At 37.4% G+C, this 576,716-nt stretch overlaps 17 protein-coding genes and 2 non-coding genes across 36 annotated transcripts in view; 11 read left to right on the top strand and 8 right to left on the bottom strand.

Annotated features, from left to right (window-relative positions):
* Positions 1–9,218, top strand: part of itga6l (integrin, alpha 6, like) — a 15,357-nt gene extending 6,139 nt beyond the window's left edge. For both annotated transcript variants that reach the window (XM_048176728.1, XM_048176727.1), the window contains 17 exons: positions 111–238; positions 457–546; positions 669–733; positions 919–1,070; positions 1,145–1,288; positions 1,374–1,489; positions 1,846–2,002; positions 2,641–2,724; positions 2,808–2,887; positions 3,370–3,444; positions 5,509–5,608; positions 5,916–6,092; positions 6,236–6,346; positions 6,481–6,588; positions 8,543–8,641; positions 8,756–8,881; positions 9,078–9,218. In XM_048176728.1, the coding sequence (XP_048032685.1) occupies positions 111–238; positions 457–546; positions 669–733; positions 919–1,070; positions 1,145–1,288; positions 1,374–1,489; positions 1,846–2,002; positions 2,641–2,724; positions 2,808–2,887; positions 3,370–3,444; positions 5,509–5,608; positions 5,916–6,092; positions 6,236–6,346; positions 6,481–6,588; positions 8,543–8,641; positions 8,756–8,881; positions 9,078–9,128 (1,863 nt within the window). In that variant the 3' untranslated portion in view covers positions 9,129–9,218. The remainder of the gene's footprint in view (positions 1–110; positions 239–456; positions 547–668; positions 734–918; positions 1,071–1,144; positions 1,289–1,373; positions 1,490–1,845; positions 2,003–2,640; positions 2,725–2,807; positions 2,888–3,369; positions 3,445–5,508; positions 5,609–5,915; positions 6,093–6,235; positions 6,347–6,480; positions 6,589–8,542; positions 8,642–8,755; positions 8,882–9,077) is intronic.
* A 346-nt stretch (positions 9,219–9,564) lies between these two features.
* Positions 9,565–21,324, bottom strand: chrnb3b (cholinergic receptor nicotinic beta 3 subunit b). Of its 5 annotated transcripts, none has more exons than XM_048176729.1 (9): positions 21,271–21,324; positions 19,702–19,884; positions 19,354–19,534; positions 16,256–16,531; positions 15,467–15,618; positions 14,154–14,198; positions 12,578–12,687; positions 11,632–12,499; positions 9,565–9,728 (listed from the first exon to the last, which is right to left on the bottom strand). In XM_048176729.1, the coding sequence occupies exons 4-9, from the start codon at positions 16,314–16,316 to the stop codon at positions 9,582–9,584; spliced, it is 1,383 nt and encodes a 460-aa protein (XP_048032686.1). In that variant the 5' UTR covers positions 16,317–16,531; positions 19,354–19,534; positions 19,702–19,884; positions 21,271–21,324; the 3' UTR covers positions 9,565–9,581. The 5 variants fall into 5 exon arrangements, with proteins under 5 accessions (XP_048032686.1, XP_048032691.1, XP_048032687.1 ...); XM_048176734.1 differs by having other exon boundaries at positions 15,467–15,615; XM_048176730.1 differs by having other exon boundaries at positions 19,354–19,508.
* Positions 21,325–21,724: 400 nt separating this feature from the next.
* Positions 21,725–42,925, bottom strand: chrnb5b (cholinergic receptor, nicotinic, beta 5b). The gene is made up of 7 exons (XM_048176975.1): positions 42,273–42,925; positions 42,034–42,181; positions 29,303–29,448; positions 29,175–29,219; positions 28,986–29,095; positions 25,393–26,356; positions 21,725–22,717 (listed from the first exon to the last, which is right to left on the bottom strand). The coding sequence occupies exons 2-7, from the start codon at positions 42,083–42,085 to the stop codon at positions 22,571–22,573; spliced, it is 1,464 nt and encodes a 487-aa protein (XP_048032932.1). The 5' UTR covers positions 42,086–42,181; positions 42,273–42,925; the 3' UTR covers positions 21,725–22,570.
* A 4,076-nt stretch (positions 42,926–47,001) lies between these two features.
* Positions 47,002–54,163, top strand: tspan7 (tetraspanin 7). The gene is made up of 8 exons (XM_048176144.1): positions 47,002–47,233; positions 48,401–48,589; positions 49,455–49,529; positions 49,615–49,704; positions 52,666–52,830; positions 52,919–53,002; positions 53,094–53,178; positions 53,326–54,163. Exons 1-7 carry the CDS (start codon positions 47,147–47,149, stop codon positions 53,160–53,162), a joined length of 759 nt encoding a protein of 252 aa, XP_048032101.1. The 5' UTR covers positions 47,002–47,146; the 3' UTR covers positions 53,163–53,178; positions 53,326–54,163.
* Positions 54,164–54,974: 811 nt separating this feature from the next.
* Positions 54,975–56,949, top strand: mid1ip1l (MID1 interacting protein 1, like). Its single transcript, XM_048176145.1, has 2 exons — positions 54,975–55,128; positions 55,829–56,949. Exon 2 carries the CDS (start codon positions 55,836–55,838, stop codon positions 56,322–56,324), a length of 489 nt encoding a protein of 162 aa, XP_048032102.1. The 5' UTR covers positions 54,975–55,128; positions 55,829–55,835; the 3' UTR covers positions 56,325–56,949.
* A 12,026-nt stretch (positions 56,950–68,975) lies between these two features.
* On the bottom strand, positions 68,976–87,063 carry bcorl1 (BCL6 corepressor-like 1). Its single transcript, XM_048176106.1, is given in 13 exon segments — positions 68,976–70,794; positions 70,867–71,041; positions 72,135–72,212; positions 72,319–72,464; positions 72,923–73,089; positions 73,615–73,841; positions 73,844–73,883; positions 74,157–74,365; positions 75,246–75,698; positions 76,200–76,335; positions 80,687–83,269; positions 83,371–83,455; positions 85,646–87,063. Coding segments are annotated over 12 exon segments (4,533 nt in total). The 5' UTR covers positions 83,377–83,455; positions 85,646–87,063; the 3' UTR covers positions 68,976–70,481.
* Positions 87,064–94,331: 7,268 nt separating this feature from the next.
* trnav-uac lies at positions 94,332–94,404 on the top strand. Its single transcript has one exon. It is a non-coding gene; the product is annotated as a tRNA-Val (tRNA).
* A 3,756-nt stretch (positions 94,405–98,160) lies between these two features.
* On the top strand, positions 98,161–110,442 carry cstf2 (cleavage stimulation factor, 3' pre-RNA, subunit 2). Of its 3 annotated transcripts, XM_048176513.1 has the most exons (15): positions 98,161–98,331; positions 98,728–98,806; positions 98,894–99,063; positions 99,178–99,314; positions 102,280–102,399; positions 102,607–102,729; positions 103,541–103,643; positions 103,723–103,785; positions 105,849–105,908; positions 106,765–106,909; positions 108,135–108,292; positions 108,398–108,522; positions 109,710–109,748; positions 109,949–110,087; positions 110,248–110,442. In XM_048176513.1, exons 1-14 carry the CDS (start codon positions 98,253–98,255, stop codon positions 110,069–110,071), a joined length of 1,524 nt encoding a protein of 507 aa, XP_048032470.1. In that variant the 5' UTR covers positions 98,161–98,252; the 3' UTR covers positions 110,072–110,087; positions 110,248–110,442. The 3 variants fall into 3 exon arrangements, with proteins under 3 accessions (XP_048032470.1, XP_048032471.1, XP_048032472.1); XM_048176514.1 differs by lacking the exon at positions 105,849–105,908 and having other exon boundaries at positions 98,162–98,331; XM_048176515.1 differs by lacking the exons at positions 103,723–103,785; positions 105,849–105,908 and having other exon boundaries at positions 98,162–98,331.
* A 20-nt stretch (positions 110,443–110,462) lies between these two features.
* On the bottom strand, positions 110,463–116,560 carry nox1 (NADPH oxidase 1). Its single transcript, XM_048176512.1, has 13 exons — positions 116,113–116,560; positions 115,893–115,988; positions 115,626–115,736; positions 115,454–115,538; positions 114,562–114,713; positions 113,802–113,983; positions 113,583–113,709; positions 113,405–113,497; positions 113,066–113,307; positions 112,434–112,596; positions 112,126–112,272; positions 111,907–112,031; positions 110,463–111,172 (listed from the first exon to the last, which is right to left on the bottom strand). Exons 1-13 carry the CDS (start codon positions 116,155–116,157, stop codon positions 111,046–111,048), a joined length of 1,695 nt encoding a protein of 564 aa, XP_048032469.1. The 5' UTR covers positions 116,158–116,560; the 3' UTR covers positions 110,463–111,045.
* A 994-nt stretch (positions 116,561–117,554) lies between these two features.
* xkrx (XK related X-linked) lies at positions 117,555–131,908 on the bottom strand. Of its 2 annotated transcripts, none has more exons than XM_048176477.1 (4): positions 131,786–131,908; positions 129,399–129,908; positions 120,501–120,766; positions 117,555–119,107 (listed from the first exon to the last, which is right to left on the bottom strand). In XM_048176477.1, the coding sequence occupies exons 2-4, from the start codon at positions 129,749–129,751 to the stop codon at positions 118,305–118,307; spliced, it is 1,422 nt and encodes a 473-aa protein (XP_048032434.1). In that variant the 5' UTR covers positions 129,752–129,908; positions 131,786–131,908; the 3' UTR covers positions 117,555–118,304. The 2 variants fall into 2 exon arrangements, with proteins under 2 accessions (XP_048032434.1, XP_048032433.1); XM_048176476.1 differs by lacking the exon at positions 131,786–131,908 and adding an exon at positions 129,978–130,164.
* Positions 131,909–135,226: 3,318 nt separating this feature from the next.
* On the top strand, positions 135,227–142,197 carry arl13a (ADP-ribosylation factor-like 13A). Its single transcript, XM_048176538.1, has 10 exons — positions 135,227–135,637; positions 136,740–136,853; positions 138,130–138,200; positions 138,272–138,521; positions 139,336–139,441; positions 139,629–139,834; positions 140,367–140,463; positions 140,550–140,817; positions 141,116–141,232; positions 141,479–142,197. Exons 1-10 carry the CDS (start codon positions 135,618–135,620, stop codon positions 141,541–141,543), a joined length of 1,314 nt encoding a protein of 437 aa, XP_048032495.1. The 5' UTR covers positions 135,227–135,617; the 3' UTR covers positions 141,544–142,197.
* Positions 142,198–143,917: 1,720 nt separating this feature from the next.
* Positions 143,918–147,333, top strand: tmem35 (transmembrane protein 35). The gene is made up of 2 exons (XM_048177017.1): positions 143,918–144,162; positions 146,235–147,333. Exons 1-2 carry the CDS (start codon positions 144,043–144,045, stop codon positions 146,595–146,597), a joined length of 483 nt encoding a protein of 160 aa, XP_048032974.1. The 5' UTR covers positions 143,918–144,042; the 3' UTR covers positions 146,598–147,333.
* A 1,532-nt stretch (positions 147,334–148,865) lies between these two features.
* Positions 148,866–161,522, top strand: cenpi (centromere protein I). Its single transcript, XM_048175718.1, has 20 exons — positions 148,866–149,167; positions 149,410–149,547; positions 149,755–149,873; positions 150,331–150,438; positions 150,577–150,625; positions 150,745–150,791; positions 150,915–151,004; positions 151,091–151,222; positions 151,603–151,728; positions 154,123–154,243; positions 154,370–154,464; positions 155,158–155,275; positions 155,530–155,594; positions 155,880–155,989; positions 156,918–157,053; positions 157,233–157,357; positions 159,614–159,662; positions 160,154–160,372; positions 160,794–160,835; positions 160,988–161,522. The coding sequence occupies exons 1-20, from the start codon at positions 149,005–149,007 to the stop codon at positions 161,087–161,089; spliced, it is 2,154 nt and encodes a 717-aa protein (XP_048031675.1). The 5' UTR covers positions 148,866–149,004; the 3' UTR covers positions 161,090–161,522.
* A 456-nt stretch (positions 161,523–161,978) lies between these two features.
* drp2 (dystrophin related protein 2) lies at positions 161,979–360,991 on the top strand. Of its 4 annotated transcripts, XM_048175714.1 has the most exons (24): positions 172,874–173,070; positions 218,957–219,101; positions 275,346–275,514; positions 293,522–293,678; positions 296,172–296,292; positions 298,222–298,490; positions 307,383–307,529; positions 309,654–309,732; positions 312,915–312,975; positions 317,724–317,785; positions 318,237–318,311; positions 323,496–323,697; positions 327,238–327,323; positions 331,487–331,644; positions 336,407–336,573; positions 336,998–337,109; positions 337,529–337,665; positions 338,495–338,560; positions 346,423–346,488; positions 349,973–350,113; positions 355,342–355,579; positions 358,861–358,978; positions 359,133–359,266; positions 359,925–360,991. In XM_048175714.1, the coding sequence occupies exons 1-23, from the start codon at positions 172,933–172,935 to the stop codon at positions 359,225–359,227; spliced, it is 3,009 nt and encodes a 1,002-aa protein (XP_048031671.1). In that variant the 5' UTR covers positions 172,874–172,932; the 3' UTR covers positions 359,228–359,266; positions 359,925–360,991. The 4 variants fall into 4 exon arrangements, with proteins under 4 accessions (XP_048031672.1, XP_048031674.1, XP_048031671.1 ...); XM_048175715.1 differs by lacking the exons at positions 172,874–173,070; positions 218,957–219,101 and adding an exon at positions 161,979–162,426; XM_048175716.1 differs by lacking the exons at positions 172,874–173,070; positions 218,957–219,101 and adding an exon at positions 267,577–268,004.
* A 6,320-nt stretch (positions 360,992–367,311) lies between these two features.
* Positions 367,312–376,151, bottom strand: LOC125259062 (sperm-associated antigen 1). Its single transcript, XM_048176416.1, has 6 exons — positions 375,608–376,151; positions 375,175–375,351; positions 374,926–375,067; positions 371,667–372,220; positions 370,729–370,870; positions 367,312–368,346 (listed from the first exon to the last, which is right to left on the bottom strand). The coding sequence occupies exons 1-6, from the start codon at positions 375,761–375,763 to the stop codon at positions 367,520–367,522; spliced, it is 1,998 nt and encodes a 665-aa protein (XP_048032373.1). The 5' UTR covers positions 375,764–376,151; the 3' UTR covers positions 367,312–367,519.
* A 3,353-nt stretch (positions 376,152–379,504) lies between these two features.
* On the bottom strand, positions 379,505–390,927 carry taf7 (TAF7 RNA polymerase II, TATA box binding protein (TBP)-associated factor). Its single transcript, XM_048176417.1, has 13 exons — positions 390,623–390,927; positions 390,393–390,426; positions 390,020–390,096; positions 388,821–388,899; positions 388,459–388,592; positions 385,369–385,492; positions 385,188–385,246; positions 384,665–384,737; positions 384,209–384,319; positions 383,932–384,126; positions 381,250–381,362; positions 380,688–380,747; positions 379,505–379,861 (listed from the first exon to the last, which is right to left on the bottom strand). Exons 2-13 carry the CDS (start codon positions 390,409–390,411, stop codon positions 379,817–379,819), a joined length of 1,089 nt encoding a protein of 362 aa, XP_048032374.1. The 5' UTR covers positions 390,412–390,426; positions 390,623–390,927; the 3' UTR covers positions 379,505–379,816.
* Positions 390,928–391,104: 177 nt separating this feature from the next.
* trnae-uuc lies at positions 391,105–391,176 on the top strand. Its single transcript has one exon. It is a non-coding gene; the product is annotated as a tRNA-Glu (tRNA).
* A 1,375-nt stretch (positions 391,177–392,551) lies between these two features.
* On the top strand, positions 392,552–444,726 carry elf1 (E74-like ETS transcription factor 1). 7 transcript variants are annotated; one of them, XM_048176642.1, is made up of 10 exons: positions 392,552–392,910; positions 402,834–403,002; positions 422,342–422,736; positions 430,100–430,268; positions 431,707–431,814; positions 431,973–432,134; positions 432,325–432,408; positions 433,013–433,205; positions 433,301–433,642; positions 434,320–437,038. In XM_048176642.1, the coding sequence occupies exons 3-10, from the start codon at positions 422,665–422,667 to the stop codon at positions 435,116–435,118; spliced, it is 1,929 nt and encodes a 642-aa protein (XP_048032599.1). In that variant the 5' UTR covers positions 392,552–392,910; positions 402,834–403,002; positions 422,342–422,664; the 3' UTR covers positions 435,119–437,038. The 7 variants fall into 7 exon arrangements, 6 of the variants coding, with proteins under 6 accessions (XP_048032599.1, XP_048032601.1, XP_048032605.1 ...); XR_007182747.1 differs by lacking the exons at positions 392,552–392,910; positions 402,834–403,002 and adding exons at positions 404,479–404,811; positions 443,571–444,726 and having other exon boundaries at positions 434,320–441,071; XM_048176644.1 differs by lacking the exon at positions 402,834–403,002.
* Positions 444,630–487,573, bottom strand: tnmd (tenomodulin). The gene is made up of 7 exons (XM_048176649.1): positions 487,427–487,573; positions 483,194–483,334; positions 462,745–462,885; positions 457,951–458,049; positions 452,715–452,874; positions 452,228–452,334; positions 444,630–446,027 (listed from the first exon to the last, which is right to left on the bottom strand). The coding sequence occupies exons 1-7, from the start codon at positions 487,472–487,474 to the stop codon at positions 445,818–445,820; spliced, it is 906 nt and encodes a 301-aa protein (XP_048032606.1). The 5' UTR covers positions 487,475–487,573; the 3' UTR covers positions 444,630–445,817.
* Positions 487,574–576,716: the final 89,143 nt, after the last annotated feature.

Genomic DNA, 576,716 nt, shown 5'->3' with positions numbered 1-576,716 from the left:
ATTATATTATATTATTTCCAGCATGATTCATTATAGAGATCAGTTGAGGCATTTTGCATTTGAAACTTTTTTTCAAAGTGACTCTCTGTTGAAACAGTCTCTGTTTATAGGTTTTAGATGCTAGAGACCATGGTATCAAACTGTTTGGCTATTCCGTGGCTGGAAACATGGATATGGACGGTAACGGCTATCCAGACCTTGCTGTGGGTTCACTTTCAGATACTGTGCTGGTTTACAGGTTGGATGCTTCCCACTCTCCTAAATGTATAGATTCAATGTTGATCAGATCTTTATTCATATAATTCATATAAAGTGATAGAATTACCAGACACATCCCACAGTATAATAACACTTGCATTAAATATAATTTTGAAGGATCTGTACATTTCAGTTAATTGAATTAATAGCATGTTAATATAATTAATTATATTAATACATAATATGTTCTGTTTTAAGGACTAAACCAGTGGTAAATGTAGAAAAGACCTTGATATTAACACCAAATAATATTGACTTCAAGGCACAGGACTGCAAGAGAAATCCATGGTGAGATAACAGCAGTGTGTTTATTTATATAAATAAAATAATATTTATGTAATTTTAAAATATTATATATAATATATTATTACTATTATTCTTTCTTTTAATGCATCTTGAAAATCTTTCAGCATTATTACAGCTAGGTCCTGTTTCAGTTATACTGCCCAGCCACCTACATACAATCCCAAACTGAGTGAGTTCATTTCCTCTTCTCCATACTGCATGCTATTGCATGCTAAATATCAAAACGACAATGAATGTCCACCAGCAATCTGAATGAGTCATTGCAGCTGGGTGTGTTTCATTAGTTAATCTAACTTGGCAAACAGCTTCTTATCAGAGCAATGTGAATTGCATTTGATAGTCACCTTTCTGTAGGGATTGAGTACAAGCTGAAGGCTGATACAGTGCGCAGAGAGAGGGGTCTTCCTTCGCGAGTGGTCTTTGTGAATTCTGATGCTGGGCAGGGAGACCGGGAACTGCCTGGCCAGGGCAAACAAGAGTGTGTCCAGACCAAGCTCAGGCTGCTGGTACTATCAACTCACATGCTGTTTTGCTGGTTTCAAGAGAATTTATGATTAAAACCTATTATACTGTGTTTTAGGGAGATATCCAGGACAAGCTGACCAGCATTTCCATCAGCCTATCTGTTTCTTTGCCATCTGACAATCCAAAACAGACCATCAGGAACCTCCCTGACTTAGAGCCAGTTCTGAACACTCTACAGGAAAACACAACCAAAGCAGAGGTTGCAAATCTACCACATCACTTCCTTTATTGCTGTAATATTTCTCAAACATGGCTTTCTTTACCACAAACCTCTTATCTCCCAGGTCACCTTTATGAATGCTGGCTGTGGAAGTGACAACATCTGCCAGAGTAACCTGCAGCTCCAGTATAGCTTCTGCACCAAAGACCAACAACAAGAAAAATGTGAACCGCTGGCCATGTAATATCATCTATGTGGCTTGTGCAAGATTTAGAGATTAAACAATACACTATGGGGTTTTTTTACAGTTCAAAGAGCATATGACTGATATTTGGCATGCAGTTTGTTTAAAGCTTATGTCTGTTATTGCAAAACGTGCACTGAAAAATCAGGACCAAATCCAGAGTTTAAATATCTCAGGGGTATAGCATGCAAATCCATTAATTGTACCAAGTAATAATGTTATTGTGTGGGAATTATGCAATTCAATTTGCATATTAGTTACATATTTGGCACATGTCTGGCCTTTTTGTAATATAGACTTAAGTAGCCTTGCTTGGAATTGCTGAATTTGGGTGTGTCTTTGTGTGTTAAAGGGAAAATGGTGTTGCTGTCATTTCTCCTGGTGATGAGAACGTTGCCCTGGAGGTCACTGTAACCAACAGAGGTGGAGAAGATGCACACCAGAGTCAACTCTCTGTGACGTTTCCAGAATTTCTGCACCTATCATCAGTCATGCCAAAGAAGAATAGTGTGAGTGTCCTATTTCACTGAAGAAAAAAAAACTTAATTTAGTGTGTGTGTAATTCTTGCTAAATTTGTATCAACAAGTCCTATTGCGTTTTGCTTTTTAACCTAAGACAGACATATTTCTATAATGCTCTGTTGCATCTGTTCAGAAGGACTGTCATATTCAGGCCTAGACTTGTACTCTCACAAAAACAGAATGTTGGATTTTTTTTTAAAAAGTCTCAGGTTGTTCCAAACAACTGTGTAAAGTAGTTCCTACATTTGGCAATTAAGTTGTATGAACTAAAGAAAATTTAAGATAACTACTTGCTAGCAATGGTATATGTTAGCATGCTAAATTAACTATTTTTAAATGATTAAAAAAGTTGAAATTGTTTTGGTTCCTACATTTTAAAATGTTGCTCATTATGATGTACACATTCTGTCTTATATTTATAATTTAACTCACTAAAAACTGACTGAACAAACACTTGACAAGTACAGCCGACAACACACTTTATTTCATTCAAATAAATCTGTTAAATTGTTCACTTGATTACACACATAAATTTTTTGTAATAGTTAATTTTTTAGTATACACTTTCACATTTTGCATATAGGTGTTTCAAATACATTTTTTTTTTTTTTTTATCGCTGTGCAGGAAACCCAGGTGCATTGTAGCGCCAATGAACATAAAACACAGGCTGACTGCCAACTTGGAAATCCTTTTAAAAGAGACTCTGAGGTATGAAGAGTCATTTAAATTTGTTTTCAAGATATAATTAAATCTGTCAGCCTCCTTATTCAGGTTCTTTTCAACATTTTCAGGTTTCATTCTTCCTGATACTAAACACGGAAAGGCTTTCCGTGAGAGTGACAGGTGCTAACGTGACTATGTCCCTTAAAACGTAAGAGGAGTCTAGCTGTGATGGTATCTTACCTCTGGTTTATGTCTAGTTTGTGATGGTGTCTTACCACTGGTGTGTGTATGTGTGTGTGTGTGTGTGGTTAATGTTCCTGTGTCCTCATTAACCAACTGGCTTAAAAAAACTTACTTAACTGTGTTTTTTTTAAACAAAATGTCCTCATAAAGATGGCTATATCTATATCCTTGTGGAACCATTTTTGTGGTCCCAATAAGGAAAACAGCTTATAAATCATAATTATAATTAATCTTAATTGATGTTTTTTGAAAATGTCTAAATGCAGAAAGTTTCTGTGATGGTAGGGTTAGTGGTAAGGGGTAGGGTCAGGGTATAGAGTATACAGTTTGTACAGTATAAAAATCATTATGTCTATGGAAGGTCCTCATAAAACATGGAAACCCAACGTGTGTGTGTCTGTGTTTGAACCCCCCCCCCTCTTTTTTTCTTTTTCTTTTTGTCAATAGGATCAGCATTCAAGATATTCCAATAGTTGTTGCAGAAGCTAAAATTATCTTTGAACTGCATCTGAACATTACTGGGTAAGTCTTATTAATTGTTAAAAAAAAATATATATATATATATATATACAGTGGGTACGGAAAGTATTCAGACCCCCTTAAATTTTTCACTCTTTGTTATATTGCAGCCATTTGCTAAAATCATTTAAGTAAATTTTTTTCCTCATTAATGTACACACAGCACCCCATATTGACAGAAAAAAAAACTGAATTGTTGACATTTTTGCAGATTTATTAAAAAAGAAAAACTGAAATATCACATGGTCCTAAGTATTCAGACCCTTTGCTCAGTATTTAGTAGAAGCACCCTTTTGATCTAATACAGCCATGAGTCTTTTTGGGAAAGATGCAACAAGTTTTTTACACCTGGATTTAGGGATCCTCTGCCATTCCTCCTTGCAGATCCTCTCCATTTCTGTCAGGTTGGATGGTAAACGTTGGTGGACAGCCATTTTTAGGTCTTTCCAGAGATGGTCAATTGGGTTTAAGTCAGGGCTCTGGCTGGGCTATTCAAGAACAGTCAAGGAGTTGTTGTGAAGCCACTCCTTCGTTATTTTAGCTGTGTGCTTAGGGTCATTGTCTTGTTGGAAGGTAAACCTTCGGCCCAGTCTGAGGTCCTGAGCACTCTGGAGAAGGTTTTCGTCCAGGATATCCCTGTACTTGGCTGCATTCATCTTTCCCTCGATTGCAACCAGTCGTCCTGTCCCTGCAGCTGAAAAACATCCGCACAGCATGATGCTGCCACCACCATGCTTCACTGTTGGGACTGTATTGGACAGGTGATGAGCAGTGCCTGGTTTTCTCCACACATACCGCTTAGAATTAAGGCCAGAAAGTTCTATCTTGGTCTTATCAGACCAGAGAATCTTATTTCTCACCATCTTGGCAAACTCCATGTGGGCTTTCATGTGTCTTGCACTGAGGAGAGGCTTCCGTCGGGCCACTCTGCCATAAAGCCCCGACTGGTGGAGGGCTGCAGTGATGGTTGACTTTCTACAACTTTCTCCCGTCTCCCGACTGCATCTCTGGAGCTCAGCCACAGTGATCTTTGGGTTCTTCTTTACCTCTCTCACCAAGGCTCTTCTCCCCCGATAGCTCAGTTTGGCCAGACGGCCAGCTCTAGGAAGGGTTCTAGTCGTCCCAAACGTCTTCCATTTAAGGATTATGGAGGCCACTGTGCTCTTAGGAACCTTAAGTGCAGCAGAAATGTTTTTGTAACCTTGGCCAGATCTGTGCCTTGCCACAATTCTGTCTCTGAGCTCTTCAGGCAGTTCCTTTGACCTCATGATTCTCATTTGCTCTGACATGCACTGTGAGCTGTAAGGTCTTATATAGACAGGTGTGTGGCTTTCCTAATCAAGTCCAATCAGTATAATCAAACACAGCTGGACTCAAATGAAGGTGTAGAACCATCTCAAGGATGATCAGAAGAAATGAACAGCACCTGAGTTAAATATATGAGTGTCACAGCAGAGGGTCTGAATACTTAGGACCATGTGATATTTCAGTTTTTCTTTTTTCTTTCAACAATTCTGTGTTTTTCTGTCAATATGGGGTGCTGTGTGTACATTAATGAGGAAAAAAAATGAACTTAAATGATTTTAGCAAATGGCTGCAATATAACAAAGTGTGAAAAATAACATATATATATAAATATATTATAAACAAATGTTTAGAAATGTGAACTGATATTTCCTACTGACACACTACAGCAAAAGATGTAAATAACTGGCTTAAAACCCTTTTTGGGGCTTGAAAATACTGACGTGCCTAAGACTTTTGCACAGTCCTGTATATATACATTTACATTTATGCATTTGGCAGACGCTTTTACCCAAAGCGACTTTCATTGCATTATACTATACATTTGTATCTGAGTATGTGCAATCCCTGGGATCAAACCCATGACCTTGGCATTGCTAATGCCATGCTCTAACCACTGAGCTACAGGAAAGCATATATATATATATATATATAAAGCATATACAAGTATATATAATTACTTGTATTTTTGATCAAATAAATGCAGCTTTGGTGAGAGATTAAATGCTCAATTGTTTTTTCTGATGTATTTTGTCTTTGTAGTCTTGCTAAACCTTCCCAGTTGTTCTTTGGAGGAGAAGTGAGAAATGAGAAAATGAAATCAGAAGATGACATTGGCTCTTTGGTCCAGTATGAGTTCAGGGTTGGTACCTCGGTCCCCCTAATGTTACAGTGATGAATTTCTCTGTTTTATTAATTATTATTTACCATTTAATCTGACTTAATCCCTTTCAATTGCTAGGTATACAAAATGAATGATTATAATAATAGCCTATATTATAGATATTAGTATCTGTATAAGCATATTTATCAAAATAAATCAGCAGTTTGTCACAGAGAAGCTGTAAATGTACAGTATTTAGCAGTATATTTTATTTTTACTTATTGAGTTTAGTACAATTAAAAGCCTGTTAATTTTGTGCTGCTTGTGCTTGTACTTTCTATGTCAGATTATTAACACTGGTCGACCTCTGAAGTCCTTCGGTTCTGCAGTGCTGAACATTCAGTGGCCAAATGCAACCAATGAGGGAAAAAGGCTCCTGTACCTTGTGCAAATCAGTGATCGAGGAAAGAACATTATTCACTGCACACCATCAGAAGCTATAAACCCACTCAGGTTTATCAAGGTAATTCTTTCATGAGATATAAAGTTAAATAATTATCAATTATTAACATCAGCTCCCAATGTTTTTACTTTGCAACTCTCTGTATTGATGAATGATAAATCCTTTAGACTAATATGACTTCTGGCATATTGCTCACTTCTTAGGCGTCATCCAGAGGAAGGCGTGAACTAGAGCATAAACAAGAGCTGAAGGCTCTTGCCTCCACTACTGAATTTTTTCCATTTTTGGGCAATAAAAGAAAGTATAAAACTCTGGTAATTTCACTTTCACTACTATCACTAGTTATATACGAGTATCTTGGGTCTTTAAAACATTTATCAAAGGTTTTTAAGGTACTTTTGTCGAGTTCTTGCAAATGTATCTCTTATCTTTCATGTTGCCACCCTAGACTTGTGCAGACTTAAAATGTGTGGAGATAAAGTGCCCTCTTGAGGCAGTGGACAGCACTTCAGGCGTTGTTCTTCATGCTCGCTTATGGAACAATACTTTTCTCGAGGTACACTTGCTGTCATTTTTTTTCTGTACTGTAAGAATTAACAGCGAAATTTACAGATGTAATTGAGCTTAAATATTACTGAATTTTTATTACACAGTAGAAAATAGAAGTCAAACTGAAAGAGAATTCAAATGACTTACAGCATTTCATTTGGTTTTGTAATGTGTGTAAAAAAATTGCTGCTTGCTCAATCTATGTTAATTAATGCAGCAAAATAACTCAATATTTGAAGGTTATGGTAACATATGCATGTGTGCTACTGCCACAAGAATTAACAAGAATTTTTTTTAATTAAAGGGTTAGAAAATGAAAATGGAAAAAAAAAAAAGAAAATTCTGTCATTAATTACTCACCCTCATGTCGTTCTACACCCGTAAGACTTTAGTTTATCTTCGGAACTCAAATGAAGATCTTTTTAATTAAATCTGAGAACTTTGTCCCTCCATTGACAGCCTATGCAACTACCACTGTTCGAAAAGCATCGAAAGCATCACGACGAATGCGTGTTGTGCTGACGAGAGATCAGACGTTGCGTGTACGCTCATCAGAGATTAATATTTGTAAATAAAGTGCTAAATTATGTTTTTTTGCGCAAACGAAGCACTGGATAAACCACTGGATTCATATGGATTACTTTAATGACATCTTTACTATCTTTCTGGGGCTTGAAAGTGGTAATTGCGTAGACTGTCAATGGAGGGACAGAAAGCTCTGATTTCATTAAAAAGATCTTCACTTGTGTTCCGAAGATGAACGAATGTTTTACTATTTTGGAACAACATGAGGATAAGTAATTAATGGCACAATTTTTTTTTTTGGGGTGAACTAACCCTTTAACTTTGTCCAAGGTAAATGGGTTTTTATGTGAATTCAATCAATTTTAGCGACAAATATATTTGAGTAAAGGGTAACACTTTAGGTTCATTAGTTAACATTAGTTAAAGGTGATACAGAGGATCTTTTCGTCGACTGAGAAACCAAAGACTGTTAGTGAGTTTTTGAAATGAGCGCATAAGAACAACCCCCCTCCTTCACAGCTCATTTCGAGGGAACGCCTCCCAAAACTCGTGCACGAGTATTGGAACACGAGTGTTTGTTTACCACTGGCATTCGCTGTGTCGTGTTAGTGGATTCATTATGTCGGACTCACCGCAGGTAACTCATAATCTGCAGTTGTTACTCCTGTCTCCTGACAAAAACATTGCATGCGGCGCCTGTGGAGTGTGGAAAGTTACTGGAGCGCGCAGCCGCGTACGTCTCTCACAAGGAACGTCATGGCAGTGATTGACAAGCCAGAGGGCCAATCCGCGCACGTCTCTCACAAGGAACGTCATGGCAGTGATTGACAAGCCAGAGGGCCAATCGTTTACGTGATGATCGCGTAAATGATTGGCTGATGTTTTTAAGGCCCTACCTCGTGCACAGATGATGTATATTAATATTATTCCTTTCAGTGCACCTAATAAATAGTCTTTTATCAGTTAGTAAAGACAGTTTCAAGTAATATTGCAAAAATGTATAAAACAAAACATCCTCTGTAGCACCTTTAACATTAACTAATAATGAACAGCACTTATACAGCATTTATTAATCTTTGTTAATGTTAATTTCAACATTTACTAATACATTATTAAAATCTCATTAACATTAGTTAATGCACTGTGAACTAACATGAACAAACAATGAACAACATTTGCTGTAACAAATGTATTGCTCATGGTTAGTTCATGTTAGTTAATACATTAACTAATGTTTAACTAATGAACCTTATTGTAAAGTGTTACTGAGTAAAGTTTATAGATGTAATATTAAGATATAGTTTTTCGTTAGAGGTCTGAAATATTCACGCTTTCATCAATCACTTTCCTCAAGTGATTTGGGTTAATTTGGTGGGTTTTACTGTGTGAGCATAGCTCAACAAATGTATTATAACTAGTTGATTATTCTTTTACAGGAGTATAACTCATTGAACTACTTGGATATTGTACTGGATGCATCTCTGACACTTAATGGGACTCAGGGGAATATTGGGATTCAGCCATCCAATACCAAGGTTACTTGTTATGCAGATTAGTACTTAAGCATATTAGATAAACCATTTTTATTTGATGTATTAGTAGTAATGATTAAAAAAAGTGAAAACTCAGTATTTTTATGACTGATATAGGTGAAGCTAACTGTTTTTCGTGAAAGAAAGCCTGCTTTGCTCAGTCGAGTCCCATGGTGGGTCATTCTGCTCAGCATACTGACAGCACTGCTGTTACTAGCTTTGCTTTTCTACCTGTTATGGAAGGTAAGGTGACCCTCATTATATAATAACTTAACTGAAACTACTTTTTGATTTACCAGAAGCAATTATTACTGTGTTACACTGTAGATAAAAAAAAGGTAGAAAAATAAGTGTGGTCACATGTTAAAAAGGTAGTGTTAAGTTGCTTCCATATTAGTGTTTTTGACTGAACCGTGTTTTATTGTTTTGTGCTCCTCAGTTTGAATGCTTCAATTGTGGAATGTGTGCCAAAGAGAAGAACGTTTATTAAGAATCAAGAGAGGACCGTGTGACCAAACAGAGGTGTGTCTTCTCAAAGATGGACAAACCAGTCTTCTGATTTTGTGGATTTTTTCTGCACAGGTCAAAAAAAAAAAAAAAAAATGATGTAGCTTTTTTTTCTGCTTTTTTTTAATACACACCTTTTTTATGTTGTCTTTAAATAAAAAGAATGAATAACTAAATTATCTATAAACAACAGGTTTCTCACAAAATAAAGTTGTAAACATGTTGTATCACTAAAGACAGGTGATGCTACTCTGCATATTTATTTACATTTCATTAACATTTTTGGTCATCTTATAATGTTAATCCTAAATTGGAGTATTTAACGCAGTGAAAGAGCAAATTACTTCTACATAGTAATATGTGCTGTCTGTAATATTGGAAGTACAGTAATATTCCCTTTTGAAATGTGATGGATTTGACTGTAATTCTGGACGTCTCATGGAGAAGGAGGTGGGGGTGTGCTCAGGAACATCGTCACTGCAGGTGTAAAGATGAGGATGGTGCCAAGCACAGATACAGTGAGGAATGCCCACAGAAAGATCCTGTCCAGCACCTGAGCCACAAACTTCCAGTCCTGTACTACCTGCAAGAGCCGAAGAATATTCACTTATCTTAGTTAAAGTTCATTTCAGCATTTACTAATACATTATTAAAATCAAAGATTGCATCTGTTAATATTATTTAATGGGCCTGAACTAACATGATCTAACAATGAACAGTTGTTTTATTACTATTAATTAGCATTAACAGAGATTAATAAATACTGTAACAAATGTATTGCTCATTGTTAGTTAGTGTTAGTTAATGCATTAAATAATGTTAACTAATGGGACCTTATTGTAAATTGTTACATTATATTAATTTCATCATAATTGTCCGAACTGGCATATTCATCATCAAATAACAGTCATCATAACACTTAATTAGTGCTGTCTTTATCCTTAGCAACAACTTTATTACTGCAAAACATCATTAACGTTATAGAAAAATAATATATTTTCTGGCCAAAATCTATTTCAAATATATGGTAAATATACAAAATATTAATTGCAGTTTAAGAAATTATTTATCAAACTAAAAATACATATTTATTTAAATATAAAAATATTACAGAATGTTCTTAATGGGGCAAGAAAATAAATTTATAATTTAAAAAAATACATTTTGAGCAAATACAAAATGCATTTTTAAAATATATTTTGGTGATGATAAATATATTTAGATTTATACACCACTGTTCAAAAGCTTGAGGTAATTTTTTTTATGTTTTTGAAAGAAGTTTTGTATTTTAGTGGAAACCATGATACATTTTTTTCAGGATTCTTTGATGAATATAAAGTTGAAAATAAGGTTACACTTTATTTTACAGTGCCGTAGTTACATTGTAATTACTCAAATAAGTACTGAGTACTATTAATTAACCACATGCACTTACTATAGAGTTACTGTTAGGGTTAGGGTTTGGTTTAGGGTTAGTTACTCATAATTATGCATAATTTACTGTTATTACTATAGTGAGTACGTGTAGTAACGTGTAACTACGGCACTAAAATAAAGTGTTACTGAAAATAACAGCTTTTATTTAAAATAGAATTTTTTTTATAATATTATAAATGTCTTTACTGTCACTTTTGATCAATGTAATGCATCCTTGCTGAATAAAAGTATTTATTTGTTTGTTTGTTTGTTACTGACCTTAAACGTTAGGGTATATCTAAAAATAGCTTTATTTCTATTACATTTTTTCTCAATCGCTTTGGCACATTTTTCAAAGCACGTCATAACATTCTCTAAACTGTAAGTGCAATTGTCACAACTGTTCACTGGAACATCAGAACTCTACTGCAAGCAAAATGTAGTTACTCACCCAAAACATTTAGGTCGTGTTTCAAAACCTAGATATTGTGTCAGTAAATTGGCCAATGCCAGTGTTTTTGTCATTGTGCTGGGCAAACTCCATATAGCCTATTGTATGCTTCCAAACTTGATTGGTAAGATTGTTATTTCTATTTCATTACAATGGCAGGCCATTTGCCAATTCAGCAGACATTCCAAATATTCCATATTATAGGTATTTATGGAATATGCTTGCATGTCTGACAGATTTTGATAACTGAATGCATCATTTTGCATGTGAAGAAGGCTCACACAATAAAATAATGTTTAGAAGTTGTGAAGAGTTTGACAGTTTCACTGAGAATCAGAATTTGATCAACAAACCATGTGCATTTAGATGTTGTGCAAATTGTAGACAGTAAGTACTTACTCTTTTGCACATGTGCCAAAACACATGCAAATTGCTTAAATCAATAAGAAATACAAATCTGATGTAAACAAGAAACTAATTGTTCAGAGACCTGAACTTATTGTTTTGAGAGAAAAAAAAAAGGTCTCATTCGAGAACTGAGCCAAAGCGACTGAGAAAAGCTGTAATATTTGCACTCATTCCACTTTACCTTCATCTTAGGGACATCTTAAGTCCTTACCTCTCTAATAAAATGCTCCTTCTTAATGTGACTTGAGATGTAGCGAACCGAGTTGGTGGCTTGCTCCAGCAAATTAATCAGAGCTTGACCTTCTCCTTCAGGGCCTTTCTTGTTCCTGGGCTTCAGGTCAGGGCTGTGGGGCTCCAGCTCTGGGTAGTGGTAGCGGTCGTTGTTCCCCCTCATGCACAGCAAATGTGGCAGTCGCTGGAGGAACAGCGTACGCACCCATGGAGACATGGGGTGGTAAGTAGCAGAGGAGCGGTGGTGTACGTTGATGACAAACACTGTCACGATGATGGACAGAGTGACAAAGATCATGATAAAAAGTAGGTACTCCCCAATCAGTGGGATAACCTTAGAGGAAGAAGGAATGATCTCCTCGATAACGAGGAGGAAAACGGTGAGAGACACCAGGACGGAGGTGGAGAGGGAGACTTTTTCCCCTTCGTCGGAGGGAAGGTAGAAGACCAGCACGGTTAGGAAGGACAAGCCCAAGCATGGAAAAATAAGGAAGAGTGTGTAGAAGAGAGGAAGACGTTTCAGGATGAACGAATATGTGATGTACGGGTAGAAGAAGCGGCCGTCTCGTCGGCTTCCTCTGACCCCAGTTGCACTGAGAATCTCCCATTCGCCGTTATCAAAGAAGTCGCTTCGGTCCACCTGCTGGTTGACGAGCACTAGTTCAACCATGTTTCCGTCGTATGTCCAAGAGCCAAACTTCATAGAGCAGTTCTGGCGATCAAATGGGAAGAACGTCACATCCATGGTGCAGGCTGACTTGTAGCTGGCAGGGGGGGTCCAAGTGATCATGCCGTTGTACCTCACAATGGCTTTGGTCATAATCGAGCCTTCAAAACGTCCATCAGCACTAAAAGCGGATAGGATAACATTGATAATATTCCAAAATGATGAATTATTATTGTATAGGATTGCCATGCAAACTTACTTCTCGTATAAAACAATGTCTGGGAGCCAGATGCTTTCTGATGGGACTCTGATAGAGGTGATGCCACCATAATTCTCAGGATTCCAACGCAGTTTATAATCCAGCCATTCCTATAAACCCAGATTATAATTTTGAGGTCGAGGTTATGACAAACATCCAATTGTTCAATGTTTGTTTCATTACTTTACTATTCTCATGGTCAGGTATCATTCACAGAGAACTGCTATTTTAGTCTTCTTTAGTCATCATATGCATTTTCTGGGGATTTGTTTTTTAGATTTTTAAATATGAGGGGAAACAAAACACTAAAATTGGGTTATCTGCTAAAATTATTTGGCAAAAAAGGGGTAAACTACAGCTACAGGTTTTATTTTATGTGGAAAAAAAATAGAGAAGCAAAAAGCTCACTGGAATAGCATACATTGAGTGCAACATTATTAGTTATTAATATTTAGTTGTTTCTTGTTTTTGCATGTTCATAATTTATTATTATGTCTGCAAATAAAACAATTGACTTCAAGCCTCACTACACAACGTGCATACATAATAAACTTTTTGAATAAAAGTTTGGTCCCACTTTATATTAAGTGGCCTTAATTACTATGTACTTACATCAAAAACTAAGTACAATGTACTTATTGGGTTCATATTGAATTGCAAAACACATTTGCAGCTATTGAGGTGGGATACGGGTAAGGTTAGGGAAAGCTTTGATGGTATGGGTAGATTTAAGGGTAGGATTAAGGTGTAAGGGATGGGTCAACAGTGTAATTAGTAATTTAATTACAGAAATTAATTACAGATGTTATTACATGCAGGTGTTTTTAAAATATAAGTACAATGTAAAAACATGTATGTACACAATAAGTGCATTGTATCAAATTATTAATTTAAATGTAAGTACATAGTAGTTAAGGCCACTTAATATAAAGTGGGTCGAAAAGTTTTATTCACACTTTTTGAATAAATCAGTTTTCCTAGGCCGAACATCACTTTTGGCCACTACTATATATGACAAAGGACAACTATTATCACATCGGTTTGATTGAACGTCTAATGAATGTCTAATACCTAATTATATAATGTAGCTAAGTTAGTTATTAGAAATTCAATCAAACTGATGTAATAATAGTTGTCCTTTATCATAACCACACTGAATGCAATGTTCCACTGTGTAATGTACCTACAACCATGTAAATAATAAAATTCCACCATGCACAACATTATTGTATATATTATTATATTGTGTATAATTGTATATATATAATAATTATTATTATTATTATTATTATTAATTTAAGCATAATTATGAATATGTTTTAATCATTTCTTAATCAAACTAGATAGCAATGCAGCCTGGTCAGAATACTTCCGAGTGCAAATGTATCTGTAAAAAGGTGAGAACATGCGCTACCATTGGCTGTCTACCAGATAATACCCTTAAAAATACTTGACTATGTAGTCGGGAAGATTCTGTCATATTAAATAATACTTTTGACGATTAATTTATCTGCATGTAGCACATTTTTAATTTGCCAGACAAAACATTTTTACAGTGATGCTTGAGGTTACTTACCTCCCATAGCCACACATTAGTGGTCATGAGCTGGTTTTTCTCATCCTAAATTTATAAACAGAGAAGAAAGAAAAATAGTGCAATAAACAACCAAGATATATATGTGAGATTCAATATATGTGATTACATTGCATAACTCAAAGTCTAAATTCTAATGATTGGATTCTAATCATGTCTAAAGTCGGTTGTAAGACAAAATAAACACAGCAGAAAGAACCACACTGATAAAAGATTGTTCATCAAACACAGGTTTATATTATTATCTATTTTTCTTGAGATTATGACACCATTGAGGCAGATTGGTGCTGAGAGAATTGACTGGAGCCCACATAATAATAGCTGTCTTTATTTATTTTCCATAGTCCTCAAAATCATTGGCTATATCTTTTGATTAACGTCCAGCATAACCACTTTCAAAGCCATCTTATACTCTGAATTACGAGGCACTTGGGCACCTGTGCCTTCAGGGCAGTTTTTAAATCAATAATATCAAACAGGCACATCTGAGCTCTTATCAAGTAAATCAAATTGCATGTACAACATTAAGTTAACGTCATTATTTTTTGTTATTGTTATTGAGAGGAACACGTAGCCCTAATGCCATGCTTTATTTGCATGCTTATTACTACTAATTTGTTTTGTCGACACATTAATAAAATGCACTTTAAAGCTGACACACGCAGGACTGCCAGCATCATACATTGAAGCAGGTTTTACCTATACAGCACATTATTTGCTCATTCAGGCTCAAATCATCTTGAATCACTACTGCGTTGGATGTTAGTGTGTGTGTGTGCATCTGTCTAAGTGAGCAATCACATGAGATGAAATTAACACCTGCAGCATTTGCTGAGCAAATATATTTTCTTCAAAATAGGCTGAATTCCTATCAGTTTAGTGTGCATAATTTAATCACAAAGGGAAATGGTACACCAATGGGTTTGCGTGGAGAACACTGTTAAAGACCTGAAAGGATCTCTGCACTGTTAATAATTCAGCCTCCCATCATATGAGTCTTCTGAACAGCAAAAACCTTTCAGAGAAAGAGCAAAATAAAACCAGGAGAATGGGGGGGGGGGGGAACGATGGCAGAGGGGAGCAGCAGAAAGGCAATATTTTCTATATATAGACTCTAAGGAAGCAGATGCCCTTAATATACGCCTAATGTAGAGAGGTGTATTGGCTTCATAAGTCAGTGGTGTTCACAACCATGGAGAGCTCCAACTGCTGTATTTCAGCACCATGGACAGAGATCAACTGAAAACAATCAAAGTAAGGCTTCCAAAATAGCTGGATCTGTATGTTTGTCTTACCACATCCACTAGCTGAGAAATCTTCAAGCCAAAGCGGACCTTCACAGTGTGGTTTGCATGCAGAACAGGCCTGACCCAGCGCTGGTACCCCTGAAACAAATCCCTGAGCAGAGCATCTTCTCGTTCTGCCAGAGATACAAACTCTCTACCTGCTAACACACACACTTATTACATTACATCATTGATAGAATTTCTACAGAATGTACAATCATTGTTTATTATACTACTATCTCAATTGATCAGGTATTAATGTTACCTTCTAGTAGATAAAATAATAGTGTTCTTTCTTTAATGAACTACTAAATAGTCCAGTAATAAAAGTGAGAGACATATGAATAGAGACACTAAGTATAATGACATACACACAAGGACAGACAGAAACCAGACACTTCATAGACATGGCAGTCAGCAGAAGTCCGCTCACTGCGTCCTCCACAAATTGTTTACTGACCTCAACTCAACTGAGGACAAGTGCACTCATCAGCTACACATAGCGAAGACATTTAAGTTAATAAAACAGAATTATAAATCTATCGAAAATCATAAAATCTATCCAAACTTTGCTCAACGACTCATTCAAGATGTGTATGCAAGGCATGAACACAAGTCTTTCTGATAATAAACAATTAAGTTAGCAATTACAAATAGATAACCGACATTTTTATCTCTTTAGTAAAATGTATTATTGTCTACAACTCATAAACAAACAATAAAAAATATCCTAAACACTAACACAACCAAGAAAGTGCTTTACAGAACAGAAAGAGACAATGATTGGTTTGCACTTACCAGGCGTGGTGCCGATGATGCTGGTAAACAGGGTGAAAAGACCAATGACTGCCAACGTCATTTCGGGAGAAAGTATTTTATTTTGGCGTGACACCAACTAAAATAAATTTGAACGCATTAATTGCTCTTTAAAACAACTTTTCATAGCAAATGATAAAAGTTTGTAGTTGTTATTTGCTGGGAATACTACACGTTAGTACAAGCAGAGGATGAGAGCTGATCACTCCCAGAGAGAATCCGTTCAGGCGCGCGCGCGCGTTCCAGTCCCACAGTAAACTAGGAGAGGAGGAGCGCGTGTCAGTTTAAAGGGACAGATGAATTTATCGTTTCACAAAAAGCAAATTGCATGTTGTGAAAAAGATTTGTAAAAATTAGGGAAGAAATTGCTCAGCGGGTCGACAACACTCATATAGAAAATTGCATTCAACAGAGTAACTATTTATAATTAACAATATTTTTAAATAGAATTAACCAGGAAAATTGTGTAACAGGGACATAAATGAGGACGTGGCCTCCTTATTTTAAAACACCACCGCACACACATATATTTATATATATATGAAAATCTGTTTTGGAGTTTAAATGATGTAAAGACAGTTGTTGACAGCTAATGACAGTGGAATGTTTGATTCCCCTTTGTTTTTCCCCTTTGAAAGATGTCAAAATTCTATGAAAGGAAACATATATATATATATGTATATATACAGCTACCATTTGTGGAACATAATATTGAAAGGCCAGTGTGTGAGAAAACACAGCCTCATGTGCTTAATTTACACCAGAACATACATTTATTATTCCAAAATAATAACTAAAGGCAGTAACAATTTAAACAATATATATTATTTATAAAGTAATATTCAGCTTTTATTTTTAATAGTCAATTTATTTTCAGAAGTCATCAAGCTTGTACACACTGGTCACTCACTCAGACACAAAGATGTACCTTTAATTTCATCACACTTATTGCTCACTAAAAACCCCAGAGTCATCATGTTTTCAGGCCATTCTGGACTCTAGAGCAGTGGAGACGTGTTCTCTGGAGTGACAAATGATGCTTCTCTGTCTGGCAATCCGATAGACAAGTCTGGGTTTGGCGGTTAACAGGAGAACGGTACTTGCCTGATTGCATTGTGCCAAGTGTAAAATTTGGTGAAGGGGGGATTATGGTGTGGGGTTGTTTTTCAGGGGTTGGGCTTGAACCCTTAGTTCCAGTGAAAGGAACTCTTAGTGCTTCAGTATACCAAGACATTTTGGACAATTTCATGCTCCCAACTTTGTGGGAACAGTTTGGGGATGGCCCCTTCCTGTTCCAACATGACTGCACACCAGTGCACAAAGCAAGGTCCATAAAGACATGGAGTGAGTTTGGTGTGGAGGAACTTGACTGGCCTGCACAGAGTCCTGACCTCAACCTGATAGAACACCTTTGGGATGAATTAGAGCGGAGACTGTGAGCCAGGCCTTCTCACCAACATCAGTGCCTGACCTCACAAATGTGCTAGAAGAATGTCAAAAATTCCCATAAACACACTCCTTGTGGAAAACCTTCCCAGAAGAGTTGAGGCTGTTATAGCTGCAAAGGGTGGGCCAACTCCATATTAAACCCTACGGATTAAGAATAGGATGTCATTAAAGTTCATGTGCACGTAAAGGCAGGCGTCCCAAAACTTTTGGCAATATAGTGTGGGCTGCCCGAGGCACCTGACCCGCTGTGGCTGCCCGAGGTTCCTGACCCGCCGTGGCCGCCCGAGGCTCCTGACCCTCCGTGGCTGCCCGAGGCACCTGACCCGCCGTGGCTGCCCGAGGCACCCGACCCGCAGTGGCTGCCCGAGGTTCCTGACCCGCCGTTGCCGCCCAAGGTTCCTGACCCGCCGTTGCCGCCCGAGGCTCCTGACCCGCCGTGGCTGCCCAAGGCTCCTGACCCGCCGTTGCCGCCCGAGGCTCCTAACACGCCGTGGCCGCCCAAGGCACCTGACCCACAGTGGCCGCCTGAGGCACCTGACCCGCCATGTTGCCTAGAGTTCCTGGACCTGCCCTGGAGACCTCCATACCCGTCTGCACATCCAGCGTCACCAGTCAGCAGGTACCGAGGCACCTGACCCGCCGTGGCTGCCCAAGGTTCCTGACCCGCCGTGGCTGCCCGAGGCTCCTGAACCCCCGTGGCTGCCCGAGGCACCTGACCCGCCGTGGCTGCCCGAGGTTCCTGACCCGCCGTGGCCGCCCGAGGCTCCTGACTCGCCGTGGCCGCCCGAGGCACCTGACCCGCCGTGGCCGCCCGAACCACCTGACCCGCCATGTTGCCTAGAGTTCCTGGACCTGCCCTGGAGACCTTCATACCCGTCTGCACATCCAGCATCACCAGTCAGCAGGTACCGAGGCACCTGACCCGCCGTGGCTGCCCGAGGTTCCTGACCCTCCATACCCGTCTGCACATCCAGCATCACCAGTCAGCAGGTCTCCAGGGCACCCACCCCCCCTCCCCGGTTGTGCCATCCACGGCACCAGGACGCGCCTTCCGGGAGGGGGACATGTTCCTGTCACTTCCCGGACTCTAATTCCCATAATCCTCCCTGCCAGTCACCTGCACACACTCCACACTAATCACTAATCACCACACCCAGCTGCAGCACATTTACCGGACTATATAAGACTTTCATTCACCACACATCATTGCGAAGTCTTGTTTACCCTTGTGTATAATTCCAAGCGTTTCCCTGTCTGTTCTGCCTGTTACCGTTTGGACTGTTACCCTGGTTATCCCTGTCTGCCGCCTGCCTCGACCTCTTGCCTGTCTTTGTTTGCCCTGTCTGCCGCCTGCCTCGACCCTCTTGTCAACCAATTGTTACAATAATATATATATTATGCTGCAGCAGATTTTTTTCAAGATAGCCTAGAGTTTTTTCAGCTTTGGCCAGTTTTATACCTTTGGGGTTTATTTATATAAAAACATTCAAAATGTTCCTTTTTGTTATATGAAGGTCAAAGAAAATGGTCTTGGAAACAGTATGCGCCAGTCTAGAGTGTGTTTGTTTACAACAGCCTTACAGACAAATTCAAATTAAAAACTCAGTGGTGTCTCTTGTGTAAACACTCACATTGAGTCCAAGCAGCAGCTCAGGCAAACATATCTCCTCAGCATTCATGGCTACTGTCTGAGCTCAGATGATTTTCTGCTCCAGTTGGAACCAGCTGTGGCCTCCGTGAGGGTCTGTGTCACTTTTCTCTCACGCCATTGCATGTGATTTTGTATCTTTCCGAATATGGGAATAAACTTCACTGGATAACAAAAATATGGTCAAATGTTCTGATACAAATCAGAACTCTCAGTTGAAATCAAAAATGCACTGATAAAATCAGAAAACGTCATTGCAATAGTAGGGTAAAGTGAAGTCTACGCTAGTATTATTGCATTTGGCATTATGATTTAATGGTTGCTGACTCACATTCCGTGCTTATTAGCTTCCTTCATCCACACTGCATATGCACATCTGCATGCTTCTGCACATAGACTGCTGTCTTCAGAAGAGAGCAAAACAGACTGGAAAATGACTTAAATATTCATACTGTTCTTTAAATAATGCATCTCTGCCTCCATTTGCACACTCCCCTGACTGCACTGTCACCACCTGTCAAATCAGAAGAGCCACAGTCATGAGTTAACACTGAAAAACATCTCTGAGAGTCCTGAGAAATTAATACAGCAAAAATACAGTCCTAAACCCCAGCAAGGATTGGTGATTAAAGTGATGAGGTGAAAAGGCCCCCTTCTGCATTGCAGATGAATGCTTTGTTTTTATTTACCAGTGTAGTGTTAAAAGCAGTCATGTGGAAGCATAGAAAAAAAAAACATTATTTCAACAGATTCTCTTTTCTAATGTTGTTTTATGGTTTTATGACAGTCTTTTGCAACGATTACGCTAAATACACTGAATATTTCGTTTCAAACTATTAATAAAAAGTTCACAGTGCATTAAAGGGATAGTTCACCCAAAAATGAAAATTATCCCATGATTTACTCATCCTCAAGCCATCCTAGGTGTATATGACTATCTTCTTTCTGACAAACACATTTGGAGTTACATTAAAAAATATCCTTGCTCTTCCAAGCTTTATATTGGTAGTGAATGGCGCTCCTGAAAAAAAAAAGTGCATCCATCTATCATAAAAGTAGTCCATACGACTCCAGAGGGTTAATAAAGGACTTCTGAAGCGAAGCAACTATCCCTTTAACAGACACAACGTTTGATACAAATATATTAGTAAATGCTGAAATTAACTAAGATTAATAAATGCTGTAGAAGTACTGTTCATTGTTAGTTCATGTTAACTAATGTAGTTAACTTATGTTAAAGGTGCCCAAGAATGCTTTTTCACAAGATGTAATATAAGTCTAAGGTGTCTCCTGAATGTGTCTGTGAAGTTTCAGCTCAAAATACCCCATAGATTTTTTTTAATTAATTTTTTTAACTGCCTATTTTGGGGCATCATTAACTATACACTGATTTTTTTAGCGCGCCGCCCCTTTAAATCGCGTGCTCCCTGCCACACGAGCTCTCGACTATATTACAGCGCATTTACAAAGTTCACACAGCTAATATAACCCTCAAATGGATCTTTACAAGATGTTCGTCATGCATGCTGTGTGCATACATCGAATCATGTGAGTAAAGTATTTATTTTGATGTTTACATTTGATTCTCTATGAGTTTGAGGCTGTGATTCGTGGCTAACGGCTAATGCTACACTGTTGGAGAGATTTAGAAAGAATGAAGTTGTGTTCATGAATTATACAGACTGCAAGTGTTTAAAAATGAAAATTGCGACGGCTCTTGTCTCCGTGAATACAGTAAGAAACGATGGTAACTTTAACCTCATTTAACAGTACATTAGCAACATGCTAACGAAACATTTAGATAGACAATTTACAAATATCACTATATCATGCTATCATGGATCATGTCAGTTATTATTGCTCCATCTGCCATTTTTCGCTGTTGTTCTTGCTTGCTTACCTTGTCTGTGCACAGATCCAGACGTTAATACAGCCTTTCCTTGTCTAATGCTCGAACATGGGCTGGCATATATGCAAATATTGGGGTCATACATATTAATGTGTTACGTAACAGTCGGTGTTATGTTGAGATCCGCGTGTTTTCCGGAAGTCTTTTAAACAAATGAGATTTACATAAGAAAGAGGAAGCAATGGGGTTTGAAACTCAATGTATGTCTTTTCCATGTACTGAACTCTTGTTATTCAACTATGCCAAGATAAATTCAATTTTTCATTCGAGGGCATCTTTAAATGAAACCTTATTGTAAAATGTTATAACATTATATGAAGACATTATATGAACATGTTATAACATTATATGAATCCTTGCCCTTATGACTTATGAAATTATTTAAATACACACATACACATTAGCAGTAAAATGTATGTAAATGAAAACGCAGACATGGCACAATTTCATATGGTTTTAATTTACTTTTCTTAATCCATCACATAATCATAAAATAACATTATGATAATAATATGTTAAGCACTCATGAGTCATTCCAACGACAGCATGTCCAAAAATCTGTCTGTAAATATGTCAATCAAAATGCTGTTGCAAGATGCTGTTTATGTAACTTTTAAACCAATCTAACAGTATAATGGGGGGAGGGGGGATGTGAACGTGTGTTAAAGAAAGGTACATGCATGTGTGTAGTACACTATGTTAAGGTGTATAATCTATGTTCCGGTTTCAGGTCTATAATTAGTTCCCCTGATGTGTGTTCTCTACGTAGACTGCATTGTCTAACTGTAATTATTTGTAATCATCCTGCACATGAACATTTTGGGAATTTCAGAAAATTGTAATTTTTTCAGAAAAACACTCAGTTTTGACAAATCAAGTCAAGAGGAGTGTTGGTTTGGAGTCATTTTGGGATTTGGGGAGTTATTTTCTATGAGAGGTTAGAGAATGCTGAGGCCTCCAGGGCTAAATGTTGTGGATGAATGACAGCTCTGAAGGGTTTTTGAGTTCGGGTCAGTGTTAGGGGCATATAAATATTCAGTGTGTGTCCAGTATTGTGCTCTGACTCAACGGCATCTAAGAATTTTGTGTCATTGTGCATTGAATGGTACACAGAGCTTAACGCTTTATGAAAAGTGTCAAGTTTGAAGTTCTTTGTCTGTTTTTTTGCTACAGTATTTATTAATATAAGCAGGTTGTCATGTCAAGTTCATGATAAGACTGGGTTGTGGGGTGTGCACTGAAAATAAACAGATATGTGGGTTGGGTTGAAGCTGGTCTGACTTTATGTGATCTACAAATCATCACTGGTGGGTGTGTTATAGCTCTTGAAGAGCGGCTGCGTGAAGAGGCCGAGGGTTCCTGTAACGCACACTAAAACAAAGATCCACAGAAACAGACGGTCAATCACCATAGCCACGTATTTCCAATCCTCGACAATCTGTGAGAAAGACAGAATATGCACAGATTCATTTGAATTATTTTGTGAAATACATATATCTAAACAACTCTATAACACTTGCACTACTAAACTAAAGATAATTTCTTTAGTCGCAATTTAGATCCGAGTCCAATTCTCACTATTAACTAACTATTTTACTGATTAATTTGTCAGAGCAGCGCTGACCAAATGTTTCTGTGCGAGTGTGTGTCCGTACTATACAGTAGGCTACGTGTCGTGTGTACGTTTTAAAGAGAGCGAGAGAGAGAGAGAGAGCACACGCGAGAGAGTATGCGCTTTAAGGACACAATAAAATGTATTTTGTGGCAAAAACCATGACAATTATTCGTCGTTTTCATCCTATTGTTTACTATATTTGCTTGGTCGGCAGGGCCGGCCCAAGCTTTTATGGGGCCCTAAGCAGAATTTAATTTGGGGGCCCCTCGGTTAAAATAACTTAAGATAAACAGTATCTTCTAATATAAAAAATAAATGTAAATGTACAAAATGGACAATATTAAATTAAATACTTAAATAATGACATCAAATGAACAGTTCAGATAGACCTGTAGGAACATAACAATAATAAATGTATTAACATTAAAGGAATAACCCAAAAATGAAAATTCTCTCATCATTTACTCACTCTCAAGTTTTTTTGTTTTAAACCTGAATTAATTTCTTTCTTCTGCTGAACACAAAATAAGATATTTTGAAGAATGTGGGTTGCTGGTCACCATATCTTATTTTGTCTTCAGCAGAAGAAAGAAATTAACAGCTTCGGAACAATATGAGAGTGAGTAAATAATGACAGAATTTTCATTTTTGGGTGAACTGTCCCTTTAAGAACAAAGGCAGCCTGTTTACTATTAGGCGGCTGTTACTTTAAGACCTGCACACATCTAAAATACAGACACGCATCCGATTTTCTCTCAGTTGATTACTTTAACTTTAGACATAACCAACTGTGTTTATGTAAACCTTGTGTGTACTTGACAATATTAGTGCAATCAGACGCAAAAGATAAAGTCCACTATTCAGGCGCTGTTTGACAGGCGTTTAGTGTGTGCGCACGCTTCGGGTGTACGCGCTCAGAAAAAGCGCATGTCAGAATGAAATGAATGATATGTTTAACCGGCAAGGCTTTGAAGCACATGTAGATAATGAACTTTTGTGATAGCGAGTAAGTTCAAGACCTGCTAGAACTACTTTAGCTGTGCGTTTCCCTGAAAATAATTGCACACCTTAGAACGTTGATCAACCAATCAGATTCGAGCATTCAACAGCCCTGTAGTGTAAGTACTAATAAACAGCCAATATCCTAGTAATATGCATGCTAATGAGCAACTTTGTTAATTGTGAGAATTGGACCCTAAACTAAAGTGTTACCATTTCTTTAGTCTTGTGTGTAAGATAATTATTTAGCATATATATGAGGTATGCACAAGGAATTCAATTTGCAGACATTTTCAGTGACAGAAGTTTGTGTAACCCTCTCACATTCTTTTGCTGCATATTCAGTCTAGTTAATTACAAGGAGCAACACAATTCTTTATTATTATACTTAATTTCATTGGGTGCAATCAATTTAAAAATTGGAAGGATACTTATGGCTCGTTTCCACCGAGCGGTACAGTTCAGTACAGTACAGTACGGTATACATTTTTTGCCATTGTCAGAAGTTGTAAATAGTAACCTAATTCTGAACAGTACCATACCACTATTTTGGGACCCTTCTGTCGAGGTACCTAGCACAATAGTACCTATAGTACCGGTACCAATCGCTACTTTCCGGCATACACCGCACCTATCAAGTAAGGGTACTGTTGGCATTGGAAACGCAAGCTGAATCAGAGTTTACAGTCCCGAATCGTACTGTACTATACTGAACTGAACCAAACTGTACCGCTCAGTGGAAACAAGCAATTAATTAGCAGGTTATAACTGGATGTACTGAAATCCTGACCTACGCAAACTTTTTTATTTAATAAACTAACAACCAGATGTGGTTGTTTTGAAATTGTATATATCTATTGTTGTCAAAAGTACCGACCGCGATCCCAAGTCGGCACTGAACTTTAAAAAATGTGACGCTTTGAGCACTGTTGAGCGGATTCTTAAACACCTCTGATTGGCCACTGTGTTCATGCGTTCATCAGATATGTCTGTGATTGGCTACAATGATCAATGCACAGGAGCGTTTGAAAGCACATGGAAGTGTTTGAATTTGAAAACATTTTGAAAGCGGGGGAACGTTTGAAAGCAGGCATCTCTCAGTGGACGGTCCACTGATAGACGCCTGTTTTCAAACGCTCCCCTGTGTATCTGTGTAAACGCTCAGTGAAGAGCATCATAATGACTATTTACAACATGTTTTTGAAGCGTTGATCATTGTAGCCAATCACAGACAAATCCGATGAGTGCGTGAACACAATGGCCTATCAGAGGTGTTTAAGAATCTGATCAACAGTGCTCAAAGCGTCATATTTTTAAAATTTCAGTACCGACTTGGTATCACGGTCGGTACTTTTGACAACACTAATATATATATATATATATATATATATATATATTAAACAATTATTGGATGAAATCACAGACAAAAGATGTCCTCAGTTTAATTTGGTCCACTTATCATTTTTATTTTTTCATTGTATTTCAGTAAAAGCACTCACCCCTTCATCATCATCCTCACTCTTCAACTTGTCAGCAATGTATCGGACCCCCTTCACAGCCTCCTCCACATCCGCAGAGCATTTTACCGCCATTCGCTTACGAAACTCTGTGTTTTCCTGCAACTCGCCAGGTCTCCAACCGATGTGCTTGGCGGAATCTTCATTGACAAAGAAGGTGGAATCAGTCTCATCTGCCTCACATTTTGCTGGGAGATCAGATGAAGAGCACTGCTGGTGCTTCCTGTGAAATTTCTCGCGTTTGTTGGACTCTCCTGGCCGTCGCATGAAGAGGAAAGCAGGAAAACGGGCCAGGAAGTAGTGTTTAACCCACTTTGGCATAGTGTGTGTGCTTGGGGACCGATGGTGCACATTCAGCACACACACACTTGTAACAATTGAAAAAGTCACCAACACCATGGTAAACATCAAGTACTTTCCGATGAGGGGCACAGCGAGTGAGGTCGGAGGTACGATTTTGGAAATCAGTAAGAGGAAGACAGTTAAGGCCAGAAGAACAGAAATACACAAAGTCATCTTCTCCCCACAGTCTGATGGTAGGTAAAAAACTAAGATGGCCAGTGAAGTGATGAGAACACAGGGGATAATTAGGTTAATGGTGTAGAACAGCGGTTTACGTCTGATGATAAAATCGTACGTTATATCCAAATATGTGACGTCATTAGGGTCTTCGTTTTTGCGACCGGGTAAGGAGACAATATCCCACTCGCCGCTTGGCTTGAAGTCATCTCGACTGGCAAAGTCTGACAGCAAGATAAGGTCGATTTCTGTGTGGTCATAAGTCCATGAACGGAACTTGAGTGTGCAGTTTTGCTGGTCAAAGGGGAAGTCCCGGACCTCAATTTTACAGGCACTCTTATAAATGGCTGGTGGTAGCCAGGCAACCTCGCCGTTATTTGACACGACCGCATTGGAGTAGAAAGACACTTCATATGTCCCATCAGCACTAAAAATGACAAACACAATGTTGTTTTAAATTAAAAAAAACAAAGTTTCCTATTTTGCTTGTGTGAATGATAAAGTGCATAATAAAGGTGAAACTCAAAGCTGATACTCTTATCCCAAGTGCCAGCTCATCATCATGCAAAAACACTGTCATTTTAATCTCAGTCTCACTTCCAGAGATTAACACAGTAACTCTGTCCTTGAAAAGGTGAAACCCTGCCCAAATCCTGCATCGATGCAGCATTGTAAAAAGATTACAAAATAAGTCTCTGGCTGCAACCTGTATTTTTTATAAGGATTCAACCTTTGCATAAATAAAGCCTCTTCTAAATTATTTAAAGGGATAGTTCAGCCAAAAAATATATATATAATTCTGTCATCATTTTGTCTTTCCATACATGTATATTACTTCTTCTGCAGCACACAACAGATTATATTTTGATCCTTTTTTTTTTTTTTTTTTTTTTACCAGGTCAAGAAAATATGATCATATAATACCAATTTTATCATCTCTACACTGGTTACCTATTAAGTTCCGTATTGATTATAAAGTATTGCTACTGACCTATAAGGCCCTAAATGGTTTAGCTCCTGTGTATTTAACTGATCTTCTATCGCCCTACAATCCTTCACGCTCTTTAAGATCACAAAACTCAGGAATTCTGGTTTTACCTAGGATATCTAAGTCCACTAAAGGAGGGAGAGCTCTAAACTCTGGAATAGCCTTCCTGATAATGTTCGGGGCTCAGACTCAATCTCCCAGTTTAAATCTAGATTAAAGACGCCTCTCTTTAGCCAAGCATTCACATAATGCATCTCATTTCAGATCAATTGCACATGACTATCTTTGCTTGATGTTATGAACAGCAGCTTTTATCTCAGGACACCCGTCCCTAGGTGACTACAGAGTACATCAGCTTCAATTTGGGTCCAGCCTCTAATGAAGACTTCAGATGACCAACACCTGTGAAGAATCTGCGACAACTCCTGCGAGGACTTCAGATGACGCAAACTCTGGATCAACATGCACATTTCATATATTGCTATATCCTAATTATTGTTAAATTGTTAACATGTATTCATTAATTCCATGAGCTCATGCTGTTTCACACCTGTAAGACCTTTGTTAATCTTCAGAACACAAATTAAGATATTTTAGTTGAAATCCGATGGCTCTGTGAGGCCTGCATAGCCAGCAATGACATTTCCTCTCTTAAGATCCATAAAGGTACTAAAAACATATTTAAATCGGTTCATGCGAGTACAGTGGTTCAATATTAATATCATAAAGCGACGAGAATATTTTTGGAGCGCCAAAAAAACAAAATAGCGACTTATTTAGTGATGGCCGGTTTCAAAACACTGCTTCAGGAAGCTTTGGATCATAAATGAATCAGTGTGTTGAATCATGATTCAGATAGCGTGTCAAACTGCAAAACGGCTGAAATCACGTGACTTTGGCGCTCCGAACAGCAGATTCGACACACTGAATCATTTATGATCCAATGCTTCCTGAAGCAGCGTTTTGAAATCGGCCATCACTAAATAAGTCGTTATTTTGTTTTTCTGGTGCACCAAAAATATTCTCGTCGCTTTATAATATTAATATTGAACCACTGTACTCACATGAACTGATTTAGATGTGTTTTTAGTACCTTTATGGATGCTGAGAGAGGAAATGTCATTGCTCCCTATGAAGGCTCACGGAGCCATCGGATATTCAACTAAAATACCTTAATTTGTGTTCTGAAGATTAATGAAGGTCTTACGGGTGTGGAACGGCATGAGGGTAAGTAATAAATGACAGAAGTTTCATTTTTGGGTGAACTAACCCTTTAAATTAATTTGCTAACAGTGATTGTACATTAAATTGCCTAAATTATTACATTGTTAGCTAACTGCGTTATTACATATATACATTTCTGAAATTACATACTTTGGACACAGTCAACTCTGATAACAGATTACTCTAAATTGTAATGTTGACTCCCTGTAAAGCTGCTTTGAAACAATATGCATTGTGAAAAGCGCTATACAAATAAACATGAATTGAATTCAACTGAATTCAATTTTTGCCGATACAAAGAAAATTAATGAGGTCCAGTGTGGTTTTGGGCTTTTCACACTTGACATAGTTCTAGTTCGGTCTCTTCTTCACGGTAACTTCTGTAAGATTTGACATTTTTCCCCTCAACTGAAACTAATGTTTACACAACATGCAGTGTTCCCTGACTGTCCAAAGCACGTGAATATGAGGCATCTAGTTGTAATATTCTAATTCAGCATCATTTCAAACTGTACAAGTTAAAGCAGTGCTAACCCTGCTCCGGAGCAGTAAAAAGCGGTGCTAAGCCCACTTCTAAATTACAAGTGTGAAATGCTCCTTTACCTGGGGTTAAAAGCGGTGCTTAGAACGATGTGTGAAAAGTGTGAAAAGCCCTTTTGTGTATCAGCAAAACTGTTTTCAACATATTCTCTTTTGTTTTCTGCAGAAGGAAGAAACCTATGCAGGTTTGGAATGACATGAGTAAGTTCATTTTTGGGTAAACTATCCCTTTAAGTGTTCACAGGTTAAAATAAAGTCAGAACAAAATACCTTGCTGTACTTAAAGTACTAGAAAGTTTCTCACTTGTTGTACAGGACAATGTCAGGCAGCCATATATGCTGGGAAGGAAGGCGAACTTTCCTGATCCCTTCATACTCCTCTGGATCCCACATCAAACGGTAATCATTCCATACCTGCAAAAGACACACGCCTTAGCAAGACTTTTATTTTGAAAAACTTACAACACAAACACAAAAGTTCCACTGCTCATACCTGAGTAAGCCAACAGTTGGTGGTCATGATCTGCTCTCTTTCATTCTGAAATACAAACATCAATATATAACACTGATATAATAAAATAAGCAATGTGTGGCAGCTTTTCACGTTTCAACTATACCCACCACACTGATGAGCTGGGCAAGAGACACTTGGATTGCAATGGTGACCTGCTGGCTCTTGTTGACCGCTGGCCGGATCAGCTTGTTGTATCGGTCAGGGGAGAGTAAATAGTTTATCAACCGCTCCTCCACCTCTGAACAACATACAGCTGAAAAACACAGACATAAACTGTTAACCGTTTTTTTTTTTTTTTTTTTAAAGAGGTTTTGAATTTGAAATGGAAGAAATTGTTTATTTGGGGTTTATCTAAATAACCTACACATATGTATTAATAACCACACATTTTTCAAACACCATTTATACACTCATGATGCAAAATTAATACTTAAGTGCCAAATGGGGCAAAAATGGGTAAATATTGGCCAGTATTTTTAGGAAACAATGGCATAGTTAAAAAAAAAAAAATCTACATAAAAGGGGAAAAGCCCAAAAATACACTCTACCGGCATAAGATTAAAAAAAAAATCTTTTTTTACTATAATTTTAATCAAATAAATGCAGCCTTGGTGAGCATAACACTGTGTCTACACTGGATGTGGTGCAATGCATCAAAATACATCTCCAACAGTAAACTGATGCCCCATTCTATTTCTGAGTCTGGTGTACTTGAAGTGCTCACGCTACTTCTGACATGAAGAAAAAATGGATTTGCAACAGTCGCTTTGTCATATCCTGTGAGGACAACCTCAAGCTGTTGAAGCGCAACAATCTAAAAGATCTAAAATTTCTATTAAAAAAAAAAAACTCAATTACTGTCTCCTAACAGCCTTTACATAGCCTGACGTGGTCATACTCAATTCTAGTCAGAATATGAGTCTGATACTGCTCCATTGGGCTTTGATTATGGGGGCGTATTTCAACCGATCCAGGAAAGACCTCAATTGGATAGACCTACAGAGTAAGTGACGTATGTTGAGCGACGCATAGTTGTCAACAGAACTCTTCTTAGCGACCATCGGGGCCAGCTGATAAATCAAACTTTTGCCGAATCCCGTAGGAAGGACGGCAAAGACATCTTTCCCATCGACAAATGCCTTGATCGCGGTCCTCTGTTCCTCTTTTAAAATTAATGCGCTGTCGATATCTTCTATAACGGACGCGATGGCGGAATCTACACATCTCAGTTCTTCAACAGCCATCATTGTTGTAAACTAATTGACCTTTCGCAAAGTCTCGCCCCCCTTAGTTACTGTTGCTTTGTCCGACAAGCCGTGGCGCTGTCACGCCACACAGAGTGGAAAATACATCGCGGAGCAAAGAAGAAACTGACAACACATCGACAGACGAGACAGAGCAGGTTACTTATGATATTAAACAAAGTCCCAGCTTTCAAACTGTGTAGTTAATAAAAAAAATTCAAACAATAAAAACCGTTTTGTGGCTCTTTAATGTGTTGTGACCATGATCGTGACAGATTGCTGTAGCGCCTCAGCTCAAGAGGCTCGTTAACCGATCATCTCTTCCTACTAGTCCATTTATAGCATCAAATAAACATGAATGAACATGAGAATGAATGTTGTTTCAAACGCGGAAAGACGTCAATATGCACAATTTTTCAAGTTTAACTCCACCGATGTTAATCTTCTAACTCCTGACTGCTTTGTTGGACAAAATGGCGGATGCGGCGTTCTGATTGGTTAGATCGCTTGTCAATCAAACTCCCCAAGCGCTCTTTGATGACGTAGGTGGTTACGTAACCGCAGATAGCCTGTCCATCATCGATTAAAGCCCGCCCTGGCAATTTGATTGGCTCGGCCTTCTGGGAGCCGAGCATAATTAAGGTGCGTTCACGTGGCCTCGTAATTCCTGTAGTTACGAGATTCTAGCTTGTAAAAAGCGTTCACGTCCTCGTAGAGCTCGTAATTACAGCTTGTAAGCTGGGAGTTTTCTGAAAGCTCCCAGATATACCACGTGGCCGCGCTGTACCACCTGACAGCTGTAGATTCATTTAGGCGTTGACAGTGCTGCCATGGAAACGCATAATTCCCAGTTCAAGGACCAAAAGGACGTGAACAGCTCCGAATATAACGTCACGTGTTGTCATTTCAAGATTCCGGTAAATACGAGGTGACGTGAACGCAGCTTTACTCCACAATGGATCGAGTCCAGACCGAACTTCCCGTCCAAAAAATGTTGTGGGCGGGGTTCGGGCTGGCACCCAGGCTAGCCTTTACATAGAGAAAAAATTGGTTACACTTTATTTTGATGGTCCCCTTTAGACATTCCGTTGACTGAAAGTAACATTGGACCTACATGTCAACTAACTCTCATTAGAGTATTAGCAAAATCCCTTTAAGACAAGTCATTTCACTCGGCGGCCATCTTTGAAACGCCTCTCGGGCATCCTGGGCATCATGCAATCTCTTTGAATGGGGAAACATCAAATTCTCCAAAACTGTTCGCCAATCTTACGATTAAATTTCATATTTGAAATCACCAATGAAATCTAACAACAACCGGCTTAGTTTAGTAAACTTAGTTTCTAAACGCTCGAGTCATGACAATAAAAAACTATTTTTCAGGCTGGATCAAGCTAATGCGCATGCGCAGACCTAAATGCGCGTCTCTTCTGAGGCTCGCGTCTGACTGTTTCTATAGAAACCGGTGATTCTAACGGCCGCTGAAGTGACGTGATGACTTTACCAGTCGGCGATTGGCTCTTATTTAGAAGGCGGGACTTATTCCGCCATATTGCGCGTTACACTTTCTCCCATTCAAAACAATACGAGTGACACGTCTTGTGTTATTCTATAGACCTCTTTGGAGCAGACGTCACAATTACGTCACTTGCAGCTGCGCGCGCATAGTGGTTGCAGAAAAATAGCGGTAGCAATTGGAGGAAAATGTGCAAAATCCACAGAATAAGAGAAAAACGTTTTGTTGTGCCTCTGGATATTGGAATCGGAATGCAAAAAAATATAGTCTTCATTTTTAAAGAAAACCATGGTTGAAAACGTCCTTTGAAGCTAAACGGAGACATTTCACAGACTGGACTGATGACACCTGCAAGGATTAGTCTACTATTAAAGCAGGAATTTGATGTAAACAGTAAGTCTACATAATATTCACATATACAGTTCAGAGGACATACATACAGTTACAGCATAAAATAATATTTAAACCTATAACATAGATAACTTTTAAGCATAGTCTATAAAATTTTTATTTCACAATTCTGACTTTTTTTCTTGCATTTGCGAGTTTATTACTCCCAGTTCGGCCATTATAAGAGTTTATTTCACAATTCTGAGGGGGAAAAAGTCAGAATTGCGGGATAAATTGCAGTTCAGAAAAGACAGGATAACGAGTATATCTCACAATTCTGTTTTTCTTTGTAAGAAATGTGAGATATAAACTCAGGTTTGCGAGAAATAAAAGTCAGAATTGTGAGATATACTCGAAATTAACTTTTTTTTTTATTCTTTTATTTCGTGGCTTCCATAGACTGCTACTGCTCAACTGTCATTTTCTGCAACCAGGTAGGCTCCGCCCATAAAAAACGTCATCGCTGTTTGCAAACACCAAATTGGTCTATAGTCTTTGGTATTAGTTGAGTGTTAGTAGACTGTTAGGGGTAGGGCTGGTAGAATAAGGGGTTAGGGTTAGTAGAATAAGTTTACATCTGCTTAAAAAGTTTATTAGAGTCAGCAGAATTTCTGTTGGGGGACCATCACAATAATGTGTTAGCAGAAACAGCAGACTAATACTCTAATGAGATTTAGTTGACATGTAGGTGCAACGTTACTTATAGTCTACAAAATGTCTAAAGGGGATCATCAAAATAAAGTGTTACCAAAAAAAATTACCATCAAATGTTTAACAGTTCTTTTATAGTGTTCTCAAGTTTTATACTGTATACTCCAGAAAAAAAATATTAAATAAAAGAAAACTCCAAATAACAGCTAAACAATTGATCATAACTATATTGTAAGGAAATAATATGAAAAATAGTTTTATGGCCAATAAAAACTTATAACTGTTAGATTTTCTAAATTTACCCATTATTAGCAAGTGTACTTAAAGGTAATTTTAAACACTAGGTTACATTTTATTTAAGGTGTTGTTGTTATAGTGTAATTATACATTAGTATACTTATAATTATATATAATTATACATTATACAAGTACTGAGTAATATTAATTAACATGTACTTACTATTAGGGTTATATTAGGTTTGGATTAGGGCTAGTTGCATGTAATTATGCATAACTGTTATTAAAGTACATGCAACATGTAACAAAGACAAATAAAAATAAAGTGTTACCAAACACTATATGTACATCAAAATAGGGAGGCCAAAAAGTAAGTTTCAGAAAGAAGCAAAAGAGAAATCCCAAAACTCTACTGGTGTTTCTGTACCACTGTCTCTAAGGGACAGCAAGTCAGGACAAATGACATCACTCTGTGGACAAGCAGTGTACTGTGGGGACAACGAGTACAGAGACTACAAGATTAAAGTTGACAGAAGAAGCACTGGGGCAGCAGTCAGCATTCAACACACAATCACCCAGCCTGTGCTCAGTGAGACATACTCCATCTGACTAACAGCTCAACAAGTACGCTGAAACATACGAGATATTAAATGAAAACCACGATAAGCGATTTTGGGATCCATGTGCAAACAAAGCAGTACAAAATCTGAAACTATCCAAGAATATCTTTTTTTTTTTAGTCAACCATCTTTTGAGAACACTTTTTTTTATTTGAAATGGCAAAGGCGCCAGACTGCGTATGTACAGATAAATTAACTTTTTAACTACTAAAGACACTTTTTTTTTTAAAATGTCCATTCAATGCTTTATAATAATGTATTTATCTTATGTATTTCTTCTTAGCAAATAGTGATATATGAAATTATATAATCAATTAATTATTCAACTGACAGCTCTATTAAAAACATATCTACAAAAACAAGGCAATAACAATCTGTTTTTTTAATCTCTCTAAGCGCATGTTAATGCTATACCTGTGGTAAATGTCCAATTCCATTACCAACTCAAAAGAATTAACACATACATTATTATGAATCCGGACAGTTACATAATGAGCCCCATTAATTTGTAAATAAGATGCACCGAAGCAACAGTCCTCATGATTCAGGGACAGCATGCAGAGGGTCATAGAAGCCCTATGCCACATCTCTCATTAAGACCCTATGGGGACGATCATTCTTTAATGCCAAACATGAGTCAGCAGTTCAGCCCATCACTGCCCCATCAGCACACATTCTCTTTATCACAAGCTCTCATATTTCAGCATATGAAAGCAGAGTCTGACAGTAATTATCATAATGAGTGGTTAGTGAGCAAAATGGTAGACCGTAAATGAACACTACAAACAAAGCAGTAACCATGTTAGCTTTGGTTTTCAGTTGCATCATGTTACATATTACGGGCAAGGCAACATAATGGAACAGCTTCTAGTCACAGCTTAGTCAATAGTAAATATCAGATTGCTAGAATATATTGTAATATTCAAGAAAAAAACAAAGTGACATCAAGCTGAAGACTTTGTTTTGTGTTGCTTTGTTTAACACTAACAGATTGTATTCAAATCTAAAATTCCAGTATGAACAACTTTGCACTGTAATATCCCTAAACTCTGTAGGAGGAAAAACAGTAACACTTTATTTTGATACTCCAATTTAGGCCTGGGACACGCTTAACGATTGTAAGTATTTAAAGGTGCCCTAGAACCTAATTTCACAAGATGTAATATAAGTCTAAGGTGTCCCCAGAATGTGTCTGAGAAGTTTCAGCACAAAATATCCCATAGATTTTTTATTATACCATATTTTAACTGCCTATTTTGGGGTGGGATTAAAAATGCTCTGATTTAAATGCTCATGCTCCCCGCCCCCAAGCTCGCGACTCCATAATACAATGCATAAACAATACAATTCAAGTTCACACAGCAAATATAACTCTCAAAATGGATCTTTACAAACTGTTTGTGATGCAGCATATCAGATCACGTAAGTATGGCATGTATTTTGTGGATGATTACACTTGATTCTGAATGAGTTTGCTCAGCTGCATGGGTAACGGGACTAACACACAGTGTTGGAGAGATTTATAAAGAATGAAGATGCGTTTATGAATTATGGCAGATGGAGCAATAATAACTGACATGATCCATAATATCATGATAGTTTTAGTGATATTTGTAAACTGTCTTTCTAAATGTTTTGTTAGCATGTTGCTAATGTACTGTTAAATGTGGTTAAAGTTACCATTGTTTCTTATTGTATTCACGGAGACAAGAGCCGTCGTTATTTTCATTATTAAATACTTGCAGTCTGTATAATTCATAAACACAACTTCATTCCTTATAAATCTCTCCAACAGTGTAGCATTAGCCGTTAGCCACGGAGCACTATCAAACTCATTCAGAATCAAATGTAAACATCCAAATAAATACAATACTCACATAATCCGACACATGCATGCAGTATGCATGACGAACACTTTGTAAAGATCCATTTTGAGGGTTATATTAGCAGTGTAAACTTTGTTTATGCACTGTTTAAGGCAAGCGCGAGCTCCGTGGGCGGGGAGCAAGAGCATTTAAAGGGGCCGCAACATGAATCGGCGCATTTCTAATTATGCCCCAAAATAGGAAGTTAAAAAAATGAATAAAAAAAAAATCTATGGGGTATTTTGAACTGAAACTTCACAGACACATTCAGGGGACACCTTAGACTTATATTACATCTTGTAAAAAAACATTCGATGGCACCTTTAATACTGGCTTGTCTAATGCCTTGAACATGGGCTGGCATATGCAAAAGTTGGAGGCATACATATTAATGATCCCGACTGTTGCGTCACAGTCAGCATTATGTTGAGATTCGCTTGTTTTTCAGTGGTCTTTTGCACGAATGAGATTTACATATGAAGGAGGAAACAATGGTGTTTGAGACTCACTGTATGTCATTTCCATGTACAAAACTCTAATTATTCAACTATGCCAAGGTAAATTCAATTTTCAATTCTAGGGCACCTTTAAATCTGCTTCAGTCAAAGGAAACAGTCTTTGTGTGTTGAGCTCAGCCTTAGAATGTTTTAGCTAATTGTTAAGTGTGTCCCCGACTTTAAACATTCTACTAACTGTAAGTAACTTTACAACATGTCATATATCAGTCATAGCTGACTGCCTGGTTGATATCTGCTAACACTTTATTCTGATGGCCTCCCAACAAACATTCTACTGACTATAGGCAAGGACTATAGAATAACACAAGATGCGTCACTGGTATTGTTATGAATGGGAGAAAGTGTGCAATATAGTAGAATAAATCCTGCCTTCTAAATAAGAGCCAAACACCAATTGGTAAAGTCATCGCATCACTGCAGTGGTCGTGAGAAGCTCCAGCTTTGGAGAATTTGATGTTTCCCCATTCAAAGAGATAGGAGCTGCACTTGCATGCCCGAGAGGCATTTCAAAGATGGCCGCCAAGTGAAATGACTTAAAGGGACTTTGCTATAAGTAACTTTGCAACTACATGCCAAATTATTCTACAAACCCTAACCCAACCTAACAGTCTACAAATTCTCCAATGGGAGTTAGTTGACACATATTTGCAAATTAATGAGTATAACCAAAAACTCACATTGGGGGGTGCTTTTGATTCACAACAACTCAATCACTGTACTTCCAATAGAGGAACTGCATCCAACTATAGTGAAGATTGCACTTATTAATTAACAAATACAGTACTCCAATATAATAAAAAATCAGTAATATAACAGTTAGAGATTATAGTGTGGATAATGCTGTCTACAGAGGTGACTAATATCTGTAGAAAACCCTAAGAAAAAAAGTGTTACTAAAACCCTTGACTTGCTCAGACAAGGACCGTGTCCTGCTTCAGGGCTCTTCAAAGAAACACATACACTCCTAAACAACAAGGCAGGACAGGGCCTTGAAAAGAATCACACACTTGCACCACCTCAAGATTATACAACAACACAAGCACTCACAGTTGCATGCACTAAACTTTTCCACACCGGTGCACTTCAACTCTGTGAATAATTCAACTGCACTAAAATAAAACCTGCCTCATCACACAGACAGCAACAACAGATACACACCAACACAGACAAACACACACAGACCTAGTCTAACTCTCAAAATACTTTAGCATTCACTATTAGCACTAGCACACAGATTACATGCACATATACACTTTCCAATCTAATTTAAATACCGTTAAATACAGTGCTCTATGGTTTCAGAGGGCAGTGCTTAACCAGTGTGTATCAGCAAATGTGTGTTATCGGTATTTGAGAGGCATAAATATCCACCAACTAAATTATTAAAAGCTACTTCATCTGCGCCAAGCTCTACTGCATCAAACAACTTACACAAATATTTATACACATATTCAATTGCTGTGGCCCCACAGTTACCCCAGTGCTGCAGTGTCAGGCAGTAACTTGGGCAGTGTGTGAGTGTCGACTCCACTTCATGCTACTCTTAACTCTAAAAGAGAGCGTTTTGCTTTTTCTCTCACTCTTGATAAGACACTTTCATTCTGCTAAAGGCTTTTCCCCACATTTCAGTTTGCATTACATTAAGACTGTGTGGAGGTTTCAGGATGTCACACATTTTCTGCAATAACAGAAAATATTTTCACAATTCCTACAGAGATTATGATTTGACCCAATTGTACAAAACCTGGTTCAGGTAACCTGAATTCCATTTATTGGGCAAAGCATGCTGTTTCAAGCCTTTCTAAGGTTTCAATAAACTAATTAAAAGGTCGTTGTTGCAATAAAAGCAACTTTAGATGACTAGTAAGAGGAATTTTCCTATGTCACCAACACCAAATGTTTTTATATTGTATATTTTTTATATAATACATTGTTATTATCACTTTAATTTATCTTGTTAAAGGTGCAGTATGGCATAACCTGATATTGCTGAGTTCAACATGTTCCTGGGTCAACATTTTTGTTGATCCTGGAACAACATTCCAATCAACCAATCAGATTTGAGGGACAAGTTTACAGATTATGTCAAGTTTAGGCTTAAAATCATGAATTGGTGCTTCTACATCAGTGTTATTCATCTATCATTTGGATAACTTATGGGTAGGATTAGGTTTAGGGGTATAGGGTTAAGACTACATTTTCAGACTAGAATGTTGTTCCAGGATCAACAAAATATGCTGACCCAGGAACGCATCTAACTCAGCAATATCAGGATGTGCTGCAGTATGCAATCTCCCAGAATTGTTGTTGAACACCGTTGATATTTGAAATTAACCCAAACAAACCCACCCCTCTCTTTATTGCTCCACCTCCAAAATTCACGAACACTTTACAGCCCACTCCACGCTGATATCGAGGTTTACTTACACAGCTCTCACTAGCTGGCCTTCATGCAATGCAAGAGTGGATGTCTATTTAGCAAAATAATGCTTCACGAAAAATAAAGCGAAGATGATGAACGCATGACAAGGAAGCAAAAAATGAAAATAATTCAACAGAAGCTCCAGACAAACAATAACACTCAAAACTGTCCTGTTACTATAGCTAGCATTACAATAACAGCATTTCTTGGTTCTGTGAAATCGCAAAAAACAATGTTACTCACATATGGAGCAGAAACAACGCAATCTCTGCGTCCATTTTCAGGCCTTCTCGCTTAGGTTTTTCCACCGATGCAAAGCTTTTCTAATATTAACGCAGGTCCTAAAGCTCTTGCCTGATCATAACCCTTCTTTTTCCTCTGACATTTTCTCTTTTGTATTGTCTGTTTCTTTCAACAGTCTTTCTTCAAATTTCCCTCTTTCTCACTCTCACTCCTCCACCATAAAACGGCCCTTAATGCTGATTGGCTTCACATTTGTTGTGGTGCTCGGTCTGAGCAACTTTTCAAAAGCGTTTTTGAAAAATTGCTTACTGCACATTTAACTAAATTTTTCCAACCAATGTTTGGTATTGTAACTCTGTAAAACCAAAAAGTGAAATGAATGAAATGAAATGAGTTCATTTCACTCAAATAATAATGAAAGATCATTCTACCTAATAGAAAAAAAGTTGTGTGAACTCAAAATGTCATTGCAGTAAGCTGAACTTAATAAGATTGAGTTGAGTTGAAGCAGATTTCTAATTCCCATCTTGCTTGGCATCAGACTGTATAAATAAACACTGAAATTAAGTGTTATGTTGTGTGTTTTTGCACAAGATTAACAGGGAGACATAAGTTAGTGTTTAATGTTGTGTTCTGTTATGTTAGTTTTGTAGGGTTTCTATTGTGGTGAAGAGTAGAGCCTGTTGTTAGGTTGAGGATGGGCTGCAAACTTTTAAGACAATATATACTGTATGTTGTTTGATTATATACATGCAAGTACTGACAGTCTCTTTAATAGTTATAATAGCATTTGTTATTTGCTATCTAACATTTAACCAAGATCTGAATATGATGTTTATGTAAATGAACTGTATGTAATTAACATTACGATGAGTTGCGCGAGGCTGAGAACTGTGGGAGTGAATTGGATGCCGATAACGTGATTGTTAATGAGAGACATCTGTGCACCACACTGGCCTTGCTCCACTTCCACGGCTCACGGCCCCGCCCCACTTGTCACAAAAATTTTAAGTTCTACTAACTTAAAATTAGTTAGTTTACTTAAATGTTTTGAGGTAATATGTTTCCTCAAATGTTTTGAGTATTCTGAACTTGTTAAGCTTTACTACACTGTAAAACGCAATCATACAAACATTTCATATACACAAGTTTATATACACTAACTTTCAAAGTATGAGGTCAGTAAGTCTTTTTTTTCCTGAAGGAATTAATACTTTTATTTAGAAAGTTACATTTATTTAATGTTACACATGACTTGTATTTCAAATAAATGCTGTTCGTTTGAACTTTTTCTGAAGTATCATTGTTTCCATAAAATATTAAGCAGCGCAACTGTTTTCAATCGATGATAATAATAAGAATTGTGTCTTCAGCAACAAATCAACATATTAGAATGATTTCTGATTTGGAAGGATCCTGTGACTCTAAAGACTGGAGTAATGGCTGCTGAAAATTCATCACAGTGACATCACAGAAATAAATTACATTAATTCATAAAATATTTTAAACTATATACAAAAAAATAAATAATATATATATGCACGTACGTGTGTTTTCTCATATCATGACCTTGATTACCTGTGTGTAATTGACCCACTGCTTAATGAGTGGAAATTCTTCAGCAATAAAAATCATTAATGGGAGCACTGATACAGTGATCGATACTGCTAATGGCAATCACAACATATAGAAATTGAGTCCAGTCCATATCCATAGATTTCACAAGCGCTTAGTTTACTTTCTGTTAGAATGCAAGGCCTAATAAATAATTAATATAGTTGAGTTAAGACACTGCCTCTACACCACACACACCAATAATAAAATAAATATCTCTTTTTAGTTCAGCCAGTCATAATATATTTCTTCAATTAACAATGTGTGCAACTGTGGGGGTTGATCATACATGAAATGTTTAAGCTATAAAGCAAGTTAATTCACTGAACTTAAAAAAAGTTCAAGTGCAAGTGCAAAACGATTCAAAATAAGACTTCAGTAAAAGCTGTCCTTCACAGAAACACGCTCCTCTGAAGTCTAGTTCTGTTCTGTATGTTTGTGTGCGCATTCATGAACGTGTTTAAGATACCCTCTCTGCAACTCTGACTCACTGAGCAAAAGATCTAATCAGAGTTATGACAGAGTTAGCATGCCCCAAGAACCAAAACACACTCACATATACACATGCTATTACCATGCATCCCCTAAAACTGACTTAAAAAGACACTCTAATACTAAACTGTACATTTGCTTAAGTTTCCCTGCTCTACTACTTGTGGATCATGAGAACAACATATGACCGTGTAACCTATTGGTGGTAATCTATTAATTGTAAATAATCTTACAGCTATTTAATGTTCAGTGTGAGTCTGATCAATGATTTTACATTATTAAAAGTCAAGACTTCATCATTTGCACTCAATGAAACATGATGCACTCACAAAAGACTGTCTGCTGTGTGGGCACTGACGTGATACTTCACAGTTGGAAACAGATCTGTGAGTGAACTGAGCTATGGGGCACAACGTGCCATTATGTGGACTGACCCAGTTTAACCCCTTTAATAACACTGGTTACAGGTCTAAAGAGACTTGTTGATATAATTTCCAGTATATAATTTGATTTCATGAGAATCTTTTACATGTCTGGTGTAAATTGTTGCATAACTAGAGCCATTTAATTCTTGTTTTCCCTTCTGAAAAATGATGTCTGTGTAAAACCTTCACAAAAGCAAGCAATACTTGCCATAATACAGATGCATATTTAGTACATATGTAAGGTCTATTATTATTTTAATATCAAAATTGATCTAGCTCATATTTGTCATGCTCATAATACATAAGGATTTCATTTCACATTTGTAACCAATGTACATCAAAGTCTTAATTATTGGGCTGTCATTTAAATATTAAAATATTTAAACAATCATTTATTGTTCTCAATTGTCTTATTTAAAAATTTGTGACTGACAAATTCTGACCAGAAATTTAAAAACACACGCTTTCATTAACTTTATAAAAACTTAAATAAAAAATAAGCTCATTTATGAAACGTAACCATATTAAATAGAGGTTAAGAGCGTAGGTTTTACTGATAACGCAGTTACCAATGGAAAAAAAGAGCCGATTGCTTACTTACTCGCCACGGTGAGTGCGACAAACCAAAGTCCTGAAGCCATCAGAGCTGCCATCTCCTGTACGAGCCCCTCCGTCCACACTTACATCAACTGACAGACAAAGATCGCGCCTTTACAGATCCATTTTCCCCGTACACTCCACGACAGTCCCTGCGATTAAGACAAACACATTTGAATACGCTACAATGAGGTATCCGGGCTTGTAATGCGCTCAGATTGTGGAAATACAAACGTGTCTTACGCCTTAAGAGTTGTTCGGTTCTCTTTCAGTGATAATCGCCCACAAACGCGTGCGTAATGATAAAAGATCTACGGGATTTTCTTTTCTGCACGCGAACTGACTCACGCGCTCTCGGCAGACTGTGCGCTTCTCTTGCGCGCGCGGGAGACTTGACATCCGCGAGCTCAATCAAGTCATGAACTTATGAGAAAACAAGGCTTCTACAACTTAAATACATTCCAGGGCATATTATTAAATAATATTTCAACAGTCAGTTTGTTTTCCCCATATATCCAATGTCAGCGATTTTAATGTCGCTTTAAATATTATAACATTTTAGAGAGAGCAAGTGTTGGTGTGGTAATATAAGTTATGATAATTACAGGCTCAACTGCACATGGTTAAAATGACTGTAAATTGCCACAGTGTCTTGCATGGGCAATTGGCTAGGTGTGCGTCACGAGGGAGGAGAGTTTACTGGTTGTGTGTTCTGCACAATGGAGCATAAGACTACAGTTTATTAAATAGGCTACACATTTACAAGAGTTGGTTGTTCACTTTGCCACATAATGTGAGATACTGGCATTACACTGACATTACAAAAATAAATTCTCTAGCATTGGTTCCCTAGCAAGTTTATCCTCCAAACTTTCCAATAGCATCATATTTTTTGCTATATCCGCTGAGTAAACAGGTGAACACCATAAAACCACAACTAATAAAGATAGATTTTAACCAAAAGGCACTTGCATGTGCAGTTTGTCACATGTTGCAGGTCAAAACATTCATTCAATATTTCAATGTTACCCATGACGCTATAGTCAACATGTCAGATTAACACCATCTTTTTTGTGGCCAATAACAAAGAGGCTATAATATGCCACTACAGAAACTGACTTTCAGAATTAAACCTAAGAAATCACTGTATAAGTGTGACTAGCCCCATTCTTGCCAATCACTTTCTCTTGTGTCTCTGGTTCATTTTTTGTCTTCATCCATAGACGAGAGCTTAGAGTGTCAAGAGCTTATTGCAGTTTACTGCAGTTTCTCATAAAGCAGCTGCTCACTTCAAAGGATAAATATATTGCTAGAAAAGCATTGTTTCCATAATTAACTTTCAATGAACTTAATTAACCATGAAAACCCCAATCATGGACGCAAATTAATCTCTCACACTCTGTCACACATAAAATCTCATGGGGAAAGACAAAATGGTGCAAAGCAGTGGACCCTTGAGGTGAGATATAAAGCAGAGACCCGACGTTATAGTCCTAGCATAGGACAAAATAGGACTCTCGTCTTTCCACAAACCCTGTGCGGTGTGTGAGAAATCAAGAAAGCATGAGAGTAAGAATGAGAGAAAGGACAAGAGAGATTTGCTTGTGTGGAGCCAAAAGGAACCAAAAGGAGGTCAGTGTTTCTACAAAGTGTCTATAGATCTTTAAACTCCCAAAGCCGTTCATGCATACACAAACATGTACATATACTCCAGGCTCTCTCACTCAACCATGCTCAAATGTCATTAGTGTTGGGTAAATGGCTGTTAATTTAATTTAGTCTGAGTGAAAGAGGATCTCACGTAATGTTACCTGATACAAACAGAAATAATTAAATACACAAACAATTCACAATCGATTTCTGCTAAGCCTTTCTTTTGTTTAAGGACATATATGTGAGATATATTTTGAGCCAGATAGTAAAGTAATGCAGTAACATTTTGTTTAAAGTAGGCATGAAACAGAGGATTTTTCCATCCCTATTGTGACATATCTGAGTGAAATGGCTTCTTGAACAAGAAAAAAATGTTGGGCGCAACTTGATTTTGTATATGGGAATTGATCGGATCGTTGTGGTTTTCTGTTGTTGTGATATCATGTGAGTGGCTGGCTGTAAATGCATATGTGTCTGCACACATATTCACTGCTATATACATATTGCCCTTTTCTGACTGTCTGCAGCACTGTCTGGTTAGCCATCCTTCTCATGCTCCAATTCCCCCAATGGGAGGTGTTTGGGGACGAAGAAGACTGCAGTATAGAGATTTAAACGCTAACTGACATTAGCTCACTATTCTGATGCCTTATGTTTACACATCAAAAGCACTCATCCATGGAATTTTAACATGTTCCAACAGCATTTACCTACCACATATCCAGGATAAACCACTTTACTCATCAGCATCTGTTGGCTGATGGTTACTCACTTCAGTCATCTGATCTCCAGGTGAAATTATCTCCATTCATTCTCTACTGGGGCTGAAACACTAGTCAAATGCATCAGTCTGAGAAATATATATATATATATATATATATATATATATATATATATATATATATATATATATATATATATATATGTTCATTCATTACTTTTAGTCTTGTTGTGAAGCTTGTATTTGCCAATAACCAGGCCAATCATTTACCATCAACACAATCATAGCAACTATCATTGTAAATAAAAAAATAAAAACATGTTAGCCTAGCCTTTAACCCTTTGTATAGCAGTTCTATCACGTGTAATATCTGTTAATAATAACCAAACCATGGCAAGTGAAAAATGTGCCTCATTCTGCTAAAGGGAACATGAAAGACACAGGGAAAGGCAAAATCTACCTAAAGCGTGGTAAAACAACATAATGTGCTTTCAAGGTGAAGCAATTTCCTGCCCAATCCATAAGCAATTCATTTAATTCGTACCCATGAGGTGTTTACTTGCTCATTGCGTGGCACATTCACGTCTTTGTCTTATAGAGCCATCTTGTGGTGAAAAGTTGTTACATTGTCACTGACCAAAACTTCCTTCCAAGGAAAAATTATTTGTCATTTCCCAGACAGTGAAGATAAAGTTTTGTATTTTCTAGGAAAACAAGGGTTTAGATTTTGTCCTTAACATCCTGCTGTCCATTTGGGAGAGTTTCTTATAGCCTAAATAAGTGCAGATTGATGCTTTAACACCTTTTCCAACGAGGAAAAAAAATATCCATTTGATATTTGCTTCTCTTTAATGTATAATGAGTCTAAAAAAACTTTTTTTCATGTCCACAACAATGGACACCAGAACTGAAGCATGAAAAAAACTTCATATTTTAACCATACTGTACTTATGAAGTATAATTTATTGAAAATAACACATTCTGTAACAATGAGCAATGGCAATAAGAATGTAGAAAAAATGAAAGATGATAAGATGAAGTCTCAAAAAAAAAAAAAAATTGTTTTTGTTGTTGTTGGTTACATTGGGTGAATGGGAGTATGTGTGTATATGTCTGTTTGTGTTTGTGTGTACAAGCTGGTTTTGATAAATATATTGTGTGCAAATAGCATCAAGGCATCAGTGTGTGTGTGTGTGTGTGTGTGTGTGTGTGTGTGTGTGTGTGTGTGTGTGTGTGTGTGTGTGTGTGTGTGTGTGTGTGTGTGAGACTAAATGTTGACTCAATTTACTATCTTCCTTCCCTACACTATACCTAAACTTACCCGTCACAGGAACCTAACATAATTTTAACATTCTTATATATATATATATATATATATATATATATATATATGTATAAGAATGTTGAAATTACATTAGCTGTGACGGGTAGGTTTAGGTATAGTGTAGGGAAGGGAAGGGCCATACTAGGGCCATACTCAAACATTCTTATATATGACTTTTAAGATGTTGTCTTTGCGTCGTAAATTCCTCATCTTGTCTCAGTGGGGTCATTTGGACCCCACAAAGTAGAATAAACAATGTGTGTGTGTGTGTGTGTGTGTGTGTGTGTGTGTGTGTGTGTGTGTGTGTGTGTGTGTGTGTGTGTGTTGTTGTTGTTGTTGTTGTTGTGTATGCAGTTACTTCACATTCGCTGTTTCTGTTTTTCACTAAAACTAATGAAAAACTGACAGTTTATGGTCACAACACTGAAGAAACAAAATAAGATAAAAAATATTAATAATTAATTTGATTAAACCTAATGTCCATTGCGATGGACATCAAATTTAATAATAATAATAATAATAATCCTGTGTTCTTCAGCTCTGACAGATTTTCAAATTAATTACCAAACAGCAACTCATATTATAAAAAAATAAAATCTTATTGGTTTAAACCAAAAACCATGTGATGTACATTCCCATGGACGCTGGTTCTGAAGGGGTTAAATTAATTTAAACTTAAACCAGTTGGAAAATTAGGTTAACTGGGTAAAATTATTGAAATTTGTTAAAGACAAGAAAGAAGCCCTTAAGTTGATTTCAATTTTGGATAAGTATCACTTTTATTTATGTATTTGTTTGTTTGTCCTTCAATATATATTTTTTTTTATTTGCATTGTTTCTTTGTACATTTGTGAAGCACTTAATTAAAAATAATAATAATAATAATAATTCCAATCAAATATTTAACATTATAAACAATCCAAGTAACTACATGCACTGAAGAAAGAAAAAAACAAAAAAACTCTGCTGTTGTGTGTATTTTATTGCTAGTTCCACAGTGACTTCAGATTTACTTCAGCATGAACTCTCTAGAGAAGTGCTGGACTTTTGTCTAATCAAGTTGTAACCAATGTGTTTTTTAAACTGTGCTTACTAGTATGTTTAGGCTTTTAATTAATACGTATTTGCAAATGTTTCGGTTAATAATTGTTCCAAACAGAGAACAATATTTTTTAGTTATGTATATTTATTTAAATTTCCATTTTAATGTGATATCTATAGCTTTCCCAGACTAAATCCCAGTCCTTTATCTTGGTATCAGGACTTCCTGTCGGGAATAGACTCCACAGCACCATCTTCACCCTTCAGTTCCTAAACAAAACTTTACCAACTCACACTCCAATCAGCAACTTTTCCTCCAGCGCTCTCCATCGAAAAATCCTGTCGCCAGCCAGATCCGCTGGGAAAACAAAAGCAGAAATGTCCCCTCCATCCGAACGGTTGCAAACCAAACCCGTGATAACGTGTCTGAAGACATTTCTCATCTCTTACAGTCTGATTTTCTGGGTGAGTTTGTGTTTTCATCAGGTTTGCGTTAGCTTGAGGCGGCTATCTGCACAGCTAACTCACTGAACAATGGGCTCAGACAACTAACTCTTCTTACTATTAGTTTGGTCCTAATTTAGACTTTAACTAGATACGTTTTCCTTTTTCAAAACAAGACGCCATTCTAGGATTTGTTTAGTTGTTTGTTTATCTTCTGATTAGAAAAAAGACTTTGCATAAATCCTGTCGACGAACTTTTATTGTCACCGGCTTGTTTAAGATGTGTCGATTAATTTCATGTTTTTCTGCATTTTACATAACAAAAGTAAAACATAGTTTTTAGGATACAAGTTATAATTTATTCCAGAGGAAGACTTATGAAACTTTTCAGCCTTTTTGTACTTTGGGAAGTAGTAGCAGCTGTTTTGATCGATGTTTCAATATATTGATCTCTACAGAGATTCAGTAAGGAAACTGATGTAAATAGTTCATCAAACGTGGCCTAATGGGTGCAAACTCCGATGCTGCACTTTTATCTCGACTTTTTATTGCTAATCAGTGATTTTCTGCAGGCAAGGGACAGATGGTCATGTTTATAACCCCTGCTGAGAGAGGAAAGTGGATAAAGAGAAGTAATAGCCCTAGACTTAAACGTATCAGTTGCTTATGGTCAAATTTAACCCTGTCTTTTATATGCATTATATAACTACACTTTATCCAGATACATAAAGTATATTCACGTTAAACAATTATATACTAGCAAATCTCAACTGCTTGAATGTTATTGTTGCAAAATGCATAATAGTCCAGCTCTAATCTGTTAACTGTGACATTAAGGTATTATAAACATCAATATCATGTTTTTTATGTAAAGCCACTTTGAAAATTTTTGTGAAAATCACTACTAAAAAAAAACTAAACTGGCTTGGCTTTTATTTTGACAAGTTTCTAAATAGGCCAAGGCTTTTATTTGCTAACAACAGTTGTCAGGGAGCTTGAGCAGATTCCCTGTTATTATTTAATGCTTTAAACTGTTTGAGTTTTGAAGCTAAAGTGTAATTACAAGGTTGCAAGGGTGTTATCCAGAATCAGGATGGGCAAGACATGGTACCATAATCCCTCAGGCAAATCCATACACGTTTTTTTTTTTTTTTTAATATTTCTAAGTGTTTTTAACTTTCCTTGTAGTTCACAGGAGTGATACTGTTGGCTGTTGGAGTATGGGGAAAGGTTAATTTGGAGTTTGACCTCCTTCTGAGTTCAGACAAGGGCACTAATGCACCATATGTCCTTATTGGGACTGGAGCCATCATCATCATCTTCGGGTTGTTCGGTTGCTTCGCGACCTGCCGTGGAAGTCCATGGATGCTAAAGCTGGTAAGGTCTAGTGATGTCACAAGATCTCAACACTGAAAGTGATACATTTCATAACTGTGAAGAAAAAGCAGTTGCAGCACATTTTATATGACATAAAATTGAGATAACATGAAAAATGCATGCAATGTCCCCTTAAAATGGTAATTTCAACATTCAAACCTGTTAAAAAAAAATTATTATTATTTATGAGAGTAAATTAAGTTCATTACTACAGACCATAGACTTTAAAAAAAAAAAAAAAAAGATGGACGACGTTTTTTCACTCCCTTCCACTGAAGCCAAAAAATATTTGACACGTAATGAGATGGTCCTCACTGCAGAACACAAGATCCAAGGGGTGGGGTCTAGATCCAAATCCTCCCACTTTACATATCCCTAAACCTGCCCATCTCCACCCCCTGGATCTGGATCCAACTCCTCCCACTTTACATATCTCTTAACCTACCTGACTCCACCCCCTGGATCTCGATCTCGCTACTGGACATAATTGTTTTTTGTTTTTTTTTGTTAAGCTAGTGTGGGGTTTATGACCTATACTGCAGCCAACCACCAGGGGGCAATCAAAATGTTTTGGCTTCACTTTTCAGGATGTGTGCGGAGTGCAGACAAACATTTTATCCTGAGCTTGCTAGCCCTCAGCAGGCAGCTATATATACACTGTACATTTTGATGATTTTGTCTGTTTAACTTTGTTAACAGGTGCAAAAATTAAAAAAAAAAAAAAAATTATATGAGTGATCTGAATATTTTTAAATATTCAGGGCATATTTTGTGTCCTAACTGTTGAACGTGCATTGTGTTTTCAATCGATATTTTTGTGTTAATTGTTTTTAAGCATGTTCCCTTTCTCCCTCCTCTCTTGTAGTATGCTATGTTCCTGATTCTTGTGTTCTTAGCTGAACTAGTGGCAGGTATATCCGGCTTTATTTTCAGACATGAGGTAATAAAAAAAAATTGTACCTTTACACACAGTATTCATATGCCATCTGTTGTCTACAGCCAAATAATGTTTGTACTCTTTTTAGATTAAAGCAGTGCTTCAAGAGGGCTATAAAAAAGCTGAATCAGCCTACACTGGTAAAGACACTGAAGATCTGGACAGAATTCAGAGAACAGTAAGCATTTGTTTTACTGGAAGCAGTACAAAATTAGGAATGACGTGATACAACTTTTTCATAGAAAAGAATTAAAATAAACAAGTAGTTCTAGTGAAAGTCTTATATCTAGCAATAATCTTGTAAAATAAAAAAAAATAGGTGAATGTGAGTTTAGACCTCTTAATGCTACATCTGGTAAATGAAAATTTACCAAAACAAAAATACAATCACAAATTACTATTTGTGTTATAAGAGTGAAAAATCTTATGAACAATATATTTGTTATTACTATGTGAATATACGCACTATAAACAGCATTTCTTTGGAATTATTTTTTTATGGCACAGATTTTTTTAATAGGACAACAGATATGATGGATTAGAGAGAACCACTATATAGGCTAAACATGAATTATCTCTGATGGCGAAAAACAGTGCAAAAGTCTTCAGTGCATAGCAACACAGAAGCACTTTTGCACATTCTGGGCTCATGATGCATATCAAGATGCCAATAAAATATATGTCGATATCGATGATAAGCTCTGGACATTTTTAGTCTATGTGGATTAATCTAACAGCCTGTCACACAGCAGAAATAAACACGACAACAACCAGTCAGCGCATGTCGCTAATAGGTGATTTCTGCATGTCTGAATGAACGGTGTGGTTTTGTCTGAGACACAAACTCACACAAATGTGACGCTCGCAGTGTTTTCAGCATTTGCCATGAACTTTCATGAACTTCATCTCCAGAGCTGCTTTGAGTCAATTCACAAGCTTTTTACCGTTTCATTTGAGAAAAACTACCGTAAAATACACACTGAAACTGAAACTAAAACTGAAAGATCTTTACCACAAACTGTCAAAATAAAATTTTGGTTTAACTTCAAGAAATTATGACAGAAATATTAATATTATTTTAAGTATAATAATCCAAACAAGATTACTTGTCAGCCATGTTTAAAATGTATACATTTCTGTTGTGCAGCATCCTTTGTGACAAAAAATAAATAAAAATGCAATATTTTGTTGTAAATTAATTGTTATATTTTCATTTGTTTATATTTTAAAAGCTTTAATAAATTGTTAAAGTTTATATATATTTGTAATAAATCATAAAACACAGAATCCCAAAAAAATAAAATGGAGAAAATTAAGGATTTAAGGAGAAAATTTTTAAGGCTGTCAAACGATTAATCGCATACAAAATAAAAGTTTGAGTTTGCCTAATATATGTGTGAAATAATTATGTATATATAAATACAAACAAATTAACGTATATAGTTAAGAGAAATATTTATGAACAAAATATTTTTATTTATATATAATATAAATTATTTGAAAATATAAATAAATACATATACTTGTAAATAATATTTCTCAAATATATACATAAATGTGTTTGTATTTATATATTCATAATAATTACACATAGTACTCACACATATATTAGGCAAACTCAAACTTTTATTTTGTATGCGATTAATCGCGATTAATCGTTTGACAGCCGTAAAAATTTCGTAAAAATGGGGCCCTAAATTAAAAGATAGCAACTCTGTGGAGTTTCATTGTGAACAATCAAGTTTACATGTTTACGTTCATTCTCAAGGTCTAACAAATATGTGGAAAGCATTTCCTTCCCCATTAATAGTAAATGAATACCGTGATAAATATCGATATTATATGAGATTTAAAAAAATACTGTGATGGTATTTTTGGCAATTGATGATGCGTTTAAAGCAAACATCACTGTTTTGAGTCACAAGCAAACCTCGCTCCATACTGATAAAGTTTAGAGCACATTTATGGTGCTTTTATAATCCTTCTTTTTCCTTCTTTCAGCTTAAAGGTTTAAAATTTCAGATTTAAAATTTCCTGATAATTTACTCACCCTCATGTCATCCAAGATGTTTGTCTGTCTTTCTTCAGTCGAAAAGAAATTAATGTTTTTGAGGAAAACATTCAAGGATTTTTCTCCATATAGTGGACTTCACTGGGGTACAACGGGTTGAAGGTCCAAATTGCAGTTTCCGCGCAGCTTTAAAGGGCTCTTCATGATCCCAGACAAGGAATAAGGGTCTTGTCTAGCGAAACAAATGGTCATTTTCTAAAAAAATTAAAAACTTTATATACATTTTAACCACAAATGCTCATCTTGCACAAGCTCTGCTTTGCACCACGCATAGGAAAGGTCACATGTGACGTAGGCGGAAGTACAGATCCAATGTCTACTAAGTGAACGTGCAAAGACTAAGGCAAACGCCCTTTACAAAACAAAGGTAAAACAATGATGTCAAAGGAGGAAATGAGTTTTTACCGTGGTACTCCCGCCTACATCACGCATGATCTTTTCAACATGATTACGCAATACGTGGCTTAACACAGAGCTAGTGCAAGACTAGCATTTGTGGTTAAAAAGTATATACATTTTTATATATATATATATATATATATATATATATATATATATATATATATATATATATATATATATATATATATATAATTTTTTTTTTTTTTTTTTTTTTTTTTTTTAAGAAATTGACCAATTGTTTCACTAGATAAGACATTTATTCCTCGGCTGGGATCGTATAGAGCCCTTTGAAGCTGCATTGAAACTGCAATTTGGACCTTCAACCCGTTGAACCCCACTATATGGAGAAAAATCCTTGAATGTTTTCCTCAAAAACATTAATTTCTTTTTGACTGAAGAAAGAAAGACATAAACATGACATGGAAGTGAGTAAATTATCAGGAAATTTTAATTCTGAAGTGAACTAATCCTTTAACGGTAACAACCATATTGAATTTAGATTGGTCCCATCTGACCGATTACCTGATCCAAATAAAAAAGTCCGTATCGGACCTATATTGAGTATCGAGTTGGCGCATCCCTATACTAAACATCAGGATTACATAAAACTTCACTAACCTGCCTGAATGTTTTGAGAAATGTAACTCAATATTTTGTTCTTTGTAGCTGCATTGCTGTGGAGAGAAGAACTACACCAGCTGGGAAGACACTCCTTACTTCAAAGCAGGAAACGGCATCCCCAAAAGCTGCTGTAACGTGACTGCTGGTGTAAACTGCACTTCTGCAGAACTTAAGGATCTTAAAACGGCTGCATCAGTGGTATATCAACAGGTAAGAACTGTTTCTGAACACTCATAAATCAACAAAATAATAAGCCTTATTTGTAATGCTGGAATAAAAAAAATCCTCCTCTTGTTAGGGATGCTTCTCTCTGATGACTACAACCATGGAGTCCAATCTTGGAATTATTGCTGGAATTTCTTTTGGAATTGCATTCTTCCAGGTACTTCTCATGCCAGTATTTTTTTTTTTTTAAATGTTTCTGGTCTGTAATGCACCTAATAATGTATTTTATTTGCTATTCAATTCCTCAGCTGATTGGGATATTCTTGGCATGCTGCCTGTCTCGCTATATCACCAACAACCAATATGAGATGGTGTAATGTTTCTCCGCCACAGGTATGTGTTTTTACTCTTCCCTGTAGGCTGTTCTTTTTAAAATGGCACAATTTTGTGTTCTATTACATTAATAAGTATTTTTATTGAACAAAATGCATTACTAGATTATTATCTAGCGTTCTTATTCTCGCTTCTGTCTGTTTACAGGGTATCATCTGAAGATCACAGAGGGCTGAACCTGACACAAAGGGAAACCATTTAGTTTCAGTGTTTTGTATGTGTGCCTTAGCTAAACATTTCATTTTAGAGGATTTCTGACTGCTTTTTAAAGAATATTTCTTGTTGGTAATTACATTGAAGGGAAAGAACACATTCCAAAGGAATAAGATTGTTTTGCATATGTTTTTGCCAGAGTGTAAATATAACAGCGATTAGATATATAGAAGTTTGTAGAAAGTGCATTCGTTTTAGCCAGTAAATGGTGTACTGTACACCTTGACTTTGTTTCATTGGAACTAACACGTGCTAAAACTTTGCATCTAGTAAAAACTTTAGTAAAATTTCTTGCATGCAACCTTAAAGTTCAATATTTTCCAAAAAGAATTTTTCCTGACAGTAATTTTGGGACATTAAGGTGCTATCCTCTCAACATGTTACATATGGAGTTTGCTTATCGCCACCAGTTCATTTTCAAGAGCTAGTTTTAATACATGTCCATTTCTGTTTGGATTGCTTCTTTGAAAATTATGTGGCTATTTTCAATTTCTCTTCAGTCTTTATTAATGTAGCAGTGATAGTGTTAATTATAAGGTTATTGAATGTCATGGCTGTGATGTGCTGAACAGAAAATGTGTATTGTCTCTTTAAATTTATCTATAAAATGTGAAATCTGTTGTCGCCCAGGTTGAGCAGGTAACAATATTTAACATGTACATACAAAGCTACAAATATGAACATTATCCAAGCTAGGGTTGAAAAGTATTTAAGACAGTCTTGCATCTAAGGAAAATAAGGTGATGTATAAACCAGATTACTTTTGAAACTATTATTATTTTCTCTTTTGTCAGCATATGGATTTATTCTTGAACATGTACACGTTTATATCTTTGTAAGACAACATTTTCAACGGCCTGTTCGAGTTTTTTTTTTTTTTTTTTTCTTTTTTTCTGTAAACTAAAATGCATAGGCATAATAAACTGTTTTGTATGAGCATAGGCTTCAGACACAGAACCACCAGATGGCGCTATCGGTATACTTATACACCTATACTCTCAAAGACTTTATAAATAGACCGTTTACTCCTGCATACACGGGTCAGAACAAAGGAAGAGTTTAATATAAAAGAAATGTAAGTAGCAGTACTATAACTAGTCATTAAAAAGCACAACTACTGTAGTAGCATTTTAAAAGCAGATCACATTATTGGTATAGGCTAATGCTGCCATCACGTGATCTATGAATTATCGTAAATACGAGTTTACTAGGTAAAAATAGCACACGAACACTCTCCCATCTCGGAACTTGAATTCAATGAGCTCGTAATGACGACTTCAAAAGTGGGAATTATCAAGTTTCCGACAGCACGACACTGACTGAACGACTATACTGGGAAAATAGTTTGTGGGTTATTTCGCTATTTCTTTAATCAACACGAGCAAGCGCTCATTTTTAAACACTAAAACTGTTCACTGCGTTAAAAAAAATCTGTTATTTACTCACCTCCATGTAAAGGGGTCATATTTTGTAAAAGATAACGACAGACATGGATGCGGATGTAAAGCGGGCGCTTGATTGGTCCGATGGCCTGTCAATCACATGCAGCTGGGTAAATCATTGGACATGACGCTTCCCCGCCTGACGTCAACAGTATAAATTTTGTCGGTCTCCCCCTGAACCAACAGAAGAAGGGAACTTTCTTCTCTATAGGAACGGTATAACGGTTTGGCAACGTAGTCAACCTTTTGCAGTTTCTCTTTGGGTTATACCGGTCAAGTATCCGATTTCATCCAGGTTAGTCATTTGCATCTAAACCACTTTTAGATTTATTGTGTGTAATTGCAAGATCAGGTGAAGCGATTGATGTCTCGTGTAAGCGTGAAATATAAAGGTTGTGTTAAGTTCTGCACGTTTAACATCTGAAAGTCTTGGGCTTTTTTTGATACGCTTCTTTTTCTGACGTCGTTTAATATTGTTTGGCTATTGATGGCGTCGTAAAGAGACAATGCAATATGCTCAACTGCACTTGCAGCGCGAGTAACTAAAACTCATTTTGGCGAAAAAAAAAACGATGATTTGTGAACGAATGCTTCTTTTTAGTTTAGCTTTTCACAATGACTCGACTGAGCCGCTTAAACCCGGAACGAGATGGACGCCCCAGTGGTTCTCTGGTGAACTCCCTGAACCGAAAACTCGCAGTTGGTTTCATTAAATGACGTTTTATTTTTAAACGCCTTTCTGCTAAAACGTAAACGAATGCAAATTATTTCATATTTCGAGGTGTATTATGGCTGCCTGCAACAAACTGAACTGGGGCACGTGAAACTACAATAAACGCACTTAAACGTGCTAACAAATGAACCGTTTTAGAGCATGTAATGCGCAATACCGGGAAACATGCCGTAACTTCCTTGTAACTTAAATGAATCCGTTCATCCCATCCGTCTTTTATAATGGTTTCGTAGTCCTGAATGTCTCCTCCTTTTAATTTCAGCTTAGCCATGATGCAACTCAGCAACGACACACAAAGCAACAAGCACTCGCTGCTCAACGTCATGAACCGGTTCATCGCCGCTGCCAACAACATGGACGAGACCATCATGGTGCCAAGCTTACTGCGGGACGTGCCTCTGGAGGAACAGGACAGCCAAGCCTCTGTTGGCCACAACAACAACGATCCCCCCTTCCCCAGCAAACAGAGGGACATGTATGAGCACTACCTGCTGTTGAAGTCCCTTAAGAACGACATGGAATGGGGTCTGCTGAAGAGGGAGATGAGTGGCGGCGCCAGCTTTCTAGAGATGGCAGTGAAGCAAGAAGAGCTGCCACAGGTGAACGGAGGTGCCACAGAGGAGGGCTCTGACCTGGAGGGCCAGTTCCACTACCACCTCCATGGACTGTTTGCTGTTCTGTCCAAGCTCACGGTCCAGGCTGACCATCTCACGAATCGTTACAAGCGAGAAATTGGCGGGGGTAGCCTTTTGCGATAGGGTTGATTAGTTTAAGTCTAATATGGACAATTCATGAACTGTTGGACTGGGAAGTGAATGGGCAGCAGTGGACCTAAAGGGCTCTAGATTCCCCTCTGCCATCAAAAGGGTTTTTTGCCCAAAATTAGTTGTCATGTGGCTTGTTTTGCCAGTCTCTGGTGCTTTCAGGATGTCCATTAGAAGTTAAAGGGCTATGAGAGTAATGAGGTTTTTAAACTGACCATTTCAGCAGCGTGCATGTATTCCAGCTTGACTTGGGTTTTGTTTTTTAAATCTCTGTATGCCAAGTCAGAAAGCCCTTGACATGTCATTTGAAGCTGTAGAAGAATGTGAATGCTGGTAATTCAGTTCTTCGTATTAGCCAACCAATGCCTTTTTTAAGGAGGGGATTTTTATGTATTAATGCTGCTCTTGTGCACTTGTCCATGTGTAATGGCGTGCCTTCTGTTTTCATTTCCCACTTGTGCTGTTCAAGCACGTGTGCTTGTCATGCATTGTATCCTTTTGAACAGGACCCATATGAGTCTGTAATGCCACTTGTTTTTGTTTTGGATTGTCCTAAAAGATTTCAAGTTTTATATTGTGCTGTAATATAGTGACTTATTAAATAAAGCATTAACTTAAACTGCCTCTCTCTTCCTCCTGAGAACTGCGTTGCTTCAAGTGCAATAAGATGCCAACACTTACCGGCAGGCTGGGTCAAATATCTAATCCTGAATGGAACTAGTGAGTGTCTGCTAATCTGGTTTCGTAAGAGCTGCATCAGTTGCATTGCGTGTGACGACTGTTTTACTAAGGCAGGTTTGAGCTTGATTTCATTACAAAGGTGTTCTCATGTTTGCAGTGTCTTGAGGGTGTAGTTTAGGGTTTTTTTTTTTTTTTTTTTTTTTTTTTTTTTTTTTTTTATTTCCTGCAAAACAAGAATCTGTAGAGAAGCATAAGTTTTTGGTTATTTGACTCTTGTATGGGCAAACCAAAAGATGCTTTAGAAAAGGTTAAGCTCTATAGAATAGTTTTTTTTGTTTTTTTTTGGGGGGGGGGGGGTGTCCCTGTGTCCCTGTGTCCCTTTTAAATTCTCCATCCTCAACCGTTTTAACTGCACTTGTTAATGCAGACGGTTCCATGAGACATGACATAATTCTTATCAGTTCAAAGTGTATTAGACCCATAAAATGTCTGGTTGATATCAGTTCATGACCTTTTCAATCTAATTAGAAAGGTATATCTAGTCCTATAAGACACACTGAGTTTTAATCTTTAATTCTCATGTGTTGTGTGTTTGAAACTTTGATCTGAATTTAATTTTTTTGCATTTCTCTAGCATGCATTTTATATTCCTGACTTTATTCTGTGTGATTGAATATGGATTATCTGATTTTGTAAACCGAAACCCTCTCATCTAAGCCAAAGTTGTTTGTCATCTTATACTAAACGTTCACTGAACCATGAACAATACAATTCTCTTACCGCCCAAGCCGCAGTCATGGTAGCACCCATCCTTTGAAGTAATGTAGGTGGATGGAAAAAAAAAAGAAAAAAAAAAAAAGAGTAGACCAAAGCAAATTTGAGAATGGCCACAACACCAAATATCAAAATGTCTGCTATGGCTACAGAGGGGCATTATTGTATATCAGACCAAATGTGGTCCAACCATCTGTCTATTCAAGTGAAATAGGTCAGCGTGAGATGCACAAACTGGGCCAGGCGGTCAAAGGAACAAATCTCCATGATGCATAAACTAGGAAACTAAATGAGGGATTTGCAGTTGCCTTAAAATGTCATTTTAAGGCTTCAACCAACACGTAGCATGGATAGAACATTTGAAAAAAATGTATTTGTGTTGTTTCATCCACCTAGAAAAGCATCTCTCTCTCTCTCTCTCTCTCTCTCTCTCTTTATCGTGACAGATTGGCATGGGGATAAAAACACATCATAAAGGGACTCATAAAAGCATAAATCAGTTTCAAAATGTTTGGCTGGCTATTGCCCATGTCACGGTGCATTGAGTGGCTACGTGATCAGGCAATCCAAACTTGGCCGGGCACATCCAGTCTGCTGGATGATATCTAACAGCTGCCCTTATGTGCTCCCAAGCATCTTGGAACCAGCAAGGGGACATTGCTAAACAAATGCCAGTGACTGTGCATGCGAGACGTGGCAGAATGTTTCATGTTCTCTGACTATCAGATTAATCGGTCTTTATTTTTTTTAAAGAAGAAAAAGAACATATAACATTTAAACATGTATAATACATGGGAAGTTATTAACAATGTTAGGGACAAATCATAATGCAGAATATATAAACTACAGTCAGTTACTGAAAAAGTGGTTAGCTACAAGATACAAATAAAAAGTAGCTAAAACACTGAAGTTATTTGAGAGGGCTTGAAAAAATGAAACATGATATATGATGTAATTTATCATTTAATGAGATCAGGGGAGGGGGTTCAGTGAGGGTTCTTGAATGAACTGTCGCATATAGTGTGAAAGCAATTGAATAGTTAAATACAACTAAATTAATTAATTAATTAATTAAACACCTTCCTCTCATTTACATTACAGAGTCAAAAACATAATATTACATAGGCCTATTAACAGTGACTCAAGAAAAAAAGAAACCGTCTGAACGATTCAATTCACTAAAATGATTTTGATCTTTAAATGATGATCTCTGGAGCTCAGCCACAGTGATCTTTGGGTTCTTCTTTACCTCTCTCACCAAGGCTCTTCTCCCCCGATAGCTCAGTTTGGCCGGACGGCCGGCTCTAGGAAGGGTTCTGGTCATCCCAAACGTCTTCCATTTAAGGATTATGGAGGCCACTGTGCTCTTAGGAACCTTAAGTGCAGCAGAAATTTTTTTGTAATCTTGACCAGATCTGTGCCTTGCTACAATTCTGTCTCTGAGCTCTTCAGGCAGTTCCTTTGACCTCATGATTCTCATTTGCTCTGACATGCACTGTGAGCTGTAAGGTCTTATATAGACAGGTGTGTGGCTTTCCTAATCAAGTCCAATCAGTATAATCAAACACAGCTGGACTCAAATGAAGGTGTAGAACCATCTCAAGGATGATCAGAAGAAATGGACAGCACCTTAGTTAAATATATGAGTGTCACAGCAAAGGGTCTGAATACTTAGGACCATGTGATATTTCAGTTTTTCTTTTTTAATAAATCTGCAAAAATGTCAACAATTCTGTGTTTTTCTGTCAATATGGGATGCTGTGTGTACATTAATGAGGAAAAAAAATTAACTTAAATGATTTTAGCAAATGGCTGCAATATAACAAAGAGTGAAAAATTTAAGGGGGTCTGAATACTTTCCGTACCCACTGTAAGAGTGGACTGTTTATGATGAACCAATTCACTAGAATGAATCAAACTTTTCAACAACAGAGATATATGGGTGCATCTCAATCAGTTCCCTAGCTCCCGAACTCATGAATCAGTATATCGTGTACACAAATAGAGTACCTCAGAGATGACGTGTTTTTGTAGGCCAACCCGGAAGTTAGCGGCGCACGGGTTCCCTCGATCGAAAGCCTATGCATTTTTCCCATAGACTTTTGAAAAATCGCAAAAAATAAGCTCTGTGTTTAACAAAGGGTTATGACACTTACACGTTTTGTCTATCAAGATAATCTTTACAAGTTACACAATTCTGAAGCCTAAATAAAGTCATCAGACATAAAAAGCTAACAGTAGGCTATAAACGGACTACAGCACACCATGGTCGCGGATCAACCTCACCACCACCAAGCTTCCTCAAACTTTATTTAAAAACATGCTAGCTGATTATGATCTGCGCTGTGTATGAATACTTATCCACTTTTTTATGAGAAATGCTGTCCAAATGCTTTAAACGATACCAGACGAGGAATAAGGGTCTTATCTAGCGAAATGATCAGTCATTTTCGAAAAAAATGTAAATGTATTTGCTTTATATAAACAAATGATCGCCTTCCAAGTGCTTCCGCCAAAACTGCATTTCCGTATTCTTCAAAAAGTTTACGCTGTATGTCCTACGCCTTCCCTATTCTACTTACGGAACGAACGCAGTGCCAGTTTCATTTTTTCCATAAGTCATTTGTTTATATAAAGCATATACATTTAAATTTTTTCGAAAATGACCGATCGTTTCGCTAGATAAGACCCTTATTCCTCGTCTGGTATTGTTTAAAGCCCTTTGAAGCTGCAATGAAACTGTAATTTTGACCATCAACCGTTTGGACGCCATTGAAGTCCATTATAAGGAGAATAATCCTGGAATGTTTTCATCAAAAACCTTAAATTCTTTTCAACTGAAGAAAGAAAGACATGGACATCTTGGATGACATGGGGGTGAGTAAGTTATCAGGAAAATTTTATTTGAAAGTGAACTAATCCTTTAATAGCATCGCTACACTGCTACTCAATGTTGTGGTCCTAGGTAATTTATTAATGGCATAATCTTGGGTGGCTGACAGCTGTTAGTGATGGTATGGTGAGATGATCAGCTGGTTTGGGTAAGGAGATGCTCACCCCATGCTCAGCCTTACAATACTAAGCCTTGTGTTATATAATGAGAGCCTGTGTGCTCCATTACAGCATTACCAATCTCTCTCTGTGTGTGAGCTCTCAGTGCAAGAGGCCGAGCTTTCACACCATCCACGGAGCACAAAAGTCAGCTAGGGATATGCCTTATGGTCCTGTTTTTTCATTGTGATTTTTTAGGAGATGCATGATAGCTGTGTGGTATATCCCTTGTGTATGCAAGTGACATGTCCCTGAAAGAGCAATAGAGACATGGTTGCATAAAAATGCAATAAAGCAATAGTTCCTAAGCAGTAGTTCTGTTTTTATTGTTCCCTATTTCTAAAGAAGTAATCAGCAATGGTAGAGAAACTCTTAGGCGTGATGCACAGCGCTGTAATTTAAGTTGTGTAAAATACACGTCAGCATTGGGTTTCTATGGAAGCCCATTTCTGCCTTGGAACACAAAATAAATATTTATTGTGGCTATATCTCACAATTTGAGTGAAAGCCAGTACCATTAGGTTATATGGAAGCCCATTTCCAGAGTAAACTTGTATTGTTTATATACTAATATAGTATGTATTGATATTTTGAATTAGTTTTCATTTTTATATTCAGTTTCAGTGTCAGTAATTTTGTTATGTGCTTTTGCGACTTACTTTAAATTCAATCTCACTACTGTATTTTTACATTTGTTCATTACTCTGAAGCAGAAACAGGCTTCCACACTGTAAAAAAATATTTTCATGATTTGTTATCAGAATCATTTGTCAAATCAACTTAATTTTTATAATTAATGTGGTTCAGATAACAGAATATTTTGAGTTTCTGTTCATTAAACCTTCATTGTATTAACTCAAATTTTTAATTGCAATGAACTCAAAATTTTAAGGCAACTAAATTAAACCACCAATTCTTACATTAATATGTTTATATACGAGCAGTGCTAAAACAAGGGTGTTTCATGACACTTTAACTAATCCAGATGCTTAGAATGACCTTCAGACTGCTGATTTTATCCCTCTACTGATATCTTTGTGCATGGTGCAAGGCTGAAGTGCAAACCTTTCCTCTATCTTTCACAGGAAACAGAGACTGCAGAAAGTGCAGAGGTGTATGTCAACAAACAGTCAGCAAAGAATAAGTGCTTAGTGACCCTGAAAACTTCTAATGTTGACACTGCATTGAATACAATCTTATCATGAAATGTTTTTTTTTCTCTCTCTTTGTACTGCACTGCAACACTGCAAGTTAAAGACTGTCTATGAAAAAAAAAATACTATACATGCTGTCATTCAACAGTCAGAACTCATCCTGCAGCTGTTTAGCTGTACATGATCGGCTCATGCAGTCGGGGTGCTCCGTGGAAAACGTGTAGCTATAAGAATGTTCACGGCAACTGAGCTTACATAACACAGTAGGTGTGGTGCTCAGCTGGAGCGTTTCCAACCTCACACGCATGTGTTGCATTGGTTCCCTCCACCCATACAGCCTCCAACTCATGCCATTACTTCATAGCATATCTGTTCAGTTCGCTGTATTTCTCTGGTAAAATGATTGTGCTCACCCATTCATACACTTTTCCCCTTTTTTGTGATTATTCCTTGCCTGTTGGGATTAGGGGAAATGCATTTCTTGTATTTTTACTTAAAATATTCAAGAAAAAGATTGTATTTACTCTTCTCGGCCTGTTATCCTCATAGATTGACTGGTCTGTCCTCAGAAAGGGTTGATCTGACTCCACGTGATTTAATCTAATCTGAAGGACAGGAGGAACATTAGGTATTGTCTGTCATGTCCTACACTGCTGCATTATGGACCTTTTACACACACTCTGTATGTTTAATCATAGCTAACTTAAGCTGTGAAATGTTACTGCCATATATGTCCCACTTTTATGTCCCAGGGGTTCGTTGTTTTATTTTATTTTAATTAATTACTTAATTTATTATTTTACTTTTCGTTAAATGAAGGTCACATTAAAACTGTTTTGGGAAAATGTTTTTGTAATTTATTTTTTATTTTATTTCAAATTACTTTTATGTATTACCATTATTGTATTACCATTATAAAAATATGAATTATCATGTGATTAAAAGTAAGGTAACATAAACAAAGAGTGGCATTAACATAAAACATTTTGATATTTATTGTATAAAATATGTGCTTACTTACATATCTCTGTGTATCCTTGACGATCGTGTAAACAATAACACGGAGACTGAACTGCAATCTTTGCTGGCTTTGTAATTTTTTGCAGTTAAACTCTGCATTTTTTAATACTGCAGCTACCTACATGCGAAAGAGGCAACTGTTGTACGCTCATGCCAGTGTGCATGAAAGGTCATGTGACATGCGTTTTCGGCCGTGTAGACGGAGATCGTTTCTGAAACGCTGTGGAAACGCCAGTGTGGATGAGGATCGTTTTTATTTTAAAATGCACTAGTCTAAATGGGGCCTAGGATGCTAGGTTTGAAATCTGCCATTTTTTATGTTAGTCGACCTTGTTTTAAATGTCAATCCTCTTCTGTCATCTCCATCACAGAATCCAAACACAACAACTAATTTGACATGTTGTGGAAATGACATAAAAATAAAAATGTCAGAATTCTGCCATTATGCATGTGTATAAATTGTAAGAGATTGTTTCTAGACAAAGTCCACAGTAGCCTATAATTGAGGAAACACCAATGTATTGCAACAAATCTCATGAATTGTGAGATAGTTTGCACATACAGTCACACTATTCATGCGTGATCTGTACGTGATCACTGATATAGATTTACAAGGGCCACATGTCGTGATGTTTGAATGACATTCTATACTTAACATCCAAAAATATTTGTCCCTGGCAGAGATGGATCCTTCCAGAATAGGAACAGATTATCGAGCCATGCTAGCCAGGCTAAATATAATTATAAAGAATGGAATTAGCTGGACTGATCAGTGACGGTTCTGCTCAGTCATTACTCAGCATGTCTGGAGAGTTACACTAATTCAAGGTCAGTGCAACAAACATCTGTTCACGTAAAAGAACAGAGTGTTCCTAAGTGAATATATCTGTGCAATACTGTAAACCCCAAAAAACTAAATCTGGGTTAACCAGGGCAAGGAGAATAGTATGTTAATTAACATGTAAGCAGTGCCCGCTCAGGTTGTCTGGCCTTTCTAACCGTTGCTGCGTCTCTATAAAAGAGGTGTTCAAAAGCGGAATGCTAAAAGGGAAGTTCCCTGGTGGTGTTTGAGAGAAGCAAAGCTGGCAGGACCGCCTCTTTGTGGAAGAACTCTTACATAATCTGAACAAAGGCGAATACTTGTTGACCCCCTGAAAGCAGATATTTAAGAAGGGAGGGTGGACTATCAGATTTAACCCTGTAAACCACTAATGTAATCAAGTGGCTTTTATACTTTTGTGTTGGTCAGTTGTGTCAAGGTTTATCTAATGGCAACTTTGCAATTAGCTCACTCCAGCAGAGCTTAGCTAATGATATTTAAGTCAAAGACATGTGTATTAGTTTGATATTTTGATAAATAATACTGCTATTAGAAAAAAAAAGGCTGGTTTGAAACCTCTTTCCTTTTGTTATATTATTTTTAACACTGCAATTACTTCCATATGGCCGCATGTGCATTTAACTGTCAGAATGTCTTGTCGAGACGTGCCCTAGATTTAAACCAATCACGTTTTAGCTCCAAAAGGGCCAACCAATGGCAGGTAGTAGATCTTGTGGGTTTGGTGAAGGAGTGGCTCTGAAACCTGAGTCCACATATGATGCAATGGGCTTGACCTAGTCTAAGAGAAAAAGTTATAACTGGTCATTTTGGTATATTCTAACACACGAAATCCATAAATGGATTTAATAACATGTCAATAGACCAAAGTTTGGAACGATATAGAGGTAGTCTGTTTCATAATACATTGTGACATCACACCACTGAACTGAAGTAACCTCCAGTTTGCTTTGCTTTTTAAAGCAATCCCTGAAGGTTTGCATGCATGTTTTTGTTAACTAAAACTAAAATGATAATTTTCTTTAACTGTAATAAAGCTGAAATTGCATAAAATATAAATATTAGATGAGAAACTTAAACTTGAAAAACTTAAAAATTAGAAAGGTGAAATAACTTAAATAAAAGTAAATAAGTTACCATGAAATCGAAATGGACTATTTTTTTAATGTAATAATGCAGAATTTATTATAAATGATTTATTCGTGCACATCATTATTATTATTTTTATTTATTTAAAAAAAAATTACCTTCTTAATCTTTAATCAAAATAACTCTTGCAGCAACATCACTTCTCTGATGATGAGTTTACTGGCGCGAGGGCGGGACATGCGACGAGTCACTCACACGACATCACAGCAATAGCAAACTACAACGATCCAACAATCCAATCAAATTGACGGACAAAATCCAGCCCCGCCCTACATTTTCACAATAGGGAAGAAAAGACTTGCACAACTTCCAACAATAAGTTCCGACTATAAGTTGAAGTAGACAAAATTATTAATTTTAAAATTATTAATAGCTAAAACAAAAATATAAATAAAGATGAATAGAAATATTAAAAAACCCAAAATCTAATAAAAATTACAAAAGCATATGTAACGGACATAGGCCGGTAAGAGCAATGCAAACCTCAATCGGCGCTCTAGCGACTGATGCTATAGAGAGTGTGGTCTTTGTTAGAGCGCCCGACTCACATGACGGTGTACCCGAGTTCGACCCTGTGTTCCATTCGGAAGGGCTCATCCCTATGCTCTAATCCCTTCGGAGGGTTTACCTTCGGAGTGAGCGCTTCGAAGGGATAAAGGGTGTAGGGGTCAAAAAAACGATTCTTTTGGAACGCACTTCAGCGTCATCTTAACGAGACAATCAAAGAGGAGTAGATTGTGCAAGCTGCGCCCTTTGTTTAATGTTAGTTTATTTATTTATTTATTTGGTTTATCGCACCATATTGTATATTGTGTCTATGTATTTGAAACATTTGAATGGACTGATAAAGGGAGCTGCAAAGTATTTTTGCTGAAGTACAATGTCGTTTTGACCATAATAATGTACCAAATCTAACTCATATAAATATTACAGTAGTATAGAAAAATACTATACATACATTTATAGGTAAAATCAAACTCCTAACCTCCTGTACCCATTCTGTGACATCAAAGAACTTCCCTGTGCAAAGGATCATGGGGGCCCGAAGTGTCCATGGCTGCGTCCGAAAACTATAAAATGCTGCCTTCTGAGGACACATTTCAAGGTAGTAAGGCATCAAGGCATGTCCGAATCCAATGTTAGCTTCACTTCCTGTCTCATGAGATGCCTTCATCTGATCGATTTTTTAAGGAAGCATAGATGTATCCTTAGCTGCCTTAGATATCCCACAATCCTGTGCTTTCCATTCTGTGACAGTTGAGCTAGAAAAAATAAAGATGGCGTCCGAAAGTTGCGTTTGCTGCGCAGTTTGTGTATAAATGTACGATTTTGACCAACATATTTCAGTTTTGATATCATTTCTATCGAAAAATTACTACTGTAATAATTAAATATTTGTTTAGTTCTCACCAAAGCTCGCGCTGTATTGCTGTAGATCATTAAACTGTTACGCTGCCTCAGAAGTCTGTCCAAAATCAGTTTCGTGAGGTGCCTTCATGCACAAACACTGCCGTACAAGTCATTATCTTATAAGGCAGCGAGGCAGCAAGAGAGCTACCTAGGTTTTCGGACGCAGCCCATCAGTTGTACCCTTCGAAATCCTTCATTCCGAAGGGCCCTTTGAAGTGGCCAGTTTTGAGTACTTCGGTTTGGAACGACCTTTCAATATGGCGGCCATGATTATTTTCACTCCGAAGTGCCCTTCGGAGGGCGATATATCCCGTTTGGAAGGCACAGATAGTCCCGCTTAAAGCGGGCGGTTCAAACAGGATGGGTTACACATAACAAAATTACTAAAACTTAAATGAAACTGGAAATATAAAAAGGCAATAATAGTAGGCTAGGCTACTAAAATAACCTTGTTTTTTATTGTTATTTATCTATTTGGCAATGTTACAGAACAGTATCCATTAAGTGACTTGTGCTGCCATTAAGGCTTCTGAAGAAATGTTTGACTGACTGTGAATGCACGTTTCTTTTCGTTTTCCACGAGGCGCCGGTAACAGTCGAGATGTTAATTGAAGCATGTCTTCATTTCGTTGCAGTCTGCTTTCAGTCTCAGACTGTCCCCAGCGGGCCGCGGCATCCTTTACTCATCTTCCTCCTGACTCTCTCTCTCTCTCTCTCTCACCTCACCGCTGTACCGTTCTGCGATTTCTATTCGCTCTTTTGCATATAAATGCCCCCCAGCCACTCAGCATTCTCTTCCATCCCACTGCTTCAATTCAGCACCAGGCAACCAAACAAACCGACAGCTAACTTGAGGGTCGAGTTACGTTGATACGCATTTTATCTTCCATTTTCTAGCTAAATTGTGCTTTTTTAAAGGTGTGGGCATGTAAAGAAGCACTGACTAGACATTCCAAACTAACTGACTCATATACGTGGGTGAACAAAGATATCTTATAGAGGATTGACTTCAGGAATTAATCAAGCTAAACTTTGGCATGTGGATTGATTTTTGTGATTCATGTTGGCATACTGCATAATCTGCTAACCGTCGAATATAAAGCGTAGATAAAGCGTAAGAGAGGTAAATTACAGGACTGTTTTATTGTTTAATTACTTTTTATAGCATTTTATAACAGTAAGGCATGTGTCCCTGCTGCAGAAAAAGCCTGAGTCAGGAATTATCTGACTTGTTCCTCAGCATAAGGCGGTCTCCTGAGGCCACAGTCTACGCAGACAACTCTCATTTCTAAATGCTGTCTCGTCTCTTTCCCCATGAGCACTACAGAGCACTAGTTTCTCAACAAACTGATTGTCCCTTCCTCCAAAAACCTCCATCACCTACTTTGACTGACCTTTTACCGCAGCGAACTGCCCTCCTAACCTTTGAACTGGATGAATGTAGTGATACAACCAAGTGTACACTAGCCTACTGTTTAAACGATTGTGGTATAGGTAAAATTGTTCCTTTGTTTTTGAAAGAAATCTCTTTTGCTCACAAAGGCTGCATTTATGTAATCAAAAATACAGTAAAACTACAGTACAAATACAGTAAAATATTGTGAATATTAGCCTTTTACAATTTAAAATAGCTGTTTATAATATAGCCTAGCCTATTTTAAAATGTAATTTATTTCTGTGATGGCAAAGCTGAATTTTCATCAGCCATTACTCCAGTCTTCAGTGTCACATGATCCTTCAGAAATTAAATGCTGCTTTGGTGCTCAAGAAACATTTATTATTATTATTATCAATGCTGAAAACAGTTGTGCTGTTTGACATTTTTGCGGAAACCATGATTCTTTGATGATACAAAGAATTCAAATGTGTTTTTGATTTGAAATATAAATATTTTATAGCATTATAAATGTCTTTACTATCACTTTTAATCTATTTAATGCATCCATGCATAATAAAAAATAATTTCTAAAAAAAATTCACCAAAAATGTAGTGTATATCGCGTTATGTTAATGTTTCATGTTCATTTAATAATTTAAATAATTTAATTAAACGAAATCAATTAAAATTGAATTTTAGCCTACAAGTGCACTTTGATTCCCCTCATTTATCGCAGATGAAGTAATGTTGTTAGTATCTAGTGCCCCCTTGAGGGCAGTGTAGAGGACGACTGAGACTCTACGGGCTCCGCTTTCAAATTTTATTATGTTGTACTTAAATATTTTCTTTGAGTAATGAAGATGACATATTTCAATATCGATATGTTCTTTTACAAAATTATTAAGTGACATTTTAAATGTTGGCGACATAATTTTCTATATAGTGTGGGTAAAACCTTTTTATGACTGCATTAATATAGAAGTTGCCTTGCTTCTAAATGTAAAAAGCTGATTATCACTTGTGATTTTTATTAATAATTTATTAATAAATAACTTTACCATCTTTAATCATATTGCTGTTTCAACCCTTCTATAAAAGCAGTAAGTCACAGGTGTTACAGTGGGTTTACTATATGAGTAAGCGTGGAAATTTCACCCTATCCAGTTACAAACACGCAGCAAATCACAAACAAGACTTGACAATCATGCTTTATTCTGGTTGATTTCTTTAAAAAAAGAATCAAATAAACAGCTCTCCTCTTTGAACAGAGATCACTGAAGCAATATGCCTTCTTCAATCAAAACCAAGTACTTTCTTCATGTCTCGCTGTATTTCCATAAGTAGTGAAACTAAACTCTATCTTTACATCTCTGTCTCTTCATTTAAATATTTATTGGTTTCAGTTCAAACAAAACTTCATTGATTGTCAACACAAAATCTAGCTTAGCACCAGTACAATAAAACTGTACTTTAGCCTGTTAAAATACTGTTCGCAGTGTGGGAAAACAAAACAACCTCAGGATAAAGGGATCATTATTTGTACATTGTCAAATAAAGCACCAACCATACAAAGCAATTTTCATATATCATTTGTCTGATACACAAAAAAGTCAAATATATTAATGACTATTAAATTAAGCACAAACAACAATCAGTGTAAATAAAACACACCACGCGCAACAAAGCACGCTGGAATCTGGTACACCAGGAAAACCTCGGAGAGGACCCCTTCCAGAAGCACTGGAGAAGCAGTTCAAGACGGAATCTAGAAAAACGGCTCTAGAAAAACCTTAAAAAAAAAAAAAATCCACAGGCTCGTTTTTTTTTTTTTTTTTTTAACACTTAACTGTCAAGGTTGATATCAGCTGATTCTGCTGATATCTTAAAATAATTATCAGTGGATAAAACCAACAGCTCATCAACCTGCCGGTTCCCAAAGCAAAAACGAAGCGACGTTGGATGTCACAGGAACACAATCCCATGCCTGCTACGATACAAACGAAATAAAGAGAAGGTGTAATGATCCTGGCAGAGCTGCAGTGGTGCTGAGGTAAGGAGGGCCGGGGTGAGGAACATATGCTGTAGGTTAGGGGGCTTCTGGGAGCCGAGAGAGGCTCGATGGTTTTACACAGGAACCATCTGGCCCAAAGGCATTCCTGCCGCTGTTAGCTTGACGTAAGCCTCTTAGCTACACACATTTAGTTTACCAAGATAAAAAAAGACTTGGATTACCACTCCTTCTAAAGGACAGTCAATAACGAACAAACATAAAAACATGTTAATGATAAGTTACAACCAGTTGCGTTCACCCTGATGTCAAGATATACATATATATTTACTTATACATATAGGTTTATTTAAAAAAAAAAAAAAAAAAAAGATTTATTGAATACTGAAAAACAAACCCCTACAGAAGGAACCTGAAAGTTGCTTCCCAGTGGAGTCCATCCCCAGCCTTTCTCCCTGGGGTGAGGGCATGGAAAAGTCGCTCCCTAGGGCCTCTTTCATTACTCAGGGCATCTGTGAGAAGAGTGTCTGTGAGGAAATAGGACCTTTCTGGCTGATTCTGAACATACAAAGTGCTGGTACTGGTAACAGGCCATCGGTAGCAATGGACCTCGCGACTGCGGACGGCACCTCGCTGCTCCCTGTTCAGATCCTACGGCTGTAGAGCAGGAGATGTAGGGCAGGAGTCGCTATCGACTGCAGGGTCTGGTGTTGACCCCTGAATTGTCATCCTCATCTTCTTGAAGGATTTGTATGGTGGAGCCTAGCAGTCCCTGTAACTCTGGCACGCAGCGCACCAGCTCCACCTTCTCCTCTCCGTCTTCATCGTCGCCCGGCTGGAGCTCTTCCGGAGCGGTGCACGTTTGACTGATGGAGATCTGCTTCCATAGCTCTGCCTGAGTGATGCTGGCCACCTCGAACTGAGGGTATCGAGCCCGGAAAATGCGCGCCGACATCTTTAGCCGCTTCAGCACGTCTGCCAGCAAGAACCAGTTACAAAAACTGCGGAGAGGAAACAAATAGATTAGGTGTTGTCATGATCATGTTTTAAAAAGTGTTTACGCTGCCACTCACCCCTGCGTTAGTGATACTTGGACATGGTAGCAGGGTAGAAGGGGCTCAGAGGAAAACTCGAACAGAAGACAGTCAGTATCGGCGTCTCTCTCCTTCACCTGCTCGCTCAAGTTGTCCCCGCCTTCTTCCTCAGGCTGTGACAACAGGAAGTCCCAGCAAGGTTCCTGTTCTGTCTCTGTACAAGTTTGTAACAAATAGAGACAAAAGTCAAGCTCTAGTCACAAGACCTCACCAGAGTGTTTACAGTGCTTCTGCTACCCTCTAGTGGGCAGCTATGTCACTGAATACTTGGAATACTCATTTCCAGCTTGAATTAGGGTAAACTTGGACAATCCATTGTGCTTATTTGTTACACCACCATCATTGAACAATTTGGAGGAAAGATGATTAAAAAATTAAATACAGTGAGGTCTGAGAAAAAATCTGGGATCCAAAAGTTAATTTAAAAACTAAAATTACAGAATTGTTTTCTTAAAAAATTGGTGTGATATAATATGAATAAGAAATTTTTAAGATTCTGCATTATACATAGGTCTCTAATAAAAAAAGCATATTGTTGGACATTCTGTTGAAGCAAAATCATTCTCAAAACATGGCGCAAAATATGATTGTCAGGCTGAGCCAAATTAATGTTAATTTTTCAAATGCATTTTTACTCACATTTTTTTGCTGATGGTAATATGTAACAAAAAATATATTTTTGCGATTTAAATAAATAAATAAAAAGTTAAATAAAAGCTAGTCACAGGTGGTCTGTAGCTAACTCTACTTCACATTACCATTCAAAAATTCAGTACGATTTTTAAAAACATTTTTGAACGAAGTCTCTTATGTTCACCAACGCTGCATTTATTTGATCAAAAATACAGTAAAAATATTAATATTGTGAAAAATTATCACAATTTAATGGAGTTCAATGTTTTCCATTTTATATTTTATATAATTTTCACATTTTTCATAATTTATTTCTGTGATGGCAAAGCTGAATTTCCAGCATCAGCATTACTCTAGTCTTTAGCGTCACGTGATCCTTCAGAAATCATTTCTTATTATAATCATTGTTGAAAACAGTGCTGCTCAATATTTTTGTGGAAACCATGATACATTTTTTCAGGTTCTTTGATGAACAGACTGTTCAAAAGAAAAGCATTTATTTGCAATAAAAAAAAAATCCCAATAATCTAAATTGCCGAATAAAAGTATTCGTTTCTTCATATATATAAAAAATAAAAGTTTGAACAGTAGTGTATTTAACTTCAATTTCTTACCAAATACAGAGCTACTGTAGAAATCCCACTGTAGACTAGGATCTTGGTCTGTTCGTCCCTCTAAATCAGTGAAGTACTCTGGATAAACAAACACGAAGACTGTTAAATCTAATGTTCCAGATTGATTTTAGTGATCATTTGCTTTTTTTTTTTTTTTTTTTTTTTTTAAATGAAGCCATTTTACCTTTGAGGAAAGTTTTCATCCCGGGACTCTGGGCTAATTTAACTGCGGTCTGACCAGAGTATGTTGCCAGTGTGGGATCTGCCCCATGATTTAACAGCATCCAGACTGCCGCCAGATTATCAGCTGCTACAGCATCATGAATTGGACTACAAAGTTTGAAAGACAAGTCAGTAAATAGTTTACTGAATTCCCCATCTAAAACCGAGTTTATTTTTACTGCAGATGGGCTGGAATGATGAAAAAGCAAACTCAGACATGGCAAATCTCATACAGGAAATGGTAGGAGGGAGAATAGTTTCATACAGTATGGTAATTGGACCAAGTTTGTTGGACACATTGTAGCTGTGGGTGGACAATATAATAGTTTGTAGAATCTGATTCTAAAAATACATCTCCCAAATCCAAAGTGGCCCATTAGCTACCTAGCTCAAAATTGTCATTATACAATTAAAAAAGCAGTAGCCCAAAGCTGTTTATTGGGCTAAACTGGATTTGGTGCCTTTCAGTGGCAGTAATTACTTTTAATGAATATTTTAAGTAATAAATAAACCGCTGATTCTGTTTGTATCATCCTATCATATCCTGACTGTAACCTGCTGCTCACCGTGTTCCATCCTGTGCGCTGCAGTTAACATCTGCGCCGTGCTTCAGCAGCACTTCAACAATGTGCGTCCAGCCACGTGCACAGGCCTCATGCAGTGCCGTGTAACCCGCGTTGTCACGACGGTTCACCTCTCGCACATCCTTTTCCAAGCAATATAAAACCACATCCTAAAAATAAACATTTATATAAATAATGAGCAATTGATCCAACATTCATATTTGTAGGGCTGTTAATCAAATTATTTACATAAAGGTTTCCAAAACTGTGTTTTATGAGGGACCTGCAAGGGGTTTGTGAACTGATGAAAAGCTAATGGTGAATTAAATCATAAAAATGTAAAATCAAAATAAAGGTAAATGTGTTTACCTGCATGTCATGTGACCATTAACCGACATCAGTGAACAGCCAACATGTGATTATGTTGTTACATTACTGGAATATGAACTAATCTAAGAGGTATTTAGGGTAAATAATTTAGGTTAGGGGGTTCGGAATCAGCTGACAAAAATGTTTAGGAATTTATTTCAGAAGTTAATATAAATGTAGTTATTATGAATTTAATATAATGAATTGAAATCACACTGGATTAACTTTTTAAGATCATAGAACTTTTTTGTACATTTATATAAATATTAATATATTTAAATGATAAGCATTACAAAGTCAGCTAACAACTAAAATGGTTGCTTTACCTGGTAACCTAATCTAGCAGCTCTCTGTAACAGCGTCTCTCCTGCATTCTTATTCACAATCAATCGACGGACTTCTGGAGGCACTGGACGGCTTGGAGTAGATTCAGGGATTCCTGATTTCCCAGCTATTCCTTTTTTACCAGACAGTGGTGAGTTTGACTGCTTGGGAGAAGAATAAGAAAGAGTTGGGGTTTTCTTGGCGGCTGGACCATCCTCTTCTGGCATGAGGGCCCTGTGCGTTTACCCAAGCTGCCTTTCTTAGTCTTGAGCTGAAACAAAGACATAAAGACAAAGAGAGTCATGCATGAGGGATGTGACATTGAGGAGAGGACAACTGTTACATGGTCCCAATAAAAACAGCTGCTGTAAGAAAGTGCTTTACAGTGACTCAAAATGCCACTAGGAGGCAGTATAAGACTAATTGAAAATAGGTATATATATACCTTTGCAAGCAAAAAAAAAAATCTCTTGATATCACAATTTTCACTTTAAGTGCTCTAGTTTAAAAATGCTTGAAAGTTTGATAAGATGCTTCATCTAACCTTTTTCGGCTCGTCTGTGTCACATAAGTGTTTACTTTTGAACTTCCTCTTCCCTGAGGGCTTGTCATTAGGATGTGTAGAAGGAGGACTCTCTTGAGGTCGTGTCAAGCCCGAACGTGTGAACAGGGTCCGCCTAGGGCTGATGTCTGGACTGGGCACTTCGCTGGTCAGTGTGGCACTGAGACAAGGGTACACACCCATCTTCTCATCTACAATGGCATAGACTGACATTTCAGCATTAAACTTTTTATTACATCATTCCTAAAACAGCATAGACAAAGACAGATAATTCCATTGAAGTCGACATGAAATGGAAGTTGCGATCATCTTTTCTTCTCATATTGTGATGTATATCCAAGTGAAACGGCTTCTCGAATGAGAAAAAAAAAGTAGGGCGGGACTTGATTTTGTTGGAATTGATTGGATCATTGTCATTTGCTATTGCTGCGATCTCCTGTGAGTGACAGGTTGCTGGGGGGTAGAGGTTATTCTCCCGCCCTCGCGCTGGTGAACACATCATCAGAGCAGAGATGTCATTGCAAGGGGAAGGGTAAGGTATTTTTATTAAATATTACGCAGGCACATAAATTAAAAAAGAAAATAATGACAAAAGGTTAAGTCATTTATAAACATTCCAATATTTCATTAAAAATTTCAATTATAAAAAATTATCAAAAGTAAACTTATGCTAAATAACCAAGACACACCTACCTCAGCTCTATTCAAACAGGACTATTATTTTTCCTGAGGTCGTCAGGTAAATTTGAAATTCACAGACATAATTTGGCCTTCAGACCTTTGGCAACACCCACATTCAGACACTAGACACTCCTACCGGTATTTTATCCCATTTCCAGTACGTGAAATTCACTAACATCTTCGTACTCATAAACAGTTAATTGTAACTAAAAGGTTTTTTTTTTTTGAAAGTTTAAATTGTGCTAGATATTGGTCCCCAACAGGACATTTATTTTAATTATTCTACCCTCATCAGTAGCCCATGAACTAAATATCAATGAAATTACAGAATGACGTTCTCAGCAAAACGTTCATCAAGCCTCAGACATCTTTACTCAATAGTGGCCTTACCATCTTCTACGCCCAGCTTCTCTTCTCCATCTGCCACCTTATCCTTCTCTGTGATGTATTCACCGTTCTGATATTTACGATTCTTGCAGCGTTTCCTTTTCTTTATTGAAGAGGTGTCTCCACCCTCAGTGGGCCTGTCCTTGTCCGCATCCACCTCCTCAGGCAGAGGATTGATTCGAGGCCTGCCGCGCGGCCGGCGGACTGGTACAGGGGGTGGTGGGGTAGGGGGTGGTGTAGAGGGGGGATCGAGAGGGGGAGGAGTAGGTGGAGTAGCGAAGCTCCAGTCTCGGAGCAACGCTTCATCAGTCCGTCTGCGCCCTCGCCTCAGCCGTGGAGAGGCCTCCTCCTGGGAGTCTGATTCTTTACTAGGCCAGCCCGGACTGCTAAGAGAGCCCGAATCTCTATCAACCTGAGGACTTCTGCATGGTCTGCTCTCTGAATCTGTGATAAACACTGGTGACAATTCAGACAACCCATGAGAAAAACCATTCCATTTTCCTTAGTATGAAAAAAAAAAAAAAAGAAAGAAAAAGAAAAAGATCTTGTTGGACTAAACCACCCCAAAATTTTCATTTCTTACTCACTCTTTTGTCAATTCAAAACTGTATGTTGTTATATTGTGGTGGAATCTTTTAAACAGGTCTTTTCCATACAGGTTTATAGTGACCACAGCTGTTAAGCTTTGAAAAATTACAAAAAAATTAATCGTTCTTTTGAGCTGGTTTTTGTAAATGATCTAGCTGATCCAGATGGTGCTTTTTTCATTCTTTTCTAGTCTCTTTTGTCTCTTAACAGCCAGGGTCACTATGACCCATCACTGTAAGAAAAATACCTGCATAAAAATATATTTTTCTTTTAATACAAAAGATAGGTATGGAACAACATAAGGGTGAGTAAAAGATGACAGGGTGTCCTACTGTTAAACTACCCTTTAACTACGAGCTGGGTCAGTACCTATTTTATTTGAGTCAGACTGCTCCATATTAGCTGGACAGATTTTCCCTTTGCGAGTCTTTCCCCCTACTTTGGGGGCTGCGCCTGTTCCATCTTTCAGCACACTTTTTCCCACTCCAGGCAATGCATCTTTCTTCTGATGAAGTACAACACAATGTGTTCAAAAAATCATAACACAGCATTTAGTCTGTTAATAACACATGCATATTTGTAATTTAGATTAATGGCTATTTAAACAAAGCAAAAATTTCACAGGAAAATCTAATTGTCTATAAACGCATCACTGGCTCATAATAGTAATGCCATCATCTCTCACCAAGTGCTTTCACAGGGCTTAGACTCATGCAGCTCATTTGCACAGCAGAACACACGTCACTAGGCTACTCCCTCAATAATCTCATGTTAACTATTTTAATTTCCCTCCAGAATTCCCCCCAAAAATGTTCTGTGATTTAGCCGAATTGTGTGATCTAAATTTTAGGGAAAACAAGATTTGGGTTGAAACTTTAATATTATGTGTGTTAACATTAAACTAGTATGATAAAATTGTTTACTAAACTGTCTACATGGGGAAAAAACACCCATAAGAATAACATTGGTAACTCATAATGAGAATAACACCACCAGTACTAAAATGACCATTTAGACAGCTCAAATGAAAAACAGAACAATTAATATAAACTCTTATAATTAACAAAACTATAAGCTATTTCTGTTTTAAAATCCTTTAAGGATGTCTTGTCAACTCTAAAGGCCCCTTTACACCAAGAACAATAACTACAAAGATAACTATAACAATAACTATATTAGCGTTCACACCAGCAGACAATATTGTTCTGTTTATTATAAGCGCACACTGAAGTTTTGTCATCTGTCACTTTAAATGTTTGCGCTCTTAAAGCAGAATGGATTCTGATTATCTGTCAGTGTTTTAATCAGCTCTGAAAGTGATTCCAATGATATTGTTTTTTCTCTTTGCTGTTGTCATTATAGTTGTGGTGTGAACTCTGCTATTATTTTATATTTAGAATGATTTTTAGAACTATGTCTTTATTGTTATAGTTGTTAACCTTGGTATGAACAGGCCTTAAAATAAAACTGACAAATCAAAAGGAATTTGTCAATACAGACTAACTTATTTTAAACCCAAAACAGTCCTTTAAAGCAGAGGTGACTAAATTTTTTACTACGAAGGGTCAAAAATATAACTTGACTAAGGGCCATGGGCCAAAAGTAAATGTTGCATTATCAAACTAATAAAGGGATAGTTCACCCAAAAATGAAAATTATTCCATGATTTACACACCCTCAAGCCATCCTAGGTGTATATGACTATCTTCTTTCAGACAAACACAATCTGAGATATATTTAAAAATATCCTGGCTCTTCCAAGCTTCCAAGCTTACGCTACTCCTACATCCTGTGTCATACATCGTGTGACGGGTTACTCATTTGGTGCAAGTCAACTTGCGCAGTATGCGTACAGTCATCTGGCGGAAGTCATTTTACTTTATAACATTTTAAATATGGATATTTTTCTTACAAAATCCTTTATTAACCCCCTGGAGCCATATGGATTATATTTATGATGGATGGATTCACTACCAATATAAAGCTTGGAAAGCCATGATATTTTTAAATACATCTCTGATTGAGTTTGTCTGAAAGAAGACAGTCATATACACCTAGGATGGCTTGAGGGTGAGTAAATCATGGGATAATTTTCATTTTGGGGTGAACTATCCATTTAACAATTACATTTTTTAAAATCAAATCTACTCACATTCTCTACATTTCAATGCAAACATTTCAATGCAAACTGAGGGGCATAATGATATCTACAGTAAGTTCAAATATGTGGCTAATCCAATCATAATTTACAATCAAATCAATAAGTTTAATATTAGCTTTCGCATTAAAGTCTTTTCTTTTGAACTCAAATGTTAATGAAAGTTGTTTTTCATTTACACCGTTTGCGAATCAATGGTTCCATTTCCACAAAGTTATTCAGTAAAGTGCATTGAGTGATTTCTTTGTCTTTTGTAGTTTGATTAAAGGTCCCATGGCATGAGAATTTCACTTTAAGAGGTTTTTTAACATAATTATGAGTTACCCTAGCCTGCATATGGTCCCCCAGTGGCTCGAAAAGGCGATGAGTGTAAACCGAGCCCTGGGTATTTTGCTTCGCCTTTGAGAAAATGAAAGCTCAGACGGCCCAATCTGGAATCTTCCCTATATGTTGTCATACGGGGAAAGGTTACCTCCCCTTTCTCTGCTTTGCCCGCCCATGAGAAAATGAGCTACTACCGTGAGATTCGAGCACAATATTTTTTTCCTCGAGAGACATCATGGCTTGCAAACAAGCGAATCATGGCAGTTGCTCGGTGTCTGGATGTACAAATGAACACCAAAGTATTTTTTTAGTTCCTTCATCCGAGCCCATGAAGAAACAGTGGGTTAATTTTATTTTCTCTGGTAATGCGCCGATACAACTTCCCATAGTTTTGTATGTCTGCGCCACACATTTCACTGACCACTGTTTCCTAAACGTGGGCCAATACAGCCCAGTTACTGTCGCTAATGTAAAGGAAGATAGCATCAAGTATGTGTGTGAAATGAATACACACACTGTAATGCCAGTGTTGTACATTTCTTTGTTGTTTGGATAACCGTTCTGCACGCGATATCTATATTTCCTGATTGCAGAGCTTGATGTAATTGTAATAAGAAAGATTGTAAGAACCTTTAAGATATATGAAATATAAAATATGTAAACAAATAAATGATGTTGGCATGGTAGCACATTTTCCACAATGGCACCTATCCGATAAGGTATTTGTAATAATGGCAGAGGTCTGACTAATTTAGTTGCGCTGGTTAGTGTTTATAGCTGATAATTATATATATAAATATATACGATAGCAAATCAGAGCAACATAAACCAACTAAAGTACCGTATCCTGACACAATGTTTTAAACTAACCATTCGGAGACGTCCTGCTGTAGCCGCTGAGTTGCAACTTCTTCATCCGGTGCTTCTCCATCCGGATCAGATTCTGGGTCAAACTGAAAGCTTGAACGACTGCGTGTCTACGAGCCATTGCGATACATCCACTGTCAACATTAACGCATGGTACAGTGGCCGCAAGCTGGTTAAGGCCACACCCACCCTCCACCTTGCCCCGCCTCTCACTTCCTCATTAGCATTTAAAGCTACAGACCCAGAAATGGCACGTCCTGAGGAAATCTCATTGTTGGACTGGCTCATAGTGGCTGAAATTCTGCACCAAGGCTGAATTTCGGGAAAGAGACTTCAGATACAGTCCTAGGGACCACTTAGGCCTATATAAAAGCATCCAAAAAGTAGCATGTCATGGGACCTTTTAACATTAAAAACACAGACAGCAGCAGGAATATTAGGCTGCTGTCACTTTAAGACTAATGCACGGATCCAATATTCTGATACACATGCGTTGTCTTTCACTTAAGCCATAACCGACTATGTTTACTAGGATACTTGCCAATGCAGGAAAGAAAATTTATTTTATTATACTGTCTGAGAAGCGCAGCTTTTTGTTTGCACACACAAAACTTCTCACACAGCACGCAAGTTCTCTTAAATGCTTAAATTGGCAAGGCTTGAAAACGTGTGCAAATTATAAACTGTCCCAATCAAGACAGTGACAGTTCCTTCAACTGTCTGTTTGGAAGGTCTTTCACGTTGAAAGGCATACCTGCATCTGCAATGTTAAGAACTGAATGAATGACAGGGTCTCTGCTGTCATGCAAGGTAAATAAGAGGATGACATCTAGTGGAGAAGACTAGCAACAAGATTAACATCAATCAGATATTATGTTTAATGTTCGATTCGTGGCTTTTGAGAATCGATATCGAATCGACCACAGTTTAAAAACGATTCTTTGAAAAAACAATTTTTTTGCCCAGCCCTAGCTGTGATATCAGATTTTGGTCATACTCCCACCCCTTGACTGAATTAAAGGGATAGTTCACCCAAAAATGAAAATTTTGTCATCATTTACACACCCTCAAGTTGTTCCAAACCTATATGAATTTCTTTCTTCTGCTGAACACAAAATATGATATTTTGAAGAATATGGGTATATAATATGGGTATCAAATATGGATAATAGTATAGAATACATAATATAACAATATGAAATAGTGTTTTCTATAGTATGGAAAAAAAATACTATGGCAGTCAATGGGAATGGGGCCCATCAACTGTTTGGTTACCAGCATTCTTCAAAATATCTTCTTTTGTGTTCAGCAGAAGAAAAAAAATATATACACTTTTAGAACAACCTGAGGGTGAGTAAATGATGACAGAATTTTCTTTTTTTGGTGAACTATCCCTTTAAGGGGAATTTTAATGTAATCAGTCATGGTTTATGGAATAGTTGGTGATATATTACACACACTATAATAAAAATGAACCACTAAATGTTCAGAGTAAAATAAAGCTTACCTTTTTATGGTATGTGCCTTGCTTGACTGATGCTCTGTCTTTATTTTTTTGCTTTTTAGTTACTGTCATAGTCTCTTTTTGCACTTCAGAAGGTGTCTTCTCCTTGGCAGGCTTTTTCAGGTTCTTCTGTTTGGTGGCAGATATTTTGCCTTTGGAAGGTATCTCCTCTTTGGATCCATTCATTTTTGCCTCTCCTTCTGCTTCTACAGTCTGGCTCTGAAGGTGGGAAAAGGCTATTGCTTCTACCTTAACATGGGAAGAAGCCTTCCTCTCTGATGCCTTTTCCTCTTTAGCCGTCTCATCCTCTAACTGTTGAGCCAGTTTCCTTTCCATCCATTCTCCTTTAACACTGGGAGCACTCCTTTTACTAGGGGTACTAGATTTATTTTTTTGTCTACCATCAGACACTAGATTTTCTGTCTGTTTTGCCTGTTTCTCTCGTCCCTTATCCTTGGGCACAGGAACGGTTGTGATCTCCAGTCTGCTTAGAGCTGCTGTAGCATCTGTTTGTGGAGAGGTTCTGTCTGAATTCGTGACCTGTCCTTCTATGGCCTTGAACGGAGGAGAACCAGTTGTAAGAGTCTGCTGCAACGTGGAGTCCTGACACCTGTTCTGCACGCTGGCTACCTCAGGCCTCTTGGATCCCACACAAGACAGATTACAGTAGTTCTCACCAGTAAGCGCATTGGTCTCAAGAGTTTTCTGCTTCACTATTGACTCCAGGTTGGACAGGGGGGATTTGGCCTTCTCCCACTTTTCATCCTCTACTTTAGTTGGGCTTAAATGAGAGTTATGGAACAGGACTCTATCAGAACCCAGGGAGCTCTTAGTCTTGGGGGCCTGAGTCTGACTTGGCCTCTTCTGCAGAGATGATCCTTGGGAAAGAACACAAGGTGGTTGCCACAAGGATTTAACTGGAGGTGTAAACAGGGTCCCTTCTTTTCCACCAACTGACTTCCGGTGGGGCTGTGAATTTGCTGTAGTACATAACTGGGTGGATAAAAAACCTTGTTGAGTACCTGTCGAGAGCTTGCCACCTTTATTATGCTGAGCACTTTTAATAGCAAATGGTGCTTTCCTCTCTCTACAAACCAGCTGTTCTCCTTGGTCAATGATGGAGATGGTTTCCTGTTTGGCAAATGTCTGAAGGTCTTCAACAAAAGCAGCACTTTTTCCATCTTTGCTACGTAAAGTAGATGCTAAAATGGGGCTTGCCACTCCTACATATGTACCAGGGAGATTATTCAAGGAACCAGGAGATGAGCCTTTGACCCAGGATGCGTTGGGTTCCAAAGCATGGTGATTAGTTAGTTTTGAAGATGATTTCTGTGTTGCACCATTTCTCTGGGTGTCATATGTACTGGATGACCCAAAAGCAGAATTAACTTTTTTAGAACCAGCAATGTTTTTCTGATGAGAGTCCGCAGAATGATGTTCCGTGGCCACTGATGGGTTCTGAATATCTTTAATGTTTTTTTGTCGCTTGGACTTTGCAGACAGATCAAGGGGCACATCTCTTGACTCAACGGGGCAGGAAACATTATGATCCTCTGGAGTGGACAGAGTTTTTGGTTTCAGATATGCTAACGAGGTCTTTTCAGCACCTCGGTACGTCGAACCTTTTTCTACAAGGCTAAGCAGCCGACTTTGAGTGGTGATATTTGCCAGAGCTGGGTTGCAGCAGATGGCAGCAGTGGGAGAAATGGTGAAATGGGTTGGCGGAGCCGAGCCCTGTGTGGCTTGCTGTACTGGAAGGGCTAGAGCTGGGGCTGCTACAGAAGACATTGTGGCTTTATGCTCAGATCCACCTTGAAAGCCCTTGGACAAAGAGTCACACCTGACTTTGGATCCTGAAGACTGAGTCTTCTTCTCAGCACCGGGTCCTCTCCCCACGGAAAAGTGATACGGGTATGTTTTGAGCATAGGTGTCGTGCTTGAACAAGAGCTTTGTGCTGGGCAGTCCTTTTGAAACTGGCTAGCAGTGGCTTCTCTCAGTGCTGCAATCTGACCTAACCCTGGTGGCAATGTGATCTTACAGAGAGGAGAAGAAAAATTGGAGGAGGGAAGGAAAGCAACAGGCTGGCCGGGTTTAAAAAGCGTAGAGCACTGGAACCCTAAAGGAACGCTTATCACAGGCTGGGTGGGTGCTGGTGCATTAGTCTTCTTGTTTAGGTTTATACTAGAGTGAACAGAGTTCACAGGGTCCTCTGCGGTGACCTTTTTACCACAAGGCCACTGGTGAGTGGAGTAGATGGCAGCACTGTCAACCTTGCCTTTGGAAACCTCAGTCCGATCAGGCAACGGTGTGCTCACAGGGTCCGTGCTAAACACATTGCTGTGGGGTTGGGAGGGTTGGATTTGGGGACAATGATTTGAATTGCTGGCTTCTGAGCAGACGTCGGGCGTTTTACAGTCTGTAGTCGCCCTCAGCTTGTTCTGCTGACTTTGAGGTACGTCACCTCTAAGTTCAAGAGGCAGTGTCTGCTGTGGATTCCCCACCATGCTCTCAGACATGTGGGTAGGGGCACTGCTCTCTCTGCTCACCGTCCCTCCATCCCCTACATTCATTGGTGAGGGATCCACCTGAGCAGAGAAACAGGGAACTTTTGACTTAGTTTGACTTAGGGGGAAAGTGAAAAAAATCATGAAAGAAACATAGACTATAACAATGAAATATACATTACCTGCATAGGCGTTTTCTCAACACATTACTCAGTGTGTGTGGACAAGTGACTCTTTATGGGATTCTCCTCTGGGTAGTTTGCAGCTCTGTAGTAGAATTAGATAATAAAAAAGCTTTTAAAAAAAATGCACAAATTGAGCATGTAGAATTATTTCAAATGAAAAGTTACAATACAATTTGGAACATTAAAAAATTGATTTTTAAAAACATTCATAGCCTTAAATCTTTTTAAAATAAAGAAAATCATTCATTGATCAGTCAATAATCTGCTATTGGACATCATACTAACCCCTTTCAATGGATGTTAATATTTGTGATAACAAGATTCAGATTTGCTTCATCAAACAAAAAGTATAGCTAAGCCACGCTGTTGATTTTTCACTTCATTATTTTTTTTAATATACCTATAATTGATTGCATAAGATAAATGTGTAGTTCAGCCAAGGTCAACTCAGACCTCATTAACTAAATCAAATGTAAAATATAGATCACTGCACTCTCTACATTTCACATTGCAAAGAGGCATTCGAACTGAGGCAGCTAAAATCTTGTTAGAACATTCATTAAAAAAATGGTTTAGATATTTATACTTTCACCAAACATTCTTACAACTGATCAACCCTATTGGTAGTGCAGAACTATATGTATCATGCACATTACTTTCAAGAACTTTCATATAATTTTGAGTAATATGAAATATTTCTAGTCATCTTTCTCATTTGTCAGAAATAAAAATCAAACCAACTCCACTCAAAATGTCTAGAATTTTAACAAAAGATGGACATGGAGAGGCTTTAATTATGATTGATGAGAACGTTTGCATGTTTTAGGTCTCTTTCCCTGTAATCTGACAAAAATGACACTCTAACCATGAGGCCACAACATCACTTCTCTTGTTACAGTCAGTGATACGAGACAGGCAGGAAACTTCCTGTGAGTAACAGAGGTTTCCTTAGTCAAGATGTCACAATTTCCTTCAGACCATGGCTTGAGTAGGAATAGATATCATACTTAAAGCGTTCAGATTTAAATAACAGATCTGAAAAGAATACAATGATCTCTGTATTTCAGCAATTTACATTTTTTATGTATGCAAATGCATGGTCATCTTTTGCTGTAGGAGAGACAAAACTGTGAGACGAAACACTGAGTTTGACCCATGACTCTCTCTGAGATTGTGAGCAAGTCAATTTCAAGAGAGTACCTAAACACCAAAAACTCAGTTAAAACTGAGAAGAGCAAAAACCTCAGCTCCCAAAGCTGAAGGGACAGTTGTTACTGCAACAACATCCTCTTAACGCACATTGCATGTGGTCAAAGCCTGCATACTCCAATCCCCCCCTTTTTAAAGAAGCAAAGCACCCAACATCAGATCCCAAACCCTCACACAGAGCAATGGAGGTGAATGGTCAAGTGCACGACAGGCCACAAATGCCAGGGGTTGAGGATAAAGGATGCAGGGCCATGCAATAGTTGATGCTGGTTTTACTGCCTCATTACCTCAGTGGGACAAACTGCAGTAGATCAAGACAACATCAACAGTGCAGACAGAACAGAGCAACCATTAATGTGATGCTGTGCCTAACACAGGCGCTTTACTCTTTACAGGCATTAGATAAAGGCGAAGCATCTCATGTCCACAGTCACAGAGTGTGCATTACTAAAATGTTTACTTATAATGAGGTGGTCAAGCTGTGATTTAATCTAATTCCAATAATGCCATGTGTAGGGCCTTGACTCCAACAGATCAAATCAATATACAAGGTTCCCACACTTTTTGACAAATTCATTTCCGTAACCTTTTCAGTTATGCATAATTAGTGAATATGGATTTTTAACTAATTTTAAATTTCAATTTCTATGCCAGATAATGGCTTTTCAAATAAATCGTTTTAAATGATCAGAATTATTTGTAAATTCTGGTTTTACTTAATATATAAGCAATACAATAAAAAGCAGAGCATAAAATGGAAAAACGTAAAACTCACTATACAAATGTCCATGACTTTTACTCATTGTAATGACTATGCTTTGCCTAGAAATATCCATTTTTAATATTTCCTGGTATTTTCTGTAATTTCATCCAGGTGGGAATCAAACCGAATGCTCTGAACTCGAATTGAAGTTACACATTGTTGCATTCGAGACGAAATCTTCCCGATCTATCTCTCGAGGTTATGTTCTTAATTGAAAGAAAACGACATGAATATGACTGAATATTACTTAGTAAAATCACAGCGAACACATAACCATCACAAATAACCAAATCTAAGCACCTGGAGTTCCATATGCAAACATAAACACCGTAAACTCGCATCAGAATGCAGGTGAGCGCAGCAGCACCACGTTGACGAAACAGGTGACAGATGTCTTAAAATGTGAACTGCTCATCTTTCTGACTTAAAATGAGATCCAACTGATGTCGGTACACTTAAAAGTGTCTGTATGGCATAACCAAGCCGTATAGGCCTTTAGCGAAAGTCTGATGATTGGAAAGTTTATGATGTGTTATACACGCGATTATATCTGCTGCTAAAGATAGAACCGATCATTTTCGTTCAGACATTTTTCATCTTGAGGCATCTCAATTATTGAAAACGCAGGATCGGTGGAAGTGGGAGCCCGTGTTTTTCTTCAGCCCTCGTTCTTTTGAATGGGGTTACCAGTGTAATGATAAACGGAGACGAGGAAATAAGCATCGTCTCTCCTCTCTAGACTGGAGCTCAGCACACTCGCGGTCTCCCGGTCAGTCTGTCGGAGCTCCGCAGCCCGGAGCTTATTATGCACAAAGGATGATGCAGAAAAGCAGTCGATGACCAGCCAATGTCACGTATCCACAGCAAGCTTAATATTAGGACAGAGCATCGTCCTAAAACAGACCGAAATGTTTGTTTCTCTGACCAACCCACTCGCTCGTTCTAGCTGGAGCTACTAAAAAACCGTATCACACAATACAAGAGACTCTCAGGTGACACGAAGCGCCTCGCGTGCTGAAATGGGAGTCAGAGATAAATAACGCCGATGTTTAAACACAAAAACAACAAAATGTAGGTCCCGCGAGCGGGGATTAGCCGAAATAGACGTTTTCCTTCGGAGAAAGAAACGAAAGCCGAACATAGTCCGTGTGGCCACAATGTAGCCAAACTAACCGACGCGTCCGTACTGGCCGAATCCTGTCAAACTATAAAAGTGACCGTTGGTTTTTCGCTAAGCGCGAGCCGAGCTATGACGTCTGAATTAGAACTCGACACAAAATACACGGGCACAGAAATGTCACGCGCACATTTAGGTTGGATGATATCTCCTTCACGAGGAACCATCGTACTTTGGCTGTCCCTCTCCACATTGCCCTCGAAGAGTGTTTGAAAACTAATAGGGTCACCGAGTTTTCCATACGCTCCTTATTATTATCGTCACTTGTGCTGCGTGACACGCGGGGAGAGCGTTATTTAGTACGGAGCAAGGTGTACGAAACTGAAGGAGCGATTTTCAGATCCCTGCGCAGCGAAGTCTCCCCTCTAACAACTCGGTCTGCATTACTCTGCCACCGTACGACACGAAATGTTTCCATAGCGAAGCAGCTCCAACAATCAAAGTGTTATGACATGCCACAGCCCCAGAACCGACTCCTTCGTCTATACAACCCCGAATAATTCCAAAAGGCAATTAGCGAGCCAAATAACGATGTCAGATTGTACAAACGTGCACCAACCCGTTTGACCGACATTTGGAAGATGTTTGCGCATCAAGATAATGGCTTTAATCCGGTCTTCCGTTCTTGTCGCTCGCAGTTCACTAATCTCGACGATTTTCGGTTCTGAAAGTCCGGGGGGGTTCGTACCGTATCTCTCTGTCTCTGGTCTGGTGGGAGAGAGAGAGGGGCAGATGGAGCCGAGCTCGTGTGGGAGTTGTAGTGCTCCGACATCCACGCCCTGACCGCGTTCGCCCTGAGAAGGGAGGAGCGAGGACTGCAGGTCCCAGCATGCACCGCGAGAATCCAGCCGCTCAAGGGGAAAGGGGATCGCAACGGTGCGCTAAACTGCAAACCCTACCCGAGCAACAAAGTGAAAATACACCCTCTCTCTCAATTAAACCGTTGCTCTCGGACGCAACACGCGAGGGTCGCCGAGTAGCACGTGCATATTGGTATAATCTCGTGTTCAAATTCGCACACGTGGGCCGGCACACAAAAAAGAGTTGAGACAAACATTGCAGCGGAATTAATAAAAACCCTGCTGGGTCTCGAACTATTTCAGTAGAGCCACGAGACCGATGTCTGCTACAGGACACCCAGGGAACGATCATCAATAGTGGATGCACATGAAGGTGCGCGCTGATGGGGCGAGACGTGTTTATTTATATTTTCTGCCTAAATGAAGAAACATTATCGTCTTTGTTACAACATGCTGCGCAATACATGCACACAAGTTCAATTAAAACACCATCATGAGGCCTAACTAAATCTCTTTTATTTGGTGAACAGGAATCTTAAAAACTGGGATCCTCAGGTGGATTCAGCCTTCTTAACTTCTAAAAAAAAAAAAAAAAAAAAGCCCACCACTGACCTTCACATTTTATTTATTCTTTTTTTGTTTGTTTTTTTGTTTTTTTGCCAGGTGACAATTAGCATCAGCTGTTACAAAATATCACTGGAGCTTCACTTTGTGCTGGACTGTTACTAGGTTACTCTCCGGTTGCTGTTGAGCAAATGTTATTGTTATTTCTGAACAATTTCCCTCATTTGAAGGCTAAATCATGTCACTGTAAGATCAAAGAGTACAACGTTTTTTTTGTTTGAGTATTTAATGCAAACGAGACCTTGACATAACACCATTAGATTTGGTGCAGCTTATTACAATGGCCTTGCTTTCGGTCTGTTTTGACATTCAAACACGAGCAATTCAAGATTTAATTCATTATTAAGCAATTCTTTACAAATTCATGTTTTAGTTTTTGAAAACAAGAAAACTGGTCACATTTTTTCCCTAATGACTAAAAACACAAGCTCTGTAAGGATATGATGACTACAGACTGTATAGATGCACAGGAGAATGATATGTATAGTCAATGACTACTAATAATGCAAACATATCATTCTCCTGTGCATCTATACAGTCTGTTCTCACTAAATTAGCTGAATTTAAGAGATTTTTCTCTGCCTGTCATTCTTATCTTGAAATAATCAGTCACTTTTTCAGCGGCGAGACACAAACAATCTGAGGTTATCTTTCTCCTATCAAGACAAGACAATGGGCATGATGATAGCTGAATCAGGTCCATCAGCTGTTCAGTAGCCATTCACAGACTTCTTTGATCTCGGATTTAACAAGCAACCCTTACTTTTCAGCCTCAGCCACTGTGCATTGTAAACATGTCAGCCAAACAATCTTTATTACATCCTAACAACCTTTTTCCTGCTATATTCAACATTATAATATTCGAAAAACAGCTTATTCACAATATAAATCTTTTGAACCTGCAACACAAGTTATATAGGCTACCACAATTTTGCACAACCAAACAAAACAATAACAGCTTTCCAACAGGTTGAAGTATCATTAACTTAGAGTCTTCATTATTTGTTGTCCACCAACTTCAACTTCAGTTTTAGGCTGATCTTGTCTATAACTCACATGCTCATGCTCAACAACCACAGTATTATAATTAATATCTCAAAACATGGGCGTAGAAACGTAAATTCATCCCCCGCACTTTTTGCATGACCTGTCGTTTTATTCTTAACTAAAATGAGGCGATGTAAACATTATGGAGCGCTCACTCTCCTGTAATATATGTTTCATTCATACTGGAAGCCAGAGGGCGCTCTCTCGAATGTCCAAAACGGTTTCATAGGAGTAATTCAGTTATTCCCTCTAGCAGCCGCTGAATAAAATGCAGAAACGTTTTGACTGATGAAACGCGAAGACAAACACACGATTGCGACAAGATATGGTTTATGTGTTTTTTCAAGCCATCTTATTGACAATAAAGTATATGAATAATGCAATGCTATTTTTTGACAACCTTTTTACTTTTTTTGAAAGAAGTCTCTTATGCCTGCCTAGGCTGCATTTATTTAATAAAAAAATAGGCTACAGTAAAAACAGTAATATTGCGAAATATTATTACAAATTAAAATAGCTGTTTTCTATGTGAATGTACTTTAAAATGTAATTTATTCCTGTGATGCAAAATTGAATTTTCCAGCATCATTACTCACATGATCCTTCAGAAATCATTCTAATATGCTGATTTGCTTGTGGAAACCATGATATATTTTTTTATGAATAGAAAGTTCAATTAACAGCATTTATTTGCATTTATTGTCACTGTCACTTTGATCAATTTAATGCATCCTTAATGAATGAAAGTATTAATATCTCTCTGAATGGTATCATGGTTTCCTCAAAAATATGAAGCAGCACAACTGTTTTCAACATTTATAATAATCAGAAATGTTTCTTGAGCAGCAATTCAGCTTATTAGAATGATTTCTGAAGGATCATGTGACACTGAAGACTGGAGTGATGATGCTGAAAATTCAGCTTTGTAATACTATTTCACATTACTGTTTTTACTGCATTTTTTGATTAAATAAATCCAGCCTTGGTGAGCAGAAGAGACATAGGCCTATTTCAATTGTCCAATTAATGTTTCCAAACTTTTAATAGGTACTGTATTTTCTGCCTTATTCTGTGATATTTTTCTTTTAACATTGCATAAAATCCATGAGGACTTAATGCACAAGTGTTTGTAGTACATAAACCAATCATAAAAGTGTCATAAAAATATAGAGCAAAATATTAGATATTGTTCAGCACTGTATTTGATTTCTTATTAAAAGCAAATTGATTTTAAATTTAAAAAAGCAAGAGATGAGATTAAAAAAAGAAAGAAAATCTATCAATTAGAGAAAAGTCAGATAAAAACTGGTATTGCACCCAACATTTCTGTCCCCCTCACTTCTGAAATGATGGCTACTCCCCTGTCTCAAAACCAAATCAGTGTCACTGTCCCTGCAGTCAGTCACAGCCATTTCTTCAGATGAAGTCTTACTGAGCAGAAAAGCACAAGATTAGACATTGACAGCATACAGTTCTTTGTAGTTCTGTTAAGTTAGGGGACGCTCATGCTTTTGATGATTAGCGTAAGAATAAACAGGCTTTAATTCCGAAAGAAAAATGACACTGCATCATCATCATGATGAGGTCGCACAAATTTCCCGTTTTGTCCCTCCTTAAAAACATCAACATAAACAGATGTGAGTTTTAACATTTTTGGGCCGATGACCTATTTTTGTCATAACTGCTCCAATGCAAACTGACCCCGTAGACTGCGCTGCGAGCATCACGTCTTCTCGAGGCTCTAACACTGATGTTGTCGTAAAAATACAGGGTATTAATTGTGACTGCAACAGAAGACAATCATTTCAGACGGACGCACTCACTGCAACGAGGACTAATTGCATTTTTAAAAGCTAAAATATCGCAAACAAGTCGAACGTGCCACACATGCTCCTCTACACGTGACCGCATCTATCTATCTATCTATCTATCTGCAGGCTGACACATTATCACCTTAACTGTAAGGAGACTGAGAGATTCCTAAAAGTTTGACTTGATTAGTGTCAAATTGCCAGCATTAGCTGCTTTAAACAGGCCTGCAGTGGCTGCAAATGAGCGTCACGTCTTGGGCAACATTTACAACTTAGTTTCAAAATACAATTTAAAAGAACTGGCACGGGAAATGACAACAGAAAGGCCGTGCAACAGTGCAAACTTAGGTGTCTGGCCGGTGCATGCTCCACTGCATGACTGAGGTAATGTCGCAAGGGTGGGAGAGAGCACATGAAGTGGGCAGGTTGAAGGGATGCAAAAGATATCCAAACTTATTTCACCGTGAATTAACGAGCATTTGCGCGATGCATCACTTTCGTAGGCCTTAACGCACATAATGACATTGGCTCTTGTGATCGCGTGCGGTCAGTTCAGGACACAACATTATCCATATATTTTCAAATGTTACCGCATGTTGTCTTTGCACTGTATTGATACATCCAACCGTTTCAGATAGTTAGATCTCGTCATGACAGGATGTTAGGACTTTGATGCACTCATGTACAAGTGCAAAGTTTAGAGAGTTGACTGTCGCCCTCCATTGCGTTGTGCAATGCCCCCTTTAATGCCCCCTCGCTCGCCAGTATAGCGCCTTTGTTATTAATCGCATGGAATCGCGCCGCCTTACCTTAACGGCCCCAAACTGTTTTCCTATGCATCTGAACTTGACGTATTCATCCAAATGCAAGAGGAAGTGTCTGTGCCTGTTGTTTTCGTTGCCGTCCAATAGTATGATTCAGTGGAGGATTTAACACTGTGAATTTTGGGTTTCTCCTCGCGATCTTCCCTCATCGCCGCAGCAGCTGGAGAGGAAAATCGCGCACGCTGGGTCCTAAAGCCGGCTGCGTTTCCACAGGTGACCAGGCTCCGTTGCCGCGTGCACTGGTGATTTCAAGCCACGCTCTCCTTCCTCCGAAGTCCTACCTGATCGGAGCTCGTGCAGACTTAGCCACAATATTTTCGGGTTTTACTGCTTTCTGCGATTTTCATGTGCAACTATTTATAAAAACGATAGAGCCTTTCATACATGGTCCTTTTTGTGCGTTCAGCTGATGCGGTGGATTGTGGACTGGGCCACTGGGGCCCCAGACTGCCTGGGGCCTCCAGTTGAGCTATGTAGGAATAAATCAGCTACATAGACAATGTGAAATAAATTAAGAAATCTGATCCTGATCGTGGCATGTTTTTGTCTCTTTTGCAATGTATTATGTACCTTATGTGTTTATTTTGCAGCATTTGCAGTGTAATTTCATATTATTTGGATATTACATCTTGCAACTGCAACAAGAAGGGGCTTCCAAAGAGATTTTTGTTTAATGGGACTGTATCAGGGGCGTTTCCTCCGAGGAGGCAAGGGAGACAGTGTCGCCTCAAAAAAATTGGATGAGAAAATAATCCGTATAATAAAAAGAAAACAATGCAAATATTACAAAATGCGACTTTATCACTCGTTTCCCCCCCCAAAGTAACACTGTTCAACAGCAGATAAAGTTAGAGGAGTCGTGTCTCTCTTGCCTCCCCTGTGCCCATTGAGTTTTAACACACCATAAAGCATGCGGTGGGTTTGATGGGGGGTAATTGAGAATGAATGGGGGAAGTCACATGACGTTGCGATTGAACGTGATGCGTAACGATTGAATGTGATTGGTTATCAATGGATATGATTGGTTTGTGCAATAAATACCGCCTCTTGTCTTGTCAGCACAAAATGGTGTTAATGGGAAGACTAATTAAAAAGTGAGTAAACAACGCAGCCACTTAGATATCACCGCTTTATGCCACGTCAAAATCAAACTTGAATTGGCCTGAAAACATGATGACTATGGTTTTTTTAGTGACCAGTCAGCTTGGTGAAATTATATAATATAATTATATAAATTATAGGTAGGCTACATCTTCATGTCTGTGACCCGTGTTTACCGAGCTTGATGAATGATGAAAATAAGTTGACTTTTAAAAAGAACAGCTGAAAAATATAGTTATTATTTTGGAATAAATGTAAAAATGCTTAAAAACACAAACTTGATTAGATTTATACTTGATTTTAATAAAAAGAACATTTATTACATAGTATAGTTAATGAATACAAAATAGAATTATATTTAGGTTCTCTTTTTTTTATGTTTATTTAACCAGGAAAATGTGACAACATTAAGTGTAACTTAGACTTTAATGTACATTTTATCTTACAAAAACTCATTTCACAACACACTGCACACATCTACTGTACCTGCTATGTTAAAGAGGTTCTTATACTGATATAAACTCCAGTATCAATTAAAACAATGCAGTTATTTATTTATAATTAACAATATAGAAACTTAAGTTCCAGGGGAAAAAGCAATTGGTGAATAATTGTCAGTTTTTTTCCTTGTGCTTTTAAGACTGCGTTATGACTGTGCCGTAAAATCAGAGCGCATGGTCTTATGGTGACTGCAACAAGGAGAAAACTTTGCACAACATGGGCCTGTGGTTGCAGGGCATTTGCTTATCCTTCAGAATCTGAGAGGTGTTAAAGAATTCAAACACTAGAGGTGTAAATGAAAGAAATTGCCTTGATTGACTGTATTTTGCAGTTCTTCACTGTTTCTTCACTCTGGTCTGTACCAAGCTTTTCAATGCAATAACCCCAATGCGACAATTTTTTTTGTTTTGTTACAACCTCAACAAATGGACATTTACGGCCCTTGTCAACTCTTATTTGACACAGAAGAGCAAAAATAAAAGTCTACAGCTTTCACAAGAATGCTCAGTAAAATGAGGAACTGTGATGTGATTTTAATTAAAAAGTGCATCAAGCTTTATGCACACATTTTGCCTGAAGCAGTGTAATGAAGAGAATATATTGAGCTGTTTGCATATTAACCCCACACTGAAATAAATACATCATATTTGAAAATGTTGATATCAAATGAGAGACAGACAGACAGATAGATAGATAGATAGATAGATAGATAGATAGATAGATAGATAGATAGATAGATAGATAGATAGATAGATAGATAGATAGATAGATAGATAGATAGATAGATAGATAGATAGATAGACACCACATACATTGGTACTTGAGCCTTGCTGAAAAGGGTCTAGTGTTTTTATTTATTATTATTAGGCTATTAAGTAATATAAGAAACATTTAAAATTCAATGCAATTAATACAACAAAGTTGGGTCAGGGTCACGCAAATACACAACGAAAGTGTCACCTGATAACAACAGAGCCAACCTCAACAGCACGATCAAACAAAGACGTTTATGCTCTGTTAAATGCAATGTATGGGCGTAATCCGGCCAATTTGGAGGCCTGTCTGTTTTGTGTTGCTCACACGAGTAGGACGTGAGCAAGCGGTTCCATAATGTAGTGGTTATCACGTCTGCTTTACACGCAGAAGGTCCTGGGTTCGAGCCCCAGTGGAACCATGCGTTTTTCGTGTTAAGGTTTGCAGACATTTGGTTCTCTGAACGACGTCGCGTCTATAAACGATCGTAGTGTTTCCTGGCGATCTGTGGTTTCGAACAACAATGTACAAATTCCGTCTCTATGACACGTGCATCTTATGGGAGGATAGTCTATTTAAAATGCTTTTGGAGCTCTTAGTGCTATAAATAAATAATTTTTGTATAATTTGGTTGAAAATAAATCAAATTACTCCGCTATAAGCTCAACTGTAAATAAAATCATTTGGTTAATGACGGCGACAGGCGACATACTAGCTGCGTGCTTCTCTGCTAGCCTGAAGTCATAAATAGTGTTTGTGCGACCCCTACTGTTAACTTTAATGCTTACCCAGCATCACATATTTCTGCTTGATTGCCTTTCCTACAAATTTAGTCACCAATTAAAGTAGACTTTAATTAATGCAACTTGGCCAAGTGCTACACTTATAGCTCAGCTTGTAGGGCATGGTGCTAGCAATGCCATGATCATAGGTTTTAATCCCAGGGAAAAACACAAACTGATAAAATGTAGCCTTGAATGCACTGTAAAATGATTTTTGGAAGAAAGTGGCAGACAAGCATCTATTTAAATTTTCAACAGAGCCGAGACAAGATGTTAGTTTTTCAGTTTATTGGAAAATGTTGTAATTTCCAGCCTGAAAAGTAAGAGATGTTAATTAATGCTTTTTTGAAATGGTCACATTTTTGTAATGAACATAAATAAATTGTTATGCTCAGCTCTAAAATATGTTATCAGCTAAAAATCTTTAATGACCACTGGGGGGGAAAATGGCTGAAAAGCAGAGATATCAAGAGATTATTTCATTCTGAATGCACAGGCAAATGCACATGCACTAACATTTGATACATTTATCAATATATTTTTCTTTGATTAGTATTAGTAATAACTTAAAATGCACATGAAGCTGATACTGAATATTTTTAGAGCCAAAAATGAGTTTGTATGCTAGAATGTGCATTCATTTACTGTAGACTAAAATGAGACCTTCTAAAGCCGATGTGACAATTTAATGACAATTTCTAGACAAATCAAATGGCAACAAACAAAAAGGTTTTAAGAATTTCTGGCAAATGAGGCCTAATATGTCTTATTCCAGACCTCTTTAATGCAAAAAACAAGCTAAAGTAAACACCATTTAAAATAATCTAATACGTACAGTTATATCACTTCTGGAAAAGAGGTCTAATCCACATTTGACAAGACATGATGTGAAGGCCAAGTATTGTAACCCATTCTCGGAATTTCTGCATTCTATATCACCCATCCTCTGCATTTATAACCAATCAAAGTTATTAGTAGCAGTGAGTAGTGAACACACACACACACACACACACCTATGGGAGGATATGCTGCCTTTTTTTTTTTTGCTGTGGCACCCAGGGAGCGATTGGGGGTTAGGTGCCTTGCTCCTGCTGGTATTGAGAATTGAACCCACAACCTTTGGTTACCATTCTGACTCTCCATCTGTCAGGCCATGACTTTGTAAGCATTACTGCTATGTTATGATGAATTCATGTAGGCTATAATATCAAATTTCCACTCTCCATGAACAAAATAAATGCTGAACAATAGACAATTTTCTGCCTTTCATTTGTAGTTTATAGACGGGAGAGGACATAAGGTTGTCCTCACTGAATAGATTTATTAAAATATAGTTAAATATAGCTTATCATGTCATTGCAATTTCTTGATTTAATGTCAGTGTTGGAGCTGTCCAAGGTTCTGAAGGAACGTATTACATGATTTACATTAAATAATAAACAAAACAATGATCAACATGGTCTTGATTAATTTATATTTTATAAGAAATAATTTAATAAAATGACTAATTCTAGTGATTAACTAGAACTGTGTGAACTCACACAAAACACAAGACTCATAAAGGCTGTTTGATGCTCACACTTGAATGTCAAATTTAGTTTACAGTATTGCAAGAACAAGTCAAAATCTCCTCTGCTCGCAGCACTAAATGCACGTAAAATGATTTTCATTTCACAAATAATACTTAACAGAGAGTTTTGACTAGTTTATCAGAATCAGATTTATTTAATGTTGGTTTCTTTAAAAAACAAAAAAAATAAAAATCTCTTTATTCCAGTGCCTCTCAAACAGGGTACATGGGTTCAGTATAGGGGCCTAAGTAACCTTAGAAAGGGGCCACACGATGTCTTGGAGTGAAAGTTCACCCACAAAATGAAAATTCTTTCATCATACTCATCCTCATGTTGTTTCAAACCCATTTTCCACATTTCTTCTGTGGAACACAAAAGGAGATATTTTGAAAAATACTAATGCTGCTACTTCAATACACTGAAAGTGTATAGGAACCAGAGGCTGTCAAGTTGCAAAAAGGACACAAAAGTACTATAAAAGCATAAAGAGAGTATCATGCGCTATATTCCATGTCTTCTGAAGTCATACCATAACTTTGAAATTAAAGCTATTATTCACTAAAAATCTGGCTTTGAAATTCTTGCTTGACATCCATGGTCACTATTTACTTGTATTGTATGGAAGAGTGCCACTCAGACATTTTATCAATAATTAATTTTGTGAAAAATAGGCCCACAAAATTAAAGATACAGCAGAATATCATTGTACATGGGGTACTTTTATTATCCCTGTGTGCACCAAACCCTTCTTGAGTGTTTGCTCTCTTTTTTTGTTTCATCTGACCATAACATATGAAAAGTAACCAATACTATTGGAACTTCAAACAGGACGGGTTCTATGGTCAGATAAAAAAGAAAGAAAGAAAGAAAGAGCAAACACTCAAAATGGGTTTAGGTGCAAAAAAGTACCCCATGTGTACAATGAAATACACTGCCGCACAGACAAACGCCAACAAACACGTTTGTTGGGTTTTGTCGGATCAGTGTGTTATCCCTGTCGCCGTCTGTTGGCGTCGGTCAGGGTTTGTTTTCATCTGACTGAACATGTTCAATCAGCTGTGTCTGTTAGGGCAGTGTGAACATGACAATTATCAATCCAACAGCCAACTTGTTTGTTGGTGTTTGTTGGTGTGAATTGGCCTTAATGTTGTGGGCTTAAGATCCTGGATATCTTGTTCAAATACATGGCATCATGGATTCTATCAAATACCAACAGATAAAAAAAATCAAAACCTCACTGCTTCTGCTAGAAATCTTATAATGGGCCAAGGTTGGATCTTCCAACAGGACAATGATCCAAAAACAAACATCAAAATTAAAACAAAAATGGCTTCTGCCATGGCCATCCCAGTCCAACGACCTGAACCTTATAGAAAATGAGTAGGGTGAACTGAAGACGAGAAGTGGCAACATGGATCTGGGACTCTGAAGGATCTGGAGAGACTCTGTATGGAGGAATGGTCTCTGATTTCTTGTCAGGTGTTCTCCAAACTCATCAGGCATTATAAAAGACAACACAGAGCTATGATCTTGGCAAAAGGAGGTTGCAAAAAGTATGGAATAAAAGGGTATGATTGTGAGCAATGTGTATTAGAGAAAAATATTTATTGAACATTTCATAAATTACAACATTTATAACTTTAAAATTCTTATTCTCTAATGAAAGTTTACATATATATATATATATATATATAAAATTTACTTTTGTTTTTAAATAAAAGATCAGATTTTTTTTCACAACTGTATGATGATAATCTTGTTGTGCAGAAAAAAAAGCGCTTGTTCGGACTCTTATTTTGAAATATCAATGTACCAGTTGTGTAGCGCCATCTATATTTTTACTACACGGTTTCCAGCTTCTCATCGGTCTTTTCTCATGCTTTGGTCGTGTTTACTGTGACTGTATCATTTCATATATGGCTAATTTAGCACTTGCCGCGGCAGCTGCAGCTGCCAGAGACCCTGCGGTGGACCGCTCGTTACGTTCGGTTTTCGGTATGTGGATTAGTTTGTTTCTCGCATGTACCATTTTGTTTCATTAGCTGCTAGGCTAAACCTCACTAACCTAGAACTAGTCTTAAATTATGTACCACTCTATCTGACTGTCTATATTTGAATTATTATATCTATATTATTAAATTATTATTTGAATTAATATTATTTGCATACAAGTTATTTGTATACACAGTCGTTAGGTGTAGAACTACTGCAGATATATCATGTATGATGAAGTAACTTCACGTTCCCTCTACTAAGTTTTGCACTGGAGGGACTGATTCAGTGGTAAAAAGCAGCAGACCATCAATAAAACAAAGTGACGAACTTCTAAATGGATGCTACAACAGTAAACTAGTGTGCAATTTTATTTATTTATTATTTTTTTTGTAACAGTGGGAAACATCCCATATGAGGCTACAGAGGAGCAACTTAAAGACATCTTCTCAGAGGTTGGACTTGTCGTCAGTTTTAGGTATGAACAATAATGCTTGAAACAACAATATGCTCCAGTGTCTTTGGAAACCTGGTGCTGATCTAGAATACAAAAAACATCTTGCAGGTTGGTGTATGACAGAGAAACCGGTAAGCCAAAGGGATATGGCTTTTGTGAGTATCAGGATCAGGAGACAGCGCTCAGTGCCATGCGCAACCTGAACGGCAGAGAGTTCAGTGGCAGAGCCCTCCGCGTCGACAATGCTGCTAGTGAGAAGAATAAAGAGGAGCTCAAAAGTAAGTTTCAGTTTTTAAGTGTAATATTCCACCCAAACCGTTTGAACTATTGATTTATAAATCTTGAGTAATAAAAATGGCTATTTTGTTTGAGCTGCTTGCTTGTTTCCTCAGGTTTGGGTACTGGTGCCCCGATTATTGAGTCCCCTTATGGAGATGGCTGCACACCAGAAGAAGCCCCAGAGTCCATCAGCAGGGCAGTAGCCAGCCTGCCCCCTGAGCAGATGTTTGAGCTTATGAAACAGATGAAGGTGACTATTGAAAAGTGGCCTGCTGAATTTAAAGGGGTCATATGATGCTATTTTAAAGGTGCCCTAGATTATGTTTTTAAAAGATGTAATATAAGTCTAAGGTGTCCCCTGAATGTGTCTGTGAAGTTTCAGCTCAAAATACCCCATAGATTTTTTTTAATTAATTTTTTTAACTGCCTATTTTGGGGCATCATTATAAACGCGCCGATTTTATGCTGCGGCCCCTTTAAATCCCGTGCTCTCCGCCCACAGAGCTCGCGCTTGCCTTAAACAGTGCCTTAACAAAGTTTACACAGCTAATATAACCCTCAAAATTGATCTTTACAAAGTGTTCGTCATGCATGCGGCATGCATGCCTCGGATTATGTGAGTATTGTATACTATTATATTGTTTACTTCTGATTTTGAATGAGTTTGATAGTGCTCCGTGGCTAACGGCTAATGCTACACTGTTGGAGAAATTTATAAAGAATGAAGTTATGTTTATGCATTATACAGACTGCAAGTGTTTAAAAATGAAAATAGTGATGGCTCTCTTGTCTCCGTGAATACAGTAATAACCGATGGTAACTTTAACCACATTTAACAGTACATTAGCAAAATGTTAACGAAACATTTAGAAAGACAGTTTACAAATATCACTAAAAATATCATGTTATCATGGATCATGTCAGTTATTATTGCTCCATCTGCCATTTTTCGCTATTGTTCTTGCTTACTTACCTAGTCTGATGATTCAGCTCTGCACAGATCCAGACGTTAATACTGGCTGCCCTTGTCTAATGCCTTTTATAATGTTGGAAACGTGGGCTGGCATATGCAAATATTGGGGGTGTACACCCCGACTGTTACGTAACAGTCGGTGTTATGTTGAGATTCGCCTGTTCTTCGGAGGTCTTTTAAACAAATGAGATTTATACAAGAAGGAGGAAACAATGGAGTTTGAGACTCACTGTATGTCATTTCCATGTACTGAACTCTTGTTATTTGACTATGCCAAGATAAATTCAATTTTTCATTCGAGGGCACCTTTAAAAGATCATTAATTTGTTTATTGGGTGTATTAGAATAGGATAATATGACAATAGACATCTTTGACGCTCTTCACCGAGCGTTTGAAAGTGGGCATCTATCAGCAGATCCCTCTATCAGTGGATATTAGGAATCAGCTGATAGACTCCTGCTTTCAAATGCTCCTGTGTGTATCTGTCTAAGCGCTCTGTGAAGAGCATCAAAGTTGTCTATTTATTTACAAAATGATTTTGAAGCGTTGATCATTGTAGGCAATCACAGACATATATGTTGAGCGCATGAACACAATGGCCAATTACAGACATATGTTATAATAATAATAGTTCCTTACATTTATATAGCGCTTTTCTGGGCACTCAAAGCATTTTACATATTGAAGGAGGAATCTCCTCAACCACCACCAATGTGCAGCATCCACCTGGATGATGCGACGGCAGCCATATTGCGCCAGAACACCCACCACACGCCAGCTTATTGGTGGAGAGGAGACAGAGTGATGTTGAGCTTGTGAACACAATGGCCAATCAGAGACATAGATGTTGAGCTTGTGAACACAATGGCCAATCAGAGACATAGATGTTGAGCTTGTGAACACAATGGCCAATCAGAGACATAGATGTTGAGCTTGTGAACACAATGGCCAATCACAGATGTAGATGTTGAGTGCGTGAACACAGTGGCCAATCAGAGGTTCGAAATGCTGGTATAATCACATTTTTAAAACTTCAGTACCAAGTCGGTACTTTTGACAACACTACTTCAATGTTCAAAAAACACATTATTTTTCACACACTGTACATGATTGCAGCTCCTCTATCTCCAGTCTGTCCAAAATACACTGATTTCTACAAAGCCACCTCTTCAGAAAAACTCAAAGTGCTCTGATTAGCCAGCAGACCTGGTGTGTTGTGATTGGCCAAACCTCCACCAGCATGTGATGGAAATGTCATGCCACCATAATCCCGAGCTTCAGCTTCCAAGGCGTTAAGCAATTGTAAAAGCGCAGTTAATAATGTCATCGGTTTTACCGTATCAGTTTGAGCCCAGAAAATGCAGATAATCAAGCCAATTGATCAGAATCAATTTTGCTCTGTAAAATGCTGTGTGCACAAGCAAACTTCTGGGTTGTAATGCACAGGAAGAGCTTTATAAATACATCTTAACCTCTGATTCCTAATTTCATTAGTTTTTGTAAGGCCAAACAAAGCGGTTTTGCTTTCGCATCCAAACAACGTGTCTCTATGACAACACTACAGTTCACTGAAGTGTTGCCTTCTTTGCATATGCCGTTGGGCGGTCATTATGCTAATATTTCACACTGTGACTTGGAGGTTTGAGGAAGTAATATCTGGTCTTTGATCGAGGCGTCTTGGATCAGTGTTCTCTGTTAGATAGAATAAATCCCTTTGTGGGTGACTATGAGCTTTGTAACTTTGAACCTGAGAGATTTCTATTCCTACATTTTTCATCCCAGCAAAACTTTAAAGGTTCAAAAAGTTCATAAAGACATAGCAATGAAATCTTTCTTTTATATGTGTTGGTCAATGTTTATACTGTATGTGAATAAAAGCCTGAAGTAAATCTTTTTATCATAAAGTGATCGTTTCTTGGATTAGACCGGACTGGATTGACGTTACTGTCTTTATGAACTTTCTGAAGTGTATACATTTATGGAGTCTTTTTAATAAAGGGACAGAAATCTCTCAGATTTCATTAAAAATAAAATCTTCATTTGTGTTTTGAAGATGAGCGAAACTCATACAGGTTTGGAACGACATGAGGGGGAGTCAATGATGACAGATTTTTATTTTTATTTTTAGGTGAACTATCCCTTTAATTGCTAGTAATTTTATTGTTCCATGTAATTGAATTTAAAATGATTTGTTGTTTTGAAGTGATTGTTAAATTTCTGATCCTGTTTTTGCTTGTACAGCTTTGTGTGCAAAACAGTCCCCAGGAGGCCAGGAACATGCTCTTGCAGAACCCTCAGCTAGCTTATGCCTTGCTGCAGGCTCAGGTGGTCATGAGGATTGTGGACCCTGAAATCGCTCTGGTAAGATCACATTAAATGCCGCTACATAGAAGAATAGAAAGTGTCTTAGTACATTGATGGAATAGACTTGGGAATATCTTAACTTTCTTAAATAAGCACTCTTATAAATAACAAGGATTTTGAAAGTATTGTTTACCAGTTGTTTAGTATGTGGCATTTTAAGCTACAGGTATATAAGATAATCAAGTGAAAAATCATCTCTTACAGAAAATGCTTCACCGTCCAGCTGTGGTTCAGCCCATAAACCCAAGCCCTCAGCCTGGGCCAGTGCCGGTACCTAACCAGCCCCTCCCTCAGCCCAGTGTCCCTGTCTCTCAACCACAGCCAATGGTCAGTATTACATCTTTCATTGTTTTCTGAACACTTGTATCATGAGATGCATTAAATTGTAGTGCTTATCTGTTATGATACACTACCATTCAAAGTTTTTTTTTTTTTTTTATGCTTTTGAAAAAAGTTTCTTATTCTCACCAAGGCTGCATTTTGATCAAAAATAAAAATAGAGAGATTGTGCACAATGTGCAGTATTTCAATTTAAAATAACTGTTTTAGATTTTAATATCTTTTAAAATTAAATTTATTCCTGTGATAGATTTCATGTCACATGATCCTTGAGAAATCATTCTAATATGCTGATTTGCTGCTCAAGTAACATTTCCAATAATTATCAATATTGAAAATAGTTGTGCAGTCTTTACTGACCCCAACTTTTGAACCTTTTAAACATTTTTGTGCTTTTACATGGACAGTCTGTCACTGATTATTCTTAGTATTCCAACAATTTGTAAGGGTGTGTAAATGTTATAAGTTTAAGTCAAACCCAAACAAATGCACTTAGATATTTTGCTCCTAAAACTCAGTTTTGCTGTGCATGTACTTATTGCATGTGAGAAAGTCTGACTGTTGTTTTGATTTTGAAATGTTTTCAGTATTTAAATCTCAAGTTAGTGTTTTATTACCATTGTGGTTTATATTGTGTTCCACTTCCTCATTGTCTGAGGTGCTCTATAGTCTTTCATTGAACAAAAAAAAGCTAATGTTTGATATTTGAACAAGTTTCAGTCAGGTTCATGGACAGTTAAGCCGTTCTCCTCATTCGTGGCATGAATGAGTAATTTTCTATTGATCCTGTGACTTACAGCCAGGTATGCATGTGAACGGAGCCCCTCAAATGATGCAGCCTCCACAGATGGGGGGTGGAGTACCTGGACCAATGCCAGGACAGGGACCTATGGGACCAGCTGGTAAGCTCAGTTGTCCTTGCATTACTTTGGTGCTTGTGTATCCGTGTGCATATATATAGCAGTTTACCTCCCTCTACAGGTGGAATGCAGCCTCAGATAGGGATCCCTCCAGGAGGCCCTGTGCCCATGGATAGAGGACAAGGTATCATTTTAGGCAGTTCTTTGTGTATGCTTGAAATTGAAATTAAAGAAATAGTATTATTTTATATAATTTAGGATATTACTAGTCATTGTGAGAAAATTATATTGCTACATGATTTCTTTGTACCTCCTGAACAGCATTACCAAACCTGTCCACAAGTGAGCAGTATTGGACAATGCTAGCGCTAGCTTTTATGTAGATATTTAATTTTCATTCGCATCTCTTCAAGGTGAAGTGTGTAATTTCTACATTCTATTGGAATTGCAAAAACAGTTTTCTTAAACATTCTGTCTTCCACTGGTCAGAAAGTCCTGTCCCAAACTCTCAACATTTGGTTGAGTCAGTGTTGTTGTCTGAAATATTTTAATGAAAATTACACACTTCACCTTTTACAGTTACCACTTTATGATGATCGCCATCAGCCGATGACTGTACCTTACAGATCCAAATTTCCCGCTTACGTCAGATCTCATATAGAGAGTGTTCCAGATAAATAGTGCACTTAAAGTGCATATTTTTAATTATTAAAATATATTTTATTTGGTTATTTTAATTCTTGCATAGAATAATTCTATATATAATATATAATATAATATAATATTTATTTATTTGTGTGTGTGTGTGTGTGTGTGTGTGTGTGTATGCTACCTTTAGAAATTTGGGGGTCAGTATTTTTTTTTGAGAAAAGTTACTTTTTTAAAAAATATTTAAATTAATACTTTTATTTGTCAAGGATGCATTAAATGAATAAGAATGAAAAAAATACCACGGTTTCCAGTAAATTATTAAGCAGCACAAATATTTTTAACATAAGAAGAAATGTTTTTTGAGCACCAAATCAGTGACACTGAATACTGGATTAATGGGTGCTGAAAATTAAAGGGTTAGTTCACCCAAAAATGAAAATTCTGTCATTTATTACTCACCCTCATGCAGTTCCACACCTGTAAGACCTTTGTTAATCTTCAGAACACAAATTAAGATATTTTAGTTGAAATCCGTTGACTCAGTGAGGCCTCCATAAGGAGCAATGAGCAATTTCCTCTCTCAAGATCCATAAAGGTACTAAAAACATATTTAAATCAGTTCGTGTCAGTACAGTGGTTCAATATTAATATTATAAAGCGACAAGAATATTTTTGGTGCGCCAAAAATAACAAAATAACGACTTGTGGCCGATTTCAAAACACTGCTTCATGAAGCATCGGAGCATAAATGAATCAGTGTATCGAATCATGATTGGGATCACGTGTCAAACTGCCAACGGCTGAAATCACGTGACTTTGGCGCTCCGAACAGCTGATTCGATACGCTGATTCATCTGTGCTCCGATGCTTCCTGAAGCAGTGTTTTGAAATCGGCCATCACTAAATAAGTCATTATTTTGTTATTTTTGGCGCTCCAAAAATATTCTCGTCGCTTTATAATTTTAATATTGAACCACTGTACTCACATGAACCGATTTAAATATGTTTTTAGTACCTTTATGGATCTTGAGAGAGGAAGTGACATTGCTCCCTATGGAGGCCTCACGGAGCTATCGGATTTCAACTAAAATATCTTACTTTGTGTTCCAAAGATTAACGAAGGTCTTAATGGTGTGAAACGGCATGAGGGTAAGTAATAAATGACAGAATTTTCATTTTTGGGTGAACTAACCCTTTAAGAAGAATACGTTTTTATAATATGTTAAAATCGAAAACAGTCATTTTAAAATTTGTAGTAATATTTCACAATATTACTGTTTTTACTGTATTTTTGATCAAATACAGGTAGATGCAGCCTTGATGAGCAAAAGAGACCTTTCAAAAATCTTACTGACCCCAAACTTATAAAATTTATAAAACACATATTATCTTGATTTCTAGATATTTACATCTTTATCTATACATCTTGATTTCTAGATATTTATATCTACATTAGCCAATTAAAACTCCATATTGACTCCTACTTTAACCCATGTCCATTAACATCAGTACAAGCATCCCTGGGTAATATCAGTAAGTGCTATCGTGCGCTGTCTCAGTTCTCTCTCCTGTTCTCTTCACTTAATGCTGACCCAGGAAACCTTCAGGACTCTTCTGTGGGAGCAGCTGGGCAGGCTGCTATCGAGCGGCCTCAAGGTATTATGGGTATAACTCTGGTCTGCTCAAAACAGGGCTGTCAAGACTATCATCAGCTCATTGTCTTACCCCTATGTGCACCTTTTTGAGTGCACTCCTTATCTCTGAATACCCCTAAACATCACGCCTGAATTTGACAGCAGTACGTGAACTTCGTGGCAGTTTGCAGAGAATAAAGTGCAACGTCCAATCATGTCAAAGAGAGTGCAATGTACCATATAGATGTCTAGAGAAAAAAGTGAAACTGTTAAAAAAACATCAACAAAAAAACCATTGTAAATGTAAAAAAAAAAAAAAAACGCTGGTTAAAACATGTTCATAAATGGTGTTGAAACGTAGGTGTGTCCTGCATTATTGTGTCTCTGAAACAAAAGCGTTTGACGCACTGTTAACAATTTTGAAAAGTCAAAAGTTCTGAACCCAAAACCTGAACAATGAGGTCTTGTTACCTAATGGAATGTGCCAGTGTAGCAGAATAGAGATGAGTATTGATGGGTTTCACTTTGTAAAGATGTTGAAATCCTCTCTTATCAAAGTCACTGTGACAGGTGAAACATTGTCCTTTTGTTTGAGAAGTGGAACCTTTTTTGTTTCCTTCAGTCTAGTTTCCTTGACACTTCAGAAAATTCCCTGGTATATCATAACGGTGTCATACTTTCCAAATATGTGATTGACAATACAACACATTATTCATTCCTTAAAAGGACATTTCTAAGTTTTGAAATGTTTGTGTTATGCTCTTTGACAGTAGTTTCTTTCATTGTTTTGAATCTATAGACTGTTCTATTTTTGAGCCTTGTCAGAGTAATTAAGCATGGACTTTTCTTTAAATCATATAATTGTTCTTTTTTCACAGTGCCAATAGTAGACCCACGTGCCCCGATGCGAGGGGCCCCACAAGGTCCTCCAGGGATCCCACCCAGAGGCCTTCTTGGCGACGGACCAAACGACCCTCGAGGTGGATCATTGGTCAATGTTACTGGAGACGTGGTGGAGCCAGGGTAATGCATGCTAAAAACCATGTTGCAATGACATTTAGATGATCACAGCTGTTCAGTCTCATTAGTTTGTTAGAAAGCTTACATTGACAACATATTTTTTTCCCCTGTTTATGCAATTGCGATTACCCTTGTAAAGTCTGACAGATGAAATAATAATCAGGAATATAAAATACAATGTAAAATAATGGGAAAATGTAATAATTTGAAGTCAAATTATCTATTGAGGAAAAAAAAAAAAAAAAAAAAAAAAAAGGTAATTTTGAAACTAATTAGTTTGGGGTCATTAAAAGTTTTTCAAAGTAGTCTCTTATGGTTACCAAGGCTGCATTTACATACAGTAATGGTATATAGTGAAATATAGGGCTGCATGATATATCGCATGAGATTGTCACGCACATTTCGTCAGTAAAGCCGGTTCCCTGATTACCGCTAAATCGCCATCACCTGCTTTCAAATGGAGCGCCATTTAATAGACAGAACTGTAGATCACTGATAAGCCACGCAATATCGCGTTCATATCGCAGATGAATCGCCTTCGATAATGAACGCGATATTGCTTGGCTTATCATTGAAAACTGCTTCTTAATTTTGTGGAAATTGATACATTTTGTTTCAGAATTCTTTGAATGGAAAAGAATAGCATTTAAAGGTGCAGTGTGTAAAATTTGGGAGGATCTATTGACAGAAATGCAATATAATATACATAACTATGTTTTCAGTCCTTACATAATGAACTGTTATGTTTTTATTACCTTAGAATGAGCCATTTTTATCTACATACACTGCGGGTCATGTCAAGACGTCATTCTGCGCTTGCATGTTTCTACAGTAACCCTAAATGGACAAATTGCTCTACAGATCGCATTTCGTCACTGTTTGTTGGTGTTTTTAGAGGCAGTTTGCATCGTCACTACGTTGAATATGCACAAAGTAGTAGTCATTGTAGTAGTCGTCATCTGGTTTATTAGAAGCAGAGACCGTTCTTTGTTAGACGTAAGAAGAAACCTCATTGCTTCACTGGCTAATGTACTCTCTGCTGTCTCGACGATGACATCTTTGTTGTGTCGGCCAGACGGCCACTGTAGCTTCTCTGAAAGGAAGGGGTGTGCGCTGTTAGTTGCACCTTCAATGGAATTTTTTTGTAACATTAAATACCTTTTACTGTCCACTTAAGAATTTAAGTTCACAACAAAAGCTTATTATTTTGTTTATTGTTCGCATACAGGCGTGGTTACATTGGAGGCCCTCCGCAACATCAGGGGCCACCCATGCATATGGCACCCCCAGACATGCGTGGCCCTCATGACATTAGAGGAGGACCCATGATGGGAGAACCTAGAGGCCCTATGATGGAGCAGCGTGGTCCACCCATGGAGGCAAGAGGTACTGGAAGATGTGGTTACTTTTAATACTGGTTTTACTAACACATCAGTTGAAAGATTTTCAGATGCAGATAAGAATTTTTAAAAATGTTCTCAATTCATCAAGGCCGTGATCCAAGAGCTGTTGATGCTCGGGGTCCAATAGCTGGCCAGAGGGTTCCTGTGGCTGGTGGAATGCAGGGTCCTCCCACCCACGGCATGGGACAAAGTGCACCTCCAGCAGTGAGACCAGTAAGATTTCCACACTCCTATAGTTTGCATTTTCTCTTATAGCAGAATTTAATACTTATGACCCTCAAATTTGATCATACCCTTGTGACCCTTCCTAAAATATAAAGGCAGCTATGTGTTCAAGTCAAAAGAACCTGTGTTGTTTGTACTAAATGTGATATTTAAGGAAAGCAGGTTTGCAAAATTTAATTTATTCATTTTATTTGACATTTTACTAAAGACAGAAACAAATGATTAAAATGATCTGGAAAATATTTACTGTGTATTAAGCTATCAGCTTTTTTGCTGTTCAGTATTAGAATATTAGAGAGCCATTTTGTATTGAGTTCATATTTATATGAATAGTAGTTATCACAATAAATATATATATGTGTGTGTGTATATATATATATTATACACAATATATATATATATTAATTGTATAATATCTCACAATATTACAGTTTTATACTGTATTTCTCATCATATAAATGCAGCCTTGGTGAACATGAGAGACCCCAAACTGTTGAATGGTAGTGTATATTTAATCAAATCTTGTGTTTTATTTGCATCTTTTCAGTGACTTTAGCTTTCTTAATTGTATAGTACTGTTTTCTGTAAAGCTGCATTAAAACTATATTTATTGTGATAACTACTATTCATATAAATATGAACTATAGTATATATATATATATATATATATATATATATATATATATATTATATATATGTATGTGTATATATGTATATGTATGTATGTATATATATGTATGTATGTGTGTATATATATATATATATATATATATATATATATATATATATATATATATATATATATATATAATGTTTTAAAATGTAATTTATTCTTGTACTAGAAAAACTGAATTTTCAACATCATTACTCATTACCGAGGAAACTTGGTGCTCAGGAAACATTTCTAATTATTTTTATTAGTAATGTTGAGAAAAAAAAAAAAAAAAAAAGTTGTGACGCTCAAAGTTTTGAATGGTTTTTATTGCTAAGGAAAGATAGTTTTTTTTTTTTTTTATCCGGAAATATATGCAAATTTGTTCATTTCTTGCTGTAAAATCACTTCATTCAATTTTTTTCTCTGACTTCTTCAATGGATCCCTTTGCCACCCTGTATGAAAAGCCATCTCTCAGAGAACAGTATTCAGTTTGCTTTAATCCTACTTGTCTTTTAACAGGGTCCTACCTCAGATGTGTCGTCACAAGACCATGAGAAGGTGGGTCGTATTTTTCACACTTTTCAGATCTGCATCACTGCATCCTTTTTAAGTTTCACTGACCAGATTTTCCAGAATTACTAGATGACATTGATCTAAATGTTGACAGATTAATCACGCTTCAATTTATAACTCTCATGATGTAACAAGGCCTCTGTCTTGTAGATACTAATCTATGTGCTGTGTTTCCACATTCCCAGGCTGCCTTGATTATGCAGGTACTGCAGCTGACCCCAGAACAGATTGCCATGCTGCCACCAGAACAGAGACAGAGTATCCTGATACTGAAGGAGCAGATTCAGAAGACTGCAGGCGCACCCTGAAGACTCATCGTGCGACGTGAGCGTTTTTGTTTCTTTCTCATCCATCCTAAAACGGCTTATTATGATAATCACAGGCTCTGTGACAGTGGAATGCGGTTTTTGTTACGTAACAGAATGAGACATGGTTAATTTGGTGCAAGTGTGAAAATCTGACTCTACAACTCGTGTGATTTCAGGAACGTACGTATCTGATCACGCAACCCGTCACCTGGCTGCTTTTGTATTGGTCTGCAAGAGGTCTCCATCTGTAACTTTTTGTTGTTGTTTTCTAGTGATATTTTCTTATTTTAAGTGAAATCAGTTGTATATGAATAGTAGTGGTTCACAGTTTATTGCTAATGGAAAAAAAATAAACTGGATTTTGAAATAAACAACTGAATATTATTTTATTTATAAAAACAATTTAGAAAACACATGTATAATGTACAGTATTAACAACTTCTATGATAGTTGTTTTGATTTATTTATTTTTTTTAAAGGTTACACAATCAGTGACTAACCATATGTGACGTGTTAGATAATGTGTGCTTCTAAAAATAAAAATAACATTCTTTTACTTTTTCACTTTCACAAGGAGCTAAAATGCTCAGTGCTTTTCAGTAACTTCTTGCCATGCTAATTTTAGAGTTCACTTATTTACACAAGAAGTAATTTAAAAACACAATACATTCTGATGTAGTTCTTATTTCCCTGATTCTTGGTGATTCATTTCTAACCAGGAACTTGAAAAGCCAAACCTTGAAAGAAAGAAATACAATGCGTGGACTTTTGACTCAGACAAGGAATTAGTCACTTCCAGCAAGTTGCGCACTTTCCCAGGAGGAAGGTTGTCTTTTTTTTCACGTAGTCTCACAGTAATGCAGAATCATTCGGATGGAAATATTTGAGGTATGAAAAATCATGATACTGCTGAAGAACACAATCTCTAGTGCACAAGTCCTTCGAGAGAATTAGGTTTCCTGCAAAGTATTTCCTCAGAAGTTCTCTTTGTTGAAGTAAAACTTGGTTCTCCGTGGATCCACATCTGAGTACTTCACACATTTCTTCTCCAAGTCCTTCGCTAAGGCTTGTGGGCCACACAAGAAAGTTCCAACCACAGATCTGTGGATATTTCAAATAAAATGTTAGTGTTGGGATATTTTTGAATGTCGTATATGGGCCATTCTACAGAACTGGTTCAAAGTCAGTTCAAAACATCTTGAATGTCTTTTTCCACAAATTTTGTATGCAAATTGTATAATATCCAAGGTACACATTTCTAGTAATTGTGCAGTTAATTCTCATATTGTATTTTCAGAAAGTTTTGGAATTTTTTTTCCCTCTCCCCAAATTTGTCACTACCGAAACACAATAAAAAATAATTTCATAGGAAGGGTTACATTGACCCATTAATATTTTGTACCTTGTAAAAGAGGCTATGAGAGGGAGGGACATGGGAATATCTCCTGATCAAAAATGTAGGGGTGTAGTTAAAATCAGTCTCGGTTTCGGTAGTGACAAAAATGCGGGACACTTTACATAAAGTTTCAAGATTTAAAAATAGAAATATAAAATAATTTTTTTTTTTTTTTAACTTCACTCAAAAGTTCACAAGTTTAAATTTAGGGGTTAGGGTTCGGGACAGTCTCTTCCCAATTGAAAGTACCCAATAAATGATGATATTTTTTTAGATATTAAGCTTATTTGATAATAGAAAGATCTTAGTGAACATCTAAAATTTGAATACTTAAATGCTTTTTAAATGTGTTTTTTGGTTGTGGGACAGCAACTTGCAACAATTCTGTAGAATGGCCCTTATAGGAAGCAAAAACATGAAGAGAAGTTTTAAAACGTACGATGGGTTTTCTTGCCGAACTTGCTCGAATTCTCTATCCCAGTTCGGTCGGCCATAATGAGTCTTCTGCTTTAGACCGGTGATGATATCTGTATCTTTATCAAAATGCACCATTGCATGGTCTGCCTGTAAACGCAAGATTAGATGTTCTGTAACATGCACACATTTCTCATACTTCAATTAATGTCAACTTGCTTTTCAGGAGATTTTTTGAACGTACATGACTCTGGTCCCATCCAGTGAGGTAGAGCTTATAAGTGAGGAAGTCCCTCAATCCTCGTTCTTCCATTTCTTTCTCAAGGACCTGTAGGAGATCTGCAAACCACTCAAAGGCATGTGTCTCCCTACACAGCCAGTAGAAGTAAATCTAAACACAAAAGTCAGAAATGGAAAGAAAACTGAGTTTCAAGGAATGTTGGACTTTGTTATCTAGGGCATGAAGGCAACCTTTGTAATCACCGCAACAACAGGAGTGACTGTACACGACCTTTGCATCAACTTCCTTATATTAGGCCCAAATGTTCTTACCCTCTTTGTTCGTAGTTTAGGGTCGGAGTCTTTAAACTTGTACCAAATGGACTTCAGGATAGAGGCAAATGGGGTCACTCCAATCCCACAACCCACCAGCATGCTGACCTCGTAATAAAATACATCCTCGCTCGCAGTTCCAAACGGGCCATCCACACCCATCCTGACAAAAAAAAATTTAATATCCACACATTATTCTTGAGATTTTACTGTTAGCCTACTGTTTACTATTACTTATGTGTTTGCATACTAAGTGACAATCAAAATTGACAATTCCTCATTTTTTATGGAATATTCAGTGTTTATTATAAATTATTTATCCATGCACATCATTAAAAATCTGTGCCCTCATAACTTTTAATCAAAATAACTTCCTCTGCTTACTGGTGTAATGGTGGAACTATCTGTCACTTAAATGAGACCACAGCAATAGCAAACCACAAGCATCCAATCAATTCCTGATAGATAAAAATCAAGTCCCGCCCTATATTTTTTCTTGTTTGTGAAGCTCTTTTACGCAGACATATGCCACAATAGAGGCTATCACAACTTCACAAAGTTGAAATTACAAACTGCATTTTGAAGATTGCATGAATATTTTGTGCCTAGAGAATAAGTAAAATGGTACATACTTAGGTCCTTGCCCACCCTCTGGTAGGTTTTCAACCATACTGATGAGCTTTTCAGTCCAGTCTCCAACTGAGCGGATGTGCACACTAAAGAAGTCTTCCTCCGGGGCTGATGTCATGGTGAACGGGTGCCACTCCAGCTGAGAGATGGCTGGACAATTGAGGAACACATACTGGCCAACTTCCATCTTGAATCCAGGCTTAACCAGCTGTAGTTCCAACACTTTAGATGGGCGGATTACAATCTAGTAAGCAAGCATGAACACAGTTTGTCAGCAGTTGTGATGGGGTTCAGATGAACAGTGTATCTGTAGTTTTGTCAAAACATCCACGACAACACACCTTTCTATAACTGACAGGCTGCATGTAGCGAATGAAACGTAGCAGCCGCTCACAAAGGTAAATTATCATCGGCCCAATCACCCACATCCAGGTCTGCAATGGAGGATTCAGCAAATTGAAATCAGCAACCACCAAAAATAAATCAGGTTTGTGGATTTGTAAATTTGACAACTTTTACCTGAGGAAACCCTCCGGCAAACTGCGGAATTGGACATTCAGGAATTTTCCCCCAGTTCTCTGGCTGCTCATCACAGAAGGAAGTATCGTGAGGTGGGTCGGTCACTTGCTGACTTCGCACAATGCGTCTGGACATAAACCAAACAGCATGTTTTACTTGCTTTTAATAATTCACTACAAAAAGTTTTAAAATTGGGCTCAACCAGGAAATAGTCCTTACCCTGCACCGTGGAAAACCAAGCCAGCAAAGAAAATGATGAAGAGGTGATGCGTGTACCAAAACACCTCAAAGTAGCTTCTGCGAATGACTTCCATAGAGGAAGTGATAATGAGAATGAGGGCAAGAGTTATGACGACACCTGTGAGACCAGCGATAGTGGTGAACACAAAAATTGTTGGAGTCTGGAGAACAAGGAAACAAGATTAGAGAAAGCATATCACATCCCATTATACAGTACAGAGCTCAGTTGTAATCTACTGTTCATGCGTTTGGGGCTGGTAAGATTTTTTTAATGTTTTTGAAAACACCAAGGTGGCATTTATGTGATTGAAAATACAATAAAAATAGTAATATTGTGAAATATTGATTTAAAGTAACTTCATGGTTTAATATATTTTAAAATGTAATTTATTCCTGTTATGGCAAAGCATCATTACTCTAGGCTTCAGTCACATGATTCTTCAGAAATCATTCAATGATTTCTATCATTCGGTGCTTAAGAAACATTTTTTTTTTACTATCACAGTTAAAACCGGTTTTGCTGCTTAATATTTTTGTGGAAACATGATATGTTTTTTTCAGGATTGTTTGATGAATAGAAAGTTCATCAAGCATTTATTTGAAATAGAAATCTTTTGAAACATTATAAATGTCTACTTTCACTTTTGATAAATTTGATACATCTTACTGACCCAAAATGTTTGAATGTTAGTATATATAAAAAATCTTAATAAAAGCCTTGAAAAGTACAGCAACTCACCGTAGTATTGGAGCGAACAGGATTAAGGTAAGTAGTATTTAATTCACTGGAGTCGTCAAGCATGGACAGATTACCGGCGAGAGGCCCATATCGACCTTCTAAGCTGTTGCTGTACCATTCCACATTAAGCAAATGAGCGACAGTGTGAACAGCTGCATTAAAGAAAGATATATGGTCAGAATCAGATACCATGAAAAAAATATAAGACCGTAAAATGGCTGTTACAACAATTCTAATTTTTGTTTATTAAAATTGTTTACTTGCAAATCTAAATTTAAGTTTGCAAATATAAATTTAAGTTCAATATGATTTATATATCCATGCAGAACCCCCTCAAATACCTTCAGGGGTCCACAGACCAGGTTGAAGATGCTTGCTCTAACCCATGAAGTTGTTTAATAGAACTTAAAAATACAGCATATCAGACAAAAACTTCTTTGGATGTTCCTCTAAAGTTAAGTTAGTTTTTTTCTTCTTCTTCTTTTTTTTTTTTTTTTTACATTTGTCTTTTTACAGTGACATGTCCTGATGGATGAAACATATGTATCTTTAGCCAGACACAAATGTGTTAAATACAAGAATCAGCTTCTTGCAAAATCAAAACTTGGTCAATGTTTATCCAGATTTGGCCTTTAAGAATAACAATGCCTGCAATGCTAGGGTTATCGGGGTGAAACATTCAGACTATGGCTCAGACTGTGTTATTAACAATGATAAAATGTTTGATTTTGTATCCTATTGCATCACAGCATGAAAAAAAATGCCAGTGTAAATGTGAATAGCTATTGCACATGTGGGGCTTTCTTGTAAAACATACTGTCATTCAGGTAAAAGTCAAGCCTACTATATGCACAAGAAATTCCTAATAAGTTTTCAAGGAAATGTTGTTTACCTGTCATTAGAGCAATCATGTAAGCAACCAGTTTGTGGAAAGTCAGATTTTTGTCCAGCTGTTTCCTCATTGTTCGTCCACAGCACTAAAACATGAACAGGAGGGAAAATACTTACAGAGGGTCTCATATACTATATCTCAAACACAAAGGTACAAGTGTGCAGCAACTCACCATGAAAGAGCCACGGAGAAGAGACAACAGGTTGCGGCATACTGGCAGAAGAATCAGCATGCAGTTGAAGTTGAGTACAGCAGCTGGAGCTCTGGCCCAGGGCAATGCAGACTGAAAGAAACAGTATTACATTCACTTTCAATACTTTTACTCTGCTTATCTCTCTTTTACTACATGAAACCCTAACTTTAGATGTCATAAAAAAGTATAAACTATTTTTTCTTGGAGAATGCTTTGTAAAATGCTTTTTTTCCTCTCAGAACTTACCCCTAAAAGTTCACGAGTGTATTCAAATTGTGGTCCCTGATCATAGAATAAGTAGAAGTGGACAAACAGAAAGATGTTGATGCCCATCCACACCACCTACAAATACAGATCATCAATAACTTAAGTAAAAAAATACGACTTATTTTAACTTGAAGTTTGTAGTTAACTGCATTAGCAAATTTTCATTCAAGTAAATAGTCAGCAAAACAATGCCTCTTACCACGATGAAGGCACTCAGTCCGTGATTGATTATCCAGTTGCCCATCTTTACTCTCTAACACTGCCTACATGAATGAACACTTCTCGCAGACGAGCGCTTTTTTACTCACCTGTTCATGACTCCACCCTCTACTGTCCTCGCTGACCAGGAAATGGGCTGTAAAAATGATTTTGTTTATTTTGCATGTCTGAAGAAATTCCCGAGGGGAAGCTATTAACGTGACAGTAAGTGAGTCTTGGTATTTGACTGGAAACTGTTACATAAACTAAGGGCTTGGCCGTTACAAAATGTCAACCATTTTTCTCAATTAAATTGAAATGTAAAATGAGCAACTTATTTAGCTGTTTGAATGTTTGACATTATTTTAATGACACACACACACACATACTTGTTTACAAGTGGTTTACGGGGACTCTCCATAGACGTAATGGTTTTTATACTGTACAAACTGTATTTTCTATCCCCCTATACTAACCCTACCCCTAAAACTACCCATCACAGGAAACTGTCTGCATTCTTTGAATTAAAAAAAAACACCGTTTAGTATGTTTTTTAAGCCTTTTGGTTTACGAGGACACAGGAAGTGTCCTCATGAGCCATGTTTACGTTGTAATAGCTACCCATGTCATTATATACATTTGTGTCCTCATAAACCATGTATACAACACACACACACACACACACACGCGTTCGTTTTTGTGAATTGTGGGAACATTCCATTGGCGTAATGGTTTTTATACTGTACAAACTGTATTTTCTATCCCCCTACACTACCCCTACCCCTAAACCTAACCATCACAGGAAACTGCACATTTTACTTTCTCACAAAAACTCATTCTGTATGATTTATAAGCCTTTTGAAAAGTGGGGACATGGGGTAATGTCCTCATAAGTCACCTCTTCTTGTAATACCTATGTCATAATACACATTTGTGTCCTGATATGTCACAAAAACGCACGTGCGAATAAAATTAAGACATTTTTTAGATTTTTTTATTTTTGTTTGGGCACAAATTGGCACATTTTCCTCTCACATTACAAATGAGTTCAGACATTTTACTTTTACGTTTTGCTTTCCATTATGTTCACTCAGTGATTTTTTTCATTACTACATTACGATTAAGAAATTGTCCTAAAATGTTTTATATTAAAAACAACTCAACAAAAATCATTATATGTAAATATTTGACTAGGCCTATTTAAATAATGCTTAACATACAGTAAAGTATAGCTAATGTATTTTTTCTGTTACAGCATTCACATTGCAACATTAGCCTATATACATTTTTGTTTAATTTATTCATTTCTATTGATTTTGAATTGAAATATGACCCAGATATATTCTAAACAGGTTTCAGGTGATTCACCTGAAAATCTTTATTATGAGCTAAACACTTTTGTAAAGGCATACTTTAGATCACAATCATAATTATCAGGCATGATTCAAATATTCAATGCATCTTTATTCATATATTCCAACTTAGTACTAAAGAGGCACACAATTCAGGCAAACAATATTTCCATACAAAATAAACAAACAAACATCTCTTTTGCCAGTCGGAAATTAAGAACATTAGTCTATTCAGGCACAAAATTACAATCACACAATATTAAGGCAAATGCGAGTTCAATTTTTAACATTAAATACGCCTCTCCAAATCTAAAGGTTTAATAAAAAGCACAGAGCTGCTGAAGCAAACCTAAGAAAAGTTCAGAAGGCTCTTTGGCTAGTTGAGTCACAGTTTCCTGTAAAAGGTTAGAGCAGCAGGTACCAAAATTGGCACATTTCCCACACACCTGGCTTACAGACTGGCCATGCAGCTCCCTAATGAAAGCTGCCTTTGTGAATCATCACAGCATAATTCAACCGAAGGCATTCTTTGGTCTTCAATGGCCAACAAGAAGAAATGGGTCAGACTTCTACAATTAATAAATGATGAGCTACCCTCTCCACATAAATGTAATAAGGTTGTTATCATGCTCTACACCTCCTTTTTTGGGGGACAGCTCCAAATGGCATAAAACAAAATTCCTGAAGCTTTTGGGACCCTATATAATCAATTGTTCCTTCACTGAGTACAGTAGACATCGCATAGTTCATCATCTCAAAATAATACTCCTGAGTCAGGATATGTGCAAATACACCTAGCATGGCCCCAAACAGCGCTACAATAACAAACAGCGGACTGAATTCATGCTGCCTCCATGTTATCATCCAAAATATCAGTTTCTCTATCTGTCAGGTGGTTAGTGAGATCAGGAGGTGCATGTTCCTGAGGACCATCTGCATGGTCTGCAGGTAGCTCAGATTGCTTTTTCCTCCAGCAGCACGCACAACGTAAACAGTCCTCGACGTTGTAGTGGAAGAGTCTGCGGCACGGATGGCAGAACTGATGGAAGAGCAACATGAAGAGCACAGCCAGGCTGTAGCACACGATAAGTTGCACCACCAGCAGCGGCGTGCACACGTATACGTAGAAGTCTGTCTTGAAGTAGTACCACAAGATGATGAGGGTCACATTCTCTATAAAGCGAACGGTGTAGTAAATCGCCAAGCGTCTCCAGCGGGGCTGTTTCTCCACAAGGTCGTGGTCGGCTAAGTCCAGCTGCACGGCGGACCAGCAGAAAATATTGATGCAGGCGTAGAGGAACGTGACCATGCAGAGCACCACGGTGGTGCCCAGCTTACTGAAGTTGTTCTCTATGTTATCAGGCAATGATGCCTTCCTTGCCCAGAACTCAACCCATGGTTGGAAGAAGAAGAAGAACAGGTTGGTCAGGCCCACCAGGACCACCCAGGCTCTGAGCGCTGAGCTGAAAAGCACCAAGGTGGTGATCCGTGTGGCGATCTCTAACCCTCTCCAGAGGATCATGCACAGGTAGGCAGCAGGTTTCATTCGCACTTTGTAGTCATCATACTTGATCTGTATGGCCAGAACACTGCAAACTAAAGCCCCGTATACGATTGATATCAAGGAAATGATCATCAGGGCAACTGTAAACACAAATAGGATGAGCATTAGTGTAAACGATATCGTACACTTTATGATGAGGTTATGATTAGTTAACTACATTAGCTAACATGAACTAACAATGAAAAATACTTCTAAAGCATTTATTAATCTTAGTTAAAGGGTTAGTTCACCCAAAAATGAAAATAATGTCATTTATTACTCACCCTCATGCCGTTCCACACCCGTAAGACCTTCGTTAATCTTCAGAACACGCCTCCACAGCCAGCAATGACATTTCCTCTCTCAAGATCTATTAATGTACTAAAAACATATTTAAATCGGTTCATGCGAGTACAGTGGTTCAATATTAATATTATAAAGTGACGAGAATATTTTTGGTGCGCCAAAAAAACAAAATAACGACTTATTTAGTGATGACCGATTTCAAAACACTGCTTCAGGAAGCTTCGGAGCGTTATGAATCTTCTGTGTCAAACCGCCAAACTGCTGAAATCATGTGACTTTGGCGCTCCGAACAGCAGATTCGATACACTGATTCATTATCCTCCGATGCTTCCTGAAGCAGTGTTTTGAAATCGGCCATCACTATATAAATCATTATTTTGTTTTTTTTGGCGCACCAAAAAAAATTCTCATCGCTTTATAATATTAATATTGAGCCACTGTACTCACATGAACTGATTTAAATATGTTTTTAGTACATTAATGGATCTGGAGAGAGGAAATGTCCTATGGAGGCCTCACGGAGACATCGGATTTCAACAAAAATATCTTAATTTGTGTTCCGAAGATGAACGAAGGTCTTACGGGTGTGGAACGGCATGAGGGTGAGTAATAAATGACAGAATTTTCATTTTTGGGTGAACTAACCCTTTAAATGTTCATTTCAACATTTACTAATATATTATTAAAAGAATCTGTTGCAGCTGTTAATATTATTGTAACATTTTACAATAACGTTTCATTAATTAACATTAGTTAACTACTTTAGTTAACGTGAACTAATAATGAACAACACTTCTACAACATTTATTAATCTAAGTTAAAGTTAATTTCAACATTTACTAATACATTATTAAAATCAAAAGTTGTATTTGTTAACTTTAATTAATACACTGTAAACTAGCATGAACAAACGATGAACGACAGTATTTTTATTAACTAACAAAGATTAATAAATACTGTAACAAATGTTAGTTATGTTCGTTAATACATTAATTAAAGAAATTTATACAGGTTTGGAACAACTTGAGGTAAACAACTGTCATTTGTCATTGAGTAAACAATGACAAAACTTTCAATTTGCGGTGAACTATCCCTTTAATTAATTAATTAATTAAATTAAGTTAAATTATCTATTTGTTAAGTGTTACCAACATTACAATTGGAATCTGGTAAATAAATTAAACTCACGCCGTGTGGAAAGGATGTATTTTTCCTGAACTGCAGCGTAGAGCTGTAGAGTGAGCTGAGGTGTGGAGCCTAGGAAGGCCTGAATGACAGCTGTGCGTTTGAAGGCATTGCGGTGGACAGCTAGCTTGCGCTCAGAGTGTCCGATCTCACATTCGAAGGCTGGGCCTAAGCCTTTGCCATGCTTTAGCTTGATCTTTCTTGAAATGGTAACATATGGTTCCTCCTTTTTACCTGCCTGGCAGTAAACAACAAGAGCTTCAATGCACCTGTACAAAGAAGATAAAAGGAATCAGTCAGATACTGGAAAAAAAACTCATTCTGCGGTTTACAATGGATTTTATGGACTAATGATTTACAGTCAAACCAAAAAATAAAATATGACAAGATCTCAGAGTTAAACCGTGTCAGAAAAAAATAATCTTAATTATGTCAGAGAACACTTAAGCAAAACATGGTCAGGTCAAAGTGTCTGAACAATTTTTGGTCCCAAATTTTTATCAGTTTTACTGGTAGTCCACTGTATGAAGAATTATTGGGCATAATATGTCACAGTTTATTTTGCTATCCTCACTTACATAAATGAACTATAGTGTCCAGCACCCACTAGTAAAGAAATATCACAAATGATATCTAGTGTCTGAATAATTTTTGGTTTGACTGTATATACACCATGAAATATAAACTTTTAATTATAACTCTTTACAAATTTGAGCAAACACAGCAGACTTTTACTACTCATACACTTTGTTTCCACAAGGTGGCAGCAATATCTTAGCGATCAAACATGTCAAACCAGTTTATCAGCTTGTACTTTGCTGAAATATGAGAAACGTGTTGCTCATTCTGGGTGACAACTTCACAACAGTCCTGCTTGAGTACATCATTAACCCAAAATTTGAATAAAGTTTTACCTTTAAACTCTAAATCAAATTAACTATTAAAGAAATAATACTTTTATTCAGCAAGGGCACCTTAAATTGTTTAAAAGTGACAGTAAAGACATTTATAATGTTAAAAAAAGATTTTTATTTAAAATAATTTTTTTGAAATTGCTATTCACCAAAGAATCCTGAAAAAATGTATCACCGTTTCAACAAAAATAATCTTAATGATCCTTGTCAATCTTATTGAGTTGCTGTCATAGCAACAGGTCAGTAAAAACAGGTGTCCTTTTTTAATATGCCAATACTTTGCTGTCTTGCCGCCAGCCAATCGCTGGATTGCTAATCATGGTTTTGAGTATTGATATCTTACCAATGAACACAAGGCGGCACAGTAATCTCAGACAATTTAATCCAGATCAAATCCGGAAATTTTTTTGAAGAACCAGAGTAGCCAGATATCAGTTATCACGATTAGAAGACCTGGCATCTGTCAAATCACCTCAGATTTATTAAGCGAGGTACGAAGAATGGATTCCCCGGTGCTGTGTGTATGTATAATCAACTTTATACTACAACTTTATAACAAGAGCCCTTGCTACACTCTACAAAATTATAGATCAATTAAAGTTGCCTCTTCACAAGACATTATTTCTCCATATTAGTGGTGGGCGATATGACCAATATTCTTATTTCCTTATATGAGAAATTTTATTTCACAATATTTATCATGATTTAGTTATTTTTGTGTTATTTTATCTCATTTCGGTTATTAAAAATAAGAAAAGTACAATAGGTTTATTTGTTATGTAGTTAAAAAAATTAATAAACCCATATAATATTGCAGTCTTCACTGTATGAATTAAATATAAATTTATTCATACTAAAACTAAAATAAATTCTGTAAAGAGCAGTAAGTTATTTTCTCTTTTGTTTGATGCACATTAATGACAGCTGTCACTTTACACCCAACTGTTTACTTTGAGACCAGCTGTGTTTACATGAATACTCCACAGGATAGGCATTTTGATATAATATGTGTATTCGACCATTCAAGTGCAACAAGGTGTGAAAGAGAATTAAATTCACAATCTCATGCTGAGAGATGCAGCTTTCTGTGCATGCGCTTACACACACGTCCCGCTCTTTATGTTCTCGTTTATGCATTTCATCACTGTGAAATTGAATTGTCACTAGCGCTATATATACATAACGCAACATATACAATATAGCAAAATCTCTAACGATGTACATTTTATACCGCAGTAACAATATTTATCGTCATAGCGCCCAGCCCAACTCAACATTTTTTCAAACAGATACTTGGATGCAGATGCAAATACTCGGGGATAGTTCACCTAAAAACGAAAACTCTGTCATCATTTACTCACCCTCAAGTTGTTCCAAACCTGTAAAAATGTCTTTGTTCTGTTGAACACAAAGAAATATATTTTGAAGAAAGTTTGTAACCAGGCCGCTTTGGGCCACCATTGACTTCCATAGTAGGAAAAAAAAAAAATACTATGCAAGTCAATGGAGCCCCAAAACTGTTCAGTTTAACACATTCTTTAAAATATCTTCCTTTGTGTTCAACATAAAAAAAAAAAAAAAAATGAATACAGGTTTGGAAGAAAATGGTGAGTAAATGATGACAGAATTTTCATTTTTGGGTGATCCCTTTAACAGCAGCATTTGATACTGTCAATCACTTCATTCTTTTCTCTTGCTTGGAGCATTACACCAATCAGCGGGGAATGTTCTTAAGTGGTTTATATCCTATTTGACTAACCAATTTTTCACAGTCAGCATTGATAATTTTACTTTGTCTAACCCTAAACCCTAAATCACAAAGCATTACAGTAATATTATTCTTAATGGGATAATTTACCCAAAAATTAAATCTATGTCACCATTTACTCATATTCCAGACCGGTATGACTTTTTTTCTTTGGTGGAACATAAAAGATGATATTTTGAGAATTTTTTGTTCCCCTCCATGTAATAGAAGTCAATGGGAACCAAAACTGTTTAGGCACTAAGATTCTTTAAAGGTGCCATAGAACGCTTTTTCAAAAGATGTAATATAAGTCTAAGGTGTCCCCGGAATGTGTCTGTGAAATTTCAGCTCAAAATACCCCATTGATTTTTTATTATTTAGTTTTTTTAACTGCCTATTTTGGGGAATAATTATAAATGCGCCGATTCAGTGCACGTCCCCTTTAAATGCTCGCGCTCCCCGCCCCCCGATCTCGCAACTCTATAATACATTGCATAAACAAAGTTCACACAGCTAATATAACCCTTAAAATGGATCTTTACAAAGTGTTCGTCATGCGGAATATCAGATCATGCAAGTATGGTATTTATTTGGATGTTTACATTTGATTCTGAATGAGTTTGAGGCTGTGCTTCGTGGCTAAAGCTAATGCTACACTGTTGGAGAGATTTATAAAGAATGAAGTTGTGTTTATGAATTATATAGACTGCAAGTGTTTAATAATGAAAATAACGACGGCTCTTGTCTCCGTGAATACAGTAAGAAACGATGGTAACTTTAACCACATTTAACAGTACATTAGCAACATGCTAACGAAACATTTAGAAAGACAGTTTACAAATATCACTAAAAATATCATGATATTATGGATCATGTCAGTTATTATTGCTCCATCTGCCATTTTTCGCTGTTGTCCTTGCTTGCTTCACAATACCTGCATAAAGTCTGTTGGTTCTGCTGTGCAGCTCCAAACGTTAATACTGCCTTTAACATGAGCTGGCATATGCAAAAGTTGGGGGCGTACATATTAATGATCCCGACTGTTACGTCACAGTCGGTGTTATGTTGAAATTCGCCTGTTTTTCAGAGGTCTTTTGCACAAATCAAATTTACATAAGTAGGAAACAATGCTGTTTGAAACTCTCTGTATGTCATTTCCATGTACAGAACTATAATTATTTAACTATACCGAGGAAAATTCAATTTTCAATTCTAGGGCACCTTTAAAATATTTTCTATTTGGTTACACAGAACAAAAAAAATGTTGTATAGGTTTGGAACAACATGAGTAAAAGATGTTAGAATTAAAATTTTTAGGTGAACTATCCCTTTAAGGGCCATTCACTCTGATTGTGTAATTAAATTGTGTAAGGTTGTCATATCTCTGTGTAGTTAGCTGGCAGTTAGGAATACTTGTTCTCGACTGCTATATGCAACGCATTAGGTGACAGATCACATGAGCTTCAGTCTGCTCACACTGTTGCCTCACCAAATGTCTCTGTTACTCATTTCATCTGAAATCTAAACCTAGCCCTATCTCAAAATGAAAATAACTGACTTCCGCTCGTTTTATCACAGCTTAGTCACTGTGAACCTTTTTTTTGCTGTAAAACGAGAAGGATGCTTTGAGCAAGAGCTCAACACTTTGACACAGCATGCGGGTAGAGGCCGTTTCAGTTTACATGAGTGGCCATGTTTATTCGATAACATGTAAATTAGCCCTAAAACTAATATTACATGTTTTATTTTCAGTGTTTGTTTAACACGATACCATTAAGAGCACTTATACGTTTGAGGAGCACAGAAAAAAAAAAATATATATGCCAGTGTTTTAAAAGCCTCAGTCATCTTTTGCAGTAAAATTCATAAAAAGCATCTACATATATTATTAAAAAATAAGCTATTTAAGACATGTAACATAATATGATGCACAACATTATGACATGTACAATGTGTGGGTCAATTGTAATCTAATAAAGCGAGAGCTGTCTGCCCTAGCTGTACGAAGAAACAGAAGCCTGTTAAAAAGTTGTTTTTCAGAGCTTGGTAAAATGATTACTAAAGACAGCCTCTGGTTTCTACAAGGCAACTACAGCGCCTGTTATATAAGGAGATGATGAAGGTGGCTATTTTGATCTTGATATTTAATACTTGCCATGGCGGATGCTTTTTTTCCATCCAAAGGATACAGTTTATCAGGATTCAATATGCAACTTTTGTGTTTGCAGCCCAAATTTGTGACCCTGGACCACAAAACCAGTCATAATTCGTATGGGTATATTTGTAGCAATAGCCAACAATACATTGTATGGGTCAAAATTATCGATTTTTCTTTTATGCCAAAAATCATTAGGATAGTAAAGGTGCACTATGTAATATTTTCTGTCCGCTAGAGGTCGCTAGAGACCTATTCAAAACAAAGGCGTAGCTTGATGACGGCAAGTTTGAGCCGGAATCTTGGGGCATGTGGTCCTCACTTCAAGGGCCAATGGAATAGAACTGGGATAGGATTCAGGAAGAAATCATGTTCACTGATGAGATTATTAACGTTACTGTAGTATGAAGCAGTGCAGGACCGAGTGTTGTGGAAGCTGAATGTGGCCACTGAAGCGACTGCGCAACACACGCCGCGAGCAGCGTAACTTTTACTATGCCACAGGCGCCACTTCCGCTTTTCCGGTCATGAGTATGAGGTACCACAGCACTGTTTATCATATTAGATACATTTGAGAGTGTTGAAAATGTTATAACGTTACTCTGTGCGTTCGCTCGGCGGCTGCTGTGAGACACTTGTTTGAGACACACTGCATTAAGATAGATCGATTTTAGAATATCATATTAAATACTGGATGGCTTGTTTTGATAAATGGCATGGAATTAATTTTAAAATGTATTGTATGATGGAGAAAATTCTGTATTACTGTTACTAAAAATAAAGCTGCATCTGATTATGCTATGTTAGCTACTTCTCTGAAGCATGGTAAATCATGGTACTCGCAAAAAAAAAAAAAAAAAAAAAAAAAAAAAATCAAGAAAATTTGATTTAAACAATAAGACTAAACGTGTTGAGCTACATAACAACAATTAGTTTTTATTTCTATAAATATATAAAAACAGGTGTTCCCTTGTCTATTAAAACATGTAAATATTGAAGCGTCTTTGGCGTTTCCATGGTTTCTACAAAATAAAACCGGAAACCGATGGTAAAGTGGGTATGATGCAATTGACAGGCGACTCCTCACACATCCCAAATAGTTGCAAACATTTTGGATATTGTAAGTACTCAAGTAAACAAAATATGTAACACCGGCCTAGTGGTTTTTGGATATTTTACTGCAAAATTCTTACATATTGCATCTTTAAGTAAAGATCATGTTCCATGAAGATATTTTGTAAATTTCCTACTGTAAATATATCAAAAAATTATTTTTGTAAGTAATATGCATTGCTAAGGACTTCGTTTGGACAACTTCAATGGCGATTTTCTCAATATTTTGATTATATGTGCACCCTCAGATTCCAGATTTTCAAATAGTTGTATCTCTGCCAAATATTATCCTATCCTAACACATTTGGCAAAACACAACAACGCTTCAAGTATGCTTTAACGATGCAGAATTGTATGACCAATACCAACAGGAGAAAACATTCACATAAATACACAGCACTGTTGTCAGGCCAGAGGGGGACCAACCCCCCAAAGCCGCCATGCCTAAATGCTGCACCCCCCCTCCCCCTCTTATTGTATTTCTTGAGCTTTTCATTCAAGAAATACAATAAGATGTTTGCTGTGAAACAGGATGATCTGGGTTTAGTAAGATAAGACACTGTATATTCAAGGGAATGTTTTTTATGACATTGTGTCAGATATTTATAGAGCTGACCCTAGAACTGATCTGCTCTTTACAGTCTACTGACTGCTTACTGACCTCAGCTCAGCATACCAAAGATGGAGTTAGTCCACAAGTTGGGCCTGCATACTGCATTCCTCTAATATTTTTTCAGACTTGACAATAATAGGGGAAACAGATGTTGCCTATAGTGTACACAGTCAATCATAGCATAATACCTTATATAAATAAATAAACCTTAAAATGATAACCAGCCACTGTTCGTCTTTGAATTTCAATTTGATCTGAAGCTTTTGCAGACCTGAAGACTGAATGCAAAACCACATGCTTTTTTTCTGTAAGAAATCATCTGCAAAGCAAATGCATTTTTAATATAAAAAACTTAATTTGGCAGTTGGTAAGACAGTTATAAATATACATTTTAAATACATTAGTCAACATTTGAAGTGGATCAAAAAAAGTTCATCAAAGTTGTCCTAAGAAGAAGGTTTTAGGACAACTTTGATGAAAGGTTTTGATCCACTACTTGTTGATTACTGTACATAAAAAGCAACTGTAGTGCACTGCTGACAGTATAAATCTGTTGCTTACACTAGTCTTAAGACTTGACATGGATTTCTGCTGTATACAGTCAACAGCCTTTGAAGATAGTATCTATAGTATCTGAAGAAAGTGCCTAGATATTATCAGTGTCATGAAAACAAAGTAGAATAACTGAAGGCAGACAGAGAAATGACACACCCTTAGATTTACATTTCAACCAATAAAACTGAATCCAACAGGGAACTTTTGGTTTTACTCTCAGTCACATCCGAAACTCCCCTAACTCCATGTTAATAACTGGGAAAACATGTTAGTACTTGCTCAACAAGACTGAACACATTTTGAAATTCGAAACAAACGGATGCCACATTCAATGGGAGTCCTGTATCTGAAAGGTGACTTCTGATATTTTCAGTAACAGTTGAACATTTGAACAACAAAGGGTTAGTTCACCCAAAAATGGAAATTCTGTCATTAATTACTCACCCTCATGTCGCTCCACACCCGTAAGACCTTTGTTAATCATCGGAAAACAAATTAAGATATTTTTGATAAAATCCATTGCAGGCTTCATGAAGCAGTGTTTTGAAATCGGCCATCACTAGATATTGTTGAATAAACTTGCACAAAAAAAACATTCTAGTTGCCTCATAACATTAAGGTTGAACCACTGTAGTTACATGAACTTTTTTAAATGTCTTTAATAGCTTTCTTGGCATTGAAAGTGTTAATTGTCTTGCTGGCAATGCAGGCCTCACTGAGCCATCAGATTTTATGCAATTTATTTGGAATTTGTGTTACGAAGATGAATGATTATCTTACGGGTGTGGAACGACATGAGTGTGAGTAATAAATTACATTATTTTCATTTTCGGATGATCTAACCCTTTATCACTGACCTATGCAATTTTATATTAAACTGTAAGGATGTGTCTAAATTAAGGATGCATAGATATAAAATTTTGGCACTTATACCGATATCTGATTATTCAGAATGACATTTACAGATGCCAATATTTTGGTGATAATATCTCAAGCTTTCTGCTGTACTGTTTGAATGTTCTTATACTGTCTAATTATTGCGCCTGTATAGACAGTATAACCTTCTTTGAAAATATCAGGGTATTACAAAATTTGACTTCATTTGTAAAATATTTCAGGTAGGCCTACATGTTAATACATGTTAAATCTCTCCCAACTATACAGGGAAACCCTCAATTAGTACATTACTATAATATTTAAGTTGAAAATTAATAACTTTAACATAACCGATTATATTCAACTACCAAGTTGTTATTTTTCATTTGTTTTGTTTTTTTTTGCACACAAAAAGTATTCTTGTCGCTTGCAGTCACGTGGACTATTTTAACAATGTTTTTAGTACCTTTCTGGACCTTGAAAGTGGTGGTTAAATTGCTGTCTATTGAGGAATCAGACAGCTCTCGGATTTCATAAAAAAATAATAATAAAAAAAAAAATTATAATAATTTGTGTTCCAAAGATGAATTGTCTTATGGGTGTGGAACGACACGAGGGTGAGTAGGCCTACTTAATGCCTGAAATTTTACTTTTGGGTGAACTAACCTATAATTTCAGTTTCGATTGTGACAGTTTATAGTGACAACATGAGTCAAAACACATTGCCACAAAAACTCAATAAGCATTCAATGAACTATCTTGTACAATAACAATTCTTGGACAATAATAGTGGAAATAATAACCTTTTGTAGCCAAGCGTTTCAAGTGAAACTTACTTTTAAAAATAAACCTACCATGATGATATACATGTGTTTATCAATATTGTGGTCATGTGATCATTCAGTGCCACCATCTTTCACACTCATACCTTATGATAGGCCCCATCTGAAGCAGATGCATGAAGAGCACAAGGGGTCGGTCTCTCCCCAAGTCCCGGTGAACGAACGTCAGCGTGAGCTGGGTCAGCACCGACGGAACCAGCATGAATGTAATAGTCAGTCCCATCCACACCACGTCTCCATCCTTATGGTATCTGCTGATGAGCACGGAGGCACATATGAACTCCGCGCAGTACAGGACCGTCGACCACAACACGCTGAAGGGTGGATCGACTTTACTGTGGTTGATCACCATCATGACACCGTTCTCACTGGGGTTCGCGGCAGACTGCTGCGCCACCACCTCCGTGATGTCATGCTCGCTCGGCTTGTTGTTTTCCATCTTCCCCACTTCTCGTGCCCTTTATATGTCTCGATCCGCGCAGCGCTCGTGCCATTGTTCATGAAACTTCATCGTCGGTGTTTCGGATCTCAAATGACCGTCTGCGTTGTCCATGTATGTAAACTCGGCTCAAATGCACATTGCCACATATGCAGTGCTGGGAAGGAAAGTAACATTAGTATATATGTATGTAGTGAACTTTCGTGTTTTAAAGCATGCTACGTACCGATCTAGACATTACGATGCCACCAACATCGATTCATTAAGATGTCAGATTATTTCCATTTCGCAGAGAGACTTTCAACGGAATTGTCTGTGATCAGAAAGCCAGGTGTGTCCTGACATGCAGTGACTGAAAGCCTGCACTGTCTCTGGCTGCTGGATTCCCTCAGGTCCTAATGCACACCGGATGCGGTTAACCAAATTATTTGTGCAGTTCATATAGCATGCGTCTATTCTAATGTGTGATATTCTGCAAGTCTTTTTTTTTCTTTTTCACATCACCTTAAAGAGAGGGCAAACTGATGGCAGCAAATTAAGAAATTCGTGAATTTAATTTCTATTCTGATGCCAGGTATATTTGAGGCCTTAATATAACAAGTATTTCTTTTTTTGGCTGAGCAGGGGACAGCAGGGTTGCCAGGTTTACACAACAAAACCCCCCAAAAACTAGCCGGCGTTCGGACGTAAACACGGAAGCTCTGCAACGTAAATAGCGTACCAGAATGACAGGGGAGAGACGAATTTGTTGAATAAAGTAGTTATTTTTTTGTTTTTTCGAGCACAAAAAGTCGCTTCATAACATTAAGGTTGAACCACTGTTGACTATTTTGACAAAGTTTTTACTACTTTTCTGGACCGTGAATGTGGTAATTTCGTTGTTTTCAATGGAGGATAAAAAAAAACCTCTCGGATTTCATCTGAAATATCTTAATTTGCAAATGAGCTGCTGCTCCCAGTCCACTTTCCAGAAGAGGGCGGAGCTTTAACAGCTTGCGCTTCGGTTGCTCAACAACAACAAAGCTGGAGAATCTCACAAGCAACCAAAATGACGATTGTCAGTAACAGTGTTCAGCCTTACATTGTTCAAACCGGAGTCGGACATTGATGGAGAGACTCAGGAAGAAGTTACAACTTTTAGAATGAATCTGAATGGATGTTTCTGAATGGTTAGTGGATGAATTTATGTAGTTGCTGTGGAGTTGATTCAACAGGAATTCAACGTGTTCTGGGGAGCAGGGTTTATGTAAATTTTAGGGTTAGTGATGTCACTAACCCGGGAAGAAGCTTGTTGTAGTAGAATTCTTTAAAAGAAAATATCTCCCTTTGCAATGAACTTTGAGCATTGTAACTTTGCAGACGTTTTTGTGCTCTAACAGAAACATTACACACTAACTAAAGTTAAAAAAGTGAAATCATAATCAACCACCCCTTTAAACTGATATTCAGATGCACACTGCTTGAATTTGTGGCAGTGAATACTGGTACAATATGCAATAAATGAAGAAATTCAAATTTTTATCTGTTCCTAGTCTCTCCTCAGCACTAAAAGAACACCTTACTTTAATTTTATATAAGCCTACAAATCATGTATTACACATGTGGTGTGTTCATTCTCACAGTTGCAAAATTCTTGTACACTCCGAGACATTACAAATCAAGAGTGGTGCCTCCAAAGCATAAGGGGCCTCACCGAGCCATAAACCATCCTTGTAAATACTCACAATGCAAAAAGGGGCCTTTGACCAAGTCAGTCACACAGTAGAAACATTTAAAAACACCTGCATCTTAGAATGTTTATAATGTGTCAGTTGGTTGTCTTTACTACACAAGTCGCGACACATAGTAGTGCTGTTGTTGTTGCTCTGCAGTCCCACCCCCACAGATTCATTGTCCTAAGCTGAACTAGCTATGATCAGTAAACAAATGCATATAGCCTACTCTCAGATCCACACTCGTCATGCTCACAAATGCCCTGTGAATCATAAGATAATGCCAGAGATTAGTGAAATACATGAGCTTGTGGAACTGTACCTTAGATAATATGGTATGTGCAGTTGTCCAGCTTGTGGCATGGTCACTGAGCTGTTTCCATTTGTGTCATGACCAGCTGACGTGGGCTGTGCCTGCGCTCATGGCTCTGCATGAGTTTAGTCTGCAGATGAAGTAAGCGCTTGCCAGTAATTACTTAATCAGATCAGACTACATAGGAGAAAAGAGGATGTTGCTTTTGTTTTGTTTTGGCAATGGCCTCACATCCGTTTTAAATGGAAGAAACTTGATCTTTCAAAGAATCATTTGATGTGGATGCATGTCTAAAGTATTTTGTAGTCAAGTCACCTTTATTTATATAGTGCTTTGTATAATACAGATTGTTTCAAAGCAGCTTTACTGTAATAAACAGGAAAATAATGATGAATGATGCAAACAGAGTTCAATTCTACTGTAAAGCAGCTCTTGTGTAATTGTTCAGCTGAAGTCAGTTCAGTGTTGATTTGGTTCAGTTTAAAACCTGTGTAAAGGTTTTTTTTTTCATTGTCTTTTTTTCACTCTGTATTTATTGATTTTTTTTTTTGTTGAACCTGCATGAACACTTAAGAATATAGAATTATACAGTTACAGAATATGCTTTCCCCACCCCCCCACCCCACCCTCCCCCCAAAAAAACACCAACTGCACATTTACATACACATACATATATATACATACATACATGTACGTACACATAAATAAACAAATTTAACATATGTGGCTAAAAGTTGTAAAAATAAAATAAAAATAAATAAATAAATAACAAAAATAAATAAATAAATAAAAACAACTGATTTCAAAACGACAGTCATCATATTCCACTTTATCTTCCTATTAACAAATTGTACAAAAGGGCACCATATCTTCTTAAAAACATCTGCTTTACCTCTATATGTTAATTTTTCAAAAACAAGATTATAAGTCATCTCTTTTGTCCACTGTGAAAGAACAGGTCTTTGAATGTTTTTCCACCCTAATGCAATTACACGTTTGGCCTGTAATAAGCTAAAATCTATAAGCTTCCGTATTGCATTAACAGAGCTGGTTTCAGGATATATATGCAATAAACATAGCTTAGGGTCCAAAGGGATATTTTCAGAAATCACATCCAAAACCTCCTTCCAGAACACCTGTAACTCTATACACTATCACATACAATGAAACAATGTACCAGTTTATTACATTTTATGCAATTTTCTGGTATGTTAGAATTGATCCTATGCAGTTTAACTGGGGTAATATATGGAAACCTGTGTAAAGTTAATCAATTATGAAATAAGTTCAGTTCAATTCAGTAATGTCTTAAAATTTAAGTTTAAAGACCTGGTCAAAAGTATATCATTATACTTGACTTGAGGAAATTCAATGCTGTAGTTTATCAGACCCTACCACTGACTCTATCAGATGTAAATATTACGCTAACTTCCCAACTGTAATTCTAGAATTCTTATAAAATTAAAAGCAGCTGATAAAACAGCAAAGCAGATAATCGTTTCGAACACGTATAAATTCAAATTAAGGTTGAGATTCAATGCTGTTTGTTCATTGTGCTTAAAACAACCTTTGACTTGAAATCTTGTGACAGACGCAAGTTTTTTTTTTTGTTATCATAATTACAGTCTACCTGATATGAATTAAGGGCAGGAAAGACAGTTTGGTGTGGTTGCTGAAACTTTGACCTGAAATTGACTGTTGTATGCAGTTATGCTGATAGACTTTATTAACTGTGGCAATGGCTTCAAAAAAGTATTTGCCTCGCTTAAAAATGTATGAATGTCATTGCATTAACAAAATATCAAAGATAAGAAAGTTTTCAAAACAATATTGTTTATAATTGAGACAAAGTGTTCAGATGCTAATAGTTAATGTGATGATGACTACATTTGTGGTTACTTACAAGGAAATGACTGGTTGGTTAAATCTAAAAAAGAAAGAAAAGTGAAGTTAGTTGATTTCATTGTTTGCAAATGCAACTTGGTTTCATATTATCTAATGCAAATACATTTAAATACTTTTTGTGGCCTCTGTGTATTTGAAATTTCATATAGGCTAACTAGTACTTTTTATTTTTTTATTTTTTTTTAATAGAGTGAAACAGCTTCTCGTAAAAAAATAAATAAAATAGGACGCTACTTGATTTTGTCCATCGAGAATTGATTGGATTGTTGTATAGTGTGTAAAAAGGGTGCTGCAGGGATGACACATGTAGGCCAAAACCAGGAAACAAGCATCCTGTTCCATCGTTCTGAAGTCAATAAATTCTTTGAATGGGTTTTTGGTTAAATTCCTGAAATAAGGTCTATGGTTAACACAAACTCAAGATATTTTTGCATTCTATTTTTTTGCGTACAACATAAAATACAGAAGTAATACCCCACTTGTGATTTTTTGTAAAGCTTTTACTTGTCTTGAAAAATGCAATTGCTAACAAGCTAATCAGATGATAGAGGTTGTTGGGGACATTAACCATCAGTCAAACAGGTAAACTCTTCTACTCACTATAGTCTGCTTTTACATCCACATTGTGTTTATATTTGCATTCTTGCAAATGATCTAACTCAAACTTTCAGGGATTTTTTTTTAAAATAAAGACTAAAAGAGTTGTCGAACGTTACTGGTGGTGACGTTGATTTCATGCAGCCGTATTCATTTTTAACTTCTGGCCATTGTATTTATGCTTTAAAATTCATAAAAGCTGTGTTCATTTGTGAAGATTATCATGATGAACAAAACGTGTAAGAATCATACTCTTTTCTTGTTCACACTTTATGCAATAACCTTTAATTGAAAAATCCTTATGGGTTTTGTCAAGGGAACCAGGGTGATGATAACTTCCGGGTTGGCAGTGGAAGTTTCTGTTTTTGATTAAAGATTATAAGGGCATAATTAAAGGGTTAGTTCACCTAAAAACCTAGTTCACCTAGTTCACTCTACAACCGTAAGACCTTCGTTCATCTTCGGACCACAAATTCGCCTACATTCTCTTACACTGCCCTTGCAGCGCTTACAGGTTCCACGTCAGAACAGCATCAGACGTATGCGTTGTGCTCCTTACATGAACGGCGTTGGCCAATACTGAGCTGGCATTCTGACGTAAAGTGTAGGAGAATGACACAGAACAGCAGATATTGTTGAATAAATTTGTTATTTTTGTTTTGTTTTTGCACACAAAGTATTCTTGTTGCTTCATAAAATTAAGGTTGAACCACTGCAGTCATGTCGACTATTTTAGCGATGTCTTTAGTACCTTTCTGGACCTTGAAAGTGGTGGTTAAATTGACAGCTCTCGGATTTCATCAAAAATATCTTAATTTGTGTTCCGAAGATGAATGAAGGTCTTACGGGTGTGGAACGACATGTAGGTGAGTAATTAATGACAGAAGTTCATTTTTGTGTGAACTAACCCTTTAAAAAATAATAATGATATGCACAGATTTTAGAAGTAGGTCAGACTGCATCACTTGGATGCTTTATCTGCCAGAGGTGTGTCAACGACAGTATGACGTCATGCTATGATGGTACCTTCAATGATGTTAGACTGAGTAGTAATTAACTAAAAGTAACTTATAAGTATTAATAAGAATGCTTAGGTACAGTTGACTTGTAATTACCTTGTAGGTGTCTATATTTGGCCCAGTTAAAGAGACCTAAACAAGCCATGGCAGCTTGCCAGTATTTTCAACTTGTGAACCATATTATGATTGGTTGTAAGGATGTGATGGCGTTCCTTCCAAGCTCCTCCCACATGAGGTGACAGGATTAGAAGAATAAGTAGAGCCTGATTAGTTTTTAGCAGCCTTGTGCAAAATGTTTCTGGAGAGACAAACAAAAACGCATGGAGTCTGACATACTACTGTGAGTAATGTGATATATATATAAATATTTTATACATTTTTTGTTTAATAACTACATATAAACCATAAGATGTTCTGCATTGTGTATCTGCATATGTCTGTATACTCGTCGATGTTGTTAATGATCATATGTGGTCGTGCAGAGGAAGTAGACTGAATATGATTTGTTTTTTTCTTAACAAATTCAGAAACACTCTAAAATGATTTTTTTGTTTGGTTCTAGATTAAGTTTATACTGTATTTATAATCCACACTAACATGTTGATGTCCTGTCTCTGTAGTCAAATATGCAGTTTAGAACTGACAGTTGTAGCAACAAATAATTATATATAAACTGTCAGTCAAAATTTTAAGTAGGAAAAAATTGTATAAACTTATTTTATGGTTCCAGACATAAAGAGTAACTGATAGGTGGGCTGTTGCAGTGCATTTGCTTGGTTAAAGGGGTCATGTGTTCAGAATGAGAACAGCGTAATTGACTCAGACTATACTTTAAAGGCTTACAGGGCTGAACAGATGTCCAGTGATGGACCAAGCACTAAGATAACAAACCTCCCTACATCTCAGTCAGCTGTAAATGTAATTAGACTACTGTGTGTTTATACTCTGGACAGGGAGCTGCTCTGTGAAAATAACTAGGTTATCTTTGCATTCAAGAGCTTATTCTGCTAGTTGGCTCAAATACAATGCCTAATCAGCTCTTTTGCAGTGTTGTGATCTCTTAACGCTGTGAAAATGAAGTACAGAAGTAATGCTGAAGTAAATAAATACATTTTTAAATAAGTATTTAAAAATTTAAGTATTTTTTTCTTAAATAACAAAGTAAAAACAATATTAAAAATTATAAAATGCAGTTTTATAATTGCAAAAACCAAAATAAGACCAGCTCTTTCTCATAACTGATCCTGCATTTTATCATACTGTTTGATATCTTATTTTTAAGCCACTTTAAACATTACAGGTACAGTGTGGGTGGCAGAAATTCGAAGTCACTAATGAATCCTTAATTCTTGAGGTTAATGCTTGTGCGAGACACAACAGGTGGGGTTTTACATGTATTTACAGGCCATGCAGTGATTGAGTGTCCCGTTATCTGCTCTCAGGTACGAGTTAAGGAGACGATGGTGCTCTCCCTGGTGCTCTCCTCCTCAGGTCAACATGTTCAACCTCATGAGCAATTGCTGCAGCTGGGTCTCCAAACTCCAGCAACCCCTGAGGTACCAGTCAGCCAAGAAAATCCCACACAATTCTATGTTTTGTTCTTTGTTGATCAGAAGGGGACAGAAAAGGTTCTATATAGAACCTTAAAGGGTTCTGTCAGACTCTTAAATCCTTTTAAGGGCTTCCATCATGGGATCAGTTTATGGTTTTGAGTAATTAAAGATGCCATTGAATTGAACCTCGGCATAGATGAATAACAAGAGTTCAGTACATGGAAATGACATACAGTGAGTCTCAAACTCCATTGTTTCCTCCTTCTTATATAAATCTCATTTGTTTAAAAGACCTCAGAAAAACAGGTGAATCTCAACATAACACCGACTGTTACGTAACAGTCGGGATCATTAATATGTACGCCCCCAATATTTGCATATGCCAGCCCATGTTCAAGGCATTACACAAGAGCAAAACGTCTGGATCTGTGCACAGCAGAATCATCAGACTAGGTAAGCAAGCAAGGACAATAGCGAAAAATGGCAGATGGAGCAATAATAACTGACATGATCCATGATATCATGATATTTTTAGTGATATTTTTAAATTGTCTTTCTAAATGTTTCATTAGCATGATGCTAATGTACTGTTAAATGTGGTTAAAGTTACCATCGTTTCTTACTGTATTCACGGAGACAAGAGCCGTCGCTATTTTCATTATTAAACACTTGCAGACTGTATAATTCATAAACACAACTTCATTCTTTATAAATCTCTCCAACAGTGTAGCATTAGCCGTTAGCCACGGAGCATAGCCTCAAACTCATTCAGAATCAAATGTAAACATCCAAATAAATACTATACTCACAGGAATCGATGCATGCATGCAGTATGCATGATATACACTTTGTAAAGATCCATTTTGAGGGTTATATTAGCTGTGTGAACTTTGTTTATGCTGGTTAAGGCAGTCGAGAGCTCGGGGGCGGGGGAGCGTGAGATTTAAAGGGGCCGCGCACTGAATCGGTGCATATATAATTATGGCTCAAAATAGGCATTTAAAACAATTAATAAAAAAAAAATCTATGAGGTATTTTGAGCTGAAACTTCACAGACACGTTCAGACACCTTAGGTTTATATTACATCTTGTTAAAACTGGTTCTAGGGCACCTTTAACTTTTTTGAATGAAACAGCTCATAAACATACTATAACACTAGAAAAAAATTGAAAGTACTATGTATTTATTTAAGATACTTGTCCTATAGAAACTTTTTTTGGTGTAAAGGGTCAAGAACATATACAGAACTGAACTAAGCTTGTTTTAAATGTTTTATAGGAAGATCACAGTGCTAGTGGTTGGCTTGGACAAGGCTGGAAAAACATCTTGTGTCAGAGGGATGTTGAGAGGTAATTTTAATTAATGAAACATTATATTAGTGAGAGATTTGCAGATACTAATTTCACTGTCATTTGTTTAGTGCCCCCTGGAGATGTAGGTCCCACCCATGGATGTGTCCGCACTGAATTAAAGCTGGAGAACTACTTGGTTAACATTCTGGATATGGGTGGGGCTCCAGAGGTTCGGGGGTCCTGGAGAGAGCATTACGGTGAAGCTCACGGCATCATCTTTGTGGTGGATTCCAGTGACAGACAACGAATGAAAGAGGTCAAAGAAGCTCTAGTGGACTTGCTGAAGCATCCAAGAGTAGCAGGAAAACCTCTTCTTGTGTAAGATACCCCTGTTTAATGATTAAACTGTTCCCCTTTTTGAGCATGGATCTGGACTTAAAAATAGTTTAAATTCTTGAATGCTTTGGAATACAGACCAAAGGTTGGTCTCTTTTTACAGACACTCGGTGGATTATTGCAGATATTCCACTTTAGACATTCTACTAACTATAAGTAACTTTACAACTACATGTCAACAACCAGTCAGATTATTTTTTAGACTGTTTTCTTAAAGGGTTTCTGTCATTAATTACTCACCCTCATGTCGTTCCAAACCAGTAATACCTTCGTTCATCCTAGAAACACAAATCCGAGGGTTTCTGAACTACACATAGGCAGCAACGTCATTGCACCTTTTGAGGTGCAGAAAGTTAGTAAAGACATTGTTAAAATAGTCCATGTGACTACAGTGGTACAACCCTAAAGTATTTGGTTCAACCAGAAAGTATTCTTGTCGCTTCATAACATTAAGGTTGAACCCACTGTAGTCACTTTAGTAGACTATTTTCTGGACCTTAAAAGGTGCAATGACGTTGCTGCTAATGTGTGTTTCTGAAACCCTTGGATTTCATAAAAAATATCTTAATTTGTGTTCCAAAGATGAACGAAGGTATTACTGGTTTGGGACGACATGAGAGTGAGTAATAAATGACAGAAATTTCATTATGTTCTTTTTTTTTCTGACAAAAGGCACCACTACAAACAATTCTGTTTTAAAATCAATATAAAATTCTGTATTAACAAGGTACAAACTGCTGCCCCAACCCATCTTCAGTGTCTAATCAGTGACTCATTTCTCTATATCTCATAACAGGCTGGCCAATAAACAGGACAAAATGAATGCTCTGCTGGGAAATGAACTCATTGAAATTCTCTCCCTAGAGAAGCTTGTCAACCAGAGCCGGTCCCTTTGCCATATTGTGAGTACTGTAGACCAATAAAAATAAAAATCTGACATATGCATAACAAATGAAACCTTTAGGAAGTAATTATGTAGTTAGGAAACTGATAATATGTATTGTTGGATTGTAAATGTTAAAGTTTATGGCAACACCTTGACTAGTTAGCAGTAGTTTTATTACCATATATTCTGTTGATCTCAATCAGGAGCCATGTTCTGCCTCAATGGACCTGCGCCGCTGGTCCGACAGGAAGACCCTTCGAGGTCTCAGATGGCTTCTGCGAGCCGTGTGCCTGGACTACCCAGACCTCTGTGCCCGTGTGATGAGAGATGGGAAGCGACCTTTAGGGCCAGAAGAAAAGGAAAGGAGAGGAAAAATAGAGAAGAGCCGGAACAAATCTAAAGAGGAGAGGTGAGGGCTGCTTTTTATATAAGATAATATACACACACCACCTGTCAAAAGTTTGGGGTCAATATGATTTTTAAATGTTTTTGAAAAAAGTCTCTTATGCTTACCAAGGCTGCATTTATTTGATCAAAAATACAGTCAAAACTGTAATATTGTGAAATATCATAACAGTTTAAAAGAATTGTTTTCTATTTTGATATATTTTTAAATGTAATTTATTCCTGTGATGGAAAACCTGAATTTTCAGCATCATTACTCCAGTCTTCATGATCCTTCAAAAATCAGTCTAATATGCTGATTTGATGCTCAAGAAACATTTCTTATTATTATCAATGATTAAAACTGCTTAATGCTGCTTAATATTTTTGTGAAACTTTTGTTACAATATAATGGTTCCTTTCTGAAGTATTAATTGATTTAAAACTCTTACTGACCCAAAACTTTTTAACGGTAGTGTATATATGCTAATTTGTGTACAAATAATTAGATAAGATATACGTGTAATAAGATGTACATAACTAAACTTGTCTTGCAGAACACGGATAAGCAAAACAGATATCCGTCAAGAACATCACAGTGAAACTGTAAGAAACAATGGGACTCTGCAACCAATCAAAAACATTCTAAATAAGGTAAAAATCTTTATCATGGAAATCTTAACAAATCTATACTGTTATATTACTCACTTCACTTATTGATTTACCCTTTGACATTTTAGGAGAACTCTTTAAAAAAGAAATTAAGCAAAAAGAAGAAAGTGAAGGTTAAAATTAAGAAGGAGAGTCCAAGCAGAGGAGTAAATGAAGAAGAGGTGGAGGAGACAGAAGGAAATGAAGCAGAACAGGAACACAGCAGCCAGAAAGAAAAAGCAAGCAGTGCATTGCTGCCACCGAAACGTGGAAAGCTGAAACGCAAAGCCAAAGTAAAAGAAGAGAACTTGGGTATACCAGAATCCCCCAACAGTGAGGTCTCCAAACCCTCTAGAGGTACTTGGTGTCAGCAACTGAATATGGAAGCTTATACACTCTTAAAAATAAAGGTTGTTTATCGGCATTGATGGTTCCATGAAGAACCTTTAACACCCATGAAACCTGTCCATTTGATATAGTGGAAATGGGTTCTTTAGATTATTAAAATGTTCTGGTTCTTTTAAGAACTGTTCTAAATGGTTCTTTGTTGAAACAAAATGGTTCCCCCACCCAGAACCATTATTTTTAAGAGTGAATGTCCTTGTGAAATATAGCATCATATTCCCTCTCATGCTTTTTACCTACTTATTCACAGGAAAAGAGGAAAGAAAGAGAAAAAAGAAGACTGTTACAGTAAAACGAAAGAACAAGATAAACACAGAGGAAGTTCCCACTACTTATGCACAGTCTGTAGATCTTTCAAATACTTTCGGTGAGCATCAGTGACCTCTAAACCACTATTCATTTTGATCAGGGCTGTTCTTGGGATGAATTTTGGCTTTGTGGGAGGAATTTTAAAACATGCATATGTGAACTTTTATACTTATTGTAAATAATTGTTCTATGCTGATTTTAAAACAATAAAACAAACAAAAGGATTTGCTCAATACAGACAGCCCTGATCTGTAGAAATGTAGGAGACTAATTGAAAGCATTTAATTTGCCTGTTTCCTAATAGACCTTTACCGAAAAGCAATTTTGGCTCTCAAAGCCCGACAGGAACAGGACATTGTCTCGAGATAGTGAAGAAAAAGGATCATGGACGTTATCGCACAGATTGAAGAAATGGATGGCTAATGAACATGCTGAACCACGTATTGATGTTGTTTACCCACTGGATGATGAGCTGAGCCCATCTGCAAACTGCAAACTTTTGTAAAGACTTTTTGAGGTAAATTTTCATAAGAATATGTATAATTTGTTTTGTATTAAGAGATTATTGAGAAATCACTGAGAATTAACTATTCAGGAAGTTCTGTTTTGAAGAAAGACTAGCCTTCCTATGAAGATGATAGTGTCCTAAAATACTTTCGTATTATTAAGATTTTTCATTGTGACCTAACCTAAGACAGTATCTGACGGTTTACCATGGTGTACATTGCAATGACTTATCTATAACTTATTTATCTACGAACGCGAGATGTGTTCTTTACAGGTTTGAATAAGAAGTTGCCTACCCTTTTTTTGTGAAATTGTATTTATTTGTACATGTACCTTTTTAAAAAATATGAATCCATTTCATTTTAGCCAATTTGTACTTTTTATAGATGTGCGATGGTTTTATAAGGACAAAAAATGCATGATGGGATACTTATTTCTCAGAATAATCGTCCCTGAAGTTTTTCCACCAAATGAAAATGAAAAATAAAATCCTGAACAAAACATTGTGTTATTTTTATATCTTATTCTAGCCAGTTTTGATTAACCCCCACATTGTGTTATCACATTGGTCTAAAACTTACTGTCTTTGCTCACACAGTGTATAACAACTGACTTTTTTTCTACCTTGTTATACTCATGGTGTTCCTGATCAAAATTGTCAAAAAGTCTACCATAAAGTCAAGTTGTTCCAAACCTGTATGAATTTATTTATGACTTCCAACAGGACCCATCAACTGTTTGGTTACTGACATTCTTCAAAATATCTTCTTTTGTGTTCAGCAAAAGAAAGAAATTCATACAGGTTTGGAACAACTTGAGGGTGAGTAAATGATGACAGAATTTTCATTTTTGGGTGAAGTTACTATCCCTTTAAAAGCTTTTTTTCATCAGTTAGCACGATGTTAAACAAGTAGGCTAGGCTAGCTGTTCGCTTGTTAAAGGTGCCCTAAATTCAAAAATTTAATTTACCTCGGCATAGTTAAATAACAAGAGTTCAGTACATGGAAATGACATACATTGAGTCTCAAACTCAATTGTTTCCTCCTTCTTATATAAATCTCATTTGTTTAAAAGACCTCCGGAGAACAGGCGAATCTCAACATAACACCGACTGTTACGTAACAGTACGCCCCCAATATTTGCATATGCCAGCCCATGTTCCCAACATTATGAAAGGCATTAGACAAGGGCAGCCAATATTAACGTCTGGATGTGCACAGCCGAATCATCAGACTAGGGAAGCAAGCAAGAACAATAGCGAAAAATGGCAGATGGAGTGATAATAACTGACATGATCCATGATAACATGATATTTTTAGTGATATTTGTAAATTGTCTTTCTAAATGTTTCGTTAGCATGTTGCTAATGTACTGTTAAATGTGGTTAAAGTTACCATCGTTTCTTACTGTATTCATGGAGACAAGACTGTCGTTATTTTCATTTTTAAACACTTGCAGTCTGTATAATTCATAAACACAACTTCATTCTTTATAAATCTCTCCAACAGTGTAGCATTAGCCATTAGCCACAGAGCACAGCCTCAAACTCATTCAGAATCAATGTAAACATCCAATTAAATACTCTACTTACGCGATTAGACATGTTGCATGACGAACACTTTGTAAAGATCCATTTTGAGGGTTATATTAGCTGTGTGAACTTTGTTTATAGCTGTTTAAGGCAAGCACGAGCTCCGTGGGCGGAGAGCACGAGATTTAAAGGGGCCGCGCTGCATAAATCGGCGCGTTTATAATGATGCCCCAAAATAGGCAGTTAAAAAAATTAATAAAAAAACAACTATGGGGTATTTTGAGCTGAAACTTCACAGACACGTTCAGGGGACACCTAAGACTTATATTATATATCTTTATTATATTATATCTTTTGTTCTTGGGCACCTTTAAATGAAAAAACAACAACAAAAATGAACTGGAAATATTTTTCGCTTAGGTAAAATAATGTCATATGCATTTAAAAATGCATTAAACCATTATTAAGAAAGTCTAAATACACAGTGACGTGATTTTCTATTTCTAATCAGGCACCATTCACAAAAAAGCTATCTAAACTAACTGAAAGTTTTTGTTGAGGATATTTGGATCTACAAACCGAACATAATTGGTTTCTCCTCGGAAGGTTTGCTGATGTTGAGAAGCACAGCACTGCAGTTGCTATTGGCTTTATGTCAGTGACATTGATCAACAACAGCGCCATCTAATGGTGCTTAATACTGCAGCGGAATGACATGCAGCCATATTTGACTGTATTCAAGCCCTTCCCCCCTTCAGCATCTTCAGCAGGACAGTGAAGAAAGCTGGAGCGGGACAACGGATGCCAATCGAAGGGAGACTTTGCTGAAGATGGCCTCGCCAAGAACAGTAACCATTGTCGCCCTTTCCTTTGCACTGGGTCTCTTTTTCGTGTTCATGGGTACAATTAAACTCACACCAAGATTAAGCAAAGATGCATATAGTGAAATGGTAAGTGACCGTCGTTTAGCAGCATCGATACTAATGAGCAAATGAAGCTTCGGCTGGACGCAAACGGCTTTGTTTTAGGAGGGGGTGCGAATTTAATTGTCTGTTTATGCGTTTTCTATTAAATGTCCGCTAGTGCTGTTGGTGCCTGCTTGTGTAATATAATTCTCATTCTTCGTATTGGCTATCGAGTTGAATAGAAATCAAACTGCAATTAATTCTATCTATAATCTAAAATATACTATAATAATGAGTCGGATTGTGTAAAACAATTGAGCATTATTGAAAAGTGAATCATGTCCACAGCCGCAACATTGTTTCATTACCGCATAAATAGGTCAATTCTGACATCACAATGCGCATCATCTGTATGATAAATGGAGCAAACGCTTTCATGAACGTGTGATGATTGTTTTGTGATATCGTTCTAAAACAATTCTTTTGAAGCGTATAATGATAATGCAATGGCGGCGCTTTCCAGCAAATTCCATCTTCCATCTGCAGGTGCAGCAGCTGCTGTGCTGATGTCATAGACACATTTAAATATATGTAATTTTGTATTAAATAAATTAGTTCATCATAACAGTTCAGTGTAGTACAGTTGGGTCAATATTGAGCATTAAAATAATAAGAAATCTAATCAAACGTTTGCATCCATTCAACACACACACACACACACACACACACACATTTGTTTCACTATATTAAAGACATTGCATTGACTTCCATTGATTTTATATCAAGTTAATGATATTTTCTGTCACCTAACCCAATCCCCACCCCTAAACCTACCCATCACAGAAACATGCAAAACACTAGATTTAAATAAAAACATGTTTTTGCAGATTTATAAGCCAAAATAGTGATGTCAAGTGATTAATCATGATTAATCACATCCAAAATAAAAGTTTGTTTACATAATATATGGGTCAATGATGTGACAGGTCAGCCCTTAATAATAATAATAATAATAATAATAAAAAACAAAGATATGAGTTGTATGTAAGGTAGTACAACTAGTTCTCTTTTATTGAATCCAAAAGTTTTTAATTATATTTTGCTACATATAAAGGTATTTCAAAGATTTTAATGTTTCAAAATGTCATTCGGTTTAACCGTCCAAAGGCCAATATTGTCACTTCATTTGTGATTAAAATATCTTAAAATGTAATAAATGTATATATTTTTTATTCTGGCATGATTTTATTACATCATATATTAACATAGTGGAAAATGGCATTAAAATTATGTGTATATGTAGAAGTCGTTGCTTTGTTATGAGAAAGAATGTCCGGAAAAATGAATTTCATTGATGTCATTCGGAGTAACCAATATAAAGGGACCATTTTGGATCAAGTCATGCAGTCAATATCATGTGACAGGATGTGACATCATTCTGACACCTGCAAAGGACCGCACAGTCATGAAGCAAAGTACCTAACTCTCTCTTTTAACTATTTGAAAAGTAGTTTTCACTTGCTTATATGCATGTCCCGAAACATCAGGTCATTCGATACAACTGCTATAAAACATGGAAAATGTTGTAATATTTTAAAAACTTGTACTAAATATGACATGCTTGATTGTCCTTTTGCTAGCTAGCTAGCAAGCTACCTAGCTACATATTAGCCTGTTAGCATTGTTTGAAAATATTGTCATTCGCTATAACCAAAAGTGTCATTCGGTAAAACTGAAATTTTGGTTAAACTGAATGACTTTTTTGGTGACAAATTTTGTCCATCTTATAAAATGCAGTGTTAATTGATTATAAAAACCACATAATCTCATTGTTGACACTTAATAAAACTTCAAAATTAATTAGTGTTTTTTACACTTTTAAAGAACTTATTCGTCAATGACCCATATACATGCAAATATTTTTTAAATATATACATGTATGTTATGTATGTATATACATAATAATTATTCACAGTACACACACATATATTATGTAAACACAAACTTGTGTGTTGGATGTGATTAATTGTATGTATTTATCTTAGATATTGTTTTACATTCTTGACAGTATTGCATTTTAACTGCTTCTAAATTCCACGTTTATGTTCCTTTTCCAGAAAAGAGCATACAAGAGTTATGCCAAGGCCCTTCCAGCGTTGAAAAAAATGGGCATTTCTTCTGTGCTTCTACGCAAGATTATTGGTACTCTTGAGGTGGGATGTGGGATTGTTCTGACCCTTGTGCCAGGGAGACCAAAAGACGTGGCCAACTTTATTCTGCTACTGGTCATGCTAGCGGTCCTCTTCTTCCACCAGCTGGTTGGAGATCCTCTAAAACGCTATGCTCATGCCTTGGTATTTGGTATTTTGCTGACGTGTCGGCTGCTCATTGCCCGACAGGGTGAGGATCGACCTGAGAGGGAGGAGAGACGAGAAGAGCAGATCAATGCCCAGGAAAAGAACAAAGTCAAAGTTTCTTAGCTCCGCAATTTCACAAGAGTGCCGGGCAGCAGAGAAGATGTTCGGAAAAAAGACAGTAGTCCCAAAAGGTGATTTATGTCCCACAGTTACATATCAGCAACCTGAAAATCAGTTCTTATGTTACCTTTACCTCATGCCTCACCTGTAAAACGTCTTATTTGAATCTAATCTAAATCTTCACCTCGGACAATCACCATTGTGGCAACTGTTTTGGCTGTGGTTTTGCAGCAAAAGATTAAACTGTTGTTCCCTGCTGAGTGTATTTATTAATATTCTTTTTTTTTTTTTTTTGTCCTGCATTGAACAATATCCTAAATGCCACTTTTAAGATTATACTGTGATACAATTAACTTCAAATGTCAGCATTTTTTTTTGTGATGTTTTATTTACTTTTTGAATTACTGTACATACGTACTGTACAAAACCAGTTCTGTTTACATTAAGACTTTTTTTTTAATTAAGAAATGCTGTACATCATTTGTTAGAAGGTTACACTTTGCCCAAGAAGTCAGATGGTAGACCTTTTCTGTAGCTTCAAAATCTTCAAAAATGAAAATATAAAACCAGTTTGTTTAACATGCAAGTTCTGCATATTATTTGTCTTACTGTAGCTGTTTTTGTTTATTTTACTTGTAAAGATTTTTCAGAAGTTTTGTCTCTTTGTTTCTTTTATCAGTTTTGATTTTCTAGTTTGACTCTTACAATACAAAGTCCAATAAAAGTCTTATCCTTGGAATCTTCTGTTTCTTCTGAATCTTCTGAACATTTTTACTATTTTCAGTACTAAAATGGATAAAATTGCTTTTGTGTCTTGCAGATTTTCCACCCATCTTTTGTATTTTCTTTAAATCAATGTGTTTCTCTATTCTGTTACGCACAGCGCTGTACATTTGAGGTGTCTTACTAATTTTACATATTCGAATACATGTTATGCATCACTACTAAGAAAATTAGTTGAATCAGGTGTGTTAAATAAGCGATACATTCAAAATGTACAGTGCTGGAGGGAGAAGAATTGAGAAACTTATATGTCTCATATGTTTGGATGTATACTGCTAATATGCTGTTTGCATTGAGTAAAAATACCTAACAGAGAACAAGGATTCGACCTGTGTCTAAACCTTTTCCAGCTAGTCCAAGAACTGAATTGTGCTTTCTTAGTTTACACAGAATGGGTCATCTTGCACTCTTGACTGTGAGGGAAAAAGTTTGTGCATGCAGATGCTGACAATAAAACCTCTATGCAGTTTACCATTAAGATTGACAGTATTAAAAATGCTTGAGATTTTCATGTCTTGCTCACTTTCACTAAATTATCACATTGTTCTATATAATAGTAACATGAATATGCATATATATTATTGAGTACACTTAAGCTCAGTGCAGTGGAAACCAGTTTTACAAACAAAAATAAATATCCTCACAAAAGTAATATTTAATCCACCCAAATAAATGATTTAAGTATATTTGTATTGTCGTTCATAGCATGAAACGTATATTATTGTACCCTTTTTTTTTTACAGATCTTACCTTTTGATAGCAACATATGTGTTTATCAAATATAGTTAACTCATCTTATCTGAACAATTTTCTGCTGTTTTAGTGAATATTTGTCACATTTCAACCACCTTGACGCTACACACCCCAGTCCAGTAGGTGGCAGAGTTGCACTTTCTACGTTGGTTTACCAACCACCATAAAACTACATATGAAATGGAGTGGATCAGCAGTGCTCTGAGTAGTTCTAGTATTTTGTATTCATTAACATGTTTTTGTGATACCTTGTCAACAACAAGAAAGAACAACAACAATAATATAGTGGTGTCTCAGTCTGGTGTTCAATTGGTTTAGCTTTTTAGCTCCAGTTATTGTATCAAAGTTTGCCTATATATATATATATATATATATATATATATATATATATATATATATATATATATATATATATATATATATATTTGATATTTTAAAATATTTGTATAAAAAGCCTATATGTAAATAAATATAAAAATGAAACATATAATACAGAAATTAATAGCTATATAGACATGCAACGGGAGGTATAGTTTCTAAAATGAAGGTACCTATTTCCAAATACGTATAACGTTAATCTTCTCGGGTATTTATTTGCGAGTGAATCTAGTTTTCATTTAAAACGGCAAAAATGGTTCAACATTATTAAAGTAAATTACAAATGTAATGTGAAAATTAAAAATAAATAAACAATAAACTTATATTCTAGAGCAGCATAGCCGCTCCACTTCAGTTCATCGAGGAAGTGCTCGTGGTTGTACAGGAAGTGATCCAGTGCGCATGTCCAAACGGTCGCGGCAGATTTGGCGTTTGGTTTGAATGGTTACCGCAAACAAACACGAGAGAAATAACAAATAATATTATGTAGCGAAAAATGGCCGACTTATCTAACCTTACGGGGTTAGTCTCCGAACCGTCCGGAGAAATAGACTCCTCCGTCTCCTCTGCGAGCAACAGAAGTTTGCGTTTGGCAGAAAAAGAAAAAAGAAAAGCTGAGGCGGATCCCTTTGGTCTCGCGGTGAAGTATCTGTCTCAGGGTGAGTGCAGCAGAAAACAAAACAGAAACGTATTACAAAAAACAATTTAGAGGGTAACAGTTTAGCAGTAAGAAAATGTTTATTTATTTGTTTATTTCGTTTTTTTTTGTAATTATGCCTAATTATGCCAATGACTCATTCAGACTGTTAGGTCTTTTGTTTATCTGTATTGTCGGTCTCGTCACCAGATGCTGTATCAAAGTGTCATAGTCTCTAATTACATGTATTTTTGTGTGTTACAGTGGAAGCTGGCACAGTAGTCAGAGGGAATGATGAGCTGGAGAGGAATTTGGTGGTGGTGGAGACAGTGGCTCTCAGTAAGGGTCTTCCTCCGGAGGTCATCACAGTGCTTCTGGACATGGCTTTAAGCCTCAATGCAGGTAAGTTAATATAATCAAGACATACACGGATTTCTTTAGTTAACGTTACCTGTGTTTGTTTACTTAAAAACATGAGGAGGAATTCATCATGAGAAAAGTTCTTGCAATGAGATCACAGTCACATTTGTCAGTGGATGCTCATCCTCATTCTGCTGAGTGCCTTTAGTAGTTCATCTCAGAGATGATTAACTTCAGTTTATCTAACAGGAACTGTGAACTGTACCCGGGTGCTGAAGTTTCTAATACCTGCCACAGTGGTGCCACAGGAGGCCATTGTGAAGGGGGTGTCGTGGCTGTGTGTTGGGAAAATGCCAATGAATGCACAGGTAAGGGCTGATAGTTGGACCTGGTCATTGGTGAAATGGCTGTCATATTCATTTTTTCTTTCAAGTCAGCATGAATTGAGAATTCATTAATTGCATTCATTAATTTATATATTTCCTTGTGAATGTTTAGCCATGTGCATGTTTCATTAAAAAAAAAAGTATTGTAATCATAATGTCATAACTTGGTCTTCCGGTGAAACGACAGCCTCTGGTTCTCTCTGGTGACATGCAGGACTTCTCCCATCATTGGAGCTCACACAAACTCGCATTCATCTGCCTCCGTTTTTGAGTGCAGTGGCCGCATCTCAAAATCTAATCAACAACCGATGCATTTTTCTTTAAATTTTTTACACTTTGATGTATGTCGCAATATTGAAGAAAAGATCTGTCACTACTTTAATTATATTGTGACTTGAAACCTTTCGTTCACTCTCTTAGTAACATGTTTTCTTTTAAGGTTCTCTTTGTCCGCTGGGTACTTACTGTTTTTGACCTGATTGACTGCAAAGACAACTTGAGATCCATTTATGGCTTCATTTTCAGCTTTGTGACGGAAGAAAATCTGGTTAGTTGTGCTTTTCAATTGCTTATTTTAATTTAGAATACTTCCATGTTGTCAAGTCCACTGGTATGTTATATAATTTCATAAAAAATAAGTTTTTCATGTTAATTTAATATTTGATTTTTTTTTTTCCCCTTCCAGTGCCCTTTTATTTGCCATTTGTTGTACCTTTTAACTATGCGGGAACATGGTGAGTTGTTGACTAAATGGCTTAAATTGTATATGACTGTGTGAGTGTGAATGCTACAATAGTACGTGATGTTATTTGCTAGTATTTCTGATTTTTTATTTTTTTTTTCACCTTCACAGTTCACCCATACAGAGTCAGGAAACTTTTGGATATTCAAGCCAAAATGGTGAAGACCCTGTCTATTTAAATAAACTCTTCAATATAGATGTAGACTAACTGTAGTGGTAGAGACTTTTTTTTTTTTTTTTTCTTCATCTGACGAGTGCTTTGTTTCTTTCTCCTCTATAAGGGCAGACAACCATTTCTCACACAACTTCTAGCACTCTACAAAGTGTTCCGCCCGGACTTAGTGACGCTTTCTCTTCCATCAAGAGCAAGGGTTAGTATATATATAACTGTTTTCTCCAGGAGAACTTTGTCTTCTGCAAGGTGTTTCAGGCTCTTAGACTGCAATTTTTCCCCCAGACTGGATTCAAGAATCACAACTCCACCTGGAAAGTGGCTCTGAGTGCTGTGCAGAAAAAAAACAAGAGTGCAGTTTCAGTTGACCAGAGCCTGACCCTAGATGTGAAAGAGAAGCCATCCTCCAGGAAGAGGGTATGGTGTCATTAGTGTAATACTGTTAAGAGCTTCACAGAGCACTGACCTATCAACTGAAGGCTGGAATATATACACTTTAAAACTAGGCATCATACACTTTTCTGTTTTTTTTTTTCTCTGGTTACAGGGAAAAACTGGTCAACATACTCTAACTAACTGAGGATCATACACAACCATACTTTCATATATTTCCAAACACATCAAACTTGCACAGAAACATGCACTTTGTTGCTAGGAGATGCCTGACAAATGAAAACAATATGTATTTCAAAAACCAAAGGTTGTCTAGTGTATTCCAGCCTTAACAAGCTATGATCTGAAATCATGAATGGGGAACAATAAGTAAATCAGAATTTCTCACCATCTAATGTTCATAGAAACTACATCATCTAGCAATACCTTCCTTGAGCTCAGCGTTCGACAGCAACTCCAGCAAGAAGGTTTTTCGTCTGCAGGAGCTTCAATCCTTCAAAGAGCTACTGGAAAACATTCACAATATAGAGGTAATGCACACTGCTTTTTCTTTCTTTCACAACATATGTCATCTGTAGAACTGAGGCCATATTCACAAAACATTTTCTTTTACCACTAAGTGTTCTCCTAAATAGCAGTAGAAGTTCTAGGGTTATTTCATCCAAAAATGATATTTCTGTCATTAATTATTCAACCTTGTGTCGTTCCAAACCCGTAAGACCTTCATTCATCTATCAGAACACAAATTAAGATATTTTTGATGAATTTTTTTTAATCCCCTATAGAAAGCAACATAATTACCACATTCAAGGCAGAGAAAGGTAGTAAACACATTGTTAAAATAGTCAACGTGACTACAGTGGTTCAACCTAAAGCCGAGTTCAGACTGCACGATTTTCAAAGTAGTCGGGTCACTGTTCTTTTCACACCGCATGACTATCTTGGCCAGCATTCAGTCGCTGCTGTGTTCACACTACACGATGGATCGGCGACAGAAGGTTTCACACTGCATGACTTTACAAAAGGAAGAATCGCCGACAACTCTGTCTGGCATGCAAACAACGTTTCACAACCAAACACACGCGAGATGTGACAAGGAAACAACGCGATATCACGCGTGCAAGACCGGAGTTCTCACGTGAGACTGGGATTATTATTAAAAACGGTAGCCCGCAAGAAGCTTGCAATACAAATTGCCTGTGTGCTGATTTGCAGCGAAAACAAGAAAAAGAAAAGAAGAATATGGAGGAGGAAATGATCGGCGAGACACGAGGAACAAGGATTGTGTGTTCTGCAACGAGAGTGGTCTATAACTCCTCCCCGAACTCCCCGCTGCTCTGCATCGCCGACATAGTTTTCAGTCAGAACACTTTTCACACAGCAGGATTTTGAATCGCAGACAGGTCCAGATATTTAGCATGCCAAATATCTCACGGGCGTCTGTGACTCGTCGGCGATTCTCTCAGATTGCGTCTTTGCTCATTCACACTGCGTGATTGTCACTTGCGTAAATGAGCATCGATTTGCCTGTGGTTTTGGGTATTTGTTGGCGATTTCTCAACCTGTCGGCGAGCCAAAATCGGGGTTAAAATCGTGCAGTCTGAACTCGGCTTTAATGTTATGAAGTGACGAGAATGCAAAAATAATGACTTTATTCAACAATTTCCTCTCTACCCTGTCAGTTTCCTATGCTGATCACGTAGTAAACGCAGTGCAGCGCTTCCGTGTTTACTTCAGAATGCCAACTCATTCTGAACTAACCCTTTAAGAGGGTTTGTGAATATGGCCCATGATGTGATTTGTAAACAAAGATCTGCACTACTTTGGTTTGGCCACTTGGTGGAGCTAAGCCTTCACAAGACTGATCAATGGGCATGTCATTAAATCTGCCACCTGATTATAGTGGTTTGATATTACTGCACAATCTTTCACAGCAGTCAACTTTGCAAATGAACATTAAACACCTCTGTAAAATTTAATTTGACATAAACACACTGGCATCTCTGTAAGTATTAAAGGACAAATTACACTCTCAATTGACAAGTCATCAAATGTTTACAATTTTTAAAGCCATCTCGCAAACGTTCTACCTGGTGGATCCACTGACCTAATGAGGCTTATTAAATCTCTTTCAAACAGTGGTCTCAAACTCAATTCCTGGAGGGCCACAGCTCTGGACAGTTTAGCTCCAACCAGCTCTAACTCACACCTGTTTGAAAGTTTCTAGTAATCCCGAAGACCTTGATTAGCTGGATCAGGTGTGTTTGATTAGGGTTGGAGCAAAACTGTGCAGAGCTGTGGCCCTCCAGGGATTAAGTTTGAGACCACTGCTTTTAAAGGTCTCCTGACATTTATGCTTAATTCTGAAAACATTTTCAGAGTATTCCTGCACCACTTAAGTGATTTTGCAATCTGCAAACTGGAAGGATCGAGAAAGAAGGCAGTGGAGTGTAGAAGGGGAAAAAAAAAAAAAAAAAACAGTTGTGGCTATGGTGAAGGATCATTGATTCTTTCTCACTGTGGCAGCCCCATCATTAGAACCAGTCGTTTCTCAGATGAATGATACATTTGCTCGTTAATTACAGAAAGAATCAGCCATGTCCGTTGTCAATCTGTCACTTAGTTTTATTTATTTATTTATTTGCTGAAGTCCCATATTGAGAGGCAGCTGTTCGTGGAGTGACACAAATTACAGTTTTTGGAAATGGCGAGAATGCAGAATGGCAGCATGTTTTATCCGAACTATTGTAATAAACTGTTGGTTTCAGTGCAGGTCTCAAAGGAGGCAGAAATATGACTGAATTGGTTTATTTGCCTCCAGCTGTTTTGACAGCTCTTGTATATGATATACTGTCTCTATGTTGTGCAGATGCATGTTGCATAGCATTTTGCTGCTTAATGCTGAAGTCATAACTTGTTTTCAGCTGCCTGCCCAGATGGGTTCGCTGCTGGGATCAGCGCTGGCTCTGCACTACCTGGACTGTGTACAGGATGAATCTGCCTTCCTGCGCCTTAACTTTTGGCTTGGACACTCATTACAAGAGGGTAAATTTTCCATGCTGTAATGCCAAAACTTTTCCAGCATATGTTAAGTTCTCTAGGCTCTCCGACTTCTGTTTTATGAGTTGAATTCAGTACCATAATATGATTTAATTCTTGTTTTTTGGGCAGAGTTTTTACTATGTCCTGTGGATGGGAGTTCTGACAACACTTCTGAAGCCTGTCGCTTTCTGAGCACCGTCCTCTTCTCACAGCAGTTCCTGCAGGTACGACCGAGCAATACAAGACAAATATTACCCAATAGGAAATTAAAGCTGCAGTCCGTAACTTTTTTTTTGGTTAAAAAAATTATCCAAAATCAATTTTTGAGCAAGTACATAACCAGCCAGCATTCAAAACTATCTCATCATCTTGTCTAGATTCACAACGTTAAGCTTGTAACAATGTTTTATAATAAGAGCGACGTGGTGGATTTCCGCGGGAAATTTGAGCATGCAGCAGTTCCTCTGTGCGTCATTACAAAAGTGGCAGACATGTTACTTACTTGTTCAGATGATATTTTCCAGTGAAAATTCTTATATTGGTCATACTTTCAAGACAGAGAATCTGTGATTCTGTGACTGACAGCAAGCATTAGATTCATTCACGCTGACGAGCTGTGCCGATGCACAGCGCACGTACAGATAACTGTTCCGCATATGACTGCAATTGCAGGTTTCAAACAAGAGATGGCGACAAAGAGGAAAAATCACGGACTGCAGCTTTAACCATAGTAGCCTCAAGTTTGGATGTGTAATATGAGAAACATGTGGCAGTTTATTCCACAAACCCCAGGACATATATCAATCATTTCTCTGCCTTGCTTTATTCCTTTTCTGCATTCCTGAATGATCTACCTATTTGTTAAATCCTCAAGTCCCATGTTGACAGGTTTTGTGTTTGTACGTTGTCGTCCTCAGGAGGGATTCTCCAGCACGGAGAGTTTTCTTTATAAGTTCCTGAGAGTGTGGGATGGCTCTCTGCTCCGGCCACAGATCCTGGACCTTCTCAGTGATATTCCATTGATGCCCAGCTTTTGTGAGTGTCCCAAACACAGTTAGAGTACTTCATGAAGCTCTTTGCATTTGATGGTTTAGTGGAAATTATTGAAAACAAAAGTAGGTAGCAATATAATTTGTAATTGCTCTCTAATGCAATTTTTTTTTTTTGCATTTTATTGGTCAGTGTAAATTAATCCTGTATAAAACTAATCCTAATAATCCTAAAATAAAACTATTAATCCTCCTGTATAAAACTATAACTTGAACAATGTTTCTTTTCTTTGTCTGTAGACGTGCATAAACTTCTCTTCGAGCCACTGAAGCAACTTTATTTTACCTCCACTGTATTTTTCAAGGTTTGTTTATTGTTGTTTTTTAAATGTACTCTTATTTGCTTCCTTTCTATTCGTTTGTGTCAAGCATGAGTATTACAGCATCAGCCAGATTGTTGATGAATGCACAAACAGTTCAGACATAAATGAATGACTCTTTCAACACTTAAGCCTTGGCATCTTTACCCTTCTTGTGATGTTGTTTGAGTGGTTTTGTGATTAAGCTTGCAGCAGTTGAAAGCAGTTGATTTTTATTTTTTTTTTCCCACCCTTATCTGAATGTGCCTTTTCACATTGTCCTTCTCACAGTGTAGTGTCATCGAGTGTCTGAATAGCATGCTGGTGAAGTGGCTGACATGGCATTCCGTCAGCGCATCGGATGGTGGTTTGGACATAAGTCTTAACAGCAACAGCACCATGTGAGTATCAAAAAAGCATTTAAAGATATTAAATAAACATTTACAGTATGTAGTTGTTTATTAATAATCATCCCTGGTCTTATTTTGCTTAATTTATCAGTTATCATCAACAGATTTTCAAAAAAGTAAATGGTTATTACTTTCTGCTACATCTGAACAACTTTTCCTTTTGCTGATGTAACAAAGGCCATGTAGGTGCGGAAAATGGTATTAAGCAATAATATTATATGAAAAAAATGTTTCTATTCTTATGGTTCAATCATGTCCCTTGCCTTAACTTCTATAAAGCAACACATTTCCAAGAATATTCAGTTGGATTTAAGTTGCAAATGCTGATGCTTAAATATGACTTGCACTTTACCCAGTGAAGAAATGGGACCACACTCCAGCGATTGTACTCTTAAAAGCCTTGCCTGAGGTTTACCACTACAGCTTTCTTTATATTTTATATTTAAAAGAGATCAATGAACTGCTCCTGTGGTCGGGCTCCGTCTGAACCTCGTTTACCCCGAAAGTGTTCTGTGGAACGGTGTGTAATGAAGTGCAGTGGATTTTTTCCCTCTCCTGTCGTGTATTGCTTTTCCCTCGCTGCTGATTTGGTTATTTTTTTTATTACATTACTGAAGTGCACAGCTGAAGGAGAAATTATGATCAAGGGCAAAACCTTGTTTGACTGCGCCAGTGTGCCATGCATCAATGTGATACACGCATTATTCCCTTTTTCGCTTTGTGTCTCTGTGCTGTGCGAATTGTGTGGGTGCCAAGAATAGCACAAAGACACATCTGTTGTATACTCGTTTTGATTTAAAGCTGATTTATTGTTCTCTTGGAGAAATAGTTTGTTCTGCAAGAAGAACTTGTTTTTCACATGTTATTTTGTGTATGCTTTCAAAAAAATGAGTGAAAAGAATTATAATCCCCTTTCTAGGACTATGACCTTGTCTGGCTTCATGGACTCCGTTATGGAGCTGGTGCACTTCGTGGGACTGCTGGCGTCTGAGGGACTCCGTCTGGAGAACTGCCACATTCTTCTGCTCAACCAGTCCCTTGCCTTCTATGAGACGGTACGCTCAGCTGTGATTAACTTAATTAACATGATGTTCTTGGCAAAGAGACATCCACTGAAGTTCCTGCCTGAGTTTCACTAAGATTTATGTGCTGTTTTCGTTGAGTAGATTTAGTACCACAAACATGTTGATGACTTTGTGCTAATGCAGACATTTCTCTCTCTCGTCATGTCTAGGTGTGTGACATGTTTGTGAAATACAGCTTGCCTCTGATCATCATGCCTCCAGCTGGGGTGTTCTACCCAGCTCTGTTTGCCACAGACTCCATCAGTGTGGATCGGCTCGGCTACATCATGTACAGGTACTATATTGTGAGCTATAAGCTTTATCAGTCATTTTATCACTCTGGCCATTCCTGGAGATGTTCTGCTTGAAATTTTAGCCTGACCATGCTAGATTAAGGGCATCTTCTGGAATAGTTTGCTGTACTTTTGGGTGAGTGAGCCATGTGAAGGGTAAGTTACTCTTCATTGCATGTGCAGTTCCTATGGCAGTGGGACACCTGTGTGCTGCTGGCTAAACTGAGAGCAAAAGCCTGAACCTTCAAATGCATTACATTGCCATGGCATGATGCCTGTAAGCAATAGATGAAATGAAGTATGAAGATCCTTTCATCTGCTTCGGCACACAAACCTTTCAGTGCTGCTGCGAAGTGTGAAGACTTAAAGGGATAGTTCATCCAAAAATCAAAAGTCTGTCATTTACTCACCATGATGCCATATGAATGACTTTGTGCTTAACAAGAAACAGAAATTGAGATGAGTTACCAGATGGGGATTTATACTGCTAAGCTCCAAAAAGGACAAAAAATAACCATAAAAGTTGGCCACATGACTCTATTCCAAGTCATCCGAAGCCATACGGCAGCTGAATTTTCAGCATCATTACTTCAATATTTAGTGTCACATGATCTTTCTGAATTCATTCTAATATGCTGATTTGGTGCTTAAGAAAAATGTCTTATTATCATTGTTGAAAACAGCTGTGATCTCTTTCTTTGATGAATTGAAAGTTCAAAAGAACAGTATTTTGTTTAAATAATGTGTCTTAACTATCAATTTTGATCAATTTGAAGGGTTAGTTCACCCAAAAAAGAACTCACCCTAGTGTCATTCCACACCTGTAAGACCTTCGTTCATCTTTGGAACACAAATTAAAATATTTTTGATTAAATCCAAGAGCTTTTTTATCCTCAATAGAAAGCAACAAAATTACCATCATTCAAGGTCCAGAAAAGTAGTAAAAACATTGTTAAAAATAGTCACCGTGACTACAGTGGTTCAACCTTAATGTTATGAAGAAACGAGGATACTTTTTGTGTGCAAAAACAAAACAAAAATAATGACTTTATTCAACAAATGAGTCTCTTCCCTGTCATTCTCCTACACTATTTTCATTGCAACACTTCCAGGCTCTACGTCAGAACGCCGACTCCGTTCACATGAGCAGCACGATGCATGCGTGTGATGCTGACGCAGGATCCGGCCAATAATGAGCCAGTATTTTGGACGTAAGCACGGAAGCGCTGAACTGCGTTCACTGTGTCAACTGCATATGAGTCTGTCAGGGTAGAGAAGAAATTGTTGAATAAATTTGTTTTTGTTTTGTTTTTGCGCACAAAAAGTATTCTCTTCGTAACATTAAGGTTGAACCACTGCAGTGTAGCAGAATTTCACAGTTAAAGACCCACAAAAAAATTTTTTTTTGGAAAAATTTTACTGAAGAATCGCTTGCAGTTTCAGAGAAAAATGGACAATTAGTAATCTCCCACACATGGACAGATAGTCAGAAGCATATCTCCATCCATCACAAAGCTGACGCTCAGACCCTTTGATTTAGGCACAGGATGTCCTTCTAGATCATGACAAGGTGTCTGCAGGTCTCAAGCAGAGAGTTGTCCACCAGCACAAATACAAGACCTACACACAGAACACTAGCGCTCATACAAAGATACACAGGATTCACAGCTTCTTCAAGGTTGAAGTTGGCCCAGGCTTTAACTATAACAGGAAAGCTTCCCAGAACATACTGATAAGTTGTACTTTTCTCTCAGTGAGAGGTACAGACAGTATTCATCATTATTCTCTAGTTTGAAGGTAAGGAAAATAAATGTTTTAACATACCTTGAAGTCATTAAAATAATTTAACATTTAGAAAGATAAATGTTGATTAATAACTCAAAAGATATGTATTAAAGCGGCAATGGATTCCAGAATCCAGCCCTTCAGTAGTCGCGTTGACTATTTTAATGATGTCTTTAATACCTTTCTGAACCTTAAATGATGATAATTACTTTGCTTTCTATGGGGAATGAAAAAAAGTCTTAATTTGTGTTCCGAAGATGAACAAAAGTCTTACGGGTGTGGAACGACATGAGGGTGAGGGTACTTAATGACAAAATTTAATTTTGGGGTGAACTAACCCTTTAATGCATCTTTGCTAGAGTACTGACACCAAACTGCTGAACCTAAATGGTCTCCTGTTTTTATAGTACAAAATTAATTCAAGTATAATATGATAATTTTGTTACTAAAATTCTGTTTTATCATTTTCTCAGATACAGGAAGAATCTGACCTTGGCTAAGAAACAAGAGCAGCAGAGAGAGGTAATGAGGAGATACTGTGTCATAAAATGAACATAGCAAAGTCATGAAAAGCCAACTGTGTGTATGCAGGAGGTTCTGTGTCTGAATAATTTACTCATAATGGGCAAATTAGAAAGACCTTCAAGCTGTGCTTTTAAGAATTTACAATGAAGCTCCTGGAGGCTATTGCTGTAATCCACCCCTTACCTGCTGGGAATGAAAGGAGAATGGAGTCTTAATGATTGAATCCCAGTGAGACAAAGAAGCCTCAAAATATGAGCATGGCACTGGCATTGCAGTGAATGAAATGGCCAAATAATTTGATCACAGCATTGCAATTTTTTGTCATTTAAAATATATGGGCGAAGGTTTTTATTCACTCACATGTGGTTTTTTTCTCACTGTGCAATTCATGAGATCCCTTTTAGTGGCACCAGATGTTATTTTAGCCACTTGTGTCTGACAGGTCTTGACTTATTTAGTTTCATGTTTAACATTTCCTTACATTACAGAAAACCCCCCACATTAGCAGAAACACATATAACGAGTTTAATCGAAACCTTCAAGCCATGGTGAACTCCATGTGGAACTCCTGGTGGTGCATCCCTGGTTCAGACCTTGAGATCGACAAAGAACTAATTGCTCTGAGCAAAGTAGCAGAACCCTGGTGCCGCTTCGACCTCATCCACCACCCGGCACTTTTCAGCTACGCCATCGAATTTCATCAGAGGGTGAGTGAGACATTCTCACGCTAGTGACATTTAAAAGCACAAGAGCTCATAATAGTACAGTGATGCTTGACTGTCATCTCATTTGGAGTGACGGAATGGGACTCAGCTGCGCAAGCTTGTTTAGATGATTATATTACATCAAGTGTAAAGCCTTGTATCACTACTGGGGACAGTGCAGCCTCCACTTTTCACTAACTTTAGGATTAGACAAAGAGATAAATGTGGTATTAATGTATCTTTTATAGAGGATCCATTAATATAGAATCACATTTTATTATTCATGGAAGCTGTGTGAGACTGAGTTTTCATCATCTTTAATAATACAAGTACCTTTTTTGGTCCGACTGCAACATTCAGCAGTGTACTATTGAGATTTAAAGCAGAGGGAGAATGATGAATATTTATGTGTTCTCTTTATCAGTGTTGGCCGGAGAGGAAAGATGTGGATCTTGGTTCCATAAAGGTACTTATGTTATATCATCTCCTTTTTATTAAAAACTTTTCTGATGTTTGTCAGTCATAGATTTTATTTCTGATCCACACAAGAGCATGATTTAACTCAGTCCTATACTGTTGCAATAGTCCACACAGTAACTGTTCTTTTCATGTTTGCAGACCGGCAAGTACTGGAACTGGTATATGGAGTTTCTCTTTAATCAAGGTTTTGATGGCCTCAAAAACTTTATTCAGACCAACACTGGCACGGCTCCTCATTGAGCTGTCAAGATGACAGGCAGGCCACGAGTCAGACGAGATGTTGGCAGGAAGTCCAGGTGTCAGGGGATTCATAAAACATGTATATATTTTTATATTCCTCCTCAGTAAGAGGGCCACTTGCCTAACTGTAAATACTAAATGTACATTACAAGCCATTTTGTTAGTTTCCATTCTTTTCTAGTGTTGTTTATATTTTTAGTCTTTTTTTTTGCATTTTATGTTTTGTGCACACAAAACAAACTAAAACATTGTGGTAAACCTTTAATATTTGAAGAAAAAACATGATTATGACTGCTTTAACTGCCATCTAAAATACAATTTTCATTATTTATATGTCAAAGACTGATGAATGGTCTTATTATTCCTATAAACCAGATGTGGCTATGTATTTTTGACCGGTCTCACAATTAAATAAATCCTTTGCTCTCAGATATAGCATGAGGTAAAGTTGTGTGTTGCAGGCATTTGCCAGGATCCACTGGAGTTTTGGGACCTGTTAACTTGCAATGATTGCAATTTTGTATGATATTTGACTCAAAGTATAGTTGTATTATTTTCAGAGTAATTCACACATCAAATGTTTTTTTTAAACCTCATTGTACTGATAATTTAAAGATGATTGATTGAATTTAATGGATGTATAATCAATCATAATAGGTTGGTTTGTTCAAAAACATCAAACTGGACTTAATGTGGTTTGAATGCAAAGGTTGTACATTATGCTTCTCACTAAATCAAACCCTATAAAGACTGCTCCTTTAAAATTCAATAAAGACCATTGTTTTCCACAGAAACACTAAGCGTTCCGTAGGTAACTTGTTCCAAGTGCATCCTAGGAAATCTCAGCATGAAGGCAGTGTGAGCAAAGCTCTACGGCTTTACATTTTACTGCCCGTCTCATAAATGTGAGCGCCTTCAACTCTGCGTGACACATCTTCGTGTTTATGACGGGCTCTGGAGATGCCTCGCGACGATGTGTCCCCTCTCTCGACCGCGCTATTTTCAGCGATAGCTCGTCACGATGCCGTCCAGCAAACTTCATTTGGAGTGAATGAAGAATACGCGTACACCTCCGGGATTACATCTGATGCGTTATCATGAATTGAGGCTGCTACAGAACTTAAAACGATGAATTCCACGAGCGCGAAACTACGCGGTCTGCCTTGCTCGGCTGATGTCCTTGTTCATGTATGACATTATTTGCTCATCGCCGACTGCCAGTTCTTCACTTCTCCACACTCTCATCCCGCAGCTTTCCTCTTTTTATCTGAGCGTCCGTGTAAAATGGAAATCTGAAGTGCTTCACTTTCGCTGTTTCGCACCTTTCAAAAGAAAAGGTAAGACTATTTGCTGTACTTGACAAGTGTGTTGGTGGTTAGAACCGCAAAGCGTTTTTAGTTTAAATTTAGAGACGCGCGATAAATTAATCTAGTGATATGCATTATTAATGGCAACTCCTCTGTCGGTGCAAAGGCCTGATGTTAACTGTCAATCTTTAATCTTTATTGTGTTTTACCGATTAACAGGTCAAGCCGGTGTAGCAGATCTTTTGGTTTATATTTTCCGATGCTCTAAAATATCTTGCAAGTGACATGATTTGGCAATCATCTGCCAGTGACTTTATGAGCTGATTGAAGTAAATGCTATGTAACCTGTTAATGTTATACGCTCTGGTTCAGATTCTTATCGATTCCTGTTTCAGTAGTTCTTTTAGTACTTTTGAATAAGAAATATTCGGAGGGGGAGAATAAATGCAATTCCTATTGCATTCACTGCCCTCAGCAGTCAGTTGGCATATGAGATCATTTCAGATTTCAACAGAACACGTATAACTAATTAGGAAAAATACAACTGAAAGCTGTTTTCGTAGACTTTTTTTTAATATGAGGCAGAATGCAATCCAATAATTGGCAGTAAATAAGTAAAAATTTTGTAACATGCTACATTGTTATTTCTCCCCACCCCCAACATAACACAGTATTTCGAGTTAAATATTAGGCTTTGACTTAAGTAATTTGTTTCTGTAAACGAGATAAATTCACTAACCGCTCCGACTGATTCATAAATGTTTTTGATTCACTAAAACGAACATGTCAGACAGCACGCTATTTAGTTTTGATTCACTAAACGAACCGACTCATAAGGATCATTCTTTCGGGCTACACTGTTCGTTGTGTTTCAGCTTCAGATTCCATGTTTGCAGTAGTGCTTGAAACGTGATAATATTTTAGAGCTGTATGTTTTTATTCAGTAGCCTAGAAAAGGTACTGGCTCAGATTCATTTGTTTGGAAATCAGACAACATTGGTCTGACGGTATGTTTCACTAAAAGAACCGGTTCATATGAATCATTGTTTCTCGAATCGTTTCTAAGAACACCGTTCACAGAGACTTTCATACATTATCTGTTGCTCACGGCCCCTGGAAATGTTTCTGGCTGTATTTGCCTTTTCTTTTATTCGAATTCAGTCAAATTTACCTCTTCTTTCCAAGCAGACAAACCACATAGCGTCTAACTTCACATTATGAAAACGAAATGTGTGTGGGTTTTGACATTAGTCTCCGAAGCACGTTCATAAATGTCCAATGTTGTGTCACAGTAGTGTAACACGAGGTTGAAGCTTCTTTAAAAGCACTATTGTGACTCGTGCTTTGATGTTCTTTGAAATGCCTACAGCTTGTGGAGTTGATTCATGCTGAACAGCCATGAAAAGAGGAAAAGTAATAAATGTCTAGCCTGATCTTAATGTTAGATAGGCCTACAGTAGATCCTGCTGAAATGATCAAGAGTCATCAGCCTGAGTTATCAGCTCATCCAGTTTTTTTTCACGAGTCATTCAAAGATTATGCCACTGTCACAAGCCTCCTCCACATTTCTAACCCCTGTTAGATCCTTTCCAGATCAGCATGTTCATCCTCTTTCCCTGCTGTCACAATTTTATTTTAACGTTCAGGGTTCTAACAGTCATGGCAAACCTGGAAATATCATGGTTTTTGTGAATGTTCAAAGTCATAGAAAAGTAACTGAAATTGCTATAGTGAATGTAAATTTCTCTGGCTATGCTCTGCATGGAGATTTAGACTTTTGTACATAAATAAATATGATTTCTTTGAATCTCTGTAAGGAGTGGTACCTGACTTACAATTGAAAATCCTCCTAGGCGATCTCTACAAAAGATTCTGAAAATACTAGTGTGGTAATCATGAACTGTTCAAAATGGAAATTATTTTGTTTCAGTCTGTAGGTAGGCTACCATGAATGTTCAGTCATTTTGTGTTATCTGAAAATGCATTTACAATCATTTAAAATGTATTCCTTTGTCACAACCCTCTCTTTTCCCTCAGATCATCCATGTCCATTCCCTCGCTTGCAGTCGTCATTGCGAATGTGACAAACAGCGAGTGTTGTCTGATGACACTGTTTTTTATGCATTTTGAAATGTGTTTTGACAAGAACATTTATTGGTGCAGTGTGTGTGCCTCTACACCTCTGAATAGTAACTCATTTTCTTAGTGATTTGTTTTCCCTCCGCACATCATCAGCATGTACTTTTGGAGTACATTATTTATTTGCTCAGACTGCGTCTTGTACCAGGGGGAAGTATCAGGGGAAGTTTACCTTTTTTTTTGTTTTGCCTCACTTAGAGGAGTGATCTAAAAATGTCAAGAGGAACAAATTCGGCGAGTTATGCAAAGCTATTCAGAGTTTGGTTTGGAGGTTGTGTAGATACTGCGTATCATAATTCAGTATGTTTTAAATAAACTAGATTAGCATTTCCTGAAAGAAATGCCAGAGCTTCCAAGGCAGAAAATAAGTTATGGGACTAGAACAAACCCCTAACTAAAATGTTTGATGAATATCAATACAGCGCCTTGCCAATACTGTGATATACTCATCTGTCTAGCTGCTTCTAGTCTTGCGAGTTCTACAGGTACAGACCATATTATGTTGGTTATATAAATTGGAAATCTTGTTTTCCTCCTGTCTGGCTTTTGATGTTTTTGCCTGCAATCCCATGGCCTCTGTTTGCCTTAGTTGTGATAGGATATTTGAACCAGTAGTCAAGGGAAATGGCAAATACGGCTCTGAGTCGTGGAGTTGAAAAGCGGAGTCACATCCTCGGTCATCACAATCACTCTTGACTGTCAGCAGCATCACCGGCGGCCTCATCTCCAACTATGCTGGAATAAAGATTTTAGTGCTGTGAGAAACGTCTTGGTTATGGTATGTGTAGGCAGAGTTGCATCTTTGATGAGCACCTTTCTGTGCTTTCCCCTGGCCTTGAGACACGTGCTCTATAGTGAAAAACAGGCCAATCACCCCGTGTTCCTTTCCATCATCCACATGCTGTGTTGAAAGAAAGGATGACCAGACAGAAAGAGGCGCAAAGAATGAGGATAGAAAAGCAATTTGCTAACTCCATAAATCCAGCCACCTAGGGCACCTGACCCCAGCGAAAGAAGCAGGAGGCCATTATTTAAACTCGGGTAACCAATGCTCTCCTATTAACATTGAAAGGGCTGGTGTCTGCTGGTTGTCTGCAGTGGCACATTTATGTGTTTTATTTACTGCCTTGTACCGCATGGCCTCATGCACAGGGCTCCTGAAAACTAGCTTAGACTGAAACTCAGAAGGCGGCCTTAATATGGATTGATAAGGGGACACAAAGTACATCTCCACAAGTTGCAGAATGCTAAATTGCAAAGGTGATCCTGTGAAAGCCTGTTCTCTATTATTTTAGGTGGTGATATATAAAGTGTGTGTATGTGTATGTGTGTTTATAGAGAGAAAGTGATGCAAAACAAAAAATAAACCACCTTTTGTGCGGGTGCTGTGGAGTTGTAGGTAAAGCTCTGGGCTGGTGACTATAAGTATACTGAATCGATCCCCGTATAGTGCAAGTCATGAGTGTTATTCCCATTGACTTCTGCAATTCACTTTGGATAAAAGACTCTGCTAATTAACGATTTATTTTAAATTCCTTTTACTGAATTTGTGCAAGTACTATAAAAATATAGCTTACCGTTTAAAGGTTTGGGTAACCTTTCAAAAAAGGTAAATAATGAACCGTTATGTTTTTATTACCTTAGAATGAGCCATTTCTATCTACATACACCGCAGGTCTCCTTAAATGTTAAGTCGCTTCTACAGTAGCCCTAAACGGAGAAATTGCTCTACAGAGCGCGTTTTGTCACTATGTTGTTGTTGTTCTACTTCATTAGTGTTTTTAGAGGCAGCTTACATCGTCACTACGTTGAATACGCACGAAGAAGAAGTAGTAGTAGTAGTAGTAGTGTTAGGTGTCTAGTTTATTAGAAGCGAGACCATTCTTTGTTAGAAGTAAGAAGAAACCTCATTGCTTGACTGGATACTCTCTGCTGTCTCAGATGACGGCATCTTTGTCCTGTGACGGCCACCGTAGGTTCTCTGTGTGCTTCGAAAGTGAGGGGTGAGCGGTGGACGGAGCAACCTCACCGCTAAATGCCGCTAAAAGGTACACACTGCACTTTTAAGTAAGTTCGGTGTTGATTCATTCTGTTGTAAAAATATTAATTTAGTTAATTTATCTATACAGCAGCTCTGGAGAAAACAGTGATGTCATCGTTCAGCTAAGTTCAGTTTGCATACAGTGGTGTCAGGCAGATCAAAACATTGATGAATATCAAGTGTCCCCGACTAAGCATGCCGGAGGCGACAGTGGCAAGGAACTCAAACTCCATCAGGTGACAAAAAGGGGAAAAAAAAAAACTTGGGAGAAGCCAGGGTCAGTTGGGGCCAGTTCTCCTCTGATCCTCCAGAAATCATTCTGATATGCTGATTTGTAAGAATAGTGTTATCACTGAAAACTGTATTGTAGGTTGTCTGCTCATTAAATGATGTTATGGTGAAAATGAACTGTGTGTGTGTGCGTTCATGTGTTTTGGAGGAGGCGTGGCTTTGGACAGCGATTTGCAGGGAGGGTGGGATCATATGCTTTTAATGCTAGCAGGCTAACGTTAGCATTTTTCATATCACCTACTGCACCTGACTACAAACATGGAGGTTTTTCAGATTTTCCGTCTCTGTGTTCTCTTCATATTTACAATTCTTTGCAGCTTTAGCCACTGCCTAGAACACGCTGGATCACTGGAAACCAAAATAACTCAATCCCACTAAACGTTTATTCTATGAATTCTTGCACCCGGAAACAATACATGTCAACACCATTATGACTAAAACTTTTTATTGAAAATTTTTATTGAAAGCCAGCAGTGAAATACCCCTTTAAATAATATAAATTCTAAAAACAATACAATATTTTGCTAATTATGTTTTATTAGCAACATATTTATATCATTTCTTTAAAAAAAAAAAAAAGAATTGGAGTCACAATATCCAAGCTGCTCATTTCTATAACATGAAAGTGAATGGTGACCACATCTGACAAACAGGATTTTTTGAGGTGAGGTTTTCACACAAAGTTCTTGTATGGTTTTCGAATATTTGAAATCTATTGCACAAGTCATATGGATCACTTTAATTTGTTTTAATTTTAATTTTACTTTTTGAAGCTTCACAACCCCTGCTCCCTATTTACTTTCATTGTATGAAAGAGAGCAGTTTGGACATTCAGCTAAACTTCTTTTTTGGTGCTCCACAAAATAAATGTTTTTGTACTGATTTAAAAAGACTTAATGGTGAGTTAGCAAAGCCAAATGTGCACCTTTTAAGACTTAATGTTCTACTACCAGACAAATCAGATATTCTGATACCCCCTGAGAACAAAGTCTTGTTTTTCCTTAAAATGTAGCAGAGAACTTTAGTGAACTCAGTCCTTTAAGGACAAAGTTGAATAAAGGGTAAGTGTTCGATCCGGTGACTGCACTTGAACCCTGGTCACTTTTTCTCTTTTATCTGCCCACTTGTTTATGGAGTGAGATGCCACTGTCTCAGTATTACAGATGTGTGCTCTGAAAAGATATCAGGCATCCAGCAAAGTCTATCAGCCTGACGCTTCTGTGGCTGAGTGAGAAACGGCAGTATTTCTTCATCCCTGTCATCCACAGGTGCATTGATGAATGTACCTTTGCTCTCCTGTTTTGTCAGACACGCTGGCACGCTGTGGGAGATTAGAGGAGAATGCAGTGTAACCACCTTGAATAAATATTTATAGTTTCTCATTTTTTTTAACATTGACAAAGGACAGATGGAACATGGAACATATTTGTAATAATTGTGTATGCAAATTTTTTTGTCAGCTGTTGTGTTTTGACTGTCAAGAATGCTTAATTGTTCAGTTACATTAGATTTTAAAATGTCATAAGTAGACCTTCTTTGGGCTGCAGGTGTACAATCTGACTATATTGTCTCTCTAGTTTAGTCCTACTAAGTACACTTCCATGTTCCATTGTCGAAATTGTTCTAGTACCCTGAAAACGTCCCAGAATGCACCATAAAAATGTATGTGGTATGTAACTTTTTTTTTTGTTCAAAAACATTTCTTGTTTATTTTTTCTGCTAACTAACTTTGCAACTACATGTCAACTAACTCTCAAAGTTGTTGACATGTACTTGGAAAGTTACTTATTGTCAGTAGAATGTCTGTTGGGAGACCATTAAAAAAAGTGTTAGCAGAAATTAAGCAGTCTACTAATACTTTAATGACTGCTAGTTGACATGTACTTGCAAATTAATGCAAGTTAGTTGAAGAAGTAGATGCAAAGTTACTTATAGGCCCGGTTTCACAGACAAGACTTATATTAAGCCAAGATTAGGCCTTAGTTCAATATGTAGCTTTTATAATTGTGCATCTTGAGTCAAAACAATATCTCTGACATATTTTAAGATATATCAGTGCAAGTTGCTTTCAGTTAAAACAACTCAAACATGCATTTTAGTCTAGGACTAGCTTAAGCCTTGTCTGTGAAACCAGGTGGATAGTTAACTATCGAAATAAAGTGTTACATTTTTTTTCAGCTTTATTTCAATGAACAAAGCTATTTTTAATAGTTTTAGTTAACAATAACAACACTGGTGCCAGTTATGTTTTAATCCTCTACCTCATAATCACATCGCAAAGTACTCAGTGGACCCTTGCTAGTCCCCAAATGAGACACAGTCAAAGTTTCTTTTGTCTTCTGATGAGTTCATCACCTTCTATACTCAGAGCTACTTTTATATCACCACAAACATCCAATTATGCATCAGTGGTTGAGAAAACCGCATTAGACGAACATTTGGAAGGGCTTTTAGAGCTGGTTTTTCAGAGATTGCACTCTCCTCTCTTACTCTACTGTGAGATATTGTTAGACTGTGTCTCAAACTGGAAGCATGACTTGCAATCAATAACATTAGTGCATTAGAGTAGACTACTGCAGTGCATTCCTTTTAATTTGTCTTAATGGCCCAAAGCATTTAGCAAATTTCCATGTTTGACCGTCTCTGCATGTTTTTTCCCTGGAAACACAGTAGCTACCATTTAAACACAGTGGTCTTAACGGCGGTTCCTGTAGACATATAAATAGGTGTGAATGTTTTTAAATGGTCAATCCAAGCATTGTGTAAACTAATGCGTGCCAATTACAGTCATCAGCAGTTGCCATGTATTTGCTTTGTAATCATGTCAAGGAGCTTTGAGCTTTTTTGGTCTTGTGCACAGGTCTGTTAAAACGATGTATTGGAGCTTTTTTTTAGCTCTAGATTCTGGTAGGAAAAGGAAATAAATGTAATTGCTTTTGTCACTCACCAGTGCGTGCATGTAATTGTGTGTTTGTGGTAACAAGAAAATACAGACATTCTAGATGTGTATAACTCATCAGAAGTGTGAAAAAATACCCAGCCTTCTTAAGAGGTCATAAAACCTTATTATTAATATCAAGCAAGCAATAACAAACATCTCTGTGTAGCTGGCATTTAAAGATCAATTTTAACTATCATATCAAAGAATGGTTATGAAAGATTTGAGCTTCATTTTCCTTCTGGATTGGCAAAAGCATTCTTTGGCAACTGTCAAGAGCGCAATGCCTTTCCCACTCCAGTCAATCATGTGTTCTGTGAATAGGTTTGTGATTGAAACGTAGCCTTCCAATCAAAAGGGGAATTCATAATGAAGAGGTATAAAGAACATGCAGCTGCTTTAGAAAAGATTCTTTTTTTCAAGCTGTGGGATGCATTTTCCCACAAAAAAGTTTGTTTGGGATCATGTTGGAATGATGGAATGCAATTTGGAGAAACGGATAGCTTAAATGATGAAATATATGATAGGTGCCAAAAGAAAATACTTTAGAGACCTGGGATAGATAGTCGCTTTCAGTCAGAGCCCAGTTTGGTAAAGATCTGTGCTGTGCCTTTTTTTGGGTCAATACAGGAAAGAGGATATTGTTTATCAAAGCCAGGCATTCTATGTCTACAGGCCTAACGCTGCTTTATGATTTATCAAGCTGAAAAGGTCAGTCCGCCTCACTGTAATTAATTCTGTCTGATTTTATTTGGAGTCTGCATTGGAAAATGTTCTTCATTAGTGGCATATGTCATTACATTGTATAGTTTCTCGGCTGGAATGGGAAGGGAGAGGCGGCATTCATTAAAGGGGAATGGTTTCAGATCATTTCCAATCAAGATGTTGTTCAATGATTGATTTGGAGGACAGATAGACCTCTACAGGCGTGAAGTTATTCTTTCTTTTCTTATTAGCATGTATGAAACTTGTTGTTCAGGGGAAACTTGCCTATCAGCGTCTTAAAGGGTTAGTTCACCCAAAAATGAAATTCTGTCATTAAGTACTCACCCTAATGTCATCCCAAACCTGTTCATATATAAGATATTTTGGATGAAATCCAAGGGTTTCTTTACATTTTGAGGTCCATAAAGGTATTAACCCTTTGAGCGGTACGGTCCCACATATGGGATTTTTATTTCAGTGCCCCTGGGCGTACGTACGGTCCCACATATGGGATTTCGAACGTTCAGCGACGTCACATAACTGCCAGATTCAAACTGCGCTTTCGCGCTTTGGCTGCGAGACGGACGCGCGCTCTCTTGTCATAACAGCTATGCAGTGTTTTCAGCCACATAACGTTTCTTTTAAGGATTCAGACATTTAAATACGCATAAGCACCATTAAAACAATATATTTAGAGTTCATAAAATACACACTGATGTCAGACATCAGTGGAAGGAGCAATAACAGTCCATTAAAATACAATTTGCCGACATTTATTCATATCAGACACACATAATGGGCCCAAGTAACTACAAAGTTTACTCTATTATTCTTCCAGTTCACCAGTCACTTACTTGCATATATTTCGGGAGAAATGATGAATTCACCTGCTGTAAATCCGACTGACAGGACTCTGTGAACTGCAGCGCAAACTAAGATGGCGGCGCCCATCTCGTGTTATAGATCAAGATAAAGATCATTTATAAAGGCTTTTAAACGACAAAACACACTCACTTACACATATTTGAGTATCGGAATATCAGATAGTTGATAACATGGTAAGCAAGTTTGTGAATATTTTAAATAAACAAGGAAAAACAAAATAATAGCGATCCACCTGTCATACAGTGTTATTGTGGCTGCGCTCAGCGCTCGTGACACGCATGACGCGTCGCTATGGAAACATTAAAGGCGAATGTTCTAAAATAACGGTCGCCTTAAAAAAACTCACTCTGGGGCAGGGGTCGGCAACCCAAAATGTTCAAAGAGCCATATTGGACCAAAAAAACAAAAAACAAATCTGTCTGGAGCCGCAAAAAATTAAAAGCCTTATATAAGCCTTATATGAAGGCAACACAGGCTGTAAGTGTATATTAGCTATATTAGCCTACTATCAAAATGACTAAGTAGGCTACAAATACATAATGAGGTATTCCCGAGGTATATATTTAAAAACTGCTGAAAGCTACAGAAAAAAGAAGCAAATGGATCGGTGCAATCCACAGAAACAGCTGGACTCCAGCAGAGAAACATGGATTTGCAGTTATCATTTTGTGTCAAATTGTTGGATTTTGAGGTAAAATCATTCCATATATATTGTATTGTTATATATTATGTTGACAAATCATCTATTAAATATTTCCCATCTTATATTCTGCATAATTGTGCGTTTTAAAATAAACACTGACAAAAACTATACTATAAAACTATATGTTTTAGGGATGGACAATATGACGATATATATAACATTGATATAACGTTAAGTAATTACGCGGATTTAAACCTAAGTTACCTATATTGTAGTTATATAAAATATTCACAGGCAGATTTGCTTTATGTATTTATAAATATAAATACATATAAATGTCAGGAAACACGACTCCTGGCTACATGTCAATATCCATGGATTAGGTTTATTTGACAAGTTGTAAGAAACACTTTCGAGTCCAACCTTTAGTGTAATTCGTTTGTTTTTACTCGCGTTTTCGCAGTTTCCTCTATTTAATCCAGTCACGCAGCAGGTTCTTTTGCCAATCAGTCCAGCTGAGGGAGCGCGCTTTCGGCGGGAAAGTGACGTCGATGGCTATGACGCAAATCTTCGTTGACAGAAATGTTGAAATTTAATATTTATTATACACATTTTTACAGCATTGAAAAACGTTAAGAATGTTTGTGTCATGTTTGTCCTCCTACATAAACCATATGAAAACAAAAAATATATATTTTTTCCATTTTAATACATTTTTGAAAAAGCTCCAGGGAGCCACTAGGGGAGCGCTAAAGAGCCACATGCGGCTCTAGAGCCGCGGGTTGCCGACCTCCGCTCTGGGGGGACAGTTAGAATATTTTAAACTCACGCTCGAAAGGGTTAAAGACATCGTCAAAATAGTCCATGTGACTACAGTGATTCAACCTTAATGTTATGAAGCGACGAGAATACATTTTGTGTGCTTTAACGCAGTGCTGGCTTACGTGTTTACGCCTGAACGCCGGCTCGGTATTGGCTGACGCTGTATACGTGAGCAGCACGGTGGTCTTACAGGTTTGGGAAAACATGAGGGTGAGTACCTAATGACATAAATGTCATTTTTGGGTGAAAAAAAACCTTTAAACCTGGCAGTTTCTTCTGCATCAGTTGGCATTCGAAGGCAAGCATCGCTTTGAGAATGAATGCATGGTTATATTTAGTTGCACTGTTTTAATTAAGCTGTGACTCTTTACAGCATTTGATCTTTATTACAAGAATTACCATGTATTACCATTACAAGAAAGTGAGGGCAGAATATTTTCATTTTGGCCTACAGCATCTTTTTTCGTCTTTTGTTATTGTTGGGTTATTAATGCAGTCCATTTACTTGCCATCTCTCAAGAGAGCTGTGATACTTAAAACACTGTTCAAATTGCTCCTCCATACTTTTTATTAATAAAATTTCATCACTGTACTGCAGTACTAAAGGCACAAAAGGGGAATGAATTATAGCTGCAGATGAAATTTCAGTTGGCCTCATATTGAAGTTTTTGACAGTATATCACTACAAATTAATATCTGGAGAAGAACTGAATTTGTACCATTGTCTTATTTTTTGAATAATAATAAATAACAATAATAATGCATTTATAATTTTATTTCATTATTATTTATTTATTTATTTAATCATTTATACAGAATATTCATTCAATTTATTCTTACATCTGAAATGAATCAGATTAAAGGGTGCTTTGTTTTGTCCGCAAACAACAATCATCAGTTTCTTTCCAGATTTATCTTCTCTTACATAATTTTCTGATCGTTGATCATGTCTGTTGCTTCATTTTGAGAGTCCTGATGGCTTTTAAACATGATGTTCCTATGGAAACAGTGATCTCATAAAGGTCCGAATGTATTCTTGTGGCTAATCTGTATGCGTAATTTTAAAATTGTTATTTTGCTAGTGTTCTTGTTAAACTTTTTGCATCTACCAGGGCATGTTGATTTGACCTTCTCCCTCATCTAACCTAAACTTTTCGATTCTAAACAGCCTGGAAGCTGTTCAACAGACCAGATCCAAATGATTCGGCTGTGTGATTATGTCAAAGCATGACCTTTTTTGTCGGATCGGCTTTGACCTTTTTGCACGTCCACGGACGATCGAGGACGGTTTAAAACCAGGCACCTCAAAGACACGTGACAAAGCCTTCCTCTTCCCCACTAGTTTCGCACCCAATACCTGATCTAACACTCTGCAGGTCACAGTGCTAATGGCATGAAGGGGAGGGCTGCGTTTGCCACAGCCTGCGGCGCTCCAGAGAGGCCGGAGATTTGAAACAATCTGCTGCCTCCTGTCTGCTGAGACACTGGCATAAGTAAGGGGGCAGGAAGTATATGCTAATCATGCCTTATCCTCTTTATTTATAGAGCTGATCTCCTTTGAGTGCTCTCTCTCTCCCTCCTGATCTGTTTCGATGAGAAATGTGATGAGTCACAGGAAGGCGAATGAATGTTAACCTGGCACAAAACTATGCAAGGCATAATCTTGTGTAGCTATATGAGATGTTTTTTCCTCCAAAGGACAAACACTGATTTATAATGTCCTCTATGAAAGGGTAAAACATCAATTTTAGGGCAGCAAGCGAAGTGTCTGTCTCTAATGTGGTGTTAGGATGCCGTTGTTTATGACGTGATTCAGTTAAACAGTATTAAGTTACTTGTGCTAACTAGGTCTTACTGCTTAGTTGCTACAGGCAAAAAGTGTCTATTCACATTTGATCTCCCTTAATGTTCGCTCACATTGCGTATTTCTTTTTATAGCCCATTTAATGTATAGCAGTGACATAAATGCCAGTTTTATGAAGACGATCACCGCTTAGGCTTCACATCTGTGACAGAGGTGTCAGATTTAAGAATGCTGCATAGATGTATAATCCATTCACTGTAATCTTGTTAAAACTGGCTCAGCTGGCAAATTTGTTCACTATGAGAGTTCTTCTTGAAATTATTGCCTTGCGTCGACTTTTCGATAACCAGTAGCCCAGATTGGACGAAACTCAACCAGTAGCCCGGATTGGAAGAAACTCAATGACTTAAACTTAGTCATAGTTTGTTGTGCTGGCTTCAAAATGATTTGCTTTGAACAGCTGTCAAAATCTTGAAAGAATCAGCCGCCTTGTCTTTATTAGGACCGGAATAGTTATCAGTTCTATCTATTAAATCAATCCTTGATGTTACTAATTAGATTCTGAAGCAGTCGGTAAGTGCACTAAATGAATATTTATGAGTAGAGAATTCATTAACTAAGCCTTGGCAAACATCATCTACACAATTCACTATTACGCAATTGAAAGTCCCCGTCATTGTTCTCATTCCAACTGTAGGCATACTAAACCTGGATAGAGGGAGGCTCTCCAAGATAATCAAGCCCCAATCATTCATTCTAGTAAGTTCAATATCCATTACAGTTTCTCATCTGTTATTATAGCCTTGCCACTTCAAGCAGATCTGATAATCATCTGATTTTGTGTGTAACAGTTTTCCCAGTTTATTGAAGCTTCATTTTCTGTTTCATGGCCTTCCAGCCTGACATCCTCAATTCTTGATCTGAATTTAAATGCAAATGACTCCCATAAATGACATGTTTCCTCATTGGAGTTGGTTTTATTGGAGGATTGACACCGGGGCGTCTGATGCTAAAGCTGTAATGGATGGCAAAAACGTTGGTGTAAAAGCACTATCTTCAATAATACGTCAACGTTTGTTCACAGCAGGAATTTTTTTGATGTCGAAAGCCTGGCTTGTTCCTATACCGCATTCCCTCTGCTCCCATCACATCAGTTTTTGATGGAACCTCAACATCAAAAATTATCTCCCAAATACAGGCTGTCGGAGGCATATTAAATGCCTTTTTTTGCATTAATACTCTATATAGAACCTTGACGGAGTTTGTTTCATGTTACACTCAAATGTAGACCAGATGTACATTTAAATAAGCCAACACAACTTTCTTAGTGTACGTATGTGCATGCACTGTTGCCGTTTGACTCTAGAGGACACATATGTGTGATTTGGCGCAAGTCTTTTTTAACTTGCCAGGTGTGCGCCAGAGGGATTGAGCCTTCAGTACTGACAGCATTGAAAGAGGAAGATAGTTTAGAGTCTTGGAACATCCTCCAAAGACCAGCTCACAGGAGGCTCTGAACCATATTAATAATGGAGTGTTCTTAGACTCAGAGGACGGGCTTCAGGCTTTTTGTGGAATCTGCTTTGAGGCGATCTTTGGGTTTAAAACGAAGGAAGTTTTCGTTGACCTATATCATCTAATTTAGCAACATTCATTGAGGAAGGTTCATTTAAACACGTTCAGTTGAATAAATAGAGGCTGCTAACCAAATAATTGTCATTAACCTCAAATGCCTCTTTTACCTTCATTTATTCTGCTTTGATGCATCCGGCGATATTGTCACAGATCAATTCAATTTATCATTTTGCGTTTCAATTAACATGCATGGGCAGCCTTTATTATCATTGAGAGTGCTGATTAACATTAAACTAAATGTGACTAATGAACAGGTGCATTCTAATAATCAAACCAACACAAAGACTTTGAAATAACCAATATGCCCCAAGCTAAGCGTAATGAATTAAACACAAACCATAGCTTCCAGACACGGTTTATCATTTTATCCTACTATTGTCTGACTCAGTCTGAAAATCCATTTCATCCAATCCAAAATGTCACTGAATTGGATGAAATGGATTCCTGCTCTTTTAACAAATGGGTGTTTATAACTGCAATAAGATTCTCCAATTATTGTTTCACAAACACTACTGGTCAAAAGATTGGAATTATTAAGATTTTGTAATGTTTTTGTAAGAAGTCTCTTATGTTCACCAAGGCTGCATTTATTTAATCAAAAATACAGTAAAAACAGTTATATTGTGAACAGGGGTGCAAAAATGGGGTATATGCAGTTCAAGTACAATATGTATCTTTCTTTCTTTTTTTTTTTCTTCAAAATTAACAAAAGTCAATACATCATCAATCCTTCTTCCAAAAACATGTTTTTGTCTTACCCTGATTCACTTTGGTAAGCCTATTATAAGTGTTTATATTTTAGGCCAGGCGGGGTGGTTTTCACGGGAAATTGCATATGTATGTCATATCCTTAAATAGAGAAAAGTTGCTCCAGCCACTTTGACGCGTGTATGGTGTAGGAGTGGCATAGGTTAGTTGAGAAAGGTTGACATGGAGCACGCTCTGTGGATCACCCATTTATAAAAAAAACAAACAAAAAACTTAGAGATGATGAGAACTGAGGGATTTAAAATGTGGTTAAGGTGACGTGGAGATGGCGTGAGTAAGGTATCTCATCTATTGTGAGGATATCTTATCACTATCTCATCTATTGTAAAAAGAGAAAACTTTTTTCTATTTTAATTTTTTTTTATTATATGTAATTTATCCCTGTCATGGTAAAGCTGAATTGTCAGTAGTCATTACTTCATTGTCACATGATCCTTTCGAAATTATTCTAATTTGCTGATTTGGTGCTCAATTATTATTAATGTTTCTTATTATCAATGCTCACTCTAAAAAATGCTGGGTTAAAAACAACCCAAGTTGGGTTAAATATGGACAAACCCAGCAAGTTGGGTTAAAGGGCACCTATTATGCCCTCTTTCATAAGATGTAATATAAGTCTCTGGTCTGGTCAAGTTTCAGCTTAAAATACCCCACAAATTTGCCCCTATTTGGGGGTGAGCAAAAACATGCCTTTTACTATATTACTATATTGCTGGCAAAAAAATAAATCCAAAATTGGCTGAAAAAAATTGGCTGGGTGAAAACAACCCAATCCCTGGGTTTGTCCATATTTAACCCAGCAGTTTTAGAGTGCTGAAAACAGTTTTTGTTGCTTAATTTTTTTTATTTTTTTTATTTTTTTTGTATTCTTTGATAAATATAAATTACAAAATAACAGCATTTATTTAAAATAGAAATTATTGTAAAATTTTAAATGTCCTTACTGTCACTTTTGATCAATTTATCACGTCCTTGCTAAAGAAAAGCATTAAAATCATACGTATCCCAAACCTTTGAATAACATAGTATATCACAGTTTCCACACACACACACACACACACACACACACACACACACACACACACACACACACACACACACACACACACACACACACACACACACACACACACACAAACTAAATAAATAAATAAATAAACACTAAGCAGCAAAAACTTTTCATCATTGATAATTATTAGTAAAATTACTTGATCGGCAAATCAGCATATAAGAATGATTTCATGATTTCAAGTATCATGTGACACTGAAGACTGATAAAAAATCAGCTTTGCCAACAGGAATAAAATACATTAAAATATTTCACAATATTACTATTTGTACTGCATTTTTAATCAAATAAACGCAGCGTAGACTTCTTTCAAAAACATAAAAATAACATTAAAGGGGACCTATTATGCCCTTTTAGTCTCTGATGTCCCCAGAGTGTGTATGTGAAGTTTTAGCTCAAAATACCCCACAGACAATTTTTTATAGCATGTTAAAATTGCCACTTTTTGGGGGTGAGCACAAACGTGCCATTTCAGTGTGTGCCCTTTAAATGCAAATGAGCTGCTGTGCTCAGCCTAAGAGGGCGGAGCTTCAAGAGCTGATTCTCCGGTGTCAGGAGTCTCAGGAGACGCACTATAATGTCAGAAACTGTGAATACATGCCGCATGGAGATAGAACAGGTATAGTTTAGTTTAATTACGGTTATAACTTATATTGTCTTCTTGTTTTTATCCACTATATTACTACAAGCCAGTTTACAGCCAGTTTGTATTGTCCCTTTGTATTGACATTAGTTCACAAAGCAGTCCGGTGTGAAATGATTCGTGCAGACATAAACGAATTTCGGTGGAGTTGAGGGAGCATTTTCTTCGAAAACAAAATTAATCCACCTTGTCTTCAGCGGCTCAGATTTCGGGAGTAAATGGAGAGAGCTATGTGGATTAATCCTTCCAGCTACAGAACACCTAAAACGCTTGGGAGACATTCTCGTCAGTGCAGCAATGGCGGACTGTGTACAACTCGCTGTGAACTCGCTCAGGGCGGTTCTATGTTAAAACAGCAGTGTCTGTCAACATTCGTGGGCGGGGCCTGTGGCTAATGTGATGCCACACTGCCAGGAACCTGCAAATGGCTTGTTCTGAGACACTGCTTGGGATTTATGGGGATTAAAAAAAGGAGTGGTTGTGTACACACTGCCAACACACATTTATGTCCAAACACCATGTAAAAAGTGAATTTTGCATAATATATCCCCTTTAATTATTTAAAAATTTTGGATCGTTAGTGTAAATGCATTCACAGTATGCTTCACATCAGAGGCATTAAAGATTAGACTTTTATGTGTATTTGGGAAATCTTATGCTGCTGATACAGTTTATCCTGTTAATCGATCTAAAACGGACTGTGGTCTCACACCAGCGAAATTCTGAATGATTTATGTCCAAAGAACCACATCTGGATGACTGAAGTGGCTCAGTAATTGCAACGTCAGTGATCACAGATATCAAGGCAAGCAGTATCGATCGAACGCTGTCAAGCAGATGCGTTAGTTCTCAAACCACGGTTAGTTCGATATCTGACTAATATGAGCTCAGGCTTTGGAATATTTGAAAGGTGATAGGATGAAAAGAAGCAAGTGAAACCCATTTTCTCTCTCTCTCTCTCTCTCTCTCTCTCTCTCTCTCTCTCTCTTTTTACCCTATTAGAAGCATGATTCCAAACATCGCTGACCTGTGTTTGACTTGCTCATAACCAACCGTAGACGCACATAATTGTAGTTTTGAAATGCTTGACATATTTCTAAAGGGGGTCGTTGGTGGTTTTGCGTGCCCTTTATCAAGACCCTGTGGTGATGCACAGGAACCAGAGAGGAGGATGTGTGGTAAACAGCTCTCCCTCGGAGTCTCCTATCCTCTGCTCGGTGAGTAATGAGTCCTCAGGCCCTGTTGGCTAATTAAACCTGACATCACACCACAACTTGCTCTCTCTAACTGCTTCCTGCTGGCCTCCATGAACTCACTTGCCTTTTTTTTTAACATAGAATCAGCTAATTGTCTTCTAATGTAAACAAAAATGGTATAGCTTGTCACTAGGTACACTTTTGTCCTTATTTACCTCTAAAGGCTGCATATTAGTACTTTAAAAGGGGATCTACTGTGCAAAATTCACTTTTATATGTTTGAATATAAATGGCAGTGTGTACACAACCACCTTATAATAGTAAAAATCCACCCAATACTTTTTTTTTTTATTCCCCATGAATCATAAACAGTGTCTCAAAATGAGTCGTTTGCATTTCCTACCCAATGTGACGTCACAATGTAACAGTCCCCGCCTATGACTGCTGACGGAATCTGTCCTATTAGCTTAAAGGATTAGTCCACTTTTAAATACACTTTTCCTGATAAATTTACTCACCCCCATGTCATCCAAGATGTTCATGTCTTTCTCTCTTCAGTCGAAAAGAAATGAAGGTTTTTGAGGAAAACATTCCAGGATTATTCTCCTTACAGTGGATTTCAATGACTACCAACAGGTTGAAGGTCAAAATTACAGTTTCAGTGCAGCTTCAAGGGCTTTAAACGATACCAGATGAGTAATAAGGGTCTTATCTAGCGAATCGATCGGTCATTTTCGAAAAAAAAAAATACAACCGTTTATGCTTTATAAACAAAATATCGCCTTGAACGTACTTTCCGCTTCCGCATTCTTCATAACGCTTACGCTGAATGTCCTACGCTTTCCCTATTCAAGTTACGGAAAAAAGCGAAACTGGCGCCGCGTTCATTCCGTAAGTAGAATGGGGAAGGCGTAGAACATTCAGCGTAAGCGTTATGAAGAATGCGGAAGCGGAAAGTACGTTCAAGGCGATATTTTGTTTATAAAGCATAAACGGTTGTATTATTTTCGAAAATTACTGATCGATTCGCTAGATAAGACCCTTATTACTCATCTGGTATCGTTTAAAGCCCTTGAAGCTGCACTGAAACTGTAATTTTGACCTTCAATCTGTTGGTAGCCATTGAAATCCACTGTAAGGAGAAAAATCCTGAAATGTTTTCCTCAAAAACCTTAATTTCTTTTCGACTGACGAAAGAAAGACATGAACATCTTGGATGACATGGGGGTGAGTAAATTTATCAGGAAAAGTGTATTTAAAAGTGGACTAATCCTTTAAATCTTCCCCTGAGTGAGCTGTGCACAATCCGCCATGTTTATCTCCTCGCTAGAGCAGCTAGTGGAAACACAAAAATGTCAGAATATCTAAATATTCTGTTGATGCCTTTATATGTAAATGCACTAGATGGACGTGTTTGACCATTTGCGCTGGTATCTTGCATCTTTTGCAGCGTCTCTTGCAGGAAACGGCATTCTAAAAATGCAGCACTCAATTTAAAAGAAGTTTAGCTTTTAAGAAACATGTCTCGACACCATGTGTTTTCCACTGCCCGGTCTTGCGTGTTTAGACCCAAAGATGCACGTTGAATAGCCCTGAATGGGAGGGAAAAAAGCAAGGTCTGTCTAGCTCATGTTTACATAGAAAATAATGGAAAAGCAGCGCAGTGGAATGCAAAAACGTGTTCTGAGGAAATTGCTCCATATTGTTTCTCTTGTTTTGTTGTTGTCAGAGTCCACAACCCTTTTCTGGAACGGGGGGCAGGAAGCAGCCGCTCATTTGCATTTAAAGGGAGGTTTGGGCCATACAAATTACTAGGGATGCATGATATACCGATATTGGGAAAATACCGGTATATATTTTATTTCAAACGGTACAATATCATGATTTTGCACATTTCGGTATATGCTGCTGTTTCGAAGTTCACCCCTAGGTGGCAGTGTGCTGCCGAAACCGGCAAACTTGACAAACATAGAGGAACAAAATTGATAAAGCATTTGAATCTCATTCAACACGCCCAAAATTAATTAATAACGAGAGCAGTAGAAGTGAAAGTTGGAAATGACTTTCCTTATAAAACTGATGAAGAACCATCAAACCTTGCATCATTCAAACGATCTAATTTAGATATTTATTTTAACACTGATCAACACACGTACATACGATCATATCGTTTAGATAACACAAAAGCTCCAGCCTGCTTTTGAACCAATGATGTTTAGATCTCATAATATTTGCACTTAAAGGGTTATTTCACCCCAAAATGAAAAAATGTAATTTATTACTCACCCTCATGTCGTTCTACACCCCTAAAACCTTCGTTCATCTTTAGAACACAAATTAAAATATTGTTGATGAAATCCGATGGCTCAGTGAGGCCTCTATAGAGAGCAAAGCCATTCAAACTCTCAAGGTCCATAAAGGTACTAAAAACATATTTGAAACAGTTCATGTGAGTTCAGTGGTTCTATCTTAATATTATAAAACTTCAAGAATACTTTTTGTGCGCCGAAAAACAAAATAAAGACTTTTCAACAATATCTATATGCAGGGGTTAAATTGGGATTTGTTATGTGGCTGGGCTCTGTGATTTCAGGCTTTCGAGGGGTGCATGTGTATGCAAAGACTACAAAATCGTATCATTTGACAAACTGTAAAATATAACAAGTTGAGAGAGCCCTCTGCTATGAACAATAAAATGCTGATTAAAATCATTCTATAGATGCTGGTAGTGTGCAAAGCTACATCTGATGACAATAAAATCTTTCTGTAGGCCTGTGCCTTCTCGTTTGTGTCAGTATCAAATATAAGAGTGATGCTACCATTAAAGGAGAGAATATAAATACAAAATAAAGAGTTCGACATTAAGCCTTGTTTTGTGCTTGTCCTTTGGACAACTGAATTGGTCATTTACTTGTCAGAGTAAAAAAGTAGCTTGTCTGGGGAAAAAAATTTGATTTTTTTGTGTGTGTGTGTTGTAAATATAATTTATTCTGAAACAAGCAACATTCTCATCAGTGTTTTATCAGCAGTGACATATTTAAATCTGCATATTTTTGTTATTTACCCTGGGGGCATTTCCTCCCCAATCTAATTAAATTTATGTTTCATCTTTTATTTCAAATTCTTACATTTGATAAATTAAAATAGTAAGACACTATAGGGCTGTTACCAAATTAAATAATTTACACTGAAAAAGTACAACTGCATTCAATAATTTTATGAGATTCTTTAAATATTTTTGAATATGCAAATAAGAAATGTTGATGGGAAATTTATACTTTTAAACATGAAATTAAACCGCCAGTAGATGGCGGCAAGTGATCGTCTTAATGAGTGGGCCACTGAGTCATTTATTCAAACGATTCATTCAAAAGGCTGAATCAAGAATGAAGCAGTTGTTTATTATTGAGCCATTGAATCTTCACTCAACCTATTCGTTCAAAACGCTAAATCATTCTGGTTCTGCTTTGTTTGGAACTATTTTCGCTGCTACAATAGAACAAAAAACAGGCTACTTGTTTACTACTTGTTTATTGAACTGTTGTATGAAATTAGTGTCAATTTCAATCGAGGTGATATTCAGGAATTCAGCACTTTCGGTCATGTGATGCTTAACTTTATCATATGTCGTAAATGGCAAGCTTTAAAAAGCCCACATATTGAATTTTTATTGCAACATGATAACTTAGTTTTTTTGTGTGTGAGCAGAGCTCATTTGTTTTGAATTCTCCTCAAGAGGTTACATGCGCCTCAACAGCGCAATATCTCCACCAGTAGCCTACATATCAGTCGCCACTTAAGCTAAATTAATCATTCTCACGTTTTGGTTGTTATTGACATTTTAATCAAGCTACTTATCTAGTCAGGCAAGTAAAATTCTTTTTCACTTCAAAAGATACACTTGTCCCGCAGTCCCGGACAAGCGTAGCCTATTTTGAGCCCTCGTAAGCCTATGTGGCGGGGCTCAGCCCCGGACGGCTCCGGCCCAATTTAACCCCTGTCTATATGGGCTGATTTCAAAACACTGCTTCAGAGCTTTACGAATCGAATCAGTGAATCGGAGCACCAAAGTCACATGATTTCAGCAGTTTAGCCGTTTGATAGGAGATCCGGATAACTAATTCGAAACAAAAGATTCATAAAGCTCAGAAGCTTCATGAAGCAGTGTTTTGAAATCGCCCCATATATATATATATATGGTTGAAAAGTCGTTATTTTAGTTTTTTGGAGCACAAAAAGTATTCTTGTAGCTTTATAATATTAAGATAGAACCACTGAACTCAAATGAACTGTTTCAAATATGTTTTTAGTACCTTTATGGACCTTGAGAGTTTGAATGGCTTTGCTCTCAATGGAGAAATTGAATAAAGTAATCAAATGTAAAGTAACAATGGATAGTCTTCACTGTTAATACACTGTTTTTCTGTGCTCTGTGCATCCAGACGATCAGTTAACACACTGTAGGTGGTCTGTGGGTGAGCCGGCTGAGATGAAGTCTGACTGTAGAGTCTAAGTCTTGCTCACAGAACAGGAGCAGATTTCTGTGTGTTTGGGTTTTTCTTTCTCCACAGACTCTGCAGACATAGATTTGTGGGTGCGCGTGCTCTGAGTTTAGCTTATGCGATTTCTCCGCAGCAGGAGGCGTGTGCTGTGTGTGGCGCCAGGCAAGGCTGAATCTCCATGACTCCTTTGGGGGAGATGTATTTTGTGAAGAGTTGTGCTAAGCTCTTGTGATACTCTCTTGTTGACGATTCGTGCTTTGTTGTCATCAAAGCATGTTGTCATCGCTTGTTCCTTTATGAAGCTTGAGGGTGTGAATCCTGTTTCATTATTGAGAGAGATCTGTGCGTGCTCACAGGCTGCTTTCCCTCTTTACTTAAGGAGGTCTTCATGTGTCAGATCTACCTGAATCGCTTTACTTGTTTCGGTGATGCGTGACTGGGAGGGTTTGAGTTTTATCTGGGAATGCTTTGACAACCAAGCAGGAAAAAGGAGGACATACTTAAGAAGGATTGCTGTCAGCTACTAGCATGTCACCTGCACAAATGCAGACAGATCCCTTGCATTTGATGTACATTTTACATACACTCGTTGGTAACACTTTACAATAAGGTTCTGTACGTCAATGCAATGACTAACCTGAAATACCAGTAAAAAATACTTTTATTAAGTTTGGCGGTCCTACTTTAGGTGTCTTTTGTAGCCTACTTTAAAAAATCTGTATTGCGAAACACTTTTGCTGCTATAGACCAATTTGTTGTTTGCAAACAGCGATGACGTTTTTTTATGGGCGGAGCCTACCTGGTTGCAGAAAATGACAGTTGAGCAGTGGCAGTCTATGGAAGCCACGAAATAAAAGAATAAAAAAAGTTAATTTCGAGTTTATATCTCACAATTCTGACTTTTATTTCTCACAAATCTGAGTTTATATCTCACATTTCTTACAAAGAAAAACAGAATTGTGAGATATACTCGTTATTCTGTCTTTTCTGAATTGCAATTGATCCCGCAATTCTGACTTTTTTCCCCTCAGAATTGTGAAATAAACTCACAATTGCGAGTTATAACGTCCGAACTGGGAGTAATAAACACACAAATGCAGGAAAAAAGTCAGAATTGTGAAATAAACATTTGATAGACTATGTTTAAAAGTTATCTATGTAAAATGTTATAGGTTTAAATATTATTTCGTGCTGTAACTGCTATGTATGTATGTCCTCTGAACTGCATATGTGAATATTATGTAGACTTACTGTTTACATCAAATTCCTGCTTTAATAGTAGACTAATCCTTGCAGGTGCCATCAGTCCAGTCTGTGAAACATCTCCGTTTAGCTTCAAAGGACGTTTTCAATGATGGTTTTCTTTAAAAATGAAGACTATATTTTTTTGCATTCTGATTCCAACATCCAGAGGCACAACAAAACATTTTTCTCTTATTCTGTGGATTTTGCACATTTTCCTCCAATTGCTACCGCTATTTTTCTGCAACCACTATGCGCGCGCAGCTGCAAGTGACGTCTGCTCCAAAGTGGTCTATTGGTTGGGGTAGACAATAAAAAAAATGCTGGGTTGTTTTAACCCATGTTTGGGTCAAATATGGACAAACCCAACTATTGGCTTAAATGTTTTAATTAAATGTTGAACCCGATGGTTGGGTTTGTCCATATTTGACCCAAACATAGGTTGAAACAACCCAGCATCTTTTTTTAAGTGTATAATTATGGATGCAACTACAGAAATGATTTACATATGTATTTACATGATGATTTAAAAAATATAAGTACAATGTACTAAAAACATGTATGTACACAATAAGTGCATTGTTTCAAGTTATTCATTTAAATGTTAGTATGTGGCCTAGTCGTTAAAGACACTTAATATAAAGTGGGTCCCTTTTGGGAAATGATAATTTCTACTAATAAATTCAAGTTGTATTAATTAACATTAAATGTTTTATGAAGTAACAATTTACATTGTTCGGAATTTAACCTAGATCAATAAATGCTGTAGAAAATATTAATTGTTAGTTCATGGTATTGATGCTCAAAGAAATGTCCCAGTTATGAAATGTCCCAGAAATGTTCAGTACAACGTAACTTCAGTCCAAGGCATTTCATTTTGTCTGTTACTAAAGAAGATCATTTTGTTTTGCCCAAATAGCTTTATTTATTTATTTAAATGAGAAAACTTTACAGATTAACAACAGTATTTTTTTTTACAGAAGAATAAATGTAAGTGCTTTAAAAGTATGAGATTCACATTTCTGCCTCTGTTTTCTTAAAAAAAAAAAAAAGTGCCTTACACTCAAAACAAGATAAGACCCTTATTCCTCATCTGGTATCGTTTAAAGCCCTTTGAAGCTGCACTGAAACTGTAATTTTGACCTTCAACCGTTTGGAGACCACTGAAGTCCACTATAAGGAGAATAATCCTGGAATGTTTTCATCAAAAACCTTAATTTCTTTTCGACTGAAGAAAGAAGGACATGAATATCTTGGATGACATGGGGGTGAGTAAATTATCAGGAAAATTTTATTTGAAAGTGGACTAATCCTTTAACTTAAAATAGTTAAAACAGCTTAATTACACCATGTGCCAAAAGGTAACACTATATTTGTGTCATTGTTACATAAATGTACTATAGTAATAACTATAAATGATTCATAATTATATGCAACTAACCCTAAACCAAACCAAACCCTAATCCTATAGTAAGTACATATAGTTACTTAAATGTGTAATTACAGTGTAACAAGGGCACCTTATAATAAAGTGTAACCAAAAAAAGTTATAGTAATGAGAATAAATAGCTCAATCAACTAACTTAAAGGTCCCGTTTTTCGTGGTTTTTTGAAGCTTTGGTTGTGTTTATAGTGTGCAATATAACATGTGTTCATGTTTCGCATGTAAAAAAACACAGTATTTTTCACATAATTTACTTATCTGTATACCACTGTTTCCACTGTCATAAAAACGGGCTGATGACTTCCATGTTCTATGAAGTCCCTCCTTCAGAAATACGTAACGAGTTCTGATTGTGCCAGCGGTTCCTGTGTTGTGATTCGACAGCTCTGAGCGCACCGTGCCCGGAAAGGTCACGCCTCTTACCATAACGTGGAGATGCATGCGCTCAGTGTTATTGTAAACATGTCTTTAATTTTACCCTATCAATTTGAGCCGGAATCAGACCCGGTGATTGGACTGCGGGATGAAAATAACAGCGTTTCGACGACATGGCGACAAACACACTCTACAAACGCAACTCTTGTGTATTCCTGTGGGCGGAGGTTAGCCAAAAAACTGTTTTAGTGACGTCATTAAAGAAGGAAGTAGAGGGATGTAGTCCAAACTGGCCGTTCGATGTAGGCGACTTCTGTTAAATAAAATATCTCGCTTGGCATTGAACTTTGAGCTTTAAAATTTTACAGATTTTATTTATACTCTAACAACAACATTACACACTAACTAAAGTTTGAAACATGGGATCACGAAGAACGGGACCTTTAATCTTTTCGAGTTGGGGCTACGTGAATAATTTGTGTTAAATCAGCATTGTTGAAACTGGGATTTCCAGTTCCCAGCATGCTTTGCTTTGGGACTGCATAATGAGAGTAAATGGAGAAATAGTGTTATTTTATGCATTTTAATCAAGATGAGAAAAGGGGGAGACATATTAATGTTTAGTATTCTATTCTTTTGGTATTTAGTGTTTCTGATGTTTTGGTGTTTTTAAAAGGTAACAGCTGTGCTGAAGAGTAGAGCATTTGCTTAGGCCGAGGACAGTCTTATTGAACACATTCTTGATCAGAAAGCATTGCATTGGTAATGCTAGTACTGTGATCAGCTGTTTCTACCTGATGACACTGAGCACTGTTTTGAAAGGCAAACCTTATTAAATTTAGTGGGACCAACATAAGAAAATATAGTTTGACAAACATAATAAAGTTAGGTTAAACATATTTCAGTGAATTAATTTGACCTAATCCAACTAAACTGTTGACAAAAATAAACTGATTTAATTAAAATGAAATAAATTAAATTGCATTTTAAACCAATTAAATTAAGTACGGGCAAATAAATACATTGCCTTAATGAATTCATTTTTTGAGTGCACGGATTTCACAAGTCACATATTTTTCCATGGTAATTGTTATTGTGCATTGAATGCTGTCGATTGAACTTCACTTGATTTGAACCTGAAACATTTAACACAGCACTCAGAGACATGGCCATTGGAAAGTATCGATCTAAACAAAGGAGTCTTATTGGTGTCCTCTGACAAATGGGTTTATTAAGATACTCTGTGCTTGCCAGCATTTACCAGTCCATTAAACAGCATATGTTCATAATGGTATCATATTCATCCATTTTACTGTCAAATTAAGACAAAATATGTGCCCTTTGATGCAAGTCCTTGATAAACATTGCACATTTTAATTGGCCTCATATCCTGAAATGTTTTGTTTTACTTGGGGTAATCTAGTGTGGTCACACTCCAGTGAAGGTAGTGGTGTTTTTTTAATAAAGCAATAAGACGAGAGGTTTTACATTACAGTAATTTAATTTAATTTAATTTAATTTAATTTACTGTACTATAGAATTCTATTGATGAACAGTCACACATGAGCATGCGTCATATTTTTTTAATGGCTTTGAATGGGGAACATCTAGACTAGGTTTCAGAGTCAGACTGACCCATTTAATTTTAAAATTATTATTATTTTTTTTACAGTAACATGCTAGAGTTTAATTAAAAATTACAGTATTTAGAGGTATTAAGGTACTTTCTCTTTTGGTGAAAAAAAATCAGCATGACAAGTTTGTATTTTAAGAACAAGAGGTCAAAAAGCTTGAAAAGCAATTCTCATATTATCTTTTAGAAAGTTTATAAAGCTATGAACTCTAGCTATAACTGTAATAGTGGCCATGACCTCCATAATGCAATTCTGATCAATGCTGAGAGCACAGAGCAAAAGGAAAAAAAAAAAAAAATTATGTACAGAAATGTTGTTTTGAGAAGACATCACTCAACCTTAGTGCAATAAATAAATACATAAATAAATAAATAAAATAAAGCCTTTTTATTTTAATGCTGCCTTCGGAAAGGTAGAGCTTATTATGTCAAAAGAAATGGGGGGGAAAACAAGCCCATCTCACTGTCATCCACTTCATCCAGCCTAAAGAAATCAGACAAAGTAAGAAGACTTGCATTCATTGCAGATAAAAGATAGTAAGATAGTAAACGGCAATGAAAGAAAACATTGATCTAAAAATGGGTATCACACCTTTTGAGGTCTACTGTGGACAAGAAGGTTTTACAGCAGGTGTTGCTTTTTGATGGAGGAATGAGGTTGGAGGGTAAGAAAATCCCTCTGCATGTGGGTGATAAGTGCATATTGCTTGAAATGAAGTAGAAAGGGCCATAAATTGGATGTATATGGAGAGAGAAGGGGAATGATGGATGGAAGTTTGCATGTGCATTATTAGTGTGCTTCTTTATGACGTGCTCTTGAGGAATAATCCTGCATGCTGCTGTCACTCCACAGTATTTGTATGTTTATTACTGAAAAAAATTGTTTTCACTTATCCCTCTTTTAAAAAAAGCAAATATCTTAGTTACAGTGAGGCAGTTTTTTTTTTTCAAATGAAGCTGGACCGTAAACATTAAAATAGTTATGATTGCAAAAGTATAGCCACAAGACATTAACAATGTGTGTTAACATGATATTAGTGTGATAAAATTGCTTGCTAATGATAAGCTTCACATTCACAAGTGCATCACTTTAAGTTTTTTCACAATTATTATTATTTTTTGTTGTTTCTGTTGATCGAGTTTAACTTGAATTGAACCCAGCGTCTCTCCCTTTTTGAATTCTTTAAAGCAGCTCCCTTCTCTTGTAGTTTTTCTGGTGGAAATTTTATGCAGCACTTTTTTGGCATTTCGAGGCAAAAAAATAGAACATTTTAAATGGAACTAAATGGTTTTAATTACATCTCATCATTTTAAATACAAGGGAGTATTTTAATTAGTGGAGGCGCCTCGTGCTCTACTCTTTCCAGGGGGTGTTCTCTCTGTAACACCAAAGCAATTTGTTACTGCTCTGCCTTCATTTCTCATCAGTGCAGTGAAATGAATGCAGGGAGGAAATGTTGGTGGGGTTTTAATAAGAAGGGCAGAAGGTTCTGCATAGGCCCTACAACACCACAGTGCGCCTTTAAGATTACTATATCTGTGTGTAGCTTGGAAATGCTGTTAGTACGTTTTCCCCTTTCTCTTTCCTTCGCTTACAGAAATACTGCTGCTGTCTTGCTCTTGCCCGAAGTTAAAACAAGTTTGAGTTATCAAACGTGTCAAAAATGACGGGTTGTCAGATTTGTGAATGAGAGACAGTGTGTCTGGCTGTGACTGGAGGAAGACCCCTTCGTTCGCTTTCTGTGATGTACGGTAGAAGTTTACAGGCTTTATTGGTCTTTGATATGAAATATAGGCTTTCATCAAATATGGATGCTATTACTTAGCAAACTTAAACTGGATTTATGATTGAGAAGGGCAAAGTTATCACCATCTGTCCTCAGAAAGTGACATTAAGACTGAAATCCTTTTACTGCTGATTGGGAAACGATGATTGCTAGGATTAATTAATTACTCTGTAATATGTAAGGGTGGAAGTAAGATGAGATGTTCCAGCTGCCAGAATTGTTCTGTAATTACCTTTGTGGCTCTTATTCTCCAGCTCCAGAAAAGAGAATTTAGAAGAGAAAGAAAAACCCAGCAGTATAACACAGTCAAAATGCATTGCTCCTAATGGCGCATTAAAAATTAAATTGCTTTTTTAAAATTAGCTGACATTCTACATTTCTGTTTGGCACTGACTGGGAGGCCTATATCACAAACTATGTCTATGACCATATACTATGTTCAGGGCAGAATACAGTTGGTGGTTTTGTTTTAGACTCATAAATATGGTTATGTTCACACACAGTTCATTTATGAACAGGAGTGATAACCGAACTGACAGTCTTAAATTTTTCATGCTATCTTGCATGCATTGCATTGTTTTATGTGGAACTCTTGGAGATATGAGCTTTGTCTCATCTGAAGATTTTAGATCCATTCACTACCTTCCACCAAAAGCTGCTCCCATGAGCTTAATGGTCCCTTAGTGACCCAAATACACTCTATGCTCAGTTAAAAATACAAACCCGATTCCAAAAAAGTTGGGACACTGTACAAATTGTGAATAAAAAAGGAATGCAATAATTTACAAATCTCATAAACTTATATTTTATTCACAATAGAATATAGATAACATATCAAATGTTGAAAGTGAGGCTCATTTTGGATTTCATGAGAGCTACACATTCCAAAAATGTTGGGACAGGTAGCAATAAGAGGCTGGAAAAGTTAAATGTACATATAAGGAACAGCTGGAGGACCAATTTGCAACTTATTAGGTCAATTGGCAACATGATTGGGTATAAAAAGAGCCTCTCAGAGTGGCAGTGTCTCTCAGAAGTCAAGATGGGCAGAGGATCACCAATTCCCCCTATGCTGCGGCGAAAAATAGTGGAACAATATCAGAAAGATATCAGAGTTTCTCAGAGAAAAATTGCAAAGAGTTTGAAGTTATCATCATCTACAGTGCATAATATCATCCAAAGATTCAGAGAATCTGGAACAATCTCTGTGCGTAAGGGTCAAGGCCGGAAAACCGTACTGGATGCCTGTGATCTTTGGGCCCTTAGACGGCACTGCATCACATACAGGAATGCTACTGTAATGGAAATCACAACATGGGCTCAAGAATACTTCCAGAAAACATTGTCGGTGAACACAATCCACCGTGCCATTCGCCGTTGCCAGCTAAAACTCTATAGGTCAAAAAAGAAGCCATATCTAAACATGATCCAGAAACGCAGGTGTTTTCTCTGGGCCAAGGCTCATTTAAAATGGACTGTGGCAAAGTGGAAAACTGTTCTGTGGTCAGACGAATCAAAATTTGAAGTTCTTTTTTGGAAAACTAAAGAGGACAAGGACAACCCAAGTTGTTATCAGCGCTCAGTTCAGAAGCCTGCATCTCTGATGGTATGGGGTTGCATGAGTGCGTGTGGCATGGCCAGCTTACGCATCTGGAAAGGCACTATCAATGCTGAAAGGTATATCCAAGTTCTAGAACAACATATGCTCCCATCCAGACGTCGTCTCTTTCAGGGAAGACTTTGCATTTTCCAACATGACAATGCCAGACCACATACTGCATCAATTACAACATCATGGCTGCGTACAAGAAGGATCCGGGTACTGAAATGGCCAGCCTGCAGTCCAGATCTTTCACCCATAGAAAACATTTGGTGCATCATAAAGAGGAAGATGCGACAAAGAAGACCTAAGACAGTTGAACAACTAGAAGCCTGTGTTAGACAAGAATGGGACAACATTCCTATTCCTAAACTTAAGCAACTTGTCTCCTCAGTCCCCAGACGTTTGCAGACTGTTATAAAAAGAAGAGGGGATGCCACACAGTGGTAAACATGGCCTTGTCCCAACTTTTTTGAGATGTGTTGATGCCATGAAATTTAAAATCAACTTATTTTTCCCTTAAAATGATACATTTTCTCAGTTTAAACATTTGATATGTCATCTATGTTGTATTCTGAATAAAATATTGAAATTCGAAACTTCCACATCATTGCGTTCTGTTTTTATTCACAATTTGTACTGTGTCCCAACTTTTTTGGAATCGGGTTTGTAAGAAGAATTCAAAGCTGCTTTTGGTTATTTAAGATTTCATGGAGGAACACAAGCCTTGATTAGACTCATTATAAACAATTGAATAGATAAATATTAAATAGAAATAACTATTTATGCTGTTATGAAGTCACCTTTGAAGTCATCTTTCAGATGAGCCACAATTTGCTGAAATTTACTGTGAACTTTTGCCATCTTGCCATCACCAACCTCTTCGTCGATGAGGCCCTGAAGTCATTGTTCTGGATCAGGGCTAATTATCTCCACACTGTAGACCTCCCAGACACCTCTGGACTAAACCGGAGGGATACCATCATCTGGTGTCTGGAGAGCATCTATCCCCAGTCCAGAACACAGCTGGACACAGAGCCCATTTCTCCACCTTAAACCTCGGAGGAATCGTGTGAACCCCCTGCAGATGGAGAGCTATCGTGACGCATCAGCTAGAGCCCGAGGAGAAGAGGAGAGCACGGACCTTTGACCTGGAAAAGGAGCCCCACAATGAGTCTGACCAGGGGTGTGGGCCCACGACACCTGTGGCTAAGGGTATACTGGTGAAAATAGAGACTGTGGACTGGCTGATGAACTTCAACATGGAGGTATCTACTCCCACCCTATCCCACTTGGTACTTCCTTCATCACTGCTGTTTCAAGACAGCACTGAAACCTATATAGACTGTGAATTGCCTGTCTGTTCTGAATCATTGCTGTTTCAAGACAGCACGAGACTGTTTCATTAACCTATTGGGAATTGGAATTACCATCATTGATCTCGTCAAGCTTACCTCTGTAACCATCACTGCAAAGCTCAGCCAGTTCTCCAGCCCCACCTCTGCTGGATGCCTGCAGCCCCTCTCCTCTTTCTGAGATGCCTTGCTGTGACATTTAGCCTCAGGTCGTGCAACTACCAACAGCAGCTGAGCGAGTGGATCCTGTGGCTCCACCTCAGGCCTCTGATCCCTTCGCTCTGCCTCGGCCCGTCGACCTGTCGGCTCCACCTTGGCTACTCCCACCTTCAGCTCCTCCAGACACTCTCAGCCTTGCGGCTCCACCAGGTTCCCTCGTTCCACTGGCTCCTCCTTGGTCATTCGTCACTCTGCTTCCACCACAGACGCTCAGTCCCTCCAACCCTACGGCTACAGTGGGTTCCTCCTTCCCTTCGGCTCCACCTCTGTACTCCATCACACCAGCTCAGCCTCAGTCCTCAGGCACTCTGGCTCTACCTTAGACGCTCACTGCTGCAACTCCGCCTTGGTTTCCAGTTTCAGCGGTCTGTACTATCGGCTCTCCATCTGTGACCTGGGATCCATTGGCTCTGCCTCTGTCGGTCATCACCAGGATGTTGTCAGCCACAGCTACACCTTGACTCCTCCCTCCCTCGACTTTGCCATGGGCTGTCGTCTCTACCATGCTCTGGGTCTGTGTCAACGTATCTCTACCATCATCGCTGCTGGGGTTTTGTCGTCCTCCCATCACTATCCCTTCACTGCCTCCTCTTCCGCCTCCTAAGCTGCCTCCTCCACCTCGCCACACCTCGAGGTCGCGCCGTCCAGGAGGGGGCGTTCTGTGACACTTATTCAGTTGTTTATTCTTAGTTTCATTTTCATGGACTTGTTTTCGGACTTGGAAACGATGGAGTTTGTTTTCATTATAACATGTTCTCCTTTGTTTTAGTTTCTCGCCACTCATCAGTTGCCATGGTCACAAATCATCATCACAGCTGTTCGTCTTTTTGTTAATCACCATGTGTATTTAAGTTCCTCACTTTCACTCAGTGTTTGTCCGGTCTCGTTTACGCTAGCATCTTCATCTGTATTACCTGTTGGATTTATTACTAAATTCTGCAATTGAACCTTATTCCTTTTCATTATCTGTCTGTCTAAACCTTGCTGACAGCTGTCTCATGTTTTTTTTTTAATGACATAAAGACATAATCTATTGAACTGATGGTCAGTTCGACATATTTCCCCTAAAACTCAGGGCTCTATGCTAACATTTTTCTTTAGGAGCACTTAATAAAAAAATTTAGGAGCACAGTCAAAAATTTAGGAGCACTTTCTGATCAATAACAGACAATATCGCCATTACAGGGCGATATTTGCCCCTTTAAATTAATTTCCACAGGCATTTTTACTATTATAAGAGCAATTTTTTTTCTAATCTTATTAAATTTATGCATCATATTTCATCAATTTCTTAAATTAAAATAGAAAATTTGTTTTTAAATGTTAAACAATAAATTCAGTTAGAACAATAAGACCCAATCAGGATGTTACCAATCAAAATAAATCATCAAAAATCTTTGCACTGCAGAGGTGGCACAGAAGCTCCATCTGAAGTGGTTTTTAGACACATTTACATAGACTGCTTAATGCAGCTCATTGGTAAATAATGTTGTACGAATGTTTTTAAATATAATTTTGAATTTAGAAATATGTAAAAAAAAATTAAACTTTAAAAGTTTGATATTTTAAGTAAAAACAGTAAAGTAAAGTGTAAATATGAAAATAAATGTATTACATTTACTGCCAGAAGGTGGTGGTAAATCTTAATGTACGAGTCATTCATTCAGTCGTTCAAAACGCAGATTCATTCAGGAATCACCGTTGCTTGGAGATGCGCAACAGTTCTGGTGTGTCTTTCTTTGAAGCTATTTTCAAAAACAGAGCAAAAACAGACATTATTGTGTCTAATGTTAAATCACTTAATATCAACTTGTTTACTGGCCTTCAATAAGATCAGTAAGTATCACATTTGCAATCATGCCAATACTCGTAGAAACAGGAGTCTACTCGAGTGATATTACTTAACTTAGGCTACATATTAGGCTTGCTGAGTTCGACGGTGTTACCAGTGTTCAGCCGCAACACCGGTTATATCACTTGCCACCATGACCGCGGCACCGCCCCCACCGTCGTTTTGATTTTTTTTATAGTAATAAAAATAATTTAGTTTAGTTAGAGAACAGATACAGTTAAAAACTGAACGCGTCTGCTCAATTCAGTGAGAGCTGAATGAGAGTCGCAACAGGAGTCAGATTTCACCTCACTTCTGAATGACGATGGATGAAGATTTGGTTGCAAAGTGAAATGTAAAAGCATATTTAAGCGAATTTGTCATTGTACTGTTTTGTTGTTGTGTTTTTTCATTAATAATAATAATAAACCCACCCACCATTCAAGCAATTGCCGCCTCCGAATTGCCGCTACTTTAAAAGCGACAGTAGCTTAAAATGTTTTTATTAATTTTTGGTGGCATTTTTGCCCTCAAGCCCCCCGTTAATTTCAGACCTTGCTTATGATAATTCAAATGTATTTCCAGTTAATTTGGCTGAAACATCAGCAGCATGAGACGATCTCGTTTCACCTTGTAAACAATATTTGGAGTGTAGTCCATCGCGCATGTCTTTTGCACTTGCTCTGCTGACTGAAGCAGTGTCATGAAAAGCAGCCCATTGCCATGCGAAACATAACTCTCGTTCAGTGTAGATGCATTTTAGGAAGTGTACTTTTTGTTCCGATTGTATTATAGTTTTATTCTTGAGAATCGATCGGGTTACTCGCACCAGTGCGCCTAAATATTTTTTTCACACTCGCACACAGTTATTTTCAGGCGCAAATGCGAGCGAAATGCGAGCACTGTAGAGCCCTGAAACTATTGATTTAAATGACCTGTGTCCAACATTTTTGCATGCTGTTGTGCATCCATTATAGTTTTTTTTTAAACCAAGTTTTGTCCTTTTACTTTTAGTGGTTCTGTAATCGTTATTGCTAGACAATTGTAAAGTCATAAACACATAACATTTTAATATGATCTAGATTATGATAACAGTGTTGTAACAATTGCATTTTCCATAAGAAAATTAATATCAAAACTTATACAGTTCAGTTTATATATTTCATCCATTTTTTTTTTTTTTTTGTGGTAAAGAACTAAGCACTCTCTTTCTGTAATTGCCTTCAATTGGCATAAAAGAAGCTTTATTCACATTTTGATGCGCTCAGCATGTCAGAAAATAAGTGTTCAAACCCTGTTCTTTGAATATCTGATGATTGCTCTATAAAGGACAAGCTGTCCTTGTGATTATTCAGGCTTCCCATGTTCCCTTGCTGTGTCCTCACACCATGGTGTCTTTTACTCTGTAGGCAGTGCACTCAATGCCCTCTTGCTGTGAAAACAGGCTATTTGAACGGATGCCTCACTGTATGATGTGCTCTTGCATTCCTCTTTGCTCTGCAGACTAACATTCTGTCTCTATATAAAGCAGAGTGATGCACAGACCGCCTCACATGGGCGGCACTCACACTTGACCTGCACACCCTCGACTCAATCAGAAAATTCATGAGCCTTGTCCACTCCATCAAAAACTATTAGGGCAGCACTCCAGTAGCTAATGGCCTGTCATCATTGTCACTGGCTACACTAAGTCACTCATCTATAGAAAAAAAAAAAAAAATCATATCTAAATTGCTGTCTAGGGTACTCACAATTGACAAAAATAGAAAAGGATTGGCCAGCTGGCCTTATGCTTAATATGATACATCTGCTAATCGACAGCTTTTGTCTAAGCACATCTGAAACCTTTGAATTGTTATTCACTAAAATCCCCAGTGTAGTGAACCGGTAAAACTGCTGCGTAAGTGGAAGAGTTAGCTTGACCTTGAAAGCTATTTTACGTAAAAAGCCAATGGAAATGAGTGTCTGAATGTCAGATTTCTGCACAAGGGTGGCTGTGGGTGTCGGACTGAATGAGACAGAACTACAGCTGAGTCTGTGAGTGGGAGACAGGGCAATGTGCCGGACGGATGGTTTCAGCACGATTGAGCAGATTGTGGTTTCCACATGACTCTGATGACCATGACCACTGCCCTTTTCTTTTTGGAGCGAGCTAAATTTTTGAATTTACCACATTTATATACTATCGTTCAAGAGATTTTTGTAATATTTTAAAAATATTACTCACCAAGGCTGCATTTATTTGATCAAAAATTTTAGAATTGAAAATTGAATTTACCTTGGCATAGTTGAATAATAAGAGTTCTGTACATGGAAATGACATACAGTGAGTCTCAAACACCATTGTTTCCTCCTTCATATGCAAATCTCGTGCTTGAAAAACACCACAGAAAAACAAGCGAATCTCAACATAACACCAACTGTGATGCAACAGTCGGGATCATTAATATGTACGCCCCCAACATTTGCATATACCAGCCCATGTTCAAGGCAAGACAGTATTAACGTCGTGGAGGTATTCTACAGGTATTGTGAAGCATGCAAGCAATGACAATGGCGAAAATGGCAAATGGATCCATAATAACTGTTCATGATCCATGATATCATGATATATTTAGTGATATTTGTAAATTGTCTTTCTAAATGTTTCGTTAGCATGTTGCTAATGTACTGTTAAATGTGGTTAAAGTTGCCATTGTTTCTTACTGTATTCACAGAGACAAGAGCCGTCGCTATTTTCATTTTAACCTGAAAACGCTTGCAGTCTGTATAATTCATAAACGCATCTTCATTCTTATCGAGTCTCTTCAGCCACTATCAAACTAATTCAGAATCAAATGTTAGCAAACATCCACAAAATACATGCCATACTTACTTGATCTGATATGCTGCATCACAAACAGTTTCTAAAGATCCATTTTGAGAGTTATATTGTGAACTTCAGTATTGTTTATGCAGTGTTTAATGGAGTCGCGAGCTTGGGGGCGGGGAGCACGAGCATTTAAAGGTGTACACACCCCAAATCAGAGCATTTTTAATGCCACCCCAAAATTGGCAGTTAAAACATGGTATAATAAAAAATCTATGGGGTATTTTGAGCTGAAACTTCAGAGACACATTCTGAGGACACCTTAGACTTATATTACATCTTGTAAAATGTCAATTCTAGGGCACCTTTAAGTAATGCGATTAAGCTCATAGTCGTAGTAAGCATAATCGCATTAAACTAGGTGGTGTACGCCGATTTTAATCTCAGTATTATTCTCACTCTGACCAAAGTGCGCTTGTACTCGGGACGTACATGGATGCCATGTGTTGTTCATACAGCTTAATGAATGAACTCTGTGACATGATTCTTAAGTTTTCTCTTCACCAAATCGCTAAACTTGTCCACACAACTCACTGCGCAGTCTCTGCTCTGTATTTTCATCCAGACGGCACGAAGAACGCGACGGCAACATAGGCAAACCCGGCACTGCAATGTTCATCACTGCACCAAATAATATCCAGTACGTCCATAAAAACATATTTTGAATTTAATGTGAGTAGATTAAAACAATGGCCAGTAACATGCATACTGTATGCCTGTCTGAGTGTGGTATAACCATACTTATTAGCAAATAATCAGAGTAGGTAATGAAAATTTCATGTAAACTGGAGTGAAGAGTTGTGCTCATGTAATGTAAACATCTTACTGCGATTAAGACCTTACTCTGATTATGAGAAATAAGCATATTATTGGTGCACATGTAAACGTAGTCAATGTTGAAAACCGTTGTGCTGCTTAATATTTTTTTTGGACACTGTGAATTTTTCAAAAAAACTAAAATCTTACTGACCCCAAACTTTTGAACGGTAATATATTATGTATTGTATTGTATTTTTAAATAATTAATGTTTGTTATATTAACATTTTAAAAGCCTATGTACTGTGTTGAACTGTAGCATATATTGTATTCCTAATATATGGCAAATGGCAGATACAAGGCAATATTAGGGAGAAGAAGTGGTAACAGTAAATAAATGCGCAAAACGGCAGTAGCCACAATGGCAGTGGTGTACAAATTTTGCTCATTGTATGTAGGCTCCATGCAGAAATGTAAAGGTCTGTAATTTAATAACAGATTATATAACCCATGACTGTGTTAAATGGATTAGATAAACAAATGGCAAGATGTGCAGAAGAGAATCAGTCTTGTTCTCAAGCCAATCAGTCTCCATGTCTCCAAATGAGCCATCGAGTGGAAAGATGGAGATAAATCAACTTCATAATCGAATGCCCTCTCGCTTTGGACTCCAGGGTTGGAGGTATGCTGCCGTGCGATTGCAGTTTGCGGTTTGCTTCTCTTTTCATGTCGACAGAGTATTGTACCCTTACGAAAGTCTTCATTTGAGGCTGGTCTCCTCCCCTTACAGAGATGAAGAACTTCAATGAGGTGGAAGCGGAGCGTGATTTACACAAACCTTGACGTGGTAATCAATTTAATTTTCCCTCACATTAACTTTTAAATGGAGAAACACTCTGAGCCATGTCACTTTATTTGTCAATAAAGGCTCAGAGCAGGAGAGACAGATGAAGGCCTGAGGCGGTGGAATGCTGGTTTGAAGGAAAGGCTGCAGTTGGAACAATTGTCGTTCTGCACATTACAGTCCCTCTGTTTTTTTGTTTACTGAAGATGATTATGCACCTTACATGTTCAAACAGAGTCAATTACTGTTTTCTCTTGGCATGCTGTCATATTAATTTGAGTCTCTAAATACAGTGCTCATAATGGGGTCATCTGAACCAAGTGATTTGAACTGTTCAGTGGGGAATGAGTCACCCGCTAGACTGAGACAGCCTCAGTTATTTTCTTGTGTTGTTTTACTGGAGTAGAGGAGAGAGAGAGAGAGAGAGAGAGAGAGAGAGAGAGGAACTGGCTCAAAGGCAAGTGGCATTCTTCCCCTTCTCCAGGCATTGTTTGTGGTTTGGGATTTCAAAGTGTTTTATCGGCACAAGGCAAAGCGCTTGTATGAAATTTGTTGCACGGATTGTGAGGTTGGTGGTGGAAATGGTGGATTCTTTTTAGGTATGTGTGGATAACGGGTGTGAATTTCCACCAGCTTTGACTCACAAGCAATGTACTCTGTTATTTCAATGAAAAAGCCTTTTGATTTTAAATCTTAAGGGGCTTCAGTTTTGGAAAAGGGTTTTCTTGTTATTTGTCTATTGGACAAACTCGTTTATAAAAGAAGTCTTTGAAGTGAAAATTTTCAGTGTTACGTAAAGTGCTGCGCCAAGGACTGTACCTATAGAGAGAGATTCATTTTTTTCCATTTCTTTGTTTAATTAGAAGCTGTGAATTAATGAAGAGTGTTGACCCAGGGTTATAAAAAGGTTTGTAACTGTAAAAATTATTATTTGTTTCGCTCCACTTCTAAATATATAAAAAAGTGTATATTTTTTTGCCATCTCTGTTTGAAACCTGCAATTACAGTTATTTCAGTGTGGATACTATACTTTGGAATCATAGATTCTGCGTTTTGGAATTATGACCAAAATAAGATTTTTCACCGGAAAACGTCATCTTAACAAGTAAGTAACATGTCTGCCACTTTTGTTCTGACCAACTGAGAAAACAGCATTACAATAAATTGTGCTGTCAATGGTGATTAAATCTAACGATCGCTTAGCTCGGATCACGTCAAACCGTTCTAATTATTATTATTGTAATAATTTGTTCTCAAATTGTTAATGTTAACAACATCAGCATTGCGTGACTATGTGTATTTAGTGTGTATTAGCGTTATCTGTAGATTTCAATTTCTGTAGCCACTCCGCAGTCGGAGTCTTTTGCTTTTGACTACGGGTTAATCTCCAGTTGTGATCGTCATGATCGTCATTTGGATTTTTCTGGATTACAATCCACCATCAAAATGATAAATTTAATTATTCCAGCTGCTGTGAAAAAAGGTTATAAATCAGTGGTTCCCAAACTGGGGTACGAAAAAAAATGCTGAGTAGTTCATTTAATTCTACCTTAAAATAATATTAAAACCGAGCATGTTTTTCTAACTGCCAAAATGCCGTAAATCCAGTACATTTAATCATATTACCTCATCATTTGCAGTCAAAAATTACTGTATCCACAAATGATAGATTGTGTGCAGTCTGCTGCCTTAAATCGCGCTAAATTACTGCCGTTTTCGAAAATGCACCTTTGTAAAAGTGGGGACTTAGCACTTACTCACATGAAGAACAAATAGACACATATAGTTTATTAATTTCGATTTAAGACTCGAACTTTCTCCGATACAAAAACATACCTTGTTGTGTGAGTTCTTGTATTTAATGCTGATAACGAGCAAGAACAAAATTGTTCCCAAATATCCACGACTGCAAACGTGACATTATTATACAACAGGCCAAAAAAACAAAACATACATTTTAAACACAGTACTGTCAGTATTTGCTCTATTTTGCAATGAAATAATAGCTCTAACGAAAACCACAGCAGAACTACAACACACGTCTGTGTTTCTCGAACAATTCTGCGGCTTTGAACGAATCGTGAGAGTCAATGATTCAATGATTTATTCACAGCCACTTGCTTCGTTACTGAATGAATGACTCGATGACTCATAAAAACAGTGACTTGCTGCCACCTACTGGTGGTTTTAGTTTAATATTTAAAAGTTTTATTTAGTTTTACCATCATTGCATATTTCTTTATTGAACATTTTTATTTAAAACATTATTTATTTTATAGTTATTCATAAAGGTAAAAATATGCACTTTATTGTCCCTTAATGGTAAAGGTGTGACTGCAGTCGAAGTGGAAGAGAGGGGGTACACAGAAGGATGGTAATCCCTTCAGAGGGTACTCCAAGCTAAAAAGTTTGGGAACCACTGCTATAAATGATCCGCTACCAATAGCATCCTCACATGCCATATAGTCTACTAGCTGGGACTCGTTCTTTCTGTTTACAGAAATGAGAAATGACGCAATGACACAAAGACGAACGGCTGCATGCTCAAATTTCCCGCGAAAATCCACCAGTACCGATTTTATTCTAAAACATTATTATAAGCTTACTGTTGTTAACCGGGCTAAGGTAAGGAGATAGTTTTGAACACTGGCTGGTTTTTAAATCATTTTTAACCAAAAAAAAAAAAAAATTACAGACTGCAGCTTTAATAATAAAAAAATCTTACTAACCCCCATTTTTTTTAAAAACATTTAGTGTATGTGTGTCTATATCTATATAATATATAGTGTATTTTCAAAATATATGAATTTTTATGGCTAGTTTATTACATTTTCTCAATTCACTCACCTTCACTAAGTATGACAAAAAACAATAACAACAAAAAACCTTTTTGGAACCTTGCGTTCATCAGTGTTATTGACTGCAGCCATATGGGTTGGAAGAGTTTGCGATTGATATGTAAGGTATTTGTAGGAGTGGGTTCAGAGTTTGTCAAGCTTAAAGGCTTTAAATGTTGAGTGGACATGGAGCCAAGGTTCAGCAGGTGACCGGTAGGAAAAACCCTGCCAACCTTGTGCTCTTTGGGAGACTGATGACTGAGCACTTGAGAAAGTGCAAAAGTGCCTAAGTCTCCAGAACTCTGGGAAAAAGAAAAGTGTGTGGAGTGCACTATTTCTCCTATCTCTGATCACATACTTTAGATCCGTAACCACTACTGAAATCGGAGACATGAATAAGGATGATTCCTTCTCTAGCTTTTGCCTGATGTTTGATCGCATCATCTTCATTCTTTTGTGCAGTTTCATTGAAGATGATATGTAAGGCTTTTTTCTTCCTTTACTCTCTTTTGAGGTGTCATGGCATCTTGTTTATTTTTAACTCACTCTTGCAGGAATCTGAGTAAATGATTTGGTATCTTGGGTCCATGACAACTACAGAGAGACTCTCTTCCTCCCCTATTACTTTGTAAGGATGCGCCTTAAAATCAATACCTAGATTGAATTGGTTTTCTTGTCCTCTGAATTTTATTGTTCAAAGTAAATTTCATTAATCAAGTAATTATTTACGCAGCAAAGTTCTGATATTGTTGTTCCAAACATGTATGCTTATTTTTTCTCCATTGGAAATTCATCATACAACAAGAGTTAACAACAACAAGAGTATAAAATCGCCGACAAATGCCTGAAATCGGAGGCAAATCTGTGATTGTTCATGCAAGTGACAATCATGCAGTATGAATTATCAAAGACACATTATAAGAGAATAGACGATGCGTCGCAGACGCCCGTGAGATATTTGGCATGCTAAATATCTGGACCTGTCTGCGATTCAAAATCCTGCTGTGTGAAATGTGTTCTGTCTGAAAATTACATCGACGATGACCTACAGCCAATGAGAGAGCAAGATACAGGGCAGCGAGAAGTTCGGGGAGGGGTTATAGACCATAATATCAGCAAGAATATCAGCTTTACATATATCAGATGGAAAAAAAGCACAAACATTTGCTTGACCAGCCGCAACAGCAGCACATTGCAAAATTATTTATTTACCTCCTACTCTCTTTGCAGAACACACAATCCTTGCTCCGCGTGTCTCCCCAACCATTTCCTCGACCATAATCTTTTTTTCTTTTTCTCCTTTTCGCTGCAAATCAGCGCACAGATAATTTGGATCGCAAGCTTCTTGCGGGCTAACTTTTTTAATAACAATTCCAGTCTCATGCGAGATCTCTGGTCTCACGTATGCGTGATCTTGCGTTATTTCCTCATCATTTCTCGTGTGTTTAGTTGTGAAACGTAGTTTGCGGACCAGACAGAGTTGTCGGTGATTCTTCCTATATTGTGCAGTCATTCAATGTGAATCTTGCTCTTCTGCACTGTAAAAAATTATTTTCATGATTTATCACAACATTTTTTCTTTTGTCAAATCTACTTAGATAATTAATGTGGTTCAGGTAACATAATATTTTGAGTTTCTGTTGATTAAACCAATCGCCGTCATTGTATTAACTCAAATTTTTAATTTCGATTAACTTAAATTAAAGCAGAACTAAGTAACTTTTTTTTTACCTTCATAAATAGTTTTCTAAGTCCTTACGATGGTTAACTGACTTGTAGTGGTGTGTTTGAGGCAAGCACTAACCCTCTCTGGCACGTCTACGCTAGAATACAGCACTTGCAAGTTGAGCTGCATCGACCCAAAACAATCTCGCCTCATGTTCACGTTCACGCGAGAGTGACAAAATGCTTTACGGTAATTCAAAAACAATGTATATATTATGACTTTATAAGACAATTTCGAAAATTACCCACCTCCATCGAGTGTACTGTATTTGCAAAACTACTGTGCTGGTGAGTGTTGTAGTCGTTGTAGTCCAGAGCTGCGCTTGGAGTATGATTCACTGAAGGAACCTGTAGGGGGAGCTTCGCAAATTTTACTGAGTTCCGCTTTAAACCACCAATTCTTTTTTCTCTTTCTGAAGAACTCTTTCTTCCCCTCTGCCATCAGACTCCTAAACAGCTGATAGGAGTTTGCAATCATGGACATAACTGTTTACATTGATTTATACTTTTGCTTTTGCACATTTATTATTTTCAAAACTGCACTACCTCACTTTTTATTGCCTTTATTCAGAACTGCACTACCTCTACTTTTTATTGCTCTTATTTTTTATTTATTTTACTTCACTATACGGCATTTATTGTGGACGGCAAAGTAAGAATTTCATTGTGCAGGGAAACAAGCTTTCTGTCTATGCACATGACAATAAACACTTTGAACTTGAACTTTTTACAGTGTGTGAATGTAGAAAAAAATATATAAAAGGAATAAATATTTGAAATATATTTCACTTAATTAACAGATTAAAAATGAAAGAAAAAACTGTGCAACTAGTAGTAAATGCTCAGTTTTGGTTCATTTTTGTGACATGCTCCAAAAACAAATTCACAGAAAGGAAACCGAGACTGTGTTTTTTATTTTATTTTACAAAAGCACAATGTTTTGTTTTTATTCTGAGTAACAGAAATAAAAGTAAACCTTTTACAGTTTGAATGATATAAGGAAACAATTCCAGTGATCGTGCAGACGCTTCACTCGCACGCACACAACATATCAGTACTAGCATTGCTAAATTGACATCACTGCCTGTTCATTATCAAAATAAAATACAGTCAACCAAACATATAAAAAGTTACACTGCTCAATTTAAATAGTTCGTAGTAGTCTTGGCCGTTCAGTGTAACCACTGCCCTACGCCAAGCACGTTTTTGCGCATGTGAAGGATGATATTTTACGTCGATATTAGACGGCGAGTGAAATACAAAGCTTAGTTCACATAGGCTAATAAATAATAGTTTAGCATCCAAATACTGCATACATAACGAATATGGAATCATTTGGATTCATGAGAGAGGTAGGCTACATGAGCTCAATGTCGGTTCCTGTTTCAGTTTCACTTTAAATAAATTTGTCTTGGCTTCATGTCTATAATTGCTACTTTTATTTTTCATTCCTGTTCTGTTCTGAATATCGTTAAATGTAAAGGATTTGTTGTGAAATTGGGGGGAACAACTTATGTTTTTCTCTCTCAAAAACTCAATTTTATGTGTAGTGTGTTTTTTTAACCATGCAGCAAATGTTTTCAAAATATCTTGAAAAATTGCTTAAACTGGTCAGAATTCTTACTGTCGGTTAACTTGTTAATTATGAGTATGTAAGTATGAGTATCCCTAAATAAAACGGCTTGTAAACACTAGAAAAAAAATTGCAGTAAACTGATAAACATGAAAGTATTATGAAATCAGTTAACACATTTGTCCTTATAAAATCTTTTAGCGTAGAACTCTTCTGAACCTTCTTTCTAAGAGTGTACTTGTGTGTTATTTGAAGCCAAACAATAGATATATTATACTACAAACTACTGTTGTATGAAAGAGATGTGTGAAGTGTCTTCAAAATGTCTGCTGTTTTGTCTCACAGATGAAATAACAACACGTAAGAACTTTACCGTAAAAAATACAGTAACAACGTAAAAAAAAAAAATCTGTTCAATTTACGGTAAAATAACGTATTTCATTAACTGATATAATGTTAATTTACCAACCTAATGAAGTACTAATATCTGTTTTGTACCTTTATAATACACTGACAGTCACCAAACACAGTGGTGATAAGAGTCACATGATGAATCAAAGTTCATCACAAGCAGCTTTTCCACAAGCTGAGAAGGACAACACTAACATATAGAAGGTGCACACAGTGTCATTCACACACACACTAAACACCATCATGGTAACATGCATGAAATTTTAAAAATGCAATAAACATTAATTTAACAACATTAGATGTAAAATCTACCATGTAAAAATGAGAAAAACAACGAAAATATATCAAATGTGAAGTGTCACGCAGGGAATTGTGGGAATGTCAATTTACGGTTTTTCACTGTAAATTTTACAATGAATTGTTATTTTTCACTTCCAAAAACAGTGAATTTAACGGTATTTTACCGTAAAATTACATTAAATGTACCGTTAGATCTATTACAGTTATTCACCGTATATAGTACGGAAGCTTTCTGTAAACCAATTGACAGTTTTTCACCGCAGCATTTTTACAGTCTTTTACTGTTAAAATCACGGTCATTTTTTACAGTGTAGGTTTGTAGTTGGATGATGGAGAGTAAATTATAACAATGTACATTTTTGGATAAATACTTCCTTAAATGTCACTTGAATATGATCATTTTATAGGCTGTGTTTCAACATGTCAATCAACTTAACTAAGCTCATATTGTCAGTTCTACATAGCTCTGGTCCCACGTGTAATGCTGTCATTTCAGTGACATCAGGATAAATACTTATAGCAGAGAGGATTGAATGCAGGATTTTTGATTTGTGGACAGAAACATCTTTATGACATCTGTGAGTGGAGTGTCATGACATCTGTGACACTGGATATGATGAGGCAGAGCTCACTGCAGGGAACAAGGTTTGTCTATTTCAAGGAGAGGAGGTGTGATATAAGTTGCATGTATTTTGTTTGCAGTTGTGCCCAAGCTGACGTGAGTGGGAATAGACTTACTGGAGAGAGACATTTCTTGTGTATTTGTTCGAAAAACTTTGGAAAGCATGTTTGCACAGTCTTCTTGGTTACAAGGAAAATATTAAATTCAATTCACAGTGCAGGGTAACAGCAAACAGAAGATTTTAATAGTGCAAGAGAAGCATAACCTTGCAATGCATGTTACAATAAAATATACAAATTGAGAAGTAAAATATAACTCAAAATGAGCAGAAAACACTCATTAGTAATGAATGAAGCGGTGGAGTTCTAAGCTTCAAAAGTTTTTAAGGTTCTCCTGAAGTATCCTTACCCTGCTGAATGATGGGATGTAGCCATGACTATTGACATTCTGAAATATGAAATTTTTATTCTACCATAGCTAGTTTTCATTTATGTTTCATTTATGAATTTATCAGGAGCTCACCAGGGAAACTGCTCAAGAACAAATAATCAAATCAAATGTTTTAATAAATATGATGTTTGGTTTGTAAATTTGTAAAAGCTTTTCTTCTAACTCAGCTAACAGCCTGACTCATAGTGGCTTCCAAACTTACAATAATATTCTGCATTGTTCTGATAATGTTTAAATAGTGCAACTGTACTGACAAACAATAATAATTGCACACATTAATAATTCAAACCAATTACAAATTTGAAATATAAACACAGATTCTGTATTTATTCATACTCTAATGGTGCAAACAGTGGCAAAAATACAGCAAAAGTAACAATCCTAACCATATCTCTAGGTAGGTTACAAAATTATAGGAAAATCATGGGAAATCAATTGAAATGTTAAAAGGACAAAGACAAAGCGGACATTTAAACTGATTTTTTGACTATGAATATAAGATTTACCTGAAGAATATCAGATGCAGGTAATACGCTTGTTTAAAGTCGATCTCTTTCTCATAATACTCTAGAACATTATGAACATTATAAAAGGCATTAGACAAGGGCAGCCAGTAACGTCTGGAGCAGTACAGCCGAATCATCAGACTTTATGCAGGTAAGCAAGCAAGAACAATAGCGAAAAATGGCAGATGGAGCGATAATAACTGACATGATCCATGATATCATGATATTTTTAGTGATATTTTTAAATGGTCTTTCTAAATGTTTTGTTAGCATGTTGCTAATGTACTGTTAAATGTGGTTAAAGTTACCATTGTTTCTTACTGTATTCACGGAGACCAGAGCCGTCGCTATTTTCATTTTTAAACACTTGCAGTTTGTATAATTCATAAACACAGCTTCATTCTTTATAAATCTCTCCAACAGTGTAGCATTAGCCGTTAGCCATGGATCACAGCCTCAAATTCATTCAGAATCAAATGTTTAAACATCCAAATAAATTCAATACTCACATAATCCGACGCATGCATGCAGCATGCATAACGAACACTTTGTAAAGATCCATTTGAGGGTTATATTAGCTGTGTAAACTTTGTTTATGCACTGTTTAAGGCAAGCGTGAGCTCCGTGGGTGGAGAGCACAAGAATTAAAGGGGCCGCACAGCATAAATCAGCTCATATTTAATGATGCCCCAAAATAGGCAGTTAAAAACTTTATGGGGTATTTTGAGCTGAAACTTCACAGACACATTCAGGGGACACCTTAGACTTATATTACATCTTGTAAAAAAACGTTCGATGGCACCTTTAAAAGGATTTTGAAACAAATTTAAGGAACTGACATCATAAAATTTGGTACAAACAGGTGTTTCTCTAACAGTATTTATTATTTCAGGTTTACAATTAAATGACCCTAGTCAAGATGAGATTTTTTTAACAGATAAAATATTGTTTTTGGCTCAAAACAAGAATATTGGCTGTAAATAATGTGGTGTAGTGCTGTGATATTTGCTAGTTAAATGCTTTACTAGTACCTTCACCCCTTAAACATTTGTTGGCACAAAATATGTTTTGTAAAAGAAAGGCCATGGATTACAAATATTTTTATTTTTTGTTAAATTAAAATGTGGTTCTTTTCAAGGCACACCAAAATGAAGTAATGCTTCCAGAATTTACTTACTTGTCCATTTCAGTTTAATTATCTATTCCAATTTTAAGCATTTAAATTCCAAATTTACTGTGTTTATTATTGGACTTGAGTGTAAGAATCGATAAGCACATCCCACTATGGTGGTCCCGAATTTATACAGCATTTACAGCTCTGATATTATTTTGCCTGAGGTGGTGAAAATATGATTTCTTGAAAGTTCAGCCAAGAGATTTTCTGGCAAAGATGAAGCTCTTTCTTGAAAATGATATTTCAACAGTATTGAAGAAGAGATAATGCACAGTCATCCAGTCATCATCGCAATATAAACCCCAACGGGTGTTCTGCGAAGCGAAAGCGTCTTGATTTTAACTCGGAATGCAATGATTGGCCAATCAGAATGAAGCAACCATTTGTTCCTCCCCAGTCACTTTATAGCATTATATGTCTTGAAAAATATTTTTGAAATACCGTTCTTTTATCTTTCCTTTGACTTGCTGGTATAGAGTTTTTTGAGTATGAATTCAGTTTTGCCGATTTAAGACATCAGCTCATCACGAGAGAAGTTGGTCCATGTGTGCTGTCATATGGTCCAAAGCCTCCAGATGGATGAGCACAGACCAAATGTACCCCTTAACTTCCTTCCTCGCAAAAAAAAAAAGAAAAAAACTGTCTAAACATTGATGATTTATGGCTTCTTTAAAGTAGTTATATAGCTCTCCAGGCTTTGATTTCCACACAGTTTTTGATCTGAGGAGTACTGAGATCATTTCTTCATTTAGTATAAGATCCTGTTTGCTGTACAAAATAATATATGATGCAATAACAATGCATCAACTCAATTTTTTATCAGGGAGATCTTTCTGATTAATATTGATGTCTTCTGAAAATAACACACTTAAGATGCCCTTTTTATAGTTTATCCATATATTACTGTTTGGATTATGCTTGCGTTTCATTATTTATCAAAGGGTTTGGATGTGGCCTCCCTTATAGAGTCTCCCCTTTTAACAAACATATCAGTTTCCTGCATGTGTTGGTATGGTTTGTTGTTTATCTCCCAAAAGGCATTATTGACTAGTCCTAGATCAATATCACCCAGAATATGAGCATGATGTATTCCCATCGACCTGAAAGAAAGAACAATCTCACAGAGTCGACCAAAACTCCATTAGGGAAAAAATAAGTGTGATTACAGGCCTGATAATGGCGCTGAATGCACATTGAAGTGCATCACTCTCCCCATATCTATTGGGTTTGGATGTGGAAAGTAGCAGCCATCAGCCTCACTGTTCCATCAAGTTCATCACGGCACAAATCCACAGAGGGGCTGAGGCCGATAAAAGCTGTTTTTTTCCTGCTGGAACGCAGTTGATGGGCTCTTTCTGCGGAGACACATGAGGTAATGTACAGCTCTGAGATGTGCCTCTTCTTAATGGGGGAACTTGGAACACTTGCAGTTATTCCATTTTTAACTCGGAATATTCAAATGAGGTTTAATGCATATGAAATTGCAAAAGGATCTGTGGTGCAAACTGTTTTAAGACACTTGAATTTTGTCGTAGAAAGGTGTTAATTAAAAAAAATGTTGTTTGTGTCATTGGTATCTCCAAGACACTGCTGTTAAAATCATATTATCATATTAAACACCCATGTTTGTGAGAAGCCAATTCCACGATGTGACATCTATAGTTTTAATAACATGAAGTGGCATCATAATTATTCTTTAAAGCCCATAAACATTCACGATTGGGTTTCATAGCTTCCGAATGGAGGATATTAACGTGACCGGACTGATTATTGTTCTCTGCCATGCTTCACTTGGTGTCGATGATGGAGATGATGCCTATCATACCATTATCCTCTACAATATAGTTATGGAGACATCAGAGCTTGTAAAGGTTGAGCAAATCTGAGATGGTAAAGCTAGTCCTCTAATCTTTCATATGATCTTTCATTACCCGGCTCTGCTGAGCTTTTCATGTTTTTCTCTTTGTGCGTGCAGTGTAGCGTAGCGGCCTGGATACGCTGGAGCTCAATGTAAATCTGTATCCTGCCAAGATGGTTCCGTATTGCGGGAGAAGTGTGCATAAGTCAAGGGAGGTCACACCTCAGGCTCATCTATTTACTTAAACCCCCTTTGGTGAGGCTCCATTTCTGCATGCAAATCATGAATAATACACTGGCATTGTGTGTATGCAGTGGAGGGCGTTATAAGGAGGATGTATATAGTAATCGTGGAGGTGTTTTTGAGTGTGGCTGAGTCAATAAAACGTCATTCATCCTCTTTAACTTATGACAGAAGTGATTCAATCAAAAAACTTACGTTACGTAACAGTCGGGATCATTAATATGTACACCCCCAATATTTGCATATGCCAGCTCATGTTCAAAGCATTACACAAGGGCAGCCGGTATTAACGTCTGGATCTGTGCACAGCTGAATCATCAGACTAGGTAAGCAAGCAAGGACAATAGCGAAAAATGGCAGATGGAGCAATAATAACTGACATGATCCATGATATCATGATATTTTTAGTGATATTTGTAAATTGTCTTTCTAAATGTATCGTTAGCATGTTGCTAATGTACTGTTAAATGTGGTTAAAGTTACCATTGTTTCTTACTGTATTCACGGAGACAAGAGCCGTCGCTATTTTCATTATTAAACACTTGCAGTCTGTATAATTCATAAACACAACTTCATTCTTTATAAATCTCTCCAAGAGTGTGTAACATTAGCTTTAGCCATGGAGCACTATCAAACTCATTCAGAATCAAATGTAAACATCCAAATAAATACCATACTTACGTGATTAGACATGCTGCATGACGAACACTTTGTAAAGATCAATTTTGAGGGTAATATTAGCTGTGTGAACTTTGTTTATGCAATAATAGAGTCGAGAGCTCGGGAGGGGCCGGAGAGCGCGAGCAATTAAAGCGGCCGCAGCCTGAATCGGCGCATTTCTAATTAGGCCTCAAAATAGGCAGTTAAAAAAATTAATAAAAAAAAAATCTATGGGGTATTTTGAGCTGCAACTTCACAGACACATTCAGGGGACACCTGAGACTTATATTACATCTTGTAAAAAAATGTTCGATGGCACCTTTAATTTTCCTATTATCACTGTGAAGCTGCTTTGAATCAGTCTGTATTGTAAAAGAGCTATATAAATGAAGATGACTTGACTTGAATTGACATGAGATGGGTAATGAGGGTCTTTCCAGCTAGAGTGGAAACGTTTTGCATTAAAACATATGTGAGAATATATATTTAAAGATGTGGGTGTATGTAAATGCTGCTGTACTGTATGTATATGTTTGTTTCGTTCAAATCTGACCACTGGTGTAAACACAAAGTAATGTGGGTTGTATGTTCTTGTGCACCAGTACTGAGGCGGCTAGCTTGACTGTAGAGGTCTCACAGTGGTAAATATGCACATATTTTATTCTCTCTGGAAACTGATAACAAAGAAATAACTTGCCTCCTGAAAATAAACTTGGAATGAGGAAGCAGCAGCCATACCGAGAGGGAATTCTCCACCATTATTTTCTGATAACAAAGAAAATAGACCTTAGGCTTAAGACTGATTCAGGAAAAACACTTTTCGCACCATAAATAGCTCGGACTTTTCGCGAAATGTCATCCCTTCCCAAGTTTATATGCTGCAATATGGCATATTAGTGCTACCCTTACCTCAATATCAAAAATGATATACAGGACCTCTGCCCTATAATATTCTAATCCATTCTTTCTGCCTTGAATGCTCTCATTTCCACCATGTTTCGGTTCATTAGCTGCTTAAGCTTTTGATGTATTGATTCCAGTGTGCCAGTGGCTAGTTGAAACAAAGCTCCTCAGAACAAGCAAGACTGCGGTGTGAATGGGAAGACTCATGTTTGTTGTAATGAGTTAGACAGCCACTGTGCGTATCAGCACTTTGAAAAATCCCCTCTGTTAGGAGCATCCTCCTCTGACAAAGACAGGAAATGAGTGTATAAGAGGTTGCGCGGTGATTAAGTGTGGATCGTGGAGAGCTGCCTCACTCTGCTGAGAGGCAGATGGTAACCTTGGGGACGCTGACGTGGCTTTGTGTAAGTGAGAGTGGCAGGAGGCACTTCTCGAGATGCACTCTGTTCTACCAACCTACCACTCTCTTCCTCTCAAACTGCCTCCGTTTTTTATTTTTCTGTTACTGTATGTCTCTTTCGCTGACATAAATGCACACTCTAGCCTATCTGTGTTTCTCTCTCTGGCTGGCTGATGGGCAAGCACATTATGTGCTCTTAGTGGGTTGTTCTTTAATTACATTACCCTCTGCTAGGTCTGTATACCCTATTATCTGCAAATAGAGTGACATCCATTAGAGCCATTCAGGTCAAACCGGTGCATCACGTGTAAGTGACAGCCTTTTGATTACTTATTCAACTAGGCTGACCTGAGGAAGATTGCTCTTTTATCCTGCACTTCCCAAGGTTTTTACCCTTTTAGCATTCAAAGTGCTGAGTATAAGCCTGACTCCCTTTAAACAACGTTTGTGACAATCTACACTGTAAGTGAACTTTTTTTATTCGATTTGACCCTCCATCTACAAGCATTTCATGCTCTTGAAGCCATGTTGAAGTTTATCTGAATGAACACTCTCAATTCCTAGCAACAAAATGGTTCATTATCAGGGCACAAAGGGAATGACCGAGGAGTTAACATGGTGAATGATGAATTAGTTTGTGTGGTAAATGCACTTCAGCATGGTGCCCTACTTAAAGTGACAAGCGCTCTGTTTGTGTAGTTTATGACTAAACGCTGTTGGTCCTTTGCGGCACAGTTTGGTGCAAGCCGGTACACAGCCTGAGTGTTTTTCACTGTAGTTACTCGCCCTTTGCCGTACTGTCTCCATCTCTTTCACTTTTTCCAAGTTTCACTTCAAGGCCACCCGAGACTTCTTGTTGGTGAGAATGCACAGATAGGTTTTAAAATGCTTTTCGATTCAGCTGGTTGAATGCTTAGGGATGGAGCAGAGGCGAACGGGACATTCTGGAGTTTTAAAGGGCTAATTCACCCAAAAATGAACATTCTATCATCATTTACTCAACCCAAACCCATAGATCACCCCAAAATAATAAAAAAAACAAATTCTGTCATCAATTACTCTAGAGGTCTGCAAACCGCCCCGCGGGTTTCGGGTTGGGTTCGGGTTAAGTTTTCATGAATAGCTTCGGATTCGGGTCTGTAACTGAGAAAATCTATATAGGCTGTTATATAAGCCTTGTGTGCTGTCTTCTGTGTTGTGCTTGAAAGAGCGTGCGAGAATGGGAGCACATTTATAATTCACATTTAGATATGTTAACTGTTTTGCACATGTGCTCTTGCGCACTCTTTCGGTCACAACACAACACTCAAACCTATGAGTGCGATAAGGCAAACAATTACTGAGGGAAAACATATTATAGTGCCAAATGATGCAGGGAAAGCAGCACAACAAATTCTACCAAATAACAGGTGAGGTGAGCCAGGGGATAGCACAAATTTATACACAAGCATCTAAAATGGCTTCACAATATGTGTGTGAAGTGAACGACTACTGAGAGCAGCCACAAATCGAATAGCCGCGCTGCCGTCTGTCTCAGAAATCAGAGCTTTGTCAAGAGTAGGTCTACTGTAAAATACTACAGTATTTGACATGCATATTTAAATGTTTTAAACATTGTATGATATCATTGACGAATAATGTAAACTCTATGAATCAGGGCCGGATTGGGACTCATTTTCAGCCCTGGAGTTTCATGCCTTAGACCGGCCCACTTTAATTCATGACTGACTATATTAAAATAATGTAATTAAAACCTCAGTATATAAGTCTGCAATAGTGCACTGTTCTCTACAACCTTTTAAATAATTGTATTTTTCAAAAATATATTCAAATACCCATGATAGTACAAATGATAGTACAAAAAAAGCTAAAATTTGATATAGAGTTATTTTTATAGTTATAATAATGATTTTATAATGTGAACCATTGATTAATTCTCTAGCCATCTAGTGGCTGTAGTTAAAAATTCATGTTATTTTAATTTTAATTTAATTAAGTGTTTGCTTTCCAGTAGATGGCAGTAATCGTCCACTAAACCCAGGCACATTTTTCATGTCTATCACTATGAATGAAATTTAGAAATGTAGATCTTTATTAAAGTGGATTTAACATAAAATTTTGCTATTTTATATAAATGTATATACTTAAATTATTACAAATTGAGGCAAATAAATAACACAAAATACCATAAATCCTACAAAATTGCACAACTTTACAGTAAAATATTAAAGTAGGCCATTAGCCTACGTTTGTTTAAAACGTACAAAAATGTTACAAAAATCACATTTTACTATCTGGTTAAGCTAGTTGGACAGAAAAATGAATATTGTTGGCCAATGTGTAATAGCATAGCAAGCAACATAACATAAGTGATAGGCCATATTTTATTATTTGCCTACTATTATTACGATATGAGTAAGATGCATACATGCCTTTATCTTTTGCGTGTTTCCCCTCTTCCTTTTTATTTATTTACGTTACTTAAATCGGCCTCCGGGGGCTTAGACCTTTTGCCTTACCATAATTTAGTGTTGATTTAGAACTTGTCCCACTGTCCCTACAGACGTCACCTCATCCCTTCTTCTCGTGTACTTTTGATTAAGTTGTCTCCTCAGAGCGCACACTCCGAGTCCCTCCCGACCAGGTTCATTTACCCACCGAGTGACATGATATCATTGACGTTGCGTGCAAATGAGCTGTAAAAACCCGATCGCGCATTCGTTTGTTTGTTTTTTCTTGCGCGGGTGCCCCGTGCCGCCCTGGGCCGCCCAGGCCTAAATCCGTCACTGAATGGTTTTTAGGAAAAAGTTAGGCTACTCAGCTTAGTACATTTGGCCGCGTCCACAGCTTCTAGAGCATCCATATTTCAACCCAGTGCCATGACAACACCGGCCCTCGCAGCCAAATAAACTGACCGGCCCACCGGGAATTCTCATGGTGCTCCCGATTAGCCAATCCGGGCCTGCAACGAATTAAATGAGCCAAGCGCGTTCGTAAATCAAATAGCCGCGTTTCTCTTGCATCTCTCAGAAATCAGCTTTGTCAAGAGTAGGCTAATATCATCTAAAACACTACATCATACACATTTTATATTATTTTATTTCATATGTGTATTTAAATGTTTAAAACATTGTACGATATGATACATGACTGAGTGCAGAATGAAATGAGGTGCGATAGCATGTCAAATGGCCTCTGTTTGTTGTTTCTACTACTTAGCTTGTTGTTTCGGTCTATTTAAAAGTTGTACAATATGATCTTGTCATTCAACCAATAAACAGCTCAGCGGTTATGTGCAGTGTAGGTCTTACAAAGCTGTCTTGGCTTGTGAAAGCAAGAATGGTACATCTCTATAGCGATGGATTTTGGGTTCGGGTCGGGTCGGGTCAAACAATCTCGGGTACGGGCCGGGTTCGGGCCTCGGTTTAAAGCCTGTGCATGCCTCTAATTTACTTGCAAACCCATATCATTTTTTTTCTTTCTTTATGGCTTTCTGTGAAACCAAAAGAAGATATTTTAAAGAATGGGGACACAATGTTGTTTTTGATGTCAATGGGGTCCTATGATGGTTTCAGGTCAACTGTCTCTTAAATAGTGCTAGATTCTTGAATGGTAGTTACTTTAGGACTCAATAGCCCTTTCACCTCAATTGTCTTTGCTCTCATTCAGTTATAATGAGATGGTTTTGAAACATTTTAAAACTTCTGTTATGAGCACAAGCCATTAGTCAAAATATCTTCTTTTGTGTTACACAGAATAAGGGGGCTACAGTCTCAGATATACCACATTCCAAATCACACTAAAGAGGCCACATATAATTGTACATTGGAGAATGTACAAGAAATCTAACACCATTGTATACCACACAAAAAATAATAGATCCCCCCCCCCACCTTTAGATGTTAAAATTAATGACTTCTTGTTGCTTGTCAGTGAGAAGAGGGAAAGCCCTCAGGAACTCTGGTTCCTGGTCTCATTTGGCCTGTGTTTCTAGAGCCCCTGCACATATCAGTTCACTCACACACAGCTAAGTGACACCACAGCCTTGTATGCATGACAAGAGACAGGGACATTGGGAAACAGAGAGCGACTTTTACTCTCAGCTGAAACTATAATCTAAATTATGAATGAAAGCTACAGCTCTGAAATAGCTGGTCTCATTGCCTTGGCTAGTTACTACCTACCAGCTGCAAATGAAACTTTTATGCCTCTGTTTTGAACTTCACAATTTATGCTCACCTATGTACTTTGTGCAGACTGTTTTGTAGGTGAGTGACGCAGCTTCACGTAGCCCTTTTGTAGCTGGAACTATGTCCCTTATCCACTACCGAAATGGGATTTGTGCACATTGACACCCTTAAAGTTTAGGCGGCAAAGAGACTTTAGGGATTAAAGAGGAACTCGGCACAGGTGGCAGACCTCGGGCACAACCTACAGCTGTTTGTGGCTCGAGAGCACGTCCAGGAAGTAATGAAATCTCAGCTTGGCCGGCAACGCTCATTGGCATTCGCTCACCGTCTGCCTAGCTTTCCTGCCATCGGCCATGTGTGAGCTTGGATGGCGGTTTGGACTGTGTGGACAAAGCGTGTTGTTCCCTGATAAGAGTCTCCACTGCTTAGCCATTAGCCAGATTAGCACAACTAGGAGGCCTGGTCAGCAGCATAATGTCAAGCTCTGAAGTGGGAAAGCTTGGTATCCCTGGCTGAGTTTCATTTGTGGGACATTGCCTTGGCATGCAGCCCAGATCCAAGAGTTTCATGGGGAAGCAATGAGCAGCTGTTTGATTTCCTGTTCGCTTTAGTCTCTTATCGCATCTTCTCTCTGGCAGTAAGGTGACGATATGATCCTCTTCTTCCTGTAGGTCCCTGGATACGCAAATTGCCAGGTCTTCTCCTCCTCTCCGTTCCACTCCACTAGCTGCTCCTGGCTTCTGGAGAACGCCTCCTCTCCACGCTGCCTCGGACACCAGGAACCTGCCGACACGTCAATCACGTCCTCACAGCTGGGTAATTAATTTCAAGTGTAAATTGTAGCCGTCTCTATATTCGAGAGAGGGTGAGAAGAGATCACACTTTTCCCCCCTCTTTAGTTTGTGTACCCACAGTCCTGAGTCTTTCTAGACTGAGCTTGTTTCTACAGACCAGTTTGTCATTGAGGCTCTGCTCAAATCTCCAGGGTGGTGATCAGAGTTTTTTTTTTTGTTTGTTTTTGTTCATTCATCTTTCAAAGCCAAGCAACTGTAAGGGATATCAGTCATTTTAGAGCTGCCTGCTTGGCTACATGTCACCTGTGAATTTTCAAAGGACGCTCTTTAGGAGAAGAGACCTTTGTGACTAAGCCAATAGCATTTGGTGTCTTTCAAAAATACTTTACCAAACCCAATATGGGGAACCGCTTGAGACTGGCTTTGTAAACAAAAGACTTTGTGTCTTTGTGAGTTTACCTGTTTCTTCTCTTTCTTCTTTCACTTTTTGCAAACTTCTTTCTCATCCTGCTCAGAACGGTGAACTTATTAGTTGGGGAATGTTACCTTAAAAAGTATGTGCTTTACTCATAAAAAGTAGCTGATTATATAATTTTTTGTGTTCTTTATTTCTCTGTTAACTGGCTGATGCTCTCAGCAAGTTGAACTGGCGAGTTTTTTTTGGTGTTTGTGGTTGTCTCCTTGACATAGTTTGCATGTAACGACTAGACACCTGTATTTACATGATGCCACTTGCAATGTAATCCAGAGTTGTGTGCCATTGAAAATTGAATAACAAATGCTTTTTAAATTCCATTTCAGAATGTGGATTAAATTGAATCGAGCAAACTGGATGCAGGATACCAAATTTTAATTTGTAATTATGTAATTCAATGAAAAGAAATTAGGGATGCATGATAATCAGGGTATCTTCTGTTCATTTGTTTTTTTTTTATTTAATATTAAAATCAGAAAAAAATAAAAATGACACCTTTTTCATTTTTTTCAAACAAAACGGAAAAAAAAAAGAATTCAGCTTGATTTTTTTGTTTTTTGTTCAGGGGTAGAAAATGATCTAAACAACTTGAATATTTGATTTCTACATGTGGGTGGGAATGAAACACTCCTTTCCATTGATTGGTCAACCAAACATTAAACTGTGCCATCATCAGTTCTTCCGCAGTTCTGCACAGCAGAATAATAGTCCTCCACTGCTATGGATTCTTAACGTGTTTATTGTAACTACATTTAATGTCTTTCTCATCAAACAGCCAGACAAGCAAATCACTGACAAGCTAAAGTGGGACTCGAACCCGGGTCCGCTGGCATGGGAGTCGGGCGCTCTAACAAGGAGGCTAAAGACTGCATACAATCAGTTGTTAGAGCGCTTCTTGAGATCAGAGGAGTGGGATTTACACGGTGGATCATTTACTACCCCTGAACAAAAAAAGGAAAAATCAAGCCGAAATCTTGTTTTTTGTTTTATTTAAAAAAAGAAAAAAAAGAAAAAGGTGCCATTTTTTTTAATTTTTACGATTTCAATTTTAAATCAAAAAATTAACAGAAGATACGGTCCGGGTCCGTGTACTTTTGCGTCCATTCGTTTTTCCTTATTTATACCAGAACTGAAGTATGGAAAATGCGGTTTCTTTATTACTGATGAATAGAATGAGCAGATACAAGCTAATTTTCGGTCCGTGTACGTTTTGATAGTTTGTTTTCCAATTTGAAATGAAATACGCAGAAACGAGAAAACGGTCGTTTCCCGTTTTTTCGTTTGTTAAAAAAAACGGAAAAACAAGATTTTGACTCGATTTTCGTTTTTTCCGGGTCACGGATATAAAACGGAAACACGACTTCAAAACTCGTTTTCCACATGTGGGCAGTCATTACACGCCCCTTTCAGCCGATTGGTCAATCAAATCTGAGCCAGTGACGTCATCTTCAGTTCGTTCAACAAAATAACAGTCCTCTGCCGCTATATGTCATAAATCGGCTTTCTTCTGTGCAACCTAACGCGTAGCCTATTTCACAGAAATATTTATTTCAGAAATGTTAATCAGCACACAGACTGTTGTAATGCTGTTTATAGTTTAATATGCATAGTGAAACTGCACTACCCACACAGAGGACCGGATGAAAAGCACAGATTTAAAAAAAAAAAAAAAAACTACAGTTTTTATTTTATTCTATTTTGAATAAATAGAATAAATCACAATAAATAAGTAGTGTAAGCAATTTTGAAAAACGAACAATAGCTCATCTCTCTTTATTTATTTATTTTATATAGCCTAACATTGCCTGCTGAATATAGGCTAATGTTAATAACCCTTTGGTTAAAAGATTGAGGGAATATGTAAAGATCAAACATTAAAGATCAAAATTACAGCTACATAGCTATTTTAGTTATCACAAAAATAATATATAAATGTTAAGCCAAAACTAATTAATTTAAAGCTGAACTGAAACAGAAACCGGCGTTATAGGCTACCTCTCTAATTTGACACAAATCCAAATGTTTCAATAATCACGATTTGGAGGCTAAACTATATTTATTATTTAAATGCTTTTATTGTACACAGACTACTTAAAATGAGCAGTATAACTTTTTATATATTTGGTTGAATTTTGACAGTTAACAGGCTGTTATGTCAAGTTACTAAAACTGATGTTGTGCGCGTGAGGCGCCGACGCGTTCACTTGAATTTTCTTATAAAAGCGGAAACAACTTAAAATACTCAGACATTTATGGTCAAATATATGTAACACCATTCGAATCTGTGAAGGGTTAAATAGGCCTATTATTTTTGTACACTCACAATAAAAAAAAAACATTGCTCGTAAAATAAACAAAGAAATTTTCTGCTGTCTCGGTTTCCTTTCTGTGAACTTCTCAAAAATGAACCGACACTCATATTGTCGCATTTTTTCCCCTTTCATTTTGGTAATATGTTAATTACTTAAGTGAAATAAATTTCGCGCATAGGCTACTTATTTATTTTATATAATTGAATCCTTTGTTCTCCGTTCACAGAAGCGCTGCAGGTGCGTGATGATGATGGATCCTCATGTTCTGTTGTTTATTCTGCTATTTGTTCATGTAGGCTAAAACTAAACCCCTGGGATTTGTTTAATGATTCACAGACATTTATCAAATTTCGTTTAATTCTAATTTAATATAATCTTGTTGGTTAATGAAACGATGATCGCGTCAGTTTAAAGTCAGAGGGAAAAACAGAAATTATATTGACAAGGCAACAATAATTTTCGTTTAGTTTAAGTTTTTCAAAACATCCACAGAACTGCATACAGTAAATTTTCCCGCTGTTTAAGCCACGAATATTTACAAAATAAAATAATTACAAAGATGATAAAAGATAATAAAATAATTACGAAGATAATAAAAGTTCTATGTTTAATATACGACAGTTTTTGTTTTGCTGGTGTCCACTAAAGCAATTGACGCAGAATCGCCAATAGCCGTTAAATCGAAATTGAAAGTAAAATGTTATAGCTAATTCATTCAAAAGCGAAGGAAAGACAGAAAAAGTGAGGATAGCAAGAAAACTGTGACATAATAATGTTCACTGTGTTCATAAAAGTGTTTAATTTAAGAGATAAAATCTGTATGGCTATTTATAAGCTAAGGAAAACTAAAAAGCCCCCCGATGGTGATAACGTTATTAGGTGTAGCCACCTAGTGGATAGCCTATTTTCTAATATGACTGCATAGTCTACTGCAAGGAATGCGTCTGCTAAATGATTGAACTTAAATGTATAAAATGTAAACAAAACATTAAAATAAGACAAAAAAATGAGTGCACTAGCCACTGATCTATAATAGAGAATAGTCTATCATTATGTATAGCCTATTGATCGGTGGTAGTAGCCCAAAGGATGGCATGCGCTTGGTAACAGATGTAGGCCTAGAGTAGAGGCATTTACATTTTACATTTTAAAAACACAATGACAGCTTAAAAACAGACTTAATTAAATTTACTGTAGGTTTTTTAAACTTTTTATCTGTGCAAACATATTTCTGTGAAATACGCGTTAGGTTGCACAGAAGAAAGCCAATTTATGACATCTACTGATATAGCGGCAGAGGACTATTATTTTGTTGAACGAACTGAAGATGACGTCACTGGCTCAGATTTGATAGACCAATCGGCTGAAAGGGGCGTGTAATGACTGCCCATATGTGGAAAACGAGTTTTGAAGTCGTGTTTCCGTTTTCTATCCGTGACCCGAAAAAAACGAAAATCGAGTCAAAATCTCGTTTTCCCGTTTTTTTTTTAACAAACGAAAAAACGGGAAACGACCGTTTTCTCGTTTCTGCGTATTTCATTTCAAATTGGAAAACAAACTATCAAAACGTACACGGACCATTTTCCTTATGCGAGATTATTATTTTGTTAAAAATTATATAAAAGATATACAACTTGTTTTTTAATATGTAAAAAAGCTAAATTTAATTTACAGTGTTTTGCGTCATACACACAGACGCTAAAGCGCCCTCTAGTGCCTTTTCCTCTGGCGTCAATGACTCACTTCAAGAGCCTGCCTAAATGACATTGATTAATTTTCATTCATTAAATTACTATTATTATTATTTTTACATTTATATTTTAACCTAAACATTACATTTCTAAACCTTATAGCTTCTTGTTTAGCGCTCTAACATGATCGAGTTCCCGCTTGTGGTCTCAATCCAGTCATTTTGCTTTTTACTCTGTTTTATATGAATAAAGGCCAAAACGTCATCTAAATTACTCTTACTTTTTCGTCTGGTTCTGTGTTTTATATTGTTTTATATTGAGAAATTGTTTGGGATTAGGAGTCACTTTATAGCCATGCTATGCTATTCAAATTGAAAATATACCAACATTTGTTATGATGACAAAATTATACCCTAATATGTAATTTTCATGAAGACAAAATTCCCATGCCCTTTGCCTCAGTGGAGGTTTGACATGAAATGTTTCTCAATTCTCATTGAAAGCAATGCGTTACAGCCACGTCGCTGGGACATTAACACTTTACGTGGCTTAATCCTACTAAAACAACAACAAGGGAGAACCTATTTTCTTGCATATTTTTTTTTGTCATCAACAACATCTAAGGCTAAGACAACGGCAACGTTATGTTAAGGGGTTATAACGTTTTCTATAGCCTATGCTCAACGTTGTAAGCGCTTTGCCTTCATATTCGGCCTGACCTGCTTGTCTGCATATCTTTATTGGTCATTTAAGTGTCTTAAAGCATTAAGCGTTTTCTTCATAACTGTGTTTTATTTTCAAGGAAAATGCTTAACATGTTAATTGTGTTCATATGCGTATAAGTAGTGAATTTGCAGTCGCCGGATGAAGCGGGACATACTGGTCTGTATTCTCTTGGACATGCGGCAGTATCGGACCCCTCGTGAGTGAGAATGGGGTCGAATTCAAGTCAAGTATTATCATGTTTCAGAGACATGGCTCTCGAAAGTGTGGGAGAAACAACAATTTTACAAAAGAAAACTTGTAAATTGACATTTCTTAATTTTGGTTTATAAAGATGCAAAACGTAATAAACAAAAATCTGAAAAGAAGTCAATATTTATTTTGTGCACATGAAATTTGTGTATTCGGTTTGAATTTAAAATTTTGGTATTCACCATAGCATTTAAAAATACAACAACCGTTCGTTTTCTGTTTTTCTTGACGTGGTTAAAAAACGAAAAAGGAATGGACGCAAAAGTACATGAACCAGATACCCTGAATCATGATATATTGACCACAATATCGGTATCAGCCAATATGTGTAATTTGTAATGTTATTGTTATCGGCCCAATATATTAAAGCCGAGCTGGTTTTGAATTGCTTGAAATATTGATTGAAATCACTTCAAAAAGGAAAATAAAGTTAAAGGGTTAGTTCACCCAAAAATGAAAATTCTGTCATTTATTACTTACCCTCATGCCGTTCCACACCCGTAAGACCTTCGTTAATCTTCGGAACACAAATTAAGATATTTAGTTCAAATCCGATGGCTCCGTGAGGCCTTCGTAGGGAGCAATGACATTTCCTCTCTCAAGATCCATTAATGTACTAAAAACATATTTAAAATCGGCGTCTTAAAATTTTTAAATATCTTAATTTGTGTTCCGAAGATTAACTAAGGTCTTACAGGTGTGGAACGACATGAGGGTAAGTAATAAAAGACAGAATTTTCAATTTTGGGTGAACTAACCCTTTAAGTTAAACATGTACAGTGTAAGTCTGGCATATAGGCTACATAAAATTATATTGAGAACATTATAATTGTGTGCTTGGGACATGGCTTTTAATGGTGAAACTTTTCTCTTTGTAATCAGGCTCTCAAAAAATATAATTTGGATTAGATAAAATAAAATTTGGATCTAGATTTATCGGCCAATATGTCAGTTATCAGCTTTCAAATATAAAGAATTATTGGTTATCGGTATCGGTCGATAATTTCATATAAGTCATATTTGGTGCATCCTTAAAAGAAATGTAATTTTTAACAGTAAAAAGTTTGTAAATGCAAAATTTTGAAAAATCTAAAAACCCTGCAGGTTTGTATGTCTTACAGATAGACAGACTAAACAGATGTAAACAGTTTTGTTTATTGTAATTGATTAGATGGGATAGTTTGGTCACATTAAGTTGCTCCACATGCTTGCCGCATAAACATACTGTAGTTGTACGGAGTGAAAAGGCCTATGTGGAAGATGCAGAGCTTTCAAAAATTACCCACATATTATGGTGTAACATGTCACATTCAGAACATTATGAGTGGTTACTTTGTGTTCCACTTTTTTAAACTGCATATGCTGATTTCTGTGTTGAGTAATATGTGAAAAGAAAGTTCTTATCTCCAGCGGAGAACATAATAGTTAAAAGTATGCATAATTGCTTATGTAGAGATTGCTGGAACCTCTCACCCACACAATCAACTGGATTTCATAGACACACTCACAGACAGAAACACACACTAACACACGGGCCTTAGAATACCCACATTTCCTCTGTGAGCCCTCATTTTGGTGAGCTGACCTTGCATGAGCTGCGTCAATCACTCTCTATCTGCCAGTAAATCCTCCCTTATCTTGGGCTTAAACTGACGGAGCACACATCTGCACTGCAGGAGACTGTGAGGCTGTACAATAAGCCAGGAACAGAGTGAGATTGACTGAAACTACTGGAATGATGGAATGGTTTGTTTGTGATTGGCGTATGTTGAAAGTGGGTTTCGAGCTCAGGGCGTTTACGCAGGAGGGGGCTGAATGGTGCTCAGATGTATTTTGCATGTTCAGGGCAGCTGGGTGGTTAGTTTGAAGGCCCGATTCAATTTCATGCAAGGTATTTCAGTGCAAAAGTGGGAATTTTGCTGTGCAAATTGTGACCAGCATAGATTTTTATGTGCATTTGCTCTGTTACCTGATTTGCATAATTATTTTTAGAGACGCACTGGTCGACAGGCCATAAAACCATTTGTGTGTTTTGAGCAAAAACCACCTGGTTCTGATTTATGGCTGGTTTTTGGTTTTATTTTGGCCAAACTATACTGGACTTGCACACAAACAACATTTCTCAAAATGTAATTTGTGTGGAAATATTACAAAGTCTGTAAACAGGGAGGCGCTGAAGATGGATGCAAAGAAGAGAACACAGATGTGCCAGCAGAGCAAATACTGTACCAAGCACAGAAAACTCTGGAAAATAGGAAATATAGGGAAAAAAAATAAATATTGAATTGGGGGTATTGTATAAATATTAGGGGTATAAATATTGAATGTATTTCTGAAGGGACATTAAAAATCAAAAGTTTCGATGCCATTTTCTTTTTCTCTTATCTTTGTATAATGTAGTGTTTATATAAGCATAGGCACAGCACTGCTTTATGTGCAGTGGTATCCAAAAATAATACTGCTGTTTCATAAGCAACAAATACATTTTCTTATACAAAGAAAAAAAAAAACGGCAATCGGTATTGGAATCAGCAAATTTGCTTGTCAAAAAAAATCGGGAACTGAATCGACCATGAAAAATCATGATCGGTGCATCACTGATGCATCACTGGTGAAACAAGCACTAAAATAACACTGGTAGAGCATGCAAATAAGTGCTGCAATCAGTGAGCACAATTCACTCTTAATAAGTCTCTAAAGTTTTAGGAGAAGGTGGTGTTTTGTTATAGCTGTTGAGACAGTTCTGTCTCTGGAGATAGAAATGTGTGATTTGAGTCTTGTTGTCCTCCAAGACATTTGATGGAACAGCTCTGCCTTGACTGAGTCTGCAGTGCACTCAGTGGAACTGTACATCTCACCGTTGGCTGAATGTATGCTCTGTTTCTCTTTTCCTCTTGCTCTTTTTCTCTCTGTCACTAGAGATTCTATTTGGAATATCATTGGAAACCCCTGCTGTTATAGAATAAAGTTCTTTTTGCACTTTGTTTTTTAGGTATGCATGATATATTATTGGATTTTTTTTTGTGTTGATATCTGCCTATTTTGGATATTTAATTGTGCATGTGTTACATATGGTCTGTGTCCTATGTTTCATTGTGTTTTTGGTTCAGTCTCTGTGACTTAGGGTGCGTCTCAATCAGCTCCCTAATTCAGTAGTGAGGGCACTGATCAGGGAATCGGCCACATTAATTTACATGATATACTGATTCACGACCTAGGGAGCTGATTGAGACGCAGGGCTAGTTTTCCCCAGTCTGTTTAATTAGTCATGTCATTCACCTGTGCTCTGTTAATTTACTCATTAGGCTTCTTTGTTTGTTCTAGTATACTCTCCCTGTGTCATTAATGTCAATAGTATTTCTCCTGAGTATCTTCTGTGTGTTCTTATTAAAGATTATTCTGTATATTCATCATCTTCGTGAGCTTTGAAATCTCAAAATTAACATCTATTTTCATGTTGCACATTATAATTAGGCTTGTTTGAGATGAGCAAATTCTGCGCAGAACTGATCACCGGTGATCACCGCGAGATGCATGCCGGTTAGAAATGTGTCCGAGGGTGGGCCGCCTTGCTCTGATGTCATGCCGACGTGTGTCAAAAACCTCTCGCGAGTGCGAGGCGGACGTGTCGGATTCTGCAGTTGAGCGCAGTTGCTCTCCACCGACTGCGCTGACCAAAAGCACGATGGGAAACGACTTGCTGACGACACAGCTTAAAGCTTATTGGTTTAAACAACCGTGATGTATTGATCTGATTTAAAATGTTTGATTTTAAAACTCTAATATCATGTTTTTATGTGTAAAAATAATGTGTGAATATTCCCAAACTCTCTGACACAGTGATCTCTCTATGGGTTATGCGAACGTTGTCATTTATAAAAAAATATATATAAAAACATGTCTATAATTAAAGTAAAAATGATTGATACACACATCTTTCGAATGGAAATAAATAACAAGTACTTTGGGTGTATTGTTCATTATGTTTATTTTCATATAAAAGCAACAGAACTTAAATTACATCCAGTTTATCAGCAACACAGCGCACGAGTGTGAATCCCGCGATATCCGCCTTTGATCTCGTAGGTTCTGATCCACTACGAGAACAGAGAACTGTTCGTCTTGCCTGCACTTTTTTCACTCCTCCCCTAACTGCAGCCGCCTACTCTCGGCTGAACTTCAGGCGAGGCTAGGCGCATCTCAAACAAGCCTATTGTCACAGAAACGCCAGGCTCCACCGTCACCCAATCACAGCGCATCCCGTCACCCGAATACTAATCACGCACACCTGCACGTCATCAGCACACTCATCTCTGCCAGTATAAAGGACTCTCAGTCACACACGCTCATTGTCTGATTCTTGTTAGCATCTATGCTCACCTTAAGGACTCTGTTGGAATACTTACCTGTCTCCAGTGTTTCTCCTGTTGTGCTCCAATGTCATCATTGTGTCTGGATACCTGCATTCTGCCATCATCCTTCACCTACAAAACAAAAGACAGTATTACCATTCTAATTATTATGACTCACCTGAAGACTTGCCATTCCCTCATCTGCTTCACTGTTGTTCATCTGGTTGTGAAATAAACACCTTACTTTTATGCTTCCTGTGTCTCCGACCTCCTATGTTTGTAACAATGTTGTGACGCCTAAATTTAGTTGCAGCATTTAAAATGGATTTTTGTTTGTGTATTATTTTTGTAATTCATTTCAAAATGGTATTTAATTCTAAAGGGTTAGTCCTCCCAAAAATGAAATTTCTATCATTAAGTACTCACCCTCATGTTCGTTCCACACCCCTAAGGCCTTATTTCATCTTGGGAACACAAATTAATACCCGGTTCAGACTACACGATTTTAGCCTGATTTTTGCCACAATCTGCCATGACAATGGCCATCGGGACAAGATTTGATCGTTTCAGCTTGTGTGTCATAAGGGGACGACAACCGATGGCATGTCTGCAACGCATCACGACAAAGACTAGCATGTTTAATTTTTTTTTTTTTTCCCTTCCCTCTTCTCTGTCATTCCACAATAAGTTCTGTCAGGTTACACTGGCCAATAGGGGCACAGAAGCACATTCCTACATGCTTTCAAACATGCCAAAACGAAAGAGAGACAATGGTATCGTTCCTGCTCGGTGGAATTTTACAAAGGAAGGAAATGTTTATAGAGCTATGGCAACAATACTCCTGCATTTATAATGTTTCCTCAAGGGACTAAGATATGAGTGAAAAAAGGTAAATAAAACATGTTACCTCAGATATATGAGGTCCACTTTTGGGCTTTTCTGGTGACAAAACGGCAAAACACGCTAGCCATTTTTTGTTTATGCTCACGACACCTTCTGTCAGTCAGTAGTCCTGCTCACTCAATGACAGCACGGTTAAAGACTGCACGCGATAAATGGTCGAGTAGCAACATGTAGACTGACATGTTTACAGTCTATGAGACAAGATTTTAGGAGTCAAAATCGTATAATCTGACACAGTGACTATCGTGACTGACAAAAAATATTGTGTAGTCTGAACCTGGCATAAGAGATTTTTGATGAAATCCAAGAGGTTTTTTATCCCTCAGAAAGCAATGTAATTACCATCATTCAAGGTCCTGAAAAGCAGTAAAGACATTGTTAAAATAGTCAACGTGACTGCAGTGGTTCAACCTTAATGTTATGAAGCGGCGAGAATACTTTTTGTGTGCAAAAACAAAAAATAACGACTTTATTCAACAATCTTCTCTTCCCTGTCACTCTTCTATGCAGTTGACGAAGTGAACGCTGTCTAGCACTTCTGTGTTTACGTCCAAGCTCAGTATTGGCCGGCTCCTGCATCAGCATCGCATGCATTGCGGTGCTCACGTGAACAACATTGGCCAGTACTGAGCTGACAGAAATGAATTAAAGAATTAATGAAAAATTTCATTTTTGGGTGAACTAACCCTTTAACATCAGCCATTTGTAAGTTATCAGCCATAACTCGAAAACAGTTATCGGATTATCGGTAGTAGTTCAACGGATCACAAAACTCACGGATCGGATCATTTTTCGGATCAGCACAAAAAAAAAATAATAATAATTGGGGGGTAACTTTGCATTTATTACTCAAGCCCACTTTAACTACTCCGATACCAAAGCAGAAACTACTAGCCTAACTAATACATTATTTAAGGCAAATGAACAGACTGTAAAAAGAACTAATACTGTACACCAATTACAAGCAAAGATAAATACAACATAAAGTTACAAATAAAGTATAAGGTCTAACTGTACTATTAATTTTCATGTACAGAAATGTAATTAAATATAAAATGACACGGTTCACTGTATACATTTAATATAGATTAATCTTTGTTAAAGCTGTGTTTTGTTTGATTTATATGACAGACAACAGCAGGTATTTATAGGTTGCTGTCACTTTAAAGGGATAGTTCACCCAAAAATGAAAATTTGATGTTTATGTGCTCACCCCCAGTGCATCCAAGATGTCACTTGGCTCTCGCTTAGTGAGGTCTGATCGCGCTCTGACAACGGAAGTGATGTCTAGCACTCATTGAAGTATAAGCGCGAGACATCACTGCCGTTATCAGACCTTACTAAGCGAATGCTGAACACAGTTGGACATAGTGGTGTATTAGAGGTAAAAAATAATATAAATACTGTTCGGTTTCTCGCACAAACCGATCGTTTCGTGTCTTAAGACATCAATGAGTCGTCACGAGCCGCAGGGTTTAATTGGGATTTGTCTATGCACGTTTTTTCAACTCTTATTAATAGAGTTCGCATTATTTGACTGACAGACGGCACCGGTTGCAGTTAAAATCATCATTTGTGTTCTACTGAAGAAACAAAGTCACCTACATCTTGGATGCGCTGGGGGTAAGCAGATACTATCTACTAGGTGAACTATCCCTTTAAGAGTAAGACCCCATACACGCACACATCCGATAGATAAACATCCGAATTCTCACCTCATTCAGTTAAGACAGAACCGAATGTGTTTACGAGAATACTTGCCATGGGTATTTTGACTGACATAATGCGTGTATGTGTCCATCCAAGTGCATTGAGGACGCGAAAGAGAAATCAATTTGGAGTTCACGAGCGATCTGAAACGATCTGTGTGTGCGCGCGAGCCTTGTATGTATGTGCGTCTGTGCACACCAATAACAGGGATATAGCCTTCTGAATTAAATCCTCTTTTGCCTCTTCTAGTACTGGAATGGATTATATATATTTAATGTGTAAACTAGCAAGACAAAACACGTGCAAATGATAACCTTTTACTCTAGTGCAGCGAAACTTGAAATTGATCAGCGAATCACATGCGTGCCGAACCGTGGGGTTTGGTCCGTACAGATCACAGATCAACAACGATCCGTTTAACCGCTAATTATCGGTATACAATAACATCTCCAATGTTTTTGCAGTGTATTTCAGCTTTGTAATCAGTTTATTCCTAGTCTGTTTATTTCAACATTATAGTAATAAAAGAAATCATGCATATGCATGCAGGGATGCTGAGATGTGATAATCATGATGATGATCTTAATGGGATTTTATTCTGAATTTGTTCTCAAACGATATTGTTGCAGTTTGATATCTAGAGTTCAGAATGAAGGTAGTTGATATAATTCTGATATATACATAAAACAGCATAATGACAGCAAATGAGATTCAATGAAATTAAATGGATAATTCACCCCAAAATTAATGTCATCATTCATGGTAATGATGTTGATGACAATGGTAACAATGATGATGAGGCGTTGATTAGCACACTCTATTGTATAAAACTCTATTTTTTTCTTGTCATTTCGTTTCTGATTGTCAAAACAAGTGTGTTAATCAAACACATCATCTTTCTTCACCATTCGCTCATCAACTCTATTGTCATCCCCCACCCCTTTCTCCTCCTCTTGCTTGCTGAGGGTTGTTCCTTATGAATGTTTTACCCTGTCCCTGTAGTGTAACCTGAAGCTGAGCTAATGTGGCGTCACTGCTGCCCAAATGTGGCTGTGTGTGCGTGTCTCTGACGTATAGAGACATAAGGTGGCAGCCTGCAGACTTGGAGATGCTAATTTTTCCCCTACCTGTGTCAGCATGTGGTTCATAATACTTTGCTCAATCTGACACTGATACGCTTTTATCTTGTATTTTTGTAGGGGGAAGATTTGTTTTTGTTTACAGTAAGATTGTAGGAGTTCTGTTGACACAGGAATTTGTTTCTTGTGTTTGTCTATATAAGGTGCATGAGTTGGTTCATCGACATTCTCTTAAGGTGTATTTGTACTGCTATCTGTAGATATCTAAAGCGGAAGCCCACTAAGCAATTTGTCAGAGAATCACGCTGCTTCATGTGTGTCTGTGTATGTCGGGGTGAAATCAAGCAAAAGTCAGACTGGATGCGCTTGTGTGCAATTAAATGCACATCAGTGGGCAGGCATTCAGATTAGATTAACAGGACATGACATTTTCTTGGTTGGAGACAGATGCTTGCTCCATTTCTTGCCCAATATTTTTTATGGCAGATTTACACTAATTCATTTGCATTTTTTCCTTATGACACCCAAATTGTGCATTCACATAGTAAAAAAAAAAATAGGAGTTAATCTTTACTGGTCAAATATGATTTGATAAAATGATGGTATTATTCCTGCTTAGTATGGAGCCTAATTATAACGTAATGACAAGGAGACTCGCGTTCATGTCTGTCAGACGCTTGAGCGTTTGAATATAATTTCATGCATCTATAACTAGGTCTCTTTACTCAATTTTCCACTCTGGCAATCCTGATTATTCTACAGCTGATGCAAACCTAATTTAGCTTTCAAAGAAAGCCTATTGACCATCTAGCAACAAGTCAGAAAAGCTTTGGAAAACAAACTTCACAAATGTACAAATAGAGCTACTTCATTCACTGCTGCTCTGATGCTTTGACAGAGTTAACTTGCAAAAGGAAAACAAGTCCTCTGTGTCACATTAATTAGTTCCAATGTGTCTTTAGACTGCTATAACCCACAGCTGAACCTCCAAGACTGCTGTATAACCAAAGCACTGTGACAACAAATGGAACAAGTTATTCAGAGCTAACCGTGGGTCATAGTAATTAAATTGTTTTACAGTTTTAAACAACACTATAATTTCTAGACAATTGCATTTGTATTGCAAATCTATTTGTAATTTATATTTTTTTACAGAGTACTCTGCAATACTTTGTTCTGACTGGTCATTCGCAGCATTCTGATGTGAAATATTTTTATATAGTGACTGATATTTATTTTGTCTATATTTACTGTATACTTTTCCCATTGTTCTTGCTGGTCATTATTACAAAAGAAACCCTTTCAGGATAATGTAAATATTCTCTGCAGCAGTTTATTTTGTACACATATTTGTGTATATATAATTTTATTAATAGAATTTTTTTTTTTTTTTTTTTTTTTTGAACAGTTAGCATCTGCCTTATTTTTAGCAAAGTCCCTTTAAGACAAGTAATTTCATTCGGCGGCCATCTTTGAAACGCCTCTCAGGCATCCTGCAGCTCTTTGAATGGGGAAACATCAAATTCTCCAAAGCTGTTTGCCAAGCTTTCGATTAAATTTCATATTTGTAATCACAAATCAAATCTAACAACAAATGTCTCATAATTTTTTTTCCAAACGCTCGAATAATGACAAAAAAACTGTATTTTTTTTGCTGGATCAAGCTAATGCGCATGCGCAGACGTAAATGCGCGTCTCCTGTGCCTCATTTCTGAGGCGCGCGTCTGGCTGTTTCTATAGAAACTGGTGATTCTAACGGCCGCTGAAGTGACGCGATGACTTTACCAGTCGGCGATTGGCTCTTATTTAGAAGGCGGGACTTATTCCGCCATATTGCACGTTTCACTTTCTCCCATTCAAAACAATACGAGTGACACGTCTTGTGTAATTCTATAGTCTTTGTTTTTAGTCACTTGAAATCTAGAGATGTAGAATAAATGCTATTAAAGGGATAGTTCACCCAAAAATGAAAATTACCCCATAAAAATTTATAAAGTCAAATAACGTGCTTCCGGCGCGACAGCTATACGCATTCGACTCATGTCAAAAATGCGTTAACTTCCGCTTATGACATACACAATGACGTGACGTTCTACGCTATGTCCTACCTTATAATGCATAGTATGTCATGTCATTGTGTACTACATTGAGGAAGTTAACGCATTTTTGACGTAAGTTGAATGCATATGTCTGTCGTGCAGGAAGCTCGTTATTTTACTTCATAAAGTTTTAAATAAGGATTAAATGATAAATTGATTCACTTCAGAAGGACTTTATTAACCCCCGGAGCCACGTAGAGTGAAAGTCATATTGACCTAGGATGGCTTGAGGGTCAGTAAATTATGGGGTAAATTTTATTTTTGGGTGAACTATCCCTCTAAGGATTGTATTAAAGGTGCCCTCGAATGAAAAATTGAATTTATCTTGGCATAGTTAAATAACAAGTACATGGAAATGACCATAGACAGTAAAAGAAATGGACACAGCGACCCCATTGGAACTCAATTGAGACAAGTGAAGCCCATTTTTAGCGATTTTTAGCACTTCCGTTTCTGACGCGCAGACTCAAACTAAGCTTGATGACGTCTGCAACCTGTCTGACAGATGTAAATCTTCTAGTAGCTGTGCGTGCAAACTGCCATCGTTAATCTTGCAGAGACGGCGAGCTTGAGCGGGGAGTTCTTTGGCGTGAGTAAGCAGGAGTAAGTATTCTGATTAATTATTTTGTATAGTATTTTAAAATGTAACGCCAGTACGCCATCTCTCTTGACATCTCCCCGATTGCCTGCGAGCTTCTCCTCCTGTCTGTACGGTAATTTCTCTACTGTGCGACAGAGAGTCGAGTGGTTATGACGCAATCGTTAGCCTATTTTTACAAAAACTGTATCTACGGGGCCATAATGTAACATAGAAGGTAATGGAGCCCTTTATACATTGTCGTGTATCTTTAGAAATAAATAATGGACAAATGGAGTCTTTAAACGCCATAGATGTAAAGTTATTCACTGTCAAAGTGACGCCAAAATGAATGGGAGTCAATGGGGATGCTAACGCAAGTGAAGTTCTGCTACAAGATGGCGGCACCCGGCCGACTTCAACTTCCGGTCGACTTCCTTGGGCACTGGAAATGACATACAGTGAGTCTCAAACTCCATTGTTTCCTCCTTCTTATATAAATCTCATTTGTTTAAAAGACCTCCGAAGAACAGGTGAATCTCAACATAACACCGACTGTTACGTAACAGTCGGGGTGTACGCCCCCAATATTTGCATATGCCAGCCCACGTTCCCAACATTATCATTATGAAAGGCATTAGAAAAGGGCAGAACGTCTGGATCTTTGCACAGGTGAATCATCAGACTAGGTAAGCAAGCAAGAACAATAGCGAAAAATGGCAGATGAAGCGATAATAACTGACATGATCCATGATATCATGATATTTTTAGTGATATTTGTAAATTGTTTTCCTAAATGTTTCGTTAGCATGTTGCTAATGTACTGTTAAATGTGGTTAAAGTTACCATCGTTTCTTACTGTATTCACGGAGACAAGAGCCATCGCTATTTTCATTTTTAAACACTTGCAGTCTGTATAATTCATAAACACAACTTCATTCTTTATAAATCTCTCCAACAGTGTAGCATTAGCCGTTAGCCACGCAGCATAGCCTCAAACTCATTCACAATCAATGTAAACAATATAACAGTATACAATACTCACATAATCCGACACATGCATGACGAACACTTTGTAAAGATCCATTTTGAGGGTTATATTAGCTGTGTAAACTTTAAGGCACTGTTTAAGGCAAGCGCGAGCTCTGTGGGCGGAGAGCACGGGATTTAAAGGGGCCGCAGCATAAATCGGCGCGTTTATAATGATGCCCCAAAATAGGCAGTTAAAAAATTTAATAAAAAAAAAATCTATGGGGTATTTTGAGCTGAAACTTCACAGACACATTCAGGGGACACCTTAGACTTATATTACGTCTTTTAAAAACATAATCTAGGGCACCTTTAAGAAACCATATGACAATAAGGTCAAAACTTACATATGCTTTTAGAGTCTTTTTAAAGAGATTTTTTTGTACCACACTGGGCTTTTCAATGGCACAGTAGGTCACAGTTAAGGGTTGTAGAGTCTGAGACTAAACATCTGAGCTTCAGGCTAATTCATCCCACTCAGGAAGAGTAAGCGCTGCCACTACTGCTTCAAGAGAGGCCACAACAAAACCTTTAATTACGATAGAATTAATCCTCTCCACAAAATGCTGAGACTGGGTGCAGACCAAGCCATTTTGGCTTAGCTCAGATCCCCGCAAGGGGTTAGGAGCCATTAAACGTGGCCTCTCCATGTGGTGACCATTTTTTTTCTTCCTTTTTGGCTGAGCACCTTGTCTTTTCATTAACTTGTTCCTAAGCATCCTTGTATTTCTTTCATGAGTCTGAAGTGTCAGTGTGCTCTCATATGAATCAATCAATGTAATTATTCGCTTGATTGAACCCCTTAATTATTTTTTGCTGATTTGTTTCTGGAACAGCTGAATATTCAGAGGATACTCTTGAGTGCGGTTGAGTATTTTAAGAGTCATCATATATGCGAGTTGAATAATATAGCCGGGATAGTGTTGATATATTAAATAACCCCACAAAACGTAGTCTTGCTTATTTATCAAATATCCAGGATGTTTGCAGGAACCGGAATTAATTACTGGTCGCATAGTTGCTAGCTGAAATGTAGGAACAGCAATAAATAGTCCATGCTAAAGGAGAGATTAATCATTCACCGAGTGCTACTCTAGTGGATAGGGGCCTCTCCAATGTCACATACCTTATGCGCATTATCAACACAAACACTCGTAAATAAGAGCCTGCCTACCATGTGCGGCTTTTCTTGACATGGGATAATGTGCTATTGAGCAGGAGAGCCACACCGATGAAAAACTGCATTTACAGTAAATTGATCAAGTGTGGTAATATTAGGTAAATATCCTCACCATTTCCCACTTCACTCTGTCAGGCTGCAAAATTTAGTGCAGCCATGAAGAATAATGTCCCACACCTGAATGCTGGCATATAAATTACATAGAGCTCTACCTGCTCACCACCACAAGCGCTTATGGCTGGCTGAAGAACTTATGAGTTCTGTGAAAATTGAACAAACAAGTTAATACAGTCTCATGAAGATTTTCTAACCCAGTGATCTTTTCGCATTGACAGGCTCGATTGAAATGTGGGCCATTTCCTGTTATTTGCGAGAGGTCTGCGCATGGCCTCAGGGGTTTTATCAGGAATACGGCATTCTAATGAATGTATTCATCATGTTATTTTCTCTAGAGGGTGGTAATTCACTCTGTCGTGTATGGCGTGACAGAGTTTCCGAGCTCTGTGGCGCTAACTCCAGCGTTAGAGGCTGCAGTAAGATGGTGATTTAGCAGGCTGTCACACCGCACCCAGAGGGCAAGCTCCAGTTTTGGCCATCGTCCTTCTGGGCCATAAATAATTCCCAACGTGCTGCTGTGTGATGGCTTCCGTAATAGTGCCAGGCAGCATGCTGTGACCGGTCACTGTCAGCCGTGCCCACCTGAGACCCACAAACACTGGGGAACGGAAGTCTAGCATCCAGTGCCACTGCTCAAAGCAAGCCCACTTCTGGCCACTACCACTGAGTACTTATCCCAGATAGAGCTGTTCATGTAAGCGTTGTGTTCTTTTAGACAGGTCTGCCTCAGGCCCAATGATAGAGAAAAGAATGTGTTTACCCTTGAGGAACCAGTTCTTCTGCACTGTTTTTTTAGGAATCCTGACATGCGATCAGTGTATTGAATCATAAAGCTCTAGAAGACACACCAGGGGATTGGAGCTGGGAGATGTGGAATCCCTTGACAAACATGGATGTATTCTGCATTTTGCCTTTTTATCACATGCAGCTCTCCTGCAATCTTCCCAGCACTTCCTGTAGTAATTGTGGTACCCTTGTGGTCTCATAAAAAAAGTAAAGAATAGGTCCTTCCTAATTTGCACACTTTCAAACCTAAATAGTAGGACCTATGCAATAATGGAATTATGTTGTTAAAGGGTTAGTTCACCCAAAAATGAAAATTCTGTCATTAATTACTCACCCTCATGTCATTCAACACTCATAAGATCAGACTGTAAGTTCATCTTCGGAACCCAAATTAAGATATTTTTGATGAAATCCGAGAGATGTCTGAGACAACAATTTAATCACAACTTTCAAATTCTAGAAAAGTACTAAAGACATGGTTAAAATAGTCCACGTGACTGCAGTGGGTCAACCTGAATGTAATGAAGCAACGAAAAGACTTTTTGTGTGCAACAACAGGACCCACTTTATATTAAGTGGCCTTAACTACTATGTACTTACATTTAAATTAATCATTTAATACAATGTACTTATTGTGTACATACATGTTTTTACATTGTACTTATATTTTAAAAACACTTGCATGTAATTACATCTGTAATTCATTTCTGTTATTACATTTATAATTACACTGTTGACCCATCCCTTACACCTTAACCCTACCCTTAAACCTACCCATACCAGCAAAGCTTTCCCTAACCTTACCCGTATCCCACCCCAAAAGCTGCAAAAGTGTTTTGCAATTCAATATGAACCCAATAAGTACATTGTACTTATTTTTTGATGTTAGTACATAGTAGTTAAGGCCACTTAATATAAAGTGGGGCCCAACAAGGACAAAAAAAAAAAAACGACTTTATTCAACAATATCTCTTCTTCTGTGTCATTCTCCTATGCTGTTTATGTTCAGTGCTTCCATTATTGGCCGGCTTCTGCATCAGCATCATACGCATGCGTTGTGCTGCTCACGTGAACAGCGTCAGCCAATACTGAGCCGCCGTTCTGACGTAGAACATGATTTTTTTTTTTTTTTGCGTATAAAAAGTATTCTCGTCGCTTCATAAAATTAAGGTTGAATTGAGGAGTCAGACAGCTCTTGTATTTCATCAAAAATATCTTAATTTGTGTTCCGAAGATGAACGAAGGTCTTACAGTGTGTAATTTTCATTTTTGGGTGAACTAACTCTAAGTTCTTACATTTAAAGGGATAGTTTATCCAAAAATTAAAATCGAAGATATTTTGAGAAATATCTGTATTTTTTGTGCATACAATAGATGTCAGTGGTGAGGGGAAAAAAAAATCTCAAGGTTTGGCTACCAACATTTTTTTTTAAATTTCTTCTTTTGTGTTCTGCATAGGAAAGAAATACATACAGATTTGGAACTATATGAGGGTGTGTAAATGATGACTTTTATTTTATTTTAACATGAAAAAGCCCTTTAGGTGAACAACCAGATCACTGAGTCAGTAAATTAATTAAACTCTTAAACCACATTAGTGTAATTTGTAAATGAATTAACATGATTTGTTACAATAGCTTAAATAGAAATAATTGGCCTCAATGGTCCCTATGATCTGCCTTAGCTTTGGGAAACACAGTCCTGACTGGTTTTGAGAACTGGATTGACCAATTAATTGAAAAGGTTCAACTCAAAAGAACAGTTCGTTCATAAATCGGACAGTGCTACTTCCCATATTAACATGATCGCTCAAAGAAGAATTAGGGCAGATTTTCGGCTGAATTTGGGTCTGTTCCTCACATTAATCTTACAACTTCAGAAGACTTGGAATACAGTGCATGAGTCATATCGATCACTTTTATGGTGTAGTTTTGCCATCTTGGAGCTTGACAGCCTCAGTTCTCATTATTTTAAACCAAATAATTGGTCTGGATATTTTTAAATTCACCTTTTAAAGCGGAACTCAGTAAGATTTGCGAAGCTCCCCCTACAGGTTCCTTCAGTGAAACACAGTGTCGTTAATACTCCAAGCGCAGCTCTGGACTGCAACGACTACAACGCTCACCAGCACAGTAGTTTTGCAAATACAGTACAAGAAATCTCGATGGAGGTGGGTAATTTTCAAAATTGTCTTATAAAGTCATAATATATACATTGTTTTTGAATTACCGTAAAGCATTTTGTCACTCTCGCGTGAACGTAAACATGAGGCGAGATTGTGTCGGGTCGGCGAAGCTCAACTTGCAAGTGCTGTTTTCTGGCGTAGACGTGCTAGAGGGGTTTAGTGCATGCCTCAAACACACCACTACAAGTCAATTAACCATCGTAAGGACTTAGAAAACTATTTATGAAGGTAAAAAAAGTTACTTGGTTCTGCTTTAACAGTAATGTGTGATCGAAACAGCATAAGGGTGATTAAAAAATGGCAGAATGAACAGATTTTCTTTAAGGCACTGAACCAAACCTCTGCTGTCCCAGGGGTTTGCTTTTGTAGAATTGGAGCTGAAGAACTGGGCAGGCCATGTGGTTCTCTGTGTGAGGCAAAAAAAGAAGTTATGCGAGAGAATGTAGCTGCCAGTCCTGCCCTGTCAAGGGCAAGGGACCTGCAAGCAATACAGAGAGTGAGCCTGATGGTAGAGGGACAGAATAAAAGGAGGAGACTGAAGAAGAGAGAGATAGTGCTCTTTTCTTCCATCGTAGCTGGGGAGGCACACACTGACTGTTCTGGCATCGCTGTGATCTTCAAAGTCACTCACACTAACCCTTGCTCAGGAGGGGCAACATGAAATCTGCCCTCAGGGGGGGAAGCTTTGCTACTTCAAAGTTTTTTTTCTACACTTATATCACTCTCTCATTTCCACCCTATCCAAACCACATATTCAAATTAACTTTATCTTTTTCATTTACTCTAACAAGAGAATGCCAAATGAAGCTTTGTTCAAGGCTGGATTAGATATATCTTAGTGACACAAAGGTTACAGCGGGTAATTAAAATTTCCGCCAGCACAGTCACAATATATCACACTGTCACTTTCTTACGGTACAACTGGCAGTTTCTGCCTCTCTTTCTTTCTTCTCGTTTCAATTGAAGAAATGAGGACGAGAATGCAAGAACAGGTATTTTTCAGTTCTTTGTTTACCAACCGTCAGTTCTCACCTTGTATTTCACCTCGGGCCACAAAAATGTTCTTACTCTGTTTTGTTATAATTCTGCATCCTGTTTTCATGTCACATCTCAAACTGCAAAACCTGAGCCTTGAGACCAATTTTCACTTGTTGTTTTTTTAATATCTAAGTTCTGTTTTGCTTCAAAACCAATCCCATATGCAATGTAAACTCAGCACACGCAGGGTAGCATACAAATCTGTCAGTTTGTAATTCACACAACTAAAAAAAAAAAATTCATACAACCAGTGTTAAAAGTGCTGAAGGGAGGATGTCAGCTTACATTTGAAGTATTTTGAAATGCTCCATGCCTTCTCTCTCTTTTTTTTCTTCCAGAAGATGCTTGAATTTGAAATGAGTGTACTCTGCATTTTATATTCACTACTGTGTGTGAATCAAAATATGGTCATTCTCATTAAATGAGACCACTGCAGGAGAGAGACAGAGATGATGAATGGCAAACCCAAAGGATAACAGTGAAGTCAGCACAAGTCGCAATGTTCAGTGCTGAATAAAATACAATGTAATGCTAATTAACTCTGATTCCCTCTGAGTCCATGTAGGCTGTGGGGAATTTCAAGACATATCATAACCAGGGGTTAAATTGAGGTGGTACAATCCAGAATAATTGACTAAACATTTCTTTCAGATATCCATTTATATTGAGTAGTAGCTTTGCTTTGTTTATCAGAAACTATATAGCCAAAAGCAAAAGATTATTCCCAAAAGTAAGACTCATATAGAGTTTTGTGATATTTCTACACTACCGTTCAAAAGTATGCGGTTGGTAAGATTTTTTAATGTATTTGAACACTCTAAAAACTGCTGGGTTAAATATGGACAAAACCAGGGATTGGGTTGTTTTTACCCAGCCATTTTTTTTCAACCAAATTTGGATTTATCTTTTTAGCCAGCAATATAGTTATATAGTAAAAGGCATGTTTTGCTCACCCCCAAATAGGAGCAAATTTGTGGGGTATTTTAAGCTGAAACTTGACCAGACCTGAGACTTATATTACATCTTGTGAAAGACGGCATAAAAGGTGCCTTTTAACCCAACCTGCTGGGTTTGTCCATATTTTACCCAGCTTGGGTTTTTTTAACCCAGCATTTTTTAGAGTGAAAGAAGTCTGGGTAGCACTTTATTTGAGGGTCTTTTAACTAGTTGCTTATTAGCGTGCATATTAATAGAATATTGTCTATTTATTAGTGCTTATTAAGCACATATTAATGCCTTATTTTGCATGACCTTATTCTACATTCTTAATCCTATGGTTAAAAACAACCCAAGTTGGGTTGAAAATGGACAAACCCAGCTATTGGGTTGTTTTAACCCAGCGGTTGGGTTAAATGTTTGCCCAACCTGCTGGGTAGTTTTATTTAAACCAACTATTGTTTAAAAATTGCTATATGGCTAGCTTAAAATGAACCCAAAATAGTTGGGAAATTAAAAACCAGATGCAATTAGAGGCAACAATAATAAACAAAAGGTGAATGTTTATTAATAAGCTTTAATATTTTATTAATATAAATGTAATAGTTTAATAGCGTATTAATATAAATGTATTAATAAGCATATTAAGCAATTTAATTAATGTTTATTGTTTAATAATTATTCATTGAACATTAATAAATGTTCATTTCCAACATACTTTGGGTTAATTTTAATTAAGCAATACAGTAATTTTTAAACAATAGTTGAGTTAAATAAAACTACCCAGCAGGTTGGGCAAACATTTAACCCTACTGCTGGGTTAAAACAACCCAATTGCTGGGTTTGTCCATTTTCAACCCAACTTGGGTTGTTTTTAACCCAGCACTTTTTAGAGTGTACACAATACCTAAACTTAACAACTACCTTACTAACTATTAATAAGCAGTACATTAGGAGTTTATTGAGGGAAAAGTCGTAGCTAATAATTTATATGTGTTCCCTATACTAAAGTGTTACCAAAGTCTTTTATGCTTATGCATCAAGGCTGCATTTATTTGACCAAAAATACAGTAAAAACAGTAATATTGTGAAATAATACAATTTTAAATAACTATTTTAATATATTTTAAAATATAATTTATTCCTGTGATGGTAAAGCTGAGTTTTCAACATCATTACTCCAGTTTTCAGTGTAACATGATCCTCCGAGAAACATTTTCTATTATTATCAATGTAAAAAAAAAAGTTTAAAAGAACAGCATTTATTTGAAATGGAAATATTTTGTAACTTTATAAATGTCTTTGCTGTCACTTTTGATCAATGTAATGCGTCCTTGCTGAATAAGATTAATTTGAATCTCTTTAAAAATATTACTGACCCCAAACTTTTGAATGTATTCACTTTTGATTTATTTGTTTTGTTTTGTACAACCCTGGTTCACATTTAGCTTGGTTGTGTCAATAGATCCGTGAAAGAATATATTTTTTATACTTCAGATGTAAGCTATTTGTTCAATGTGTTATGTTTGTTCATGCGAAGGTGTTGATAAAAGAATGACAGTTTTCATCTATCCAAGCTGAACACGTACCTCGCTAGCAGACAGCGTGTTTATGTATGTTTTATGTTTGTCGATAACAACATCTTTCTTGAATCTAGCCCACAGTTTCACTCAATAACATAATATTTGTTCTCATTCCTTTCCCGCTGCCCCTCTTATAGGCAGCCTTTCTCATTTAATTAACTCATGAAAGAGCTGTCTTACAATGCCATTTTGCGTAGCGAAATATCATTGCCTTATCATGAGTCTCCAATGTCATTGCAATCCACCATGAAAAATAACACAGCTTATACACAATAACTTGCAGTCTCTCTCTGAAATGATACTATTGTTCATTTGACAGGCATGCAAAGTAATAAAAGTTGTATTTTTTTTTATTTATTAGATCCTCACAGTTAGGGATGTGGATTGACTCGCTGTGCTAAAATGTCATGCGAGCCGCACTCTCTCATTTGTTTCTGCCCACGCTGTGTATCCAAAAGGCCACCATTCCTTAGAATAAGTTTACACGGCCCACATCAGCACCCACCTTCTCTGGACTCGTAGCTGTTGCCAAAAAACTGTATATGGACACTTTGTAATATTTTAACTTCTGTATAATCGAGTATATTTTAGTATGTTGTGTTATGAGTTCATTTATTTTCTCTTTACTCAACAGGTAGCCCACATCATTCGAGCCATTATTGCTTTATTTTTGTGGCCCCTATCATGCCTATTTATGAATGTACACTACTGTTCAAAAGTTTGCGATAAGTAGATATTGTTTTTTGAAATTAGGAATTATGAATTTAATATTTATATTCAGCAAGGATGCATTAAATCAATAGTGACAGTCAGAGCATGTGAGTGGAGCGAAGAGCGCCTTTCTGAAGATTCTGCTCCGCTTGCTCAGTCCACTCAGGGCTGCTTGTTTAACCCAGAATGCTCTTTGTGATATGCTGGTTTGAGAATATGCAAAGTAAGCAAAAGGTCTAAGGTTATGGAGTTCAAATATTGTTTTAATGAAGTTGCGACCCTTGTACATAGCCTAAATGCACCCTAAACATCAAAGTTAAGAACAAAAAAAGAGGAGAAATTGAAAGGGAGTGATTATATTACTTTGTCTACAAAAATATTAAGCACAACTGTTTTCAATATTGGAAATAATCACTGTAAACCTGAATAATTTGGGCTAACTTGAGGTAATCAGTTACATTTCCAATTTTAAGTTAGCAGAACTATCAAGTTTAATAACAAACTATAACAATCTAATTCAGAAAATGGCAACTTGCTAATTTGCTAACATGTTAACAATAGCATGGTACGCCTATAGCACTACTGAATGAGTACAGCAACTTGTCACCATGATGGCAACTCTCCAAAGACTCACATTAACAGAAACTCTTCTAGCATAACAAAACATGAATCACTACAAATCTGCCATACCATTTATCTTGCACACAAACACACAAAAAAACAAATTATATATAATTTTAGCATTTACTCTCCCTTTCAAGTGAAATGGGCAAAGCATGCTGGGAAATAGAAATCCCAGCCAGTTTCAGTTAAAAGAAATGAGTTCATACAACTCAAAACAATGAAACAGTTCAGTTTACTTGTCAGTGCTGTACACTAAAAAGAAAAAGAAACTGCTAAATACTTATAACAGTTAATTTAACTGAACAAATTTATTTAATTTAAGTTTGTCCTACTCAAACCAGTTAAAGGTGCTAAAGAGGATCTTTTCGTCGAATGAGAAACCAGACTGTTAGTGAGTTTTTGAAATGGGCGCATGCGTAAGAACAACCCCCCTCCTTCACAGCTCATTTCGAGGGGAACGCCTCCCAAAACTTGTGCACGAGTATTGAAACGCACACAGCAAAATCTCCAGAGTTAAATCAACTCTGCTCAGAGAACATGTGGTCCCTCTCTACATAGAGTTAAAATAACACTGAACAGAGTTAAAGTTAATGAGATAATATGCTGTTTGTGAGATTTAATGCCTTTTATCTTCAGTTGAGTTCATCTTAGGCTGTGGCTGAAGTCAGTTGTAGTTCTTGTGTTTCTCTTCAGTGATTCTTGTTAACAGCAGGTGTTCATCACTAATGCTCAATCATCACTTATTTATCTCATTAACTTTAACTCTGCTTCAGTGTTACTTTAACACTATATAGAGAGGGACCATATGTACTCTGAGCAGAGTTGATTTAACTCTGGGGATTTTGCTGTGCAAGTGTTTGTTTACCACCGGCATTTGCTGTGTCGTGTTAGTAGATTCATTATGTCGGAATCACCGCAGGTAACTCATAATCTGCAGTTGTTACTTCTGTCTCCTGACAAAAACATTGCATGCGGCGCCTGTAGAGTGTGGAAAGTTACTGGAGCGCGCAGCCGCGCACGTCTTTCACAAGGAACATAATGGCAGTGATTGACAAGCCAGAGGGCCAATCGTTTACGCGATGATCGCGTAAACGATTGGCTGAAGTTTTTAAGGCCCTACCTCGTGCATAGATGATGTATATTAATATTATTCCTTTCAGTGCACCTAATAAATAGTCTTTTATCAGTTAGTAAAGACAGTTTCAAGTAATATTGCAAAAATGTATAAAACAAAACACTCTTTAGCACCTTTAAGTATTTTGAGCATTAGGGTTTACAGTGATGATAAATGTTTACTGAGCACCAAATCCATCATTTCTGAGGGATCACGTGACAATGAAGACTGGAGTAATGATGCTGAAAATTCAGCTTTGTTCTCACAGGAATATTAAAACAGTTCATTCAAACAGTTAATTCAACAATTTATTATTTAATATTTCACCATATTACTGTTACTTTTGATAAAATAAACGCAGCCTTTTGAGCATTAAATACTTCTTTCAAAAACCACAAAACTGCAAACTTTTGAACGGTAGTGCACTTTTTTTCCCACAAGCATGATATTTAGAGAGCACGCTTTTAATTGTGCTTTAATGCAATACTATTCTGAATGACAACGTTAATTATTTATCACAAGAGCTAATCCATCAAACATGACTTTTTTTTTGAAGGTTTAAACCAGGCTTTAGCTACAGATATATTCTTGAACCACTTCCTTTTGCTCATATCTCCTTTAATTCAAATATTCATAACCTTGTTTGATGTAACAAGTCTTAAAGTGTTACAAAAGATTAAACTGAACAAGGTTTTTGTTCTGCAGCTTCAACAAATTTTTTTTTTTTTTTTTTTTTTTCCCCCAGCAAATTATTTTTGAAACCATGCTGGTGTTCAAAATATATACATACAGTATATATCATTGATTTTCCTCTTTCCACTTTAACTGACATAATAATTAAGGGAGCATTTCAGCTTGGCTAGAACCTCCATTACTACTGCAGTTTGGATGGGTGGACTATATAAAAAATAAAATAAATATATAATAAATGATCACCAGCTTTTTATTGAACTTCACAAAAAGCCTTGTTTTTTCACTGATTTGCTTTTGAAACCATGTTGGCGTCCACAGAGAATATACAAATATATATATGCCCTTTGCTTCTGTTAAATGTGGCCCCAGTTGACCTCTGAAGCTGAGTATTTAATCTTTCTTTTCCATGGGCATAGAATTCATCGCTCATTTAAAAACTGAAGAAAACATTTTCACAGAGCTGAAGAAACCTCAGGCTCATTAATGCTATCTTAATTATGCTTAGGGAATAGATGCAGACTTTAGTTTTAAAGAGACATTTGCTAAAATGTACGCATGTGTTGCAGAATTTATTTCATATTTTATTTTGTTTCAGTTCTCACTTTGAACATCCAGTAGTAATTCAGAAATGAGTTGTACTTTCAGATCAGACAGCAAGACCAGACCCCCTCTTGTGCGGGTGCGCAGTGTTCTTGGCACAGGCCAATTACGGCTGTGGAATACAAGCTTCAGACCTGCTTTATTCGGTGCCCTCTTACGCAAAATGAGGCTGAGAACCTGAACCCGTTTGCTGTTAAGTGATTGTTCAGTTTGGAGAACGGAAACAAAACTGGTGTGATACATCAACCCCCCACAGAGTCCAGGCGAGGCCTCATCTGCTCCATGGCACTCGATTTCCATGTCATGTGACTCAAGTGATTGGCACTTTCAAATGCTTTCATGACAGAGGTGAGAAAGATGTTGCGGTCTCTCTGACTCTCTCTGGCTCACTTTTTATTGCTCTCTCTATCTTATTCACAAACACACAGTTTTGCCTGCTGGTATGTTGGTCTCAGATTTACACTACTGTTCAAAATTTTTGATCGGTAAGATTTATTAATGTTTTTAAAAGAAGTCTCTTTTGCAGTCTCAAGGCTGCATTTATTTAATTCAAAATACAGCAAAACAGTAAAATTGTGAAATTAGTTTCCTATTTGAATATATTTCAAAATGTAATTTATTTCTGTGATGGCAAAGCTGAATTTTCAGCATCATTACTCAAGTCTTCAGTCACATGATCCTTCATAAATCATTCTAATGATGATTTGCTGCTTAGAAAACATTTCTTATTATCAATAAAAACAGTTTTTTTTTTTTTTTTTTTCTCAGAATGAATAGTATGGTGACCAGGAGGGGACATATGGTTTACTTAGTTTTGTTGTGGCCATGACATATTAACTCGTGGGAATGTGGCAAGTCGTGGACGCAAGATCATTTTGTCAAGGTAACAACATCCTTGTCGTAACCACACAATGTAAACTTGTGGCCTCGAATCCTATGTTGAGGGAACAACATTTTCACAACTTCTTCATGTTGAGGGAACTATTTCTCATGGCCATGAGTTAAATGCGTAAACAACCTGTGCGACCCTAGCAACCTGGAATTGACCCTTCGCAAAGACCCGCCCCCCCTTAGTTACTGTTGCTTTGTCCGACAAGCCATGGTGCTGTCACGCCACACAGAGTGAAAAATACATCGCAGAGCAAAGAGGACACTGACAACACGTCGACAGACAAGACAGACAAAACAGAGTCCCAGCTTTCAAACTGTGTAATTTTTTAAGAAATTCAAACAATAAAAAACGTTTTGTGGCTCTTTAATGTGTCGTGACAGATTGCTGTAGCGCCTCAGTTCAAGTGGCTCATGAACCAATCATCTCTTCTTACTAGTTAATTTATAGCATCAAATAAAGATGAGAGGGAATGTTGTTTCAAATGCGTAAAGACGCCAGTACACACCACACCAAGTTCAAGTCCACCGAGGTTAATCTTCTAACTCCTGACTGCTTTGTCGGACAAAATGACGGATTAGGTGTTGTGATTGGTTAGATCGCTTGTCAATCAAACTCCTGGCGAAGGGTCAATTATCAGAAATGGATAGGTCTATAATAATATTTATTTAAGAAACTAAGAAAAAGCACAGAATTAAGAAATGATTATAACATATTATGTGCGATGTTGCCTATAGACAGCATTCGAATGAAATTTGTTATCAATAAATGTTAAAAGAATTTGTCATAATACATTTTTATCTATCCTATCCAACAGTTTTTTTAAATTCATTCGCTCTGGTTGTTTACGCACTTAACTAAGAAAAATATGTTGTTCCCTCAGTATAGGATCTCAAAGCCACAACTTTACATTGCGTGGCTACGACATAAGTATGTCGTTACCGCAACAAAATGATCTCGTTGCCACAACTTAACATGTTCCCACAAGTTATTATGACATTCCCGCAAATTAATATCTAGTTTATGTAAATATCTTAATCAGTATTTTTGCTTGAATTAGCTTGGCTTGCAAATGAACCAAGGTTATTATATATTGTATTACATATTATTACATATATATTGAACATATATACACTACCGCTCAAAAGTTTGGCATCGGTAAGATTTTTTATGTTTTTAAAAGAAGTTTCGTCTGCTCACCAAGGGTGCATTTACTTAATTAAAAATACAGTAAAACAGTAATATTGTGAAAAATTATTACAATTTAAAATGACTGTTTTCTATTTGAAAATATTTTAAAATTGAATTTTTTCTTGTGTTAGCAAAGCTGAATTTTCAGCATCATTAATCCAGTCTTCAGTGTCACATGATCCTTCAGAAATCATTCTAATATGTCAATTTGCTGCTCAAGAAACAAGAGCTAATCTTGTTTCTTTTGTAACATTATAAATGTCTTTACTGTCACTTTTGATTGATTTAATGCATCCTTGCTGAATAAAAGTATTCATTTCTTTAATTTCTTTTCAAAAAAATAAAAATAAAAAGGACCCACTTTATATTAAGTGGCCTTAACTACTATGTACTTACATTTAAATTAATCATTTGATACAATGTACTTATTGTGGACATACATGTTTTTACATTGTACTTATATTTTAAAAACACCTGCATGTAATTACATCTGTAATTAATTTCTGTATTTACATTTATAATTACACTGTTGACCCATCCCTTAACCCTAACCCCTACCCTTAAACCTACCCATACGACCTAAGCTTTCCCTAACCTTACCCGTATCCCACCTCAGTAGCTGCAAATGTGTTTTGCAATTCAATATGAACCCAATAAGTACATTGTACTTATTTTTTGATGTAAGTACATAGTAGTTAAGGCCACTTAATATAAAGTGGGACCAATAAAAATTCTTACTGACCCCAAACTTTTGAACAGTAGTGTAAAATGTTACAAAAGCTTTGTATTTTAGATAAATGCTGTTCTTTTGAACTTTCTATTCATCAAGGAATTCTGAAAAAAAATTACACAACTGTTTTCAACATTGATAATAATAACAAATATTTCTTGAGGAACTAATCATCATATTAGAATGATTTCTGAAGGATCATGTGACACTGAAGACTGGAGTAATGATGCTGAAAATTCAGCATTGCCAACACGAGAATAAATTACTTTGTAAAATATATTCAAATAGAAAACAGTTATTTTAAATTGTAATAATTTTTCACAATATTACTGTTTTTACTGTATTTTTAATTAAATAAATTAAGCCTTGGTGAGCAGACGAAACTTCTTTTAAAAACATTAAAAATCTTACCGATCCCAAACTTTTGAGCGGTTGTGTGTGTGTATATATATATATATATATATATATATATATATATATATATACATACAGTCGTGCTCAAAATTATTCATACCCTTGGTAAATACGACCAAAGAAGGCTGTGAAAATAAATCTGCATCGTTAATCATTTTGATATTTTATTTTAAAAATCTATAAAAATACAACCTTTCATTGGAGAGTAATAATTTTAAATGGGGGAAAAATCTCATTATGAGAGAAATGTTTTTCTCTAATACACACTGCTCACAATTAATCATACCCTTTTATTCAATACTTTTTGCAACATCCTTTTCCCAAGATAACAGCTCTGAGTTTTCACCTATAATGCCTAATGAGTTTGGAGAACACCTGACAAGAGATCAGAGATCATTCCTTCATACAGAGTCTCTCCAGATCCTTCAGATCCCAGCTCCATGTTGGTGCTTCTTCTCTTCAGTTCACCCCACTCATTTTCTTTAGGGTTCAGGTCAGGGGACTGAAATGGCCATGGCAGAAGCTTCATTTTGTGCTCAGTGACACATTTTTGTGCTGATTTTGATGTTTGTTTTGGATCATTGTCCTGATGGAAGATCCAACCACAGCCCATCATTGGATTTCTAGCAGAAGCGGTCAGGTTTTGCTTTTTTATCTGTTGGTATTTGATAGAATCCATGTATCTGATCAAGATGTCCAGGACCTCCAGCAGAAAAATAGGCCCACAACATTAAAGATCCAGCAGTATATTTCATTGTACACATGGGGTACTTTTTACCCATGTGTGCACCAAACCCATCTTAAGTGTTTGCTGCTAAAAAGCAAATTTTTTGTTTCATCTGACTATATAACCCATCCCGTTTGAAGTTCCAGTAGTGTCAGTTACTTTTCAAATGTCCTATGGTCAGATGAAGCAAAAAAAAAAAAAAATGATTTTTTTCCACTTAAGATGGGTTTGGTGCACACAGCGGTGAAAAGTACCCCATGTGGCCTGATAGTGGCCTTCAGCTCTTCTGGATTGTTGGGTCTGGCATATCGCATCTTCCTCTTCACAATACCCCATTGATTTTCTATGGGGTTAAGGTCAGGCGAGTTTGCTAGCCAATTAAGAATAGGGATACCATGGTCCTTAAACCAGGTACTGGTAGCTTTGGCACTGTATATATATATATATATATATATATATATATATATATATATATATATATATATATAAACTAGAATCGTATCTCAATGATGATACTAAAATAACACTGCGAGAAACCGGGAGTCATTGGAAAATGGCTGATATGATAATATCAATGTTAAACAAAGGCAGATGATGCATTTTATTGATCTCTATTGTATCTATGTGTTCTGAATCTAAAACCCATTGATTTTTCTTTGTAATGCTGTTTGAGTCTGTGAGGACCGTGAATACGAAGTGACATCTGCGTTCACAAATGAATCTTGTCATATCTGATCACCATTGATTTTCTTTACACTCCAACTGAGTCAAAATAATTTAGAAAGCATTTCAGTTTGAGTAGAACATCTATTACTGCAGTTTGGGTGGGTGGACTATACAAAAAAAAAAAAAAATCATTTAATAATTTATGGCCGGCTTTTTATTTAACAACAAGCTGTCAACCTGACTCCCGTCACATAGAATCTCTGTGACTCATTCTGCAAACAGGAAGTGACACGGCTGACAGGGCAGCCCACGTGGACGAGCAGGAGAGGGTGAGATGTCACACAGAAGGCTGTCAAAAGCCTTTTCTCTCACTTTTAATGAGATTCCCAGATTTCAAATGAGCCGTAGACCGATCTGCCTCAGCTCTCCTTATTATTCGCGGTGGTAGCCGTGACTTTGGCGTGTGTGTGTTTAGATGAGCGGACACTGCTGTGTGTGTGTGTGTGTGTGTGTGTGTGTGTGTGTGTGTGTGTGAGAGAACATAAATCGATCAGCAATCTTTGCTGTATACTTCTTGGTCGCAACATTGTTGCTGTGTCACATGCAACCTTCCAGCACTGTAAACAAATCATGTAGCATCAGCACTAACTTCCTACAATAGAGTCTTGATTAGCTGCTGCCATAATTAAGGGTTGCTAAATTAGTGATTTGCTGGACCAAGAGTTGTTGCTTTACAGATCACTGGCTCTTAAGAATAGTGACGGAGTGGAGAATTAATCAGATTTTTCCATGCACGGAGGCAGAGGCGGAGTGCGTTTAGTGTCCATGTATGAATCTCTGTTAATTAGGTTTAAACAACACACGCATATTTGCTTTGATAAAATTAGCAGAGAGAGGAACGTGGGCTGATATGAGAGGATGTTCATACAAACACAATCTGTGTTTGCAGCTTCGTTGTCGCTTAGAAACAAGACGAGCTCCATCAAAAGTGCTCTCTTATGCTCAGAGTATAAAGGTAAACTTTGGTGCTTGCTTGTTAAAAGAGCATACATTTTATCTGTGGTGCTTGATTCGATTTTTAAAAGTGAAATCGACTAAAGCTCTTAATACTGTAAATACATTTCATGACCAGTGGCACCCTGATTCATATTTTTTTTTCCTCCATTGACACACTATTGGGCAAAATAAGCTTTGCTAAGAACTTAAAAAATGTGTTTGTTGTATTTTTAATTCTGTATTGTACTCACACTCATGTTGTTCTAAAACCGTATGAATTATTTCTGCCACAAAAAGGACATTTTTTTGAAGAATGTCATTTTTGACAGCTTGAAAGCCCCAGGAATATTTTTAAAATTCAAAAATTCACCTTTTGTTTTACACAGACCCAAGAAGATCATACGGGTTTGTAAAGACATGAGGGTGAGTAAATTATGAGAATTTTCATTTTTGCTTTCATTGCTGCTTGTTATTCACTCAGATCTCATTGGGCCAATCTCGAAAAACCGTTAAAACATCATGGCAGTAATGAAAACGAAAACCGAAACCTGAAATGAATAAATTAATAATCAATTAATTCAAACTTATTTGATAATCAACACTTGAATATAGCTAAAACTGAGTTGTACAAGGGTCAGTGACAAATATGGTGCGGCAAGATGAGAAATTAAAAAATCTTTTAAAAACCTGTTTTAAAAGCATGCATCAGATACGTTAAAATGTATATATTGTGTCTAAGTTGATTTTATGTTGATAAAAATGACATTTGCACAATTTTTTTACTAAAGTTAAGAATGAATGTACCTAAAAATGTCAAATGGTGTAACCGCCAAAGAATGAGAAATATTAAATATGTTATCCACCTAGATGGCACGTAAGCTCACTTATAGAAATATATACTTCAATTTAAAATATCAAATGAAAAATTATTTTATTAGAGTTATCTCTAAATGTAAATTTTAACGTGTTTTTGCAATATTTGGTGGGACACATGCTGAAAACACATTTGTTTTCTAAATAATCTTTGACAAATTATTTTAAAATTGTTTAAAATCATGTTATTACACTAAACTAGATGATAACATTTTATTCCACATTAATTTTTCTGTAAATAATTATATTTTTTATGAAAAATACTGGTTACGCCAATTGACACAAACCAGTTACACCACCTGACCATGTTACTTCTACAGCCAAAGGCCATTGTTTGTTGAACAAATTGACACTGAAAATCAAGCATGACAGTCAGCAAGTTAAGTTAAGTGGTTTCAGTGATGAAAAACAACATCTGACAAAAAGAAATAATCATAGTAATGAACAGTGAAATCATGTCTCATATATTTTCCAGTTAAAGGGTTAGTTCACCCAAAAATGAAATTTCTGTCATTAATTACTCACCCTCTTGTCATTTCACACCCATAAGACCTTCGTTCATCTTCAGAACACAAATTAAGATAATTTTATCTCCCATAGAAAGCAACGAAATTACCCCTTTCAAGGTCCAGAAAGGTACTAAAGACATCGTTAAAACAGTCGACGTGACTGCAAAGGATCAACCTTAATCTTAATGGTTCAACCTTATTATGAAGAGACAAGAATGCATTTTTTGTGCAAAAACAAAACAAAAATAGCATCTTTATTAAACTATTTTGTCTCTTACCTGTCATTCTCCTATGCTGTTGACATGGTAAACACAGTGTAGAAACTCCAGGTTTTACATCAGAACACCAGCTCATTATTGGCCGGGTCCTGCGTCAGTCTCACACGCATGCGCTGTGCTGATCACGTGATCAGCTTTGGCCAATACTGAGCTGGCATTCAGACATAAAGAAGGAAGGCTTCACTGTGTTACTGTGTCACCTGCGTGAGGATAATGACAGGAAGAGAAGAGATTGTTGAATAAAGTCATAATTTTCATTTTGTTTTTGCGCACAAAAAGTATTCTCATCTCTTCATAACATTAAGGTTGAAACACTGCAGTCACGTTGACTGTTTTAACAATGGCTCTACAACCTTTCTGGACCTTGAATGTGGTAATTTTGTTGCTTTCTATGGGAGATTAAAAAAAAAAAGCTTTCAGATTTCATCAAAAAAAACCTTAATTTGTGTTCTGAAGATGAACAAAGGTCTTACATGTGTGGAATGACATGAGATTGAGTAATAAATGACAGAAATTTCATTTTTGGGTGAACTAACCCTTTAAGGAACAATATCTGATAACAAGAAATCATCAAAGTGATGATTTCTTAAAAAATATATATCTGATAGCAGGATCAGAATTCACTGGTGCTCTGTGATGAGCCACTGTTTCCTTGCTTGAAACTATATCAATTTATCGATTGGGGCAAGAGGGGCTCTGTTATGTCGTTTTAATTATAAAATCTTAGAAATTTAATGAATTGTTTTTTATAGATGTAAATTGTAGTCTTTGGTTAAATGCACAATATGTAAGACTTTTGGATTCAAATATCAAAAAACCACTTGGACAATTTTATATATTTTGTTGACTTGTGTACTTATATTATGCCAGATGTTTCCAAGAATGTTTAAACCTAGAGAAATAATAACCAGGACACGAGCCATGTCCGTGCGTCGCCTATCAATGACATGATACCCGTGTTAATCTCGGTTTCCGGTTTTATTTTGTCGAAACCACAGAAACACCAAAGACGCTTTAATATATTATGTGTTTTATTAGACAGATGAGCAACTGTTTGGATACATTTGTCGACAGAAATCTAATCATATTATATAGCTAAACACGTTTAGTCTTATTGTTTAAATCTTGTTTTCTTGATTTACTGTGAGTACCATGTTTTACCAAGCCTAATATGGATCTAGTTGACTGCAGTGTGCAACAAGTGTCTCATGGCAGCTGCCGAGCAAATGCACAGAGTAGCATTATAACAAATTTGAACACACAAATGTGTGTAATATTTTAAAACAGAGCTGCTTTACATCACATACGCTTGACCTGAAAAAGCAGAAGCAGCGACTGCGGCATAATAAAAGCTGCTCTAGATACGTTTGACGCACTTTTCTTTCATTAGCAATCACTCCATGATTTTATATTGCTTACATTTTTAAGTGAATGGAATAGAAATATTGAAGCTAAACATTTCAATGTTAAACATTAATGTTCTAAACATTAATGTTGTGCAACATAATTATATATTATTTTACTGAATTACAGAGCTTTAATAATAAAGTTGTGGATAAAGCACCACTTTCTCAAAAAAATAAAACATTGAACATTTGAAAATAGTTCCAAATAGTAGTTTAGTTTATATTACATCTTTAATCAGCAATATAAACTAGTGATTTTGACTAAATTTGCCCCTAACAGAAAGGCTTGTAATAGAAGTCAAATGGTGTAACCGGTTACACCATTTGACATTTCAATTTAAAACCAAATTTGACAGGTATTATCATGGACACCTATGTAAGCACATGGCCTTGGTGGAAATATTTCAAATGTAATTTTTAAAGTCAATACACATTTTTATAATAATGATGAATTATCAATGTATTCATGGGGTCATACCATTTGACATGTATACCTAAGAATACCTAACCATACCCTAAAAATGTCAAAATATCTCATATTTTAAAGACAGTAACTAACCTTTGCATGCAGCATTTAGTGTCACCAGGGGTCCCTCTTTGTGATATAATTTCCTGTCACATGGTTTTCTTGCACAATATTAACAAAATGGCTCCTTGAATGGTGGTTACACCACTTTGACACTTCAGGAATTTGACTTGACTCCTATGATTCCCCAAATTATTTATAATATTCAGAACAATGGTGTTAAATTTATTTTTATTTACTATTAAATTGTTCTAATGTAAGATTATGCCAAACTAGATTATATGGTGTTTTATTGAGAATTTCACCTTTTTTAAACAAGATCAATTATTTGGTACCAAGTTTTTACGGTTACACCACAATGACATTTTTGCAATCAATCCCAAAATATTCTCTCAAAATTGATTAAAACCAGAAATTTTAGACTTGGTCCTCCAAAAAGAGAATGTATGTAAGTAATTTGTTAATTTATTTTGCAATTTTTACCCTTTTAAATTTAACTAAAACTATAAGGACACAAAAAAATGAGCGTCACGTCATTGAAACATTTAAATAGTGCACAAGGCAGTTTTTATATCAACTTATTAATAAAAGAATTGTTTCTACTCCAGTTTGTGAAATATAAACTGTAATTTGTTTTCATAACACATTTCAAACATACATTAAATAGTGAAGACCTCACTAACAGGTTAAGTAAAAATATAATGAATATGAAATACAGTGCATAGGCTATATTTAGCAAAATGCTCTTCTCTGGAGTTATTATTTCTTGCTAACTAATGAGTTCATGGACATTGCTGATACAGCTGGTAGGCTATACAATGTTGACTACAAACAAACGTTCCCAAAACGTTATTATTTGGTTCTCAAAAAAAAAAAAAAAAACGGCAACAAATGGGAACCAACTACTAATGTTAGGGGAACATTTGCTGGCAAGTAATTCACTCTCACTAAACATTTGAAACATCACTTTGAATTGTCGCACCCAGGAACAATACAAGTTGATAGCATAGTTGAAATACAGTGCATAGGCTATATTTAGCAAAATGCTCTTCTCTGGAGTTATTGTTTCTTGCTAACATTGTGACATTGTATAGCCTACCAGCTGTGTTATTAACATCTTTCCCCTGTTGAAATGCTGATTGAGTGATTACATGAGACAGAATTTATTTTGGTAAGTTCATTCACTCATGTGATATAGTAAAGAGGAAATGAGATGATCCATCTCACGTGCAGATCCGCGCTGTCGCTTGAACTACTCTGTCATGCCGTATTTAAGAGCGCCAAAACGACATTTATTGTTGGAATTTCGTAATAAAATTGACAGAATTTTAAAGTTGAGACTTCATCTTAAAAGTAACAAAGCACAAAGCTGTTTGCAGTTATTGGATGGCATGCGCGCTACAAATGTTTAGTTAAACAGAAAATAGCACAGACTAAAAGATTTTAGATTTAAGCAACCATATCATTACATTGAATTGCATTTTATGCTGAAATTCTCATTAGCCTACTGCAAATCCAGTTATGTCTGGATATACTGTATGTTATGTTGTAATATGAAAGGAATTATTAACCAAATATTTATTTACATCCTCATCATCCATAACATTTCTAAAGGATTGTTCACGTGCATTTAGAGTATGTTTACACGTATGTTGTTACTTTGCGTTTTTGAAAAGATTTGCATACAGATGACAACATTGTCAATACAATTGCCTTTCACACAAATCTGCAAGAAATACTAAAAATGCTGTATTATGCAAGCCAGGTGAATGGTTGCAATGTCACTTTGTAAAGAAACACTACGTGCCTGCTAGTGTTAATTTTGTCAGCTGTTTTTAAAATTAGTCTTAGTCCTGTGTCAAATGTACTTTTGTAGCAAGGCTGTAGGTGATCGAACCCGGGTCTCCCTTACTCAGAGTCTGAGTTTACTAACTGAGCTAACTCCCCAATGAATGAATCCAAGAGCAGAGGAGGAAAAGAGCAATGAAGTGTAGCATTCCAAAATACAATCTTTACTGAGGTAACAAAACATAGGAAGCCAAGCTTCCAAAAACAGACACAAGGGTTAAAACAAACAAACAAACAAACAAACCAAAAAATATATATATTACAGAACTTAGCTTATAGCAGGCAACTGGAAACATAGACTCAAGACTGAACATTAAACAAACTTATATAGGGCAAAACAGAGGTGTAAGAAATCAGGCTTATAAGTGGCGGTGCTCAGCAGGAGTCTGGAGAGTGGCACCACCTTGTGACCTGGAGGGAACTAGCAGTCCAGTAATGAGTTCTTACAACTTTTTAGTTTTTACCATATTTAGTCAATATTTTTATTTAGACAAGTTTTAGTTGACTAAGGCGTGGTTTTAGAGACAGGGCTTATTAAACCAGGATTGGGCCTTAGTTCAATTAGGACATTTAAGTAAGGAATAATTGATTATGGGCCATTGAATTATTAGAAAATAATGCACACCCAAGGTGTGCGTTGTAAGAGCAGGGTTATCAATGAAAATTTTATCATACTTTGTTTAGTCTTTAAACAGCATTATGGTAAATGTGGAACGCTACAACAGCCTTCTTACCTGTAAGTGATGGCATTTTGCTTGAGGAGGTTGGGCAAAAGTCCTCCTCATTCCTTTTTTCCTAACTAACTGATGGAACAGCAGTTTCTTTCAGTTTTTTTCCCCTCTGTTTGCCATAAAACACTTTGTTCATAGTCATCCAGTTTGAAATGTTGACTACAAACAAAGAGGTTTTTCAGAATTTCCATCACAGCGTAACGTAACCACTACCAACAAATAATAACCAAAAAATAACCATTAGGGAACTTTCTGTATAAGTTATTTTTAGGTTATTTAAAAATAAACCCCCTTGCAATGTTCTGGGAAAGTCATTTTATGGCTGCAAAAAATAAAACCTAAAAAGAACGTTCCCAGAACATCATTATTTGGTTCTCAAAACAACAACAACAACAACAACAAAAAACAGCAACAAATGGGAACCAACTACTAATGTTTGCTGGCAAGTAATTCACTCTTACTAAACATTTAAAACATCACTTTGAATTGTCGCACCCAGGAACAATACAAGTTGATAGCATTGACTAAAAGTTTGCTAAGAATTATTTCCTACTCAAGTTTTTACTGTGGTCAAGCCTATCCAGTAGGAGTAGAGTGGGAGTGGCCTTGGACTGCAACATGCCCAGTGCATTATGGGCGATGAAGTTTTCCTGCCTATTGGCAAAAGGAAAGACAACAAGTATTTGGTTTTTAAAAAAAATCACCTTTCTGCTGCATAGGCAGACAAGTTTTATTGAAAGCCCATTTTGCCAGAAGTGAATTACCCCATTAAAATTGGCAAGTTGTGTTCACTGATATCAAAAGTGGTGTGACACCAGTCATTGGTCTTCATGCTCCAAGTCTGATGTGCAAATGCGATGATATATGAGAGCTGCTGTGAAGGGGAACATTGTCAGTGACTGAGTGATTGTATTTGTAATTATCTGTAATACAAGCTGAATTTTACTTTTCTGAGTTCCTATTCCCTGTATTAAGCTTGAAGACAGAGCCAGCCCTATATAACCTTTTACGTATTCTTTCCACACATGACAGAAGATGTTAGACTGTCACAGGGGAACCAGTCTGCCAACTCGTTTAACAGTACATGTGTAATTAAGCAGATTAATCACACTTACCTCCTTTCGCACTCAATATCTTTACTGCTCGATAAACCGTTCCCAATTTTCAGATGTGAGTTTACAGCAGGAGTGGACAAAGAACTACATGAACTGTCATGATTGAAGACTTGAATGAGTTCTCTCTAATTGCCCCTGTCTGCAGTAGTTAGTTTTGCTCTCAGCTAGTCTTACACAACACAGAGACCTAGTTCTTTTGATATGAGGCACAATGTTTGCGCTGTCATCTGTTTTACACAGCACAGACTAATCTCATCAGAATCCTACATATGTTGCCACCCCTCCTTAACCTTATTAAAGGCCTCTAGAGCTCCGCTCTCTGCAGGGTGACAGACAGCCACTGTTCATTAGGCAGATGTGGAACTGATCTGAAGACAGTATGAGAATCTGAGGAATTTTGTATTCAAGTCAGTTATATTCCATTGTCAAATGACTAATCTCTAGCACTGGCAATTTATTGAGACTGTCTATATAATATCATAGACTCACAGTTTCCTTGTGCACATAGACACAATATGTACATCACACATATATATATATATTTGTATATATATGTATATGTATATGTATATATATATATATATATATATGTATATGTATATATATATATGTACTATACTACAAGTGAACATAAGTATAGTGATTGTTTACTAGTAATATTTGTTGCACGTTTTAGTTTTTGAAAGTAAACTTTGAAGTATACTCTCAGTAAACTACTAGTTTATAGTTTTATTCTGCAAGTATACTTATAAGTTTTCTTTAAGTGAACATAACATAGCATTTTTAAGCATATCTCAATCAAAAGATTGAGTACAAGTATAGGCCAAATACTTTTCTGTCAGTATAAGTCAAGTATGCTAATGTGCAATTTTAAGTACACTATATTACCAAAAGTATTGGGACACCCCTCCAAATCATTAAATTCAAGCGTTCCATAAAAGGTGTTCCAGGTGAATAAAATCAAGCACCTAGGCATGCAGACTGCTTCTACAAACATTTGTGAAAGAATGGGTCGCTCTCAGGAGCTCACTGAATTCAAGCATGGTACCGTGATAGGTTGACACCTGTGCAATAAGTCCATTCGTGAAATTTCCTCACTACTAAATATTCCACGGTCAACTGTTAGTGGTATCATATCAAAGTGGAAGCAATTGGGAACAACAGCAACTCAGTCTCGAAGTGGTAGGGCACATAAAATCACAGAGCGTGGTCAACGTATGCTGAGGCGCACAGTGCGCGGAAGTTGGCAACTTTCTTCAAAGTCAATTGCTACAGACCTCCAAACTTTGTGTGGCCTCTCAGATTAGCTCAAAAACAGTGTGTAGAGAGCTTCATGGAATGGGTTTCCATGGGTGAGCAGCTGCATCCAAGCCTTACATCACCAAGTGCAATGCAAAGCGCTGGATGCAGTGGTGTAAAGCACGCTGCCACTGGACTCTAGAGCAGTGGAGACGTGTTCTCTGGAGTGACAAATCACGCTTCTCTGTCTGGCAATCCGATGGACGAGTCTGGGTTTGGCGGTTGGCATTGCACCAAATGTAATGTTTGGTGGAGGGGGGATTATGGTGTGGGGTTGTTTTTCAGGGGTTGGGCTTGGCGCCTTAGTTCCAGTGAAAGGAACTCTTAATGCTTCAGCATACCAAGACATTTTTGGACAATTTCATTGCTCCCAAATCTGTGGGAACAGTTTGTGGATGGCCCCTTCCTGTTCCAACATGACTGCACACCAGTGCACAAAGCAAGGTCCATAAAGACATGGATGAGCGAGTTTGGTGTGGAGGAACTTGACTGGCCTGAACAGAGTACTGACCTCAACCCGACAGAACACCTTTGGGATGAATTAGAGCGGAGACTGTGAGCCAGGCCTTCTCACCAACATCACTGCCTGACCTCACAAATGCTCTTCTAGAAGAATGGTCAAAAATTCCCATAAACACACTCCTAAACCTTGTGGAAAGCCTTCCCAGAAAAGTTGAAGCTGTTATAGCTGCAAAGGGTGGGCCAACAACTCCATATTAAACCCTATGGATTAAGAATGGAATGTCATTATAGTTCATGTGCACGTAAAGGCAGGCGTCCCAAAACATTTGGCAATATAGTGTATATTTCTGAGAAGTGCATAAAGTATATTTCTAATAAGTACATAAAAAGTAGACTGAAAGTATAAAGAGGTATACTAATAGCACACTTGAATAAACATTTTTAAGGGTAGGTGTGCATTACAGGATTTTAATATGTAATGCTTCATGTCAGGTGGTTCTTTGCCTCCACATTTTGTATTAAAATTGAGTAATGCACACCTAGCCATGGATTAACCCACTTATACCTGCTTGTCAAAACAGACAAGTTAAAGCTGTCATTGATGTTTACAGCACAAAATTTGATTGGAAGGGTTTAAATGAAGCTTATTTTCATTAGCTATGACCTGTTAGATCTAGCATTCTGCCCACTTTAAATCAGACACAGAGATAAAATTTTGTGGTATATACATTTAATTGATTGAACTATAACATGCATTTCAACGAATTAGAGAGAGAGAGAGAGAGAGTGAGAGAGAGAAATGTGTAAATAACCTGCATATGTAAAGCATCTTTCTACTAACAATAAAGCTGTGTTTAATTACTTTGAAAACAGTGACGTTACCACTTTGCTGCTGAGTAACATAATGTAGCAATTCAGTAGCGAAGCCAATTTAGTAATATACGTTGCAGGGCAGCGTCGACAACAAATGTCTGTGCTCCTGAATATTTGTGTGTGTGCAGCACAATCTCCCATCACTGTGTGTGAGTGATGTGTATATATTACATTATCATTTATATGTTACTTTGTTTATTAATAGCTATGCTTACATGGACAGGTTTTTGTGCATAAATCTCTGAATAAATTCAATCTGACTGCAATGTATACAGTATTTGCCATAAACTCTGCGATATTATATGTGGAACACAATTTTTTTGCATACAAAAAGCATTAGCATAGCAACGAGAAGCTGTCAGCACTCCTGTCAGAAACATGGCTCCGCAGTCTGTAATTGGCATGTTTGCCATTTTGACATGTAGAAATGTTAAAACAGCTGTTGATTCTTACTTTTCCATCCATCCAGCTTCTCAACAGTCATTTTATCCACTGATTATTTCTTCACACCCTCCATCCTCCATCATGCTTATAGTGGTGATGCAAATAAATGCATACTGCACCGGACGTGCACAGCCTGTAAAAATCGCCAATTCTTCTTCTTTTTAATACATTATTCTGATGAATTTTCAACTGAAGAGTTTGCTTGATGATTATTTGCTCTAAATCAGTTTACACACACAATTTCAGTGACATGATCACTGACCGGATTGTGTCAATTACTTTTCAGCCAGTCACAAAGTTTCACACCTTCACAACACATTAGCTTCAGTCTGTTGGGTCTGTTTTGTTTCTTTAATATGCTTCTCAAATGTCTGCTCATGTTATTCACCCTCCCTTTTTATGATATATTACAAAGAGCAAAGTTGGATTGTTTTAATAGCTCTCATTGAGAACTGGTTGTCTGCTGTCAAGTGTATTTTGTCATGCCTCTACACTGCTCTACAGCACACTAAAGCTCTATTCGGATGGGACTAGTTTTCTAAATGCCGTTTGAGTTATAGTCATTTGTTATTTTTCATTGGATACCATCCCTATTGAAACAAAATGAAAGCATGCTAAAGATTGGTGTGCAAACGGTAGACAAAGTAGGTCAAAAAACACATGCACAGTCAATCGCATTCAGACGGGATACGATTTCTCTGAGGACCATTGAATTTGCTGAAAAACAGTAGGTAATTTGCTCTGGAATTTTTAGAGGTTTTGTGAGAAAAACACAGACTTGGCAGATTTGGATGAGATTAAAATCGCAAAGTACGTCTGTGAAGCAAGAACTTCTTTAACAACCCCCTGGAAAACTTAGTCCTGTCCGAATAGGGCTTTACCTTATACAGCTGTATTTAAATTATTCTCAGTGATACTCACACAGGCCTAACCTTCCAATTACATTGAAGCACAACTCGACTGGAGAAAACATGCTTGAAACATCACTTAGGTTGCTGCTTTGGTTTTCTGTATTTCTGAGACGTTTTCTCCCCTTGGATAAAAAGTCAGGCATTTGAGTGGTTCTTTACTGGAGAGTCTATCCAGACTGGAGATTTTTAGAGGTGACTCAGAAGATTTTGTTCGGTGAAGAGTGCTCTACTCCCTCCCGACCAGAGTCTGTTCACCTTTTTATTTTCCCAATCCAGCAAACGGTCTCCTGCGTGGGCCACGGCTTGAGGTTCCAATCAGTTTGTGGCATGGATAAGTAGTCTGCTGTGGTTTGTCTGCTAGACCTTCGGCACTTAAGTCTACTTGTACACATATGAATAAAACATGTGCTTATCAGTTGTTCATCTGATGCACAGGGACAAAAGGTGCACTATGCAAGTGCCAAAATAATGGCCTGTCATCTTGCTGAACCAACCATAGCCAAGGATAATGACTGCTAATGCTAATGGAGGTCTAATTTCCAACGCTGTTCTTCAGAGTGGAAAACAAGGGCATTGCCTTCATAAATAAGTGTGCATGTGGCATGTTTTTGTACAGAAAATTACTATTTGTCATTGAGGGGATAATAGCTTTTCTAGAGAGGGCAAACTATTTTTGTGCTCTGTTAAACTGAACCAAAGTTGTACTGAAACCTAAGATTCTGATTTCGTTGGCGGATTTTGGCTAAATTTTCAGCAGCCATTATTGTTTTCAGTTTTCAGTGTCACATGATCCTTCAGAAATCACTCTGATATGCTGATTTCTTATCATACATGAAAACAGTTGTGCTGCTTAAAGGGTTAGTTCACCCAAAGATGAAAATTCTGTCATTAAATACTCACCCTCATGTTGTTCCACACCCGTAAGATTTTCATTCATCTTCAGAACACAAATTAAGATATTTTTGATCAAATCTGAGGCATGCATTGCCAGCAAGATCATTTCATTGTTCAGTGCCCAGAAAGCTACTAAAGACATATTTAAAACAGTTCATGTGAATATAGTGGTTCAACCTTAATATTATAAAGCGAAGAGAATACTTTTTGTGTGCCAAAAAAACAAAATAACTTTTTTCAACAATATCTAGTGATGGGCAATTGCAAAACGCTGCTTAATGAAGCTTCGAAGCTTTACGAATCGTTTGTTTTGAATCAGTGGTTCAGAGCGTGAAAGTCACGTGATTTCAGTAAATGAGGCATTGTTACATCATAAGTGTTTCGAAATTTTAATAGTTCACATGACTTTTGCAGTTTGATACACGCTTCGAACCACTGATTCGAAACAAAAGATTCGTAAAGCTTCGAAGCTTCATGAAGCAGTGTTTTCAAATTGCCCATCAATAGATATTGTTGAATAAAGTCGCTATTTTCTTCTCTTTTTTTTTTTTTTTTTGCGCACAAAAAGTATTCTCGTCACTTTATAATATTAAGGTTGAACCACTGAACTCACATGAACTGTTTTAAATATGTCTTTAGTAGCTTTCTGGCCATTGAAAAAGGAAATGATCTTGCTGGCAATGCAAGCCTCACTGAGCCATCGGATTTCATCTTAATTTGTGTTCTGAAGATGAACAAAGGTCTTACGGGTGTGGAACAACATGAGGGTGAGTAATGAATGAAATAATTTTCATTTTTGGGTGAACTAACCATTTAATATTTGTGTGGCAAGAATTTTATTTTGTAGTCTTTAGTGGATAAAAAGTTCAAAAGAACATCTTTGAAATACAAATATTGTGTAACATTATACACCCGGCACAATGCGATGCCAGGTGCGACGCAAGTGTTTTTTGCTAGTTTCAGCCCTGACGCAGTTATCATTTTCACGTCCAGCACCATGTTATTTAAATAGCAAATGCACTCGCGCCCATCTTGCCGGTCTGAAATCGAGGTGTTTTCAGGTGCATTGTTGGCGTGTTGCTATTTTGAGGCAACTGAATATGACTGCGCCATTGACCACCAAAAACCCGGTCTAAAGTCAATCGTGCAGTATTTATTTATTTTTTATTATTGAAAGGCCGCCTTATAGGCAGGTGCACAACACGTGTACACTCTGCTTGCTACACACACAGGGACGCACAGCAGCACACAAACATTTTTAAATATTAAAAATAAAAGGATTCCTCTCTGGAGAAGCATTCAGTCTTTCCAATTGCAAATTCTGCCATGTAAATAGCAAATCCGCCATGGCGCGATCACAATTGGCTTTTAAAGGGAATGGGAGATGAGACTCTGATTGGTTGATTGCATGTTAGAGCCAAAACACACCCTTGACTCATTAAGAGATTAGGTACAACCCTTTTCGACCATTTTTTTCATCATTAAACTAGCAAAAGAGGATTCGGTGTACCTGCGGCTGTGATTCAGACCATGCGCTAGAAGTGTCTTGACTGTCACTTTTGATGAATGCAATAAAAATATTTATTTCTTTAAAAAAGTAAAACGTCTCGGGTTACTTGTGTAACCCTGGTTCCCTGAATAAGGGAACGAGACGCTACGTCATATGACGTAGCGTCGACAGTTCCCATGAAAGGGAATTTACTTTTTTCCCAAACAGTTAAACAGTAGTGTATATATTTCAATCATTCCATTTATAATATAGTAGATCTGTACAATACAATTCTGGTCACAGCAAGTTGAGAAAAACTAAGGCTGCATTTATTGAGTGAATTTTTTTTTTACACAATAAACTGGTCATATTGATCACAGAAACTGCCACTGGGATGGATGGGATAATGGATGGGTTAATAGATAGCACTCTCAAGGTTTTATAGACCTCTGGTGCATTAGGAGACACAGAGGTCAATTGGAGTTTGTTTGAGAAGTAGGGAATACCCAGCACAACAGGAGGACTCTGGGTAGGCCAGAGAGGCGGACAGTGGCCAGCTGCCATGTGTTGAGTGTCACTTAGACAGGCGGGCAGCCAGTTGCAGCCTGCTGGATTATGTACATGGCATTTTGCTAGCCCGGTGGGTGGACAAGTCAGGTTTGTGTGATGTGGAATGTGAAGGACAATAGTGCATTTGATAGAAGGACTCTTGCAGTATTTGAGCACTCCTTCCAGACCATAAACAGCAGACCATCTCTGTAAGCCCAACTCACCCACTGTGGATGACAAAGGAGAGAATCCATAGGTGTATATAACGAGAGACAGGCTCTTGAATGCACATGCTGTTGTCAGAGGCAGAGCTCCTGAGGTGGTCTCCACTCTGAGGTAAGAACTATCACTGTCTTGTCGACTGTAGGGTTCAAAGAGCAGACGTTTTTCACAGTGCACTGAGGCCTGAATCAGATTATCAAGGTCTTCTTTTTAAATGTTACATATCCTGTCTGTCTCCTTTACAGGCTTTGATCACCTTACATTCATGCTTCTAAGGCATTGAGATGACATTGTGCTACCAACTGAGTGTTTTATTTTAGTGACAACAGTATTGTCAGTCTTTGAAGACAAAGCGAAGTTAAAGCTCTGTGGCTCAGCACTGGTCAATGAATCATTCTGCACATAGTGTGTTGGCTGACCTTCCTTTTTAATACTGTATGTTGTGCATCTCTGAGACAACTGAAGATACACTGAAGAAGTCTGTCTGTAACTTTCTCTTGTATTGCATAAAATGGTCTGAACCAAGAAGAAAGATAGAAATATTATAGAAGAAATTATTAATTAAATTAGATCTTCACTTGTAATGTGTATTAAACCAACAAAGATCCAATGAAATAGACTTTTAACTATAATGAGTATACAGTGTATATACCGTTTAAACGTTTTAGGTTGGTAAGATTTTTTTTTTAAATGTTTTTGAAAGTCTTTTATGCTCATCTGCATTTAATAAAAACACAGGAAAAACAATACAATTGTGAAATAGTATTACAATTTAAGATGACTATTTTAATTATTTATAATGTGTACAGTACTGTGCAAAAGTCTTAGGCCACCATTTGATGTTGTTTTAGCAATGGTATAATGACTATATATGTGACCCTGGACCACAAAACCAGTCATAAGTCACGCGGGTATATTTGTAGCAATAGCCAATAATACATTGTATGGGTCAAAATTATCGATTTTTCTTTTATGCCAAAAATCATTAGGATATTAAGTAAAGATCATGTTCCATGAAGATATTTTGTAAATTTCCTAACGTAAATATATATAAAAAATGTTTTTGTGAGTGGATATGTGTTGCTAAGGACTCTCAATATTTAGTTTTTTTTTTTTTTTTTTTTTTTTTACCCACAGATTCCAGATTTTCAAATAGTTGTATCTCACACAAATATTGCCCTATCCAAACAAACCATACATCAATGGAAAGCTTATTTATTCAGAATGGAAAAGGACTGGAAGGCCAAGAAAACTTGCAAAATATGATGAGAAGTTTCTCAGATTTTCAGATTTTAAAGAAGCCATTTTGTTCTGTTTTATTTTTATATTGTCTACATATTTCCTGTATTTTCTGTTTGTATCATGATAAAGACCAAAAAATAAGTATGGATGGTCATTAAAACTTTGCTAAACAAAGCTGGTGGTGGCCTAAGACTTTTGCACAGTACTGTACTTTAAAATGGAATTATGATGTATGATTTTTCAGCAGCCATTACTCCAGTCATCAGTGTCACATGATCTTTCAGAAATCATCCTAATATGCTGATTTGGTGCAAGGAACATTTCTTATTATTATCGACTTTAAAAGCAGTTGTGTTGCTTAATATTTTTGTGGAAACCGTGATACATTGCTCAGGATTCTTTGATTAATAGAAAGTTCAGAAGAACATCGTTTATTTAAATTAGAAATCTTTTGTAACATTTTAAATGTCTTTAATGATACTTTTGATCAATTCAATGCATACTTGCTGAATAAAAATATTACTTTATTTAAAAAAAAAAAAAAAAAAAAAAAATTACTGACCTCAAACTTTTGAAATGTAGTGTACATTCAGTGTGGGTTAATTTTCTGTATTCCTTAAGTCAATTTGCTAACAAAAAGCTTTTCCAATTTTATTTCCCAAGAAAAAGAAATACAGTTCTTCATTGTGGGGCACGTTCCATTAAATCAGCTGTTATAGGTTATTTAAAGTGGTGGTTCATTGCGATTTCACTTTTTTAACTTTAGTTAGTGTGTAATGTTGCTGCTTAAGCAAAAACATTATCTGCAAAGTTACAGCATTGAAAGTTCAATGCAAAGGGAGATATTTTCTTTTAAAGAATTCTTTGTTTAAGGACTACAACAAACAGCTGGTAGGGACTACAACAAGCTTCTTTCCGGATTAGTGACATCACAAACCTTAAAATGTACATAAACCCTGCCCCCAATAACACGCAACGAAGGGGTGAGGCCATGTTATTGCAATACAGTACGTAACACAAATGCAATAGCATGTCATAAAAGCAAGATGACAAAATGACAAGTTATGACTGTAATTAAACTAAACTATACCTGTTTTATCTTCATGCAGCATGTAGAGAATACGAATCTGACCGCCGCGTTGAGTTCTGGGTAACTTCTTTGTTTACACGCCATATTGACAGGATTGCGCAGCCTTTCCGTCATTGAGTTTAGTACAGTAATTTGTTTTCTGTCATGAATGTGAAAAATGTCACCATTGTATGTCATTAATGCTGCATCGATAATGGCGATAGTAACTCTGATAATCGTTCCGAGAGAAAACTGGACAACGAACAACGTTTTTTTGCCTTTTCTACGTGTAAAAACAGCAAGGGAAGCAGGTCGAGGAGATGACAAGAAGACGCCGGATGGCAAATCTTTTAGTAATGGCACTGATTAAACCCACTATATCACTCAATAAAAGAATCACATTGCTAAGTGTTTTTTTTTGTTGTTGACATTTTTGTTTTAATAATTAACATTACCTTTTGCGAGTCTGACTGTCACGCCGCTCGTGAATTAGTAGAACTTGAACGGGGACATTCAAACGCTTAATGCACCGTGACAAACACAAAATTCTGTACATATCTGTTAAAGCATACTGTGCGGAGAACGCGCTGCGTTCATATTCAGGGCTCGTCTGCACATCTTTTAATATAATGTCATCATAATACACTAAGCCAGCGTTTTTAAAAGGTGCCCTTCAAGGACTCACTACTAAACTGTTGGCAAGCTCCTAGGGTTTTGATTTTGTTTGTCATCTGTTGAAATAAATATAAAAATACAGTGTGTTCGTGTCCGTCTGTCCGCTGACTGACCCATAATCTCTGATTCTCTGGGATCGTGAAAAGGAATATTTACAATGACAACAGTTGTAGGCCTACTCAATATACTCGTTTAAGCATCATAAACGTTTCCAACAAATAAATGAATCGACTTCTCTCAGCGTGTTGAACACATACTTTTATTTGGATATTCATATGGCTGAAGCAGCTGCGAGCGTCCAGCGTGCGACACGGTAAACAGATGAACATTGTAAACGAAGTTCTACGAAACTTCAGTGAAAAACTAAAAATAAATAAAATTATCATGCGATGCTATAAAATAGCTTCTGTTCCCTGCAAACGATACCATTAAAAATGTGAATGTTCCACTTAATGGCAGAAACAAAACAAAAGGTAAGCAAGTATCTGTATTCATTTCAGTGCAAGTAGTAGGGGGCGATCCTGTCAAAATGGCGGCGCCGCCCCGGCATGCAACACGGCATGACGTCTATTCGTATTCTCTATATTCTCTGGCTCTGTAAGCATTTTACAACAGTTCCCACACGAGCGTTTTATAGATTATCATGACAGAGTATGCTAATTAATGACTTTAAGATAGTTAACTCCACATCAGCTACATAAATTCATCAACTAACCATTCAGAAACGTCCTGTTGCATTCTACATGGTGTCACTTCTTTTCGAGTCTCTTCGTCATTGTCCGACTCCGGTTTGAACATAAAAGACTGGACATTTTCAGTGAGTCTGCGTGAGGTAACATTAATCAGAGCTGCTAAGTGCTAACACTAGCCCCTGAAACTCCGCCCCCTTTTGAGAGCAGCAGCTCTTTTGCATTTAAAGGGACACACACAATAACGGAAAAAAGGTGACAAATTTAAAAAGTGACAAATTTAACATGCTATAAAAATGATCTCTATAGGGTATTTTGAGCTAAAACTTCACATATACACTCTGGGGACATCAGAGACTTATTTTACATCTTGTAAAAGTGGCATATGACCCCTTTAATGTCCTTTTTTTTTCTACAAAAACAGTCAACCAAATTATAAGGCACAAAACAGTACCAAAAATATGAAACAATTAACCTTTCAGTTCAAATCTACCTTCATTATATAAGTGACTCTTCTCTAACTGTATGTTAATGTGTTTTCACTTGTTTGGCCAACAGCAAAATATGATATTTCCATTTAGTTTGAAGAATTAAATGCACAATAATTATTCTTTTGTTAAGAGTTGTTTGAACCAAGAAGTGGTTGAAACCAACATACAAAATCACTGCTATAATCGACTCAAAACATTATACTTGCTGAGATATAGCCCTTGTAACAACCAATAAGCTCCAGGCTCTTTTATATAGATTCATGTAGTGCATTTGAAATCCAAAGAACTGTATCCACAGGCAATCGGTGTAAATTTGTGCATGTTTGTGCATGTTTGGCACGGGAGGTGTAGGATTTCTGTAGGCATGCCAGTCCCTGTGCTGCCTGGGCCCAATGAAGTGGTGCAGGGTCCTGGCAGTGGACAGCGGAATGCACTCCATCCAGTCGTCTCTGATTGGAGGAAAAGCTTCTCCGTAAGTCCTCGCCAGAGGCTCATTTCCGCAACTGTTTTTGTTTTGAGCCTATTCAGCACATTTTTTGTCAAATACACAAATCACTGAGCAGCGAGGGCCTGAGCAGGGACTCATAATGGCACATAAATGCAAAACAGGAAGAGATCCTACACTGCAGGTGTTCACCCTTCTACCGCAGGTCCTACCTTAATGTCCCCTGATCATTTTGAGTTTTAACAATATCTGACGCCTCCATCTAGCTATCTGATGAACCATAAACAACCAGGATTAATCACAGAGACAGTGGATTAAACGGAAAGAGAGAAAGAGATTCAAGAAAGACTGAAAAATGACAGTGAATTAAGAGGAACCGCCTGAAGAGGGGATGCATTAGAGCCATGTGGAGGCATTAATTCACTTAATGCTCTGGGGAACATGGCATACAGAATTTCTCATCGAGACACATCTCAGGTTCTGTTTGTTTTGGCTATGTGTCACGGCCGTATGGGCCCGGACAGCCGGATGTGTTTATTTCTGCACAGATGTCGACTGTGATTATGCAGCAGTGACTAGGTGACAGTATGTCGTCATGGTCATTTAGCATGGGTTCCCAGAGGAGGGCTTGGCTACTGTAGATGATTTGTGGGATGATGGGGCTAAACAGGGATGGGATGGGACTACAAAACAACTGGGGATATATACCTATCATAACTCAGTGTGTAATCACTAACTGTATTGCAAATTCATACATGTACACACATTTTATTTATTCCTGTTATGGCAGAGGTTTATTTTCAGCAGTCATTTCTCCAGTTTTCTGATATAAAAATACTGATTCCAAACTTTTGAACAGAAGTGTATGTCTGAAATAGCTATTTTCACATTGCAAAAACAGTGCAGTTTGCTTACAGCAGCCGTCTCTAAATATGATGCAGAGACCTGAGTTCAAATCCTCGCAAATAGACGAACATTTTCAATATAATAATTAGCAAGGTTGTATTATTATTTTTAATTTCATTGTGAATTTGTAATGATTCTATTATTTTCATGCTATGGTCAATCACTGCTAAATGGCAGATATTACATTTATGTACTCTTTTGGCTAAAATCAATCATTTTAATTGCCACATAAATTAGGCATCACAACATTTTAGTGAATAATTTATCAGTGTTTTAAAGATTAAAGTGTTAGATGATGAAAAATGCTTAAAGGGTTCACCCAAAAATGAAAATTCTGTCATTAATTACTTATCTTCATATCATTCCAAACCCGTAAGACTTTCGTTCATCTCCAGAACACAAATGAAGATATTTTTGATGGAATCTGAGAGCTTTCTTATGGGTTTGGAACGACATGAAGATGAGTAATCAATGGTGAAATATCCCTTTAATGCAAAAGTGAATTCATTTATTTTAATTTAAATTCATTTAAATGTACAATATCAGCAATCAGTCAATGCTGACTGATAGATAATCTAATATTAATCAATAACTGATATGGTACTGATATCATATATCCCTAAAATGAAATTGACATTGCCAGCCCACAAATCATCTGTAAATGTCCCAGCGCTTCCTATGGCTAGTCAATCCCTAATGAAAGGCAAAGAGAGGACATATAGGCAGTCTGACAGCGGCATTGAATGAGACACAAGGGTTTCATGACTGAGGAAAAGCGCCTTAATCATGAGGCTTTTTCTGGAATGATTGTGTCTCCGTCCCTTTGCTCTGGACGTGTGCTGAATTCCAGTGGTACTTTAAGTAACAGCAGAGTTGCTGCCACTCTGGCTGAGAGAAACAGAGCTTACGTGACCTGCAGGCATTACTGATATTATATATATCTGCTGTGTGCTTCAGGGTTCAGCTGAGGTGCACCTGTACAAGTAGGTATTTGTTTGTTCCTGTACCTGTTCATTTTTTGAACCTGTTCCTGTTCCTGAACCTGTTCACTGAGGGATCACTGCTGTTTGATTATAATAATGTATAAGATGGAGATGTGGCCTAACCCATGTAGTTCAAGTCTGGCTCAGGCTATTTTCCAAAACACCCTTTATCTCCTTATAGTTTTCTGTCATCTAGTCCCTTTAAGGCAAGTTAGTTCACTCAATGGCCATCTTGGCAACATTTCCTGGCAGATCATTTCTAGTCTATAGGCTTGCAAGTACTGTACAGCTTCTCTCTACTTGAATGGGGAAAGACCAAATTGCCAGAACTGGTTGTCAAAATTATCTTTATGTCAGCAAATATATCACCAACAACGGTATCAAAAAATTGCATCTTCAGCTAAATTGCAGTATTTTCAGGCACATGGACATTAATTCAGGATAAAAAAACAGGCAATGGAAAGTGGGAGTTCTATACAGCCACTAAATAATGTGTTGAATGAGTCATCTCCTCCTCCTCCTCCTCTATGTCTCTCCATATAAAATAATGGAAAAACAGGCTATAATCAAGCAATATTATGCAAGTAAGAGTGTTGAAGTTCAGGATATCATCAGAGCACCATTGAGACTGTGATATTGCTTTTATAAGCCTATGCAGTTCCATAAACAAGCAGTTAATATCAAGTAATTTACATTTTATACGCAAACTTACATTTTATACAGTTGTTGTGTCTATGTTTGCTCAACTAATGAAAAAACCTCCAAAGGAATCCACAGCAGAATTATTTATTGCATGACAGAGCAAATAGACAAGATGTGGGCAGTGGAATAATAAAAAAAAAGCATTTTTAAAAGTTCTTCTTTTAACTTAAACTACTTTTAACTTGAGCGTAGAGTTTATTATAATTTGTATGGTTATGGGAATTCTCTAAATCCTTAACTGTGTATGTTGCAGCTGCAGGGCGGCCCTCGTGGCCGGGATGCCACTGTGTACCCTGCCAGTCGGCGGTGGATCCTGAGGGGCAGGAGCTGCCCACCCAGTGCAGGGGGCAAAGGAACAAGAACCCTGATCACGACATGAATCTCTGCTGGAACGAGATCAAGCGCAAATCCCACAACATCAGGTGTGCCTCATTTTTTGTTCATCTGCTTATATCACACAAATATTAGATTCATTGTCTTCTGGGGATTATTAACCTTTCCTCAGTATAGCACCAGTTAGAGATGCACATATTGCAAATTGTCCCAGTCTCAGAGGCACTAATGAAACCGTTGATTGTGTTTGGGCTGTTTTGCATGTCATTTATATGTATGTCTGTAATGCAAGGTGCTTTGTTTACATACTTAGCCTCATAATTACAGTCTCGACCCCAACTTTTCACTGGGGATAAATTTAACAGGGTGTGATTGGTTTAGACGTCTTCCCTGCGGCACGGGGTAATAAGATCATCCCAGGATAGCCAATAGTAGCGGAGCCCTTGTCAGTATGCTGACATCATCTGGCCCAGAAGGAAAGCTACAGCCATACAACATCACATGTAATGGAAATGGATGGAATACTAAGTGGCCTCTACAAAAGACCCTCTGGGATTATATTGCACCAGCGTTTCGGTGGCTGACTTTTTCAGCTGGCTGTGTTTTGACAGACAGATGTCCCTTCTATCTACTGGCCTGATTTTTCAGCTTTGGCATCTGTAAAATGCAATGGCAGACCTTTTAGTAGGATTAAATTAAGTTTTGATTTAGTTTGGAAGCAAGTAATATATATATATTTTTTTAAATGAATGGATTAGGGTTAATGTTTTTGTTGTCTCTGCACTGGTGTTTTTGTAGAACTGTAGTTTTACGTCTAATGCTGAATAACTGCTTGATTTTGTAGATTGTGTTTCAGAGCACAAAACAACATGAATAATTTACTTGAAATTTTTGCAGTTTTTTTTCTTTCTAAGGCACTGTGACAGAAAGAAATCAAACACACTTGCTAGCGGGGCAGAACAGAGCTCGTCTTTGTCATTTTAATCAGAATGTTTGGCTTCATTGGGGTCCACTCACACGGCAGTGAATGTGCTGTGACCGGGGGGCTATGTGGCTGAGGGGGTATATGGGTGGACAGAAGCATGCTGGGAATGTGTGACTGCAGACGTGCCTGGATGTTTCTCACCTCTCTGATGGCGCAGCTGTGAGTGGGTGCTTATGGTGTGACTCAAAACCCACATCCCTAAATCTGTTCAAAGCATCTCTTTGTTTTTGTAGATTGTGAATAATTAACACATCTGAACTGCTACAACTTTGATTATAATTCAGAACTGTATCGCGCTGCATTTTGAAGTTAAAGCTCTTTGGTGATATCATTCCACATACTGTAGATTTACATTGTGAAGTATAAGTGCAGAGCTTGCAGTGGTAAAAGTAATAAAAAGAAGGGCATTCCGGTCCAGTTCAGTTCTGTTCCATGCTCAGCACTAAATGGCAGGGAAGAGAATGGTGACCTTTCAGCTATCCTCAAAGCTGCATCCCATCTTTTCAACTGCAGGGAGAAAAAGGCTTGATTGAGCACTAAGAGCATGCTAATTGCTGTCCTTTCTCTGAGTTTTTAGGCTTGGAGATTAGAATGTTAAAATCCCTTTTGCTAATGGGTCTACAGTCATGTCAAACTTGACATGTGCTGAATGTATTTTGTGCAGTTCTGCATTCTGCAGTCTGAAATAGAGAGAGAAAATGGAATATTCTGTCAAGGCTGTGTGCTTGTTTTGGAAGTAAAATGTCCTTAAACTTTCTTTAAATTATTAAAGGTAGATGGTTAACTCTGTTGGCAGCATGCATCTTTTGTCAGTTGTAGTCCATTAAAGGGATAGTTCACCCAAAAATGAAAATTCTGTCATAATTTTCTTGTCCTCATGTTGTTCCAAAGAGTAAAGTTAGGTAAGTCTGCTGTATACTGTTTACCTCTTATCGTTAATTGAATTGATTGACTGAAATGCGCTCCTTTCGTGTTAATTAGGTTAATTATCTGAACGTGCTACTCCCAAACTTTGTTAATAAAACACCATTTATGGAACCAAATGCAGAAATTAATGTTTCAAATAACAATTTCAAAATAATGTAAAAATACTCGTTCTATTAAATGTGTTGGAAGAATTATTATTGTCTCAATTGTTCAAGAAACATATTCTCGTTCTGCTTAGCTTCCCAGCATTGCTTGTTATCACAATTTGTTGTGTTTCGGATGCTGGTGACCTGGTTTTTTAACAAGGCTATCCAGCAAGATTTTCTTTGGTCAGCAAGCTTCACCAGAATAACCCTGCTGATACACCTGCCAAAAAAAAAAAAAAGAAAAAAGAGAGAGAGAGAGAGAGATGTAAATAGTTATTTTTTTTAATGCTTCCAGTTCTGATTCCTTTTAACAATTCTGGTTCTATAAAAAATCATTTATAATTCTTTTAGTACTTTTGAGGAAGAAATATTTAGAAAAAGGGAAATGCTGTTCTTATTGCATTTACTTGCCACAGAAGTATGCTGCAAAATGAGGACATCATGAAATATGTACATTTAAAACAATTGTTCCAAAAGTGAATTTAAAGAGATTTTAGCTGCATAAATGCAGTTAACTAACTGGTAGCATTTCATTAATACATTAATTTATTATTTTTTACAAAACAGCACAATTAAAAAGATGTCTCTTTTAACTACACATTATCATACAGTATAAACAACCAGTTTTTAAGTCACTAAAAAGATCTGACTCTCAAGAGTCATTTTGACTAACACGGATCATTGCATGTTTCTGTAGATTCAGTGTAGTGGTGGTCAATAGCAGTGCAGGAAACATTAGTGTTTTGTTTTGGTTTTGAATGATTAAAGGGGTCATGAACTTGATTTTTTGTATTATTTTATAATGTTTCCTGAGGGGCACTTATAATATTAATGATTTTTACATCAAAAATTGTCATAATTTAGAAATGAATGGCTATTTCTACCCTGATTTTAGCCCTCTGATTTGAATGCTCTGTTTGAAGAGCCGTGTCTGCAGTGAGACTTCAGTGTAAACACCCACTGCTGTGATTGGCTGACATCTTTGCAATAGAAATAAGTATACTTTTACTACATTTTTACTATTACAGCTGTCGAAATTAATGAATCGTGAAAAGTGTTGATTATTGCATTATATTTATATCTGTTTCCATCACATGGAAGGTTACAGTGATGAGCATTGAGCAGATGACTGCTCAACAGTCTGTTGATTGCATGAATGCAGTGATCTCATCATTGCAACCCAATTTCTGCAATGCAAACACAATGCAAATACAGTAAGAGATTCATTGTGTAGTGTAAGAGCATCACTATAACGGGAGTTTTGGAAAGTGTCCAGAAAAACTAGAGCTACGTGAATGGCTGCAGCTTCAGCCCTTATAAAGAGAGAGTTCTTTGCAGTAAAAATACTCAGATTATTCATTATGCATTTAACTGCCATAATCGGTTTAAAAGTGAAAAACGTTACTTACAGTTTGCGGGGTTCTTGCTTGTTCCAGAATAGTTGGTAAACTCTGATCTTTGAGCAAAAGTTTTTGGGCGAAGCGAGTATCGTATTGCGACTTGTTCTCAAAACGAATCGTGAAAAGTGTTGATTATTGCATTTTATATATATATATATATATATATATATATACACTATATTGCCAAAAGTTTTGTGACGCCTGCCTTTATGTGCACATGAACTTTAATGACATCCCATTCTTAATCCATAGGGTTTAATATGGAGTTGCCCCCCCCCCCCACCCCATTGCAGCTATAACCGCTTCAACTTTTCTGGGAAGACTTTCCACAAGGTTTAGGAGTGTGTTTATGGGACTTTTTGACCATTCTTCTAGAAGAGCATTTGTGAGGTCAGGCAGTGATGTTGGTGAGAAGGCCTGGCTCACAGTCTCTGCTCGAACTCATCCCAAAGGTGTTCTGTCGGGTTGAGGTCAGGACTCTGTGCAGGCCAGTCAAGTTCCTCCACACCAAACTCGCTCATTCATGTCTTTATGGACCTTGCTTTGTGCACTGTCATGTTGGAAGAGGCCATCCCCAAACTGTTCCCACAAAGTTGGGTGCATGAAATTGTCCAAAATGTCTTATGCTGAAGCATTAAGAGTTCCTTTCACTGAAACTAAGGCACCAAGCCCAACCCCTGAAAAACAACCCCACACCATAATCCCCCCTTCACCAAACTTTACACTTGGCACAATGCATTCAGGCAAGTACCGTTCTCCTGGCAACTGCCAAACCCAGACTCGTCCATTGGATTGCCAGACAGAGAAGCGTGATTCGTCACTCCAGAGAGTCTCCACTACTCTAGAATCCAGTGGCGGCGTGCTTTACACCACTGCATCCGATGCTTTGGGCCATGAAAACTCTTTCTATGAAGCTCTCTACGCACTGTTCTTGAGCTAATATGAAGGCCACACAAAGTTTGGAGGTCTGTAGCTATAAAGATGGTGACTTCTGCGCACTTTGTGCCTCAGCATGCGCTGACCCCGCTCTGTAATTTTACATGGCCTACCACTTCGTGTCTGAGTTGCTGTTGTTCTCAATTGCTTCCACTTTGTTATGATACCACTAACAGTTGACCGTGGAATATTTAGTAGTGAGGAAATTTCACGAATGGACTTATTGCACAGGTGGTAACTTATCACAGTACCACGCTTGAATTCACTGAGCTCCTGAGAGCGACCCATTCTTTCACAAATGTTTGTAGAAGCAGTTTGCATGCCTAGGTGCTTGATTTTATAAACCTGTGGCCATGGAAGTGGCCTTGGAACACCTGAATTCAATGATTTGGAGGGGTGTCCCAATACTTTTGCAAGTATAGTGTATCTATTCCCATCACATGGAAGGTTACAGTGACGAGCAGTATAGTATTGCGACTTGTTCTCAAAACAGTCGCTGGTAAAATGTACGGTACAAACACCCATCGTAAACAACTACTTTAGATTCACTCGCTGCTCATCGACTGAACACAAGTGGGTGGGGACAACAATGCGATGATGTAAAAGTAGCAGTTGTTGTCTTACTCAAGAGGCAGTCGTATGCAAATAACTGTGTCCCTGTGATGTCACATGCCACCTCGGATCCAAACGAAGCTTTTTTACAGCTTGATTATATAAATGCTTTTTTATTGATGAAGGACGTTTTAAGTTATGGAACTTGCAGGATGTATTAATGATACAAAGACCTCTTAGAGCCTTTTCACACCTGTGGATCGTTTGTTTTGTTCCGAAACAGGGACTAAATTTGTTACAATGTTGCATTTTAAATTTGTTACAATGTTGCGAGTACAACTGTCCTCTTATTGGTCAGAGTTTTCTCAGCATCATCCATCAAAATGATTGACAGGTTAGCTCCATGAGCTTATTGTGGATTTTTTGTAACTGTCGAGACACACAAAAACACTATACGAATGCAGCCGTCATTCCCGCTGTTAAATTATATACTACATTCATATTAATACTGCGGCAAATTCAAACACGCTTTCTCTGGATCTCCCAGCGCTATCTAGTAGGCCAACCGTGTTGATACCATATATGAATGTTATAATGCAGCAGAGCAGGAATCAAGGCTTCGTCGGGACAGCATTCTTACACGGAGAAGCGCAATTACACAACATTTTAAGATGAAGAGGCATTCTTTGGTTTTTAACTACGGTAACTAATGTGCTCACTCACATAATCAGACAGTACTGCTTTTTATATAACACTTTTATATAACACATTTCCCGTTATGAATTATGATATTGTTTGGTTTGTTGGGTCGGATTGCTTTCACGTTTCATGCGAACCGCTCCAGAGTTTAGTTTGAAAGCGTACCGAGACTACCTCTTCAAGGAGGTCTTAGTATGCTTGTTTGGTCCACTTTTGGTGCATACCCAAGTGCGATTGCTGCATTCACACCTGCCCAAAGAACCGCACAAAGGGGGACAACGAACTCTAGTGCGATTCAACTGAACTAAATGAGGCAGGTGTGAAAGCACCCCTATATGCCAAAAGATCAAGGAAAATTTGATTCTTTATGTCATGATTGCTTTAATGGAACTAAACATCATGTTTTTGCTCCTGTTCCCATCTATTCTGGGCCACCTCAGAAATTCATGCCGGTCTTTTCAGCAGGGTTATTTTGAGTTCAGCCCATATTCTGACATAGTCTACTCATTATGAGGAACTTTCGAAATGTTGCAGCCAGTGGTAAACACAGCCTTTTCTAACTTTGCTGAAATCCATATATTTGTGTTTGTACCAGACAGTTGTTGTACAGTTGTGAACCGCATCAGCTGCATCATGACATGGGACCAGAGATGAAGGGCAACGGGGGGGAAAAAAGGAAATGTTTGTGAAAGGTATGCTGTGTTGTTTTGAGTTTTTTGCTAGGTCTTGCAAATATACCCACTATTCAGACACCCTAATGAATGAACGAGTCAAAAGGGATTTCGAGGTGCATGAATTATTAAGCATAAGTCTACCCGGCTGTGTTTGTAGGGATTAAATCAAATAAAGCTTGTCCGCCGCGCTCATCTATCAGTGTGGGGCCGAGTGGATTGCTCTCTTTTGCTTGGTAGACACAATGCGCTGCTGAGACAGTTAAATTCTCTCCTCCGACAACTCTTAGAGAAAATAATAATCATGCATGGGCACAAACAACCAACAGCATGGGGTGCTCAGCATGTGAATATCTGTCCCTTAGAGAAATGAGAAATTGTAATGAGGCTGAATCATATTTTAGCTGGGAGAAGCTGCCAGACACTTACAGTATCATCCCTAACTTGGCAGAAGTTTTGCTTTGGGGAAGCTAATGGTACAGTTGGACCACCCAACATAGTCTCAGGTTCCCTCAGTTTAGCACTCTCTCACTCGTACACTGAAGTAGCTCAGACTTGTGGCTTGCCAGGTGTTGATAAAGTCAAATGTCTGCTTATTCCCACCTGAGACCTGCCCACGATCTGCCCTTAATAAAGTTTTGTACACATGTCAGATAATTTATACTTTAAGCTGTGCTTTATAGAATGCGAGTGAATATATGAATACATGAGCATCTGTGCAGGATGCATATCTAAAGCTCTCTTGAAGGAAATGTATTCCTTTTTGCATTTCAGTGCTCATATGAAATATTCCGTTGGCGTGTTCCAACGGAGTGTTTATGCATACACAATTACATATGCGGAACTGGCTGATAATACAGGTGCGGTATTTGTATGCATGCAAGTTCCTTTGCTGCAGCCCATTGTGTTTGCTTAACTGTGCCTTATAAACAGAATGTAGGGTAATGAAATAGGCGAGACGGGCGATTCTGAATTGTAAGGCTCATTTCTCCCATGGCACCATTGCCTTTTTTAGCCAATGCCTTTATTGCGTCTATGGATCTGTGCTCGCAGACAAATCTCCCACCCTTCTTTTTCATTCAGTGTTACATTTCGAGGCTGGTATCATTGAGAGGACAGGCCTCAAAGAGAATGGCGCACAGAGCCGTAGGCTACGCTTCTGAAACAGAAACACAAATGAAAGAGAAAGGATGTCACCAGGCACCTCACTCTTATCTTTAGTATTTAGTTATTCACTGATCCTTGAAGTGGCCATGCAACATGACCAACAAGCCAGACTAAATGAGTTATATGTATTCTGTACAGTTGAGACATCAACTTAAAAAGTACTGTAAGCAACTTGCGATGTAAATTGAATTAATATATTTTTCAGTACATGTTCTCTAGGAATCAAACCCCATCCTAATCTAACTGGTATTTGTACTAGGGCTAAATGATATTGATAATTGCGATATAGACTACTTTGCTATGAGAGCATTACAATCGATGATTGATTCGCATATGTCATCAGTGCGCATGTATGACCAGTCTGTTCTCTGTTCTCTGCATCAACCTAACTTTTCTTAAATGTATTACTTTATTAAAATCATTCAGCTATAACAAGTCATCAGGATATGCATATCACAATGTGTACATTTGCTTTATATTGCAGTCCTAATCTGTGTGTAACGTTTCAACATAAAGTTTTGTACTTTTGGATATATGCTAAAGTGTACATATGGATGTTATGACAGCATCTAAAATGCAAGAATATTTACGTATGGACAATCTTTTATATTATTTGTATTATATATTTGCATAGTTTCAATTTACTATTATATACTGTACATTAAATAAATATAATATACACAGCAAAATCCCCAGAGTTAAATCAACTCTCCTCAGAGTACATATGGTCCCTCTCTATAGAGTCTTAAAGTAACACTAAAGCATTGTAAAGTTAATGAGATAATTAAGTGATTAAGTGATGATTGAGCATTAGTGATGAACACCTGCTGTTAACAAGCAGAATCGCTGAAAAGAAACACAAGAACTACAGCTGACTTCCAGCCACAGCCTAAAATGAACTCAACTGAAGCTTAAATCTCTCAGGATCTGATTAATCAACTCCACAAACATCATATTAGCTCATAAACTTTAACTCTGCTTCAGTGTTATTTTAACTCTATGTAGAGAGGCACCCTATGTTCTTTGAGCAGAACTGAATGTAATTAACTGAATTAACAGAACTGAGTTGAATTAACTCTGGGGATTTTGGTGTGTAAGAGTAAATAAAAATGTATCAATTTATAATAAAATTGAAAGAGATATTTATAAACATTTAAAATGAAGGCTTGGGTAAAGTGATAGAATCCATTGAAACAAGTTGAATATGGCACCAGAAATTGAACAGATCGAAACCATTTTTGATTTCCAGTTACGTAAATACAGGTGACGGGGTGATGGCATATTTAATTTTATTTATTAAATACAAATAATTCAATTTTCTATGAACCTAAAAAGATTTGTAACAATTGTACATCACTGAAGTTGTTCATACATAAAATACATATGTTTTAGAAGCTGTCAATATAGGCTAAAAGTAATTTAAATCTACTGTAAGTTGCTTTGGATAGAGGCATTTGCCTCTGCTTTTAAGTTGATTTGGATAAAAAATAAATAAATGCCATTGTAAAAATCTTTTAGGACAAATGGAAGAATAAAGAAGCTCAAGCTCAAGAAATAGCTTGCTTTGTCTCTGCCATGTGTGAACATTGTGAAAGCAGCTCCTCATTGACCACTGGTATTGATTGCTATACCCTATGCTAGCCCACCTGATGGTTCATATCTAACAATAAACATTACAAGACTGCCAGAGCACTGCGAACAGCTGTTTCCTATTTGCTTCCCAGTCACTTGCAGTCATGGCCAGCTACAAGTCTACACTAACATGCCGTCCAGCTCCCGCAACCGAACCGATCCAGATGCCTCCAGCATGCGCCATCTCAGTACTGCAATCCAATCCATTAAAGCCTCCCATTAATCTCCATTTCTTAACCCGAGTTTGCTACCTGGAGCCAAGTGAGGAGGTCTATAATACTGCTCTACTCTGATTCCATTGGGTTTTTATTTGTTTCTCCTTCTCTGTAAAAAGGACCACAGGATTTGGATGCTTGTCCGGCAGAGGCATTGTTAGATTTTGTGGCTTTTGGACGAATCCCCATAAAGCCTCAGAAAGAGAGATGAAATGATTGATGGTCTAATTCTAAGGATTTAGAAGGGCTGCAGAAACCCAGCAGGCTGTGCAGGATGGGTACTGGATGTAATGTACTATATGTGATGGCGAGCGAGGCAGAGAGATGGTGTGCATTGCTCAAACATGCCACAGGTGTGAGGCGCTACGGTCTTGCTGTGGATCAGTGAATTAGTCGCACAAGTGCTTGACTGTTCAGGACAGATCATACCCCAGGGAGCATAAAGGGCAGATGCGTCCCATGTGCTCAGAGCTCTGGATGATTGAGTCAAATGTTTCGAGCCAAACCAATAAGAGGAGAAAGAAATTTATGAGTGCATCCAGTAAATGGGTGTAGTAACAGTATGAGTATAGGCTCATATTTGTGCCAAGTTGTGTGCTGTTTACTTTGTATAGACGGTGCAGGCCTCCGGTTTCTTTGTCGGTACTGGCCGGCTCCTGCATCAGCATCACACGCATGCGTCATGCTGCTCATGCAGCTCAAGATGTATGCGTGTGATGCTGACGCAGGAGCCGGCCAATACTGAGTCGTCGAACTTGGAAGAACAAAGGAAGATATTTGGAAGAATGTTTGTTACCAAGCAGATCTCACCCCCATTGACTAGTAGGAAAAAATAATATTATGGTAGCCAATGGGGGGCAAAATCTGCTTGGTAACAAACATTCTTCCAAATATCTTCCTTTGTGTACAGCAGAACAAAGAAATTTAAACAGGTTTGGAACAACTTGAGGGTGAGTAAATGATAGGGGTGTAACGATACGCTCAGGTCACGATACGATACGTATCTCGATACGGAGTTCACGATACGATACGTATCACGATATTTTGAACAAAATGAAACTGAAATTCAAACAAGATTTATTAAAAAAACTAATAATTAATTAACAACAAATAATTTTCCTTGTTGTACATACAAGATCACATTTCAATAAAATAAATAAATATAAAATTTTAATAAAAACCTTCTGTATTCAAATTAACAGTTGAATAGGGCTGTCTGTCACTGAAAAAAAATGTTAAATTTAACATGAACTTAGAATTATGAATAGGGGCCGTTCACATATCGCGTCTAAAAGCGCGTGGAAGGCGCGGCTGCACCGCTTCTCCTTCTTTCCAAAGCGCTTGCGCTCCTGTGGCGTCGGTCGTTGCTATGCAACCATGAACTGAGCTCTCCAAGAGGATCAGGATGTTTCTGCAAAGGATAAATGATTTCTAGCCCTTGCATTAGTTTTACTACGAGATATATTGATGGAGATAAGATATAAAAACCACCATGTACAGCTATGATCAGCTGTTCGGCTGAGCTTTTGATGTTTTGTTACGGAAAGGCCATAGCTGATCGGTTGATTCTTGTCACACGACCTGCGGTGCGCTTGCGGCATTCTGAGAAGTTGGGAATTGCATGCGCGTCGCGACCGCGTTGATCCAATTATGAGCGCGCCTGCCGCGCAGCTACATTTGAAAATAATAACTGACTTGCACGCGGAAAAGACGCAATATGTGAACGGGCCCACAGAACTTCTTAAAGCAAAGCATCGCAAGCGTCTTTTGCTTTTCTGTGAGCACAGCTGTTGCTGTGCACTGCGGTGAAAGAAAGCCACGACTTTTCTCACGCGACCATGCAAGAGACTGACATGAGAAACGTTTAAACCTTGCAAGATTCAATGTGTGCCCGAAACACTTACTGAACTAGAGAGCTGATTAAGACACACCATCTACGATAAATCGTTACACCCCTAATACTTATAGTAATTTAAAAATGTGGTAGCATTGGATCTGGTCAGGAAGGATAACTCTGGGAGTTGGAAGGGGTGTGTCGCGATTCTGCCTTCTCACATCGCGATACAGGTTCGTGGACCTGCGTATCGCGATTTCGGTTTCATATCGCATATCGTTACAGCCCTAGTAAATGATGATAAAATTTCACCATTTTTGGGCGAACTATCCCTTTAATTTACAACAGCTTCGAACATGACTCAACCAATCAGGATCAAGAACCGGAACAGTCCTTTTTATTAGACTTTTTATACCAGTGCTTGATACACTTGCAACACATTAATATACTTTAATTTACAAAATTACAACAAGCGCACACATTCCTGTAATAGAGTATCAAAAGCAGTATGTGGCAGTTATAGCTGAAGGCTAGCTGTGTGACAAAAGGCACTTACAAGAACTCCAAGAACAAGAACTTCCAGAACCTTTCTATTTCTAAGTAAGTTCAACCCATCACCACTTACTAGAAATGATATGTGAACTCATTAAACTCACAGTCAGGAGCTTCATTTGATCTTCAACATGAATAGTACAAGAATCTATGGCTTGCGCTGTGACCCCAGCAGCATTTTCCTCGGGTTTAATTCTTTTGTGGTTGCGTGTGTGCGCGCATATGTGTGCTTATTTATTGGCTACACAGTCACACCAATGGGAGAGGAGTGTGTGTTTGTGTTTGCGTCTGGATGATGAAGGAGCCTTCAGGCAACTATAGAACACACAGGCTCTCTAATGAAATGTCGGCAGCCTGGCTGCCTTTATTGAGTCTAATAACACATCATTATAGGGAGCGCTGTGCCCACCCTCCTCCAGTACAACAGAGATACGGACAGGTGAAGGCGGTTTCTTATTTGACTTTTCTCTCTTATCATTGTATCCCTCCTCTTGGTCTGTAATTTGTGCAGTATTTATTATCTAATACTTTCATTTTTACAGAGAATGTGACTTCGCTCTGTGATATTATATTTTCAAAGCACTAAAACTACAAGTAAATTATTTTTTATGTGGCATTGTTTTGTTTGAAAATATTTTTAACAAAACTAAATGAAACATGTGTTGGCTTAAGTTGTGTATATCTGACTGCATTGTCCTAATGAGCATGAGCTTGCCTGACAATTGACCTCTATCTGCGAATGATTTAAAATAACAAGCACATTAGTGTTTGGATGTTCTCGTGGACACTCACTTCAGTTATCACTAAGTGGAGGCTTTTTAACTAGCCTTGTTGAAAAAAGTAATTCCTCAAAACAATCTGTGTGAACCAGAAGAGGATTTTTGGGGGAAGATGCACTAAAGCCAACAATCACTCTCTTTTTACTTGATCATTTAACAGTCACTTTTATCCAACCTGGGGTCTTGCTCAAGGGCACAGTGTTGACAGCTCATGGATTGTGGAGTTTGTACCTGTTTTTTTGTGTATTGGCCCAGATCCTGAAGCTACACCATCTTTGATTTGGTCTTTAGAGCTCAATAGCTGAGAATGGAGCTTACAGTTGCACCAGTCAAAGCAATAAGGAAGTGGTTCTCAACCTTTTTGACTCAAAGGCTCCCCTACTGTCCAACACAATATTCGTTTTAATATATAATATTTGTCAATATAATATATAACACAAAATGTGCTGATATAGTTAAATTACCTAACCACAGTTCATATGCATGTTCCTCGTTTAAAACAATAGCTATATAGTTAAATTTGCTTTAATATAATAAGATACTACTAATGATAAAGTCATCCTGCAGCCCCTTGGAAGTTTGCTCAGACTCCCTAGTGGGGCCCGGCATCATCAGAACAACTACATATGATTAAAATCTCTCTGAAATCAAAATGTACTTTTTTTAGCTTTTAGTATGAATATGTTAGCCTTAAGGTTATGAAAAAGCTGGTGTGTTCCAAAACAATGACAAAATTGACATTTAGGAGATATAAGCATTCAAAACTTAGTCTCTCACTTCCGCTGAAATGGATCACAGATTTTAATGGCATCACCGTGGACTTCAGCTTCTCATCAGATCTTCTGTCCAATCAAATGCTCTCTAGAATCTGAAGTGTCCCACCCCCTACATTATAAATAGACGCTGAAGCTGCAGCTGATATCGGTCACTCCCAGGTGAAAAAAAAGTACACTTCTATAATGTACTTAAAGTGCTCTATTTTCGTGCACTAATTTTGTACTTAATATAATAAAAATTCTTCTTTAGTACTTCTTAAGATAATCTATGTGTACTCAATTGTGCTATTTTGAGACAGCATGAAATATGAACTAAAATGTGCTTTTAATATACTATCTTTGTATTTAAAAAATATATTTAGCTACCACTTGTAGTACACTATGGGTTCAAATGTACTATAAGTGATATCTAAATACATTTTTTTTTTTTTAAAGGGGAGGAGCTGTTCGATATGTCTTCCTGTTTCAGTTGAAATTACGTCAACACATTGAATAATGCTGCGTGTTCCAAGGCACTTCAGTGGGCCTTTAAGTTGGAATTCAATTTATTAAAAAAATAAAAAATAAAAAACGTATGCAAGGAAAGCAGTGTTTCCATCTTATTTTTTCAGAACAAAATCGTCACTGTTGAGCAAGTTTGTTTGAGCAAATTATTATCAAATGACTTGAAGAAAACATGACTGTTTTGATGCACATCTAGGAATTTATTCAAGAAATGTTTCAATCATAGTTTTATGCTCATGTCTTCTTACTGTATTACAAGAGTGAGATTCATGTGGTGTTTCCATACAGCATTTTTTTTGTGTGTTTATTCCAAAATTAGCATAAAAGTATGTAGATGGAAACCCAGTTTCAAAAGGTCGCGTTAACCAAAAATGTTCTGTCATTGACTGAGTGTTTTAGCAGTGACGGAAAAATCTAAAGGCCGTCTGTCATTTTGACAGATTACACAGAGAGTGATCTATTGTAACTGTAATTCCCTCCTCTGACCAATTGTTGGCGAATGTGCTCCAGTGTGCGGAGTGCGGGTTCAGCCTCCAGAACAAAATTAAAGGTCCCGTTCGTCGTGATCCCATGTTTCAAACTTTAGTTAGTGTGTAATGTTGTTGTTAGAGTATAAATAAAATCTGTAAAATTTTAAAGCTCAAAGTTCAATGCCAAGCGAGATATTTTATTTAACAGAAGTCGCCTACATCGAACGGCCAGTTTGGTCTACATCCCTCTACTTCCTTCTTTAATGACGTCACTAAAACAGTTTTTTGACTAACCTCCGCCCACAGGAATACACAAGAGTTGCGTTTGTAGAGTGTGTTTGTCGCCATGTCGTCGAAACGCTGTTATTTTCATCCCGCAGTCCAATCACCGGGTCTGATTCCGGCTCAAATTGATAGGGTAAAATTAAAAACATGTTTACAATAACACTGAGCGCATGCATCTCCACGTTATGGTAAGAGGCGTGACCTTTCCGGGCAAGATGCGCTAAACTGCTGTCGAATCACAACACAGGAACCGCTGGCACAATCAGAACTCGTTACGTATTTCTGAAGGAGGGACTTCATAGAACAAGGAAGTCATCAGCCCGTTTTTATGACAGTGGAAACAGCGGTATACAGATAAGTAAATTATGTGAAAAATACTGTGTTTTTTTTTACACGCGAAACATGAACACATGTTATATTGCACACTATAAACACAATCAAAGCTTCAAAAAACCACGAAAAATGGGACCTTTAAAACTGCCACAAGAAGTCGTCTGTCCAAGGCAAAGATGCAGATACAGAAAGCCAGTTGAGTTTATTCAGTTCGTTTTTTACGTGTTTTGTATTTTGTAATATTTTGTTGTTCATATTTGCCTGTTCAGGCACAAAAGTCTTGTTTTAGTGGCCTCCGTTGTCACCGTGGGGTAGAAAACAAACATTCATCTACTTCATGTGGTGTTGAACATGAACATGAACATGTTCTCTTCTTAAATAAATAAATGCATAATCTAGCCTATATGCTTGTCCTGTAAGTTCGTGATTAAAAATGAAAATGTGAACAAAAACAAAAGCTATTAAATGTTTTATTAAAATATGAAAATTTAAATAACAGGTATTAATAGATTATGACAGAATTTTTCAACCCTGTCTGTCAAAATGTCTAATGTAACCCATCTTTATAACTTGTTTGGGAGAATGGCACAAAAGAAGCCCAATAAGACCCAAGCTAAAGCACCCCTGAAGTCAAAAACATAATAATGACCCAGGAAAATATTGCTGAGATGAGCCAAAAATATAGCTTTTTATTCATATTTCAAAGCTATGTGCTGCAAATCTGACACTGCCCACACCTCAAACAGCACCAGCAAAGTAACATCATGCTGCGAGGCTGCTTTTGTATCAGCAGAGGCTGAACATCTTGTTAAAAGAGAAGGAAGATAGGATGCTGCAAATACTTGAAGAAGGAGATGAATTCATGTTCCCAAACACAATAAAACACTGTAATTACAAAATAGGTGAATGTCCTACAATTGTCTTATTGTGGTGCACAACCATCATGTGACTAACCTAAATGGCCTGGAGAAAAATGCAAATATATATATATATATATATATATATATATATATATATATATATATATATATATATATATATAAATGCACATAACATAAATGAATGCACTATACATTTTCTCTTCTCATTTATCCCTTTGTCTTAGCTCATCTTTTTCCATGCATTCCCTGAGCTCTGACAATGCTCTTGAGTGGCATTTAACGGACTAGAAATAATGCAATTGTGAGGACACTGAGGGTTACTGAAACATGGTCTTTCTCTCTTAATCCTCCTTGGTCGCTGACAGAACCAGCCTGTCTCTAAAACAATTCCAGTCCGTGTGGGCTGGTGGCTAAATGACTCACTTTATATTTTATTTATCATCATGTGAAAATGTGATTCCTGCAAACAGATAAGATTTCATCCCACGATTTCCTTTGTGTAAATCCAGGGCAATGGGTTGAGACGTGCTTTCTTGTTTCATTACATGCTGGGACATCATAGAGATGTGTGATGCTCCTCTGTATGCATTTCTCTACTTTTGACATGTCTTAGTTGGAGATGGAGACAGGTTAAAGCTGTGGCTTACCGGTTAGTACAAGTACAAATAGCCTGTGGTGTTTTTTGATCACATTTCCTGTCATTTCTATATATATATATATATACCATGGATTTGAAACATCTCAGCTGGTTTTTATGTCAATGATGATACAAAGATAAATCATATCAGAATTTTCCCACCTTTCTTTAATGTTAAAATTGCAACCCCGCTGATATATGGTAACACTTTAGTATGAGGAACACATATTCACTATTAACTATGACTTTCCCCTCAATAAACTCCTAATTTACTGCTCATTAATAGGTGGTAAGGTAGTTGTTGTAGTGATTAAAGGTGCCCTAGAATTAAATATTGAATTTACCTTGGCATAGTTGAATAACAAGAGTTCAGTACATGGAAAAGACATACACTGAGTTTCAAACTCCATTGTTTCCTCCTCCTTATATAAATCTCATTTGTTTAAAAGACCTCCGAAGAACAGGCGAATCTCAACATAACACCGACTGTTACATAACAATTGGGCTCATTAATATGTACGCCCCCAATATTTGCATATGCCAGCCCATGTTCAAGCCATTAGACAAGAGCAGGACGTCTGGATGTGCACAGCTGAATCATCAGACTAGGTAAGCAAGCAAGGACAATAGCGAAAAATGGCAGATGGAGCAATAATAACTGACATGATCCATGATATCATGATATTTTTAGTGATATTTGTGAATTGTCTTTCTAAATGTTTTGTTAGCATGTTGCTAATGTACTGTTAAATGTGGTTAAAGTTACCATCGTTTATTACTGTATTCACGGAGACAAGAGCCGTCGCTATTTTCATTTTTAAACACTTGCAGTCTGTATAATTCATAAACACAACTTCATTCTTTATAAATCTCTCTAACAGTGTGTAATGTTAGCTTTAGCCACGGAGCATACTATCAAAGTCATTCAGAATCAAATGTAAACATCCAAATAAATACTATACTCACATGATCCGATGTAGCCTATGCATGCAGCATGCATGATGAACATCTTGTAAAGATCCATTTTGAGGGTTATATTAGCTGTGTGAACTGTGTTTATGCTGTTCAAGGCAAGCGCGAGCTCCAGGGGCGGGGGAGCACGAGAATTAAAGGGGCCGCAACCTATATATCGGTGCATAGTTAATGATGCCCCAAAATAGGCAGTTAAAAAAATTAATTAAAAAAAAAATCTATGGGGTATTTTGAGCTGAAACTTCACAGACACATTCAGGGGACACCTTAGACTTACATTTCATCTTTTAAAAAGAAGTTCTAGGGCACCTTTAAGGTCAGGTATTGGGTAGGATTAAGGGATATAGAATATGGTCATTCAGAATAAAGCATTAATGTGTGCTTTATAAGTACTAAAAAACAGACAATACGCAGGCTAATAAGCAACTAGTTAAAAGTAATAGTATTTCACTATACTGAAGTGTTACTATAGATATAAATATATAGTAGAAACTTAAGAAGCCTGGTGAGACCAGCATCCAAATGTATGCTGTTGTCTAGCTTTGTTGGCCAGTTCAGTTAACCAGGGAATAACATTGCAAAACCCTCAAAAATAATAAAACAGATATGGTGACAAGGTGCTGTAAGAGTGTGTCCTGAGATTCCATATATGTACAATTTTTCAGTGCTGTGATTTCAGTGCTGTCTAAGATTTGACCGTGGGTCCATGCCCTGTGCCGGGCTGTTGTTTGCTCTGTTGGCAGGGTACGACTGGAGGCCTTTTCGGACAACAGCGGGAAGCTCCAGCTGTCCCTGCAGGAGATCATCGAATGGCTGACAGCTAAAGACGAGGAGCTGTCCGAGCAGCTGCCCATAGGTGGTGACGTCGGAGCAGTGCAGCACCAGAGGGAGTTCCACCAGGTTGGCTTAACACACACGCACACTTATTCATGCTGTCATTCCCCACATTAGCATATCTTTTGTCTTGCTGACTTTGCTCTTGAACACTGTTAATCTTGTCATCTATCAACATAACAGAATCAATTCAATATTTAAGACCGCAATATGGCAGCAGGAGTTCAGACAAAATGATATTAAAAATTCGAGCCCACCCACCTGTAAGCTAATAAAAAGCCTCTAAATCTATTATCAAGATGTAAAAGTAGACCTGAATGAAACATGTTAATTGGAAATTTGAACCCCCCTCTGTTTCGTAAGCCACAAAGAGTCTAGATCACTAAAAATAGAACAAAGAGAATAGTGGCACCAACAGATGCATGAACAATAAATGACTTCTTTTATGTTCACACATTTTTCTCTTCAATTAAGGAATAGTTCACCAAAGAAAAGACCTTTACTCATGTCATTCCAAACCCATTTAAAATTCTTTTTGACATTGGAAGACAAAAGGAGAAATTTTGAAGACCGCAACGTACTATGAACGGGTAACGGAAGCTTTCAAGCTTTAAAAATTGACACAAAGCACTAGAAAAGAATCAAAGGACTGGTTCATATGACCTTTTGTTTGAGAACGAGACCAAAAATTACATTATTTACTGACAATCTTCCCCTCCAGTGAGCTGCTAACCATTGTAACCAGATCATTGAGTCACTTGAAAATCAGTCTGATTTGTGAATGAATCATTCAGAATTGGATTACCTGATTCATTGAAGCAATCTGAGTGATTCATTCACAGATCACACATCATGTTTCTCTCATGAATGCATATGAACCAAGAAAAGCTGATTTTGTGTCATACAGGTTTGGAAATGATGACATTTATTTATTTATTTTTAGGTGAACTGTCCCTTTAAATTTTTAACACTCTCCTGTGCATACACATGTTCTGCATTCAATAATGTTCTTTTCCCCAATACACAAAGACACTCTCCCAGATAAACACACACCTTGTAATTGGTCCTGTACTACTGCAGGATACTACTTCCATCTTAGCACCAATTTCCAGTGCTGTCAGCTGAATAACGCAGGAAAAAGAGGGAACTGAGAAGAAAGATAGAGCAAAAGAGTGAGAAAGAGAGAGAGATAGCAAGCTCTTTCTTTCGGTGACTGACACACTGTGAAATCAGCCTCCATATTAACAGGCCTGTATCTCACTGTCCCCTTCTTGGCTCTCACTTATTTCTCCCTTACTGTTCTCTTTTTGCTCTTAATGTAAAATGTACATGCACATATGCACATGCATTATTCCGCCTGCCACATACTGTTCTCTTTTCCTCCAATTTATCCCTGCAGTTTATGATGTTCGTGTTCCCAATACGCCACATCGCCCTAAAACTTTTCTGACAAAGCAGAGAGCAAAATCACATATGCTGCTCTGCAGAGAATTACAGTGTTTTAAGAAATTTAAATTATTGATCATTAGTGGATTTCTTCCATTGTGTTTTAATATCAGACTCTTTTTGTCTTCCTCTGCGCTAATTCTTCTAAGTTTGTTGACAGATTTGAATAGTTTGAATTGGTTTAAAAACTGTATATATTGAAGCTTATCCTAACACTAGTCTAGACGGAAAGTTTCCCCTGAGTCTTTCAGAATTCAGATACCATCATTAGTTTTTAGTGAGTACTTAGTTGAGACATCACTAGATAGAAACAGTCATTTCTTGCGGCTTTTCCTGCAAATGTATAATTAATACATAAGTGATCTTAAGTCTTTATTTTTAGCTACTATTAAATTTTCACTTTAAGTGGAATAAAAACATTTTCAGGCTTCAGTTATTACATGGAATAGCAAGACATGGGCAAGAGGGCATGCTTTCCACAAAAACCCCTCAGGAGATTTCTTGATTCTAGCAGCCCAGCAGTACATTTTTACTTTTGGCTGTTTGATTTCAGATTACAGTTGCTTAGTAGCTAATTCAATTTGTGAAAAGGTGGGTGGAGGTTTTAAGGACATGATACGTGTTACTGGGAGTGACTCCAGATATGATTGCACAGCCATTTTTGTGAATATGCTTAACCAGCATGCTGCGTTACATTGGGTAATTCCTGTGGGCAATACAGGAGATAAAAAATTAATAGTAATCTCTTCTTGCTATAAAAAAATTGAACTGTTGGATTGTCCAAATAAATGACTTTAAGAAGAGGGGGTAACATTCCCCTGAGATTTAAAAAGACATGATGAATAAATGAAGTTGTCGCCTCAGTAACTATTAGGGAATAATGGAAAAACTGGAGGTGGTTAGCTGTGTTTTTGGTACAACCAACCATTTACTATTGGATATTGGACTAATAAGAGGATCTTAGAGTTTGATGGATGTTGTAGGGCTCCCATTCACTGTGCGTCCGTGAGCTAGTTTATGTGTGTTAGTGAGGCTGCTTTCATGTTTATGCCTGTGTGTGATGTTTGATCATGTCAGTGTGACACACTTATAAACATCTGCTCTTGTGTGCAGGGTTTCATTGAAGATGTCAAATCCAGAGGGCCCTACATCTACTCAGTGTTGGAGTCGGCTCAGACCTTCCTGGCACAACACCCTTTCCAGGAGCCTGAGGAGACGTTGCCTGATGGCAAAGGTCTGTTCTCTAGTGATGAAAAGTGGCTAATGAACCATTTCGATACATTTAAATTAAGTGTCATGATGTTGTTTTACTCTGGCTCCTGAAAAATTAATCACATGATATTTAGAGCTTAGGTGATGTGTTTAAAGTCCCCCTATTATGCTATTTGAAAAATTCCTAATTCTGTTCTACAACAGGTTTACATGCATCGAAGTTCAAAAAACACTTTTATTTTCTCATAATATGCATAGCACATCACCACATTTTTCGTTGATTCGCAAACGACTCATTGGATGAGTCAGTCTCTCTAAATCCCTCCTTTCCGCGAGCCTGCTCTGCTCTGATTGGCTAGATGGCCCAGTCTGTTGTGATTGGTTTACTGCTTACAGCTCCGGAGGCTTCCTAAAGCTCAGCGATTGTACATACTGTAAAGACAGTAACGATGGCATCAATTTTATCAGTATTCTATCAATCCGAGTGCGAGTCCGATGAAATATTGGAAGAAATAGTTGACTTGAGCAGGATGTTTCTCAGTGATACGCTGCTTAGTTTGACGTTCATCATGAGATGTTGTAACTGTAATTCCTCACCATCAGCATTAACAAGTGTATGTCCATCAACAAACCGATGTGTATATTTATTGCAGTGAACATGTGGGAACTGTATCAATAACAGTGCATATGTTAGCCCAGCACTAATGTGAATGACTGATGTACGTGTCTATAACCTGAGTTAGCCGGTTAGCCAGAGACATACACAATATATTTAAAACACAAAACTATGTATTTTGAACACTCAGTATAAAATACATCAATAATTAATCACACTTGCATGTTGTGATTCTGAGGAGCAAGTTGGTCCAAATAAAGTAGGTACTGTCCCATCTTTAACCACTGATTCTTCACAGTCTCATTCTTTGGAAGTGAAAATAAACTGAATTTACTCTCACAGCGCAGAGCACAGAATTTTGTCATTTGAGAGGGGTTCCAAATTTTGCAGAACATAGGCAGGCATTATGCAAATGTAATAACTTGTGACGTGTGAACTTCTTCTATAAATTACTCTTTTATGCGGTTCAGAGTCAACTCTTTCTTTCGAGAGACAATAACTTTATTTATGATGCACTTTCAGCTTTACAATTTTGCACACTGCATGAAAGGTAATTTTCAAAAATCCATAATAGGGGCACTTTAAATCAATAGCCAGTCAATCAATAGCAACTATCAGTGTTTTCATTCATGTTGCAAGTACAATTTATGTGAAAAACAGAATATTGCAAAAACTCTTTTCAAATAAGTGCTAGTTATCAGCCACAGATGCCTTATGTCTGGGTAAGAGTGTGGCAAACAGCTCAAGGAGGTAATGGTACACTACCAAACTTTTAATGAGTTTTTAACGTGTGTTTTTTAGACTTGTTTTTCAGGAAAAATATATATAAAAAAAATCCTTAAAACAAGTTAAAATAACTTGAGAAGCAACAAATTAAGACCTGATGTCATAGATTAATCTTGAATGTGTATTTTGTCTTGTTTCTCAAGTAAATTAAATGTTTTTATAGCTATTTTAATTGGAAAATTAGACAAGGTACTCATTAAGAATATTTTTTCCTCCCATTATTTTGATTTATATATTTAATTCTCGTTTTGGAAAGTTTATTTGCATCTTGGTGTTTCCATCCAACACATTTTATATCACAGCAATATCCCAAAATCACATAAAAATAGGGGGATGGACTCTTCAGGTATTACAACCCAACATTAACCCAGCACAGGTGCATAAACATTACAATGCTTGATGAGAAGCTGCCTCCCCTCATGTAGGTCATCAGCCCAAATCTGCATCCACATGTCATCATAAATGTGTCTGTGTCATATGGAGGAATTAATAATGGAGAGATCAGGGCTGTTGTTTTCATCCATTTTTCACCCCTCCTCTCCATCACAGAGGTCTCTCCTCGCCGGCGAATGCTGAATGTAAGTCGCTCTGTGTGGAAGCAGGCCAACGTGGCCAGTGACCTGTGGGAGAAGTTGACGGCACGCTGTGTGGACCGACACAGGCACATGGAGCGAACCCTGGAGAGGCTGCTGCAGATCCAGGCCGCCATGGAGGAGCTGGCTGCAGCTCTGGAGCAGGCGGAGGGGGTGAGGGATGCCTGGGAGCCTGTGGGAGACCTGTTCATTGATTCGCTGCAGGACCATATAGACGCTACCAAGGTAATTCGTCTTCGGTGACCTGATCACAAGTGACTAATGCAGACAAATCACTGTTTACACATTTGTGATTGGATTTTAAAAGGAATGGTCTCTGATTTGCTGACTACATACATCATTTCCTACTTCAGGATGTCATGAGAATTGATACTTCGGTACCAAGTTGATATCAACATTTTAAAATCCTGACGGTACTTGTTTTTCTACAGTACCGTAAGTGCCGATGGTACTGAACGTTTATGCGCTATAGCATGTAGGGTGAACCCAAACAGATTATCAGAGCAAATCAGTCATTTTAAAATTTTCCGTGAGACGTAATTTCACAGTGTGAGTGATTCAGCAGTGTTACTTCTTCTCTCTCCTAAAATGCGCAAATGGCTTCACATCCATAGTATCCACATTGATTTTGCAATACAAGCGAGCTGCACAGTGCAATACAGGAATTTAGCGCACATTGTTTTATATCAAGGCAATTTGTAAATTGAAGTGATTTTAAACAAATTACTTTCCTGGCAATTACTTATAAAGTACAAAGACCATTTCTCTGAGAAATGGTCTTTGGTCAGTGCGCTCTCAATCAAAGCGCACACACATAGCAGCCTTTAAAACCTGCTACACCCATTTTTATTTTTATTTTTTTACCATGGTATCGTGGTATTGAGTATCGTGTACTTTTTGTGGTATCAGTGTGTTACTACATACACAAAGCATAAAAGAGCACAAAACAAGTCAGCAGTGGTACTCCCAAATATCCCCTTCAGTCACTCTGTATATTTGAAGGTTTGAGTGGAATTCTCAAGGTTATTTTAGTCATGCATGTTGTGCTTCTCAAAATCTGTCACTGCATGATGATATCAGGGAAACCTAAGAAGTGCTGTGAAGTCACCTGGATGCATGTGTGCCAGTTATTTTTATTTTTTTTAAAGCTGCATGTATTTGTCAAAGTTTAAATATAGCTGATTGATATGCCTTGTAGGCATTTGTCTAGGATGCATCAGAGTGTATTAGAGTTATTTTATTGTGACGTTCAACCAAAATGCGCTGAATTAGATCTATGTTGGTAGTAGCAAATGAAACTTTTAAAACCATCTTGTACATATTTAATCTTGCATTGGTAGGAATGTTTAAGGAGTGAAAAAGTGACTTGATTTTTGTATGGTTGGCTGCTGTGACCTTGTGATGCATGTGCGCAATTTACCTCTAGATATGCTGCTTTAAATAGATAAAGATAAAAAGGCTCAGTTTGCATTTATATTATTACGTGTGTTTTAATGAATTATGTGAGGCATTTATATTTTTAGTCTTTTTCATTTGTTAGTGGACCTCACATCTCGTTCAATTACTAATTCTAAGATTTTCAGTCAGATTGTAATGAGACTCTCCACAGGGCACGTTTCTTTAATGGCATATAATGTCTTTAACTTTTTCTCTCATTTAATTTCACTGTAGGGTTTAAAGAAGTTATTTTTTCAGACTTTTAATTAATTGTACTGTGAGTGTGTGATGTGATTTGCCTCTGATGTGACTTATTTGTATTATTTATATATTTATTTTCAGAATGAGCTTTATTCACTAAGTGTAAAAAAAATAACAACGGAGTTGAATGTTTTCCAGGAGCTGTGGGTGGGTACAAATGTGAATACATATATAACACGAGAACGAGTTGAATTGAAATAAAAATCTAACAGAATATATGTCTAGATTGTGTAAGCAGTAGATTTACAGTGCGAAATAAATAGTTTCTTTATTGGCATCTATGGTTCTATGAAGAACTTTTAACACCCATGGAATTTTCCATTCCACAAAAGGATCTTTAGAGTGGAAAAAAATGTTCTTTAGATTATTAAAATGTTCTTTACACTAAGAAAACTATGGCTTTTAAGAACTGTAATATAGTGTTTTAAGGGAACCAAAATGGTACTTCAATGGCATCACTTCGAAAACTACCTTTTGAAACATTTATTTTTAAGAATGTATGTACAGATACACATTAAGTGCTATATATGCAGAGTATAAATTGAAATGTTTACATAATAAGTATCTAGTGTCTAATGTGGCCTAAACAATATAATTATACCAAACTACAAAAACATGTATATAGTATTGGGTATGCTATGGGGGTGTGCAGTGGATCCAGTATCTTGTTACGGGTGTACTGGTGTGAAGAGATGAGGCAGATACGGATTTCCACAATACGAACAATACTTTAATAAACAAAGGCAGGAGGCACCAAACATACAACCTAACATAACAATAAGACGGACGAGGCGTGAAAGGAGTGAGTGCAATATAAAGGGAGTGCTGATGAGAGAGTCCAGGTGCAGGTGATCCGTGATGATGGGGAGATGACGAGGGAAGTGAGTGCAGGTGTGGAAACAGGAGGATGATGGGAAATGGAGTCCGGGGAACAAGGGATCTGTGACATTTCTATATCTGTTATAATCTCAAAATTATTTGTGTCTGTATTTGGATAAACCCAGAAGTGGACAGGGCTTTCACTGGATGTTGGTAAATTTACTTGAGAAGACCTTTTTAAATGTAATTTTGTTCCCTTTTTTGTTATAATTTAACAAATAGGCCTTGTATAACTCAAAATAATTATTTTTATTATAATTATAAGTAGTGCTTCAAGATGTAGTACTGCTAAAACAACTTTTACTATATGCATACAAATGATAAAGAATATATTAAATGCTTGCCATCTCTAAGAAAGAGTGAGACAGAAATATCATGTAGCCATCATATCTTTCAAGATTTAAAACATTTAAATAGACATTTCAAGTATTAAGTAGAAAATGTGTATGATTCAGTTTATTAGTTGATATTACTCTTGACAGAGAGCTGGTTTCTGAGAGATGGCAACGTGACTATTTGATTTGCGATCGTGCTGTGCTTATTTAATTCATTCATGTATCATATAGTACAAGGTTTAAAGGGGCTATATGTAAGATTTTCACTTTAATAAAGCGTAAAAATACCCCAATATGTTTGCAGATATTTAGCAAACATGCTAAGTTCACCTACTTGTTTCTCAGAAAAACAATGCTACAGCCAGATATTCTACTTTGAAATGTGTGTTCCGTGTCGGAATATCTGTCTTTGTTTTGGTCTGTGCGAAACCATGTGCTGCCAGATTATCCAATAGTATTTTGACATCGCAGGTTGCCAGTTGGCAGAAAACACCGCATATTGTAGCCATGGAAACCAGCAAACAAACTGAGTCAGAGAATCGCAGATTCTACCTGACCTAAAAAGCCTCTGAATCCATCTAAAAATCTCTATGAATGACAGCATATTTACACTCTGGGGTCGGCGTGACCACCGCGTTTTTTTTTCTAACCAGTGTGAAAGAGACTCAAAATACTCTGTCAATGTTGCACATACAATTAAGAGCTATACACCATTTTAATCTGTGGAATATCTTATTTTATTTGTGTACACTCAGAGTAAAAACAAAATGTTGTGCTTTTTGCAAAATAAAGAAAACTAACATGATGCGTGATCTCTCGTCTCCCTCTGAACGAAGTCCAATCTGATAGTTCTCAGAAAATTAACTGTAACTTAGTGAATACTAATCACAAAAAAAATGAGACTTCTGTCTAAAAAAAACTTTGAAATGTCAGGTTTTAAATCGTGTAAGTCAAATCGAAAACAAAAAATTCTGTGTTTATGTAATCTGTATGAAAAGAGAGCCATGTCAGATGCCGGTGATTCAGCTCATTATCCGCTAATGCGGCCACGCCCACGGAGTCAGCTATTCAGAGGCAAATTCAGAGGCAATGCATGCATTCATCGTCTCAATCGTGTATTTATTGTCTTGAAAAATGTTTATCTGGATGTTAAAGCCATGGTTAGCAAGCTCTAGAAGACATGCAGTTAGTTCCTGGTTCTTCTTCTTTATATGGATTTGTGGACTAAAGGTGCACAGAGCGCCCTCCGGCTGCAAGTATGAATTGAAAACAGTATCCAGCGCTCATAGTGAAGACAATAAATATTGAATAAATATTACTCCTCTGTATAGAAAATTGACAAACATAAGAGAATCCATCAATATTTCTCCAAATGCGCATGCTTTTAAGCTAAAAGCCTATATGAAATGCCATAGAGGTAACATAACTGTTCAGACACTTTACATTACAGAAATGCATTAAATTTTAAAGAATATGATAGAATACCATTATTTTAAATTGTAATAATATTTCACAGTATTGCAGTTTTTTCTGTATGTTTGATTTACACCATGATGAGCTGAGACATGATTTTTTCACAGCCTACCTGACTGAAAGAGCACATTATTTATGCAGGTCATTAGAGCTCTTTATGCGATTCTTTTGTCTTCTCAGGTGTAAATGACCCATTGTTCATGATGATTCACGCCTCCACGCATACTGTGTTTCTTGACCAAAGAAGTTTTAGAAAATTTTAATCTCTCTATTGTTTTATATGAAGAAGCAGGCAGCATATTTTTTTACCTCATTTTGATGCAAAAACTCTAGTCTACAACCTTCAATAATAAGAAGTCTTGTGAACACAAATTTAATATATATTTTTTGGCTTTATTTCAGTGACTTAAGTTTTTAGTTTTTTCAATAACCATGCATAAACGTTATTCCTTCAAAAATACAAACATGTACATACATGTTCCTCACATATTACTATTGTAGCCTAGTTTGTGCTGAATACAGTGTAATGACACTTTTTCCATTAATATGTTTATGAACAATTGAAAAAAGCACAAATGTCAGGGCATGTCAAACCTTCTCCAGGGCCCCAAAAAACCTCAGACCCCTGAGGGTTAAAACACAGATAAACTCAGCTTACAGTGTGTAAGTCTCCTCAGCTTTCATTGTCAATTGCGCTCCCTCTTGTTGCACGTCCTCAAGCTGGCAACCACGTCTTTAAACGGGTTTTTATTAACGGAGGATTAACCAGAACTCAGCATAAGCGTGAACGAGAACTGACAAATGAGAACTGAAACAGGCATATAAATACTAGGAGCAAACATAATTGGATAAACACAGGTGAACTAGAGTAACTATAGTAAAAAACAAGAGGGTAATGAGTAACCTAGGCGCCAAAAGAGAACAGGCAAATGGGAACAATGCAGACAGTCAAAAGTGTGTCCATGTGACACACTCATTATTGCATATTTATTTAAGAGTTTTATGTATTATATGGTGTTATCCCCAGGCTCACCTGTTATCCAGCAAACATGAGAAGTGACTGTGTCACCTAATGTTTTCTATATATTCGGTGGAATTTATTATTTGTTTTGAAGCTGAATAAGGTATTTGGCTTTGGGCACATCCCTATGCTAGCTGTTACAAGTGGAGATGGCCTGTGGAATAAAACTGTTCTTGTGGCTGAATGTTCTAGTGCACAGAAAACTATAGCATGTGCCTGAGGGCAGAAGTGCAAATGTGTCCTACAGTGGGTGAGATATATATGATGATGTTACCTGCCTGTTTCTTCAATCTGGAGATCCTGGAGGTTGGACAGGTGCATACCAATTGTCATCTAAGCTGTCCTAACAGTATATTGTAGTGTGAAGGAGATCGAGAAAGCAAATGACAGTCATAATCCATCCAGTGGCATTTTTACTTTCTAGCCTTTTTCTTACTGGATGGTCTTTCTACACTTTCCAGCCAGTGTGTTTTATGGTTTTCTAATATAGTACAGGTCATTAGGCTGTATGCTGCTATTAGTTTTGTCCTTAAGATACTATACTCTGTCATTTGACTAATTAAACAGAGAGATTAGGCTCATAACAATAACAACACTGAAAGATGATGAGAGATCTGAATGTTATCCTGTAATCTACCATGCTATTTCAAAGACTTGAGTGCAAAGCATATCTACCTAATGTTTCCCCTCATAATCTACCATTGATGATATACAGACCCAAACTCCCACAGCTGTACAATCGAGGTCTTTTTATTGATGATATGATCATGATTGTTTCCGTGCAGATAAACGGAATTATTATAAATATGGAACAGTGTAGGTATCTGTCTGCAGTACTGCCTTGCGCATCAGTGAGTCTGAAATTCTATTCTGCCATTCGGGTCCCAACAGATTACTTAATGTGTGGAAATGGTATTTCTGTTTCTCTATTAATGTAAACATGTTTTTGTGATGTAATGTGCCTTTTTGTGAATAGTACAGTACATGTCATTGCAGCTGTGCAATTAAATAATTAACTAGTTTGTCTGCCTGGAGCTGTACCCTGATGCAATATGTTGAGTTTTTAACTCAGACTGAAGCAGAACTGACATGTTCGTGCTATGCTCTGACAGGAGGCGGAGCATTTATCAATGTTTCCCCTGCTGTCAGAACCAGCAAGCACACTGCAAGTCATGCAGACTTAAGAGTTTTTCCATTCGTTTTCCTGGCTGCATGTCAAGGGTATGAACAGGCCATAAGGTCAAAGCTCCTGCAGTTACGTGCGGTAGGGTTGAAAAGTCTGAGACCACATTGAAAATCTGGAATTTTCCTTTTTATTTATTCCTGGAGAAAAAACAACAGTAACAAAATGTATCATGGTTTCTACAAAAATATTAAGCAGCACAATTGTTTTCAGCATTGATGAGCATCAAATCAGCATGTTAGAATGATTACTGAATGATCATGTGACACTGAAGACTAGAGTAATGGCTGCTTAAAATTCAGCTTTGCTATCACAGGAATAAATTACATTTTAAAATATATTCAAATAGGAAACAGTTCTTCTAAACAGTAATACAATTTCACAATATTACTGTTCATACTGTATTTTTGATCAAATAAATCCAGCCTTGGTGAGCATAAGAGACTTCTTTCAGAAACATTCAAAAATCCTATCAACCCACAATGATGGTGTATTTCAACTCATCTTTTCACTTACAAAAATATTTCTCTCTCTCTCTCTCTCTCTCTCTCTCTCTCTCTCTCTCTCTCTCTCCCCCCCCCAAATTTTCTCTTGACACCAGTTCACACTCTCACACACGTTCTTGTCACACTTTGACATTTGGTGCAGTTTCACTCTGTGCTACTGGCAGACTGGATCTCTCTTGCACCTATGCCCAGTGTAGCACCTCAATGTAAATGTGTAGAAGGAAGCAAGCTCAGGTGGCGGATGTATTGAAAATGGACCACTGTAAGCTGTGAATGGAATAAAAGTTTACTTAAACATATAAAATATCTATCTATCTATCTATCTATCTATCTATCTATCTATCTATCTATCTATCTATCTATCTATCTATCTATCTATCTATCTATCTATAATACAGTACACTACTGTTTAAAAAACTGGGATTAGTATGATTTTTTTTGTAATGTGTTTTTTTTTTTTTTCAGGATACTTTGATGAATAGAAAGATTCAAAAGAACAGCATTTATCCAAAAGAGAATGCTTTTGTAATATTAAAAATGTCTTTACTGTCATTCTTGATCAATTTAATGCATCCTTGCTGAATCAAAGTGTTAATTTCTTTCAAACATTTGAATGGTAGTACATAATGTTACGAAAGCTGTCCATTTCAGATAAATGCTGTTCTTTCAAGCTTTCAATTAATCAAAGAATGATTCCCAGATTCCCATGTTTCCCAGACAACAAAATAGTTACAATTTACCCTGTTCATGCAATTCAAAGAATTTACACACCCTAGCTCTTAATGCATTGTTGTATTAGTAAGTTTTTTTAAAGGTTGTCTGCATTTTTTCCTTCAAGAAATACTGTGGAAAATACTTTTTAAAAGTAATCTTCCCCACACTGTATATATAATATATATTGTATGTTAAACTGCATTTTACTATGTCTTGTTGTCCACATAGTTGAACTTAGCTGATGACTTAGCTTTTTGAAAAAAAAAAAAAAAAAAATAAAAAATATAATATATATATATATATATATATATATATATATATATATATATATATATATATATTGTAGTATTTATTTAAAAAAACACACACACACATGGACTTTTGCTTTTCTGGTTTTGCAAAGATTTTTCAATTTTGTTAATAATAATGCAATGCATTTTATTTAACGGCACCTTTCATAACACCCAAGGTCATTTTCCTTACAAGCAAACAAAACAATAATATAAAAAAGAATATAAATAAATAAATAAATGAATAACAATAAACAAATCCCCTAAGCATTACAGAATACAACCACTTAACAACACACATGCATCATAGATATAGTAGAATACAGTACAGGCTAATAAAAAAAAAGCCTGTGTAAAAAGGTAACTCTTAAGACATGATTTTAAAGAATGTCACTTTTACGAATATCGAGAGGGAGAGAGTTCCATAGGCGAGGGGCCGCATGGCTAAAAGTTCTGGCTCTTATGCTAGTTAAGTGTATAAATCCTGGAGTGCGTGAAGGGGTATAAATATGAAGAAGATCAGTAAGGTATGTAAGTGCGAGGTTGTGAAGTGCCTTGAATGTGAGAAGCAGAATTTTGAAATCAGTGTGATACTTCACTGGAAGCTAGTGTAGGCACTGAAGAATTGGTGGAATGTGCACAATAGAAGGAATTCTAGTAAGAACATGAGACGCAGAGTTTTGAACCAACTGAAGTCTATAGAGAAGTTTAGAAGGAAGACCAGTAAGAAGAGCGTTGCAATAATCAATACATGAAGTAACCAGTGCATGGATGAGGATTGCAGTGTTGTTCATTGTGAGGGAAGGACCAATGAATTGACATAAGTGACATTTTTGAAAATAAGGCATTTCAATAACTGACTAATAATATCTTTTTCATTGCCATTAAAGTCAAATTACTGAACCTAAACATAGGAGCCTGGTACAAAATGCTTATTTAAAAGAAAACATGTCATATGGACTTAGAGGTTTTTGCATCTGAACTCTTCATATATATTAATTTTCTCTTTCCGTTGTAGCTGTTTAAAGAAGAGCTGACCCAGGTGAAGGAAGGAATGAAACACATAAATGACCTGGCCCATCAGCTGGCCATATCTGACGTGCACTTGTCTATGGACAACGCCAGAGCCCTGGAGCACCTCAACAACAGATGGAAACTTCTGCAGGTAGTGAAATCACACCATCCTTATCTCATCCTTACCTGCCCACCATAACTAATGGACCCCTATGGAGATCATACAGTACACAGGTCACCGTCAGCAGCGCTGGCTCCAGCCAACTAAGTTTGCACATATACACTATGAAAAACGGATCTTAGAAGATGGAATATAATAAACTGGTCCTGCCTGGCTGGGAGCGGTGATGGCTCCATTATCATCGGTCACGGGGAGTGCCTTTTGTCTACATGCTCATGGGAAAACAAAGGCCTTTCCAACGAGAAAATAGAGAAGATGTAAAATGAAATTGAGTGTTTCGATTGCATCTGGTTGTTTTATGTGCTATATGAGCTTAAGAGAGCCAGAAAGAGATGCAGAAAGAATGAAAAGTACACTTGAGTGTGTGGGAGTGTGTGAATCCAGTTATTGAAAAATATGAAATGCATATCTGCAGTAGTTTGTGTGTATTTAATGTGAGAGGAAACTTGCAGGACTATTGTCTGTGAGCATTTTTCGTTTTGTTTGTTGTATGAATGCCATAAGAAATGCTGTGTTGAAGAATCCTTGGCTTTTAATGCTCAGATGTTCATATGTTTGTTAGGGCTGTCAATCGATTAAAATGATTGTAAAATATTGATATATTGTCCATTGTTTACGTGAGATTTCGCCTGAATGATCTGCTCTCCACCATTCTTTAAGAAATTATGCAACCTTGGCACTGTTTAAGTTGTAAAACTGTATACAATCATATACATAAGACTCTCACAAACAAATAAGCCCACCTCGAAAGTTTATTTCTCCAAATAGGGTGGTAGTTTTACTTATGATATCCAAGCAGTGCCGTCAGATTTTGTGACATCTTGAGAGGCATATTCTCCAGCCATTGTCATTGTAGTAAATCTTGATGGACAATAAAGGCATGTTTATGATTATATACATTCAGAAATCAGAGCTCGTATGACAGGTGCACCTGTCACTAGTCACGTCACTGTTTTTCTTCTGCATCCCAGACCGCGCTGTTTTTCCATTCATTGTTTTTGGAGAGTACATGATGTCTTTTGCCTGAATGATTGTGGTTTTTGTCCATTTATAGCCTCCAAACAATTGCTTTTGGAGGCCAATTGCTGTCTGAATCGGCCAGCAATATAGCGCCTGTTGACAGAGCCTAGCGATGCAGGTTTAGTATATGTGCTATATGTAAAAGTAACTTTAATAGCTTTCTCTAGCCATCAGATTATTTTGTTACCAATTGGGCTTTGGAGCTCCTAAGTGGCCATTTTTGGAAAAGGCACTAGTCAGAGAAAAAAACTTCTAGGAACCTAATTTTTTGTTATATCATCCTCAAATTTGAAACATAACTTCTTAAGACTTGTGGCTTTGGGCCCATTGTATTTCTAGGTGTCGCCAAGCTACATTTATTTGATCAAAATATAGTAAATACTGACATAATGTGAAATGTTACAGTTTAAAATAAGTATTTTCTTTTTTAATACATTTTAATGTAATTTATACATGTGAAATCTTTACTATAAATTTCTTTGTCGTCACTTTACCATCAGAAATGTCTGCCTTTACACGGGACAGTATTATCTTTGTGTTATTGCAAAGCAGTGTTGGTTGTCCTTGAAATGCCTCCCAGAATACAGGAAGAGAGTGAGGGAAAGAAAATATTTCATGCTTGAGTGGATTTGCTGGCCTTTGTATATGTCAGTGTTTTGACATCCTCTGAATGATTTACATTGTAAATAACTCAGAATTAGGTAGTCCACCTTTCCCCAGAGACGTCTGGTTGGTGGTGACAACGACAGGCGTTGATTACTCTTGGGAAACTTCTTGTGCAACACCCTCACCACTTTCCTTATAACTGCTCACAGACTTTCCAGAGCATTTATCTCAGTCACTGCTCATCTATTCAGTCTGTATTCTTCAAAAACTGATTGGAAGCAGCAGACTGGTACTGGTCCATTTATATAAAAACTTGAAGGGACTCCAAAATGAAAATTTTGTCATTATTTGCTCACTGTCATGCTGTTATAAACCCATCTGACATTCTGAACCATTCTATTACACAATCAGAGAACTCTGATTTAGTATGTAAAGTAATTCACTCATCTTTCTCCCTTTTTACTCAAGGGGTCTATTGAAGAACGTCTAAAACAATTGCAAGATGCCCACAGAGATTTTGGCCCCGGATCACAGCACTTCCTTTCCAGTAAGTGTGGTATAACTCATTTGAAGCTGTAGAGAGTGAGGGATGGTTGATGGAGCTCACTGGAGTGGGGTTTTCAAGTGGACCTGGTGAACTGTATCTTTATTAATTTTCACTGTCACATTAGATCTGTCCTGTGAAACATTGCAGGACAAAGACAGTCCCTGCTACAAATTTATTATGTAATACTCAAGATCAGACTCTGGGGCCAGTCTGGTGTCCGAGACCATATTTACATGGTCTTGGTCTTGTCATGGACTTGAGAGCATTTAGACTCAGAGTCTTTGCTCATATCTTTACTTGGACTCAACCTACACACACAGTTCAGTTATAAATGAGAATGGCTCTCTCAAATTTTCAGGACTCATAATGGAATTTTAAAGGTGCACTCAGTCATGTTTTGCTTATTAAAACAAGTTTCCACATAAATAAATGAAAAGAAATTTAGAGAAATATCATTAATGTGATCTATACACTACGCACTATACACTATGTACTTATGCATTACTCATCCGCGTAGTGTGTGAATTTTGAGGTTATTTTGTCATTTAAAGTCGGCATGAAATCAAAATTGACAACTCTTATTTTTTATGGAATATTGTAGTATTTATTTTTAATAATTTATCCGTGCACTTCATTATTTTTCTTTTTTTAATTCATGTGCCCTCGTAATCTTTAATCAAAAACATTAACCTCCCCTCCCCCCTCAAAACAACTCATCGTCTCTTCCTGTCACATGTCATGGCGCAAAGGCGGAGCTATCTGGAACTGGCAGCAGATCCAATGACATAAGGGGAAAATGCTGGTGTACAGTACCCTCAAACATTGAAAGGAACCTGATTCATTCCTATGGAAGTTGAGTGTCACGCTTAACTTACACGCGAGCGTGAGGCTCAACCTTCATATGAATGAACCAAAAATGCTCGCTCCGCACCGTCAGTCAGTCTCTCTTGCGCACTCTCTCGCTGTTTAGTGCTGTTTAGTGAGTCCTGTGGAGAGAAATCCCCCACTGACTGCAAACGGGTATTCAGATCTGCCTCCATTTTGTTAGCAACGCCCAACTTTCAACGATCCAATCAATTCCTGAAGGACGAAATGAAGTCCCGCCCTCTCATTTCAGATGCCGTTTCACTCGGATAGACGTCACAGTAGAGAAGAAAAGACAATCGCAATTTCCGCTTCATGCCGACTTTAACATCAGAGTCTGATAGCCCCCCCCCCCCGACTACGTAATTAAAACTGTGACAGTTGAGTGCATGAAATGTCCAACATTCCACACTTTTGCTGCGTCCCAATTCGCCTACTTATACTACGTCCTAAAAGTATGTACTGTTTTTGTAAAGAAAAAGTACATACTTTTGAGTGTGTAGCAGAAGAGTATGCAAGCTTTGGGACATACTACCTCGTCATGACTGCGTCTTTAACGGACATTCTGTCGCTTAGTTACGCAACCTGTAACTGTTTAAATTGCCTTGTCAATCATTTTGTCACAATTAAAATCCTCCACATTCAATTAAATTTAATTTCCTACCGTTTCGGAGAGAAATGTAGTCGGACATTTATCTGCCAGTCATGGGTCTTTCATGCAGAGAACTCTCCTCATCTTTGCATAATGATGCATTTAAAAGTTAATGACCAAACGCATCGTTATAAAAGTTCACAATGCTGTTGCAGATGAAATATAATGTAGATAACATTTAATAAATATCTTTTCTTCAGGTTGGATACTGATTATTAATCATTCAAGCCCCTTTATCTTAACTGCTCTGCTTAAACGTCGGACCTCGCATGTCCATCATGTTTGTAGTTTTTTAACACTTTTTATTCGTATTTGTAGTTCTAATCAAATCATCGTCCACATCGCAATGTGTTATAGGCAATATTAGCCGTTAGAAGTGTACACGGATCTGCACTTCGAATTCTAACCGGAAAAAGTAGACCATCCGGTTAGATCCATGTATCTTTGGAATATTCATTTCAACATACTACAATTTGGGACATGCTAATTCTTTTTTCGAATACTATTTAGGACGGATAGTATGCAAATTGGGACGCAGCATATGTTTTTTCTGTTAATTTCGTACATCATCCGGGTATTTAAAGTGTACTTTTTCTTTTTGGAATTTTCAGTGTGAACACACTACTTGCAATGTTTATACTTAAAAACGTCATAGAATAGTGCATAAGTACGCAAATTGGGATGCACCTATAGTCAAAAAAAGAACAATAGGCAATAGGTGGCAGTATAGGTTCCAGAATGACAGGTAGTCTGTTGCTGCGTCTCATTTCGAAGGCCGCATCCTCCGGAGGTCACATTTGAAGGATGCATATGTCATTGAGGCGGTCTAATTTAAGAAAAGTAACCTCTGACTGCAAAGTAAGAACAAAATTACAGTATTTTACACCTCACGAGGAATAACAGTCAATTTTATTACGGTTACTTTTCTTAAATAAGACATCCTTGATGATGTATGCAGGCTTCAAATGCGACCTCCGGAGGACGCAGCTTATTTCTTGGACAAATACGATCCATTCCAGATTAAAGTTAACAAAAACTTGCTAACCAATTTTGGCAATTATTAGTCAATTATTTTTTAATAGTCAAAAAAAAAAATTTAAAATGTCAGTATCTCAGTATATCAGTAATGGTGATGTATTTTGTGGCACTCTATTTTATGATTTCACTGGAACAGAGTAAGGATAGAGAAATAAAGTAGTATAGTGTACTTATGAAAGCCATATGCGGAGGTGGTGTCCTGTCCTCACTCGTTTCACCACTGACTAGAGGGAAGGATAAAACTTGTAACGTTACATAAACTGAGAATTTAAGTGTGCTGACATTTAATTCTTTTTAAAGTGTAAAAGCAGCTGAAAAGAAAGACGGGGTGCTGAAGCTCCCTAAATGACCTCACTGTCTATATAGCTCTCAGTTTTTACAATTGTATATCATAGCACAGCAGCGTTTGACCTTAGAAGTTCCACATAAAGAAGTTTACACAGCTCCACTTACAGAAAAGCTTTTCTGAACACTTTTGAGGTGCAACTGTTGTTTAATAGCCTCTCCGTGTGGAAGCAGTATGCTAGAAGGACCTTGAGCTGTGCCGTTTGAGATTTTCAAAATAGCTTTTCATGCTCGACATGTCTGTCTGATTGATATTGCCCTCTTTCTTCCTTTGTCACTCCAGGCTCTGTGCAGATTCCTTGGGAACGTGCCATATCCCCCAACAAAGTGCCATACTATATCAAGTAAGTCCAGCCGTAAACCATCAGAGTGTCAGAATGAGAAAGACAGTGAAAAACTGTGAGATTGGCATGTCAGATTATCAGGAATAGAAAGAAAACTCAATTACTGATCCCTGGTGCAGAAGATTATTGCACAGAGATTAAAAAAAGAAAACAACATTTCAGCTCTGGCGTTCCTTTTGTCACACAGCGCAGTGCATTTTTAATAATTTGAGTTTATAGATGTCACAACAGAGTCTGTGTTGGATGGGGATTGCAGAGGTTAACATCCTCAGTCGAGAGAAAAGGAGGTCTGTAATAGTTTGAAAGATTTCCTTTAGCATTCCTATTCATCTCAGTGGTAGTTCCCTGAAACGTTACCATTTGAAATCTTTATTCATAGCAATCAGTGTTGTTATCATTAACTAAAACTATAAAAAAAAAAAAGGAAACTGAAAATAGCATTTATTGGAATCACAGCTACAGCTCAGATCATGCGCTTAAAAAGTCACGTGCGGAAATTATGTCATAACTGCTGATGGAATTACAATTGGCTGATAGAATGACAAGAACACATTACTAACCCTGACGTCAAAGGGAGCAGACAAGGAAAAATCAATTTCATGCCAAATGGTGAGAAGGGACAATATGTGTGGTCTGTGTGAACAAGCCACAGGGTAAAAATTATGCAACAGAAGGTTTTCATGTCACTGGCCAATCAATGTAATCATTAGCGCAGGTAATGATGAGTGAATGAACAGCTGGCCAACTTCCCTCTTCAGTCCCTCTCACTCGTTTACTTGTTCCCATTGTTTATTCATCTTATATCTTTATTTCATGGCTGTTGGTGCTATAGAGGCTGCAGAGTGCTGGAAGTCATGAATACAGGTGGTTGATGCAGTAAAGCATGTAGCACACACGGATTTATCTAGCTTTTATTGTACATGCCTTTTCGAGCCAAGTGTAGTATTTGAGATTTTCATTGAATGTCATTAATACAGCCCTTATGTGTGAGGATATGAGCACTTAATGGCACTGAGATCTTTGTTCAAGATCACTATAGTTGTTAGTGCTCACTCTCTCTGTTTCTTACATCATAGATATTTTGGTGACTGTATATAACTGCATATTAAATTAAGTGGTATGTTATAATGTGAATATAGCAATCTACTTCAACTATCAAAATCTGCTTTTTACCTTAAGGTGCCCAAGAATGCTTTAAAAAGTAGGAAGATGTAATATAAGTCTAAGGTGTTCCCTGAATGTGTCTGTGAAGTTTCATCTCAAAATACCCCATAGATTTTTTTAAATTAATTTTTTTAACTGCCTATTTTGGGGCATCATTAACTATGCACTGATTTTTTCAGTGCGCCGCCCCTTTAATTCGCGTGCTCCCTGCCACACGAGCTCTCGATTATATTACAGCACATTTACAAAGTTCACACAGCTAATATAACCCTCAAATGGATCTTTACAAGATGTTCGTCATGCATGCTTCGAATTATGTGAGTAAAGTATTTATTTTGATGTTTATATTTGATTCTCTATGAGTTTGAGGCTGTGATCCGTGGCTAACGGCTAATGCTACACTGTTGGAGAGATTTATAAAGAATGAAGTTGTGTTGATGAATTATACAGACTGCAAGTGTTTAAAAATGAAAATAGCGACGACTCTTGTCTCCGTGAATTCAGTAAGAAACGATGGTAACTTTAACCTCATTTAACAGTACATTAGCAACATGCTAACGAAACATTTAGAAAGACAATTTACAAATATCACTAAAAATATCATACTATCATGGATCATGTCAGTTATTATCGCTCCATCTGCCATTTTCGCTTTTGTTCTTGCTTACCTAGTCTGTTGATTCACCTGTGCAGATCCAGACGGTAATACTGGCTGCCCTTGTCTAATGCCTTTCATAATGATAATGTTGGGAACATGGGCTGGCATATGCAAATATTGGGGTGTACACCCCGACTGTTACGTAACAGTCGGTGTTATGTTGAGATCCGCGTGTTTTCCGGAAGTCTTTTAAACAAATGAGATTTACATAAGAAAGAGAAAGCAATGGAGTTTGAAACTCAATGTATGTCTTTTCCATGTACTGAACTCTTGTCATTCAACTATGCCGAGGTAAATTCAAATTTTGAATCTAGGGCACCTTTAAATGTACTGATAACCACAAGACAAAATGGCATCAGAGTAACACACGACACTAAAGTAATACAATAAATAATAGCCAAATAACAGAAAATTAAACACGAAACACCCCAATGTACATTACTGATAATAAAAATTAGATGAAACTAAATTATTTAAATAAAAATCATATGTGATCTGTCGTGCAGGGACTTCTGTAAAAGTGCTTTTAATTTTTATCACAAATTATACAAAATTTTTTAGATTTTACTTTCAAAAACAAAATTTGACAGTAAAATTTATAGTAAAATTACGTATATTTACAACTACTCACAGTTTTTCAATGCATGCAATTAAAGGATTAGTTCACTTTCAAATGAAAATTAGCCCAAGCTTTACTCACCCTCAAGCCATCCTAGGTGTATATGACTTTCTTCTTTCTGATGAACACAATCAGAGATATATTAATAAATATCCTGATGCATCCGAGCTTTATAATGGCAGTGAACGGGATCGAGTATGAGCTGAAGAAAGTGCCTCCATCCATATCCATCATAAACGTATTCCATGTGGCTCCGGGGGTTAATAAAGGCCTTCTGAAGCGATGTGTTTGTGTAAAAAAAAAAAATCCATATTTAATGAGTTATGAAGTAAAATATCTAGCTTCCGCCAGACTGCCTTTTGTATTCAACTTATGGAAAAAAGGGAACTGTTAAGCTTTTTCTGTAAGATATTTTCTGATATAGATATTTTACTTCATAACTTATTAAATATTGATAATTTTTTTTACACAAACACATCGCTTTGCTTCAGAAGGCCTTTATTAACCCCCCCGGAGCCGTGTGGTTTACTTTTATGATGGATGGATGTGGATGGAGGCACTTCAGCTCATACTCGTTGATTCTGTTTACAGGATATTTATTAATATTTCTCCGATTGTGTTCATCAGAAAGAAGAAATTCATATACACATAGAATAGCTTGAGGGTGAGTAAAGCTTGGGCTAATTTTCATTTGAAAGTGAACTAATCCTTTAAGTAACATACATTTGAACAATTTACAGGTTTTTACTATAGTGATTTTTTTTTTAAAGAAAAAAAAAAGGATTTGAATGTAAAAAAATTTTTGTATAATACAGTGTACTTAAAGATACAGTTGACCCAAGAATTACGATTTACGCACCCTCATGTCATTCCAAACCCAAACTGGTTTTTTTTCTATCACAAAAAGTGAGAAACGGTTCCTGTGTGCATCCTTAACCAATTGCCAAATTTGAATATGCAGATATGAGATAAGAGGACATATATGGACAGATATGAGATAAGAGGAATTAATTAGGTAATATTGTTAACTAAAATCTAATTTTGTAACTAAAATTTTAAATTTTAAGATTTAAAATTTAAGATTGTTTCCATATAGTCTATAGACCGATTTTGTGTTTACAAACAGCGATAATGTTTTTTTGTGGGCGGAGCCTACCTGGTGGCAGAAAATGACTGTTCTGCGGTAGCAGTCTGTGAAAGCCATGGGATAAAAGAATAAAAAAGGTTAATTTCGAGTTTATATCTCACAATTATGACTTTTTTCTCAAAAATCCAAGCTTATATATCACAATTCTTAGAAGGAAAAACAGAATTTTGAGATATACTCGTTATTCTGTCTTTTTTCCTCAGAATTGCGAGTTTATATCCTGCGATTCTGACTTTTTTCCCTCAGAATTGTGATATCAACTCACAAATGCGAGTTATAAAATCCGAACTTGGAGATATAAACACACAAATGCAAGAAAAAAAGTCAGAATTGAGAGATAAAAATGTTTTATGTTTAAAAGTTATCCATGTACAATGTTATAGGTTTATATATTATTTTATTTCGTGTTAATAATAATAATAATAATATTATTTCATGCTGTAACTGCTATGTATGTATGTCCCCTATGAACTACATATTATGTTAACTTACTGTTTACATCAAATTCATGCTTTAGTAGTAGACTAATCATTGCATGTTTCATCAGTCCAGTCGTTGACTTACTACATAAACGTCTGCGTTTAGCTTCAAAGGACGTCTTCAACAACGGTATTCTATAAAAATGAAGACATCCAAAGGCACAACAAAACATTTTTCTTTTATTCTGTGGATTTTGCCCATTTTCCTCCACTTGTTACCGTTGTTTTTCTGCCAACAGTATGCGAAAGCTGCGAGTGACTTAAATGTGACGTCTGCTCCAAATTGGTCTATAGTAACACAGTAAAAATTGCCATCAGCTGTTTGTTGATATGTGAACATATTTAGTTTGTAGAATGAAAACATGAATAAATTGTTCAGGTTACTTAAGTAGGTTGAACCCACTACTGAGCACGGCATGTGCAAATGAGAGACGGAGGGGAAATTTTTCAGTCCATAATGACTAAAATTTGCATTTGTGCATAGAAGAACCAAAGTCATGTGAGTTTGGAGTGGCATGAGGGTAATAAATAATGAAAGAATGAGTGACAGAATTTTCATTTTTGGGTGAACTGCTCCTTTAATGTTTCTCACACACGTGTTCTCCCTCTTCTCTCGATGTTTTTCTATTTTTGGCTTCACTACTCTGCTCTTATTTCTCTCTCTTTCTCTCCTTTTTATAGCCATCAGGCCCAGACAACCTGCTGGGACCATCCAAAGATGACTGAATTATACCAGGCTCTGGGTAAGGCAATTAAACACAATTAAACTCTGCTCCTATATCTTCTATGTGTCTGCTTCCCACTGGGGAACCGTGATGTGGACACACACAAGCTCAAATACAACAACTAGAAGATGGTCTCACACTGAGCTCGATTTCTTTACCTGGACCTCTAATTATAACCTAATATTTCATCCCACCCCAGAAATGTCGACAGCTCTCTCGTTAACCCGAGGGCAGCTGGGCCAACCATACAACCATAGCTTCTAATTAATCATGATTAAAGGGCGTTTTACTGTGTGTGCTAATCTGATGCGATGTGGCGCTAGTAGTCTAAATACACTGGCACGGCATGAGCATAAACATCTCAACCCCACTGAAGTGACACATTGCTTTCTGTCTCTGTTTGCTAATTCCTTTGCAGATTTTTTTCTCTTTCCTTAAGTTATTCTCTCTTTTTGCTGTTCTCTCACAGCGGACCTGAATAACATCAAGTTCTCTGCATACCGGACGGCCATGAAGCTGAGGCACGTGCAGAAGGCATTAAGATGTATGTAAAAAACAGCACCCCCATTGGTTTGCCCTTTTCCTCTCCTGCTCTCTGAGCCCACGTCATTGATTATTCATGTACAGGGTCGGCCCTGCTGTGAGCTTCTGATCTGTCTTTTTCATTAGGACCTACTGATTTTTATGCAGCTTAATTAAGCCTAATAATTGGTGTGATTGTTCTTCTTCGGGGGTGGTAATTAAGAAGTCTGCTTGAAGAATTATCCACTGTTCCCCATGTGAAACGCTTTGCGGGTGGATGTTTATCTGCCACTGTCCAGACAGGAGCTCTCTCTCATCGGCAGTTCCCTTGTTTCCTTCAGCCCCTCCTCTGTGTACATAATATAAATATACACGTGTCCGTATAAGTGCATTTTATGCTTTTAAGAGCCACTGGTAAAACATCTTCTGTAATACAGTTAAATATTTGTGATTTATATGCAGGGTACCCGCGGGGTCTTAAAAGCATTGAAAAAGTCTTAAATTTGATAATCTAAAATTAAGGCCTTAATAGCCTTGAATTTGGTATACAAAGTCTTGGATTTCGTTACAAAGGTCTTATTTTTATTTTTTAACTTTTCCTAGGATTAAGTTCATACCGTAACAAAATGAACTGTTACTAGTGTAGGCTAATTAAAAATTCATGCAGCGTAATGTTGAGTGCACCTCGCGCTCCACGTCATAGCAGTAAGCGCGAAAGCTCGCGCACCCGTTACTATGGTTACTAGGCAAGTGAGGTAAATTACTAGAGATGAGCCGGATACTTGGCTGAAACGAGTATCCGGTACGGATAAAGCACTTCTGCCGAGTACGAGTATTATACGAGTAATACGAGTCAATATCTGTGCTCGGATTGAATGAAAATCATCATTGGGTAGCTGATTGTGTCAGCGTTCTGTGATAGTCTAGTCCAGTGGTCTCAAACTGCCGGCCCGCGGGCCATTTACGGCCCGCAACTGATCTAAAAAATAAAACATAATCCGGCCCGCTAAATTATTATTATTATTATAATTATTATTCTCTAGTACGCGTCACATACGCGGCCGCGCCGGCATTCTCCTTCTTTCCAATGCGCTTTCGCTCCCGTGGCGTCTGTCGTTGCTATGCAACCATGAGCCGCGCTCTCAACCGCGTCGCTTCTATTATGAGCGCGCTTGCCTAAATTACAGTAAAAGCACTCGACTTTAAGTCGAGCGTCGTTTTAAATCACCGAAACGCGTCCGATGCTACCATGTCAAGAAACAGAAGAGTGTACAAATGTATTCAAGGGTTGTATTTGTTCTGTACAGTGTTGTTCAGTGCAAGATTTTAATTTTATTTAAGCTAGCATGAAGTAAAGGAAAACAGCCTACTTCCACTAAATGTTAAAAACTAATAACAATGAGAGATTTTTATTTTTTGGCAAAATAAAGTTGATATATATAGCTTCAGTTTTTTGTTTATTTCTGACCCCTCTGTGGCATCTATGAGTGTTGCTGGTTTTGTTCCTAAATTACTAATTTTTTTTATTCCATGCACCTTGTTGGATGTGAGAAGTTGCACCAGACTATTGCAATTAATAGTATTATATTAGTAGTATTATATTAGTATATTAGTAGTATTACATCAATTACATTAGGAGTATTACATCAATTACATCATAGTATTAGCCTATATAATTATATTACACTCTGTAACAATGAGAGAGACACTGCTGTTTACATTTAGTAGGCCTATGGTAAATAAAATATTTATAGTATAGGTATAAAAATATATGCCGAATTAATTATTTTCTAGGGTTCAAAATTTATACAGATTTGACATTTTCCCCTCATACTTCTGTCAGAATGGGTACGAAGTTGGCATTGAATTTCATTTAAAATGGTATTAAAAAGGTCTTAAAAAGCCTTGAATTTCATTTGGAGGATCCTGGGGGTACCCTGATATGTGTCTTGCAAAAGATTTTATTTCTTCAGAATGCCCTGGTACTTTTTAATGTCTGTGTTCTTCTTTGTGGAGAGTTTTGAACAGGATAAATGGATCCTTTTATAGAGCGTATATTTAAGTGTATATTTCTATAAAAGTATATGTAATCAATTAAAAATTGGCTTCTTTTTTAAGCACAAGTAAAATGCATTGTACCATCATTTTTGAAGACATACTTCAGAAAGTTAACAGGGTCGATGGTTTTACAGTTTAATTTGACATTGCAGACTTTTCACTGCTTTTCTTTTTCTTTTTTCAATTCAAAGTAAGAGGCTTAAGAAGTGTCCTCAAGTCAAAACTTGGTAAAGTGATAAAGAGGAGACCTTGAAATGTCCTTGAAATGTTCACTAAAAAATGAAATGATGATGCCATTCACAAAATATAAAAGAAATTTCAGAATTAATATTAGTATTGTTAACTAAAATCACAGATAGACATAAACCCGCTTTCAGTTTTCATTTTAAAGGTGCCCTAGATTCAAAAATTGAATTTACCTCGGCATAGTTGAATAACAAGAGTTCAGTACATGGAAATGACGTACAGTGAGTCTCAAACTCCATTGTTTCCTCCTTCTTATATAAATCTCATTTGTTTAAAAGACCTCTAAAGAACAGGCGAATCTCAACATAACACCGACTGTTACGTAACAGTCGGGGTGTACGCCCCCAATATTTGCATATGCCAGCCCATGTTCCCAACATTATGAAAGGCATTAGACAAGGGCAGCCAGTATAAACGTCTGGATGAGCACAGCTGAATCATCAGACTAGGTAAGCAAGCAAGGACAACAGCGAAAAATGGCAGATGGAGCAATAATAACTGACATGATCCATGATATCATGATATTTTTAGTGATATTTGTAAATTGTCTTTCTAAATGTTTCGTTAGCATGTTGCTAATGTACTGTTAAATGTGGTTAAAGTTACCATCGTTTCTTACTGTATTCACGGAGACAAGACTGTCGTTATTTTCATTTTTTAAACACTTGCAGTCTGTATAATTCATAAACATAACTTAATTATTTTTAAATCTCTCCAACAGTGTAGCATTAGCCGTTAGCCACGGAGCACAATCAAACTCATTCAGAATCAAATGTAAACATCCAAATAAATACCATACTTACGCGATTAGACATGTTGCATGACGAACACTTTGTAAAGATCCATTTTGAGGGTTATATTAGCTGTGTGAACTTTGTTTATAGCTGTTTAAGGCAAGCACAAGCTCCTCCGTGGGCGGAGAGCACAAGATTTAAAGGGGCCGCGCTGCATAAATCGGCGCGTTTATAATGATGCCCCAAAATAGGCAGTTAAAAAAATTAATAAAACAAAAAAAAAAAAACTATGGGGTATTTTGAGTATTCTTCACAGACACATTCAGGGGACACCTAAGACTTATATTACATCTTTTGAAAACATGTTCTTGGGCACCTTTAATTTTAGTTATAGATGGTTTTCATTTAGTCTACAGTAACACTAAAATATGCCATCAGCTGTTCGTTGATAGTCTTTTTTCCCCCCACATATGTACATATGTGAACATTTTTTCCACATATGTACCTGTTTATAGAATGATCTTCATGAAGAAGACATGAATAAATTGTTCAGGTTACTTAAAGGCACAATGTGTAAGATTTTTGGATTAAAATATCCAAAAACCACTAGAACAGTGTTATATTTTGTTGACTTTTGTACTTACATTATCCAAAATGTTTCAAAGAAGGTTTAAATCCAGAGAAACAAGTAATTTTAACCAGGACACGGACTATGTCCGTGCGTCTCCTATCAATGACATCATTCCTGCGTTATCCTTGATTTCTGGTTTTATTTTGTAAAAACCATGGAAACACCAAAGATGCTTTAATATATTATATGTTTTATTAGACAAGGGAACAACTGTTTGGATACATTTATAGACAGAAAACTAATCATTGTTATATAGCTCAACATGTTTAATCTTATTGTTTGAATCTTGTTTGCTTCATTATATTAATATGATATTCTAATATCGATCTAGCTTACTGCAGTGTGCAACAAGTGTCTCATAGCAGCCGCCGAGTGCCATAACATCATTTTCAACACACTCAAATGTATCTAATATGGTAAAACAGTGCTGCGTTACCCCATGTACGCTTAACCGGAAGAAGCAGAAGTGCTGTCTGTGGCATAATAAAAGTTCTGCTGCTCTCAAGCTGTGTGTCGTGCTCGTCTCTCATTAGCAACCTCTCCAGTGGCCTCATTCTGCTCGTTCCGCTCTGCTCTGCTTCATACTACAGTAACTTCAATAATCTTATCCATGAACATGATTTCTGCCCGAGTGCCCAGTTGGATTCTTTTCCCCTGGCTGTGAGGTGAAGACGACATCTCCCATGATTCCGCACTCAATCTCAGCGTCATCAGGCTACACCTTTGTTTTAAATAGGCAACTTCTAGCAGCGAAAAGTTACATATTGTGCCTTTAAAGGCATAGTTCACCCAAAAATGAAAATTTGATGTTTATCTGCTTACCCACAGGGCATCCAAGATGTAGGTGACTTTGTTTCTTCAGTAGAACACAAATGATGATTTTAACTGCAACCGTTGTGGTCTGTCAGTCGTATAATGCGTGTCAGTGGGATCTTTGTCTATAAGAGTGAAAAAAAACATGCAAAGACAAATCCAAATGAAACCCTTGTGACATGAAACGATCGGTTTGTGCAAGAAACCGAACAGTATTTATATAATTTTTTACCTCTAAAACTTTCATTTTTGGGTGAACTATCCCTTCAAGTAGGTTGAACCCACTGCATTTTAGTGTCGCATCTACTGCTTGCTTGCATCTGTTTTCTCTCTCTCTCTCTCTCTCTCTCTCTCTCTCTCTCTCTTCCATTCTCTCTCTTTACTCTCAGTGCACCTCATGGTTTGCTAGTCCATGTCATTAGCCGAATTGCTATAGAAATGGTGATGATGATTGAGGATGGCTGTATAAAAAGAGCATCAACAAAAAGCCTGTTAGTGTCTCTGTCTACCCATCTAACCCTGAAAGCACCGTGGCCTCTCTGCTTCCATGTTTCAGCTCATTATCCAATTAGGATGACATCAGCATACATCCTTAACCCTATACCCTCACTGCTGCGCTAGAGATGGCCAGAGAAAATGATGTTAGAGCAGTCAAATCCAATTAGTTAACACTCCAGATGGAGTAATAAGCATCTGGCCTATTTGTATGTGTGTTTTTTTCTAGTGGACCTGTTGAAGCTGAGCAGCGTGGTGGACGTGTTTAGACAGCAGGAGTTGCAGCACACCGAACATGTGATGGATGTGGTCGAGGTCATCCACGCTCTCACTTCCCTGTACGAGAGACTAGAGGAGGAGAGGTCCGTCTTAATCAATATCCCCCTCTGCGTCGACATGTGTCTCAACTGGCTGCTGAACGTTTACGACAGGTACTGACGGTAATGTCACCCACAACCCCTTTGACCTGCTCCCACAAATGATGTCAAACCAACTCTTCACCCTCCTGCTGCTGCGAGAATTTTACTGGTCAGTCACAGCCTGTGCATAAAGGGCTGTCCTTTTTATGGGATTTAAGGGTCTATGACTTGATGTTCTTGTTCTATCTGTTAATTAATTCAGAAATGCATTAAAAAGTGAAAAACATTTCTGCATTAAAATGAATTTTGAGATTTTTAGGTGGAAAAGTAAAAAAAAAAAAAAAAAAGTCACATGATACAACTGTTCCGATCAATGTTATTTTTTATATAGCATAGTATTTAATACTCTAAATTAGCTTTTATTGTTATATTTTAGTTTAATTTTAATTTTATTTTTTATTTTTAAATGTTATTTCATTTTAATTTTAAGTGCTATATTCGTTTTTTGTATATTTCTATTTAGCATAAATTTATTTGTCTTCAATTTTAGTAATTTTAATACTTGACCTTGAACTTATTTTATTTATTTTACTTAACAAGGCTATATTTCTAATTTTTGTTTACTTTTTTAAGTTTAAGTTTTCATCTAATATTCATATTTTATTTTACTTCAGCTTTATTTAAATTAACAAAAATCATGCTTTAGTAATTTTAGTTTTAGTTAACAATAACAACATTGGTCCTATTATTATAATGAAGAAATAAATTAAATTCTTGAATCCTCTAATATCAGATAGTCTGACCTTTTTATGACAACACAAGGTTAGTTCATTTTTTAAAATGTGGTGATGTGTGACTCCCCAACAACATAATGATTTTTATGAATGAATCATTTTTAACCTAGAAAAATATATTTTTACGGAAGCCCTGAACCGCATGGTGGGGAAAAAAAAACTTATGGTGGGGAGGAAAAAAAGAAAAAGAAAACTTATCTCGTTATTTTGACACAAGTCATTATTTCGAGATATTAAGTCGTTATTTTGACGTAATAAGTCGGTATTACGACATAATATCTCATTATTTCTGATGTGATATGTGATGAGAAAATAGAGAAGAATGAGCTCGGCAAAAGGCGGATTTGAAACCGCGGTGTTCGCAGGAAAGCTGGGACTGTGAGCCAACACGCTACTGTTGTGCCACATGACTTCTTATGTTGAAATAACAAGATATTATGTCGAAATAACGAGTTATGTCAAAATAAGTTATGTCGAAATAACGAGATATTATGTCGAAATAACGAGATATTATGTCAAAATAATGAGATATGTCGAAATAACGACTTATGTCGAAATAACGAGATATTATGTCAAAATAATGAGATATTATGTCGTATTAACGACTTAAAGGATTAGTCCACTTTTAAATAAACTTTTCCTGATAATTTACTCACCCCCATGTCATCCAAGATGTCCATGTCTTTCTTTCTTCAGTCGAAAAGAAATTAAAGTTTTTGATGAAAACATTCCAGGAATTTTTTTCCATATAGTGGACTTCAATGGGCACCAAACAATTGAAGGTCAAAATTAGTTTCACTGCAGCTTAAAATTGTTCTACACGATCCCAGACAAATAATGGTCTTATCTAGAGAAACAATCACTAATTTTCTAAAAAAAATAAAATAATACATTTTATATATTTTAACCAGAAATGCTCATCTTGAACTAGCTCTCTTCTTCTCTATTAGAATTCCAGCAGAGTAGACACTGCTAAGCGTATTACTGCCCTCCGTAGGTCAAAGTTTGAACTAATTGTTACATACTATTGAACTAGCATATTGCATAAAAAAATTAGTTCAAAACTTTGACCTGTGGAGGGCAGTAATACACTTAGCAGTGTCTACACTGCTGGAATTCAAATAGAGAAGAAGAAGAGAGCTAGTTCAGGATGAGCATTTCTGGTTAAAATGTATATAATTTAATTTTTTTTTTTTTTTAGAAAATTAGTGATTGTTTCTCTAGATAAGACCATTATTTGTCTGGGATCGTGTAGAACAATTTGAAGCTGCAGTGAAACTAATTATGACCTTCAACTGTTTGGTGCCCATTGAAGTCCACTATATGGAGAAAAATCCTGGAATGTTTTCATCAAAAATTTAAATTTCTTTTCAACTGAAGAAAGAAAGACATGAACATCTTGGATGACATGGGGGTGAGTAAATTATCAGGAAAAGTTTATTTAAAAGTGGACTAATCCTTTAATATTTCAAAATAATGACTTATGTCAAATTAACTAAAAAGTTTTTTTTAGTTTTTTTTTTCCTCCCCACCATAAGTTTTCATTTCTTTTTTCCCCACCATGTGGTTCAGGGCTTCTGTAATATTTTTAAACAGTTTTTTTCAAAAGCAGTGATTAAGATGTGTAAGCTCAAATGTATTCAAGGTGTAAGGAAGAATAAGTTATTATGTTTTATGCAACACAAATTCTTCATTTGAAACTTTTCTTGAAAATTATGTAATATAAGAGTACCAAATGTAGACACTCTGATTGACCCCTTAAATCTCTTACCAATAGGCAAAGCTGTATTCTTGTTTTTCCACAGTTAAGTGAATTAAATCATGACTACAGCAATGAGAAATCACAAGCAGGCAACTAATCAAGCTGTAGGAGTTCAAAGCTCCACTGTTTGACTCTAAATATCACATTCTGGCTCCTTAGCCAACATAATCCCCCCTCCCTCCACCCCAAAAAAAGAGGGATTTATTTGTTTGTTTTTCATTAACCATCATGATTTTGTCTCAAATATATACTGTACCAGACTCTTAACTACCTACTGCTAATGACTGAAAATCAGAGCCCTCACCCTGTGAATAATTGGTAGTAATTGCTTTTTTGTTTTGCCACAAACGAATGTGAATAAGAATGAGCAGCATGCATAAGGATGATAATGACAATCTCTCAGTTAAACAAGAAAGCCAAACAAGGTAGGAAATGTTCCCTTTAGTAGCAATACTGAAAGGGGATTTCTTGTTATACGCAGCAAAATGTGATATTTTTTTTTAGTACTTGATCAGTTTTTTTTTTTATATTTTTGGATCTGAACAGCAATCTGTTTGGATTTGCTGGTGAGACCTTGATCTCAGTGGAGCTCACATTCTTCCTGACCTGTTTTAGTCTTTTTTTTTTTTTTGACATACCTATCTGGTGCAGTAAAGGCAAAAAATGTCCCACTATTCAAATATCTGAAAAGTTCACTGCGTATATATACTTGCTGCATCACTATTTTGCTCAGCTAGCAGAACCAATCCCTTGCAGCTTCCTCATTAAAGATTCAGATGGGTTGGAGGATGTTACTCCTCTGGAACTTCATATATTGACCATATATCCATGGTAGCTTGTTAACACTGTAGTAGTGAGCCCAGGCAGTTGATGAGATGATTTTTCAAGCCATGGAGAAACATTGAGCTGACTGTACCACATGATGCAGGGCCTTTCAGTACTTTTTGGTGCTGCATACCTACTACACGATCGTACTAACTGACAGGATCATTTTAATATATATATAGAAGAACCTCAGTGAATTTTTGAATGTTGAATTTGTGTTCCTTTCTCTAGTGGTCGTAATGGTAAGATGCGAGTGCTCTCCTTCAAGACGGGTCTGGTTATTCTATGCAACGCAGACATCCAGGAAAAGTATAAATGTGAGTAGTCACATTTGTCTCATAACCTTGATGTCTTTGTAGCCAATCACAGACATATCTGATGAGCGTGTGAACTCAAAGGCCAATCATACATTTTTAAAATTTCAGTACCGACTTGGTATCGCGATCAGTACTTTTGGCAACACTAGTACAATCTGCTTGCCCTTCTTTCTTTTGTTCCTTAAGGCCATTTGTCCACCAAAGCGTTTTTAGCCAGCTGAAAATGCTAGGCGCTCTGCTTAAAACGTTGTACAGCAAGAATGTTGTTCGGCATTGTATTTGTTCCGCCCCTCCTCCGCTCTGATTAAACGGCTGGCTAAAAAGTGACAGTGATGAGCTCAGCGTTTTACTCTTAGTTGAACATTCTTCAACTTGAGGCGACCGTTAAAAAACGTAGAACGTTCTGCGCTTGTGCGTGAAAAAGAGGCTCAGCGTGTTTAAAAAACATGGTGCTCCCATTGAAAACAATTGGAAAAGTGTGCTAGCCGTTTGAAAAAAAATGCTTTGGTGGACACACGGCCTAACTCTACCTCTAAACCCTTTTTTTTCATTAAAACACAATTTATTATGTTTTTAAGCCACATTTACGCCACCATTGGGTAATCCAACATACACTGCTGTTCAAAGGTTAGGGGTTGGGAATATTGTTTAATGTTTTTCAGTGAAGTCTCTTGCGCTTACCAGGGCTGCAGTTATTTGATTAAAAATACAGTAAAAACAGCCATATTGTAATATATTATTACAATTTTAAATAATTGTTTTCTATTTGAATATATTTTAAAATGTAATTTATTCCTGTGATATAAAGCTGAATTTCTTAGTAGTCAATTACTTTAGCGTCACATTCTTCTTCTTCTTTCTTAATTATTATTATTTCTTGAAATGTGGCAACTATGATTGAAATTTGGTCCCTACATTTCTTACGGACCCTGAATTATTGAAATTTGTTCCTCGCAATGTTGGCAAAACCCGATCTACACACCTCCTCTTACCTTTATTGCAATCTGTGGTCCAGTAACACTAAAGTAAAAACAAAAAGCGTGTTTAACACAGTGCAAAGTCATTTTTTTGGAAGAGAGTGGGTTAGAGGGTAATTTGACAGGGCAGTCACAAGCAGGACCCAGTAAATAAGAGTCAGGTTCAGAATACAATCTGGTGATCATTATAACACTCAAACATTGCCTAAAATCTGAAATACTACTGAGTACTGATTGATTGATCGGTTTTGGTCTCTTTGTCACCAATTACCTTGCCATTTCAGTAGTAAAGAGCACATCTGCCCTTACTAAGCTGTGTTGATGGAAACCTATCGGCCATGGACAAAAAATGGTCCTGCAGGGCCTATGGGCATCAGCCTCTATGTGGCAATTGCGATTCGTTCCTGTTGGAAAATCCTGTTTGAATCTTATTTTGGAACATGGTGGCTTGTTTTTTTATCTGATCTAAGATGGTCATTAACTGGTCCAAAGTGTTCATTAATTGTTTGACCAGCCACCATGTTTCAAATCCAATTTGATCACTATAAGTAGCTGGTTTGTTGATGGTGTACCAGCTTATTCCAGCCAATGACAAGCTTAGACTAAACTAGACTGCATTTTCCGATTAGGAATAGACTTTATCATAAGGTCCCAATTCAGATTTATAAAGTCACAAACACAAGAAGTTGCAATAAAAATGAAATAATGTTGCAATTGCAAAAATAAACACACATTGTGTGCAATATTTTGCAAAAGAGACACCGATGTGCAGTCTAGTATACAACATCAAAGCTGCAATAAGGTTTTTGTTAGTGCTGAAGAGTGGCTAGGACAGATAACATCTCTCATTTCTTTGTCTATTTCATATCATGCCAACAGCCACTGGCACAACGCGCTGTTCATCTGTCTGTATCATTTTTACATTTGCAGTGGATTGTTTCTGGGTGTCGGGCAACGGTGGGTGTCTCAGTCAGAGGCCCCAGGGCTCTGGCCCTGATTGACCCAATCCAAAATCTGTCCTTGGACTAGACCAGGGGTGGCTAACACTGGTCCTGGAGAGCCACAGTCCTGCAGAGTTCAGCTCCAACCCTAATCAAACACACCTGAACAAGCTAATCAAGGTCTGAAGTGTTGCTAGAAAGCTATAGGCAGGTGAGTTTTAATCAGGGTTGGAGCTAAACTCTGCAGGACTGAGGCTCTCCAGGACCAGGGTTAGCCACCCCTGGACTAGACTATGTATGAGGCTGGTTTGCTGTACATGTGGGTATGAATGTGTATGTGTGCCTGCACAGCAGGTCTTTGTGTACCAGTCACTTTAGATGGTGCTATTTTTATTGGCACTGCAGAGAATATTCTCACTCCTGTCAGGATCACTCTGCTCATTGATGGCTTCATGACACACACTGTGTGAGCTGTTCTGTCTCTAGGCTAATGTTAGCCTTTTGTCCACATTTACATCAATGCTTGTATCAAGCATATCTCACCAGACTTAAAGGATTCTTTTAGTTTTTAAAATATTTTTTTTTTCCAGTAAAAAATATCGTAACATCTTTAAAACCAGATAGATTTACTTGACACAAACTGCATATATTTTTATGCAGTTTGTGTGTATATATATATGTATGTGTGTGTGTGTGTGTGTGTGCGTGTGTGTAAGCAGTAAGGCACAAGAGGCTGTGCTGTGTCGTGAATAAGTACCTTCAGCTGCAACCCCTTCAGCCGTGACTCATTCACGATACAGCACTAGCCTCGAGTACCTTATTGCTTTTATAAAACGGTTACCACACAATACAAATATTAAAGCCAAAAATATATATCACTGCAACTTTCATGAAGTAAACCTTCACTAAAAGCCTTCCTTCCGCCAGAAAAAAATAGTCCCTGACTGTGAACAGCAACAGAAGTTACATTATTATGCCATTAGATGGCGGCAAAGACTGTCTTTATAAGTGTGTCAGACAGTAGCGAAGAATTTTATATTGAAAAGACTGAATTTTTGTGAAAACGGAACAAGACGCAACTGACAAGTGCTTTGACTAGCGCTGTCAGTCACGGGAAAACCCCTTAACTGTTAAAAGGACAAGATAATACAGTGGACATTTAAACAGATTTTTTATCATGAACATAGGACTGATCTGAAGGAAAATGCTGAATCTGAATGCAGGTAATAAACTCGCTCACTCGATCTATTTCTCACAGTACTCTTCTACATAATACAGTAAGCTTCAATGAACAATATCAATTGAGAGCAAATAGTTTACATTGCTAAGACTGGTTGCTAAGGGTGTTGTGTAGTGATACACAGAACAGTTGGGTGATTTAATCAGAATCAAGGACAGGAACCAACCATTTTATAAATTTTATATGTACATGTATATCATGACTTGTTATTGGAGAATATATCTTGAATTAAGTTTTTTTCTAAATAGTTTTTTTTTTTTTTCTTAATCGTAAATCTTATCAAATTTAAGGAGATTTATAGTTAAACAAAAAAATACAATTTGTCAGGCAGTTTTATTTTAGTATTATTTATATGATAATATAGTATTTATTACTATTTTTAAATTTGCTTTTATATTTTCAGTTTTCATTATGATTTTAGTTAAGGTTTTGGTAATTTTGTTATGTGCTTTTGTCATTTTATTTGTTTTGTTTATTTAAATAAAATCTATTTTGCTTTATTTTTGTAATTTTAAAACAATTTATTTTAGTTACTTGCCAAGGCAACATTTCTAATTGTAATTTTCATTTTTTATTTATTTCTTGATTTTATTTCAGATTTATTTCAATTATTTGTAATAGTTTTAGTTAACAATAACAACACTAGTCAGAGGAGGAAAACTTAATTTAAAATATATTCTGTAATTAAAAAGTATAATATATGTATATTATAAGTATAATATATATATGCATATATGTCTGTGTGTGTGTGTGTATATATATATATATATATATATATATATATATATAAACCTACTGGTGAAGAATTTTATTTTTGCAATGCCAACATCTTACACATCAAAGTGTTAGACATCTCGCCTCACACCTCTATAACCTAAAGGCATTTAAGTCTCACATTCTCTGTTTTCCCTGCTCCAGATTTATGCACACTGGCACAAAGCTACTTTTCCCTAGTGTCTTCTTTTAGTGCAGTATTCAACCAGGTCTTCTGCTTGTGTATTGCAGACCTTTTCAGACAGGTGTCTGGTCCAGGTGGACTGACAGATCAGAAACATCTCAGTCTGTTACTGCACGAGGCCATTCAGATCCCTCGGCAGCTCGGGGAAGTGGCCGCGTTTGGAGGGAGCAACGTGGAGCCCAGTGTCCGCAGCTGCTTTCGGATGGTAAGACTTCTTCAGCTAACCAGATTCTCTATTAGTATCTCATTACAGTATCTCAAGATTCGGTATCTCTCTTTTTCTCTGATATGCTTTCTGTTCAGATGATGAAAGGGCTTTTCTCTACACAGACCCTTTGCTCTCTGTGATGAGCAAAGCTTCTTAAATATTTGTACCAGAGGCACACTTTCTCACTTTCCTTCTTTATTGCCTGTCACATTTCTCTCTCTCCCTCGCTCTCTCTCTCTCTCTCTCTCTCTCTCTCTCTCTTCTAACTGGGTTCTGCTTCTGGGTTTTTGGGCTGGAACATACAGAGATTAAAAAGCTGTTCTGCGACTTTATTCCTATGGATTTTAGTGAGTCATTGGCCAGAAACATACTCAACACAAATGCTTGGTCAGTGCTTGGCTGTCCTTTTATACCTATTAAACGTGTATTTCTCCTTTTCTGCCAGTATCAAACTTTCATAGTCAAGGGGACAATAGAGTTACCTTCAAACATCTGTCCCATTAAAAGTGAAGTGTGTAATTTTAATGCCATTAACGACACTAAACAGAATATCGAAAACTATGGCTATTTTTAAACCTTTCCTCAAACACTCCTGTCTGCCATTACATATTTTGATAGCACCACAGAGACACATGTTAAACTTTTTGGGGAAATCAACCAAGAATATCATACTTTTGTCTTTCCATGTAACTAGAATAGGGAAAAGTATTTGTTTATTGATTAGCATTTTTTAGTAATTTTATGTAAAAAAAAAAAAAAAAAAAAGAAGCCACAACTCCTCCAAAACACATGAAGGCACACAGCCAGATCAGAGTCTGCAAAGTATTATGAGGTACTGTGTTAAATTACCTCATGTCTCAAATCACATAACATTACAATAATAATGAACATAAACAACTTACAGAGCTCTTATATGTACCACCTGACTGCTGCAGGTTAATTTTGGAATTGATAGTGTTGCCATAGAAATGCATAAATCTGAGTCTGATGACGTGAACCGCTCAGAGTAGAATGTCACGAGTTGCCATCTTTTGATTACGGTAGATATGGCGTGAACACAGCATAAGCTCATTGTTTTGGTTCAGGAGGAACTGTAAAAGGCAGCTGCTGTTTGTTCGTGGTGCTCGGTGACTGTCTGTCTACAACTCTGCATAGCTTTGCACCGATGACGTGTGATGTCTGCGCGAGCAGAGTGTGCGGAGGGAATCATTGCATTCGGACCGAATGCAATGATCGGACAAATATTTTTTTGGGTTCTGAGACTTCCACAGAAGATATGTTTTAATATTTAGAGCACTTCTATTATTGATTGCTATCAGGATGTGAAGAGACTTTCAACCAGTATAGCAAAAAGTGCTTCTGAAAAACATTGCCCACCCTTCCTTGAACTTTCTTTGCAAGATTCTCTTCAGTATGTTGCACCTACACTATTCTTGTTTGGGGATAATGACTTTTTAATGTTTTTTGAAAGAAGTCTGCTCACCAAGGCTGCATTTATTAGGGCCCAAGCGAAAATTCGCGCAGGGCCCTCTTGATCCCCTAAGGATTTTTTTTTTTTTTTTTTCCGTCTTCCGGGGCTTTTTGGGGGCCTTAACATGCTCAAAAACTCCTGAAAATTGGCACACACATTGGAATCTGCGGCCATTAGGATGCCGCAGAGGCTGGTACCCGGGAGTGGCAGGGGGGCTCGACAGCGCCCCCTTGAAAAAAGTCAGAAAACTTCGTCCATATATTGAACACACTTGCATGTATTAGTATGAAACTCGGTACACATATAGACCTCATCGGGCCGAACAACTTTCATGCTCTAAGTTAAACGCCACCCCAACAGGAAGTCAGCTATTAAGGGTTGTTTGAAAAACGCATTCTCTGGAATTTGATATACTCCTCCTAGGCGATTAATCCGATCACCACCAAACTCGGTCAGCATGAAGTCAAGACACTGATGATGAAAAATTGCCAGCGGATTTTTGATATCTCGAACGGTTTGGCCTTGGCGAGGCAACGAATTTATGGCGAGAAAAGAGAAACAGGAAATGTGTTATAATGTCTGCATACACTGATTGATGTTTATGAAACTTCAGCTGTGTGTTCGTTATAGGAGTCGGATCACATGGATGTGACTATTGTGAGTCAAAGTTATAGTGCCACCAACTGGCAGCAAGAAGTTTGTTACTTTCAAAATGCATTGAGTTCACTCTGTTATTTTTACCTGATTTTCTTCAAACTTCATCAGTGTACTGTCAATACACAGCAGATGTAGACCTGTGACATTATTTTTGATATTTTAAATATTGTTGCCATGGCAACGCATCAAACTTTAATAATATTCTTGAGTGTTTTTGAGGCTCTTAACATGCTTCAAATTGCATGAAACTCGACACACACATCAATATTGTCAACCAGTAGACATGGACAAAGCCATAGAAATGGGCGTGGTGGAGGGGCTCAGTAGCGCCACCTTTTGACAAAAGTGGGGGGGTTAGTTTTTCCTACAGTCACCAAACTCAGTACACATATTGTTCTCATCAAGCCGGACAATTTTCTAATTTACACTCATCAGCTGCGACCAACAGGAAGTCAGCTATTTTGGTTTGAATATAATTTTTTGAAAAAACAGGCTATGAATTTTATACTACTACTCCTATAGGGTTTATACAATTTACACCAAACTTTTTTAACTTGGTGCTAACACATTGAAGTTGTTTAATTGCAAACGGATTTTGGATATCTCAAACGGTTTGGCCGTGGCGAGGCAACGAATTTATGGCAAGAAAAGGGAAACAAAGTGTTATAACTTCTGCATACATTAATTGATTTTGATGAATCTTCGGCTGTGTGTTCGTTGTACAAGGCTGATCACATAGATGTGACTATTGTGAGTCAAAGTTATAGCGCCACCAACTGGCAGCAGGAAATGTGTTACTTTAAGCATGCTTTTGAGATCAACATCTTATTTTTACCCTATTTTCTTCAAACTTCTTTTGAATAATGTCAAAACATGGCAGATGTAGACCTTTGAAAAGAATTGTGATATCTCAAACACAATTACCTTGACAATGCATCAAACTTTAATATTCATTTTGGAGGCTTTTGAGACTCTTAGCATGCTTCAGATTGTTTGAAACTCCATACACACATCAGGATTCTTAGCCAGCAGACATGGGCAAAGCCTTAGAAACAGGCAGGGAGGAGGACCACCTTATAGTGCAGTAAATGTAGAGTGAATTTGACATAGTCCTTCGATGTTTAACCGTTTTAACTGCCTATTGCCCGCCGTGCACAGTTGCCCTGAAGCCACCGGGCTTGGGCCCGCCATCGCTGCTCACAGCTATATTTATTATTATTATTCAAAAATACAGTAAAACAGTCTTCAGAGTCACATGATCATATTCTGATATTCTGAATTAGTGCTCAAGAAACATTTCTTATTATTATCAATGTTGAAATCAGTTGTGCTGCTTAATATTTTTGTGGAAACGGTAATGCATTTTTTTTTTTCAGGATTCTTTGATGAATAGAAAGTTAAAAAGAACAGCATTTATTTGAAATAGAAATCTTTTTGTAACAATGTAAAAGCCTTTTCTGTCACTTTTGATCAGTTTATTGCATCCTTGCTGAATGAAAGTATTTCTTAAAAAAAAAAAAATACCATTCATTTGAATGGTAATGTAAATTTACTTAAAAAGTAAAAATTGATAAATTAATAGCATTTTAATGCTAGACATTGTAGCTTTCTGCAGTGCATTCGAAACACAACTATGTGAAATCAGGCTTTTAAAAGAGATGAGTTCAAATACCAACTTAATAGGACTTAATAGTCCACAATAATTAAGAAAAATGTATGCATAATGCCTGCTGACATCTTAACTCTTATGAGGCTGCAATTCAGAAAATGCCAGGGCATTGCGATGGAACATAACCTTCTGGTATTTAATTCTACTGACGGCCTTATTATGAAATTGGTGTAGGCCACAGGTTTCCTGTACAATGGTCTTAAACCTTTCATTTTTAGTGTGCCAGTCCTTAATTAAATCCTGTTCTAAGAACATGTGCACAATTGCAGGAACACGAAATTAAAAGACTGGTTCACTTTGTTTGAGGTTATGGACCATCTCATGAGAAATTCTCGGTTCTCCCCGTGGTGTGGACTGTTTAGAAGATGTTGTTTGTTGTTTCATTGAAACTTCAAGAGTGTTCCACTCATCTTCACACTGCTGACTTTGGTCTCAATCTACAAAGCACTGCTAAAGACACACGCACACACACACACACACACTGCCGTGGCCTCTAAGGAGACAGTACACTCCAGCGACTACTAAGGGCCAGACTAGAGATGCTCAAGTTAATTATAAAGCTCTGCCCGAGCTTCATAATGCGCCCAAGGGAAATCAACCTTTTAATGCATCTTCGATGTGTATTTAATGAGAATTTAGCACGTTCCAGATTTTTATGTCATCCTTTTTTTATTAGGGTTATTGCCTGTCATCCGTTTCCCACGAGGTCACTGTAACAAGGGGCGACCTCTCTAGAGAATATATCCTTCCCTTTCATGGGGCCGTGATTCCCCCGTATCGCATCAAGTTGTTTTAAGGGGATGAGCTCTGATAGGGTGTTGTGCCCATCAGCTACCAGAAGTTGCTTTGGTGCTTAATTAGGCATGCATAATGAACAACATGGCCGCTGGGTATCTTGATTCATGCTACTTGTTACTCTGTGATTTTTCTCTTTCTTGTGTATCTTCTGTATCTACCTCTAGGCTCCAGGTAAGTCCGCAATCGAGGTGTCTCACTTCCTGGAGTGGATGAGTCTAGAGCCTCAGTCGGTGGTCTGGCTTCCTGTTTTGCACCGGGTGACTGTGGCTGAGACCGCCAAGCACCAGGCACGCTGCTACATCTGTAAGCAGTGCCCTATCAAGGGTTTCAGGTGAGCTGAAAAAAAAAAGGAATAGAAAAAAGGGCTTTTAAATTGTAATAATATTTCAAAATATTACTATTTTTACTGTATCTCTTGGTTGAGCATATGAGACAAAACACCAAACTTTTAAATGGTAGCGTACAGTAAGAAATATCGATTTGTGTGCTGATTTTTTCATGTCCTCACCTTGATTAGTTTAATCAGAAGGTTATCTTAGTCAGCCTTCTTCACTAGAAAGGGCCATGTTTTGCTTGTGAACACAATAATGGCTATAATGATCCACAGGCACTACTATAAACCACCCTGCTAGTCTTAAGCTGTTATTTGTCAGCAGGGTAGTCATGACTGATTATTATAATCTATTCACAATCCTAAAATTAACACATCTATATTTAGATGTAAAACGTGCGTCTCTATCTCATCACTGTTTCAGATACCGAAGTCTGAAACAGTTCAATGTGGACATCTGCCAGACGTGTTTTCTGACAGGCCGGACTACCAAGGGCAAGAAACTACACTACCCCATCATGGAGTACTACACCCCGGTACATATGCTTTGTTACTTGCAGAGGTTTTTTCCTTGCCAACTGGCAGCTTTATGCTTGCTCACTGGTTTCAGATTCAATCACTATTGTTCAAGGCACTACGCAAAATAAATATGAATTGAACCGAATTGATCTCCTGCAGTGAAATACAGCACAAGGCCATTTGCTTAATGGTTTTCTCATGCTCCAGTCTGAGTTTTATAGGTGGGCGTCTTTATTATGCACCGGCTTTCTGTAGCTGCTCAAGAGATGATAGATTGAGATGGGAGGAAGACAAATGTTCTGTGTAGGAACTGATGTACTGGCTGTGTGTCTGAGGAATGTTACGAAGGGGATGTTTTGTGTCTCAATCGCTCATGTTCTCTCATTTTTTTCTCCGCTGGCTCTCTTTCTTTCTCTCTCTTTCTGAATCATTCCAGACAACCTCAGGCGAGAAGATGAGGGACTTTGCAAAGACACTAAAGAACAAGTTTCGCTCAAAGCAGTATTTTAGTAAACACCCTCAGAGGGGATACCTGCCCGTTCAATCAGTACTGGAGGTGGAGAGCTCTGAGACGTGAGTCTGACTTCCTGTCTCTGCTGATGAGAATCACACCTAAGTGCCGTTGCGCTCCTTTTGAAGGTTTATAAGTGGAGACTCAATGCAGTGCACTGCAAAAAATCATTCTCTCCTCTGGTGAAAAGAAACATCTTAAACCATCCTAAGCTGGTTTGATGTTCTTAGCTGGTCTGTTGACTGGTCAGACCGAGAGACCTGCTGGCTGCCCCTGTAAATCAGCTAAACAGCAGCTTGTCCAGGGTGGAAGGAACCACAGATCATCTTAGGCCAGCTTATTTTTGTCTTATTTTCCAGTAAAAGTATCTAAACATCCTTAAAACCAGATTTTGTTGATAAAGTAAATGAATAAACCTTTGCTGGTATTGGCTGGATAAAGCTGGTCTTCCAGCTGTTTTCCCATTCTGAATATCTGAAAGCACCCAAAACCTCTCTAAATCAAGTAAATGGATCAGCCTGTCTAGGTTGGGAGACCAGCTAAGACCCACAAACTATCTTAGGTCATCTTATTTTTGTCTTGTTTACTATCTAACCATCCTTAAAACCACATCAGTTTATTTGCAATAAAGATAAAAAACCAAAGGTTTGCTAGTTTTAGCTGGATTAAGGTGGTCTCCCAGCCTTGCCAAGCTGGTCTTCAGCTGGTTTAGCTGGTCGTTCATCTGTTTTCCCATCCTAGCTAGCTAATGAAATCCAACGGATCAGTCTGACCAAGTTTGTAGACCAATTAAGACCAGCAAACCAGCTTGAACACAGGCGTTCATACATAACAAGCCATTTTGCTGACCGACATGTGTATATGTGTGTGTGTGTTTTTGTGCTTTGACAGGCCCTGCTCATCTCCCAGGCTGCCTCATGCAGACACACACAGTCGGATCGAGCATTTTGCCAGCAGGTAAGTGTTCAGTCTCGCACGGACAGTTATCACGCATCAATTTAACTCTGATATTCTTCCAGCAGACATTTCTGCTCACTCTCCTGAGCTCTGATTGGCATATTGATCCTCTTTGTATGGACACAGTGTACCAAACAGCATGGCCTTAACAACAGCCTTAAAGGAAATGAGAGGGATGTGAGAAAGAGAGCGAGGGACATCAAAAGAGAGAGGGTGAGAGATGGCATTCAGAGGGGTGGACAGGGGTCAGCTGCTTTCCACTAGAAGAATGAAAGCTCCACACATAAGGTCTGGAGGGCTCGAGGGAGCTGCTAGCACAGATCAGTCTGATCTGGCCTGGATGGAGTGCACATAACACACTCAGGAAACACATATACAGACACGCACTTGTACTCCAACATGCTCATACATAACCGTGGGGTTTCGAATTAGGTACTGTAGTACTTCAGACTTATGTCATCCTCAGACACACATTTGATGTCACACAAAAACACAATTTCTTGTCATTTTAAACCAGCCTAATTTGAGATTTTTGGTATTCCAGCCTGGTCAAGCTGGTGTTTAGCTGGGTGACCAGCCGGTCTCCCACCCTTAGCAGCTGAAAAGTGCCCAAACCCATCTAAAACCAGCTAAGACCAGCCTCGGAGACCAGCAAACCAGCTTAAGCTGGTTTAATGTTTTTAGCAAGGTTTACTCACCCTTTTGTAGCTACAAACTAGGGCTGCACGATATAGGAAAATACTGACATTGTGATATTTAGTTTTTCTGTGATATATATTGCGATGTGTCCTTTCAAGCTCAAAAAGAAGAGAAAGAGAACTGATTTCGGTGTTCACATGCTGTCTGCGTGCACATCTTGCGCTTGATGTTTATAAACACATGAAAATGATAAACTTTCACTCTATGATGGTTAAATTTAATTAATCCACGGATCACATGCGTTCCTAATCGGGGGATCAACTGCGATCGCTATACTTGATATCACACATCCTGCGATGTGACTATCGTGGATGCGCACATTGCAATATTGATGCTAAAACGATATATTGTGGAGCTCTACTCCTATGACTTAATTTCAGAACAGTTGAACAGAATTTTCACACCGCTCTTGTTGCCATTTTTAAATATATGAAAATGTAAATTTGATTGACATGAGCTGTGGTCCAGGGTTACATGTTGCTACCCCACTGAAGTAATGGTCAACACTCCTTAAAAAAATTGAATATGTTGACACTCAAGTACCGTAAAACACAGTAAGAGCTACAGAAAAACACAAAGAGAAACAAACACTGTATGAGACCTTTATCAAACAATAAAACCAGCATAATAACCTATATGACAATATAAACTAATTCATATAATTACTAGTGATAAATATTAAATAATTTACCTTATAACCCTTTCAGTGAGATGCACGATATACAATAAAAAGGGAAAACCAACAAACAATTGAGGTGAGTGTTTTTCATAAAGCGTCCACACTTACAATAAAGAACTTTATACAGTCACATCGGCATGCGTTAGAACTTGTATTACAAAACAGTTCAATGCAAATATAAAATACATAAGCAATACAGACTGTACAAATTCAAAATCAAATTATCTGGTCGTTTACAAAACATTTTCAGTGGAAAATCACATGGGTTTGGAACAACATGAGTGTGAGTAAATGACAGAATCTTCATGTTTGGCTGAACTAACCCTTTAATTCGGCTGTGGGAGCGCAGTGATGCTAACGGCCCAATATGAATATGGTTTGGTTTGACTGCAGCAAACGATCAGGGATATGCTCCTCTGCCCCGTCTTCATTCCCTGCCAACTACCTAAATACACACAAGCACATGCACACATGAACGCACAGATCAGCCCTTTGCCTGCCCTACCATACTGTGCTGCCAACTGTCTCAGCTCACACCCTGCTGCAGCTCTTATCTGTACTACAAATAGACCACAGCACACACACACTCTCTCACGACTTCTGTGTCCTTTTGTCTTCATCTGTCTGTCTCCTCCTCTGTCATATCAATCACTTAGCATATCCCACTTTTTCCTCTCGTTTCCCAAATTTCTCTTCTCTCTCTCTAATGCTATGTTTGGTTTTCCCCAACACACATCAGTGCGTTAGTTGTCCCTGCTCAGAACAATATTCATTGTTTTAATTCAACTGTCACCCATTAATATATTTCACACGGGTCCATTTGCGTCTGACTGAATGTGTAAAATGTTCTGGGATTGTCAGATTACAGAATGCCAACAGCCTTGACTAAATTAGAGAAGAAAATGCTTGAATGTTTTTTCACGTTTCTTTTCTTTTTTCTTGAATATTTAAAATGTCATGTGTTTTTGTTAATGCATATACCAGTGATATGTCCAGTAGGAAAAAAAAGTGAATTCCAGCAAATGTTCCATGCCAAATTCCAGCTCATATATATGTAAACTGTATGTTTTATGAGCTGGAATTTCCCTTTTTTTCCTACTGGGCATATCACAGGTTGCAAATGACATAGTGAAAGACATGATGAGTGACATCTTAAATTTAAAGCTTAAAATGTGCAATGCAATATATATCAGAAATCAATTAAAGAGGACCGATAATGCCCCTTTTAAAAGATGTAATATAAGTCTCTGGTGTCCCCAGAATGTGTCTGTGAAGTTTTAGCTCTAAATACCCCACAGATAATTTATTATAGTTTGTCAAATTTGCCCCTATTTGGGTGTGAGCAAAAACACGACTTTTTTGTGTGCCCCTTTAAATGCAAATGAGCTGCTGCTCCCGGCCCGCATTCCAGAAGAGGGCGGAGCTTTAGCAGCTTGTGCTTCGGTTGCTCAACAACAACAAAGCTGGAGAATCTCACGCAGTCAGAATGGCGATTGTCAGTAATGGTATTCAGCCTTACATTGTTCAAACCGGAGTCGTAAACTGATGGAGACAATAAAAAACAGTCACAAGTTTTAGAATGCATCTGGACGTTTCTGAACGGTTATTGGATAAATTTATGTAGTTGCTGTGGAATTGATTCAACTCATCGACTAGCATGTGCCGTCATGTTAATCTTTTGTGCAAATCCAGCATCGAATTGACCCTCGTTTGTGAAGCAGTCTGCCGTAAAATTACGGCATTACAACAACACTCTACTCTTCCTCTTCTCTACTCACCCCCTTTGTTGTTTGTGTCCTCGGGGGCAGGGTTTATGTAAATTTTAGGATTAGTGATGTCACTAACCCGGGAAGAAGTTGCTGTAGTCCCTACCAGCCGTTTGTTGTAGTCAGAGAATAAAGACTTAGTCACAAATTGTGATCAAATTGCAAATGGTCACATGTTTGTGGCATTATCTAGTTTGCATTATTTCTTTATTGAATTTTGCTGCCAAAACATGGTTGATAAAAAAAAAAAAACATGGTGATAAACAACATTATCTGACAGGCACCATCCTTTGTAATTAAATTCCTTTCTCTCTGTCTTTGCATGTTCACGTTTGATCTGATCTTGATGTGCTTTCAGAAAACTTTCAGGCTTTCTATTCATGTCCTTGCTTTTGTGCATTCTTAAACTAAACAGCTTGATCTAAGTGTTGGCTAAATAAGAAAAGACATGCGTTTTATAGCTGTAAAGATGCTTCTGTTAAGAATGAAATATGCACATCTCGCTTGCAGCCCATTGGAAAATCCCTTTCATTCACTTTTATCGGTCCTTCACAAAAAATATGAGCGATAGAGAGCATGTGCTAAATGAGGTGGCACATTATTTATTTCCGACATTGTCAAGACTTGCTTTGAACTCAAATAGAAAATTAAATTCTTGTCAGATGTTTCAGATGCGATATCTGCAGTAAGAGCACAGAGGAAGAACGTCAAAGCCAAGAGAACAGAGATTTGTACTTGCGTTTATAGGCTAATCAAGAGTAATGACTGGAGGACCTCGAGATCGAGGGGGTGGGAGAATAAATCCACTGGCATTTGATGTTCTAGACTTGCTGTACAGGGGCGGATTTAGACAGTGTCTGCATATGACAGAGTAAGTGGTCTGTAGTGATTTCCTTTCATTTGAAAAGCAGACAGCATATCAGAAAGAATAAGCCATTATTCTGAATCTTAACACACAATGTCCATTTCAAGACAGTGCTTCTCAAAGGAGGAAATTGTTTGTCATTTACCCGCTGATCTGTGTTTGTGATCTCTCTTTTTCCTTTTAACAAGAGACCACACTAGCCACTCACTGAGGAATACTGATTAATACAACTACTGAGGCATATCTGTACAAAAATAAACTCCATTTGACCTCACACCTTGGAAACTGTGGCATCAGCAGCAGTTCCTAGTAACACTTTTGATTGGATCTGACCTGATGGATACTTCTGCGGATTCAATTAGGAGTCGTCACAGCCAGGCGGAGGGGTTAACCAGGACAGCCAGCACCACTGTCATTGGCTGATAGACACCTGGTGGGAGAATGTATATCGACTTTCTGCTATTCTCTGAGGCAGCTCCATCCTGCATGTGGGTTCTGTAGTCTGCTGTGTTCTGAAGTTGCATTCAGACCGTTCTCTGGCAGCTTTCCTAGCAACATGACATGAATGCACTTAGCACTCCTCATTATGGTCTCTATAGAGGCTCTTATAGTGTTGCTAATTCACAGGCTATCCTGGTAAGGCAGTGAAATCTCCCCAGTCTCTCACCTAAGGGTAAGCCAAGGCAGGGAAAGTATAGTGCATTGCTCAAAGCAATGTTTCACCCTTGCGTTGCTAATGGTAAGCACAGGGACCATTGTCAGCTCCCTGTTGTGTTGAAAACACCTCTGTTGTGCTGGGTTAATCTTGTCTGTTCTGGATGACATACAGAAGTTTGCTGGAGGCACAGAGTGAACCTTCTAACCACGCAAGCTCATTTTCATACATTGGATTGGATTCTGACGTGGGTCGGAGCTCAATTTGTTGCAAACAAAGTTGCCACAAGGGGTGCTATAGGCCTTTATCACAGTCCGCGTGTCATCACATCCTACTCAGATTAGTAGCGTGAAGTAATTTTCGCATTATTGTCAATGGACGGATGCCAGTTTTGAGAAGAAATGTAAACTAATTTAGTTGAACTTAAAGGGATAGTTCACCCAAAAATGAAAATTATCTCATAATTTACTCACTCTCAAGCCATCCTAGGTGTATATGTCTTTCTTCTTTCAGCCAAACACAATTGGAGTTAAAAAATACCCTGCCTTTTCCAAGCTTCATAATGGTCCATCCATCCAATGGTTATTTCTGGGATATTTTGGCTTAATTTTTCTATAGTGGGAGGAAGTGGAGACACGTCGTCCATCTTTTTTTACAGTCTTTTACAGAACAGTCTTTTTACACTTCTAAGGTTAGCATAGACTAGACCTCTATAATGAAGATGTCACATATTTTTCTATTTATCTGACAAATCTCTGTAAAACTGCTTTGAAACAGAATGTATTGTGAAAAGTACTGCACAAATATACAAACCCGATTCCAAAAAAGTTGGGACACTGTACAAATTGTGAATAAAAACAGAATGCAATGATGTGGAAGTTTCAAATTTCAGTATTTTATTCAGAATACAACATAGATGACATATCAAATGTTTAAACTGAGAAAATGTATCATTTTAAGGGAAAAATAAGTTAATTTTAAATTTCATGGCATCAACACATCTCAAAAAAGTTGGGACAAGGCCATGTTTACGCCTGTGTGGCATCCCCTCTTCTTTTTATAACAGTCTGCAAATGTCTGGGGACTGAGGAGACAAGTTGCTCAAGTTTAGGAATAGGAATGTTGTCCCATTCTTGTCTAATACAGGCTTCTAGTTGTTCAACTGTCTTAGGTCTTCTTTGTCGCATCTTCCTCTTTATGATGCACCAAATGTTTTCTATGGGTGAAAGATCTGGACTGCAGGCTGGCCATTTAAGTACCCGGATCCTTCTTCTACGCAGCCATGATGTTGTAATTGATGCAGTATGTGGTCTGGCATTGTCATGTTGGAAAATGCAAGGTCTTCCCTGAAAGAGACGACGTCTGGATGGGAGCATATGTTGTTCTAGCACTTGGATATACCTTTCAGCATTGATGGTGCCTTTCCAGATGTGTAAGCTGCCTATGCCACACGCACTCATGCAACCCCATACCATCAGAGATGCAGGCTTCTGAACTGAGTGCTGATAACAACTTGGGTTGTCCTTGTTAGTCCAGATGACATGGCGTCCCAGTTTTCCAAAAAGAACTTAAAATTTTGATTCGTCTGACCACAGAACAGTTTTCCACTTTGCCACAGTCCATTTTAAATGAGCCTTGGCCCAGAGAAAACTGGATCATGTTTAGATATGGCTTCTTTTTTGACCTATAGAGTTTTAGCTGGCAACGGCGAATGGCACGGTGGATTGTGTTCACTGACAATGTTTTCTGGAAGTATTCCTGAGCCCATGTTGTGATTTCCATTACAGTAGCATTCCTGTATGTGATGCAGTGCCGTCTAAGGGCCCGAAGATCACGGGCATCCAGTATGGTTTTCCGGCCTTGACCCTTACACACAGAGATTGTTCCAGATTCTCTGAATCTTTGGATGATATTATGCACTGTAGATGATGATAACTTCAAACTCTTTGCAATTTTTCTCTGAGAGACTCCTTTCTGATATTGCTTCACTATTTTTCACCGCAGCTTTGGGGGAATTAGTGATCCTCTGCCCATCTTGACTGCCCACTCTGAGAGGCTCTTTTTATACCCAATCATGTTGCCAATTGACCTAGTAAGTTGCAAATTGGTCCTCCAGCTGTTCCTTATATGTACATTTAACTTTTCCGGCCTCTTATTGCTACCTGTCCCAACTTTTTTGGAATGTGTAGCTCTCATGAAATCCAAAATGAGTGAGATTAGCGTTTCAATTCGACAACACACCTCTCGTTTATCTCACTAATCTCAACGCTGTTTAATAATGGTGACCGGGAATAAACACAGCTACTTTAAGCTTTCGTTCCGTTATCCACTGGGCTGTGCTGCGTAGTTCAAAGTAAACTATTGAAACACATGAAAACAGCGCTATTTGTTCTGTATTTGTTGTTACTGACCGAGAAAGAACTACAGATGATTCGGAGACAGAGCGGTCCGAACGAATCCAAATCTTTTCAGAACGTTATGCAAGCGTGTCTGGCCAATTCACGGCCACGTATCTAACCACATTTAGCCACACCGCCAGGAAAAGAGGAGGAGGGAGATTGGAGTGCCACGGGCCGGATGAAGATGATTGGCGGGCCGGATTTGGCCTGTGGGCCACCAGTTGACGAGCCCTCATATACAGTCAGGCATTGCATGTCTGTGGTATGACATGTAAGCTGCAGTGCTTGTTGGAGATCTTTTTCATATTCTGTTTTACTGTGCCACTTGTGGCATGGAATGAAAACTTGCAAGAAGTTTGGATGAAAATACCCAGGAGAGGCGTTTATGTCATAAAAATTCATGTGACAAATGAAGTGAAAGAGGAACAGATTCTACCCTGGCTTTGTCATGGAGGTAAAGAGCAGAGGGTGTAGCCAGGAGGCACAGCTTCGGTGGTTGCATGATAATTTACCACCCAGGTTAGTCATACACAGTATCTGAAAATTCAGGGTAGGATCACAGCATGTGATTTTCAGGTTGGAGAAACTGTTCTAAGGTGTCTCTTCTGCAGTCGCTGGGATGTCTCGATGAGTCACAGCTGTCGCCTTCCATTCCTCTGCCTCTTTGTTTGAAACCACAGTCCTTGCCACAGCAAACAAATTACAGTGCACAGTGACTTTGCCTTTGTACGCCTTTTTATATGTTGTGACCCGTGCTCCATAATATGACATTTTTATTTTGCCTGCTCTTTCTTTTCAGGTTGGCAGAAATGGAGAACCAGAACTGTTCCTTTTTCACCGACAGTCTCTCTCCGGATGAAAGTTTGTGAGTACACCACCTCCCACACACACTCGAATCTGTCACGGCTGCTGAGTCTTCATGCATGGGCGTGTGGATGTGCGCATGGCTATGCATACATGCCTTCATGTTTGGTGTGGCTGGGCAGTCACATTAATTAAAAAAGATAATGAAAACGACCCATGGCAATGTGCGCGTTCACCCTCCATCGTATTAAGTCTGTTTGATTAAGGAGCACAACAGTAGGGATGAATAGAGCAGGCATGGATGCTGACAGGAGCGAGAGGGAGAAAGAGAGCGAGAGCGAGAGAGAGAGGTTGGGCAATTGAAATGCTACCAAACAAGATGTTAAAAGCTGCAGGCCGGCGGACAAACGAAAGCCACTGAATTTTGAGCATATATAGGTGAAATAAGGTGAGCCCTCACGAAATGAAAACTAATAAAAGAGGTCAGATCATCACAGCCCAGAGTCATGACAGCGCATGCTTTGTGCTGGAAATGACTGTGTGTGTGCATGAGTGAGAGAAAAAAAGGAAATTTAAAGGAATAGTTCACCCAAAAATAAACTCGACCTCATACTGTTCTTGTGCTTTATGCTTTTCTTTCTTCCATGGAACACAAAAGAATCACTCTTTTCAATGCAATCACAATAAGTTATCCAGCTTTAAAAAGAATGCAAAAGGACCATTAAACCATCATAAAAAGGATCCACATGACTCATACACTGGATTTCAAGTCTGAAACCATATAATAAACTTGTGTGAGGAATTCAAGTCGTCATTCACTGATAATCTTCATCACAACTGTTAATTGTGACCAGATCATTGGGTCAGTTTGTTGAACAGGTGCAATCTTGAATCATTTGGGCCAATTGTCAGGAACCGATGGCTAGCGAACCACACATGGCTCTTTGTGAAAGAAACTTGTGTGGCTTGCCAGGTTTCTCACTCTCCACCAGCATATGTGACCCATGCTGGCAAAATGAGTCAGAATGCGCATGGGCTAATTTTGAGCTACAAATGAAAAATGTCAGTTTTGATTGAAATTGAGGATTTCACAAATTAGTTCATCAAACACTCGTCTAGCCATCTTAATACTCCAAAAAGCAAATTAAACATCTAAAAGTATCTTTATTTGTATGTTTTCTGAAAGGAGTACCTTTTTATTTGACCATGAAAAATGCTGTTCTCTGCTCGCTTCTCGAATACTGGCACTTCCCTCAGCACAAATTTGGTGTCATTGTAAAGCGCTTTTCAACTTTGTGAATATTCGTAGCAAATTCTCGATAGCATGAGTCTGAACCAATGAAAATCTTACTGACAGATCCGAATCGCGCACACAAAGACGCCTCAGACTGCGCGCGATCCCGATATACACATTTGCATAAAATTACAGTCTGTCTTGGCGAGTATTCACGCAAACATTTTCTGTTATGTCTTAAGTGAACGTTTGGTTAACTGTTGGAGAAAAATATCTGATGTGTAACACTATATTATATACGTGGTACAGTAGCTCTTAATATAGCTATAGACATTAATTGTTCATTAATTTTAATCAAACAATTGTGGAATCATGGAAAAAAAAAAGTTGAATGTATATATTTTTCCTAAAGAGATGGGTTTTGACTTGGTTTGTGCCAAATTTGGTGGTATTACCACAAGGATTTTAAGGTATGGTTGCTAGATGCTAGTTTTGGAACCTTCAGAAAACTTTAACTCAATTTTTCTCAAAATTGACTTTTCTGACTCAGAAAATGCAAAGTTACAATTCCTTTGTTGTACAGCCTACCAAAGTTAATGAAAAGCCAATTTACAATAATATGTTAATAATATAATAATCAAGTTGTTCCAACCAATTTGCGTATGCAGTGCTTTGCACAACACTAATCAAAGGCAAACTACTTTGATTGTTAAATGACAACCGCATTTACTTTCATACTGATTCTGGAAATGTTCTGTTCCCAAAGCATCTTACAGTAGCAGCTTAAATAGGTCTACTTTCTGTATGAACAAACAACTAAGTCATGAGCCTGTATTCTATTTTCATGCTTGCTATGAATATCACCTGTAACCAACCATGACAGTTAAAATAAATTTCAAAGATGTCCATAAAACTGGAAATTATCATCACCATCGACATGGTTTGAGTTCATCATTCAAATCTTAATTATTTGTCCCGAGAATTTACAGGTGTGAGTTCATAATTTGTCTCTCACGAAATTAACTAAACTCTGTGTGAATGCAACCATATTAAGGAGTCAAACCCAACCATGTTCTATTGCTATGTGAAAATTTTAATTTGTTTTTAGTAAAATAATAATAGCAAAATATTATTTCTTGGATTGGTGTTTTAAAAAAGGCATAAACAAAAAATTAAAAAATGGCTCTTTGATTGAAAAAAGGTTCCCGACCCCTTATTTAGACCATTTTGTGAACTGGATCAATTTATTCAGTGAAGAGATCCAACTAAAAAGAACAAATCACAGTCAAACTCACGAGCCAAGAGAATTAATTATTGCTATTGTATTACTTCAAAAAAAGTTATATTGTTTTTATTTTGAATATAAAGTAGCACACAATGATACTGTATAAATGATTAAAACTACACATGTTATAATCACATTGATCATAAAGTCTATAAATAAACAGAATAAGTTCCAAAAAATGAATTGACCAATATTATTCTGGGTTTTGTGTTCTTCTTGAAGATTAAAATCTTTTATCCCACATTTTACAGAAAAGAGCATAATGAACAATAAACAGAATTTCACTGTTTGTGTTTCACTGAAGAAGAAAAAAAGAGAGAAAACATACTGTTTTGGAATGATAAGAGTAAGTAAATATTCAAGTTTGTATTTTAGGAAAACTGTTCCTTTAACGCCAGAGAGAAAGTGCAGCAGTGATTCATGTATGTTATCTATTTGACAGTGCATATGTGCCATTTCAGTGGCTTTTACCAAATCTCTCTCGTCCAGAGCTCTATAAATGGCCTTTGTTTACTGATGGCCCATGTAATGGCACCTGTATAATTACAGCAACGTGCATGAAAACAGCTTTTTTGTATTATTGATGTGACTAATGTGAGAGCCATGATTGTTTCACTGCTTCCTGTGTGTAGTGGTAATTTTTTTTGCTCATCCTGTGTGTCTGTATATTGGCGGTGCCTCTTTAGCTTTTTGTATTTGATGCCATGGAGAGTGCTTGGATTACCAAGAGTGTGCGTGTTTGTGTGATTGCCGCTTGTTCAGCATCTACGCTGCTATTTGTTTTATGGATGATGAAGTGCATTGCTCTGTGTTTGTCTACACTCTAAATCCGCAGTTTATGCAGAATATGCATACATGTGTGCTGTATTGATATGCCACTGCTGCATTGTGTGCATTTGGCTTATGTACCTGCTGCTTTGTGTGCATGCTTGGCACTGCATATGTGTGTGTGTGTCTGTCTGTCTGCTGCTGCGTGGCTCCGCTAATGTGTTCAGTGTGCGCTGTCTCCTGTGTGGGGGGACTCAGGGATGAAGATCAGTACCTCCTACGTCACTCCAGCCCCGCCCTCGAGCAGGACTCCCCCCACAGCCACTTGCTGGCCCACCTGGACTGCCAGGACAGAGAAGAGCTGCAGCGCACCCTCCACCGCCTGGAGAACGAGAACAGGTGAGGGAATTCCAAAAATATCTGCAATTTTCAATTTTTTGAAGAAAATGTGAATGGAATTTAACCATGCAAATCATGCAAACAAATATGCTAGTGATTTTTATTTTTTTTGTGGTTGTTAGTTCAATAAGTCTGAGTTTTTCCTTGTTTTATCATCCACCAGACAACACAACTATATCACAAATAGAAACTATGTTAATTATATAATATGAAATATTTGTATAAAATATTTATAAAATAAAAATAAACATATAAATAATAAAAACATATAAGCAAGTTATAAAAATTATATATATTTTATAAAAATATAATTTTTATTTATATAAAAAATATAATTATGCATTATAATTATATAGTAATAATAACATTCTAAATATTTTAATAGCCCCCCCCCCCCCCAAATAAATAAATAATTAAATAAATAAAAAATTGGTCAGCATTTACTTACCCTCATGTAATTCCAAACCTGTAAGACTTTGATTCATCTTCAGAACAAAATTAGGATATTTTTAATGAAATCTGAGAGATTTCTGACCCTCCATTGACAGTCTATGCAACTACCACTTTGAGGCTTCAAAAAGTTCATAAAGAGACTATAAAACTAATCCATATAAATGAAGCAGTTTAGTCTAATTTTTTTTTGAAGAAACTGGTTTGCTTTATATGATGAACAGATTGAAAATAGGCTTTTATTTACAAATAAACATTGAGCGAACAAAATCAGAAGCTCAACCGAACCTGCTTGACGCGTGATAACAAACCTCATTGGTTCTTGTTGAAGCTCAAATGTGCTGTGTAAACCCGTGTCGGGGAAAAAGTAATGCATTACAATATTGCGTTACTCCCTAAAAAGTAACTAATTGTGTTACTTAGTTACTTTTATGGAAAGTAATGCATTACGTATACATTTTGTGTTACTTTTTCACACCAAAAGTTAAATGGATAAGCCTCAGGCTGAAGGAAATGCAAATTCACACCTGTATAGTAGAGGGCGCAGTTCAAACAAACAATTCTTTCAGCTGTGTTGTAATTCTGGAATACAGAAGAATATGATGCAGGAGAAGTAAATGAGTAAATGTATGCACATTTAGTCTAGAACTAATCTAGAATAACCATCATGTGCTTATTCCCTTTTCTCTAAACATGGGGACAGGAGAGCTGTCAGTCAATAAATGGGAAAACAAAGCAACTTGAGTTACTTATTTGAAAAAATAACTCAGATATTTTGTTGTAAATTTTAAAGCAATGTGTTACTTTACTAGTTACTTGAAAAAATAAGCTGATTTCATAGCTCGCATCACAGTCTGAGCTGCTGTGGGAAAACTGTACAATCCATGCTGCCAAAAGCATGAGAATGCTTTATATTAGACACTTCAAACAAATGCATCAGCATAACGTTTAACGTGGGTTGCCGTCAAAAATGCTCTGACAGTTGTGTGTGCCGTTTAATGCCTTTGAGACATGTTTCCTCAGTTCATAACCTACATTTTATGGTTGTATCCTTGTCTGTATGTGTTATAAATTCACATAATTTCCATGCTTGCACATACACATCCAACAAACAGCGCATTAACTCTAAGTAAACTACACATTTTGATAAATATTTGTTGTTGGAGGTTAAATATAGGTTTAAAGCTCTACATATAACAGAAGTAATTGTATTTCTTATTATATATTATGTATTTCACATTATGAGAGCAGTACCTTTAAAGGGACTTTTGTAATGGAGTATAAATGTAACAAGTTTACTTTGTTCAGACTAGTGAATGTGCATGTGCGATTCTCCTACCTCATACCAGTTCAAATGTTTTATTTGAATGTTTTGTATTAACCAAAAACTTTGTAGAGAAACAAAACTGTTCTATTGTGGTGTATTTATGCATATTGTTATAAAGTTTTCACCTTATCCTCCTGACCTTTATTGTTATAAGTAATGAGGGGTAAAATGATTTGTCTTTGTATTTGTGACTTTTGCTTTCGGTCTGTAATTGGCTGCACTTCCTGTTGACCCTTTAAATTTCAAATCTTTTTATAGGATTAAGATAGAGCTAATAGTTTTTAATTGGTCGAGATAAAATGTGTTGCCAGGAAATGTGGATGTTATTATGATGGTTATTCTAGGTCAGAAATCTTTTGACCTGCATACAAAGAAAGAGGTGTGCTCTTTAGACCTTAAAACAAAGGTTCACAGTTCAAACATCTGCAGAAACACAAAGTCTATTAGGTCTACCATTATTTTTCATCCCAGAGGCTACAGTTACAGCTGTGAGTCATTTATGAGTTTTGTCTGCGGCGTAAATCCTGACCTTTAAGTCATGCTCTCATGTGGTCTTGCTTTGTTATATGTGAGTAATAGGTCAATAAAGCAAGATTAATTGTTAGTGTCTGCAGGGGATCTGCAACCTTAACCTCCTGAATAAATCAGGGCTTTCTGCTGTCATTATCTGGATAGAAAGAGCTGAGTGATGGCGGCTCTGTTAAAAAGCCATTTTGTGTTAATTCTTTTTTTTTTTCCGTCATTCAATTTGACTTCTTTTAAGGGGGTTATAATAAGAACAATTTCTCAAAATAAAAAAATAAAAACATAAAGCCCATATTTTATCCCCTGACCCACCCCAATCCAACCAAACTCACATGGTACAAATAGAGAAGTAACAAAAGAATCAATATTTCCATGTCAAATATACCACAAATCAGACAATGCAATATGATAACATAAAACATATTATGCACAATAATTATTTATTAAAATAATTATTGTGCATCATGCTATGTACAGTAGACATACTACACTATCGTTCAAAAATTTAGGGTTGGTAAGGTTTCTTATGCTCAACAAGGCTGCATTTATTTGATGAAAAATACAGTACAAACATTAATACTGTGAAATATTATTACAGTTTAACAGAAGAGTTTTCTTATTTAATGCATTTTAAAATGGAATTTATTCCTGTGATGGCAAAGCTGAGTTTTCAGCAGCCATTATTATATTCTGATTTACATTTACATTAATTTAGCATATTTTGTACTTAAGAAACATTTCTTATTATTATCAATGTTGAAAACAGTTGTGCTGCTTAATATCTTTGCGGAAACAGTGATACTTTTTTTTCAGAATACTTTGATGAATTATAATGTTCAAAAGAAAAGCATTTATTGGAAATAGAAATTATTAAATTATTACATTATACAGGTGCTGGTCATATAATTAGAATATCATCAAAAAGTTGATTTATTTCACTAATTCCATTAAAAAAAGTGAAACTTGTATATTATATTCATTCATTACACACAGACTGATATATTTCAAATGTTTATTTCTTTTAATTTTGATGATTATAACTGCCAACTAAGGAAAATCCCAAATTCAGTATCTCAGAAAATTAGAATATTGTGAAAAGGTTCAATATTGAAGACACCTGGTGCCACACTCTAATCAGCTAATTAACTCAAAACACCTGCAAAGGCCTTTAAATGGTCTCTCAGTCTAGTTCTGTAGGCTACACAATCATGGGGAAGACTGCTGACTTGACAGTTGTCCAAAAGACGACCATTGACACCTTGCACAAGGAGGGCAAGACATAAAAGGTCATTGCAAAAGAGGCTGGCTGTTCACAGAGCTCTGCGTCCAAGCACATTAATAGAGAGGCGAAGGGAAGAAAAAGATGTGGTAGAAAAAAGTGTACAAGCAGTAGGGATAACCGCACCGTGGAGAGGATTGTGAAACAAAACCCATTCAAAAATGTGGGGGAGATTCACAAAGAGTGGACTGCAGCTGGAGTCAGTGCTTCAAGAACCACTACGCACAGACGTATGCAAGACATGGGTTTCAGCTGTCACATTCCTTGTGTCAAGCCACTCTTGAACAACAGACAGCGTCAGAAGCGTCTAAAGACAAAAAGGACTGGACTGCTGCTGAGTGGTCCAAAGTTATGTTCTCTGATGAAAGTAATTTTTGCATTTCCTTTAGAAATCAGGGTCCCAGAGTCTGGAGGAAGAGAGGAGAGGCACACAATCCACGTTGCTTGATGTCCAGTGTAAAGTTTCCATAGTCAGTGATGGTTTGGGGTGCCATGTCATCTGCTGGTGTTGGTCCACTGTGTTTTCTGAGGTCCAAGGTCAACGCAGCCGTATACCAGGAAGTTTTAGAGCACATCATGCTTCCTGCTGCTGACCAACTTTATGGAGATGCAGATTTCATTTTCCAACAGGACTTGGCACCTGCACACAGTGTCAAAGCTACCATTACCTGGTTTAAGGACCATGGTATCCCTGTTCTTAATTGGCCAGCAAACTCACCTGACCTTAACCCCATAGATTTTCTATCTATTGTGAAGAGGAAGATGCGATATGCCAGACCCAACAATGCAGAAGAGCTGAAGGCCACTATCAGAGCAACCTGGGCTCTCATAACACCTGAGCAGTGCCACAGACTGATCGACTCCATGCCACGCCGCATTGCTGCAGTAATTCAGGCCAAAGGAGCCCCAACTAAGTATTGAGTGCTGTACATGCTCATACTTTTCATGTTCATACTTTTCAGTTGGCCAAGATTTCTAAAAATCCTTTCTTTGTATTGGTCTTAAATAATATTCTAATTTTCTGAGATACTGAATTTGGGATTTTCCTTAGTTGTCAGTTATAATCATCAAAATTAAAAGAAATAAACATTTGAAATATATCAGTCTTTGTGTAATGAATGAATATATAATATACAAGTTTCACTTTTTTAATGGAATTAGTGAAATAAATCAACTTTTTGATGATATTCTAATTATATGACCAGCACCTGTAAATGTCTGTCAGCACTGTAATTTGTGATCAATTTAGTACATCTTTGCTGAAAAAAAATAAAATCGTACTGATCCCAAACTTTATTGCTGAAATAGTGAGATTAATAAAAGAAAAGAAAACAAAATAATCTACATTTCCATATCAAATATACCATAATATAGAAATGTATATATAATAAATTAAAACAAAGCAATAATTACATAAAATGTAGTTATTTAAAAATATTTATATATTTAATATTTAATTATTTAAATATAAATATTTATATAAAATAAAAACATTTAAATATGAAATTAAATTTATGTACTGAAGTAAATGTATTCAATTAAATTTCTTTAGTTTAGTTGTCTAGATGTAGCGGGTATGATAATCTAAATGATGATGTCAGAAAGGCAGTAGTAGTAATGATGAGGATGCTGTTGTCTCTCCCGCAGGGTGCTGCAGGGTGAGTATCGGCGGCTGAAGTGGAAGCATGAGGAGGCAGCAGCATCACCTCAGCTGATGGAGTCAGGTCCAGGTTCACCGGCTGGTCAGCAAGACGAAGAGCTCCTAGCTGAGGCTCGAGTCCTCCGACAGCACAAGACCCGCCTAGAGACGCGCATGCAGATTCTGGAGGACCACAACAAGCAACTGGAGTCCCAGTTGCACAGACTCAGAGAACTACTGCTGCAGGTAAGTTAACAGATGCCGATACATCTTAAAAATGAGGAGTATGCCCACAGTGAGTACTAAAATGTGAGCCAGAATATATTATTGTGATAGAAACAATGAAGGAATGGTGTGTAGGGAGTTGTATGAATATGTTACCGCTTCACAGGGAGGAACATGAACAGATAAATCAGGGCTGTCTGTGCTGGAGACTTTAATGTTAAATGTTTATGGGTTTGAAGAAATGTTTTGAGCTTTAGAAACAGCCACTATGAGAGAAATAAAGATGGGCTGACAAAATATACTGATAAAGGGGGGCAAAGGGGGGGAAGAAGATGTATTCAAAGCTTTCGGCAAAAAGAGTAAGAAGACGATTGAACAGAGGAGGATAGACCACATTACAGACTGCCTTGATGTACTACATGTAGAAGGGTAAATGCGAGGCAAGAGATGCTTACTAATGCAGTTTGGGTAAGGACAAGGAGACAGGGAACTAAAAAAGACTTGTCACAAGTGAAAGGAGAAGAGATGTGGAGACAGAAAAAAAGTACCTATCACTAAGGCCCGAAAAGAGGTGAAGGACGAGAGAGTGCAGGGAAGACACACAAAATTTTTGGTAAATTGCTTCTGGTAAATTGCAATGATGGAAGGGAGAGTTAGAGAGAGATTTTGTATGGGGAGAAAACCATTGATGGAGATGGAATCATAAGGATGGAAAGGAGTGGGTGGAAGGTAAGTCATTTCTCAAGCTGACGAACATTGAGCTTAAGAAACGAGATGGACAGAATAGAGTGGGCAGAAAGAAGATCCTTTTCTTCAGTGAAAAAAAGACAGAAAGCAGGCCGAGGAGAGAAAAGAAAAGCTCAGGCAGTGCTGAGTGAATGGGATAAGAGGTGGTTGTGCTGAAAAAAGAGAGGTAGTGCTGTAGAGATATGATTGGCAGGCTGGATGGTGAGATAGAGCGGTGCAAAACACACTGAGGCTGTAGCTATAGGTGAAAAGGAATTAGACGGAAATAGAGGGAAGGAATGGAGATTGACTTAACCTACAAAAACAAGCGAGGGATGTGTCACGGGAAGCAATAATGTGCCTGGATTATGGAGATCTGAACTATTGTTCAGCACCCCAAGAAATTCGCTGGGAAAGTTAAAGTCTTACCTCTGTGGACATCTCTGTAGAATGATAAAAGAGTTTAACTCAGAATAAATTTGAGGTATTCATGCAAACAGCCTTAGTTTTATTCATCTCCCTGTAAAATGTGAAAAAAAGAGACGAGTCATCTTTGAGTTTCTTATCAGTTTGTTTCATCCCTCAAGAAAATACACCGCCTTTGTAACATATGGAAAACAAACCAAATCCCTGGTCGATAAATGCCGAAGTTTGGAGCTTTGGCAGCATTTGAAAACTTCTGACTGTTTTTACTCAGAAAATAACCCAACAACACTGTCTTCTGTCTAGAGCTTGGCTAGACAAGCAATACTGCATACTGAACAGTTTATACTACTTATCGCCTGCTATTTACGTGTTAAGTATTGTGCAGTAAGCAATGACAAATGTTTCTGATGTAAATATAACTGCATTTGTTACTGCTTCTGGTTGATTTCTGGTCACTTTGAAGATAAAAGGTCAGGTTAGGTACTGCATGCTCTGTTTGTAAACTGCAAATTTTACAATTATGCACATCTCTTTGCACATTTGTTTGTTTTTGTATAGAGTTTGTATATAGAGAGTTTGGTTCCAAAACGCGATATACGCCATTTTCAAAAAAATTGAGTTTCCGCCAAAATTAGTATTGTATCTGGTCGGTATTGAAAAGTCATTTATTAATTTTGCGCAAAATGCGATATCCGTCGTGTTATTCTGTAATGTTTTCTCCCTTTCTTTCCAAAACGCGACAAACACCAGTCTCCTTTTTCTGCAGAACGCAATATATCCGCTCTCAACCAATCACAGCGCACCATTCCACGCACTGTAAACATTTAAAAAAAAAAAAAAACGTTTTTAATACCAGTGTACCTCGGCAAATGTGTTTATTTAACCAGATACTCTTTAATCGGTAATAACAAATAATTTATAACATTAACAAGATGACCCCTTGAATTCATTTTGGGAGCGACGGCTGAATGTATTTTAGTAAAATGTCTGTATATACTGTAAGATAAATATTGGCAAAGTTTAGACTCTGTCATATATGTGAATCAACTTACTTTGTTGTGTATTTTCAATTTGAAAAATAACTTTTTTATTGATGGATTAATTGCATTTTGAAAAAAAAAAAACAGTGTCATGGATTTATTGCATTTTGGGGAAAAAATAATACATTTTTATAATAAACTTTTTAAAATCAAAATATAGATTTGAATTTTTAATGTTTTTATAACCAAAAGATGCTATGTGAAAGTCTGAAACAGAAAATAGTGGTTTTCATCTTGCTACTTTCTTGGTAAAGAAAACACCTTTTTACTCAAATTAATCAAAATGGAGTTATTGCGTTTTGGAACCAAACTCTTCAAATAATCAAAGTCCCTTTCAAATAATATCTGTTCACTCTGCGGCCATATTTGCAACGCCTCTAGGCAGCTATTTCAGGCATCCAAGACTATCTATTTGAACCAAGACTATCTATTTGAATGGGGGAATCATGAAATCTCAAAAACTGCTTGGCAAACTCACAATTAAATAACATATTTCAAATCAGCAACAAAATGTGACATCAACTGTGCCCTAAATGTTGTTTCTTATGCTCAAATAGTGTTAAAAAAGCTTATTTTTCAGGCTATACAGAAAAAGTGCATGCTATGTACAGTATATACTATACTATCGGTTTCTTTTGCTCACCAAGGCTGCATTTATCCAAAATACATTTTAAAACAGTAATATGAAATATTTGTACAATTTAAAAGAAATGCATTTTAAAATGGAATTTATTCCTCTGATGGCAAAGCTGAATTTATTAAATGCTGATTTACATTTACATTCATTCAGAAGATTTTGTGCTCAAAAAAATGTCTTATTATTATCAATGTTGAAAACAGTTGTGCTGATACATTTTGATACATTTTTCAGGTTTCTTTAATGAATATAATAATACAAAGAGCAGCATTTGTTCTAAATAGAATTTTGTTATAATATTATAAATGTCTGTTGTTACTATCATTTCAATTGAGTGTAACAAAATCGCTCTGATCCCAAACATTTGAACGGTAGTGTTTATACTGCTGAGATAGTAATAATAATATTCTTAATGGTTTTCATTATGATTTAATTGTTTTCTTGTTCTCTTATGATTTTGTCATGTCTACCAGCCCAAAGACGACTCGGAGGCAAATGGTTCGGCTCCTTCCTCACTGTCCTCCCCCGTGTCAGGAGGAGGCCACCAGGGGGAGCCTCCCAGCAGAGAGGCGACAGACACAGAAGCTGCAGGTAAGACCTGGAATAACCTCGCAGCTCAGTGTTGTCATCCTGCCAACATCTGCCCATAATGAGATTCAAAGAGTTATTTGAATAAGGCTGATTATGTTAGCTTCTGATGCATTTTGTTGAGTTCATTTTTATTGTAGCATTTATTGTTGTGTAGGTGAGGATTTGGATCATGAGCAAGACACCGTACTGCAGCTGCAGCAGGTAATCGAACAGCTGAGGAACGTCTTCCCATCTGAGCCAGGTCCATGAAGAACCTGAAGCAAAACTCAGAGGTCTAAAATTGTGCAGGTTTGCTTATTTCTGAATTAAATAAGCTTTAAATCACTATTTCGCCCTGTGTCGTTTCAAACCTGTATGATTGTCTTTCTTCCATGAAACGCAAAAGAAGTTTAGTAGAATCTTTAAGTGGAATGGGATTTATACTACAAAAAAAGCACCATAAACATCTTGTAAATGTGGGCTGTATGACTCCAGCACTGTGTTCCGAATCATCTGAAGCCATATGATATGATTTGCGTGGAAACCAGACCAAAAAGTCATTGTTCATTTCTCAGCTCAATTGGTTTCTCTTTCAAACACTTCTCAATTGTCCACAATACACTTAAGAACCAATGATGTTGGACCTAATTCATTTCAAATCTTTTGTGACTCATCTTGAGCCACTGTGTTTACATGCACTCAAAACAATTTTGTGCTCTAAGACAGGAAGATATTCAGCAAAACAACTTCCATTTTGTTTTCGACAGTCCTCAGAAGACATCTGTGCTCACTGAAAAGGAAGAAGTCATACAAGTTTATTTTTGGCTGAGCTATTCTTTTAAAAAGGTGTTATTTTAGTATGCAATGCAGATGCGGTGCACCAGTGTGTTAAAGAGAAATACATTTGATAACATTTTTGATCTTTGCATGTAAAGTTTGAACTTTCTATTAATCTTAAATTTTTCAGGTGCCGTATTGCTCATTTTGTCATGGGCAGGGTTTTGGGAATGCAGGGCTGGCAAATCCAAGGAAAGACAAAGGGACTGCGAGAAGGGATCAGAAGATTTTCAGGACACCCTTCTCAGCCTGCGGCCATTTGCCAATCCCATAGAGCTGTGGGATTATCTGAGTGCTAACTAAACAAACTAATGTTTACATGGTGCCAAAGGCCTGCACTGATCCGGACACTGTGCTAACCCGTGTAGTAATGCAAGGTGTGTCTTCATCAGTACAGCACAAGAACCACAAACAAGACTCACACCATGCTGAAGGAGTCTCTCCTTAGGTATCCCTGTGCCAGCAAATTCTGTGTGTGCGTTTTTTAAATGGTTTTCTGTGACTCACTCATGCACATAAACACAAATATACACACATACCGCTAAGTCATGCTTGGTATTGCGTGGCCCTTGTTCTGTGAAGCAGAAAAGAAGAGATTCCCCAGAACCGTCGGGATACACGGCAAGCTTATTTACACTGTAAGGATGACACGTGTCTTCGTTGATGCCATCGTTTATTTAAGATGCCAAAGTGCCCATGAGCATTGTGCTCCTGTCCTGGTGTCCATTTTCCCCATGCTCTTTCCCCCTTTCATATAGCACTGTTTCATCAAAAGTGCAAATTAGTTTTAAATGCTTATATACAGAGACATGAACTGCAAAAATCATTTTCTTTATTTAATTTTTTGCCTTGTTTTCATTACAAATATCTAAACATCCAAAAATTTGGGTTGCGTTTTTTAAGGAATTAATACTTTTATTCACCAAGGATGTATTAAATTGATCAAAAGTAACAGTAAAACACTTCTAGGCCCGGTTTAGCCAGGTTTAAGCCAGGAATAAGCCTTAGTTCAATTAGGGCATTTAAGTACAACATTAGTGATGGGCATCTTGAGACAAATCAATGGCACTGACCTATTTTAAGATATTTCAGTACAAGTTACTTTCAGTTAAAACAGCTTAAAGGTGCATTTTAGTCTAGGACTAGCTTAAGCCTTGTCTGTGAAACCGGGGGCTAATGTTACAAAATAGTTCTATTTCAAATAAATGCTTTTCTTTTGAACTTTTGATTTGTAATCCTGAAAAAATGCATCACAGTTTCCACAAAAACAAAAAGAGCAACACAGCTGTTTTCAACATTGATAACAATAAGAAATGTTTCTTGAGCATCAAATCAGCATATTAGAATGATTTCTGAAGAATCAATGTGACACTGAAGAGAATATTACTCTGATTAAATAAAAGCCTTGGTGGGCATACGTTTCTTTCAAAAACATTAAATAAAAACGTACCAATTTTAATTTCTTTAAATATTATGAAACAGAGAATACAGTTCAGTTCTAATTTGATTGGCAAAACATTTAAATATATCTCTTATTTAAAAGAAATGGCCTATTTTGTTTTTAAAACCTATGGGGAGAATCTAAATCCAGCATTAGCATAATTTCTGGCAGAGGTCACGTCAGTCAAGCTCGCATCAGCTGACTTACGTCTACCTATAGGAATACGAGGTCTATCACAGAATCTATATATAAGCTCCTCAGTATTATCAGCAGCTATTGCATTTCTCAGGAGCAAATTACCCTCCTCCATCCCCAGCTCCTCCTCTCTTCAGTCAGGATTGGCCTTATTATTCACCTGAATCAGACTAATTCTTGAATTATGCGTACATGTTAAATTATGACATTTAATGATATCCTGTTCTGTTTACCCTAGGGGGGTTATTGCTGCTCTCCCTGCTCTTATCCATGCTAGGCTGCATGGATGCGCAGGGAGTTCTTGCCCAGAACAGAACCATACCGCCAATACAAACTATATGCATTATCAATCATATTTGACGATAGTGGTCCTGACAGAAATGATTTTCTGTGGTAATAGACATTATGCAATGAATGTTGTATATTGAGCTTAAAGGATTAGTTCACTTTTAAATGAAAATTAGCCCAAGCTTTACTCACCCTCAAGCCATCCTAGGTGTATATGACTTTCTTCTTTCTGATAAACACAATCAGAGATACATTAATAAATATCCTGATGCATCCAAGCTTTATAATGGCAGTGAACAAGGGTCACTAGTATGAGCTGAAGAAGGTGCTTTCATCCACATCGATCATAAATGTGTACTCAATATACAATATTCATTGCATTGCAAGTCTGTTACCACAGAAAATCATTTAGATTCTCCCCATAGTTTTTAAAACCAAAATAGGTAATTTCTTTTAAATAAGAGATACATTTAAAGGTTTTGCCGGTCGAAATAGAACTAAACTGTTTTCTCTGTTTTATAATATTTGAAGAAATTAAAACTGGTACGTTTTTGTTTAATGTTTTTGAAAGAAACTTATGCCCACTAAGGCTTTTATTTATCAAAAACAGTAATATTGTAATAAACTTGTATTGAACCTCAAAGATGTTTTCAAATATAAATCCAACTATATTTAATTAATTGTGTGCTTAAATCAATGAGGAAAAAGATTTATTTTCTGAAAAACACATCTTATCTTAAAATTGCTTCTCAGGTAAATGCTACTTGTTTTTAATGTTTATTTATTTCTGATCCAAAGCAAGACAAAACCCTGATTAAGAAATAGATTTTTTTGCAGTGCAGCCACTCATACAGAAAGGATCTATTGCACAGATGAGCGGATTTCTTGGCTGTTGGTTTGCCGGTCACAAGGGAAAGGTCTCTCAGCGATGGAGATTTGTTCTGTTGTTTTGTTGTCAGAGCACTTGCCGTTAAATTACAGCTGTCCAGCGTGGCATGAACAAGAAAGTAGAGACCTGAGGAGGCAATTCAGTGCAGGTTCGCCCTATTCTCTTCGGCTTGGGAGGGTCTTTTACACTCAAGCCACAGCCTGATTCATTTTAAACCGAGCACAGCCCCTATTATGCCTTAAGACTTCAAAGCTCCCACAGACTTTTTTTTTTTTTTTTAAAGAATACAAGCCTTACATCTCTCTGTCTTATTGTTGTCCTCCTGATGTAAGTATTTTGTTTACCAAACGCTGTTCTCCAGATCTCAGCTTTTCCACAATCTGAGGAGGGAAATGAAAGTGAGTGTGTGCAAGGATTATTTTACATTATGCCGAAGGAGGAGGACAGCAAATGGATCATGCTCTTTGTAAACAGAGAAAAAAGGCTTTTTTGTAGAGTTATTTACTGTGGGGTGTCAGATTTATATGAGCAGAGAAGATGCTGGGGGTGTAGTGAATAGAAAAGAGAAATAGATAGCGAGAGAGCGGGAACAGATACAGTGTAAAGAAAGACTGCAAATGGGAAAGAGAAAAGTGTGTAAATATTCACTGTGATGGGTTGTGACACTGCAGCCCCTGCAAACAGGAATGAGATTATTGCAGCTGAGAGAGAGCAAGAGATGTTCTCCATTTGTTTTGGCAAACATTTTGAAAGTACGACGATTCCTCGTTCATTCTCCATCAAAAAAACAAAGTGACCCTAGTTGCACTGTAGGTTTGTCTGTGAATCCCACTGTGCCCTCGCCGGCTTTCTTTCGCATGCATTGCGATCTCATTTTGCATCACAGCAGTGAGCTGTCTGTTTGTTTTGATGCGGTTGCTAAGAAACTGTCCCCAAGGACACGGTGCTGAAGGTTGGTCTTTAGAAAGGTGGGGTGGCATCATAATGGAGGAGATACAAATAAGCATATGGAGAAAGAGAGAGAGGGGAACTCAACTCCCCTCTGCCCCATATGCCTGCCTCTGTTTAACTTGCATGGCTCCTCATTAAGATCAACATCTGGTGTTCTATCCACAGCGACAGCCATTTATAATTCCAGTGCTTCATTGGGACAAAAGCACCTCACACATACAAACGCACACATTGAAGTATGCACACTGCGTTTTGTTAGCTTTCTCCAACTCGTTCTTTATTCCATGCCAAACAGTCAGAACTGATTCAGAGCAATGATGCAACAATTCAACGATGCAAATCTTTTCTTTTTGTCTTTTTTTCCTAAGTAAAATATCTAAACATCCTTAAAACAAGATACATGTACTAAAATTCATACTAAGACTTTTCAGAGAGTATATTTTTTAATTACATTGGCAGTTATTTTATCTTATCTGAAAGAATAGCTTTTACATCTTAAGCTGAAAATTGCTGAAAATTTAATTTACATTAATTTTTTTCATAATTAATGAAAATACAGTCAGCTAAGAAAAAATTAAGATTCAATCAAAGACTTAAGATGTACAAAGACTGCGCTCTCATATTACTTATGAATGGGAGAAAGTGCAATGAATATAGCGGAATAAGGACTTATTCCTTCTAAATAAAAAAAGTCATTGTGTCACTGCAGCTGCCGTTAGAAGCTTAGGTTGCTTTTTTTATCACTATTTGAGCATAAGTAACAACATTTAGGAGACAATTTATGTCTTTTTCTTTTTGATGATTTGAAATATGTTATTTAAAGGTGCCATCGAATTGAAAATTGAATTTACCTCAGCATAGTTGAATAACAAGAGTTCAGTACATGGAAATGACATACAGTGAGTCTCAAACTCCATTGTTTCCTCCTTCTAATATACATCTCATTTGTTTAAAAGACCTCTGAAGAACAGGCGAATCTCAACATAACACCGACTGTTACGTAACAGTCGGGGTGTACGCCCCCAATATTTGCATATGCCAGCCCATGTTCAAGGCATTACACAAGGGCAGCCAATATTAACGTCTGGATCTGTGCACAGCTGAATCATCAGACTAGGTAAGCAAGCAAGGACAACAGCGAAAAATGGCAGATGGAGCAATAATAACTGACATGATCCATGATAACATGATATTTTTAGTGATGTTTGTAAATTGTCTTTCTAAATGTTTCGTTAGCATGTTGCTAATGTACTGTTAAATGTGGTTAAAGTTACCATCATTTCTTACTGTATTCACGGAGACAAGAAAGCCGTCGCTATTTTCATTTTTAAACATCTTTATAAATCTCTCCAACAGTGTAGCATTAGCCATTAGCCACGGAGCATAGCCTCAAACTCATTCAGAATCAAATGTAAACATCCAAATAAAAACAATACTCACATAATCTGATGTATGCATGCAGCATGCATGACGAACACTTTGTAAAGATCCATTTTGAGGGTTATATTAGCTGTGTAAACTTTGTTTATGCAATGATAGAGTCGAGAGCTCTGGAGGGGCAGAGAGCGCGAGCAATTAAAGGGGCCGCAGCCCTGAATCGGTGCATTTCTAATTATGCCTCAAAATAGGCAGTTAAAAAATTTATTTAAAAAAAATCTATGGGGCATTTTGAGCTGAAACTTCACAGACACATTCAGGGGACACCTTAGACTTATATTACATCTTGTAAAAAAACGTTCGATGGCACCTTTAAATGTGAGTACGGCAAGCAGTTTTTAAAATTTCAAGGACTTAAGCTGTGTCTGAAATCGCGTGCTGTTGAATAGGTACGAAAAAGTATGTTCTATAGAGTACAAAAGTGTGTAGTATGAATGAATTTGGACATACTACATCTGCCATGTTGTTACTGTCACATGACTTACTGTTGTCAGTTTTGTCCCTTCAACTCCATTCACAAATCCTCTCCCGTGGCCTTATGGGATAGTGAAGTGTCCTTCATATGAAGTATCCATCGTATCACTAACTGTTATTTTGCTACACACTTTTGCATACTATATAGTAGAGAACTATTTGATTTCGGACGCAGCATTGGTCTTGGATGCCCGAAGTAGCAGCCCGGAGGTGTTGCAAATATGACCACCGAGTGAACAGACTTTACTTGAAAGGGACTTTGATTCATTATATTCTATGAAAACAAGTAAAGAAATCTTACAAATTGTTTTTCAAATAAATTAGTCTTTTTTATGGATATTTAGATATTTTTTACAAGAAAATGAGAGAAAAACCCATTGAGAAAGTGTTTTTAGTTCACCCAAAAATGAAATTTCTATCATTAATTACTCACCTTCATGTCATTCCACACCTGTAAGACCTTCGTTCATCTTCGAAACACAAATTGAGATATTTTGATGAATTCCGCGAGGATTTTTTATCGTCAATTGAAAGCAATGAAATTACCATCATTCAAGGTCCAGAAAAGTAGCGAAAACATTGTTAAAATATTAAATGTGACTACAGTGGTTCAACCTCAATATTATGAAGCTACGAGAATACTTTTTGTGCACAAAAATAAAACAAAAATAACTTTATTCAACAAATTTGTCTCTCCCGTCATTCTCATACGTTATTTACGTTGCAGAGCTTCCATGTTTACGTCCGATTGCCGGCTTTTTGCCGGTAATTTAACACCATTGTATCAGGTTTCTGGGTCAGTTGTGACTGCTTCATGTTAAATTGACTTGAAACTGTTACTCTTTGACTAAACTTGATATTTTCATTTTGAAGTAACATGTTTCAATCAAGTTACCCAATCAAACAGGACTTTCAAATTCCTTTAATAATAAAGCAACCACTATGGTAGTGCTCTAGATGAAATCAGTATCACTTCTGGACTTCCAACACCAAACATCACATGTGTAAATCATGTAACTCGCAAGACTAAACTAAACAAGAAGCATTAATTGTAGGATTATTAGAATTATTCAATTTAAATGAAAAACATTTATTTTAGTTAAACTAAAACCATTCATTCAAGTTAAATTAACACTATTGATTCTAGTTAGTTGCACATGGTAGATTCTATTGGGTTTTACTTCTTTCAGTCACATGGAACCATGATTGAATCATGTTCAGCCAAAGAGCTATTTTTTTGAGTGTAGAAAGGGAGATGATTTATTCAACTTTTATTTTTATTTTTTACAAAGTATGATATATAGAGCTCCAACATGGTAGCAAATCATGTAGCATTGTGTAATACATTGAATAGAAAGTCTCCTATATGCATACCATTTGCAAAATATAAAAATTCTCCATTATGACATGTATAATCAGTATTCCTTAATATGATTTTTTTAACTCTTTCATAGTAGTTCCCTTGTCTATTCCTTTAAAAAAAAACGAGATGTGGTTAGTTTGTGAGCTGTGTGAAATTACAGTATTTTACCGCATTACCAAGGGCTGCCTGAGCTAAATTTAGCCATCTGCCTCATTAACAAATACTCTCATTATTTTTGTTTGTATGTAGCAGACCTTTGTGTCACAACCCCAATATGTCTCTGGCTTTGCAGGCTTGTTTGTAATTTTGAACTACACAACAGGGCATTTACTGATTTAACCTCTGAACCTGTGGCATCATCATTACACACCATGACCATGTTGTCGTTTTCAGCTCAAATGTCCTGAATACAAACATTTTGTTTCCCTGCAATATATGTGGTGTGTTATTTTCATGTTTTTGTTTTGATGTGCAATGCAGGAATTTTTAATTATTAACACTGCAATTCATGTCTTAGTTTTTTGTTTTCATGTTTTTAATCTGTACAAAATGTGAAAAGAATGCATTTTAAAAATGAACGAGTTACTGGCTGCTTTCTACTCATTGTGTATAAAGAAATAAATTTTTATTTGTTATACTTCTGGTCTGGTTTGTATTCATTCAGATGATGTGATTCGATATTAATATCTATTTCTTTTTCTGTTTGCACTTAACATTTTTGGTGGATTTTTCAGGTTTTGCGGGTGATGCTCCTGTTGGTTCCTCAACACCAGTCTTCTCCATCTTAATTTCAGTAGCTGTGTTGCTCTCTTCGGGTTCATCATCTCCAGTCGTATCTGTCAGTCTTTCTTCCCTTGGTGCTCCACTGCTTGCATCTTTGTCTGACTTTTCAGGACACTCTTGTTTTTCATATGTGATCTCATCTTGGGCATCATTTTTCTTTGTGATGTCATTGGTCAGTAGAGTTTCCGAACCTCCACTATCTTTCTCTGATCTCTGTATACTATCTCCCGTCACATTGCTTTGGACTGAATCCCTTTCGTTATCTGCAGCCGTATTATCTGTTTTTGCCTTTGATTCTTTCAGGGTCAGAGAGCTCTCGTCCCTTTGGCTCTCGTCATTTTTCTTCTCATCCTGTTCTTGATCTTTATTACCTGCCTTGACACTGCAGCTCTCCTCTGATTTGCCACTGCAGCCTGATCTTCCCAAATGTCCTTCATCGTTCCCTGCCGACACCTTACTCTCATCTGCCCATGTCACTCCTTTCTTAGTCTTCTTTCCCCTCTTGACCTGTGTCTTCTTTTCCCATTTCTCCTGAGTGTTCATCCAGTAGTTTTTGTTTTCGTTGACGCACTTCACTCTGATGTTCTCCCCCATCTTCTTAATCTCCTGCTTGACGATAGGTTTAAATGTGGGATCAAGTTGCACGACCCTAGCGAAATCCCTGCGAGCCTCGTCTTCGTTGCATAATGCCGAGTGAGCCCGGGCCCGCTGGTACACGGCCTTCAGATTGTCTGCGGTGGAGATAGAAGTGAAGAGTGAAGACCAATCCTGCCACATCACATTGGCTTCATAATAAATAATCCATACTAAAGTAAACAACGGTTTTCGCTCTTTGCATAGGGGGCTGGATGGAGATACCAAGGGATGTCTCAATATGGTGAATGATGCAATTGGCTCAACTTCCTGGATTCACTGACAAAGTGAAGCATCGAGATGTGGTTGCTAAAAGGGAGAGTTGAGTATATGCAAACTGACATGGCTTAAGCCTCTTTTTTTTTTTACTACAGACTATACCAGAGTGATTGGCTAACTTGCACTGGGTGATGAAGGAGCAATCTATATCTGCTGCTGATGCAGCTGCTGCTGCTTAAACCCAACCAAAAGTGTGTCTACGTTTTAGGGTACTTCTCAAATGGAAGACTGTGTCTGAGAAAGGCTGCATATCTCTGCTGCCATGTCATCACTCGCCTTTGTTTTGTGTCCTTCATTCATCTCATTTTGAAGGATGCATCAAGTGTATCCTTTGCGTCCTTAAATCACCCACACATTCTACATCACAAAAAACTGATGGAAAACGAGTTGGCACTGGACTTTTCTGAGTTGATTATGAAATGTGAGAGATTTTGGCATACTTGTTATCTTTTGTTTTGGTGTAAATTAATCATTTAACACTAAACTCTTAATAATGTAAGTCACTGGGAGACCACAAACGGCTGTCATTCACTGTATTGTGTTAACTCTTTCCCCACCAGAGTTTTTGAATAAAGTTGCCAGTGCCAGCATTTTTGATCATTTTCACAAAAGTTTCATGACCCCCAGAATATTTGGTTGTATGAATATATGAATATACAATATATCAAAAGAAAGAACAGACTCTACAACTTTTAGGACCCTTTTACACTAGTGCATTTTCGTTTTAAAACGCATAACTTTTGCTACGGTTACGCCTGTCACTTACATTACTCCAGCGTTTTCGACCCTCGAAACTGAGACTTTTGAAAACAAAGCCCTTTTTAGTTTGAAAACGTTGGAGTTGCTTTTCAATGTAAACGGAGACTTTTGAAAATGATGGCGTGGCTGCCCACGTTCGCTTTGTGTATCCTTGACGACAGTGTAAACAATAACACGGAGAATGAACGGCAATCTTTGCTGCCTTTGTTGGCATTTTTAGGAGTCCTTGTGCAGTTAAACTCTGCATTTTTTTAATACTGCAGCTACTTACATGCAAGAGGCAGCTGTTTACACTTGTACGCACATGCCCAGTGTGCATGAACGGTCATGTGACGTGTTTTCGGTCGTGTAGTGTAGATGGAGATCGTTTCTGAAAAGCTGTGGAAACACCAGTAGATGAGGATCGTTTTCATTTTAAAACGCCGTTTTAAAACGAAAACGCACTTGTGTAAACAGGGCCTTGTTCTAGCTTCATGCATTCTTTTTTTTCAATCAGCATTTGAATGTGGGCAAGTTGAATAAAAACTGCAACATTTTAAGCAAAAAGTTGAGAAAATCATGTTTTTGTCAAAGTCTGGATTGGATTCGCAACAATGATCAAAACATAGATGGAGTAGACTGAGTCCACCAACGCTTCACAGTCCTATTTCTCGTCCTGGGTGGACATTTCATTCGGTAACATTATGCAGTTTTGATTTATATGTTGTTTAATGTTGATGATCACGTTATTTTATACATGTATGTGCTTACATATGCTATTCTTCTTCTTCGCCTATGTTTTGATCAGGACTCAAAACTCTTTCAAAAGATGCATAAGCACCCCCTACCTAAAAACACAGAAAGCCGGAAAATTCCGTCAATGGCGGGGAAAGAGTTAATAGAAAGCTTATTAATATAAAGATTTTTAAAGCAAAGCCTTTTTCCAAAATTAAATTTTAATAGTATTTTTGTGGCATGCCATTGGGGGGGTGGGAACATGATGTAGCCATGTGCACTTACTAAACTGTCTCATTCTAGCATTTAATGCTGAGCAGGACTATAGCCTGCGAGACTCTGAAGGACTGGACTAGGAAGGACACAGCCTCACTAGGATGCTGTCTTCTGTTTAAAAAGCACCCATCATCGTCTATGGATGTCAAACTCATTTCCTGGATGGCCACTGTCCTGTGAGTTTAGCTTCAAGCCTAATTAAACACCTGAACCAGCTAATTAAGGTATTCCAGGTAGGTGTTTTGGAGCTGGTTGGAGCTGCTCTCTGCAGGATAGTTTGACATGTGCTTTATGGTGTCACACATAAGTTATATGTAACTGACATACAAAATGTTATGGCCAGTCTTGAAGAGAAAAATTTGATGACTACCTGGTAAGACTAGTCTAAGCAGTTTATGCAACTGGCCACTGGTCAATGTCCATTTCTGCAGTGAATAAGTATATAAGCTCACCTTTATGATTCTTCAGCAGTTTAGAGTTGAGATCCACCACTTCCTGGTATTCCCCAAGCTCCAGCTTACACTGACTGAGGTTTAGACAGAGTGGCAGACGGACTTTCTCCAGAGATTCCCAGTCTTCTCCTTTATGTTCCACCTCAAAAACACACAGAGAAATAGATATGGCTTAGTGAGCACTGGGTTGCTGATTCCCCATGGGGATTTTTTAGCTTCCCTGGCGTTCCTGCTAAGTAATTTTTGGATCCCCAATGTACATCTCCTCTGGGAAATATAACAGGTATATGTTACTATAAGTTCTGATGTGAGTGTTGCCAGGGTATTGTGCAGTTGCAAAGATGTTTTGAATGGTTTTTGACAACGTTGTTTAGCCCATGTCTCTATGATATTGTCTTTCATAGTGTTCAGGTCACTCCATCATATACGAAAGAAATAAAATAAAAAAGAGTCAAATTTGCACAATAATAAAGCTTGCATTAAAAAGCACCACTTGGGCATAGGAACAATCTAAAATCATGGTAGGACATATTCTAAACTTTATTATCTTGACTCATGAATATTAATAAGGTGGTGTTACATTCACCCAGTAGTTTTTAGATAAGTGGGCGCTAATTTTTTTTTCAGATTACCGCTTCAAGCTTTCAGTCCATTACTGAAGTAAGAGGCTTCTGCATGGTTTTAAATTCCACATTTTATGTGGCCAGCTATAATTTCAGCATGAAGCTGTATTTTTATTTTTTTAAATGGTGGGATTTATCCTCAGTGCCCTCTATAGCTATCAAGTGTATGCCAAACCAGTGCTACATTTCCCAAAAACATCATGAACCAATTGTAACTAACGTAGCCAATGGTCTCTATGATCAACTTAGGCTCACAATGGTTTTGTAAAAATGCAGCCCTGATCTTTTATCGTTATTTTCAGTCAGCAGGCTCACCTTAGTTTGGAGATGGTCTACATACTCCAGAGCCTCTTTGAACTTGACAGTCGCCTCACTGTATTTATGCTCTTTCACATTAAAATTGCCTTCGTCCTGGAGCAGCATAATTAGCCGTAGCATCTGCTGCCAGTCCTTGCCCTCGGTCAGAGCTGTTATCTTAAGATTGGCCTCTCCTGCTGAGTGTTCGCTTGTGGTGTCATACTTATTTTCCTCTGCTACAGATGGATTCATTCCCTTCTCAGCATCTTTAACCTCTTCAGGGGACTGAGAATGTTCCACCTTGCTTTCCTCTTTTGTAGGCATCGCAGATTTTTCCTCCTCCTCTGATTCCATTTCTCTCTCTTCCTTCTCTTCAAAGATGTTCCAGTACCTTTCTTTATCCTCCCAGTATTTTTCCTTCATTCTCTCAGAGAGAAGATTCAGTTCTCTTTGCACCAACCTAGAGAGTGTGATGTCTAGGTTGGCCACCATCTGGAAGTCTTTCCTGGCCTCCCTCTCACTCCACACAGCTGCATAGGCCTTCGCTCGCTTGTAGTAGGCCTTGACACAGTCTGGAAAAGATCAATAGTCGGACTGTAATTTGTAGCTCTTCCTGTTACCTACCTACTGAGGCTACGTAGTCTTTCTGAAGGCTGTGCATGTGTTCATATACAGGACTATTATTTGCTACACACACACCATTTTAACCCAATTCGGACACCAAGTACACACAACTAATCTTGCTCTGAGTGGGCTCGAGAGCCTGGTTAAAATTCTCTGTTGACGGCTCTCCCCCTCTTTCATTTGATCATGCTCTTCACTAAATCTTTAACTCTGCCAACATTTAAACAGACTTCCCCCAGTCAACGTCAGCCTCTGGCAAAAACACAGCAGATTCTGTGAGCACATTTCAAAAGGATGTGCTCCCCAGGTGACACACTAGAGAAATAGTTAAGAGAGCAAAGATGGAAGATTTGAACCGAAACAGACAACAAGGTGTGGGTGACACATGGGGCACGGCAGAATGAAATGAATCCTGGGAATTAGAGAGGACGGGGAAATGGGAGAGTGTCCTCTATAAAGGGAACTGAGGAAGGCCAAAGTCACTGTGCCGGCTGCATATGCATAAGGCTCATTAGGAGAGCTACCCACACTGCCTCTGGAGCCACTGCGAGAGACGATACATCTGTCACTTCACATGCTTCAAGAGGGCTTACACAGAACAACTCCTGTCCCTACTGCTCATGCAGCCAGCCAAGCTTAAACAAATCCAAACCACCGAGGACGAAGATTACTATGCATGCTGCCAAGTACAATTATGAAAGTGAATGCAACTGGATTATTTATGATAACCAAAAAGCAAAGGCTACATTTAAAGATAGTCTGATACTAAGCTGGTCTACATCACCTCAACCTAAATTTCTCTGACTAATTTGTGCTGGTTATAATTTTCCTTCAAATCCAATGATTTTGATGTGTGGTTTTCTGTTAGTAATTTCAGTAAGAATTGTTTGAGATTAATCTTGCAAATCCCAAACTGCTTTTTGGGTTTGCTAGCATAATTAAATAACGAATCTTATATTTTATTCTAAACACCAAAGGTTTTTTGATATCAATAATAATGTATTACATAATGGCAGGACTGTTTCCATGGTTACTTCTTTGGGCACTGGCAAAACATCTACTATAATATGATGAAATAATACAGAATTAAATGTTGCTTGCAAATAACTTTATTAAATGAAAAAGAGTGTTGCAGCAGTCCTAAAACCCAAAAACAAATAAGCATTTCACTTCGAGTTCCATCATTCCAAAGTCATTGGTTTATGGGTAAATGCTTTAAATAAAGATGTATTGTTTAAATGTATTTTAATATTCAGGCGGTTGCTGACAAGTGGCTAAATGGGACTACTGAGGTTGACAGGGAGATTAAACGTCATCATGGCAAACAGATAAACATCTACTCACTAGACCGCTTTTAGAGCCTCATTATGTTTATACTCAGAAGCTTAGTGGTGGTGAAGTTGAAGTCATGCGACCATGGTGTAGTTCGATTATAGCCTAAATTTAGCTTTTTACTTCTGCCAATTGTTTTTTGGCTTCAAAATTGATCAAATTTGTGTTCAGTTGTAAAGAAACATATTGACTTTTTTTTGCCGAGGGAACCGAGGTAATGCTAACTTCTGGGTTGGCCAACAAAAATATTTAAAGGTACATTGTGTACATTTTAGCGGCATCTAGTGGTGAAGTTGCGAATTGCAATATAAAGAAGCTACAGTGGCCAACACAGAACAAAGATGTCATCTGAGACAGCAGAGAGTAGCCAGTCAAGCAAACACACTCTGTAGAGTAGTGATGCAAAGTCTGATTCATTTCCGCGAACCGGTTCCTTTCGGACAGTTCAGCTCAATGAACCGGTTCAAAAAGCCGATTCACAGCTTCATCATGCTACGATGTCATTATGCATTTCTTTTCTAAGTTATTTGTGTGAACGCATAGCTGATTATTGCCTTTCATTTAATGGGTATAGTGGTCACAGTTTCATTGGATTGCGGATCCTTTATGTCGGACACGACTGACTAATATTGATTAGCCTACATCTTGGATAAGATTCGCAACTACAACACACATATTTATGCACAAACGTATTACATGTCTAAAGTATATTGAAATAATAAACTCCATTTCCATTACGTGCCTCATGCTTGCATGGTATCGTCAACTCACTCATCAGACCCCTCGGTAATCCTCTGCAAACTTCGACAGTTGGTTGAACTGGCTCAATCGGTTCTTTTGAAGTCGGACGTGCTACTTGTGCATCTTGCGTCATCAACCCGGAACTAAAGTTCGATTCAGTTCGATTAGTGAACCAGCTCAATTGGTTACTTCCTATGAACAGGTTTCAACCGGTTCAAAAGAACGATTCGTTCAATAACCGAACATCAGTACTGTAGAGCAGTTTGTCCGTTTAGGGCTACTGTAGAAATATGCGCAAAACGGCAACTTAACATGTAAGGGGACCCGTGGTGTATGTAGATAGAAATGGGTTAAAAAAGGTAATAAAAACACAACGTTCATTATGTAAGGTCTTTACATACCACTTAAAACATAGTTATGTATATTATATTGCATTTCTGTCAATAGATCCCTGCAGCACTCTATGCATGGCTACTTCTGAATGGCTGTCATTGGGAAAAGATGGCATAGTTAAATTGGGCCATGCTAACCAGCCAATCCTTCACCATTTGGTTTATACTAACAAGCTGGCCTACTGTACCTTTGTGTTTATCCAGGAGCTCTGTTGTATGTTCTATGACTTCGTAATATTCCTCCAGCTCTAACATGCACTGGCAGTAGTTCAGTACCAGAGGAATGATAAGCCTGCCCAGATTAATGTAGTCCTCATCTCCTGGCATCTCCTAAACAGGAAGGAAAACAAATTCAGGTGCACTCATCAGACGCTTTACTGAATGTTGTTTCTCTACAGTCCCCTTGTAACCCCCATATCATTTTATTTTTCTTTTACCCTGGATTGGACTGTACGCAGCAGAACCACAGCCTCCTGATACTTCACTGCAGCTTCACGAAACCGACCCTGCTTGACCAGAGCGTTTCCCAAGAGATGCAGCGAGGGCACAACTTTTAGTTTCTCATCCTTCTCCATCATCCAAGACTCGCGCTGGTAAGAGAATGGGTCGCCCACCTGAGGAAGACAGAGAATTGGAGCGTGTTCGTCTCGCTTGGTTGAAGATTGAAAGCATGGTCTGAGAATTGGGAACAGCATTTCTTTCCTGGCGTATAGCAATTGATTGTGTAACATTCTGTTATGCTGTTTGGGTTGCAGTGAGAAATCTCTTGAAGGTGGAGGAGTGGAACTAGAATGTGTGTGTTGTTGTGAAAGGAAGCATGTATGTATTTTCTTGTTTTCTTTGCTCTGTGTGAATACCAGGTGTACCCACTGAGATTAGCTCCATGATGAAGATTAGAGGTTGAGGTGTCCTCATTATCTCATCGAGCTCTGGGAAGCCTGTCGAGTGGTAGTGAAACACATTTCCCATGCCACACATGTGTTTCTGGCCATCCAGAGGGTCTTTTCCCTGAGCAGCCAGTCGCATCCCTTTTGACACGATGGGATAAAGGCCTGTGTGCTGAGTATAAAAAGGAAAAATATTATCACATTCCAGTGTTTCCTACAGAACTACCAAGCATTTTTCTACTATTTTTGCAGCAATAGGCTATAGGAATATTCCTTCATTTATTAGTGGATCAGGCTTCACTGTTTGCAATGTATATTTTTTGATTCACTAAAAAGGACCGGCTCAGAAGAGTCATTTGTTACGGAATCAGACTACCCTGGCCTGGTCCTGCTGTATTGTTGTGATTATAGCACGAAGAGTCATTTTGAAGTGAATCGGACTGCACTGTGTTTTTTTTTCTGAAAATATGTTTTTTGCTTGGGCTGGGAAAATATCACTAAAAACATCAATAAAAAGAACAGCACTTTTAGAGTTTCAACCCTCTGTCTAATGTGAGCATAAGTATTAGGACAAATGGCTTACAGATGTTTCTAAGTGATCAGCTGTGTCCTGTTGTATTAATTGTTCAGACATTAAAAGCATGTGTCGTATACATTGTTCATTGTTTCTGCATTCTGAGTCTTGTTTGGTGAAGACATACACAAGCCAGGATGAAGATGATGGAGGCGACTTTGAGAGCAAAAAACCAAGCAATTTGGATGCTAAAAGAAAAGAGGAACTCAATTGGCTCAAACATTAGGCATAACCAAATCAGCAGTTTGGAATGTTCTGAAAAAGAAAGAAACCACCAGCGACTTCAGCAACCAACAACGTCCAGGGGTGCATTTCCCAAAGCGAACTATGGTCGCAAGTTTCGTCGTTACCAATAGAGTTCAATGGGACTTATGACCATAGTTGGCTAACGATGTTTTCAGGAAATGCACCCCTGGTCAGCAGAGAAAAACAACAGCAGTTAATGACAGAAAGCTGTGAAAAAGAACCCTAAAATAATTGAAAAGCTGGGGTGATGGTCTCACAATCTACTGTTTGCAGGAGACAGCAGAATTACAGAGGCTACACAGCAAGATGCAAACCTCTGATCGTTTGCAAAAAAGCACAGAGTTGAGTTAGTAGGATTGTGGAACAGAGTTTTATGGAGAGACGAGACAAAGATGAACCTTTATCAAAGTGATGGGAAAGCAAAAGTGTGGAGAAAAAAGGAACTGCAGATGATTCTAAGCATCTGGAAAGCATAGAATGAATTCGGAAGTGTACAAAAACATATTGGCTACCGATGTTCAAGAAAATGCCACCAGACTCACAGAGAAGTGCTTGATATTGCAACAGGACAATGACCCATAACACACTGCCAACTCAATCAAGGAGTTTATCAGGTAAATGGAAGGTCTTAGATTTGCCAAGTCAGTCTCCAGATTTAAATCCTATTACACATGCATTTCACCCGTTGAAGTGGAGACTAAAAGCAGAAACTCCCCAAAACAAGCAATAACTGAAAATGACTGCATTAAAGGCTTGGAAAAGCATTTCAAAAGATGAAACCAAGAGTCTGGTGATGTTCATGGGTCGCAGACTCACTGCTGTGATTGCATGCAAGGGATTTGCAGCTAATTACTAGCTTTTAAACTTACTACATTTGCTTTAAATTAAATTGTCCCAATACTTATGCTCACATTAGATAGAGGGATGAAACACTAAAAGTGCTCTTGTTCTTAGTTGGTAAAACATTTATATGTTGAAACAGTTAATGATAAAACATACTTTCTGTACTTTGTCTCAAATTCATCTTTTAATCATATTTACAGACTCCACAGCAAAGAGAGCAATTTTGTCTTTACTGTCCCAATACTCATGGAGGGCACCGTATATAGTAATGTAGTACCAATTGTACTCCCTGTATAGTTTACAGCATTAGTTGAGTTTTTCTTTCTTTCCTTAATTGAAAAAAATTGCCATGGACTGTATCTGATATGTATCCTAATTAATCAATATCGAACCGAATTTAATCAGAATCATTATTTTGTTGTACACACCGTTTTAATTGCACCACATTCAATACATGCCACAAAAACACATTCACAACTATTGCCATGGTGCTGAAAGATTCAGCAGCAGAGGAGAATTGCAGTAAACATACCATGACCTTTCGTTCAACATATTTCCACACCAACCATCTAACTGAAATCTTTAGTCTCATTTGACTTGCAGAATAGATCATTTATATACTTTCATGTGTTTGAATAAAAACAGCAAATGAGAATGTTAATAGAAAATGTAGTAAGTCACCAAAGGCGCAAAATACATGAGACACATATTCTCCTCCATCCTTATGTGAAGACTAATTAAGATCCAACTGAAGTAGGTGTGATTATAGAAAGTAACAAACAGTGGATATGCACAAGAGGTTTAGTTTGATTTCAAACACTTACAATGGCATCACACCAAAACTCTGCCACCTCTCCAATCCTCATGGAGGTTAACAGCACCTCCCACACCTCCATCTTGAACATTTTCCCCACGAAAATCTCTGTGGGATGCTTATTTTTGCGACTGTCGTCAATCACAGTTCTTTCAAAGTTGTCCAACAGAGTCTGGAAGTGGAACACCAGCTTTGTGGGTAGGAAGGCATAGAAGAAAAAAAGATAATAAAAACAGGATTAAGAGCGAGATATTTCTTCCTGCTTAGTACACCGTGCACATCATGTAACTTGCTACTTGGTGCATGTTCGTATGTGTTGTTGAGAGAAATACAGAGTTTTCAAGCAGGCCAGGAAATCTTTTTCCTAATGTCATCCCAATAGCTTCATTCTTGGTTCAACTTTGCCTCATTATACGACATTTAAATGTATAGACTTTTTTTGAAGTATATTGATGGAGACACCTTGATGGAATGGGAGCACACAGACTGAATACAGAGCACAGCTGGTAAATGGAGAGATTAATGTTGGCATTGTCGTGGAAAATGTTTGTCATCCTCTCCAGGCTGAGGGCCATATGGCTGGACAAGTGGGGGGAGAAAAGTCACCTGGCACAGATACAGTGTTCCTCAGCCTCTGTCCAAAATGATAGGTTGCCAAACTTCTGTGCAATTCTATGGACCAAATGTTTTGTCACATAATAAAACCATTTTATTACCAATAGAATCAAGATACAACCATTTCTAATCGAAGTAAATGGTTAGAACCGATCCAAACACATATCCGATCAAAAGCGTTATCCAGGACCATATACGCGTCTTACCTTCGTTCCCTTTGGAAAATGTGGCAACGGTCCTTGACCTCCATGCAGAATCTTCTTTTTTACTCCAGGATGGTCAAGCAGATATGTTTCTTCCATTTTAAACTCTTTTGAAAAGTGTTTCTTTATTGAATCAGTCCTTATGTCCTGTAGATTGTGAGAACTGAGCTAGTCCTTGGCAGTGTTAATTAGCAAACTGAGGAAGGAAGACAAATCACACCCTGCAGCCCAATGCTGCCTGGCTGCTTTCTGACAGATGGCTGGATTAACAGGTTGAGGATAGCCACTTTAATCTGCCTTGGCTAATCCTTCAACCCCCCTGAATCTGCAGTATAATCCCCTATAAGAAGTGAAGGGATGGGTGACCAGAGAGCGGAACTCACAGTATGGAGACAGTCAAGATCATTCTAGAAGGCAATAGAGTTCAGTAATCCCAAGAGTTTGCTAGTATAATTCAGTGCTGGGAACTACTGCAGACAATGATCTAGAAGTCTCTAGTACGATTTTCCAGTTTGTTGACATCTGTAGTGGGAGCATCTCACCAATTTGAAGACATATTGAGCAGAAGAAACTTGCCAACAAAACTTTATTTCAAATATGAATTTATTTGAAATACTGCAGTTAACTAAAAAAGGTTTATAGTGTATCCACATGAAAAAAAAAGTCACAACAAGTACAAATCCACAATCTGACACAATAAATCAAAGAAACTTTGTGATGAGGCATCCGTCAAATATACTGATTTTACTTACATGCTTGTATACTTATTTTAGATTCTCACAACTCAAATGGGATGTTCAAATTCAGCTTATACATGCAATAGAGTAAAATCTGTAATGTTCAGCTGTCGCCTCTGGTCAAAGCCTTTGTATTTCAGTATCTTGGTAATCGTGAGCATCACTTCTCGATCAGTGAATCCAGCTGCTCTTGAAGGGAGGCCAGCTGTTGGAACAGAATAGCAGTGATGGATGGCTAGCAGTAGGGGTATAATTGAAGGCTAAGTGCAATATGTTCAACAACACCTCCAACATAGTTACTTTTTTTCATTAGGCCATTTGTCAGTTTAGGCGAAACAGTGACAGAAGAAACTGACATTGGCCAATAGTTAGTAAAATATATATATATATATATATATATATATATATATATATATATATATACATACATATACATATATATAACATTAAACAAACAAACAAAGTAAAGCATGTATGTGTCAAGTTCTTTTACTCACCAATATTAGATATGAAAAATTACACTCACTAAGCTCAAATGGAATATGTAAAAGTCACTCATTTTGCATGCTAAGAGCATTATGGGTATCAATCTATTGCTGAAAATGACATAGGGAGCAGAATACTTTGGTACATTAGGAAAATATTAAAAATGGAGCCCAAACTACGCAATTCAATTCTATTTATGTATTAGATGGGTATCTGTGATACATTAAAATGATTCATTAAAAAGGACAGACTCAAAAGAGTCATTTGTTCATGTATATGACTACACTAGCTGCACTGCGTGTTACTGATTCACCAAAAAGAACCGGTTTATATGAACCATTTGTTTGCAAACGACTACACGGGTTGCGCTGTATGTTTTTGATTCACTAAAAATAACTGGTTCTTTTGAGTCATTCGTTTGTGAATTGCACTAGTCAAAATTGAAAAGAATCCATACTAAAAATGTTCAAATCACAATTAATTCAACAAATATTTTTAACCTATACAAAATGCATGCAGGCTTTTGGGTTCATATGCAAACTCACCTGTTCCATCTCTTGTTCCTCTTGATGAATCATACTATTCAAATGACCCTGGAAGCGATCCTGTAAGGGAGAAGGTAAGACATACTTTATCTAGCTGACGGTACGCTGTTTTGATGCTAGCCATTTGTGAATGTCTTAACTGCTTGTACACAGATCTATTTGATTTGTGGCCCTGTGAACAAAGCTTAGACCTACATGACCTTTCCCTGTCTGCTGTGACTGTAATGACCACGGACAAATGTAACCAGCATAGTGTATACAGTCCAACCAAACTGACACTGTTAAACCACACGTTCGACCCCGTTTCACAGTGTCTAAATCCTCCCAATGGAGCAGTTGCCAGAGCAATGAATTTTATGCTTTTTTGTGAGTTATGTAAAAGCAGCTAAAGGCAGAAATGTAATATTTATGCCTTAAAAAGAAATCAAAAAAACTTGCCTTCTTTGGATTTATTCAAGGCCATTTTAAAGAGCTGTACTGCACAAAAACAGTGTCACCAAGGCTATGTGTTTACATGATGTAGCATGTGAGAGACAGTGGAATGCAGGTAAACCAAACTCACCCTCAGGGCTTGATTTTCCACCTCCATGATCAATTTCTCCTGTTGCTTCTTTCGGGCACGGGTTTCCTGAAGCTTAGCCTTCAAATTGCTGATCTGCACCTGGTACTCCATTACTGTAAATCAAATAGAGATTGTGAGCTCTACACATGAGCCCTAGTTATCATGCAATCAGTTTAGTCACATGCCCTGATGTCATATTGAGCTCTTTTACCTTTGAGAGCTAGTTAATCTGCAAAATGCTCATGTAATCTAAGGTCCCAATTATCTGTGAATCCTTCACACTCTAACCGCACAACCCTCCAGGCTGCATAGATACTAAATGGCACGGCACTTCTTATGTTCTGCACTCTCAGAGAATGAGAGTTCAAAAAGGCCTACATATTGAGAAAACACATTTGTGGTTAATCTATAAGAACTCACTGATTATTTATCAAATCTGAAAGAATCTTGACGAATTTAGACAATGCAGTACTTGACTTACATTATAAAACATGTACCATTTATAATTGATGTGATATTATTTATCAAGAGAATATAGCTATTTCTGAAATCCAATTAAGACATTATTTTTAGGCATCATTGACACATTTTGAAGGCACCTATGATGCAGTGTTAAAGGGTTAATTCACCCAAAAATTTAAATTTCTGTTATTAAGTATTCGCCCTCATGTCATTCCAAACCCATAAGACCTTTATTCCTCTTCAGAACACAAATTAGGGTAACATTAATGTTGAACCACTGCAGTCACGTTGAATATTTTAACTATTTCTCAAGTACCTTTCTGGACCTTGAATGATGGTAATTATGTTGCTTTTATGGGGGATAAAAGAAACTTTGGATTTCATAAAAAAAAAAAAAAAAAATCTTATTTGTGTTTCGAAGATGAACGAAGGTCTTACGGGTTTGGAACGACATGAGAGTAAGTACTTAATGACAGAAATTTCATTTTTGAAATGGTAATTCTGTCATCATTTACTTGCCCTCATGTCCTTCCAAACCCGTAAGACTTTCTTTCATCTTTGGAACACAAATTAAGACATTTTTAATAAAATATGAGTGTTATCTGTCCCTCCATTGACAGTCTATGCGACTACGACTTTGACACGTCAAAAAGTTCATAAAGAGATTGCAAAATTAATCCATATGAACTGAGTGGTTTAGACATGATCACTTTCGATGACGAACAGATTGAATTTAGGATTTTATTCAGATATAAACATAGATCATAAACAGAAGCTCAACCGATCCTGCTTGAACATCCTGCGAGAACAAACCTCATTGGTTCTTACTGAAGCTCAAACATGCTGTGTAACAAACCAAAATTAACCTTATTGGTTTTCACACATCAAGCAAACATGCTTAATCTTCCAATTATCATAATTGATGTGTGCATTGATGAATGTTTATATGTGAATAAAAGCCTAAATTAAATCTGTTCAGCGTATAAAGCAATCAAGTCTCTTCAGAAAATTTGGACTAATCCACTCAATTCAAACTTTTTAAAGCATCAAAGTGGTAGTTGCGTAGCTGTCAATGGAGTAACAAAAAGCTCTCAGATTTCATCAAAAAGATCTTCATTTGTGTTCCGAAGATAAACAAAAGTCTTACAGGTTTGGAACGACATGAGGGTGAGTAATTAATGACAGAATGTTCATTTTTGGGTGAACTAACCCTTTAATACTAACTCATTTTTATTCATATTTTTTATCTTTTGAAGACAATCTCTCTTAAATTTGTTTAGTCAATTTTACTAGGACAAAAATGGCATCTGGATGGAACAGCATTTTAGTTGACCAGAAATTGCAAAATTAGCCATTCTGCTTATACTTCAATGAGTGCTAGACATCACTTCTGCTGTCAGAGCGCGATCAGACCTCACTAAGCGAGTGTTGAACGCAGTTGGACATAGTGGTGTATTAGAGGTAAAAAATTATATAAATACTGTTCGGTTTCTCGATCGTTTCGTGTCTTAGGACATCAATGTGTCGTCATGAGCCGCAGGGTTTAATTTGGATTTGTCTGTGCATGTTTTATTTACTCTTATAAAAGAAGTTCCCATTGACCCACATTATACGGCTGACAGACCGCAACGGTTGGAGTTAAAAATCATCATTTGTGTTCTACTGAAGAAACAAAGTCACCTACATCTTGGATGCGCTGGGGGTAAGCAGATAAACATCAAATTTTCATTTTTGGGTGAACTATCCCTTTAAATTTGTTCAATTTTACTAGGACAAAAATGGCATCTGGATGGAACAGCATTTTAGTTGACCAGAAATTGCAAAATTAGCCATCCATGAGGTGTGTTCAGTGCTAAACCAGTGCTAAACATAGCTAAACCTTTTCCTTTAAAGAGTATGTGAACAAAACACACAGTGGCACAGCTCTGGGCAGCATGGCTCATTGAGAGGAGATTAAGTGCCAATGTGTGTGGGATGATGCCATGGTCAGGCATCTCTGTCACTCACTAGCATGGGTAAAGACACCACCAGACAACCGGTACACCCATCTGACCTAAATACAGCAGGACGCTCATCATTCAAATGCTAATCTAGGTCGGCTTTTGTTTATCTGCCGGTCTGCCTGCCTGTGATACTGAATTGTGGCTTTAAATTGGGCTTGAGCTGCTGTCCTGATGATGCACAGTAATTGATCAGACAACAAGTGTATTGCCATCCTACCGATCTGACTGTTCCGGTCATTCTCATCTCTGCTTCCATCGGCCTCATTCATTTTCTCGTGGAGCTGCCTGACCATGTCATCTTCAGTGTCCATGATGTTAAGGTCTTCGTCCTCGTGCCGTTCACCCTCCTCGTCCTCATCCTCGCTGCTACTACTGATATCATTGAAGATCTCGCGTAGCTCGTCATGTTGGACTACATTAGGATTTTAAAAAAAAATGTTAAGACAGAGAAAGATACAGCTATAAAAGCACAGACTTGTGTTCAGATCATTAACCTGAGGAGCCGTGACCCTTGTGTCCTGAGTTTCCAGGTGAAGACTCCAGGTTGGACAGAGATAAGCTGTTGTCAGGTTCTTTGGTCTCATCCTCAGCAATCACCTCCCATCCTGACCACAGGGTCAAGGTTCATATATCAATAATCCCTGTATCTTTTCATCCTCTGAGTTTTGGCACCAGCCAATTTTGCTTTTATATCACAGTGCTGCTGAGCTCCACAAATTTATGCATGACTAATGCCACTTTTTTCCTGTAATGCTGAGCTTAAACAACTCTAAATCTTGCACAGTCGCTCCATTTAATTTGTGAGCAAGTCTGCCATCTGGTGGCAAAGGCTTAGTATGACAAATACATGATCCTACATTAGTAATGACATTTGCATTTAGATTTGTCGTGACACTGGGTTTGCAGCAACAAAACATGACAGGAAAACAAAAACAAGAAATAAAGGATACGAACACTGACGGCTTCGGCATCTGTGCTCAAGAGCCTCTTCACTTCCTTTTCCACATCAGGAGACTCAATGTACTGCAGGATAAACCAGGTTAGAATTCAGCCCTAAGGAACATGGTCTCAAAATCTGCACGGACGCATTCAGATGCACACATAGTACTAACAGTAGAGGCTGGCTGCATGCCAGAAAACACATTAGCGATTAAAAAAGGAAGTCACGTCAATAGCTAGCTGCAACGTAGCGGAGATTTATTCAAGAGTGAGAGAGAAGAACCTGCCACTAACCCGCCTGCTGTCACTTCAATCAAATGAACAGCTAGACTGCTTTCCTGCAAACCTTAGTGGCAAATGAAGATGGAATGCTTATTTATATGTAAATCTTAGCTTTTACCATTAATTCATTTATTTTTTTCCTGCAAGAATGAACATTTTTCTTAACTAGAACTGGTAAAGGATTGCTGAATCATCAAAAAAAAAATAAAAAATAAAAATTGGAACTGCTTGAGGAAAACCAAATGAGGTTACCTTCTTCTTCGCCGTCTTCCTAAACCGCCTCTTCCTTGTGTTCTTCAGAGGAAGGGTAACTGGAATGAGACAGATGTAATTGGATATTAAATAGGTTCAATCATTCTAGTACTGATAGGCGGTCGGTCTCCTCCACATTCACTCCCAACCAAATTCCAGTACAAGAGTGGGAGGGACTTACTGCCATGGTTCCAAACAAATTTTTTGTCTTTGTCCTTGTCTTTCTTTTTGTTTTTGGAGTCTGTAGTGCCCGTGGGCTCCTCTAGAGGGGGGTACAGGTCACCATCCAGTGTACACACCAACATCTTAAACAGAAAGTCAGAGGAATTAATAGAGATATGGCCTTGTAGATGTGCTGAAGCTCATTATGAGACTGCAAAGGGGAAATGTAATTTAAAGGTGCCCAAGAATGTTCTTTCACAAGATGTAATATAAGTCTAAGGTGTCTCCTGAATGTGTCTGTGAAGTTTCAGCTCAAAATACCCCATAGATTTTTTTAAATACATTTTTTTAACTGCCTATTTTGGGGCATCATTAACAATGCACTGATTACACTCGGCGCCGCCCCCTTAAATCGCGTGCTCCCTGCCACACCAGCTGTCGACTATATTACAGCGCATTTACAAAGTTCACACAGCTAATATAACCCTCAAATGGATCTTTACAAGATGTTCGTCATGCATGCTGCATGCATGCTTCGAATTATGTGAGTAAAGTATTTATTTGGATGTTAAAGTTTTATTCTGAGTGAATTTGACTGTCCTCCGTGGCTAACGGGTAATGCTACACTGTTGGAGAGATTTATAAAGAATAAAGTTGTGTTTATGCATTATACAGACTGCAAGTGTTTAAAAAATGAAAATAGCGACGGCTCTTGTCTCCGTGAATACAGTAAGAAACGATGGTAACTTTAATCTCATTTAACAGTACATTAGCAACATGCTAACGAAATATTTAGAAAGACAATTTACAAATATCAGTAAAAATATCATGCTATCATGGATTATGTCAGTTATTATTGCTCCATCTGCCATTTTTCGCTGTTGTTCTTGCTTACCTAGTCTGATGATTCCAGACGTTAACTGGCTGCCCTTGTCTAATACCTTTTATAATGTTGGGAACATCATGGGCTGGCATTATGCAAATATTGGGGCGTACACCCCGACTGTTACGTAACAGTCGGTGTTATGTTGAGATTCGCCTGTTCTTCGGAGGTCGTTTAAACAAATGAGATTTATATAAGAAGGAGGAAACAATGGGGTTTGAGACTCACTGTATGTCTTTTCCATGCACTGAACTCTTGTTATTTAACTATGCCAAGGTAAATTCAATTTTTGAATCAAAGGCACCTTTAAAAATATGTGACCCTGGACCACAAAACCAGTCATAAGGGTCAATTTTTTGAAATTGAGAATTAAACATCATCTGAAAGCTGAATAAATAAGCTTTCCATTGATGTATTTGTTAGGACAAATGGCCGAGATACAACTATTTGAAAATCTGGAATCTGAGGGTGCAAAAAATCAAAATATTGAGAAAATCGCCTTTAAAGTTGTCCAAGTTCTTAGCAATGCATATCCACTTACAAAAATAATTTTTTTGATATATTTAAGGTAGAAAATTTACAAAATATCTTCATGGAACATGATCTTTACTTAATATCCTAATGATTTTTGACATAAAAAAATTGATAGTTTTGACCCATACAATGTATTGTTGGCTATTGCTACAAATATACCCGTGCAACTTATGACTGGTTTTGTGGTCCAAGGTCACACACACATATACATACACAGTGCATCCGGAAAGTATTCACAGTGCTTCACTTTTTCCACATTTTGTCATGTTACAGCCTCATTCCAAAAGGGATTAAATTTATTTTTTTCCTCAAAATTCTACAAACAATACCCCATAATGACAACGTGAAAGAAGTTTGTTTGAAATCTTTGCAAATTTATTAAAAATAAAAAATGAAACAAATCATGTACATAAGTATTCACAGCCTTTGCTCAATACTTTGCTGAAGCACCTTTGGCACAAATTACAGTCTCAAGTTTTTTTGCGTATTAAGCTACAAGCTTGGCACACCTATTTTTGGGCAGTTTCTCCCATTCTTCTTTGCAGGACCTCTCAAGCTCCATCAGGTTGGATGGGGAGCGTCAGTGCACAGCCATTTTCAGTTCTCTCCAGAGATATTCAATCTGGTTCAAGTCTGGACTCTGGCTGGCCCACTCAAGGACATTCAGAGAGTTGTCCCGTAGCCACTCTTTTGTTATCTTGGCTGTGTGCTTAGGGTCATTGTCCTGTTGGAAGATGAACCTTCGCCCCAGTCTGAGGTCCTGAGCGCTCTGGAGTAGGTTTTCATCAAGGATATATATTGCTGCATTCATCTTTCCCTCGATCCTGACTAGTCTCCCAGTTCCTACTGCTGAAAAACATCCCCACAGCATGATGCTGCCATCATCAGGCTTCACTGTAGGGATGGTATTGGCCAGGTGATGAGCGGTGCCTAGTTTCCTCCAGACATGACGTTTGCTATTCAGGCCAAAGAGTTCAATCTTTGTTGATCTCATGGTCTGAGAGTCCTTCAGGTGACTCGGGCTGTCATGTGCCTTTTACTCAGGAGTGGCTTCCGTCTGGCCACTCTACCATACAGGCCTGATTGGTGGAGTGCTGCAGAGATGGTTATTCTTCTGGAAGGTTCTCATCTCTCCACAGAGAAATGCTGGAGCTCTGTCAGTGCGACCATCAGGTTCTTGGTCATCTCCCTGACTAAGACCCTTCTCCCCGATCCTAACCCCGATCTGTCTTGGAGGTCTACAGACAATTCCTTGGACTTCATGACTTGGTTTGTGCTCCGACATGCACTGTTAACTGTGGGACCTTATATAGACAGGCGTGTGCCTTTCCAAATCATGTCCAATCAACTGACTTTACCATAGGTGGACTCCAATCAAGTTGTAGAAACATCTCAAGGATTATCAGTGGAAACAGGATGCATTTGAGCACAATTTTGAGTGTCATGGCAAAGGCTGTGAATACTTATGTACATGTGATTTTTTTCATTTTTTATTTTTAATAAATTTGCTAAGATTTCAAACAAACTTCTTTCACGTTGTCATTATGTGGTATTGTTTATAGAATTTTGAGGAAAAAATGAATTTAATCCCTTTTGGAATAAGGCTCTAACATAACAAAATGTGGAAAAAGTGAAGCACTGTGAAAACTTTCCGAACGCACTGTACATATCCATACACAACAGAGATCTTACCTGACAGATATCAGCAGTCTTATAGAGGGTCTTCTTGTCAACTGTTTTTAATGACTCCAGAATGCAGGGTAAATCCACTAATTTACATGCTAAAGGGACACGATCCACACGTACAATCCCATGGCGACCATCAGCTAGGAATATATACAAATTCCATGAGCAATATTTTTACAAAAGAAATTGAAGACAGACTGTAATATCAGTACAATAACTGCACATAAATTATTTAATTTATGAAATCAAGATGTGTAAATTGGAGGCATTTAGAAGCTTTCTGAAATGTAATATGCTGAAGTAAGTGGAAAGTATTTTTTGTTACATTTCGACTTCATACTATTTTTTTTCTCTAGTACAGTGCTTACCATGCAACTCTATAGTAAGTCTGTCTTTCATGTTCATGCTGCTAGACTGGGCGATCCGTCTGACTGTAGAGGCATACTCCTAAAAAAACAAAGCATCATGCCATTGAATGAAACATAGTAATATAAAGAAGTCAATTAAATCAAAAAATTAAAATACCTGTTTTTACTGTACTAACTGGGATTATTTTGTTAGATTGAACAGTACTGTTTAAAAGTTTGAGTACATTGTTCATACTATAATGTATAAAGGCCCTGATATGAACTGGATGTCATTTTGAAAAAAATCAGGCCAAAACAAAGTTAATTTTTTGTGCTCGTTTCAGGAGTTCGAAACAGCTTAACAAAGCGAACTTTCCGTAAAGGTTTGCTCTGGCTGGTAAACACCTTTCTGTCCGTGAGTAATGACATGGACACACTTTACATATTAATTTGCTCTCAGTAGTGTGGGTGGCGTCGGATGTTTGCTAACAGAATAATGCTCAGGTATTTCGAACTTCTTTTTACCCCAAAGCGAAGAACAAAAAGAACTTTGTTGTGACTGAGTATATCGAGGTCTTTACAGTGTGTCCCACAATGTCCTGTGAGCACTGTGATAATGTTCCTTTGTTCCTCCATGTATGCACATGGTTTAACAACATTTGACTTGACTGGAATGACCAATATAGCTATGACACAGTATGTCTATATGTGATTATTTATTTAGAAACACTTTACAACAAGGTCCATAAGTTAACATTAACTAACAGTGAGCATTTATTACGGTATATATTAATTTTCATTTACATCAGTACACTGTTCATTCTTAGCTCAGGTCTATTAAATAATATTAACAGCTACAACTTTTAATCATGTATTAGTAAATGTAGAAATCAACATTAAGATTAATAAATGCTTTAGAAGTGTTTTACATGGTTAGTTCATGTTACTTATGTAATTAACTAATCTTAAATAATGGAACCTTATTGTAAAGTGTTATCAATTACTTGCTACTTGTGTAATAACATGATGTTACTGGCCTTATAGTTCTTGAGTTACTTATAAATGCATAATTATGACTCTCATATCAAACAACACTCTAAAGTGATCAATTATTCAAATGCATTTTTTATGGAAGTGTTCTGAGAGTGTGTACATTACTCAATGATTTTAAATATTGTCTTTCACTAATATAGGTGGAAGAAATGAAAAAACAAACTGACCTGAGGAAGCCGCAGAACAAACTGACTCTCCAGCTCATGAGGAGCATCTTCTTTGCTTTTGGAGCCCACCTTTCCCACTGAAACAGAGCAAGTTCCTTAAATAATACATACTGACTCACATTTATTAATATATGGGGACAATTGGGGGGGGGGGGGGGGGACTGTACTGTACAAAATGTTAAAACATGGGCTTTGGAATATACTAAGGTAGGTACTAAACTAAAGGATTACCATAAACATGTACCATGGTATTTGGTATTCTAAGATACTTATTATGACAGCACAGTTTTACTTGTTCAAAACATAGTAATACCTTGGTACTTTTATGTTAGCAGAAGAGATTGTGAATTCACAAATGCATGCATGCTAGTACCTTTAGTTTTTGAAGTCATCTTTGCCTCTTAATTCTGCACAGAAAGGGAAAACAAGACAATGTTTTTATACGGACAAGGGAGTGTGCAAATCAATAGAAGGTGTGCAGACTATGTACTACAAGCCTTTGAAAAAAGGCAAACTCCTTTTTTAAGGAATAACGCTGTTATCCAAGAGTGACAAATGGTAAAAGCAAATCAAAATAAGAGCGTGTTGATAAAAAATACTCACCGAGACCAACGACAAGCTAACAGGCTAACGTTACATATGCCGGCTATCTCATATATAACAGCATCAGATAAGAGAACTGTTAAATAAATATTCGTTTCTTTAAAACATCCAGAGCATAAAATGATCGCAATAGTAAAGTTATCATGAATTATAACACGAATTTTGTAAGAGCGAAACTAAAATGGTACAAATGAATATTGCTGTGCTCGGTGAACTGTCTCGCGGAAGCTTAGAGTATGTTTGCGCTTTAGTGCCCCCTGCTGTCCGTTGTGTAGAAGCAGCTACACATTGAAACATTGAAACCTAACTACTAGAACTAACTAGAACATGGGCGCGTAACTCTATTTACACGATTTCTAGAAAATGACTTTGTATTTTTTCGGTGAACACTTATAGTACCATAAGAAGAAAATTATGACATAAAAACATAGAAAATGTTTTCCACATGCATGAATATACAAAAACCCCAACGTCATATATCGTCCCATATGGTCTAGCGGTTAGGATTCCTGGTTTTCACCCAGGCGGCCCGGGTTCGACTCCCGGTATGGGAAGTAACGTTTTTAGCTTTATACGTGTAAATTACAAAAAATATCAGCTAAATAATTAAACAAATACAAAAATAAAGCAGCTAACTGCTAGGAGGCGTTCAAGTAAAATAATGTTAATGCAATAGTAATTAAATTTTTATTTTAAATATTACCAAGATACATTATTTCATTAAATATCAACGAAAGCAAGCTTTTATAATGTCACTGATGTGTGTTATGTATCATTTAGAGTGGGTCAAGATAACTCACTATATTTTTACAGCACTGATAAATTTGTCTAATTTTTAATTTGACACTAGTCATTAATTGGTTATTTTTTATATTGTTGGTCTAACTATCTAAAAAGAGTAATTCTGTGCAGGTAGGGTATAATTAAAAATAAGGGTCAGTAAATTGTGTTTAAAATAATAGTAAAAAAAAAAAGATTTATGAAAAAGCTAATTAAGTCTAAATCTAGATTTTATAAAAAACTGAAATTCAAGGGAAATTCGCTAAACACCCACTTCCTAATAGATGTGGAATTATTCTGACACATTCTGTAAAATCCCAAAGATATTCAGGGATATTTGGTTGGAAAGAAAGAAAGAAAGAAAGAAAGAAAGAAAGAAAGAAAGAAAGAAAGAAAGAAAGAAAGAAAGAAAGAAAGAAAAAGAAACCTGGTATTCACTTTGATTGTTTTGTCTTTTACTTCAACATTTCTCTATTTATGTCCCAAAATATTAAGTCAGTGCTAGTATTTGGGAAATGTGTAGTTTCTCTCTGGAAAATGTTAAAAATTAAATCAAGAGAGGTGTTTTTTGCTATTGAAAGTCTGAGAACAATACAAATTAAGTATAAATGAGTAAATCCCCTGACCACAAACTACACTATTACCCTTGAATTCCCCAAACAGGCTATTCCGATAATGGGCGGGGCAGACGCTGTCTTTAAGGGGTCATCTGTATTTTTTAACATCACAAATTAACGCTCAGTGTGTTTTAAGGGGTTGTCTCAATTTATTTGATATAACAATGTAACGCTCACTCACCTGCGGGACAAGGACACTATTCAGCCAACACAGTCATAGTAATCGCCTTATAACAAAGACGATATTTTTTACTGCCATTATGACTTTAACCCACATGATATGTATATCCCATATTATATGTGCAATGTTACTCTGGGTTAAATTGTTTAAATGAAAGGCGCTGTTAAAATTGTTGGTACAACTGGAGATGTCTCTCATTTATTGTCTATGCCGTCCCACAGCCCCATGAAAATGAGCAAAACTGTAAACACTGCTCACACAAACAAATCCTTTGATTGGTCGCCTAGGTGCCGACGTCACCCATCCCATCTGCAACTCCGAAAGACGCGTCACTTCACTGAATACACGAGAGCGTTAGTTTGACGCGTCGCTCGTTTGCAGTGTAGATGCCGAACGCTGGACCAATTGCTTTCGAGGGAAAATGTGAGCGCAAGGAATTCCCCACGCCGTGAAAACAGTGTAACCTTATGTTAGGCAATAGAAAACGACGAAGCTCGCCTAGAGCTTCAAAAACAATGAGCTTTTAGAAGATTCTGTCTTTGCCAAGGAGGATAAAGTCACTTCTATTCAACATTACTGCATCAGGGAGGAGGATTCGGATGATGACAGATTTCTTAGGAATTGCTTCACTGAAATGAATGCAGTGTGTCCATCACTTACCCCACTTACTTCTCATTGAAACCTGTAAATTATGGCACGTTAAGATGAAGGTAAGTGTTTGAACCATCTCGCTAACTTGTTCATGTGATAGTTGTTTTGCACTTTTAAAGTTATTTCTCAAAGCTTATAGGAACATTTAAGATGTAGGATGTCTTTTAGAAGTTCTTATTGTTACAGTGATTGTATGTACAATGTATTTCAATGTACAAGCATTGCTTATTTCATTCACTTGGATTTGCTTGAATTCCACTTAACCAACATGTTGTCATCATTCTGATCTTAAATGACCATTCTGATCTGAAAAGCCCCCAGGATAGCTTGACCTACTGCTCCGTTGTGCCCCTCTCCCATAACTGTGGACTGAGTTGTTCCAGCATGATTGCAGGCATGTGACCAGAATGACTGGTTCAGTGTGAGAATCTCTTGTCTCAGGCTGACATTGCTGGTCAGGACACAGTAAGGACTTTACATGAGTGTGAACAATCGGTTTTCCAGTCCTCGGTGCTCGGGCTTGTGGTGCATCAATGTTTTCATCCAGACCAGCACTCATTTGTGGATGTTTATATTTGATGACTGTCATTATCTCTACTTGTGACCAAGATCAGAAATTAGCCAAGGCTTATGGCAAAAATGCCACAGAGAGTGAATAAGAATGCCCTTGATGTGTGGGCAAAAGTGCTGTTTATCCGTTATCTGATATAACATAGTGACCAGCTTGTTATGTAAAACATATTCTTGCATATAGTCTGTTGTGTTGTCACATCTTTTTATGTTAGGTTTATTTATTTATTTAAAAAAATAAGGGTTAAAGTGCCTTGAACCTCAATTCCAATGGACAAATCTTAGCATATTTTCCAACTTACAATATGTAACAATTAGTGTGTAATTTCATACTGTAACAGAGTATCAAATCGATCTGCTGGTGCAGATGAGACTCCCACTCTCATTTGCCGCAAAGTAGTCTTTCCTTAATTTGTTTTCTTTATTTGTGGCTTGATGTCTCACCCATTGTCTGTCTGTCTAAATGTTTGCCAGATGTTTACATTTTTTTGGGATATAAAACTCCCCTGTGAGACATGCATTTTGAAGTATCTCTTTGGCTGTAGCGTTCTCAGCATTCTGGCCAATGGGAGGTACTGGGGTCAGGGAGTGCTTGTGTTCTCCTGCTTTGGGAGTTTGTGATATTAGTCAGCTCGGTTCATCCAGAAATGCTATCAGCTGGTTCTGATACCCCCTCCCATTACAACAGCCCCCCTCCCCAGCCCTCACACACCCCAGAGGCCTTTAGATAGCTGGAAATTCCAGTCTTCTGAAACTAATTATCCTCAATGAGAGGCTCTAAATATACCCCTTAGTTGGTGCTGTCTTGACTCTTTTCTTTCAGAAATACAGTCCTTGGTACTCCCCCTTTCTCCTTATGACTTTGTGTCTCAGAACTCATGCCCAATGACCCTATTGTGCCTTTGAACTGGAGAGCCAGAAGGCACAAAGGGGCTTTCAGATGATCTTACTGCTTCTTTTAGCAGATGAGGCACGTGGCTGAGATATCCCAGAATGACAATGAGAGGTATGTGGGAAGCTTCTGTGTAGGGAACATCCCTAGTGCTGGAATATGTGGCCATGATGGTGACTCCCATCTGCCAACCTTGAAATATGGGGCAGAGTGACCTAACTCATTCCACTCTGCTCTGACTTTGTGTCTTGGCCTGATGGTGTATAGAAAATCACATGAGATATGACTTAATGGGCTGGTTATTGATTTGTCTCCACATTTGAAGACATCAGTCTTTATAAACTCTGCATCCAGGAACTGCATCACCAGGGCATCATCAGCTGAGAGCTTGCTGCAACATGAGCTGCCTCCTTGCAGACAGACTACAAGCATCAGCAAAGATATGAGTGTGCAAGGACAACATGCATAATATGACACCTCATTTTTCTGTTTTTCTCTGGGAAAGACTTCACCATTGTCACACAACTTACAGCTATATTGAGTAATTGTCCATTGAGTAATTTCTCAAAACGTTGACATTAATCGTTTAGTTCTGGAACACTGACAAGAGCAAAACAAATGTTATGTCTCTGTGGCATAGAGTGGGCGGGCAAAACGTAAAGTCCATAGGCTTCCACAAGGTGGTGGTGTTCATATATTGAGCTCAACAATAAGGATGACTCCAGACCAATTGATATAACTGTCACTTGGCCTTTTAGTGTTGCCACTGAAACTGATCAGTTGATTCTGGATATCCGTTTTTTTCTTTCTTGCAAACGTAATGGTTTGGTTTTCTGTGATGTATTCACCATCGTTGTTGCAAATTCTTGCAAAGATAATGTTATGAAGCTTGCTAACATTAACAGTTAGCAAGCAACAACTGTTTTTGTTGAAAATGCAAAAATCATTTTTGATATTGAAATCAATAATCAGTAAAAATGTGTCAAACTGCAGACAAATCAATGAGTTAATGAAATTATAGTGTTACATTTTATCCGTGTAATTTCCTATCCATGTAATTTTGTTTTCCTTTTTGTCAAGAAAACAAAATAGTGATCAAATTTTAGAAAGAAATATTAGTAAACCGTTTTTGAATTATTAACCCCATATAAAGCTGATTTGTTGAAAAATATAAATATTTCTAGCAAGTATGAAAATACATTCCAAATAAATCAATCAATAAATAAATTGCTCAGAACACAAACTCATCGCCCTGAAATGACACAAATCAGGATTTCCTTATTAGTCATAAGTTTCACCGTTTGTAATATTACTAATATAGATACATATATGTATTAGCTTTCCTTAGTAATTAGTCATGTCTTAAAGGGATAGTCCATTTAGTCACCCACAAGTTGTTCCAAATCTGTAAAATTTTCTTTCTTCTGCTGAACACAAAAGAAGATATTCTGAGGAATAACAGTAACCAAACAGTTGATTGACTTCCACATAAAAAAAAAATAAAAAAAAAATACTAGAAGGCATCAACCATTTGGTGACCGACATTCTTCAGAATATCTTCTTTTGTGATCAGCAGAAGTAAGGTTTGGAACAACTTGAGGGTGAGTAAATGATGACAGAATTTTCATTTTTGGGTGAACTATCCCTTTAATAGAATTTTTATTAAAAGAAATTGTCAAGGTTATAGTTATTCGTAGTGTAAGAAGGGGAGATGGGTGATCATACCTACGATGTTGCCAGAATAAGACATCAGATCATCTTAGTTTGAAGCCTAATGGATTTCCTTACCATCATAGCACAACTGTATAATTTAGAAAGAAATTGTGTCCTCTGTTTTCTTTCACATTAAATTAATAGAGTGATATAGTGTAATGTCATGCTCTTGTAACCTTGCTGTACAGCTGGCAGTAGCCAAATATGTGGGAGTTTCACTAAGCAGATACAAGGCCGACTGCCTTTGTTTTGACTAACGAAAGACAAAATGCAAAGCTTGTGTATTTTCTAGCAGGCACATCTTATTGCTGATGGCTGTTTTCAGTAAGAGCTTCAAGATTTGCTCTCCAGTGACAGTTTATTATATTGACTGAATTTTTAAAGGGACAGTTTTGTAAAATGCAGTCATCTTTAAGTTACATCCATGTTTTCAGGTCCCAAAATGTATTGTTTCAGTAGACCTCAAATTACATTATAACATTTGTTTTTTATTACAAGTCAATGTGTGAAAGAAGTGTGTGGGTCAGATGTTGAGTAAATGTTCTTGAGTGTGTTTGAGATTTAGATGGTCCATTAAAGTGGCATATGTGACTAATTCATCCATCTGATTTACAATTTGAAAGTGAAAACAGTCTAATGTGTAAAGTATCATGGCACATGGAGTCTGTTAGTACTGTTCATCATCTGCAGCGTGACTCAGTCCAGTAAAAGGTTCATTCAGTCTCGCTAGATGGGGAAAGAATAAAGCAATCAGAGTAAAAACATCTTTAAAAATACTTTACCTATTCAATTATTTATTTTGATTATATTTGAAAAGGGAATTTTAGAACAATTGATTTTTCATCCCTCAGGCTTGGATGTAAATTATTTAAATAGACTGAGACATTAGGTATTCATCTAGCATAATGCTTTCCAGTGTCTGGCCCTCAGAGAGAAAACAAACCATTTGACCATTTAAGCTCTAAAACAGACACCACAACCATCATTAGCGGCTCAGCTTCTGTTGTTTTTCACTATAATGTGCGTAAAAGGGATTGGCACTTTCACAGTCTGAGATAAGTGACAAGGTAGACTGATAAAGAATTAGATTATTTTAAAGAGTGTCAAGTGTCTCTGTGTTTTTAGATTGTTTTCCCCCCCTCTTTGCTCTGGTCAATACTTTCCATCCACAGATGTGTGATTTGAACTGTGTGGAATGTTGGCCTTGCTCTTTGTGTAATGTTTAATTGGTTGAGGTTTTGTGAGGATCGTATACTGTCTGGCAAGAGGTAGTAACTTTCTTGTGTAGACCAAATAGTATTTCCCTCATATTATAAAGAGATAATGCAGAAGACATTGATGTCTTGATGGCACTGTTACACCATTCATGGTGTAAACTCATTATATTTTCCTTTCACATACCTGATTGTAGTCATCTTGTTAATTCTATCCAGCACAAACAACCTATCCAAGTCTCAAAAAAAAAATGTAAAGGGAAAGTTCAAACCTTTTATTTAATTAATCATTCTAGGATGATTGGGGTGATTTTGTAGGTGAGTTATTATGCATAGAAAATAATTAACAACTTACAAGCATTGATAAATATAATAGAACAAAGATACAAATTGAATAAATAGTGCTTTATATTTTTCAGGGTTAGGGTTAAGTCTAACAGTAGAGGTAAATTGAATAATCAAATGTAAAATAACACTGCATAGTATTCACTGTATATATGAATGTAATTAATCTGTGTTAAAACTACAAAAGTGATTTTTCTCTTTGTCTATTGTTGTTTGATTAAAGGTGCCCTAGAATTAAATATTGACTTTATATTGGCATAGTTAAATAACAAGAGTTTAGTACATGGAAAAGACATACACTGAGTTTCAAACTCCGTTGTTTCCTCCTTCTTATATAAATCTCATGTGTTTAAAAGACCTCCGAAGAACAGGCGAATCTCAACATAACACCGACTGTTACGTAACAGTCGGGGTGTACACCCCCAATATTTGCATATGCCAGCCCATGTTCTAGGTATTAGACAAGGGCAAAACGTCTGGATGAGCACAGCTGAATCATCAGACTAGGTAAGCAAGCAAGAACAATAGCAAAAGTGGCAGATGGAGCGATAATAACTGACATGATCCATGATAACATGATATTTTTAGTGATATTTGTGAATTGTCTTTCTAAATGTTTCGTTAGCATGTTGCTAATGTACTGTTAAATGTGGTTAAAGTTACCATCGTTTCTTACTGTATTCACGGAGACAAGAGAGCCGTCGCTATTTTCATTTTTAAACACTTGCAGTCTGCATAATGCATAAACACAACTTCATTCTTTATAAATCTCTCAAACAGTGTGTAATGTTAGCTTTAGCCACGCAGCATAGCCTCAAACTCATTCAGAATCAAACGTAATACATCCAAATAAATACTTTACTCACATGATCCGATCCATGCACGCAGCATGCATGACGAACATCTTGTAAAGATCCATTTTGAGGGTTATATTAGCTGTGTGAACTTTGTGTTTGCTGTTTAAGGTAAGCGCGAGCTCCGGGGCGGGGGAGCACGAGATTTAAAGGGGCTGCAACCTATATATCGGTGCATAGTTAATGATGCCCCAAAATAGGCAGTTAAAAAAATGAATTAAAAAAAATCTATGGGGTATTTTGAGCTGAAACTTCACAGACACATTCAGGGGACACCTTAGACTTATATTACATCTTTTAAAAAGAAGTTCTAGGGCACCTTTAACATTCATGATACCGAAAGCAGCAGGAATTTAGGCTGCTGTCACTTTAAGACCGAATGCGTGAATCCAAAATATACATCCGGATTTCTTTCTAGATTGTTTAGTTCACCTAAGCCATAAGCAACTGTGTTTGAGGATATTCCATGTTTTACGTGCATTTTGACAATTTTTTTTGCATGTGTGTGTCCATTCAGGCACACAAATGGAAAGAGAAGAGAATGGAAGTGAACAGCATTTAGTGTTCACGTGATTCGGCGAGGCTGTGTGCGCGTTTGTGTGCGCGTGTGTGTGTGCACAGAAAACAGCTGCACGTTCAGAATTGAGTTCTCTTTTGTGTCTTTGTGCACTCAAATGGTTTAAACTGACAGGACCTAAAACACGTTTAAATGTTAAACTATAATTGTATGATGGTCAAACTTTGTAATTAATCCGAGAATCACTTGCGTTTTGAACCGCGTTGTCTGATCCATACAGGTTAACTATCGCGGATGCGCACATTGCAATTTCGGTGCTAAAACGATCGTGCAGCGCAGCAGCCCTAATCCTGTTGTACACAAGAAGAAATATTTTAAATAATCTTTACCTCAGCCATAGCTTTCAAATGTCATTTGCTTATGTGCACATTTAAAAATAGCTCTTCTGGCATTCATCAAAATCTCTTGTATTCCACAGATGAAAGAAAGTCAGGTATTTTGAACAACTTGAATGTGAGTAAATGACAGAATTTTTATTTAGAATTTTCAAATTGTTCTAACTGTTCAGAATTTTAAACTGTTCTAAAACTAAGCATTCTAAAAACAATTGTTCAAGATCAAGATGATCTTGCTTAAATTCTCCTATTATGTTTCCTGTATACCTAACCAGTAGTTATAAATTTGCTAAATTACATTGATTACAAATCTTGACTCTGTGGAGCAGAAGGTTAATATATAAAACTTGTAATGGAAGTCTAAATTGCTGGAGGCTTTTTTTTTCAGTGGGAGTATCTTTATTTACCTGTAAGAGTCATTGACACATATCATGGAAGGAATGACTCAGCACCTTAGTGAAGAAATGGAATTCCCTTTGAAACTCCTGCTATCCCACTTCACATCCACTCATTTCTTTCTGAGGTCAGGAATGTTGTATCGGTTCATAATCCCACATTTCTTGTCATTCTTAGCTGACAGGATTTCAAGGTTGACCAGATGTAATGTTGTGGTCCACAATCGTATTTACAAAGGCTGCTACCTTGGAATCCTGTGGACTGTGGTGTGGCGTTCAATTAACCTTTACTTTGTCAGTGTATTGAAGCACGCAATGAACTGAATTCTGGTCACCAAGGACTTTAGAAGGGCATGTTTGTGATGAAAATGGCATAAAAATGTGGAAAAGGCTAATTTCAGGCATGTTTATCTCCATTTAAAACCATAGTTTCTACAAGACCTATGTGGAATGACTTCATGTTTCTTCTGTCTGGATTTAATTAGAACGCTCCACTGCCCTTTTCTTTTGCCCCTTGGTCCTTTGAGGACTGCTCTTAACCAGGATGGTATGGAGGGAGGGCTTTTCTTTGTACCCAAAGCCTCACCACCTGACCTCAGTTTCTGACAAACAACATGTCCAGCCCTGAAAAGTGCATTGTCTTTGTCGTTTATCTCAAGGCTATGCCTATTTTTGGACCTATCGTCTTATGCTAGTGTTTTACATCTTTCAGTGATGTAAGTAATATTATAAAGGCATCCAGGGAGTTCTGTTGCATAACTGATAATGAGACATATGCAGTTTATTTGTTCTCCTTATAAACGGTAAAGGTTTTATAGCAAGACAGAACATGTCAGTTGGTTAGAGTAAATTGACTTTAACCTATGAGTGTACATTAGCATTCCTGAGAGTACTTAAGCCACAGTTACATTTTTATGTCAGCAATTCATTTGAAGTAAATTTATAGGAGGTAACAGAAAAAAAATATCCACTCCGGACATGGGCAAAACCAAAGTGTGCCATCTACGTTTTAAAACAGGCACACAGCAGAAAACGAGGCCTTCTTGTGGCTCAGCTGTGTTTAGCTTGGATTCAGTCATGCAGTGCTAGTAAAGGCGAATGGGCTGGTTTTATTTTTAGGCTGTATAGGAAAGGTGTGTCTTTGAACTTTGTCAGCAGAGGCATGTGATCAGGGTCTGGTTGCTGTGAGGGCAATTGAATTCTCAAATCTCAAATTGAATCTTCTCTGAAGTTGTTTTAGGTTCACTTAAATTAAAGGTTCTTATTTTTTTTTATAGCATAATAAATGTTGAAATTGATAGCTTTTAGTTATACTGTAATGCTGAATGTCTATAAATATTGTTTAAAGGTCCCGTTCTTCGTGATCCCATGTTTCAAACTTTAGTTAGTGTATAATGTTGTTGTTAGAGTATAAATAAAAAATGTAAAATTTTAAAGCTCAAAGTTCAATGCCAAGCGAGATATTTTATTTAACAGAAGTCGCCTACATCGAACGGCCAGTTTGGACTACATCCTTCTACTTCCTTCTTTAATGACATCACTAAAACAGTTTTTTGACTAACCTCCGCCCACAGGAATACACAAGAGTTGCGTTTGTAGAGTGTGTTTGTCGCCATGTCGTCGAAACGCTGTTATTTTCATCCCGCAGTCCAATCACCGGGTCTGATTCCGGCTCAAATTGATAGGGTAAAATTAAAGACATGTTTACAATAACACTGAGCGCGTGCATCTCCACGTTATGGTAAGAGGCGTGACCTTTCCGGGCAAGGAGCGCTAAGCTGCTGTCGAATCGCAACACAGGAACTCGTTACGTATTTCTGAAGGAGGGACTTCATAGAACAAGGAAGTCATCAGCCCGTTTTTATGACAGTGGAAACAGCGGTATACAGATAAGTGAATTATGTGAAAAATACTGTTTTTTTACACGCGAAACATGAACACATGTTATATTGCACACAATAAACACAACCAAAGCTTCAAAAAACCACGAAAAACGGGACCTTTAAAAAAACAAAAAAATCAATTTCATATAGACATCAGTACCAGTATTAGTATCAGTGATACTGGCCTTCATTCATAAAAAGATGCCATTAAAGAAACATTTAAAATATACTGTCTTTAAGTTGTTTCTACACTAATTTGGAGAGTAACTGTGAAATTATTACAATATAAAAATATTAAAAACTCCAATGTTTTTAATCATAATTAATTACAGAAAAAATGTGATTAATTAGTTATTTTTTAATCGATTGACTACACTAATATTATATTATATTATATTATATTATATTATATTATATTATATTATATTATATTATATTATATTATATTATATTATATTATACACTGCCCGGCCAAAAATAAATAAATAAATAAAAATTTGATTTTAAATAGACAAATACTTATCAATACAAGGTCTTGACCAAAAAAATTATGCTCCTCTTGATGGAAATAAATGTTGTGATGTTATCAATTCTCTAAAGTCTCCTCCAGCACATCCCAAAGACTTTCAATGAATTTAAGGTCTGGATTCAGAGGTGCCAATTCATATGTGAAAATGATTCTTCATGCTCCCTACCAACCATTCTTTCACAATTTGAGTCTGATGAATATTGGCTTTGTCATCCTAGAATATGACCATGATACTTCTTCCTACATGGTTGTTTAGGAATTAAAAGCTACACACTCCATTAATTAGGGTTAGAAGAATTGTTCCCAAACATATAACATGCTAGAAACATAATAATCACGGCAATATTGATTCAATCATAGACTCTTAAGCATTTGCCTATTTTATTTTTTTTTTGGCCGGGCAGTGTATTTTTTATATTATGTTATGTTATAAGTTATATTATGTTCTATTATATGGTGTTATATTATTGTTCTTAGGCTTGAACATATAATTATACTAAGTAGATAATGACAGTAATACTGGATTGGACAGTTTATCAACTGATACTGAGATGAGATAACCTAATTTTAATAGACAGTTTTACTCTCTTTTTATATATTTGTTGGGTGCACTGCCATTTCTAGCAAAATACTAATATTATATGCAAATATCATCTCTTTGTGCTTTTATTTCAGTGATGTGGATCCTGTTGGACTTGTTTGATGTGTCCCACTTGATGTCACAGACGGTTTATATATCATTGTTGGAACAGAGGGGCAGGTGCTCGCCGTGTGTTTACACATTTTCCATCACATTCATGATGCTGAATTGAACATTATAGGCCACCCAGCAATCCAAGCCATGGTAATTATTTTTCTACCTTTTCTTAACTTTTTTGCTTCCTTGTAATCCTCTTTAGTCTTTTAAGGACTGCGTGTATACAATATATAATGGACTGGCTTCGATTCTTAAGCAAGTTTGAGAACACGCCCACGAGACTGAAGGTTACCCAAGTGGCCTGACTGCTTTTCTTTTTCTTTTTTTTACTCCCCAACAGTTCATTGGTACAGTTAAGATTTTCTCAGAAAGAGGCAGGTAGTTGTCGGTAAGCCCTAACTAACGTAACCGCTGCTGTAGTTGGCAAAGTGTCAATTAAATGACTATTTGTCTCTTTGCATTTACTGTCTCATTTACTCATGTGAATGGTGACAAAACCGACTGCATTTCAGCTCTTTTCACTAAGCCACACCATGCCACAGACCCTGGTTTCCTGTTTGTCAGCTGGATTGTCTCAGATAAAAATGCTTGACAAAGGCTGTGGCTGCATATGCACAAAGATAGGATGACAAAACCTAATGGCAGAATGGGGCAGATTGACATTATTCTTTATATCTTGGTCAATTCAATAGGGTGTTTGGCACAGAGGATTCATCCTCATGTTGTCCCAAACCTGTAAGACTTTCTTTCTTCTGTAGAATGCAAAAGAAGGCATTTTGAAAAATGTCTTACTGTTATTTAGTCCAATCCAATGTGGTTTTGGACCCTATTGAGGTTCTTCAAACAGTTCTTCAAATAGAGTTTGGAACAACATGAGGTTGAGTAAATGATGACAGAATTTTCATTTTTGGGAGAACTATCCCTTAATGTTTAAATATTAGAATATAGCCGAATCAAGCAGCAGAGTCACAATTCTGTACCTTCCCTTTGGTTGGAAGAACGTAGTGACGTAGAAATCAGTGGTTGGGCCTCTGATGAATTGGAAGTGTTTTTTGTCGCTGTTCTTTTCAACAGCACAACCAGGTGGGGCGGCTCTTCCAGTTTTATAATGCGTGGCCTCTTTCATGCCTCATATCAAACATAAAGCCTGCTTTATGAGGTGTCATATGACCTGCAGGGCCACTCCCATTTCACCTTCTCAAATAAAAGCTCTAGCAGCACTCAAAAAAAGGAACTACAGAGAGATCTAGTCAGTTGATATACATTTTGGTTTTCGCTCTCCTCAAAACAACTCATTTTAAAAAAACATTTCATCTGGGTGGAAATCCCCATGCTTGATTTACTCCTGCCACGTCTACGTCAAGTTGATGAAAACCTTTACACTCTTACCCAGTCTTGTGTTACCCGTCTCGCATAGCTCAAGCCTCAAGGTGTAGTCTGGTTGTTACTTTGTTCAGGTTTCCCCTCCCCCACTGGGCTTCCCAGCCTATCCAAACCACAGCCTGAGCTCACCTGAAGTCATTTGCATATTAGCTCTGCCCTTGCATCCGATTGGTTCTAAGCTAAAGTTCTGTTTCACAGCCTGTCTGTCAGTGGTTACTCAGGGGGGATGAGTCACAGTGAGAGAGAGCTTTGCTTTGCAGTACTTCTCTTTTTTAAAGATTTCAACCCGCAGCCATTGCCCTCCCCTACTCTGTTCTCATTTTCGTTCTTTCGTACTACCACTGAAGTGAGTGGGAGAGGCAGAGGGCAGGTCAGTGTTCAACACCTTGAACATGCCATTCGATTCGCTTTAGACACACCCTTGGATTATTTTTTATTTTTTTTTTACTCCCGTCAACATAATCTTTCTCTTTTTTTTAAGATAATTTCTTTTTTATCTAATTTTTCCAACATTTTCATGAATGTTTTGCTCCATAGCCATGGAGTTTGACATGAAACCACTGAACGTTTAAGGTTAGTGACCATTTTATATCTTTATGACTTAATATTATTCAGTTGTATATCTTTTAGCGCGAAGTATCTGTTGTCTGCATTCTTTGCTTTGAAAGCATTATTCGTCTTTTTTTTCCACATACCTGTATAGGCAATATACATTGCGTTTGTTATGAAATTACATTTTCAGTTCTTTTTAGGTCAACATTTAAATACAGTTTTCAATGTACATTTTATTACGATGCTGCTAAGTATCGATAATCTGTGCGTTTAGTCTACCTTTAATAATCAACTATCGTACGAATGATTCACAATTTTATTATAAATTGCTACAGACGTGTGTAAAAACAGGATTAGTGCTGTTTTCCCTACATGAAAGACCATTTTGCAGTTGTACAAATCTAACGAAACATATTTATGATATAGTGTGCGTATTTACAAGTTTATAGTCACATGTTTTGCAAAGTATCATTGCCTTATATGGGTACCAAGAGTGAGGTAGGCAATCGTGTTTTGTAAGCCTGTTGACCAAGCCCATACGACGGTTAGAGTGGGTTGCAGTGTCAAAATAAACTTTTCAATTATTTCTTTGCCTGTTTAAGCTATATGCTTACCAAGTTGCCAACTATGCACAATGCATACAATTAACTTTAGCACCAATGTACCTTTTCTTCACGTAAGTGGCGGTTTTGCTGTTGTAGAGTGTCATTGATTCCATTACGTGGGCTTGTAGATTTCAGTTTGATTTTTAGACTGGCTTATCAGGCCTCATCATTGCCGTGAAACCTGGTCTGAATGTTGCTCATCCAGTTGTTCTAAGAAACCACAGTAACCCAGGAGAGAGGAGAGTGACAAACAAATCTAGTCATTGTACCCGAGCACCTCTTTTTTGCTCTTTCTCTTTTTTTTTTTGAGATATAACCCTCGCAGAACGTCATTTCGACTGACTTCACCACGTGTAATTATGCCTGACACCATACTTACTATAGTAACTTTTGTCATCATCTCCATGGAATGCGCTGAGACTAGCTTGTAAGTAGTAGGGAAATCAGTCTCCTAGACAAAACAGTAATTTTTTGACATGATAATGTTCAAGCATGTGGCCAAGAGTGATACTGAAAGTTTTAAGCAAATTAATATCTTTGTTGAAGTTACAGACAGTCACGTGGGCATCAGCTTTAGGCTAATGCCATTGCTTGTTTTGGTAATATTTCTAATTAGATTTTTGAGGTCTTTTATAGGTTTTTAACTAATCATAATGAGCTTCTTATATTCATTATTGTTCATGTAAAAATATTACAATACAAGTGCATTTGGTTTTTTAAAACATCCTTTGTGTTCAGTCACATTCACATATGAAAGAATTTTGGTGGAGGTCAGAAAACTTCTAGGGAATTTTCCCCCACCCAACACACCCTATGTCATATGACCTCAGGTGTTCAGGGCAATATCAGATTTTACTTTAATGGCTGTGTTATCTTGTCAGACCCCCTGTTAAGCTGGAGATACCAACACCACTCCAACTATTATGCCCCCCACCCGACTGTCCCTGATTTGTTTTGTAAATGAGCCAGGGCACCTGGAGTTGGCTAGTAGTCAAACACAGGCCCCTGTGCTGCAGATTGCTTTGTTTGGGCCTTCTCTTTAGGTCTGAGTTTCTGTCACAGTTGGCAGCGAGGCCAGTAGTGTCAGGTTGGCTCTTCACATAAAACAGCGTCAACAAGTCCTTGCCTGTAATTGGATCATTAGGTCCTGCTGAGCAGGAGGGGTGAACCATACTGCTCTAGCTGGTCTAGCATGGAGAAGAGAAGAGGGCTGGGCCTGAGAAAGAATATTTGTCCTCTTCCTGTCACAGCATTGTGTGGCATGGATTAGGGCTGCACGATATTGAAGAAAAATGCGATATGTGATAACTCGTTAAATAATGCGATGTTTGATGAGGTTTATTTAACAACAGAAATTGAATAATCAATTATAAAAAAAAAACGCTTAGTCTTCACTGTATGAATTAAATGTATACTGATTCTTATTAAAGCTACAAAAGTTATTCATAGACTTAAGCAGGTTTATTAGGCTGCTGTCACTTTAGGAGCGGTACGGATCCAATATATTGTTACACGTGTACTTTCTTTCTCAATGGTTTAGTCCATTTATGGTTTAGGCATAACTGTGTTTACATGAATTACTCACCAAGATGGGCATTTTTACATAATTTTTGTATGTATTTGACCATAAGATGCAGAAGAGAACTGAATTCAGGATCACATGCTGTCTGATAGGCGGCTTTCTATGTGCGTGACTACTCAGCTTATTGCAGCTAATAACATTAAGCATGTCACACGTATGTAACAGTCATGTGTCCAGTCTACTCTCTGTGTCGACCTAAAACTTGGACTTTTTGTAATCTTTTGAAATATTAAAATCATGCAATTATCGCAAGCCATTGCGATATGCATATCGTGGTATGTACATTTGCGATATTTAGATAATTTTGATATATTGTGCAGCTCTAGCGTGGATGGTATGAGAACTGTTGCTAAGGCTTATATTGAAGACTATAGTTTGTTAGTATTTCTGTTCTTTTAGTGCTTTGTCATTCCTTCAGCTTTGATTGAGTTTTTTGAATTGTAGATTGAGGAACCTGATTGGTAGCTAACTAGAGGTTTTGAGGACATCTCTAGCATTTTTTTTTTTCAATCTTTAAGATTTCCTGTCATACAGCATACATTTTTTTAGAGAGATCTTAATCTTAAAAGCTAGTTTATCAATATGACATAGTACTCAAAGAAATGTTTAGAAACGTTGAAACTGACTACAGTTTAAATGTCTCTAATATGACCATGACTACAGTATGCAAAATCCCAGACTATTTATAAGTGAAAAGTTACATGAGATCACCATATGAGATAACAATTGTTTTGCTGTTGGGTATCTTTTACATTTTTACTGAAAACAGTAGTGTTCTGTTGAAGTAGTCCAAGTAGTCATTTCTTTGTCGATATGCTGTTGACTGCTTGGGCAGATTTGCATCACATTTTCATACTGCTCTCCCCATTTCCATTGAGCAACACACATTCTCAGTGTCGAAACTGTATGATTCCTAAAACAAGCTCAGACTGGCATACCTCGATTCTCAGGTATCAGATATACTGGCAGAAGATTTGCTATCACAGATGATTACATAATTCAGTATCAACTTGAAGAAAATGAGAGAATGTGTAGAGAAGATCAGTTATTTTATATTTAATCCATACAAACAACTAGAGATAATGTGTTTTTGTCCAAAACATACATAACATCATGGTTTAGGAAAGAAAGCGGAACAAATGGTCAGTCAGTTTAGCCAAGAGAAACACATGTCCTCAGCATCCTAAGGAAGAGTGGCCTGCAGTTTCTTCTTGGAAATGCCCTTTTGTTTCAGAAGTTGACGACTCCCACCCACCTGCTACACCCGTTTTGTTTTTGTCTCAAGCCTTGGTTCCACTGAAACTGCCCACTGAATGGTTCTTTCTGTTGAGAACATTCATTTACATCCTGTTCCCAAGGGCATAGATTATCATGTGGTACACCAGGTTTTACTTTGATTTTGGGAAATTGAGGTAAAAAAATCTTATCAAATAGTATGCCTCAATAGTAGGAACATTAATTGGTTGAGAAGGTGGCAGTTCTACAGAAACTTCTTTAGTCTACTTTCAGATCCACTTAACAGAACCAACTGTGTTGCACTTTTGGTTCAGTTAAGGACTCTTAAGGACACATTTACTGTCGATCTGCAAATTTTTTATAGGAATTTTACGTGAGTTTGAAAGTTTTACCCACATTCATTCACAGTCTTTATCATCAGAAAACTTCTTGGTTTGAAAGAGACTTTTGTGTGAACTGTGCTTCATACATCGATACACTAATGACAATATACAATAGTTATTTTTTGCCCCTGAAACCGCAACTTTAGAATGACTAAATGTGTTTTTTGATCATTGAACGTGTCTTTTTATGCTTTTATGTCCTTCACTGAGCATGTTAACGTCAGAAATTAAATATCACTTTCCACGTTACCGTTGTTGGATCTTACCAAAGATGTGCTATATGTCACATGTTTGCAGATGAATGATATGTCAGACCACTTCCCATGCAAACCACACTACTTAGTCTTTTTTTGCTTAGACTGTAATCACTAAATTAGTCACAAAAACATCACATTGCCAAGCATCTCATGACAAAGTGCCAAAAAATTAACCAAACAGCCATAACCACCCAAAGAAACTGTATTGAAATCAGTCTTATGAAACAGTGCATTGCAAACACTGTGTTTTCCAGAGCGCCTATCTTTTGTCAAAACAGTTGCAAGCAGTTCCTCTTTTGATAGAAAGGCCTCTGTCTCTTTGTAACCTGCTCTACTGCAACTCTTGAGTCAAGTCAGCCGCCTGGCGTTCTCATTTAGGAGGAATACTGTCAGCATTGCACCCTTCCAGACTCAAAGCAACATGGATGACATATTCCCATTTGCACCGTGCAATAAAAAGATTTACCTCTGACACCAGTTTAGTGTTGTGTACCAGTCTCTTGGATGCTTGGGCCTAGACATAGACTTGTTTTCATCTAGAGTTTTAGGTGTAAACAGTTGTATGTGTGTGTTGCTAATGAGTACTTAAGAGATGGACCAGATGAGGACTAGTGGTTACCTCCCATATATAGTGTAGGGGCAGCCCCTTTGTCTAATATTCTACTCTGCCTGGTAAACAACACAAATACACAAACATGTGACTGGTTATCGTCATCATGACAATTCGTTGTTTTTCATAGGAACAGCTCAGGGCAGATACCAGCCTTGAAATGTAATTACATGCAATTCAGGCTCACAAAGACTGAAAACAAAAAGCTTCACAGTTTTAAAGTTGTGAATAGAAGCAACCATTTCGCAAGCTCTAAAGCAACACGTGTGGTGAGCAGCTAAGCAAGTATCTAGCATTTTAGTGAAACGCACGCAGGCTTTGAGCATGCTGTGGGTGGTTGTGTTTAACAGAACATTAAACCACAAGTCACACAGCTCTAAAAAGGCTTGCTAATGAAAATGTGTTAGTTTCTGATGGTTTAATGTGAGTTTTTTTAACTGAGTTTTAAAATTAGGATGTATGGTTTTGATGTGAGCTATGGTTTGCATGTACAGAATCATATCGGTAAATTATGCTAAATAAAAAGGTTGGCTGTTGGAAAGTCAGGTATTGTTTTTTGTTTTTTTTAGATTTTTGGTATATGCTATACATTTTAGCGTCCAATTTAGAGTTTTTTCAAAGGGTAATATTTTATATTTTCTTTTAGTAGATTCTAACTAAATTTCTGTTTGTAGTAGAAGAGGAATGATTACATTTGTGTTTATTTTTTGGCCTCTTTTGATTTTCAGGGAAAAAAATAAATAAAAAATTAAGGCCAGTATATAGAGACAACCTTTAAATGACATTGATAGTTTAATTGTTAAGGGTTTGTGGAAGCTGGTGGTGCAGTATAATTGTATGGGTAACACTTTAAGGTTCATTAGTTAACATTAGTTAACTACATTAGTTAACATGAATTAATAATCAACTTCACTTATACAGCATTTATTAATCTATGTTAATTTCAACATTTACTAATACATTATTAAAATATTGTTAACATTAGTTAATGAAACTCAAACTAACTTTAACACTGATTAGTAAATGCTGTAACAAATGTATTGCTCATGGTTAGTTCATGTTAGGTAATAATACATTAACTAATGTTTAACTAATGAACCTTATTGTAAAGTGTTACCATTGTATGTTTAATAGGTCCAAATGTGTCTAGTTTAAGAACACAGCATCCTCAGTTAGTCTAGAAACACATTACATCATCCAGAGGAAAATATACTCAAAAAATTCTGTAGTTATATCACAACCTATTGGGGTGACTAAATATTCTTTGTAGGCTGACTAAAATAATCCCTGTATGTGTTTTACTGAGTGTGGTTTGAAGGTGGCTGCAGTAGTGTCATATTTTAGCTGTGGGAAATTGAAATCCCAGAACACTGCAGACCCATGGAAACTCTACAGACCTGAAAGTGTTGTTTACCGCCCCCACCTCCCAAAAAGTCGTATTTACGGCTACTTTAAAGGTTTTGCATCTTCATCAAGAAGTGTCTTTAAAAAAAAGTACATTAGTTGAATTGAAAGGATCTTTGTCATATCACAGTAGCTATGGAATGAGGATGCCAGATGGTTTCAGTTCAGGCCACCTATTGACCTAATTTTGCTTGAAAAATAACTCTATGTTCATTAGTTAATGTCAGTTGTGTTGCAAAAAAATATTCAAAATGATAGTTGAGATGTCAGCCTTTGGCAGAAGTCTTTTAAATTATATATGGTAAAATTACAAGTGAGATGATTTTTATGTGCTATCACCCACATGTTATGACTAAATGTTTATCATATCTTATTTTCAGTCCTTACTTTTCATGCTTAAATGTCAACTACCCATTGTATCTGTGTCATATCACTCAACATGCTATAGGTCACCTCACAACCGGTTTCTTAGCAACAGCCACTCCTTGTTTACATTTTCATTGTGAGTCTCATTTAGTGTTCCCAGTCCTCAAGAGATATTCTGTCTATTGCATACGCACAAATTAGTGCCTTGTTATTGGTACCTTACAGTGAGCCCTTACAGATTCTGCTGATTTGATGGATAGCTGCGTTTTTACTAACTATATTTTAATCATTTGTTTGTTTTGAAGTTCTTGCCTCACTTCAGGATATTGTCACTATCTGTATAAGTAGATTTGAGATGATAACTGCTTCTTTTTGAGCTCCCTAATTTACGGCCTCACATATTATTGTTGGCTTTTCTCATCTCGTTGCTATCATGAGCAAACGATGGCACTACAAAGACCAGCGTTCCTTCTCAAATATTGACCTGAATAAAACCCTACCACCAGCATCTGCATACCGCCTTTTCACGAACTGACAAACAACGACAACAAAATGGCACCGTGTAATCTCTCTCCGATCACTGCTCTCTGGAAGTCATTAGAGCTATTCTTTATTACTCCGGTCCTCTTTCGTTTCTTGTATTGAGAGATTTGAAAGGATGAATGAGGGAAGGGGAGCGTTATTTTATTATGGTGTTTTTATTGCGGTGGTGTTTGCTTTGCGCTGTTTTTCTCAGCAGGTTACACAGGTGATGCCCGGGCCAACATTCACATCAGCTCATTCAAACATTTCCAGCAGTAAATGAGTATTGTATCAAGAGTACATGCCGTCCGTGTAATTAAGAAAACGGTTGGTACGCGTACAAGATTTCATAACATTGAGAATGTTATTCTGGTTCAACACCTGAAAATGTGTCTTTTGCTACAGTAGCTGCAGAGTTAGATCATGGGTTGAATAATTATATGCAATTAGGATCCAGTTAGTTGGTAAAAAGAAAGTTCCTCCTGTACACCCTCCCCATGGGGTTTTATTAACCAGCATGGTTCTGAAAGCTGTCTAAACAAATCACTTACAGTACTGTGGACTCATCAGCCTCTCACAAAATAATAATATATCACCACAATCAGAGTGAATGGACTCATGGACAATACCACGTGTTGGTTGGAGCTTATATGAAGTACATTTGGTAGTTTAATAAACCCATGGCATTTTGGAGAAACAACATGAATCGGCTGATTGAATTATGCATTTAATTCGAGCCAGGGGTATATTCCAGGTCTCGCTTCATATCGAAGAGCTGGTTAAGTCCCAGGCCTTTCTTAGCGTGCTTATTACTGAATATAGATGGACTTTTTTGTACTTAGTCTGCAGATTTATACCATGTGACTGATATGTAATCACTTTATGGAAATGCAAGTGACCTCCTTTCATTGTTGCTCCTCCTTTTCCATATTGTCATTGTCAAGACCGCATGACGTGACTAGAAGAGAACTGCACCACATATTGCACACGGCCCTTGTAGCTCTACCGGGCCAAAGGCAATCCTTACATAACTTATGATAAATGCCATGAATGTCAGTTATTTTGGGCCAGTTGTGTCAGCTATAAAGTATTTTATGATGCATAATAATCGAGGAGTGCTAGCCACACAGCAAGGATTGTATGACTTAGTTTTAATGCATGATGGTTTTATCAATGTCTGTCGGACTAGATAAATACTAAGACAGATATGAGTTGCTAATTCAGTTATAGTCAGGAGGATAATGACGTCAATCAGTTTTAGGTGCCAGTTCTTAGGTGTGAATTTAGTCGGCTTGTTTTTTTTTTAATTGTGTGTAACGGAGTTCTATCTATCTATGTATCTATCTGTCTGTCTGTCTGTCTGTCTGTCTCAAAAAATATGGCAAATTAATATGGTAAATTAATAACAATTCGCAATACCTAAGTTTGGTTTAGATAGATTGTAATGACAGTGCATAAAAGTGCAGCTTTTGCCCATGTGGACACCTCATGAAGTTTATGTCCAGACCTGTTTGGAATGCTCTTTGCATTTAACATATCAGTTTTCTTTCTTTTTTTTTTTTTTGTACCCTCTTTAGATTTTTAGCTGATTTCAGGCAAGAGTTTTTATTCTCACATATGTTTTTTTTTCTCAAGCACACAGAAAGGAACTTCCAAAACACAGTTTAAGCTAAAATACGAACTTTGAATTTTACTGCTTTACGGTTAGTGAAAACCCTGTGATGTCTACGGTCTTATCAACTGTAGAATGCAAGCCGTATCATCACTGGTTCTTTAGGGTTCTTAGAATTTTATTCTGGAGCATGCAAGTGCAAGGCAGACATGTTTTGTTGCTGTATTCAGGGTGCATTTTTCCCTCCTTGTGCAGACATATGCTGTGACATGTTAGTATTGGTATGAGTGTAAACACATCAGGGATGGGTGAGTCAAGATGGCGGGGGTGGCGCTATTTCACAACAGTACATATGTCGCCATAGACGAAAGCATGATAAATACTGCCTCAGGAGAGCTAGAACGTCCCTGTTTATCAAGGGTGGCATTATCAGTGAACCAGCCTTGATTTCTATCAGGTTCCACGTTAGAACCAAACAGGCTTTGAAGCCTGTGCATGTTGAAGTTAGTTGAATTTTATTTCTTCAAGTGTGAGATAGATGTTCTAGATATTTTTGCAGAAAATAAATCATAAGCAGAACAAAACAATGAAAGTGTCACACAGTATGTAACAGATTACAGATTCTAAACATGGTCAGATGATTTTGAGTGAGAGGGAGGTGCAAAGACTTGGCTTATGAGTTTGAAGTAAGTATCAGGCTGAAAGCCCTGAGTTTCTCCGGTCTTGTCATGCTCTGAATTGTTCTTGCATAGAAGCCAAAACATTTTGTCTTTGTACTGAAATAACTGAAATGTTTTTCAAATTTTTTATGCCACTGGAAAACGACACAGATGCAGTTCAAAAGATTCCAACAATTATACGCTAGAAGGATCTTCAAGCAGCACCGTTTCAGACAGGGTTTGAATTGGATAACTTTTACCTTTTGGGCCTCAAAGTTTGAAGTACAACAAGAACTTTTGTCTTTTTTAGCCCCTGTGGCAATTTCCTGTCCTGTTTTCACAAGTCTGACGTGTCTTCCTATCTGTGGTGTGCGGCCTGTTGCCACATAGTAGAAACAGATCAGGGGGAAGAACATTTTTAACATAATGTAGCACACACCATGTGCCTTTTAAGAAGTCCATCAGTTGAGGTCAGCTCGCTGCTGGTAAGATATAATCTGCTTACATTTTTAAACATCAGCCCTTCTCTTGCCCATCAGCATCTGTACCAATGCCTGAGGACACTACATCCACGTAGAGGAAATAGCTAAGCGATTAGTCGCAGGAGATGAACCCTGAGAGTGAGAGATGTGAGAGAGGAAGTGAGTAAGGGTGCACCAAGTTCTGTTCCTCATGTTGTTTTCTCAGTAATTAACCCCATGCTACATGGAATCGAGTCTATAAAAGTCTAATTGATAAATATATGTGTTTTTAAATCATGAGATTTGTGTTCGTGAGCTCGGTCTTAATCTTACTGGTTTTAGTTGATAATACAATGTTTGATTGTGCGTGTGGTGGAATGAGCTCAGTGGGATGATATCAGAGACAAGTGCAGTTTTTTCGAAGGTTTTTTTTAGAATTCTGAGAACCAGACTTGTTTTGTTCTTCTCAGAAACAAACCGCTGAAAGGTGGCATGATCTGATGGTGATGAAGAGGGGGTTAAAGTGAAAGTAGGGGGCCTTTTTAAAAAAAAAGATATATATATTTTATTTTGTGTGTGTGTGCGCAGCAAATGTGAATCGATGAGTAGACTGTGTGACATGCTGTTATTGTTAAAGCATGTTTTTTCCACTAGTTGTTACCAACCAAATAAAAATATATGGCAGTCGAACTTGTCGAAAACAAAAAAGTGAGAAATACGGAATCTAAGAGGAAGGGGAAGAAGTTTCCACTCTCAAAATGAGAGAGAAGTGTTCGCTTGTTTGTGGTCTAACAGTCAGGAAGTAGCAGAAACCGACTGCTCAGTGATGCATTTCCTGTCACTGCACGATTCACAGGTCAGTTGTGGCTGTTCTTTTTCCTTTTGCATTTCAATGTGTCTAGTTTTAGGGTTCCTTTACCATGGCTTAAAGTTTGACTAGAACTAGAACTAGAAACTCATTTCATAGTGTAGGTTGTATAATTTTAGGTAGTAAACTATCTATTTTTAACCTCTAGCACCAGATAAACTGAACAAAAAGTGGTTGGCTGACATTTTCATAAAATGCAATTTGAATCAGCTTAAAATTGTTTGGAAAACCATGAATCACGTTTCCATTAGGGTGGATGCTCTCTGACATCTCTTCCAACAAGTTTCCATCTGGGAGAGATGAACACAACTGGTGTTAACCAAGCGTCTTTAGACCCTAATGAGTTTAGTGGCAGGGATTTTGCCCTCATCTGGCCTCAGTCTCTCCTCCCCAGCCTTTAATGTTTGGAGAGCTGAGCTCCAGGCTCAAAGATAACAGCTCCTGTCTCAGGTGGGTGTGGGCCTCTTGACTTTTTCTAGCGCCTTGAGGGGGAGTGGAAAAGTACAAGACTTGTGAGATCAGATTTGCTTCATACCCTGCAAAAGTAGCAGAAGGTAAAGCCTTTCTTCTCTCAGTTTTAGCATGGCAGAAGTGGCGGTTCTCGAAGCAACGTGTTTGTCTCTCTCCCACCCCCCCTTTTTTCCCCCTTTATCCCCCTTCCTTCACAAAGGTTGCTTGAGTTTTTATAATGTCCTTTTTTAAATCTTACATAGTTTTATGTTTTTATCCTCAAAACACTTTTTGGGGCTGTATTGAAAACACACTGTGAATTGTCGACTTCTGTGGCAGTTGCCATGTCGTGTTGTTGTAGAGTGATGTGGCCATGGGAGTTGCTTGTAAGCTTGTCTCATTAATTCCCATCTCTCTTGTTCTGTTGAATTAGCAAACATTCGCCTCACAGGCCCTTGACCTTTCTCCCTGATGTATAATACACTCTTCTCCACTTCTGTGACCACCAAAAGGGGTGTGTGATGGTGATACTTTCACATCACTTTTAGAAGAAGAGAAAGACAGCCTTTCTTATGTCAACTACTAGTGCCGATGCTAAAAAAGACATGTACCTTATGATGTTTCTGCAGTACTCAGTATGGTACCGTCGCCTTTTTTTACCGACAAGTGGCTGCTTTTGGACTTGCATATTCAGGTGCTGCTCGCCCATCATCGCATGCAAACTTAGTAACGCAGTAATGTGGCTGCGTGCATGAACAGACACATGGGCTTTTTGATCATAATGCTCATCTTGGTGAGCTATTAATGTATCAGTCAGTTTCGTCTTATCTTAATGTCAACAAGTGGGACAGCAAATATGTCAAAAAACTGGATCTGTGCATTTTGCAGTTCATGCAGCTTATTTGACCTCCCACTGTCTATTCATTAATTAATACACATATTGTTAATATTAATCAAACAATAATGTTAATGAAAAGAGAAAACAAATCACTCACTTCAAACTCATTTTGTTATAAATCATTTAATTACATATTGTATTATTGTTTGATTGCCTGTTTAATTTGTTATACTACCATTCAAAAGTGGAATTTTTATTCAGCGAGGACATTTATAATGTTACAAAATATTTATATTTCAAATAAATGCTGTTATTTTGAAAAAAGTAACACAGTTTCCACCAAGATATTAGAAAGCACAACTGTTTTCAACATCAATAATAATGATGTAATAATGATGTAATAATGACTGTTTCTTGAGCTCCAAATCGGCATATTACTTTTTTTATTCTATTTTTGATCAAACGAATGCTTCTTCTTTAAAACAATCCTACTGTCCCCAAACTTTTGAACATTAATAATAATAAATATTTTAAAAGAAAGTTGTTCAGTTGTATATTATTCAAAATTGGTAATGTAAAATTTAACTTATATTGGTATTACTTGGACATAAAGCAGCAGTAGGCTAGTAGCTTTCATCACGACTGTTTAAATGATTGTGACCATATTATGGATGAGTTTGTCCAACCTCTGACAGCCGAAGTTCATTATCGCTGCATTACAGGACTTCACTTGAGTTGAAGTGTCATATCCTCACAGGAACTGGGCTAAAAACATCCATGTTCTGCTGAGTCAAGCAGATGACCTTGTTGAAAGAGGCTTTGTCCTCCATATTGATTGAAAGAGTGCTGTTGACATAATTCCACCCTCACTGTTTCTCTTCCCTTTGGTAAGTGGGAACAAGCCTTCAGATGTCTCACAAGACACATATGTTCACTGGCTCACTGGAGGAGTTTTAATGTCACATTTTGATGGTGAAGCAAGCATTGTGGAGTGTGTTTTTGCTGAAACACTCAAGATTGGCATGTTCTGAAATGCCAGGAATGCCGGTCCTCCATTCCTGACTGAACAAGAAAAGAGCTTCACATTCCTCTTGCTTTTTCTTAGTCAGTGTCTCTTCCAAAGCCTTGGTTTCCCAAGCTATTTTGAGAGGCACTCAACACTAGTTTTTCACAAATGCGTTGACATCACTATTACCATGACGTCACTCCCCACAGAGTAACTAGAGATTGCTTCACCCTGCATCTCCATCCATCCTGGTTATGTCATCAGAATAAGGCAGCTCACAATCACACCACATCTTGAATCCGTAAGCATTCCCATCAAACCGCTCACCTATGTTAGATGATCATTCGTGTTTGAATTTGCTCGCTCCGTGATTAAATTCCATTGTCAGGGTGACTCATGGCTTAGTCATTCGGTTGGCTAAAATTACATCCTTTCATGGTCAACACTGAACTCAGCTGAGGACTCTACAGGGGCAAATGGGTCGACAGGGTCAATAGAGTAAGATGTGTTTGTTCGCAGTCATTCTCCCTTCAAAACTGGTTATTCTATCCAAAATTTTAGTCAGCGTATTGCTTCATATTTACTTGTTTTGACAACACAGACTAGGCGCTTTGCCAGACTCGTATCAGCTGCTGCATTAGGACTCAGACAGACCTTTTTCATAATACACCTCATATTTTTACCTTGTTTACTGAGTGTGTATCCTTGGCAGACCTCAGCCATGGAGTGATTCCATGCAAGCCCCACCCTGGAGAGTGTTTGCTTACTGAAGTCTTGAGTTCTGAGTAACTCTACCTCCCTCTCGGCGCCTCTGGATGACGTGCAGCAGGCCTTTGCTTTAGCCCATTTGTTTGCATGCACATGTTGGGACTAGGCAACTGTTGTCGCATCCCTTTGTATCGTTTGTAGGCTGCCGTCACGGTGGTGTAGATCACTCGCCGTGTGCCCGGTACGAGGTCTCGTTATATACAACTGGGAATCAGCGTGGAGAGCAGCATGGTGCGCTCAATCACAGATTTGCACAATTTTGCTCCCCACTAGGCTCATCTCTCTGTGTGAAATGTTCTCATCAATCCCATATCACGCTTTCATTTGCCAGCACATCACCGTCAAATGGTGTGAATGACTTCATTACTCAAAAGCTGAGTTGTAGACCATGGCAAGATCGTCTAATAGAATTTCAAGCTGCGAGCTTTGGCTGTGGCATACACAGCTGCAGTTTGAGGTACGGAGAGCTTTTTGAATTGAAAAGAAGAACCGAAAATGACATGAGGCCATTTTGAGCTTGTCTGTAAAGGAGGCAGAACTCAGCCATGCTCTTGTTTGGCGACTTATGACCCTTGGCTCATGCATTGGAGACTTCATGGGCGAGTGCTTTCCCAGACTGCAGAGGTAGGCATGACCAACTCTGTGTGGTCTTGATTTGCCTGGGGTATCAAGATAGTTATCATATAGTTATCATTTTTTAGCACTGTTTATACTACGGATATGGATGATACTTCAAATTTGTTTGTTGAGAAGAGGTGTACTTTTACTTGATATAAAATGCTCTAAATATCACATAGATTTGCTTTAGTCATTGAAGTAGAAACCCAAACAATATTTAGAAAACCAATATATATATAGGGACACATGATGCATCAGCCGATATAGTTATTGTATTGGTCCCACTTTATATTAAGTGGCCGTAACTACTATGTACTTACATCAAAAAATAAGTACAATGTACTTATTGTGTTCATATTGAATTGCAAAACACTTTTGCTGCTATTGAGGTGGATACGGGTAAGGTTAGGGAAAGCTTTGGTGGTATGGGTAGGTTTAAGGGTAGGGGTAAGGTGTAAGGGATGGGTCAACAGTGTAATTATAAATGTAATTACATAAATTAATTACAGATGTAATTACATGCAGGTGTTTTTAAAATATAAGTACAATGTAAAAACATGTATGTACACAATAAATGCATTGTATCAAATGATTAATTTAAATCTAAGTACATAGTAGTTAAGGCCACTTAATATAAAGTGGGACCATTGTATTTGTCTATACTACTGTTTAAAAGTTTGAGATTGTTTTAAAAGAAATGAATCCTTTCAAAAATTGGTAGAAACCCGAGCAATATTTAGAAAACCAATATATAGTGACATATGATGCATCAGCCTATATATATATATATATATATATATATATATATATATATATATATATATATATATATATATATATAATATATTTGTTATTGTATTGGTCTATATTACTAAAGATTTTTTACAAGAAATTAATATTTTTATTCAGCAAGGACAGTTAAGACATTTATAATGTCCATTTCAAATAAATACTGTTCTTTTGAAGTTTTTATTCACCAAAGAATGAATCCTAATTTTTTTTTTTCAAGGTTTCACAAAAATATTCAGCAACACAACTGTTTTCATTATATTGGTAATAAGAAATGTTTCTTGAGCACCAAATCAGTAAATTAGAATGATTTCTGAAGGGTCATATGACACTGAAAACTGAAGTTATGGCTGCTGAAAACTTAGCTTTTCATTATTTTAAATTGTAATAATATTCACAAAATTCACAACAATATTTTACTGTATTTTTGATTGAAAAATGCAGCCTTGGTGAGCATAAAGGACAAAAACATTACAAAATCTCACTGACCTCAACCTTTTGAACGACTATATTAGATGTATATGGACCAATAGAAAATATCCATATTTTATTCTGTACACTAAAATGTATCACTTGTAGCAGCTGTTTTATTTAGACATAATTGTTTAAAAGTATAATATGAGACATTTGACAGAATGTCTTTAATTATAGTTTACCAGATCATCAAAGAGACTTAAAGATGATTTGACGTAAGCCCCTAGCAACCAACCAGAATGCCCTAGCAACCCCCTAGCAACTCCCAGAGCATTGTGGCAGCAAGGAAATTAATAATTGTTACAAAGAGCTTGTCTTGACCAATTCAGAGCGAAGAAACCTTCAGCGGGGTGCTCCAGATGTTGGCCCCATGCTGTGGGAAGGGAGGCAAAGCCGAAGGGCTCTTGGGGGGGGCGGGGGCGTCTGGTTAGTGGTAATAATAGGTTCGGCCTCTCTGTCATGGCATACACCATCCTGTTCTTCTCTTGGAGAGACAAGGCCGCACAAGGCCACATGTTGTGGACGAGACTCCAGCTGTTACAGGGGTCTTAAGTAGAGTCTGAGCTGAACAGAACATTTGTTTGACCTCCCTGCCACCCAGACGGACCTATCTTTCCTATTCTCTTTAACTGCCCCCATTAAACCCTTGTACCCACCCACCCCACATACCCCAACCCCCCAGACACCATTCAACCTGGTATGCACTTGTTGACACACACACTGCCCTTTCAAAGCAAACAAGCCCCACCCTGCCACAGAGGAGACATGGGCCCCTTCCGCTGCCATTTTACACCCCCTTTCAGTTGTTCGTCCAAACCTTCTCTCCTCTCCCCACTGCACTTGTTTAATCTTTAACCAGACTGCAGCCCCTTCTGTTCCTTCTCGCCGCCTCAGGGCTGGGCAGAGGGTACTCTTTCTCTCATAGGCCTGTTATTCTTGTGTTTTTGGGTTTCCGTAGTACAGCTGGCTTCAGTGTGAGGAGTGAATGTAGACTTTGGATGAGGGTGTGTTCGGGCCCTTCTACACATGTGACTGATAACCCAACCTTGTTTACAGTACCCCTTTGATCAGGCTGGGTGATCTCATATCCTGTGGCGATCCATGCCCCTTACCCCCTCCTCCACACTACCACTGAAGAGGTTCACTTATTACATCTGAACCTTGACGAATTAAACCAGTTATTCAAAATGACAGTAGACCAGCTGCCTTGCTGCTTTTAGTATTTTTGGTCTATTATTTGAAACACTATTTAAACAGAATAGTGTGAATAAGATTATACTATACCAATATTAAAATTCTACCTGATAACTATTAGCCGATTTATTTTTTATTTTTTTAATGATATGGTCAATCAATTTAAATTGTGTATTATTTTGTCTGAATAAATAATAAAACAATAACAATTATTTTTATTTTATTATGATAATTATTTTACAAATATATTTAAATAATTAAGTAAATATTTAAATTATTATTTAAAATAATTTTAAATAATATATTAAATCATTAAAATAATATAAATATTATTTAAAATAGTATTTCAAGTAATTAAAATAGTTCTTTGAATATTTTAAAAATTACAGTTAAAATATTATTTAAAAAATATTTTTCATATATTACGATCCCTAGTGAATACAGGGTGACACAGTGATGCAACAGTTGTATTGTTGTGATCTAAATGGGAGTCAGAGCCAAAGAAAGTGAAGCGTGCCAGTGATGAATGTGTTGCTGGAAAGCGGAGTACGTTTTCCACTCGTCCATTTACATTCTGCCCAGCCAGACTTCCTCAGAGTCTGACTTTGAGGCAGCTTTGGGCGTTCAGCGCCAAGAATGAGATCGGTGAGCCGAAAGTCTTCTCAGCAGTGAGCGAATACTTCATAGAGTCAGAAAATTAGCCCTCGTCTCAGTCCCAGCGGTACCGTCTCAGGCTCGTCCGGCCATCCCAGCCCTCTCTCTCTTTCTCTCTCTGATGATGTGACACAGCCCATTTTGTTCAGTCGCAGTTCCCTAATATTCCTTCTCCTCTCTGTTTCTCTCTTGAAGGTTTAGATGCCCCAGACGCAGCTGGAGCGAGAAGCCTCCTCCATCACGCAGTACCGTTGCTCTGAGTCCTCCGCCACCCTGTCAGTCATCTGGAGAAAAAAAAAGTCAGCAGCGTGCAGGACCAAAAAAGGGAACTCTGTTTTTACCTAACAGTGCTTCTCATTGTGTGAAAGCAGCAGATTACCTCAGCAGTGTTCCTGCTTCAGACTGCTTCCTGTGCCGAGGGGTGTGGTGTGGAGCAAAGCGTCCGGGGAGTGCGTGGAGGGGTAGGAACCCTCTGCCTGTCAGCCCGTGTCCTACCCTCTCTCTCTCCCTACAACACCATGACCACTGCGGTCCAGTCCAGCGAGCTTGTCTTTGAGTTCGCCAGCAATGGGATGGATGAAATCAATCAGGTACATCACAAACATATTTGCTGTTTTCTGTGTGAGAGTACTACGATCGGCCCTTCATCGTTGACCTGAAAGCCCTGAAATATTTTGGTGCCAGAGATCTTTGTTATTAGACACGTAAACTTGTGGTTTCTCTGATTAGGTACTCTCATTGTCTATCCAGCTGCACAGGCAGGGTATCAAAAAGTGGACACGGGTCTTTCGAAGGTCTGTGCCTTTGATGCTGGGCATGAAGGGAAGGGTGGGAGGTGGAACATTAAGAGTGCAAGGAGAGGGTTGGGAGATGACTGTGTGGGTTGCTGGCAGGGTTCAGATGGAAAGACTGAGATGTAGGAATTGCCAGTCAGTCTGAACTCAGCGTGTTTGTATTCTTAAACGAAAACCTAGTTGAGAATGAAGCATTTCAGCCTCAGGACACTTAATTATGTTACTTACAGTGGCCCCAAAAAGTATTTGGACACTTAATTCACACTTTATGAATATTTGAATTTTATTGCATTAGATACTATATATTAAATCAACTGTTGTCTGCAAGCAAATGCTGCTAGAGCTTTTCCCAGAGCTAACATTTCTGAGTTGCTTTTTCAGTTTTTTTTTTTTTTTTTTTACCAACTGGTCACTTTTTGTCAAGTTCACACAGGTTCCACAAAGTTTGTCAATCAGAAAATGTCCAAGATATCTTAATTTTAGTCAATTTACATTACCATTAAAAAGTTTGGGGTCTCTAAGATTTTTAAAATGTTTTTAAAAGAAGTCTTTTATGCTTACCAAGGCTGCATTTATTTATGAAATGTAATTAAATGTAATTTAAAATAACTGTTTTATATTTCAATATATATTTTAAAAGCAATTTATTCCTGTGATGGCAAAGCAGATTTTTCAGCATCATTACTCCAGCCTTCAGTGTCACATGATCCTTCAGAAATCATTCTAATATGCTGATTTGCTGCTCAAGCAATTTCTTACTTATTATCAATGTTTAAAACAGTTGTGCTGCTTAATATATTTGGTTTTTTAGGATTCTTTGATGAAAGTTCAAAAGAACAGCATTTATTTGGAATAGAAATCTTATGTGACATTATAAATGTGTTTACCAACACTTTTGGTCAATTTAATGTGTCCTTGCTAAATAAAATGATTCATTTCTTTTTAAAAAAAAAATCTTACCCCAAGCTTTTGAACAGTAGTGTATTTATTGTATCATATTTTGAAACCCAACAAACTTGTGCTTGCTAAATTTCTTTAAATAAATTCCACTTGGATTGATAGTTTTGTAAAATCAAGGAAATATATTTATACAGTTTTAATTGTGGCTTAAGTGTCCAGAGCTGCTGTATACGCATGTCAGCGTATGCTGTCGTACAGTTGTGCCGTGTTTTGGTTTCTTCTGTCTATTCTCTCTGTGCTGAGATGACTTCAGAATCATGATCTTAATGTTAAGTGTGTGTTTGTGCAGTCATGTGAATGGATCAGGCCTCTTCTCTTACAGACTGAAAGAGAACTGAAAGCTAGATTCAGGCCTAACCTGCCCAACTTGTTGCAGCGTGGGAGAAGATTCCTGTTCCACCCAGAAATCTACTATTGTTTTGAAACGACTTTGGCTTCTCAGTAACTCCCTAAATCCCCTCACTCTATTACAGCACCATAATAAATATTCTCTACAGTCTCAGATATCTGCTGACTCCCAATACTAACAATAGAAAGGCTTTTTTAGGGACTGCAAAAGATAAACCTACACTCTTCTTACTGTGTGTGCTGGGTTTTCCACGCATGGGTGCTGTGAAATATGTCCAGCTGCTTCTCTGGACCATAATGATTAGCCATGCTGGACTTTGCAGAGCCAGTAATTACCCCCATAAGTCAAGTCGTCGTGTAATGGGAGTGAAATGATATCAAGGCATCATGTCAGAGTTCAGCTACTGCGTGCAACAGCAGATCTCCCGAGACACCTAAAGCATTTACATGCACAATCTTACACTAATTATCACAGATTAGCCCAGCAACATAATGTTGTACACATTTTAAGAAGAAAACAACTGGCACAACTAGATTTTTACCTATTACCTCAGTCTCACTCTGTATGTAAACACCTTCACAGACGTTCTGGTGACTTATTTAGTATGGGCATGTCTCGTGTGCATGTCTGTTGATGTCAAAACAAAATAATTTCTTGTATAAACGGTTTTCTTGCATCGTCAGGTTTTTAGAATAAGCTGATTTTTGATCTGCGTATTGTTGTGCATGCAAGTTTACTTGTTTGTTGGTTTGTAAAAAAAATAGGGATCACTGATAACGGTTTAGGGACAGAGTGCAAGTATTGGCACAGTACAGTGGAAAAGTTATTTTAATATTAAAGGTATTTATAAAATGTTAATTTCATATTAAAGGATTTTACAATACATGATTACTTCTTTCTTAAATTACTTTAAAGCATAACAATGTATTGGGTTAGAGATAAACAAAGGAATATCAGTTAGCTTAAAGGGTTAGTTCACCCAAAAATGAAAATTCTGTCATTAATTACTCACCCTCATGTAGTTCCAAACCCGCAAGACCTACGTTCATCTTCGGAACACAAATTAAGATATTTTTGATGAAATCTGAGGTTCTTTTTATCCCCCATAGAAAACATTGTTTTGTTTTTGTGAACAAAAAGTATTCTCGTCACTTCATAACATTAAGGTTGAACCACTGTAGTCAAGTTGACTATTTTAACAATGTCTTTTCTGGACCTTGAATGTGGTCATTTCGTTGCTTTCTAAGGGAGATTTAAAAAAAAAACCTCTGGGATTTCATCAAACGATATTACCAATGAATTTAGACTACTGTTCAAAGTTTAGAGTCATTTATATATATATATATTAAAAGAAATTAATACTTTTATTCAACAAGGACATATTAAATTAATGAAATGCGATATTAAAGACACTTGTTGTGTTACAAAACTTCTATATGTCAACTAAATGCTGTTCTTTTGAGCTTTATATTCATCAGTGAATGCTGAAAAGAAATGAATCATGATTTCCACAAAATAAACAGCACAACTATTTTCTACATTGATAATAATAATTCTTGAACACCAAATCAGCATATTAGAATGATTTCTGAAGGATCATGTGACACTGATTGGAAAATGGCTACTTTTTCCATCACAGGAATAAATTGCATTTTAAAATATATTAAATAATATTTCGCACTATTACTGTTTTACTGTATTTTTGGTCAAATAAATGCAGACTTGGTGAGCATAAAAGACTAAAAATAATCGTACTGACCCCAAACTTTTGAACGGTAGTGTATGTCATAGATCTCATTAATAGTTCAATACACTTTCATGTAGTTTGGCTGCCAGTAGTTCTTTGTGTAGCACAGTTTATGCTTTTTGGCATCAAAGCATTTTTAACAAGTACACACGTTAGCACAGAGAAGGTGATTTTATAGACTATGGATGCACCAATACAGCTAGAGTTCATTCTATGACAGAGCCAGGCTTACATAACTTCTCTTTGCCACATCATACGTGTCCTATGGCTGTGATGACGTGACATTGTGCAGCTTTAGTCGTCGGTAGACTAATTACTTGCTGCTGAAAACCTGTGGCCTCACGCCTGGTTAGTGCACAGTGTTTGAGAATCATCCAATAACCTGTCTCCAGCATTGCAAGTGAGGGTCTTGTATTGCATCAGTGGGTTTAGCATCACCACTGGCGTCAGGTAAAGCAGAAGAGAGTGTAACTACAAAACAAGTCACATGCTATCAGGTTTATGCCCACAGTAGGAACACAGAACTCAACTATTCAAATGACTGATCTTTATCTGATGTTTCCCTTTTAGAAATGTGGTTGATAATTCTGAAAAAAAGGATGTTAGAGGTTTATGTAATTCAGTTTTTTTATGTGTATATATATATATTTTATTTTTATTTTTTTAAATAGAAGCTTTACTCTTTTTCACTTATGTTCAAGATTGAAATATTGGCTTTTTAAAAAGCTGTATTAACATTTTAATATTTATCAGCGCGGCGCATTTCAATTTTTGCCATAAATTGGCCTAATGACAAAGTCATTTAATGCAAGAAATTTTGAAATTTATAGACTAAAAGTATAGACTCATACAGACACGCTCTGCTATTTTGCATTCACCTGTCGAGCATAATGAGAGAGACTATGTAAACCGATCACCAAAGTTTTTTTGCATAATCCTGATATCTGATGTATGTAGTTCCAAAGTGTGGCAGGACGGAAGGTAGGGACTGGATGAATGTACAGAAAAAGTTTCCCGCTTACTCAGCAGTCAGGACTTGTGGGATTCACAGTGTCTGTCTTGCTCATCTCTTAATATACTGATGAACGACGCACACTGAAATCTAACATTTAGTTGGTGTACACTAATGTTAAAAAAATTTGGGGTCAGTGGGGTTTATTTTTTTTTTTTTAAGAAATTACATTTTTTGATCAGTAAGGACACATTAAATTGATCGAAAGTAGCAGTTTCCACAAAAATAGTAAGCAGCACAATTATTATCAACATTGATAGTAATAAGAAAGTTTCTTGAGCACCGAATCTGCATATTAGAATGATTTCTGAAGGATCATGTGACACTGAAGACTGGAGTAATGATGCTGTGACATCACAGGAATAAATGACATACTGTATGTATTAAAACATCCGTCCAGCCATCCCAGCATTTTAGGCCCCAGACAGGGGACACCCTGAACAGATGGCCAGTAAATACAAACAGTCATTTTAAATTCTAACATTTCACGGTATACTGTTTTATTGAATTTTGATCAAATTAATGCAGCCTTGTATCTTAAATCGTGAAAAAAAAAAGCAAACAAACAAACTTTTAAACAGTAGTGTATTAAACAGTAGATGAATTCATGTGTTCTATTTAGCAATAGCTACATTTTATTTCACCACCTCAAAATGAATCTGTTTATAGTAGTTTGGAGTTTGTGTTGCATTACTGAATGAATGCCTTGAACTGAGATTTGGGAAGCCACTCCCATTGAGTCTCTGGGGAAAATGTCATAACAACGGCAAGTAGTCCAAGGATGATGGAACAAAAACAGAAAACCCTGCCAAAGGAAGATGTAAGATGGCTTATGTGTTTCACAATTCTGTTTGGAAAGAGACAATATTTCAAGCATTCCTGCAGCACTGTATTACATTGATCAATTTATTGTTAAATGTGTTTATTTGTGCGTGTATGTGATTATTTTCTATGGTCAGGAACAAGCAAAAACATTCACGTGTTTCCATGTTGTTCCTATTTTGGTCATCTTCATACAGTTGCACAACTGGAAAGGTTATAAACTGCATTCTGCTGCCATCTAGTGGTTACATGACACAACAGACAAATGCGTTTATGTATTCCCAATGATTTTAAAAAGGGCAGAATCTGAAATGTAGTCCCTGTGGAAAAGCAATCACTTGCCATCAGAGCTGGTCCTAGACTTCTGGGGGCCCTAAGCAAAATTTTGCAAGGGGGCCCATCAGTGCCTAAAACAGTGCAAAATAAATGGTCGTATTTATATAACAGCAAAAGATACAATTATTTACACAAGAAATAGAAACTAAAAGAAATAAAATATAATGAATCAGTTACCAAGTCTAAATGACTAAAGACTGAAAGACAAAACACAGTAAACTGGCAGTAAGAACAATTAAGAAAAAATAATATATCCAAATTTTGGTTGACAGGTAAATAAATGCTTTTCAAAAGTAATGCTCGGACACCATCTAGCCATCAGAAAACTATAACACAGCTGAAATGAATTTCCAAATGTGTGATTTACTAAAAAAACTAAAACATGATAAATATAGTTTACTCAAGAAAGCTTACTAAAATACATAATTCTCTAATTAAGCAAAATTTAGACTAATGCACAATGTTTTTAAAACACTGATGGGAATCACACAACAGCTTGCACGACTGAATATGTTTATTTCTTAAAATACGTAAAAGATTGTTTTGAAAATTACTGAAAATTACACTCCATCATTGGGCATTTCTAACGAAACAGTGGACTAATATTGATTTTTTAAATAATTAATTGCATGGTTTGTCGAGACTAAATAAGACTAATAATTTAAAATATTCTTCTTGCTCTTTTGCTTCACATTCTTGGTGCTTTTTCTTTCATTTTTTTGCACCGGACAGATAGGTTCATTTGAAAGTCATAGCCATTCGTCAAGACGCATGTCCCACTGCATGATGTCCGAAACAGTTATTAAATAAATCAACGTTAAATCATTACGTAAAAAAAACAAAACAAAAACAAAAGGAATTTCCACATGACTCCTCTAAAGTATAATTTGCAATATTACCATCATGTGTGAAAGCAACGGGGGACCCTTGGTGGTTCTGGGGCCCGACGCAACTTGTGTACTTCACGTACAGGGAGGACCGGCACAAGGCTCGCAATGATCAGTTGCATAATTTAAGCGTTCCTCTAACAAGTGTCAAAATAAAGGTCACCAGACTTCGATCAGACTGTAGATTCTCTTGAATTATTCCTGCCCTGTCAATGTTCACTTATATTCTGACATGTTTTGCATTGTTTGCACATATCGTCTGCCAAAGGCCTAATGAGAGCTGCTAGCCGGCTAATGAGATTTGGTTGGTCGTACACACACACAGTCACTCACTCAGTAATGCTATCTTCAGCTCCAGTTTTCCCTGGAAATGGATTGTGTGTGAGTGTGTGTGTTTAGGAAAGCCCTTCACATTGCTTTTACTAACAAGCCTGACTCATCTAGACTGGTTAAAAGAATAAGAACGCATCATGGGCAGAAGAAAAACGTCTTTTATTAAGTATGTTGGTGTATTTTGGCGGTGTTGACTGTGGTGGATGGTGAGTAATGGTCTCTTGTGGCTTTAGAGTCCAGTACCAACTATTTCCTCTTTTCCTCCAATGTGATCTCCACCCTCACCCTGGAATGCTGGTGGAAATGAGGAAGCCTGAAATGGTGTTTTTGGCATGAAGTTCTACCCTGGGAGCAAACAGGGTCATGTGTATAAGAACCTTACTGGAACTGTGATACGCTTGTGCTTACGTCATTTAATCACATGATACCACAGGCACGTCTCTGGCCTTATTGTTATGCTGACGCATTAGTAAGAGTCCAACCAAGTGACTGAACCGGCTCAGGTTAAAGCTATTATGAATGGGCCATTAACTTCTGCCTCTGTGAGTATGAGTAACCTGGACGATTGTGGATTAGAGGCTTTCATCTGTAGGGACAAATTTATGTGTTTTAAAGCAATTATGGTACACTTTACTGCTGTTCTGCTGAAAGCAATGCATGGCGGTTGATTTTAGATCAATGGTGCATTTATCTCTCTGTTTGTTCTCCCACAGCTGGACGACCCTTCAGTGTTCCCGGCGGTGATTGTGGAGCAGGTGCCCGCTGCCGACCTCATGCAGGTGTACTCTGGACTGGAGGCAGATGAGGTGACTAATGGCATCATGGTAGACGCTATTCAGGATGTGGTGGAAGAGAACATCATGGGAGATGTGGGGCTCTCTGGTGAGTGATCGCAATTATAGGTGGCATGTTTTTTGAAAACATTTCTCATGAAAATGAGAAAAAAAAAAAAAAACAGTATTCTTCGCACCCAAAGCAGTCCACAACATGATTTTTTTATTGTTTTTGAAAGTCTTTGAAGTCTCTTATGCTCATCAAGGCGGCATTCATGCAAAGGGTTAGTTCACCTAAAAATGAAAATTCTGTCATTAATTACTCACCCTCATGTAATTCCAAACACGTAAGACTTTCTTTCATCTTCAAAACGGAAATGAAGATCTTTTCTGATGAAATCTGAGATCTTTCTGTCCCTCCATAGACAGCCTTCGCAATTGAAACTTTGACGCTTCAAAAAAGTTCATAAAGATATTGTTAAACTAATCCATACGAATTGAGCGGTTTAGTCTAAATTTTCTGAAGAGACACGATCGCTTTATATGATGAACAGATTGAATTTAGGCTTTTATTCACATATAAACATTCACACGTGTTGTGGTAAATGGAAGCTCAAGCATGTTTGCTTGATGTGCGAGAACCAATGAGGTTCGTTCTCGTGTGTTACGCAGCACGTTTGAGCTTCCAGAAGAGGTTTGTTCTCGCACTTGAAGCAGATTCTGTTGAGCTTTTGTTTGTTTGCTGATCAGTGTTTACTGTATATGTGAATAAAAGCCTAAATTCAATCTGTTCATCAAATAAAGTGATCAAGCCGCTTTCTCTTTATGAACTTTTTAAAGCGTCAACGTGGTAGCCACATAGCTGTCAATGGAGGGACAGAAAGCTCAGTTTTCAGAATTCAGTCTTAAGTGTAACATGATCCTAAATTGGGAATCATTCTAATATGCTGATTTGGTGCTCAAGAAACATTTTTTTTAAATATTATCAATGGTGAAAACAGTTGCTTAATCCAGGTATCCAAGTTCAAACGAAAAGTATTTGAAATAGAAATCTTTTGAATCATAAATGTCTTTACTTTTCCTTTTGATCAGTTTAATGCATCCTTGCTGAATAAAAGTATTAATTCTATAAAATCTTTCTGTCAGCAGACGTTTGAACTGTAGTGTGTTCTTATTTATTAAGAATGTATTTATCTCACAATACATAAACTAAACTAATGTTGTCTTTACGTGCTCTCGGAATTATCGTAAATACGAGTTTCCTAGGTAAAAAATGCACATGAACGCCCTCCAGTTTCGAAAGTTGAATGCAATGAGCTCGTAATCATGACTTCAGAAGTGGGAATTATCAAATTTTCGATAGCACGTGAACGCAGCATTATTACACGTTCGTATTTGTCTATATAGAAAAACATCAGTGTGACAAATCACCTTTCTCTATTTGTTATTTAAATAACCAAGAAAACTACCCTGAAACCAAAGTGGAACACATAATAGTGAAACCCAAGGTTAATGTTTGTCAAGTGATGTAAATGTTTTCTCTACAGTAGAGACCCCTGTCTCAGGCGGAGAGGACAATATGGAGACCATCGAGGCGGCTGAGGCCCTGCTGAACATGGAATCTCCCAATAACATCCTGGATGAGAAACGCATGAGTATGTAATGACTCACTGTCAGTTTACATGGTCCTTTTTTTAATAAATGTTTGTGAGAAGCACTTGGCACACATACTGATACTATTTCTCATTTCAGTTCTGTCTGTGAATGTTTAAGCAAACAAGCATTCTAATACTTGACATCTGCCCTTCTGTAGTTCACACATATGGGACTATGCTGGAATCAGACCTGACCTACATTTCTCTGCGTCCAGAGCAGCTCTCAAATGGCTGCATGGATGGTCCCCTGGATGAGGACACGTCCTCTGTGGATGAAATCCCTCAAAAGAACCTTTCCAAGCCTGTCAGGAAAAGCAAAGGTACCACAATCTGCCAGTAGAGGGCAGTGTACACCTTTTTTGCTGCATTAAAAACTAAAGCTGACACCAAAGAATGAAAAATTGTTAAAAAACAATCAGATTTTTTTCTTCATATTTTTGAAATTGTTAACATATTTAGTTGATCTGATGTTCTTGGAGGTAAAACTGTTTTCTTGCAATCATCCTGCAGTGCGCAAACCGAGACCAGTACGGCCCTGCTCTCCCATCACCAATCCAAGTCTCCCGCTTAAGAAGAAGAGCAAAGAGGGCAAAGGTAAGCGCAATCTCAGATCACTGCACGGTAGTAAAGGAGAAAAAGTTGGAAACTATCACTTTTCTCTCTCCTGAATGCATCACGAGTCGCTCTTACCGCCAGAGAGAGGCAGTGCTGCGACTGCTTAATTGATGAGGTGCTCTCAAAGTGCTGCGTTTGTGAGGGAACTAAAGTGATAGCAAGCTGGAGGGCACATCGATGCTGTCCTGATAGAGGCCCCTTATGCATGCGCCCCATTCCCAGCTCAGAGAGGAGGCTGGCCGCATACATATACATCACCTTGACACACCGGTCTGTTCTCTCTCTGGTTCCCACTGCCGGGGTAGCTGTTTTTAACCACTTCTGGCCAAAGCACATGACAAACAAGAATAATCTAGTGCCAGGCCTATCTAATTAATTTCCAGCCCGGCGTAAGGCTACCATGAAGGGAGAATTGATTTATTAAGGTTATGAGAAAGAATACAATAATTGCACCTCTGCCAGTTCTGCTGGTTAAATAAGACCTGTGGATTCACATGTGAAATATGAAAGGTGTTTAAGCTTTTTATAAGTCTAAACTTTTAATGAGTCGGCAGAGGAATATAAAAGACTCTTTTTCTTGTAGGTAACACTATCTACCTGTGGGAGTTCCTCCTGGCCTTGCTGCAAGACAAAAACACCTGTCCCAAATACATCAAATGGACGCAGAGAGAGAAGGGCATTTTTAAGCTGGTGGACTCCAAGGCTGTTTCCAAGTTGTGGGGCAAGCACAAAAACAAGCCTGATATGAACTACGAAACCATGGGCAGAGCGCTCAGGTGAGCCAGTGGTTACAAACACTTCACCCAGAGGGACCAATCATGCCAGAGGAATTGCTTTTCCTGACCTCCTGCTTCCTCTTGCTCTCTTTTAGGTACTATTACCAGAGGGGTATACTGGCGAAGGTTGAAGGACAGAGGCTTGTTTACCAGTTTAAGGAGATGCCCTCAGATCTGGTTATTATTGATGAGGACGATAGCCAAGGGGACGACGCTAGTTCTGGCTATGGAGGGCACAGGTCTGCTCCTCATGGACGGGCAATGGGCCGCGGTTCATCGCGTGCGCAGGGGAAGAGCGCGCAGGTAAAGTCAGTGAAGAGAGAGATGAGTCCCGGTCTGAACAGCAATGGAAAACAAGCAGAACAGCTGCTGCAAACCGTCCATGTTCTTCAGCCAAATCAAGGAGCTGCTGTCCCAGCACCTACACACTCCTTAAGGTAAGTGTGTGTTTGTGTGTGTACAAATACATAGATGGCCTCACACATAAGAAGGAAGCTAAAACAAATTATAAACCACTGTAAACCCTAGCTCTTTTCCAAAATCTTGTAAGCTGCCTTGTTATCTTTGTTGCCTACATAGGTAGGTACCTTCTTAGACAGCAGCATCATAACCAAAATGGACATAAGTCATAATCATTTGTAACACTTTTCCTAGGCAGTAACATGAATTACAGAGCCTTGAACGTGACATGCAGGGGGGTCATATTGTGGCAAAAAATTAAGAATTTGTTCCCTCATTTTAGTTAAATCGTGTTGGCACATGGGCACGATTTCACTAAAACAGGTACATTGAGACCACGATTTAACTAAAATAAGGGAACACATATTAGTATGTGGCCACAGTTTAACTAAATTAAAACGAGAGAATGAATTAGTCATAGCATAGCCACGATTTATCTAAAATGACAAACTAATGATATGTGGCCTAAAATAATAATTTGTGGGAAGTTCTTAATATCGTTTTTTTTCTACCTGTAATGTGTTAATTCTCTTGTAATTCACAGCTGATATATGGAGCATTATAATTTCTCATTAAAGTAATCTCCCTTATATACTGTTTCTGGTTTCAGCGAAAGTCTTCTCGCTTTGTAACTCTCTGCCCTTCTCTCTCTCAGGACTATAAATATGCCAGGCTCAGTTCCTATGGTCCTCACGTCAGGAGCTCAAGGAGGAGGTTCAGTCACCCTGCAGACCCTTCCGCTGTCTTCTGTTCTGACCAATGGGGATTCCTCCACTCATACCTCACCGCCTCGGGTCATTCTCCACACTGTGCCTTCCTCCAGCCCCGGGGGTAAAGATGTGCTCACCATCCAGACTGCCTCTCTGACGACAGACAGCATCCAGCACCAGCAGCTCCTCATGTCCACTCTGGCCTCATCCAGTGGAGGGGTCACCACACCACAGCAAGCTGGGTCTCTTAACGGCATCACCCGCTTGGTCACCCTCAATGCCAACGGGCAGCCCGTAGTGGCCCAGCAGCCTGGAACGGTCATCGCCACTGTCCTGAAGCCCAGTGAAGTTCAAGGCCTGCAGGTGAAGGAGGAGATCCTAGACCCACATTACCTCCAGTCTCTGGTCAACAGCAACCCTAGCCTGGCCTCATTCTGCAAAGAGGAGCTCGAGGAAGGAGTGGCGGAGCTGAGCTACAGAACTGTGATCATCAACAGTGCAGGACAGGAGCTGGGCCACACCCTCAACGGACACTCAGACGTGGGCTCGCAGCTGGCCAGCAGCCCCAGTGAGGGCCTCACCCCTGTGGAAGAGCTGGAAGTGAGGGGAGAAGTGGCTCTGCATCCAGAGCCTGCGGACAAAGAGCTGTTGGAGGGCTCTCAAGGTCTGCAGGAACTGCCGGTCACCATGCAGATACCTGCCTCCCACTTTATCCAGGTAAAAGCGGAGCCGGCTGAGACCTAAACTATCGGCTCGAGTAGGGGAATGTGGACACAATCAACCAACAATGAAAAAAAAAAAATACAGGATTTTTTTCAGAAGAGCAGATGATCTGTAATTTATTGCTCTTGATTGTTTAGAGTGGGCGTTCACCCGAAGACTTGTTTACTCAAAGTTATTGTGATATTGTGCCTAAATTTGAACCTTAAGGGATACCGACCACAATGAAAGCTCTTTGGTTTGCTCTCCGTCAACCCCAAATGCCCAACAGGAGAGCAGCCATTCTCCAACCAGGGATATTCCCACCATATGTGCCAGTTGAGATGTTTCTGTCTCTTCTCATCTCCACAGACAAATCCAAAGACTTGATCCATCAGAGGGACCAAAGGAAGAGTTGGTGAGAAGCCAAAATGAAACCAACAACACACCATTGACTTTAGGATTAAAACACACACACACACACACAGTTGCCTGGGACATACAAGATGGAGAAGCATTTGTTTTGTTTTTTCTTATGTAGCCATCTCAGTGGACTTCAAACGGATGCCTATTGAAATAAGACTGAAAGAGTGCCTAGGTGGTTAATGCTTTGTTTTGGAAGTGATGCTTTGAAGGGGAAGATTGTATGATTCACTCTGTTTTTAATACAGAATTATGACATTATCTCATCCCCTTTATACCGGCAGATCAGGCGAGGTTATTATTTTTCCATCACAAATTTAAAAGCACTGTGCTTTTATGGAAATGGGCATTGCCTGTCTAAGGACACAGTTCCAGTAGATCTTGTTTGTATATAGTAACAGACTAAAGAATATAGTGACAAATTCCAAAATCATCTGTTAAAGTATTTCCCCATTATAATCTTGTTCATATGAAATGGCACGCAGTATATATATAAATATATATATAATATACAACTGAGATTCATTTTATGGCCACAAATTTATTTATTTTCTGAATTTCTAAATTCTGTACAAAAAGTCTTTTTTTAAACAAATGCAAAAATGAGGGAAAATATGCAGTATGTAGGGCTAATTTTACCCATAAGAATCCAGTATGTGTGTTTATTGCAAGCTGTATTTTTCCAATTTAAAGCGTTCCATGTAATCCGCACACCTTTCATATTTTATCTATTTTTCAATATAAGGGGATCCGAACGTAGCTTTATGAGATTGAGCTATCATGCTGTTCTTATTCACTGTGATGTTTAAAGCCATTTTTACTGAGCATACATGCTATAAATGCGATGTCCTTTGGTTTCTGCCTTTACGCTGTCATACTTTTACCCTGTATCAACCACATATCATTCGATTGATGCCTTACACGTCTGTTTTTCAGATCACAGCTGATGTAGTCTGTGACATTTAGGTTGATTTTTAAAATGTATTTATTTGTAGCTGTTGTAGTCAGGTCTGTCCGTGGCCTCCATTCCTTCTTCGCCTCATTTATATCCAATGAATCCAGAGCAGAGCCTCTTAATAGCAGCATCTCCACAAGTAAACAGAGTGGAAGTTGTAGCCATGTTGATCCGAAACTAAATTTGTGCTAAATTGGAAGAAGTGACTGAAGTTGTTGAGGGTAAATGTGGACTGGGCTCCCGGAAGGCTAGATGCTGATCATGGGCATCAGGCCTCAGCCTCTAATTCTGTTTGACTAACACCAGAGTTCTGGTGCTGCTCTGACAATCGTGTGGCTACACCTTGTATTATGCAAGATTACGTCAATAAGATAATTGGTCTTGTTGACCGCAGACTTTATGCTTTGTAGTTGTGGGGTAAAGGTATGCCAGTGCTCCTCCTATAATTTCAGCTTGCCTTTTCTTGGGGCTTTCTTATTTTTCCAATTGTCTTATAGTAGACTAGATTTTGTTTTCTAAAAAAAAATGAAAAAAAGAGAGAGAACCAAAAGAGAATAAATATATAATAAAAACCAATTTTGCCTTAACATAAACGTGTGATCTCCTGTTCCCTTTTTGCTGTGGAAATTAAAACTGACGATCACAGACTGACTGGGTACTGGTTAAACAACACAAAGCCCATAAGGCAGATGCTATCATTGTTCCGACGTATTAAAACAAGTACACCTCCCGGTGCATCTCCTCAAGCGTTTCTTCTGTTAACGTGAATTAACAGAGGTCACATGCACTCCCAGGTATCTCGCACATCTTGCTGTGAATCGAGGCTGCTGTGGGAAGCTCGGTTTCCAGCCATATGTGCTCTTATTCAGCTTGTCTGCTCCTTCTGGAGATTACAGAATGTCACGGCAACTTCGGCAAGGATGGAGTGAGTGCAATCTGTTAACTACAGGAAGCAAAGCGCCTAAGAGTTACTGAACAATCAGACATGGGAAGCTAAATCATGCCTTCGTTTGGGTGGGTGAAAAAGAACATTAACATTTTTAAACGTCATAAAAAAGTTTCTGATTCCGTTTCAAACCCGTATGTGCTTGTGTGTGGAACACATTTTCTGTACAATTACAATTCTTAGTGACTGTTAAACTCCAAAATGTCTCTATAGGACTATGGCACAGATTTCATAGACTTCATTGCATTGTCCATTTCATGGACTACTTATATGGTGGAAAAGAGCTGCTTGGCGAGTCTTCAAAATTGTCCTTTTGTGACATCACAGATTTGAACACAGACATGAAGTTGTGTAAATGATGAAATTCTCATTTTACTATTCAGCAAATCCACCCTCAAATATTTTATGTAAGCATTTTTTCTGCTGTCTCGTGGACAAATAATCTTTAAACAACTAACACAGACTGCAAGAGAACACAAAATGGTTTTCACTCTGGCAGCTCTGTGTGTGCCGGACTTGTGGTGAGGATAGAAATGATTGTGTGTGTGATTACTCAGTGGTATGGGTTTGGAGATGCTTTCTGTGGTCTTATACGGTGGTGTGTGTGTATGTGTGTGCGTCTGCTGATGGAGCCATCTGGCAGCTGGTACATGCTGGAGCTCTTACCCCCAAGTCTACTATTCACACACAGCTGTAGATTACCCAGCACTCTGAACCCTACAGAAACACTGAAAAAATAATACAATAACATCAAGAAAAACACAATATCAAAGGTGTTCAAGGCAACTGTAGTATGGACGGAGCAAAATGGCAACTGAAAGTGGTTGTTAAAACGATTTGCAGTGTTAGTGTGTCCTGTGAAAATGGGAAGATATTTTATCACACCACTACAAATGTTATGTGAATTGAAGTAGATAATACAGTTATAGCTATGAACTTTTCCATTTCCAAGATAAAGAATTTAGGTTTCAATTCAAATATAGAGGAAGGGGTGACCGGTATACATTTTTTAGTACAGTGAAACTGTCTCATGTTGGATATTTTTTTATATTCAATTTCTGTATAGGAACTTTTAAGTTTTCACAATGGGAGCATGTCAATAATCAGTCTATTATTGACCCCCACATACACGCAAAAACAGCAAAAAATGTAAAAGGTAATTTAAAAAGTGTCAAGTATTTAGTGACCTCCAAATACACTTGAGCAATAGCAGGAACCTGGCTCTCTTAAACCTAAATTGAATGGAAAAGGACTGGAAGGCCAAGAAAACTTTCAAAATATAATGAGATGTTTCTCAGATTTTCTTCTTTAAGAAAATGGAAGAAGTCCAGGAGGTCACACTAAATACTGATTTTTGCTTAAAGAAGCCATTCTGTCTTGTGACAAAGACCAAAAAATAAATATGGATGGTCATTAAAACTTTGCTAAAACAACAAAGCTGGTGAAAACTTTTGCACAGTACTGTATGTCAATGTGGTTTTATTGTGTTCAGCTATAGAAAATATGATGATGCAATTATTGGTTGGGAGAATTTAATTCACAAAAATATTATGCAGACAGTTTTGAATTAGATGTTTAAAACCAAAATCACTGATAGAGAAAGCACATCATCCAAAAGTCAAAATCACAGTAACGTAATGAGATAATGAACAGCCCTTGTGACAACTAGCCCCAGTCTTCCCTCTAATGTGCATTTTAGGTGCTGTAACTGATCATCATTTCAGGATTTTCACCATTTCACTCACCTTTTTGCAGATCACTTAAGTGTGACAAATACATTTTAAAAGTAATACTCTTTGTAGTCTCTCATTTAATATTGTAATATTTGGATGTTTAATACTAATTATCCAAGAATAAGAAAATGTTGTTTAACATAAATATGAAGTATAGCAGCATGTCATACTGCAGGAAATACATGTAGCTGTCTTGTCGACTCCCCATTGGTAATCATAAAGCATTAAAACGGCTAAACAGGACAGCTTGCAGTGATCAGTGTTTCATTGCTGAATGTCAAACAGGATCTATGACTAACCATAAGCTTCTCAAACGATATAACCCCTGTATAGTTAAAAAAAAATTATATTGAAATTAAAGCTGTATTTCCAGACAGCTGTGGTTCACCAGTGTCAAACCGCATCTTTACATCAACACAGCTGCACAAAATCAGCTCAAGGAACATTCTATTTTTAAAGCAAGACGACAAGTAGCTGGGGGCCAATGACATGCTTGAAGAGAGCGAGTGTTTATTGCATCACAGTGTCTCTCTAGTGAGGAGTGGCGGGACGGCTGAGGGATGGCGGTCATTAGAAATGTGCCTCCAGTCAGGGGCTGCGCTAAGATTACTCACACACCAGGATACTGCATACACACACACACACACACACACACACACACACACACACACAAAGACTAAACAATGCTTTCGTTCTGTTTCTGAACTAAGACTAATGACATCCACTCCAATTTACGTCCTTTGTTCATCACTTTATATTTACATCAAATTTTTAAAGCAGCAGTCTCACAGCAGGAATTTATAGAAGCTAAAAGCAATACTCTTACAGCTATTAAACTTCTCACCCTGCATCCTTCAACTGCCTGAATTGATAAAATTCTTCCATTGACAAATGAAACAATAACCATGATTTTTTTTATTTCCCAGGTCATAAGCATAGAGTCGAGGTTTGGATGATTATTATGACCCCATTAGCCCCTCTTTGTTGTTGCTATCTACATCATCTGACTGAAAACGGATCTTTCTCCATTGATGGCAATTCAGAAATATCTGGATATTCTTTCTGACTACATATAAATTAACTGATCATCTCTTTCTCTTTACTACTAGTTTTAGCAAGAAATAAATGAACATTACTGTATCATGTAATCGCTCAATCAGTGTTGCAACCACAAAAAGACGTCAATAAAACATTATGTTTACATGGTATAATGACTGGTACTGTGTTTTTGTTAGGTAAAAGAAAATATAAAATTTGTTAGGTTAAAAAGAAGATATTGTGAAGACTTTAGCCATGACTTCCATAGTAGGGGGGAAACAAATACTACGGAAGTCAGTGGGGCCCATCAACTGTTTGGTTACCGACATTATTCACAGGGGAAAGAAACTCATACAGGTTTGGAACAACTTAAGGGTGAGTAAATGATGACAATTCTCATTTTTGGGTGAACTATCCCTTTAAATTCATTTGATTCACATGCATTATTAGTCACATATTTTCTTTCAGCTGCTTTCCCAACTCTTGCTACAACAGTGTTTATTCCTGCCTTGTAAATACGTGAATTGCACCGTCTTTCTCGCGAGAAGTAGCCTAAATCAAACTGAATCTCTCCATGTTCTGTGTGATTGGCTGTTTGCTGCACATGACACACTTTAGGGCTTTTCACACTTGAAATAGTTAACCCTGGGTCATTCTAAACCCCGGGTAAAAGGAATCCTGGATTATCTTGCTTCACATTTCACACTGGGAATTCATAAACTGACGTTTCACGTTGTACATTCCTAAACCCTGGGTTAGCGTTCTTATTTGCATATTTGCGGTGTCGGTGTGGTTGATTGGATAAACACAGCACGCGACCTGTTTGCATAAACCTTATTGCGCATCCTCGTATTGCCGACTGTATATCGAGTTTATACTGAATGGACATTTGTTACTATAAAGGTAAGAATTTTTTTTCCTCTCAAACGCTGAATTCACTGTTTATACTACGCGCAACGTGTTTCCATGACTGTCCAAAGCAGGTAAATATGAGAACACGATGGTTGTTTGTTGGGTAGTGTCTGGATGTAACATTCTAACACCGCATCCTTTCACACTGTACTCTGCAGCAGGGTTTCATAACCTCGCTTCTAAATTACAAGTGTGAAACGTTCCTTTACCCAGGGTGAAAAAAGTGGTGTTTAGAACGACGATAACCCGGGGTTAAGCGCAGTGTGAAAAGCCCTTTTCAGGTGCACGCGTTCTAAATATGGACATAGTGTCCGTGACGTCACCCATAAAGTTCTGAAGAGCAGTTCTGAAGCGAAACACGCACAAACACGGCAGAGATTCCAAATTCAGTGGTTGAAATTAGCTGCTGAGGTAACGTGACGCTCCCAGACAGCAGCGGCATACCTGTCACTCAAGTGACCACGCCCTTAAATAGGCAAAACTTTAAGGCTTAATATAATTTAAACGGATGAGTTATAAAAAAAAATCAGCCCCTCAGAGTTGTCATGAAGGGCAAAATTAGCTATAAAGACCAAAACCACAATTTGGACCAGGTTGTAAACATGTTTTTTTCTGCTGTAAACTTGGCCGTTTTAACATGGGGGTCAATGAGATTCTGCTCTCTTTTGCAGCCAGTCCCTAGCGGCCAGTCGATGAATCGCAGTGTAAGTCATTTCCGTAGTAGCTTCACGAGAAACTGGGGGAGGTTGTGGCTTGGATCAAACCTGTGTTGACAGAGAACGTTCATACCGAGCGTTGCGAGCCCGCTGAACCTGATCTAAAACAGGTTGGATTTGAATGGTTTTGACAGCTCTAAACTTACTCCGAAACCCAGAGTTTGCAACATGCATTCGGAAAGCCAATATCTGTCAGTACCCAGACCGGCTTACAAAAACAGTAACCATGTAAACATTGTAACATTTTAAGTAGCCTAAACCTAATGAAATCTTGTTTGTCACCCTCCCAGATGGATGCGGTATTTACCTTTTAATGTGTAGATGCTATGAGCCAATTTGAGCAAAGAAGCCAATTTAAAACGTGTGCTTTGGATTTGTCCTACGCTGTGAAATTTCCAGTGAGATGAAGAGGAATCTCTTGATATTGTAGGCTAGACCTTCTTGCTAATATCACCATATGCAGGGATTTTTATTCTTTTAGAAGCGACAGACCCCCGTATATGATCATTCTCATGCGAGGGACTCCATCCTAAATTTAAATGGCAGCTGTAGATTTGCGTGAAATATTATTTGGAAAATATTTAATTGAGTACATTTTTTTTCTGCTCATTATAGTACTATAATGTGCATTATTTATTTGTTTATTTTAATCAAATTTTTGTTTATTTAATCTATTTTTAATATAACTTTTAATTAATTTTATTTTATTTTTATCTATTTTATCCATTTATTATTTATCCTTTTTTAATCTTTTTATTTATCAATGTTTTTCTCTAAACATTTCCACAGTCCCTCTAGCATTTCCTTGCCCCCCCAGTTTGAAAACCCTTGCCCTAATGCACAATAATAATAAAGTCATATTCCTATAGCACCACTGGAGGGCAGTAGTGTCACACCTCAGTAAAATACATTTAACAAGCAATTTGCTCTCTCTTCTTGTACATCGTGTACTGCTTTAAAACAGAAAGTCTGCCTGTATAACACAGACTACCTGCTCCACGTACACGAATTGGAGGGTTAAATCCTGAGAACTAAAACAAACAGCTTGAAGGTAAATTACAATGCGTTTTTGATGTGCTAACAAAAGGAATTAATTCACATGCCTACCTGTGCGATCTGCAGTCATCCTGCCTCCTTGTACTGCTCCCGAGTCACTGAATTTTTGCCCTCAGTCTTATGCAGTCACTGTTGCTGCAGGCTCACTTTCTGCGTCTCGGCAATGAAATACAAGCAGCTCTGAGCTTTCACAAATGAAAATGGGCACTGTTAGGTTGTTTTAAATCTGAAATCGTTATACAAGAAGACTCAGTATGGATCTGGGTCGGTATATGTGCATACTACTATTCTTTAGTTAATTAAATTTCAAATCATTAATCAGTTGTTTTGTAGTTCTTTGGATTCCTACAGGTTATAAAATAAACATCAACATGTTATTTTTCTTATGACATGTACATAAACTCACCATCTCAGGTATGTGTCTAGAAATAGCAATGAAAACACATGGAAGGTACATGAATATGACATATCTCATACTTAAGTGTGTGGGTGACATTGTAAACAGCTTGGTTAAATTCTCAATGACTTAAGTTTGTTTTTACATCCTTTTCTTCAGTTGTAGTACTCGTACTCTTTGCCTAGCATTATTCTAAAAAATAAAATGAATAAAAATGTTAATTAGAACATTCATATTAGTAATATATAAAACATGGAGTTGTATCAAGACAAATTAAGATTTTTAATATTAAAACAACGTTTCGGTTTCTTTTTCACACAGAGCTATCGTATGACTTCAGAAGTCTTGGCATTGTCACATGGATCACTTTTATGATGGTTTTGTGGTGCTTTTGGTCCATTTTGGAGATTGACAGCCCTGGTCCTCATCCACCTTTAAGGTAAAGAAGCAAGCTGCACAAGGTTTTGAACAACACGAGGGTGTGCAAATAGATGTTATGAATTATGGTTTAAAACTACATGCTAAATTAATTTGATTAAATGTAATAATAATGTTGTCGTTGTTGTTTTTTGCAACATTTAACTGTAACCTTAATGGTTAAGACTGAAAGAGTCATTTTGACAATTGCTGCTCTTTTACCCACTATACAATACGTATACCGTATAGGCCACTTCCTTTAGCATCGCATCAAGATAATTGCTGGTGTCTCATATGATTTCAGGTATTGTGATAAAAGAAACAGGATCCAATATAATAAGCTTTCTGTGGGGTATTTTGAGTTTGTGCTTTGATCATTTACCTCAGGCTTCAAGTGAATTAGATCTTAGTATCTGCAGACGAAAGAAGTGTTTTGAGGAAAGATACAGCTGATGAAGATCACATTTAGACAACTGACCATGGAAGCGAAAAGAGATAAACATCAAGGTGAGTTTTAACTTCCTCCATCTTTGATTTGTGGCTTTGCGTGGTTGTTTGTCACAGATCTGGCATCTTTTGTTTCAAGATGAAAGCCGTAAGTTTTGTTCTTTTGTTGGATTCTCAGAAAAGATGCATTTTGCATGCTTTCAATGTAATGTCTTTTATTTATAATAATTTAAAATAATGTACTGTGTCTGTTATTAGATCTTATATAGCTCAGTCATGTAGTTGGTCTTATCGGAGTTCAGCTATGATGCTAACAATGTCCAGGTCATTGAGTTTGATTCTCAAAGAGCACAAACTAAGAAATATGAAGGCATACATTTAATGCACTGTAAATAGATTTGAATAACAATTGTGTCAGTGTCCCTCACTAAAATTATCAGCATGTTGTATTTCACAGTGCCTTTTTATGTCCCTTAGCATGTTTATTCGCTGCAGTAAATTAGTAGCAGACACTGAAACTTTTGCCAGTTTTATTCAGAAGGAAGTTGTTTGAAAAATACAAAGGAGCATTAGTTTATGTAAATGCAATTTATAGAGCACCCATTTGCTTGGATGAAAGAATTGATTGAAACAGTCCCAGACCTGCAATTATGGTGCTAGCAATGTCACTACTTAAGTATAGCCGTGTGATATGTGTATTGTATACTTCTACGCCACATTAAATTCACATAACAGCTTTTAAAAAGGTCATTTTTTTTTCTGCAGGGACTTACTTAAGCGCACAGTAAATACATTAGAAACAAAAGTTCATAATATAAACATGCAAATTAGTGTAAATGTACTTATGTTAACCTGGTTCCTTATAATGCCTCTCATCCACTATACAAAAGGGCCCTCAGAAAGGGTAACATAATGTCGTGCTGAACTTGACACACCCAAAACCATATTAAAACAGTTTGAGTTTTGTCTCGACCCACATGCTCTCCATTGTTTTGAAAGGGTCTGCATGATGTAGATTACAGTAACTGACCATTTACATGCAACAGCTTCTGTTGTACTTTTAACTTTACTTTGTATAGGTCAAGGACAGATCATGACACTGTTCATTGAAAGTCTCACAGAATATATATATATATATATATATAATAAATGTGGATAGTTGACATGAAATACTTTCTGCATTTTGACATGATAGACTCAATCTTTTTAAACAGTTAATCATATAATAGTTTTTATAACCATGTTAATTGAGAGACTAATATTCCATGTGGTTTCCAAATTAATATGCTCATAAAAACTGCATGCATAATAATTACCAGCAAAATGCTGTTAAAAATAGTCTGAGCTGGAGTATATTTGTACTATTCAAAATTCATTTGTTGTACCACAAATTGAACAAATGAAGGCAAAAATGTGAAATTGTGACAAACAGGACCTAAAATATGTAATTTCCCTTATGCATTTATATACATTTTAGCCTACAACCTTCAACTTCATTATGTTATGCATCAACTACCCATATATAATATGAAAAATAGTTATGACAGTGACCAGGTCACTGAGGATGTTTTGAGCTGATGTTTTGCCTCACTTCAGCAGAATTTTTTACTCAAAAGTTTTGAGCGTAAGTGACATTTCGTATAAATGAAGCTGGTCTACGCGTACCCCTGAGCAGCATAGCACCATTGGTTCCCTCCGGGATCCTTAAATTCGTCCCAGCATTCGTGCTATCCACCAGTTGCAGGGCATGACAATCTGACAGATGACCCGTCCTCCCTGGTAATAGTAGGGATATGGCCAAAAGCCGCCCAGGGGCTCGTGGTATCGTCGACAATAACGGTACCCACGACGACAGTACTGGCAGCAGTAGCCCTGCTCATCTAGGCTGTTGTCCAGCTCCAGTCCCATTTCTCTCTGCGAAGAGAGTGAGTCAACAGGGTCAGAACGGCAGCCAAACAATACCTGCAATCTCACCACAGGGCATGTGACTGACTGAAAGCTTGATTTTAGCAATAAAATGGTGCAGTGCTCTGAGGAGGGAATGAAGAGTGATTATAGGGTGTAGACATGCAATGACAAAAAACCCTGTCATGCTCGGATATGTCACAAGGATCAGAGTGGCATTTAAAGTAGATGGTTTTGATATGCCAAGCCGGGGTATCAGATTTGATATAATGCCCTTGACCTTTCCGTTTCGCTGCCGGTGGCATCGCATGGCTTTGGCATCTCAGATTCGAGTCCCTTAACCCCACTGCCTGTCTGTTCTCTGTCAGAGCAAGTTTGACACTGGCAGCCGCTGAGATAATTACACTATTTCTTTTATCCCAGCCCTCCCACTCCCGTAAAAGCGCAGCATTGGTGCCTCAGTCCGAGCAGCAACTCTGACCTCATTTGAGCTCAGAAATGAGAACCCTCCCCCATGCACTCTCGTGCCCTCCTTTGACTTTGGCATAAAGCGAATGGCACGCTCCTACAGCAATTAGCGGGGTAATGATCGCCCAACAAGGATCGGTTTATTTGCTCTCGCAGGCAGGGTGTGAATTGGTGTAAGGGCTAAATGAAAGCAGAGTGAAAGGTAAATTGGGTAGAATTAATGGCCCTTGGCCCTCTCCATTGTGATCGTGTACACGTACCCTCTCCAGATTACCCAGGGCTGAGTGCCATGCCTTTGATCAGCCGCTACGCCAAGATGGGTTCCGAGAAGTGCCACTTAACTTTCTATCTCCCGTAACTGTTGGAGCAGATAGCACCCTCGACTGGGTGCACTGTTTCATTTGACTGCATTTCGATCTCCCATAGCTTATGACACAGACAATATGACGTTATCTGGCTGATTAAAAACACTGTCATGGACCTAGTCACCGCCGCTGATCTGCATTAGATTGGCAGGTGAAGCCGTATCACTCTAGGTCGTCTGGCAGCTTTTTAGAGTTCCTGTTGGGAGTGACGTAAATAAATGACGGCAGAAATTGCTTTGAAATGTGTTGCCCGGATGAAATTTATTCATGGTCATACGTGGTGTTTGTATAGAATAAACGGGCATATTATTATCATTATTGATCTTTTTGGGTTTGAGATGATGAAGCGCAGTGAATTATAATGTGCCTGTGCATGTGAAGATGCATAATGGCATGCGTTTCTCCTCTGGAGTCCCATCTCTCATTATGTTCTCCATAAACGAAGCATGTATGAGTTTTCATGAGCTCACTATGCAATGATGAATGGAGTGAAAATTGCATTCTCCTAATGATTAGACTAATGCAAGAAAAAGAAGGGTGATGCCTGTACTGTTTGATTTATTACTCTCACAAATGCACAGAGACAATTACTGATTCATAATGTTTGTCAGGTTTAGGGTCAAGAGTGTTGAGACAACAATTCATTTCAGTAACAGCACAAAGCCTGTCAGGGTAGCACTGTTTGATTTATAAGACTTTCACAGAAAAACCCCCTGCCAGGAAGAAAGGTGGATGTTATTTGGGAAAATAAGAGTTTTTTTTTTTTTTTAAGTGAAATGATGTGTGATTAGTATAAAGCAAACAGACTATGAATGGTATTGTTCCTCAGAGGCATATTAATCAAATTGATTATCCTGCTGCAATGAGAAAGTGAGTGTTAATAACTTCATGTTTGAGACTTTATGTGTCTGTGTGTTGCATGTGGAGATGACAAGAAATAAAGTACTCTGGGGCATGATGTCAGTCATGCATAAACTTGTAAGAGTAATTTAGATCAGGTGCCTATAGCTGACTATAATGTTTTATATTAGCTTCACAAAGCCTGTCATGTCCTCTGTTATGTTTAGTGTTACCACCAGTTAACGCTTGATGTACTTGCATTTAATGTGAGAAAATATGAAAACTCCTCATTTATTATGGCATGGCACATCATACAGTAGATTCTCAACCTTTACACCCTGTGGATTTATTTCATAGACCATGATTACTGAAGGGTAATTATCTTAAACTTCACACTATTTTTCTTGATGCTAATCAAGACATGAGAGAGAGACTTTTTTCCCAAAAGATTTGAGTATATTTTCATTTCGAGTAAAATTCTTCATGCAACATTTTTTTTTAGGACTGTCAAAGTTAGCACATTGACATTTTAAACATACTTAAAGGGTTAGTTCACCCAAAAATGAAAATTATGTCATTAATGACTCACCCTCATGTCGTACCAAACCCGTAAAACCTCCGTTCATCTTCGAAACACAGTTTAAGATATTTTAGATTTAGTCCGAGAGTTTTCTGTCCCTCCAATTAAAATGTATGTACGGTAGACTGTTCATTGTCCAGAAAGGTAATAAAAACATCATCAAAGTAGTCCATGTGACATCAGTGGGTTAGTTAGAAGTTTTTGAAGCATACATTTTGTTCCAAAAATAACAAAAACTACGACTTTATTCAGCATTGTATTCTCTTCTGGGTCTGTGTATATCCGTTTTCAATCCACAGTGACACTGCTTCTTCTTCTTCTACGGCGGCATCCACAATGCTGAATAAAGTCGTAGTTTTTGTTATTTTTGGAACAAAATGTATTTTCGATGCTTCAAAAACTTCAAATTAACCCATTGATGTCACATGGACTACTTTGATGATGTTTTTATTACCTTTCTGGACATGGACAGTGCACCGCACATACATTTTAATTGGAGGGACAGAAAACTCTCGGACTAAATCTAAAATATCTTAAACTGTGTTCCGAAGATGAACGGAGGTCTTACGGGTTTGGAACGACATGAGGGTGAGTCATTAATGACATAATTTTCATTTTTGGGTGAACTAATCCTTTAAATACATTTAACATGCTATTTTTTTTTGTTTGTTTTTTAAAACTATGAATGCATTTTATTCAATTTGATTTTATTATACAAGTTTCATACTGTTCATAAACTGATCAGAATGTCTAGAGCTGATTGGAACTGATCGGACTGTACACAATCACACACACACACAAAAAATATTATGGTAAGAACCCGTTTATCAGTACATGAAGTTTACAACAAAGGTAAAGCATTTGCATTCATTGTATGGTTAGATTTAATTATCATTGAATCTGAATCATCCTTCATTTTTAATGCGAACACCTGCAGAGGACTGCATCTTTATGCTTGTGCGATTAAGTGTGAAGAAGGCTGTTTTATTAAATTATTTGCAGATTTGCATTTCCATGTTTGCATTTCCTGTGTGTACTGCTATTCACTACCGTTAAAAAGTTTAGATTCAGTAAGATTTTTTTTCTAAAAAAGTCAATACTTCATACAGCAAGGGCTCATTCAACTGATAAAGAGGAACATTTTAAATGGCTTTATTGTCACAAATAATTTCAAATAAATGTGACCCGTGCTAGCAAAATGAGTCGCAATGAACAAATTATCAAAAATGGGTTATTGTTCACATTGTTTCACATTCTCTATAAAAAACCTTCAAAATGATGTATGATTTTTGAAATCTGCTACACCTGTTTTCTGAAGGTTCCAAAACAAAATCGCCTAGCAACCATACCTTAAAATACCTAATACCACCAAATTTGGCACAAACCAAGTCAAAACCAAATATCTTCAGGAAAAAAATATATATTCAACCTTTTTCCATAATTTCACAATTGTTTGATTAACTTAATGAAAGGTAATGAAAGGTAATGAAAGACAACCTATATATTAAAGGGATAGTTCACCCAAAAAATTCAAATTATTCCATGATTTACTCACCCTCAAGCCATCCTAAGTGTATATAACTTCTTTCAGATGAACACAATATGGGGCCATAATTTGAAGCCAAAAATAATAAAGGCCTTCTGAAGTGAAGCGATGCGTTTTTGTAAGAAAAATATCCATATTTGAAATTTCATAAATTCAAATAACTCGCTTCTGGCTAGTAAGACCTACTGTATCACGTGGATCTAACATAATGTAACACATCAGATGTTTTTTCCCAACAGTTAACCAAACATTCACGACATAACAGATGTTTGAATGAATAATCACCAAGACAGAATTTTTCTTTTTGTTTTTTTTACATACTGTAATTCTGTCTCATGAGTTTGAAAATCACATTTCATTGGTTCAGACTCATGCCATCGAGAATTGCCTATGAATATTCACAAAGTTGGAATGCTACGCTTTACAACGACACCAAACTTGTGCTGAGGGAAGTGCCAGTCGTCCAGAAGGGCGCAGAGAAAAACGCCATTTTTCATGGTCAAAGGAAAGGTACTCCTCTCAGAAAACATACAAATAAAGATTTTAGATGTTTAATTGCTATTTGAGGCATTGAGATCACTAGACAAGGGCTTAATGAACTCATTTCTGTGAAAACCTCAATTTCGACCAAAACTAACATTGTTCACTTGTTTTGCCTGTAGTTTAAAATTAGCCCATGCGCACTCCGACTCATTTTGCCAGAACGGGTCACAAATGTTTTTTTTTTTTTTTTTTTTTTTGAGCTTTCTATTCATCAAAGAATCCTGTAGAAAGTGTTGTATGCTTTAAATATTGACATAAGTGTTCCTTGAACACAAATCAGATCTTTGATACGTTGCCATCACAGAAATAAATTATATTCCGAAATATGTGAATATAGAAGTTATTTTAAATTGTAATAATAATTTACAGAATGTTACAGTTTTTACTGTATTTTTGATTAAATAAACGCAGCTTAGGTGAACATAAGACATAAGATCTCCCGTTCTTCTGCCATTAATTTTTTTCAATTACAGATTTAAAAATAAACATTTGCTTAATTTTAGTTTCCTAAGTTTAAAGTGAATATATCTTCTTGGAGTCCTTGACCAGAAAGTGCATCTTAAGTTCAGGCTTGGGGAGGGAGGTTCAATCAGCTATCTGCAATCCAGAATGCTTTCAGCTAGAACGCGGGGTCACAACGCCTACCATCAACAACTGCGGCAGGCGCACAAGTCTGAGATTCGACCGGACCCAATCATCAGAGGCTTATCCTCCCAATGTAGGTCAAGGACCATGATGCAATTTCTCAGCGCAGCCAGATGATAGTTATTCAGTTTGAAAGATATCCAGAGCTGTGCTGGCACACAACGCATCAGTGCGGCAGGACTGGGGAAAGGTCAACCTCGTATATCTCAGGCCTTCTGTCACAGGAACTTTGATGATTATTTATAAAAAGTGCACAACAGGAAGAGACCTGTAGCAAAATATGAATTCCCTCCTCAAGCTGCAGACGTCTGCCGGTGGGAGAGCTAAAAGAAGGGCTTGCGTCTAGGATCCTCTGAAAGGTCTGAGATATCTGGCTTCCCAGCAGCATCTACATGACTCCAGACTCCAATTACCGGGAGCCACATCCCCTTCTGACGTTCACAAAAGCCTTTGTTATCGCTCTGCCCACAAACACAGCCCGCCTGCGCTTAGCCTTGGAATTGGCTGGATTGGTATGTATTAACCAGCTGATAGAAGGAGAGGATTTCAAAAGCGAAAGGTAGTTTCATCTGGGTTTGCTTTAATTATATGGAACGTTGCAGTCCGTGTTGCTGGATGAGGTGGGCAGGCAAGTCATTCCTGGGCCTCTGCAGATAAATGTGCCTTTTTTCCCCCCTACCCAAAGTTCTTCTCATCCTTGCGCTCAGAGGCTAGAAGTCGCATACTAGATGGGGAGGTGTATATCGGAGGTGTGCGAAGCATTAGTGCATACGACTTCAGGATAATTAATCATTGAACATATGCTTCACTTCATGAACGCAATAAAGGACGCTCTATGGCCGCTTGATTCGTTATGCCTTGATAATTAAAACATGATTAATACATTTATCTGTTCATTAATGAGTGACCTTGGGAGGCTGTCTTTGTACCTCACTAACTACATAAGAGAGACAAGAAAAACTGCAAAGCAAACTTGCTTCCTTTGAAGGCTAAATATCCCTCTCCATTAGCTGCAAGACATTAAGGGAGTCTTAAGTGAACTGGCCTGATTTAAGCAGATATATAGAGCAATTTCAATGCCCTATGGTCCACATGGTCTGTTTTAAGTTCGGAAAGGGAACTTCGATTAATGAACGATTTATACCAAGAAAGAGAGCATGACTCTCTGGCTCAACCGCAGTCGAACGTGCCTTTTAGTAATGAACCTCAGGCTCACACTTACATAGTCGTTTACTGGTAACTGGTCCATGACGTCCCGGGCTTGACGTGGCCCTCTTGCCTCCAGCTCTGGGGTCTCCTCCACGTCCTCTACATCATGGAACTCGGCATCTGCATCACAGAAGGAAAGACCATGATGCAGTCAAGCTGCTAAACACATGCTGCTACAAAAAGTATATCGTGAAAGGCCCCTTTGATCTTCCTTAAGAACATAAACCCCTCCAGTGCTGTAATGCCCTCATTTAGACAAATCACTAACAAGTTGGGTTCTGGCTATTTTTTTCTTCAAACATGGTGTATCATGCCCTTGATTAGTTAATCAGTGATTGCTTAGGCCATTTCTAGAGCATTAGCCACAAAATTCTGTGTTTGAAGGGAAAGTACAAACAAACAATGGAGAGCTAAATAAATTTCAGCCTTGACTTGGCTATTTTGAAACCTTATTACTGGGGCTGAATTGGATTTCGAGCTGGTGAAGCCCTGTTTGTAACCTCTGAGAGGAGATGGGTGGATCCAGTGGATGGGTAGATCTTGGCAAATCTCCCAGATCTTGGAATTCAACAGGAATGTTTTGTTGGATATGGGCTCTTCAGCAGGGATCCATATCTGAGAGTCCACCATCTGCATATCCACTTCACCGGTCTCACTCACCTGTGAAAAGAAAGTACATTTTAATGTCTAATTGTGCCTGCACAAAATGCTTTGTCATAGATGGGATGGATGATCTAACAGATACTATGCCAGAATTTGCCAATATCGAAACCGATACTTTATCCACGCCTATGTATTTCCACTAAAATGCCAATGCTACGTTAGCTTTCGGGATAGTATTTTCCTGTAGCGAACTTATTCTGTCATATTTCTACTAACTGTCAATAACAACTGTATAATATTACAGTAAGCATAACATTTTAGTATAATACAATGTTTTAGTAATTAGTACCAGAAGCTTCAAATGCTTTTAGCAGAAAGGTGGATGGTAACAATATTGCTTTGTCCCGTTGTGGAACATTTCCTCAAGATTTAATTTAATGTATTTAAGGATAAATAAAGTAGTGATCGTTCATAGAGTCCATTCTGATGCCTTTATTAAACTTTTTTTTATTTTTATGATATGACAAAAATAAGTAATTATAGCGCCCAACTTCTGTTTTTGTTTATCATTTATAAACAACAATTATAAAATCAGTTTCAACTTTTAAATAATTTGAATCATTAAACAATCATCACACAAACCCATTATTATTAATGTCACATTTATGCTTTGACTTTAATGTGAATGATGTCTCTTTGTCAAAGCTTCAGTCTCCGTTTGATTGATGGCTGTGAGTGAAGTGTCAGCGGCGTGAGCAGTTTGTGGCTGGCTGCTTGTGTCTTTCAGCAGTTCTGTTTATGGTAAGATAAGAAATAATTCCTTCCTAACTTACTAACAGTTCATATTTTCAGCTTAGAGTCTGTTTTATGCATTTTGTTTGGGCTAAAAAAATGATAAAACTACTGGTTTAACAAAACACACAACGGCTCAATATTTGTATGTGGGGATCAAGAGGAAAGTACTGATACTTTCAGAAGCCCCATTGGCTTGATTGAATCAGTTTCACATAAACTCATTTTTGTTCATCAGTGCTTTCTCTAGTGTGCATCCTAAGTCTCCTTTGCACAGCCCAATCAAGATAAAGCTGGAGTCTCTGCTTTATGTTATGCCTTTGATAATTTCACTCTCTACTAACTGCTGACCATGGCTAAAATCTTTAATTTGACCTCTCTTAAAGACCATAGCTGTACCTTCTTGTGAAACAGACTTATTTCTTCCTTAGCTGTAAAAAAGTGCCCTTTTCTGCAGGCACTGGTGGTGTTGCATTTTAATTTTTACAGCAATAGAAGTACAAAAATATTTCTGACTTTAAGATGACTTTAATGACTGCTGTATTGGTCTAAGGAAGTACTGATGTGTTATTCAGTCCTGTAGGCACAATAAAGTACACTGTAGTGCATCCACTCTGTCACAATTATACAACTAATTATACAACTGATAATAATGTGCTTAATTTGTTAGTTCTACAGTTCATGAGCTGTTAAGTAAATTATTATTGCTTAATGATAGCGATTGCATGTCAATGATCTAATTGAGATCTAGAAAGCGTTCTTTGGGTAATATAATCACGTGAGGTATATGTTTGTTTCGCTGTAGTTATATGTAAATAGAAGAACAAACAAACTCTACCACATTCCCTTGTTAATTAGTGCAGAGACCAGAGAAACGGCTCACATGACAAATATTTTTACAAGGTGATTTTCTCCCAGTCTAAAGCTTAATTGCACATTAGTTAAGCTTGAAGTAGAATCCTGAGGCTATTGTCTGAGCTACTATCATTTATATTATATTCCCCTCTTTTGCTTTCATTCGCTCTCCCCCTCAACCCCCTTTTTTTCATCGTGCTGCTCTTGTTTTATTAGAAGTCATTTTCGGTGCCGTTTCGTGTTTGTTGGGAAGCGACACCGCACTGACCTGTGGCGGTTCCAGTTCCGCCTGATTAAAAGCTTCACTCTCTGCGCCTTTGAGACAGTTTCTTCGCTCCGACCCCCTCTCCCTCAAATCACGCTAAACTAATGATGACTAGGAGGACAGCCTGCATGACTCAAGCAGTGAAGGATGCTGTTTTAGCCTAAAATTAAAACTAGGGCCAGTGGTGCAAGCAGACTGCTTTAATTGGCCATCTTGGCTGCTCAAGCAAAGCGTGCCTTTCATATGAGTAAACAAAGGTTAGGGCACTGACCCTGCAATATTTTATCAAATTTTTTTTTTTGAGAAATTAGCTGTATAAGTTTAAGGGTGGGTTCTCTTGAGACATCTAAAGGTTGCGGAAGAGACGCTGAAAGGAAAAGAGAAAAGATGAATTATGTTTTGACCAAGGGGTCAAGGTTTTAGCTGGTTAGCATGGCCCAGTTAGTGTGACCCCAGCTGGTCGATGCTGAAATTACACCATCAAAATTGCTCTTTCTCCAAAAATAGCTTGCAGCAAGCATATAAATGAAAAATATTAGATAGTGAAGGCTGCCAATCAGCATTGTCAGGACATCAATTTCCTGTGCTTACATGATACTGTATGTGCCTGATTAAAAGCTTTTTAATCTTTGCACCTTCTTTACCTTTGAAAGTTAGGTAAAAGAAGTCTCTTATGCTCACCAAGGCTGCATGAATTTGATCAAAATACTATAAAAACAGTAATATTGTGAAATATTATTGCAATATAAGATGAGTGTTTTAATATATTGTAAATTGGAATTTATTCCTGTGATGGCAAAGCTGAATTTTCATCAGACATTAGTGATTTGGTACTGATACATTTTTGATTCTTTTGATTGATTTGATGTGTCTTTGCTGAATAAAAGTATTATTTTCTTCTTCAGTAAAAAGGCTTGCTGACCCCAAACATTTGAACAGTAACCTACTCTATGCCCCGGGTAATTGGCTCAGAACTGTTGTGTTTAGAAATGAGTGCCCATGAGCAAAGGCAGAATTCAAATCATGTTTTTCCTGCAGCAGCCGGGTAACTGCTTTGAATGGGAATGCTAATGGATAACTTTCTTTGGGCTAGACAGGGGTTTTCAGACATTTTAATGCCAAGGATCTTAATGGATCCGATTTTAATGCCAAATAATGATTCACTTGCGACGGTCCCTAGCTCTTTCCAAAATATGACAGCTGTGTTGATTTATCATGAAAGTTTTTAAATTGTAAGGAGAGACTGACACTTATTTTTTTTTTCCTGAATGTTAAAAACTAGGACTGTGAATGGATTAAAATATACACAAATCAGTCTTATGATGTTAAAAAAAGCAGAATGATACTGGAAACATCCCCCCCCCCCCCCCACCTTGTACATCCCAGTTTGAAAACCCCGGGTCTACAGGCAAAATAATGTAAATAAATAAATACATTTTACAATAATGCAATTAATTCATGAAAACTTTTTTATTTTTTTTATTTTTTAGGGAAAAAAGTATAAATAGCAATGGAAAGAGAGGGTGCACAGTTACCAAAAGAGCAAATTAATCCTGAGACTCAAGGGCTGTGTGCGGGAAGACAGGTTGTGATTTCATCTAAGACATTTGGGCAGTTGGAGACCAGTGGGAAGTTCAGGGATTACCGCTTTCATCATTTCCCAGCCTGAATAAATTGAAAATGGTAAACAAACTGGCAGCATACAATTTATGCTTGTCACCTGGTCATGCTTGCAGGCTGCTTTATTTCCTTATCAGTGGCATGCAGTTTCTCCTCAGCCAGCATTGTTTTGTGGTGATGCGTGTTAAGGCAGCTTGCTCTGCGACCACAGTCGCGTGCCCTGCGGCTCAGCTGCGCTTGGAGCTAATAATGTGGATTTTAACCTCTACTTCCTTTACATGCTCACAACCTTGGAAAGAATGGCCTGTTTCTCTCTTTCTCATCCACATACACGTGGTTTTTGGTTTCAATAGCATCCTGATTTATCTCATGCCTCCATGCTGGCATGTACAGTATATAATCAAATCAAAGATTTAGAGAAAGCAGGAATGTAAATAGACAGTTAGCAAGCCTGAATCATTCGGTCACATTCGTGTCAAGCCCACAGCTCGCATTTTTAGCATTTTACACTCTTTAGTCTGTTTATCCAATAAATGAGAGATCATTTGTGTGAATGTTCTCCTGGTTAGCTGCGTCTTTATGGTATGAACAGCTTGCTCCATCTTGCACCATGTGTCCCCGTCCCCCCTCGAGAACTAGAAGCATCGCTCGCTCTCTTTCCATCTAGTCTCTCTCTCCAGCCCCACTGCTTCAGCCCTGGCCAACTCTGATTGATTTCACATCTGTGAAATAAAGCTTAGCCGAAAAATCTAATTAGGTTTCACAATGAGCAAAAAAAGGAGAAATGGCAGCGACATATGGCGTTTGCTTCGCAATTAGTATCTGTAAACATGGATTAGACATTAAAACGATGAGGGAGAGAACATGCAGGCTGTTTCTGCCTATAATACCTTCTGTTCCAAAAGTCAAAGAGGATGTCTGGGAACTTGCGACAACAATACATCAGTGTGTTTTTAATACAAATCGGAGAGGTGCGACACTTTGCCGCTCATCCCCTTTTCAATATGAACTGCGACGGAAAGAGTTTAGCGCATGTGAAACCGCCTGCCATTCTCCATGACACCGATAAATTGGATGTTTGATTGATAGAATTTCGCCCATCACTCTTGCCGAGCATCACAGACAGCCATTAGAGCAGGAGAACAGAGATGAATCACTTCAGCCCTGAGTCAAGTGAAATTTACGGAGCAAACATCTTCAAATACCATTTTAATGGCTTACCTTTCCCAAGGACCCCTCTCTCTCTCTCCTTAAGGCTATTTGGGCTGAGGCTTCAGAGGAGATGATTAAAAATTAATATTAGTTCAGGATTGACGGCAAACACCATTTGATGTGTGCCACAAAGGGGTTATGGGATTGTGGACTTTCGGATGGATTCACGGCCACAGGAGACCCAAGTTTATACTTTTGTGGAAACTGCTGGAGGGGATGATGGTGGGGCAGGGTTGGGGGTTGCTGGTTAGTTGGATTGCGGATGGTGATGGTTTGAGTAAGTTTCATTTTCAGAGTCTGATGAGCTCTGCTGCAGAATTCATGATGTTTTTCCCCCCTGTTTTAAGGAAGCGAATTGCTGAAAGATATGTTTAGTGAGATTAGAATACCTTTATGTCGATGGTCTTAGAGTCCAGCTTGGGTAGCTCTTTGGTTTGAGCCCTGATGTAACATCTCTGGTGCTTGGCAAAACGGATGCCCATGAAGCCCTTGAATGACACAGATATTAATGAATGGTTATTCCCTGATACAAACCTCAAATACACCTGAAGCTTTTACTGCACAGCACAGGTCTAATGAATGCTATATACATTAACTAAAGCAACAGGAATCATTTCCTATCCAGTTCAAGATTATTGGTCTACAGCTCCAGCCAGTATAGAGCTATACTGCCAAAACCATGATTATATGTTGGCAAAGCCCATTGATTTGCAGCACTTATGGTCTGTGTTGCGAAGCTAATCTGTTTGGTGAAGTGAGGAGCTTTTTTCCTGAAAGCCACAGCTGATGGTCTGCCATACAGAATTTGTTGCTTTACACTTGAAAAGAGAAAAACCCATTTGAGCAGGAGCATCCGAAGAAAGTTCTCAGTGCTTTACTGTCTGAAAGTAGTCTTCGAAGGGAAATAAAGGCTATCGCGTTACAGACTCTTCTCTCGGAAGGATAAAAACAATATCTCCCTGCATTCGGGAATACATTTAGTAATCCATGGTTGCTCTCGTTTTGCTGTTGTAGCATAAGAAAAATGAAAGCGGGTATGATGCTGAATTATTACTGCTGTAACGGAAGCATCTTGAAAAAAATCCATGTGTTTGTGCTTTCATAACTACTGTTAGACTGCATGCTAACAATTGTCATTTTCACCCAAGCTCACTGGTTACTAAAGAAACGGTTATGAGAGGAGTGCATTGTTTGTGCCGAACATCATTGTGACAAATTGCTCTTCAATTTCTGGTAATGGCTTGCTTTTGCACGCAAGAAGGACCTATCTGTTGATGAAGTGCATTTATTGCTAAGCCTGGTCAACTGGAAAATGGAGAGACTCTTCATTACAAGGATAAAAAATAGTAAAAGAATGTCATTTAAGAAAGTGTGTTGAAGTACAGCTTTGCCATTAGCCAGATTAAATGTGTGCATGCACTGAGAAATTATTCGAATGGAAGCAATGAATGATGCAATTGGCAGAGGGCAAAGAAGCGCTGCTCCAATCATTGGCACATTACTTGCATGTAGATGCCCACATCTGTTTCCGCCAGTTATTGGTTTGCGAGACAACAAATACTGCTTCCTGAATGCAGGTGAAGTGAAGGGCTGGTGCTAAACTGAATTAGCACCAAAGAATCGCTGTTAACAACATTACTAGATCTAAGATCTGTGTCTGGGAAGCTGACCCTGGCAGTATACTGTTTCTGTATTAGGATGTTATAAACAGACTTTGACTTTGTTAAGAAATTCCCCCTGCAACTTTACCGACCTCTTGTATCATCAAATGGGCGGTAAGATAGCTCATCTTGTCTTCCTGTAGGACAAACTAATCATTGTTATTCTCCACACTGATGGACAGAGACAGTGATTATTGGCAAAATCATTTAAAGCCTTGCTCTCAGACACTTTTGTAACTGGTTTTTACAAGACTGAAACGATTGGAGAAAAATGTGCCATTTGTACTTTATAAAATGCTTTTGTTTTATTTTCCAGCTCTTTTGCACTTAGATATGCGTTGAAGATCATTTCCACCTCAGAATAAATAATTAAAAAGTTTGAAATCAAAGTTTAAAATAAAACATTTAAAGCTGCTTAAATGTCCAAATTTAACTAAGGCCTACTGTGAGAAACTGTTACCCTGTCACACTGACAAATTCAAATTACAAGAATCAAAGTTGTGCAATTGTTGAGTTATAGAATCGTGTATACATACACCATTTAAAATGTAGCGTCTGTACGATTTTTAAATGTTTTTGAAATATGGTCAGTAAGACTGCGTTTATTTGATCAAAAATATAGCAAAATATAAAAAATACAGCATAACTCCAGTCTTCAGTGTCACATGATCCTTCAGAAATCATTCTAATATGCTGATTTTTCTTATTAGTTGAAAACAGTTGTGTTGCTTAATTTTTGTGGAAACTGGGATACTTTTTTTTCAGGTTCCTTTAGTGAATATAATTTTTTAAAAGAACAGCATTTTAGAACAGCAATTTATTTGAAATAGAAATGTGATGTGTTGTGGCAATACAAAATTCTTTACTGTCACATTTGCTCAATTTGCTTGCTGAATATTAAATACTTTTTAAAAAATCTTACTGACCAAAAGCTCCGTTGTGTGATATGGAAGATTGTATTCACCACTGAATAAAAAATAAAAAGGGTAATTGCAACTTTTTATCTCACAATTCTGACTTTTTTTCTCAGAATTGCGTGATATAAACTGCAAGTTAATCTTGATCTTGCGTGATCTTATTGCAAGTTAAGAATTGCAATTAAGAATAAAGAACTAAAGTCATAATTGTGAGATATAAATGCCGCAATTCTGAGGGAAAAAAGAATTGGCCATTTACAGTGGGTACGGAAAGATTGGACTTGATTAGGAAAGCCACACACCTGTCTATATAAGACCTTACAGCTCACAGTGCATGTCAGAGCAAATGAGAGTCATGAGGTCAAAGGAACTGCCTGAAGAGCTCAGAGACAGAATTGTGGCAAGGCACAAATCTGGCCAAGGTTACAAAAAAAATTCTGCTGCACTTAAGGTTCCTAAGAGCACAGTGGCCTCCATAATCCTTAAATGGAAAACGTTTGGGATGACCAGAACCCTTCCTAGAGCTGGCCGTCCGGCCAAACTGAGGTAAAGAAGAACCCAAAGATCACTGTGGCTGAGCTCCAGAGATGCAGTCGGGAGATGGGAGAAAGTTGTAGAAAGTCAACCATCACTGCAGCCCTCTACCAGTCGGGGCTTTATGGCAGAGTGGCCAGACGGAAGCCTCTCCAAGGTGCAAGACACATGAAAGCCCGCATGGAGTTTGCCAAGATGGTGAGAAATAAGATTCTCTGGTCTGATGAGACCAAGATAGAACTTTTTGGCCTTAATTCTAAGCGGTATGTGTGGAGAAAACCAGGCACTGCTCATCACCTCTCCAATACAGTCTCAACAGTGAAGCATGGTGGTGGCAGCATCATGCTGTGGGGGTGTTTTTCAGCTGCAGGGACAGGACGACTGGTTGCAATCGAGGGAAAGATGAATGCGGCCAAGTACAGGGATATCCTGGACGAAAACCTTCTCCAGAGTGCTCAGGACCTGTCCACCTGTTGGCTGTCCACCAACGTTTACCATCCAACCTGATAGAACTGGAGAGTATCTGCAAGGAGGAATGGCAGAGGATCCCCAAATCCAGGTGTGAAAAACTTGTTGCATCTTTCCCAAATAGAGTCATGGCTTCTACTAAATACTGAGCAAAGGGTCTGAATACTTAGGACCATGTGATATTTCAGTTTTTCTTTTTTAATAAATCTGCAAAAATGTCAACAATTCTGTGTTTTTCTGTCAATATGGCGTGCTGTGTGTACATTAATGAGAAAAAAAAATGAACTTAAATGATTTTAGCAAATGGCTGCAATATAACAAAGAGTGAAAAATTTAAGGGGGTCTGAATACTTTCCGTACCCACTGTATATCTCACAATTCTGACTTTATAACTCGCAATTGCGAGTTTATATCATGCAATTCTGAGGGGAAAAAAGACTGATTTTTTTTCTCAGAATTGCGGCATTTATATCTAACAATTCTGACGTTATAACTCGCAATTGCAAGTTTATATCACGCAATTCTGAGAAAAAAAAGTCAGTATTGTGAGATAAAAAGTCGCAATTACCCTTTTTATTTTTTATTCAGTGGTATACCTCATAATTGTGAGGTATAAAGTCAAATTCTGTTTTTTAACTCACAATTCTGACTTTATAACTCGCAGTTGCGACTTTATATCACGCAATTCTGAGAAACTCACAATTGTGAGATATAAAGTTGCAATTATCTTTTCTTTCTTTTTTTTTTTTTTGTTTGTTCTGTGGTTGAAACAAGCTTCCATACAAAGGTGTATATGCAGTTATTCCTGGACAAAAAAAGTTATGGAAATTCACTGGTACATTGCAGTAAAATATCATTGTTGGATCATTGCTTTTTCTCAAGCTGAAGGACACTTTATAGCTATTGGTTCATAACACAGTCTATGCGATGTGTCTCCTTGGCTTTCCCTGTAAGCTGCTGTTGTGGAATTCTCATTATTACTTGTACGTTTCTGGAGGACACTCTGAGAACTTGACTAAAACAATAGAGAAAGGATTTTTCTTGTGTTTCTGTTGGCATTACCACTGCATTTCCATTCATGGGTTGTAGCCTTCAGGCTCTGTGGAGATGGTTTGTAGTTTTAGTGTGTGTAATGACTTGCAACATCCCTCCTTCACAAAAATCAATTCCAAAGTCTGCCCTAAGCCAGAAGTTGCAAGAAGTGCCAAAGAGGGCTCGGTGCTCAAACTCCCCTTTCATTTATATCAACATGTGATTTGAATGATTTTACCTATTCACTTGTTTTCTGGTTTCCCATGGCAATGCCTTGAATGAAACTAATCTCTTTTGTGGCTTTGCTCCACTGACCATAGTAATTTAGAAAGAAGATGGGGCCAGCAACAAGTGTGTCTGAATGCTGATGTGAGTTGTCATCGCTGCCAGTTTGCTTTTGCTTAGCACAGTGCTTTTCAGAGATTCAATATCATCAGTCTGAGAGAAAAAGAAAAACGCTCTGTCTGTATTTTGACAGCAGTTCCTCGGCTGAGACTCAGATTGCAGGAATGTGAGCTGAATCTATCACATCACAATGAAAATATTTCACTTGTATGTCATAAACCCTTACGTTTTTGAAGTCATGCACCTCCAGGACCTCGTCGGTGCCATTTCCCATCCTGAAGATCTCGATGCGTTGAGCTGGATGGATTTCCATCATGCTCTCAGTCTCCATTCCATCCAGCACAGCTTTATAATGATGGTCATATACCTGTTCAGACACATACAATTCAACATGCAGAATTAAAAACACAGTGACACTACAATATCCAGTCTGCAGCAATGCCATGTCCCATTCAGAACTACAGTAAATGGAGTTTATTGCATGAGATAAAATATCAAGTGACATCTGCAAACAAATGATGCTAGAGCTCTTCTCAGAGCTACAGAGCCCCTAAAGGGACATGGTGATGGAAAAAATATGAGATTGGAGGAAAAATTAAATGTCAATGCTTTTGCTTTCTCTCGCAAATGTTTTGCATTCCCCCGAGAAACTTTGCATTCCCTCGCAAAACTTTGGTTTTTGAGTTTTTTGAGAAACTCATTGGAATGCAAAAGTTTTTGCAAAATATTTTTTTCCCTCCCTTCTCAGTTTTTTTTTCCCTTTAGGGCAGTGGTATTCAAATAGCGAACCTGGTTCCAGACCTGGCTTGGTTCTATCCACACACACGCACAAATATAATACTACATTAAGATTACTGTCACAAATCAACACATATTTCGGATTATTAAAGTGTTTTATGCAGTGTAGCATAGAGCAGTAAACACGTCATTTAATATCGACTGTTGTGGAGAGTGTAATGTATTGAAATTAGCTTGAAAGTAACTTCTGCTCAGATCTGAAATTGTATTATTAGATTATGTATGTTTGTTTTTAGTAGTTTATTACTTTGTGCAAAATATAAAAATGGTCCAAAGTTAATTAGTACAAGTGTCTCTGGAACTATTTTATACTTGATCATTTATAAATCAATTTATAATGCATTATGACCATGTGCATTGAAAAAGCAAATTCATGGCTTATAAATACATTTAAAAAAAATATAAATGCAACCATAACTGTTCTTATAATGCAGTATAGGTCTTAATGAGTCTTTATACATATATTTATAGTATAGTAATACTTACTTGTAAATAAGTATAAATGTGGCTATAATTCATTATAAGCATGGTCTTCATAGAAAGTGTTACCAGTGTGGAACGACATGAGGGTGAGTAATTAATGACAGAGATTTCATTTTTGGGTGAACTAAATCTTTAATTGAATAGCCCTGCTTTAGGGGCTCTGTACAGACCTAAATTCACTTGTGAGACATTTTTTTCTAAATAATTACTTTTAGTCTGCTTATGTCAATACTTTTTAGTGGATGTATGAAGCAGGAAAACATTAGTTTTGGTAGTTTGTATTATATAATGCAATGCCATTATTTTTAAGTGTCCACAAGATGATGCTGTATCTAGGAATTTTGATGCAGTGCTCATTGCCTCTTAATTGCTTCTCAAAAGAAGATGTATTGATTTTTTTGTTTTTTCAGTGCGGTCGAGGATTATTTTAGACCCCACTGACTTTTATTGAATGGACAAAAACCGTTTAAACATTTTTTCATAATATGTTCTTTTATGTTGCACAGAAGAAGTACAGTAAGTCTTACAGGTTTGGAACGACATGAGGGTGAGTAAATGATGACAGAATTTTTATATTTGCGTGAACTAACTCTTTAATATGAATGCACTTTATGAAACTGTCCAAGATTCATGCCTTTATCAAAGCCAGTCAGTGCAGACGTTTGCTCAGGCTTGACGGGCAGCGTGCTATAACCTCTATTAATGGATACGTTCTGGCAGTTGCCCTTAGTTGCCATACGTATGCTTTCTGTTAGACTCAACAATTGTCTGATTCGTCTGATTGTCTGGGGAAGCATTACACGTATATGGCTTTCTTCTGTTGCCAGGCCTAGCCGTGCTGCTGTTTATCTCAGCATTTTCTTAAATGCTGTTTTTGAGCATGCATGGGTGGCTCCTCTCTGTCTACAAAAATGATTCATGCCCACCAGCCAAAAACCCTGCTATTAATATTTATGTGTGTGTTGTGTTATGATGAGAAATTACACTGCTGAGCTCACCCTCATCTGTCTCAGTAGCATTTCTGAGTAATATGTTATGCTTAGATGTAAGGCAAAAGATGCATGCGTACAAATATAATACTACATTAAGATTAATGTCACAAATCAACGCATTTTCTGATTATTAAAGTGTTTTATGCAGTGTAGCATAGAGCAGTGGTTCTCAAACCTGTCCTGGGGCCCCACCACCATTGCACATTTTGCATGTCTCCCTCATCTAACACACCCAATTCAACTCATGCAGTCTCTACTAATTAGCTGATGACTTGAATCGGGTGTGTTAGATGAGGGTGACATGCAAAATGTGCAGTGGTGGGGGGTCCCCAGGACAGGTTTGAGAACCACTGGCATAGAGCAGTAAACACATCATTTAATATCGACTGTTGTGGAGAGTAATGTTTTGAAATTAGCTTGAAAGTAACTTCTGCTCAGATCTGAATTTGTATTCATCCATATTCAAAGAAGAAGTTATGTAGCATGTGAGTGTGGTTATAGCAGAACTGATTGGAATACAGTGTGCATAGTGCATGAGTCATATGGATCACTATTGTTATATTTATAGGTACTTTTGCATTCTTTTTGAAATGTAATAGCCTCAGTTGCCATTCATTTTCATTGTATGGAAATGAGCAGTTGAGATATTTTTCAGAAATTCTCCTTTTGTTTTCCATAGAAGAAAGAAAGTCATACGGGTTTGGAACGACATGACGGTGAGTACTGAGTGACAGTTTTCATTTTTGGGGGCGCTATCTCTTTAAGAACATGATGAAGAGTTAATGAACTGGGTGTCCTGTGAAGGACCTTGTCGGTGTCAATCTAGCTTGAAGCTTCTGCAGGCGTTCTTATTGATTAAAAATCACAGAGCTTTTTAAACCCCCTTCCCTTTTTTGTTGTTATTGCTCTCCTGTTTTATGACAAACTTCACAAGACCTTCCCCTTGAGCATATTTAACTTGACTAATATTTTTGCCTACTCCGTGCTTTGTTGAATCCATAGTTACCTGAATAGATGACAAAAGAGTCTAGATATTGCTGTGAAATAATGATAATAAAAGTAAATTTGCTCTCAGCACTACAGCAGAGTACTGGGATTCATGGCGAAACACAAGGAGAAATGTTTTCATTAGCACTCCATCATGAAGATACCTTGAGTAGATCACTGATTTGCGTGATACAATGTTTGCTTTTTCAAATTTCAAACACTCAGTAAGCCTACAGTGCTATTGCCTTGCAGGTTTAAATATATGATTTATCCATTGTCATGCCAGAGTTTTCACACAACAAGTATTGCAAATGGAGGTGATATTATTACAATATTAATAAATATATCCCCGGTTTCACAGACAAGGCTTAAGCCAGTCCTAGACTAAAATGCATGTTTGAGCTGTTGTAACTGAAAGTAACTTGTACTGACAGATCTTAAAATATGTCAGTACCATTGATTTGTCTCAAGATGCACTCCAGTAATGTTTTTATAAAAGCTACTTAAATATCCTAATTGAACTAAGGCTTAACACTGGCTTAGGCTAAGTCCTGTCTGTGAAACCAGGCCATTAAATAACAGTCTTAAATAGGCATATCAGTGTAAGATGGTAATTTAATGTGATTTAATTACATAAATGCATACGATAAAATAAATAAATCAAATTAATGCAATTAATCATGCTCCCTGATCTGACATGTACGTAAATTCAGACTTCTGTTTAATCAAATAGAAATACAACAAATAATATGATTTCTGTAATGTATATGCAATGCTTCCATTTGCCTCAATCATCTCATGTATTTGAACTATCTTAACTTTAGGGCTTTTCTCAGTAAATATTTATATTTGCCAGTGATTCTCAAAGGCCCTCCACATGTAGTGATACTCTTATATTTGTGCAATCAGTTACAAAAAATTATTCACTAATCAAATTTATTTTTGATTTCAGAAGTTTCAAGATCTGTTCTTCAGTAGAAACAACAGCTGTTGGGTAGACAAATTAAATTAAGATATGTAGGTTTCCATGCTGGATTAATTTTAAGTGATGACTTAAAATCTTGTGGTTCATTAACTGGAATGTCATGTAATTAATTCAATTATATATTTTAAATTGATTGACAGGTCTATTTTTAAAATAAATTTCAACTCGTCTTGTGCTTCATGTTACTATTTCCTAGACATTTTTGCCCACAATATTGATTCGCTTAGTTGGTCTCAAAACAGAAAAAAAAAAGCTGTATTACAGGAGAGAGAGAATGTAATATTGTATCCCTTGGAGATCATAAGAATGTACTGGCAAGTTCAGGGTCTGCTCATGATATATTGTTAAAATCGTCCCTAGTGCCTAGGCCTTGAGCTCTCAATTCCTGCCAAACTCATTACTTTATAAAAGAGGCATTTGAGAAGCACAGAATTTTGTTTACATTTGTGCAGAAATGTCATGTGGCTACCACAGGAGCTTTTCAGACTTCTGACACTCTACGCATTGAGAATTCAAGTAGATTACCAAGTAATCTGCTTCTCAGTGATGCCACCTGGCTTCAATATACTTCAGGTACTCATGATAGATAACATGTGGAGAAGTTTTCAGAGTTCTCTTGTTTACATATTTTCATCTGCTGCGTGTCTGATCTCTAAGGTGGCTCTCGTCGTCCAGCATACAGAGACTCGCAGGAGAGACCCACCCCGAGGAGAATTACTAACAGACAAGGAAGCCAATGAAGTCTGAGAGTGTTTTGCATCATCGTGCCCTACTGGTCCCCTGAGGACGTGCGTTAAAGGTCGTCCAGACACTGTCACAGGTGAGTGGAGGAGAAAGGCTAGTATGCTCATGACAGCGTGTCCCCTTGTTGTCCTTAAGGGCCTAGAGATATGACTGCCCGTCAGAGTGCAACGTGATGGCTGTCATTCAAAAGTGAGACGATGACTTCACTTGTGTCCTTACCCTGCTGAGAAGAAGACCTGAGACGTACCAGGGTCAGTAGCACCGCCATGTTGCTAGCCTGTCTGTGAAGGAGTGTGATAAACTCGGGTAATTGAGTTGTTTTTAGCGTGTGCCTCAAGAATATCTGTATTCCTCTCAGAATTGCTATTTTATTTCTGTGCATTTTGGGTTTCGTGTTCTAGGTGTACAAAGTGAGTAAAAAAAAAATCCATCAGACTCGAGGGCTGGCATCTGTCAACAAAACAAACACTAACTGGCTTTCAGTCGGCACTGAAATATAGCACGCCGAACGTGTGAGTACATCTGTAGATATAGTTCTGGTTTGGTTGCAGTACGTGAATTACCTGCAGGGTGTGCGGTCGTCTGCTCTCCTCTGCTTCTCTCCAGCAACCCTGCTCTCCACATGCTTCCTGCACACCCGCAAATGATGATTTAACAACTACTATTCACATGGGTAGTCACATGAGCAGAGCAAATTCCTCCCCAGGGTTGAGCTCCCCTCTGAAATGTTATGAGTTTTTTTCCCCTATCTTCCCTATCTCTTTTTTCCACATTCTTTTTTTTTTTTTGGAGGGGAGGGTGAAAAAGAAGTAGCATTTTCCTTACAGATTCAAAACGAACACAGCTGCAACTGTCACAACAGCCCCCACAGCAACACTGCCATTTTTACATCTTCCTTTGGTTTCTTAAGCCTTTAGGAAAATTAAAGACGCCCTTCATTAAATCGACAGCTTGGCTTTCATCTCATAGAAAAGATGAAGAGACACTAGTGTATGAGCTATAATGAAAGCTGGATTCTCTAAAAAATGAGACACCCTAAAGAAAGAAAGAAAGAATAAAAAAAAACTCCAGGGTATATTGCTGTAAAATGAAGATCCCCTCAGGAAATAACTTCTCCAGATCAGTTAGAGAGAGCGGTGCAGATGGCATTCACATGTGCTCAATGCATGTCAAAAGCCACTGTGTGAGCTACTGTGTAGTTATTATTCTAGGAATTAAATGATATTCTCATTTCAACGTGCGCTAAAGATAACAATTCGCCCATTGATGGGCTCTTCATTACCGCCCTGATCTGGTCTGACTTCATTTTATCTACCCTGAATGGTGCAGATAACAGCAGGTTCATTTCCATCACAGGTTCATCTCTATGAAATGCAAATGGTTTTCCTGTTCCATTTCTCCTTTCAAAAGCCTCAGGTATCAGGTATTAGACACAGGCCGCTCACTATGTTTGTGTTTGGTTTGAGGACGAAGGCAAATATGATTTTTTTATTTTTATTTTTTTGCTGTTCTGAGACAAAGGTATTATAAAAGCAGACACCGATGACAAGGCTGTATGACCATTACAGTTAAGATAAATTTGAAGGGAATGCTTTCAGGGCCGCCAGATGCATTTAGTACAGCATCTGGAGATGTCTGATGAAGACAAGCAGTTGCTTTCTCGACAGCTTACTATTTTAAAAATGGGGAAAACGATGGTCACTAGCTAACAGGTGACATTTATTCCTCAAGGAGCACCATCCACTTTCTTTGTCAGGTTATACTTTATGATCTTAAAGGGTTAGTTCACCCAAAAATTAAATTTCTGTCATTAATTACTCACCCTCATGTCGTTTCTAAACCCGTATCTTTGTTCATCTTCAGAACACAAATTAAGATATTTTTGATGAAATCCAAGAGGTTTTTTATCTCCCATGGAAAGCAACGAAATTACAACATTCAAGGTCCAAAGAAGTAGTAAAGACATTGTTATAATAGTCAACGTGACTCCAGTGGTTCAACCTTAATGTTATGAAGCGACGAGAATACTTTTTGTGTGCACAAACAAAACAAAAATAACGACTTTATTTAACAGCGTGAACTGTTGTCATACACATTTGACTTGGTGAACAGTGCAGGCTTCCGTGTTTACGTCCAAACGCCGGCTCAGTATTGGCCGACACTGTACACGTGAGCAGCACGACACATGCGTGTGATGCTGACGCAGGAGCTGGCCAATAATGAGTCGCCGTTCAGACACAGAACACGAAAGCCTGCACTGAGTTCACTACGTATGACAACAGTTCAAATTGTTAAATAAAGTCATTATTTTTGTTTTGTTTTTGCGCACAAAAAGTATTCTCATCGCTTCATAAAATTAAGGTTGAACCACTGTAGTCACGTTGACTATTGTAATGATGTTTTTACTACTTCTCTGGACCTTGAATGTGGTAATTTCGTTGCTTTCTATAGGAGATAAAAAAACTCTCGGATTTCATCAAAAATATCTTAAATGGTGTTCTGAAGGTGAATGAATGTCTTGCTGGTTTGGAACGACATTAGGGAGAGTAATTAATGAGAGAAATTTCATTTTTGGGTGAACTAACCCTTTAAGAATACTTCCAAAATAACCCTAGGAATACCTCCAAAAGTTGGTCTACATTCTGGCTAAATTGGAAGGTCTCAATATCTTTGTAGCCTAGCAGCAACGCTAATCCACAAAGGTCTTGTTTGTTAAAATGAAAGGCCCAGCATCAAAAGCACATCTGAAAATAATGGCTACCTCAGTTGAGATTTTAGAAAACATGCCATGAAAATACACGGGGTTGTTATTATGGTATGTTAATTACAGCTGTTTACATAAGGAACAGAGGCCAAGAGCATCTTGTTTTTTAAGGCTCTTTTGTGCCTCGTTTAGCTCTTATAATAACTCTGTCAACAGCAGAGTTAAAATCAACTCGGGCTTCACCCGAAGCCACAACGAACTATTAAAAATAGAAGTCAGCTCCCTTGTGGACATTTTGGATGCAGAACAGAAGGGATATAAATCACTGCTCATCTATAACTAGCTACGTTTAATGTGCACCACAAATAATAAACAATAGGGAGTGGGCTGGCACTCATCACAGTACAAATCACATTAGTGGATGCACAGTGATGCAATAATGCAGAACATATTTCTTAATGCTGTGTACATTGATGCAGACAATACAAATGTAATTACTCATATGGTATACTTCACATCTTAGAAGAAAGGCACTGTAACTTGTTCAATTGAATAAAAATGCCTCTTTATAACTATAGAACTGGACTCTCAGAGGAATTTTAAATGCATAATTGCAAGCAATTATAGAGAAGGAATTTCAGCAGCTCAGTTGTTTGAGAGCTGCAAGCTCATTTCTCTATATTTATACTCCAGAGGTTCACTGAGAATTCCTTCACAGGCGAGGGCCTCTCCACGAACGGAGCGCAATGACCCATTTTCTCTGCCCGGATCCCCTGCGAGTCTCTATCGTTTGCCAAGTATGACCACCTTGCTGTGGTTGACTCGCATCTGCAGCTGCTTTTAATTTGTCGGTGCAACCCGGTCCCTTTCTTCAGAGCTAGCGCATATATGACTAATCGCACTAGCCATCTTAAACAACTTGAGCTCTCACTGGCAATAAATCACTTTGATCTGAGCTACTGTGCGGGTAATAGAGCTATATTCAGGAGGGGGGGGGGGGGGGCGTGGAGCATTGGGAGCAATTGCATTTTCTCCCTAGTCAGCACGCAATTGTAAAGCGGGCTCAGGGACTGGGATGTCACACTTTGAATCATTGTTTGCTTTTATGATCTGTTAAAAATCAACAAGCAAGTGCCATTTAATACCCTTCTGGTTGGGTTAACTCTGGCTTAAAAAGTGATCTCAGAGTCATGAAAGTGGTTTTTGTTATATTTTGACATTACATAAGTTGAAGCCATAGGTCGAAACAGATCAACATGCATATTTTAATGTGTTTTGGTACATTGTTATTCTTTGCAAAAAAAAAAAACAAAAAAACAAAGTTTTTTGCTCTGAAGCTTCCATCATTTGTCCCATAGGAAATAAACTAAAGCCCTTTCAACAGGACGAAAGAACATTTTCAGGACAATGGGTGATGCAACACTCCAAAGCTTCTGCTCACAACCGTGATTGATATCTCTGTGCTGAAGGGTGGAAACAACTGGTGTGGAGTTTATAAATAAAACCTCCAAGAGGTGACAAAAGACCTTTGCCAAGAATACTGGGAAGTCTCACTTTTTCCCCCATCTCCTTTCTCTCTTTTCTTTGCGGGGTTTGAGTGACTGCTATTCAAGTGAAAAACACACAGTGATTCCTGTAATTGATTGTTCCTCTGAATGTCTTCGCAGTGTAAGAATGCAGGCCAATCTTCCGTCATAATAGGGTACAGGATACCGCATGAAATATTCATCAAACACTGTTCAAAATGCTGGCACACTCTGGTACATCTTTGTGAATGTATAACAGATTCCGCATGGCAAATATAGAGCTAAATGCCCATTGAAGCACTGGGTTCAGAGCCATATAGCCACAAAGGAAGTAACCTCTCCTGCAGTGGGAGAGAACATGATGACCCTGATTGTTACTCAGACTCGGTAAAAATGACTAAATTGACTGAAGACATTCAATACCCCTGTGGCTAAGTGGCATTCAGACTGCTTGTGAGAGCAGACACTCTTGTGTTTTCAAGCTTTCAGATGCACAGGATAATTTGATTAACAGCATTAGCTGCTAATGAGAAGAGAAATGTAGCTTGGCTGAGGAGAACTATTAAGGAGCTGTTTTCATTTAAAACCATTGACTAAGGTCCAGAAACTAGAGGTTTTAGAGAACGACCATTTTAGTTCTAATTTGTATGAAAAGGTGCATAGTGAATGCAGATTAACTGCTGTGAGTAGCCAGCACAACAGCATGACTGAAAATCTGACAGAAGAACCTGGAATTTTTAGGGGGTGATAATGGAAAATGGTGTTTGGACAACATAATTTCCCTCCTAAAAGCATTTATTTTTTAAGCATCGCTTCATTCAAAGCAGATCTCATAGAAGCTCTTGTCTTGAAAGCAGAATTTTACTTATCTGACACTCCATCCTGCAATGTGGCAAGCAGGGAGACCTGAGGCAAGTGTAGAGACCAGAGAGCTTTAGAATCACTCTGCTCTTAAAGTGTTTTTCAGGCATTACTGCTGCTGCAAAGCCCCAGTGATGGGAGTCATCATGTATCGCTCGCATAGTAACAACATTCTAGTCTCTGTGCTTTTGCCTTGGGTGAATGGAGGGGCAGCAGTTTATTTTGGTCTCTAAAGCTTAGCTCAAGACATAGATCTAAATAAAAAAGAAGGGAACGAATGCTTGCCAAGATTTCCCACTAAAGCTTCAAATGTAAATGCACCAAAAGTTGTGATCCGAAGGATCAGCTTCGTAGTGGACAGAATAAGAATCTAAAACCTGTGATAGAATGTCAAGTTATTGGTTCCAAGTTATTGTCTTAAGCTCCTAATGTAGCCAGCCGATTGGGACTTCAGTGTTTTTCCTTATTTCTTGCATAGTAACCATAATTTAACGTGTCCCTATTATGCTATTTGAAAGGTACCTAATTTTATTTAGGAGGTCTCCTGCAATAGGTTTACATGCATCAAAAAACACTTTCATTTTCTCATAATATACATTGCACCTCACCACATTTTTCAGTGATTCTCAAACGACCCGTCGAAAGAATCAGTCCCTCTAAATCCCTCCTTTCCGTGAGCCTGCTCTGCTTTGATTGGCCAAATGAAAAAGTTTCAGCTCCTTAAAGAATTTAGCCCAAGCTTTACTCGCCCTCAAGCCATCCTAGATGTATATGACTTTTTTCTTTCTAATGAACATAATTGCAGAAATATTAATAAATATCCTGAGGCATCTGTGCTTTATAATGGCAGTGAGAGGGATCAATGAGTAAAGAAAGTGCTTCTGTCCACATCCATCCATCATTAATAAGTGCTCCACATGCCTCCGGGGGGTTAATAAAGGCCTTCTGAATCAAAGCGGTGCGTTTGTTAAAAAAAAAAAAAAAAAAAAAAAAATCCATATTTAACAAGTTATGAAGTAAAATATCTAGCTTCCGCACGAGCTGCCTTCCATATTCAACGTATGCATGTAAAACTCTTGCACCATGACTACACCAGACGTGTGCGACGCGACACATCAAAAGACAATAGAACCCATTATAATCAATGATATTGTCTACATTGGATGTGGCGTGACAAATTCCTGACAGTAAACGGATTCTGTGTTCTATTTCCGACGTAGTCCAAGTGCTTTGCAACGTTCAGATTGTCGTTTTCAGTGTAGACAGCTTTTAGCTAGTACATCTGGTGTAGACAGTGTTGCAGTTCACAAAGCTTACGCTACATCCTACGCCTTCCATATTCAACTTACGGAAAAAGTGTAACTGACGTGACTCCAGTTTACACTTTCTTCGTAACTTTAATACGCAAAGCGGTCTGGTGGAAGCTACGTATTTTACTTCATACCTTGTTTAAATATGGATATTTTTAACACAAACGCATCGCTTCGCTTCAGAAGGCCTTTATTAACCCCCCGGAGCTGTGTGGAGCACATATTTATAATGGATGGATGGATGTGGATGGAGGCACTTTCTTCTGCTCATACTCATTGATCCCTATCACTGCCATTATAAAGCTCGGATGCGTCGGGATATTTATTAATATTTCTGCGATTATGTTCATCAGAAAGTAGAAAGTCATATACACCTAGGATGGCTTGAGGGTGAGTAAATCTTGGGCTAATTTTCATTTCAAAGTGAACTAATCCTTTAATAGTTCTCCTCAGCCAAGCTACATTTCTCTTCTCATTAGCAGCCAAATGATATAATTTGGTACATTCAAATTTTGTAAAAAATAACAAATTAATAAAAATAAAATAATTTTTTAGATTATTTTGACACAAATCTGATATTTCTGCTGCTTCTGTAGTTAACGTTAGAAAAATTAAAGGCATATTTCCTTCTTGATGTATGTATTTAGTAAAACTATGTATGTAGTGCTATCTATGTATCACTTGATCTTAAAGGGATAGTTCACCCAAAAATGAAAATTTTATGTTTATCTGCTTACCACAAGCGCATCCAAGATGTAGGTGACTTTGTTTCTTCAGTAGAAAACAAATGATGATTTTTAACTGCAACCGCTGCCGTCTGTCAGTGGTATAATGCAAGTCAGCGGGAACTTGGACTATAAGAGTAAATAAAACACGACAGACAAATCCAAATTAAACCCTGCGGCTTGTGACGACACATTGATGTCTTAAGACACGAAACGATCGGTTTGTGTGAGAAACCGAACAGTATTTATATCATTTTTTACCTGTAATACACCACTATGTCTAACTGCATTCATCGCTCGATTCGTTTGGTCTGATCGCGCTCTGACAGCGGCAGTGATGTCTCGCGCATATACAATGAGAGCGAGACATCACTGCCGTTGTCAGAGCACGATCAGACCTCACGAATCAAGTGATAAATGCAGTTGGACATAGTGGTGTATGAGAGGTAAAAAATGATATAAATACTGTTCGGTTTCTCTCACAAACTGATCGTTTCTTGTCTTAGGACATCAATGTGTCGTCACAAGCCGCAGGGTTTAATTTGGCTTTCATTTGTTATTGTAGAAGTTCCCATCCACTAGCATTATTTGACTGACAGACGGCAACGGTTGGAGTTAAAAATCATAATTTGTGTTCTACTGAAGAAACAAAGACACCTACATCTTGGATGCTCTGGGGGTAAGCAGATAAACATCAAATTTTCATTTTTGGGTGAACTATCCCTTTAATGATCAAACACACAACCAGACTGATGCATCCATAAATGTTCTTCCCCTTCATTTGTGTGTTTTATCTTTCAGTAAAAGCATTGACTATGCTTTGCATAATGTGTCACATTCCTCCTTGAATGAGTATTAAGAACATCTCCAGTCTCTCCAGTCTTGATGATCAAGTGTTTGTACTCTTCCATTTCTTTCTCGCTATTGGCTCACTATTGGCAGCTAGTTTTTCCCGGTATCATGCAGAGCATGGAGGATTGTGTCAACAAAAAAGTTCTCAATGCAGAGATGGCTTTGAAGTTAACAGCAGCAAAATGGTGTTAAAGCAGAACTATGTAACTTTTTTACCTTCATAAATAGTTTTCTAAGTCCTTACGATGCTTAATTGACTTGTAGTGGTGTGTTTGAGGCATGCACTAAACCCCTCTGGCACGTCTACGCCAAAAAACAGCACTTGCAAGTTGAGCTGCACAGACCCGACACAATCTCGCCTCATGTTCACGTTCACGCAAGAGTGACAGAATGCTTTACGGTAATTCAAAAACAATGTATATATTATGACTTTATAAGACAATTTCGAAAATTACCCACCTCATCGAGATTTCTTGTACTGTATTTGCAAAACTACTGCGCTGGTGAGCGTTGTAGTCGTTGTAGCCCAGAGCTGCGCTTGGAGTATTTACGACAGTGTGATTCACTGAAGGAACCTGTAGGGGGAGTTTCGCAAATCTTACTGAGTTCTGCTTTAACTTTTGGTGTGTAAATGGAAACAAAGTTTTCCACTTACTGAGGATTTCAAGTGGATAAGGAAGGAGAGGGCTCACTGAATGTCGCTTTATCACATATAGCACATGTAATGTATTATACATGCATGCAGCTATTTTTCACATTCCCAATGCAATCGGATATCTTTTATTGTCTCGTCATTTTGCCCCATTAAAATCTGTAGATGACATGCCCAGTTATTAAATGATGAGAAGTTTCAAAGCACGTTCAAAGCTTATTGAAAATAAGCTAATACTCTCAGCCAAGCTTTCTGGAGAGCCGTATTCAGTTGTAACCTTGGCGTGCGGAATACATCTGTGTTTACTGCAAATAGCGACACTGTCTGAGGGTTTTTAAATGACTTTCTTTCAAGAGCTAAATTGACTTGATTTCGCTGTCTGCCGTCAATGCCTCTATAAGCAGAGAGCAAAATTATAGACCTAGGTAGTGCATGAGCGAATCAACACCTCGTGTTTACTCTTCTTACAGACTTTGGCTGTATCATTAGTAGATGAATGAGCTCCACGTTGCTGATGAAAATCATTTCACATTCCAGCAGTTTGTGGAAAATATCTGCAAGGTCATTGGTGCTATTCAGTGTACCTCATTTTTGATAAAAGATTGGCATGTTTAATTAAATCAATATTGTGCTAATCAAGCTTTTTATGCATTTTGACTCTTTTTATATAGCTTATTAGGATGCAAACATGCATGCATGTAACAGTATGAGTTATTATTTGTGTATTCATGTTTTCTGGAGCGATTTGTCTGTTTTGATGAGATGCCACACCTATTGCTTGATTTTATTTAGTGTCTGAGATCAAGTACGTTGCCCCTGGTGGTCAGTTGAGAAATGAACGTCAAATAAATAAATAAATATAGTATATATATATATATATATATATATATATATATATATATATATATATATATATATATATATATATATATATATATATATTATTTTGTCTTATTCATTCATTTGACTGAAATGACATCTAACATTATTTACAAATTAGAAGAATCAAGAATGTGCACCACACAATAATAAAACTTATTAGCAATGGACTAACATTTTTTTGAAGAAAAAAATATGAAAAGATGATTGTTTGAATTAATAGTTTATATATAAATGCTTGAATATTTGGCTTAACTTTGCACTTTCTTCTAATTTCTAACTAAAATGTTGGATACCATTTTAGTTGAATGAATATAACAAAATATTGAACACATTTATAATATATATTTTCATCACATTTTTATCTTGTCATCATTATTTGTTAAGGAAATCAAAAATTCTTTTGTTAAACATCGCTGGTGTAGTTGTCTTCTGCTGAACATATTCCTGTTTCTTTCAGCATTAAACAAGAATGAAAGTAGTTCATTGTTATGTGATAGACAGTCACTTCTTGTTTTGTTTCATTTAAAAAGCTGTTGCAGATTGCCTAATACAACAAGTGTTGAAGAGATAAATTATGCACTGATCAATTTCAAGGTGTCTGTTGGTGAGATTGCTGCTATGTCAAGTGAAAAAGCTAGCTATGTGATGTTTTATTTACACACTGAGCTCATCTGATGCCCTTTGATGATGTCCGTTTTGTTTTTCTGGGTGTCATGTAAATGCTTCATGCTTTCAACAGGTCATGAAAATTCCATTATTTGCTAGCATTCTGAAATTTTCCTCATCCTATAACTTCGATGTTGACAATTTGAAAGACATAACTCTTAACAACACGCCGCCCCCCAAACAGTATGCAGGTCAATAATTTGCAAGCATTGCCTCTCTCATTGGAAATCATTCAGCTCCCACTAGGAGATGCCAATCATCTTTGTGTTTAATATTTTATTACTGAATCACGCAGGATCCCCCCCCAAAGGGCTGTTAACACTGAATGACTAACAGAAGCACATCTGCTGGGGTATTCTGGGAAACTACCTTTGATAACTGCCACATTTGGGCAACAAAACAACTACTGGTTCAGTCCAGTAATGTCATCACATTGATGGGTGACTGAGTCCATTTTTAAGCTTGTTAAATAGATATAATTCAGAAACTGATCTAATATCAGAATTGGAAATTTGCCTTAACTACTGGTCACATCTCAATGACTGTGAATTTAACTCACTGACAGATTTAACCCTTAATCCATTTGAAATAATGAGGCACATTCCATGGATCTGGGTGGTGTTAAGAGCGGTTTCAGGAAAGTTAATCTGATGAAATCTCTTTCTCTTGTGAGAGGGCTATGTGGCAGGACTAGTTCTTGGCACCCTGTGTAGAATCGAAACAGGATGTGAAACCTCAATCAGAATCTAAACTGTGCAAGATAAAAAGAACTGATCTCTGTTCTGTTCTATGATTTTCAGGGGACGAGGTCTTGATGGGGAAGAAGAAGAGGCAATGAAAGGTAAGGGAAATGGGTTGCACATGCCCATAATGAAGTGGAGAATATTTTATGTGTGTTGCTTGCAAAGACCAAGAATCTCTTATTTGTCTATCTAAAGTACTGTTTGATATTTCTTAGATTTTACTGATTTTAATATGACTTTGCTATGGACTGCTGGCAGTCTGGCTGTTGCCAGAGCAACGAATGACCATGACATCATGTAATAATTGTTTTTTCCCCTTTTTTCTCTCTTTGGAGCAGAGATGTGAAAGTGCTATGAATCATAATAAAAAACAAGAAAATGCACAGTAAATTATATGCATGTGATAAAATTATGTGAATTCGTATAGACCCATATAATTATTGCAATTGTTTGTACACTTGAAATTTAATGGGGACATAATATGAAAATCTGACTTTTTCTTGTGTTTAATTGCTATAATCGGGTCCCCGGTGCATCTAGCAACCCAGAAAATGTGAAAAAGGGCTACCCAGTAACTTTGTTTTGGTAAGCCTTTCTCTGCAAGCATGTAGAGGGAAAAAAAAAAAAAAAAAAAACCGAACCGCTCAGTTTTCGCTCCCATAGTGACATAGGAAGGGGATCTTATTATAATATTACTGCCCTGTAATCTGCACATTTCGACCTACGGCGCCACCATTTTGTTTTTGCAAGCGAGGCAGAGCTGCAGATGTTAGACAAAAGACAAAAAGATGTAAATGTAAGTGTTTTTAAGTAATGCAATTGCTGAAGTGTTTCTTCAGTTCAGGCAGCTCCACTTTCCGTGTGCTTTCCTTTAGCCTCCATACGCTCTGTTACTTTATGCTAGCACAAACAGAAGTTGTGTTTGACAGAAAAATATCGGTGTTACTTATGACTTACCCACAAAACAGCTTAGACTACTAATGTGATGTTATTTTACACCAAACTACTTGACAAACGAGGGTCAATTCAACGCTGGTTTTGCACAAGAGATTAACATGACGGCACATGCTAGTCAATGAGTTGAATCAAATACACAGAAACTACATTCAGAAATGTCCAGTTGCATTCTAAAAGTTCTAAATCAGTGTCAGACTCCAGTTTGAACAATGTAAGTCTGAACACCCTACTGACACTTGTAATTTTGGCTGCGTGAGATTCTCCAGCTTTGTTGTTGTTGAGCAACTGAAGCGTGAGCTGTTAAAGCTTCGCCCTCTTTTGGAAAGTGGGCCAGAAGCAGCAGCTCATTTGCATTTAAAGGGACACTCACAAAAATTGTGTGTTTTTGTTCGCACCCAAAATAGCGGCAAATTTGACGAGCTATAATAAATTATCTGTGGGGTATTTTGAGCTGAAACTTCCAAGACATTCTGGGACTTAGGGGCATAATAGGTCCCCTTTAAAGCTAAATTTGAATTATATAATAGTAATGTAATGCATTGTATTTCAGATAAATTCAAGGAAAAACATTCTGGGAAAGGAAGTCTCTCTCTCTCTCTCTCTCTCTCTGAAAGGCTTGTAAAGCTAAACATTCATTTTTTGTTGTTGTTGTTCTTGCTATTTTAGTTAAAATGACAATTTTCTTGAATTTGAATACTTGCATTTAAATTCAAATTACAATTCCGCATCCCGTTTTCTACCTCAATTCAACTGTAATTGGCACACAACCATGTTTATTGTTTGAAGTGAGGCTTTTGACAGAATCCATTACATGGACTTTTGTTTATGAATTAATAGTTATGCTAATAGGATTTTTTTTTTTTTCAACTGTTCAGCTTTATGAATTTGAATTTTGTCTATTCTTGCTTGTCTTTGTCTATGAGGGCATTGTTCCTGATATTACATGTCAGAAACCTTGCAAATCACGAATAGCTACAGACTTATTACCTTTGCACAGGCTCTCATTTCTGTTCATAATAATTCACAGGAATCCTGGGATGCACCTGAAAACTTATAAAACATTTCTACAGGCATTCACAATCCACCTGAGAGCCCCAGACTGGGTCAAGCGGATGTGTCATGTTCCCCTACCTCTCCTTTACAAGGGAACAGTTTGTTTCAGCCAGGTGGAGCTCAGAGACAATTGCAAAGCCCAGTAAAAACTCAAGCTCATAAGTGAATAAATGAGTCTGATGAGTGAAATAAAAGAAAATTGCAAACCCAAAAGCACTACCCGTCTGGAGGTGCTTCCAAAGGTAACTGCACAGATTGGCCAGTCCGCTTCATTACTGTAATTATTCTCCCACAAGATCCGAAGACCTGAGAGAGGGACCACGCAAAGATTTGGGCTATTTTAGGACTGCTTTCAGAAAGCAGACAGTGCTGCCATCATGCCTTCCTGGAGTCTATCCATTTTTCTTTGAGAGTACCAACATGCACGTCCTGATTTTGTCAAATTAGACGTATTCCTGGGTCAACATATTTTGTTGATCCTGGAACAACATTCTTGTCTGAAAATTTAGTCCTATCCCTACCCCTAAACCTACTCCTAGCCATAAGTTATCCCTAAAATCAGAGAGAAATGATAGATGAATAACACTGATGCAGAAGCACCTAAGCCTGGTTGTAAACCTAAACTTGACATAAACCATAAATTTGTCACTCAAATCTGATTGGTTGATTGGAATGTTGTTTCAATATCAGCAATGATGATGATCCAGGAACATGTTGCACTTTGTGAAATCAGGTTCTGCGACCAACACAACAGTCCAAGAAAAAAAAAAAGGCTGCTGGACATGGCCAGTAAACAAACCTACTCGGGGGGACCGTTCTTTGCCCGGCACCTGCCACTATTACTGGAGAGCAGGTGCAACTGTGTTCATTAAGATACACATCAGGACACAGAAGTCCTTAAGAGGTGGTTGGGGGCACATTTTGCGAGGCTGCCTTGCAAACACAACATAGCAACAAGGTGAGCGAAGTAATTTCAGCTTGAATAATGGGGGGCGTCTCGTGAGCCTGACAGACGTGTGCGGCGAAGGCAATTTCACAGCCTCTCCACGCCGCTGTTCGTGTGATCTATTCGAGGTGTTCTCCGACACCACGGTCAATATGACAGACGCCGGTGGTTCGGGCCTGATAAGGTAGCCTGAAAGGACGCTGCTTGGGTGCTGCACGTTTCTGTCAACCACGGTTCCCTAAGAGACAACAGGCATTCAGAAAGGTCAGAAAAATAGATGACATCAGTTTACTGCAGCAGATGTTTTTTGGATAAACTGCAGCAGTGCTACTATGTGTGTGTCATTTTAAAGGCATGTGCTTTACATTCGGTTATATTAGCTAATATGACAGGCGTCTAATCCCACAGGACCCAGGAGAACAATAATTAGGACATGAAAAACATTATGGTGCCATTGGACAACATGCAGTCTCACAGTTAGATGCACACACACCTTACTTAAACACATAGTGGAGTAGAGAATGATGGCTAACTCTTTATCTTCCCCGGGCTTCTGTAACAACATATGTTTGTAAGTAATTAAAAGAAGTTCCCAAGTGGTTACCATGTCATAATGAAATACAATATGGAGAGCAAATTACCTTTCCACAACAGTTTATGCAAAGCTAAACACAGGAGACCGCTTTGCCTCTCCCCGCTGCCACATGGAGGGATTGGCAAAGATAGTCTTGTGCTCTATTGATGTATTGACTTCTAATTAGTTTGTCAGGAGCTGTACCTTTTAAGAGCATGGGAATAATTGATGATGCCTTACCTAGCAAAATAAAGAAAGCGAGAAACATTTCATATTTCAAGTCTAAATAAGGGGAGGCGGGGCTTATGAAATATGCAGTGTTGGTTTGAAATATTCATATCTAAGCTGCAGAATTGTGATGCCTGGAGCTGCAATAGTTGCACATTCAGGTTTCGTTGTTGATGTCAGCACTTGAGGCATACTGTGTGCGTAAAATGTGTACACACACACACACACTTGCCTAATATTTCCCCCTGACTGCTGTTGAGAAGAGACCCCCTAACAGTTAGGCCTATCATTGTGTTTTAAAGCACCATTATATTGCTCGTTGCTGGATATCAGCGACTACATGGGCCTTTAGTTAGCCGACTGCAGCAGTTTGAGAGTGTGAGCACTCGCTCTCGATCTCCACAGCCCAGACTTCCAGTGTCATTAAGCCCATTACATGCCCTGTGAGAATCTTCACTACTTCTGCTGCTCAAAGTGATGACTTCTCTCAAGCAGGAGCGTGAAATATCTGATGCAGAAATTAGACTGGAGCTTCAGCAAATGTGTTAAAATCATTGGCTGTTAAACGAGTTACATCCTCTGGGAGAATTAATGCATAACGTAGTATACCGAAGCGCAAGGTTTGCGTGTCTGTTGACACTCCGGTATTGGCAATTATTTACTTGCTGTCCATTTCTGGGTATCAACAAGAATTGGGGAATTATAATGCATAATATCTATGTTTTGCAGTTCCGATTATTATAGCAGTCTTATTATGTAAAACACACTATGTATTTATCTATTCGTTCTGGCATTTTCTCCAACTCTGTGATGTTATTGTTTATGCCAAGGAAATCTAGATTGGATTCAGTCGGTTCCAAGAATACTAAACAGTGTGTGCAGATGTTTCTATGTCTTTCATTTCCATTCCATGATTGTTATTCTAATCATTTCCTAATTAATCCACAGCCATGCACCATTCTCAGTAGTATCTCTTAGTCTGCACAATAGATTTGGATTTCTCTTACCTTCCCAGGGTTTGGGCTCCATATAAATCTCAGACTGAAGATACAGAGGGCCAGTATCAGGAACACAACACTCAGAATGATGGCGGCACACTGGTAAGCACGATACCTGGCCTTTCTTTCCTTCTCTTTCCCCAGCTCAACCTATAAAACATTCACATTATTGTACTTCTGTGGTTTTATATGAGGCGATTCCATGTAAAGGATTCACACATTGATTGTATTCCACCACAGTGCTCAGCTGAGAAAGAAATAATCACACGGGCAATTTGAATTCTTCCGGGATCAGAACAAAAGGTCACATTTATTAAAATTGTCCCAAATTAAAAGTTCGTCTGTTCGATTAAATTCCCTAAGCTTATGGCCGCAAATTAATAAAGAAAGGCTTTTGTTCCGGCTGAGTTCCAGGAGGGAGAGTCTAAAAGCTTACTATTCACAGTGGTGTGCTCCACTATCTCTCAGGACATGGCCAATCAGAATTATGAAATATGGAGGAACAAGCTTCAATTAGCAAACGTCTCTTGCCGAAACAGAAGCTTGCAGAACAGAAATAGCATTGGTGACCATGTGCGGTTCTAGGCTCAATGGATATTCAGAGCGTTTGGCCTATACCAGACCTCTATCAGTGTGTATGGTTTCTTTCTTCTTTATTAAATAATGCACTTTATAATAATAATAATAATAATGTTGAAATGTTTCACATGTAACACTGTATGTAATGTACTTTAAAATGCAATAGTTTTCTTCCCTTCCAGCATATGATCTGATCTTAATTAGCATTTTTGTGTCGAGTCGGCAAGTGTTGTTTACAAATTAGCAGGCTATTATTATTTGCATTTCTAATATAAAAATACGGTTAATGTATTATTAGCCTACAGTAAGTCTGTGAGGTTCACTGCATTATGTTTTAATAAAAGTGTATTTCCAAAACTGCACATCTTACAAATTTGGCAAAAAAACAAAACAAAACACTGTATACTGTATGTATGGTATAGTACATGTAGAGTTACGTCTCTAAAATATTCTCTACTTTGCCAAGATATCTGGCTGGACCAAAGTCAACGCAGTTTTCTCTGATTACATTGTTGTTGTCTGTAGATTGGAAAGCACCGTCATCATTTCTTTGACTTTGTGACAGAATAAATAACAAAATGCGGCAGACTTTATGCAAAACAGCCAAAATGTAGCTTGCAAGACCATGTCTGATTTATAGAGCAGCCTGCAGCTTTGAATAATTTTATTTGTGACAAAAATTGTGACAAGATGATAAAAATCATTCGAGGCTGAAGTCCCAAAAGCCCACCCCTAATGCCGCCCTTGGTGGTGACTACTATGATTGTACTTTATCTCACAGTTTGAGACAGGAATCAGACCATGTCATTAAGGATCATTTTGTTGAACTATATATATATATATATATATATATATATATATATATATATATATATATATATATATATATATATATATATATATATATATATAAAAACACTGATCAGGCATAACATTATGACCACCTTCCTAATATTGTGTTGGTCCCCCTTTTGCTGCCAAAACAACCCTGAGCCGTCGAGGCATGGTATTCACTAGACCCCTGAAGGTGTGCTGTGGTATCTGGCACCAAGATGTTGGCAGCAGATCCGTCAAGTCCTGTACGTTGCGTGGTGGGGCCTCCATGGATCGGACTTGTTTGTTCAGCACATCCCACAGATGCTCGATTGGATTGAGATCTGGGGAATTTGGAGGGCAAGTCAACACCTCAAACTCATTGTTGTGCTCTTCAAACCATCCCTGAACCATTTTTACTTTGTGGCAGGGTGCATTATCCTGCTGAAAGAGACCACAGCCACCAGGGAATACCGTTTCCATGAAATGGTGTACATGGTCTGTAACAATGCTCAGGTAGGTGGTACGTGTCAAAGTACCATCCACATGGATGGCCGGACCCAAGGTTTCCCAGCAGAACATTGCCCAAAGCATCACACTGCCTCTGCCGGCTTGCCTTCTACCCATTGTGCATTCTGGTGCCATGTGTTCCCCATGTAAGCGAAAATACACGGCCATCCACTTGATGTAAAAGAAAACGTGATTGATCAGACCAGGCCACCTTCTTCCATTGCTCCGTGGTCCAGTTCTGCTGCAGTTTTGGAGATGCTCTGACCCATTCATCTAGCCATCACAATTTGGCCCTTGAAAAACTTGCTCAAATCCTTACGCTTGCCCGTTTTTCTTGTTTCTAACACATCTACTTTGAGGACAAAATGTTCTCTTGCTGTCTAATATATCCTACTCACTAACAGGTGCTGTGATGAAGAGATAATCAGTGTTATTCACTTCACCTGTCAGTGGTCATAATGTATATATATATATATATATATATATATATATATATATATATATATATATATATATATATATATATATATATATATATATATATATATATATATATATATTCTTGAAAAGTATGCACAAATAGAAATGCACTGAACTAGACAGTTTCACATTAAGTTTGCCATGAGCACACTGTTAAAAAAATCAAGGCATAAGCCCTCTCGCTACACGTGACAGGAAACAGGAGGACAAACAATTAGAGAAGCCTACAATTCCTCTAAAGAATTTCCCCTTGCATGAAGCAAAAATATGAATAGAGATAGTGCTGAAATCCAGAGGTTGCATAAGCAGTGGAAACTTGACTGGAGGACAACGTTCCATCTGCTCGGAATATAAATGGCTATGAAAATATACCGACGGCTGCCAGCAAAACAGTATTAAACCGGTTTAAGGTTAAGAATCAGCGAGGCAATTCTGCTGTAGCGGGATTGAGTCTGAGTCTACGGTGAAGAAGGGAGCCGAGGGCCCCCTGCTGATGAGAGAGAGTGAGGAAGGGCGAGGAGGAGAAATAGAGAGAGGTAGAGCGGGAGGGAGGGATCGAGAAAAAAGAGACCGAGAGATGAGAGAGGAAATGTGGAAGGAGAGAGAACAAGAGAGAAGGAAGGAAAACAGACACTGTAGATGGTTGTACAAAAAACAATTTTCATCTGAAAGGATAAACTGAGCAGAATCCCCCTCTAATGTCTGTTATTTCACATCATTGATAGCGGTGAAGATCTTTCTTCTTAAAAGAAATTGCATACTGTTGTGTAAATCAAATCTGTATTTATCATCACTGACTTTATGCTAGTCCAAAAGGGTATATTAATAATTGTGTTGTTACATTATTTTCTAAAATAAATCCACCCACTTGATTTTCAGCAAAGCAGACATATAATTGCATATACAATGCTGAGAAAATTATCTTGATTGCTTAATTATAAATCATGCGTAATAATTTGCACAGTAGTAAATGTCTAGCCATACAGCGTGCCACTCAGCTGAAGAAAAGGCACTGAGTGCAAGAAAACAAAACGGAACACTAAACACTCAAAAAGTCTTGCAGTCAGAAATAATTAACATTTTACCCCACCTGACATTCACACATCGCAACCTTTGAAAAGAGCAATTTAACACAAATTAAAACTAATTTGAGATCTCCCACTCAAATCCTCTTTACTAAACCTTTAAATAAATTACACACATATATGTATATATGTGTATATATATATATATATATATATATATATATATATATATATATATATATATATATATATATATATATATATATATATATATATATATATATATACACATACATACATACATGTATATATATACACATACATACATACATACAGTCAAACCAAAAATTATTCAGACATTTTTGATATTTTTGATATATTTTTACTAGTGGGTGCAGGACACTGTAGTTCATTTATGTAAGTGAGGATAGCAAAATAAGGGAAACTGTGACATATTATACCCAAAAATTCTTCATACAGTGGACTACCAGTAAAATGTATAAAAATTTGGAACCAAAAATTATTCAGACACTTTGACCTGACCATGTGTTATCTGACATAATTAAGATTAATCTTTTAAGACATAGTTTAACTCTGAGAACTTGTCATATTTTATTACCATTTTTTAGTTAACTATAGTGAATAAACTGTATTAATGAATGAAATGTTCAAGGTGTCTGAATAAACTTTGGTTTGTATAATATATATATATATATATATATATATATATATAATATTGATTTTGAGACTTTTTTCTTTGAGGTTTTTGATTTTCTACAATTTAAAGAAAAAAAAATCTATATTTACATAACATAAATGCATATGTAATACTCACATCTTTGCAAAGGACTTGTTGACTGCTGAAGTAGGGGTTATTCTCCATAACTGTAGCTGGAGCAAAGATAATCTCCTCTGGAAACCTTCTTCCACCCAGAAGTCCCTCTTACTGGAATCCAAAAACTCAAACTTTTCCATTGGTAATTTGGGAGCCTGTTCAAGAGGGAGGGTTCCTCTTTCAGATGGGACGGAATATCTTTAACTACTGTGGTTAGTCAAAGCAGATGTCCTGAAATTCATCTATGAATGGAGATTACGCTAATGTGAGCTACTGTTAGCATTATTGGTCTCTCAGGACATTCCACTTTTCTTTTTTAGCGTCACAACATTTAGTCAGGCAACACATTAAAGTCTATATATAGTCTGTTATTTAGCTTTACCTACTTGGCCATCATTAGTAGGCAACACAGTCACATCTGGAAATGCCTAAGAAGGTTTCAGGTTGACAAAGAGTAGAAAAACAGAGTTAAGCTCAGCAAAATATTGCACTCTGCTTTCCTTGATTTTACCTAACCCTGACTTTGTAAGCCCACATTTTGAAATTGAAACCGTATTTAATAATTCATTCTAAAAAAGTGTACTTGCTGTATCAAATGTAAGCACAAGTATCAAAAGCATGAAGTTGATCATACTTTTGACTAAAATAATCAGTGTGGGGGGACTTTACGCAGTATCTCAGTATGAGTGGTTCTTTTATTGAGCTGTATCTTCAAAGCCTGTGGATAATGGATAAAAGCTTTGATATAGCTTCTATTAAAACACTTCTCAACAGCAAAGGCAACCTAAATCATTTTGAAGAGAACATAAAAATGACCACTTGCCTTCACCAGGAGCAATATTCTCTCAAGTTACAAAGCAAGCCCTTCCTTTACAGAAATCACAGTTGACCTCAAGATGTGAGCAGATATTTGAGGTGCCTATATTATTTCAAGTCTGACCCAACACTGTTGCCGAAATTTGACCCTGACTTCATGATAAGTAGCCTACTTAAAATTTCTTTTACTTGAATATTTTACAAGGCCATCTCACAAAGATGAATGTGAAAGCTTGCTGGAAATTATAGGAAATACTGAAATAAGGTGCAGTGCTCTATGAATAAAATGGTGAGAAAGTTTTAGGTTAATATTTTGGTGCCGAGTTTGTCAGCCATGCTCTTTGTGACCAGCTTGACTAAATCTTTACAATTGCACTGGCATTTTCATTTTGTAAATCTGTTTCAACAGAAGAGTGGAACTCTCATGGACAGCCATTCCAACTCAGCAGCACCTCGAGACAGCAGAGGGAGGCTTTCTGAGCCATAAAAATAAAACATAAACAACACTTCAGAGCACAGGGAGACCTGGAATGACATTAGGAAGGCCAAAGAAAACAATGTGAAAAATTCAACCAGTACAGATGAAATCAAGAAGTTGTGTATAACCACCACTGTGGTATTTTACACACTAAAAAAAAAAAAATCTGTTAAATTTACGGTAAAAAAACATATTTAATTAACTGATGTAATGTTAATTTACCTATTGAAGTACTAATATCTGTTTTGTACCTTTGTAATACACTGACAACCACCAAACACAGCAGTGATGAGAGTCGCATGATGAATACTAATATATAGAAGGTGTACACAGTGTCATTCACACAAACACTAAACACCATCATGGTAACACATGAAATTTTAAAAATGCAATAAAAATTAATTTAACAACATTACATGTAAAATAAAACCCTAATGTACAACTGATTAGAAAAAAACTAAGAAGAAACAGTTACTTCACCAAAAATACATAAAATGTGAAGTGTCATGCAGGGATATGTTAATTTGCAGGTTTTCCATTGTAAATTATACAATGACATTATTTTCCACTTTCAAAAACTGTAAATTTAACAGTAGGGGTGTGATGAGATCTCGTGTCACGAGATCTCGCAAGACTAAAGTGTGACGAGATTTCTCATCGAGGCGAAAAGTAGTCTCTTGATGTTGCCATGACAGAGTGTTAGGATGATTAGGAAAGAATATGCCACTGCTACATTTACATTACGCCTCCACTGTCCTTTTGCTTTGTGTTTTAATAAAAAACATTTAATTAAGTTGGATAACGGTCGTCGCCGCTCCATATTTAAAGAGTAGGCCTACGCGCGATCGCTGAAAGTGAAAGTAAACGCGCGCGTGCGCGCGATTTCAATACCCCATATTTTGAAAGCGGCTCCCTGATGAATGCAAATATCTCTCAAAATGAAAGCTATTTTATGCTGGGCAGTGTAGTTGTAACCATCTCTTAGCTCTGTATCAAAGAAAAAGTTGGTCTTATTTGCACTTTGAATATTGAGAGGGTGCGATTATGGTTTTAACTTGTAAAGTGTTACCATAAAAATGAATAACAGTTTTCTCTTAATCTTATTAAGCACAAACAGTAAGGTTTCATTTGTTAACATTAGTTAATGGACTATTGAATGACAATGAATGACTATTCTTATTAACTAACATAAACAAAGATTAATAAATACTGTAGCAAATATATTGCTCATTAGTTGATGTTGGTATTGTTGTCTTTTACTGCATATGATAATTCATACTCAGAAAGTAAAACTGAATGACATTCATTGTAAGATGTTAGTTAAAACATTTCAAATACACCTGCAGAATATTTTTTCTAGTCATGTATTTTCGCCATTGAGGATTTCTTAAAAATAGTGTGTAAAAATCTTGTCTCGTCTCGTCTCGGGAACTCAATCTCGAGTCTCGTCTCGTCTCGTCTCATGAGATACCAGTCTTGTCACACCCCTATTTAACAGTAAATTACCGTAAAATTACCGTATATAGTACAGAAGCTTTTTTTTCACCATAGCATTTTTACAGTCTTTTACCGTTAAAATCATAGTCTTTTACAGTGTATATATAAAGTGGTGTGGCATACAAATTATTTCTGACTATTATTTTCTCATTTCCAATCAGACAAATAAGACATAAATGTGAACCTAACACTTTCATTTCAGCAAGGTTTTCACCTTGATGCACATTAATGTTATTTTTCAGAAGTTATCATCACAATATCCGCTGTTGTTTCACGCACTGTTACTTGAACCACAAGCTTGTTTTGTTAATTAATAGGAACACAGACAACCACGCTGTTTCTGAGAAATCCGTCAGCTTGCCATCTGCAAACATGCTTGTCGATGCCAGACATTATTATCCTTCTCATGAAAGTATGCTAACTTAAGTTCTTCCCTGAACTCTCAGTGAAAAAAACCCAAAAACATTTACTTAAACTTAAATCACAAACACATTTTTCATGTCTGATTGTACTGCTATTGGAGTTTCAGCAGCTTATGTAGAAGCTTTGCTCTCTTACTCAACTTGTACTGCAACACAACAGCCTCCTCTTCTCATCTTCTCTTTTCTATTGTCAAGGCTGCCTCTGTCAAAGATTCACAAAAGACACCCACACACTGCCAACGGAGACCACAACGAAAGCCTGCTGTTTCTAAAGGACTTGGCTGGTGTCATCTGGTCGTGAGTTGAAGGGCAAGGAAAGGAAGATGAAGAGCTCATCTCTGGCCAACAAAAGCGAACCTATTAACCACAGAATACATTTTGTTGAAGAGGAAAAGAAACATATTTCAATATCTTATGCGACGGTGAATCTGACGAGCAATGATGAAAAAATGTCTTTTATTTTGCCCAATTTAGCACGCAAGTCTAAATAATACAATTTTATTTCAGATGAAAGCAATGACAAAGCAAGATTAACCAATCTTTCACTTACCTAATCAATAAAGGCATTCAGAAGGAGACAGTATTTTTAAAACTGAATTAATAAGTCTAAATGGCATTAAAGCAGAATGATCTTTTTAAGGGAGCTCTATAATTCATATTTCTCCATTAAATTCCTCAATGCTCTATACAAAACATAGGCCTGAGAGATGAATACAGGTACAAGATGTCCCCAAGGCCTGCTAATTGTATTAGATTTCTTAGAGCAAGCAAAGCGGGTCAATAAATATTTGAGGGATAACACGGATTGAGTCTCAACGGAGACCCTATGAACCAGCATGCTGGAAAGCGAATAAATAGAGTCGAGGATTACAGTGTCGCAAATCTCAAAGTTAGTGCGATCATCTCCCGTTCCTCACCTTCAGGGAAGAAAGCTGTGCGCTGTGGGATTTTTGCAATTTCTTGCATGGTGGGACAGGTGTATTTACTTTGGTAATTGTATTCCTTTTCCCAATTCATAATGTGATTAAATATTAATGCCATTCAGAGCACCAGAAAAAGCAGATCTCAGAAATTATCTAGGCACCCATAATGCAAAACCGTTTTCTCCCAAGTCTTTGCAAGTCTTCTTTATGGCTGTCTGTCATGTTGGTTTGCAATATATCACATAAAATGGAAAGAAAATAACTGCCTTGACACTTTTCCTCCAAGGGCCCTCAGAGTGCACAACTATTGTTTTACTAAATCTAATTGACATGTTTTCCCCAAACGTGCCTTACTAAAACATAGATGCCATCACAAATCAATAGAAGTGCTAATTGTACTTGTACAAACACAAAATACAGTATTGAGGCTATGGGTCAATTTTAAAGTGTTCTCATAGCTGGATTAGCCCTGAAACTGAATTATTCATTAAATCTTTTTAATGCAGGCATAATTACTTCTTTTTTAAAGAGAGTGTTAACTTTTACTGCCATACACCCCTAATTTAATGTCACCTAAGAATGAGTGGACGGTAATTTGGTCGTTTTAATTAGGGATGTAGTTCAAAATAGAATAATGAGTTTTATCTCACTTGCCCTTAGACTTACTACTTTATGTCTTGAGACGTTCACACTGCTTAACTGTTAGGATGGCATGTTCACAGCTCCTGCACAGAAAAGTACACCTTTATTTTAAGCTGGTTTGAACTGGTTTGAATTACATTAAAGAATTAAGCAATTTATTTTACACCACTCTACATAGTCAATGTAAGACAATTAGACAAAACTGGGAATATAATCAGACCCATATGGCAAAAATAATATATTTTACACAAAATATTTGCTAAAACGGATGTTAAAATACTGCATTTTTACTTTATATTTTCAATCTAAATATATTTACTGTATATTGTGCAATTGTTTTGCCCATTTACCTAGAGATTGGCTCAGTGAGGCCTCAGTTGACAGCAAGATAATTAACACTTTTAAATGCCCAGAAAGCAACTAAAAAAAAATTAGTGGCTCAACCTTAATGTTATGAAGCAACGAGAATACTTTTTGCGTGCCAGAAAAACAAAATAACGACTTTATTCAACAATCTTTAGTGATGGGAGATTTCAAAACACTGCTTCATGAAGCTTCGAAGCTTTACGAATCAGTGGTTCAGAGCGTGTATCAAACCTTCAAAGTCATATGATTTCAGTAAATGAGGCTTCGTTACATCCTAAGTGTTTCGAAACATTTTGAAATTTCAGTGGTTCAAGTGACTTTGGCAGTTTGATACAGGCTGCAAACCACTGCTTCGAAACAAAAGAATTGTAAAGCTCATGAAGCAGTGTTTTGAAATCGCCCATCACTAGATATTGTTGAAGAAAATCGTTTTGGCACACAAAAAGTATTCTCGTCGCTTCATAACATTAAGGTTTTACCACTGTAGTCTGTTTTAAATATGTTTTTAGTACCTTTCTGGGCATTGAAAGTGTTAATTATCTTGCTGTCAATGCAGGCCTCACAGAGCCATCAGATTTTATCAAAAATATCTAAATTTGTGTTCTGAAGATGAACGAAGGTCTTACGGGTGTGGAACAACATAAGGCTGAGTAATTAATTTAATTTTAATGAAAAGACTTATGAAGTCTTGAATTAGCAATCATATACCGCATGCTGTACCACACTGATGAGAGTCTAAATATTAAATACGTCTTTTCTACATGACCAGTGTCCAGAGGTCACAGTGAATGTCCAAGCCCTTGTAGTTATGGCTCCTCATGCCGAGCGCTGCGGGATCCAGGAAGAAATCCAAACTCTCACTGCCTTCACTATCAACACCCAACCCTGCCCTTAGGCCAGGCACCAGATTTTTCATGTCAGCTGGCACACACCTTCGTCTCATAAGTAGGTGTTTGACTTTCACAAGTCTCTCTCCATCCTGGCAAACGGACTCTTTACCAAGGTTGCCATATCCTTGGGCGGTGTGGATGTCAGTTATACATGCAGATTTCCTCTGCTTCACATGGTAGAAATTCCCAATGGGCTTCTATAGATGAATGTCTAATACAAGTTTGAACTTTTTTTAAAGCAGAAAATATCCTTCTAATTACTTCAATTTACATAATTACTCCTCTGGTAAAGACTTATATTAGAGTCATTGTGAAAAGGTAATTTCACATGCAAATGTATCTTAAACTGAGAAATGTTGTAATTGGTTTTCCAATGACGAACAAACATTTGCAATTAAAAATACTACAAAACCTTCAGTGCAAAAAAGCTGTTAATATATTTCTTACATAGTAATGAATATTACTGAATATTAGCACATCTCTTTAAAACGGTTTCTAATGTATTCTCAAAAAAGATAATTCTTTAAATGTGAAATTTTATAAGGGAAAGAATATCAGCTTAGACTGCACTTATAGTCTTAAAAGGTTTAACTCGAGCTTCAGGCTTTACTTATTTGTAAGAGTCAAAAAGACACAACTGTCAGGAATAAAGATATTTCCTTGAACATCTGAGTACTTTGATTTCCAAGAACTGTAAGGCATTACTGTTAGCAGGCATGTAAAATTTTTAATGCTGTTCACTAGGTTAAGAATGTAAATGTGTAACTAGAAAAAAAAAAAAAAGAAGCTTCTTTTGTGGTGACATTTTTTGAAACTGAAATAGTTTTGAGCAAAACATAAGAAAAGCAAAATTTCCTTCTTAAAATACAAAAGTTATGTTAGTTATGCTAGTTAGTTATGTTGGTTTATTAGTATTCTCCTGCCCAGGGACTGCAGATGATTTCAAACATTATCTCTGCTGTTCTGGATTTCATTTAATTGTCATGGTTTATCAGACATTTGTGCCAAATGACCTTTTAAAGTAAAAGCTGCTGTCCGTATGTTTTGCCTCTGTCGCCTTCTCTGAAACCTGCAATTGCAGTTATTTGCGGAATTATCAACTTTACGTGGGTTGTGCATCAGCACAGCTCCTCAACACGGATGAATCATGTTTGCTGTCAGTCACCACATCGGTGTGGATACTAAGAATAAGAATTTTCACTTTAAAATGTCATCTGAACAAGTAACATGTGACCGACTGAGAAAAAAAGTGATTCAAACAGTGAAAATTATTGTTATACTTTGTTCTCAAATTGTTAATGTTAACAACATCAGCATTGTGTGATGTACATGCAAGAAAAAGTATGTGAACCACTTGCAGAATCTGTGAAAATGTGAATCATTTTAACAAAATAAAGGAGATCATACAAAATGCATGTTATTTTTTATTATCTCCTTTATTTTGTTAAAATTATTCACATTTTCACAGATTCTGCAAGTGGTTCACATACTTTTTCTTGCAACTGTATATTTAGAGTGTATTAGCGTTACCTGTAGATTTCAATTTTTGTATCCACTCTGCAGTCGGAGTCTTTTGCTTTTGACTAGAGTGAATCTCCAGTTGTCACTGATGATTATCATTTTGACCTTTCTGGATTACAATCCGCCATCAAAATGATACATTTAATTATTCTAGATGTTGTGAGAAATGGCTATAAATGATCCGCTACCTGCAGCATCCTCACATGCCATATAGCCTACTAGCAGGGACTCCTTCTTTATGTATACTGACGTGACGTAATGAATTTCCCACAGAAACCCACCAGTACCGATTTCATTCTAAAACATTATTACAAGCTTAACGTTGTGAACCGGGCTAAGGTGATAGTTTTGAACACTGGCTGGTTATGTACTTGCTCAAAAATTGATTTTAGATCATTTTTAACTAAAAAAAAAGTTACGGGCTGCAGCTTTAAGAACTCACCCTCATGTTATTTCAAACGCTCAACGACCTTTGTTCATCTTCGGAACACAAATGAAGATATTTTTGATAAAATCCGAAATCCGATGAAAACCTGTTCCAAAGATGAATGAAAGTCTTGTGGGTTTCGAATGACAATGAGGGTGAGTAATTAAAAACAGAAATTTCATTTTTGGGTGAACTAACCCTTTAAATATACAAGACAGTTTAATACATCACGAATCATGTGCCAATCATGATCAAATAGACTGTGCTTTACTGCTCATACAAGCAGAACAAGTTTGAATATGACTTGCAACATTTCATAATACCACTGTCCCATCATTTCCTGTCCTCTATGCAGCACTGTGAATCGAAATGGAAAAAGGCCATTTTAAATAAATAAAGAGGTATTTGATGCAGACGCACAAAAAAATAATAAATTGTAATGGGGTGATAAAAGTAAAGTAAATAAGTTTTCCTATCTCAAGAACAAAGTAATCTGCATGCTTTTAAATAAAATATTTATCAGACCTGTGTGAAAAGGGCATCTTCCTCTGAAATATCTCTAAATGTCTCTAAATGCAACAAAGACTTGCAAAGAAATTTCAAATAATTTTACTTCTGACTTCAGCCCAAGAGCGACCTATTTTATAACCTATCTCCCTGAATTTTAACCTGTGCTTCAATGAACAAATACTTGAAATAATTCAATCACAGGTGTACACAAAAGATAGCCTAGCCGAAGTCCCTGCCCTTGATCTCAAGTAAAAGCAATGACGACCTCAACATGAATGAAGGCAGCTGTTTACAGTATGAAGCTGTTGAAATCTGAAGCTGTGAGATGGGAATAAGACTGCCAGGGACGATAAGATTAAAAGACATTAAGTATTTGAGAAACTGGCATGTGAACATGAATATATAGAATAGATGCTTTGGAAGCACTTGAGTATAAAGTCATTAAATAATAAAATAATCAACTGTGGACTGGATTTATGACCAGACTGAACTGAAACAAAATACAAAGTATATTTAAAGAAATATAAGACCAGATATACCCTATGTAGCCTACAGTGTTGGGGGTAACGCATTACAAGTAATGCAAGTTATGTAATCAGATTACTTTTTTCAAGTAACTAGTAAAGTAACGCATTACTTTTAAATTTACAAGAAAATATCTGAGTTGCTTTTTCAAATAAGTAATGCAAGTTACTTTGTTTTCCCATGTATTGACTGACAGCTTTCTTATTCTTCTGTAATGACAGAATGGCAGCACAGCTGAAAAGTTTGTTTGAGCTGCGCCCTCTACTGTACAGGTGTGAATTTGTATTTCCTTCAGCCTGAGGCTTATTCATTTCACTTTTGGTGTGAAAGGGCCTTTACATTTGCCAAAAAAAGCCCAATTTTTTATTTTTTTTGTCTAACAAACAAGGAAGCCCAGCCCAGATGTGAAAAAGTAACGCAAAAGTAACGTAATGCATTACTTTTCATAAAAAAAAAAAAATTTTTAGGGAGTAATGTAATTTTGTAATGCATTACTTTTAAAAGTAACTTTTTACAACACTGGTAGCCTATGTACTAATGAAATTTCAGCCTGATCTCATTGTTAATACATAGGTATTAAAGGTAGAATTTGTAAGATATTCGCAGTAAAATATCCAAAAACCACTAGGCTAGTGTTATATATTTTGTTATATATGTTATATCTTTTTAGTATTTAACTGAAATCATTCAATAGCTTCATTACAGCATACACACATTACTTTCGGACAGTTGTTGGTATTTTAAGCTATATATGAGGTAAATTCCCTGTTTTGGGTTGACGCATGACAACTTACTAGCGTAAAAAGATAACAGTTCACACTCCTTTTCTCCGCTCCCCACTGCCGCTGAGAGGCCGCCATCTTGTTTGAATTTTTTCTGAAATCTCTGAACCGGTCACGTGATTGGCTGCTAACATTCTGATTGGAGGATCTCAAAAAATTGCCCACGACCGATCTAACGTATCCAGATATAAATTTGTTGCTCATTTTCAATGGGAAAGTGCCCAAGCAACGTTGCTTGGCTACATTGCCCGGCAACATTGCTCAAAAAGTTGCCCGTGTATCATCACCGTAACAGTTACCATGCTTTTACCATTCATCAGAGAAAAACACTATTTTGTTAAGTAGCTAACATAGCATAATCAGATGCAGCTTTATTTTTAGTAACCGTAATACAGCATTTTCTCCATCATACAATACTTTTTAAAATTAATTGCATGCCATTTATCAACACAAGCCATCCAGCATTTAATATTCTAAAATCGATCTATCTTACTGCAGTGTGTAACAGTGTCTCACAGCAGCCGCCGAGCGAAAGCACAGAGTAACGTTATAACATCATTTTCAACACACTCAAATGATAAACAGCGCTGTTACCTCATACTCATGACCGGATAAGGGGAAGCGCCGGTGACTGTGGCATAATAAAAGCTCCGCTGCTCGTGTGTTGTGCAATCGCTCCAGCAGCCTCGTTCAGCTTCCACAACACTCGGTCCTGCTCTGCTTCATACTACAACAACGTTAATAATCACATCCATGCACATTATTTCTTCCCGAGTCCTATTCCAATTATTTTCCACCGGCTGTGATGTGAAGACCACATGTCCCAAGATTCCGTGCTTAAACTTGGCGTCATCAAGCTACGCCTTTGTTTTGAATAGGCCTCTAGCGACCTCTAGTGGACAGAAATATTACATACTGCACCTTTAATACGTAACTTTCAAAGACACATAACGTACATTTTTGTACATTTAGAAAGGCGCTGATATGTAAAATATTAACGTATTTATAGCACTAAAACGTTGAAATAGTTAATTTTTTTCAGCGAATCTCTGACGAAGCAGGTGAGAACAAATAAAATTGATGTGATTTGTGATTTTATGTTGTGTTTTGGTGTATCTTATGGTTGTATTGTCAGTCACTGCATAGGAGAAAACGCCTTCTGTGTTGCACAGCAAACAAAAAATTTTAAGGTTCCAAAGTATAGTCTTGTTTAACATTATGTAATCCTCTGAAACGAGTTTGCAGCACAAGTCACAAACAGAAATGTTATTTCATATCAAGCAGAGTAAACTGCATTTAATAAACGCAACTAAAACATGTATTGATATGACAATTGAATACAACGGATTTAAAACATTAATGTCACGATTTTAATATTAATACATGGGAATTCATACACATTCACACTTGGATACATAAATGATTTACGTTTTATTGCTGTTAATACGTAAGTATTTTTAAGTTTTAGTGCTATAAATACATCAATATTGTACGTTTTTGTGTGCATAAAAACATAAGTAAATGTACGTGTGGTAGAACCACACTTTACCTAAAAATACACATATTCTCATAAGATCAAGTTGGAAATTTTGCAAAGTGTTAAACCTTGGGACCATGGACCAATAAACTGCACTGGTATTGTATCTGAGATCAAAGCAGGCTAGACTTTTTCGTTTTTATCTTACTGCAGAAGAGGTTAAGACTCAATCTTTCATATGATTGCTCATCAGCTACTTCCCAAAGTTAATGAAATCAGCCAGAAAATAAAACTTCTAAAGAAATAAACTTCTCAAGAGACATTGCACATTACTGCTGAACTGATATCACAAAAAATCTTGGCTACTGTTATTTCTAAAATATTCTGCATCAATTGGCCAATCATTAAATCACAACTTTTGCCTAGCCTTTCGTAATAAATTGTCTTAGATGGGATTGCGATGCTAAGATCTTCATTTTCATTTTGCTGACTTCAGTAGGTTTAGTAATTGAGTCTTTTAAACTGAGTTATCCAGAGCCAAATTGAGGGCTGTACTTTGCTGTTTGAGACACTCCTGACAGGACTATTGCTTAAATGAAATATTCTTATTTTTCTCAATCATTTCTGTGCATGCAGAAAACACAAACTGTTAGTAATTACATCAAATGTTGATATTTTCTGTCACAAACAAAATGGATTTCCTTACCATTCAATGAAAAGATTCAGAAATCAACTTTGTACCTGTGCAGATGGAGAAAATGAAAAGACAGAGATAGAATTGAAAACAAATCATGTATAACAAACCTAATTTGCATTGCACTGGGTGCATAATACTCTTCAAAAAGCAATATAATATATTCACCTGAACTACACCCATCTGTATTTCTTTTGTATTATAGAAGGTCTAATAATTCTTTCTTGCCTTGGCAGTAACACCAAGTTTGAGTGCATGCTCTGATTCATCATCATTCATCAACATAATACATGCTGGACATATTTATAGAACTGACTTATTTTTATTTATTATGTGCACGTCAGTCCGAGGGAAGAGTGGATGTCAGTTTGCCTGAATGAAATGAATTCAATTTGTTTTCTTGTTATCAATGCATCCAGCAAGGGCACAAAAGACCTTTTGTTTGGACAAGTGTTTAAAAGTTTAATTGGCAAAGTTTACTATACTGAGGTATGGATCATTTTACATGACATCCACTTTCCGAATCATCAATACAGAGCGTGTGCATGCTTATAATTTTATATATTATTTTACGATTTCTCATACTGTGTCGATAGGCGCGATGCTATAGGATTCCAGGAACAAGTGATTTGTCTGTCCAAGCTGATGCAATCACATGCAATCCGAAGATATTCAATGTATGGAGCAGCAATTTTGGAACAATAAGATTTCTTATTGGCTACCTTAACGCAATGCCAGGTATGCAAACCAGGTTGCAATACAGTTATTAGGCTGCACCACTGGCTATAGCTTTTGAAAATCACAAATCAGATGTATTGTCGGTAAGAATTATATGCCATTCTATTTTGAAAAGGAATCAATTTTCATGCTGCTCAAAATGAACCTACTACAAGAAAAACTTTTGTATATAAAATGTAGCAGAGCATAATGCATCATATCATGAACAAGGTGAACAATTATCAATGCATGGATGAAACTCACTCAGGATGCTGACAATTTCCCACACAGTTTTCCATGCACCATTATCTCTCTGCATGTGGGAAGAGACGGATCATACAGAACAGTGAAATGAACTTCTCTGTCTTGCATTCAACTGCAGTATCTTGCAGGAGATGGATCACGTCATGTGAGCTCCACTGTCACTTTCATTGGTAGTCTCCGCATTGCATAAAGATATTATGAATTGCTGCTCTTCATGTCAACAGAAATCATGTCCATTGAAAATAAATGACTTCAGGTCACTTTCAGTGCTGCATGTCAGTGTGAGCACCCCTTTAAAACAGAAAGAGACATAAGAGAAAACTTTTTATTGTCATGTCACATGGTTAGGAGCATGTATCAACTATGTATTTAAATAAAAAAGAGTGGGGAAAATGCATGAAATAGTGAAATAGTCTTGCAAATGAAAAGACGGTGCTGTTTCACACAGTCCCAAATTATGATTTGTCATATTTTATTCCAATTCATCAAGTGAGGTAGACAATGCTGGGCTGAGGTGCTGCCAAGTCCTTGAGAACTCATTTATTTGATGGCTTTGCTATTTGATTGCCCTTATGTAACTTCCTAACCTAATTTACATAAACAGTACATTAGTTTTGGACACAGGCGCCCTGAGTATGTGCGTAATTAGCCTTGTATCAGTCCATTCTGAGTTCCATTTTAGCTAATCACTCTTAGTATTTTATAGAGGATTTTCTGGGTTTTGTGACAGAGGGAGAATCATTATGCTGTAAAAGACCACCATGATAGTAGCTCCTGATTTGAGAACGAGATATCTGAAATGTATGGAAAAATGACTACTACAAACAGTAGCAGATGGGGATAAACACTTTTCCTTCAATGTACTGGAACTATTGTACTCTCAAATTACAATATAATGAGATAGATCAACAAAATGGCAAATATAAGCCTCTTTTTCCATTTATTTCCTGTAAATTTCTCCTACATGATTAGTTGCTTATTAAAATAATCATAAATATTTCAGTGACATAAGGTACAATTCATTAATATTAGTTAATGCTTTAAAGTTTTATGAATTAAAAAAGAACAATATTTTAATAGCATATATTAATGTAAGTTAATGATCATTTCTGAGGTTTGTGAGTTGATGAAAAGCTAGTAATTAATTAAATCATAAATTAATAAATTAAAATAAATGTGCAATATAAACAAAACATTAAAAATGTGTTTAATAAGTTTAAAAATGTTTACTATTTAAGCATAAATTTAATCTTTTCATTAACTAACATTAGAGAACCGTGAACATGTTATTGTGTTGTTAAATTATTGAAATATTAAAGTATGAAATGGGACTTCAAGTAAATATTTTAGGTCAAAGGGGTTCGAAAAAGATTCACCCTCATGTTAACAAACTGAACGTTATTGGAAAGTGTTGTTACTAATATTTCATCTTTTCAACGGTGACAACTGAAATGTTCATAAATGAATAGAGCAGTGGCGTGCGGTCCATATAAGCTGTGAATGCTCTGCATACCCAAGCCATTCGTGGACTCTGCAATTAAAATTAAAATTAACATTATAAATTACTAATAAATCCCTTGTTTAAGATGTACCATAAAGCCTACACTGTAAAAAAAATCCCAGTAAAATTTACGGTAAAAAACCGGCAGCTGTGGTTGCCAGAACTTTACCGTAAAAAATACAGTAGCAACGTAAAAAAAATCTGTTAAATTTACGGTAAAATAACATATTTCATTAACTGATATAATGTTCATTTACCAACCTAATGAAGTACTAATATCTGTTTTGTACCTTTATAATACACTGACAGTCACCAAACACAGTGGTGATGAGAGTCACATGATGAATCAAAGCTCATCACAAGCAGCTTTTCCACAAGCTGAGAAGGACAATACTAATATAAAGAAGGTGCACACAGTGTCATTCACACACACAGTAAACACCATCATGGTAACATGCATGAAATTTTAAAAATGCAATAAACATTACTTTAACAACATTAGATGTAACATAAAACCCTAATGTACATAACTGATTAGGAAAAAATGAGAAAAACTAAGAAGAAACAGAGTTATTTCAACGAAAATATATCAAAAGTGAAGTGTCACGCAGGGAATTGTAGGAATGTCAATTTACGGTTTTTCACTGTAAATTTTACAATGAATTGTTATTTTTCACTTCCAAAAACTGTGAATTTACCGGTATTTTACCGTAAAATTACATTAAATGTACCGTTAGATTTTTACAGTTATTCACCGTATATAGTACGGAAACTTTCTGTAAACCAATTGACAGTTTTTCACCGTATAATTTTTACAGTCTTTTACTGTTAAAATCATGGTCATTTTTTACAGTGTATGATTGGCAATGCGCATGTAACTGTCCGTAATTTATTTATTTTTTTAAACGACGGTGATGGAGACTTCCAGGTAAGCTGATCTACAGCAGCTTTTGCGCCTTCGCACTTTTGTTATGGAGCGTCATCACTGTCCCGTGTTCTCATTGGTTTGCTGGCCTATGGCAAATTTCATAAGCAGGATAAGCTGTGCGCTGATAGCTTGCCCAAGAGGAAAAATGAGCTTGTTAAACAATGAATTTGTTAAAGTCATCAGTTTGCCTAATTTCAACTTATTTTTTAAAGAATACTGATATTTTTATTTATTTATATTTATTTATTATATTTATATTTATTTATTTATATTTATTATAATAACATTTTATTTTTTATTTATAATAATACTAATTGTTATACTTATTTTTAATTATTAATTTAAAAAGTACGTTTGGCATACGTTTAAATTTACACCATTGTGCTTTTTATTTGTTGTGTCTGATATAGATCTGCGTCCTAAACGGATACGTTTAAAGGTGAAGTATGTCGTTTCTTTGACATATATACCCATACATACCCATTATTTGCTATAAACCCATTCAACGTAACTGCATCGGCATTTTTACGTGACGCACCTCCCAGCATACCCGGTTAAAAAGTCACTGCTCGCCACTGGAATAGAGTAATAAGTAAATTAGTTTACAAAGGTGAAAAACAAGAAAGATGACATCAGCTCAGTTTGAGGATGAATGCCTACCCAACAGTGAATAAAAGCAACAGATGCGAATGGTCAGGAGAGAAGAAGATTTACCCTCTCTGGCCTTAAACTGGAGTAGAAACAGATGGAAGACTCCCGACTCTCCATGGGCACTGAACACATTAAAACACCTCTAAGCTGCAGATGCTATAACGCTACCTGTGGTGCTGAGCTAAATGCCTCTCATTCGAGCACTTTCTCCTTGAGTTCATTCCCCCCAGTTTCCATTTCCTCCTTAGTTTGTCTTGTTTATAATTATGCAGTTATAGACGTTTTGTTCTAGGATTTGCTTATGATTGTTTGAATTCTCCATTATGTCCAGGTGATGGCAATGTTTCAACTGGCTGTGGCCAGCATGTGCAACTGAACTGCTTAAGGCATTGTAAATATGAAGTCTGTTCCAAAACTGATAAAGCCAGTCCACAGCTTCTGTTTACACCAGGCTTAAGCACTGACATATGTTTTGGAAATGAACATCTGCTGAAGCAAGTGTTAATCCTATAGACAGCCTATTTGACACCCAGGAATCTCTGATTTGAAGTATGTTCCCCCATTTACTCTGTGATCCAGCAAACTGGTTTTCAATAATATGCTGAACTTCTAAGCTCCGCCACACTAAATCTATTTATCTGGACTAAAACGTTAAGCAAGGCTTTTTAGAGGCCATATCTCACAGATGACAAGAGGTAAATCTTTAATCATTGCACTTAGTGTCAGCAGATGCATTCCTACTTATCTATCAAATCCTGTAGATTTTGGTATCTCAACACTGATGTAACACTCTGCCCTGATGAAAGGACCTCAAGATGATGGTATTTATGAATGGCAGAGCTAAGCAGAGGAGATGGAGGGCTGCGGTGGTGCCACCATGTGGTGCATGGGTTTTCTGAACTCATCTTATGGGGAAGAGCTTATACAAAGCCATTTGTTCTGCCCTGCTTGGGATGGTTGTCTTAAAAGCAGAACAATTATTTAGCTCAATACAAACATTTTTGATGCATACAAAACAACGGATGTTTATCTGATAGGAACAAAACTTGAAATGAATTGAGCTATATTATGACATTTTCTTCTGTAGAGCTGCTTTACAGTAGAATCTGACTCATATTTACTCATATTTGCGTAATTGATTCTGTTATTTTGCTGTTTATCATCGTGAAGCTCCTTTGAAACAATTTATAGCTATTACATAAAAGTTACCGGGGAAACGGCTTTATTTCTCATGTTCCATAAGCGGCATGTTCTTTTCTGTATAGAACTTAACCACAGTGTAATATTTAATTAAAACTAAGAATAAAATATATCAGGTACAGTTTACCTTCAGTTTTGACCCGTCTCTCTCTTGCTCTTTTTTTTTTTAAGCTTGAATAACATTTAGCCTAAAGAACATTGCCAAGAGATTACATCAAAATTATAAAATGGATTCCATCAATAGATAGATCCTACATAATTAACACACAGGCACACACACATACACGCACATACTAGTATATGCAGTGAATGGTTTAGTCTAGGTCACCCCCACTCAGTTTGTGTAGTTGGTACATATTTTGTAGCCTGACTACGTCAGACTTCCTGCTTCCGCTCAATTTCATTTCGCTTCTGTACTCAGTCTGATACAGCGTCAGAGCTTTCTGTTTGCCACCGGTCTGGAAACAGCCGGGCCAATCAACGAACAGAGGGCGGGCTGAGAGCCGTGACGTAGATGCTAAGCGCCGAGTTTTACATTGTAGGTTAGAGAAATCGAAAACCGAAACGACCGCGGAAATGGGAAACGAGACACGGGATGCAATTCGCTCTGTTATGGAGAACATTCAACTGTTTTTCAAACTGAAGCCAGAACAAGAAGAGTGTTTGATAAACATTTGTTTTATCATGTGTTTACAACAGGTTTACAGTGGAAGTTCAATCATAGATTTGAGTTCGATGCATGATGTCTTCGATGCGACTGTACAGGCGCATAACATACGTCATAACTAAACGTATCTGATTGGCTTACGGGTAACCAATGATTTTAAACTTCAGACAAGCGCCCCCTAGCGAGAGAGAAAACTCTTCTCTATTATGCCATTCCAGACTCTGTCTACGAAGCAAAGTGAAGTAGCAGAGTCTGGTATTACCAGGCTACATATTTTGTTGATCCTGGAACAACATTCCAGTCTGAAAATTTAGGCTTAACCCTATTCCTACCCCTAAACCTAACCCTACCCATAAGTTATCCCAAAAATCAGAAGGAAATGATAGATGAATAACACTGATGTAGAAGATTTTAAGCTTAAAGGCCAGAACACACCAAGCCGACGCCGACGAACTAGTGGCGACAAAAGCAGACTGTGGGGTTTGCTCACGTCGGCAGCGTCTGTGTCCAAAGTTGCCCTGCCACACCAAAATGACGCTAAACAGCCGACGGCCAAGCAGCACGTCAGTTCTGCGCCTGCGTGATATGAAATGCTTTTCCAAAACAGCAGGCGGCAGTATCTGAACAGCCAGTCAGAATGATCAGATGGCCCGACGGACCGACGAGCTCCAACGCTGATTCAACATTTCGAATCGGCCGACAAAAGGCCGACGAGGACCAACTTCAGCCGACGGTGCGGAACACACTGAGAAAACTTAGTCGGCCGACGAAGAAAAACTGCCCGACAGCCAACCGTCGGCTTGGTGTGTTCCTGCCTTTAATTTGACATAATCTGTAAACTTGTCCCTCAAATCTGATTAGTTGCTTTGAATCAACTGTGTTTGTGTGGAAACGATTTTATAAATTCAGTTTATAAAAATACCCATGTACGTTTGGACTAGGCCTAAGTCTGAAGCATGATGCCTTTTCATCATATGACAGATGTCCTAAAATGTACACCGTACTTTTTTTTTTTTTTTTTTTTTTTCAAGTTTGTGGTCTGGATCATATAGTCTGCAAAATCATAGGTGTATTTTGGAGTCTTTTCCATCGTAGCGGTGGTAACGTCAACAGGGGAGTAAGTTAACATCAATTAAATTAGCCGAAGTGTTAGTTAAGCAGGTATACTTAAAGGTGCCCTAGATTATGTTTTTTAAAGATGTAATATAAGTCTAAGGTGTCCCCTGAATGTGTCTGTGAAGTCAGCTCAAAATACCCCATAGATTTTTTTTTAATTAATTTTTTTAACTGCCTATTTTGGGGCATTATAAACGCGCCAATTTTATGCTGCGGCCCCTTTAAATCCCGTGCTCTCCACCCACAGAGCTCGCGCTTGCCTTGAACAGTGCCTTAACAAAGTTTACACAGCTAATATAACCCTCAAAATGGATCTTTACAAAGTGTTCGTCATGCATGCGGCATGCATGCGTCGGATTATGTGAGTATTGTATACTGTTATATTGTTTACTTCTGATTTTGAATGAGTTTGAGGCTATGCTCCATGGCTAACGGGTAATGCTACACTGTTGGAGAGATTTATATAGAATGAAGTTGTGTTTATGCATTATACAGACTGCAAGTGTTTAAAAATGAAAATAGCAACGTCTCTCTTGTCTCCGTGAATACAGTAATAACCGATGGTAACTTTAACCACATTTAACAGTACATTAGCAACATGCTAACGAAACATTTAGAAGGACAGTTTACAAATATCACTAAAAATATCATGTTATCATGGATCATGTCAGTTATTATTGCTCCATCTGCCATTTTTCGCTATTGTTCTTGCTTGCTTACCTAGTCTGATGATTTGGTTGTGCACATCCAGACGTTAATACTGGCTGCCCTTGTCTAATGCCTTTTATAATGTTGCAAACGTGGGCTGGCATATGCAAATATTGGGGGCGTACACCCCGACTGTTACGTAACAGTCGGTGTTATGTTGAGATTCGCCTGTTCTTCGGAGGTCTTTTAAACAAATGAGATTTATATATTAAGAAGGAGGAAACAATGGAGTTTGAGACTCACTGTATGTCATTTCCATGTACTGAACTCTTGTTATTTAACTATGCCAAGATAAATTCAATTTTTCATTCGAGGGCACCTTTAATATAAAGTAACTGCCGATGAAATCAACTGAAGAGGGGAGAACAGAGGTTTACCAGGCAGCAGAGTTGAGAGTTAAAGTGCATTCCGTCAGTGTCTGTGTTCTATATTTTTAATTGGCAGGAGCCATTTCAACCAGACTGTACAGATCTCCAATAACCTACAGAACAGGTTGATGCTTTGAGGAGGAGGAGGAGGAAGGAGAGGAAAAGGAAGTAAAGGCTAGAGATTTGTATATCATTGAATTTTAATTTGAATTAGCTAAAATGGAAAATTACTGAACTATATAATAGAAAAATCAACAAAAGATTTTAGTAATGGATTTTTTTGTTATTGTTACGTCCCCCTGGCGTCTAGAGGATATGGAGACGTAACATGAGAAAAGATTAACTATTAAAAAGCTGTTAAAAGAATGGACTCATTTATTAAGGAGATGTGATGTGTGTAGTAAAGAAACAGGCAGAGAAGAACTAAATTTGTAGTTGCTTTTAGTAAGGGAAAAATAATTCAATGTAACAAAACACCAATGATACAATAAGCAGTGAACCAAACATACATCCAAAACAAACAAATACCTATTTACAAATTATGTACAAAAGTAAAATAAACGATAACAAAGCGAGGGACGAGAGCGGTGCTAAAACAAAAAAAATCAATAAAACAAAACAAGTTAACTAAACCCCAACAAATTCTAAACTAATCAAAAGAAAGCAAGGAAAATAACATCTTCAGTGTAGAACACCGCTATCTACACTAACTAACAAACATAAATACATAAATTGGCACCCGCTCCTAAACTAGTGTGTTTAAACAACTTTACTCTACGTGTTGCGAGGTGTAAGTCACGTGACATACTAACCTGGTCCCATCACTATGTATCGGAGAAGGACTTGAACAAACTCTGACAAATCAAGAGTCGAGTCACGCCATAATCACAGTATCAGTAGTAGGGCATGATGAACACAGTTTCAAGTGAAGAAAACACACAATAAACAAATCAAACTAAACAAGAGCAAAAACACGACAGCAAACGCAGGAGAGCAAACAAAACAAAGCAAACGCTTCTCCCGCGCTCGTGTCGCATCCGGGTCTTTATACGCGCCCACTAGCGTCTCATTGGTTCTCGGGATGTCGCGAGACTCCGATGACTGGCCGCGACGTCATCCAATTACGGGACCTGTAACAAGTGACAGTGAAGGAGAGAGAGAGAGAGAGAGAGAGAGAGAGAACGCTACGGGACGTAACACCCCCACCCTTAAAAAACAAACATACACATGTTTGATAGAACCAACCTATACCAGTAGGTACTCTTCCTTAGACCCGAGACAGAGCGTCTGCCACGACATTATCTGTACCCTTCTTGTACCGGATCTCAAGATTGTAGTTCTGAAAAATAAGGGACCACCTCATCAACCTTTGGTTCTGGTTACGCATACGTGAAATAAAAGTTAAAGGGTTGTGGTCTGTATAAACAGTCACAGGAAATACAGAAGAACCAACGTAAACCTCGAAGTGTTGGATTGCCAACAGCAAAGCCAAAGCCTCCTTCTCTATCGTTGAATAGTTCCGTTGACTTCTATTAAACTTCTTAGAGAAATAACAGACCGGGTGATCGATTCCATCCTTATCCTCTTGTATGAGTACGGCACCAGCTCCTAAATCACTCGCATCCACCTCCAGTTTGAACGCCAAGGAGAAATTTGGAGCAGACAGAACAGGCTTACTACACAGCAACACTTTAATATTTTCAAATGCTGTTTGACAATCAGTTGACCAGACAAAATGTTCTGAAGGACTGAGTAAAGTAGTTAATGGTGCAGCAACGGAGGAGAAATTGCGACAAAAACACCGATAGAAACCGGCCATGCCCAGGAATCTACGTAGCTCACGTCGGGTCTTAGGTACTGGAAAGTCATTTATCGCTGAAATTTTGGCCATCACCGGACGTACTTGACCATACCCCACCTGCTTACCAAGGTAAGTCACTGTAGCCTTACCGATTTCACACTTGGAGAAATTCAAAGTCAATGAAGCCTCCTGCAAATGCTTGAACACAGTCTCTAAAAGAGATACATGCTCACTCCAACTCTGTGAATAAACCACAATATCATCAAGATAAGCGTTACAATTCGGGACATCAGCAAGAACCAAATTAACCAGTCTCTGAAAAGTGGCTGCGGCATTTCGCAGGCCGAACGCCATAACCCTGTACTGAAGAAAACAATCTGGTGTTACAAAAGCTGAAATTTCAGATGCTCTGGGCGTTAATGGAACTTGCCAATATCCCTTGAGCAAATCCAGCTTACTCACAAATTTGGCGGAACCAACGCTGTCAACACAGTCCTCTATCCGTGGCATCGGGAAACAATCAGGGACAGTTACAGCATTGACACGTCGGTAGTCTGTACAAAAGCGTGCGGTACCATCTGACTTTTGTACCAAAAGACATGGCGAACTCCATGCACTAAGACTAGGACTGGCTAAACCTTTCTCTAATAGATACTGAGTTTCCTTCTTCATTGCAGCTCTTTTAATAAAGTTAACTCTATAAGGATGCTGCTTAATCGGCTGGGCCTCCCCTACATTGATATCATGCTGTAAAACATTGGTTAGTGTAGGAGTGTCCCCCAGTATAGAAGAAAAATTGCTAAGGAGTTTAATGATATCATCCCTCTGATCGGTATTAAGATGTGCCAAGAAACTTGACAGATTGGCTAGGGTTTCAGAATTAGACAATCTAGCAGATAACAATGGGGTATCTAACTCCAATAAGCCTTCCGCATTGTCTTGATCGTCAGCAAATGAGCTCTTGTCACATGCCACACCTACTGGACGGACACAATCGTCTTCCTTCTCCTTAGGTGACTCCCTGTCATCTCTGGTATGGTAAGCTTTTAACATATTGATATGACATACCCGTTTCTGACGTCTCCTATCTGGTGTACGCAATACATAATCTGTCTCTCCTCTCTTCTCCAAGATCTCATAAGGCCCTGAAAACCGTGCAGTTAATGCAGACCCTGGAACGGGAAGTAGAACCAGCACCTGATCGCCAACTGCAAAAGATCTGTTGACAGCAGATTTATCATACCACATTTTCATCTTGCCTTGAGCTTTAGCCAATGTCTCACGAGCCAGCATACATGATTTCTGAAGTTGATCACGGAATTTGCTAACATAGTCTAACACGTTTGTTTTCTTAGAGTCCTCAATGCCTAACATCCTCTCTTTTAGGACTTTCAATGGTCCTCTAACAGTATGGCCAAAGACCAGCTCTGATGGGCTGAACTTGAGGGACTCCTGCACTGTTTCACGAATTGAAAATAAAAGCAAGGGAACACCTTCATCCCACTCGGACCCTGTCTCGAGGCAGTATTTCCTAAGCATTGCTTTTAAAGTCTGATGGAACCTCTCCAAGGACCCCTGACTTTCTGGGTGATAGGCACTGGCTATGCGATGTGTAATATTGAGTGACTTAAAAACTTGAGCACACAACTTAGACAGAAAATTAGTCCCCTGATCAGTCTGGACAATTCTTGGTAAACCAAATGTGGTAAAAAACTTTGTTAAAACTTTAACGACTGCTCGGGATGTGATTTTGCGTAGTGGAATTGCTTCCGGGTATCTGGTAGCTGAACACATAATAGTCAATAAAAACTGATTACCAGATTTGGTCTTTGGCAAAGGACCAACACAATCCACAATCACATGTTCAAAAGGTTCGCCTATGACGGGAATTGGAATTAAAGGGGCTGGTGGAATCACCTGGTTTGGCTTTCCAGCATACTGGCAAACATGACAAGTCTTGCAGTACTTTACAACGTCACGCTTCAAACCGTACCAAAAGAAATGCTGTAAAACACGATTGTATGTTTTCGTCACCCCTAAGTGTCCGGAGAGCAGATGATCGTGCGCCAACGACAATACCTGTTGACGAAAAATGGAAGGAACCACCACCTGATAAACAACGTTCCACTCATCCTCGACAGCATTATTTTTATGCCACTTCCGCACCAGCAGTCCATCTCTCACTAAAAATGAGACATTGTTAAGTGCAGGTTTCTCAGCCAGTTTAAAACATTTCACAAGTGAAATATCATTCTTCTGAGCTTCAATTAGCTTTTCACGAGTTACCGTCAATATTAATGGGTCGCTTACGACAACCTCATTCCCCTGATCACTGACATGAGACTCATCTGCAAGACTTCCCTCAGCCTCTTGATCTGCACATAAGAAAGAGTCAAATAAAGACACACCACCATCTTTCTTTGATTGAGCACGTGTGATGACGCAAGCAGTAAATGCACTTGGATATTTCTGTGCCAAATCATCAGAGCTATGCTCTGTCAGAGTATCAACTACCTCAAGTGAAGGTACCACCTTCCCTCCGGCCAAATCGTTACCCAAAATGAAGGATACCCCTTTCACTGGTAAAGCAGGGCGTACTCCTACCTCCACAAAACCGGACACCAAGTCTGTCTGCAGATGGATACGATGAACCGGGACTCTCATGACCTCCATGCTGAAACTCTGTACGAGTCTATTAGATCCAACTGATGTCTGATCTGAAAAAGGCAAAACATCTGCACACACAAATGACTGGGCAGCGCCCGTGTCTCTTAACACCCGCACTTCTACCTGATCTTCCTCCTTACCTGATAATGATACGTAACCTTTAGAAAGAAATGGTACATAAACACTGTCAACCTCACCTTGAATCTGTTCAAGATGTGCACCCGGATCAATGGCATTCACAAATGCAACCTCTTTTGTTTGGGTCTGCTGCTTACGCTTCAGAGTCAAACAATCCGCTATAACATGTCCCTTCTTATGACAGTAAAAACACTCCCGCATTTCTTTGGGCTTCTCGCCATTTAACTTGGGTTGCTGAACTTTCGTCGGCACCCTAAAAAAGGACTTTTCAATGCTTGCTGGCTGAAAAACATTTCGGTGTGTGAGCACAAACTCATCCGCTAACACTGCTGCCTGAGATAAAGTTGTTACTTTCTGTTCATTCAAATACAGCACCATTCTCTCTGGAAGACACTGTTTAAAATCTTCTAGTAGCATAAGCTCTCTAAGCGATGTGAAATCATCCACCTTACTAGAAGCGCACCACCTATCAAAAAGGATTCCCTTGTCTCGGGCAAATTCGACGTACGTTTGACTGGCGTTTTTTCTACGAGTACGAAATTGCTGCCTATAGGCCTCTGGGACTAATTCATAAGCTTTAAGTACAGCTAGCTTAACCACCTCATACTTAAGACTGTCTTCTAAAGACAAGGTTGAATAAACTTCTAAAGCTTTCCCAGCTAATTTACATTGCAACAACAATGACCATACCTCTTTTGGCCAACCCAAAGAAGTTGCAATTCTTTCGAAAGCGTTAAAATAGCTATCCACTTCCGTTTCACGAAAACTTGGCACTAAGGCAATATGTTTGCCAACATCAAAAGTGGCTGAAGTCGAATTAGCTGAATTGTCACTTACCGATGAAGAGTTCTGTGGAACAGAGGAAACCGCAGCAGCCTTCGCCGCCTCGATGTCCAACTGTCGAAGCTTAACCTCCTTATCGGCTTCAATTTCGAGCTTGCGCACCTGTAGACGCAGATCTAGTTCTGCTTGGCGGGATTGTGCTCTTTCTCGAGCTTCCATACGGAGCCGTTCAATCCGCACTCTCAACTGCGCCTCCCCTGTTGACCTGGGAGAGACTGGTGAAAAAGGTTCAAAAGGTGGAAGAGTTGCCCCAACGGTAGCCTCCGCCTCCGCTGTGACTAACTCGCCCTCACCTTCACCTACCTTCCCAGCATTCTGCTCCATGCCCGCAAGATCTGCCCCTCGGTCTACCACCGGCAAGCTTAACACTCCAGAGTCAATTAAGCAGTCAATCAATTCAGCTTTAATTTTCTTTTTTAAAGTTTGCTTTGGAATCGCAATTTGGAAGTGGTTAGCTATAATTAACAACTCATCTTTTCTGCACTTCTCAATCACCTCTAATGAGGGATTATTAACAAAGCTCTGCAAGTTAAACGCCATCAAAACTCATCAACATATGCCACGAGACCAAATTTGCTCAACCTGCATTCACACAAAATTCTGCCTGTAACCACACACACCTTATTCCTTAACAAAGGAGACAGCATCGCTTTGGGACGAGCCCCCAATTATGTTACGTCCCCCTGGCGTCTAGAGGATATGGAGACGTAACATGAGAAAAGATTAACTATTAAAAAGCTGTTAAAAGAATGGACTCATTTATTAAGGAGATGTGATGTGTGTAGTAAAGAAACAGGCAGAGAAGAACTAAATTTGTAGTTGCTTTTAGTAAGGGAAAAATAATTCAATGTAACAAAACACCAATGATACAATAAGCAGTGAACCAAACATACATCCAAAACAAACAAATACCTATTTACAAATTATGTACAAAAGTAAAATAAACGATAACAAAGCGAGGGACGAGAGCGGTGCTAAAACAAAAAAAATCAATAAAACAAAACAAGTTAACTAAACCCCAACAAATTCTAAACTAATCAAAAGAAAGCAAGGAAAATAACATCTTCAGTGTAGAACACCGCTATCTACACTAACTAACAAACATAAATACATAAATTGGCACCCGCTCCTAAACTAGTGTGTTTAAACAACTTTACTCTACGTGTTGCGAGGTGTAAGTCACGTGACATACTAACCTGGTCCCATCACTATGTATCGGAGAAGGACTTGAACAAACTCTGACAAATCAAGAGTCGAGTCACGCCATAATCACAGTATCAGTAGTAGGGCATGATGAACACAGTTTCAAGTGAAGAAAACACACAATAAACAAATCAAACTAAACAAGAGCAAAAACACGACAGCAAACGCAGGAGAGCAAACAAAACAAAGCAAACGCTTCCCCCGCGCTCGTGTCGCATCCGGGTCTTTATACGCGCCCACTAGCGTCTCATTGGTTCTCGGGATGTCGCGAGACTCCGATGACTGGCCGCGACGTCATCCAATTACAGGACCTGTAACAAGTGACAGTGAAGGAGAGAGAGAGAGAGAGAGAGAGAGAGAGAGAACGCTACGGGACGTAACATTGTTTATTTTTAAAGCAACTTTTAACATTCCTTATTCATGTTTTAACAATTTGTTATGTATAGTTGACCAAAACTAATTATTCTAAAAGGCTGCTGTGACTCTGTCTGGTACAGGAGATTCTGTTCTCTAAGAAAAAAACATGGATGCTGACTATGAAGGGAAGAATCCTAATCCATCTGCAACAGCTAACAGACTTTTCTTCAGCATTAGCTCTCCATTTTATTGACATGCATTTTTTACCTTTACATTCATGCATTTGGCAGACACTTTTATCTAAAGCAACTTGTATTTAAATTTTATTACATCATTTTAAGTCACTCACATGACATCACAGCAATAGATCCAATGATCCAACAATCCTATCAATTCCCGATGGACAAAATCAAGTCTTGCCCTAATTTTTTTTCCTTGTTCAAGAAGCCATTTCTTCAAGCTATAAGAAGAAATAACTATCGCAACTTCTGTTTCATACCAACTTTAAATGCTGAGATTTGTACATTGGTCCATCTATGGTAGCTATGGAACAGAAGTTTTGTTTACAGCAAAGTGACTGTATTGTAAATATAAAACTTTTAATTAATGTCATGATAAAACAACACAATTATATAATTTCTTGTCAAAGTATTTCCCATACCACTACATGGCTAAATAAAGAGTGCAAAAGATTGTACAGAGTCAACATGCAACAATGGAGAGTTAATAATGAGATGGTTGCTATGGCCACAAATGCTTTAAATAGTTAGAGAGAAAAGAATTTTATGAGGAATATTTGTGGGCTATAAGTAAAAGAACCACTTGAAAGTGTGCTATATCAGCTGACCCATAATTAAAGTCCAGTGGTTGGACTTTTTATTGGGCTGCACAAAGGCAGTTGTCCAAGGCAAGTGATTTATAAAGTGAAAGTAATTGACACATTAGAACACAATTTCTAATAATGCCAGGTTTTGAGTGGAAACACTCTGTGAAGGGTTGTTTGTCCTTTCTTCACAGTAAAATTTCAGTATTCTCTTGGAAACAGATTTCCAAGGATTTTCTCCAGCAGGTGTTTGAAAATTGCTTGTTCAGCCTCCCTTTATAAGAACTTTTTTGACTCCGGTACGGTACGTTTTTTTTTTTTTTACCGAGACCTGTTATACCCCTAATCTGTTCTAAGATAATATAGTACATTATCAAACAAATTCTCCACAAACTCTTTTACAGCATTGTGGAGAGCTGTTCGGCAGTTCTATTACTCACTGAGACTCCTCATCAAATTATCATCACCTCAGGGCGAGGCTGAATACCACATCCTGTGCTCTCATTTTCCTTTTCGCATTTTCTTTATTAATCATAATAAAGTATAGAATAAAGTATGCATACACCACTCCAAAGTATAACTATTTCCAAGCTTGTCAGCTAAAACTTGAAATCAGTAGGACTATAGGTTAATAAAAAGCTTATGATTCCAAACAGGGGTTAAATGATTCTTTTAGAATGTTGATATAAATGAATCATAGAAGCGGAGGCAGCATTTTATTATAGGAAACTGCAATATTATCACTTCATAGATATGCTGAGGCGCTTATGTGCACCTTGCCAAGATTTAAATGCACCTAATGCTATAAAGTATGTCTGGGCTGATCTTGTACATCTGTATTTTAACTAAGGGTATGACTGAAAATGAAATATTATCAGATATAATAGCAGAGAATAAAAAAAAGAGATCACATCATAAACTTATTTCATTCAACTCAAAGATCTAAAGACCATTATCTGAAGTTCATCAACTCCATTCTCACAGCCCTTCTCTAGTATTAAAATAAATCAATACGCTCAGTGAGAATGTGCAAATTTTCAGCTCAACCGCTAAAGTAGCAATCAGAGAAATAATGATGAAGAAGTCGGTGGAAATATTGTAGTCCCTGTCTGCTGTCTAGCTCTCTATTGATTTGGATCCCCACAAACCAGGATGGGTGAATATGTGAACGTTGCACAATGGATTCCATCTGCGAGCGGTACAAAAGACAAATGGAAATTGCCTTACAGTATTCTCGATGCTAGTTCCCTTATTATTATCCTGTGTAATTCATTCAACAGGATTAGCCTGACTGCATTCATTTTCAAGGCTTTCTGCTGAGGCACAATCATATATGTTCACAGTCATCTTTTTTATGATTAATTTCTAATAGATTTTTATTCTTCTTGGGTTTCGCATCTTTGGCATGAAAAATAATGTCAAATATAGATTGAACTCGTCCTAGTCTGCAGTCCTCCAACAGCCATTTTAATCATGTTCTTGACAGTCAAGAGTAAATTGGATGAGCTGGAGGCTTGGAGATGATACACACACACTGTGAAGGTCACAGGCAAAAAGCATGTTAGCACTGAGCTTTGATGTCCTCTAAATTTGAATGAAATTGACAATGTTTTCATATTCAGATGAACAGGCCTTGTCAGTGCATACCGTCAAAAAACAACCAATTTCTGCACAGCTTCTCGCAATGAAATAAAACACTTCAAAATAAAGTTTAACGTAAGATTCATTTCAAGTTATATTTGTTTAAACTCAAGATATCTTTTGCCCTCATGGTGTAAACTACTTCTTTGAAACAACTTTCACTCAGAATTTGCTAGTACATTTCACAAATAATTACAGAGATGGCAAAACACATTGAATTAAATGTGAAATTTTACAGAAGGACTAGTATTAATGTTTTCTTGTAAAATAGTATTATATGTACTTCACTAATCTTACAGTATTCCTGTATTTGCTTTCTTTGTTTTCATAATTTGTGTGACTCACTTGAGCTGCATTTGAGGAAAAAGACAAAAGACAACATTCATTCCAGAAGGGAAAAAAATTGGATAAAACATTGTGTGCCTGCAGCCAAAAATTAAATAAACATATATATATATATACTGAAATGAAACAAGGTGCATCCAGCAGCTGTTACCGCTATACTTCCAATCTCAGGAGAAGATGACCATCTGAGTGGTCAAAGACACTTTCTAGTTTCCAAGCTATCCACGGAACTATTTAATCATGTCTGGCTTCACCGTGACAAATCGGCACGCAGCGATTGGTTTGGGTTTGACTACTTTAACCATATGGCGGGTGGTGATATAGGTGGCAGTTATCATGCTCTGACTGATGCCTCCAGTAGCCTAGAGATGATTGCTTCATTTAGCCAGGCTTTATTGTTGGTGGTGGGAAGGACGGGAGCTGGGCTTGTGTGGAAATGGTAACGGTTTATCAGGGCTCTGTGTGTGGCAGCGCACCTGTGGCTTCAGACAGTATGTGTGATCCTGAAGCAAACTGTATGAAATTTTCCTGACATTTTGTACCCCACTAATTTAGTCATACTGGAGAAAATGATTCTAATTATAAAGACAATCTACTAGGGATGTCCAGATCCGATCACGCGATCGGAAATCGGGCCCGATCACGTGGTTTCAGACTCGATCGGAATCGGACGTTACCTCCCGATCAGGACTCGGATATATATGTATTGGGGTGCAACGGTTCTCTGTAAAAATCGAACCGTACGGTTCTCCACTTAAGGTTCGGTACGCACTTGCACCGCGCTCCATCTCGAATGACGACGCATCTATTGGTTAATATGGTTTGTTTAAAATAGCAACGTGGAAAACAGACAGACAGAGTTCAGATAATGTATGTTTCAGTCGATGGATGCGCAAAACGTTACAACAACAATAATCAGAAAGCGTGGACAAAACAGTTACTCTTTGTAAACTGTTAACTGCGAGTGCCGTATGCTCTAATGTCCAGTCATTTACGCCGTCATCGCCGTTGATCGCGCACACGCTTATTTCAATCAGCGCGCAAATACTGAGTTCTCTTTCAAGTCTTGCGCTTCAGCGGACAAATTCATACAAAAATTATGTCAACATGCCCGTCTTAGCGAGTATCCTAGCAAACATAGTCGGTTATGTCTTAAGTGAACGTATATTAGTCGAGAAAGAAAGGCACATGTGTAACAGTATATGTACTGGATCGTGCATGTCTTATAGGGAAAAAAATATTCCTGCTGCCTGTTTTTAATGTTAAATCAAACAACAAATAACAAAGAAATCACTCACTGCTCTTGACTGAATAGTTTTTGTAACTTCAATAATGATTCATCTTTATTTATTTTATACAGTAAAGATAATATGCAGTGATATTTTATATTTGATTACTTTATCCATTTTATGTAGGCTACGTGAAAACTACTGTTAGATACCTGAAAAACCTGAAAAGCACTGTTCCTGGATCCTGGATCTGTTTTTTCGCTCTTCTTTATTCTTTTTTATGTATTATAGCAGTATCGGATCGGGACTCGGTATCGGTAGATACTCAAAATCAAATGACTCGGACTCGGACTCGAGGGCAAAAAAACGTGATCGGGACATCACTACAATCTACAATATAATGCATACAGTAACTATATCCACAACAGGCGCTTTAGTCAGAAGCACCCACATAGTTAATTAAACAACTTTGTGTTGGGTGTACAGAGGGTATTGTTATCCACAGCTGGATAATAAAAGGAAGGAATTATTCATTACACCATTATTCATTCATTGTCTTTTCCCCAAGATGATCTAATATGTGAAACAGGCCCTAATTATGAGGCACATGATATTTAATGGCTAATTTGTACAATGATATGGATGTTGATATTAACATACAGTGGATTAGTCATTGCCAAAATCATGTGGATATGTGGCATTTACAAAAATGTCAGCTAAAGGAATAAACAACCTACTGTGTCTTCCCCTTTCACAGAGAGGCACTCATTAGCCTGGAATGTCAGTGTATGTGTGTGTTTACAGTAATCCACAGCTTTTACTCAATGAAGGCACAAATTGTAAAAAGGTTAATGTCCTCTGACTTCAGCACTTGTGGCAAATGATGGTAATGTAGGATATCATTTTGGAATTTGGAGAATGAAAGTACACACCACTGACTAATTTGTTCATTAATTTGGCAAATCTAATCACATGGTCATTAGTAATGTGTTTCTGGAAAGGGTGGGCTGATTTTATGACACCCTGTTGCTCCGAGTCAGCGACAGTATCAATGCTTATAAATTGGATCATCACATAAGGTCTCAGCAAAGGGAATCTTCACTAATTACTAGGAGACACCATATAGTGTGAAACTGAACAATTTAATTTTAAAAAATAATTATTTGAATTATTTTATATTTGTGAAAAGACATGAGAAACATTTAGCAGTAGGCGATGATTTATGTTATGATTTAAAACATACTCATTACTCAATTACTTATACTTGGTGTTAGTTTATGCAAGAATGTCTTTTACTATGTGTAACAAGAGCAAAACTGATAACTTCATTATATTATTTTTTTAATGTTACTTAATTAAATGAAATGAGTTTATTTCACTCAAATAATAATGAAAGTTCATTGTACTTAATAGAAAAAAGTTTGAGTGAACTCAATTTCATTGTAGTAAGCTGAACTTAATAAAATTGAGTTGAGTTGCAGCAGATTTCTAATTCCCAGCATGCTTTGTATGTGTTGTTTGCTATCTAACATTTAACCAAAATCTGAATATGATGTTTATGTAAATGAACTGTATGTAATTAACATTATGATGAGTTGGGCGAGGCTGAGAACTGTGGGAGTGAATTGGATGCCAGTAACGTGATTGTTAATGAGAGACACCTGTGCACCACACTGGCCTTGCTCCACTTCCATGGCTCTCGGCCACGCCCCACTTGTCACAAAAATTTTAAGTTCTACTAACTTAAAATTAGTTCGTTTACTTAACTGTTTTGAGGTAATAAGTTTCTTCAAATGTTTTGAGTATTCTGAACTTATTGAGATTTACAGTGCACATATATAATATATATATAAAATGTATATTTATTTGTAACAGTAAGGTTAACAGCAATAATAAGAAATTTCTGTCATAAGAACAGCAATCAGCTGATGGACACCGTGCTGCGTTGCCATGGGAACATCCTAGGTGAAGATAATGAGGAAAGTGCGTTGTCTTTCGTTGCTCCCGATCTCCAAACGGCTACATAATGCCATGCAAATGCCCTGCTCACTCCAAAGTCCCAACTTCAAACAAAACCTAGTGTAGGTCAAAACCATAAAACCAAAACCAGTACTGTTAATATTGATATTTCAACATTATATGACTCATACTAGCCATTAACAACAAATATATCACAAAAGCAAATATGAGCACAAATACACAAATGTACCAATAGGTGTAAAAGCACATATTTTTTTGAAAATTGGTTCTGATTGGTCAATTTAGTAATGACAGGAGCCTTTATTCTATCAGCCTTTTTTAACATTCATACAGTGATTTAAAAACTTTTGGGGAAAGTTACTTTTAAAAGTAATTGCATTACTCCCTAAAAAGTAACTAATTGGATTACTTAGTTACTTTTTATAGAAAGTAATGCATTACGATACTTTTGCGTTACTTTTTCTCACCTGAGCTGGGCTGTTTGTTTGTTTGCTCTTTTTTTGGCAAATGTAAAGGCCCCTTCACACCAAAAGTGAAATGAATAAGCCTTAGGCTGAAGGAAATGAAAATTCACATCTGTACAGTAGATGGAGCAGCTCAAACAAATATCTCAGCTGTGCTGCAAATCTTGATCTGAAGAAAAAAGTTCAATCCTCTTACTTAAAAAAAGAAACACAAATGTGATGTTTATAGAGTCATTTTTGCATATTAGTATTGTTGAATTGGATTATCAAAGATCAGCAGCAAAGACATTGTTTAATAAAGTGAGATTAAATACACAAAGTACATTTCTATTATTTAACATGAATTATTGCAGGTTCGCGAAATATTCTGAATTTTTATTTCACTGTTTTTATTAATTTTAAGGAATACTGACTCTGTTTTTGAGCAAGTGAGATAAGTAAATGTCTCTCTCTCTCTCCCTCTCTCCTTTGATCTCCTCCTTTCAAGGATGAGGCATTTGGTTCTGATTGAATACCTGTATGTATTGGCTGCTAGCCTGATAAAAATAGGGTTTTCAAAAGAAAAAAGTTCTCATCTTGAGGCTTTTCTTGCTCAGGCACCCGAGTGTTTATGGGATATATTGACTTTGTATTAGTTTTGGAATGGATGTACAGTTGCTTAACTTTGTTCTACCTTGTTTCTAAGCAAGCGTACAATGTAATTTACTCTGTGAATAATGAATCATTCTTTGTAAATATTGTAGTTTTCCATATGCCTGCAAAAAGAGTGATACGTTCGATATTGCCTTTTCTACTGTTTGGATTAGACGGGAAAGCCAGATTTTCATTTTTCTGTTCTGGTTTAGTTAGCTCCCTGAAAATTGATTCAATTACCTTTTGAGATTTAGTATTTTCATTTATCTAACCATTCTCACTGCAGAAAGCAAACTAAATAAAAAAGAAAACTCACTTACTGGTGTTTTTGGTCTGACAGGTGGTTTACATTTATGCTGCTTGCTCAAAAGACTGATGATTTATACCTCCCTTGGGTCGCAACACAACGTGGAGAGCCATTTCATATTAATGCCATCTTATGGCCATGTGTGAGGCTATTTCATGGCCATTTAATATCACTCCAGAAGGTCGATTATATTTGTTGTTGTGCTCATATCCATAATTCATGGAGGACAGAGACCTCTTTTGACCACTGTTTATATCATGTCTTTGAATACCTCACCTTCTACCTGATCTGAATTCTTCACCACACATGCAATGTGTTTGTTTCCATTCCATTTTTGTTAAAATGCCACTGATATCAATTATACCAGAGCTTGCCTAGCATCTTCTTTCCTATATGCAATATAAAACTGAGGCAGACAGAGAAGAGGCGTAACCACTAAGCACAGGATATCTAATTGCCCTGACATTGCTAACACTGCTGGGGCTCATTTGAATGTTTGAGTGAAGGAGTAATTAGACCAATTCATTTGTACACTTCATTTCTCATGCACCTTTTCTCTACTCTCCTTTATCACCGAAGGGAAAGAGAGAGAGAGAGAGAACAGAGTGAAGAAAGTTATTTGCTAAACTCATTGCCTCACCTTGTCAGAACAAATTTCATTTATTGACTATCTAAGCATCTGAGGTTTTTGCTCTTATAGAGGTACAGTAGAAACAGACAGAAGTCTAAGGCAACAATATAATAATGTAGCTCAGATGTGGTTTCATAAAGATACTATTCGACCTGATTTCCAAACTCTGAATACCAAAAAATGAAGTAAAATGATATAAAAACTCAGCAAAAGATTAAAATGAAACCCCATAGGGTTTAACTGAGAATATTAGTTTTAGTATTTCACTTAAATATTTAAGAGCACATATGGGTGAAGCGCTAATACAGGACTCTAGTTAGTAACATAAACCAACATGAAAGCCCAAATGGATTTCAAATGTGAACCTGGGAGCATGTAATTACACGGTTAACTTCAAACTTTTAATTAGGTTACCATTTTGTTTGTAGCACATTTATGAGAAAGTAAATATGGTAGCATTTACTAAAAACATTTCCAATTTGTGATTTCTGTTCATGGCTGAGCAATATCTGAACAATCAATGGACTTTCTGAATTAATCTTTCATTATCATTTTTGTAAAAAATAATTTTAAAAAAAATACAAACATAACATTCTTTATAAGATTGGAGACTGAGTGGTGCCTGACAGTAAACAGCATATTTTGGTACAGTATCCATTGTGACCTAGAATTGAAAAAGGACTGTGCTTTGGCCTCCCATGACACAGGGTTACTATTATATGTAGACGTGCTGCACTTTCAATGGATGCAATCGAGTTGCTGCCGCTTCGAATGTAAATAGACAGACTTTTCAGGCCCCATACTGTATGACTTATTAAATATAGCTATGATTTAGGCTACTAAAAAAATAAACCTTAGCTGACTTCTATTCATTTGTGCTGCCAGGAGGATCTGCCATTTATTCCTTCACGAGGGGTCACTTGTATGTTTAATAATTCATTCAGCATATGTTAAGCTGTCAGTTAGAGCGCTTTGATCTCGCCCGGCCTGTCTCTAGCACTGCCATCAGCTGCCTGTGCAATCATTGTCATACACATTAACAGAAAGGTTGCATTATCTCTGTGTAATATGGTTAAATCTGGCATGCATTACTGCATTGATCCTGTGTTGTTCATGCAATCACAACACCTTTAAAAAGACAGGTTTGAAAGATGCACAGTGTTTTTTTTATAAACAGCCCGAGAGTGATTTTTGGAGCAAGATATGAAAAATGAAAACAAACACATGCTGGAATAGTAGAGACGCCCTGATGACAACAATATATTCTGAGTGACAGAACCCTGCGTGTAGACGAGCGAGGAATCCTCATAAAGAAGTAGCAGCAGCGTCAATCTGTCAATGTAGCAGAATCAGCGCAGTGAAATCAGGCATGTAGGGGCACATTTGAAGTACAGGGTTGAGGTGGAGTGCTGCTGAATTAAAATGTCTCTAAAAATACCTGCAGAGAAGTTGAAAACAAAAAGCTCACTTTATAACACTGAAAAAAAAAAAAGAATTTTAGAGATAGCACTACATGTTTTAAAAAGCATATTTAAAAAATCATTGTAAGATTTCCATGTGTTGTTTGATTGGATCTAATCTGTTTTTCATCATGTGATCATATAATATGTTATATGTAGGATGTTACAGCTTATGGACTGGCAATACATTAAAGTGAAGGTGGATTGTTGTGGTGCCACAGAACTCCAGAGTAATTGGTTATATGACATTTACAGCTCAGGTGATTGGGTCAAAAACAGTTGGGTCCAGAATTGAGCACTAATTTGGGATGTTTCTAATATTAAAGTGATAGTTCACCCAAAAATGTAAATTCTGTCATCATTTACTCACCCCCAGAGTTGTTCTTCTGTTGAACACAAAAGGAGATATTTTGAAGAATATTAGTACCATACAGTTGATTGTAGCCATTGACTTCCATAGTATTTTATTTTTCCATACTATGGAAGTCAATGGTTATGGTCTGTCTGGTTACCCGACATTCTTCAAAATATCTTCTTTGTGTGTTCACCAAAGAAAGAAACTCATACAGGTTTGGAACAAATTGAGGTTGAGTAAATGATGACAGAACTTTCATATTTTTGGTGAACTATGCCTTTAATGTAGCTATGACTTTAAAAAAAAAAAACTGTCTAAAATGTAAAATTGGGTGATTTAGGAGTATGCTCATATTTACAGTACCACCAGATAGTTAAGGGCAGAAAGCTAATAAAGTTAGGTTGCCATGGAAACACCCCTTACCAGCACAAATGTCTAAGGGGGGAGGGGAGGGGGTGTAGTGTGGAAGAGGAGCTTGCAGTGGTGCGCCATTTCTTTCTCTTGCGTTTTCTTTCCCTCCTTTCTCTGCTTCTCTCTTTTGCTATTCAAATCTTTTGTTATTCAATACGAATCAGGCTATGAAAAAGTGCATGGAAACAAAAGCAACAGCAATATAATAAATAAATAAATATATAAAGAAAGAAAATTCCAGTTATATTTTGCTCAATTGGAGCATCTTTTATTTTTTGTTTCTACATGTAATATCTACACTATTAAAATAATGCTGCATTTTAGACTTGCTAGATCAGCCTGTGGCTTCACTACCTACAGGGAGAATGACATTTGTTTCTGTTCATAAATGCCCCCTTGGTGAAATGCAAATAATGCCGGCCAGGTGTTTTGCATAGTGTTGTATAATTGGCTACTTTGTGTGGGGTTGATGAATTAGATAATACACATGGAGGTTAATAACCCTAAATCAGTGCCCAGTCCAAATGTGGGGCACACCTGTGTGCTTTCTAAATATACCTGACACACAAAGCTAGCACCCCAATGCAGAATGCCACAGCTAGTTAGCACACTATAAATCTGCATGCTGTTTTGACACCACACTATTGCACCCCAAGAGCACTGCAAGGAAATACACATACAAAAAAATCATAATTTGATTTTAGTCACCCATTACAACAGAATAAATTCTTCCCTGATTGCAAAATCATAATACAAACAAAATGAATGCAACAATCAGTGGATATTTTCGTAAACTTTCTTTCCCATCATCCTCTTTTCAATTGTCCATTCTCTCATTGCTCCTCTTGTTTTCATTAATTAACAGGCTGTCCCACTTCACATAGCCAAGCTTAATCAAACTAACAATTAGCTGCAGGCACTTGTAAACCCTCTGATTGATAGCCACAATCCTTGGAGTTTAATTTGAGCGATTGAGTGGGTGCTTACTAGCGTTCCAATCACCCTCAGGGATGTCTTCACAAGGACATTTCAACTGATGTGTCAAATTTCTGTCCTACATATCAGCTTTCTGAATGTCGTAACTAAGTTTTTAGAATAAGGAGATTTAAAGATCTGTATTTTTTATTTATAGTGTTTTATATATATATATATGTATTGGGGAGACTGTGGTGTTTTAACATTTCTGTCTGTATCTTGGAGTTCTTTTAAGCCAGTGTGTTCAAAATGTGATCAAAACTAGTTACAAGTGTCGGCTATTAAATGACATAGCTAAACCCCATTAGTTGCGGGTGTGTCAGTCTCATACGTCCTGAAAAGTGAAGCTGCGGGCTCTTTGATCGCCCCCAGGTGGCTGGATGCAGTACAGGTCATAAACCCCGCCCTCTCAGTGCAGTCGAATGAGACTTCAGTGAAAACTTAAAAATAAATTCTGCTTCAAATAAAACTGTCATTTAAGGTAGTTGTTATCACGCTGATATATATTCAGTTGTTCGTTTTTGTGATAATTTAGATTTTAGCTAGCAATTTGATGCCATAAAAACGGGGCGTGTCGTCATGATTTGCAGTTGATTGACAGCTTGTCTGAGGACTGTCAGAGCTTCGAGGGGAGATTGAAGATGTATAACTAACTATTAATTTTCGATTTCTTTGTTATTTTACACCAACAAAATGAGTTGTTCAGCAGTAAACTGTACTAACCGACCTACAGGATCTGACGGATCACTGAACTTTTTTCTGTAACATTAAATGTGGGCTTCATAAGCTAATTAATAAATGTTATTAGTTAAGATAACACACCTAACGTTAGCCATGACGGGAAAAAGCAGGTGATCATTATCTGGCAGACAGCAACATAGTCTGGCCCAAATCCGGCCCTCATCTGGAACATGTGGTTTATACATGGACCAGATGTGGGCCGGATCTGTGCCATCACTATGTTGTTGTCAGGGTTATTATTTTTATGGGTATAAAATAATAATTAGCAGGACAAAACTAATGATAGCCTACTCTAATTACAGCAATCGATCTCCTGTAACGTTAGTTGAACTTGATTTAAAATGGCAGGACCGTTTCTGACGATTTAGAGTTGTTTCTAGTGGCATATTATATTGAGTTTATCTACTGAATTTGCTGTTTCAAAAATATTATTGCTCTAGAAACAGAATAGCCTATTATTTTATAGGTAGAATTGTAAATTTTGTATAATTTTATAGTCTATTTAAAATACATGAATGATGACGCAGTCGTCTGGGCGGAAGTTTGATACCGCGACTCCGCCTCCGGGCTCCACTGACGATTCCTTCTGCGCATGCCCAGGCTCCAAACTTTTTTTTTTTGACGTATTGCGTAACGTGTCAGCGCCCATTCGTCGGCCCATTTTGGCTTCAGTTCATTACAATGGAAGGAAGCGGCGTCGCGGCGTCCATCTTTTTTTACAGTCTATGGTTAGTTGTAACAGACCCTGGGGTGAGGTGTAACATTATGAAATAAGGATTATAACAAAAAAAAAAAAAAGGTTTTGAAAACTTTTTATTCAACTCAGACTTTTTATTGGTGTGTGCGCATGTGTGTAACAAAAATGAATAAAATGAGCAAATGCTTTTTACATTTTACATCCCTCAATTTGTCTTTATCTTCCAAGACTTAGGCCAGGGGTGTCCAATCCTACTCCTGGAGGGCTATCCTGCAGAGTTCAACAACCCCAAATAAACACATCTGAACCAGCTAATCAAGGTCTACTAGACCTTGTGTATTTTTACGTTAAGTGTGGTTCTACCACACGTACATTTACTTACGTTTTCATACACACAAAAATGTACAACACTGACGTATTTATAGCACTAAAACGTACAAATGCTTACGTATTAACAGCAGAAAAAAGTAAATCATCTAACGTAAAGTGTGAATGTAAATGAATTCCCATGTATTAACATTAAAATCGTGGCTTTAATGATTTAAATCTGTTGTATTCAATTGTCATATCAATACATGTTTTTTGTCTAATTTATTGAAAGCAGTTTACTCATCTACTTAATATGAAATAACATTTCTGTTCATGCTGCAAACTCGTTTCGGAGGATTACATAACGTTAAACAAGACTACACTTTGAAACCTTAAAATTAATAAAATTTCTGTAATTGTTTAACCATTTTGTAATATTTAGTTTGTTTGCTGTGCGATTTTCTCCTATGCAGTGACTGACAATACAACCATAAGATACACCAAAGCACAACATAAATTCACAAATCACATCCATTTTATTTGTTTGCTGTACTCCATATCTTTAGAATCTAGGGGCCCTATAATACACCCGGCGCAATGCGACGCAAGGCTCAGTGCAAGTGTGTTTGCTAGTTTGCGTCCGGCGCCGTTCGCGTTTTCCCGTTCAGCGCCACGTCCTTAAATTAGTAAATGCATTTGCGCCAGTTAGTGTGCCCATGGGCGTGCTGGTCTAAAAAAGAGGTGTGTTCAGGCGCATTGCTATTTTAAGGAGCTGAAAATAGACTGCGCCATAGACCAACTCAAACCTGGGGTGCGTTTCCCAAAGCGAACTATGGTCGCAAGTTCCGTCGTTACCAATAGAGTTCAATGGGACTTACGACCATGGTTCACCAACGATGCTTTCGGGAAACTCACCCCTGGTCTAAAGTCTAAAGTCAATGGCGCAATATTCTTTTGTTAGAGCGCGTTGGTAGAAACTGCGCCTCTGGGCGCGTCCACAATGCGCGTTGACTTTGCTTATTACACACATGGATGCGCATCACACAAACATGCCAAATATTAAAAACAAAAGGATTACAGTGTAAAAGAATATTATTGTGTTGGCTACATAAATATAAAAATGTAATGATGAATAGTCATTGTGTGTATTAGAATTAGGCTACCTATTTTCAATTCAGCCTATTACTACTTATAATGATGAACGAAATTGGCTAATTAATTGAACAATCGTGCCAATACACACATATTAACTGACTCATCGCGCGGAGCTATTTGAAAGCCTGCATTTGCAAGCCCGCTTTAACTTCACGCACGAGCAGATCAGTTTCTTCACTTGAAAAGCGTTCAGCTTTTCCGCCAACAAATTCCGCCATGGCGCGAGCGCATCTCGCTCTTAAAGGGAATGGTTGATGACACTCTGATTGGTTTATTGAACGTTATGCCCATTACTCATTAAGAGAATAGGGACAACCCATTTAAAAAATGCGCCCCGGCGCACGGACCGTTTTTCCGTCGTTAAAATAGCAAAAGCTCTTTATCCATCAATCATCTTCATTCTCAGCAACAGCGACCTTCACATTTAAAGTCCGCGTTCGTTATGATTCAAATTTGAAAGTAGCGCCACCCTCGAGAAGCGTTACGACATGGTTTACAGCACTGATATCGAACGCTCATTGGTTGTCACCTGCTTCGTCACAGATTGCGACATGCCATGTTTCAGGGATTAACGTTATGCTTGTTTGTCTGTTATTCTTTTATTTATAATAGTACAGAGTTTTAAGAAATGGTTATGGATAGGTTTAGGGGTAGGTGTAGGATTAGTGGCTCAAAATATCGTTTTAATGTTATATTTTTACTAAAATTGTCATTTTCCTACACATTTCTGTCCATTTATATTTTATTCTTTTAACATTCTGTATAAAATGGGTAGGTTTAGGTTCGGGGTGGGGTTTAGGGATCTTACATTTATCTACAAAATGATAAAAAGGGAAAATACAGTATGCATATATTTTTATGACGTGAAAGATTCGTAAATATTTTATGTTATTTCTCTGTAAAAACGTAAGTATTTTTACATTTTAGTGCCATAATTACATCAGTATTGTACATTTTAGCACCTTTCTAAACATACAAAAATGTACGTTTTGTGTCTTTGAAAGTTACGTAGGCTATTAATATAATTAATATAACATCAACTTGTGAACATAACTACGGAACAACGTATTAACAATGAGACCAGGCTGACTAGACATACTAGGGCTGCGTTCCAGTTAGTTTTTTAAATGCCCTTCCCTCGCTAACTTCCCTCAGTCTTGTTGACTCGGATGTACGTCATTGCCTACGTTGCACGAGTGCCCACTTCTGACGGAACCTTTGCAATGGGCTGAACTGGAACGTCCTAAGCCCTTGATCACTTGGAATCCGCAATGGAGCGGATTTATTATTTATTTTTTCCCCTTACAAAATTGTTTAATACAGCAGTCTACACACACACACACATATATATATATATATATATATATATATATATATATATATATATATATATATATATATATATATATATATATATATATATATATATATATGTGCATTTTAAATGTAAAAAAAAAAAAAAATGCCTGAAGTTAAAATCGAGGGAGCGAGGGTCTGTCCATATAAACTTCCCTCGTCCACTTCACGAAGTGGAACGCACTTCAAAATGGCGGCAGGGATTCCCCGAGGGGAAGTGTTTAGGGAAGTTCGCCAGTGCGTGTCTAAAACTGGAGTGGAACGCAGCCTAGAAACTTCCAGTCAGGTGTGTTAAGGTAAGTTGGAGCTAAACTTTGCTGGACAGTGGCCCTCCACGACTGAGTTTGGACACCCCTGACTTAGGCATACTGAAATAAAAAAAAAAAACTAAACATATATACAACTAAAAATTTACTTGGGGTAGGCTGTAACATGCTTTATTGATGTTACAACTAACCCAGAGTCTTGCTGCCATGAACTGGCTCACCTTACAGATAAAAGCCAAAACATTAGCACTAACAACTTGCATGAAAAATATCTACATGGACACACAATAAACAAAATTTAACTTTGAGTTTAACTACAAAGCAGGAATTGCCATAACAAAAATAAAAGAAGTAAAAAAAAAAAAAAAGTTACTTTCTTATATCAAAATGAGTTTTTCTCCTCTAAAATCTGCTGTGTCTGCCACAGGGCTCTACTTTCCTGCATGTGGAATAAGGACTAAACCAAGCATGTGTGAATCAGGTGATTTGTACCTTGTTCCTGATTGGAGAAATTGGAAGTGTTACAACTAACCCTTGTACCCTTGAACCTATATACATACTCTTTCTTTCTTTCTTTCTTTCTTTCTTTCTTTCTTTCTTTCTTTCTTTCTTTCTTTCTTTCTTTCTTTCTTTCTTTTTTTCTTTCTTTCTTTCTTTCTTTCTTTCTTTCTTTCTTTCTTTCTTTCTTTCTTTCTCTCTCTCTCTCTCTCTCTCTCTCTCTCTCAAGAAATTTGATCACTTCATACAACCAGTAACAGTTTTTGGGCCAAGTACCACATTAATATTTCCCTCCATATATTTTCTGAATCTCCTGTGGGCATACCCTCTGTTTCATAAGATAACATTTTCCCCCTCTGCAAACTGAGAGCACTTAATGTCAGAAAAACTGTGTTAGTGTAACAGCTGTCTGCACAACAATGAATGTGCCCCAAGCCTAAACTGCCCCAAGAGAAGATCCAAACAGGGTGGAACGGGATATGAGACCATTCTGCTTCCAGACATCTATGCATTCAACATTATCTAGTGCTGGGATGAAAGCAATTTTGAAGACTTTTTGTGATATTTCATCTCATAAAATAATTTTGACCTGTTGCCCTCATCCCAACACACACGTTTCAAAAAGTAATTAAATTGTCCTCACATTTCATTTTATGGAGAAGTTTCACAAGACCTTTGGACAGAACTGAGACATTTACTTTGAAACTAAGCAGCTTTTCAAAAGACCAAAAACATAAAATAAAATACTTCTTTTTGGGGAAAAAAAAAGTATTTTCTTAGAAGCAATAACTAGCGCATAAAAGTCTCAGAACTCATTCTTCATAAGCAAGTTCTTAAAAACAAAATATTCTTCTTCAAAAAAAAGGAGACTCCAATCATCATTTTAAGTGTGTGATGCATCAAAATAAACATAACTGCAACCTCCGTCTAAAATGTAATGAAAAGATGTTCTCTAAAAATGTTCTCACAGCTGATATTTTTTGTTTGTTTGTTTGTTTGTTCAGGAAGGTATTGGTGTTTAGGATGCCATGAAGTTTCAGGCTGAACAGTTAAACAATGCAGAAGAGAAGAGGTCTTGAATTGCAGCTACTCTTCTCCCAAACAGGTATGCTCTTTTCCAGATTCACTATTCTCTCTCTACAATCACACATGTAAATGCAAAAAATCAGGTGGTATCCAAACGTCAAGTCTCTTAATGGCAGAGCTATTATTTCTTTCGATGGAGCCATTATTCCAATTCCCGTCCCTCTCTGTGAACATAACTGCAAAGCTCAGTCTGTGCTTAAAAATTATTCTCACAGCTATTAATGGTAAGTAAGGTCAAGATGACCTTTAACTGAAGCTTTAAAGACACATTTTGAAAAATATATGTGAAAAATATATCATGATATAGTGTATAAAATATATTATTTTGCCTAATGCTTTTCATATACAGTATACAGTACAGTCCAAAAGTTTGGAACCACTAAGATTTTTAATGTTTTTAAAAGAAGTTTCGTCTGCTCACCAAGGCTACATTTATTTAATTAAAAATACAGTAAAAAACAGTAATATTGTGAAATATTATTACAATTTAAAATAACTGTGTACTATTTAAATATATTTGACAAAGTAATTTATTCCTGTGATGCAAAGCTGAATTTTCAGCATCATTACTCCAGTCTTCAGTGTCACATGATCCTTCAGAAATCATTCTAATATGCTGATTTGCTGCTCAATAAACATTTATGATTATTTTCAATGTTGAAACAGTTGTGTACTTTTTTTTTTCAGGATTCCTTGATGAATAGAAAGTTCAAAAGAACAGCATTTATCTGAAATACAAAGCTTCTGTAGCATTATACACTACTGTTCAAACGTTTGGGGTCAGTAAGAATTTTTATTTTTATTTTTTTGAAAAGAAATTAAAGAAATGAATACTTTTATTCAGCAAGGATACATTAAATCAATCAAAAGTGGCAGTAAAGACATTTATAATGTTAAAAAAGATTAGATTTCAGATAAACACTGTTCTTTTGAACTTTCTATTCATCAAATAATATATTTGTATATAAATATTGTATATAATATTTTGTACAATTGTACACATTAAATGTTTCTTGAGCAGCAGATCAGCATATTAGAATGATTTCTGAAGGATCATGTGACACTGAAGACTGGAGTAACGATGCTGAAAATTCAGCTTTGCCATCACAGGAATAAATTACTTTGTCAAATATATTCAAATAGAAAACAGTTATTTTAAATTGTAATAATATTTCACAATATTACTGTTTTTTACTGTATTTTTAATTAAATAAATGTAGCCTTGGTGAGCAGAGGAAACTTCTTTTAAAAACATTAAAAATCTTAGTGGTTCCAAACTTTTGGGCTGTACTGTATATATGAAAATTATTAGGCAAAATAATATATTTTTCACTTAAAAATGTCTTTAAAGCTTCTCTGTTAAGGGTCATATTTACCCTGCTTGACGTAAACTCCTTAGCCTGAAACGCGATGACATCCTAAATACCAGTATTATACTTGTAGGCTTGCAAAGTGTGACTCTTGAGCTGTGATTTGTGAACTGCCAATTGCTTCAATGTTAAAAGAAGGGTTAAATGGTGACAACCCTTTAATGGGATTCTGTCTATTTCAGATCCCTAAAATCAGGTGCTATCCAAACGTCAAGTCTCTTAATGCCAGGGCTATTATTTCCTTTGATTGAGTCATTGTTCCAATTCCTGCCCTTCTGTGAGAACTGCACGATCAAGACACATTTCGGTGACAAAGAGGTAAAACTTTTTCTCTCCAAACTTGGTAATACAGAGAGATTAATGTTGCAAATCCCAAGGGTCTGTAGAAGACTCCGGCATTGTTCCTGACGATGCCCTTTTCAATCCCCGCACTTTTGAAATTTATTAGGGGATTTGTATTCTTAATGACACCTGGCCCTTGCCACTGGAGCAATGTAAATAATCCCATCACCCTGCCCAAACTCATCAAGCGCGGGCTAATCCCTTGTTTAAGGCAGTTACACTGGCTCCACCCATTAATTCCCGCTTCATAAGGACACAGCTTTGCATATATTACACCGCTATGATCTGGTGAAAGCTTCCAGCTTGTCTTGAGGAATTCGCACAAGCTCGGAGAGTCAATGTCACTTCCTCCAACTGTATAAAGACCTCTGCCACATGATATCAAAGAGCCTGCTAAAACATGCACTTTTAAGTTTAAAACTTCCCATTTGTGACACATTGGTATGAGGTTTAGGCGATGGGATTTGTGTGTTCGGAGAACATAGAAGTTGGATTTAGTGCCAGAGACCTCTGGCAAACAGCCAGGCAGAGGGAGAGGAATCAGAAAGAAGTTAGTGTGTGTGTTCCGTGCTTTGGGTTTAATACATGTCCTCTCTGATAAGGAAACAACAACTACTGATCCACTAAATAATATTTTCAAGGGCAAGGGGTTAAAACTGTTCCTGACATGGATAAATCTAGAAATATTATTTACTGCAATATCTAGGCTGAACATACGACTAGTGAACATCCAGCTAACACAATACGATCTTAAATATGTGTTTACACTGAAAGAATTGAGGTAATATAAGAAAAAAAAAAAAGGATTCTTTGTTGTAAAAGTGAAAAGTGCATGATATGAAAGTTTGACAAGCAATTAATTTGCAAACTTAGTCTGAGGCACACCGAATACAAACTGAACTACTTTTAGATATGGCAAAACATACATTTAAATATCTATTTTAAGCAGCTACATATTATGTGTGAGTAATGACAATTAAGAGTGAGAATAGGATTCAAGACCTAAATTACCTCTCAAAGAAGAATAGACATTCAAAAATGTAGTGCTATCTGTTCTACTTGATAAAAAAATGTCTCTATGCTAGATGTAATGCCTTACAGTGTTGTCACTGCATACAGCTCAAAGCTTTCTTACTGTATATAGTGACACCCCCCCCCCCCATGTAATGTGTGTGTGTGTGTATATATATATATATATATATATATATATATATACAGTACAGTCCAAAAGTTTGGAACCACTAAGAATTTTAATGTTTTTAAAAGAAGTTTCATCTGCTCACCAAGGCTACATTTATTTAATTAAAAATACAGTAAAAACAGTAATATTGTGAAATATTATTACAATTTAAAATAACTGTTTTCTATTTGAATATATTTCACAAAGTAATTTATTCCTGTGATGGCAAAGCTGAATTTTCAGCATCATTACTCCAGTCTTCAGTGTCACATGATCCTTCAGAAATCATTCTAATATGCTGATCTGCTGCTCAAGAAACATTTAATGTGTACAACTGTACAAAATATTTGTGTACAATATTTTTTCAGGATTATTTGATGAATAGAAAGTTCAAAAGAACAGTGTTTATCTGAAATCTAATCTTTTGTAACATTATAAATGTCTTTACTGCCATTTCATTTCTTTAATTTCTTTTCAAAAAAATAAAAATAAAAATTCTTACTGACCCCAAACTTTTGAACAGTAGTGTATAATGCTACAGAAGCTTTGTATTTCAGATAAATGCTATTCTTTTGAACTTTCTATTCATCAAGGAATCCTGAAAAAAAAGTACACAACTGTTTTCAACATTGAAAATAATCATAAATGTTTATTGAGCAGCAAATCAGCATATTAGAATGATTTCTGAAGGATCATGTGACACTGAAGACTGGAGTAACGATGCTGAAAATTCAGCTTTGTATCACAGGAATAAATTACTTTGTCAAATATATTTAAATAGTACACAGTTATTTTAAATTGTAATAATATTTCACAATATTACTGTTTTTTACTGTATTTTTAATTAAATAAATGTAGCCTTGGTGAGCAGACGAAACTTCTTTTAAAAACATTAAAAATCTTAGTGGTTCCAAACTTTTGGACTGTATTGTGTGTATATATATATATATATATATATATATATATATATATATATATATATATATATATATATATATATAATGTGTGTGTGTGTGTGTATAAAATATATATAGAAGCTGATTGCTTGTTAAAAAATAAAACAAACAAACAAAAAAAAGTCATTATGTTTTCAGGTCTTTTAAAGTTTGATTTTGACCTGACATAAAGCGGTGATATCTAGTGATATCTACTTATTTTTTGTTAGTCTTCCCATTGACGCCTTCATTTTGTTAATTCAGACTGAAGCCCTGGGTATATTTCATTTTAGCATGCGTGCACAGTCAAACGCAAAGCCTTGCAAAGTATACTTGACTCAAACGTGTATACAGGCATTCGACGCATGCACAGTTTTCTCTCGCCACAGGTTACAACCCATTTTAAAGGTGCCCTAGAATTAAAAATTGAATTTATCTCGGCATAGTTAAATAACAAGAGTTCATTACATGGAAAAGACATACAGTGAGTTTCAAACTCCATTGTTTCCTCCTTCTTATATAAATCTCATTTGTTTAAAAGACCTCCGGAAAACAGGCGAATCTCAACACAACACCGACTGTTACGTAACAGTTGGGGTGTACGCCCCAATATTTGCATATGCCAGCCCATGATTGAGGCATTACACAAGGACAGGACGTCTGGATGTGCACTGCTGAATAATCAGACTAGGTAAGCAAGCAAGGAAAACAGCGAAAAATGGCAGATGGAGCAATAATAACTGACATGATCCATGATAACATGATATTTTTAGTGATATTTGTGAATTGTCTTTCTAAATGTTTCGTTAGCATGTTGCTAATGTACTGTTAAATGTGGTTAAAGTTACCATTGTTTCTTACTGTATTCACGGAGGCAAGAGCCGTCGTTATTTTCATTTTTAAACACTTGCAGTCTGTATAATTCATAAACACAACTTCATTCTTTATAAATCTCTCCAACAGTGTAGTGTTAGCCGTTAGCCACAGAGCATAGCCTCAAACTCATTCAATATCAAATGTAAACACCCAAATAAATACAATACTCACATAATCCGACGCATGCATTCAGTATGCATGACGAACACTTTGTAAAGATCCATTTTGAGGGTTATATTAGCTGTGTGAACTTTGTTTATGCTGTGATAGAGTCGAGAGCTCGGGAGGGGGCGGAGAGCGCGCAATTTAACACTAGAACTACCAAGGCAGTCATTTTGACCGTTTTAAAGATTTGCAATGTAATAACTTTGTTGAAATAAAACCCATATAACTACAGTTCCATGACTTTTCTTAAATTAATGTAAATTTTATTTTAACATTGTTATTTTATTAAAATTACAAAACACAAAAGAGTTCTGAGTATTTCTACCTTGAATGGCCATAGCGGTCAATTTGACCGCACATATTACAGGCGTTGTATCTCCTCAGCGCTTTTTCCCGCTGTTAAAGATGTGCGTAGCTGTTGCCTAGCAACCTTTCTCTGGCAGTTTTGTATGCTTTTGCTAAGCTAAAACTTAGCTTTACCATCAAAATGGCAACAAGAAAGAAAATGACTGTCACTGAGGTTTTATCCTTGCTTGAGAACATTGATGATGCAGAGTCTGATGGAGGAGCAGAGAGCGATGTCTCTTGGTCTGTTATGATGTTTATTATCTGTCCTAATATAACAGAACTATTTATTCATTCTAGATTTCATTAGAGGCTGCATAAAATTGTTTCCGATTCGTGTGGTCCAAACATTTCCGATAATGCTAAAGCATTGTAAACTCCAAAAGTCAAAATGTATTGAATAAAGACAGATGTAATCATTTCCAAAATTCACAATATGTTTTTATCTAACGAAATATTCTGCTTCATTTTATATTTGTTGACATTTTGACTTTCAAAAACAACATTTTAACTGCGGTGAAAAACTTTGATCTCCAGCTTGCCGGATGCAAATTGCGGAAAGCAAATTGCGGCATGCACTTTTGTGGGAGGTCTAGTAGCTCTTACACAATAATATCACGAACATATTATATTATGTATGCTTAAATTACCCCACATTTTTCATAAAACATGACCATAGAAGCTTTGAAGTAAATATAACATGACAAATTCACTGCTGTCTGGTATGAACAGTCAAAATGACCGCTATTGGCAGTTCTAGTAGTTATAGAATTCCGGTAGTGCTAGTGTTAAAGGGGCCGCAACCTGAAATCGGCTCATTTCTAATTATGCCCCAAAATAGGCAGTTAAAAAATTAATTTAAAAAAAATCTATGGGGTATTTTGAGCTGAAACTTTACAGACACATTCAGGGGACACCTTAGACTTATATTACATCTTTTAAAAAAAAGTTCTAGGGCACCTTTAAATATATTTGTATATATTCTCTATAAGTATATACTTTCATGCTAGAGTTGTACTGTCGTCTATGTAGGCCTCCATTGTCACTGTAGCTTGCATGAGTTCCGGTCTGTTCTGTTTATGCAGGTTTTCTTCTACCTTGTGAATCAATCCCTTTGCAGATCGCGGTTTCTACCGAGGGGACATGTATATATTTAACTGATTTTACATTCCATCAGTATGAGCAGAGTGTGAAGGTTGAATTATCAGAGCAATAGCACAGCTGTACATAAAAATATTGCAATCCACAAAACTTAATGGGAGACTGTTCAAAAGAGGACAAATTGTTGGTGCACATCTCGCTGGCTCATCTGTGATCATGACAGCAAGTCTTTGTGGTGTATCGAGAGCCACGGTATCCAGGTTAATATCAGCATATCACCATGTAGGATAAACCACATTTAACAGGAGTAACTGTCGATGCAAGAGGAAGCTGTCTGAAAGGGATGTCTAGGTACTAACCTGGATTGTATCCAAAAAACATAAAACCACAGCTGCCCAACTCACTGGATGCGCACCTCTCCTGTTTTCACCAAAACTGTTTGTTGGGAGTTCAACAGAGTCAATATTCATGGTCGGACTGCTATAGCTAAACCTTTGGTCACTCGTTCCGATGCCAAATGTCGGTTTCATTGGTGCCAACATTGCAAATCTTTGGCTGTGGACAATGTGAAACATTTATTGTCTTTTCCATATCTGTGGGAAGCCCCAAAGTGTGTGTGGAGTGTGGAGAAGCCCCAAAGAGGCTTAACACCCATACTGTTGAGTGCCCAGAGTGCAGCACAGGGGTGGATCAGTGATGGTTTGGGCTGCAATATCATGGCATTCCCTACTGTGTTTGATGGGTGCCAAGGACTACTGAACCATTCTGGAGGACCATGTGCAATGGCTCCAAAGGTTCATATATTGTACCCATGCATCAGCATGATAATGCAATACATCAAATACACACAGCAAGACTTTTGACACAAAGTTTGATGAACATGAAAGTAATGTTGAACATCTCCCATGACTTGCACAGTCAGCTAATCTAAATATTTTTGAGCCACTTTGGGGTATTTTGGAGGAGCAAGAAAGAAAACATTTTCCTCCACCAGCATCACATAGTGACCTGGCCACAGTTCTGGAAGAGGAATGGCTCAAAATCCCTCTGGCCACTGTGCAGGACTATCTGTCATTCCCAAGACAAACTGATGCTATATTGGCTGCAAAAGGAGGCTCTACACCATACTAATAAATTATTGAGGTCTAAAACCAGGTTTTTAGTTTCAGTGTCCAACCCCTATATAATCCTGGGCAAAAAAGAAAAAAAAAAGAAAGGTCCAAGAGGTTTGAACGACCAGGCTAAAACTGGGTTTTAGCTTAGAATTTTGCCAAGTCATCACGTTCATGATCAGACAGTGTGTCAGTGTCCTTTTTTGCACATATATTTCATATGAAGAAGACGTAACTAAAAATGTGCGCATACATGGTGCTGGTTCATGTTTAGAGCACTACATTATGTGAAATATGTCCTTAACTTGAAACATGCTTACTCCAGTCCATATATGAGTGTTGGTAAACGCATCGCGGCATTCAGAGCACGCTATTACATGTTGTTTGAATTCTTTGCTGTAATGCAATCTCATGTGTAATACAGCACAGTGATTGTATTTAAAGAGTTACTTCTCATGAATAAATGCAGAGAAGCGCTCAGTACTGGATGACGTAGATTCGTGATTCGTTTCCACTTATTGGTTAAATTTATGAGTGCTTTTACTTTTTTCAGTGATGTGCAGCCTGTGCATATCTGTTCACATCTCAAAAAAGTGTTTTGGGGTTTCATGACCCTTTAATTATTGGTCAGGAAATTAGCAAAATTTAAGCAAATGCACTACTTAAAAAGCAATTGCTGTCTCAGAAAAACATCAAAGACAGAATGAAGTTTTTGGCAGAATATGGGAAGTTGTGAGTGATGAATCCCAGTGAAATACGAGTTGCATGGTAATGCCCCAGAGCGGTGAATTTGAAAATCTGGTGAGAAATATCATATAATAAATGTATCTCTACCACAGAAAGCATGGAAGAAGAGGTGTCATTGTGTGGGGAGCCTGTGAAAAGTTATTTAATGCTTTGGAGTACAGGAGAATATTGCAGAATGGCTTCCTTCCCAAAATTGAAAAGCTGTTAAAGAGAAATGATCAGATGCTATTTTTCAACAAGGCAATGCTCCTGCCCAAACTGCAAAGATAACCAAGAAGTGGCTTGAGAACAAGTCCATCAGGCTCATGTTTTGACCTGGTCAGAGTGCAGATTTTAACCCTATTGTGAATATTTGGTCTCACATTAAACTCAAACGAACTGGGAGAAATTTTTCAACTATTCATGAACTGTTTGAAACCATTAACATTGAGTGGAACAACATTGACTCTTCTTCCTTTAAAAAGCTGTCTGCAAGTTGGGGAATGCTACTTTATCTTTAGTATAGTATTTGTGCAATTCTTGCTAATTTCCTGACCAGTGATATGTGATGAAAATGTTTTTTTCCCCCAGGAGTGTGTTGGTTATTTGCATTCTTCAAAAAATCTGTTCAGAGATTCATTACAGAATTTTCATTTTTGGACTATTCCTGGAGGATACTTTCTTAAGTAAGTGTCCCTATACAGTCTGTAGCACATGTTCAAGACTTTAAAAAATAATAAAAATAACAAACCAAGTTCATGTAATGAATGAAGTCTTGAATGACAGTGAACACAACATTAATCAAGGAGTAAAAGGTATCATGCATCGATACTACTCGCCAATACAAAAGGCCATCCTCTGTGTTCGGAGGAAAAAAAAAATTCAGGCTGAATGAAGAGAGCATTAAAAAAATGGAAATTGGACGAGTAATTTCAATGAGTTTGAGCTGGAGCCCGGTCAGAACTCATTAATAACCAGAGAGGGTCTCCAGCTTTACCCTTTAATTAAGCGTCAATCTCCTCCAAATTTGATTGCGGGAGACATGCCATTATGTGCGGCTTGTCATATTATTCCTCTTATTCAACAATGGAGTTTAAATACGTCCCTTCACCTGTCTCACAGAGCCGAAAGACTTGCCACATGAGAATGGATTACACAAAATGAACACAGTACTGCTTCACTTGCGTACTGGCAGTACTGAGAGGTTGTGCACATCTCTCGCCTGAGTGTTCAAACTCCCTGAAAGATTAAATGATAGAAAAGAGAGATGAATCTTGGGGCTAGGAAGGAGGTTGGATGAACTTGATTGCCTAGGAAATGTGCAATGAATATATCAATGATCTCTGCCACAGCATCCCACTAAAAGATATTGCTGGTGAATTTATGAGTCACGAAACATGCAGGATAAGCTCACAGAGTGAATCTTAGCTGGGTGGGTCTGAGTCATTGAATGCTACTGGTATTAATGAAACAGGAAACCATCATTACTGTAGCAGCAGGTAGCTTTATTTTTCATTAACATACATGAATACACTGCATTAAAATGGTGCTAGACATTCTTTAAATAAACAAGTTTTAGTTGTACAGTTAGGAATAAAAGTGAAGTGTTTGTGATGCCTTTAGGAGCTTACTTTGTGCGAAACTGCATTTCCAAACAGTGCATGTTAATTTTGTTGATCTGTTTTATTGATTAATCCCTAGATTTTCTTTTCAAGTTTTTATTTTGTGATGAAATGTGAGTTCTCTCGTCACCTTTTCTCATGACCCAGAACACACAATCAACACCTTCGCGTATACGGCTGCCTAGCCCAAGATTCGCCATCTGTTCACAAAGCCAACAAAAAAGAAACAAATGTCTTAAAAAAAGAGATCTTTGTTCAAGAAAGAGATGAAACTAAAATTACAATCAAAGGCACATTCATTATCATTTGACATGAAAGTGGCACAAGGCATAAATTAGACATCAGACCACTGGCATTGTGCATTGGTGAATGATTCTAATAAGATATAGCATAAAACCAAAACCATCACTCTCTGGTGAAATATCTAAACATAATAACTGTGCTGTCTCTCGGTTCTTGAAGTCACACCTTCATTTTGTGATAAAGTGAAAGATAACAGTCTCAAACTTGAGCTTCTCAGCAGTGCAGACGGGTAGCTTGTCAGATCTCAAGCCTGTCAGAGATTCATCCGAAGTGACAAGGTCTGGGAGAGCAGCGGAAATGGGGGCACTATTGAATTAGAGTGTCATATATGCTGATACACGCAGGGGCGACTAACTCAATTTTACCACCAAAGTCTCCATTGTTTGAAAACACATTATTATTAATGAAACTGCATTTTACTGTAAGATGAATGTATTAGTTACAGCACTGACTAACAATGTGAAGTTCCAGATTGAACTTAAGTTGACTAGCTGAAGGGAAAGATTGATGTTCAACTGAAAGATGACTTGAAAAACATCATACTGTATTTGTAACAATGCTCTCTTTGTCATATAAAAACAGTAACATCTACATTGTACATGAACATAAAAAACTGCCTTCCCCTTTTACAAAGACTGAGTTTATTAAGATCCTGTCACTAGGCTAACTCAAACATACTCAGCAACATATCAGGCACAGTGGTTACTGGGGAAAAAACTTCTGTTCCACATCTTTTCTCACATTTTCTCATTTTATGAATATTTTTTATGCCCTAAGGACAAGGGAAAGTATAGCTATTGTTGCTCATAGTGATAGCCTAGTGATTTTGAGATGTTTGAGTTACCAGTACTGTATATCAGATTTTTTCCCCCACACACTCCTATGAGATTAATGGAAGGTCTAATATAGCACAATGAGGGTTTACAAAATTGAATGACACAACTATAAGATGCATTAATATTATAAGATAAAAAAACTGTCAAATGTGATGGTAATGCACAGTAACCACAATGTATGTACATTCAGCTACAGAATTATCGGCACCCTTGGTAAATATGAGCAAAGATGGCTGTGAAAATAAATCTGCATTCTTTATCCTTGTGATCTTTCATTGTAGTAAAACAATTGAAAGTGGAGGGAAACTCCCATTATGGAATAAATGTTTTTCTCCAATGTATGCGGGCCAAAAATTCTTATGAGTAAAATATCTCTGAAGTATATTCCTATTCATATTTACATTGGTGACTAGGAACATGTAATTGTCCAGCCATGACTTCTTGTTTCACAGGAGTACAAATATATGTAAACACAAAGGCCAAATTCCCTTAATCATCCATCACAACAGCTAAAACCAAAGAATATAGTTCTGATGTGCAGCAAAAGATTGTTGAGCTTTACAAAATAGAAAGTGGCTGTAAGAAAATAGCTAACGCATTGAAAATGACCATTTCCACCATCAGGGCAATAATTAAGAAGCTCCAATCAACAGGAAATGTTACGAATCTGCCTGAAAGAAAACGTGTGTCTATATCATCCTAATGCATGGTGAGGAGGATAGTTTGAGTGGCCAAAGACTCTCCAAGGATCACAGCTTGACAATTGCAGAAAATAGTTGAGTCTCTGGGTCAGAAAGCCTAAAAAATATCAAACAGCACCTACATCACCACAATGTTTGGGAGGGTTTCAAGAAAAATCCTCTGCTCTCATCCAAAAAAATTCCAGCATATTCAGATGGCTTTGGCGCAAACAAATTACTCCATGTGTACGGTTAAATATACTGCTGGATCTTTAATGTTGTGGGCCAATGTTCCGGGCCAATGTTCCACTGGAGGTCCTGGACATCTTGTTCAGATACATGGTCATGGTGTATCATGTATTCTATGAAATGCCAAACAGATAAAAATTTAAAACCTAACAGCCTCTGCTATGAATCTTATAATGGGCAGTGGATCTCAATCAGGACAATGATCCAAAACAAACATCAAAATCAAAACAAAAATGGATCACTCAGCACAAAACCAAGCTTCTGCCATGGCCATCCCAGTCCCCTGACCTGAACCCTATAGAAAATGAGTGGGGTGAATTTGAAGGATCTGGAGGGATTCTATAAGAAGGAATGGTCTCCGATCTCTTGTCAGGTGTTCTCCAAACTCATCATGCATTATAGAAGAAGACGTAGAGCTGTTATCTTGGGAAAAGGAGGCTGCAACCCACTAAAAGATATTTTAAAAGATACCCCCCCCTCCCCCCCCCCCCCTTTCCATTGTTTTACTTCAATGATAGATTAGAATTTTGTGAATTTTTGATGAATAAACATCAAATTTTTGTGAATAAACAATGTAGATTTATTTTCAAAGCCCCCTTTGCTCATATTTAACAAGGGTGTCAATAATTATGGAGTTGACTGTAGGTATAATATCAAATCACAGCAAGAATGGTGGACTGATGATTTTGTTTAATTTACAGCCTTGTCTAACACTCACATTGATTATTGATTGGTTTTGTGATTAATTGACTGATTGATGTGTGTGTATACTGATACTGTTGCACTACAACAATATACTGTGCCTGCTGCTGTATTGTTTATATTGATTAATTTATATTGTTTATTGTTATTTTAATAGTCATTTATTACTGTTTTAGGCATCTTTCAGAACTTCTAAAATTGTGTTGTTGTGTATTACTGTGTGCATACAAGATTCTAATTTGTGTGTGTATATATACACACACACACATTTATTTATATGAATAATACATCGATTTTATTATATTTACAATTATTTACAGTCAGATGGATTTTGGCCTTTTGGCTGAATACCAAATCCTGATTTCACTCTTCTGAAATATATTTCTGGATTGAAAGACTAAACTGACAGAGTCAAAGACTTTAACTTACAATGGAGTCAGACCCACTTAATGCATAGTGCTCACTAGAAGAAACCACTAAAATGACCTTTAACACCAATCTTAAAGAATTTAGATTTTATCTTGATGGTTTGTTGCTCATTCTTGGAAATATCTATGAATATCTGAACGTTTCTATGCCTGAAATGGTTAAACCTTTTAATTTCTCTGCTATCCATATGGCTACAGATCTAAGAATCCAACTTCACGTTTTATTAGGGTCCAGTGGTCATGAACACAAGTCAAATAAAATTAGATAAACAGTGGGTGAGCACAGTGAAATGAAAATGTTCCTCAGCACAATGTTTTAGATGGCATCTCTCACCCTGGTGGCACAGAGCTAATTCTCAATCTTATTAAGATGCTTCCTGCTTTCCATTCCACATTAGACCAAAGAAACAAGCAGAAGAGCTGAATAGCCTCCTCTTGATTATGGAAATAATTGTTCCCATTTCCATATCTCAGAACCTCACTCACACTGTGTTAATGCTGTGTCGTGGCAGAGAATGTGGAATTATGGAGAATGTAAACACTTGAACACTGCATTTGGAACAATATCTCGTTTATTTAGCAGGTGAATGAGATATTGTCCAAAATGGTCATAAACAGGTCATAATACATACTGTCTCTGTATTAAACAATGTATTTGGTTACAACCTGTAGTACACTTGAACCCATAGTGTACAACAAGGGGTAACTAAATAAATTTTTTAATACAGAGATAGATTTAGTTCATGTTCAAGGTGTCTCAAAATAGCATAATCATTTTTAGTATATTAAGTACAAAATTAGTGTGTGAAAACAGAGGACTTTTAGTACATTATGGAAGTGTACTTTTTTCACCTGGGATGTAATACATATTCAGGAATTTTGTAATAATTTAAAAATTAACCATGGAAAAAACCCACCCTGGTTGACCACTAACATGATAACTGAGGGAGAACCTTCCTTCCCCAATGGACCCTGGGGTTACAGCTCTTGTTCTGAACTGCAAAAGTGATTCTAAACCCTATTTAGGAGAGTTCAACCCCTTGTCTTTTATCTAAGAGCCCCTACAAATCTGTGATTGCCTAAGCACCCTTAAAATCTGTGATTATTTGATTTCTCCATGTTTTATGAAAACAGCAGCTTTTTATATTGCATTTTGAATCTTCCCACCCCCTTTTCCTTTGTTTGTCATATTAAACATAGAGCGCTGCAGTGATGTTTTTTTTTTTTTTTTTTGTAGGCCAACTCATAAGTTAGCATCATCCTGGATTCCTTAACAAAATAGAATTTTTCCATTGGCTTTTGGATTATTTTAGAAAATGTGTTGAAGCTGTGACGACAAAATTTTATGATTCTTTCACATTTTGTTCATCATTATAATTTTTTTCAAATAAACAACTTATATTAAACACAATCATCAAGTAAAAAAGCTAAATGTAGGCTATAAATGACGCTTGAAATCAGCATCACCACCACTAAGCTTCTGACTCTTTCAGTCTTTATTTAAAAACGTTTTTCCTGAATGTTTGAGTTAGATCATTTGCAAGATTGTTGTGTTATTATGAAGACAACAAGGCTGTAAAAGCATAGTGAGTAGATGAGTTTACCTGTTTGGTGTGATGACATTTAATGTTCCCGACAACCTTGTAGTCATATTTAGCTACTTCTAAACATCGCCTTTTTCAAGAAATGTAAATGCTTTAAAAAAAAAAATCACATGGGATTATTACAGTTGTATTTTATGTCTCATGAGATCACGTTGAAATATCTTGAGCTTGTGTTAACCACAGACCTTTTTTCAGACATTAAGCTCGTATTAAATGAAAAAGCCCTGGAAATAATAATAATAAACCGAATTTATTTTTTTTTTATCTTGAAGTTTTCGTTAGTTGTCACTTCATAGAGTCATACTTGCTTATATCATTTTGCACATTAATTAACTGAGAAGGAGTTTGAAGAATTATTTAAAACGAAAACAACAACAAAAAACTCATCTTACACTAATGCGAAAAAGCAAACCTGACTAATTTTAATTACTTATAATCATGAGTGCTTCATGCTTTTTTAAGAACCAAATATAATCCACATTTACCATTCCTTAGCACATACATATTTCTTTTTATGTATTTAAGAGTCTTTGGCCTCGTGTAGAGTGCAGGTGCACCTACAAATAACTCAACCAATAGGAGTTACATGCATGAATAAATCACAGAACAATAGATTTCTTCTCCAAGGTGTATATTGTGTTTCAATCTGTGTGTGCATATAGGTACTTCATGCACTCATGCCGAAATTACTTCAACTCTGAGCTGCTGTCAAAGCACTTTCATTGTGTGCAGATAGCGAAATAAGCCATTTTCATGGACAGTTACCCCAGCTGTCTCTACAACAAGCCCAGTCGTCAGGTTTTACATCAAGGACCACCATCATTACACTAACATTCTTTCATTCAGCTCAATTTTATCCAGGAAGATTCATGTATAGGGATTTATAAGTACGGTACAAAGACATGAGGAGCCTTGTTTGATCTGAGTCAATAGTCAACTGTGAAGGATTTTGCTGAAGAAATAAAACTCTTCAGTTTTCTTTTGTGGGCATAAGTGCTCATACTATAAGAGCTGAATAGACTGGAACCTTTAATTGAATCTGTCATTTTATGCCATTTATTCATCTTGGTATTATAGTTTAATTCAGAAGGTAGGTTTTTGTATCATTTGCATGCAAAATACTGTACATTAAACCTGTTTTTAGGGTCTCTTTTTCAGTTTGTACTTTAATGAGTTTTGTGAGCCAGTTTAGAAACACTGTAGCTGCCCCTTGGCTTCCCAAACAAGACTCCGTGAAACTCCGTGAAACTACACAAAGAAATAACAAATGTAATCAACTCAATGAATGTACACATAAAAACAAACACATTTACAAAACATGAAATATACCATGAAAACCTACAGTATAACAAAAAGTTTAATGTCCAATAACACGTAACAAACGAACACGTCACTTAAAATAAACACGAACAAACATATTAACGCTGCGTACCTCGCTCAGCTTGCTAAAAGGGTGCTAAACAGGATTAAACTTCAATCATTTCCATCCCCACGCCATGTGGGGCCACATGTGGCCACACAAATTGCTCTTCCCTCCACTGCAACGTGACAACTGATCACTATACGCCACTTCCTTTTAAAGGATTAGTTCACTTTAAAATGAAAATTTACCCCAAGCTTTACTCACCCTTTCCGTATTCAACTTTGGAAGAAAGTGTAATGCCTCTCGCTGTTCAAAAAGCTTATGCTACATTCTGCGCCTTCCGTATTCAACTTCCGAAAATAGCGTAACTGACACGATGTCAGGTTTTACTTTATAACTTGTTAAATATGGACATTTTTCTTAAACTCATCGCTTCTCTTCAGAAGGCCTTTATTAAAACAACAAAAAAATGACTTTATTCAACAATCTCTACTCTTCCCTGTCAATCTCAGGCTGTTTATGTTGTAAACATGTTAGGGTTGGAGCTAAACTCTGCAGGACAGTGGCCCTCTAGGACCTAGTTTGGGGACCCCTGCTTTAAAGGTAATGGATACAGGGCATTTTAAATCATTGTGACTTCAAGATCTCATGTCTCAATGCAAAAACTCTTCTATGCATAAGAATTTAGCTTTTTATCACATAGCTCCTCAGTCAAGACAGAAATGGTACAGTTGTAAAATTCCCAGTGGTATAGCACTTAAGGGAAGCTAATTCTCCACACCTTATTTGCCTTCCACGACTGTATTTTATCTTTGAAGGCAAATATAATCTGTGTGTTTACTGCATACTCAATTAGACAAATGTACTTGTTTTAGCTTGCGCAAATGAAGAGATATTGCAATTTACTCCCACAAATTGAGAATATTACCTTCACTTCATGTTTTAATTGTTGAGAGAATTGTGGGAACAATGACAGCTTCTACAGCAAAACCATATGAACGAAAGGTTATTTTAACAGAGGGTGATTATCCATTACAGAGAGAACCATTGATTTATGGGTCAATGACGTTATTCTTTTTTTATTGGTCCAGATCTATTAAGCTATTTAAAAACACAATAAAATTATATTGACTTGAAGACACATCTATGATTAACATTTTCAAAATGTAAAAGAAAAGTCTAGGTGCAAACCAGAGTCTGTAATAAAGATAAATATATGTATTTATATATTTCACTGTTAAGCAATTATTATTATTATTAGAATAAATATTAGATATTTTGGTCTTTGTTAGTTCAGGTCAAACTGAGTAACCACAAAAATGCTTTAAAAATCATTTTATAACATTTTATTACTTTTTACATGATGGTTACACCACTTGACATTTTTACATATATAGGTCAATGACGTGATGGGTAATTTAATAATAATTTATTGAATCCTAAAGTTTTTAATTATATTTTGATACATATAAAAGTATTTTAAAGATTTTGAAGTTTCAAAAGGTCATTTGGTATAACCGTACAAAGGCCAATATGGTCATATCATTTGTGATTAAAATATCTTAAAATGTAATAAATGTATATATATATATATATTTTTAGTCTGGCATGATTTTATAACATCATATATCAACATAGTGCATACATTAAAATTATGAGTAGAAGTCATTTCTTTGTTGTGAGAAAGAATGTCCGGAAAAAAACAATTTAATTGATGTCATTCAGAGTAACCAATATAAAAGCACTATTATGTATCAAGTCATGCGGTCAATATCATGTGACAGGATGTGACATCATTCAGACACCTGCAAAGGATCACATGGTCGTGAAGCAAAGTACCTAACTCCCTCTTCACTATTTGAAAAATTCATGTTTTCACTTGCTCATATGCATGTCCTGAAATATCAGGTCATTCGGTACAACCGCTATAAAACATGGAAAATGTTGTAATATTTTTAAAAACTTGAACTAAATATAAAACGTTTGATTGTCCTAGCTAGATATCAGCCTGTTAACATTGTTTGAAAATATTGCCATTCGGTATAACCAAAAGTGTCCGAAATTTTGGTTAAACCGAATGATTTTTTTGGTGACAAATTTTGTCCATCTCGTAATAAATGACAAAAGCAGTGTTAATTGATTATAAAAACCACATAATCTTATTGTTAACACTTAATAAAACTTCAAAATTAATTGTATCTCCATTATATTTTATGACACCTTATTTGTCAATGACCCATATATCAAAGACAGCTTGCTAAAATTGATAACATTTTTGAAAGAGCACATTACAATTAAGAAACAGTTTTAAAAATAAAAGCTCTTCATGCCAATATCCAGTTCGTTTCAATTATCTTCCAGGTAAATAAAACGCTCATCTTCATTTATTCAATAACCAGTCAAATGTTTCATAAATATTGATGCGTCATGCTGCATCAACTAACTAACAAACTGAATAATAGTTTAATGTGTTATTCTATCCAGATATGTAGAAATTAGATTTCCAGTAATGTAGCAGGCATGAGTGTTTATACATATGTAGGCATGCATTTACTTGTATGCGATAGAGATAGAGATACAGAGAGAGAGAAAGGTGGAGAGACAGAAACACAGGCAACAAGAAAGAGGACAGATAAATGGGGTACAATTTCAAACGAACGTTTACGGGCATAAAAGATCTGTGTCATAAATCTAACTGTTCTATGCGTTGGAAATGTAAATGCACCTGTCTTACATGGCACACAACAAGCCACCACAGTCCCTGCTGGAGAAATAGAGACAGAGAGAGAGAGAGAGAGGAGTCTGACTGAGCCATCATTCAGAAGCTAGCTCTCGCCTTGGACATCTGCTGCAGAGCTCAGGCTGAATGAGGACATCTCAGAGCGAGGCGGTGTAACAAGGCCTCCAGTCAGCCAGTGTCTCTGCTCTCTCTGAGAAGTCTCCTCACTCCCCTGCTCACTGGGGGGCTGGCTATGCATAATGCATGGTCTATAGGTCCCAGTGCATGTCACAGGTAGCCATCAGCCACGTGGAGGTGAGCGGCCCAGGGGATTCAGGCAGACGGCCACTGACAGGGGGTCTGTTCATTAAGCAGCAGATGCCAGGGTAGGTCAGGGTGTTACCCGTTTAAATGCATCACAGATGAAGGCTAAGGGAATTCTGTGTTTGATAAGTTTGGTATTTATTGAGTTGCCTCACTTTGATGTTTCTGTGAAATTGCTTTATTAAAAATAATAAACAAGTAAATAAAATGATTGCCTACTACAACCTTTCTTTTAAAGACATAAGATGACTATATTTGTATAGGCACCAATTATTTACATTACTGCATTATTTGCAACACTGAACAAGAGACAACCCTGGGATTCAGCACTTTTTGACTCCTTATTTATACATGCCACAGATTTCCAATTTTAGTCTTGGTGTTGGTGTTTCTTAAAGAGGATATCTTGGGATTTGAGGATATCAAAGGTATCATAGTTTGGCCATAATTACAAAATTATTTTTTTTAAATTTCCAGGAAAAATAGTTATCAAAGCAGAGAATGCTTTTCTTTTAAAATGGGCACCAAGGCTGCATTTACTGTGGTGCAAAACTGAATTTTCAGCACCATTACTCCAGTCTTCGGTGTCACATGATCTTTCAGAAGTCATTCTAATATGCTTATTTGGTGCTCAAGATACATTTCCTGTTATTGTCACAGTTTACAAAGTGTTTTGTTCTTTAAAGGTGCCCTTGATTAAAAAATTGAATTTACCTCGGCATAGTTAAATAACAATAGTTCAGTAAAAGACATACAAAAGACATACAGTGAGTCTCAAATTCCATTGTTTCCTCCTTGTATAAATCTCATTTGTTTAAAAGACCTCCGAAGAACAGGCGAATCTCAACATAACACCGACTGTTACATAACAGTCGAGGTGTATACCCCAAATATTTGCATATGCCAGCCCATGTTCCCAACATTATGAAAGGGATTACACGTCTGGATCTGCACAGCTGAAACATCAGACTAGGTAAGCAAGCAAGGACAATAGCGAAAAATGGCAGATGGAGCAATAATAACTGACATGATCCATGATATCATGATATTTTAAGTGATATTTATAAATTGTCTTTCTAAATGTTTCGTTAGCATGTTGCTAATGTACTGTTAAATGTGGTTAAAGTTACCATTGTTTCTTACTGTATTCGCGGAGACAAGAGCCGTCCCTATTTTCATTTTTAAACACTTGCAGTCTGTATAATGCACAAACACAACTTAATTCATTATAAATCAATCCAACAGTGTAGAATTAGCCGTTAGCCACGGAGCACTATCAAACTCATTCATAACCAAATGTAAACATTCAAATAAACACTGTACTTACGCGATTAGACATGCTGCATGACGAACACTTTGTAAAGATCCATTTTGAGGGTTATATTAGCTGTTTGAACTTTTTTTATGTTGTTTAAGGCAAACGCGAGCTCTTGGGGCGTGGAGTACCAGATTTAAAGGGGCCGCGTACCCTGAATCGGCTCATTTATAATGATGGCCCAAAATAGGCAGTTAAAAAAAATGAATTAAAAAAAAAATCTATGGGGTATTTTGAGCTGAAACTTCACAGACAAATTCAGGGGACACCTTAGACTTATATTTCATCTTTTTAAAAAAAGTTCTAGGGCACCTTTATTAATTAGAAGGTTCAAAAGAACAACATTTATTATCTTTTGTAGCAATTATGCTACATTCCTGAATAAAAATATTAATTTATCTGAAAAAATAAGAAAAATAAGATCTCAAACTTTTAAAAGGTAATATATTAAGTGTATTATTTTTTCCCTTTATTTCTTATTTATGAATGAAACTACAAAACCATCAATGCTGCATCAATGGCAATAATTCTGTAGAGGGTTAGTTCACCCAAAAATGAAAATCACCCCATAATTTACTCACTCTCAAGCCATCCTAGGTGTATATGACTTTCTTCTTTCAGCCAAACACAATCAGAGTTATATTAGAAATATCCTGGCTCGTCCAAGCTTTATAATGGCAGTGATTGGAGAATGAGTTTTTGAAGTCCAAAAAACTGCATCTGATCTGTCGAACATAAAACGTACTCCACGCGGCTCTTGGAGTTAATAAAGGCATTCTAAAGTGAATCGATGTGTTTGTGTAAGACAAATATAATTTTTTAAAACTTTATAAAGTAAAATAACAAGCCTCCGGTGCGACAGCCATATGCATTTGGCGTACGTTAAAAAAAAAAAAAACATTAATTTCCATGACGTAGCACACAATGACATGACATAGCTCTTAATAATGAAATTACTAAGCAACCACTGACAGGAATAACACAAAAAGGTATCATTTTTAAAGGTGCCCTAGAATTAAAAATTGAATTTACCTTGACATAGTTAAATAACAAGAGTTCAGTACATGGAAATGACATACAGTGAGTCTCAAACACCATTTCCTCCTTCTTATATAAATCTCATTTGTTTAAAAGACCTCCGAAAAACAGGCGAATCTCATAACACCGACTGTTACGTAACAGTCGGGATCATTAATATGTACGCCCCCAATATTTGCATATGCCAGCTCATGTTCAAGTCATTACACAAGTCAGTTTTAACGTCTGGATCTGTGCACAGCTGAATCATCAGACTAGGTAAGCAAGCAAGAACAATAGCGAAAAATGGCAGTTGGAGCAATAATAAGTGATATGATCTATGATATCATGATATTTTTAGTGATATTTGTAAAATGTTTCGTTAGCATGTTGCTAATGTACTGTTAAATGTGGTTAAAGTTACCAACGTTTCTTACTGTATTCACGGAGACAAGTCGTTATTTTAATTTTTTAAACACTTGCAGTCTGTATAATTCATAAACACAACTTCATTCTTTATAAATCTCTCCAACAGTGTGTAATGTTAGCTTTAGCCATGCAGCATACTATCATAACTCATTCAGAATCAAATGTAAACATCCAAATAAATACCATACTTACGCGATTAGACATGCTGCATGACGAACACTTTGTAAAGATCCATTTTGAGGGTTATATTAGCTGTCTGAACTTTGTTTATGCTGTTTAAGGCAAGCGCGAGCTCCGGGGGCGGGGGAGCATGAGAATTTAAAGGGGCCGCAGCCTGAATCGGGGCATTTTTAATGATGCCCCAAAATAGGCAGTTAAAAAAAATGAATAAAAAAAATCTATGGGGTATTTTGAGCTGAAACTTCACACACACATTCAGTGGACACCTTAGACTTATATTACATCTTTTAAAAAGACGTTCTATGGCACCTTTTAGCTTAGAAACTCAGCTTTTAATGCTATTTTCCATTTAAACTTTTTTGTCTTATTTACCTTTTTTTTTTTGTAAAGGCCATTTGACTATTGCTCTGTACTTACGCCTAAGTCACACGTGACCTTTTCAACATGATTACTTAATGTGTGGAGCATCGCAGAGCTATTGTATAGTGCAAGATGAATATTTGTGGTTAAAAAGTATATAATTTTAATTTAATTTAATTTTTTTTTTTTTTAAATGACTGATTGTTTCGCTAGGTAAGACCCTTTTTCCTTGTCTGGGATTGTGTAGAGCCCTTTGAAGCGGCACTGAAACTGCAATTTGGACCTTCAACCCACTGAACCCTGTTGAAGTCCACTTATAGAGAAAAATCCTCGAATGTTTTCCTCAGAAACCTTAATTTCTTTTCAACTGAAAAAAGAAAGACATTAACAGCTTGGATGACATGAGGGTCAGGAAATTTTAATTTTGAAGTGAACTAATACTTTAATAAATAAACCAGAAGAACAGTATGTGCTTAGCATGATTAATATAGACCTGCAATAACACATGTCTATTACTGTACCACTACAGACATAATGAAGAGAAGTGTATGATCTCTGAGCTTTATATGGATTCTCCTTTGTTCAATTAGAAGATAATTATCATCAGATCATCAGAAGATAATTAGGTGTCTTTCTTGGTTGATGTTATTTCAATAAAATATGTACCATTAAAGGGGTGGTTGATTATGATTTCACTTTTTTAACTTTATTTAGTGTGTAATGTTGCTGTTTGAGCAAAAAAAAAAAACTTTTGCAAAGTTAAGAAGCTCAAAGTTCAATGAAAAGAGAGATATTTTCTTTTAAAGAAATCTCTGTTTAAGGACTACAACGAGCTTTTTTCCAGGATAGTGACATCACTAACCCTAAAATTTACATAAACCCTGTCCCAGAGAACATGCAAAAAATGGGGTGAGGCCATGTTGGGCTGCTTCACAGAAGAGGAAGAGCTGTTGTAGTAGAGTGTTGTTACCATGCTGTCATTTCAGGCTGGGCTGCTTCACAAACGAGGGTCAATTCAACGCTGGATTTGCACAAAAGATTAATATGACAGCACATGCTAGTCGATGAGCTGAATTAACTCCACAGCAACTACATAAATTTATTCACTAACCATTCAGAAACATCCAGTTGCATTCTAAAAGTTGTAACTTCTTCCTGAGTTTCTCCATCAGTTTCCGACTCCAGTTTGAACAATGTAAGGCTGAACACCGTTACTGACAATCGTCATTTTGGCTGTGTGAGATTCTCCAGTTTTGTTGTTGTTGAGCAACTGAAACGTGAGCTGTTAAAGCTCCACCCTCTTCTGGAAAGCAGCCGCGAGCAGCAGCTCATTTGAATTTAAAGGGACACACACATAAACGATATGTTTTTGCTCTCACCACACTCACACAATAGAGGCAAATTTGACAAGCTATAATAAATGATATGTGGGGTATTTTGAGCTGAAACTTCACAGACACATTCTGGGGACACAAGAGACTTATATTACATCTTGTAAAAGGGGCATAAAAGGACCCCTTTAAATGAATTTGAAATCACTGGTATGCTTGTACTGATAATTCCGGCTCTGATAAACAATTCTACCTTCTGTAGATAATGTGCAGTGTGGTGCTCATGAATACATCTCTCTTAACAGTAAAGTGGTGCAGTATTCTTTATACAGAGCATTTTAAAATGGTCGTATACAGCAAAAATACATTTGCTGGCATGTTCTTCCACCCGCGTGTGTGCTATTTGAGGTTGTGGGAACACTGGAACACAACACAAAACCTCCTGTGTGAGTCCAATGAAATAAGCATGATTTCTTTTGGGTGAGCAGACGTTTGGAATGGGCCATGAGGAAGGTAATGCTGTTAACTCCCTGGCCTCCACTGAGATAGAGACAGCATCTGCTGGACAGATAAAGGCATCAGTCACAGCTGGGCTCAGTCCCTCCAAACCCCAGTTTTGGCATTTACTCTATCGATTAGGATCCCAAGAAGCTGCAGTCTGCTGTGATAAGAGCAAAATGGCCGAGTCTTTGGAAACGGGTGGGGGTGGGGGGATATTCTCTTTGGCTTTATGTCTCATCTCGGTGGATAAATCACATCATTTATGTGACCTGGCCCCATTCAGCCACCAACTTTTATTAGCTTCTAATAGGAATGTCATTTGAAAGAGACAAATCTGACAGTTTCTTGCTGAGAATATGTGAGGTTCTAATATAATAACCATTCCCATGTTTTCATAACAGAAGAAGAAAGAGGAGAAAAAGCAGTCCTGCTCTCTCGATCCACTTATTAGGAGCCAGATGGGTCATTGCTGTTTTGCAGTACATTTTGTCACCATCCCCAGCATATACTGTATGTCTGAGTATACTCTAAAGATGGAAATCATATTAGTGTTTTTTCTTTTGTCACAATAAATTGAACATGGGGTGAATACAAAAAAAAAAAAAAAAAAAAAAAATCAAATCAATACTTTGGTTCGAGCAGACGTTACATGGGTGCTTGTATTAAAGGTGTTAAAGCTTTCTTGAGAATAATGTTTTCATTGTTTATCAATTTATAGGGTTTTCCTGCATCTGTAATATCCTTTTTTTTTTCTATCAGTAGGCTTAAAGGTGCAGTATGTAATAATTTTGTCCGCTAGAGGTTGCTAGAGGCCTATTCAAAACAAAGGCAGAATCTTGGGACATGTGGTCTCCACCTCAACGGACGGTGCAAAAGAATAAGGATAGGACTCGGGAAGAAATCATGTTCATGGATGCGATTATTAACGTTACTGTAGGTTGAAGTAGAGCAGGACGGAGTGTTGTGGGAGCTGAACGAGGCTGCGCGATTGCGCAACACACGCCTCGCGAACAATGGGACTTTTATTATGACACAGTCGCCGGCACCGCTTCCGCTTTTCCGGTCATGAGTATAAGGTAACATAGCTCTGTTTATTATTTAAGATACATTTGAGAGTGTTGAAAATGATGTTATAACGTTACTCGCTCGGTGGCTGCTGTGAGACACTTGTTTGAGACACACTTCAGTAAACTAGATCGATATTAGAATATCACATTAAATACTGGATGGCTTGTGTTGATAAATGGCATGCAATTCATTTTAAAACGTATTGTATGATGGAGAAAATTCTGTATTACTGTTACTAAAAATAAAGCTGCATCTGATTCTGCTATGTTAGCTACTTGACAAAATAGTGTTTTTCTCTGAGGCATGGTAAAGCATGGTACTCGCAAAAAATCAAGAAAATTAGATTTAAACAATAAGACTAAACATGTTGAGCTATATAACAATGATTAGTTTTCTGTCTATAAATATATCAAAACAGTTGTTCCTTTGTCTATTAAAATGTGTAATATATTAAAGGGTAATATATATTGTTTCTACAAAATAGAACGCACGTCCCGGAGCCTTGGTTAAAATTGCAATTTTCTCACGATTTCCAAATAGTTGGAAACATTTGGGATATTGTAAGCACTCAAGTGAACACAATATATAACACTGGCCTAGTGGGTTTTGGATATTTTACTGCAAAAATATTACATATTGAACCTTTAATGCAATATTCCTTTATCTAACCATAGCCATGTCCCTAAAAATATAATTCTTCAGGAGTGATGGGAAAACAATAGCACAAATATCAGTGCGTATTAGCATAACTTAATTCCAATAACTTAAAACAAAACATTATTTGTGGTATTAGTTGGTTTTTCCATCCTGCCTGATAAAAATACATACATGATATCAAAAATGGGCAAAAAACGCTAACAAATCCTCACTGAGCAATGGCTTTAGCTCTTTATGTAGGTGCCTGAGCTTGACCACAGCATATTTGTACAGTCTTGTATACCTTTTTATAGAAAAACTTGCTTAAATTACAACACAGGCATTTTCATTTTTAAAAAGCTGTTTTTTTAAGGTACTTCATAACAGGAAGGACTCCGTAAGCACAGCAAAGAGAGATGGAGGCAAAGCAAAAGAAAACCAGCGTGTTCACACAGCAGCTCATCACACATCTCTGGTCGTTACACATTGCAATTTCACAAAACACATTCATTTCTCATTTCTCTCAAATCGTTCTGCCGACAGAAATGTCACATCTGTATAACGAAAACGATGCAAGTATTTTAGTGAATAGAAAATTGCCAGTATCTCAGTGCTGTCCTTCCAACGGTTGACATGCACTTGAAGCTGCTTAGAAACTGAAAGCCTGTCAGGCTCTGTTGAGGGAATGTGGGAATATCTGGTATTTATTGCTCCAGGAAAACAGGAAGATACAAAAACATATGACAAACGTCACATTTACAGTGATCTCTACTTCACCAGTGGAAAATGTTTTTATTTCCTGTATTCATTGATTTACAATGGCACACAATTGTAGAGCAACATTAATTATATAAATGAATTCATAATAAATAAATTAATAATTTTCCTTAAAAACAGTAAAGTTTGGTGTCTCTTATGTTAAAGGGTTAGTTCACCCAAAAATGAAAATTCTGTCATTAATTACCCTCATCGTGTCGTTCCAAACCCACAACTCCCTGAACACACCAATCCGACGCTGACAAACTAGTGGCGACAAAAGCAGACTGCGGGGTTGGCTCACGTCGGCAGCGTCTGGATCCAAAGTTGCCATGACACACCAAACCGACGCTCGACACTCGACAGTAAAGTAGCACGTCCGTTCTGTGCCTGCGTAAGAAGAAATGCCTTTCCGTCAATGGCCAATCAGAATAGCCAATCAGAATGATCAGATCGACTGACCGACGCTGATTCGACATGTAGAATCGGCCGAAAAAAAGCAGACGAGGACCAACTTCAGTCGACGGTGCGAAACACACTGAGAAAACTGCCCAACAGCCGACCGTCAGCTTGGTGTGTTCTGGGCTTAAGACTTTCATTCATCTTCGGAACATAAATGAAGATCTTTTTGATGAAATCTGAGAGATTTCTCTCACGTCTTCAGTGTCACATGATCCTTCAGAAATCATCCTAATATGCTGATTTGGTTTGGTGCACAAGTAACATTACTTATTATTATCAATGTTGAAAACTGGCCTCCACTGGCTGCTTAAAGGATTAGTTCACTTATAAATACACTTTTCCTGATAAATTTACTCACCCCCATGTCATCCAAGATATCCATGTCTTTCTTTCGTCAGTCGAAAAGAAATTAAGGTTTTTGAGGAAAACATTCCAGGATTTTTCTCCTTACAGTGGATTTCAATGGCTTCCAACAGATTGAAGGTCAAAATTACAGTTTCAGTGCAGCTTCAAGGCTTTAAACGATACCAGATGAGTAATAAGGGTCTTATCTAGCGAAACGATCGGTCATTTTTGAAAACAATACAACCGTTTATGCTTTATAAACAAAATATCGCCTTGAACGTACTTTCCGCTTATTACTCATCTGGTATTGTTTAAAGCCTTGAAGCTGATCTGAAACTGACATTTGGACCTTCAATCTGTTGGTAGCCATTGAAATCCACTATAAGGAGAATAATCCTGGAATGTTTTCCTCAAAAACATTAATTTCTTTTCGACTGACGAAAGAAAGACATGGATATCTTGGATGACGTGGGGGTGAGTAAATTTATCAGGAAAAGTGTATTTAAAAGTGGACTAATCCTTTAATATTTTTGCGGAAATCGTGATAGAATATAGAAATGAAAGGACTGTAAATCTATTTATTACCACACTGCAGGTAGTCCAGCCTGAAACTCATTCAACTGACCGAGTCACTCATATGTTGCTTAAACCAGCATAGCAATGGAGAAAGCGCCACAAAGCCACAATATTTTCACTTTTTGGAGAAATAATACTACGATTGCTTTATTTAATTAAACTGATATTCTGTCATGAAAAAAAAAAAAAAAAACGACACATTAATAAGACCTTTAATTAATATAGCTTATTCTTTATCAGACATATGCAGACATGGAGATTAGTCAGAGCACAGAGCCAACTAGACCACAGCAACCACAGAGCAGCTGGGATTTAAGCGCTTTGCTCAGGGGCACAACATTAGCAGTCAGAGGATTTGCCCAGGGCAATATATGAAGCTGGACCTTTCCACTAGCTCATAGTTCGGAGGTCTTACCACTGATTCAAACACTCCATTTTTTTTTATAGGTTCAAAGTGAATTTTGAACTGTTCATATTTCATTCTCACAGGTGTAAATAAAATTCATGAGATTTTGAATTCCAATTAACATCAGTGGAAATGCAATTCACGAAAAGCTGAAACAGATTCCCATCTCTCTCTCCCCAGGATTCGCCGTCTCGCTGAGTTATGACCCAGTAATAGTCGGGCTTTGTGACGCACTCTAATGACCAGAGAGTTAGAGCTCTGGAATGATCTACGATATTAGAGCTTGGCTGCTTTTAGTCTCTTTAAATATCCTGGCTTTACAGATAAAAAAAAAAAAGTCTCTGTGGATCGTATCAAACTAAATCAGAAGCGTTAATGACAATCTATGTGAATAGAGTGCACCGGTGATTTCCAAAACTCCACTTTCGAAGAGGCAGAAGTCAATAGATATAATAAACACACGAGACGGTGACTCCCCTTGCCCGGTCTTGTTTATCATGACTGGTGGTTTCATTGGAATGGTGTGTGATTAAGGCAACCGAGATGTGCTGCCACACGAGGAGTTGTTTGAAAGGCAAGCGAAAAGTTGTTGTTTGGCAAAAACTAGAGAGATTGCCAGCTGCCTGGGGAGTTCACAGGGATCAATACAGCGGGAGTGACAGCACCAGACTTGATTAAATGTGACTGCTACATCTGGCAGCCGTGGCCATTACTTTCCCACTACTGTTCCCTGGGGTCAGGGAGCATGAAGTGACAGTGCCCAAGCAAACCTCCATTACCTCCTTTCCCTGCCCTTACAGGTAGCTCATAGACATGTCAGTAAAATAGTTACATACTCTCAGCTACGATGCAATTGAGCGCGACAATCGCTCGGTGTGTTTGTTTGTGCGTCCATGGGGGTGTTTGTGCAACAACTGTACGGATCGCGTGAGATAATTACTAAGCCTTCAGATTTGGTTCCCAGTGCCACTGTGCATTAACATTTGCTTTGTGAAATATCTCCCTTCCATCACGGCTGAATGATAACGCTTGTATCGGAGACAGAATGACATTAGAACAGCGACTGAGGTTGATATTGTTAATCTCCTCACTCGACACGCACGCCACGCGCGTTCACAATGGATCAGCGTGAAATCAATCCAAAGGGACCTCTATAATGGTGACACACAAAATGCTTGTAAATTCAGACTGTTTTCAGTCAGAGGCGTAGCTCCAGATGGAGCTCATGCGGTGTTTAAATAGATGCAACATGTGTGGCACCCCAGTCAGTAAATGCAACCTGCTGATACCAAATCACTTCAAGCAGATTAAAGGGGTCTCTGTATCAACGAGCGAATGACTATACAGCCGTGGCTTCTCGACAGTCCGCAGATTTTCATCTAGTCGGCAGTGGTTATGCCACAATGAAAAACGATCAAACGGCAGACATTTAAATGGTGCTGTAATGGCATCCTTTGATCTATAGCCACTTCCGTGTGGGAAAGTATCTTTGGCGCTACAACCAAGCAAGCAAGACTTGAATTTCGTTGTAATAAAAAGATGAAAACTTAAAAACAAAGATGTGATTCCAAAGTAAGCAGTAGGTCAAAAAAACTGTCGCCCTTACCACTGACATTGCCACATCATTTCCTGTTTAAAATGGCTGCCTACAGGAAAATCCCCCAAATGACATGAATCGCACAGATGTGTGTTCAAAAAATAATTCCATATGTTACATACTGGTGTTATGACCTGCTGTAACCTGCAGAAAGTGTCAGTGAACAAATATCAGTCTATTAAGTCAGTATATTAAATATTGTTGGTGAGTCTCTGAGATGAATCATATTTGTAATATGGAAAAATGATATCAAGTGATTAAATAAAAAAAATTATAATAAAAATAAATAAATAAAATAATTCTTTTTTTTTTGTTCTGAACCACATCCTGTCCCCACTACATTCTATTGTCTACAGACAATTTTGTCATTGCAACAAATAAAGATATGTGTAGTGGTATATATACAGTATCTATATCTATCTATATATCTATATCTATATCTATATATTTTTATATATATATCTATATATCTATCTATATATATATCTATCTATATATATATATCTATATATATATATATATATATATATATATATATATATATATATATATATATATATATATATATATATACACACATACACAGATATATACAGATAATGGCTGCACTGCACACCCCTAACTACTACAGAGAATCACATCTGCTGAGGTTAGCATTCTGAACATGGGTAATTTCAGTAAAGCAATATTGCATTGTTTTTCAGACAATGCTTCTTTGATTGTTTTTTGATTGTTATATATTCTGATCGAACTGACCCTCGTCTCATTCACATCGGGGCATCATGTGTGAAATGAGAAATGTGCGGGTACAGACATTTCTCAGAGACTTGTCCTCTCTTGACTTCAATCCTGTTTGAACTCAATCAGGAAATATTCAAATGCATGCTGAGCAGCCTCCGGCCACATCTGAGTTTCACAATGTTTCAGCGTGATTTTACAGTCCGTGTTGCAGCTGTTGATGGCAGTAGAGCACCTGCTATTGAACCATCAGCTGGGGGGATAGAGACACATTGACTGTCTTGGAGTTTCAAAGCAAAGGGAGGAAAATGAGCGGTTTATTACGATGGTAAAATCTTCATGAAATGCACGTCTCAACAGAAAACGATCCCCTCCCCCTGGGCTTTTTTTCTGCTGCAAAACTGCCAGTAGCTCCAGAAGTCAATATAGAACAAGCTTAAGATGAGGTAAAGAAACACGTGGTTTCATGACATCAAAGATGAAATTGTATTTTAAAGCCAAAGAAGTGTATTTCACCACACAAGAAAGAGAAACATTCTCACAAAAGTAATACACTCTAAAAAATTCTGGGTTAAAAACAACCCAAGTTGGGTTGAAAATGGAGAAACAACAATTGGTTTGTTTTATTTAACCCAGTAAAAATGACTATATGGCTGGCTTAAAATGAGCCCAAAATTAGATTAAAAATCAGACACATAATTACTAGAGGCAACAATAATAATCAAAAGGTGAACATTTATTATTAAGCAATTTAATTAATTATCATTAATTAAACTTATTAATAAATGTGATTAACAAAAGTTAATTTCCATAATTTTCTGGGTTCATTTTAAGCAAGCAATACTGTACTAACCCAGCATTTTTTAGAGTGTGAAAATGTGGTATGTTTTGCCTAAAATGGGCAACTTGCGTCAAATGTAGTTTTGCCACTAGAACACAGGATGCAGTCAAATTTACCATTGCTCTGTGAAATTTCACAAGCAAAATCCAATTATTTCAACAGTAATCTGCAATTGGGAGTTTCAAGAGAGGGCGAAAATGTTTCCCACTTGTGTACGAGTTCACCATGCTGACCAACAGAAAATTGCTTGGGTTCTACGTGAGCAGTGCTCACTATTTTCACTAATATATTCCCTTATGTGATCACACTACAGCGTAAGCTGTGGTGTCGTATGCAAACAAATGAGCCGGTTCTTAAGCAACCATCTGAACACCTATTTATATCGAGCAAACCTGTAATTTGTCAAGCTCTAGGATGTTTCATTTCAGGATCCAATGGCATCTTTATTTTTTTCAGTCTAAAACCCTGCTACTGTTGTAGCATTTGGAGTTGCCATAATATAATGCTACAAGTTAACAAAGTGTTACATTTAAGAGTAATTCATGTTTTTAAGATATCAAAGTTCCCATTCGTTAAATTTATTCACTTCAGCAAAATCAGTATCAAAAGACAAACTAGCACATGATCAACACCACTGTTTATTTTTCCTTATTTTATGTTTCTCCTTTCACTCTATGGCTTGATTAGTTAAAAGAGAAATTTGATTAATATTGTGTGATTATTGCACTGGTTTCATATAGGCCTGCTGTGAAAGCAACATAAAAGCTGCAGCAGTGCCTTATGGGATCCCACTGACTCTAATTCTAAGGCTGTCACCCCGTGTCTCTCTCTTTTAGCCCATTTCCTCAGGAACAACACTGAAATGTATTTTAGCACACGATTTAATCTAACTGTATCTGATAGCACACTCCACATCTCGACTCACTAACACCCACAAGGATTGTGAAAGCAGTATTTGGCGTTGCGCCGCTGATGAATGCTTGCTCTCGCTACATAATACCTTTTACAACGGCGATGACAAGCTGCAGACTCAGCTGCTGTGGGTCATCAAAATGATTCACGGTGAGAACGATCCCATTTAACCTCCACCTCAAAGCTAGCATTTCCGAAACCCACTTCCAGAGTCTCACCCTTCTTCACCAATCTTGCACTTTTCAAAGCACTCAACCCCATGGCACAAGAAGTTTTAGGTCCAGAGATGCAAAGGAAGAGAGTGGGCCACGTGCTCATCAATCTGTTTGAGAGATGAACTTCACCTGTATGGATAAAAACCACATTCAGTAATTACAGAGCAACTGACTGCAATTCTGCTCAAAAAGCATTTGACAGAAACGGGTGGATGAGGCAGTTTTAATTGTGCGAGGTGTTGCAGAATAAATAAATCATTGTAAAAGAGAGTTGATGCAGCAATGTGGCGTCCAATTTCTTTTTGCCATGTGTTTCTCACAGTGCTCAATCATGAAGACATTAATTAGCATCATCCTAATGAAAATAATATTCTTTAAACATTCATGCAGGTGCAACGATTCAGCCAAATGAATCTTTCTTCACACACACACAAAAAAAAACTCTGGAACATTTTCCAATTTTAATCATTCTGTACCCAGGTTATATACAGGTATTTACTTTTATGTAACATATCTAAAATTGTTTTATTTACATTTTATCTATAACTTTCTAGCAGCAGGGTTTTTTTTTTCTTTCCAACAGGTGTGAAATTAACCCTAGGACCTCCATTAGAGTGAATAAGATGTTGTTGTCTGAGTGGGCAGCTCGGCTCATTAAAGTGCCATTCTTCACAGACTTGTCACCATACACAAATCAACACCAAGACTGCTGTATATTCATAAACAGTGAATTTCCAGCATATTCATATCATTACACATTAGGTTATTAAGAGAACCATATTTAAATCAGCTAAGGTGGCATGCGAAAGTTTGGGAATCCCTTGCAGAATCTGTGAAAATGTGAATAATTTTATCAAAATAAGAGAGATCATACAAAACGCATGTTATTTTTTATTTAGTACTGTCCTGAGTAAGATATTTTACAAAAAAATATGTTTATATATAGTCCACAAGACAAAAAAATAGCTGAATTTATTAAAATTACCCTGTTTAAAAGTTTGGGAACCATTGGTTCTTAATACTGTGTGTGGTTACCTGGATGATCTATGACTGCTTTTTTGTTTTGTGATGGTTGTTCATGAGTCCCTTGTTTGTTCTGAGCAGTTAAACTGATCTCTGTTATTCAGAAAAATCCTCCAGGTCCTGCAGATTCTTCAGTTTTCCACCATCTTTTGCGTATTTGAACCCTTTCCAGCAGCGACTGAATGATTTTGAGATCCATCTTTTCACACTTAAGACATCAAGAAATTAACCGATACCTCAGAAAAACACATGCATCATTTTCAGTGTCAACAGCACTAATCTAGGCCTATATAATAATAATAATAATATAATCTCTAAATAGATCAGTGGTTAACAGTCAGAATAAGCCAATTTAAATGCAAAAAGTGCCCAACGCAGGTGATCGGAATAAGGAAGTAATTAACATGTCTTTTATATCTGTTCATGCACACACCATGACAGATTTGACTGTCATTCATTGATACTGTACATACTGTATGATAACCAGACAACAGAAAATTAACAACAATGCACTTACCTTCGTGTTGCACTTCAACTACAGCACGTATTTTGTGAAGTTCATATTGCAGAATTTAATACAGAACTTTGCACAGTCACAACTAATCAAGTCCAGCAGCTTTCAAGGATATCAGTCTGGACAGTTTAAAAGATGTCCTGATGCAGGACAGGATCGTGTAGTCCCATATTCAGTTTCGATTTTGATAATATTATGCTTTGATTTCAGAGTTACACTGATATTAACAAAGAGCCTTGCGTCATTTCCCTCCACAGGTGTAATTCACGTTTTGAGAATAGAGTCACTCTCCCACTCTTCGGCCACTCTGGCATTGTGATCACTTGAATATCAGCTATTCTTTCAAAATCTGATCCCTTTTTGCGCTAAAAACCTATCACTCAGGAATCATCACGTCCAACGTGATTGGCTAAAAGTATGCGGGCCACATCAATGGAGAGGGTGCGTGTGTTAACATAATGGTGACTGATTGGGTGCAGCTAGTACATCCACTTAGGTTTTGTTTTTAAACCAATTAGCCAAAACAATTTAGATGTTTGAAAACCGTCCAACTGACCCCAAACCAGGCCAAGTTTTGTTCAGCCGCCCAAACCATTTTTACCCACACAATCAGATTCAAAACTGCTCAATCTGGCATCAATGAACTCCATAAACCCGATCGCTTTATAAGCCAAGCTTAAACAACAAGCCCAAAACGCTTATAATGAGTGATCATGGCAACACAGAAAGATGCCTCCGTCAACTGTGCTTTAGTTAAATTGCTGAAAATAACAAGCATTTTGTCACTGTAATCCCAGCAAACATTTGGACATTTAATGGCTGTTGAAAAGACATCCCTCTGACACGTACCGTCATGATTGAAAAATAGTTCCAAAATGAAATTTGAACGGACGTCTTAGATGTTATCTTATTTCTGTCATGACAACTCTCGGATTGTTGCATGGTAATGGATATGACAATGTAAATATATTTGGTCTTGGCGGAATAGATCTGCTACGCTGCTGCTGCAGAGCAAGTACGGGACTTGCTACTGCCAATACATACACGACACGCTACTGTGAGCAAGTAAGACATGCTGCTGCTGTACAATATAGCGTACATGAATAACCGTAGCAGATCTATACAGGTGGAGCTGGGGAAGGTGGAGGGTTTCTGAAGCATGCTGCACTGCTAAGCAATGCCAACTCATGTATTTAAAGATTAAGCACGCAGCTCATTGGCTACTAATACAGCAGGAACCAATCACCTGTAACCTATAGATAATGATATGATAATTAGCAGGTTGTGTTAAAGACCTATTAGCCTGCCCATTAGAGTTTCATGCCAGAACTTTGTGTCAATTAATTAATTAAAGTATTATATATTGAACTACACGTAGCTAAAAGTCAAAGGAGCAATTATACATGCAACCCCAGAGAATTGTAGACATGTACAAATGTATCTGAATGTATTTTTTGGAAATGTTCTGCGTTACATATTTTTACCGATTTATGCCGTCCTACCGCAACAATTTTCGGCCAGGGACATAACGTTGCCGTCGGACCAATGTTTGCTAGGATATTACTTATAACGGACACTAAACACACGAGACGGCAGAATGTTGCTATAATGGTTTCCAAGCCATCAATCATTGCAGTTTCGAGAGTAACGATACATGTAATGATAATTTAGGGGATTCACTCTCGCATTTAAATGCGGTTGTCACTCCTGAGACTTGCAGTGTGTATGTGGCAGAATTTTCATTTTGGGGTAAACTAACCCTTTAATTAAACAACAAAAGACAAAGAAATCACTCACTGATCTTAACTGAATAACCTTTGGAACTTTATTAAGGATTAATCTTTAATTTATACAGTGAAGATTATATGCAGTGTTATTTTACATTATGATTACTTTATTCAATCTCTGTACCTGAAAACTACTGTTAGACTTACCCGAAAAGCACTATTTATTGCTCTTTTCTCTATTGTATTTATTTGTTCTATTGCCTATTTGTTCTCATTGTCTTTATTTTATATTTGACAGAAGTCCTTTTTTCTGAACATAGCATATACTGACCTGTAATGAAACCATGACCCTGAAACCGTGATACAAACCGAACCAAATCTCTAATATATAAACATGGAAACCCAATGTGTGTGCTACATACATAAACACATATAACACAAAAACTTGCACGTTGTTTGTTGAACACTTCAAGAATTATATGCAGGGAAATGAAGCACAAAGCTATAAAAATATCACTGAATCTTGCAGAGGTGAAACAAATACTGAAATAACATCAGCTCATATAAACCCACCGACAACTGATTTTCTTTGCCTCAAGACTATTTCCCAATATTCCTCCAACATCGGAATTAATAGCAGGTTATAAAAACTAACAACCCCTCATATGAGACGTGTAACACATGCACTAAAAACCAGGTCAGCCTAGATATGACTGCAACCATAAATCAGAAACAACTACAAACTGCACTGATTTATATGATGGATTGTGCTTTTTGTGCAGAATGAGATGAACTAATCGCTAATCTTTTAGAGCAATATTTATGAGGTTCTGTCAGAAGTTTGATTTGTAAACATAGGTGGCTGGTGTGGAAGCAGAGGCCAGATTCATACCGGGCAGAGCTGATTTTCTGTGATGACAGGTGAAAGCTACACAGTCCGATCAAGATCTGTCTTACGGAAGATCTGCCAGACCGCAAACACACTCGACTGAGAACCAATCCTCTGCTACATAGCAACCGAGCTCTGCTGATATGAGCTTACAGCCTTTTTTACTGCCATTCTATTCAGACGGCTTTCTCTAAAGTGGGATAGGACACAAAAGAATAAAATACATCAGGACAGAAGAGTCAAAATGAGCAGATTAAAATAGCTTATTTTCTACTAAAGAGAACATCATGACGTAGTAGCTTATGTACAAAAATGACAGCATAGAAAACATTAAAAAAAAACAACAACTAGCATTCATTTTGGCTCCATCATAATAAATCAAGAGTGAAATAATTGCTTAAAATAGACTGGTAATGGCATAAATCTTCAACTAGTCAACTATTTAGGTGCCCCATTTTCTATCAAAGAGAATTCTGCTTTTTGCATGTCTGAACAGGTGAAAACAGCTACATTATCATCTGTCTGAATCTTGTCTGCTCTGACATGAAACATTTAGCAGGCTTGAGTTACCTATCTGTTCTATTTCTTAATTGAATGTGTCCTGTCTAATCTTCTGTATGCATTCCAGGTGCACAAACACAACTGCCGTCCCACAGCTGGGTACGATATGCTCACGGACTGCCACCATGTTCTGCGGAAGAGTGATGGCGCAGACGTGTCGCTAGGCATAATGTTTTTATAGACGCCTTGGGAGGTGAGAACCTTCTGACAGGAGAATGCATTCAACTCGACATCAGGTCCCTAGGCTCCAGCAAACAGCTGCTCCGATCACCCTAACGCTGAGCAGCAACACCAGTGAGTCTGGCATTTGCCTAAAAATATAGTTTAATTACACAAGCAGACCTCCTTTGGGACACGGAATGCTTTTAAAAATGCCTGATTGCTGAGTGAGAGTATTCTCGCTCAATTTAGAGAATATGTTCCATGTAAAATTCAAGCTTTTCTTTTCTAATAGCGAATTTATTTGCAGGGTGTCAGCTCACACCCTGGGTACTGCATATGGGATATTAAAGCTCTTAATTCAAAAGTTTTCTTTTGGATCCCTTATGAATTTAAGAACATAAAGAAAAATATGTTTTGAAATTCATTACAATTGACTACAACCAACAAATGTAATATAAAGTAAGTGTAATAGCACTTTTCCTTTCAAATGTTTATTTGAAGGTTTTAGGCTGTTCTGACCCACCTAATTAGAACCCGTCCAAAGTGTCAAAATAAAATGTTGACGGTGGCTTAAAAAGTACCAGGGGCGTTTCCTCCGAGTAGGCAAGGGAGGCAGTGCCTCCTCAAAAAAAAAAAAATAAAAAAATAGGATGAGAAAATAATCCATATTACATATAAAACAACACAAATATTACAAAATATAGCTGCAAGCAGCAATTCGGGGCCAAGCCCCAGAAGGGGCAGTAGCGCAATACGGAGCAGGTAGAGCAAAAACAGCAGAAATTGAATGTACATGCAAAACAGCTGGTTCAGAAGGACAGGTGGAAATGAAATGAAAATCAATAGAAGTTCAGATGAGAATGAACACAGAATGAACTAAAAACACTTGTATCTAATTCAAGAGGAATAAAGATTAGTACAATGCTTATTTGGATAAAAAAGGAATCAAAATGACTCATTACACACAATTGCATAATGACCACCCAACACGGGATTCGAACCCACAACCTCCAGGTCCAGTGTCCATTGCGCATGTCATTGCACCACTGTGCAGGTGACTGTTGACACAACTGCCGAAGTTCACTAGTTTATGTGAAAATGGACTCAAAAAAAGAATTTTTATGAAACTGCACTGAATGTTATATTTAATAACTTTACTTTAGATCATTCTGCAGCTCATCATGCTGTAGCGCAATACAGAGCAGGAAGAAGAAAAACAGCAGAAAATGAACAAACATGAAACACCTGGTTCAGAATTATGGGCGAGAATGAACTCAGAAAGTACAGAAGCTTAGATGAAAATGAACACAGCATGAAACAAAAAGCATTTATTTCTAATCTAGAGGCAATAACGGAATCAAAACACACAATTTCATAAAACCACTCCACCCGAGATTCGAACCCACTATCTTTAGGTACAGGGCTCGTCAGGTACCTGGCTTTACACATTGAGCTACATTATGACACATGTTCAACATGTTGTGGAAGAGAACTTTTAGTGTAACAAAGAATTTACAAAAAAAACATTTCTTAGCATGCTAACCATATTAGCATGCCAAGCTAACTTAATGCTAATGAAGCTCATGGTTAACTTGATAGCTGAAGAGCCACATTAAAAAGAATGACAACTGGTTAGCATGCTAAGCAATTAGCATGCTAAGCTAACTAGCATAAGATAACAATCACAAGGAAGGTCACATTCAGAGACAAATATCTCGGGAACGGTAGCGAATATCAAAAATCCGTTCAGTCATTTCTATGCGGCTCGGTCCAAAGATCTTCTGAGCTGATTGTGGACAAAATAGGACAAAATTTGTGGGAGGAGTAGCGAAAAAACTGTTTTTCATTTATTTCAATATGGCAGACAGGTACATTTAAGGAAAATGACAAATGACACATCGTTGGAATTGGCATTAGCCAGGGAATAAAATGACATAAAGTATACACGTTTTGGAAAGTGTTTTCAAAAGTTATAAGCATTTTTGCAAAAAACATTATATCTGTGGAACAGTAGGTGGCGCTGTGTTGAAACTTCTCAGGTACCTTCGGGACCTACTAAAGGTCATACATACTAATTTTTGTGAAGATATGTCAAATAGTTTAAAAGATATTGAAATTTATGACAAAATTCAAAATGGCGGACATGCTTTTCATCCGATGTTGACAAATTCAATATCCCCGGATTCGGCATGGCCCAAGGAATCCATAGACACCAAGATCTTGATTTTCTAATAAAGTGTTCAAAAGTTATTGGCCAAAATATCCATTTTACAGATCTCATGACCTGTAGGTGGCGCTGTTCCCAAATTCGGCAAGGAACCTCAGATCATGGTCTTGATCAAGTGTACGAATTTTTGTTTTGATCGCTCAAAGTTTGGCTGAGATACAGCCTCTATAGCAATTTTGGGTAAACCTCATTAACTTCGTGACATCATAACTTTTGAACAAAGATGAATAAAAAAAAATCTGCTCAGTCATTTCTGTGCGGCTCAGACCAAAGATCACCTGATCAAAGTCTGGACAAAATTGGACAAATTTTGAAGGAGGAGTAGCGAAAAAACGGACTACTGTACTTTTCAAAATGGCCGCTACTGTAATGGGTGGAGACTTAATGTAAGAATTTGAATAGAATCAGCATGAAGAGACAAATCAGATGAACTAAATTGTATTTTTCTAGAGCAAATGGTTCAAAAGTTATAACCTTTAGAATGTTGAATTTTTGAACTGGTGGTGGCGCTATAGAGTTGGTCCTTGAGACTCCAAAATTGGTCAGATTTCTAGACATGACCATCACTACAAGTGTGCCAAATTTCATCATTTTCTCATGTTCCGTTGATAGGGCTGCCATAGACTCCCATTCGGGAGGAAGAATAATAATAATAAAAGGGAAAACGTACAATTACAATAGGGGCTACAGCCCCTTTGGGGCTTGGCCCCTAATAATAAAAGGGAAAACGTACAATTACAATAGGGGCTACAGCCCCTTTGGGGCTTGGCCCCTAATGAAAATCAATAGAAGTTCAGAGAATGAACACGGAATGAACTAAAATACTTGTATCTCATTGAAGAGGAATAAAGATTAGCACAATCCTTATTTGGATAAAAAAGGTATCAAAATGACTCATTACACACAATTGTATAAAGGAACCCCACACGAGATTTGAATCCACGACCTCCGGGTCCAAGGTCCATTTCTCATCTCATTGCACCACTGTGCAAGTGAATGTTTCCACACCTGCCGAAGTTTATTAGTTCATGTGAAAATGAACTCAAAATGAAGAATTCTTATAAAGCTGCACTTTAGATCATTCTGCAGCTCATCATGCTGTAGTGCAATACAGAGCAGGAAGAGGAAAAACAGCAGAAAATGAACAAACATGAAACAGCTGGTTCAGAATTACGGGCAAGAATGAACTCAGAATGTACATAAGCTTAGATGAAAATGAACACAGCATGAAACAAAAAGCATTTATTTCTAATCCAAGAGGCAGTAAAGGAATCAAAACACACTATTTTATAAAACCGCTCCACCTGGGATTCGAACCCACTAACTTCGGATACAGGGCTCTTCAGATAACTGGCTTTACACATTGAGCTACTTGAGGATGCACATTCAACAGACTGTGGAAGAAACCTTTTAGTCTAACAAAGAATTCACAAAAAAAGCATTACTTAGCATGCTAACCATATTAGCATGCTAAGCTAACTTAATGCTAATGAAGCTCATGGTTAACTTGATAACTGAAGAGCCACATTAAAGAGAATGACAACTGGTTAGCATGCTAAGCAATTAGCATGCTAAGCTAACTAGCATAAGACAACAAACACAAGCAAGGTCACATTCAGAGATGAATATCTTGGAAATGGTAGCGAATATCAAAAATCCATTCAGTCATTTCTGTGCGGCTCGGTCCAAAGATCACCTGAGCTGATTTTGGACAAAATTGGACAAAAATTGTAGGAGGAGTAGCGAAAAAAACTGTTTTCCATTTATTTCAATATGGCGGACAGGTACATTTAAGGAAAATGACAAATGACACATCGTCGGAATCGGCATAAGCCAGGGAATAAAATGACATAAAGCATACACATTTTGGAAAGTGTTTTCAAAAGTTATAAGTGGTTTTGCAATAATCATTACATCTGTGGAACAGTAGGTGGCGCTGTGTTGAAACTTCTCAGGTACCTTCAGGACCTTCTAAAGGTCATACATACCAATTTGTGTGAAGATATGTCAAATTGTTTAAAAGTTATTGCAATTTATGACAAAATTCAAAATGGCGGACACGTGGTTCATCCGATGTTGACGAATTCGATATCCTCGGATTCGGCATGGCACAGGGAATCCATAGACACCAAGATCTTGATTTTCTAATAAAGTGTTCAAAAGTTATTGGCCAAAATAGCCATTTTTCAGATCTCATGACCTGTAGGTGGCGCTGTTCCCAAATTTGGCATGGAACCTCAGATCATGGTCTTGATCAAGTGTACCAATTTTAGTTTTGATTGCTCAAAGTTTGGCCGAGATACAGCCTCTATAGCAATTTTGGGTCAACCTCGTTAACATCGTGACATCATAACTTTTGAACAAAGATGAATAAAAAAAATCTGTTCAGTCATTTCTGTGCGGCTCAGACCAAAGATCACCTGATCAAAGTTTGGACAAAATTGGACAAATTTTGAAGGAGGAGTAGCGAAAAAACGGAATACTGTACTTTTCAAAATGGCCACTACTGTACTGGGTGGAGACTTAATGTAAGATATTGAATGTGATCAGTATGAAGAGAGGAATCAGTTGTATTGACATTCATTTTTCTGGAACAAAGGGTTCAAAAGTTATAACCTTTACAAAAGTGAATATTTGAACTGGTGGTGGCGCTATAGACTTAGTCCTAGATACTCCAAAGTTGGTCAAATTACTTTTAATTACTATCACTACAAGCATGCCAAATTTGATAATTTTCCTTCTTATGGTTCATTGATTACCATACAGGGGGAAGAAGAATAACTACGAATTTGGACATAAAGGAATTGCATGTGATAGCTTCAGATTAGACCAGTTTTAGGCAGAATGCCTAGAACAGACACAAGTTCTGCATCTTTTCCTGCCACAGTACCTCATGCGGTCTGGGCATGTGTCACACTGAGTTTCGAACCCACGATGCAGAGCATTCGGGATCCGTGGCGTAACACATTGAGCTAATCAGCCATGCAAGTTCATCAGTATGCTAAGCAGAGGTTTCAGTGTGAGAAAGAGTTCACAAAAAAAAAAAGCTTCATAGCATGTTAACCATATTAGTATGCAAAGTTATTTAATGCCAACTAAGTTTTGGTTAACCTGTTGACTGAAGACCACATTAGAAAGAATAGCAATAGTTTAGCATGCTAAGCAATTACTGTGCTAAGCTAACTAGTATAAGACAACAAACACAAGCAAGGTCACATTCAGAGATGAATATCTTGGGAATGGTAGCGAATATCAAAAATCCGTTCAGTCATTTCTGTGCGGCTCGGTCCAAAGATCATCTGAGCTGATTTTGGACAAAATTGACCAAAATTTGTGGGAGGAGTAGCGAAAAAACTGTTTTTGATTTAATTCAATATGGCAGACAGGTACATTTAAGGAAAATGACAAATGACACATCGTCGGAATCGGCATAAGCCAGGGAATAAAATGACATAAAGCATACACATTTTGGAAAGTGTTTTCAAAAGTTATAAGTGGTTTTGCAATAATCATTACATCTGTGGAACAGTAGGTGGCGCTGTGTTGAAACTTCTCAGGTACCTTCAGGACCTTCTAAAGGTCATACGTACCAATTTGTGTGAAGATATGTCAAATTGTTTAAAAGTTATTGCAATTTATGACAAAATTCAAAATGGCGGACACGTGGTTCATCCGATGTTGACGAATTCGATATCCTCGGATTCGGCATGGCACAGGGAATCCATAGACACCAAGATCTTGATTTTCTAATAAAGTGTTCAAAAGTTATTGGCCAAAATAGCCATTTTTCAGATCTCATGACCTGTAGGTGGCGCTGTTCCCAAATTTGGCATGGAACCTCAGATCATGGTCTTGATCAAGTGTACCAATTTTAGTTTCGATTGCTCAAAGTTTGGCCGAGATACAGCCTCTATAGCAATTTTGGGTCAACCTCGTTAACTTCGTGACATCATAACTTTTGAACAAAGATGAATAAAAAAAATCTGTTCAGTCATTTCTGTGCAGCTCAGACCAAAGATCACCTGATCAAAGTTTGGACAAAATTGGACAAATTTTGAAGGAGGAGAAGCGAAAAAAACAAATACTGTACTTTTCAAAATGGCCGCTACTGTAATGGGTGGAGACTTAATGTAAGAAGTTGAATAGCATCAGCATGAAGAGACGAATCAGATGAACTAAATTTAATTTTTCTATGACAAACAGTTCAAATGTTAAAACCGTTAGAATGTTGAAATTTTGAACTGGTGGTGGCGCTATAGAGTTGGTTCTAGAGACTCCAAATTTGGTCCAATCACTATTCATGAGCATCTCTACAACTGTGCCAAATTTCATCATTTTCTCATGTTCCGTTGATAGGGCTGCCATAGACTCCCATTCGGGAGGAAGAATAATAATAATAAAAGGGAAAACGTACAATTACAATAGGGGCTACAGCCCCTTCGGGGCTTGGCCCCTAATTATGACATTAAAAACAGCGCAAGTCACGCGTATTTCTTAAGGAACACTGTCCAACAGCGACACCCGCAGGTAAAGTTTCAGCAGGAGTCGTGCTTTACAGTCTATGGAGTCATGCCTGCCTTTCCTCTCATAGGAAACCATATAAAATCATCAGAACCCCGGTGTGCGGTGGGTTTTGTGGGGGGTAATTGAGAATGAATGGGGGAAAGTCACGTGAGAGGAGGCAATGTCTCCATCGCGCTATGATTGGATGTAATTGGTTATGATTGGATATGATTGGTTTGTGCGATAAATCCCGCCTCTCGTTGACGTACGCGTTCCGCGTAGGTTTGACTGAACAAATGATGGCGTCAATCGGAAGACTAATTGAAAAGTAAGTAAACAGATCACCCAGTTAGATATCACCGCTTTATGTTACGTCAAAATCAAACTTGAAATGGACCGAAAGCATGATGACTGCGGAGTTTTTTAGTGCAATCAGTTTGGTGAAATTAAAAATACAATTCGTGTCTGTGACAGACGGTGTTAATGGAGCATGACTGATGATCCAAAATAGCCTAGGTTGACAATTAAAAAGAAAAAACGCAATACACAAATAAAA

The sequence above is a fragment of the Megalobrama amblycephala genome, linkage group LG23 (genome assembly GCF_018812025.1).
Source record: "Megalobrama amblycephala isolate DHTTF-2021 linkage group LG23, ASM1881202v1, whole genome shotgun sequence".
Taxonomy (NCBI): domain Eukaryota; kingdom Metazoa; phylum Chordata; class Actinopteri; order Cypriniformes; family Xenocyprididae; genus Megalobrama; species Megalobrama amblycephala.
The sequence above is the reverse complement of the archived record's forward strand: the minus strand, read 5'-3'. Positions and strand labels throughout refer to the sequence as shown.

Excerpts from the sequence above, each read along its gene's own strand:
- chrnb3b (XM_048176729.1), bottom strand. The coding sequence starts at position 16,316 with ATGACGTTGGCAGTCATTGGTCTTTTCACCCTGTTTACCAGCATCATC. Across the intron at positions 12,688-14,153 it reads CTAATGTGTGGCTATGGGAG|GAATGGCTGGATTATAAACT; the intron begins GTAAGTAACCTC and ends CTGGGTTTATAG. Across the intron at positions 9,729-11,631 it reads AGGAGCATTTTATTAGAGAG|GTAGTACAGGACTGGAAGTT; the intron begins GTAAGGACTTAA and ends CGGCTCTTGCAG.
- chrnb5b (XM_048176975.1), bottom strand. The coding sequence starts at position 42,085 with ATGGCAGCTCTGATGGCTTCAGGACTTTGGTTTGTCGCACTCACCGTG. Across the intron at positions 29,096-29,174 it reads CCAACTGTTGGCTTACTCAG|GTATGGAATGATTACCGTTT; the intron begins GTATGAGCAGTG and ends TGTCTTTTGCAG. Across the intron at positions 26,357-28,985 it reads GACATTGTCCTGTACAACAA|TGCTGATGGGACATATGAAG; the intron begins GTGAGAAACTTT and ends TGTCATTTTTAG.
- tspan7 (XM_048176144.1), top strand. The coding sequence starts at position 47,147 with ATGTCCCCTCCATCCGAACGGTTGCAAACCAAACCCGTGATAACGTGT. Across the intron at positions 49,530-49,614 it reads GCTTTATTTTCAGACATGAG|ATTAAAGCAGTGCTTCAAGA; the intron begins GTAATAAAAAAA and ends TACTCTTTTTAG. Across the intron at positions 53,003-53,093 it reads TTGGAATTGCATTCTTCCAG|CTGATTGGGATATTCTTGGC; the intron begins GTACTTCTCATG and ends TCAATTCCTCAG.
- mid1ip1l (XM_048176145.1), top strand. The coding sequence starts at position 55,836 with ATGATGCAACTCAGCAACGACACACAAAGCAACAAGCACTCGCTGCTC.
- cstf2 (XM_048176513.1), top strand. The coding sequence starts at position 98,253 with ATGGCTAATTTAGCACTTGCCGCGGCAGCTGCAGCTGCCAGAGACCCT. Across the intron at positions 98,807-98,893 it reads GGACTTGTCGTCAGTTTTAG|GTTGGTGTATGACAGAGAAA; the intron begins GTATGAACAATA and ends AACATCTTGCAG. Across the intron at positions 103,786-105,848 it reads GCCCATGGATAGAGGACAAG|GAAACCTTCAGGACTCTTCT; the intron begins GTATCATTTTAG and ends ATGCTGACCCAG.
- nox1 (XM_048176512.1), bottom strand. The coding sequence starts at position 116,157 with ATGGGCAACTGGATAATCAATCACGGACTGAGTGCCTTCATCGTG. Across the intron at positions 113,710-113,801 it reads TTGGTTTTCCACGGTGCAGG|ACGCATTGTGCGAAGTCAGC; the intron begins GTAAGGACTATT and ends GTTTATGTCCAG. Across the intron at positions 111,173-111,906 it reads GTTCGGCAAGAAAACCCATC|ATCTGTGGTTGGAACTTTCT; the intron begins GTACGTTTTAAA and ends AAATATCCACAG.
- xkrx (XM_048176477.1), bottom strand. The coding sequence starts at position 129,751 with ATGGAAAACAACAAGCCGAGCGAGCATGACATCACGGAGGTGGTGGCG. Across the intron at positions 120,767-129,398 it reads CAGATGGGGCCTATCATAAG|GTGCATTGAAGCTCTTGTTG; the intron begins GTATGAGTGTGA and ends TTCTTTGTACAG. Across the intron at positions 119,108-120,500 it reads ATACATCCTTTCCACACGGC|TTGCCCTGATGATCATTTCC; the intron begins GTGAGTTTAATT and ends TTGTGTTTACAG.
- arl13a (XM_048176538.1), top strand. The coding sequence starts at position 135,618 with ATGGAGTCTGACATACTACT. Across the intron at positions 138,201-138,271 it reads TGTCAGAGGGATGTTGAGAG|TGCCCCCTGGAGATGTAGGT; the intron begins GTAATTTTAATT and ends TCATTTGTTTAG. Across the intron at positions 140,818-141,115 it reads GGTCTCCAAACCCTCTAGAG|GAAAAGAGGAAAGAAAGAGA; the intron begins GTACTTGGTGTC and ends ACTTATTCACAG.
- tmem35 (XM_048177017.1), top strand. The coding sequence starts at position 144,043 with ATGGCCTCGCCAAGAACAGTAACCATTGTCGCCCTTTCCTTTGCACTG. Across the intron at positions 144,163-146,234 it reads AAGATGCATATAGTGAAATG|AAAAGAGCATACAAGAGTTA; the intron begins GTAAGTGACCGT and ends TTCCTTTTCCAG.
- cenpi (XM_048175718.1), top strand. The coding sequence starts at position 149,005 with ATGGCCGACTTATCTAACCTTACGGGGTTAGTCTCCGAACCGTCCGGA. Across the intron at positions 149,548-149,754 it reads GGCTTTAAGCCTCAATGCAG|GAACTGTGAACTGTACCCGG; the intron begins GTAAGTTAATAT and ends TTTATCTAACAG. Across the intron at positions 151,005-151,090 it reads CTCTTCCATCAAGAGCAAGG|ACTGGATTCAAGAATCACAA; the intron begins GTTAGTATATAT and ends TTTTTCCCCCAG.
- drp2 (XM_048175714.1), top strand. The coding sequence starts at position 172,933 with ATGAAGCGACGAGAATACATTTTGTGTGCTTTAACGCAGTGCTGGCTT. Across the intron at positions 323,698-327,237 it reads CTGCTGAACGTTTACGACAG|TGGTCGTAATGGTAAGATGC; the intron begins GTACTGACGGTA and ends TCCTTTCTCTAG. Across the intron at positions 338,561-346,422 it reads ATCGAGCATTTTGCCAGCAG|GTTGGCAGAAATGGAGAACC; the intron begins GTAAGTGTTCAG and ends CTTTCTTTTCAG.
- LOC125259062 (XM_048176416.1), bottom strand. The coding sequence starts at position 375,763 with ATGCGACTGGCTGCTCAGGGAAAAGACCCTCTGGATGGCCAGAAACAC. Across the intron at positions 375,352-375,607 it reads TCATCATGGAGCTAATCTCA|GTGGGCGACCCATTCTCTTA; the intron begins GTGGGTACACCT and ends TGTCTTCCTCAG. Across the intron at positions 370,871-371,666 it reads TAGACCATCTCCAAACTAAG|GTGGAACATAAAGGAGAAGA; the intron begins GTGAGCCTGCTG and ends TGTGTTTTTGAG.
- taf7 (XM_048176417.1), bottom strand. Across the intron at positions 385,247-385,368 it reads ATTTGTTTGGAACCATGGCA|TTACCCTTCCTCTGAAGAAC; the intron begins GTAAGTCCCTCC and ends GTCTCATTCCAG. Across the intron at positions 384,320-384,664 it reads TGCCGAAGCCGTCAGTGTTC|GATGGGAGGTGATTGCTGAG; the intron begins GTATCCTTTATT and ends CCCTGTGGTCAG.
- elf1 (XM_048176644.1), top strand. The coding sequence starts at position 422,665 with ATGACCACTGCGGTCCAGTCCAGCGAGCTTGTCTTTGAGTTCGCCAGC. Across the intron at positions 430,269-431,706 it reads GGGAGATGTGGGGCTCTCTG|TAGAGACCCCTGTCTCAGGC; the intron begins GTGAGTGATCGC and ends TTTTCTCTACAG. Across the intron at positions 433,643-434,319 it reads GCACCTACACACTCCTTAAG|GACTATAAATATGCCAGGCT; the intron begins GTAAGTGTGTGT and ends TCTCTCTCTCAG.
- tnmd (XM_048176649.1), bottom strand. The coding sequence starts at position 487,474 with ATGGAGAATAACCCCTACTTCAGCAGTCAACAAGTCCTTTGCAAAGAT. Across the intron at positions 462,886-483,193 it reads GGAGCCCAAACCCTGGGAAG|GTATATGACCATCATTATAA; the intron begins GTAAGAGAAATC and ends GTGTCTGAACAG. Across the intron at positions 452,875-457,950 it reads CTAAGACCATCGACATAAAG|GTGAGTGAGACCGGTGAAGT; the intron begins GTATTCTAATCT and ends TTCTTTTCACAG.